At 48.9% G+C, this 505,018-nt stretch overlaps 4 protein-coding genes and 1 pseudogene across 10 annotated transcripts in view; 4 read left to right on the top strand and 1 right to left on the bottom strand.

Moving 5' to 3' along the window:
• The window catches only part of LOC140428034 (rho guanine nucleotide exchange factor TIAM1-like), a 473,602-nt gene extending 423,296 nt beyond the window's left edge, over positions 1-50,306 (bottom strand). For 4 of the 6 annotated variants that reach the window (XM_072514009.1, XM_072514007.1, XM_072514011.1 and 1 more), the window contains exon 1: positions 50,154-50,306. The gene's annotated coding sequence lies outside the window, so the exon portion shown is untranslated. The remainder of the gene's footprint in view (positions 1-50,153) is intronic. The other 2 variants (XM_072514010.1, XM_072514008.1) reach the window with 1 other exon arrangement.
• A 42,633-nt stretch (positions 50,307-92,939) lies between these two features.
• Positions 92,940-93,287, top strand: LOC140428766 (large ribosomal subunit protein eL33-like; annotated as a pseudogene).
• Positions 93,288-148,308: 55,021 nt separating this feature from the next.
• On the top strand, positions 148,309-171,307 carry LOC140428033 (superoxide dismutase [Cu-Zn]). The gene is made up of 5 exons (XM_072514006.1): positions 148,309-148,480; positions 156,982-157,075; positions 164,641-164,710; positions 170,369-170,486; positions 170,810-171,307. Exons 1-5 carry the CDS (start codon positions 148,415-148,417, stop codon positions 170,918-170,920), a joined length of 459 nt encoding a protein of 152 aa, XP_072370107.1. The 5' UTR covers positions 148,309-148,414; the 3' UTR covers positions 170,921-171,307.
• Positions 171,308-177,296: 5,989 nt separating this feature from the next.
• Positions 177,297-345,755, top strand: LOC140428032 (superoxide dismutase [Cu-Zn]-like). Of its 2 annotated transcripts, XM_072514004.1 has the most exons (8): positions 177,297-177,432; positions 205,746-205,839; positions 213,155-213,224; positions 214,058-214,175; positions 270,805-270,898; positions 302,663-302,732; positions 306,550-306,667; positions 345,472-345,755. In XM_072514004.1, the coding sequence occupies exons 1-8, from the start codon at positions 177,364-177,366 to the stop codon at positions 345,583-345,585; spliced, it is 747 nt and encodes a 248-aa protein (XP_072370105.1). In that variant the 5' UTR covers positions 177,297-177,363; the 3' UTR covers positions 345,586-345,755. The 2 variants fall into 2 exon arrangements, with proteins under 2 accessions (XP_072370105.1, XP_072370106.1); XM_072514005.1 differs by lacking the exon at positions 306,550-306,667.
• Positions 345,756-346,450: 695 nt separating this feature from the next.
• Positions 346,451-423,504, top strand: LOC140428031 (superoxide dismutase [Cu-Zn]-like). Its single transcript, XM_072514002.1, has 5 exons — positions 346,451-346,549; positions 375,061-375,154; positions 395,483-395,552; positions 420,746-420,863; positions 423,256-423,504. The coding sequence occupies exons 1-5, from the start codon at positions 346,457-346,459 to the stop codon at positions 423,403-423,405; spliced, it is 525 nt and encodes a 174-aa protein (XP_072370103.1). The 5' UTR covers positions 346,451-346,456; the 3' UTR covers positions 423,406-423,504.
• Positions 423,505-505,018: the final 81,514 nt, after the last annotated feature.

Here is a 505,018-nt window from a genome sequence, read left to right as displayed (position 1 = left end):
GAGGGGGGAGAGGGAGGGGGGGATGGGGGGAGAGGGAGGGTGGGAGGAGGAGGGGGGAGGGGGAGGAGGAGGGGGGAGGGGGAGGAGGAGGGGGAGGGGGGAGGGGGAGGGGGGGAAGGAGGGAGGGGGAAGGAGGGAGGGGGAAGGAGGGGGGGGGAAGGAGGGAGGGGGGAAGGAGGGGGCGGGGAAGGAGGGGGGGGGAAGGAGGGAGGGGGGAAGGAGGGAGGGGGGAAGGAGGGGAGGGGGGAAGGAGGGAGGGGGGAAGGAGGGAGGGGGGAAGGAGGGAGGGGGAGGAGGGAGGGGGGAGGGGAGGGGGAGGGGAGGGAGGGAGGGGAGGGGAGGGAGGGGAGGGGGAGGCGAAGGAGGGGAGGGAGGGGAGGGAGGGGAGGGGGAGGCGAAGGAGGGGAGGGAGGGGAGGGGGAGGCGAAGGAGGGGAGGGAGGGGAGGGGGGAGGCGAAGGAGGGAGGGGGAGGGGGAGAGGGGAGGGAAGGAGGGGAGGGGGAGGGAGGAGGGGAGGGGGAGGGGAGGGAGGGGAGGGGAGGGGAGGGGGAGGGGAGGAGGGAGGGGGAGGGGAGGGGAGAGGGAGGGGAGGGGAGGGGGAGGGGAAGGAGGGGAGGGAGGGGGAGGGAGGGGAGAGGGGAGGGGGGAGAAGGGGAGAGGGCGGAGAAGGGGAGGGCGGAGAAGGGGAGGGCGGAGAAGGGGAGGGCGGAGAAGGAGGGCGGAGAGAGGGGAGGGCGGAGAAGGGGAGGGGGAGAAGGGGAGGGGGAGAAGGGGAGGGGGGGAGAAGGGGAGGGGGGAGAAGGGGAGGGGGAGAAGGGGGAGGGGGGAGAAGGGGAGGGGGAGAAGGGGAGGGGGAGAAGGGGAGGGGGAGAAGGGGAGGGGGAGAAGGGGAGGGGGGAGAAGGGGAGGGGGAGAAGGGGAGGGGGGGAGAAGGGGAGGGGGGAGAAGGGGAGGGGGGAGAAGGGGAGGGGGGAGGAAGGGGAGGGGGGAGGGGAGAAGGAGAGGGGGGGAGAAGGGGAGGGGAGAAGGGGAGGGGGAGAAGGGGAGGGGGAGAAGGGGAGGGGGAGAAGGGGAGGGGGGAGAAGGGGAGGGGGGAGAAGGGGAGGGGGAGAAGGGGAGGGGGGAGAAGGGGAGGGGGGGGAGAAGGGGAGGGGGGAGAAGGGGAGGGGGGAGAAGGGGAGGGGGAGGAAGGGGAGGGGGAGAAGGGGAGGGGGGAGAAGGGGAGGGGGGAGAAGGGGGGTGGAGAAGGGGAGGGGGGAGAGGGGAGGGGGAGAAGGGGAGGGGGGAGAAGGGGAGGGGGGAGGGGGGAGGGGGAGGGGGGGAGGGTGGGAGGGGGAGGGGGGGCGGAGGGGGAGGGGAGGGGGAGGGGGAGTGGGAGGGGGAGGGGAGGGGGAGGGGGGGAGTGGGGGGGAGGGGGGAGTGGGGGGGGAGGGGGGAGTGGGGGGGAGGGGGGAGTGGGGGGGAGGGGGGAGTGGGGGGGAGGGGGAGGGAGGGGAGGGGGAGTGGGAGGAGGGAGGGGGAGGGAGGGGGAGGGAGGGGGAGGGAGGGGGAGGGAGGGGGAGGGAGGGGGAGGGAAGGAGGGGGGGACGGGGAGGGGGAGGAGGGGGAGGGGGAGGAGGGGGAGGGGTGGGGGGTGGGGGGAGGGGAAGGGGGAGTGGGGGGGCGGGGAGGGGGAGGAGGGGAATGGGGGCGGGGAGGGGGAGGGGGGAGGGGGAGGGGGGAGGGGAGGGAGGGGAGGGGGGAGAGGGAGGGGGGAGAGGGAGGGGGAGGGGAGGGGGAGGGGAGGGGGAGGGGGAGGGGAGGGGCGGAGAGGGAGGGGGGGAGAGGGAGGGGGGAGAGGGAGGGGGGAGAGGGAGGGGGAGGGGGGAGAGGGAGGGGAGGGGGGAGAGGGAGGGGGAGGGGAGGGGGAGGGGGAGAGGGGGAGGGGAGGGGAGGGGGGAGGGGGAGGGGAGGAGGGGGGAGGGGGAGGGAGGGGGGGGAGGGGAGGGGGAGGGGAGGGGGAGGGGAGGGGGGAGAGGGGAGGGGGGAGAGGGAGGGGGAGAGGGGGGGAGGGGGGAGGGGGGAGAGGGAGCGGGGGAGAGGGGAGCGGGGGAGAGGGAGAGGGGAGGGGGGAGAGGGGAGGGAGGGGGAGGGGGAGGAGGGGGAGGGGGAGGGGGAGGGGGAGGGGGAGGGGGGAGGGGGAGGGGGAGGGGGGAGGGAGGGGGAGGGGGGAGGGGGGAAGGGGGGAAGGAGGGAGGGAGGGAGGGGGAGGGGGGAGGGGAGGGGGAGGGGAGGGGGAGGGGGGAGGGGGAGGGGGGAGGGGAGGGGAGGGGGGAGGCGGAGGAGGGAGAGGGAGGGGAGGGGGGAGGGGAGGGAGGGGAGGGGGAGGCGAGGGAGGGGAGGGGGAGGCGAAGGAGGGGAGGGGAGGGGAGGGGAGGGGGAGGCGAAGGAGGGGAGGGAGGGGAGGGGGAGGCGAAGGCGGGGAGGGAGGGGAGGGGGAGGCGAAGGAGGGGAGGGAGGGAGGGGGAGGCGAAGGAGGGGAGGGAGGGGAGGGGGAGGCGAAGGAGGGGAGGGGGAGGCGAAGGAGGGGAGGGGGAGGGGGAGGCGAAGGAGGGGAGGGGGAGGGGAGGGAGGGGAGGGGAGAGGGGGGAGGGGGAGGGGAGGGGGAGGGGGGAGGGAGGGGAGGGGGGAGGGAGGGGAGGGAGGGAGGGGAGGGAGGGGAGGGAGGGGAGGGACGGAAGGGGGGAGGGAGGGGAGGGAGGGGGAGGGGGGGAGGGGGAGGGGGAGGAGGGGTGGGGGAGGGGGGGATGGGGGTGGGGGAGGGAGGGGATGGGGGTGGGGGGAGGGGGGGATGGGGGTGGGGGAGGGGGGATGGGGAGGGGGAGGGGGGGGGATGGGGGTGGGGGAGGGGGAGGGGGGATGGGGGTGGGGGAGGGGGGATGGGGGTGGGGGAGGGGGGATGGGGAGGGGGGTGGTGGAAGGGGGAGGGGGGGTGGGGGAGGGGGTGGGTGGGGGAGGGGGAGGGGGTGGGGGAGGGGGGAGAAGGGGGGGAGGAGGGGAGGGGGAGGGAGAGGGGGGGGAGGGGAGAGGGGGGGAGGGGGAGAAGGGGGGGAGGGGGAGAGGGGGGAGGGGGGAAGGGGGGAGGGGGAGAAGGGGGGAGGGGGGAGGGGGGAGAAGGGGGGGAGGGGGAGAGGGGGGAGGGGGAGAAGGGGAGGGGGAGAAGGGGAGGGGGAGAAGGGGAGGGGGAGAAGGGGAGGGGGGGAGAGGGGAGGGGGAGAAGGGGTGGGGGGAGAGGGGAGGGGGGAGGGGGGAGAAGGGGAGGGGGGAGAAGGGGGAGGGGGGAGAAGGGGAGGGGGGAGAAGGGGAGGGGGGTGGAGAAGGGGAGGGGGGAGTGGGAGGGGGGAGGGATGGGTGGGTGGGGGAGGTGGGAGGGGAGGTGGGAGAGGGAGGGAGGGGAGGAGGGTGATGGGAGGGTTGGGGGGAGGGGAGGGGGGAGAAGGGGAGGGGGAGGAAGGGGTGGGAGAGGAGGGGAGGGGGAGAGGGAGGGGGAGGGGGGAGAAGGGGTGGGGGGAGAGGAGGGGGAGAGGAGGGGGAGGGGGGAGAAGGGGTGGAGGGGGAGAAGGGGTGGGAGGGGGAGAATGGGGAGGGGGGGGAAGGGGAGAGGGGGGAGAAGGGGAGGGGGAGAAGGGGAGGGGGGAGAAGGGGAGGGGGGGAGAGGGGAGGGGGGAGAGGGGGAGGGGGGAGAAGGGGAGGGGGGAGAAGGGGAGGGGGAGAAGGGGGAGGGGGGGAGAAGGGGAGGGGGGAGAAGGGGAGGGGGAGAATGGGGGGGGGAGAAGGGGAGGGGGAGAGGGGAGGGGGAGAGGGGGGGGGAGAAGGGGAGGGGGAGAAGGGGAGGGGGAGGGAGGGGGAGAAGGGGAGGGGGGAGAGGGGAGGGGGGAGAAGGGGAGGGGGGAGAAGGGGAGGGGGGAGAAGGGGAGGGGGGAGAAGGGGAGGGGGGAGAAGGGGAGGGGGGGAGAAGGGGAGGGGGAGAAGGGGAGGGGGGAGAAGGGGAGGGGGGAGAAGGGGAGGGGGGAGAAGGGGAGGGGGGGAGAAGGGGAGGGGGGAGAAGGGGAGGGGGGGAGAGGGGAGGGGGGAGAAGGGGAGGGGGAGAGAAGGGGAGGGGGGAGAAGGGGAGGGGGGAGAAGGGGAGGGGGAGAAGGGGAGGGGGAGAAGGGGAGGGGGAGGGAGGAGAGGGGAGGGGGAGGGGGGAGAAGGGGAGGGGGAGGGGGGAGAAGGGGAGGGGGAGGGGGGAGAAGGGGAGGGGGAGGGGGGAGAAGGGGAGGGGAGGGGGGAGGGGAGGGGGGAGGGGGGAGAAGGGGAGGGGGAGGGCGGAGGGGGGAGAAGGGGAGGGGGGAGAGGGGAGGGGGTGGGGGAGAAGGGGCAGGGGGAGGGGGAGGGGGGAGAGGGGAGGGGGGAGGGGGAGAAGGGGAGGGGAGGGGCAGGGGAGGGGGGGAGAAGGGGAGGGGAGGGGCAGGGGAGGGGGGAGAAGGGGAGGGGAGGGGCAGGGGAGGGGGGAGAAGGGGAGGGGGAGGGGGGAGGGGGGAGGGGAGGGGCAGGGGGAGGGTGAGGGGGGAGGGGCGGGGGAGGGGAGGGGCAGGGGAGGGGGGAGGGGAGGGGAGGGGCTGGGGAGGGGGAGGGGAGGGGTGGGGGGGAGGGGAGGGGAGGGGAGGGGGGAGGGGAGGGGAGGGGGAGGGGGGAGGGGGAGGGGAGGGTGGGAGGGGGAGGGGGAGGGGGGAGGGGGAGGGGAGGGGGGAGGGGCAGGGGAGGGGGGAGGGGGGGGAGGGGAGGGGAGGGAGGGGGAGGGGGAGGTGAGGGGGAGGGGAGGGGAGGGGGGAGGTGAGGGGGGAGGTGAGGGGGGAGGGGAGGGGGGAGGGGAGGGGGGGGTGGGGAGGGGGGAGGGGGGGAGGGGGGAGGGGAGGGGGTAGGGGGGAGGGGAGGGGGGAGGGGAGGGGGGAGGGGGGAGGTGAGGGGGGAGGGGAGGGGAGGGGGGAGAGAAGGGGAGGGGAGGGGGGGAGAGAAGGGGAGGGGAGGGGGGAGAGAAGGGGAGGGGAGGGGGGAGAGAAGGGGAGGGGAGGGGGGAGAGAAGGGGAGGGGAGGGGGGAGAGAAGGGGAGGGGAGGGGGGAGAGAAGGGGGGAGGGGGGAGGGGGGAGGGGGGAGGGGGAGGGGGGAGGAGGGGAGGGGGGGAGAAGGGGAGGGGGGGAGAAGGGGAGGGGGGAGAAGGGGAGGGGGGAGAAGGGGAGGGGGGAGAAGGGGAGGGGGGAGAAGGGGAGGGGGGAGAGAGGGGGGGAGAGGGGGGAGGGGGGGGGAGAGGGGGGAGAGGGGGGGAGAGGGGGGGAGAGGGGGGTGAGAGGGGGGGAGAGGGGGGGTGAGAGGGGGGGAGAGGGGGGTGAGAGGGGGGTGAGAGGGGGGTGAGAGGGGGGGAGAGGGGGGTGAGAGGGGGGGAGAGGGGGGGAGAGGGGGGAGAGGGGGGAGAGAGGGGGCGGAGACGGGGGCGGAGAGGGGGGGAGAGGGGGGGAGAGGGGGGGGAGAGGGGGGGAGAGGGGGGGAGAGGGGGGAGAGGGGGGAGAGGGGGGAGAGGGGGGGAGAGGGGGGGAGAGGGGGGGAGAGGGAGAGGGGGGGAGAGGAGGGAGAGGGGGGGAGAGGAAGGGAGAGGGGGGGGAGAGGAGGGGGGGAGAGGAGGGGGGAGGGGGGGGAGGGGGGGAGAGGAGGGGGGAGGGGGGGGAGGGGGGGAGAGGAGGGGGGGGAGGAGGGGGAGGAGGGGGGGGGGAGGGGGGGGAGGGGGGGAGAGGAGGGGGGGGAGGGGGGGAGGGAGGGGGGGAGGGAGGGGGGGAGGGAGGGACCGGGTTGCTGCTGGTATGGTCAAGGGGAGCTGGAGCGAGTAGAGGGGGTTGGGGGGGGGTCTGCCGCCGTGGGAAACGGGCCCGGGCGTGGGGCCGCGGGCACCGTGGCTGGCGAGGAGGAGGTATGGTAGTCGGCGGGGGAGGGGGGCGGGTAGCCCCTGATCCGGCTGATAACCTGGAACGTAAGGGGACTGAATGGGCGATTAAGCGGGCCCGCGTGTTCGCGCACCTGATGAAAATGAAATGAATGAAAATCGCTTATTGTCACAAGTCGGCTTCAATGAAGTTGCTGTGAAAAGCCCCCTAGTCTCACACATTCCGGCGCCTGTTCGGGGAGGCTGGTACGGGAATTGAACCGTGCTGCCTGGCCCCTGCTTGGTCTGCTTTAAAAGCCAGCGATTTAGCCCAGTGTGCTAAACCGGCCCCCCAACCTCCCCAGAGGAGCTGAAGGCGGATGTGATCATGCTCCAGGAGTGGCAGACCAGGTAAGATTGAGGAAGGGGTGGGTAGGTCAGGTGTTTCATTCAGGATGCCAAAAATCAGGGGGTGGCGATCTTGGTGGGAAGAGGGTGTCGTTCGAGGCGTCGAGCATTGTGACAGACAATGGCGGCAGGTACGTATTGGTAAGTGGTAAGCTGCAAGTGGAGAGGGTGGTGCTGGTCAAGTGTACCCCGAAGTGGGACGATGCGGGTTTTATGCGGCGCATGTTGGGTCGGATCCCGGACTTGGAAGTGGGGGGGGCCTGATAATGGGGGGGGGGCTTTAACACGGTGCTGGATCCGGCATTAGATCGCTCCAGGTCCAGGACGGGTAGGAGGCCGGAGGTGGCTAAAGGCTAAGGGGGGTTTATGGACCAGATGGGAGGGGTGGACCCTTGGAGATTTGCAAGGCCGGGGTCTCGGGAATTTACATTCTTCTCACATGTTCATAAGGCCTATTCCCGGATCGACTTTTTTGTTATGAGCAGGGCGCTGATTGAGAGAGTAGAGGATACCAAGTACTCGGCGATAGCCATTTCGGATCACGCCCCGCATTGGGTAGACCTAGAGCGGGGGGGAGGAGAGGGACCAGCGCCCGTTGTGGCGCTTGGAGGTGGGGCTGTTGGCGGACAAGGTGAGCGAGCGGGTCCGAGGAAGCATAGAGAGATACCTGGAGGCCAACGATAACGGGGAGGTCCGAGTGGGGATGGTCTGGGAGGTGCTGAAGGCGGTGGTTAGGGGAGAGCTGATCTCCATTAGGGCCCACAAGGAGAGGAGAGAGCAGAGGGAGAGGGAGGCGGAAATAGTGGTGGCGATGGATGCTGAGAAGGCCTTCGATAGGGTAGAGTGGGGGTACTTGTGGGAGGTGCTGAAGAGGTTCAGGTTTGGGGAGGGGTTCGTCAGGTGGGTTCGGCTGTTGTATGAGGTCCCGATGGCGAGTGTGGCCACGAACAAGAGGAGGTCTGAGTACTTTCGGTTGCATCGAAGGACAAGGCAGAGGTTGTTAAGTAATGGGTTAAGAGACATTGCAATTAGTTGTCTCATTTATGTTAAGTATCCATTAATTGACACTGATATGTAAAGGAGCTTCAGGTGGCCTCTGTCAGGTGGTGTGTTGTTAAGAGTTTTGTGCAGAGGCCGTGGAAGTGAAATAAATGCTGTTTGGTGAAAAGGAACAAGAACTTTAGACTCTTCATATCACAGCAACTAAAACGGCTAACAGAGGTGTCCCCTGTTCCCCCAGCTCTTCGCACTGGCGATTGAACCCCTGGCTATGGCACTGAGGGAGTCGAGGAACTGGAGGCGCCTGGTGCGGGGTGGGGAGGAGCATAGGGTGTCGCACTATGCGGATGACTTGCTGCTATATGTGGTGGACCCGGTGGGGGGAATTCCGGAGATAATGATGATCCTTAGGGAGTTCGGGGATTTCTCAGGATACAAGCTCAACATGGGGAAGAGTGAGTTGTTCGTGGTTCACCCAGGGGACCAGGAGAGGGGGATTGGCGAGCACCCACTAAAAAGGACGGAGAGGAGCTTCAGGTATTTGGCGGTCCAGGTGGTCAGGAGCTGGGGGGCCCTGCATAGACTTAATTTCACGAGGCTGGTGGAGCAAATGGAGGAGGAGTTTAAGAGGTGGGCCGCTTTGCCGCTGTCCCTGGCGGGTAGGGTGCAGTCAGTCAAGGTGACGGTGCTCCCAAGGTTTTTGTTCCTGTTCCAGTGCCTCCCCATTCTTATCCCGAAGGCCTTCTTTAGGCGGGTCAACAGGAGCATAACGGGGTTTGTGTGGGCACGAGGGACTCAGAGGGTGAGAAGGGTGTTCCTGGAGCGGAGTAGAGATGGGGGGGGGTGGCTAGCGCTGCCCAACCTCTGTGGGTACTACTGGGCCGCCAATGCGGCTATGGTGCGCAAGTGGGTGATGGAGAGAGAGGGGGCGGCATGGAAGAGGCTAGAGACGGCGTCTTGTGAGGGTACGAGTCTGGAGGCGCTGCCGCTGCCGCACCCTCCAATGAGGTATACCACGAGCCCGGTGGTGGCGGCTACCCTCAAAGTTTGGGGGCAATGGAGGTGGCACAGGGGGGAAGTGGGGGCCTCGGTGTGGACCCCGATACGGGGGAAACCACCGGTTTGTCCCAGGGAGAATAGATGGAGGGTTCCCGGGGTGGCACAGGGCAGGGATAGGAAGGTTGGGGGACCTAATTGTGGATGGGAAGTTTGCGAGCCTGGGTGAGCTGGAGGAGAAGTACGGGCTCCCCCCTGGGAAACACCTTTAGGTATCTACAGGTAAGGGCGTTTGTCAGATGGCAAGTGGTGGAATTCCCATTGCTGCTGCACGCACGGTAGGGGACAGGGTGCTCTCGGAGGTGTGGGTTGGAGAGGGGAAGATCTCGGCAACGTACCAGGTGATGCAGGAGGAGGAGGAGGCCTCGGTGGAGGAGCTGAAAGGTAAGTGGGAGGAGGAGTTGGGGGAGGAGATCGAGGAGGGGACATGAGCAGAGGCCCTCGGGAGGGCGAACTCTTCCTCTTCGTGCGCAAGGCTCAGCCTCATACAGTTTAAGGTGCTGTACAGGGCACACATGACTGGGACAAGGATGAGCCGGTTTTGTGGGGGTGAGGACAGGTGTGTTAGGTGCTCAGGGAGCCCAGCAAACCACACCCATATGTTCTGGGCATGCCTAATGCTGGAGGAGTTTTGGAAGGGCGTAGCAAGGACGATGTCGAGGGTGGTAGGATCCAGGGTCAAATCGGGCTGGGGGCTCGCAATATTTGGGGTTGCAGAGGAGCCGGGAGAGCAGGAGGCGAAAGAGGCTGGAATTCTGGCCTTCGCGTCCCTGGTAGCCCGGCGAAGGATTCTTCTTCAGTGGAAGGATGCGAGGCCTCCAAGCGTGGAATCCTGGATCAACGATATGAAGGGGTTTATTAAATTGGAGAGGGTGAAATTTGCCTTAAGGGGATCGGTGCAAGGGTTTTTCAGGCGGTGGCAACTGTTCTTAGACTTCCTGGCAGAACAGTAGACAATGGTCAGCAGCAGCAACCCGGGGGGGGGCACTGGGTTGTTTTGTTTTCTTTTATATTTAATTCTATTGGGTTCCATTTACATTTTGTTGTTGATATTTTGTGAAAACTTTAATGAAATTTTTTTTTTTTTTTTAAGAGTACCTTTAAGAAATGGGTGTTTTTAAATGGGTGTGTATATAAATATCTGTAGTGAGAGTACCTTTAAGAAATGGGTGTTTACTACTGTAATGATGTCAGTGAGTAGGTGGAGCTGGGCTGTCTGTCAGCTTTTTACTTTTGGTTTTGAGCAGGCTGCAGGGTGTGATTTAGTTTTGTTTTCAGTGTTGGAGTTGAAGCCAGGCAGAGCAGGTGTACTGTTGATCTCTCTGCCATCAAAAGACTATCTCTTGATCATTTGGCGAATTCAAAATTATAAATGTTCTCAGTAGTGAATGTAAATCTAATGTGCGTCTGTTCAAAGGTGTTTCTTAAGTCTTCTGGATGTTGTTTGGGAAGTTATTCAGCATTACTTAATGTTGTATTCTTTGGGGGTTGTACTTGAACTAATGGTTGCTAAGATGTTCACTGTATGTTTTAAAAAGGTTAACTTGAGTTCATAAAATAAACATTGTTTTGCTTTAAAAAATACTTTTCCATTTCTGCTGTACCACACCAGTAGTGTGCTCCCCATACCACAATCTATTAAAAATTGTGGGTCAGGTGAACTCCATGGTACACTTTGGGGTTCTCTAAACCCTGGCCCATAACACTATTTTAACTTTGTTTCCTCCTTGACTTAAATATTTGCTTCACTATTTTCTTTAATTTTCTAAGGGAGTATAATCATGTCCTACAATTATTTCTACAATATTGATTTTGCACAAAAACTGCACAACTGATATAAGCCAGTAGTTCGCCGTATACTGCTTGCAACATTGCTGAACAATGAGCCGTTGCTGTTTTTCATAATGCATGCAATTCAACTTATGTTACCAATGTGAATCTGTAAAACACACAGCTATTTTAAAGTGAAAATGTTACAGTGGGCACTGTAGTATGTCAATTTGAATCAATAATCTATCATTTGTTTTATTTCCTCTGCCAGCCAGGGAAACAACACATAACACTTGCATTAGATTTACCATAAGAATTTTACCCATCAACTAAAAGGGGAGTATTATATTCAGTAGTGACTTCCTTAAACGAGGATCTTCCACTCATGTACAATTTGTTTTTTTAATTTAAAGTGCTCAATTCTTTTTTTCCAATTAAGGGGCAATTTAGCATGGCCAATTCACCTACCCTCCACATCTTTGCATTGTGGGGGTGAGAATGTGCAAACTCCACACGGTCCCGGAGGCGGGATCAAACCCGGGTCCTCAGCACCGCGAGGCAGCAGTGCTAACCACTGCACCACCGTGCCGCCCACGTACAATTTTGATCTGTGTTCGAACAAATTATCATAAACTTTGTTTTTCAAGTTAAAGGGCACTACCGCGACAAACAACTTTTATTCACAAGAGGAAAAAAGTAGCCAGTAGAGATGTGTGTCAATCATTTTGGCAGCACATTGCCAATATATTCAAGATTTATCACAATGCATTTCAACATTATTTATACATTTGCATAAACACAGAACAGATAAGTAAGAGCATCGATTAGAACTTTGCTTCAGGGAAATAGTGGTTCATCCATCATCAATCTCCACAAAGGAATGAAAATAATCAACATCTCTGGTAATTTGATCAAGACCAGGTGTTTCTGTTTATTAAAACGTGATAGGCAGGGTGGGGAACAAAAGGCAAAATCTTCATACCTTCATGTTTAGTCCTCACCACAAAGATCAGTATTCTTGGCGTGTCAGCCATGGGCTCAGACCCTAGCACCCAAGCCTCTGAATCAGAAGATTGTGGGCAGAAGTCATATGTGAGCATAAAAATTAAACCCCACAGTCCAGTGCAATACTGTGAGAGTGCTGCATTGTCAAAGGTGCCGTCTTCTGGATGAGACTTTAACACCAAGATCTTGTCTGCCATCGCATGTGGACTTAAAAGATCCCAAGCTACTATTTCAAAGAAGAGCTCTGGCCAGTATTTATCCATCAATCATCATTACTTTAATGGCTTTGTCTCTAATGCTCTACCTTGCTGGATTCTTGAAATAAGTCTTTTAGTAAATTAAGGTTTAGCTACTATCCATTTAATTTTTCATCAATAATAATCTGGTAGTTCTATTTCCTGGTATTACCTTGAAGTTGGTCATTACCACATTTGTTGTCAATGGGATGTTGCTATGTACAAATGGGTTGCCATATTTCCTACATTTAGGAGCAGGAGTAGACCACACAGCCCATCAGATCTGCTCCGCCATTCAATATCATAGCTGATCATCGGCTTCAACTCCATTTTCTCACCCGCTCCCCATATCCCTTAATTCCCTGAGACTACAACAGTCACTACACTTTAAAAGTACTTTATTGGCTATATAGGGCTTTAAGATGTATGGTAGTTGTGAAAGGCACAATACAAATGCAAGTCTATTTTTTTACGACCTTTCTCTCTAGCATACAGTTCTTTCTCTATCTCAAAGCCATTGAGTCAACTGAAGAATAAAAATGAAATACCAAAACCGGCTTTGAGAGCCTTGTTACATTTATCTGTCCTACACTGGACAGTTTCAGAGACATTTCAAGCCACATGGCTTTTATTTCCAAATAAATATACAAGCACATTCACAAGTAATTGAAGAGTGATTGGTGTTGGCAGTAAAACAAAGCAATTAGACCGGGTTTTCTTTGTATATGGTGGTTGCATTCTGCTGATGTTAAATCTGCTTGATCATACTAAATGACATGCACAATATGTTATACTACCACCATTATGGGAAAATTGACTTTGTAATCATATGCAAGTCCAAATTGTACATCACTAATTTTAATTCTGCAGCCCAAACATGACCACTCATGAAATAGTATTGATGGGACAGAAAGCACTGCTGAATCTGAAAATTAAATTATGTAGCCCTATAATTTGCATCATCAGGTCATTCACTAAAGAGGATGTAATGATCTTGCCAAGAGCGACAACATAATCCTTCTATTCACATCTCATTCTTTCTGCACATAGTACCCTAAGTTTGCTTCCACACAGTTATTCCTTTCTCTTGCTTCTTACCAATGGTTGTCTATAGGTCAGCAAAGAGGTCTTCACTGCACCTTCTTTGTATTTTCACTCAAAAGCTGCTACTGTCTGCACAGCTACATCTCTTTTTTTAATCACATGCTGTTTAGGGCTGTTTAGCACAGGGCTAAATCGCTGGCTTTGAAAGCAGACCCAGGCAGGCCAGCAGTACGGTTCAATTCCAGTAACAGCCTCCCCGAACAGGCGCCAGAATGTGGCGACTAGGGACTTTTCACAGTAACTTCATTTGAAGACTACTTGTGACAATAAGCGATTTTCATTTCATTTTTCAGTTCATCCGTTTCTCTATGAGCATTATGGTAAACTAGTAGATTAAATGGTGGCAAGGATTGAAAGCTTTTGCACTAGTCAGTTTTTACCCACTCTTGCATTTCTAGCTTGAGAAGTTTACAACATATCAGAAGATAACCAGCACAGAAGGATGTTACAAGCACTCACCAAATAAAAGAGACCATTGCTTACATACCGAGAAGGCACAATGCAGTCAACATCAGAAGTGCCAAAGCTAAAGCCCGTCATAAATGTGTTGTTGAAATCTTCCTTACCTCTTCTCTTGCTAACTATCTCCTTCAGTCACAAACTCACCAACTTCCTGATGTAACAATGATCTGGCAAGTGCTTGCCATTGAAACTACAACATAGCCCTTTCCCCCTCTCCACTTTTTTTTAAGGTACAGTAGCAAATTTGATGCCAGTGCCAGATAGACTGATGATGAAAGCCTTATTAATAACTGCAAAGCCATTTTCTCTCGCTATGCCAGGCACCAAAGAAATAGACATTGAATGTTAACTTAGATGTTGAGTTTGAGCAGAATGTAATGGGGGATTCACAAGTGAGCAGAATCAGGTGGGGGTTGCAAGGAAGAGCAAGGGTAGAAACAATTGCAAGGTTTATATCCTAGCTCTATTAAAGAGGGTGGAGGCAGCCTTCAGGGGCCAGAAATTATTTCAGTACACCAACAATTAATAAAGGTCCCGGAATGCCTCCCAGGGAATTTCCACAACACGCCAGATAGTATGGGGAAGTTCACTGATTTCACATGTGGGATTAACAAACTGCAGTTAATCATTGAGGTATTGTAACACCTATACTGTTCAGCATTCACTGTAGGATTCTGATACCAGTGCCCATGATACCAGGGCACAAGAGTGTTGCTCAGGGAAGCTCACAGTGCAATCCGTGCAAACTTCACAACAACTTGGGCAAGCTAGGAGATCACTTCAGTTATCTCCAACAGTCTGCTCTCCAAAAGATAAGTAAAAGCGCTGAACTGCAACCTAATAACTGAAGGGTCATGCAACAGGAATTGAAAATAATGTTAGTGCTCAAGATTGCATTTCTGAACCACTGAACTAACGCGCATCAGAAAGCAAGTTGTGACTGCCCCACAGATGCAGAGTTTTTTTTGCATTTCTGCAGTCTCGTGGTTGCCAACCATAAGTGTCTCATGCCCTTAAATGAGCCTCAGCAGTCTTCTGCTTTTCATGATGCGCCAATGTTCAACACCTCATGAATAGTTTAGGAACATTTCAAAAAGTCACTAGGGCTCTTATCAAATTGAGAAATTGTTTGAAAGACCTTTAAAACCACAATATTATTTACAATCTTTGTTCGCAGAAGAGTATTTCTGTAGCAACTCGTGAGGTTGTAATGTTACGTGATTTCTAGTTTTTGAGCAGATGCTTTTGGGTGCTGGATGGAAGAACCAGGACAGATGAGCATAGGATTCTCTTCAGTGCTCCAGTGTTAAACAGTTCTGACTCAGGCAGTTATTTTCCCACTACCCACGACATCATCGCTGTTCTTTCCGGACTGCACTGGAGTGCTGCTTTAGGCAACATTAGAGTGTTTAAGTTGGAGTTTGGTGACTGAGGACAGGAGATGTTCATTTCCTTTTCTACCTTTCCTCAGAAAGAAGACCTAAGTAGGACCTAGTGAGTCCTACAGTCCTTAACAAACCCTAAACTAGAAGAAGTAAAAGGTCTAATTTAAGGGTAAAGTAAAATATATAATTGAATAAAATAATTAGTTAATTAGAACATTAAGGATCCCAGGACAGTTTTAGCACTGATGCCTCATGGCGCAAGGACCAGGGGGTTCGATCCCGGCTCCGGGTCACTGTCCATGTGGAGTTTGCACATTCTCCCCGTGTCTGCATGGATCTCACCCCCACAACCCAAAGACGCGTAGGTAGGTGGATTGGCCACACTAAATTGCCCCTTAATTGGGAAAAAAATAGAATTGGGTACTCTAAATTTGTAAAAGAAAAATAGAAAAAGGGATTCTACGACAGTTGAGCTGCAGCAGATAGGAGCTCCTGGATGCCAGTTTGATCCAGGGCAAGCATGTCTGCAGTATGCATTTGAAATTCCAACAGCTTCGGCTCAGAGCCTATGAGCTGGAGGCTAAAGGATTGACACTGAACGTATCAGGGAGAGGGAGAGTTACCTGGATCTTTGTACCAGAAGGCAGTCACACCTCTTAGGACAGGGTCTACTGACTTGGTTAGTGGTTAGGGACAGGAGACTGCGATTTGACTGCGAGTTAGGCAAGTAAGGGGGCGGCACGGGAGCACACTGGTGAGCACTGTTGCTTCACAGCGCCAGGGACCCATGTTCGATTCCCAGTTTGAGTTACTGTCTGCGTGGAATCTGCATGTTCTCCCAGTGGGTTTCCTCTGGGTGCTCTGGTTTCCTCCCACGGTCCAAAGATGTGCAGATTAGGTGGATTGGTCACACTGAATTGCCCCGTAGTGTCCAAATGTTAGGTGGGGTTCCTGCGTTAGGGGACTTGGGTGGAGGTGTGGGTTTAGGTAGGGTGCTCTTTCAGGGGCCGGTGTGGACTCAATGGGCCGAATGGTCTCCTTCTGCACTGTAAATTCTATGATTCTATGACTTAGAGGGCAGGAGCAGAGGAGCCTCAGCCTTAACAATTGTCCAACAGGTTTGATGTTTTTTAAGCTGTTTGGATGAGAGTGGGGTCGGCCACATGGATAACCTAACTGACCAGGCACTGTGGTTCGGGAAACTACTCAAGAGAGGGGATCAAAAAGGAATGTATTGGTAGTAAGGGACCGCAGAATCAGAGGGATTGACACCATTCTCTGCAGCAAAGACTGCGAGTCCAGACAGCTATGTTGCTAGGGTTTGGGACAACTGCTCGGGGCTGGAGAGGAACGTGCAATGGGAGGGGAGAGGACCAAGTCGTCATGGACCATGGAGGCACCAACGATATAGTCAGGAAAAAGAAAGAGGTTCTGCATAATCAGTGTGAGACACTCAGCACCAAATTAAGCTCAAACACAATAACTTTTGCAAACTGACATAAAACAAATAAGATTAGAGAAATTAATACGTGGCTTAAAGACGGATGTGGGAGATGTGGATTTTGATTTGTGGGGCACTGTCACCAGTACTGGGGAAAGTGGGATCTGGATCGTTGGGTCAGTTTATACCCAAACCATTCAGGGACCAATGTTCATGTGAGCTGCATAACCATGGAAGTAGAGAGAATTTTAAATTAAATAATGGGAGCAAAGGATCAAATTTAAGAAGAAGTGGTCAATCGAACAGTAAAGACAAGGCAAAGGATATTATTTTGGGAACTAAAAAGAGTCACAAGAAGTGAGAGGGAGAATAAAAATCAACACCTGAGACTAGAGGTTATAAAAAGAATAAAAGGATAAAACTAAAAACTCTGTGTTTGAATACACGTGGCACTCAAAACAAAACAGATTACCTGGGAGCACAAATAGAAACAGATAAGTATGAACTTATAGCCATTATGGAGACATAGCTGCAGGAGGAGATGGATTGGGACATTTAGGAAGGACAGAAAGCAAGAAAAAGGTGGAGGGTGGCTCTGTTAGTTAATTATGGCATTAGCACAACAGAGAGAGATGACCAAAGATGATAAAGGGAAGGTGATGTGTTGGGTGCTCTGGATCCGTGGAACACATACAGGCCACCAACACTTAAAATAGTGCAACACTATTTTATGAAGTCAAAAACTGTTGAACATGCTTTCACTGTGGGTTAACACGATATTAGATTGAACTAAAGACCTATGCCGTGTCCTAACCAATCTATGCACTCAGCACATGGTGAAGATCTGTGCTGCAGGCTGTGAGCTCTGTCCTACTAGGAGGCTGCAGCTCGAATGAGCGGGAACTCTGATGCCCCCTGTCTTTATAGTGCGTGTGCTCTAACTGGTGATTGGCTGCGGTGTTGTGTGTATTGATTGGTCCCGCTGTGTGTCCATCAGTGTGTGGGTGTATCTGCACCATGATATACTGGTGTATATTATGACATCCCCCCTTTTATAAAAGAACGTATATGTGTGGCAATAAAAGTCTATGGTGAGAATGTTCCTAACGACGTGTGGGGTGCGAAGACATATTTACAGAACTATGTACATGAGAACTAAGCTATTTACATGGGAAGGTACCTGGTGCAGAGAAGCAGTATGCAACAAGAATAACGAGATGAACACTCTGTACAAACCAGGTAAACGATCAAACAAAGCAACAAAACAATTCAGAAAGTCTACAATTCCGCAAAGTTCATAAATTAAGTCTCTGAGGTGGGCGATGAATTCTGGTTGACCGTCTCAAAGGCGGGTCGAGAGCCGCCGGTTCAGGAGCAGGCTGGGCTTCGTCAGAGTCAGGGGGATGCAGAGTGACAGGGATTTCTGCATAGTCCGTGGGAGAGTCAGCAGGAGGGCGAGGCGACAGAGGAGGATCACGTAGCGAGCGTGGAACAAGACGAAGGGCGTGTCGATTGCGGCGCCGAATGGAGCCATCCGGTAGACGAACCAGGAACGAGCGGGGGGGCCACTTGCCTTAGGACAACAGCGGTCACAGACCTACAACCATCCGGAAGATGGATGAGGACGTTGTCATCAGGAGCCAGAGCCGGGAGATCAGCCGCACGGGAGTCATGAGCCGCCTTGTGCTGTGCACGAGACAGCTGCATCCGGCGAAGGACCAGAACATGGTCAAGGTCTGGGACATGAATGGACGGCACCGCCATCCTCAGGGTACGACCCATGAGCAACTGGGCTGGCGACAGGCCAGTGGACAATGGGGCGGAGCGATAGTCCAGCAATGCGAGGTAGAAATCGGACCCAGCATCGGCAGCCTTGCAGAGGAGCCATTTGACTATATGTACTCCCTTCTCCGCTTTGCCGTTGGATTGGGGGTACAGGGGACTGGATGTCACATGGGCAAAATTGTACCGCCTGGCAAAGTTGGACCATTCCTGGTTGGCGAAGCAGGGGCCATTGTCCGACATAACCGTGAGTGAGATGCCGTGTCGAGTAAAGGTGTCCTTACAGGCACGGATGACTGCCGACGATGTGATATCGTGCAACCGTATCACCTCCGGGTAATTCGAAAAGTAGTCCACGATCAGGACATAGCCTCTACCCAGCGCGTGGAACAGGTCGATGCCCACCTTGGTCCATGGTGACGTGACCAACTCATGGGGCTGCAGGGTCTCACGTGGTTGGGCCGACTGGAAGCGCAGACAAGTGGGGCAGTCGAGCACTGTGTTGGCTATGTCCTCATTGATGCCGGGCCAGTACACTGCCTCTCGGGCCCGTCGGCGGCACTTTTCCATGCCAAGGTGGCCCTCGTGTACGTGTAGTTGTTCCAGGACGAGCTGGCGCATGCTATGCGGGATGACAATGCAGTCCAGTTGTAGAAAAACCCCGTCTACTACCGCCAGATCATCTTTGATATTATAGAACTGAGGGCATTGGCCCTTGAGCCACCCGTCTGTTAGGTGTCGCATGGCACACTGTAGCAAAGGGTCAGCCGCCGTCTCGCGGCGGATTTGGACAAGGCATTCATCCGTGGCAGGTAGATTGGAGGCTGCGAATGTCACATGGGCATCAACCTGGCAGACAAATCCTGCTGGGTCACATGGAGTGTTGACTGCCCTGGAGAGAGCGTCAGCAATGATGAGGTCTTTGCCTGGGGTGTATACCAGCTGGAAGTCATATCGCCGGAGCTTGAGAAGAATACGCTGGAGGCGAGGCGCCATGTCGTTCAAGTCTTTCTGTATTATATTGACCAGCGGGCGATGGTCGGTCTCGACGGTGAATTGAGGAAGTCCGTAGACATAATCGTGAAACTTAACCACACCGGTCAGGAGGCCCAGGCACTCCTTTTCCATCTGCGTGTAGCGCTGCTCCCTGGGGGTCATGGCGCGTGACGCATATGCAACGGGGGCCCATGATGAGGCCTCATCACGTTGAAGGAGCACTGCCCCAATGCCGGATTGGCTGGCATCGGTCGAAATTTTGGCCTCTTTTGCTGGATCAAAGAAAGCTAAGACCGGGGCCGTGGTGAGTTCTGTTTTGAGTTCTCTCCATTCGTGCTTGTGGGCAGGGAGCCATTGGAAGTCTGACGTCTTCCGGACCAGGTGCCTGAGAGCCGTGGTATGAGAGGCGAGGTTAGGGATGAACTTCCCTAAAGAATTTACCATGCCCAGAAATCGGAGGACCGCCTTCTTGTCCTCTGGTGTTTTCATAGCTGTGGCAGCAGCTACCTTGTCCGCATCCGGCTGCACACCCAACTGGGAGATGTGGTCCGCAAGGAACTTGAGTTCCGTCTGACCAAAAGAGCATTTGCCCTGTTGAGGCAGAGGCCCTGCTCACGTATACGTTTGAATACGCGCTGGAGGTGACTGACATGCTCCTGCGGGGTGGTGGACCAAATTATTATGTTGTCGACATAGACGCGAACACCTTCAAAACCTTCCATCATTGGTTCCATAATCCTATGGAACACTTCTGAAGCAGATATGATCCCAAAAGGCATCCTGTTGTAACAATATCTGCCAAAGGGGGTATTAAATGTGCAAAGTTTCCTGCTGGATTTGTCAAGCTGGATTTGCCAGAATCCTTTTGAGGCGTCGAGTTTGGTGAAGAGCTTGGCGCGAGCCATCTCACATGTGAGTTCTTCGCGCTTGGGAATTGGATAATGCTCCCTCATGATATTGTGATTTAGATCCTTGGGATCAATGCATGTGAGTTCTCCCAGTGAGCCAGAGAAGACACAGTACCAAGAGTGAGTTTGGGAATTTGAATCTAGGTGGGAATTGAATCAAATCAGTAAGGCAGCTCCTTTTAAATTTCAGGAGTTTAAATTAATTTAAATTAAGCTAGAATTGTGCAGTGTAGGTTAACAAGGGCTGCTCCACCCACTCACATAACTGGTTGGCAGTTAAGTGTCAGTCACTTAAATCTACCTTGATCTAAAAGCAGGTGGGGGAGGGGAGTCAATTCAGGACAGTTTAAAAAGAGCAACTTGTAAACTCACTCCCAATGAGTTCTCCCAGTGAGCCAGAGAAGACACAGCCAGAGTGAGACACAACCAAGAGTGAGTTTGGGAATTTGAATCTAGGTGGGAATTCAAAGCTGGGTTGGGAGGAGGCGCTTGTTATCACTGGTAAGTAGTGTTTCTGTTTCTTTTAATTGGTATATTTATTTATTTATTTCTTCGTTTTTTATTTATTTATTTAATTTGGGGGGGGGGGGGGATTGTAATTGTCGAAGTTAACCGAAGGTTTAAGACATGGTAGGAGATCTCAGACGCGTGTCATGCTCCTCGTGTGCGATGTGGGAACTCAGGCACACGTCCACTGTCCCTGGCTCCTTCACGTGCAAGAAGTGTGTCCAGTTGCAGCTCCTGTTAGACCGCTTGACAGCTCTGGAGCTGCGGATGGACTCACTTTGGATCATCCGCAATACTGAGGACGTTGTGGATAGCACGTTTAGCAAGTTGGTCACACCGCAGGTGAAAGGTACTGAGGGAGATAGAAAATGGGTGACCAAAAGACAGAGCAAGAGTAGGAAGGCAGTGCAGGTGTCCTCTGCGGTCATCTCCCTGCAAAACAGATATACTGCTTTACATACTGTTGAGGGAGATGGCAGCCAGGCTCATGGCACCGTGGCTGGCTCTGCTGCGCAGCTGGGCAGGAAGAAGAATGGCAGGGCTACAGTGATAGGGGACTTAATTGTAAGAGGAATAGACAGGCGGTTCTGCGGACGCAATCGAGACTCCAGGATGGAATGTTGCCTCCCTGGTGCAAGGGTCAAGGATGTCTCGGAGCGGCTGCAGGACATCCGGGGGGGGGGGGGGGGGTGAACAGCCAGCTGTTGTGGTGCACATAGGCACCAACGATATAGGTAAAAAACGGGACGAGGTCCTACAAGCTGAATTTAGGGAGTTAGGAGTTCAACTAAAAAGTAGGACCTCAAAAGGTAGTAATCTCAGGATTGCTACCAGTGCCACGAACTAGTCAGAGTAGGAATGTCTGGATAGAGGGGATGAATGTGTGGCTCGAGAGATGGTGCAAGAGGGAGGGATTCAAATTCCTGGGACATTGGAACCGGTTCTGGGGAAGGTGGGACCAGTACAAACTGGACGGTCTGCACCTGGGCAGGACTGGAACCGATGTCCTAGGGGGGGTGTTTGCTAGAGCTGTTGGGGAGAGTTTAAACTAATGTGGCAGGGGGATGGGAACCGATGCAGGAGGTTGGAAGGTAGTAAAACAGGGACAGAAACAAAAGGCAGTAAGGGGGAAAGTGGAAGGCAGAGAAGCCATAGTCAAAAATCAAAAAGGGCGACAGTACAAGGTACAGTGACTAAGGGGAGCTCAGTGAATAGGACCAGGAATACTAAAAGGAATAAAACGGGAAGTGAAAACATTAATGGTAAGCGACGCGGCAGGTTGTTACATGAAGATATGGGTTCAACGACAAGGAAAATTAGGAGAAAAGTTAAGAGGAAATATAACTTAGGAGAGGTTACTGATCGAGGTGTTAAGATTCAGAACAGAGGTAAAAAAGACAACAGAAGTGTATTTTACCTGAATGCTCCTAGTATTCGGAATAAGGTAAATGAGTTGGATGGCGCAAATCATCGTGAATGACTATGATTTAGTGGCCATTACTGAAACATGGTTAAAGGATGGTCACGACTGGGAGTTAAATATCCGAGGGTATCAAACTAGTCGGAAGGACAGAGTGGATGGTAAGGGAGGCAAGGGAGGCGGTGTAGCTCTGTTATTTAAGGATGACATCCGGGCAACAGTAAGGGATGACATCGGTGCTATGGAGGATAAGGTTGAATCCATTTGGGTGGAAATCAGGAATAGTAAGGCGAAAAAGTCATTGATAGGAGTAGTCTACAGGCCACCAACTAGTAACATTATGGTGGGGCAGGCAATAAACAAAGAAATAACTGATGCATGTAGAAATGGTACAGCAGTTATCATGGGGGATTTTAATCTACATGTCGAATGGTTTAACCAGGTTGGTCAAGGCAGCCTTGAGGAGTTTATAGAATGTATCCGCGATAGTTTCCGAGAACAGTATGTAATGGAACCTACGAGGGAACAAGCGGTCCTAGATCTGGTCCTGTGTAATGAGACAGGATTGATTCAGGATCTCATAGTTAGGGATCCTCTCGGAAGGAGCGATCACAATATGGTGGAATTTAAAATACAGATGGAGGGTGAGAAGGTAAAATCAAGCACGAGTGATTTGTGCTTAAACAAAGGAGATTACAATGGGATGAGAGAAGAACTAGCTAAGGTAGACTGGGAGCAAAGACTTTATGGTGAAACAGTTGAGGAACAGTGGAGAACCTTCCAAGTGATTTTTCACAGTGCTCAGCAAAGGTTTATACCAACAAAAAGGAAGGACGGTAAAAAGAGGGAAAATCGACCATGGATATCTAAGGAAATAAGGGAGAGTATCAAATTGAAGGAAAAAACATACAAAGCAACAAAGATCAGTGGGAGACTAGAGGACTGGGAAATCTTTAGGGGGCAACAGAAAGCTACTAAAAAAGCTATAAAGAAGAGTAAGATAGATTATGAGAGTAAACTTGCTCAGAATATAAAAACAGATAGTAAAAGTTTCTACAAATATATAAAACAAAAAAGAGTGGCTAAGGTAAATATTGGTCCTTTAGAGGATGAGAAGGGAGATTTAATAATGGGAGATGAGGAAATGGCTGAGGAACTGAACAGGTTTTTTGGGTCGGTCTTCACAGTGGAAGACACAAATAACATGCCAGTGACTGATGGAAATGAGGCTTTGACAGGTGAGGACCTTGAGAGGATTGTTATCACCAAGGAGGTAGTGATGGGCAAGCTAATGGGGCTAAAGGTAGACCAGTCTCCTGGACCTGATGGAATGTATCCCAGAGTGCTAAAAGAGATGGCTAGGGAAATTGCAAATGCACTAGTGATAATTTACCAAAATTCACTAGACTCTGGGGTGGTCCCGGCGGATTGGAAATTAGCAAACGTGACACCACTGTTTAAAAAAGGAGGTAGGCAGAAAGCGGGTAATTATAGGCCAGTGAGCTTAACTTCGGTAGTAGGGAAAATGCTGGAATCTATCATCAAGGAAGAAATAGAGAGGCATCTGGATGGAAATTGTCCCATTGGGCAGATGCAGCATGGGTTCATAAAGGGCAGGTCATGCCTAATTAATTTAGTGGAATTTTTTGATGACATTAACAGTGCGGTAGATAACGGGGAGCCAATGGATGTGGTATATCTGGATTTCCAGAAAGTCTTTGACAAGGTGCCACACAAAAGGTTGCTGCATAAGATAAAGATGCATGGCATTAAGGGGAAAGTAGTAGCATGGATAGGGGATTGGTTAATTAATAGAAAGCAAAGAGTGGGGATTCATGGGTGTTTCTCTGGTTGGCAATCAGTAGCTAGTGGTGTCCCTCAGGGATCAGTGTTGGGCCCCACAGCTGTTCACAATTTACACAGATGATTTGGAGTTGGGGACCAAGGGCAATGTGTCCAAGTTTGCAGACGACACTAAGATAAGTGGTAAAGCAAAAAGTGCAGAGGATACTGGAAGTCTGCAGAGGGATTTGGATAGGCTAAGTGAATGGGCTAGGGTCTGGCAGATGGAATACAATGTTGACAAATGTGAGGTTATCCATTTTGGTAGGAATAACAGCAAAAGGGATTATTATTTAAATGATAAAATATTAAAACATGCTGCTGTGCAGAGAGACCTGGGTGTGCTAATGCATGAGTCGCAAAAGGTTGGTTTACAGGTGATTAAGAAGGCAAATGGAATTTTGTCCTTCATTGCTAGAGGGGTGGAGTTTAAGACTAGGGAGGTTATGCTGCAATTGTATACGGTGTTAGTGAGGCCACACCTGGAGTATTGTGCTCAGTTTTGGTCTCCTTACTTGAGAAAGGACGTACTGGCGCTGGAGGGTGTGCAGAGGAGATTCCCTAGGTTAATCCCAGAGCTGAAGGGGTTGGATTACGAGGAGAGGTTGAGTAGACTGGGACTGTGCTCGTTGGAATTTGAAGGATGAGGGGGGATCTTATAGAAACATATAAAATTATGAAGGGAATAGATAGGATAGATGCGGGAAGGTTGGTTCCACTGGCGGGTGAAAGCAGAACTAGGGGGCATAGCCTCAAAATAAGGGGAAGTAGATTTAGGACTGAGTTTAGGAGGAACTTCTTCACCCAAAGGGTTGTGAATCTATGGAATTCCTTGCCCAGTGAAGCAGGAGAGGCTCCTTCATTAAATGTTTTTAAGATAAAGATAGATAGTTTTTTGAAGAATAAAGGGATTAAGGGTTATGGTGTTCGGGCCAGAAAGTGGAGCGGAGTCCACAAAAGATCAGCCATGATCTCATTGAATGGTGGAGCAGGCTCGAGGAGCCAGATGGCCTACTCCTGCTCCTAGTTCTCATGTTCTTATGTAACGCAAATTCTCAATTCGCCGGAAGGCTTTTTTACACATACCATGGAACTGACCCAGTCGGTTGGTTCCGTAACTTTGGCAATCACGCCTTGGTTCTGGAGGTCCTGCAGCTGCTGCTTGAGGCGGTCCTTGAGGGGTGCTGGGACCCTGCGAGGTGCGTGCACCACAGGCATGGCATTCTGTTTTAATAAGATCTTGTAGGTGTATGGGAGCGTGCCCATGCCTTTGAAGAAGTCGTGGTGCTGGTTCACAATGGCGTTGAGTTGTGCCCTGAAGTCGGTGTCCTGAAAGGCAGACGTGTCATCAGGAGAGAGGGAGAGAGTGAACTCTCTGAACTAGGTTCAACAGCTTGCATGCCTGCGCGCCAAGCAGGGAGGCTTTTGAGGAGCCCAGGATTTCAAAGGGAAGGATGGCTTTGCGTGACCTGTGCGTCACTTCAAGTTGGCACAAGCCGCTGGCATCAATGGCATTGCCATTGTAATCTAACAGCTGGCAGGCTGATGGAAGGATGGTTGGTTTGACACGAAGGCTTTGGATAGCAGACCACGCCATGAGATTGGCGGAGGCACCAGTGTACAGGCAGAATCGTATTTGGGACCGGTTGACCGTCAGGGTGGCACACCACTCCTCGTCTGGATCGATGCTGTATACCGATAGAGACTGGATTCTTCGCTTCGGAGACACCCTGTTTTTTGTAACGATACCGACTCGAAAAGGCGCCTTCGGGTCCTTGGTGTCAATGTTGGGTACTCTGCATCGGACTCGGTGACAGTGGGTTGAATGGCCCGGACATTCCTGCGAGACTGGCTGAAGCGATGTGAGTTGGCAGGCTGAGCTGCTCTGCATAAGGCAGCATAGTGTCCAAGTTTGCCACATCTCAGGCAGTCGGGATTTGGCAGGGCATTGCCGCTTTAAATGGGCGGAGCCACAGTTGCCGCACGTCGGAGTGTCAGTACGTTCGCTGCGCCACCGCACACGCGCAGTGCGGTCGTACGTGGTGCATGCCTGCGCATTACGTTCGTCGATGTCGCCGACCCCTTGTTTGGTGTGCACAAGCGCGGGAGTCCGCGAAAAGCACCCAAAATGGCCGCCCTCATCCAGGCGGAGGCCCTGGAGTTGCTCGATTGCTTGAACACGTTCCGCCTCATGGGGACCTTGCCGTGCCGTTTCAGCCGCTTGGATGTGGGAATACCGACTCGTGGCGTTTTCGTGCAGCACGCAGGTCTCGATGGTGGTCGCTAGGGCGAGCTGCTTTACTTTGAGGAGCTGATGGCGTAGGGGGTCTGACTGAACACCAAAAACGATCTGGTCGCGTATCATGAAGTCGGAGGTGGGCCCGTAGCCACAGGACTACGCAAGGATGCGGAGGTGGGTGAGAAAGGGCTGGAAAGGTTCATCCTTACCCTGCAAACGCTGTTGGAATACATAGCGCTCGAAACCTTCATTCACCTCTATGCTGCAGTGAGTGTCAAACTTGAGGAGGACCGTCTTGAACTTGGTTTTATCTTCATCATCCGCAAAGGTGAGAGAATTGAAAATGTGGATGGCATGGTCCCCGGCCGTGGATAGGAAGAGAGCGATCTTCCTGGTGTCAGAGGCATTCTCCCAGTCTGTGGCTTCAAGGTAGAGCTGGAAGCGTTGTTTGAATATCTTCCAGTTGGCCCCTAGGTTACCGGTGATGCGGAGCGGCGGCGGCAGGCAGACGCTGTCCATTTTGCAGGATGACGGTATGCTGGTGGAAGGCAGATCACTTGCAGGTAGGTCTAAGAAGTACTAATATCTCTCAACTCCTGGTATCATGATGTGTTGGGTGCTCTGGATCCATGGAACACATACTGACCACCAACACTTAAAATAGTGCAACACTATTTTATTAAGTCAAAAACTGTTGAACATGCTTTCACTGTGGGTTAACACGATATTAGATTGAACTAAAGACCTATGCCTTGTCCTAACCAGTCTATACACTCAGCACATGGTGAAGATCTGTGCTGCAGGCTGTGAGCTCTGTCCTACTAGGAGGCTGCATCCCGAATGAGCGGGAACTCTGATGCCCCCTGTCTTTATAGTGTGTGTGCTCTAACTGGTGATTGGCTGCGGTGTTGTGTGTGTTGATTGGTCCCGCTGTGTGTCCATCAGTGTGTGTGTATCTGCACCATGATATACTGGTGTATATTATGACAGAAGGTAGTGACAGAGTGGTATTGTCACTGTACTAGTAATCCACAGTACAGTAAAAACTATCTGGTTTACTCGTGTCCTTTAGGGAAGGAAATCTGCCGCCTTACCTGATCTGGCCGACATGTGACTCCAGATCCACAGTAATGCGATTGACTCTTAAATGCCCTCAGGGATGGGCAATAAATGCTGGCACACCCAGCGACACTCACATCCCATGGAAGATTTTTTTTTAAAGTTCAGGAAACAAAGATATAGAGACGGTTTAGGTGGAGGTGAGAAATGGTAGAGGCGAGAAATGGTAGAGGCAAGAGGTCACTTGTGGAAGTCATGTACAGGCCGCCGAACAGTAGCCACTTGGTAGAGTGCAGCATAACAGAAGTTTGTTAGAAAGGCACGGCCAAGGGCAGCACGGTGGCGCAGTGGGTTAGCCTTGCAGCCTCACGGCGCCACGGTCCCAGGTTCGAACCCGGCTCTGGGTCACTGTCTGTGTGGAGTTTGCATATTCTCCTCGTGTTTGCGTGGGTTTCGCCCCCACAACCCAAAGATGTGCAGGCTAGGTGGATTGGCCATGCTAAATTGCCCCTTAATTGGAAAAAACGAATTGGGTACTCTAAATTTATAGAAAAAAAAGAAAGGCAAGGTGAGAATCATGGAAGATTTTAATTTACACACAGACTGGAAAAGTCAGATAGGCAAAGGTATCCTGGGTGAGAAATTCATAGACCTGGTACTGTGCAATGAGATGGGAGTAATTAATGATCTCATAATGAAGGTAGCAGCAACCATAGTATGATTGAAATTTACATTCAATTTGAAGGAAAAAGAAATGGGTCTGAGACAATGTTTTTAAACTTAAATAAGGGCAATTATGCTCTGAACGAGAGCCAAACTGGCTAAAGCAAATCAGCAAATTAGGTTCAGGGACAGATCAATAGGGATGTATTGACAAACATTTAAGGGGATATATCAGAATGCACAGAATAGATACATTCCAACGAGTAAGAAAAAAAGTCCATGGGATGGACCCACCATCCTTGGGTAACTAGAAAGATTAATGATCAAACTTAAAAGAAAAAGTATATAAAACTGTAGAAACAGATGAAAGGTCAGAAGATTGTACAAAATACAAGGAACAGTAAGGGATGATCAAAAGAATAATGAGGGCGGGCAGCACGGTAGCACAGTGGTTAGCACTGTTGCCTCACGGCGCCGAGCTCCCAAGTTCAATCCCGGCTCTGGGTCACTGTTCGTGTGGAGTTTGCACATTCTCCCTGTGTCTGCGTGTGTTTCGCCCCACAACCCAAAGATGTGAAGAGTAGGTGGATTAGCCACACTAAATTGCCCCTTAATTGGAAAAAAATTGGGTACTTTAAATTTTTTTAAAAGAATAATGAGGGAAAAATTAGAGTATGAGGAAAAAGCTAGCCAGAAATATAAAAATAGATAGCAAGAGTTTTTATAAATATTTTATGAAAGAATTAACAAAATGGGTGGCATGGTAGCACAGTGGTTAGCACAGTTGCTTCACAGCTCCAAGGTCCCAGATTCGATTCCCAGCTTGGGTCACTATCTGTGCAGAGACACGTTCTCCCCGCGTCTGTGGATTTCCTCCGGGTGCTCTGGTTTCCTTCCACAAGCCAAAGATGTGCAGGTTAGGTGGATTGGCTATGCCAATTACTCTTAAGTGTCCAAACAAAAAGGTTAGGTGTGATTACAGGGATAGGGTGGAGGTATGGGGATAGGGTGGAGGTGAGGGCTTAGGTAGGGTGCTCTTTCGAGGGGCAGGTGAAGACTCGATGTGCCGAATGGCCTCCTTCTGGACTGTAAATTCTATGATCTATGATTATTATTAAATGAGTGTCGGTCCTATAGATTATTTAAGGAAGAATGTAAATGCTTTGGAAGCAGTCCAAAAAAGTTCACTAGACTAATAGCAGGAATGGGTGACTTGACTTATGAGGAATGGTTGGACAGGTTAGGCTTGCTTCCACTTGAGTTTAGAAGAGTAAGAGGCAACTTGATTGAAACAAAGGATCCCAAGGAGTCATGACTGCTGGATGTGGACAGAGTGTTTCCTCTTGCAGGAGTATCTAAAACTCAGGGTCACTATTTAAAAATTAGAGGGCACCCATTTAAAATAGAGATGCGGTAAGCATATTTCTCTCAGAGGGTTGAGTCTCTTTGGAACTCTCTCCCTGAAAAGGTGGTATCGACACACTCTGAATAGCTTTTGAGACAGAGGTGGATCGGTTATTGGTAAGCAAGTGGGCGATAGGTTATCCGGGGTATGCGGAATGCAGATTTGAAGTCACTATCCATGGTCTTATTTGTTAAGTAATGGGTTAAGAGACACTGCAATTAGTTGTCTCATTTATGTTAAGTATCCATTAATTGACACTGATATGTAAAGGGGCTTCAGGTGGCCTCTGCCAGGTAATGTATACTTAGAGTTTTGTGCAAAGGCTGTTGGAATGAAATAAATGTGTGTTTGTGAAAAAGGAACAGAACTTTAGACTCTTCATATCACAGCAACTAAAACGTCTAACAATTGGTAGCGGAGGATGGTTGCTGTGTAAATGTGAAGGGTTGAAAGATACAACTTTTCCAGATCAAACCAAGGAGTGAGTGAGAAAAGAAAAAAAAAAAAGGGATATATGGCTGAACCGAGGATAAAGATGGCTGGATATGACTAACCTCCCTTATTTTCTGAAAGGGAATCGTACCACCAATGGAGAAGTGCAGCAGTTATGTGGACTAAGGTAACTGCTTTGGGAAAGAGAAAACAAGGTATGACATTGGCTCTTTCTCTACCATATGGCAGTAAAATCCGAAACAAAGTGCTTTCTGAGCTGGAATTGGAAGAGTTAGACACAGAAGACGGTCTGGAGACTTTATTACATTATATGGATAAGATTTATAAGAAAGATGACTTGTTAAGTGTGTATGAAGCATGGTCGGATTTTGATAAGTTCCGGAAAATGGAGGATATCTCCATGGAAGACTATATAATGGAATTTGGCAGACTATATAAAAGGCTGCAGAAACACAAGCTGGAATTTCCACAGTCTGTGTTGGCCTTTAAATTACTTGACTGTGCTAGAGTGAGCAACATGGATAGGCTCCAGTTTTGACAGGAGTTCAGTTTACTGATAAGGATACCTTATTCGAACAGATGACAAAAGCTTTACAAACGTTTCTGGGGAAACATTCGATTCCGATGGCTCTGATGACCCAAATAGGTCAGCCTGCAATAAGGCAGAATATGGAAGATACACTAGTAACAGGATGGCGAAATCGTATGGCTACGAACAGGGCTCAAGACTATAGACGGATGCCGAGTCAAGGAAATTATGAAGACAGAAACCCAGTTAGAACCTACAATAGGAGGATGAACCCCAGAAATTCACGGGGCATGATAAATCGATGTTTTCAATGTGTCTCTCAATACCATTATGCTTTCAACTGTCCAGCTCGTTATGATAGAGTGTTTGAAGCGACACATGACACGGAAGAGTCAGAAGAGGAAAAAGATAGTGACCAGAAAGAAGGCATTGTCCTATTGACGAGCTGTTTTACACCGGTAATGAGGGTGTTGGTTGCAGAATCCTTCAACTGTGCTGTATTGGACAGTGGCTGCACATCTACTGTGTGTGGAATTGACTGGTTAAAATATTACCTGGACTCTTTGAATGCTGAAAATCGTAACAAGGTTAAGGAATTTGAAAGTTCCACAAGTTTCAGGTTTGGGGATGATAATACTCTGAAGTCGTTGAAAAGAGTGGTGATCCCTTGCAATATTGCCGGAGTAAATCATTTCATTAACACGGATGTTGTATCAAGTGAGATACCTTTGCTTCTGAGCAGACCGTCGATGAAGAAAGCACACATGAAACTGGATAAGGCAACAGTTTTTGGAAAGACGGTGGACTTACAATTTACACAGTCGGGACACTATTGTATTCCATTACTGACAAATAATGTTTCAAGTAGAGTGGTTAAGGATGTGTTAATGGCAGTTGAAAATGGGACTTTAGGGCTTCCGGGTGCGGCTATGCAGAGCTAGGTCGCATATTCGGCAGCTCCTGCTTGGAACGGACTTTTGGGCTCTTTTACAGGGCCCCCACGGCATTTGTTTGACATTTCCCGGTGTGGGAAGAAGGCTGCAATATTCCCCCGACAGTGTCCCCCAGGAAGGGTATGTCTCTGGGTTGCCAGACACGGCAGAAAAAGTAAAAGATTTGGCTGCAACTGCAGGATAAACAGGGCCTCTTCCAGCATGCAGGCGGGGGAAGGGCAAGCTTAAAGCTGCAAGCTGACCTGAGGGCCTGTATCAAAGGTGAATTCTAGCAGCAGAGGGAACAACTGTGAAAAGACCTCATCAAGGCCACTGAAGGGACTTCCGGTTGCGGTGATGCCTAGCTAGCCGCACGCTTCGGCGGCTCCAGCTCCGACGGACCTTCGGGCTCTTTTAAGAGCCCCAACGGGGAATTTTTCGACGACGCAACCCGGTGTGGGGTGTGTGAGAAGGGAGTCCCCCCCAAACGAAGGAGGAAAAAAACGTCGGCGGCGGCTGCAGCGCGAGGAATCGTCGACCAAAGGGTCAGAAAGAGAGAAGTACAAGATGGCGGCGGAGAAAGCGCAGGCGACATGGGGGCTTGAGCAGGATGAAATTGTGAGACGGTGCGTGGAGCTGCTGAAGAGGGAGGTGCTGACCCCGTTGCTACAGGCAATTGAGGGGCTCAAGGAGACATTAAAGACCCAGGAGACAGAGCTCCGCGTGGTGGAGCAGAAGGTGACAGATATTGAGGACGAGATCCTGGGCATGGCGGTTAAGACACAGACGCACGAGGCACTTCATAAAAAGTGTACTGAAAGGATCGAAGCCCTAGAAAATGGAGCGCGAAGGAAGAACCTTCGGATACTGGGTCTCCCTGAGGGTGTGGAAGGAGTGGACTGTGGAGCGTACGCAAGTACGATGCTGAGCTCACTGATGGGTGCTGATGCCCCTACGGGCCCCTTGGAGGTGGAGTGGGCAAATCGGATTCCGGCGAGAAGACCAAAAGCGGGAGAACCACCCAGGGCGATAATCGTGCGATTTTACCGCCTTAAGGATAGAGAAGAGGTCCTGAGATGGGCTAAAAAGGTGCGGAGTAGCAGATGGGAGAATGCAGTGGTACGGGTATACCAGGATTGGAGTGCGGAGGTGGCGAGAAGGAGGGCGAGCTTCAACCGAGCCAAAGAGGTGTTGCATAAAAGGAAGGTGAAGTTCGGGATGCTGCAGCCGGCAAGACTATGGGTCACGTATCAGGAGAGACACCATTATTTCGAGACGGCGGAGGAAGCATGGACCTTCATCAAAGAAGAGAAATTGGATCGGAACTGAGGGACTGATGCTGCAGGAAATGTTATTGTTAATGTTATGATTGAAGTTAATTGAGAAGTAAATTGGGAAGGGGGAGACATTGGGGAAATGTGGGCGCCGGTGAGGGGGGAAAGACGGGACATAGTTAGAGAATGGGGGAGGGGGAGGGGAAAGGGAGCTGCGCCATAAGAGGCGGGTCAGGTAAAGGGATGTTCCCGCGCCAGAAAGAATAAGGCGGGAAGACAGGCGCAAGGCGGATGGGAGTTCCCCACACGGGGGGGTCGAGGAGTGAGCAGGAGTAGCCGGGGTCAGTTGAAGCCAGCTGACTTACGGAAGTAATATGGGGGGAGCAATCATGCTAGAAAGAGATATAGCGGGGAGGGGGGGGGGGGGGAGGGGGGGGGGGGGGGGGGGGGGGGGAGGGACAACTGGGTTGCTGCTGCGGAAATCCAAAAGGAAATGGCGAAAGAGTGGGTGGGCGGGGATGGTGTGCGACGCTGGGGGAGCGAGCGGGAGCGCGGAGACGGGATATGGGACTGGCCTAGAGAAGGTAATGGCTAGTCGACACGGGAGGGGGGCAGGTAGCCCCCTAGTGAGGCTGATCACGTGGAACGTGAGAGGCCTGAACGGACCGATAAAAAGGGCCCGAGTGCTCGCGCATTTGAAAGGACTAAGGGCAGACGTGGTTATGCTCCAAGAGACGCACCTAAAGGTGGCGGACCAAGTTAGGCGGAGGAAAGGATGGGTGGGACAGGTGTTCCACTCAGGACTGGACGCAAAGAATAGAGGGGTGGCCATTTTGGTGGGGAAACGGGTAGCATTTGAAGCAAAGAACATCGTAGCAGATAGCGGAGGTAGATATGTAATGGTGAGTGGCAGGCTGGAGGGAATGGAGGTCGTGTTGGTTAATGTGTATGCCCCAAACTGGGACGATGCGGGATTTATGAGACGGATGCTGGGGCGTATACCGGACCTGGAGGTAGGAAACTTGATTTTAGGAGGGGACTTTAATACGGTGCTGGACCCGGGGCTAGATAGATCCAGCTCAAGGACCGGAAGAAGGCCAGCAGCGGCCAAGGTACTTAAGGGGTTTATGGACCAAATGGGGGGAGTGGATCCATGGCGATTTCTTAGACCTAGGGCTAGGGAGTTTTCCTTCTTCTCCCATGTCCATAAAGTGTACTCAAGGATAGATTTTTTTGTTTTGGGAAGGTCGTTGATCTCTAGGGTGGAAGAAGCTGAGTACTCAGCCATAGCGGTTTCGGATCATGCCCCACATTGGGTGGACCTGGAAGTAGGAGAGGACAGGGAGCAGAGAACACTCTGGCGATTAGATGTGGGACTGATGGCGGATGAGGGAGTGTGTGCAAGAGTGCGGGGGTGTATTGAGAGATACCTGGAGGTCAATGACGACGGCGAGGTCCCTGTGGGAGTGGTATGGGAAGCACTAAAAGCGGTGGTCAGAGGAGAGCTGATCTCCATTGGGGCCCACAAAAGGAAAACAGAGGCCAAGGAAAGGGAAAGATTACTGGGGGAGATTTTAAGGGTGGATAGGGAATTTGCAGAGACCCCGGAGGAGGAATTGTACAGGGAGAGGAGACGACTCCAGACGGAATTTGACCTTCTGACCACCAGAAAGGCAGAGGTACTGTGGAGGAAGGCACAGGGGAGGAGGTATGAATATGGGGAAAAGGCTAGTCGCCTGTTGGCTCATCAATTGCGAAAGAGGGCAGCAGCGAGGGAGATAGGAGGAATTAGAGACGAAAGGGGAGACACGGTGCGAAGGGCAGGAAAGATAAATGAGGTGTTCAAGACCTTCTATGAGGAACTGTATAGGTCTCAACCCCCAGAGGGAGAGGAGGGGATGCGGCAGTTCCTGGACCAATTGAGGTTCCCGAAAGTGGAGGAGCGGGGGGTGGTAGGCCTGGGGGCACCGATTGGGATGGACGAGGTTATTAAGGGACTGGGAAGCATGCAAGCAGGGAAGGCCCCAGGACCAGACGGGTTCCCGGTGGAGTATTACAGAAAATATGTGGACTTGTTGGCCCCGTTGACGTTCAATGAGGCCAGGGAAGGGGGGACTCTACCCCCGACGATGTCGGAGGCGACGATATCGCTAATTTTGAAGAGGGACAAAGATCCGTTGCAGTGCGGGTCCTATAGACCTATTTCACTGTTGAACGTGGACACCAAATTGCTGGCAAAGGTACTGGCATCGAGGATAGAGGACTGTGTCCCGGGGGTGGTGCACGAAGACCAGACAGGGTTCGTAAAAGGGAGACAACTGAATGTTAACGTGCGACGACTATTAGGGGTGATAATGATGCCCCCAGTGGAGGGGGAGGCAGAGATAGTGGCGGCAATGGACGCAGAGAAGGCATTTGATAGGGTGGAGTGGGAGTATTTATGGGAAGTGTTAAGGCGGTTTGGGTTTGGGAACGGGTTTATTAGCTGGGTTAGACTTCTTTATGGGGCTCCAACGGCAAGCGTAGTTACAGGTCGACATAGATCGGAGTATTTCCGACTATATAGGGGAACAAGACAGGGATGCCCGCTGTCTCCATTGTTGTTCGCGTTGGCAATTGAACCTCTGGCCATGGCGTTGAGAGACTCCAGGAAATGGAGAGGGGTGATTAGAGGGGGAGAAGAACACCGAGTCTCGTTATACGCGGATGACCTATTGTTATACGTGTCGGACCCAGCGGGGGGGATGATAGAGGTTATGCGAATTTTGAGGGGGTTCGGGGATTTCTCGGGGTATAGGCTAAACATGGGGAAGAGTGAATTATTTGTGATACATCCAGGGGACCAGTGTAGAGAGATAGAAGGCTTGCCTCTAAGGAAAGTGGAAAGAAACTTCCGATACCTGGGGATTCAGATCGCTAGGAGCTGGGGAACCTTGCACAGACTTAATCTGACACGGTTGGTAGAACAAATGGAGGACTTCAAGAGGTGGGACATGCAGCCTCTATCGCTGGCGGGCAGGGAGCAAGCAATTAAGATGATGGTCCTCCCAAGGTTCTTATTTGTATTTCAATGTCTCCCTATACTAATCACCAAGACCTTTTTTTAATAAAATAGACAGGAGCATCACGAGCTTCGTGTGGGCAGGGAAAGTTCCGAGAGTAAGGAGGGGGTTCCTTCAGCGTAGTAGGGACAGAGGAGGATTGGCACTACCGAACTTGGGCGATTATTATTGGGCCGCCAATGTGGCAATGATACGTAAATGGATGATGGGAGGATGAGGGAGCGGCGTGGAAAAGGCTGGAGAGAAAGTCCTGTAAAGGGACGAGTTTAGAGGCGCTGGTGATGGCGCCGCTACCGATCTCACCTAAAATGTTTACCACGAACCCGGTGGTGGCGGCAACATTGAATATCTGGGGACAGTGGAGGCGACAGAGAGGGGCGCGGGGAGCCCTGGTGGGGTCCCCAATCAGGAACAACCATAGGTTCGCCCCAGGAAGAATGGATGGAGGATTTCAGAGCTGGTACCAGTTGGGAATTAGGAGGGTGGGAGATTTATTTATAGATGGGACTTTTGCGAGCTTGGGAGCATTGGAGGAAAAGTATAAGTTTCCTTCAGGGAAATTTCTTGAGATATATGCAGGTGAGGGCGTTTACTAGACAACAGGTGAGGGAATTTCCGTTGCTCCCGACACAGGGGATACAGGACAGGGTGCTTTCAGGGGTGTGGGTCGGAGAGGGCAAGGTGTCAGAGATTTACTGAGAGATGAGGGAAGAGGGGGAGGAGTCGGTGGGCGAACTAAAAGGAAAGTGGGAAGAAGAACTAGGGGAGGAGATAGAGGAGGGTATGTGGGCTGATGCCCTAAGCAGGGTAAATTCCTCTTCCTCATGCGCCAGGCTTAGCCTGCTTCAATTTAAGGTGCTACATAGAGCACACATAACGGGAGCAAGATTGAGCAGGTTCTTTGGAGTGGAGGACAAATGTGGGAGGTGTGGCGGGAGCCCGGCAAACCACGCACATACGTTTTGGGCGTGCCCGGCACTGGAAGGGTATTGGAAGGGAGTGACGGGAGTGATTTCGCGGGTGGTGAAGGCCCGGGTCAAACCAGGCTGGGGGTTAGCTCTATTTGGAGTTGCGGAAGAGCCGGGAGTGCAGGAGGCGAAAGAGGCCGACGTTGTGGCCTTTGCGTCCTTAGTAGCCCGGCGCAGGATCCTACTCATGTGGAAGGAGGCGAAACCCCCCGGACTGGAGGCCTGGGTAAATGATATGGCGGGGTTCATTAAACTGGAGCAGATAAAGTTTGCCCTGAGAGGATCGGCTCAAGGGTTCACCAGGCGGTGGCAGCCATTTCTCGACTACCTAGGGGAACGTTAGCGGGAAGACAGATGACCAGCAGCAGCAACCCAGGGGGAAGGGGGGGGAGGGGGGAGGGGATTTAGTTTAGTTGAGGTCAAAGATAAAGGGGTTTTGTTACTTGTGTATTGTTAAAAATTTCTGTATTGTTATTGTTGCGTTTGCTTTGTAAGAGGGGAAAAATTGTTGTTTGGGAAAAAAATTTCAATAAAACATATTTAAAAAAAAAAGAAAATTGGACTTTAGCTGATAAAAAGCTTGTGGTATTAAAACTGCATAGGCAATTTGCACATCCGTCTCCTCGGAGGCTGAAAAATGTATTAAAGGATGCAGGGGTAAGGGATGACGACTATACTAAACTGATAGAACAGGTTAGTGACCGCTGTGAAGTTTGTCGGAAGTACAGAAGGACACCAGCACGACCGATAGTAACCCTACCTTTGGCCAGGGATTTTAACGACATTGTGGCCATGGACCTTAAGATCTGGAATGAAGCAAATAATATATTTATTTTGCATTTTGTAGATTTAGCAACCAGATTTAGTCAATCAACGATTGTACGAAGTAAAGAAAAGAGAGTAATTCTGGATCAAATCGTGAAAAAATGGATAGGGACAGGAATGGGTCCACCGGCAAAATTCCTTACCGACAATGGGGGAGAATTTGCTAATGATGAGTTTCGGGATGAGTGTGAAAACATGAATATCAGAGTTATGAATACGGCTGCAGAAAGCCCATTTAGTAATGGTGTCTGTGAAAGAAATCATGCTGTCACCGATGACATGCTTCGGAAAATTTGGGCAGATCGACCAAATTGCAGGCTAAATTCAGCTTTAGCATGCAAAGAATTCATTGCAGATGGTTGGGGGCTATAGTCCTTATCAATTAGTGTTTGGTAGAAATCCTAAAATTCCGTCAATTTTGGATGACCAGCCTCCAGCTTGGGAGGGGACGACAATTAGCTCTGGTTTTGCTGAACATTTAAATGCATTACATAGCAGTAGAAAAGCTTTTTTGGAAGCAGAAGTCTCTGAAAGAATTCGCAGAGCTTTAAGACATAACATACGGCCATCAGATGCCGTTTTTCAGCAAGGAGGCATGGTATACTATAAGAGAGACAATTCTAATGAATGGAAAGGCCCAGGGAAGATCATAGGCATAGATGGCAAAACAATTATTTTGCAACATGGTAATCTAACTGTTAGGGTCCATTCATCAAGGATAATGGGTACAGATTACAAATGTTCAAATTTAGACAGAGCAGACAGACATGACGAGGAACCAGAGTCATCTGGTACGCATGTGTTACAGAACTATGAGGACCAGTTAACTGATATAGATAGGGTTTCTGTGGCGAAAGGGCAACTGCCAAAAGTTGGTACAAAAGTGACATACTTGTCTGAAGGGTCTAGTCAATGGAAGGATGCATCTGTTATTAGTAGAGCAGGGAAGGCCACTGGAAAGTAAAAACATTGGTTGAATGTACTGCATTCAGGGGAAGAAGTCAAGACAATGGATTGGGAAAACGAAGTTCAAAAATGGAGGGCACAAAAACGCAGTGCCAGTTCAGATAGTACATCAGATAGTGAACAGATCCGCGGGAAAAGGTCGAGAACTACTGAAAGGACATCCCACAGCAGAAGGGAAAGATCAAGCAGTAGCAGTACAGAACGAGATACCAGGCGGGAGAGGGGACGTAGTTTATCAAGATCTCGGAACATGAGTAAGACTACGAATACTAATAGGAGTAGATGCCCACATGCACGTGAGATTTTGGTGGCTTCAAATAAATTAGATGAAAAAGTTATCAAAGAAACTAAACAGCAAGAATTGCATAGTTGGAGTGAATTTGGGGTATACACGGAAGTACCGGATAGGGGACAAAGAGCTCTATCCCACAGATGGATTTGCACGGAAAAGGTTCTTCCGGATGGAAGATACAAGGCAAAGGCCAGGCTCGTGGCAAGGGGATTTGAAGAAAACTTAGAAGATCAGGATTTAAGGGTAGATTCACCTACAGCAGGAAAGGTCATTTTAAAGATCCTCTTGGCTCTATTAGCCACAAAGGCATGGGAATGCAAATCTATTGATATAAAAGCTGCCTTTTTGCAGGAGCATCAGCTCCAGAGAGACATTTTTCTCCGTCCTCCTAAAGAAGCAGCTAACACAGAAGGGGTACTCTGGAAGTTGAACAAATGTGTATATGGATTAAATGATGCAGCTAGAGTCTGGTATTTTTCGGTAAGGTCAGTTTTTTTAAAGTTAGGCTGTTGCCAGTTGAAAGCAGATCCTGCAATGTTTTACTGGCACTATAAAGGAAATCCTTCTGGCATTTTTATGATGCATGTTGATGATTATTTGTGGGGTGGGACTAGTGATTTTGAAGCTATTGGAATCTCTGGTTGGAGGAAAGAATTCAGGGTTGGAAGTCAGGCTTCCGGTGCATTTAAATATATTGGACTGGAAATTGGACAGACTAAGTTAGGGGCACCTTTACGTCAGCAATCTTATTTGGAAAGCATCAGCCCAATAGCAATTAGTCGTGGCCGAGTTTCACAAAAAGACGCAATGGTTTCAAAGATAGAAAAAGAGCAACTGCGAAGTTTAATTGGGCAATTGAACTGGTTAGGTAGACAGACTAGACCGGATGTGAGTTTTGATGTCTTAGAGTTGAGTACAAAAATGAATGATCCCAAAGTGGAAGACATAATAAGAGCAAATAAAGCGTTGGCCAAACTAAAAATGCAGGAGCGTGTTTTGAAGTTCCCAGTTTTAGGTGACCTTCGGCACTTGAAACTCATAGTTTATAGTCCAAATTTATGTGTTGGGGTTTCAAGCGCAGGGGGTTTTGTAATTTTCCTTTTGGGGAACAATGGTAAATGTTGCCCGCTTGTGTGGGAAACAAAGAAAATAAGGAGAGTGGTAAAAAGCACTTTGGCTGCTGAGACGTTAAGCCTTGTAGAGGCGGTGGATATGGCCTTTTATATAAGGATGATATTGACAGAAATTTTGGGATTAGGGGATTTGGGTAATATACCTATTGACTGTCACATTGACAATAAATCCCTGTGGTAAAATGTGCACTCTACAAAAAGTGTCAATGAAAAGAGGTTACGGATAGCTATCGCAAGCTTGAAGCAGATGTTGGACAGAGCGGAAATAACAAAAAATTAATGTGTCGACAGGAGCTATCAACTGCCAGACTGTTTTACGAAAAGAGGGGCGAGTTCACAAAAACTTTGGGATATTGTTAATGAAGGGCGCTTGTTTCTGTGACTTTTTTTTTCTTCCTCGTCCAAACAAAAAAAAGGGGGGGGGGGGAAATCATGTGTGTGCTTTTGAGTTTCTTGAAATTTTGTTTTCACCTAGTTATTTTTTTTTCTCCAAGGAAGGGGAGACTGTTAAGTAATGGGTTAAGAGACACTGCAATTAGTTGTCTCATTTATGTTAAGTATCCATTAATTGACACTGATATGTAAAGGGGCTTCAGGTGGCCTCTGCCAGGTGATGTATAGTTAGACTTTTGTGCAAAGGCTGTTGGAATGAAATAAATGTGTGTTTGTGAAAAAGGAACAGAACTTTAGACTCTTCATATCACAGCAACTAAAACGTCTAACATTATTAAATGGTGGAAAAGACTCAAGGGGCTCCGGCTCCTTGTTTGCATGTTCCTTCGTCATGCTCATAGAATCAAACAATCCCTACAGTGCAGAAGGATGCCATTTGGCCCATTGAGTCTGCACGGCCCTCTGAAAGAGCACCCTACCTAGACCCACTCCTTTGCCCTATCCCCGTAACTTCATAATCCACCTAATCTTTGGACACTGTGGGACAATTTAGAATGGCCAATCCACCTAAACGGCACATCTTTGTACTGTGGGAGTAAACCAGAGCATCCGGATGAAACCCACACAGATACGGGAAGAATTGGCAAACTCCACACAATCAGCCAAGGCTAGAATTGAACCTGGGTCCCTGGTGCTGTGATGCAGCAGGGCCAACCACTGTGCCGCCCAGTGCTGAGAGTCCTCCTCTAATATTAACACCATGCTAGGTTATGCAGCACTGAGCACAAAAGAACCAAAGAGGACAGTCATCCAAGCCCATATTATGGCAGGACATCACCCCTGTCCTTTCATCTCAATTGCTCTTTCATGATACCAATGGGCTGCTCAATGAAAGCTGCAGTTCAACCATTGTTACGATTGTGGTTTGAGTTCCCAAGAGTAATAAGCCAGGTGTGCAGGGTATTGCCCTCATCTCAAAGCAATCACCCTTTACTGTGCAAAGGAAAACAGAGGGGGAAATGGATAACAAAACAATATAGAAGCACCACAGCAGGAAAGGTGCCCACCTGCATGATGCTCTGCTGGTCAACACATACCAGCTAACATTAATATGCTTTGTAATTCATTAAAACACCAACAGGCAAAAATAGGTGCAGTCAATAATCCCTTTGGACAGGGGAGAATCCTGCATTCTGTGCAAAACTACAATCAATTACTAGGTAGTTCTAGATATCCATGGGGAAAGTGATGAACTGTTTGCACTTACAAATAAGACATTGAATGCCTATTTAATACAAACATGGGCTGCAAATTGGCATGACAATCTGGTATCAGCCAGAGGCAAGATACTGACTGACTGCAATAGGCAGCACCACATGAGTTGTAACAATTAGTTTCACGTTTTCTTGCAAAATGTTGAGATTTACAATGCCTTTAGTGAACCTTCTACAATTTTAGTATGTTACACATTCATAGGCTGGTTTTCTAGAATTTATTAGTGCAATATCTCAGTCCCTTAGATGTCTATTTCTTAATTTTCATAGTTCATTGTTAAGTGCTTTAGTGGTCAGGATTTCAGTGATTTTGAGGTCAATGGATTGACTACCTCAGCAAGCCAGCTGGGCCACAATGCATACACATCCTATTCTATGTGGTAACTCTACGACACTTCATGCATCCTGGATAGCCGTGTGTTGCCATACATAAGTCTGTACATTTGTTCACTTTGTTCATATGTGTGAATGAAGATCTAAAGCTCAAGCTCCAGAGTCACTCCAGTGCATCTGGGAATCTTAGCAGTTCCCTCCAGCATACATTCAAGGCTGTGATCACCTCATAGCTACAAGCGAAGGAGACAGTGAGTGACCACCAGTTGAGGAGGAAGACATTTTTTTAAAAATAAATTTGAGAGCACCCAATCTTTTTTTTCCAATTAAGGGGCAATTTAGTGTGGCCAATTCACCTAACCTGCACATCTTTGGGTTGTGGGGTGAAACCCACGCAGACATGGGGAGAATGTACAAACCCCACACAGTCAGTGACCCAGAGCCGGGATCGAACCCGTGTCCTCAGCATCGTCAGAGGAGGAAGACATAGTTGGTGCAAGAAGCTCCATATCGTTGACACTCGGTGTTTTCATGTTGAAGACTAGGAAGGGTGAGGAATACTGTAAAAATCAAGCCAATGTCTGGGTGGTATGGTGCCACAGTGGTTAGCACTGCTGGGTCACAGTGCTGAGGACCCAGGTTCGATCCCGGCCCCAGGTCACTGTCTGTGTGGAGTTTTCACATTCTCCCCGTGTCTGCGTGGGTCTCATCCCTACAACCCAAATATGTGCAGGCTAGGTGGATTGGCCACGCTAAACTGCCCCTTAATTGGGGAAAAAAAGAATTGGGTACTCTAAACTTATTTTTTTAAACCAAGCCACTGTCACTGTGTCAGAAGAAGTAGGAATGTGGCAATCAGTGGAGATTTTATCACAGTGTTCGTATCCTCCCTGGTTTAAACCCATAAATACAAAATATAAAAGTCTATAAAATTATGTAAAACAACAGAATCAGAAGTGGTCAAGAATTTAGATTTTCTGATCTGCTTGCCAACTTAATTCATCAACTCTCAGATTTACTCTGAATACACCTCACATGTTAGGTGTATTGGACAAGTTTTAGCAGGAGTGTATCGCAATCCCACTCAGGATTTTGTATTGAACGCCTGGAAGATTTTAACAGCCAGCCTTCACTCAAATGCAGTCAGCTGCTCATCCATTTCCATTGGAAAACTGCAGCTGGCAATGGGGAAGGATGAGGGTTGGATGATCTGGTAGCATCAGAAAAAATTAATTGCTCGCAAATTTCCAAGGAGAGGATGTCTGGAGTGAATGCAACGATTTTGGTTCAATGTTTTAAGTTTAATTTGTGATTAGCTTTTTGTTTCAGGCAGTATCCCTTTAAGGGCTGCCCCTTAAATTTGGCCCTCGGTTTATTTGATCTAGTTCGATTGGTTATTTGATTTATCCCAAATTGGATTGTGGTAATGAGTAGTGGGGAGGGTGGGAAAAAGAGTGCCAGGGAGCAGAGTCTTGGGTTTTGTTGTGGGGCTCAGAGCATTACTCATGTTCCCACTGAGAGAGGTTTTTGAACAACGTTGACTTGAATTTACCGTGCTCCTTCATAGTGTCCCATGGTGCTTCATAGGAGCATTACGAATCAGGATTTGACACTGAGCCACGCAAAATATGAGAACAGATAGAACTCTTAAAGGCGGCGAGACAGGCAGAAAGCAAGGAGGCTTACAATGGGAATTGCAGAGCCTAGAGCCCAGGCTGCTGAAAGCAAAGGCACTAATGAAGAGGTGAATAAATCAGAGATGAGTGAGAATAAGAATTAAAGACAAGTAAAAGATCTCAAAAATTGTAGGACTGGGGCAAGTCCCAGATATCGGGCCGAGAAAGGCCACTGAGGGACTTGAGAACGAGGAAGAAAATGTTTAAACTATGACATGGTCAAACCAGAAGCCAATATAGATCAGAGAGCACAGACATGATGGATTAACTTGCCAACCATTGCCGCTATGGCTTCCTGATCATGATGGCCATCCCAGATCATGATGGCCATTGCAGATATCCAGCTCAAGAGTGGGTTATAATGTCATTAGGGTCCTAAATATAGGGCAGGATGCTGATTTGCATTCATTAGTTCCTCCCCTGAAGAGGTCTTCTGGCGCAGTGGTGGTGTCCCTGCCTCTGAACCAGAAGCTCTGGGTTCAAGTCCCACTCCAGAACTTGATAGCCAAGGAAGGGGTGTTTACAACACAGCCAAACGGGTTGACTATTAACCTGTAAATCCTTTCAACAAACGCCAATGGCAGGCAGTAACAATGAGAAAGATACCTGGTCAGCCGTGTGATGGAAATAAATTAAAGCCTCTACCATCAATATCCACAGCTCCCAGTCACAATGTGTGTGTAAGAGCGTCTATTGCCACAGCAACTCTGATCTTGGGGTCTGGTTGGTTCAGTTGGCTGGACAGCTGGTGTGGAGTAGATTGGTGCCAACAGCACAGGGTTGGATCCCAGTTCTGGCTAGAGTGGATTCAGAACCTGCCTCCTCTGTGGGTCAAACCTGCCTTCGGCCGAGAACTCATTAAGAAGAATGCCTCCCTCAGACAAAACCAGACTTAAAACACAGATCAGTGGAAACAGTGGGAAATGGAGGTGCTCCATTTGAACTGCTCTCTTGCTGCTTTGTCATCAAACAGGTTTTCAATGTGGTGAGGAGAATGAAATTCCTCTCTTGATCATGGGAATGTTGCTCCAAAGTGGACAATTAAATTGTCTTGTTAAAGACTGCTCAGACTAATTTCTCCTTGAGATCACAAATACCAGAGTAGATCACAGGTGCGGGGTCTTGGGGCAGAAAATTAGAATTCCAGCATCAACAAGAATAAAACCAAGTTGCTCTGGAGTATAATGAATGTTCTGTGGCCATCTAAACTGGGCGCCCGCACGGGATGATGGAATTGTGGTCAGGTTGGTCACAGACAGGGCACAATGTATATATTGCAAACAACTCAGACGTATACAGAAACTCGCACCTGCTTATTTCAAGTGACTGTGACAAAAGAAATAGGGCGGGATTCTCCACTCTCGCGCCGGTTGGGAGAATCGCCTGGGTCGCCGAATTTTCCCGCGACACCTGTCTGACGCCCTCCCGCGATTCTCCCAAGCGCGAGAACGGCCCCGCCGGGTTCCCCGCGGCGCAGGCCGGATGAATCGCCCGAGACACCCAAAATGGCGATTCTCCGGCACCCCTGCTATTCTCAGGTCCGGATGGGCCGAGCGGCCAGGCCAAAACGGCGGGTTCCCCCTCCGCGCCGTCCACACCTGGTCACTGCCGGCGGGAACAGCGCGAGAATGCTGGTGGGGGGGGGGGATCCCGCACCGGGAGGGGGGCCTCAAATGGGGTCTGGCCCGCGATCGGTGCCCACCGATCGTCAGGCCGTCCTCTCTGAAGGAGGACCTCCTTTCTTCCGCAGCCCAGCAAGATCCGTCTGACATCTTCTTGCGGGACGGACACAGAGAGGACGGCAACCACGCATGCGCGGGTTGGCGCCAACCAACCCGCGCATGCGCGGGTGACGCCAGTTATGCGGCGCCGGCCGCGTCATGTATGCGGCGCCGCCTTTATGTGGCGACAAGGCCTGGCGCATGTAAATGACGCGGCCCCGCTCCTATCCCATTATCGGGCCCTGAATCGGTCGGGATAGAGGCCATTTTGCGCCGTCGTGAACCTCAACGGCGTTCACGACGTCGTGGGCACTTCGGTGTGGGAGTGGAGAATCCCGCCCACTATCCCTCCTCATCCTTTTTGGCCTGTCTGCAACCTTTGACATGGCTGACCGCACCATCCTCCTCTTCACTTTAGTCCAGCTGGGTGGACTACTCCTACCCAGTTCGAGACTTACCTATTTAATTGTAGATTATCTATCAATTGCAATGGTTTCTCTTCCTGCTCTCGCACCGTTACCTCAGCTATCCCCAAGAATCTAGCCACAGCCCCATCCCATTTCTCATCTATATACTGTCCTTGGCACATCATCCAAAAGTACAGAAAACATTTCACATTTATCCCGAACACCCATCTCTACCTCATGAGCACCTCTCTAGATTCCTCCATAGTCTTATAATTTAATGACAGTTTATCTACATCCAGTGCTGGGGGAGTATTGCTTTTGTCTATTATCGCAGTTTACTAAAGATATAGAGTGGTGCAGTCAGGGACCCCAGTTCAATTCCAGCCTTGGGTGACTGTGTGAAGTTTGTAGGTTCTCCCAGTGTCTGCATGGGTTTTCTCTGGTTGCTCCAGTTTCCTCCCACAGTCCAAAGATGTACAGATTAGGCGGATTGGTCATTCTAAACTGTCGCTTAGTGCCCAAAAGGTTAGGTGGGGTAACTGGGATGGAGTGCGGGTGTGGGCTAAGTTAGGATGCTCTTTCGGAGGGTCAGTGCAGACTCGATGGACTGAATGGCCTCCTTCTGTACTATAGGGATTCTACGATATGAAACATGACATCCTCCATCAGAAACGTTTCTCTGACCAAAGGAGGAACAACGTAGACCCCGCATAATCTATGCATGCTTGTATGAACAATACATGAAAAAGACTCACTTTAATACATACTACAGCTGCAAGAATTACCAGGGTAAAAGATACATGAATGTGAAAAAGTTAGATTGTATAGTCTGCAAAAAACACGTGAATTTATGTTCTTATTCTGTTAGGTACATTTTCAGTGTTCTGCAGTCCACCTTGCACCCATTTGCAAATGACCAACCCTGATCATTATTAAGACCTTCCTCAAGACCTCCAAGCTTGAAACATCAGCTCTCTCTTACTTATTTTGAAATACCTTACATTATTACAAACATCCCTGTAACCCCTACTATTGCATGTGCTCAAATTTTAACCTTCGCTCCAGTCGCATAACATCTAACACTATTCTACCATCTTTCAAGGAAATACATTCATAGCGGAAGATCTTTTTAAAAAAAATTTAGAATATCCAATTCATTTTTTCCAATTAAGGGATAATTTAGCGTGGCCAATCCACCTAGCCTTCACATCTTTGGGTTCTGGGTGCGAAACCCACGCAAACACAGGGAGAATGTGCAAACTCCACACAGACAGTGACCCAGAGCCAGGATCGAACCTAGGACCTCGGCGCCGTGAGGCAGCAGGGCTAACCCACTGCGCCACCGTGCTGCCACTATAGCGGAAGATCTATCGTTAAGAGTTTCTTCTTGGCCACCAGAGTTGGAGAATACTACATGATGAGGTCGCATCAAATGGATAACTGTGCACTTCATGGATTTCTCATTTGTGATGATGATGAATCTAAGTTGTACACCTAAGCACATTGTCATGACCTTGGAGTACCGCTCTGTTGTGTTTGCCATTTAATTGGAAGCATCTGTAACCACTTCAGAAGCATAGACTGTTCACTTCATGACTGTACCTGATCTTGCAACAATTCAAACCATAATTAACCTATTTGAATGAATCAACCCTCCTTAAAATTATTGTGGTAGCCAAAAGGAAGGTGCTACTTGTATTAAATATTTGTGGCAGCTCTATCATGGAAAGCAATTATAAGTAATTGAAGTGATTTAATTGAATATTGGTCTATGCAAGATTGTACATTCATTAATATTAAATGCCAAAACAAAAATCAAAAAGTAATGTATCATTATCACAGATAACAATACATTTTTCCCTGAACAAAAATGAAACAAATTACCTTAATTGCTTACTTCAGCATCACTAAATAAAAAGGCAAAGTAGTTTTACAATGGCATGATAAAACAACATACTGGAATCCCAACAACGAATCGGTGATTTCCCCACAGAGTGAATCCCAATGCTTATTCGGATGCTCAGCCTTCCGTTGCACTTTCCTCCAGACATTTACCCAGAGGAAGGAGAGGATAAAAATAAATTATGTAAAAGTACTCACAGCATGAAGCCAATTTTGCATACCTCCTCTTTGACTGATTAGCTTTGCAGCAACTGGGACATGGAAATTGTTTACCAACTGCCCAATTGAGTAGAAAAGAAATATAGGCATACGTTCAAAAAGGATAGTAAAAGACCAAACATCTCACCATCCCTTCACCTTCGGGGCCAATGTTCGACTCTAACCCAGATGGTTATCTAGGAAGTAAAGGTCCTGAATACTTTAGGCTGTCACAATTCAGCTTACAGTAATTCAGCATTAAATTATCACTCTCACTTTTAAAGTTGGCTGATGGAGGAATTGGAAAATAATGGGTGTTGCATCTTTTAAGGTTGAGAAATATTGTTAAGACATGGTAAATTTTCCCCTCATGGCGCTATTTATACATTATCGAAGAGCGTTTCACGCATAATGGGAAAATACCCGATGAACACATCACCCAGTGTAGAGGGAAATAGTTCTTAATGTTTCAGGTCAATAACTTTATCAAGTTGTGACCAAAAGTTCAAACATGGAACAGGTTTTAAACAAGGACAGAGGCAGGAAAAGGGAGGGAAGAAAGGAAAGAACAAAAGGAGAGATTCAATGACAAAGGGGATAACAGTAATGGGGCAAGTAAACAAACAAAAGATTGATCTGGAGGATATGTAAATGGAGAAAACAGAGATCACCAACAACCGCCATTCGAAAAGATTGGGGCACTGGTTGTGATCTGAAATCATTGAACTCACTGTTGAGTCTGGAATGCTGTAAAGTGCCTCATCGAAAGATGAGATGAGGAGGTGGATCTGAAATGTTAAGTGTTACAGTCTCCATAGATGCTGCCTGAACTACAGAGTACTTACTGCATTTTCTGTTTATATTTCCAATTTCCAGCATCTGCAATATTTTGCTTTTCTACTGACACTTCTCATCTTGATGGAAACAGAAATTAACACTTCATTCTGGGACCTATTCAAACTCAAAAACTAGACATGGAAAAACTAATTATTGGGCTCCGAACTCTGAATGGGTGAAACATACATCCTATTTTTGTCAGATATGCTGAGCTCCTAGTTTCCATATCAAAGATAGTATCTAAAACCCTAAGATATTCAACAATACTTCGACTATTTAAAATGGACAGAAGTTCTCACCAGCCACACCACGCAACTCATACATATTAACCTTAATTATTGCCAAAATTAATATTAAGATTTTTTTTCTTTTAAATAATCTAGGAGTCTCATTACTCCCCATTTAGCTAATTAAACAAGTTCTCAACTGGAGAACATAACGGTAGGTTATGCTAAAAACCCACAGCACCGATTCTCCAGATCAATACTGCCCAAATAATGATGTCTATTTTGACTAGCTACAGTCCTACATGCTGAGTTATCAACAATTTGAAAAGGTACAATCCAATGAAGAAACGATGCTTTTTTAAAAATCAAAATCAATTAATCTCACCATTTCCTGAAGCAAAAAAACCATCAGAAAATGCAGGAAAGTCTCAGCAGGTCTGACAGCTTCGATTGAGAGAGAAACAGAGCGAACGCAGACGACTCGGAACGTTAATTCTGCTTCTCTCTTCATTGATGCTGCCAGTCCTGCTGAGTTTTTCCAGCATTTTCTGTTTTTATTTCAGATTTCCAGCATCCGCTAAATTTTGCTTTGATTTCCCCATTTCCTGAGTTTGGCACTCCGTGCAAAATGCTGAAAGTATTTGAAGAATATCAAACCAAATCCATTTTCTGTTCCATTTTAGATTTGATGCCTACCGTAGATCGCAGTTCAATCTGCACTTGGGTAAAAAGTCAGATTTTTCAATCTGATATTATTTCGCAATATGTCTAATATTTAAAACCCGCGGAAAGATCTTCAAAATGTAATGTGATTACATGAAACCTCATCAGGTGCACCCAAGCGCTATTTCAGAAGCAAAACTGATTTTAAGCCAGATACCAGACGATGAATTTCATAATCGAGAAACAGTCGCCCCTAACCATTTCAATGACACGAAACTTTAAAAAAAAGTCAAACCAATTGAAAATCTGAAGTACTCAGGAAATTCACAAGAGCCTACTGTTTTTAAGTATTAACGCAGAATTTGGACGCAAAATCAATGGATTAAGCTGATAACCGCCATACAGTAAATGCAGCAAAATGGATCAATTTGCCCAACAACGCCTCGGCATACAAATGCAAAACCTTGAAAGTTGAATGTGACACAATTCTAAACAAAACCAAACAAAATCATTATCATTAAGAAATCAGCTGCAACCAACACCAATATTGTTAGGAAATCAGCTGCTTTTGAATATACTCATCAAGGGAAACAGAACATCGCCATTGTCCCCCTCCCCAAAATTGTTAACGAAAATCCATCATTTTTTCCCCACTTGCGCACACTTTTCAGAAAATGCGTGGATTATGGAAGACTAAATCTCGAGCCGCGACCTTACGATCATGTGGAACAAAACACGAGCTGCGAAAAAAGGAATGGAGGTTGTAGTGGATATTCAATAACCCCAATAGTAACAGTAATAAGAAATACTCCTGGATTGGCTTCCGAAGCCCAAGAGCCCCAGTCGGCCAACCCCTGTTCGTTCAACGAGCGACAAAAAGAAATCTGACCACAAAGAATAAGACCTGTGATAAACCCATTGACTCAATACACAGAAGCGCAGCTTGATTGCCTGAAGAATCTGCAAGAACACAAAGAAACGCTCATTTCTGAATTAAACAAATGAGCAAAGGAAAACGACCGAGCCTTGACAGATCCGTGAAAAATCATTCTCAGGATCTCCAAGCCAAGGAGAACAGTGGACTTCCAGATTCCTCATTTAGTAGACATTCCTAAATTCCGATTTCCCAAAAGGATTTAAACGACAGAAGCTCATGATTCCGAATTAAAATGCTGTAATAATGCAATTCAATAGAGAACAAAATGTTTCAGGTACTTGGGGGGGGGGGGGGGGGGGGGGTTTAAAATAAACAGACCACCCAGACGTACGGACCAGCCCCAGGTGTCTGCGGATGCAGAGTGGATGAGTGGAAGCAGTTTGAGTGAAATGTACCTAAATCTGTTCAGGCTGAGGAAGGGCGGCGGGCGTTAGAGCCTGGTGGAATCCCCTGGGTCTGATTCAGGACACAACACAGGAGTGAATGGGGAGGCGGGGTATTCATCCTCAACTGTGGCTGCTCATCACTTACCGGAGAAGTCGCTACTGGAGGGCTTTCAAATAATGCATTTTGGCAGCATTAAAATTGAATGCTTGCGAAGGGGTGCGAGCGACTCACTTCACAACAGGGGATTCTTTGAGAACCCACCGCCGCCGTCGCCATGTTGTTTCCGAGAGCGCTGCGAGGGGGCGGTGCCGGTCGGGGAGGGAGGGGACGGGCGCCGAAAGCGATTGGCGGCGCGATCCGTCAATCAGATCGGCTTGCAGCCAATGGCCGATCGCTGCTGCAGAGGGCGCCAGGTTCCCCATTCACTGGCCATTGATGCCTGCCCCACTCCACCAGTGGGAAGAGTGAGCGCGGCTCCTGGTGGAAGCACGTTGAATTTTGAAGTCGAGAGAATTAGCTGACTATTGTGTCTGCAAAAGGGTTAATGAGTGAGTCGTTTGCTCTGGTGCGGAAACACTTTTGACAAAGGTGCTCAGTTTCTTTCCACAGAATCCCGACAGTGCAGAGGTAGGCCATTCGACCCATCGAGTCTGCACCAACCCTCCGAAAAGAGAACTCTTCCTGGGCCCACACCCCACCCTGTACCCCAGTGCACATTGATTATGGCCAGTCCGCCGAACCCACACATCTCTGGACAGTTAGAACATAGAACATAGAAAAATACAGCACAGAACAGGCCCTTCGGCCCACGATGTTGTGCCGAAACTTTGTCCTAGATTAATCATAGATTATCATTGAATTTACAGTGCAGAAGGAGGCCATTCGGCCCATTGAGTCTGCACCGGCTCTTGGAAAGAGCACCCTACCCAAAGTCAACACCTCCACCCAACACTAAGGGCAATTTTGGACACTAAGGGCAATTTATCATGGCCAATCCACCTAACCTGCACATCTTTGGACTGTGGGAGGAAACCAGAGCACCCGGAGGAAACCCACGCAGACACGGGGAGGATGTGCAGACTCCGCACAAACAGTGACCCAAGCCAGAATTGAACCTGGGACCCTGGAGCTGTGAAGCAATTGTGCTATCCACAATGCTACCATGCTGCCCTTAAGAACAAATACATCTACACTATATCATTTTACCGTAATCCATGTACCTATCCAATAGCTGCTTGAAGGTCCCTAATGTTTCCGACTCAACTACTTCCACAGGCAGTGCATTCCATGCCCCCACTACTCTCTGGGTAAAGAACCTACCTCTGACATCCCCCCTATATCTTCCACCATTCACCTTAAATTTATGTCCCCTTGTAATGGTTTGTTCCACCCGGGGAAAAAGTCTCTGACTGTCTACTCTTATCTATTACCCTGATCATCTTATAAACCTCTATCAAGTCGCCCCCCTCATCCTTCTCCGTTCTAATGAGAAAAGGCCTAGCACCCTCAACCTTTCCTCGTAAGACCTCTCCATTCCAGGCAACATCCTGGTAAATCTACTTTGCACCTTTTCCAAAGCTTCCACATCCTTCCTAAAATGAGGCGACCAGAACTGTACACAGTACTCCAAATGTGGCCTTACCAAAGTTTTGTACAGCTGCATCATCACCTCACAGCTCTTAAATTGGAGCAAACCGGAGCAGTCGGAGGAAACCCACGCAGAAACAGGGAGAATGTGGAAATATCCGCGCAGTCGCCAGGCCAGAATCTAATCCGGGTCCCTGATGCTGTCAGGCAGCAGTGCTAACTGTCATTTTTTATCAAGTTTTACAGGATGTGGGCATCACTGGCTCGGCCATCATTTGATGCCTATCCCTAATTATCCTGGAGAAGATGGTGGTGAACTGCCTTCTTGAACCACTCCAGTCCACGTGGTGTCAGTACACCACCCACTGTGCTATTGGGGAGGTGGATTCCAGGATTTTTACCAGCAATAGTCAAGGAATGAGAGTATATTTCCAAGTCAGGATGGTCAGTGAATTGGAGGGGAACTACCAGGTTGTGGTGTTCCCAGGTATCTGTTGCCCTTGTCCTAGATGGTAGTAGTCATGGGTTTGGAAGGTACTGTCGAAGGAGCCTTGGTGAGATCCTGCAGTGCATCTTGTCGCTGGTACACACTGCTGCTACTGTGCATGGGTGGTGGAGGGAGCAAAGGTGTGCCAATGAAGCAGATTGCTTTGTCCTGGATAGTGTTGAGCTTCTTGAGGGTTGTTGGAGTTGCACTCATCCAAGCAAGTGGGGAGTATTCCATCACACTCCTGACTTGTGCCTTACAGGTGGTGGACAGGCTTTGGGGAATCAGAAGGTGAGTTACTTGCCACATGATTCATGATTCTTAGCATCTGACCTACTCTTGTCGCCACAGTATTTATATGGCTAGTCAGTTTCTGGTCAATGGTAACTCCTGGATGTTGATAGTGGGTCTTGCAGCATTTGCACGTTGACTGCTTTAGTGTCGGAGAAGTAACAAATCATCCCCACATCTGACCTTATGTCAGAAGGAAGGTCATTGGGGCGGCACGGTGGTGCAGTGGTTAGCACTGCTGCCTCATGGCGCCGAGGACCCAGGTTCGATCCTGGCCCCGGGTCACTGTCCGTGTGAAGTTTGCACATTCTCCCTGTTTCTGCGTGGGTACCACCCCCATAATCCAAAGGTGTGCAGGGTAGGTGGATTGGGCACTTGAAATTGCCCATTAATTGGAAAAAAATAATTGGGTAATCTAAATTTATACAAATAAAAAAAAGAAGGAAGTTCGTTGATGAAGCGGCTGAAGATGGTTGGACCTAGGTAGGACACTACCCTGAGGAACTTCTGTAGTGATGTATCACGACTGAGATGACTGACCTCCAACAAACACAACTATCTTCCTTTGTGCTCAGTATGACCCCAGCCAGTGGAGAGTTTTCCCACTGATTCTAATTGACTTCAGTTTTGCTAAGGCTCCTTGATGCCACACAAAATAAAATGCTGCCCTGAAGTCAAGGGCAGTCACACCTTTGGAGTTCAGCTCTTTTTCCCATGTTTGAACCAAGCCTGTAATGAGGTCAGGGGCTGAGTGACCCTCGTGGAACCCAAACTGAGCATCAGCGAGCAGGTTATTGCTAAGTAAGTGCCACTTGATAGCACTGTTGATGACCCCTTCCATCACTTTACTGATGATTGAGAATAGACTGATGGGGCGATAATTGGCTGGGTTTGATTTGTCCTGCTTTTTGTGTACAGGACACACCTTGGCAATTTTCCACATTGCCGGATAGATGCCAGTGTTGTAGCTGTACTGGAACAGTCTGGCTAGGGGAGCAGCAAGTTAGAGCACCAGTCTTCAGTACTATTGTCAGGACCCATAGCCTTGCATTATCCAGTGCCTTCAGCCATTTCTTGATATCACATTTAGTGAATCAAATTCGCTGAAAACTGACATTGTGATGCTGGGTACCTCTGCAGGAGACTAAGATGGATCATCTACTCGGCACTTCTGGCTGAAGATTATTGCGAATGCTTCAGCCTTGGCTTTTGTACTGATGTGTTGGGCCCATCCATCATAAAGGATGGGGATATTTGTGGAGCCTCCTCCTCCGGTGAGTTGTTTAATTATCCACCACCATTCATGCAGAGCTTAGATCTGATCTGTTGGTTTTGTAGCTTCACCAGGTTGATAGCTCATTTTTTTGCAATGCCTGGTGCTGCTTCAGGCATACCCTCTTGCACTCTTCACTGAGCCAGTGTTGATCCCCTAGCTTGGTGGTAATGACAGATTCTTGATGGTAAGAGTAGAGTCACAGATGCCAGACCATGAGATTACAGATTGTGGCTGGGTACAATTCTGCTTTGGCCCACAGTGCCTCATGGGTGCCCAGTTTTGATTTGCTAGATCTGTTCTGTATCCCACTGAATAGCTCCAACAGACAGTATCATATGTTTACAGGGGCATAGGTCTGTCCATCACATTGTTAGTGGCTTCCAAGACAGTTGCCCGGAATGGCCGAATGAGGGCACATGGTCAGAACACATGTAACAGACTGCATTGCTCCAGCAATTGTCCTAAGGGTGGAATTTGCGAAGCATCTGTGGTGTGGTAAATCTAATTGATTGTCTTAAACTGCAATTCTTGCATTCCGCTGCAGGTGCTTGCTGTGTAGGTTTCCCATAGCTGTCTCCACCCGTCCACTGCTATCTGTTCTTAGGTTATTCTAGGTTTTCTTCAGATGATGACTTTTGTGTTTTGAATTGAATACAAACATGAAAAGGCAGTAGATATATATTTGTTGATGGATGCAGGTATAGTTCTCAAGGGTGGACCCATGTCGAAACTTTCAGTTGGCCGGATTATGGAGAAAGTGCTTAATTTGTAAATAGTGATCGTATCATGTTTCCGGAGGAGAAATGCCTCTGTCAAATGTTGAAACAGAATCATTAAACCCCTGTCAAACCTACCCGAGTGAGTTCTAGTTTGTGTCTGCTCCAGAATCGACCCATGATGAATGTGTGTGTTAGCCAATTTCTACCCATAGTTACTGTTGTCGTGTAAGAATAATTTGGGGACAGCAGCTTTAAACACGAATCTTTAATACATTGACAGAAGATTGACACGCAATTAATATAACCTTGTTTTCCCGTAACTTCAAGGTGATTAAGTTCCACTTCCATTACCATCTCAGCTACTTTTAACTCTCTTGGATGTCTGGCGTTTTTGAGGGAACCAACTCTATTTGGCTGCGTCTTTGCGTCTTGGTCCCATTTCCGAGTTTTTAACCGCACAAAGCTGACGTCACTACACCTCAAGATGACTGGTTTCATACTCACCCTAACTTCTACTCCACCTCTGTCTGAGCTGCTTGGCATGTGGAGGCTTTCCATTTATCTATTAAGTGTCTAGTTCTTGCAGCTTGTTCCCAAACAGAATGTTATAAGAACAAACAAAGAGCAATAGAGCACAGGAACAGGCCCTTCAGTCGTCCAAGCCTGTACCGGTCATGATATCACCCTTGGGCAAAACCCTCAGCACTTCCCAGTGCTGTATTCCTCTATTCCCATCTTATCCATGTATTTATCGAGATGCCTTTTGAATGCCATTAATGTATCTGCTTCCACAACCTCTCCTGGCAGCGCTTTCCAGGCACTCACCACCCTCTATGCAAAATACCTGCCTCCCAGATCTCCTCTAAACTTTGCCCCACGGACCTGAAACCTATGCCCCCTAGTGACTGCCCCCTCCACCCTAGGAAAGAGTGCCTGTCCATCCACTCTATCCATGCCCCTCATAATCTTGTAGACCTCTATCAGGTCACCTCTCAACCTCCATCTTTCTAATGAAAACAGTCTGAGTCTATTCAGCCTCTCCACATAACTAACACCCTCCAGACCAGGCAACATCCTGTTAAACCTCCTCTGCACCTACAAAGCCTCCACATCCTTCTGGTAGTGTGGCGACCAGAATTGTGTGCAGTATTCCAAGTACGGCCTTGTCAAGGTTCTATACAACTGTAGCATGACCTGCCAGTTTTTACACTTGATGCCCCATCCAATGAAGGCAAGCATTCCATATGCTTTCTTGACTTCCTTGTCCACTTGTGTTGCCACTTTCAAAGAGCTGTGGACCTGTACGCCCAGATCACTCTGACTTTCTATATTCCGAAGAGCTTTGCCATTTACTGTATTTCACCTCTATGTTAGACCTACCAAAATGCATTAACTCACATTTGTCCGGATTAAACTCCATTGGCCACTTCTCTGCGCAAGTCTCCAACCTTTCTATGTCCTGCTGCATCCTCTGACACTCCTCAACACTATCTGCCAAGGACGGCACGGTGGCGCAGTGGGTATCACTGCTGCCTACGCCACTGAGGACCCGGGTTCAATCCCGGCCCCGGGTCACTGTCTGCATGGAGTATGCACATTCTCCCTGTGGCTGTGTGGGTTTAATCCCCACAACCCAAAGATGTGCCAGTTAGGTGGATTGGCCACACTATACCCCTTAATTGGAAAAAAATAATTGGGTACTCTAAATTTATAACCAAAGTTAGGGGCGAAATTGAGGTTTTTCAAAAAATGTTTTATTGAGTTTTTGGTATACAAAACAGATATAAATATGAACAAACATTAGGGGATAAAACCAAAAAAAGAGAGAAAGCAAAAGTAAAACTGAAACTATTTACACATAGATCAGCTTCAACTATTTACAGACATACATCACACTTTCTTTTCTTTTTCCTGCTTACAGTTTTTGCAGTGGCGATTGTGGTATGCTGTGTTTTGGTTCCCACTGGTTTTCTCTTAGTTTTTTTCTCTTCCCCCTTTGGGTCAGCTTATTGCATCTGTCCCCCCTTATGTCTCATGTGTCATGTGTTGGGCTTGGTTGAGTTCCATGTTTCCCTGCCCCACCCCTCCCCTATCTTCCTTACTGCGTCATGGCTAACCCTTCCTATTCTTTGGCTTCCTAGTTGTTGGCTACAAACAGGTCTTGGAACAACCGCATGAATGGCTCCCACGTTTTGTGGAAGCCTTCTTCCGAACCTCAGAAGTCAAATTTAATTTTCTCCATTTGGAAAAATTCTGATAAGTCGGACAGCCAGTCTGCAGCTCTGGGTGGTGCTGCTGACCGCCAGCTGAGCAGGATTCTTCAGCAGGTGATCAGGGAGGCAAAAGCAAGGGCATCAGCCCTCTTCCCCATGAAATTATCTGGCTGTCCCGGGGGTAATCCACGAGGACCAGATGGGATTTGTAAAGGGCAGGCAACTAAACACCAATGTGCGGCGGCTCTTAAACATGATAATGATGCCACCGGAGGAGGGAGAGGCGGAGATAGTGGCAGCTATGGACGCGGAGAAGGCCTTTGACTGAGTAGAGTGGGAGTACCTCTGGGAGGTGCTGCGTAGGTTTGGGTTCGGGGTAGGGTTTATCAATTGGGTTAAGCTCCTTTACAGAGCCCCGATGGCGAGTGTAGTGACGAACCGACGGAGGTCGGAGTACTTTCGACTGTACCGAGGGACGAGGCAGTCCCCTCTGTTGTTCGCATTGGCGATCGAACCATTGGCCATGTCATTGATAATAAATGGAGGGGAGTGGTCCGAGGGGGAGAAGAGCATTGGGTGTCGCTATATGCGGATGACCTGTTGCTGTACGTGGCGGATCCAATGGAGGGGATGGTGGAGGTCATGCAGACTCTAAGGGAGTTTGGGGAGTTTTCGGGCTATAAGCTCAATGTAGGGAAGAGTGAGCTCTTTGTATTACAGGCGGGGGACCAAGAAAGAGGGATAGGGGACCTACCGCTGAGGAGGGCGGAGGGGAGCTTTCGGTATCTGGGGATCCAGATAGCCAGGAGTTGGGGGACCCTACATAAACTGAATCTGACGGGGTTGGTGGAGCAAATGGAGGAGGATTTCAAAAGATGGGACATGTTACCGCTCTCGCTGGCAGGTAGAGTGCAGTCGGTCAAAATGGTTGTCCTTCCGAGGTTTCCGTTTGTGTTTCAGTGCCTTCCCATCGTGATCACCAAGGCCTTTCTCAAGAGAGTAGGCAGGAGTATTATGGGGTTTGTGTGGGCGAATAAAACCCCGAGAGTAAGGAGAGGGTTCCTGGAATGCAGTAGGGACCGAGGAGAGTTGGCGCTGCCAAACCTGGGGAGCTACTACTGGGCAGCAAATGTGGCGATGATCCGCAAGTGGGTTATGGAGGGAGAGGGGGCGGCATGGAAGAGGATGGAGATGGCGTCCTGTAAAGGAACGAGCCTGGGGGCGTTGGTGACGGCACCGCTGCCGCTCTCGCCGACAAAGTATACCACGAGCCCGGTGGTGGCGGCAACGCTAAGGATCTGGGGCCAGTGGAGACGGCACCGGGGTGCAATGGGAGCATCGGTGTGGTCCCCGATCAGGGGTAACCACCGGTTTGTCCCGGGGAAGATGGACGGGGGGTTCCAGAGCTGGCATCGGGCGGGGATTGGAAGAATGGGGACCTGTTCATCGACGGGACGTTTGCGAGTCTCGGGGCACTGGAGGAGAAGTTCGAGTTACCCCCGGGAAATGCCTTTAGATATATGCAGGTGAGGGCTTTTGTGAGGCGACCGGTGAGGGAATTCCCGTTGCTCCCAGCACAAGAAGTTCAAGATAGGGTGATCTCGGGTGTATGGGTCGGAAATACACCAGGAGTTGAAAGAAGAGGGGGAAGTGCTGGTAGAAGAGTTGAAGGGTAAATGGGAGGAGGAGCTGGGGGAGGAGATCGAGGAAGGTCTGTGGGCTGATGCCCTAGGTAGGGTTAATTCCTCCTCCTCGCGTGCCAGGCTCAGCCTGATACAATTTAAGGTGGTCCACAGAGCGCACTTGACGGGGGCGAGGTTGAGTAGGTTCTTTGGGGTAGAGGACAGATGTGAAAGGTGCTCAGGGAGTCCGGCGAACCATGTCCATATGTTTTGGTCAATATCTCAGGTGGTGAAAGTCCGGGTCAAGCCAAGCTGGGCGCTAGCAATATTTGGAGTAGTGGACGAACCGGGAGTGCAGGAGGCGAAAGAGGCCGGCATTCTGGCCTTTGCGTCCCTAGTAGCCCGGCGAAGGATCTTACTAATGTGGAAGGAGGCGAAGCCCCCCAGCCCGGAGGCCTGGATAAATGATATGGCTGGGTTCATAAAGTTGGAGAGGATTAAGTTCGCCTTGAGAGGGTCTGCGCAGGGGTTCTACAGGCGGTGGCAACCGTTCCTAGACTATCTCGCAGAGCATTAGAGGAAGGTCGGTCAGCAGCAGCAACCTTTGGGGGGTGGGGGTGGAGGGGACGTCCTAGATGGGGGGGGGGGAAAGGGGGCACTGCCTGGGAGGGTGGATGAGCAAGAGATAACATGAAGGGTTGGGGAAACTGGCATGTACGGGTGAGGGCCAGTGTACAAAGCTGTGTAAATATATCATTTTGCCATGTATATATCTTGCTCTGCGCGATTTCTCAGGTTTTTTTGTAACGGTGTGGGGGGAGGTTATTGTTTGTAAGGGAGAAAAATTGTGTTAAAAAACTTGAATAAATATATATTTTTTTAAAAAAGAAATTATCTGGCTGTTCTGATACCCCGAAGACGGCCACTTTTGGGCATGGCTCCACCCTCATCCCCACCACCTTCGACATTGTCTCGATGAAGGCCATCCAAAACCCAACAAGTCTGAGACAAGACCAGAACCTGTGGGCATGGTAGGCCGGGCCACCTTGGCACCATTTGCATCTATCTCCACCTCGGGGAAGAACCTGCTCATTCGGGTTCTGGTTAAGTGTGCTTTGTGTAACACTTTTAACTGCATTAGTCTTAGCCTTACGCATGTGGAGGTGGAGCTGACCCTGTGCAGTCCTTTGCTCCAAAGTCCCCACCCTATTTCAAACCCCAAGTCCTCTTCCCACTACTCCCTCATCTCATCCAGTTGTGTGTTGCCCCCCCTTAACAGTTGCCCATACATGTCACAGCAGATTCCTTTCCCTAAGATGTCCTCATCCAACAGGTCCTCTAGCAGTGATTGTTGTAGTCACGGGTACGTCCTTGCTTTCCTTCGTAGGAAATTTTTGATTTGGAGGTACCTGAATTCGCTGCCCCTAGATCTTTGAGCGTTGTTAGCCTATTTTTCAGGTTCAAGGGAGAAGAGTCACCTGATGTGCGACTTCTCAGCACATCCCCATCACCAGAAGTCCCTAATTGGCATCCACATTTAGCAGCAATATCGGGCACTAAGACCCATACTGCTCCAGTCCTTGTCCTTCTTCAAAATTAAGGATATCAAAGCTCCCCCTTCCCCCTCGCCTCATTATATGCCCTCGCCAGCAGGGGCAAACAGATCCCCAGCAAACATTTTATAAAATTCCACAGGAACTCTCCGTGTCCGGGGCATTCCCTGCCTGCATTGGCCCCATGCCCTCCATCATCTCCACCGGTCCAATGGGTGCCCCCAGCCTCTCGACTGTGATGATATGCCTGTAAGCAATATTGTAGATGGCTGGTGGTGTGACCTCCAACCGGCAGGTGGTGGTACAGACTCACCGTGTGGTCTCCAGACAGGGGTCATGTGACAAGGCTCTCACACATAAGTGAGGGCACATCCGCTAATCAACAGATGGTTATAAGACATACAAGTGGACAGTCGTGCCTAGGGGTAGTTCCAAGGGAGTACAAAGAAACTTTGTGATAGCTTGCTCTGTAACAGATTGTTATTTTACCATGCGTGATTCAATAAAGATCCTGATTTGGACAACTCACAAGTCGTTTGGTAGATTCCTTTGTAGACATCGAACATAACATGGTACCAAAGTGCTGAAGATTTGAAGATAACGACGGCAGTGACAAAGTTAGGAATTCGTCAGACAGACCGACCAGGTGAACTGCAGCCTGTGACGATTCAACACACTAGAAGATGCTGAAGCCGAGATGGAAGGACTGAAGACCCCCCACCAGCTTCAGATATCCGATAATGTAGATGAAAACTGGCTGCTCTTCAAGCAGCAGTTCAAACGCTATGTTTCAGCCATAGGCCTGCAGGCACAGCCTGATGAAAGGCGAGCAACGTTGCTGCTAAGGGTGGCAGGTCCACAAGCAATTGAACTGTACAATACGTTTGCATTCGACAATGAGGAGGATAGCAAGAGATACGATGAAGTCATTAGGTTCTTTGAACAGCATTGCTTCCCCAAAAGGATTGAGACATTTGAGAGATACATAGAACATACAGTGCAGAAGGACGCCATTCGGCCCATCGAGTCTGCACCGACCCACCCAAGCCATCACTTCCACCCTATCCCGTAACCCAATAACCCCTCCTAACCTTTTTGGTCACTGAGGGCAATTTATCATGGCCAATCCACCTAACCTGCACGTCTTTGGACTGTGGGAGGAAAGAGGAGTACCCGGAGGAAACCCACGCAGGCACGGGGAGAACGTGCAGACTTCGCACAGACAGTGACCCAGTGGGGAATCGGACCTGGGACCCTGGCGCTGTGAAGATACAGTGCTATCCACTTGTGCTACCGTGCTGCGTACCCAAAAACCTGGTGAATCGTTCAACAGTTTTGTCACTGACTTGAGGCTAAAGGCCCAGTCATGCAACTTCAGAAGCCTGAAATCTTCTCTCATACGTGAAAATTGTCTTTGGTGTAGGTAATGATAAGCTCTGTGAGAGGTTGCTGCGGGAGGAAGATTTGGTACTGGAACATAGACATAGAATTTACAGCGCAGAAAGAGGCCATTTGGCCCATCGAGTCCCCACCGGCCCTTGGAAAGAGCACCCCAGTTAAACCCACACCTCCGCCCCATACCTGTAACCCAACAACCCCACCCAACCCCTTTGGGCTCTTAGGGTAAATAAGCATGTCCAATCCACCTAACCTGCACTTCTTTGGATGCAATAAAGATTTGCCAGGCGAGCAAGGTAGCTGCTCTAAAAAGTTTGCGCCAACTCAGAGGAATGAAGAAACAAGAAACATGGTCACAGTGTGGGCGGCCATTTTTAGCGGCAGATAGGAGTCGCCATCTTGTGCCAGAAGTGTGGCACTCGACATGGCCTATGGCCATGTCCAGCCTTTGGAAAAATCTGTGCGGCCATGTCGGGCATTTTGCAAAACATTGTTTAGCGCGTCCTTCAATGGATAATATAAGATCAGTAAATGTGGATGATGAGATAAATACCAATGAACAGTTCTTCATTGATCTCATTGCAACCATGGACCAGAAGAGTCTGAACAAAAATGATGAAAGTACGATTTCAAAAAAGACCGAAGCTAGTAAGAACTCTCCGGAAACCATCAAAACCAGGTGGAAATCGATGATGTTCCTGAACAACTCATTATTACAATGTGACTTTGACACTAAAACGAGCGCCAACCTCCTCAGTCGGTCTGCTTTGCACAAGCAAAACGCACAGCTGAAAGTCTCTGATCACCCGGGGCTGCCGGTGTACTACGGGACAAAAGCAATGGAGACTTCGGTGCATGCAAACTTGAGCTCTCCGTGGACGACATGAGGTACATGTTACTGTTTCATTTTGTAGACATGGACATTGAGTCCATCATAGGAGCAGATTCATGTGAATCCCTGAACTTAGTTGAACAATTGTGTGTCCCAGAAGACAGCTGGCCAGCTGAATACTACAGATCCCATAAGACCATAAGACATAGGAGCGGAAGTAAGGCCATTCGACCCATCGAGTCCACTCCACCATTCAATCATGGCTGATTTCAACTCCATTTACCCGCTCTCTCCATAGCCCTTAATTCCTCGAGAAATCAAGATTTTATCAACTTCTGTCTTAAAGACACTCAACGTCCCGGCCTCCACCGCCCTCTGTGGCAATGAATTCTACAGACCCACCACTCTCTGGCTGAAGAAATTTCTCCTCATCTCTGTTCTAAAGTGACTCCCTTTTATTCTAAGGCTGTGCCCCCGTGTCCTAGTCTCCCCTGCTAATGGAAACAACTTCCCTACGTCCATCCTATCTAAGCCATTCACTATCTTGTAAGTTTCTATTAGATCTCCCCTCAACCTCCTAAACTCCAATGAATATAATCTCAGGATCCTCAGACATTCATCGTATGTTAGGCCTACCATTCCTGGGATCATCCGTGTGAATCTCCGCTGGACCCGCTCCAGTGCCAGTACGTCCTTCCTGAGGTGTGGGGCCCAAAATCGCTCACAGTATTCTAAATGGGGCCTAACTAATGCTTTATAAAGCTTCAGAAGTACATCCCTGCTTTTATATTCCAAGCCTCTTGAGATAAATGACAACATTGCATTTGCTTTCTTAATTACGGACTCAACCTACAAGTTTCCTTTAGAGAATCCTGGACTAGGACTCCCAAGTCCCTTTGCACTTCAGCATTATGAATTTTGTCACCGTTTAGAAAATAGTCCATGCCTCTATTCTTTTTTCCAAAGTGCAAGACCTCGCGCTTGCCCACGTTGTATTTCATCAGCCATTTCTTGGACCACTCTCCTAAACTGTCTAAATCTTTCTGCAGCCTCCCCACCTCCTCAATACTACCTGCCCCTCCACCTATCTTTGTATCATCGGCAAACTTAGCCAGAATGCCCCAAGTCCCGTCATCTAGATCGTTAATATAAAAAGAGAACAGCTGTGGCCCCAACACTGAACCCTGCGGGACACCACTCGTCACCGGTTGCCATTCCGAAAATATCCCACAAGATATCAGAGTGTGTACGGTTGATGAGGATTCAGAGGAAATCCAGGAGCAGGATGACAAATCAGACAAAGAGATGGAACAACCAGCGAGCATTCCACAATTCTGGTTAACAGTCTTCAAGAACGTGCATGTGCTCAGTAGGTTGATACAGGAACATGACAAGCCTGTATTAAAGCATCTACAAGATGTGAATATTAAATGAACAGAGCATGAGAAGCCATGGGGCTTCACTCTGGAGTTTAAATTTGAGCCCAATGAGTCTTTCACAAATGAGGTGATCACGAAAGTGTAGCAGATAGATTTGCGGCCACTCATTATTTGATGAACTAGAAATCATGGGGTGCAAGATTGACTGGAGGGAGGGCAAAAATGTAACGTTGAAAACAATTCAAACAAAGCACTCACAGAATAGTTACGAAAACTGTTCCAAATGAATCGTTCTTTAATTTCTTCAGTCCTCCTGAAGTTCCACAGCGTAGAACATAGAACATTACAGTGCAGTACAGGCCCTTCGGCCCTCGATGTTGCGCCGACCTGTGAAACCACTCTAAAGCCCATCTACACTATTCCCTTATCGTCCATATGTCTATCCAATGACCATTTGAATGCCCTTAATGTTGGCGAGTCCACTACTGTTGCAGGCAGGGCATTCCATGCCCTTACTACTCTCTGAGTAAAGAACCTACCTCTGACATCTGTCCTATAGCTATCTCCCCTCAATTTAAAGCTATGTCCCCTCGTGCTAGACATCACCATCCGAGGAAAAAGGCTCTCACTGTCCACCCTATCTAATCCTCTGATCATCTTGTATGCATCAATTACGTCACCTCTTAACCTTCTTCTCTCTAACGAAAACAGCCTCAAGTCCCTCAGCCTTTCCTCATAAGATCTTCCCTCCATACCAGGCAACATTCTGGTAAATATCCTCTGCACCCTTTCCAATGCTTCTACATCCTTCCCATAATGCGGCGACCAGAATTGCACGCAATACTCCAAATGCGGCCGCACCAGAGTTTTGTACAGCTGCAACATGACCTCATGGCTCCGAAACTCAATCCCTCTACCAATAAAAGCTAACACACTGTACGCCTTCTTAACAACCCTCTCAACCTGGGTGGGAAATTTCAGGGATCTATATACATGGACACCGAGATCTCTCTGCTCATCCACACGACCAAGAATCTTACCATTAGCCCAGTACTCTGTCTTCCTGTTATTCCTTCCAAAATGAATCACCTCACACATTTCTACATTAAACTCCATTTGCCACCTCTCAGCCCAGCTCTGCAGCTTATCTATGTCCCTCGGTAACCTGTAACATCCATCTGCACTGTCCACAACTCCACCGACTTTAGTATCATCTGCAAATTTACTCACCCATCCTTCTACGCCCTCCTCCAGGTCATTTATAAAAATGACAAACAGCGGTGGCCCCAAAACAGATCCTTGTGGTACACCACTAGTAACTGGACTCCAGTCTGAACATTTCCCATCAACCACCACCCTTTGTCTTCTTCCAGCTAACCAATTTCTGATCCAAACTGCTAAATCATCCTGAATCCCATGCCTCCGTATTTTCTGCAATAGCCTACCATGGGGAACCTTATCAAACGCTTTACTGTAATCCATATACACCACATCAACTGCTTTACCCTCATCCACCTGTTTGGTCACCTTCTCAAAGAACTCAATAAGGTTTGTGAGGCACGACCTACCCTTCACAAAACCGTGTTGACTATCTCTAATCAAATTATTCCTTTCCAGATGATTATACATCCTACCTCTTATAAACCTTTCCAAGATTTTGCCCACAACAGAAATAAGGCTCACTGGTCTATAGTTACCGGGGTTGTCTCTACTCCCCTTCTTGAACAAGGGGACAACATTTGCTATCCTCCAGTCTTCTGGCACTATTCCTGTAGACAAAGATGACTTAAAGATCAAAGCCAAAGGCTCAGCAATCTCCTCCCTAGCTTCCCAGAGAATCCTAGGATAAATCCCATCCAGCCCAGGGGACTTATCTATTTTCACACTTGCCAGAATTGCTAACACCACCTCCTTATGAACCTCATGCCCTTCTAGTCTAGTAGCCTGTATCTCAGTATTTTCCTCAACAACATTGTCCTTTTCCTGTGTGAATACTGACGATAAATATTCATTTAGCACCTCTCCTATCCCCTCAGACTCCACGCACTACTTCCCACTACTGTCCTTGACTGGCCCTACTCTTACCCTAGTCATTCTTTTATTCCTGACATATCTATAGAAAGCTTTAGGGTTATCCTTGATCCTACCTGCCATGTCCCCTCCTGGCTCTTCTTAGCTCTCTCTTTAGGTCCTTCCGAGCTAACGTGTAACTCTTGAGCGGCCTAACTGAACCTTCACGTCTCATCTTTACATAAGCCTCCTTTTTCCTCTTGACAAATGTTTCAACTGCTTTAGTAAACCACGGTTCCCTCGCTCGACCACTTCCTCCCTGCCTAATAGGTATATACTTATCAAGGACACGCAGTAGCTGTTCCTTGAACAAGCTCCACATTTCCATTGTGCCCATCCCCTGCAGTTTTCCTCTCCATCCGATGCATCCTAAGTCTTGCCTCATCACATCATAATTGCCTTACCCCCAGATATAACTCTTGCCCTGCGGTATATACCTATCCCTTTCCATCACTAAAGTAAACTTAATCGAATTGTGGTCACTATCACCAAAGTGCTCACCTACCTCCAAATCTAACACCTGTCCTGGGTCATACCCAGTACCAAATCCAATATGGCCTCGCCTCTCGTTGGCCTATCTACATACTGCGTCAGGAAACCCTTCTGCACACATTGGACAAAAACGGACCCATCTAAACTACTCGAACTATTGCGTTTCCAGTCAATATTTAGAAAGTTAAAGTCCCCCATAACAACTACCCTGTCACTTTCGCTCCTATCCAGAATCATCTTTGCAATCCTTTCCTCTACATCTCTGGAACTTTTCGGAGGCCTATAGAAAACCCCTAACAGGGTGACCTTGCCTTTCCTGTTTCTAACCTCAGCCCATACTACCTCAGTAGATGAGTCCTCATCAATTGTTCTTTCTGCCACCGTAATACTGTCCTTGACTAACAATGCCATCCCTCCCCCTCTTTTGCCACCTTCCCTGAGCTGACTGAAATATCTAAACCCCAGCACCTGCAACAACCATTCCTGTCCCTGCTCTATCCATGTCTCCGAGATGGCCACAACATCGAAGTCCCAGGTACCAACCCATGCCGCAAGTTCACCCACCTTATTCCGGATGCTCCTGGCATTGAAGTAGACACACTTTAAACCACCTTCCTGCCTGCCGCTACACTCCTGCGACCTTGAAACCTTACTCATGACCTCACTACTCTCAACCTCCTGTATACTGGGGCTACAATTCAGGTTCCCAATCTCCTGCTGATCTAGTTTAAACCCTCCCGAAGAGCATTAGCAAATATCCCCCCAGGATATTGGTACCCCTCTGGTCCAGGTATAGACCATCCCGTTTGTAGAGGTCCCACCTACCCCAGAATGAGCCCCAATTGTCCAGGAATCTGAAACCCTCCCTCCTGCACGATCCCTGTACCCACGTGTTCAACTGCTCTGTCTCCCTGTTCCTCATCTCACCAGCACGTGTCATGGGTAACAACCCAGAGATAATAACTCTGTTTGTCCTAGATCTAAGTTTCCACCCTAGCTCCCTGAATTCCTGCCTTACATCCCTATCCCTTTTCCTACCTATGTCGTTGGTACCTATGTGGACCACGACTTGGGGCTGCTCCCCTTCCCCCTTAAGGATCCCAAAAACACAATCCGAGACATCGCGGACCCTGGCACCTGGGAGGCAACACACCAATCGTGAGTCTCTCTCGTTCCCACAGAATAACAAAGAACAAAGAAATGTACAGCACAGGAACAGGCCCTTCGGCCCTCCAAGCCCGTGCCGACCATGCTGCCCGACTAAACTACAATCTTCTACACTTCTTGGGTCCGTATCCCTCTATTCCCATCCTATTCATGTATTTGTCAAGATGCCCCTTAAATGTCAGTATCGTCCCTGCTTCCACCACCTCCTCCGGTAGCGAGTTCCAGGCACCCACTACCCTCTGCGTAAAAAAACTTGCCTCGTACATCTACTCTAAACCTTGCCCCTCTCACCTTAAACCTATGCCCCCTAGCAATTGACCCCTCTACCCTGGGGAAAAGCCTCTGACTATCCACTCTGTCTATGCCCCTCATAATTTTGTATACCTCTATCAGGTCTCCCCTCAACCTCCTTCGTTCCAATGAGAACAAACCGAGTTTATTCAACCGCTCCTCATAGCTAATGCCCTCCATACCAGGCAACATTCTGGTAAATCTCTTCTGCACCCTCTCAAAAGCCTCCACATCCTTCTGGTAGTGTGGCGACCAGAATTGAACACTATACTCCAAGTGTGGCCTAACTAAGGTTCTATACAGCTGCAACATGACTTGCCAATTCTTATACTCAATGCCCCGGCCAATGAAGGCAAGCATGTCGTATGCCTTCTTGACTACCTTCTCCACCTGTGTTGCCCCTTTCAGTGACCTGTGGACCTGTACTCCTAGATCTCTTTGACTTTCAATACTCTTGAGGGTTCTACCATTCACCGTATATTCCCTACCTGCATTAGACCTTCCAAAATGCATTACCTCACATTTGTCCGGATTAAACTCCATCTGCCATCTCTCCGCCCAAGTCTCCAAACAATCTAAATCCTGCTGTATCCTCCGACAGTCCTCATCGCTATCCGCAATACCACCAACCTTTGTGTCGTCTGCAAACTTACTAATCAGACCAGCTACATTTTCCTCCAAATCATTTATATATACTACAAAGAGCAAAGGCCCCAGCACTGATCCCTGTAGAACACCACTGGTCACAGCCCTCCAATTAGAAAAGCATCCTTCCATTGCTACTCTCTGCCTTCTATGGCCTAGCCAGTTCTGTATCCACCTTGCCAGCTCACCCCTGATCCCGTGTGACTTCACCTTTAGTACTAGTCTACCATGAGGGACCTTGTCAAAGGCCTTACTGAAGTCCATATAGACAACATCCACTGCCCTACCTGCATCAATCATCTTAGTGACCTCCTCGAAAAACTCATATCAAGTTAGTGAGACACGACCTCCCCTTCACAAAACCATGATGCCTCTCACTAATACGTCCATTTGCTTCCAAATGGGAGTAGATCCTGTCTCGAAGAATTCTCTCCAGTAATTTCCTTACCACTGAAGTAAGGCTCACCGGCCTGTAGTTCCCGGGATTATCCTTGCTACCCTTCTTAAACAGAGGAACAACATTGGCTATTCTCCAGTCCTCCGGGACATCCCCCGAAGACAGCGAGGATCCAAAGATTTCCGTCAAGGCCTCAGCAATTTCCTCTCCAGCCTCCTTCAGTATTCTGGGGTAGATCCCATCAGGCCCTGGGGACTTATCTACCTTAGTATTTTTTAAGACACCCAACACCTCTTCTTTTTGGATCTCAATGTGACCCAGGCTATCTACACACCCTTCTCCAGACTCAACATCTACCAATTCCTTCTCTTTGGTGAATACTGATGCAAAGTATTCATTTAGTACCTCGCCCATTTCCTCTGGCTCCACACATAGATTCCCTTGCCTATCCTTCAGTGGGCCAACCCTTTCCCTGGCTACCCTTTTGCTTTTTATGTACGTGTAAAAAGCCTTGGGATTTTCCTTAACCCTATTTGCCAATGACTTTTCGTGACCCCTTCTAGCCCTCCTGACTCCTTGCTTAAGTTCCTTCCTACTTTCCTTATATTCCACGCAGGCTTCGTCTGTTCCCAGCCTTTTAGCCTTGATAAATGCCTCCTTTTTCTTTTTGACGAGGCCTACAATATCTCTCGTCATCCAAGGTTCCCGAAAATTGCCGTATTTATCCTTCTTCCTCACCGGAACATGCCGGTCCTGAATCCCTTTCAACTGCCACTTGAAAGCCTCCCACATGTCAGATGTTGATTTGCCCTCAAACATCCGCCCCCAATCTGTGTTCTTTAGTTCCCGCCTAATATTGTTATAATTAGCCTTCCCCCAATTTAGCACATTCATCCTAGGACCACTCTTATCCTTGTCCACCAGTACTTTAAAACTTACTGAATTGTGGTCACTGTTACCGAAATGCTCCCCTACTGAAACATTTACCACCTGGCCGGGCTCATTCCCCAATACCAGGTCCAGTACCGCCCCTTCCCTAGTTGGACTGTCTACATATTGTTTTAAGAAGCCCTCCTGGATGCTCCTTACAAACTCCGCCCCGTCTAAGCCCCTGGCACTAAGTGAGTCCCAGAATCTCCTATCTATCCCCCTAACTATGGAGTGTCCAATGACTAATGCTCTACTCCTCTCCCCCTTCCCTTCTGAGCAACAGGGACAGACTCTGTGCCAGAACCCTGTACCCCATGGCTTACCTCTGGTAAGTCCCCCCGCCCCCCCCCCAAACAGTATCCAAAGCGGTATACTTGTTACTAAGGGGAACGACCCCTGGGATCCCTGTACTAACTGCTTCCTCCCAGCTCCTCTCACCGTCACCCATCTATCTTTATTCTTCAGAGTTACTACATCCCTGAAGCTACTATCTATAACCACCTCTGCCTCCCAAATGATCCAAAGTTCATTCGGCTACAGCTCCAGTTCCCTAACACGGTTTCTGAGGAGCTGGAGATGGGTGCACTTCCCACAGATGAAATCAGCAGGGACACTGGCGGCATCCCACACCTCAAACATTCTGCAGGAGGAACATTGTACTGCCTTCCCTGCCATCCCCTCTAGATAAAACAAGAAAAAGAAAGGAAGAGCTTGCCTGATAATCACTCAACCCCTTAGGTTAGAGGAGGTGGAAGGGTGGGGGACACTACAAGTGTCACTGAAGTGTTAAGCAAAGTTTGGCAGCCAAACTCAAGGCTGACTTTGAAATTGGCAGCCTCCTGCGTGAACACATAATTCCATATGCAAGGCAGCACGGTGGCGCAGTGCGTTAGCCCAGCTGCCTCACGGCGCCGAGGTCCCAGGTTCAATCCCGGCTCTGGGTCACTGTCCATGTGGAGTTTGCACATTCTCCCCGTGTTTGCGTGGGTTTCGCCCCCACAACCCAAAGATGTGCAGGTTCGGTGGATTGGCCACGCTAAATTGCCAATTAATTGGAAAAATGAATTGGGTATTCTAAATTTACATTTAAAAAAAAAAAAAATTCCGTATGCAATATTGTATTTTACAGATGAAATCATTGCAGACAATGCTGAATCCGATGATGAGTACTATGAATACACATTTGAAGATTTCGAAGAATATGCAGAAAGTAATGGCATGGAAGGTGAAACAGATGAAAACCAGTATGAACTACTTCTCGATCTTTTTTGCAGGAGCAAGGACAGGCTCAATGAAAAGATTCAAGAAGCGGCACTCCGGTGGTTTGGACAAAATGACAAAGTGGTCACGTGAGACACCCAGACCACGCTAGACACTAAGAAGAGAGGGGGCACTGAGATGGCGCACTCCAAAATAAAAACTGAAATCGAAGTTGCTGATACCACGGAGATCCAACCACTGAATAAGTCTCAAGTCAGACAGCATCGTCCCAATCTTAGAGAAGCTTGCTCCAGACGTACGTGATGAATTGTTTCAGGCCTCTGAAATGATTCTGGTAGTCGACTCCATGACCATCGAGGATACTGAGGATGAATGGGAAGACATTGATGAAGCAGATGGTGAGAGCAACTCTAATGTTGAACAGTTTGATGACTCGGAGAGTAAAACAGTGGAGATCCTTGAGAATATTGAGGATGAGTGAAACAGCAGAGGACCTGATGACTATCTCGCTACGCAGCTCAATAGATCAATCATATATTAGCGAACAAGGCCATGTTGACCCAACACCTGGATCGTCACGACCAGGGAATGCAAGCGTAGTTATTTCGCGTGAAGAGGAACCATTGAGTGATGCTCCAGTGAGCCAAGAAGGAGTGGCACCTGTTGCTGTAGATTTAACCTCCACCCAGGTACCAGAAACCGGGGCGCTCCTACATCTCATTGAGACCGCAGAAGTGGGTGTGATCACATAACCCAGTGATGATGCGTCGGCACCTCAGGATCCACCTGAGACTCTACAAACCAGCACCAAACCAGAGGCTGCCACGCCTCAACATAAACACAAACGAATGAACAAACTAATTGCCAAAACAAGAAGGAGAAAGAGGAGAAGACTGGGAGACTAGCTCATCCCACTGACAAAAATAAAAAAGGTGAGGTCATGACTGATAAACCAGAGGCAAAAGAAATGCAAACACATAGAGAAGCAGCAAACAGCATTGTGGCAAGAAGCACAAAAGAAAGAGGTTGGTGACGCACACGTGGCAATCATGGACACAGGCCTTCCAAAGGCAGAAAGCAAAGAGGAAAAGAAGCAAGAGGCAAACCAGTCTATGAAAAGGCTGGCAGCAGCCCACATAATCACAGGAGTGGGATCCCGTGACGGAGGCACATGACATGTGCGAAAGAGTTGGACACTGACCAGGCATATCATGTTTATGGACACCCTAGTTAAACTTGCTCACATTGATTGAACATATCACAAATGTATAAAGTTAAAAAAGTTTTCTGATTGTAAACAAACATTAATGTTTTCTGATGAAGGGGGGTGTGGCAATATGCCTGTAAGCAATATTGTAGATGGCTGGGTGGTGTGAGCTCCAACCAGAAGGTGGCAGTACAGACTCATCATGCGGTCTCCAGACTGGGAGTGCAGGCACATCCGGTAATCGACAGATGATTATAAGACGTACAAGTGGACAGTCGTGCTGAGGTGTAGTTCCAGGAGAGTACAAAAAAACTCCATGATAGCTTGCTCTGTAACAGATCATTATCTTACCACATGTGATTGAATGAAGATCCTGGTTTGGACAAGTCACAAGTAGTTTGGTAGATTCCTTGCAAGACATCGAACACCAAACACAACATATACCAGGTTCTCCTTCACTTTGGGGAACTCCAACCCGTCCAAAAATCGCCGAATTCCCTCTCCCCCAGCCGGGGGCTCCAATTCATATAACTTCTTATAGAATTCTTCAGAACCCCATTCAGTCCCACCGGGTTCGAGACCACCCTTCCCCTACATCTTTCACCTTTCCGATCTCTCTCGCCACCTCCTGCTTCCTAGGTTGGTGGGCAAGCATCCTATTCCAGTCTCCCCATATTCATACACTGCACCCCTGGCCCTCCGCAACTGCCCTACTGCCTTCCCTGTAGGCACTGACTCAAACTCCATCTGGAGCTTCTGCTGCTCCTTTAACAACCCTGTTTCTGAGGTCTTCGAGTGCCTCCTATCCACCCGCTGGATCTCCTCCACCAACCTACCCGTTTCTGACCGCTCCGTCGTATCCCTATGCATCCAAATTGATATCAAATCCCCCCTGACTGCTGCCTTGAGCGCCTACCACAGCATGGTGGCCAAAGCCTCACCCGTGTCATTCAGCTCCACAGATCCCCGAATGGCAGCCCTCACCCGGTCACACACCTCGTCATCTACCAGCAGCCCCACGTCCAGTCCCCACTACAGGCGCTGCCCCCCCCCCCCCCCCCCCCACCCACCCCGGGTCCACTTGCAAGTCCACCCAGTGCGGCACATGGTCAGAGACCACAATTGCCGAGTACCCCGAGTCGACCACCCCGCCAGTAGAGCCTTATCCACCACAAAGTAATTGATCTGCGAGCACACCGTGTGCACATGGGAAAAGTACAAAAATTCCTTCCAATCCTCTCTGGGTCCACCCCCCATGAACCCCCTTAGCTCCTTCGCCATCGCCGACACCGTCCATGATCGTGAACTTGACCGATCCAATCTTGGCTCGATAGCCCCCACTCCACCCCATAATCAACTGGTGTGAGTCCAGGTCCGGGATTCTCTCCAGAACCTGCCTCATGAGCTCCACTTTATAGACGTTTACCAAGACCACTGGCATCTCGTCCAATTTCCCACTTACCATCACAAACCTTCCCCCCAGATTCTGCTACTGTATCCCCAACCTCAAACGCTACCCCTCACATCTTCATATCCAACCCGGAGTGAAAGACCTGTCCTACCCACCCCTTCCATAGCCCAGTTTGGTCCCTGATCTTCAAATGCATTTCCTGTAGAAATGCCACATCCGCCTTCAAGTTCCTCAGGTATGTGAACACAAGCGATCGCTTGACCGGCCCTTCAGCCCTCTCATGTTCCATGTGAATAGCCTGGTCGGGGAGGGGGGCCAGTCCCCGGCTGGCGTCTCGCAACCCGCCAGGCCCACCTTCGGATGCCCATCAATTCCCTCCTTATTGTACATCAACCACCCCACCCCTGGCAGCAGTTCCCCATTCCCCTAAATAAAACAACAACAGCGCCCCCCTCCTTTAAAACTCTAACCACCTGTTCACCCCCCACTGCGCTCCCGTGAAAACTAGCTCGCCCAGCTGGCCTGGCAGCCCCTACCCATGGCGCCAAGCATCCTGCCCCCACTGATTCCCCCCCCCGCTCTCACATTTCCATAGTACAAACAACAATAACAATGAATAAAAGGTACACTCACCCTCCATGGTCCTCCGACCTCCCACCAAAGAACCTCATAAAAAAAGCTAAACAGCCCCTGGGAGAAAAGATGTTCTCCCCTGGCCATCACCCCCAAAAATAAGAACACAAAGCAATACAACACAAAGAGGAGCAGGGGGAACCAACATCACCTCACACTTTCCGCAAAGTTCAATGTCCTCCCTCTCTTGCCAGTTCATTGTCTCTTAAAAACTCCATTGCCTCCTCCGGTCTTCCAAAATAATAAGCGCAGCCGTTGTGGGTCACCCAAAGGGGGGCCAGGTACAGCATCTCGAACTTCACCCCCTTCTTAAAGGGGATAGTCTTGAACCTGTTAAATCCAGCTGTCCTCTTTGCCAGTTCTGCGCCCAGTTCCTGATATACCCGGAGCTAATTACCTTCCCAGGAACATCTCCTCGTCTGCCTGGCCCACCGCAAGATCTTCTCTTTATCCAAAAACCGGTGTAGCCACACCACCATCGCTCTCGGCGGCTCATTCGCCTGTGCTTCCTCATCAGCGCCCTATGCGCCTGGTCGACCTCCAGGGGCCAGTCGAAGGCCCCCTCCCCCATTAGCTGCTCCAACATCTGGGCCATATGAGCCAGCGTCTGCTCACTCGATGCCTTCCGGCATCCCCACTATTCTCAAATTCTGCCTCCGGGAGCGCTTCTCCAGATCCTCCACTTTCTCCTTGAGTCACTTCCGGGGTTCTCTCAACATCCCAATTTCGGTCACCAACGAGTTAAGCTGTTCCTCATGCTCCACCACCATCTCCTCCACCTTCTTGACCGTCTGGCTCTAGGTCTCCAGACTGAGCTCCACACGGTCGATTCCTTTCAGCGGGGCTACCTCCTTCGCCAGGTCCTCCTGGGCCTCCCTCCTCTATTGGCTAAACTTTTCATTCTGTAAGTCCACCAACTGCTCCGTCGACCATTGGGCTGGTAGGACTGATCACTTACTCTCCGCCATTGATCCCTGAGTCACGTGGAGGGTTTCTTGCTCTTACAGCTCATTCCTTCTGGACCCACTTCCGGTCCCCGGATCCATCCACCGACCTCATCAGTGGAGCATAACTTTCCTCCACCACCTCTGCACCCTTTTCCTCTAAAACATCCACCTGGCAACCGGGGAAAAGGACCGAGAAAACCCCCTTGAGCAGGAGCTGCCAAACGTGCAACCACTCACTCCAAGGCCGCCACTGGAAGTCCAAAAGTTCCTCTATCAGCCGCTGCCATTCCTCGCTTACCTCCCTGCCCACCTGTGCCTAGATGACCTCACCCCTCACTACCACCTTCAACACTTCCCATACCACTGACGGCGAGACCTCCCCATTCCTATTGAACCCTATGCAATCCTCAATCACCTTCCCCATTTTGATACAAATATTTGGGTACGGCAATAGTCCCATATCAAACCTCCACGCCAGCCTCTGAGCCGACCCCTTCTCTATGACCACGTCCACCCACCATGGAGCATGGTCCGAAATAACGATTGCAGAATACTCTGCCCTCCTCACCCCAGCTAACAGCACCTTACCCATTGCAAAAAAAATCTCTCGAATACACATTGTGTACTGGAAAAAAAATACTCCTTATCCCGTAGATGCAAAAACCTTCATGGGTCCACCCCTCTCATCTCTTTCATAAATGTAGCCAACACCTTTGCGCCCAAACCCCCCGAGGGGGTCAGCGAATGCGGCTTGGACATGTCCACCTTCGGATCCAACACTGTATTCAAGCTCCCTCCCAGTAGTAACTTGCGCGTATCCAAATCTGGAATGGCAGCCAACATCTTTTTCCTAAATCCTACGGTGTCCCAATTTGGGGTATGTACGTTAACCAACACCATCAACCTCCCTTCAAATGAACGCATTACTATTGCGTAACTGCCCCCCCCCCCCCCACCGATCAGCCACCACTTTCTCCATCTGAAACCTCACCGTCTTACAAACCAGAATCGTGACCCCCCCCCTCAAAGCCCAAGTAGAATACCTGACTCACCCAGCCCTTCCTAAGTCTCACCTGGTCCCTTGCCCTCAAATGTGTCTGCTGCAAAAGCACCATGCGGCTTTCAAGCTCTTCAAATGCGAGAGAACACTCACTCGCTTCACCTGTCTCCTCCAGCCCTCACACGTTCCATGTCACCACCCTGACTGGGGTACTCTCACCCTCCCGATCCTCCTATCAGCCCTAACTGTCATTCTTGGCTCCCCCCAACATGCGGGACCCAGCCCTACCCCAAGTCACAGTCAACCCCTACTCCCTTCCGAGAAACCCCCAACCACTTTTTCTCCAGAACACCTTCCCTCGTATCATCCCCATCCCCCCACCATTCGCACCTCCCGGACCCATTGAAACCTGTCCATTCAGGTTCCAATGACCATGACCCCTCCCCCCCCCCACCTTACTACCGTTCACGAGCCAATTTACATCTGCTGGCGAGGTGGCCCCTGCTGGAGCCCCAGCCTCCACACAGAAAACCAAACCAACACCAAATCCTCCACACCCAAATCTTCCAAACTCCCCACCCAATAATCCCTCAGACCCCCAAAAAACATCAAATCCCAGCCAATCATTACCAATCCCCAAACCACTGATGCTCTTGGATAGTCAGATGCTCCAGCAGAGGGCAGTAGAGCGGAGCTGCTGATTGGCTGTTGCGGGGAAATTTGCATACATTCGTGTGCTCACCCTAACTAGAAGGTGTATCTCAGCAAGTGACCCTAGCTGTTCAAGTGAAGACAAGCATCCAGCAGAGGGCAGTAGAGCGGAGATGCTGATTGGCTGTTGCGGGGGAAATTTGCATACGTCCGTGTGCTCACCCTAACTTGAAGGTGTATCTCAGCAAGAGACCCTAGCTCTTCAAGTGAAGACAAGCATCCAGCAGAGGGCAGTAGAGTGGAGCGGAGTGGTTTGTGGAGGAGCTGTTGTCAAGTGACACTTAAACCTGAAATACTTCTTCACTGTTTCCCTCCCTACTCCCTCCTCTAACCAAAAAAAAAAAAAACCCTGTTAAGATCAAGAGGAAGGCTCAAGGGCAGATAGAAGTCGAAAGAAGTTGAACCGTGACATCACAGCCTGCAGGTAAGGGACTGGCTGGTGACTGGTAAGCAGTTTTTCTTTTCTTTTCCCTCAAGTGTTATCGTGCGGGGCGCAGAGGCTGCTGAGTGAGTGCTTGCTGAGAAGGGGAGTGAATAACAGGTAAGCTCTTTCTTTCTTTTTTATCTAGAGGGGATGGCAGGGAAGGTAGCACAATGTTCCTCCTGCAGAATGTTTGAGGTGAGGGACGCCGTCAGTGTCCCTGCTGATTTAATCTGTGGGAAGTGCACCCATCACCAGCTCCTCAGAAACCGCGTTAGGGAACTGGAGCTGGAGCTGGATGAACTTCGGATCATTCGGGAGGCAGAGGTGGTCATAGTTAGAAGCTTCAGTGATGTAGTTACTCCAAAGAATAAAGAAAAATGGGTGACGGTGAGAGGGGCTGGGAGGAAGCAGTCAGTACAGGGATCCCCTGTGGTCGTTCCCCTTAGTAACAAGTATACCACTTTGGATACTGTTGGGGGGGGGGGGGCTTACCAGGGGTAAGCCATGGGGTACAGGTCTCTGGCATTGAGTCTGTCCCTGTTGCTCAGAAGGGAAGGGGGAGAGGAGTAGAGCATTAGTCATTGGAGACTCCACAGTTAGGAGGATAGATAAGAGATTCTGTGGGAACGAGAGAGACTCGCGGTTGGTGTGTTGCCTCCCAGGTGCCAGGGTGCGTGATGTCTCGGATCGTGTTTTCGGGATCCTTTAGGGGGAGGGGGAGCAGCCCCAAGTCGTGGTCCACATAGGTACCAACGACATAGGTAGGAAAAGGGATTGGGATGTAAGGCAGGAATTCAGGGAGCTAGGGTGGAAACTTAGATCTAGGAGAAACAGAGTTATTATGTCTGGGTTGTTACCCGTGCCACGTGATAGCGAGATGAGGAATAGGGAGAGAGAGGAGTTGAACACGTGGCTACAGGAATGGTGCAGGAGGGAGGGTTTCAGATTTCTGGATAATTGGGGCTCATTCTGGGGTAGGTGGGACCTCTACAAACGGGATGGTCTACACCTGGACCAGAGGGGTACCAATATCCTGGGGGGGGAAATTTGCTAATGCTCTTCGGGAGGGTTTAAACTTGTTCAGCAGGGGCTTGGGAACCTGAATTGTAGCTCCAGTATACAGGAGGTTGAGAGTAGTGAGGTCATGAGTAAGGTATCAAAGTTGCAGGAGTGTACCGGCAGGTTTAAAGTGTGTCTTCTTCAATGCCAGGAGCATCCGGAATAAGGTGGGTGAACTCGCAGCATGGGTTGGTACCTGGGACTTCGATGTTGTGGCCATTTCGGAGACATGGATAGAGTAGGTACAGGAATGGTTGTTGCAGGTGCTGGGGTTTAGATATTTCAGTAAGCTCAGGGAAGGTGGTAAAACAGGGGGAGGCGTGGCATTGTTAGTCAAGGACATTATTACGGTGGCAGAAAGGACGTTTGATGAGGACTCATCTACTGAGGTAGTATGAGGTAGTATGGGCTGAGGTTAGAAACAGGAAAGGAGAGGTCACCCTGATAGGGGTTTTCTATAGGCCTCCGAAAAGTTCCAGAGATGGAGAGGAAAGGATTGCAAAGATGATTCTGGATAGGAGCGAAAGCAACAGGGTAGTTGTTATGGGGGGCTTTAACTTTCCATATATTGTCTGGAAACGCTATAGTTTGAGTACTTTAGAATGGTCTGTTTTTGTCCAGTATGTGCAGGAGGGTTTCCTGACACAGTATGTAGATAGGCCAACGAGAGGCGAGGCCATATTGGATTTGGTACTGGGTAATGACCCAGGACAGGTGTTAGATTTGGAGGTAGGTGAGCACTTTGGTGATAGTGACCACAATTCGATTAAGTTTACTTTAGTGATGGAAAGGGATAGGTATATACCGCAGGGCAAGAGTTATATCTGGGGGAAAGGCAATTATGATGCGATGAGGCAAGACCTAGGATGCATCGGATGGAGAGGAAAACTGCAGGGGATGGGCACAATGGAAATGTGGAGCTTGTTCAAGGAACAGCTACTGCGTGTCCTTGATAAGTATGTACCTGTCAGGCAGGATCGAGCAAGGGAACCATGGTTTACTAAAGCAGTCGAAACACTTGTCAAGAGGAAAAAGGAGGCTTATGTAAAGATGAGACATGAAGGTTCAGTTAGGGCGCTCGAGAGTTACAAGTTAGCTAGGAAGGACCTAAAGAGAGAGCTAAGAAGAGCCAGGAGGAGACATGAGAAGTCTTTGGCAGGTAGGATCAAGGATAACCCTAAAGCTTTCTATAGATATGTCAGGAATAAACAAATGACTAGGGAAAGAGTAGGGCCAGTCAAGGACAGTAGTGGGAAGTTGTGCTTGAAGTCCGAGGAGATAGGAGAGGTGCTAAATGAATGTTTTTCGTCAGTATTCACACAGGAAAAAGACAATGTTGTCGAGGAGAATACTGAGATTCAGGCTACTAGACTAGAAGGGCTTGAGGTTAATACAGAGGAGGTGTTAGCAATTCAGGAAAGTGTAAAAATAGATAAGTCCCCTGGGCCGGATGGGATTTATCCTAGGATTCTGACCAAACAGGTGGATGAGGGTAAAGCAGTTGATGTGGTGTATATGGATTTCAGTAAAGTGTTTGATAAGGTTCCCCACGGTAGGCTACTGCAGAAAATACGGAGGCATGGGATTCAGGTTGATTTAGCAGTTTGGATCAGAAATTGGCTAGCAGGAAGAAGACAAAGGTTGGTGGTTGATGGGAATTGTTCAGACTGGAGTCCAGTTACTAGTGGTGTACCACAAGGATCTGTTTTTGGGCCACTGCTGTTTGTCATTTTTATAAATGACCTGGAGGAGGGCGTGGAAGGATGGGTGAGTAAATTTGCAGATGACACTAAAGTCGGCGGAGTTGTGGACAGTGCGGAAGGATGTTACAAGTTACAGAGGGACATTGATAAGCTGCAGCGCTGGGCTGAGAAGTGGCAAATGGAGTTTAATGCAGAAAAGTGTGAGGTGATTTATTTTGGAAGGAATAACGGGAAGAGAGAGTACTGGGCTAATGGTAAGATTCTTGGCAGTGTGGATGAGCAGAGAGATCTCGGTGTCCATGTACATAGATCCTTGAAAGTTGCCACCCAGGTTGAGAGGGTTGTTAAGAAGGCGTACGGTGTGTTAGCTTTTATTGGTAGAGGGATTGAGTTTCGGAGCCATGAGGTCATGTTGCAGCTGTACAAAACTCTGCGGCCACATTTGGAGTATTGCATGCAATTCTGGTCACCACATTATGGGAAGGATGTGAAAGCATTGGAAAGGGTGCAGAGGATATTTACCAGAATGTTGCCTGGTATGGAGGGAAGATCTTATGAGGAAAGGCTGAGGGACTTGAGGCTGTTTTCGTTAGAGAGAAGAAGGTTAAGAGGTGACGTAATTGAGGCATACAAGATGATCAGAGGATTGGATAGGGTGGACAGTGAGAGCCTTTTTCCTTGGATGGTGATGTCTAGCACGAAGGGACATACCTTTAAATTAAGGGGAGATAGATATAGGACAGATGTCAGAGGTAGGTTCTTTACTCAGAGAGTAGTAAGGGCGTGGAATGCCCTGCCTGCAACAGTAGTGGACTCGCCACACTAAGGGCATTCAAATGGTCATTGGATAGACATATGGACGATAAGGGAATAGTGTAGATGGGCTTTAGAGTGGTTTCACAGGTCGGCGCAACATCGAGGGCCGAAGGGCCTGTACTGCGTTGTAATGTTCTATGTTCTTTCCTAGTGTAGGAGAGTCAAGTACTATGGGACATAGGTTTAAAGTTTAGAACAGATGTGTGAGACAAGTTTTGTACACAGAGGGTGGTAAATATATGGAATGTGTTGCTTGGGGAGGTGGTGGGAGCAGGTACGATATCAGCATTGAAGGGACATCTAGACAAATATATGAATAGGGTGAGAATGGAAGGATACGGATTCCATAAGTGCAGACTGTTTTAGTTTAGGCAGGTACTATGATCGGCGCAGGCCTGGAGGGCCGAAGGGTCCGTTCCTGTGCTGTATTCTGTGTTCTTCGTTTTTTGTTCATCCCTTCCCAACTACAACTTTAAGCATCAGTAAGAACAAAAATCAAGAAAAAAAGATAAAGGGAAGAGAGATGCACAACATAAAAGACCCAAAAGGATCAACGCCCCCAAAGTCCAAACTCATTTCAGTCCCAGTCACTCAACTTTCACAAACGCCTCCGCCGTCTCAAAGTAGAAGTCCTTAGCATGCTGGTCACCCTCAGCTTCACTGGGTTGACCACCTCAAACCTCACATTGCTTTTATACAACTCCGTCTTTGCCCGCCTCTTTGCCAGCTCTGCCGTGAGATCCTGGTATATCCAAATACCAACTCCTTCCCACCTCACCTCTTCATTCAGCTTTGACCATCTCAACATCTTCTCCTTCCCCTGATAACTGTGGAAGCAAGCTATTTCAGCCCTAGGTGACTCATTCATCTGTTTATCGACAGCGATCGGTGGCCCCTGTCCAACTCGTAGAGGGAGGGACCCTCCTCCTCCCCCATCAACTTAGCGAACATCTCCACAAAGTACTCTGTCGGCCTCCAGCCCTCCACCCCCTCAGGCAGTCCCATGATACTTAGATTCTGCCTTTGTGACCTGTTCTCCAGGTCCTCCACTTTGGCTCTCAGCCCATTATTGCTCTCTGCCACCCTCCGCAGCTCCTCACCCATCGAGGTAAACTATGCTGCGACAATGCCTCCTCCATCCCCTTCACCGCCTTTTCTTGCTCCCCTACCACCATCAACATCTTAGTCAAAGCCTCCTTTACTGAGGCAAGAGTCTCACCCACCCACTTCTTGAGCAAGATCATCATCGCTTTCCGATGCATATCAAAATGCTTCGAGAACAGCGGCTCAAATTTCCCCGCCATCACTTTGGCCAGCTTATCTACCATAATGGGTATGGTCCCACTCGGCAAACTTGCACCCGCCATCTTTCCTCCTGTTGGACTCACAACCAAACTTGCCGGCGGACGTTCGCTCGCCCCCTTCTTCCCCTGATATTTCTTCTGGAACTTCGACATCCTGTGACTTCTTCACACTTTCCAACATTTAATCATCCAAAATTCTTCCCAGAAAACTGGGTATAAAGGATCAAAAACCAGAAGCTAAAGCAGGAGCCACCCAACATGCGATTTCCACCTACATGTCGCTACCGGAAGTCAGCAGACCTGTTTCTAGGCCTCCGTCAAACTTCACTGATGGGGGTCTATGAATAGATGCCAATTATTGTGTAGTCTTTGATCTTCAGTGTTTTCAGTAGTTGAGTGAAGAGTCATTCTGTAATTGGTCTCAGGTATAGCTGTAGGTATCACTTCTCTTATGGTATGCATAAATCTCCCCAACTTCTTTATTAGTTCTTTGCCAACATGGTGTGATTTTTTTCAATGAGTGAAGTCCAGGTAGTTCGCAAATTTACTCAAGTCATTGCTGTTGAATGTGGGTCCATTGTCACTTTTCACCATTTGTGGGACTCCAAAGAAAGTGAAAATATCCCAAACTTTAGGGTAATTGCTTCTGTTAAAGTAGATGAAACAATTTTTATGGTTGGGAATCGGCTGTCATCACAAGTGACAACAAAAGGTGTTTGCAGTTTGCAAATCTGTGAAATCAACATTAACTTCAGACCACGGTCCTGGACGGAGTTCAGATATCTTGATCAGATCCCCAAAAATTGACATTGCGGTTGCTTGTCATGGCAAACACTGATTGATTTTGTGCTCCGCCATGTGGTCAATTTCTGGGAAAAATACCTTTTCCCTGAAGAGTTGTTTGATTTTTGACAATTCTCTGGTGAGCGTCATGTTCTATATCTCCAACACATTCCCTCAATGACTGTGGAACAATACAGTTGCTACATTTCTAACTGTGAGCTCATTTTGAACATTGTGAAGACCTTGTATTGTGTGAGCATTCATAGACGCTCTCTCGGTCAGGTCTTTCCTTTTTTGTGATTCCATGACCATCATACGTCGTTGCAATGCTTCCCATTGTTTTGTTGCTTTGATGTCAGTTAGTTTTAGCACCACATTTAGGCTTAAATAATTAAGCATAATTAAGATGTTGTTCGGCAACCATTTCTTCACAGCTATTAAGAATGATTGTTGGCAGCAGATCTCATGAAAATGAGTCCACTAGGGCGGCACAGTAGTTAGCACTGCTGCCTACGGTGCTGAGGACCCGGGTTCGATCTCGGCCCCGGGTCACAGTCTGTGTGGAGTTTGCACATTCTCCCTGTGTTTGCATAGGTATCACCCCCACAACCCAAAGATGTGCAAGGTAGATGGATTGGCCACGCTAAAATTGCCCCTTAATTGGAAAAAAAAAATTAGGTACTGTAAATTTTTTAAATAGAAAGTGAATCCACTGAGTTAAGTTAGCCTGGCTGACACTGTAAAATAGAATTCATACTCTTTTAATTTGAGAACGCAACACCATTCAAGTGGGTGATTTGCTACCAAGTGACTGTTTATCTTCCAATTCTTCTCCTCCCTAGTGAAGAAGGCATTATTCCTTTGCCCATCAAGATCTCAAAACCTGCCACTATGCCTTCAAACCTTCATGGCAACTTCTGCCAATGTTGGAATACAGATAATGGCTCCAAATGCACATCAAAACATGGTAGGTTGGACATAGGCAACGCAGTAATGTAGTCATACTGCGTGATTTAGGATACGTTATGACATTCCTTCTAAAGTAAAACCTCTCAGTAATGATCCAAGAATTTATTTTTGGTTGGTTACTTTGGCAATATCAGTGTGTATATGTTCACCACGCAAACCTTCCTCTTGCCAATACTGAGCTGGAGCGCCTCTTGTCAAACACAGCAACAGCCTCAATGTTTTCCCCAAATCTCCAACTTAAAATGTTGTGCTGTCTATAGAAAGTAGACAAAAACCTTCCAATGTTAAATACATGAAAGGAATGTTCCATATTTTGACCCTCTTCATCACCATTATGAAGTTTTGGGGAAGAAACAGTAAGAAGCCTTCAGAATCAGATCTCACATATTGTTAAAACATGGATTCCTTTATTCTCCTTCGAGACTCCTTCTGTTTGTACATGGGTATAGTAGCCTTAAGTGGACTAAATGCAAAAGGTAATTTTGAACACACGACAGTGGGACCTTGCAATTTCTCACTTGCTTACAGCAACTTCAAAAAGCATCTGTGAAGGTCTCAGGATTGCTGGGCTGGAATCCTGACTTGCAACATCTGGAACAGATCATGTAAAATATCAATCTGAACTTGTATATTGCCTTGAATGTAAACCAATGAAATAAGCTAAGATACTTCACAGATGGATGCCAAGTTGGAAAGAGAGAGAGTTGAGGTGGAGTCATTGCAACCTTACTTTCAGATCAGGTTTTATGGTCAAGAGGGTTACGGTGGAAGTTCCTTAAAGTAAGACCAATAATCAGGCATAGGGAGGGAATAGACAGCAGTTCCAAATTAAAGTAACACTGTGCCAGAGGGATTCACAAGGATCAATGGGTTTGTAGAGGCAGGATGGGATATGGCCACATTGTGCAATTATTGTCGCCTGGACAGATGAAACAAAGTAAGATTGGAAGGCTAACAATGTCTGCAAACCTCTGCGATCTTACTTGAGTCTGAGAATAGCCTCTACATTCATAATTAAGTACGAAGTCTTACAACACCAGGTTAAAGTCCAACAGGTTTGTTTCGGTGTCACTAGCTTTCGGAGCACTGCTCCTTCCTCAGGTGAATGAAGAGGTCTCATTCACATTCATAATTAAGGACACAGTTCTGTTTTTGGCCAATCATGTCTCCTCTGATGTGTCCTCTTTATTGCTAATATTTTTCCATGACTAATGGAAAAAAAAGGTTTTCTCCTCCCAATGAAAAGAGAAATGCTTAGTTTTCCACTTCCTAAATTAGGACTCCGGTTTTTGTCTTTTGTGTCAGGTATCTGGTCTACTATTGTTTGCTTGAGATCTCTCTAGGTTTATAATACTCTACACTTCTTGGTCAATGATACCCGTTGAGGATTGCTTTGGCAATTTCCCAGATTAGGGTTCAAGATGCAAAACCCACCAAAACTATTTTCTGTAAAAATGAAAAATCCTACAATCTATTTAAAATTTTGCTTCAAGGTCTTCAAAGTAGCTCCATTGCAAAAGTTCTTTGGTAACTCAGACATTAACCGTAAAGTCTATACAAGTCTGAGTGCCTCTCTTCTGATCCCAGCAGTAAGATGCTCCTCTGTTATTAGGACTTTCTCACTGGGGTCAGTGACAATAAAGGTTTTGACCTCCATCAACCTTGGTGGAATGTTGCACAATAATAGCATCATGTTTGCATCCTGGATAACAACCTCTTAGTCAAAAATCAAAAAGGGTGACAGTACAAGGTACAGTGACTGAGGGGAGCTCAGTGAACAGGCCCAGTAATACTAAACGGAATAAAACGGGAAGTAAAAACATTAATGGTAAGCAACGCGGCAGGTTGTTACATGAAGATATGGGTTCAACGACAAGGAAAATTAGGAGAAAGGTTAAGAGGAAATATAACTTAGGAGAGGTTACTGATCGAGGTGTTAAGATTCAGAACAGAGGTAAAAAAGCCAACATAAGGGTACTTTACCTGAATGCTCGTAGTATTCGGAATAAGGTAAATGAGTTGATGGCACAAATCATCGTGAATGACTATGATTTAGTGGCTATTACTGAAACATGGTTAAAGGATGGTCACGACTGTGAGTTAAATATCCAAGTGTATCAAACTATTCGGAAGGACAGAGTGGATGGTAAGGGAGGTGGTGTAGCTCTGTTTTATAAGGATGACATCCGGGCAATAGTAAGGGATGACATCGGTGCTATGGAGGATAAGGTTGAATCCATTTGGGTGGAAATCAGGAATAGTAAGGTGAAAAAGTCACTGATAGGAGTAGTCTATAGGCCACCAAATAGTAACATTATGGTGGGGCAGGCAATGAACAAAGAAATAATGGATACATGTGGAAATGGTGCAGCAGTTATCATGGGGGATTTCAATCTACATGTCGATTGGTTTAACCAGGTCGGTCAAGGTCGCCTTGAGGAGGAGTTTATAGAATGTATCCACGATAGTAGGCCAGTGAGCCTAACTTCGGTAGTAGGGAAGATGCTGGAATCAGGAAGAAATAGCGAGGCATCGGGATGGAAATTGTCCCATTGGGCAGATAGCATGTGTTCATAAAGGGCAGGTCGTGCCTAACTAATTTAGTGGAATTTTTTGAGGACATTACTAGTGCGGTAGATGACGGGGAGCCAATGGTTGTGGTATATCTGGATTTCCAGAAAGCCTTTGACAAGGTGCCACACAAAAGGTTGCTGCATAAGATAAAGATGCATGGCATTAAGGGTAAAGTAGTAGCATGGATAGAGGATTGGTTAATTAACAGAAAGCAAAGAGTGGGGATTAATGGGTGTTTCTCTGGTTGGGAATCAATAGCTAGTGGTGTCCCTCAGGGATCAGTGTTGGGCCTACAATTGTTCACAATTTACATAGATGATTTGGAGTTGGGGACCAAGGGCAATGTGTTGAAGTTTGCAGACGACACTAAGATGAGTGGTAAAGCAAAAAGTGCAGAGGATACTGGAAGTCTGCAGAGGGATTTGGATTGGGTAAGTGAATGGGGTAGGGTCTGGCAGATGGAATACAATGTTGACAAATGTGAGGTTATCCATTTTTGTAGGAATAACAGCAAAAGGGATTATTATTTAAATGATCAAATATTAAAACATGCTGCTATGCAGAGAGACCTGGGTATCCGAGTGCATGAGTCGCAAAAAGTTGGTTTACAGGTGCAACAGGTGATTAAGAAGGCAAATTAAATGTTGTCCTTCATTGCTAGAGGGATGGAGTTTAAGACTAGGGAGGTTATGCTGCAATTGTATAAGGTGTGTTATAACCTGCCTACTTACCATTGGCTGGGGACTAATGACTATCCCACAATCTTGTGGGAGTATGAGCTTCCCCAATGAGGGGGGCGGAGAAACCACTAGTAAACTCCTAGTATAAATAAGCTGGCCAGTTCAGGAACCAGGAGGAAGGAGTATGTAGCAAGGGAAGTTACTGCTACTGTTATGTATATATGTTACAGTAAATAAATGTTATTACTTTGTATCCTTAAAACTCGTGCTGGACTCTTCGTGGCCCTTACAAAACTGGCGACGAAGGTAAAAGTGAATAGCTGTCTACACTGCTGAAGCCACCTCCCTGGATTTTTGTTGGATACAGGCTGGAAGTTGTTTCTATTATACCATGCCTCTGTACGGACGTTTGGATGTTTTTGATGCTGCTGGAAAGCTGGAACCAGTACATACAACGGATGCATTACTATTTCCGGGCAAACAATATCACCGAAAACGAGCGCCAGGTGGTCATATTGCTCACCGCCTGCGGCCCACATATGTTTGGGGTGATTAGGAGCCTTACGTACCCAGCTGCGCCGGACACCAAAACGTTTGATGAACTTGTGAATATAGTGGGGCAACACTTTAACCCAACCCCGTCCACGATAGTCCAGCGTTACCGGTTTAATACCGCTGAGAGGACCCCTAGAGAATCCCTTGCCGATTTTCTATCCAGGCTACGCAGGATTGTGGAGTACTGTGACTGTGGTGAGACCTTGTCAGAAATGTTACGCGACCGTTTGGTTTGCGGTATTAACAATGCAGCCACCCAGAGAAAGTTGTTAGCGGAGACAACATTGACTTTTCAACAGGCTATTCAAATAGTCTTGTCCCGAGAGAGCGCAGAGCGAGGAGTACAGGAGCTACACGGAATGGAAGGGCATGCCTTGGGGCGCAACCCTTTCCGTCCAAAAACGTCCCCCCGCACTCCTGCGGTACCTTGGGCGAGGCAACGTCCGGACCGAAGCCAGTGGCCATCGGACATTCTTCCGCGAAGGGCGCCTTCTCCAGAGCCAATGGATGAGGAGCCATGTCCGTGTCAGACTTGTAGGCGCCGACCCCGTCGCGGACGGCGGTCCTGGGGACGCCAGAGGCGCCGTCGTTCCGACCGAAACTGGGACCAGCCCAGGGGCCGTAACAGGGACGAGCCCAGAGGCCGTACCTTCCATGTGGATGAACCTGCGGCGACTACTCCTGAGGACATGGAGACGGAGGACGACTGCCTGCAGCTGCATTGTGTGGCAGCTCCCCGTGTGGCCCCCATTAAGGTGACAGTACGGGTCAATGGCCACCCGCTTGAGATGGAGTTGGATACTGGCGCAGCGGTCTCCGTGATCGCCCAGAGGACATTCGACCGCATCAAGCAGGGTATACAGACCCTTACATTAACCGACTCACAGGCCAGATTGGCCACCTACACGGGAGAAACACTGGACATTGCAGGAACTACAATGACCCCTGTTGTCTATGGACGCCAGGAGGGGCGTTTCCCACTTATCGTGGTGCGCGGCCAAGGGCCAAGCCTGTTGGGTCGGGACTGGTTGAGCCATTTGCGGTTGCAATGGCAGCACATCCTCCAAACAGTTTCTGAAGGGTTGACTGAGGTGCTAGGATGATACCCAGATGTATTCCAGCCTGGTTTGGGGAAAATAAAAGGGGCCGTAGCCCGTATCCAAGTTGAACCAGGAGCCACGCCGTGCTATTTCCGGGCGCGCCCAGTGCCTTACGCCTTGCTCGAGAAGGTAGAAGGGGAGCTCACTCGTTTGGAGAGTTTGGGTATTATCAGGCCCGTCCGTTTTGCTGACTGGGCAGCACCAATTGTACCTGTAATGAAGCCAGATGCCACAGTTCGCTTGTGTGGCAATTATAAACTTACAGTGAATACAGTTTCCCGACTCGACCAATATCCAATGCCACGCATAGAGGATCTCTACGCGAAACTTGCAGGTGGACTCTCGTTCACAAAATTAGATATAAGTCACGCCTACCTGCAGTTGGAGCTGGACCCTGCCTCCCGACCATATGTAACGATTAATACACACCGGGGCCTGTATGAATATACACGGTTGCCCTTTGGAGTATCCTCTGCCTGCGCAATTTTGCAACGTGTTATGGTGGGCATTTTGAGAGGTTTACCACGTGTGGCTGTCTACTTAGATGACGTTTTGATTACAGGGACGTCGGAGCAAGAACATTTGGAAAATCTGGAGGCTGTCCTTTGACGCCTTTCAGAGGCTGGAGTCCGTTTACGTCGCACAAAGTGCGTATTTCAGGCAAAGGAAGTAGTCTACTTAGGTTATCGGGTGGACCGCGAAGGTCTGCACCCCGTCGCAGAGAAGGTGCGTGCAATTCAACATGCCCCCGCCCCGACTGACACTTCGCATCTTCGTTCTTTTCTCGGTCTCGTAAACTATTACGGGAAGTTCCTCCCCAATCTGGCAACTACGCTGGCCCCTTTGCACCTTCTGCTAAAGAAAAATCACACCTGGGTTTGGGGTCAGCCGCAAGGAACCGCTTTCCGGCGGGTAAAGCAACAATTGTCGTTGTCTGGGTTACTGACCCACTATGATCCTGGAAAGCCTTTGCTCGTCACATGTGATGCATCCCCGTATGGTATTGGGGCCGTCCTGTCCCACAAGATGGAGAACGGGGCCGAGCGACCGATAGCTTTCGCCTCCCGCACATTGACTGCAGCGGAGAAAAAGTGTGCGCAGTTCGAGAAGGAGGGCTTGGTAGTGGTTTTTGCGGTGAAACGCTTCCACCAGTACATGTACGGCCGCCATTTCACTATCGTGACTGATCATAAGCCCCTGCTGGGACTTTTCAGAAAGGATAAGCCAATACCGCCCATTGCTTCTGCACGGATCCAGCACTGGGCTTTGTTGCTTGCTGCATACGAGTATTCTCTGGAGCACAAACCAGGTACGCAGATAGCAAATGCCGACGCACTGAGCCGATTGCCTTTATCGACCGGCCCCATGTCGACCTCCACGACCGGTGAGGTGGTTGCAACCCTAAATTTTATGGACATCTTGCCTGTCACGGCATCACAGATCCGTGAGTGGACCCAGACGGAGCCAGTCCTGTCAAAGGTTCGGCACATAGTCCTGTATGGTGGGCAGCATAGACAGCTCCCAGGCGAGTTGCGGGCATTTTCCTCCAAGCTGTCAGAATTAAGCGTGGAAGACGGCATCCTCTTGTGGGGGACGCATGTGATTGTCCCGGAAAAAGGCCAGGAGCTGATACTATCAGACTTGCACAATGGGCATCCAGGTGTGACCAAAATGAAAATGTTGGCCCGGAGTTATGTCTGGTGGCCAGGCATCGACACCGACATTGAGAAGGTGGCCCAAAACTGCTCCATTTGCCAGGAGCATCAGAAGCTTCCGCCGGCCGCGCCCCTACATCACTGGGAATGGCCAGGGCGGCCTTGGGCACGCTTGCATGCAGATTTTGCAGGCCCTTTTCAAGGATCCATGTTCCTTCTACTAATTGACGCCCAGTCCAAATGGCTAGAGGTGCATAAGATGCAGGGGACAACGTCCTGCGCAACAATTGAAAAGGTGCGTTTATCATTTAGTACGCATGGCCTCCCCGAGGTGCTGGTCACGGATAATGGCACTCCATTCACGAGTGAGGAGTTTGCTATGTTCACAAAGATGAACGGCATCCGCCATATCCGCACTGCCCCTTACCACCCGGCTTCAAATGGGTTGGCAGAGCGTGCAGTGCAGACATTCAAAAGAGGCCTAAAGAAGCAGTCTTCCGGATCAATTTTCACGAGACTGGCTCGCTTTTTGTTTACGTACAGGACCACCCCCCATGCAGTGACTGGGGCAGCTCCCGCAGAACTCCTAATGGGCCGGAGACTTTGCACCCGCCTTAGTATGGTTTTCCCGGACATTGGCGCAAAAGTACACCGCATACAAGAACGGCAGGGACAGGGATTTTCACGGCATCGTCCGATTCGGCAGTTTGCGCCCGGTGACCCAGTATTCGTTCGGAATTTTGCTGGTGGTGCCCAATGGGTTCCTGGTGTAATCTTTCGCCAAACGGGCCCTCTATCTTACCAAGTGCAAGCCCAGGGTCGTCTCCAGCGAAAACATGTAGACCACGTTCGGTCCAGAAGATCATCCCCTCAAAAAATTCCCCGCCCCCGGAGCTCATTTCAACAGCCGCAGAGACCAGAGACAAGGGAAGGTAGTCCCACAATTTTCCACTGGTGCCTCACTCGAAGCCTGCGCAGGTTGTTACAGGACCGAATGGAGATAGAGACGCTGACATGATGGAGGCAGCAGACTCTGACTCCGAGATGGAGACACAGGATGCATCAGAGGGGGAATCCTCAGGTCCACGGGCTGTGGATGTACAACCGCGCCGTTCATCACGGAAGCGCCGGTCTCCGTCTCGTTACACGCCGCCTGATCCAGCGCCGCGTGCAAATGGCGTCCGGCCTGTGGCCAAACGAGTCCGACGCCCTCCTTCGCCAGGGGCTTCGGTGGATTCCTTGGACTTTGAGGGGGAGGGATGTTATAACCTGCCTACTTACCATTGGCTGCGGACTAATGACTATCCCACAATCCTGTGGGAGTATGAGCTTCCCCAATGAAGGGGGCGGAGAAACCACTAGTAAACTCCTAGTATAAATAAGCTGGCCAGTTCAGGAACCAGGAGGAAGGAGTATGTAGCAAGGGAAGTTACTGCTACTGTTATGTATATATGGTATAATAAATAAATGTTATTACTTTGTATCCTTAAAGCTCGTGCTGGATTCTTCGTGGCCCTTACAAAAAGGTGTTAGTGAGGCCACACCTGGAGTATTGTGTTCAGTTTTGGTCTCCTTTCTTGAGAAAGAATTTACTGGCACTGGAGGGTGTGCAGAGGAGATTCACTAGGTTAATCCCAGAGCTGAAGGGGTTGGATTACGAGGAGAGGTTGAGTAGACTGGGACTGTACTCGTTGGAATTTAGAAGGATGAGGGGGGATCTTATAGAAACATATAAAATTATGAAGGGAATAGATAGGATAGATGCAGGCAGGTTGTTTCCACTGGCGGGTGAAAGCAGAACTAGGGGGCATAGCCTCAAAATAAGGGGAAGTAGATTTAGGACTGAGTTTAGGAGGAACTTCTTCACCCAAAGGGTGGTGAATCTATGGAATTCCTTGCCCAGTGAAGCAGTGGAGGCACCTTCATTAAATGTTTTTAAGATAAAGATAGATAGTTTTTTGAAGAATAAAGGGATTAAGGGTTATGGTGTTCGGGCCGGAAAGTGGAGCTGAGTCCACAAAAGATCAGCCATGATCTCATTGAATGGCGGAGCAGGCTCGAGGGGCCAGATGGCCTACTCCTGCTCCTAGTTCTTATGTTCCTCTGATTGGATATCACTTGAATATTAACTGAGTAAATCCCTTTTTCTTCTTGAAGGCTATTGCATTTTTAGTTGTTTATACAATATATATTTGGTACAATTTTGCTGGGCATTCCTACAAGCAGACACAACATGCATTACAAATTAGCATCAGCCTTTACAGATTACCATTGCTTCAGAGTACTCCAATTTGCATGACTATATTAAATGCTGTTATGTAATTACCTCTATTTTTGAACACTTAAGAGTAAGCATGAGAATATACACTCATCAGGTTTCAGATATTTTCCTGACAAGAATTCTGACACCAGCACAGATCTTTGTGCCATCTCCAGATCGTCCTGTCATCTGTAAAAAGTAACACCATTCCCTGCAGAACACCATTTGTAATTTGTTTACATACAGAGCAGCCACCATTAATGGCAACCTTCTGCCGATGAAAAGGCAATCAATTCCCTCGTCAACCCAGGATCTGCTCTCTGATCCCACAGGACCAAAGTTATCCTGTTCAACCACAGGTTGATCTATAGCTGTACCCCACCAATAGATTTGGCATTGAAATAAATTTAAGTGCGTAATGTTGCAGTACTTATCCACTAGTTTTGTTTTTCATTCACATGATGTGGGAATCGCTGACGAAGGCGGAATTTACAGCCCATTCCTTATTGTCATTGACAAGGTAATGGTGAATCACGGCAGATGATCCAGCTGCCCCAAGCATTCTCGCAATGCCTGGAAGATTATGATGTAAAGCCGTGTTTACTGGCTATTAACGAGGCCTTTGAAACCAAAGAGAACACACAGCTCTCCTGAAGATTGAGGGTATTTATTGCCGTGATGAAACAGAATTTTACCTGGGCAAGAGATGTGCTTATGTCTACAAAGCAAAGAACAATACTGTCACTCCTGGAGGTAAACCAAACAAGACTCGTGTCATTTGGGGTAAAGTGACCTGTGCTCATGGAAACAGTCGCATGGTGCATGCCACGTTCAGCAGTAACCTGCCCGCTAAGACTATTGGGCACAGGATTCATGTGATGATGTACCCATCAAGGATTTAAAACCCAACTGTGCATAAATTGCCAATAAATAGTAAAATGATCTAAAAAAAAAAAGAAGGTAATGGTGTGTTGTCTTCTTTTTTAAAGTATGTTTATTAAGGTTTTATATTTTGACAAACAACACAACAAAATCACAAGAAGCAGCACAGCAAGCAAAAAAAGGGCTAAGCATACATAGATACAGGGGGGACAAGAGAACAGCAGGATAACTAGCTTAATACCTAGACACAACTTGATGACAGTGATGCACTATCAATTACCACAAAGACGAGAGTAGTGGAACAATCGAGGCTTTATTGAGCAAGATGCGGTGCCTCCTGTAGCTGGAACCAGAATGGCTGCAGCACCGGCGAGCACACACATTTATACGCTGCCTACTGGGCGGAGCCAGCAGGCAGGGATTTACCCATGTACCTCGATTATACGAGCCTTACCGTAATACATATAGTATTGCTAGTGGTGACTACCACAGACAGTCGATCCTGCACCTCACCAACCACACCCAAGGCAGTACACCACCCCATTTACTCTCAAAAAAAGATCACACCAGCCCCAGCTGGGAAGACCCCCTGACTGAAGAGAAGGAGAAAGACCACTGGACCGGACCAGGATTTATAACAGCACACTGCTCATCCAGATGAAGCGAAGAAGAAAAAAGGCAGGAATGCCCGAGCTGACCTAGGAATATAAGCCACTGACACGCACTGCATGCCATCACAAGAAGGATATTAATAATCTTTATTCGTGTCACAAGTAGGCTTACATTAACACTGCAATGAAATTACTGTGAAAATCCCCTAGTCACCACACTCCAGGTACACAAAGGGAGAATTCACCTAACAGTACGTCTTTCGAGACTTGTGGAAGGAAACAGGAGCACCCGGAGGAAACCCACGCAGACACGGGGAGAACGTGCAGACTCCGCACAGACAGTGACCCAAACCGGGAATCGAACCTGGGCCCCTGGCGCTGTGAAGCAACTGTGCTAACCACTATGCTACCGTGCAGCCCATGAAATCAGAGACTCAAACACTGCTTCCACATGGAAAGCCTAACCACAGCGAGGAGGATACTGAGGAGACCACCATATAAAACCTCTTGGAGGAGGGCACCTAACTCCCTCATCAAACCTACCCGCACACGAGGGAAGGGCTCTAACACGGCATGCATGGTAAACAGTCTCTCTCTCTCTCTTCAAATACTAGTCAAGTCTTGATCAAACCCACCCCCGCATGCACCGCCACCCAATTCCTACTATTCTAATAGCTCTAAAAAAACAATCAAACCTCAAGGAAAAGTCAGAAGAAACCCAGTTCTCCCCAGGATACATAATATGCCAGGCCATTGAAGGAGACAAGCACAAATTCTTAAATTCAAAATAACAAATAGCAAAATTAAAAGCTTAAAGGTTTTCTCAGTGAGGACTAAACTAACCATATCATCCAAATCCACACCAACCAACCATCCGTCACCCTGCTATGGTTTCACTCTTCCTCATTATAAATGCGATAAGGAGCATCGAAAAAGCACTCCTGTTAGCGGGAGAGGATCTCAAAGAAATCACTCAACGTCCAGGGCTACTTTCTGGTCCTCGGATCAAACGGTTTACTTCGTCGGTGGGGAGATGGCGTCTGTTAAAGTCCCAGACCGTCTCCCCGCTGAGCAAAGGAAAACATCCATTCTTACACATTTTTCAAAACAGCTACACAGCCCATTTCGGCTGGACCTTGTCCAATAATATTGATTATAGATTACGTACATTAGTTATATTTCCAATTAAATTTGACATTAGGTGAAGTGGGTTGGCCCCTTACTAGTCCCTGACTTCATGAAGAAGTCACTCATACTAACTGTTAAAGTTATGTCTCCTGTCTGCACCTGGAGACTTTGGGCTGGTGAGGATACATAATGCTCTTTGTCCTGTGGAGCTGTTATCACTCGCTGGTGAAGTACTCCCATGTCTCCCATATCTGTTTCAATCATTCTTGTCCCCCTGGCTAACTCTGCTGTCTGTAATTAAATGATGTTATTTATACCAGTTTGCAACTTAACCCAGTTAATGGTTGTTCAGGAATGTGGGTAGTTCAGCTAAAAGCCATTTTGTGTCTTTATATTGCCAGCTCAGCTAACAGCCATTTTGTGTAACTTCTTTTAATTGTATGTCTGTCCTTTCTGATATTAGTAATTCTTAGGTTATAAAATCACACGCATTGTTCATACACTATCTATTCCTACAAATTGCCTCTATATAGGCATCTAAGCCAGTGGGTACCTTTTGTCTAAAAACCTTCTTTCTAAATCTGACGTCCAACAACTCCCTTCCCATAATCACAAGGATTATGTGGTGTTGGGTGCTCTGAGATACAGATGAACCAACACGGTTGCGATTGGTACAACGCAGTTTTATTCTTACTTGTTATTTACAGATCTGTCTTGGTACTCAGCACGTGGTGACTGTGTCAGTGTCTTGTTAATCAGGTCCTGTCCTTGTCCTTGTCTCCAGGTGGACTGGCCACCAGGTGTCGTGTTTCTTGTCTTATACTGTGTCTGTCTTGTCTGTGATTGGCTGTCGTGTTATGTGTGCTAATTGGTCTGTTGGTCTATCTATCATGATGTCTGTGTTTGAATATCATGACATCCCTCCTTTTTTACAAGATTATGTGCCTACGTGGTTATAAATATGAATGTGTCCTGAGTGCAACTAAAGGTGTGTGTGCGTGATATTTACAGCATGTACATGTGGCGTAACTATATACAAGGGGCGATGTCAGGTGTGGCATGCTAACGAGGTTGTACCATAACAAAAGAAGAAAAACTTTGAAGTGTGGTCCGGTCAAACGAGATCTGGAACGATAAAACATGTTACAATACAATAGTTGCTAAACTTTGACGTGTGAACAGTCTCATAAGTCCAGTCTAGTAGGTGGGCGACGAATTCGGGTTGACCGCCTCAAGGGTGGGTCGAGAACCACCAGCTGAGGTGCGAGCCTGGCCACGGGTGGCGACAGAAGGGGCATGGTATATGGCAGCTCCACAAAGTCGCTATCAGGAACCAGTGGAGGACACGGCGTCTGTGTGTGGTTCCGTTGCGAGCGTGGAAGTAGGCGAAGGGCTCGCCGATTGTGCCTACGCACGGATCCATCCGGCATGCGTACCAGGAACGAGCGTGGAGCCACGAGTCGGAGAACTTCGGCAGGTGCTGACCAGCCACCGTCTGGTAGATGAATGCGGACGTTGTCTCCAGGGGTCAGGGGGGGAAGATCAGTTGCCCTTGTGTCGCACGATCTCTTCTGGCATTCACGCTGCAGTTGCATCCTATGCAGTACCGGAGCATGGTCTGTTGTTGGTGCCAGGATGGAAGGCACAGTGGTTCTGAGGGTGCGGCCCATCAGCAGCTGTGCTGGCGAGAGACCCGTGGCTAGCGGGGCCGAGCGATAGGCCAGCAGGGCGAGGTGAAAGTCCGCTCCGGCAGCAGCAGCCTTGCAGAGGAGCCGCTTGGCAATGTGAACGCCCTTCTCCGCCTTTCCATTGGACTGGGGATGCAGAGGGCTGGACGTCACATGTGTGAAGAACATACGAGGCGGCAAAGGACAACCATTCATAGCTGGCAAAACAAGGCCCATTGTCCGACATGACAGTCATCGGAATGCCGTGGCGAGCAAAGGTGTCTTTGCAGGTCCTGATGACAGCAGACGACGTCAGATCGTGTAGGCGTATGACTTCTGGGTAATTGGAGAAGTAGTCCATGCTGATAACATAGCCTATGCCAAGCGCGTGAAATAGGTCGACACCCACCTTCGCCCAGGAGGACGTCACCAGCTCATGGGGCAGAAGCATCTCAGGAGGTTGCGCCGGCTGAAACCTTTGGCAGGTTGTGCAGTTGATCACCATGTTGGCAATTTCGTCACTGATGCCCGGCCAGTATACCGCCTCTCGGGCCCTCCGTCTGCACTTCTTGACCCCCAAGTGGCCTTCGTGTATTTGATCGAGAACCAGCTGGCGCATACTGTGCGGAATGACAATCCTGTCCAGCTTCAGAAGGATCCCATCAATGATGGCTAGGTCGTCCCGTACATTATAGAACTGCGGGCACTGCCCTTTGAGCCATCCTCCCGTCATGTGGCGCATCACTCGCTGTAAAAGGGGGTCGGCCGCTGTCTCTCGGCGTATGCGGGCCAGACTGGAGTTGTCAGCCGGCAGATTTGCCGCTGTCAAGGCCACCTGTGCCTCGACCTGACATACGAACCCCTCCGCATCTGGTGGCGTACTCACTGCTCGGGATAGGGTGTCCGCCACGATGAGGTCCTTCCTTGGAGTGTAGACCCGTTGGAAGTCATACCTCCTGAGTTTAAGTAGGATGCGCTGGAGGCGAGGGGTCATGTCGTTCAGGTCATTGTTTATTATGCTGACCAGGGGGCTGTGGTCAGTTTCGACCGTGAATCGTGGAAGACCATAGACATAATCGTGGAACTTGTCCAAACCGGTTAGCAAGCCCAGGCATTCTTTTTCAATTTGCGCGTAGCGCTGCTCTGCGGGGGTCATAGCCCGTGATGCATAGGCAACCGGGGCCCATGACGACGTGTCATCCCTCTGCAGGAGCACTGCTCCAATGCCGGATTGGCTGGCATCAGTTGAGATTTTGGTGGGACAAGACGTGTCGAAGAACGCCAACACTGGTGCCGTGGCCAGTTTGTGTTTGAGCTTCTCCCATTCCAGCTGGTGTATATGTTGCCACTGGGACTCTGTAGATTTTTTTACGAGATGGCGCAGAGTCGTTGTGTGGGAGGCAAGGTTGGGAATGAATTTCCCTAAGAAGTTGACCATGCCAAGGAATCGTAGGACAGCCTTCTTGTCGGCCGGCCGCGGCATGGCTGTGATGGCGCTCACCTTGTCTGCATCCGGACGGACCCCTGACCGGGAGATGTGGTCCCCCAGGAACTTCAATTCAGTCTGGCCAAAGGCGCACTTGGCTTGGTTGAGGCGCAGGCCGTTTTCCCGTATGCGGGCAAAAACGCGTTGGAGACGATGTATGTGCTCCTGCGGTGTGGTGGACCAGATGATGACATCGTCCACATATACGCGCACCCCTTCGATGCCTTCCATAATCTGCTCCATGATTCTGTGGAAGACCTCGGATGCCGAGATGATGCCAAATGGCATCCGGTTGTAGTAGAATCTGCCAAAAGGGGCGTTAAAGGTGCGCAGCCTTCGGCTGGACGGGTCCAGTTGGATCTGCCAAACCCCTTTAGAAGCATCCAGTTGCGTGAATATCTTCGCTTGGGCCATTTCACTGGTGATCTCCTCCCGTTTTGGTATGGGATAATGTTCCCGCATAATGTTATTATTGAGGCCTTTGGGGTCTATACAGATGCGGAGCTCGCCGGAGGGCTTCTTGACACACACCATGGAGCTGACCCACGGCGTGGGCTCCATGACCCTGGATAGGACCCCTTGGTCCTGGAGATCCTGCAGCTGCAGCTTGAGGCGGTCTTTAAATGGCGCAGGAACCCTGCGAGATGCGTGAACGACCGGGATGGCGTCCGGTTTGAGGCGAATTCGGTATGTGTATGGCAGTGTTCCCGTGCCTTCGAATGCCTCCTGGTTGTGGGCGAGGAGCGATTGGAGCTGTGCGTTGAACTCAGCATCCGAGAAGTCAGATGTGTCGTCTGGAGAGAGAGACAGAATTCGTTGTACAAGGTGGAGAGCCTTACATGCCTGTGCGCCCAGCAAGGAGTCCTTCGATGAGCCAACTATTTCGAACGAGAGTGTGGCCGTGTGTGTTCTGTGTGTCACCTGGAGCTGGCAGGATCCCATGGCCGGGATAACGTTCCCATTGTAGTCGACCATCTTGCACCGGGATGGCTGGATTGTTGGTCTGACCTTCATGGCATAGAATGCTGACCATGCTATGAGGTTGGCGGATGCGCCAGTGTCCAGGCGGAAAGTGATCGGCGATCGGTTGACCGTCAGGGTGGCACTCCATTCATCGTCCGGATTGATGGTGTTGACCCGGTTCACATCAATGACCGCAACCCGGAAGGCGTCTTCGTCATCTGTGTCGTTGGGTTGGATGTCCTGATATGGAGGCTGGATGGTTCGCACGTGTCTGCGAGGTTGTCGGAGATGTGGAGGATCCATCGGTTGAACCGCTCGACAGTAGGCAGCGTAGTGGCCCATCCTGCCACAGTGTAGGCATTGTCGGGTTTTTGCAGGACATTGCCCTTTTAAATGTGCAGCTCCACAGTTGCCGCACGTCATGATGTCATGGCGTTCGTTACGCCACTGCGCATGCGCAGTTCGGTCTTGCGTCGGGCGCGCCTGCGCAGTGCGTCCCTCGATGTTGCCGTTGGTTTTGGCGCGCACAAACACGGGAGACCTCAAAAAGCGCGCGAAACGGCCGCCCTCGTCCGGGCCGCGGGCCGGGAGAAACTCGATTGCCTGGATGCGTTCGGCCTCATGGGCGGCCTGGCTTGCCGATTCGATCGCTTGGGACCCTCTCCGTGCCGATTCGGTCGCCTGAAATTGGGCAAAGCGGCTGGTCGCATTTTCATGCAGGACACAGGCTTCCACTGCAGATGCTAAGATCAGGCCTTTAATTTTAAGAAGCTGCTGGCGTAGGCCACTGGAGGCAACGCCAAAAACGATCTGGTCCCGGATCATGGACTCTGAGGTGGTGCCGTAACCGCAGGACTGCGCGAGTATGCGGAGGTACGTCAGAAAGGGTTGAAAGAGCTCATCCTTACCTTGCAGCCGTTGCTGAAAGATATACCTCTCAAAGCTTTCATTGACCTCAGCGTTGAAGTGCTGGTCGAGCTTGAGGAGGACCGTGTCATATTTAGATTTGTTCTCGTCTTCCGCGAACACCAAGGAGTTGTATACATCGATGGCGTGCTGACCTGCGGTAGTGAGGAGCATGGCAATCTTTGTTTCGTCCGAGGCACCCTGTTTTTCGTTGGCTCGCATGAACAGTTCAAATCGCTGCTTGAAGAGCTTACAATTGGTGCCCAGGTTCCCAGCGACTTGCAACGGCTGCGGTTTGTTTTGGGTATCCATGGCTCAGGATGGCAGATTTGCCTGCAGGTATCGATTCACTCACTGGTATCATGTGGTGTTGGGTTCTCTGAGGTACAGATGAACCAACACGGTTGCGATTGGTACAACGCAGTTTTATTCTTACTTGTTATTTACAGATCTGTCTTGGTACTCAGCACGTGGTGACCGTGTGAGTGTCTTGTTAATCAGGTCCTGTCCTTGTAATTGAGTAATACTGTGCACAGACCACATTTCACATAACGGACTCAATGTGGGTTTTGCTAGAACAGGGTAACAGGTGACTCTCACCCTAATTCTCACATCTCACATGCCCTTGCAGGAGAAAACACAACAACAAATAATCTACAACATAATCACAAGGGAGTACCGTCCAGGATTAATGAAGTACCGCAGGATCATTACACCAAATATGTTGCTTGAAAAGTTCACAGCCGACCTCCGGTGGCGGCCATGGAGTGAGAGGTTGCTTATTTGGTAGCTCCCGCTCGTGGTGGACTTTTGGGACGTTTTCTCCCGATTTATGGGGGATTTGACCGGTAAAATTGGAGACTGGTCAGTGTTGCTATATTTACTCGCTATAAATATGGCAGTCAATAAGGTTGCCCTTCTTTTGTCTAGATATTGATATTATATTGCTTTCAGAGTCGCCAGGTATTAAATGATACCACCACAAGGTTCAACCAAATATCGATCATAGACCCAACATCCAGCTAGTTAGTTCAAATTCAAAAATACTTTATTTACACACAAGATTAACTTATACATGCAACATAAACACTACGAGTTAAATTACACCTAACACTATGACAACCTGTACTTAACTTCAGGCACCCGGCTTAGGTCAGAGGAACAGTGGCCTTTGTTCGAATCTGGATCTGCTGGGTCTGGAGAAGTAACTGCGGTTCAGCTAGGCTCATCCGTCTGGTAGCGGGCATTGAACTTGGACTTGCTTCTGGGCGTGATGATACAGTTGGAGATATACGTTGCCGGAGCGCCTGGTCCAAAAAAGATCAAACACATGGCAGTGTCTCTCTTTATCCTTGGGTAGTTTTGCGCTCTTTTGGGGCGGTCCTTAGGTTTGGCCCCAATAATTTTGCAGACTTTGATCACTGCCTTCAATCTGAGCCAATAAAGGGGCAGGTGCCTTGATGGCTGGGTATGTCCTAAGCGGTCATTAACCTTGGCTGTTTATGCTTCCTGAGTAAAGGGAGTGGCGCCGATGTGTCTGGAATTGTATCGGGTACCTGAGTACCAGTCCTTTGTCTCAGGGAAATGGGTTATTAGAATGCAAATCGACTGGGGGGGTTTGATACTGTCTGGTTTTTTTTTTACATAGAATTTACAGTGCAGAAGGAGGCCATTCGGCCCATCGAGTCTGCACCGGTTCTTGGAAAGAGCACCCTACCCAAGTCCACACCTCCACCCTATCCCCATAACCCAGAAACCCCACCCAGCACTAAGGGCAATTTTGGACACTAAGGGCAATTTAGCATGGCCAATCCACCTAACCTGCACATCTTTGTACTGTGGGAGGAAACCGGAGCACCCGGAGGAAACCCACGCAGACACGGGGAGAACGTGCAAACTCCGCACAGACAGTGACCCAGCGGGGAATCGAACCTGGGACCCTGGAGCTGTGAAGCAATTGTGCTAACCACCATGCTACCGTGCTGCCCCTTACAAATTCTCTGCTTACAAATATACATTTAGGCTCTGAGCCTGCCTGAATCTTGTATTGGCCATATTTCCCTTGAGCCTTTGCAAATGTCCATGTTTCTTTGTTAGTGGCTACAGTCCGTCCTCTTTATCCTAAACGCGAAGCGTGGTGGATCACACTACGGAATCATCATCTGTTCTTTTGTGTGCCGGGTACACTTAATCAAGGACAGGTTCTATTCTACTCTGGCCTATGGATTGGAACATTTACCAAAGTTTTTAATACATCACACATCTATAAAAATTCTAAGGGAGCACTATAACATTCAATCATTCCTTGAACCTCTTTACACAAAGAGGAACTTCAAACTGTCCTTACAGAAACTATACTTATGCTGCTAGCTAATAACCCAAAAGAACTTATATTACAGTACAAAAATTTAAACAATAGCAGCATCACATTTCTACTTAAACTTTTTATCACATTTACAGAAAATGCAACGATTATTGAAAACCGTGGAATTTAGTAGTCAGAAAAAAGATTCAAAAAGTGTGTGGGGTCTGTTGAAGTCCGAGAAAGGGGCTCTGAGTGTATATATTGGGGAGCGGGAGGCTCTCCTTCGCCTAAATGTCTGAACGACACTGCATAGTATTGCAATAACTAATAGGGCTTCTACCGTGTATGAGAGGGAATACCATTATATGATGTTATCGCACCATGTGGTGGTATCAATGTTTATTTCCATGTGAGATGTGGTGTCCGGGCTCGGGGTATCGTGTGGTATGGTTGTGTTTGGGGCCAATGTGGTGTGGGTTACAGGGGCCGTCGACGCGCGCAACTGTAGTGATCCAACGATGATCGTGATGGAGGTCATCAGTTCTGTCTTCACCTTGCCTTTTGATTTTTGTATCCTCGTATATTCCTGGTTGTGCAAGCATAATATCTATTTGTTTAATATATCGTTTGTCTGTCCATTTTTCCTGAATATCAATTTCCGATTAGAATTGTCACCATGTGTGACTCCCTCATTTTTTTTTTTAAACCCAACCGTTTTAGAGACAAGACATCCGAGAAAAAAAATTCTGTCACTGTGCGAGCAATTTCGCAGCCTGTGTTCAATGCATTGAGTGGGCGGACAATTTCTCCGTCCAGTGTTGAGGTAGTTTTCCATAGCAGCAGATTTTGTTTCAACCAAGTGTGTTGAATATGTAAATAGCAGTTGGGGGTAGCGACCGAATGGTCGTTGGAAAGCAAAAAAAAACTGTTGCAAAGTGCATTCTTTAAACCACACCTAAAAGAACGCTAAAAGAGTTTTGAAAAGAACTTTCCAAATCGGTGGGACGCATGAGCCACAGCAGGGCAAGCATGGGTGGAATCCCCGGGTAGGGTGGTGATCAGGGCCGTTGCTCCACTACCCGAGCTTGGCTGACCAAATACATAGAGGGTCCTCAGCCAGGGCGGGGATTAGTGCCGTTACTCCACTGCCTGTGTGACCTTACAAGAACGGAAAGAATTTGAATATCTATGGACTTCCAACAAACTTGTTCCTTTAACTACCATTTTGGCGTCAAAAGAGTAGTCATGACTGCATCAAGAAATTTAGCATGAGACCGAAAGAAGAAACTGTGTCAAAAAATTTAGTGAGAGGTCGACACAAATAGTCATACAAAAGACAAACATTCAGCATTTAAAAATAGCAAATTAAAGAAAGAAAAGTGGGCAGGCTCCATCAGAAAATAGGACACCGTAAATCTCAATCGGTTCCTTTCTCTCATCATCTGGACACCTCAGGGTTTCATTCCGAAAAGGGTCGTAAAGGGGTTACCATGGTGGGAGTCGGACTCTGAGTCATAACAATCTCTCGGTTGCCAAACTCGTGTCTGGTGTTTCTGTGCCATGGCCGCGTGGGCCATTGTGGGATCCATTTCATCATTTCTTGTCAGCCGACAAGAGTTATCGCGGTGCCATTGTTTTGTGAGGGCCACGAAGAATCCAGCACGAGTTTCAAGGATACAAAGAAATAAAATTTATTTACAATAACATATATATATATACAACAACAGGAGCAACTTCACTTGCTGCTTACTCCTTCCTGCTGGTTCCAAACTGGCCAGCTTTATTTATGCAGGGAGTCTACTAATGATTTCTCCGCCCCCCTCATTGGGGAAGCTCATACTCACACAGGATTGTGGGATTGTCATTAGTCCCCAGCCAATGGTAAGCAGGCAGGTTATAAGACATTGTTTCTTGGCAAAGTGGGAAGTTGTATCGTTGGGCGGTGGGTCTGGTTCTTGTTGAGGCAAATAAATGGTATCTGAGGGGCCAAACATATCTTGGCCGGTGTTACTGGGGCTGTAGTGACTGGGGCTTGGTCTGTTTTGCCATTGGTCGGGGATCTCAAGTAAGTCCATTGTGCTGTCGCTATCGGCCGAATCAAGTCCGAGGTGGAAACTCGTCCCTGGGGGCGGAGTCAAAGTCGTGTCTGTGGACGTGCTTTCCTGGCTTGGGGAGGGTTGGATTAGGTTGCCAGTGGGCGGGTCGCCATTGGCTGCTATTTCCTGTGAAATGTGTTGTGAGTGGCTGCACTGAGTTCCATAAACCTTAAGTTGATTTATATGAAACCATCCTGATTTTCCGTTTGGATACCTAATTTTATATACTGAGGGGCTTACTTTATCAGAAATTGAGTAGGGTCCTGCAAATTTGGAATGAACTCGGATTGTATAGGGAGACCATCACCTGCTATCCGACTGTATATTCTACCGGGTGTACTGTTTTATCAAAGCAGGCCTTACTCTGCTTTTTCCTAGCGCCTAGTCGAACAGCTACAGCGAGCTGTGCTGCTTTATATTTTCCATTACTTGTTGGACTGATTTTTCGTGGGTAAGGGCGGTGCCTGTGGGGCTGGCCAAATCAAGTCCAAATAAATACTCAGTACCCTTCATGGGTCGTCCGGTCATGAGGCCTATTGAACTCGACACCGTGTTTCTAATAAACATCAGTGCAAATGGGAGAACTGTGTCCCATGTCATGTTGTGCTATTGCACCATTTTCCTAATCGTTGTTTTTAGGGTTCTGTTCATGTGTTCCACAATGCCGCTGGATTGTGGGTGATATGCAATATGAAACTTTAGTTTAATGCCGAAAATTGTGAAAACATTTTTCATCACTCCTCCTGTAAAATGTGAACCTTGGTCCAATTCAGTACTACGGGGGAGTCCCCATCTTGTAAATATTTGTTGAGTTAGAATTTTTGCTGTCGCTTTAGCCGTGTTTGTCCTGGAAGGAAATGCTTCCACCCATTTTGTGAAGGTATCGATCACTACCAACACATTTAAAACCATTTCTGCAGGGGGGAAGGGGACCAATGTAATCTAGTTGTAAGTTCGTCCATGGGCCATTAACATTTCTTTGCGTATCTGTCTGGGTTGTTCTGAGCGCAAATTAAACAGTTTTCAATGTAATGGGTGACATCTGTTTTTAAATCGGGCCACCAGCAGAGAGGTCTTAGGTGGGCAAGGGTGGTTTCTATCCCTTGATGTCCGTGTCTGTTATGAAATTGACAAATAATCTGGTTCCTGTCCTGGGTGGGGACCACATAAATATCATTCTTTAATATAATTCCATCCTGAATCATTTAAGTGTCTTTGAATTTGTCGTAGGGTGCTGGGTAATCGCCTTTTAAAATTTCCTTAAGGCTTTTTGCGCCTGTGCTAAATCTTGAATATTGGTCTGTGAGACCTGGACTGCGTGTACTGGGGCACTCTCGGGGGGTTGCCAAAAGTGACCATGTTGTGATACAGCTTTTGTTAGGGTGTCTGCTTTTACGTTACCAGGTGGGGAGGAACGATGATGGCTTCTAACCTTTATGATGCCATATTTGCGATCTTTAGCTTCTTCGAGAATGTGCTTTAGTAATGGCGCTGAGGGTAGGGGTTTACCATCGGCGGATGTAAATCCTCTAGATTCCCACAGGGGCAGGAAATCCGTCAAACTGTTGCAGACATATAGACTGTCCGAATATATATCTGCGGGGGTTGGGAATGAATTTGGATGCTGCACAATGTATGCGATGGCTGCTAACTCGGCTGCCTGCGAACCTAAACGTCCTGGTAACTTTAATGATATCTCTTCTAATGCACGTCCCTGCACGTCTTCCACATGTATGCCACATCCTGTAATTCTTTTCCCATTATCCATGGTGGAGGAGCCACCTACATAAATTTTTAGAGAATTATCTGTGGGCTGGGTTCTCTGTGGTCTGATGCCTGCTTTTGTCGGTAACGATTTAGGAATAAAGGGTCCTATGTTGTGCCTGGCTGCGATGATTTCGCACTCATGTGAGGTTCCTGCATACTGTAAATTATCTGCCAAAAATGTGTGTGTCTTTGTCCTTTTCACTGTGATGTCGCTTCCTTGTAGGAGTAGGGTCCAGCGCACTGCTCTAATTTGGCTAACTGTACCGTCCATCAGCCTACCGTCTAACAGTAACTGTGTTGGGGTGTGCTCGGTCAAAATGGTTACGGGGTTGAGTCCTGTTATGTACGCGAAGTACTGAACAGCCCAAAAAACCGCGAGCAAGTGCCTTTCACAGGCTGAAAATCCTTGCTCTACCTGATCTAAAACTCGTGAGGCATAGGCTACGGGTCCTAATCGATCGTGCCTTTCCTGGAGAAGTACGGCCGAAAGAGTTTGGTCGGTGGTCGCTATCTCTATTGCGTATGGGGAGTGTGGGTCTGGTGCCTGCAAAGTGGGAACTGTACCTAGGGCGCGTTTTAGTGCATTGATGGCATCCGTGTTCTGTGGAAGCCATTTCCATGGGGCCTGTTTCTTAAGGAGCTCGGAAAGTGGGGCTGCCTTTGTGGCGAAACTGTCTTTTGGTTCCTGCAATAACCAACCAGTCCTAAAAATGACTGGAGTGCTGTAACATTATGGGGCAACGTCAATTTTAACAATTGAATCAATACGTTTTTGCTCTATCTCACGTTTACCATGCGTTATAACTGTTCCTAAATAAATGACCTTTTCTTGGAGAATTTGGGCTGTTTTGGGATTGATTTTACATCCAATTTCTTTTCGGAGACCTAATAGTTTGGAAAGAAGTGAAATGTGCTCTTCCTTGGTGTCAGTCTGTAGGAACAAGTTGTCCACATACTGAATGAGGTTTTTGGGTCGGGAAAGTTTCGATAATCCATTCGGCAATTGTCTGTGAAAAATGGAGGGGTAGTTGTGGAAACCTTGTGGAAGGCATGTCCACGTGTATTGCCGTCCCTGGAAGGTGAATGCAAATTTATACTGGCAATTTTTATCCAATGGAATGGACCAAAAGCCATTGCTAATGTCCAGAACCGTAAAATATTTTGACTGAAGTCCCTGCTTTAACTTGGTCTCAGGATTCGTGGCAGCAGTGGGGGCTGCTAATGGAGTTACTTTATTGAGTTCTCTATAGTCGATGGTCAGTCTCCATGAACCATCTGGTTTTCCTACAAGCCAAATTGGGGCATTGTTTGTTGAGGCTACAGGCCGAATTACACCTTGATCCAATAAACTTTGAAGTACCATAGCTATTTCTCCCTCGGCTTGCTGTGGAAACCCGTATTGTTTCTGGGGCTTAGGATCGGGACCTGTAATGGTGACCATTCCTGGAATTTTACCGCAATCGTGCTTGTGCTGGGCAAAAGATGCCTTGTGTTTCTTTAAGACTTGCCTAATTGTTTTGTCTGTAGTAATGGTTTGTGGATCAAACCAGTAATCTCCCACTGAGCTAAACCTGTGTTCGTAGTCTCCTACTGTGAGCATGGCGGGGGCTCGTGCTGATCTAGCCATTTTCCACACACACCTATTCACGGGGTCAAAAGAAAGGTTGGGTGAACTCATAAAATCTATCCCCAAGATGTGCTCTGCTGTCTGGGGTAAATCTACTAAAACGACTGAGTGCTTGGTTCTAATGTTACCGATCTGAATATCCACAGGGGCTGTAATGTGTCCCTGCTGGAGGTGTCCTGTAACTCCACTAAGAGTGATAGTGTCTGTAGTGGGCCACATATCTCTCTGGTACATCGTGGAGGAGTTTAATGTGGTGTCCCAAAGGAACTTTATGGGGTGTCCCCGGACTGTGCCTGTGACTACCGACCGGTCTTCCGGACTTGTCCCAGAGTGTGTCGCAGACCCAAGTTGGGGAGTCTGAATACCGTCAATCGGTGCCATTTATGGCCAAATTATCTGAACGGGCGCTAACGCTGTGGATAGGCCTGGCATTGTTCCTATGTGGGGCATTGCGTGCTGATTCCGTTGCTGGTTTGGGGGAGCATTGCAATCTCAGGTGTAATGACCCTTCTGTCCACAATTATAGCATCCCTGTGCTTTATGGTGCTGTGTGTCATTTCTACCTTCATTTACCCATGCTGGGTCATGATGTGTCCTTACTGGATTCATATTTGCTTCTACCTTCTCCTGCTCTGCCTTTTTATGTAGGGATTGGTCCCAAGCTCTAGAGAGTCTCTTCAGAACCCACACTTCATTGTGTGTGGCGTCTGAGGGGTCATAATTTGCACATGCTTTTTGTCCTGCGTCTGTGGCGTGGGAGACTAAAATATGGGTCCATTTCGCCATATTGCCTGCAGTTAAATGGGCGCGGGCTAAATCTCCAAATACTGCTGTGAAGTGTATCCACAGGCGTCCAGCAAATGCTGTTGGATGCTCTCCTTTCTTCTGCCTACATCGGTTGAGTCCTTCTACGGGATCTCCTCTATTATAGCCAACTGCATCTAGGATATGTGGTGATGTGCATCAATGTAAATACATGTCGGCTAGCTAGACACTAGAGGGAGCACCAGAGACATCACACACTCACACTCAATCAATAGATTAGTTAGATAGGACACGACCAATGGACATTCACGATACACACAGAGGTGACACGACCACAGGAGGGCATTACACCAATACATATATAAAGGACACCACACACCTGATCTGCTCCTTTCCAGTGGAGACAGTCAGTGAGAACAGACACAGGGTTGATTCAATATCACTCCCACCACGTGGATTGCAGCAACTGGTTAGTCAGTCTGGGTAGCTATAGTAGGATTAGCAGTAGTGTCGAACCCGAGTAATAGAAGTGTAAATAGTTTAATAAACGTGTTGAAGTTATCTCCACGTCTGAACCTTCCTTTGTCAAGTGCACCAAGGAAGCCGCTTATGCTACACCTAGATCATAACAAATCATGGTACCAGCAGTGAACTATTTCAATCCATATAGCCATACCTCAGCGTAGAGTGACAACCAGCAACGATACCCAGGCAAGCTGTTCAAGATCCGAGTTCCGCAGCAGCTCCAGTGCCACGGCGATCTCCGCGAAAACTGGCGAGCATTCCGGCAAAAGTTTGAAATCTTCCTGGTAGCAGCTGACCTACAAGACGTGGCCGATCCTGAAAAGACAGAGCTTCTGCTCACCATCGCCGGTGCCAGAGCAGAAGAAACCTTAAAAAAATTCAAGTTCTCCAAAGGGCAAAACAGGAGCGACTTCCAGGCAGTCCTGGTCAAATTCGGCAAATGCTATGAGGAAAACGCACTCCAACCAGCAAGAAAAGGTAAGAGAAGTGGCAGTATTCACCACGAAGCCGAGATCCCGGAGCTGAGAACAATTTTCATCGGCGGCCATCTTTCTAAAGTGACTGCACTTGCGCAGTTGCACAAGAAGCGCACAGAACGGGAAGGTCCGTTTGCCCCATGCCGCGCATGCACAATCACGAAACCGGCCCCCGGTACAGGAACAGCGATTTGCACATGCGCAAACGCTTCCTACGTATGATGTTAAATGCGTCATGATGTCAGAGGCCCCGGACCACGCCCATTTAAAGGGGAAACGTCCCAAATCAAAGAAAAAATCTTTTAAAGCCGTAAAACAACCTCCTTTCACCTGGAATGACAGCACAATGCCTCAAATTGAACCAGGAAATTAAATTAACCTCCGAAGAACCCAGCAACAAGCAGTTAACTACGCCCAAACCGATAATTCCGACTTGAATACTTTGAAACCGACCTTTACATTTTCTCTGGACCTCGCGAGCCCAATGCCAGCTGCGACGCAAACAGTGATGATATGGTCCTAGAGGACTACTACTCGGACAAAGGTTTTTTCATTAGATGGCGACCCCCGTACTGAATCCGACGCAGACGCGGATTCGTTCTTCGGATTTGAGGATCTTCAGCCCAGCATCTACGACATCCCGACTCGTGAGTGCAGGATTATGCTGCGGCCTGAAACCAAGAGACAGAGAGCGGTACAAGCCCACAAAGAGCGGCCTGCTGCCATACAGAGCGTGGTCCACGCACCGCTCAGGGTTCCCGACTCTACGAAAGAAGACACGCAAGACTCCACACCGCAGTCCTTGCATGAACAAGAAGTGACTCCAGGGTCACAAGCCTCCACAGCGAGCTCGTGGACAGACTCCACGATAGAAGAAACGCAAGACTCCAGAGCGCAGTCCTTGCACACACAAGATGTGACTCCAGTGTCACAAGCCTCCGCAGCGAGCTCGTGGACAGCCTGCACGATAGAAGCAGCACAAGACTCCGATGTGAAGTCCTTGCAGGAACAAGACCATGAGGGTCTAGCAACCTCCTCTGACCAACTAGCGGCAGACGATGCAATTCTGCCATGCTCAAGTAAACAGCAAGAAGACTATGACAGTCTACCACGCTCCAGTGCACAGCAGGACGACCATGACGGTCTATCAGGCTACAGTCAAGAACAAAGCGACGATGACAGTCCAAGCCCAAATGAAGGACAACAGCAAGACAATGACAGTCCACCCACATTGTTTGCGCCACCAGATGAAGACTCTCACAATTTACCCAACCCAAGTGAACAACAAGCAGCTACTGAGGCTCTACCCATGGTATGTGAGATGACTGACGACAGCATCCCACTTCCCATGCAAGATGTGCAAAGTGACAGACCTCAGCTAGTGTACAGAGGCACTCGACGATCACTGTGAGACCACTGGTTACTCCGATGACACCACAACATTTCCACCCTCATTCGCTCAAACCTCTCCACAAGTCAATGCATTCCTGCATGTTCCAATTCCAGACGTGCAGCTTCAAGAAATCTCAGCTGACTCCAGTGAACATGCTAAGACTCCGGACGGGGAGCATCAATAAACCAACACTGACTCATTTAAAACAGATCAGACTCCAGATGAAGAGCAACCAAACGCCAACTCTGATTCACGTAAGCCGGACTTTACTCCAGACAGGGAGTGCCGCAACCTCAGTGATGGCATGCTCAGGGTGACAGCAGATGCCACAACTACAGGAGATGGATCACTTAACAATTACACTGGGTCAGTAATAACAAGCAGCGGCTACAGTCCAAGAGGAATACACCAATATTCACCACAGCTATATTCACACATTATTTCCACACCAGCAGTGCAGCCAATGACAGCTCATGCTGGATAAACCCAGTATTCAGGCATGCAGCAGCCACCAGTCTCTGCAGCATATTCTCAAACAGGCCAGCACTACGGATTGCCCACTAATGGAATCAAGACCGAAGGAGGACTACCGCCAGCACAATCTGCACTACAGACTGGATGCCTTAGTTACAGCCCAGGATTTTCTGCACCCCAGCCTGGCCAGACGGCATATTCTTATCAGATGCAAGGTTCTAGTTTCACACTATCACCAGGTATTTATGCGAGCAGCAATTCTGTTTCCAATTCGACAAGCTTCAACAGTTCGCAGCAGGATCACACTTCCTGCACAGCATGTGGCCAGAACCAGTACGTATAGTCTTATCCAACTTCAACATATGGCACATCCATGTCATATGGCACATCAAATGATACTGTTGATGGTACCTCTTCAATGACAACACCTTATCAGCTACAAGATGCCATCCGACAGCACCATCACAAACATCGAAAAAGAAAGGGACTCCAAATCAGACAGCGAAGTGATTTGACCACTTCTTGGTTCCTGTGGCACAGGGACGTTGATGGCGTTCATAACCAAGACAGACATTTGACCATGATGATTGATGGTTTTTGGACTCACACGAATGATTTGGACTCGAATGACAGTGTTTAATCACTGTTCCCATGACTTGTATATACCTTAACTTATCTCCCTGTTTTTTGTTAAATTTTCTTAAAGTGTACAGAAAATATGTAACATATAAAAATGGGGGGATGTGGTGATGTGCATCAATGTAAATACATGTATGCTAGCTAGACACTAGAGGGAGCACCAGAGACATCACACACACTCAACCAATAGATCAGTTAGATAGGACACGACCAATGGACATTCACGATACACACAGAGGTGACATGACCACAGGAGGGCATTACACCAACCCATATATAAAGGACACCACACATCTGCCTCTTTGCAGTGGAGACAGTGAGTGAGTACAGACACAGGGTTGATTCAATATTACACCCACCACGTGGATTGCAGCAACTGGTTAGTCAGTCTGGGTTGCTATAGTAGGATTAGCAGTAGTGTCGAACCCGAGCAATAGAAGTGTAAATAGTTTAATAAACTTGTTGAAGTTATCTCCACGTTTGAACCTTCCTTTGTCAAGTGCACCACAAGGAAGCCGCTTATGCTACACCTAGAGCATAACAAATCAGGATAGCTGTCTTCATATCCTGGAGGCTACCTCCTCCTACATTTTGTGGGTCGGGAAGGGCTGAACTGACGGATGGGTCAAGGCTCATTACTTTGAGTTTCACTTGCTCCTGTTCGTCCAGACCGTACATGACTGTCTGTTGTCCAACTCACTCAAAGAAATGGTGTGGGTCTGATGTGGGTTGAAAGGTTTCTATTTTATCACGGGCATCCCTTAACTGGGTGCTGATTAGTGGGGTGGTGTATACGAAATTGGGTTGGTCTTCTGTCGGTACTCAGCGCTGCGTGATGCCTGGATTCATAGGGTTGTGTGCTGCCTGTGCAGTCGGTGGTGCGGGTGCTTTCCATTTCGGGGCCTGGGAGGCTCTATTCTGAATCTCTGTTCCATTTACGTATTGATTAAGTTCATTGAGTTTCATTAAGTTCCTGCCAATCGGGGCCATCTTCCTGGTCTAAATTTGGTCCAAAGGTGTCTCTGAAACCATTTTGCACTGAGAGCAGTGACTGTAACCGTGAAATTTGCTGTCTGCATTTGGCGTGGTCTACCGAACTCTGCCTTTGTTCCGTTGTGGAACTGTGGAGTGCTCGTAGGGCTGCCTTTAAGTCCTCGCGTTGCTTCTTTAATTGCTCTACTTGGTGTCCCGTTTCTTCCTTGTCCAAAACTGCGTGTTGCGTGTCTTGGTAGGCCTTATCATATTGTGTCTGAAAGCTGCTTAGGTGAGCTAGACAAGGTTGGTGTGCCAGTTTGACATCAGCCATCTCCTTGTCCTTCGCTGCTAGTTGCTCTCGGAGTCGCTCATTAACTTTTTCGCATTCACTAACGTTTCTCTCACTCCTCTTCTCTTTCTCTACAAGCTGTCTGCGGAGCGTCCTCACAGCCTCCTCTGTGCCTCGCAATTGTGCCAAACAGGACACGATTGCCATCGGCTTACGAACTTTACCTAAACTCTTTTTATGGGTCTCGGTCAGGTTATCCCACCAAGTTTCTCCTGTACTACATTTGCACAAAACTCAGACCATAGGGGCCATCCTTTCCCCTTTAGGTACTTCCTAATTTCCTCTTCCCATATGGGACACTGCTCTGCTCTATTGGTCACTGCGACCACGGGTTCCTGTGGGTACATAAGGCGTTCCATTGCCTTCATTGCCATTTCTACTATTATGTCTTTTCCTACCGTAATCTCTGTATCTCTACCTTGAATTTGGGACAGGGGGGAATAAAGCGGTGATGCAAACAGCGGCTCTGGTTTAAGCTATTTTCCTGTTCACACAACTCGCTAATGTTTTTGTGCAACAAAATCTAACAAGTTTACCTTATATCCCTGTTAGTACGCATGCAAATTACTACACACTTCCGAATCTTGGAGGTTTGATCGATACTGGTCTTACACTTGTGGTTTCTTTCACTTTTCCAATTGGGTTTCTAATTCAAACATTTTGTGGGTTCTCTCGGAGTGGCAAAATCACTTCTGGGTCGAGTCCCGTCAGAGGTCGCCAATAATGTTGCTATATTTACTCGCTATAAATATGGCAGTCAATAAGGTTGCCCTTCTTTTGTCTAGATGTTGATATTATATTGCTTTCAGAGTCGCCAGTATCAAATGATACCACCACAAGGTTCAACCAAATATCGATCAAAGACCCAACAACCAGTTAGTTAGTTCAAGTTCAATAATACTTTATTTACACACAAGATTAACTTATACATGCAACATAAACACTACGAGCTAAAATACACCTAACACTATGACAACCTGTACTTAGCTTCAGGCACCCGGCTTAGGTCAGAGGAACAGTGGCCTTTGTTCGAATCTGGATCTGCTGGGTCTGGAGAAGTAACTGCGGTTCAGCTAGGCTCATCCGTCTGGTAGCGGGCATTGAACTTGGACTTGCTTCTGGGCGTGGTGATACAGTTGGAGATAGACGTTGCCGGAGCACCAGGTCCAAAAAAGATCGAACACATGGCAGCGTCTCTCTTTATCCTGGGGGGGTTTTGTGCTCTTTTGGGCGGTCCTTAGGTTTGGACCCAATAATTCGGCAGACTTCGATCACTGCCTTCGATCTGAGCTAATAAAGGGGCGGGTGCCTTGATGGCTGGGCGTGTCCTAAGCGGTCATTGACCTTGGCTGTCTATGCTTCCTGAGCAAAGGGAGTGGCGCCGATGTGTCTGGAATTGTATCGGGTACCTGAGTACCAGTCCTTTGTCTCAGGGAAATGGGTTATTAGAATGCAAATCGGCTGGGGGGGGTTTGATACTGTCTGGTTCTCTGCTTACAAATATACATTTAGGCTCTGAGCCTGCCTGAATCTTGTATTGGCCATATTGAATCTTGTATTGGCTATATTTCCCTTGAGTCTTTGCAAATGCCCATGTTTCTTTGTAAGTGGCCATCCCAGATGGGTACATGAGGCAGAGAAGAGGAATCCCTCATCAGTTTATGGAGTCGTGGACCAGAAGTGGTCTGTAAAGAGGTTGTTGGGCAAAGAAGAGAGTGGAGCCTGCAGCACAGGAAAACATGGCGGAGGTTCGGGAGCTGGGATTGCCGGCCCAGTGATCAAGGGAGCAGCTGGTGAAATTCCTACAGGCGAGCTTCACCAAGCAAAGACAGAAGTACCTGGACCTGATTAAGGCGGGGATTGATCGGGTGGAGCAAAGGTTGGAATCCAGGGACTGGCAATACAGAAGGTGGAAGCGAAGGTAACTGAGCACGAGGACCAGCTAACTGCGATGGCAATGGAGATGGATCTGATGAGCGACCATCAGAAAAGGCTGCAAGAGAAGGTGGAGGATTTGGAGATCAGGTGGCGCAGGCAGAATTGAGGATCGTTGGCCTCCCGGAGGGCATCGAGGGATTGGATGCAGGAGCATACAGGGCGCGTATGTTTGAGAAGCTGCTTGGCGAAGGTGCGTTTGCTCGACCCCTGGAAGTGGACAGGGCTCATAGAGAGCTTGGGAGGAAGCCGCTGGTGAATGAGCCACCGAGTGCGATGGTGGTGCGAATCCACCGGTTCCTGGATAAGGAACAGATCCTGAGGTGGGCCAGACAGACAAGGAGCTGCAAATGGGAAGACAACGAGATGCGCATTTACCAGGACTTGGGTGCGGAGCTGGCCAAAAGAAGAGCGAGCTTTAACAAGGTTAAATCAGCCCTCTTCAAGAAGGGAGTGAAGTTTGGAATGTTGTATCCAGTTCATTTGTGGGTCACTTACGAGGTCCAAGAACTTTATTTTGGATCGCCGGATGAGGCGATGAACTTTGTTAAGGACAGGAGACTGGCAGGTGATTGAGGACACTGAACGTGGAGGTAAATAATTCTGTGCCCGTGCTGCTAAATTTATTTCTTCTTTTTGAGCTGTGTATGTAGTGTCTTTGTACCAATATTTTGGGCAGTTGCTCAGTTTTGTGTGCGGATTAACTTTGTTCTTGTGGGGGGATGGTGGGTGGTATTTTCTTCTTTGTGCATGTTGGGGATTGTGATGTTTTGTATATGTATGTTCGAGCGGGGGGTGGGTGGAGGGAGAACAATAGGGGGTAGGATACTTGGTGCCATGGGCGGGGGCTACCAGGCTAGCTGGGCGGGCTAGCTCACGGAAGCGCAGTGGGGGGTGAGCAGGTGACTAGTTTGATATGGGGGGTTGGGATTGTTGTTTTTTTAGTGGGGGTGGGGATGGGGTGGAACCGGGGAATCATTCTGCTGACAAGGGAGGGACTGGTGTTGGGAGACAAATCATAGGTTGAGGACGGTGGGTGCCTGAGGGCGGACCTGAGGAGGCATGGGACGCGAGCTGGAGGCTGCCCTAAGAAGGGTGATAGTTGATCGGCAGGGGTGGGGGGGGGGGCTAGGTGACCCCCCGACCAGGCTGATCACATGGAACATGAGAGGGCTGAATGGGCCGGTTAAGAGTGCTCGCCTGTCCGCGCATTTGAGGAGGTTGAAGGCGGACGTGGCAATGCTACAAGAGACACACCTGAGGGTAGTGGATTTGCCTAGACTGAGGAAGGGGTGGGTCAGCCAGGTATTTCACTCGGGGCTAGATTCTAAAACTAGGGTGGTTGCGATCCTGATCAATAAGCGGGTGTCATTTGAGGTAGGGAATATCGTGGCGGACTCAGGGGGTAGGTATATCATGGTGAGCGGGAAGCTGGAGGGGATGCTGGTGGTATTCGTGAATATCTACGCACCAAATTGGAATGACGTGGAGTTTATGAGGCGGGTATTCGGAAAGATCCCGGACCTGGACTCGCATAAGCTGATCATGGGGCGGGGGACTTCAACACGGTTATTGATCCGAGGATGGATCAGTCGAGTTCAAGGACAGGGTGAGTGTCAGCCTCGGCGAAAGAACTAAAGTCGTTTATGGAACAGATGGGGGGGTGGGTAGACCTGCGGACCTTCGGACGGCCAAGAGCGAAGGAGTTTTCTTTTTTTCCCCACGTGCACAAAGTGTATCCCCAGATTGATTTTTTCATTTTAAACAGGGCTTTACTGGCAGAGGTGGTGGATACCGAGTATTCGGCGATTGTTGTATCGGATCATGCCCCACACTGAATGGATCTATGGGTGAGCAAGGAGAGGGGGTCAGCGCATGCAATGGAGATTGGATGTAGGACTGTTAGCGGATGAGAGGGTGTGCGGGTGGGTGAGGGAGGCCATCCAGAATTTGGAGATAAATGATACGGGGGAAGTTTCGGCAGCAACGGTGTGGAAGCGCTGAAGGCAGTGATTAGGGGGGAGCTAATTTTGATACAGGCACATAGGGAGAAGGTGGAGCAGCTAGAGATGGGTAGGCTGGTGAGGGTAATACTCCAGGTGGATAGAAGGTATTCTGAAGTCCCGGAGGCGGGGTTGTTGAAGGAGAGGCAGAAGCTGCAGATGGTGTTTGGTTTGGAAAGGCGGTGGGACAGTTGAGGAAGGCGAGGTGGGCAGAGGATGCTGAGAAGGCCAGTAGGATACAAGCACACCAGCTAAGGTGGCCAGGAAGATAGGAAGACTGAAGGACAGAGGGGGAACACGGTCTTGGACCCAGCCGGGGTGAATGGAGTGTTTAAGGAGTTTTACAGTCAGCTGTGTGAGTCAGAACCCCCAGCTGGCATGGAGGGGACGAGGCAGTTTTTGGAAGGGTTGGAGTTTCCGAAGGTGGAGGAAGGGTTAGTGGAGGGGTTGGAAGCCCCGATCGGGATTGTAGAAGTAGGAGAGGAATTGGAGGCCATGCAGTTGGGCAAGCCCACAGGATCGGACGGCTACCCTGTGGAATTCTACAATAAGTTCTCTGGGATGCTGGGCCCGCTGCTGGTGAGGGCATTTAATGAGGCTAGGGAATGAGGTGTCCTTCCCCCAACAATGTCGCAGGCTTCAATATCATTGATCCTGAAGTGGGAGAAGGACGCAGAGCAATGTGGGTCATACAGACCAATCTCTCCACTGAATGTCGATGCCAATTTGCTGGACAAAGTTTTGGACTCAAGGATAAAGGACTGTGTTCCTTTATGTTCCTTCTGTGTGATGCGTTGGGCTGAGTTCACCACAGTCTGCAGTTCCTTGCGATCTTAGACCGAGCAGTTGCCATACCAGTCTGTGATGCAGCCGGATGGGATGCTCTCTATCGCACATCCGTAAAAGTTTGTGAGAGTCGATGCAGACACGCCAAATTTCTTTAGGTTCCGTAGTAATCGTAGTAATTTGTCGTAGTAATCATCATCGCAATGGCATCGCCTGTAAAGTACGACACTGCACGTGGAATTATGTATTCATGCAAGAAGTGACCAATTTCAAAGAAATTGAAGAAAGAGTCATTTGGTACAGTTTTCGTAACTGTTTTACCAGTGCCCCGACCCTTATGCTTCTGCTTCGTTTTAATGATCTCTGGGTCTTAGAAGACTCAATTGGCTTGATTCTTGTTCTGCTATCAGACCACGCCACATGGCACAAACTGTATTAGCATTCATGTTGCGAGGGCTAGAATACAAGACCAGGGATGTTCTTCTGAGGTTATACAAGGCTCTGGTCAGACCCCATTTGGTGTATTGTGAGAAGTTTTGGGCCCCGTATCTAAGAAACCATGTGCTGGCCTTGGAAAGGGTCCAGAGGAGGTTCACAAGAATGATCCCTGGAATGAAGAGCTTGTCGTATGAGAAATGGTTGAGGACTCTGGGTCTGTACTCGTTGGAGCTTAGAAGGATGAGGGGGGATCTTTTTGAAACTTACAGGATACTGCGAGTCCTGGATAGAGTGGATGTTCAGAGGATGTTTCCACTTGTAGGAAAAACTAGAAGCAGAGGACACAATCTTAGACTAAAGGGACGATCCTTTAAGTCAGAGATGAGGAGGAATTTCTTCAGCCAGAGGGTGGCGAATCTGTGGAACTCTTTGCCGCAGAAGGCTGTGGAGGCCAAATCACTGAGTGTCTTTAAGACAGAGATAGATAGATTTTTGATCAATAGGAGGATCAGGGGTTATGGGGAGAAGGCAGTAGAATCAGGACGAGAATAATATCAGCCATGATTGAATGGTGGAGCAGACTCGATGGGCCGAGTGGCCTAATTCTGCTCCTATGTCTTATGACACGACAGGTGTGTCGGCCAAAGACTTCCGGGTGTGGCGATGACCAGCTAAGTCGCACGTTTCGGCAGCTCCCGGTGGAACGGACTTTTGGGCTCTTGATATGAGCCCCAACGGCAATTTTTACGGCTAAAAACACCGTGCGGTAAACCAGAAGGGAATTCCCCCTGGACACGGATGGAAAAAGGAGAGGAAAGCGGCCGGATTGCAGCGGATCCTTTGGAACAGCGGCAAGGAAGGCAAGCAAAAACCAAGATGGCGTCGGAAGGTGGCAGTTTCACATGGGGCCCTGAACAACAAGAGTTCTTGAAATGCTGCGTGGAAGAGATAAAAAAGGAAATGAAGAAAGAACTGTTGGCCCCGATACTACAGGCGATCGAAGGGCTAAAGGAGGAACAAAAGACCCAGGAGCGGGAGCTTCGGGTCGTGAAGGCGAAGGCAGCCGAGAATGAGGACGATATACAGGGCCTGGTGGTGAAGACGGAGATGCAGGAGGCACATCAGAAACGATGTGTGGAAAGGTTGGAGGCACTGGAAAACAACGCAAGGAGGAACAACCTGAGGATTCTTGGTCTTCCTGAAGGTGTGGAGGGTGCGGACGTCGGGGCATATGTGAGCACGATGCTGCACTCGTTAATGGGAGCGGAGGCCCCGGCGGGTCCGTTGGAGGTGGAGGGAGCATACCGGGTTATGGCGCGAGGACCGAGAGCAGGAGAAACTCCCAGAGCCATAGTGGTGAGATTCCTCCGTTTTAAGGATAGAGAAATGGTCCTTAGATGGGCGAAGAAAACTCGGAGTAGTAAATGGGAGAACGCGGTGATCCGCGTTTATCAAGACTGGAGTGCGGAGGTGGCGAGAAGGAGGGCGAGCTTTAATCGGGCCAAGGCGGTGCTTCATAAAAAGAAGATAAAATTCGGAATGCTGCAACCGGCAAGACTGTGGGTCACATATCAAGGGAGGCACCACTACTTTGAGACGGCGGATGAAGCGTGGACTTTTATTGTGGAAGAAAAACTGGAATGAGTGGATTATTAAAAAGAACGTTTGGACAAAGTGGTGGGGCAATGTGGGGGGCGAAGAGGGGTTTTATGTTCTAATCCTGCGGTGTGGTAACTTTTCTCTCTCCCACAGGTGGTGATGGGGGGAGGTGGGGAGGGAGAGGAGATGGGGCGTTGGCCATGGGGGGCGGGGCCAAGGGAGAAGCGCGGGCTTGGCTCCCGCGCTATGATAATTATGGCGGGAATAGAGAAGCAGGAAGGAGGGGGCGTCGCACGGTGCGAGCCGTGGTCACGGGGGGAAGCCGAGGTCAGCCAGAGTTTGCTGACTTCTGGGAGCAACATGGGGGGAGTAATTACGCTAGCGGGGGGTCTAGCGGGGGGGGGTGGGAGGGGGGAATTACTGGGTTGCTGCTGCTGGGGAAAGGGGGGAGCGGGTACGGGAGAGGATGGGCGGGGGGGCACCGCCTGGGGGAGATACAGCTGCGTGGGAACTGGGTGAGAAGCTGGAAAAAGATGATGGCTAATCGGCAAGGGGGGGGGGGTGGGAAGCCCCCCAACTCGGCTGATCACGTGGAACGTGAGAGGGCTGAACGGGCCGATAAAGAGGGCACGGGTACTCGCACACCTTAAGAAACTTAAAGCAGATGTGGTTATGTTACAGGAAACGCACCTGAAACTGATAGACCAGGTTAGGCTGCGCAAAGGATGGGTGGGGCAGGTGTTCCATTCGGGGCTAGATTCGAAAAACAGGGGGGTGGCTATATTAGTGGGGAAGCGGGTAATGTTCGAGGCAAAGACTATAGTGGCGGATAACGGGGGCAGATATGTGATGGTAAGTGGCAAACTACAGGGAGAGACGGTGGTTTTGGTAAACGTGTATGCCCCGAACTGGGATGATGCCAATTTTATGAGGCGGATGCTAGGACGCATTCCGGACCTAGAGACGGGAAAGCTGATAATGGGGGGAGACTTTAACACGGTGTTGGAACCAGGGCTGGATAGGTCGAAGTCCAGGACTGGAAGGAGGCCGGCAGCAGCCAAGGTGCTTAAAGATTTTATGGAGCAGATGGGAGGTGTAGACCCGTGGAGATTTAGTAGACCTAGGAGGAAGGAGTTCTCGTTTTTCTCCTATGTCCATAAAGTCTACTCGCGCATAGACTTTTTTGTGCTGGGTAGGGCATTGATCCCGAAGGTGAGGGGAACGGAGTATACGGCTATAGCCATTTCGGATCACGCCCCACACTGGGTGGACTTGAAGATAGGGGAGGAAACAGGAGGGCGCCCACCCTGGAGAATGGACATGGGACTAATGGCGGATGAGGGGGTGTGTCTAAGGGTGAGGGGGTGTATTGAAAAGTACTTGGAACTCAATGACAATGGGGAGATCCAGGTGGGAGTGGTCTGGGAGGCGTTGAAGGCGGTGGTTAGGGGGGAGCTGATATCAATAAGGGCACATAAAGGGAAGCAGGAGAGTAAGGAACGGGAGCGGTTGCTGCAAGAACTTTTGAGGGTGGACAGACAATATGCGGAAGCACCGGAGGAGGGATTGTACAGGGAAAGGCAAAGGCTGCATATGGAATTTGACTTGCTGACTACAGGCACTGCAGAGACACAATGGAGGAAGGCACAGGGTGTACAGTATGAATATGGGGAGAAGGCGAGCAGGTTGCTGGCACACCAATTGAGGAAAAGGGGAGCAGTGAGGGAAATAGGGGGAGTGAGGGACGAGGAAGGAGAGATGGAGCGGGGAGCGGAGAGAGTGAATGAAGTGTTCAAGACATTTTATAAAAAATTATATGAAGCTCAACCCCCGGATGGGAGGGAGAGAATGATGGACTTTTTAGATCGGCTGGAAATTCCCAAGGTGAAAGAGCAGGAAAGGGTGGGACTGGGAGCACAGATCGAGGTAGAAGAAGTGGTGAAAGGAATTAGGAGCATGCAGACGGGAAAGGCCCCGGGACCGGACGGATTTCCAGTCGAATACTAGAGAAAATATTTGGACGGAAACTTCCGGGTGCGGCGATGACCAGCTGAGTCGCACGTTTCGGCAGCTCCCTGTGAAACGGACTTTTGGGCTCTTGATAGGAGCCCCAACGGCAATTTTAACGGCTGAAAACACCGTGCGGTAAACCAGAAGGGTGTTCCCCCCGGACACGGATGGAAAAAGGAGAGGAAAGTGGCCGGATTGCAGCGGATCCTTTGGAGCAGCGGCAAGGAAGGCAAGCAGAAACCAAGATGGCGTCGGAAGGTGGCAGTTTCATATGGGGCCCTGAACAACAAGAGTTTTTGAAACGCTGCGTGGAGGAGATAAAAAAGGAAATGAAGAAAGAATTGTTGGCCCCGATATTACAGGCGATTGAAGGGCTGAAAGAGGAACAAAAGACCCAGGAGCAGGAGCTTCGGGTCGTGAAGGCGAAAGCAGCAGAGAATGAAAACGATATACAGGGCCTGGTGGTGAAGTCGGAGATACAGGAGGCACACCAGAAACGATCTGTGGAGAGGTTGGAGGCACTGGAAAACAACGCAAGGAGGAACAACTTGAGGATTCTTGGCCTTCCTGAAGGTGTGGAGGGGGCGGACGTCGGGGCATATGTGAGCACGATGCTGCACTCGTTAATGGGAGTGGAGGCCCCGACGGGTCCGTTGGAGGTGGAGGGAGCATACCGAGTTATGGTGCGAGGATCGAGAGCAGGAGAAGCTCCCAGAGCCATAGTGGTGAGATTTCTCCGTTTTAAGGATAGAGAAATGGTCCTTAGATGGGGGAAGAAAACTCGGTGTAGTAAATGGGAGAACGCGGTGATCCGCGTCTATCAAGATTGGAGTGCGGAGGTGGCGAGAAGGAGGGCGAGCTTTAATCGGGCCAAAGCGGTACTTCACAAAAAAAAGATAAAGTTTGGAATGCTGCAACCGGCAAGACTGTGGGTCACATATCAAGGGAGGCACCACTACTTTCAGACGGCGGATGAAGCGTGGACTTTTATTGTAGAAGAAAAATTGGAATGATTGGACTACGAAAATGAACGTTTGGACAAAGTGGTGGGACGAGTGGGGGGGGGGCGAAGAGGGATTGTATGATTAATCCTGCGGTATGGTAACTTTTCTTTCTCCCACAGGTGGTGATGGGGGGAGGTGGGGAGGGAGAGGAGATGGGGCGTTGGCCATGGGAGGCGGGGCCGAGGGAGAGGCGCAGGCTTGGTTCCCGCGCTATGATAATTATGGCGGGAATAGAGAAGCAGGAAGGAGGGGGCGCCGCACGGGGCGAGCCGTGATCACGGGGGGAAGCCGAGGTCAGCCAGAGTTTGCTGACCTCTGGGAGCAACATGGGGGGAGTAATTACGCTAGCGGGGGGTCTAGCGGGGGGGGGGGGGGAGGGGGGAATTACTGGGTTGCTGCTGCTGGGGAAAGGGGGGAGTGGGTACGGGAAAGGATGGGCGGGGGGGCACCGTCTGGGAGAGATACAGCTGCGTGGGAACTGGGTGAGAAGCTGGAAAAAGATGATGGCTAACCGGCAAGGGGGGGGGGTGGGAAGCCCCCCAACTCGGCTGATCACATGGAACGTGAGGGGGCTTAACGGGTCGATAAAGAGGGCACGAGTACTCGCACACCTTAAGAAACTTAAAGCAGATGTGGTTATGTTACAGGAAACGCACCTGAAACTGATAGACCAGGTTAGGTTGCGCAAAGGATGGGGAGGGCAGGTGTTCCATTCGGGGCTGGATGCGAAAAACAGGGGGGTGGCTAGATTAGTGGGGAAGCGGGTAATGTTCGAGGCAAAGACTATAGTGGCGGATAACGGGGGCAGATACGTGATGGTGAGTGGCAAATTACAGGGAGAGATGGTGGTTTTGGTAAACGTGTATGCCCCGAACTGGGACGATGCCAATTTTATGAGGCGAATGCTAGGACGCATCCCAGACCTAGAGACCGGAAAGCTGATAATGGGGGGAGACTTTAACACGGTGTTGGAACCAAGGCTGGATAGGTCGAAGTCCAGGACTGGTAGGAGGCCGGCAGCAGCCAAGGTGCTTAAGGATTTTATGGAGCAGATGGGAGGGGTGGACCCGTGGAGATTCAGTAGACCTAGGAGTAAGGAGTTCTCGTTTTTCTCCTATGTCCATAAAGTCTATTCACGCATAGACTTTTTTGTGTTGGGTAGGGCATTGATCCCGAGGGTGAGGGGAACGGAATATACGGCTATAGCCATTTCGGATCATGCCCCACACTGGGTAGACTTGGAGATAGGGGAGGAAACAAGAGGGCGTCCACCCTGGAGAATGGACATGGGACTAATGGCGGATGAGGGGGTGTGCCTACGGGTGAGGGGATGCATTGAAAAGTACTTGGAACTCAATGACAATGGGGAGGTTCAGGTGGGAGTGGTCTGGGAGGCGTTGAAGGCGGTGGTTAGGGGGGAGCTGATATCAATAAGGACACATAAAGGGAAGCAGGAGAGTAAGGAACGGGAGCGGTTGCTGCAAGAACATTTGAGGGTGGACAGACAATATGCGGAAGCACCGGAGGAGGGACTGTATAGGGAAAGGCAAAGGCTGCATGTGGAATTTGACTTGCTGACCACAGGCACTGCAGAGGCACAATGGAGGAAGGCGCAGGGTGTACAGTATGAATATGGAGAGAAGGCGAGCAGATTGCTGGCACACCAATTGAGGAAAAGGGGAGCAGCGAGGGAAATAGGGGGGGTGAGAGACGAAGATGGAGAGACGGAGCGGGGAGCGGAGAGAGTGAATGAAGTGTTCAAGACATTTTATAAAAAATTGTATGAAGCTCAACCCCCGGATGGGAGGGAGAGAATGATGGATTTTTTGGATCGGCTGGAAATTCCCAAGGTGGAAGAGCAGGAAAGGGTGGGACTGGGAGCACAGATCACGGTAGAAGAAGTGGTGAAAGGAATTAGGAACATGCAGACGGGAAAGGCCCCGGGACCGGACGGATTCCCAGTTGAATTTTATAGAAAATATTTGGACTTGCTCGCCCCGCTACTGACGAGGACCTTTAACGAGGCAAAGGAAAGGGGACAACTGCCCCCGACTATGTCAGAAGCAACGATATCGCTTCTTTTAAAGAAGGAAAAGGATCCGCTACAATGCGGGTCCTACAGACCAATTTCCCTCCTCAATGTGGATGCCAAGGTCCTGGCCAAGGTAATGGCAATGAGAATAGAGGAATGTGTCCCGGGGGTGGTTCATGAGGACCAAACTGGGTTTGTGAAGGGGAGACAGCTGAACACGAACATACGGAGGTTGTTAGGGGTAATGATGATGGCCCCACCAGAGGGTGAAACGGAGATAGTAGTGGCGATGGATGCCGAGAAAGCATTTGATAGAGTGGAATGGGATTATCTGTGGGAGGTGTTGAGGAGATTTGGGTTCGGAGAGGGGTATGTTAGATGGGTGCAGCTGTTGTATAGGGCCCCAGTGGCGAGTGTGGTCACGAATGGACGGAGATCGGCATATTTCCGGCTCCATAGAGGGACAAGGCAGGGATGTCCTCTGTCCCCATTACTGTTTGCACTGGCGATTGAGCCCCTGGCGATAGCGCTGAGAGGTTCCAAGGGATGGAGGGGAATACTTAGCGGAGGAGAAGAACACCGGGTATCTTTATATGCGGATGATCTGCTACTATATGTGGCGGATCCAGCGGAGGGGATGCCAGAAATAATGCGGATACTTGGGGAGTTTGGGGATTTTTCAGGGTATAAATTGAACATGGGGAAGAGTGAGCTGTTTGTGGTGCATCCAGGGGAGCAGAGTAGAGAAATAGAAGACCTACCGTTGAGGAAGGTAACAAGAGACTTTCGTTACCTGGGGATCCAGATAGCTAAGAATTGGGGCACATTGCACAGGCTAAATTTGACGCGGTTGGTGGAACAGATGGAGGAAGATTTCAAGAGATGGGATATGGTAGCATTGTCAATGGCAGGGAGGGTGCAGGCGGTTAAGATGGTGGTCCTCCCGAGATTCCTCTTTGTGTTTCAGTGTCTCCCGGTGGTGATCACGAAGGCTTTTTTCAAAAGGATAGAAAAGAGTATCATGGGTTTTGTTTGGGCCGGGAAGACTCCGAGAGTGAGGAAGGGATTCTTACAGCGTAGTAGGGATAGGGGGGGGCTGGCACTACCGAGCCTAAGTGAGTATTATTGGGCCGCTAATATTTCAATGGTGAGTAAGTGGATGGGAGAGGAGGAAGGAGCGGCGTGGAAGAGATTAGAGAGGGCGTCCTGTAGGGGGACCAGCCTGCAGGCTATGGTGACAGCCCCATTGCCGTTCTCACCAAGGAACTATACCACGAGTCCGGTGGTGGTAGCTACACTGAAGATTTGGGGACAGTGGAGACGACATAGGGGAAAGACCGGAGCACTGGGGGGGTCCCCGATAAGAAACAACCATAGGTTTGCCCCGGGGGGAATGGATGGGGGATATGGAATGTGGCAAAGAGCAGGTATAACGCAATTGGAAGATCTATTTGTGGATGGGAAGTTTGCGAGTCTGGGAGCGCTGACCGAGAAATATGGGTTGCCCCAAGGGAATGCATTCAGGTACATGCAATTGAGGGCTTTTGCGAGGCAACAGGTGAGGGAATTCCCGCAGCTCCCGACACAAGAGGTGCAGGACAGAGTCATCTCAAAGAAATGGGTGGGGGACGGTAAGGTGTCGGATATATATAGGGAAATGAGAGACGAAGGGGAGACTATGATGGACGAACTAAAAGGGAAATGGGAAGAAGAGCTAGGGGAGGAGATTGAGGAGGGGATGTGGGCAGATGCCCTAAACAGGGTAAACTCGTCGTCCTCGTGCGCCAGGCTATGCCTGATTCAGTTTAAGGTATTACACAGGGCACATATGACTGGAACACGGCTCAGTAAATTTTTTGGGGTGGAGGATAGGTGTGCGAGGTGCTCGAGAAGCCCAGCGAATCATACCCATATGTTTTGGTCATGCCCGGCACTACAGGGGTTTTGGATGGGGGTGACAAAGGTGCTTTCGAAAGTAGTAGGAGTCCGGGTCGAACCAAGCTGGGGGTTGGCTATATTTGGGGTTGCACAAGAGCCGGGAGTGCAGGAGGCGAAAGAGGCCGCTGTTTTGGCCTTTGCGTCCCTAGTAGCCCGGCGCAGAATATTGCTAATGTGGAAAGAAGCCAAGCCCCCGGGGATGGAGACCTGGATAAATGATATGGCGGGGTTCATAAAATTAGAGCGGATTAAGTTCGTCCTAAGGGGGTCGGCTCAAGGGTTTACTAGGCGGTGGCAACCGTTCGTCGAATATCTTGCGGAAAGATAGATAGGGGAGAACAAAGAAGGCAGCAGCAGCGGCCCAGGACTTGGGGGGGGGGGGGGGGGGGGGGGATGGTGGGGGGGGTGGCCTGAGACAAGGCAGTTGCCAATTAGGGCTAGTTTTTATTTTTTGTTATTTAATATTTATTTATTTGTTGTTGTTTTTGTTTAAATTTAAAAAGGTCATTATTATCTGTATTGTTACAATGTTGTGTAAAGGATGCACAATGTACTGTGTTGGTTGACCAAAAATTTTCAATAAAATATTATTTAAAAAAAAAAAGAAAATATTTGGACTTGCTCGCCCCGGTACTGACGAGGACCTTTAATGAGGCAAAGGAAAGGGGACAACTGCCCCCGACTATGTCTGAAGCAACTAATCGCTTCTTTTAAAGAAGGAAAAGGACCCGCTACAATGCAGGTCCTACAGACCAATTTCCCTCCTAAATGTGGATGCCAAGGTCCTGGCCAAGGTAATGGCATTGAGAATAGAGGAATGTGTCCCGGGGGTGGTCCACGAGGACCAAACTGGGTTTGTGAAGGGGAGACAGCTGAACACGAATATACGGAGGTTGTTAGGGGTAATGATGATGGCCCCACCAGAGGGAGAAACAGAGATAGTAGTGGCGATGGATGCCGAGAAAGCATTTGATAGAGTGGAATGGGATTATTTGTGGGAGGTGTTGAGGAGATTTGGTTTTGGAGAGGGGTATGTTTGATGGGTGCAGCTATTGTATAGGGCCCCAGTGGCGAGCGTGGTCACGAATGGACGGGGATCGGCATATTTTCGGCTCCATAGAGGGACAAGGCAGGGATGCCCTCTGTCCCCATTATTGTTTGCACTGGCGATTGAGCCCCTGGCGATAGCGTTGAGGGGTTCCAAGAAGTGGAGGGGAGTACTTAGGGGAGGAGAAGAACACCGGGTATCTTTGTATGCGGACGATTTGCTACTATATGTGGCGGATCCGGCGGAGGGGATGCCAGAAATAATGCGGATACTTGGGGAGTTTGGGGATTTTTCAGGGTATAAATTGAACATGGGGAAGAGTGAGTTGTTTGTGGTGCATCCAGGGGAGCAGAGTAGAGAAATAGAGGACCTACTGTTGAGGAAGGTAACAAGAGACTTTCGTTATCTGGGGATCCAGATAGCTAAGAATTGGGGCACATTGCACAGGTTAAATTTAACGCGGTTGGTGGAACAGATGGAGGAAGATTTCAAGAGATGGGATATGGTAGCCCTGTCAATGGCAGGGAGGGTGCAGGCGGTTAAGATGGTGGTCCTCCCGAGATTCCTCTTTGTGTTTCAGTGCCTCCCGGTGGTGATCACGAAGGCTTTTTTTAAAAGGATTGAAAAGAGCATCATGGGTTTTGTTTGGGCCGGGAAGACCCCGAGAGTGAGGAAGGGATTCTTACAGCGTAGCAGGGATAGGGGGGGGCTGGCACTACCGAGCCTAAGTGAGTATTATTGGGCCGCTAATATTTCAATGGTGAGTAAGTGGATGGGAGAGGAGGAGGGAGCGGCGTGGAAGAGATTAGAGAGGGCGTCCTGTAGGGTGACTAGCCTGCAGGCTATGGTGACAGCCCCATTGCCGTTCTCACCGAGGAACTACACCACAAGCCCAGTGGTGGTAGCTACACTGAAGATTTGGGGACAGTGGAGACGGCATAGGGGAAAGACTGGAGCCTTGGGGTGGTCCCCGATAAGAAACAACCATAGGTTTGCCCCGGGGGGAATGGATGGGGGATATGGAATGTGGCAAAGAGCAGGAATAACGCAACTGAAAGATCTATTTGTGGATGGGAAGTTCGCGAGTCTGGGAGCGCTGACCGAGAAATATGGGTTGCCCCAAGGGAATGCATTCAGGTATATGCAACTGAGGGCTTTTGCGAGGCAACAGGTGAGGGAATTTCCGCAGCTCCCGACACAAGAGGTGCAGGACAGAGTGATCTCAAAGACATGGGTGGGGGATGGCAAGGTGTCAGATATATATAGGGAAATGAGGGACGAAGGGGAGACTATGGTAGATGAACTAAAAGGGAAATGGGAAGAAGAGCTGGGGGAGGAGATCGAGGAGGGGCTGTGGGCAGATGCCCTAAGTAGGGTAAACTCGTCGTCCTCGTGTGCCAGGCTGAGCCTGATTCAGTTTAAGGTATTACACAGGGCGCATATGACTGGAGCGCGGCTCAGTAAATTTTTTGGGGTGGAGGATAGGTGTGTGAGGTGCTCGAGAAGCCCAGCGAATCATACCCATATGTTTTGGTCATGCCCGGCACTATGGGGGTTTTGGATGGGGGTGACAAAGGTGCTTTCAAAAGTAGTGGGGGTCCGGGTCGAACCAAGCTGGGGGTTGGCTATATTTGGGGTTGCACAAGAGCCGGGAGTGCAGGAGGCGAGAGAGGCCGATGTTTTGGCCTTTGCGTCCCTCGTAGCCCGGCGCAGGATATTGCTAATGTGGAAAGAAGCCAAGCCCCCGGGGGTGGAGACCTGGATAAATGACATGGCGGGGTTTATAAAGCTAGAGCGGATTAAGTTCGTCCTAAGGGGATCGGCTCAAGGGTTCACCAGGCGGTGGCAACCGTTCGTCGAATACCTTGCGGATAGATAGATGGAATGGGAAAAAGAAGGCAGCAGCAGCAGCCCAGGATTTGGGGGGTGGGGGGGGGGGGGGGGGGTGGGGAGGGGTGGGGGGGGGGGAGGGGTGGGGGGGGGTGGGCGGGGGGGGGTGTAACTTGTGACAAGGCAGTTGCCAATTAGGGCTAGTTTTCATTTTTGTTATTTAATATTTATTCAATTTTTTGTTTATATAAAATAGGTCACTGTTATTTGTGCTGTTATAATATTGTGTAAAGGATGCACAATGTACTGTGTTGGTTGACCAAAAATTTTCAATAAAATATTTATTAAAAAAAAAAAAGGTGTGTCGGCCAAATTGTTGAGGGGACGCCGCCTTCGCACGTGACTGAGTCTGGTCATCCTGGAGATTGTTGGAGTTCTCCGGCGCCAGGGTTTTAGCAGGGGCGGGAATCGCGCCACACCGGTCGGCGGCCGCTCGCAGTGGCCCCCCCGGCGATTCTCCGGCCCGCGATGGGCCGAGTGGCCGCCCGTTTTCAACCAGTCCCGCCAGCGTAAATTACACCAGGTATTTGCCGGTGCGACCTGGCTGTGCGGGCGGCCTCCGGGGTCCTCGGGGGTGCGTGGGGGGATCTGGCCCCGGGAGGTGTCCGCATGGTGGCCTGACCCGCGATCGGGGCCCACCGATCCGTGGGCGGGCCTGTGCCGTGGGGGCACTCTATTCCTCCGCGATCGGCTGCTGTGGTCCTCCGCGATGGATTTTGGGGGCTGGGGGCTTCGAATCCTTCCACGCTAGCAATATCCGCTTCCAGACTACCAAGGAGGCAAAGGCCAAAACGTCAGCCTCTCTCGACCCCTGGACTCCCGGATATTCCGACACTCCGAAATTCGCCACCTCTGGACCCGGCACCACCCTTGTTTTTAGTACCATGGACATGATATCCGCAAATCCCTGCCAATATCCCCTAAGCTTTGGGCACGCCCAAAACATATGGACATGGTTTGCTGGCCCTCCTGCACATCTCACACACTTGTCCTCTATCCCAAAAACCTTGCTCATCCGGGCCACCGTCATGTGTGCCTGGTGAACCACCTTGAATTGTATCAGACTGAGCCTGGCACATGATGAGGACGTGTTGACTCTGCTCAGAACATTCTCCCACAGACCCGCCTATAACTCCCCTCCCAGCTCATCTTCCCATTTACGCTTTAGCTCACCTATCTGAGTTTCCTCCCACTCCATGAGTTCTTTACAGATATCCGAAACCTTCCCCTCCCCCACCCCCATTTTAGAAATTACTTTGTCTTGTATCCCCTGTGGCGGTAGAAGCGGACAGGTTGCAACCTGCCTTTGCACAAAATCCCTGTTCTGCAGATATCGAAACGCATTCCCTCCCAGCAATTCAAACTCGTCCTCCAAATCCTCTAAAAAAGGAAAGCTCCCATCAATAAATAGATCCCCCAGCCTCTCAATCCCTGCGCTCTGCCACCCTGGAACCCCCCATCTAGCCTCCCCAGGACAAACCGGTGATTACCACAAATTGGAACCCACACTGACGCTCCCTACACTCCCAAATGCTTCCACCACTGCCCCCAGACTCTCAGGGCCGCCACTACCACCGGGCTTGTGGAGTACCGGGCCGGCGAGAACGGCAGAGGAGCCATTACCAATGCCTCCAAACTTGTGCTCTTACATGATAACGCCTCTACTCGCTCCCACACCGACCCCGACCCCCACGCCACTACCCACTTCCTGATAAAAGCAAATTATTACGGATGCTGGAATCTGAAACCAAAAAGAAAATGCTGGAAAATCTCAGCAGGTCTGGCAGCATCTGTAAGGAGAGCTAATGTTTCCAGACCAATGACTCTGACAAAGCTTTGACAAAGAGTCACTGGACTCGAAACTTTAGCTCTTTTCTCTCCCTACAGATGCTGCCAGACCAGCTGAGATTTCCAGCATTTTCCTTTTGGACCCACATCCTGATCCTGGCTGTATTAGCCACCCAGTAGTAATTGTAAATGTTCGGCAGCGTCAGCCCATCCCCACCTCGGCTTCGCTCAAACAGCACTTCCTTTACTCGTGAGGTTTTACCCGCCCACACAAAACCAGTGATCACCCTATTCACCTGCTTAAAAAGGCCTTTGGTATGAAAATAGGGAGGCATTGGAAAACAAATAGAAACCTCAGAAGGACCGTCATTTTTCCTGTTTGTACCCTCCCCGCCAGTGACAACAGCAACATGTCCCATCTCCGAAAGTCCTCCTTCATTTGTTCAACTAGCCGGGTCAAATTTAATTTATGCAATTGCTCCAATCCCCATACCATTTGAATTCCCAAATAACGGAAACTCCCTCCGGCCCTGGGGGGGGTGTTCCGATGTGGCCTGGCCCGCGGTTGGGGCCCACCGATCGGCGGGCTGGCCTCTGTGGCTGGAGGCCTCCTTTCCTACGCGCCGGCCCCTGTAGTCCTGCGCCATGTTGCGTCGGCGCCGCGCGTTGAAGGAGGCCACTGCGCACGCACATGTTGGCGCCGGCGCCACTGTGCATGTCCTCGTTGGCGCCAGCAGACCTGCGCATGCGCAGATCCTGCGACGCACAGGGATGGGTAGCTGGAGCGGCGCAAACCGCTCTAGCGCCATGCTGGCCCCCTGTAGGGGCCAGAATTAGTACCAGGAGCGGCCCGTTCATGCCGTCGTAAAATCCGACAGCATTTATGACAGCATGGACACTCTGCCGCGGGATTGGAGAATCCCGCCTCCTGTGTTCCACCCCCCTTCCCCCCACTCCCACCCCAGACCAGCCCCTTCCAGTCCTTTGAAGCTCTCATCGCCAACGGCTCTATAGCCAAGGCAAACAACAGGGTGGAGAGAGGACATCTTTGCCTTGTCCCTTGGTGCAATTTAAAGTAGTCCAAAGTCAGCCGATTCGGCTGCACACTCGCCACCGGTGCCTGGTATAGCAACCGCACCCAGTCAATAAAGCCCTGCCCAAACCCAAACCGTCCCAGGACCTCCCACAGATAATTCCATTCGACCTGGTTGAAGGTCTTTTCCACGTCCGTAGCGACCACTACTTCCGCCTCCCTCCCTTCAGACGGCATCATCGTCACATTTCAGGGCTTTCTAACGTTGGCCATTAGCTGTCTGCCTTTAATAAACCCCATCTTGAACGTAGCACACGCCGAGGAGACCCCGAAAGGCAACCGGGTATATTCATATAGCCCTTGGTGCATATTTATTGTCATGAGCCGGGGTCCAAAACCAACTGGAGGTATGCTTGGCTTATGTCCAGCTTTGTTAAAGTCCAACCACCACTGAATTTTGCATGTAAATCCTCGATCGCGGGACCGGATAACGGTCCGGACAAGAGACACAGTTCACTGTCATTTTATAATCACCACACAGGTCTACGGACCAATCAGGCTTCATCAAGGATATGGCCAGGGCTGCCTGGCCAGGGCAATTGGACAGCGCAGATATGCCCAAATGTTCTAAACGATCTAATTCGGTGTCCGTTAGGCCTTAAAGCGTACGGGACCAGTCGGGCGCGGACGTAGCGCGACTACGTCAGTGGGTCAACGTTAACCCAGGCCACTGCAGCCTGTATGGGCTTCCTGGGAAAAGGTGGGGTATTTCGCCAAGACCCCTTCCGGTCCATGTAGACCTGCTGCCATTCCAGGCGTTGGTGCCACAGCAAGTCCCGGCTTAGCAAACTTTGTCTGCTTTCATGCACCGCTATCAGTGGTAGACTTGTGGACTGCGGTCTGTACGTAACCAGGGTTACTGATGTGCCCACAATCGCTAGCGGCTCGCCGGTATATGTAGCAAGCCAGGCACTGGTATCCCGCAAGGCCAATATCTGGAAGCCTGACCGAATTTTCTCGAATGTGTGGTGGCTGACCACGGAGACTGCAGCTCCGGTACCGAGCTCCATTTGGACAGGGTGCCCAGTCACCTGCTGGGCAACGTGAATCGGAGCCACCCTCAGCGGTGCCGCACAGTGCAGCTGCTGATAGAATCTGTCTTCGTCATCAACATAGTCAGCCCAGTAACGTGGGGGGCGGTTGCACCAGGCCGAATGTTTAAGAGCGCCAGCCCCTGGAACTTCTCGACACCCTACGCTGTGTTTTCACAGGGGATATCTATCGCAACCGCCCGCTGCAAATCCAGGTGAGTTTCAGCTCAAAGTTTTTGTTGTACCGCATCACAGGTTCCACAGAACAAATGGTCTCTCAGGGTCTCATTTTGTATGGCACCAAACGTTTAGGTCTCAACCAGCTTGCACAGTCAGGCCAATAAGTCATTTGTCGATTCATCCTGAGCCTGGGTGGCAGTATGAAACCTGAATGAGCGAATGATTAGAGGAGGTTTGGGCTGAAGTGGTCCCACAAAAGTGCCACAAAGGCGGTAAAAGACCGTGGGCTGGATTCTTCCACGCCATCCACTGCAAGAACACCATGAGCGAGACGCCAACAATGGAGAAATCCATTGACATTGGGCGGCATTCTCCGGTCACTAGGCGGACCCGGCCGGAGAATCCCGCCCAGTGTATGCAGTCCATCTGGGCGGGTCAATCATTTTATGATGCTATAGGTTCGTCCACCACAAGCCATGAACAGTATTTTCATTTGCCATTCATCCCCAATAACTGCATTGGTCGAGAAAAAATGCTGCATCCGTTCTATGTATTTCCCCCAATCATCGGTACCTGCATCATATGGCTCCAGCTTTCCAATGGGGCATCTCTGTCGGCGGGTTAGAGGCCTTCTGAGGCCTAAACGAAGTGGTCCGGGAACGTAGCACTCGGCACTAACAGCTGCTCCATGTAACCATCGTCGCCAGTGCCGAATCCACACAATTCTGTATTTTTCTCTCGTTATTTTTTTTAAAAATAAATGTTTTATTCAAGTTTTTCCGATCAGCGTTTTTACATAACAAAAATAGAAATACAGATAGTAATAAAAAATAACAATAAGCATAGTCCAAAGATTACAATAAAACTACTTATAAAACAGAATTGTTTTTTTAAAACAGAACAAGGTGGGTTTTGTCTCCATGCCCAACTCACATTATATCAACAGTACCCCCCCCCACCTGAACCCCCCCCCCCCCCCCCCAGGATGCTGCTGCTGCTGACACTTACTGCTCCCCTAGAAAGTCAAGGAAAGGTTGCCACCGCCGGGAGAACCCCATCAAGGACCCTCTCAAGGCGAACTTTATTCACTCCAGGCTGAGGAACCCCGCCATATCGCTAACCCAGGTCTCCACACTCGGGGGTTTCGAGTCCCTCCACATTAACAAAATCCGTCTCCGGGCTACCAGGGAGGCAAAGGCCAGTACCTCGGCCTCTTTTGCTTCCTGCACTCCCGGATCCTCCGCCACCCCAAATATCACTACCGCTGGACTCGCCTTCACCCGAGCATCCAAAACCCTAGACATCACCCTTGCAAACCCCTGCCAGAATCCTTTAAGTGCCGGGCATGCCCAAAACATATGGGCATGATTCGCCGGACTCCCTGCACACCTCGGGCACCTGTCCTCCATCCCAAAAAACCTACTCATTCTTGCCGCCGTTATATGCGCCTGATGCACCACCTTAAACTGGATTAATCCGAGCCTGGCACATGATGAAGAGGAGTTCACCCTGCCCAGGGCATCGGCCCACAGGCCCACATCCAACTCCTCGCCCAGCTCCTCCTCCCACTTATCCTTCAACCCCCCCACTGAGGCTTTCTCTACCTCCTGCAGCTCCTGATATATGTCCGACACCTTCCCCTCCCCTACCCAGATGCCAGACACCACCCTATCCTGGATCCTACGTGGGGGCAGCCGCGGGAATGTCCCCACCTGTTTTCTAAGGAAGTCCCGAACCTGAAGGTACCTGAACGCATTCCCCGGGGGCAGGCCGAACCTCTCCTCCAGCGCCTGCATGCTGGGGAAATCCCCGTCTATAAACAGGTCCCCCATCCTCCTAATACCTGCCCTATACCAGCCTTGATACCCCCCATCCATCCTACCCGGAGCAAATCTGTGGTTATTACGTATTGGGGTCCACACCGAGGCCCCCTCCTCTCCCCTGTGTCTCCTCCACTGCCCCCAGATCCTCAGCCCCCCCCCCCCGGGCTACGCTCCAAGAATACCCCTTTGACTCACGGGGTTTCATTCGCCCACACAAATCCCGTAACAATCCGATTCACCCGCTTAAAGAAGGACTTGGGGATGAAAATGGGGAGGCACTGAAGTACGAAGAGGAACCTGGGGAGAACCGTCATCTTCACAGTCTGCACCCATCCCGCCAGGGAAAGTGAGAGCATATCCCACCTTTTAAACTCTCCCTCCATCTGTTCCACGAGCCGGGTTAAGTTGAGCCTGTGCAGGGCATCCCAGTTTCTGGCCAATTGTATCCTCAAGTATCGAAAGCTCCTCTCCACTATCCTGAGCAGGAGCTCCCTCAGTCTCTCCTCCTGGCCCCTAGCGTGGACCACGAACAGCTCACTCTTCCCCACGTTCAACTTATACCCAGAGAACCTCCCGAAGTCCCCCAGGATTCGCATGACCTCCCCCATCCCCTCTAACGGGTCTGAAATATACAACAGCAAGTCATCCTTGTAAAGGGAGACCCGGTGTTCCTCCCCTCCAATCCCTTGAAGTCTTGAGCGCAATGGCCAACGGCTCAATTGCCAGGGCAAACAGCAACGGGGACAGGAGACACCCCTGTCTCGTCCCCCGGTGCAGCCTGAAATATTCCGACCTTAGCCAGTTTGTGGACACACTCGCTGCAGGGGCCTGGTACCACCTCCCCCCCCCCCCCCACCCCCCCGAGGGCATTATGATAATATTCAGGAGCCTCCTCACGTTCGTGTTCAGCTGACTGCCCTAACAAAACCCATCTGGTCCTCCCCAATTACTCCCGGGACACAGTCCTCTATTCTGGTGGCCAGAAGTTTTGCCAACAGCTTGGCATCTACATTCAGGAGCGCTATTGGCCTGTACAAAGAACAAAGAAATGTACAGCACAGGAACAGGCCCTTCGGCCCTCCAAGCCCATGCCGACCATGCTGCCCGACTAAACTACAATCTTCTACACTTCCTGGGTCCGTATCCCTCTATTCCCATCCTATTCATGTATTTGTCAAGATGCCCCTTAAATGTCACTATCGTCCCTGCTTCCACCACCTCCTCCGGTAGCGAGTTCCAGGCACCCACTACCCTCTGCGTAAAAAACTTGCCTCGTACATCTACTTTAAACCTTGCCCCTCTCACCTTTAACCTATCTATGCCCCCTAGTAATTGACCCCTCTACCCCGGGGAAAAGCCTCTGACTATCCACTCTGTCTATGCCCCTCATAATTTTGTAGACCTCTATCAGGTCGCCCCTCAACCTCCTTCGTTCCAGTGAGAACAATCCGAGTTTATTCAACCGCTCCTCATAGCTAATGCCCTCCATACCAGGCAACATTCTGGTAAATCACTTCTGCATCCTCTCTAAAGCCTCCACATCCTTCTGGTAGTGTGGCGACCAGAATTGAACACTATACTCCAAGTGTGGCCTAACTAAGGTTCTATACAGCTGCAACATGACTTGCCAATTCTTATACTCAATGCCCCGGCCAATGAAGGCAAGCATGCCGTATGCCTTCTTGACTACCTTCTCCACCTGTGTTGCCCCTTTCAGTGACCTGTGGACCTGTACTCCTAGATCTCTTTGACTTTCAATACTCTTGAGGGTTCTACCATTCACTGTATATTCCCTACCTGCATTAGACCTTCCAAAATGCATTACCTCACATTTGTCCGGATTAAACTCCATCTCCCATCTCTCCGCCCAAGTCTCCAAACAATCTAAATCCTGCTGTATCCTCCGACAGTCCTCATCGCTATCCGCAATTCCACCAACCTTTGTGTCGTCTGCAAACTTACTAATCAGACCAGTTACATTTTTCTCCAAATCATTTATATATACTACAAAGAGCAAAGGTCCCAGCACTGATCCCTGTGGAACACCACTGGTCACAGCCCTCCAATTAGAAAAGCATCCTTCCATTGCTACTCTCTGCCTTCTATGACCTAGCCAGTTCTGTAACCACCTTGCCAGCTCACCCCTGATCCCGTGTGACTTCACCTTTTGTACTAGTCTACCATGAGGGACCTTGTCAAAGGCCTTACTGAAGTCCATACAGACAACATCCACTGCCCTACCTGCATCAATCATCTTAGTGACCTCCTTGAAAAACTCTATCAAGTTAGTGAGACACGACCTCCCCTTCACAAAACCATGCTGCGTCTCACTATTACATCCATTTGCTTCCAAATGGGAGTAGATCCTGTCTCAAAGAATTCTCTCCAGTAATTTCCCTACCACTGAAGTAAGGCTCACCGGCCTGTAGTTCCCTGGATTATCCTTGCTACCCTTCTTAAACAGAGGAACAACATTGGCTATTCTCCAGTCCTCTGGGACACCCCCTGAAGACAGTGAGGATCCAAAGATTTCTGTCAAGGCCTCAGCAATTTCCTCTCCAGCCTCCTTCAGTATTCTGGGGTAGATCCCATCAGGCCCTGGGGACTTATCTATCTTAATATTTTTTAAGACACCCAACACCTCGTCTTTTTGGATCTCAATGTGACCCAGGCTATCTACACACCCTTCTCCAGACTCAACATCTACCAATTCCTTCTCTTTGGTGAATACTGATGCAAAGTATTCATTTAGTACCTTGCCCATTTCCTCTGGCTCCACACATAGATTCCCTTGCCTATCCTTCAGTGGGCCAACCCTTTCCCTGGCTACCCTCTTGCTTTTTATGTACGTGTAAAAAGCCTTGGGATTTTCCTTAACCCTATTTGCCAATGCCTTTTTGTGACCCAGTCTAGCCTTCCTGACTCCTTGCTTAAGTTCCTTCCTACTTTCCTTATATTCCACGCAGGCTTCGTCTGTTCCCAGCCTTTTAGCCCTGACAAATGCCTCCTTTTTCTTTTTGACGAGGCCTACAATATCTCTCGTTATCCAAGATTCCCGAAAATTGCCGTATTTATCCTTCTTCCTCACAGGAACATGCCGGTCCTGAATTCCTTTCAACTGACACATGAAAGCCTCCCACATGTCAGATGTTGATTTGCCCTCAAACATCCGCCCCCAATCTATGTTCTTCAGTTCCCGCCTAATATTGTTATAGTTAGCCTTCCCCCAATTTAGCACATTCATCCTAGGACCACTCTTATCCTTGTCCACCAGTACTTTAAAACTTACTGAATTGTGCTCACTGTTACCGAAATGCTCCCCTACTGAAACATCTACCACCTGGGCGGGCTCATTCCCCAATACCAGGTCCAGTACCGCCCCTTCCCTAGTTGGACTGTCTACATATTGTTTTAAGAAGCCCTCCTGGATGCTCCTTACAAACTCCGCCCCATCTAAGCCCCTGGCACTAAGTGAGTCCCAGTCAATATTGGGGAAGTTAAAGTCTCCCATCACCACAACCCTGTTGTTTTTACTCTTTTCCAAAATCTGTCTACCTATCTGCTCCTCTATCTCCCGCTGGCTGCTGGGAGGCCTGTAGTGAACCCCCAACATTGTGACTGCACCCTTCTTATTCCTGATCTCTACCCATATATCCTCACTGCCCTCTGAGGTGTCCTCCCTCAGTACAGCTGTGATATTCTCCCTAACCAGTAGCGCAATTCCGCCTCCCCTTTTACATCCCCCTCTATCCCGCCTGAAACATCGAAATCCTGGACCGTTTAGCTGCCAATCCTGCCCTTCCCTCAACCAGGTCTCTGTAATGGCAACAACATCATAGTTCCAAGTACTAATCCAAGCTCTAAGTTCATCTGCCTTACTCGTAATACTTCTTGCATTAAAACATATGTACTTCAGGCCACCAGACACGCTGTGTTCAGCAACTTCTCTCTATCTGCTCTGCCTCAGAGCCCCACTGTCCCTATTCCCTAGTTCTCCCTCAATGCTCTCACCTTCTGACCTATTGCTCCCGTGCCCACTCCCCTGCCATACTAGTTTAAACCCTCCAATGTGACACTAGCAAACCTCGCGGCCAGGATATTTATGCCTCTCCGGTTTAGATGCAACCCGTCCTTCTTATATAGGTCACACCTGCCCCGGAAGAGCTCCAAGTGGTCCAGATAACGGAAACCCTCCCTCCTACACCAGCTGTTTAGCCACGTGTTTAGCTGCTCTATCTTCCTATTTCTAACCTCACTGGCACGTGGCACAGGGAGTAACCCCGAGATTACAACCCTAGAGGTCCTGTCTTTTAACTTTCTGCCTAGCTCCCTGAACTCCTGCTGCAGGACCTCATGCCCCTTCCTGCCTATGTCGTTAGTCCCAATATGTACAACGACCTCTGCCTGTTTGCCCTCCCCCTTCAGGATGCCCTCTACCCGTTCGGAGACATCCTGGACCCTGGCACCAGGGAGGCAACATACCATCCTGGAGTCTCTGTCATGTCCACAGAAGCGCCTATCTGTGCCCCTGACTATAGAGTGCCCTATTACTATTGCTCTTCTGCGCTTTGACCCTCCCTTCTGAACATCAGAGCCAGCCGTGGTGCCACTGCTCTGGCTGCTGCTGTTTTCCCCTGATAGGCTATCCCCCCCGACAGTATCCAAAGGGGTATACCTGTTCGAGAGGGGGACAACCACAGGGGATTCCTGCACTGACTGCCTGCCCTTTCTGGTGGTCACCCATTTCTTTGCCTGCACCGTGGGTGTGACCGCATTTATATAACTGCGATCTATGATGCTTTCCGCCACCTGCATGCTCCTAAGTGCATCCAATTGCTGCTCCAACCGAACCATGCGGTCTGTGAGGAGCTCCAGTTGGGTGCACTTTCTGCAGATGAAGCCATCCAGGACGCTGGAAGCCTCCCGGACCTGCCACATCTCACAGTCAGAGCACTGCACCCCTCTAACTGACATTGCGTCAATTAATTCAAATTAAAAGTTTTTTTAAAAACAAATTTATGTATATTTTTTTAAATTTCAAAGTTACTTTTAACTATCTGTTTCCTAGCACTAGATTTCTAATATAAATGCGAAAGCTAAATATAGTACTCTCCGATCTCTGGCTTAGATACCCCTCTAAATTATAATTAAGTAATTATGTTTAATTAGTTACCAATGCTTAATTTTTTTAATTTAGTGTAGATTCCCAACCAGCCACTCAGGTCACAGCTTTTCTGTGATGTCACTTCAGTTTCCCCCCGACACACACAATTTGAAAAAGGTATAAAAGTAAAAATGAGTAAAAATCACTTACTTAACTTCTTACCTTCTGAGTGTCTTAGATGTTCTCAGGTTCTCTCCCTGACAGAGACTGCTCTTCCTCCTCCGAACGGCTCCCGAAACTAGGCCGCGATCTTTTAAAATCTCCGCTCTGACTCGCAGCTCCTGCGCTTTTTAAATCTCCCGTGCTTTTTAAATCTCCCGGCTCTCTCTCCTCCCGCGCTGTTTTCAATGTCCCGGCTCACTCACCACTCGAGCTGTTTTCAATGTCCCGGCTCACTCACCTCTCGCGCTGTTTTCAATGTCCCGGCTCACTCACCTCCCGCGCTGTTTTCAATTTCCCGGCTCACTCATCTCTCGCGCTGTTTTCACTGTCCCGGCTCACTCAGCTCTCGTGCTGTTTTCACTGTCCCGGCTCCCTCTCCTCCCGCGCTGTTTTCAATGTCCTGGCTCACTCAGCTCCCGCGCTGTTTTCACTGTCCCGGCTCACTCAGCTCCCGCGTTGTTTTCAATGTCCCGGCTCACTCACCTCTCGCGCTGTTTTCAATGTCCCGGCTCACTCAGCTCCCGCGCTGTTTTCAATTTCCCGGCTCACTCACCACTCGCCCTGTTTTCAATGTCCCGGCTCACTCAGCTCCCGCGCTGTTTTCACTGTCCCGGCTCACTCAGCTCCCGCGTTGTTTTCAATGTCCCGGCTCACTCACCTCTCGCGCTGTTTTCAATTTCCCGGCTCACTCACCTCTCGCGCTGTTTTCAATGTCCCGGCTCACTCACCTCTCGCGCTGTTTTCAATGTCCCGGCTCACTCAGCTCCCGCGCTGTTTTCAGAGTCCCGGCTCACTCTCCTCCCGCGCTGTTTTCAATGTCCCGGCTCACTCAGCTCCCGCGCTGTTTTCAAAGTCCCGGCTCACTCAGTTCCCGCGCTGTTTTCAATGTCCCGGCTCACTCAGCTCCGCGCTGTTTACACTGTCCCGGCTCACTCACCTCTCGCGCTGTTTACACTGTCCCGGCTCACTCACCTCTCGCGCTGTTTTCAATGTCACGGCTCACTCAGCTCCCGCGCTGTTTTCACTGTCCCGGCTCACTCAGCTCCCGTGCTGTTTTCACTGTCCCGGCTCACTCAGCTCCCGCGCTGTTTTCAATGTCCCGGCTCACTCACCTCTCGCGCTGTTTTCAATGTCACGGCTCACTCAGCTCCCGCGCTGTTTTCACTGTTCCGGCTCACTCAGTTCCCGTGCTGTTTTCACTGTCCCGGCTCACTCAGCTCCCGCGCTGTTTTCAATGTCCCGGCTCACTCACCTCTCGCGCTGTTTTCAATGTCACGGCTCACTCAGCTCCCGCGCTGTTTTCAATGTCCCGGCTCACTCAGCTCCCGTGCTGTTTTCACTGTCCCGGCTCACTCAGCTCCCGCGCTGTTTTCAATGTCCCGGCTCACTCAGCTCCCGCGCTGTTTTCAATGTCCCGGCTCACTCAGCTCCCGCGCTGTTTTCACTGTTCCGGCTCACTCAGCTCCTGCGCTGTTTTCAATGTCCCGGCTCACTCAGCTCCCGTGCTGTTTTCACTGTCCCGGCTCACTCAGCTCCCGCGCTGTTTTCAATGTCCCGGCTCACTCAGCTCCCGCGCTGTTTTCAATGTCCCGGCTCACTCAGCTCCCGCGCTGTTTTCACTGTCCCGGCTCACTCAGCTCCCGCGCTGTTTTCAATGTCCCGGCTCACTCACCTCTCGCGCTGTTTACACTGTCCCGGCTCACTCACCTCTCGCGCTGTTTTCAATGTCCCGGCTCAATCAGCTCCCGCGCTGTTTTCACTGTCCCGGCTCACTCAGCTCCCGCGCTGTTTTCAATGTCCCGGCTCACTCAGCTCTCGCGCTGTTTTCACTGTCACACTGAAGCGGATCCTTCTCCTTCTTCAGGATGAGCGAGATCATTGCCTGCGACATTGTCGGAGGGAGGGTCCCTTTCTCGTTTGCCTCATTGAAGGTTCTCATCTGCAGTGCGCTCAGTAGCTCCGAGAACGTCTTATAAAATTCTGCGGGTAAGCCGTCCGGGCCCGGGGCCTTGCCCGTCTGCATGCCTGCCAGCCCCCTGACTATCTCCTCCAACTCAATCGGGGCCCCAAGTGCCTCCACCCGCTCTGCTTCCACCCTCGGGAACCTCAACCGGTCCATGAACTGCCTCGTCCCTTCCCCCTCCCCGGGGGGTTCCGACTCATATAACGTCCCTTAGAACTCCCTGAAGACTTCATTAACCCTCTCTGGGCTTAGCACCATGTTGCCTTCCCTATCCCGCACTCCCCCAATCTCTCTGGCCGCCTCCCTCCTGCGCAGCTGGTGCGCCAGCATCCTACTCGCCTTCTCCCCATACTCATAAACTGCCCCCTTCGCTTTCCTCAGCTGCGCCTCCGCCTTCCCCGTGGACAGCAAGTCAAACTCCGCCTGTAATTTCTGGCGCTCCGCGTACCTCCTATCTACCCTGAGTATCTCTCCCACCAGTCTCTCCCTCTCCGCCCTCTCGTTCTTCTCTCTATGGGACCTAATGGAGATTAACTCTCCCCTAACGACCACCTTCAGAGCCTCCCAAACCACTGCCACCGTCACCTCGCCTGTGTCGTTCATTCCCACATAATTCTTAATACTCCTCCTTATCCACCCGCACACCTATTCGTCCGCCAGCAGCCCCACATCCAGTCGCCAGAGAGGTCACTGACCACATTCCGCCCCAAGTCGCAGGTCCACCCAGTGCGGGGCATGGTCTGAGACCGCAATGGCCGAGTATTCGACCCCCTCCACCCGCGGGATTAACGCCCTACTCGGCACAAAGAAGTCTATTCGCGAATAGACTTCATGGACATGGGAGAAAAAGGAGAACTCCTTCGTCCTTGGCAGCACAAACCTCCAGGGGTCCACTCCCCCCATCTGGCCCATGAACTCCCACAAGGCCCTGGCCGCTGCCGGCCTCTTTCCCGACCAGGACTTGGAATGATCCAGGCTCGGATCCAGGACCGTATTAAAGTCCCCTCCCATTATCAGGTGACTTATCTCCAAGTCCGGGATCCTACCCAACACGCGCCTCATGAAGTCCGCATCGTCCCAGTTCGGGGCATATACATTCACTAACATCACCCGGGCCCTCTGCAGCTTGCCACTCAACATTATGTACCTGCCCCCCTTGTCCGCCATGATGCTCCCTGCCTTAAATGCCACTCGTTTACTGACCAAAATGGCCACCCCTCTGGTCTTGGAGTCTAACCCTGAGTGAAACACCTGTCCCACCCATCCTTTCCTTAGCCTCCTCTGGTCAGCGAGCTTTAAGTGCGTCTCTTGCAACATGGCCACGTCCGCCTTCAACCCCTTCAAATGCGAGAACACACGCGGCTGCTTGACTGGCCCATTCAGGCCCCTCACGTTCCACATGGTCAGCCTGGTCGGGGGGTTGGCCACCCCCCCCATCCCGCCGACTAGCCATCTCCCTTTTTCGGCCAGTCGCGTGCCCCCGCCTCCCTCCTCCAGCTCTCCCCCCGGCGGCCCCCCCGCCCGACTCTCCATCCATGCCCCTCACCTGGCTCCCCTTCAGTCAGCAAAGCAGCACCCCCCCCCCCCCCCCACCAAGCATCCGCTTAGCTCTGGTTTCCCCCCCATTGTGCTTCCGTGAGTCATCTCACCCATGCTGACCCCGGCCACTCCCGCCTCTATATACCATCCCTTAACTTGTTGCCTCCTTCGGGCTACCCTACCCCCCCTCCCCCACAGGGTAGAGGGGCATGCGCCATCTGGGACTTCCCCGTGCGCCGTTTCCCGCCCCCAGCACCGAACACCTGGAAAACAAAACACCTGGAAAACAAACAAAACAAACAACAAAACCACCAACCAAACTAGGGCAGACAAGCCCATAAACTTATGCTTTACCCGCCGTCCTCCCCTCGGTCCCTCCCCACCCACACATTTCACCCTCATACAACTGTCCCTTAGTTCAGGTCCAGCTTCTCCTGCCTGATGAACGACCACGCCTCGTCCAGCATATCAAAATAGTTGTGCCTATCCTGGTATGTTACCCACAGTCTCGCCGGGTGCAGGAGCCCAAACTTCACTCCTTTACTGTGGAGGACCGCCTTCGCCCAGTTAAAACCTGCACGCCTCCTCGCCAGCTCAGCTCCCAGATCCTGGTAAATTCGGATCTCACCGTTCTCCCACTTACTGCTCCACTCTTTGTTCGCCCACCGCAGGACTCGCTCCTGGTCTGCCAAGCGCTGAAACCGTATCACCATCGCCCTCGGTGGCTCGTTTACCCTCGGCTTTCTGGAGAGAACCCTGTGCACCCCATCCAGCTCCAAGGGCCGCGGGAAGGCCCCTGTGCCCATCAACGTCCCCAGCATTGTGGTCACATACGTGCTCGCGTCCGCCCCCTCCGCTACTTCGGGAAGGCCCAGGATCCGCAGAATATGGCTCCGAGACCTGAACTCAAGGTCATCCTGCCTCTCCTGCCATCTCTTATGGAGCGCCTCCTGCGCCTCCACCTTCACCGCCAGGCCCAGGATCGCGTCCTCGTTCTCCGCCAACTTCCTCCTCACCTCCTTGATCTCCTTCTCCTGCGCCTTCTGGGTCACCACAATTCTTTCCATGGAGGCCAGCATCTCCGCTTTCAGCTCTGTGAAGCAGTTTTTAAGGAGCTCCTGCTGTTCTCTGGCCCACTGGGCCCACACCTCCCGATCTTCTCCGGCCGCCATTTTGTCCTCCCGGAACTTCTCGACCTTCTTCCCCGGGTTTGCACGTCTGCCGGCTCCGCTCCTGGTTCTCTCCATGCACCGCCGGGGGGGAGCCTCTCCCACGTCCGTTCCTGCGCCGGTCCCTCCTGTCAATTACCGCCGCCGCTCCTTTTAGCGGCCCGAAAAACAGATCCCGGCAGGAGCTGCCGTTCGCGCGACCTAGCAGGTCATGGCCACTACCGGAAGTCCTTCTCTCTTTATTCTTGATGCAAAGTAAAAGCATAGACTACAAAACTGGGACTTTATTTTGTTTTTAGTCTCTTCATCTCTATTTAATACAGGAACTGTGTCAAAAAGCAGATCATTAGAGATGTTGGAAATCTGAACTAGAAACAAAAAATGCTTACACAGACCTGAAGCATTAACTCTGTTTCTGTCTCTACACAGATACTGTCTAACCTGCTGAGTTTCATCCAGCATTTTCTGTTCTTATTTGTGATACCTAAGTTGTAAATGCAATTATGTTGCAAATTTGCACTCACCTCCCACATTGTTGGTAGCTACCAATTTCTGGCTTAACTAGTTTTATTTGTTTGAACTCATAGTCGTTTCCTCTCTGCTGCCATTGCTCAATTCAAATGCTGTTCACTGAAATTAACACCGACGGTGCCAGACAACAACAGTTCCCCTGGTATTATGTAGGCTTTTGACTTGTGCTCAGGCAATGTCAATGAAGCACTGTGGTGAGTTGCAGGGGGATCTTGTTTTTTTCTCCTGATGTCAGGAATCAGAGGTAGTCGTAAGTAATTCATGTTTTTATTTACATTTGTTCATGGGATGTGGGTGGCGCTGGCTGGAGCATTTATTGCCCATCCCTGAGAGGGCATTTAAGAGTCAACCATATTGATGTGGATCTGGAGTCACCTGTAGGCCAAACCCAGTAAGAATGACATGTTAAAGATATTAGTGAACCAGATGGGTTTTCACGACAATCGTTTCATGGTCACCTTTCGACTTTTAATTCCAGATTTTTTAATTGAATTCAAATTTCACCATCTGCTATGACGGGATTCAAACCCAGATCCCCAGAGCATGACTCGGGGTCTCTGGATGAGTAATCCAGCATCACTAAGCCACTGCCTCCTCTATATGGTTGGATATTAGAAGTAAAATACAAATTTAAGTGGGTTTAAGTTAGTGTTTCTGAACAGCTCTCCGCTCTGCTGGAAAAACAGCCACACAATGAAGCATTTGGCAAGAAAGCAAGTCTCAAAGTGTAACATGTTTGGCTGCTTAGAAGGGCTGGGTGTGGTGATGGTGTGGGGCGTGGGAATATTGTATTATAGTCAATGTTTTCATGTTTAATAAATGTTTTCTTGTTTTGTTAAAAGTTAATTGGCAGTCCTGTGGCACTGTTCATCCATGCCTCTTAACTAAAAATAAAGGTTACGGTCTATTGAGCCAGGGTTCCATTCTGAATCTGACTTTCCAGTCATAACATCAGCTGGGATCCTAACACAACATAGATAAATGAGGTAGTACATTTTGCTAGGAATAATAGAAAACTAACTTATTTCATGAAGCTGCTATTTGTAGGTGGGGTAGAGGAACTAAGAGATTTTGGGGTATAAAAATGTCAATTACTAAAGATTGCGGCACAGGTTAGCAAAAAACAGCAAAAAAGGGAAATTATTTTAAACCTGTAATAACATGGGTAAGACCCCATTTACAAGTACTATGTGCAGTACTGGTTGCCATATCTTAACAAATATGGAAGCACTGGAGAGGATGCAAAGTAGATTTACAAGGGTGATACCAGAAAATGCATAGGTATCGATATCAGGAAAGGCTTCACACGCTGATTCTCTTGAAAAGCGAAGGCTGAGGGGTGACCTAATAGAGATCTTTTAACATTATGAAAGGTTATAATCAATACAGAAAATGTTTCCTCTTGTGGGGAAGAGAATAACTAGCTGCCGTCAATATATGATAGCCACCAAGAAATCCAATAAGGAATTCAGAAGAAAATTCCTCACCCAAGTGGTGCTGAGAATGTGGAACTGTTACCACAGGAAGTGGTTGAAGCTGAAAGTATCGATGCGTTTGAGGGTGAACCAGACAAGTCTATGGGGAAGGAGGGAATATGGCTGTGCTAAGATTTAGAAGAGGACGCTGAGGTGGAACATGGACTGAATGTCCTGCTTCTGTGCCATATATTCTATTTACAAATTTCTGCGAAGGGTTAACGCCTGAAAATCAATTTATGATGAGAACCCAGCAAAGTTTCACCATCTCAGCGCTCCCGAATGCGCAGGCGCACTGTTAAGCCTGGCGCTGGTCTGCGTGAGCGCGCTCTCTGGCGCGCTTCCCCTGCGTCAGTCTATATCTAGGGCGCCTGCGCGGGCTAGCGTGTGAGTTCAGAGTCTTGTGAGAATGAAGGCGATTTGCGTGTTGAAGGGAACCGGGGAAGTGACCGGCACCGTCCAATTTGACCAAGCTGTGAGTTACCATGCGCAGCGGCGGAGGGGACCGCCTGTTGGCTTCGTTCGCCGGGGTGGGCGTTTGGGTCAGAGTGCGGGGCAGGCGCGTATTTCTCAGGCTGGAGCGAGCCGGCTGGGTGCTGAGCACGGACCCGGGCCGGGGTGGTGCGGCGGCTTCGTCTCCCTCCCTCAATCGGTGTCCGCTCTGCACCTGCGGAGCTGGGCCCGGAGCCGCTGTGAGTGGCGGTCTAAACTGCGCTGGAGCTACAATATAGGAAGGCAAGCTCTCAACATCGTGGGCAGGTGTCGATTCTCTTTGTTCTAGACTTGTGCCTTTTTAATTTAGTTTTTAAATATAAATTTAGAGTACTTTTTTTTTCCAATTAAGGAACAATTCACTCCTAACCTGCGCATCTTTGGGTTGTGGGGCTGAAATTCATGCAGACACAGGTGAAAGTGCAGTGTCGTTCTATTTTATTTTTTTAAGAAACCAGTAATGAACCTTTCGACGCGATTTAGAAGTTATTCATATTTTTCCCCCTCCCCGCCCCCATTTTTTGCTTTGTCATGGTTGCACAGCTAACATGACGCAGTTAGGTAATTTGTGCAATGGGTGATCGTAGTTCTGGAAAGAGCGGTGGAGAAGAGGACGCAGAAGCGGCTCTTATTCCGGACCGTCATATTGCAGAATGTGAAGTCGGCCACTTGCAAAATCAATTACCTGACTGCTGCTCATAGGCATACATGCCAATTTGTAGAACCGTTAGTAATTAAAAATAACCGCTTTATCAATTAGCGCCTACCACCAGTCTCTCGAAAGACCTGCAATGCTTTATTTAGGACAGGAGCTTCGCGCGGTTCTTGAGTTGCACGTCATTTACCGACGATTTATTGCCCCGAACTTCGCATAGCGGTGGTTTGAAGGAGAGGGACGAAGGCCGTCGACCTGGCACTCAAGCGATTCAGCCGGTTGTATTCAAGTTTGTTCTCCAGGGTCTCCGACACATCAGACGGCGTGCTGTGCCCTGTGGTTTAAGTGTTATGCTGAGGCCCACTTGAGAAAGTCCTGTATCTTGGCCAACATTTGTATCCTAGCTACCGCCCCAGACGTTATCGTCTATTTGCCGTTTGTGGGACTTGTTCTGTACAAATTGGCTTTGCCACATAACCTGTAGTTACACAGTCTTGTATGCTCTTTCAAGTGCTCAAGATATGAAGTTTGTTTACAGGGTGGAGGAATTTTAAGGACATGCCTTGCTCTGTCTGGAAAAGAAAATTCTGATTTGGCTTGATGCATTTTGGCTTTTTGGAGACTATTTTGTATAACTTAATTTTAAAACATTGCACTTTCTCTCTCTCTCTCTCTGCAGCTCCACTCTAATCGGGTTTTATTACTTTGAAAAGTTGTCCATTCTGTAAATGCAAGCTATTTCAGAATGCACAAATATGTAGTTTGGGAAATAAATCAAAATGCAAATTATATAAGCAATTTGAAGCATGGGTAGGCATTGTAATGTTTTAGTCAGTCTGTGGCTGTGGAATCCTATTGCAGTGTCCTAGTTCTGCATGAAATGAGCAGCTACTCTGTAGATATGCTTTGCACCACAGCTACAGTGCTCCTGTGGCACACTTGGTCACTCAACATTTAAAATGGCTAAGTTTGTGCCAATGATAGCATGGCATACAAAATAGATGCTGGAGTGGAGTGCCTGAACCCTGTGCTGTCATTTCACAGGGTTCAGGTAGATCTACGCACTAGCACAGTGGTCAGCACTTGCTTCACTATCTACCTTGACATTTAATTGCATTACCATCACTAATGCCCCTACTGCCTTGACATTTAATTGCATTGCTATCACTGATGCCCCTACTGTCAGCATCATGGGGTTATACTCGCCAGGAATCAAACTGAACCAGCCGTATAAATATTGTGATTAAGTTTAAAGATTGAGAATTCTTGAGGCATGTCACTCATCGCCAGACTTCCCAAAACTGCAAGATACAGTCAGAGTGATGGAATGCTCTGCTTTCCTGGATAAGTGCAGCTTCAATAACTCCAGAAACTCAACACCTTGGATAAAGCAGTCCCTCTGCCACTGGTGCATAGTACACACTGCTGTAATGCAACTATGTGCAAGATGTACTGCAATAACTTACTAAAGCTTGTTCAACAGCACTTTCCAAATTGGTGATATCCTCCATCTCGGAGGACAGTGACAGTTGTTGCAAAGTTCCTTTCCAAGTCTCACCATCTGGAGTTGCAACTGGCCCTATATTGTTGTTCCTTCACTGGCCTTTGATCAAAATCGTGAAATCCATAACAACACTGAGTACCTGTACCAGATAGACTGGTGGTTCAAGAAGGCAGCTCACCACCATCTCCAAGGGCAATTGGGTGTGGATAATAAATATTGGCATTACAAAAATGGGATAGGGGCAAAGTCCCCTTCTGCTAAGGTACCATTTGCTGCCTTAATTACTTACTGGAGCAATGCGATAACTGAGATTCAGTATGCAGACATCCAGGTCCTTATGAATGAAAGTGCTTCCCAACCTTGGAATCTAAATTGTTTTTCTCCTACCAGCGTAATAACTTCACATTATGTTCCATCTGCAATGTTCTTGTCCAGTTGCCTAACCTGCTGCAACTCCTTTGTGTTCGTCTCAACGTTTACTTTCCCATCTAACCTCTTGTCAGCAGCAAAATTGGCTACTAATAATCTTTATTGTCACAAGTAGGCTTACATTAACACTGCAATGAGGTTACTGTGAAAAGCCCCTAGTCACCACATTCTGGCCCCTGTTTGGGTACACAGGGAGAATTCAGAATGTCCAATTCCCTTAACCGAATTCAGCCCCCTCCTCTCGGTCATTAATAAATTGTAAAAGCTGAGGCCCAAGTACCTATTATTTACAGCCTAACAATTTGCAAATATTCTGTTAATTTCCTCTTCTCTGGCCCTGAACTAATTTCCTCTTCTCTGGCCATGAACTAATCTTCAATCCATGCTAGCATATTGCCCCTGATCCAATGAGTCCTGACGGAAATAAAAATCCAAATTCACTACATCCACTGCTTCCACCTTTGTTCCTTACTCAAATGCTAGTTCCCTTTTGTAAATCTGTTTACTGTAATAATTTTTTAAGTACCCTAAATTATGGCCCTAACATATACTAGCATTTTGCCTCTCACTAGTGGGTTTAATGGCCTAAAGTTCCCAGCTTTCCTCAATCCTTTCCTGAAATAGTGCGAACTCAAAAGTCAGGTGTTCTCAATACAGCCAGTCAATTCATTCATAGTAGATGCTTCCTCTCTTTCTCATTAAATGCTTGCAGCCAGTTTTAAATATTTCTTGAGATGCAAATGGGCTTCTGAGGTTTAGAAGCTTTTGTTTTAATACATAGCTGCAACTTTCAGAGACTCATGATTTTAAAAAGTGACTTATTGATGCACCACCAGGTTGGAGGGATTCATTTTGGATTTAATGGCCTATGGAACCAATTGGTTTCCAATAGCTACCACATTCATCTTGCAAATTCACTCTTGCAATTGATTAATACTGATCCCAACCCAGGGCAGCATGGAGGTGTAGTGGTTGGCATTGCTGCTGAGGCCCCACGTTTGACCTTGGCTCTGGGTCACTGTCTGTGTGGAGTTTGTACATTCTCCTCTTGCTTGCGTGGGTTTTGCCCCCACAACCCAAAGATGTGCAGGCTAGGTGGATTGGCCATGCTAAAATTGCCCCATAATTGGAAAGAATTAATTAGGTACTCTAAATTAATTTTTTTTAAAATACTGATTCCAACCTGGAGAAAGAACATCTGGGTATCCTTTAAGTTGGCATGTATAAATATGAACCAGATTTTATTTCAGTTAAATGCAAAAATTCCATTTTACATTCTTGACTTTTCCTGAAGATTAACTTGGGAGCAACAGATTTCTTGGTTTCCAGAAGTACCTCTGTTCAAAGTATATTATTCTGATTTAATTTCCCCTCCCTTTTACTTGTTTGAAGTTAAGGTATAGTTGGCAATTCATGGCTCACTAACTTAACTATAAATATAACCTTTAAAATTGACAGGTCAGGAAGGAGCGGAACTGGAGTGTCTGTCCTTGTAAACGGCAGTTAGTGGTAAGGCCACATGCTGGCAGTGAAACTGTTTATATAGCTATAGGTTAGAAATGTGAAGTATTGGGCAGCGTGGTGACGCAGTGGGTTAGCCCTGCAGCCTCTGGCGCAGAGGTCCCAGGTTCGATCCTGGCTCTGGGTCACACTCTGTTTGGAGTTTGCACATTCTCCCTGTGTTTGCGTGGGTTTTGCCCCCACAACCCAAAGATGTGCAGGCTCGGTGGATTGGCCACGCTAAATTGCCCCTTAATTGGAAAAAATGAATTGGGTACTCTAAATTTATATTAAAAACAAAAGAAATGTGAAGTAAATCTACCAAAAGTTTGAGGGTGTTGGAGGTTATGCACAAAACATATTATCCATGGCACTACACCCGAGTAGAAAGGATTTTGAAGATTGGTGAATGATTGGAACTGGACAAGTGTAGTCTGGCCTCCATTTTAAAATTGAACCTATAATCCCAGTTGCTACTTGAAATTTAGCAAGCGGGCTTAAACCAGTTTGGAGCATATGTTTTGTTCGTATAAATCTTAAACTGGGTTACAATGCTACCACTGGGAAGGTACAAGTATTGAATGGTTAGTTTAAAATTAGTATAGGTTAGTGTTCTAATTTCAAGAAGGTTGTGCATATTAATAATGGATTTGCAAATAGTTGTTTAACCACTTTTCACTGGTTATATGTTGCAGACCCACCACAATCTGACCCCTGGATTTATGTGATATTTATCGGCTGTTTCCTACCAATTTGATCATTTTTGTTAGTTTTGACCATCTCCTTTCAGATAGGGTGATCTAGTTTTCTTTCAGATTGGGCAAAAGAAACAATTCTGGTTTTATCATGTGTCTAGTTTTTGACACTTCCCATTACAGCTGACTGTAATCTGGACATCAACTGGAGCGGAAAGGTCCTTTGTTTGGTCTGTTTTTCCCTCCTGTATTAATAGCCCCAGGTAGAATCTGGTGCTGATCTTCAGAAAAAAGTTGGCTTCTCTTGACCAGCACCAATCCTCAGAAACTCAGACAGTTGAGATGTTTAAACCTACCAGCACATGACAAAGGAAATGAAATGAAAATCGCTTATTGTCACAAGTAGGCTTCAAATGAAGGTACTGTGAAAGGCCCCTAGTCGCAACATTCCGGCGCCTGTTCGGGGAGGCTTGGATGGGAATTGAACCGTGCTGCTGGCCTGCCTTGGTCTGCTTTCAAAGCCAGCGATTTATATTTGGACCACTACATATGTTCAACATTAATGAAATGAGATTCATAATCTAGGCTAGATTTTAAAATTAGGAGCTGTTTTTATCTTTGAGACGAACCAAACTATTTGATCTGTCAAAATTGCAAGAGCAAGTACTGTTGAGTACAACAATCAAACCCATCTTGTCTGTCATTTGATCCTTCTATTTTATTGCACTTGACCAGGAAGCTCACTATAATGGACTAAAACTTTACAGCAGCACATTAACATCTTAATATTGCTATTGGTCTTATTTGTCGATAGATGTCTAAAATGAGCATGTTCTGTTTGAGTATACTATGTAATAAGTTGAGCTATGTAATGAGTTAAGCTATGATAGATCAGTACAACTTGATTTTGTAGTATGACTTAAAGCTTTCATTTTACTAAAGGTAAACATTTGGATTTTTGGACTAAGTTTGTCTATGTGTTTAAATTATTGCTGGCAGTACTTGAATATTAATTAATGTTCAGGAAAACTTAATATTTATATTCTCTGTAGAGCAGTTCTGCTTAATTCAAATACAAGAATGCTATGATTAGATTCAATGTGGAAGTAGTCTCCAATTGGTTCTTTAAGTGTCATTATTTTATTTTATTTATTTCTTTGCAGCTTCCCCTGGAACAAAAGCTGCTTTTTTGGGTGGAGAGGACATGAGATTAACAATGCACCATAAGAATTTCAGATTAAAAGTTAGTGATGACTGTCGGTGTTCCAGGAGACTTGCTTCCTTGTTAGTACATGCATGCTTTCAATTTAAACACCAACTGTTCTTCGTTGGTCTGAATTTGGTAGCTTTGAGAATGGAAATCTCAGTAATGATCCTGGTATTGGAAAAGTTTAATCCACATTGGAGAAATAGAAATCAATTAGTTGGCTGACCCTTTCTGTGGTCAAAGGAACATTTATAAAAAAAAAAAATCAATAACAGAAAGTACTGGACAATTGCAGGTCTTGACAGCATCTGTGGAGAGAGAGAAAGGAGCTAACGTTGAGTCTGGGTGACTTTGTCAAACTGTCAGACCTGCTGTCAGACAAGATGTCATCCTGTATTTTCTTTCCAGCATCTGCAATAATTTGCTTTTATCTTGAATGTTTTTTTAAATTGCTGCTTCTGATGCTTGGTTTGATCAGCCACTTGAACTTTGGATTGGCCGGGTGCGATATGGGCCTCCTCTAGCTTTGCACTGTTATAGATGGATTTTTTTATTCATAGATAGATCTACGTAGAACTAGATTTATAAATTGAGAATTCAGGCCAAAGTTCTTGCTGTTATCTGATGTGCATCAATTATGGTGGTCCAACACAGCTATCAAAAGCTCTTTGGATTACTGCAATTCCTCTTAATATGTGGTTTAACAAATTGAAGCATTGACATCAAATTAGAAAAATGGACATTACTGGTCAATTACAAGGGGCAAGAGTTAGAAGTTGGTATGCAGAACTATAAAAAAAATTGCAATTGGAGATACATAATTATCTTGACAGCCCTTGGCGTGTACCTCGAGACCACAATCTAGAAAAAGTACAGCGTCAGATTTTAAGCTACCCTGGATATGAACTGTCCAGCGCTAACAATTAATAGTTCCTCATGGTTAACTTCAGTCTTATCCATTGTACCATTCTTTATTTTCAATGTGTAGAGTACGAAAGCAAGAACGGTATGTTGTGCCTTTCTATAAAATACATATTGGCCTCCACTTCAGGAAAGATGTGAAGGCATTAGTGCAAATGCAGCAAAGCTTTGAGAATCATTTCACCACTGTGATAATTTGGTGAGGCTGGGATGGTTCTGGAGGTGGAAAGGTCAAGGACCAGAGATGACATGAGAATTAATTTTGCACACGCAGTGATGCCAGAGTGTAGTGATGGCAGATTCAGTTGTGACTGAGGAAATTGATTATTTGAGAATTTACAGGGCTTGTTGGGATGGAGTGGAGGTGGGGGAAGAGTGATGGAGTGGGCCAACTGTTGTTGGAGACACAACATAAACAAAATAGGCTTTTGGCCCCTTTATGTGGCTCTGAAGGCATAAAATAAGTGGAAAAGAGAACTAATGAACCGTGCTTATCTATCTAATGTTAGTTCAAATAGCCTCCATTGATTTTGATATTTGGAGGTGGTGCTCTAAATTTGATGGTGGGTGGGTTAATTTGATGGTTAAGTTCCTACATTATCTTTTGGGTTAGATCTAATTCCTTCCATCTTTGGGTTAGATCTAATTCCTTCCATCTTTGGGTTAGAGCTAATTCCTTCCAGAAATTGTTGGATGGGAATTTTGCCACTACCATTCCAGGTAGTAGTTGAAAACAAAATGATTTGCAATGTTTCTGTACCACACCAATGTGACTAGTTTCAATTTCCAATGTAGAATTTTCAGTTCCATCACAACTTGACAATTGAGTCAACATTTTAAACTGGAGAAACTGCAGATCAAGAATATTTGGATTGCGAAGTTTGTAGTTGTGTAAAAAAAAAAAAAAAAAAAAATCTGGTCAGGATGCATTTGTGGTGATGAGCATTGTACATAACCTTGCTCTGCCTTAATACCACACTATTGCTTTTACCAGTCAGTTGCTTGCAAATATACCTATATCTGTGAATGTGCTGTTGTATTATAACTCTGGCTTTGAAATGAGCTTCTTCTCTGAATTTGAACTGTCTCAGTATTAAAACAGAATCCAGCTGTTCTGAAGGATTTCCCCCCCCCCCCCTTTTCCTACATCTTACCTTTTCCTCTAATTTCCATATAAAAATTCTGGGTAAACATACATTGTAGTTTCAACCAAAAATACATCAGGCAGGCTGAATGCAGTCGTTGTAGAAATCTTGGATGTGATTAATCTTGTCAAGGTATTCAGTCCCGCAAAAACACAAGCTTTCGGCCACCAGTCCAGTAAGTAGCCTCTTCTACTTGACTACTAAAAAGAAGCCTGACTACTAAAAAGAAGCCTATCAAACGGGAATACTGAAGCAGCCATTACAAGTTTAAAATGTGTTTAACAAAAGATGAAGAAGAATTTTGCAACCATCGTAGTTATCCATTCTGCTTGGAGGCTGCTCTGATGGCTTGATGTCGAGTGCCTTTTTGGCAGGTTATTAAATTGTCAAATATGCTTACACATCTATATGGAATTTCTTTTCTCCAGGGAGGTGGACCTGTAACTGTAAAAGGAAGCATCACTGGATTGACTCCTGGAAAGCATGGATTCCATGTTCATGCGTTTGGAGATAATACAAATGGTATGAACTGAACTAGCTGTTTTGACAACCTTAATGTGAAGTATGACACTTGAATCTTTAACAGTTAACTAGAATGGAAGTACGTTGTCCGTGTAGATGCAAATGTGATTAAATTTGAAGTGAGGTTTTTTGCACTACAATAGGCCTAGAACTTTCAAAAAGATGGCATAACAAAAAATAAAATACTGGTGACAGAGTTGGGCAGAAACTATGGGGAGACCATAAAATTGATGTTTTGGGTTTGGCACCATCAGAATTAGAAGACATGTAAAAGATCAGAATCTGAGATGGACCAAGGTAAGGAAGGGTGGAAATGTTTAACAAGGGGAAGGAGCTAAGTGCAAGATGGGGCAGCATGGTGGCACTGGTTAGCACAGCTGCCTCAGCACCAAGGACCTGGATTTAATTCTGGCCTTGGGTGACTGCGGATTTCCTCTGGGTGCTCCGGTTTCCTCCCACAGTCCAAAGAAGTGCTGGTTAGGTGGATTGGCGGAGCTAAATTTTCCCTTGGTGTCCAAGGATGTGTTGGTTAGATGGGGTTAAGGGGATAGGATGGGGGAGTAGGCCTAGGTAGGGTGCTCTCTCAGATGTTTAGTGTAGAATCAATGGCCTCCTGCACTGTAGGAATTGTGGTTAAATAGCAGAAGTGATACTTGGATGGAGCAATAGGCAGGAGCAAAGATATGATTAGCCAAAGAGGTTGTGGGGAGGGGGTATTGGTCAGAGAACTGAAAATTAGGACTTGGAAAAACAGGGAAATTACAGGTCACCTTGCAAGCATGCTGAACTATTAGCAGATCCCCATTTCACAAATGGCTCAATGCAGATTTGGAAGGAAGTCAAATAAGTAGTTTGATTTATTTTTAAAAAATTAAACTGCAGTCATGGCTTAGTGACGAGCCATCAACTAAGGAAGTTTATCGTAATATTCATAAAGTAAAACAAAACCAAGCATTGTGATACCTGGTGGAGCAAAAGGCAGATGACTAATTGCAGTACCATGCTAGCCAGAAAGACATTAACTTGCAAGTTCCCTACATTAGAGCAGTGACTACACTCTCTTCGTTAGCAGTAAAATGCTTTGGGTTGTGAAAGATGCTACATGCTAAATTGTCCCTTAATTTGAATTACAAAAAAAAAAGAACTAATGCTGAAATGGTCATCTAATTCTTAAATAAGAAGGCATTTGGTTCTGTTCTTTTTGCCTTATTGACACACTGTTCAGACCATCTTGGGATGAGGGACCTCCGGGCAGACTGGAACAAGGCATCAGGGCAATAGTTGGGTCTGAAGCTGAAGAATATCAAATGCGTTGAGTTTGGAGCTTTAGAGCCAATCGGGATGGGAGCCATGTCAACAATACAGCGAGTGGAAATGGTTGAGGCACAATCATCAACGATGCGCAAAGTCTGGAGTAAAGTAAGTGAGCTAATGGGGACAGAATCTCTTCCCTTTGCCCTGAAAGCATTAAAATGGAACCAAGCATTGATACCTAGTGGTGTGAAAGGCAGATGACTATTTGCAGTACCATGTTAGCCAGAAAGACATTAACCTCCGGTTTCCTAGAGCAGTGACTACACTATTCATTAGCAGTAAAATGAGTCTGCTTTTACATGAGCTTCAGTGCATGAATAGAAAGATTCAGGAATGCTCTGACATGATTAATCATCTCCACTGAAGTGACATATTAGGAACTGCTATATAACTTGGAGGGAAGGGAAAATTTCAAGCATAATGTATTATTGTAGTATTGTTTAGTCATACATTGTAACTGGGCATCAGGGTCAGTTAAAACAGTGAGGACTGTAGTGATCCCCTACAGTGCAGACTTTGTTTGCACCGAGTGCTGAATTTGGTGCATTTGAGTGCGATAGTGAGAGTTTGGTGACCGAGGGAGTTAGGTGAGGAGGGAGTAAGGTGCTCCTTTCATTTTGTTTCCGACATTTCCGCAAAGAGTGAGAAGAGAGCCAGGAGTTTACAGAAAGTGTAGCTGACTGGGAGCAGAGTCTGAGGGCGGAGATCTAGTTAGTCCACATGGCAGCTATATTCTGTAAGGTAAGAGGGGATGGAGGCTAGGCCAGTTACATGCTCCTCCTGTAGGATGTGGGTGGTGAGGGATACCACCGGTGTCCCTGCTGACTATACCTGCGGGAAGTGCACCCAACTTCAGCTCCTCAAAGACCGTGTTAGGGAGCTGAAGCTGGATGAACTTCGGATCATCCGGGAGGCAGAGGGGGTGATTGAGAAGAGTTACAGGGAGGTAACCACACCCAAGGCACAGGACAAGAATAGCTGGGTTACAGTCAGGGGGGAAAAAAACAAACCGGCAGAAAGTGCAGGGATCCCTCGTGGCTGTTCCCCTTCAAAACAAGTATACCGTTTTGGATGCTGTTGGGGGGGGGGGGGGGGGGGGGGGGGAGATGACCTACCGGGGGAAGGCCCTAGCGGCCAGGTCTCTGGCACTGAGTCTGGCTCTTGGGCTCAGAAGGGAAGGGGGGAGAATAGAAAAGCAATAGTTGTAGGATATTCAATGGTTAGGGGAATAGATAGGAGATTCTGTGGTCGCGAGCGAGACTCCCGGAAGGTATGTTGCCTCCCAGGGCCAGGGATGTCTCGGATCGTGTCTTCAGGATCCTTAAGGGGGAGGGAGAGCAGCCAGAAGTCGTGGTGCACATTGGTACCAATGACATAGGTAGGAAAAGGGGTGGGGAGGTAATAAACAAGTTTAGGGAGTTGGGCTGGAAGTTAAAAGCCAGGACAGACAGAGTTGTCATCTCTGGTTTGTTGCCGGTGCCACGTGATAGCGAGGCTAGGAATAGGGAGAGTGCAGTTGAACAAAAGTGGCTGCAGGAATGGTGTAGGAGGGAGGGCTTCAGGTATTTGGATAATTGGAGCGCATTCTGGGGAAGGTGGGACCTGTACAAGCAGGACGGGTTGCATCTGAACCAGAGGGGCCCCAATATCCTGGGAGGGAGGTTTTCTAGTACTCTTCGGCATGGTTTAAACTAATTTGGCAGGGGAATGGGAACCGGATTTGTAGTCCAGCAACTAAGGTAGCCGATATTCAGGACGCCAAAACGTGTAATGAGGCAGTGGGGAAGGGAACACTGACAAAGGAGAGTACTTGCAGGCACGGAGATGGGTTGAAGTGTGTATATTTCAACGCAAGAAGCATCAGGAATAAGGTGGGTGAAGTTAAGGCATGGATCGGTACTTGGGACTACGATGTGGTGGCCATCACGGAAACTTGGATAGAAGAGGGGCAGAAATGGTTGTTGGAGGTCCCTGGTTATAGATGTTTCAATAAGATTAGGGAGGGTGGTAAAAGAGGTGGGGGGGGGGGTGGCATTATTAATTAGAGATAGTATAACAGCTGCAGAAAGGCAGTTCGAGGAGTATCGCCCTATTGAGGTAGTATGGGTTGAAGTCAGAAATAGGAAAGGAGCAGTCACCTTGTTAGGAGTTTTCTATAGGCCCCCCAATAGTAGCAGAGATGTGGAGGAACAGATTGGGAAACCGATTTTGGAAAGGTGCAGAAGTCATAGGGTAGTAGTCATGGGCAACTTTAACTTCCCAAATATTGAGTGGAAACTCTTTAGATCAAATAGTTTGGATGGGGTGGTGTTTGTGCAGTGTGTCCAGGAAGCTTTTCTAACACAGTATGTAGATTGTCCGACCAGAGGAGGGGCATTTTGGAGATAGTGACCACAATTCTGTGACTTTCACTTTAGTAATGGAGAGGGATAGGTGTGTGTAACAGGGCAAGGTTTACAATTGGGGGAAGGGTAAATACGATGTTGTCAGACAAGAATTGAAGTGCATAAGTTGGGAACATAGGCTGGCAGGGATGGACACAAGTGAAATGTGGCACTTGTTCAAGGAACAGGTGCTACGTGTCCTTGATATGTATGTCCCTGTCAGGCAGGGAAGAGATGGTCGAGTGAGGGAACCATGGTTGACGAGAGAGGTTGAATGTCTTGTTAAGAGGAAAAAGGTGACTTGTGTAAGGCTGAGGAAACCAGGTTCAGACAGGGCACTGGAGGGATACAAGATAGCCAGGAGGGAACTGAAGAAAGGGATTAGGAGAGCTAAGAGAGGGCATGAACAATCTTTGGCGGGTAGGATCAAGGAAAACCCCAAGGCCTTTTACACGTGAGAAATATGAGAATGACTAGAGCGAGGGTAGGTCCGATCAAGGACAGTAGCGGGAGATTGTGTATTGAGTCTGAAGAGATAGGAGAGGTCTTGAACGAGTACTTTTCTTCTGTATTTACAAATGAGGGGCGATATTGTTGGAGAGGAGAGTGTGAAACAGATTGGTAAGCTCGAGGAAATACTTGTTAGGAAGGAAGATGTGTTAGGCATTTTGAAAAACTTGAGGATAGACAAGTCCCCCGGGCCTGACGGGATATATCCAAGGATTCTATGGGAAGCAAGAGATGAAATTGCAGAGCCGTTGGCAATTATCTTTTCGTCCTCGCTGTCAACAGGGGTGGTACCAGGGGATTGGAGAGTGGCGAATGTCGTGCCCCTGTTCAAAAAAAGAACTAGGGATAACCCTGGGAATTATAGGCCAGTTAGTCTTACTTCGGTGGTAGGCAAAGTAATGGAAAGGGTACTGAGGGATAGGATTTCTGAGCATCTGGAAAGACACTGCTTGATTCGGGATAGTCAGCACGGATTTGTGAGGGGTAGGTCTTGCCTTACAAGTCTTATTGAATTCTTTGAGGAGGTGACCAAGCATGTGGATGAAGGTAAAGCAGTGGATGTAGTGTACATGGATTTTAGTAAGGCATTTGATAAAGTTCCCCATGGTAGGCTTATGCAGAAAGTAAGGAGGCATGGGATAGTGGGAAATTTGGCCAGTTGGATAACGAACTGGCTAACCGATCGAAGTCAGAGTGGTGGTGGATGGCAAATATTCAGCCTAGATCCCAGTTACCAGTGGTGTACCGCAGGGATCAGTTCTGGGTCCTCTGCTGTTTGTGATTTTCATTAATGACTTGGATGAGGGAGTTGAAGGGTGGGTCAGTAAATTTGCAGACGATACGAAGATTGGTGGAGTTGTGGATAGTAAGGAGGGTTGTTGTCGGCTGCAAAGAGACATAGATAGGATGCAGAGCTGGGCTAAGAAGTGGCAGATGGAGTTTAACCCTGAAAAGTGAGGTTGTCCATTTTGGAAGGACAAATATGAATGCGGAATACAGGGTTAACGGTAGAGTTCTTGGCAATGTGGAGGAGCAGAGAGATCTTGGGGTCTATGTTCATACATCTTTGAAAGTTGCCACTCAAGTGGATAGAGCTGTGAAGAAGGCCTATGGTGTGCTCGCGTTCATTAACAGAGGGATTGAATTTAAGAGCCGTGAGGTGATGCAGCTGTACAAAACTTTGGTAAGGCCACATTTAGAGTACTGTGTACAGTTCTGGTCGCCTCATTTTAGGAAGGATGTGGAAGCTTTGGAAAAGGTGCAAAGAAGATTTACCAGGATGTTGCCTGGAATGGAGAGTAGGTCTTACGAGGAACGGTTGAGGGTGCTCGGCCTTTTCTCATTAGAACGGAGAAGGATGAGGGGCGACTTGATAGAGGTTTATAAGATGATCAGGGGAATAGATAGAGTAGCCAGTCAGAGACTTTTTCCCCAGGTGGAACAAACCATTACAAGGGGACATAAATTTAAGGTGAAAGGTGGAAGATATAGGAGGGATATCAGAGGTAGGTTCTTTACCCAGAGAGTAGTGGGGGCATGGAATGCACTGCCTGTGGAAGTAGTTGAGTCGGAAACATTAGGGACCTTCAAGAAGCTATTGGATAGGTACCTGGATTACGGTAAAATGATAGTGTAGATTTATTTGTTCTTAAGGGCCGCACGGTAGCATTGTGGATAGCACAATTGCTTCACAGCTCCAGGGTCCCAGGTTCGATTCCGGCTTGGGTCACTGTCTGTGCGGAGTCTGCACGTCCTCCCCGTGTCTGCGTGGGTTTCCTCTGGGTGCTCCGGTTTCCTCCCACAGTCCAAAGATGTGCGGGTTAGGTGAATTGGCCAATGATAAATTGCCCTTAATGTCCAAATTGCCCTTGGTGTTGGGTGGAGGTGTTGAGTTTGGGTGGGTTGCTCTTTCCAAGAGCCGGCGCAGACTCGGGGCCGAATGGCCTCCTTCTGCACTAAATTCAAAGATAATCTATGATTAATCTAGGACAAAGGTTCGGCACAACATCGTGGGCCGAAGGGCCTGTTCTGTGCTCTATTTTTCTATGTTATGTTCTATGACTGATGTTTGTTTGTAAATTACTATGCCTCCATGTGCACTAGGTACAGAAACTAGCAACCAGAAATTGAGTATACCTGTGCTGCTTTTATATGCAGCACAAATAATTTTTAGTCTGACATGTCCAAAGGTTCCATGCATTTTGGTTCATGTCAAGTGCCACAATCCGACCCATGAATTAAGGTGCATTTGTCTGAGACAAGAATGTGAAATCATCATAGAATTTACAGTGCAGAAGGAGGCCATTCGGCCCATCGAGTCTTCACCGGCTCTTGGAAAGAGCACCCTACCCAAGGTCAACACCTCCACCCCATCCCCATAACCCAATAACCCCACCCAACACTGGGCAATTTTGGACACTAAGGGCAATTTATCACGGCCAATCCACCTAGCCTGCACATCTTTGGACTGTGGGAGGAAACCAGAGCACCCGGAGGAAACACACGGCAAGGATGTGCAGACTCCGCACAGTGACCCAAGCCGGAATTGAACCTGGGACCCTGGAGCTGTGAAGCAATTGTGCTATCCACAATGCTATAGTTTCAAATTTTCTGCGATAATGGGAATGATTCCCTCGGCATGTAAACATCTTTCAGTTAGTTAATCTGGCAGGTGAAATATGTTTTTCCTGCATTTCTACCTCTTAATGGCATTAATCTTAAATATGAAAAATGTGTCTCCGAGCTCTTGCTTCTGGTACCTTTTTTTTTTATAAACTGCATCAGTGATCTTTGTGTGCTGTGGGGAGGCAGAATATCTAACAATATGCATCTACAATATCATTTGGAAGCAAGTGTCACTTCCACCAATCAGTGCTCTCCTTGGGTCTGCATTGTAGCTTCCTGTTAATTAACATGTTTGAACAGGATGTTAATTTGGCTGGATACTGAGTGAGAGAGTGGCTTATTAAAGATTTGAGGTGTTGGTTAGAGTCAACCACATTGTTGTGGGTCTGGAGTCATGTAAACAAGACCAGGTTATGGATGGCATACTCCTTACCTAAAGGAACCAGATGGGTTATCATGACAATTGATCATTTTATGGTAAAATACTAGCTTTCAATTCCAGATGTAATTGATATCACATTCCATCAGTTGGAATGGTAAGCAGAGGCTTGAGGTTGTGTTACTTGCCACTAAATACTGTGCCTCTCCTAAAATGTGAACCCCCAGATGTAAACAAACATGCAATGTTTAGAATCATGTGGGTTATCATCCACACCCAAGTGTCTGAAACATTTTCTTGTCAACCAATTAATATTACTTGAAGCTTGTTTGTTTTGTCTGTGTGCAATACAGGCTGCATCAGTGCAGGGCCTCACTACAACCCGTTTTTGAAAACTCATGGTGGACCAGGTGATGAAGAAAGGTGAGCTTTTTTTTTCTCTTATGGACTGGGTTTGCATACTGTGGTTGTGCATGCTGTCCCTTTCGGGTATTTGAAAATGTTACTTTTAATGTCATAGGCTATTGTTATGACAAACACTGGGCAAGTGCATGCTTAATTCCAGGCTCTCTTGTCCCAGAGTCACAAAGTGAATTAACTGATGATTCGTCAAGATTTCCAGGTTTTGACCCTTGGCTGCAGAATAATTACAGTCACTGGGTTTAAGTTGAAACCTAATTACTGTTTATTTGTATCCAGATCGATCATGAAATAGAAGTAAATACAACTGGAAAACCCACTTAACTGTCCCATCCTCTACCTCTACCCATGCACAAGACAGACAGACAAACAGCCTTTTGGTTTAGAGGGGGGGGGGGGGGTTGGGAAGAGTGATGAACATCCTTCTGCGCTGTAAATTCTATGATTCAAAGATAAGAGCCTTTCCCTCCAATGATGGTTCTTTACATTAAAGTTTCTGGTTTACAACTGGTAGTGGTTGTCTTTGCAGAGTCATTCATTCAGTGTCCTTGTAGTTTGAAAACAGTACTTGCAGGTAGCAGGCTTTTTGGCAAAAGACTTCACTACTTATCAAACTGGACCTTCAGTTTGAGGTTCACCTTCAGGCCTATATCTGGGTGGAGTCTGCACGTTCTCTCTGTGGGTTTCCTCCGGGTGCTCTAGTTTCCTCCCGCATGTCCCAAAAGATGTGCTTGTTAGGTGAATTGGGCATTCTGAATTCTCCCTCTGTGTACCCGAAGTAGGCACGAGTGTGGTGACTAGGGGATTTTCACAGTAATTTCATTGCAGTGATAATGTAAGGCTACTTGTGACAATAATAAATATTATCTTTTTGGGGAGACACTATTTCACATCAAAACTTGATTTCAGCTTCAGGCCTATGCAGACTTGAGCACGTCACCCAGACTTGCTAGAGGGCAGGTCCACCATCAGTGGCCTTCTGAAGAGGAGTAGCTAGATTTTTTTTTCAGAGTTAATTAGAATCCTCCATCCAGGCTTCCAGAGTGAAACCAAACGAACCTCAACTCTGAAAACATTCCAGTGGAATCTAATCACCACTTGTTGCCGGGCAGAGCCTTTTGAGCCAATTCATTGCTTCTTTGTTTTTCTAAAGAACAACTTGGGTAAGTTTACAAGGGTAGAGCAGATATCGTGAGGTTTGGTGGGGGGAGGGGGGGGGGCTGGTGGTGCGTGCATAGGGTTGATGCAGTCCACGGAGGCCCTGGGCCCAGACTCATTCCCAGCTAACCTCTGTAAGTGGCTTGGGTTCCTCGTTGCTCGTGATGTATCACAAGGCACTTGAAAAGTGTCACCCCCCCCCCCCCCCCCCCCCCCAAACGTTGTCACAGACATCTAAAGAAGGACAAGACTGCGAGCAGTGTGGGTCACACTGCTCAATTTCACTATTGAATACTGATACAAAACATTTGGCGAATGTACTGGCTACACTGGTTATGTGCCAGGTGTGATTGGGGAGGACGAGATCGGATTTAAGGGCAGTCAGTTGGCAAATGTTCAGGTGATCTGATTAGTAAGCTTGCGGATGACAAATTTTGTCGAGTTGCTGATAGTGTCAAGGATTGTCAGAGGATACAACAGGATGTAGATAGATTGGCGACTTGGGCACAGAAAAGACAGAAGTTTAATCTGGACAAATGTGAGGTGATGTGTTTTGGAGGATCAAATCTAGGTATGAATTGTACTGTAAATGGCAGAACCTTTAACATTTAACATAGAGGGATCTGGGCATGCAGGTACACTGTTCTAAAAGTGGCAACACCGGTGGCCAAGGTGATTAAAAAGGTACATGGATGTTTGCCTTCATCAGCTGGTTACATTTCAGAACAGGAGTTGGGAAATCATGTTGCAGCTATATAAAACCTTGGTTAACCTGCATTTGGGAGTATTGTGTGCAGTTCTGGTCATCACATTATCAGAAGGACGTGGAAGCTTTGGAGAGAGTGCAAAGAAGGTTCACTGGGATGTTGCCTGGTCTTGGATGTTGGCTATGAGGAGAGGTTGAATAAACTAGGATTGTTTTCACTGGAAAGATGGAAGCTAAGGGGAAGGAGGCACAGACACGGTGGATGGTCAGGCTTTTTCCAAGAGTGTAATGTCAATTACAAGGGGCAACAGGTTCAAGGTGAAAGGGGAGAAAATTTCTCCGAAGTGGGTGCCTGGAACACGCTGCTAGAGGATATGAGGTACATTAGTAACAGAGGCATCAGGATGGGTACATGAATAGTGAGGAAATAGAGGGATGCAGACTGAGTAAGGGCAGAAGGTTTTTTAGTTGGGGTATCTTGATCGGCACAGACTTGGGAGTGCCGAACGGCCTGTTCCTGTGCTGTACCTTTTTGTTCTTTGTTCTTGGATGTGATCATCGATGCCTACAGAAGGGGGTGAGGGGGCCACAGAGGGTGTGGTGCATGCTGGCAGGCCAGCTTTGGAGGGAGGTGCTGGCCAGGGAAATTGTCCAGGCATAGGACGGGGAACTTAGTGGCGGTCCTGGACCAGATTAACAAGGTGTTTGAGGAATTTTATGAAATTGTATTGGTTGGAGCCAGTGGGGGAGGGGGAATCGGGGGATGTGGGAGTTCCTAGACGGATTGGAGTGTCTGAGGTTGGTGTGGGAACAGGAGCCAATTGAGGGAGGTGGCAGGGCATATGGATTCCCAATGGAGTACAAGACAAATTGGCAATGTTATGGTGGGGATGTCTGAGGAGGCAATGGGAGAGGGGTGCTATCACAAACATTGGGGTAAGCCTCAATCTCTTTGCTGTTAAAGAAAGATAAGGACCTGACGGAGTGTGGGTCGTACAAGCCTATATCGCTACTGAATGTTGAAGCAAAGCTATTGGCGGTTAGCTTGGAGGGGATGCTCCCATAGGTGATAATTGAACCAGATGGGGTTTGTGAAAGGAAGGAAGCTATTTTTTCAATATTGGGATATTCAATGTAATCATGCTGCTGGCTGAGGGAAAGGAGACTAAGGTGGTGTTTGCACTAGATGCAAAAAGGCATTGATCAAGTAGAATTGGGCATTTGATGGTGGGTCTTGAGAGGTTTTGGATTGGGCTGAGATTTACCGAGTGGGTATAGCTATTACGTAAAATTGCGGGTCTTTTTCAGAATATAAAGTGAACCTGGAAAAGAGTGAATAACTTCCCTCGTCACTGGCAGGTCGAGTACAGGCGATTTAAAATTAATGTGTTGCCGCAATTTCTGTTTCCATTTCGGTGCCTGTTGGTCTTTTTGCCGAAGGCCTTCATTTAAGGAAGTAGACCAGTTGGTCACTTCATTCATGTGGTGGTGGCCAGGAAGGCCCTGAAGAGGACAGTAGTTGGGGGGGGGGGGGGGGGGATGGATGGATGGGAGAAGGGGAAGAAAGGGAGAGAAGGTGAGAGAGTCCTGGTGGTTAGGATGAAGGGGCGGCAGGGTTGAGGGCCCTGGCAATGGTGCTGCTCCTGATGGCCCCGGGCAAGTATCTGGGAGCCTGGTGGTGGCAAAATGAGATTGAGGCAGTTGAGGCAGCACTTTAGCTGGGGGAAGGATCAAGGGAGATGCCGATCAGGGGGAATCACTGCTTTTAGCCAGGGAGGCAAGATGCGAGGTTTCTGAGCTGGAAGGAGAGGGGGATCAGGGTATTTAAAGACCTGTTCCTGGGGAAATGTTTTGCAAGGTTGGGGGAGATGGACTGGGGGAAGGGTTTAGGTACCTGCATCACCGAGACTGCTAGGAAGGAGGTTCCGAGCTTTCCGATAGAACCAACCCTCATTGATGGAAGGGGATGGTGTTGGCCATCTATGGGAGGATTTGGGGGCAGGAGGGGGTGTCCATGCAGGGGATTAAGCAACTGGGAAGAGTTGGGGAGGTTATGGAAGACTTGTGTGAGGTGCACTGGAGGTTGAATGCCCCAACCTCTTGTGCAAGGTTGGGGCTGATGCAGATGAAAGCTGTATATAGGGTGCACTTCATGAGGGTGAGGATGAGCTGACTCTTGAGGGAGTGGAGGATGTGTGAGTGTTGTAGGAGGGGTCCTGCAAACCCATGTCCATATGTTTTGGTTCTGTCTGCTGGAGAAGTATTGGAGGGAGGTTTTCAGTATCATCTTGGGGTACTACATGTGAACTTGGAACCAGGGCCCCATGAAGCCATTTTCCGTGTGTCTGATTGGCCCGAGCTGCAGGAGGGAGGTGGATATTTTGGCCTTCGCCTTGCTGATTGCCTGGAGGCAGGTCCTGTTGGGCTGGAGGTCAACTTTGCCCTGTGCCTCAGCTTGGCGGAGGGACATACTTGAATTTCTGACCCTTGAAGGTGAAATTTGAGCTGGAGGGGTTCTTCAATTCATGGGGACTATTTATTTTATTATGCACTTTGGCGAATTGGTTGCCATCAAACTTTGGGGGGGGGGGGGGGGGTGGGTTGGGGTTATTGTTTTGATTACACTGATTATTGATTGACTGCTAATTTTGTAACCTGGAACGCACGGGTGGATGTGTTGGTCTGTATATTGAGTGGGTGCTGGGCGACGGTTGGTGTTATATTTGTTTTTGGTTTACTTGATAAATGTTTAAAAATTAGGAGAATATCGTTTTTTTTTAAATAAAAATCTAGGGCAACCACTGGCCTAATCTTGAAGCCTGTATTAGAATGCTTTCAAAAATGCAATGTTTATGTACACATATTTTAGGTGGGCCGAATGAGTTCAGCAAAGATTTGGAGCAACAGCTATTGGCATACCTTTTTGTGTTGCGATGGGAGATCTGTCAAAATGACCAGTTTCCAATGATGCATCATACAGCAGCCAAAAACATGCAGATGAAATGCCCATGGGTATTGATGATGGCCAGTGGTTCAAAATAGTGCCCTGTGACAATTACAGGACATGAGAAAGCAATTCATGGTGGTACTGATTGCATGGCCAATGGAATGAAATTAAAGCCTATGCTAATTATCAAATGTAAAATGATGCCAAAAATAAATTTTGCTGCAGGAGTTCTTGTGCATAATAATTTTTTATTGTCACATGTAGGCTTGCATTAACACTGCAATGAAGTTACTGTAAAAATCCCCTAGTCGCCACACTCCAGTGCTCGTTCGGTACATTGAGGGAGAATTCAGAATGTCCAATTCCCCTAACAGCACGTCTTTCAGGACTTGTGGGAGGAAAGCTGAGCGCCCAGAGGAAACCAACGCCGACACGGAGCGGGGGAAACTCACGTGGACATGGGGAGAAAGTGCAGACTCTGCAGACAGTGACCCAAGTCGGGAATTGAACCTGTGACCCTGGAGCTGTGAAGCAACAGTGCTGCCCATGATGATAGTAGGGTGTAGATGAGGATGAACTGGAGCAATAAATCAGTGTTGAATAGGTGTCCTAGTGGCCCAAGCTCAAGTACAGTTTATTAGACTGTTGAACGAGGGAACAAATTTCTTGCAGCCTTTCTGTAGAGGTCGTTATAATTTTGCTACACTGAAGATGCCAAAAGCCTTCCAAGATTTCTGAAGTGCTATTTTGTCATTAAGAACCTGTTTTTCATTTCTGAATTTTTTTTTGTTTTCAACATTTGTATAGATTTAGATTAGTTGGTTTAATTATGACTTCTGATTCATTGTAGACATGTTGGTGATCTAGGCAATGTGGAGGCTAATGGAGATGGTGTGGCTACCTTTGAAATTCAGGATAATCAACTCCATCTTTCTGGGGAAAGGTCCATTATTGGACGTACACTTGTGGTAAGTGTTTTTTAAAATAAAAACTGGCCTTATAATAGGATGCAATTCAGCATTTAATTCCTTTTTCAAGGGGGCCAAGTCTTCAATGCAAATTAAGTCAAATATTAGCCTAATACTTTTGAATATATGTAAATTTCCTAACTTTGTTCAGGTATTTATTCTGAATGTGGCTTTAAAACCAAAACGGTAATTTGTGGGTTTTAGTTGGACCTGGAATGAAGATAATAGAACTCCCACTGTACCATCATTCCTCTTGTCGGGTCTCAGCTTTCAAATCGCCTTGCCATTAAATACCTAAATACTATTTTTTTGTTTTTGTGAAGGTTCATGAGAAGGAAGATGACCTGGGAAAAGGTGAAGATGAGGAGAGCACTCGAACAGGAAATGCTGGAAGTCGTTTAGCCTGTGGTGTAATTGGAATTGCTAAAGAGTGAAATAAACTTGCCTGTGGGGAGGAGAGAATTGACTTGTAACTTTTCTATTGGTTGGCATATTTACCTGTTAACTACTGGTCCAAAATAGTCTAATGCAAAGCAACTTTGTTCAGTACTTTGTTACATAATGTCTACAGCACAAACAGGAATGAGTCCAAATGATCGTTGTCTGAAAAGCTGTGCTTTAAATTCATAAAGATATATTGTTTAATCTCAAATCCAGATCTTTTAAGTAACATCCAGTCGGATTTTGATTTGTTGCCTGGAAAGCTTTTGGCTATTGGAATTTGTTGATGTAAAAGAACTTTAATTAACCCAATAGCTGGAAGCACTGAACAATGTGTTGTCAAACAAATCTAATAAAGGCATTGTCCTTTTCTTTCAATATCTAAGTGTCTTGATGAATTTCTGGACTTTGAGGTAATCCAGATCTGTTGTACATAGTTATTGTTCATATGAGCTATTGACGAACAAAGGGAGCATGTGGTGGGGGTGGGGGGGGGGGGGGGGGGGGGGGGGGGAAATACCTTTTTTTTTTTTTTTTTTTTTTTTTTTTTTTTTTTTTTTTGCTTCTAAATGGCTGTATTTTTTATCTTGAAAATATTGGATACTGAGCAGCTGTTCCAATATGGACCTCTACTATGTTGAGATAATGGGTTATTTGAGTTTGCAATATGAATGTCTATTTCGGCGGCGTGAGAGCAGCTGGTTAGTCAATTTCAGCGGGAGCATTGCGGAAGGAGGTTGCTGGGAGGTAAGTCAACCTTTAAAAGCACTTCTCTTTGCAGGGGCAGGCCAGTCGATTTCGGCGGCGTGAGAGCAGCTGGTTAGTCAATTTCAGCGGGAGCATTGCGGAAGGAGGTTGCTGGGAGGCAAGTCAACCTTTAAAAGCACTTCTCTTTGCAGGGGCAGGCCAGTCGATTTCGGCGGGAGTGGAGCTGGCTGGTTAGTCAATTTCAGCAGGAGCTGAGAATTTTTCTTTTTTTTTTTAAATTAGTTTTTTAGGCGGGATCAGGAAGTCGACCCGCGGACGTCTGGGAAGACCCTCACCAATAAATTCTGGTGGAGAGGAAACACGAGACACTACACGTGTAGTGTCTCCCACCCGCCCTCCTCCTCTAACCTAATAATAAAACCCATTGGTCTGAGGTAAGTACCATATTTTTATATTATTATTTTTTTTAATAAAAATTTAATTTAGTTGTTAGCCAGATATTGGTAGAAAGTTAGAGGAATGGCAGGGAAGGGAGTGCAATGTTCCTCCTGCAGGATGTTTGAGGTGAGGGATGCAGTTAGTGTCCCTGCTGATTTTACCTGCAGGAAGTGCTGCCATCTCCAGCTCCTCCAAGACCGAGTTAGGGAACTGGAGCTGGAGTTGGAAGAACTTCGGATCATTCGGGAGGCAGAAGGGGTCATAGATAGCAGCTTCAGGGAATTAGTTACACCAAAGATTGGAGATAGGTGGGTAACTGTAAGAGGGACTGGGAAAAAACAGTCAGTGCAGGGATCCCCTGCGGTCGTACCCCTGAGAAACAAGTATACCGCTTTGGATACTTGTGGGGGGGACGACTTACCAGGGGTAAGCCATGGGGTACGGGCCTCTGGCACGGAGTCTGTCCCTGTTGCTCAGAAGGGAAGGGGGGAGAGGAGCAGAGCATTAGTAATTGGGGACTCTATAGTCAGGGGCACAGATAGGAGATTTTGTGGGAGCGTGCGAGACTCACGTTTGGTATGTTGCCTCCCAGGTGCAAGGGTACGTGATGTCTCGGATCGTGTTTTCCGGGTCCTTAGGGGGAGGGGGAGCAGCCCCAAGTCGTGGTCCACATTGGCACCAACGACAGGTAGGAAAGGGGACAAGGATGTCAGGCAGGCTTTCAGGGAGCTAGGATGGAAGCTCAGAACTAGAACAAACAGAGTTGTTATCTCTGGGTTGTTGCCCGTGCCACGTGATAGTGAGATGAGGAATAGGGAGAGAGAGCATTTAAACACGTGGCTACAGGGATGGTGCAGGCGGGAGGGTTTCAGATTTTTGGATAACTGGGGCTCTTTCTGGGGAAGGTGGGACCTCTACAGACAGGATGGTCTACATCTGAACCTGAGGGGCACAAATATCCTGGGGGGGAGATTTGTTAGTGCTCTTTGGGGGGGTTTAAACTAATGCAGCAGGGGCATGGGAACCTGGATTGTAGTTTTAGGGTAAGGGAGAATGAGAGTATAGAGGTCAGGAGCACAGATTTGACGTCGCAGGAGGGGGCCAGCGTTCAGGTAGGTGGTTTGAAGTGTGTCTACTTCAATGCCAGGAGTATACGAAACAAGGTAGGGGAACTGGCAGCGTGGGTTGGTACCTGGGACTTCGATGTTGTGGCCATTTCGGAGACATAGATAGAGCAGGGACAGGAATGGATGTTGCAGGTTCCGGGGTTTAGGTGTTTTAGTAAGCTCGGAGAAGGAGGCAAAAGAGGGGGAGGTGTGGCGCTGCTAGTCAAGAGCAGTATTACGGTGGCGGAGAGGATGCTAGATGGGGACTCTTCTTCCGAGGTAGTATGGGCTGAAGTTAGAAACAGGAAAGGAGAGGTCACCCTGTTGGGAGTTTTTTATAGGCCTCCTAATAGTTCTAGGGATGTAGAGGAAAGGATGGCGAAGATGATTCTGGATATGAGCGAAAGTAACAGGGTAGTTATTATGGGAGACTTTAACTTTCCAAATATTGACTGGAAAATATATAGTTCGAGTACAATAGATGGGTCGTTTTTTGTACAGTGTGCGCAGGAGGGTTTCCTGAAACAATATGTTGACAGGCCAACAAGAGGCGAGGCCACGTTGGATTTGGTTTTGGGTAATGAACCACGCCAGGTGTTGGATTTGGAGGTAGGAGAGCACTTTGGGGACAGTGACCACAATTCGGTGACGTTTACGTTAATGATGGAAAGGGATAAGTATACACCGCAGGGCAAGAGTTATAGCTGGGGGAAGGGCAATTATGATGCCATTAGACGTGACTTGGGGGGGATAAGGTGGAGAAGTAGGCTGCAAGTGTTGGGCACACTGGATAAGTGGGGCTTGTTCAAGGATCAGCTACTGCGTGTTCTTGATAAGTATGTACCGGTCAGACAGGGAGGAAGGCGTCGAGCGAGGGAACCGTGGTTTACCAAGGAAGTGGAATCTCTTGTTAAGAGGAAGAAGAAGGCCTATGTGAAGATGAAGTGTGAAGTTTCGGTTGGGGCGATGGATAGTTACAAGGTAGCGAGGAAGGATCTAAAGAGAGCTAAGACGAGCAAGGAGGGGACATGAGAAGTATTTGGCAGGAAGGATCAAGGAAAACCCAAAAGCTTTCTATAGGTATGTCAGGAATAAGCGAATGACTAGGGAAAGAGTAGGACCAGTCAAGGACAGGGATGGGAAATTGTGTGTGGAGTCTGAAGAGATAGGCGAGATACTAAATGAATATTTTTCGTCAGTATTCACTCAGGAAAAAGATAGTGTTGTGGAGGAGAATGCTGAGCCCCAGGCTAATAGAATAGATGGCATTGAGGTACGTAGGGAAGAGGTGTTGGCAATTCTGGACAGGCTGAAAATAGATAAGTCCCCGGGACCTGATGGGATTTATCCTAGGATTCTATGGGAGGCCAGGGAAGAGATTGCTGGACCTTTGGCTTTGATTTTTATGTCATCATTGGCTACAGGAATAGTGCCAGAGGACTGGAGGACAGCAAATGTGGTCCCTTTGTTCAAAAAGGGGAGCAGAGACAACCCCGGCAACTATAGACCGGTGAGCCTCACCTCTGTAGTGGGTAAAGTCTTGGAGGGGATTATAAGGGACAAGATTTATAATCATCTAGATAGGAATAATATGATCAGGGATAGTCAGCATGGCTTTGTGAAGGGTAGGTCATGCCTCACAAACCTTATTGAGTTCTTTGAGAAGGTGACTGAACAGGTAGATGAGGGTAGAGCAGTTGATGTGGTGTATATGGATTTCAGCAAAGCGTTTGATAAGGTTCCCCACGGTAGGCTATTGCAAAAAATACGGAGGCTGGGGATTGAGGGTGATTTAGAGATGTGGATCAGAAATTGGCTAGCTGAAAGAAGACCGAGGGTGGTGGTTGATGGGAAATGTTCAGAATGGAGTACAGTCACAAGTGGAGTACCACAAGGATCTGTTCTGGGGCCGTTGCTGTTTGTCATTTTTATCAATGACCTAGAGGAAGGCGCAGAAGGGTGGGTGAGTAAATTTGCAGACGATACTAAAGTCGGTGGTGTTGTCGATAGTGTGGAAGGATGTAGCAGGTTACAGAGGGATATAGATAAGCTGCAGAGCTGGGCTGAGAGGTGGCAAATGGAGTTTAATGTAGAGAAGTGTGAGGTGATTCACTTTGGAAGGAATAACAGGAATGCGGAATATTTGGCTAATGGTAAAGTTCTTGGAAGTGTGGATGAGCAGAGGGATCTAGGTGTCCATGTACATAGATCCCTGAAAGTTGCCACCCAGGTTGATAGGGTTGTGAAGAAGGCCTATGGAGTGTTGGCCTTTATTGGTAGAGGGATTGAGTTCCGGAGTCGGGAGGTCATGTTGCAGCTGTACAGAACTCTGGTCCGGCCGCATTTGGAGTATTGCGTACAGTTCTGGTCACCGCATTATAGGAAGGACGTGGAGGCTTTGGAGCGGGTGCAGAGGAGATTTACCAGGATGTTGCCTGGTATGGAGGGAAAATCTTATGAGGAAAGGCTGACGGACTTGAGGTTGTTTTCGTTGGAGAGAAGAAGGTTAAGAGGAGACTTAATAGAGGCATACAAAATGATCAGGGGGTTGGATAGGGTGGACAGTGAGAGCCTTCTCCCGAGGATGGAAATGGCTGGCACGAGGGGACATAGCTTTAAACTGAGGGGTAATAGATATAGGACAGAGGTCAGAGGTAGGTTCTTTACGCAAAGAGTAGTGAGGCTGTGGAATGCCCTACCTGCTACAGTAGTGAACTCGCCAACATTGAGGGCATTTAAAAGTTTATTGGATAAACATATGGATGATAATGGCATAGTGTAGGTTAGATGGCTTTTGTTTCGGTGCAACATCGTGGGCCGAAGGGCCTGTACTGCGCTGTATTGTTCTAGGTTCTATAATTCATCCATTTTTGGAGGGTAATTCTGGCTTGCTGCTTCATCTATCATACAATGAGAACAAGGCAAATCTCACTGATCAAAAGGAGCTGCCACTGTTTTCTGTTGGTTTCCAATGGTTTGAAAGTTACTTGTGCTAGTGACCAAGTTCCACTCTACGTGTATATTAAGAAAAATTCCTACCGTTGGAGAAGATTGGTGAAGCTACACCTCAAAAGTACTGAGTTTTTGGCCTCCTTACCTAAACAGGATAGACTTGTGCCAGAACAAGCATAATGGAGGTTTGTTCGAGTGCAATTTATTCAATTCTCTTTTGAGGGGAGATTGAGGGAAAAGGTCCGTCTGTCTCGGGGCTCAGCAAAAACATTTAATTGAAACATTTTTAAAAAAATGTTTCCTTTGGCTGAGGAGCTAGAACATGGGATAGCAGTCTGAATGAGGGGCTTTGGACAGAGCTGAGACGTATCTTCACTTGAATGTTCATATCAACGGGATACAGAATTTTGGGTATTTACAGGATGTAAGTGCAGGAAGGTGGAGTTGAGGTAGATTATTCATGATCTTCAATAGCTGAGCAGGCTCAAACCAATTACAATTGGGAAACCCTGTTGGTGAATACTGACATAACCATTTCATATTACTCAACTTTCCATCTCTTATTAGAACCTTGAAATTCTTTGTGGATGCTGATGCCAAAACTCTGTGGTTATGATAAGATGGAAGCTAAGGGAAATAAGTACTGCTGTATTTATGCAATTATTGGGATGAGATTACAAAATGTAGTGTAGCAATATGGGTGGAGGGAGGGATCTTACCCAAGTGAGAATACCTACCATGCAGTGCTGGCCTGGATCCACTTGTCCTGTAGCAATTAGTTACAGGGGCAGCACGGTGGTTCAATGGTTAGCACTGCTATCTCACAGCGCCAGAGACATGGATTCAAATCTGGTTGGAGTTTATACATTCTCCGTGTTCTCTGGTTTCCTCCTACAGTCCATGCCTAGGTTGGGTGGATTGGCCGTACTAAATTGCCCCTTGGGCCAGGGATGCGCAGTTTATGGGCTAGGGTGGGGTGGACATGGGTAGAGATTGCAAATTTGAAGGGTCGGTGCAGATTCGACGGGCCGAGTGGCCACTTTCTGCACTATGGATTACATGATTCGAAATCCTGATGTTGAGCAAACGTGTTGCACTAGTTTTGCAAAGTGTTGCAATCGCGGTAACGGTTGAAACAGCCGGAGGAATTGCTCGTGGGGCGGAGGGGCGGAGGGAGTAACTGCTCTGCGCATGTGCCTTTGGGAGTTTTGACAGATGGGAGCCGAGAAAACATGGCCAATGCTATTTGTGTCATGATTGGACAGGTCAATGCATTCGGAGTTGTCTTCTTCAAGATGGAGGTGAGTCGCGGGCGAATTGTAAATGTAGACGGTGTCCCTGGGTGCCTGGCACGGGTGTGTCGGTTAATGTTTGAACCGCCGGCGGTGGGTGCGTGGCTTCCCGCCTGATTCCGACAGGGAGGCGAGTGAGTTGAGTCTCCAGATGAACCGACTCCTTCCTGACACTCGCAGTGGATTTATTTTCTGATTGTGGTGGTGGATTAGTTTCCCTAACCCATGGAGCTTTTTAGAAAGCACATTTTTATCCCTGTTTTATGGAAACCAAATTATTATCGGACGTTTTGGTCAAAAATCTCCTGTGATTTTCATTACTTTCTGCTTACGTTTTTTTAAAAATAATATTTTATTGAAAATTTTTGGTCAACCAACACAGTACAATGTGCATCCTTTACACAACATTGTAACAATACAGATAATAATGACCTTTTTTATTTAAACAAAAACAACAACAAATAAATAAATATTAAATAACAAAAATAAAAACTAGCCCTAATTGGCAACTGCCTTGTCTCAGGCCAACCCCCCCCCCCCTCCCCCCCCCCAAGTCCTGGGCTGCTGCTGCTGCCTTCTTTGTTTTCCCCCATCTATCTTTCCGCAAGATATTCGACGAACGGTTGCCACCGCCTAGTAAACCCTTGAGCCGACCCCCTTAGGACGAACTTAATCCGCTCTAACTTTATGAACCCCGCCATATCATTTATCCAGGTCTCCACCCCCGGGGGCTTGGCTTCTTTCCACATTAGCAATATTCTGCGCCGGGCTACTAGGGACGCAAAGGCCAAAACATCGGCCTCTTTCGCCTCCTGCACTCCCGGCTCTTGTGCAACCCCAAATATAGCCAACCCCCAGCTTGGTTCGACCCGGACTCCTACTACTTTCGAAAGCACCTTTGTCACCCCCATCCAAAACCCCTGTAGTGCCGGGCATGACCAAAACATATGGGTATGATTCGCTGGGCTTCTCGAGCACCTCGCACACCTATCCTCCACCCCAAAAAATTTACTGAGCCGTGTTCCAGTCATATGTGCCCTGTGTAATACCTTAAACTGAATCAGGCTTAGCCTGGCGCACGAGGACGACGAGTTTACCCTGTTTAGGGCATCTGCCCACATCCCCTCCTCGATCTCCTCCCCTAGCTCTTCTTCCCATTTCCCTTTTAGTTCGTCCATCATAGTCTCCCCTTCGTCTCTCATTTCCCTATATATATCCGACACCTTACCGTCCCCCACCCATTTTTTTGAGATGACTCTGTCCTGCACCTCTTGTGTCGGGAGCTGCGGGAATTCCCTCACCTGTTGCCTCGCAAAAGCCCTCAATTGCATGTACCTGAATGCATTCCCTTGGGGCAACCCATATTTCTCGGTCAGCGCTCCCAGACTCGCGAACTTCCCATCCACAAATAGATCTTTCAATTGCGTTATACCTGCTCTTTGCCACATTCCATATCCCCCATCCATTCCCCCCGGGGCAAACCTATGGTTGTTTCTTATCGGGGACCCCCCCAATGCTCCGGTCTTTCCCCTATGTCGTCTCCACTGTCCCCAAATCTTCAGTGTAGCTACCACCACCGGACTCGTGGTATAGTTCCTTGGTGAGAACGGCAATGGGGCTGTCACCATAGCCTGCAGGCTGGTCCCCCTACAGGACGCCCTCTCTAATCTCTTCCACGCCGCTCCTTCCTCCTCTCCCATCCACTTACTCACCATTGAAATATTAGCGGCCCAATAATACTCACTTAGGCTCGGTAGTGCCAGCCCCCCCCTATCCCTACTACGCTGTAAGAATCCCTTCCTCACTCTCGGAGTCTTCCCGGCCCAAACAAAACCCATGATACTCTTTTCTATCCTTTTGAAGAAAGCCTTCGTGATCACCACCGGGAGGCACTGAAACACAAAGAGGAATCTCGGGAGGACCACCATCTTAACCGCCTGCACCCTCCCTGCCATTGACAATGCTACCATATCCCATCTCTTGAAATCTTCCTCCATCTGTTCCACCAACCGCGTCAAATTTAGCCTGTGCAATGTGCCCCAATTCTTAGCTATCTGGATCCCCAGGTAACGAAAGTCTCTTGTTACCTTCCTCAACGGTAGGTCTTCTATTTCTCTACTCTGCTCCCCTGGATGCACCACAAACAGCTCACTCTTCCCCATGTTCAATTTATACCCTGAAAAATCCCCAAACTCCCCAAGTATCCGCATTATTTCTGGCATCCCCTCCGCTGGATCCGCCACATATAGTAGCAGATCATCCGCATATAAAGATACCCGGTGTTCTTCTCCTCCCCTAAGTATTCCCCTCCATCTCTTGGAACCTCTCAGCGCTATCGCCAGGGGCTCAATCGCCAGTGCAAACAGTAATGGGGACAGAGGACATCCCTGCCTTGTCCCTCTATGGAGCCGAAAATATGCCGATCCCCGTCCATTCGTGACCACACTCGCCACTGGGGCCCTATACAACAGCTGCACCCATCAAACATACCCCTCTCCGAACCCAAATCTCCTCAACACCTCCCACAGATAATCCCATTCCACTCTATCAAATGCTTTCTCGGCATCCATCGCCACTACTATCTCCGTTTCACCCTCTGGTGGGGCCATCATCATTACCCCTAACAACCTCCGTATGTTCGTGTTCAGCTGTCTCCCCTTCACAAACCCAGTTTGGTCCTCATGAACCACCCCCGGGACACATTCCTCTATTCTCATTGCCATTACCTTGGCCAGGACCTTGGCATCCACATTGAGGAGGGAAATTGGTCTGTAGGACCCGCATTGTAGCGGATCCTTTTCCTTCTTTAAAAGAAGCGATATCGTTGCTTCTGACATAGTCGGGGGCAGTTGTCCCCTTTCCTTTGCCTCATTAAAGGTCCTCGTCAGTAGCGGGGCGAGCAAGTCCAAATATTTTCTATAAAATTCAACTGGGAATCCGTCCGGTCCCGGGGCCTTTCCCGTCTGCATGTTCCTAATTCCTTTCACCACTTCTTCTACCGTGATCTGTGCTCCCAGTCCCACCCTTTCCTGCTCTTCCACCTTGGGAATTTCCAGCCGATCCAAAAAATCCATCATTCTCTCCCTCCCATCCGGGGGTTGAGCTTCATACAATTTTTTATAAATGTCTTGAACACTTCATTCACTCTCTCCGCTCCCCGCTCCGTCTCTCCATCTTCGTCTCTCACCCCCCCTATTTCTCTCGCTGCTCCCCTTTTCCTCAATTGGTGTGCCAGCAATCTGCTCGCCTTCTCTCCATATTCATACTGTACACCCTGCGCCTTCCTCCATTGTGCCTCTGCAGTGCCTGTGGTCAGCAAGTCAAATTCCACATGCAGCCTTTGCCTTTCCCTATACAGTCCCTCCTCCGGTGCTTCCGCATATTGTCTGTCCACCCTCAAAAGTTCTTGCAGCAACCGCTCCCGTTCCTTACTCTCCTGCTTCCCTTTATGTGTCCTTATTGATATCAGCTCCCCCCTAACCACCGCCTTCAACGCCTCCCAGACCACTCCCACCTGAACCTCCCCATTGTCATTGAGTTCCAAGTACTTTTCAATGCATCCCCTCACCCTTAGGCACACCCCCTCATCCGCCATTAGTCCCATGTCCATTCTCCAGGGTGGACGCCCTCTTGTTTCCTCCCCTATCTCCAAGTCTACCCAGTGTGGGGCATGATCCGAAATGGCTATAGCCGTATATTCCGTTCCCCTCACCCTCGGGATCAATGCCCTACCCAACACAAAAAAGTCTATGCGTGAATAGACTTTATGGACATAGGAGAAAAACGAGAACTCCTTACTCCTAGGTCTACTGAATCTCCACGGGTCCACCCCTCCCATCTGCTCCATAAAATCCTTAAGCACCTTGGCTGCTGCCGGCCTCCTACCAGTCCTGGACTTCGACCTATCCAGCCTTGGTTCCAACACCGTGTTAAAGTCTCCCCCCATTATCAGCTTTCCGGTCTCTAGGTCTGGGATGCGTCCTAGCATTCGCCTCATAAAATTGGCATCGTCCCAGTTCGGGGCATACACGTTTACCAAAACCACCATCTCTCCCTGTAATTTGCCACTCACCATCACGTATCTGCCCCCGTTATCCGCCACTATAGTCTTTGCCTCGAACATTACCCGCTTCCCCACTAATATAGCCACCCCCCTGTTTTTCGCATCCAGCCCCGAATGGAACACCTGCCCTCCCCATCCTTTGTGCAACCTAACCTGGTCTATCAGTTTCAGGTGCGTTTCCTGTAACATAACCACATCTGCTTTAAGTTTCTTAAGGTGTGCGAGTACTCGTGCCCTCTTTATCTGCCCGTTAAGCCCCCTCACGTTCCACGTGATCAGCCGAGTTGGGGGGCTTCCCACCCCCCCCCCCCCTTGCCGGTTAGCCATCATCTTTTTCCAGCTTCTCACCCAGTTCCCACGCAGCTGTATCTCTCCCAGACGGTGCCCCCCCGCCCATCCTTTCCTGTACCCACTCCCCCCTTTCCCCAGCAGCAGCAACCCAGTAATTCCCCCCTCCCCTCCCCCCCCCCCCCCCCCCCCCCCGCTAGACCCCCCGCTAGCGTAATTACTCCCCCCATGTTGCTCCCAGAAGTCAGCAAACTCTGGCTGACCTCGGCTTCCCCCAGTGATCACGGCTCGCACCGTGCAACGCCCCCTCCTTCCTGCTTCTCTATTCCCGCCATAATTATCATAGCGCGGGAACCAAGCCCGCGCCTCTCCCTCGGCCCCCGCCTCCCATGGCCAACGCCCCATCTCCTCTTCGTCCCCACCTCCCCCCATCACCACCTGTGGGAGAAAGAAAAGTTACCATACCGCAGGATTAAATCATAAAACCCCTCTTCGCCCCCCCCCCCCCACTCGTCCCACCACTTTGTCCAAACGTTCATTTTCGTAGTCCAATCATTCCAATTTTTCTTCTACAATAAAAGTCCACGCTTCATCCGCCCTCTCAAAGTAGTGGTGCCTCCCTTGATATGTGACCCACAGTCTTGCCGGTTGCAGCATTCCAAATTTTATCTTCTTTTTGTGAAGTACCGCTTTGGCCCGATTAAAGCTCGCCCTCCTTCTCGCCACCTCCGCACTCCAATCTTGATAGACGCGGATCACCGCGTTCTCCCATTTACTACACTGAGTTTTCTTCGCCCATCTAAGGACCAATTCTCTATCCTTAAAACGGAGAAATCTCACCACTATGGCTCTGGGAGTTTCTCCTGCTCTCGATCCTCGCACCATAACTCGGTATGCTCCCTCCACCTCCAACGGACCCGTCGGGGCCTCCACTCCCATTAACGAGTGCAGCATCGTGCTCACATAGGCCCCGACGTCCGCCCCCTCCACACCTTCAGGAAGGCCAAGAATCCTCAAGTTGTTCCTCCTTGCGTTGTTTTCCAGTGCCTCCAACCTCTCCACAGATCGTTTCTGGTGTGCCTCCTGTATCTCCGACTTCACCACCAGGCCCTGTATATCGTTCTCATTCTCTGCTGCTTTCGCCTTCACGACCCGAAGCTCCTGCTCCTGGGTCTTTTGTTCCTCTTTCAGCCCTTCAATCGCCTGTAATATCGGGGCCAACAACTCTTTCTTCATTTCCTTTTTTATCTCCTCCACGCAGCGTTTCAAAAACTCTTGTTGTTCAGGGCCCCATATGAAACTGCCACCTTCCGACGCCATCTTGGTTTCTGCTTGCCTTCCTTGCCGTTGTTCCAAAGGATCCGCTGCAATCCGGCCACTTTCCTCTCCTTTTTCCATCCGTGTCCAGGGGGAACACCCTTCTGGTTTACCGCACGGTGTTTTCAGCCGTTAAAATTGCCGTTGGGGCTCCTATCAAGAGCCCAAAAGTCCGTTCCACCGGGAGCTGCCGAAACGTGCGACTTAGCTGGTCATCGCCGCACCCGGAAGTCCTTCTGCTTACGTTTTGTGGCGAAGTGCTGAAGGCAGTGCTGAAGATAGTGTTTTCACTTCTGACATATGCGTTTTAAGCAGACTTCAAATGAGCAGAAGCAAAATATACCTGTGCTGTGGATTGTGGAAAGCTAAAGTAAAAACAAATGCTTGAGATATTCAACAGGTCAGGTAGTGCGATATGCCATCAATTAAGACGGAGAACACAGAGTGAATTAACTATGGCTTTAATTGACTTACAACAGAGCTGGCAGCGTGCCCCAGAATGAGGTAGTGTGAGAGGTCGGCAGCTTATATACCCAGGCCCTAGGGGGAGGAGCCACGGACAGAGCCAAAACTGTACAACATGAAATATAGTGGCAATACACTGGCAGCACAATACAACACAGTGGGTTCACAACATTCACCCCCTTTTTAAAAAAAAAAAAGTCTGGCGGGGGTGAAGTAAACAAGTTGCGTCAGAGATTGAATCTGACGGGGGGCTTTGATTGTCCGCCGTGACCGCCTCAGTTCCGGCTGTGGTGTGGGTATCGAAGTCGGCTGAAGCGTTGAGGCCTGCGTGTCCGGGAGCAATACAGCTTCTGTGTTCTCAGGCAGGTGGGCAGCAACGGGGGAAGGGGGTAAAGGGTCGGGTCGAGTAGTAGTGGAGAGGGGAGGAATAGAGTCGTGAGTGCCGGTGACAGTTGCTGGGGAACCTGCGGGTGCCAAATCCCGAAGGGAGACTGTGTCCTCATGCCCGTCATGGTGAGCCATGTAGTCGAACTGGGGATTTGCATGGAGGAGAAGGACCCGCTCTACCAGAGGATACGACTTATGAGTCCTCACATGTCATCGTCGTCGTCGAACGGGCCCTGGAACCGTCAGCCAGGTCGGGAGCGAGACCCTGAGGCGGACCTTCTGGGGAAGGCAAACATCCTCTCGTGGGGGGGGGTCACATTAGTAGCGGTGCAGAGAAGCGACCAGATGGATTGGAGCGCATTGGGAAGGACCTCCTGCCAGCGGGAGACTGGGAGATCTCGAGACCGTAGGGCAAGAAGGACGGCCTTCCAGACCGTCGCGTTCTCCCTCTCCACCTGCCCGTTCCTCCGGGGATTGTAGCTGGTAGTCCTGCTTAAGGCGATGCCCTTGCTAAGCAGGAACTGACGCAGCTCATCGCTCATGAAGGAGGAACCCCGATCACTATGGATGTAAGTGGGGAAATCGAACAAGGTGAAGACACTGCTCAGGGCCTTGATGACTGTGGCAGAGGTCATGTCTGGGCATGGGATGGCGAAAGGGAAACGTGAGTACTCGTCAAGGATGTTGAGGAAGTACACTTTACGGTCAGTGGAGGGGAGGGGCCCTTTAAAATCAATGCTGAGGCGTTCAAAGGGGCGTGAGGCCTTTACCAGGCGTGCTCTGTCTGGCCGATAGAAGTGTGGTTTGCACTCCGCGCAGACCTGGCAGTCCCTGGTCCTGGTCCTGACCTCCTCGATGGAGTAAGGCAGGTTGCGGGCCTTCATATAATGGAAAAGCTGGGTGACAGAGGTCATTGTGGAGGGCCCGCAGTCGGTCTACTTGTGCACTGGCACAAGTACCGCGGGAAAGGGCATCTGGGGGCTCATTAAGCTTCTCAGGACGATACTGGATATCATAGTTGTAGGTGGGGAGTTCGATCCTCCACCTCAATATCTTATCGTTCTTGATCTTGCCCCACTGTATGCCACTGAACACGAAGGCAACTGACCATTGGTCAGTGAGGAGAGTGAATCGCCTGCCGGCCAGGGAATGCCTCCAATATCGCACAGCTTATTGTCTGGGACAAACTTGTTCCATTAACAAGTTTCTGGGGACAAACTAGTTCTTCTAACAGCCATTGGGCATCAAAGGGGGTGGTGACGTGGGGCCGTGAAAATTTTCCGAGTTTACACACAACACTGAACGATAACACCAACGAACAAACATGGTGCAGGTTCCATCAGAAAGGACACCGTATCTCTCCATCGGTTCCTTTTTTCTCCATCATCTGGACACCCCACTGCTCAATAGCGAACAGGGTCGCAAAGGGATTGGTTTGGTGGGAGTCAGACTCTAAGTCATCATCTTCTCCCGGCTGCCAAACTCTTGTCTGTAGTAACCGTGCTAAAGCTGCTTGGGGCGAATTGGGGCCCATCTCATCATTGCGGATGAGCCTGAACGAATTGTCTCGGTGCCAGAATCGTGTGTCGAGGTTGGAGCTACTATGCTTCAATCCATAATCGTCGGGCGGTGGGTCTGGGTCAGGGGCTTTGATATAAGTGATCTCAAATGGGTCGGTAGAATCATGCTCAGATTCACTGGGAGTGGGGCCTGGTGCAGGGGTGTAGGAGTAACGTGTGCTGTGGCTATCGTCATCCTGATCGCTATCACTCTCGCTGCTGGTTGAGGGAAGGGAGAGGCGGAGTCGTGCCTGTGGGGGCGGAGTTGAAGTCATGCCTGAGGGCGGGCTGGAGTTGTTCAGGGAGGGTAGGAATACGTCATCTGTGGGCGGGGAATGATCGTCTGCTGCTGCGAGCAGGATGTGGTGTGTGTGGTTATTCTGTGAGCCATAAGCCTGGAGCTGGTTTATATGAAACCACGCAGACATTGGGATAGGTTATTTTGTATACTGAGGGGCTGACTTTGTCCAAAATGGAGTACGGTCCGGAAAATTTGGGGGAGAGGAATGAACTGGGGTTGTAAAGGGAAAGCATAACTTGTTGCCCTACTGTAAACTCAGTGGCATGTACTGTTTTGTCGAAACTAGCCTTGTTCTGTTTCTTCCTGGTTCCAAGTCTCACTGCTGCTGCGAGTTGGGCTGCCTTTATGTTCTGGACTAGTTGTGTAACTGCATTTCCATGCGTGAGGGCTGTAACTGCGGGGCTGGTCAAATCCAGTCCCAATAAATACTCAGTGCCTTTCATGGGGGGTGTATCCTGTGGATGTAGATACTGTGTTTCGTAAAAACATCAAAGCAAATGGGAGTACTTAATCCCAGGTGCTATTATTTTGCTGTACCATTTTCCTGAGGGTGGCTTTCAATGTCCTATTCATTCGTTCTACAATACCACTTGACTGGGGGTGGTATGCGATATGGAACTTTTGTGTAATTCCGAAAATTGTGAGGACGTTTTTCATTACACGTCTGGTGAAATGGGAGCCTTGATCGGACTCTATACTGTGTGGGAGGCCCCATCTTGTAAAGATGTGGTGTGTCAATATTTTAGCCGTTGCCTTGGCCGTATTAGTTCTTGACGGAAATTCTTCCACCCATTTTGTGAAGGTGTCTATGACCACCAACACATACTTGTAACCATTTCTGCACCAGGGTAGGGGTCCTATATAATCTATCTGGAGATTTGTCCAGGGTCCATTAACGGGGCGGGTATGGCTAAGTTGAGCCTTTTTTGCATATCTGTCCAGATTGTTCTGTGCACAGATTAAACTTCTCTACGTAGTGTATGACATCAATTTTTAAATCAGGCCACCAGCAAAGCGGTCTGAGGTGGGCTAGGGTGGGTTCAATTCCTTGGTGTCCATGATTGTCATGGAATTGACAAATGATTTGGTTCCTGTCCTGGCTTGGAACTGTATAAATGCCATCCTTTAAAATCACACCATCATGTGTGGTTATTGCGTTTTTAAACTTGTCGTATGTGGCTGGGAAGGTTCCCTTTAAAACTTCCCTGAGTTTCTCATCCTCTTTCTGGGCCTTCGCTAAATCCTGAATGTTGGTCTGTGAGATCTGAACTGCGTGTACTGGGGTGCTTTCGGGGGGGTTCCAAAAATAACCGTGCCTGGAGCCTGCCTTCGCTAGGGCGTCTGCTTTAACGTTACCAGGGGGGGAAGAATGGTGATGACTGCGAACCTTAATTCTGCCATATTTCCTATCGTTCGCTGTCTCAAAGATATGGCGGAGTAATGGGGCTGAGGGTAGGGGTTTACCGTCCGCGGAAACAATCCTCTTGTTTCCCAGAGTGGTAGGAACTCTGTCAAACTATTACAGACATACAAGCTGTCTGAGTAGATGTCTGCTAGGGTCGGGAACGAGTCTGGGTGGTCTACAATATATGCAATTGCTGCCAGCTCTGCTGCCTGCGAGCTTAAGTATCCTGGCAACTTTAAGGAAATCTCATCTAGGGCGCGACCCTGCGCGTCCTCTACATATATACCGCAACCGGTAATTCTCAATTTAACACTGTGGATGAGCCATCCACATATATCTTCAGGGGTGCGCACGTGTCTGTGGGGTGAGGTCTCTGGGGTGTACTACCTGTTTTCTTGGGGGGTGTTTTGGGAATAAATGGGCCTGTTTTCTGTTTAGTGGTGATGATCTCACATTCACGAGGGGTGCCTGCATACTGCAGATTATCGGCAAGTAATGTGTGGGTTTTGGTTCTCTTTACCGTGATGTCCCGTCCCTGTAAAAGAAGGGTCCAACGGGCTGCGCCATCTTTAAGTCGGCCGTCTCACAATAGCTGTGTCGGTGTGTGTTCTGTGAGGATGGTGATGGGGTTGAGTCCTGTAATGTATGCGAAGTATTGTACTGCCCAACAAACTGCGAGCAGGCGCCATTCACAGGCAGAAAATCCTTGCTCTATGGGGTCTAACATGCGTGAGGCGTATGCTACGGGGCATAACTGGTCGTGGCGTTCCTGGAGGAGCATGGCCGAAATGGTTCGGTTGGTGCTTGCTACCTCGATAGCGTACGGGGAATGTGGATCTGGGTCCTGTAGTTCGGGGGCTGTGCTGAGTGCTCTTTTTAAAGCATCCACGGCATCTGTATGCTATGGAAGCCATTCCCAACTTGCCTGCTTCTTGAGAAGTTCGGAAAGGGGCGCTGCTTTAGTGGCGAAACCGTCAATATGGTTTCGGTAGTAACCAACTAGTCCTAAAAATGACCGGAGGGCTGAGACATTGTGTGGGAAGGGGCAATTTGACGATCGAGTCAATTCTCTTGTGCTCGATCTCGCGTTTATTGACTTTCCAACCAATTTCTTTTAGGAGTGCGAGGAGTTCGTCGAGAAGCGAAATGTGCTCTCCCTTTGTGTCTGTCTGTAGTAACGAGTTGTCTACATACTGGACCAGACAAACGGGGCGGGAAAATTTTGCTAATCCATTTGCCAGCTGTCGGTGGAAAATGGAGGGGGAGTTGTGGAAGCCTTGTGGAAGGCACGTCCACGTATATTGTTGCCCTTGGAATCTAACGGCGAATTTGTACTGGCACGCTTTAGCCAATGGAATGGACCAGAAGCCATTACTAATGTCCAAAACCGAAAACATTTTTGACTGGATTCCCTGTTTGAGCATGGTCTCGGGACTCGTGTCTACGGTGGGGGCTGCTGCTGGGGTTACTTTGTTCAGTTCCCGGTAATCAATGGTCAGTCGCCATGATCCATCCGGTTTCCTGACGGGCCAAATCGGTGCGTTGTTTGTGGAGGCTACTGATCTGAGTACGCCTTGATCCAACAAACTCTCTATTACTTTGGAGTTTTCTCCCTCTGTTTCCTGGGGAAATCCGTACTGCTTCTGGGGTTTAGGGTTGGGACCTGCAACGTTCACAAAGCCAGTAAAACTGCCACAGTCGTGCTTGTGCTGTGCAAATGCTGCCCTAACCTGTTTGTCTGCACTAATGGCTCGAGGGTCGAACCAGAAGTCTCCTACTGAGCTAATCCTATTTACGTATTCTCCTACTGAGAGCGTGGCGGGGGCTCGTGCTGCCTTTGCCATTTTTCATACACACTTGTTCAAAAGAAAGGTTATGGTAGCTCATGAAGTCGATCCCAAGGATATGTTCTGCTGTCTGGGGCAGATCAACTAAAACTACGGGGTGCTTGGATGCGATGTTCCCTATCTGTATTGCTACAGGGGCTGTGATGTGTCCCTGTTGTAAATGGCCTGTCAAACCGCTGAGTGTGATGGTGTCTGTTGTGGGCCACGTGTCTCGCTGGAACATCGTGGAGGAATTGAGTGTGGTGTGGGACCCTCCTGTGTCCCAAAGAAATTCTACGGGTTGTCCCCGAACTTTGCCTGCTACTAACGGTCTAACCGGACTTGTCCCAAAGGGTGTCGCAGACCCAAGTTGGGGAGCCCGAACACCGTCAGTCGGTGGCGTTAATGTCTGTACTCTCTGAACGGGCGCTAACGCTATGGATCGTCTTTGCCCTATTCTTTTTCAGGGTGCCTGTCTGTTGGTATCTCTGCTGCTTCTGGGGCGCGTTGCATTCTCGTGCAAAGTGTCCTAGCTGCCACAATTATAACATTCCTGAGCTTTGGGCTGGGGTTGGCTGCTCCTGCCCTCATTTACCCATGCGGGGTTCTGGTGTGCCTTAACTGGGATCATTTCTACCTGCTCTTCGTCGGGTGTTATAAATGCGGTTTTGCCTGCAATTGATTGCTCCCAAGCGCGGGACAATCTCCTCAAAATCCTTTTTCATTGTGGGCCTCATCTGAGGGGTCATAATTTGCGCAAGCTTTTCGTCCTGCTTCTGTGGCGTGGGAGACTAGAATTTGGGTCCATTTGGCCATATTATCTGGGGACAAATGGGCGTGGGCTAACTCTCCAAAAACTGCGATAAAGTGAATCCACAAACATCCAGCAAACGCTGTGGGGTGCTCTGTCTCCTTTGCCTACACTTATTGAGGCCTTTTACGGGGTCTCCTCTGTTAAAGCCGATCGCATCAAGGATCGCTGTGTGCATCTCTTGGAGTGTGCCTCCTCCTACATCCTGTGGATCGGGAAGAGCTGCTACGACTGAAGGGTCGAGGCTTAAAACCGTGAGTTTCACTTGCTCCTTTTCGTCCAGGCCGTACATGGTTGCCTGTTGTCTGACTTTCACGTAAAATTGGTGGGGGTCTGAAGTGAGAAGGAACGGTGCAATTTTTCCACAATCGTCCAGTAATTGGGTCACGGTTAACGGGGTTGTGTAAAGGAAGTCTGCTTCTCCTGCGGCCCTGCGGTGTGTGGTCACAGGATTCATGGGGGTGTGTTCTGCCTGTTCGGTTGGGGGTTGGGCGCTTTCCTTTTCTGGGGTTTTTCCTGCGTACATGTCCCATGGACGAATTTATGGGTAGTCTCGTTCAATTCCTGCCAATCGGGCCGTTTTGTTGATCTAATTGGGGCCCGAATGTACTCTGAAAGCTATTTTGTACGGACAGCAGAGATTGCAGTTCTGCAATTTGCTTCTGACACTTTGCATGGTCTACGGAGCACTGCCTTTGTTCCGTTGTGGAAGTATGGAGTGCTCGTAGAGCTGCTTTTAAATCATTGCACTGCTTCTGCAATTTCTCAACTTGCTGTTCTGTTTCTTGTCTTACCAAGGCCGCACGTTGCGTGTCCTGGTAGGCCTTATCGTATTGTGTCTGAAAACTGTTCAAATGCGCGAGACAAGACTGATGTGCCCACTTGGCATCATCCACCTCTCTGTCCCTTGCTGCTAACTACTCTTTCAGATCTCAATTCTCTTTCTCTACCTCACTCACGTCTACCTCACTGGTTCTGTCTCTCTCCTCTATCTCTCTATGGAGCGTCCTAACGACCTCCTCTGTGCCTCGCCATTGTGCCAAACAGGACACGATTGCCATCGGCTTGTGAGCTTTTCCCAAGCTCTTCTTGTGGATCTCTGACAGGTTCTCCCACCAAGTATGTCCTATACTCCCGGGACCTGTTTCCTCATTATCACAGAATTCACTCCAAAGGGGCCATCCTTTCCCTTTGAGATATTTCCTGATCTCTTCTTCCCAAACGGGACAATGTCCCACTCTACTGGCCGCTGCGACCTCAAATTCCTGGGGGTTCATAAGACGTTCCATTGCCTTCATTGCCATTCTCTCTACTAGGATCTCTAATGAATTTGGAACAGGGGGTGATAAAGCGGTGATGTAAACACGGGTACGGCTTACGCTAATTTCCGGCCTACAAAACTCCCAACAGTTTTTCGCAACAAAATCTCTCAGGTTTACCTTATATCCCTGTTAGTACGCATACATTAACACACTTCCGAATCTCAGAGGCTTGATCAGTACTGTTTTGACGCTTGTGGTTTTTCTTTCTGTTCCCAATTGGATTCTCAATTCAGATTTTGGGTTATCTCGGAGTGGTTAGGCCACTTCTAAATCGAGTCCCGTCAGATGTCGGCAGTAAATGTTGCTAACTTTTGGTTGGCTCTTAATTTGACTCTATTCAATCACATTTACTCAAGAGTCGCCAGGTATCTTTCGACACTGCCACAAGGCTCAGAACTGAATACTGAAGGAGGCCATTCAGCCCATCGAGTGTGCACCGGCCCACTTAAGCCCTCACTTCCACCCTATCCCCGTAACCCAATAACCCCACCTAACCTTTTTTTGGTCACTAAGGGCAATTTATCATGGCCAATCCACGTAACCTGCACGTCTTTGGACTGTGGGAGGAAACCGGAGCACTCGGAGGAAACCCACGCAGACACAGGGAGAACATGCAGACTCTGCACAGACAGTGACCCAGCGGGGAATCGAACCTGGGACCCTGGCGCTGTGAAGCTACAGTGCTATCCACTTGTGCTACCGTGTTGCCCCTGACACCCAAGTTGGCCAGTTCACATGTTTAATGATGCTATTGTGACCTGTATATATGTTCATAATATACGAATATGTTAGACGGCTTCCTCTTTGCTTAAAATAAATAGGTTTGGAATGTTTTGGCTTTAGTTCAATGTTCTTTCTCTTGGTACTTCAGACACAAATCAAAACTGGTTCACACACTACTATAAGCATTGGACTAAACGGCTTATGCTTTGATTCATCCCTTGCTGGGGTTATGTGACCTAAGTGGACATTTATGATTTTATAATTTTCAACCAGGTATTCTTTTAGTTATATAAATTGCCATTTCCCAGGAGAAAATTAAACTCCACTTGGAGAGGCACGGTTTGATCAAGGATAGGCAGCATACCTAGTCAGAGGGAGGTCATGCCTCATAAATTTGATTGAATTTTTCAAGGTGGTTGGGTGTGTAAATGAGGGTAGTACAGTTGATGTAGTTTCTATGATTTTTCACCAAAGCCTTTGACAAAGGTCCTACATGAATGTTGTCAGAGCTATAAAAGTATAGCTATGGGGAGAGTTTGAATAGGTTGGGGTTATTTTCCTTGGATGGCTGAGGAGGGGTGACTTGATTGAGGTGTACAAAATTATGAGATAGAGTGGACAAGATAAATTTGTTTCCCCTGGTGGAGAATTCTAGAACTAGGGGACATGATTCAAGATATGTGGCAGAAGGTGCAGAGGGGACGTGAGGAAGATCTTTTTTACATAGAGGGTAGTGGGTGTCTGGAATTTGCTGCTCAACTTGCTGGTGGTGGAGGCAGACCCTAAACTTGTAAGTATCTGCTTCTGCACCTTTAAGTGCTGTGAGCTACAGGGCTATTGGCTGGGTGCAGAAAGGTGGGTTTTCAGAGGGGATTCACCTGGATGTTGCATTTGAGTTATGAAGATAGGCTCAGGTTGTTTCCTTTAGAGCAGAGAGGGCTGAGGGAGGACCTGATTGAGGTGTATAAGATTATGAGGGGTATGGATAGAAAGCAGCTGTGCATCTTGTTGAAGGGCCAATACGAGGGGGCATAATTTTAGGGTGAGGAGCAGGAGATGTAGAGGGGATTTGAGGAAAATGTTTTCACCCAGAGTGGTCAGAGTCTGGAATGCACTGCCTGGGAGGGTAGTAGGGCAGGAAACCTCACAATCTTTAAAAAAAAATAGATGGATGAGCACTTGAAATGTTATAACATTCAAGGCTATGGGCCAACTGTTGTAAAGTGGGATTAGTGTAGTTTTGTTTGTGCAGACTCCATGGGCTGGAGGGTCTCTTTACTGTATGACTATGAACCACATCCCATTTATGTGACTTGTGATGGCTACTCAAATCAAAAATGTAAATTTTTGCTAAAAACAGATCCTCTTTTATTTGTATCATGCTGACATTGTGATCGAACTGTTTGTGTTTGACTGAACAATCAAGTGCAGTAGAACCAGACTCAAATGTTTCCTTAAACTTCTCTTTTTCAAAATGTGAGTGTATACGCTATGTGAAGCATGGAGTTGTTCTATTCTTCTGAAGAAAATGAGCCAGCTGCTTTTACATCTGAAATCTGAACACCGATGCAGTTCCTTAAGTGCTTGTTTAACTATCTTGCCAGATTTTTCTGTTGCTCCATTTATTTCTGATAGTAAATAAGGGTAAAGGTATAATTGGATTGGATTGGATTGGATTTGTTTATTGTCACATGTACCGAGGTACAGTGAAAAGTATTTTTCTGCGAGCAGCTCAACAGATCATCAAGTACATGGGAAGAAAAGGGAAGAAAAGAAAATACATAATAGGGCAACACAACATATACAATGTAACTACAAAAGCACTGGCATCGGATGAAGCATACAGGGTGTAGTGTTAATGAAATCAGTCCATAAGAGGGTCATTTAGGAGTCTGGTGACAGTGGGGAAGAAGCTGTTTTTGAGTCTGTTCGTGCGCGTTTTCAGACTTCTGTATCTCCTGCCCGATGGAAGAATTTGGAAGAGTGAGTAAGCCGGGTGGGAGGGATCTTTGATTATACTGCCCACTTTCCCCAGGCAGCGGGAGGTGTAGATGGAGTCAATGGATGGGAGGCAGGTTCGTGTGATGGACTGGGCGGTGTTCACAACTCTCTGAAGTTTCTTGCGGTCCTGGGCCGAGCAGTTGCCATACCAGGCTGTGATGCAGCCTGATAGGATGCTTTCTATGGTGCATCTGTAAAAGTTGGTAAGAGTCAATGTGGACATGCCGAATTTCCTTAGTTTCCTGAGAAAGTATAGGCGCTGTTGTGCTTTCTTGGTGGTAGTGTCGACGTGGGTGGACCAGGACAGATTTTTGGAGATGTGCACCGATAGGAATTTTAAACTGCTAACCATCTCCACCTCGGCCCCGTTGATGCTGACAGGGGTGTGGACAGTACTTTGCTTCCTGAAGTCAATTACCAGCTCTTTAGTTTTGCTGGCATTGAGGGAGAGATTGTTGTCGCTACACCACTCCACTAGCTTCTGCACTGAGTGCTGAATTTGGTGCATTTGAGTGCGATAGTGAGAGTTTGGTGACCGAGGGAGTATAAGGCTTCATTTTTATCTAAAGTTTAGTCTTTCTTTTATTTAGTTAATTAACTTAAAAGTTGCTGTTTGGTTTAGAAGAAGGTGAATTTTCAATAAGCTTTAAACAGGCTTCTACTTGTAGGCACTTGCAGCTGGAGCTTGTTATTTAGTTAATTGGATTAGGCCAGTTTTCAGAGGCTAGATTTACAGTATAAAAGTGATCCCCTACAGTGCAGACTTTGTTTGCACCGAGTGCTGAATTTGGTGCATTTGAGTGCGATAGTGAGAGTTTGGTGACCGAGGGAGTATAAGGCTTCATTTTTATCTAAAGTTTAGTCTTTCTTTTATTTAGTTAATTAACTTAAAAGTTGCTGTTTGGTTTAGAAGAAGGTGAATTTTCAATAAGCTTTAAACAGGCTTCTACTTGTAGGCACTTGCAGCTGGAGCTTGTTATTTAGTTAATTGGATTAGGCCAGTTTTCAGAGGCTAGATTCACAGTATAAAAGTGATCCCCTACAGTGCAGACTTTGTTTGCACTGAGTGCTGAATTTGGTGCATTTGAGTGCGATAGTGAGAGTTTGGTGACCGAGGGAGTATAAGGCTTCATTTTTATCTAAAGTTTAGTCTTTCTTTTATTTAGTTAATTAACTTAAAAGTTGCTGTTTGGTTTAGAAGAAGGTGAATTTTCAATAAGCTTTAAACAGGCTTCTACTTGTAGGCACTTGCAGCTGGAGCTTGTTATTTAGTTAATTGGATTAGGCCAGTTTTCAGAGGCTAGATTTACAGTATAAAAGTGATCCCCTACAGTGCAGACTTTGTTTGCACCGAGTGCTGAATTTGGTGCATTTGAGTGCGATAGTGAGAGTTTGGTGACCGAGGGAGTTAGGTGAGGAGGGAGTAAGGTGCTCCTTTCATTTTGTTTCCGACATTTCCGCAAAGAGTGAGAAGAGAGCCAGGAGTTTACAAGAAAAGTGTAGCTGACTGGGAGCAGGGTCGGAGGGCGGAGATCTAGTTAGTCCACAGGGCAGCTATATTCTGTCAGGTAAGAGTGGATGGAGGCTAGGCCAGTTACATGCTCCTCCTGTAGGATGTGGGTGGTGAGGGATACCACCGGTGTCCCCACTGACTATACCTGCGGGAAGTGCACCCAACTTCAGCTCCTCAAAGACCGTGTTAGGGAACTGGAGCTGAAGCTGGATGAACTTCGGATCATCCGGGAGGCAGAGGGGGTGATTGAGAAGAGTTACAAGGAGGTAACCACACCCAAGGTACAGGACAAGAATAGCTGGGTTACAGTCAGGGGGAAAAAAAACAAACAGGCAGAAAGTGCAGGGATCCCTCGTGGCCGTTCCCCTTCAAAACAAGTATTGTTTTGGATGCTGTTGGGGGGGATGACCTACCGGGGGAAGGCCCTAGCGGCCAGGTCTCTGGCACTGAGTCTGGCTCTGGGGCTCAGAAGGGAAGGGGGGAGAATAGAAAAGCAATAGTTGTAGGAGATTCAATGGTTAGGGGAATAGATAGGAGATTCTGTGGTCGCGAGCGAGACTCCCGGAAGGTATGTTGCCTCCCGGGTGCCAGGGCCAGGGATGTCTCGGATCGTGTCTTCAGGATCCTTAAGGGGGAGGGGGAGCAGCCAGAAGTCGTGGTGCACATTGGTACCAACGACATAGGTAGGAAAAGGGGTGTGGAGGTAATAAACAAGTTTAGGGAGTTAGGCTGGAAGTTAAAAGCCAGGACAGACAGAGTTGTCATCTCTGGTTTGTTGCCGGTGCCACGTGATAGCGAGGCTAGGAATAGGGAGAGAGTGCAGTTGAACAAAAGTGGCTGCAGGAATGGTGTAGGAGGGAGGGCTTCAGGTATTTGGATAATTGGAGCGCATTCTGGGGAAGGTGGGACCTGTACAAGCAGGACGGGTTGCATCTGAACCAGAGGGGCACCAATATCCTGGGAGGGAGGTTTTCTAGTACACTTCGGGAGGGTTTAAACTAATTTGGCAGGGGAATGGGAACCGGATTTGTAGTCCAGCAACTAAGGTAGCCGATATTCAGGACGCCAAAGCTTGTAATGAGGCAGTGGGGAAGGGAACACTGACAAAGGAGAGTACTTGCAGGCACGGAGATGGGTTGAAGTGTGTATACTTCAACGCAAGAAGCATCAGGAATAAGGTGGGTGAACTTAAGGCATGGATCGGTACTTGGGACTACGATGTGGTGGCCATCACGGAAACTTGGATAGAAGAGGGGCAGAAATGGTTGTTGGAGGTCCCTGGTTATAGATGTTTCAATAAGATTAGGGAGGGTGGTAAAAGAGGTGGGGGGGGGGGGGTGGCATTATTAATTAGAGATAGTATAACAGCTGCAGAAAGGCAGTTCGAGGAGTATCACCCTATTGAGGTAGTATGGGTTGAAGTCAGAAATAGGAAAGGAGCAGTCACCTTGTTAGGAGTTTTCTATAGGCCCCCCAATAGTAGCAGAGATGTGGAGGAACAGATTGGGAAACAGATTTTGGAAAGGTGCAGAAGTCATAGGGTAGTAGTCATGGGCGACTTTAACTTCCCAAATATTGAGTGGAAACTCTTTAGATCAAATAGTTTGGATGGGGTGGTGTTTGTGCAGTGTGTTCAGGAAGCTTTCCTAACACAGTATGTAGATTGTCCGACCAGAGGAGGGGCAATATTGGATTTAGTACTAGGTAATGAGCCAGGGCAAGTGATAGATTTGTTAGTGGGGGAGCATTTTGGAGATAGTGACCACAATTCTGTGACTTCCACTTTAGTAATGGAGAGGGATAGGTACGTGCAACAGGGCAAGGTTTACAATTGGGGGAAGGGTAAATACGATGTTGTCAGACAAGAATTGAAGTGCATAAGTTGGGAACATAGGCTGGCAGGGAAGGACACAAGTGAAATGTGGAACTTGTTCAAGGAACAGGTGCTACGTGTCCTTGATATGTATGTCCCTGTCAGGCAGGGAAGAGATGGTCGAGTGAGGGAACCATGGTTGACAAGAGAGGTTGAATGTCTTGTTAAGAGGAAAAAGGTGACTTATGTAAGGCTGAGGAAACAAGGTTCAGACAGGGCATTTGAGGGATACAAGATAGCCAGGAGGGAACTGGAGAAAGGGATTAGGAGAGCTAAGAGAGGGCATGAACAATCTTTGGCGGGTAGGATCAAGGAAAACCCCAAGGCCTTTTACACATATGTGAGAAATATGAGAATGACTAGAGCGAGGGTAGGTCCGATCAAGGACAGTAGCGGGAGATTGTGTATTGAGTCTGAAGAGATAGGAGAGGTCTTGAACGAGTACTTTTCTTTTGTATTTACAAATGAGAGGGGCGATATTGTTGGAGAGGACAGTGTGAAACAGATTGGTAAGCTCGAGGAAATACTTGTTAGGAAGGAAGATGTGTTGGGCATTTTGAAAAACTTGAGGATAGACAAGTCCCCCGGGCCTGACGGGATATATCCAAGGATTCTATGGGAAGCAAGAGATGAAATTGCAGAGCCGTTGGCAATGATCTTTTCGTCCTCACTGTCAACAGGGGTGGTACCAGGGGATTGGAGAGTGGCGAATGTCGTGCCCCTGTTCAAAAAAGGGACTAGGGATAACCCTGGGAATTACAGGCCAGTTAGTCTTACTTCGGTGGTAGGCAAAGTAATGGAAAGGGTACTGAAGGATAGGATTTCTGAGCATCTGGAAAGACACTGCTTGATTAGGGATAGTCAGCACGGATTTGTGAGGGGTAGGTCTTGCCTTACAAATCTTATTGAATTCTTTGAGGAGGTGACCAAGCATGTGGATGAAGGTAAAGCAGTGGATGTAGTGTACATGGATTTTAGTAAGGCATTTGATAAAGTTCCCATGGTAGACTTATGCAGAAAGTAAGGAGGCATGGGATAGTGGGAAATTTGGCCAGTTGGATAACGAACTGGCTAACCGATAGAAGTCAGAGAGTGGTGGTGGATGGCAAATATTCAGCATGGATCCCAGTTACCAGTGGCGTACCGCAGGGATCAGTTCTGGGTCCTCTGCTGTTTGTGATTTTCATTAATGACTTGGATGAGGGAGTTGAAGGGTGGGTCAGTAAATTTGCAGACGATACGAAGATTGGTGGAGTTGTGGATAGTAAGGAGGGCTGTTGTCGGCTGCAAAGAGACATAGATAGGATGCAGAGCTGGGCTAAGAAGTGGCAGATGGAGTTTAACCCTGAAAAGTGTGAGGTTGTCCATTTTGGAAGGACAAATATGAATGCGGAATACAGGGTTAACGGTAGAGTTCTTGGCAATGTGGAGGAGCAGAGAGATCTTGGGGTCTATGTTCATACATCTTTGAAAGTTGCCACTCAAGTGGATAGAGCTGTGAAGAAGGCCTATGGTGTGCTCGCGTTCATTAACAGAGGGATTGAATTTAAGAGCCGTGAGGTTATGATGCAGCTGTACAAAACTTTGGTAAGGCCACATTTGGAGTACTGTGTACAGGTCTGGTCGCCTCATTTTAGGAAGGATGTGGAAGCTTTGGAAAAGGTGCAAAGAAAATTTACCAGGATGTTGCCTGGAATGGAGAGTCGGTCTTACGAGGAAAGGTTGAGGGTGCTAGGCCTTTTCTCATTAGAACGGAGAAGGATGAGGGGCGACTTGATAGAGGTTTATAAGATGATCAGGGGAATAGATAGAGTAGACAGTCAGAGACTTTTTCTCCGGGTGGAACAAACCATTACAAGGGGACATAAATTTAAGGTGAAAGGTGGAAGATATAGGAGGGATATCAGAGGTAGGTTCTTTACCCAGAGAGTAGTGGGGGCATGGAATGCACTGCCTGTGGAAGTAGTTGTGTCGGAAACATTAGGGACCTTCAAGCAGCTATTGGATAGGTACATGGATTACAGTAAAATGATAGTGTAGATTTATTTGTTCTCAAGGGCAGCACGGTAGCATTGTGGATAGCACAATTGCTTCACAGCTCCAGGGTCCCAGGTTCGATTCCGGCTTGGGTCACTGTCTGTGCGGAGTCTGCACGTCCTCCCCGTGTCTGCGTGGGTTTCCTCTGGGTGCTCCGGTTTCCTCCCACAGTCCAAAGATGTGCGGGTTAGGTGAATTGGCCAATGATAAATTGCCCTTAATGTCCAAATTGCCCTTGGTGTTGGGTGGAAGTGTTGAGTTTGGGTAGGGTGCTCTTTCCAAGAGCCGGTGCAGACTCAAAGGGCCGAATGGCCTCCTTCTGCACTGTAAATTCAATGATAATTTATGATTAATCTAGGACAAAGGTTCGGCACAACATCGTGGGCCGAAGGGCCTGTTCTGTGCTGTATTTTTCTATGTTCTATGTTCTCTATCTCCCTCCTGTATTCGGACTCATCGTTATTCGAGATCCGGCCCACTATGGTCGTATCGTCAGCAAACTTGGAGATGGAGTTGGAACCAAGTTTTGCCACGCAGTCGTGTGTGTACAGGGAGTAGAGTAGGGGGCTAAGTACGCAGCCTTGCGGGGCGCCGGTGTTGAGGACTATTGTGGAGGAGGTGTTGTTGTTCATTCTTACTGATTGTGGTCTGTTGGTCAGAAAATCGAGGATCCAGTTGCAGAGTGGGGAGCCAAGTCCTAGGTTTTGGAGCTTTGATAGGAGCTTGGCTGGGATTATGGTGTTGAAGGCGGAGCTGTAGTCAACAAATAGGAGTCTAATGTAGGAGTCCTTGTTTTCAAGATGCTCGAGGGATGAGTGTAGGGCCAGGGAAATGGTGTCTGATGTGGACCGGTTGCAGCGGTATGCGAATTGCAGTGGATCAAGGCGTTCTGGGAGTATGGAGGTGATGCGCTTCATGATCAACCTCTCGAAGCACTTCCTTACGACTGAAGTCAGGGCCACTGGTCGGTTCTCATTGAGGCACGTTGCCTGGTTCTTCTTTGGTGCCGGTATGATGGTGGTCTTCTTGAAGCAGGTGGGGGCCTCGGAGTGGAGTAGGGACAGGTTAAAGATGTCTGTGAATACCTCTGCCAACTGGTCCGCGCAGGCTCTGAGTGCACGACCAGGGATCCCGTCTGGGCCCGTCGCCTTCCGAGAGTTCACTTTCAGGAACGCCAATCTGACTTCGGAAGCTGTGATGGTGTGTATTGGTGAATTATGGGCTGCTGGGGCACTCGCCAGCGGATTGTTGGTTACCTGCTCGAACCGAGCATAGAATGCATTGAGTTCATCGGGGAGGGGTGCGCTGCTGCCAGAGATACTGTTCGGCTTCGCTTCGTAGCCCGTTATGTTGTTTAGTCCTTGCCACAACCGCCGAGAGTCTGTCTGTGACTCTAGCTTGGTTTGATATTCTCTCTTGGCATTCCGGATGGCTTTGCGGAGGTCGTACCTGGATTTCTTGTATAGGTCAGGGTCGTCTGCCTTGAACGCCTCAGATCTGTCCTTCAGTAGGGAGTCAATCTCGCGATTGAGCCATGGTTTCCGGTTGGGGAACGCACGTACTGCTTTCTTTGGCACGCAGTCGTCCACACATTTGCTGATGAAGTCTGTGACGGTGGTGGCATACTCATTTAAGTTGGTCGCTGAGTTCTTAAATATGGACCAGTCCACTGTCTCTAAGCAGTCACGTAAGAGCTCTTCTGTCTCCTCGGACCAGCACTGCACAACCTTCTTAGCTGGATCCTCCCGCTTGAGTTTCTGCTTGTATGCCAGGAGAAGGAGCACCGTCTTATGGTCTGATTTCCCAAAGTGCGGTCGGGGGATGGAATGGTAGGCGCCCTTGATTTTTGAGTAGCAGTGGTCAAGAGTGTTGTCGCTCCTGGTGGGACAGGAGATGTGCTGGTGGAATTTTGGCAGTACACTCTTGAGGTTGGCCTTGTTGAAGTCTCCGGCCACGATGAACAAGGCCTCCGGGTGTTCTGTTTCGTAGTTGTTTATTACTGTGTATAATTCGTCCAGCGCCTTCCTCACTACTGCCTGGGGTGGGATGTAGACCACTGTGATAATGGCTGAAGTGAACTCACGTGGAAGATAATATGGGCGGCACTTCACGGTCAGGTATTCCAGGTCTGGGGAGCAGTAGGTCGCCAGAGTCGCCACATCCAAGCACCAGGAGGAGTTGATGAGGAGGCACACCCCTCCACCCTTCGCTTTGCCTGATGATGCCGTGCGGTCCGCCCGGTGAATTGAGAAGCCTTCAGGTTGTATGGCACAGTCCGGTGAGGCGGGGGTGAGCCATGTCTCTGTGAAACAGAGCACACAGCAGTCTCTTACTTCCCTCTGAGAGGTAAGTCTGGCGTTAAGTTCATCCAGCTTGTTTTCGATCGCTTCGACGTTTGCCAGGAGTATGCTGGGGAGAGGGGTCTTGAAACCGTGTCGCTTCAGTCTAACCTGCAGACCGCCGCGTTTCCCTCGCTTCCTCGGTCGGCGACTGCTGCTGGATGATCCTGGGATCTGATGGCCGATGTCAGCTTGATACTGTTTTTGTCATGGAACTTGGGAATGGAGCAGAATTAAATTGAGGGCCTTTACCTGAGAAATCCCTTGGGTAATACATGACAAGTAAAATTAGGCCACAACTCAACTATTCATTCAACATTTGATTTTTGACCCATGTGCTTTACTTCAATGCACTTCGAATAATTATCGATGAGCACAAGAAATTATAATTTTCCTTTTTAACAAACGTCTCCTAGCTCATTGAAATGGATGACTCTACCAGGAGTTTTAGATGGCGTATTTCTGCAGTTTTACAAGATCATGGTTAAACCACACCATTTACAAGTCCTTTTCATAGACTCCCTACAGTGCAGGAGGCGGCCATTTGGCCCATCGAGTATGCCTGACTCTACAACAGAGAATATTATCCAGTCTCACTCTGCTACGCCAACCCTGAAACCCGGAACCCCACCTAACCTGCACATCTTTGGATACTAAGGGGCAATTCTATCATGGCCAACCCGCCTAACCTGCACATTTTTGGACAGTGGGAGGAAACCGGAGCACCCGGAGGAAACCCAAGCAGAACGTGCAAGCTCTACACCGACAGTCACAAAGTTTGGAATTGAATATGGGTCCCTGACAGTGTGCAACAGCAATGGTAACCACTGTACCCACGTGCTGCTCATTTTTGCTGTGGATTTCATGCTGACTATGTGTTCAATATGGAGTTCTGCCAGAATGCTATCTCTTGAAGCACCAGGTACCACCATTCTGCAACCTCCAGTAATGCAGTCCTGATCACACCATTTTATGTGACAATTGTGGAACAGTTTCAGTTCCTTGTCTGAACTCTGGTCAAATACTGCCCAACCATTTGTTCATATACTTTTTTCGACACAGAAATTAAGTAGTATTGAACCATGGGTTATGGAGCATTGACTGTCGCCGCTACCGTTTACTAGCTGTGGCCCCTTTTTCATTGATTTTTAGGCCAAGATAAACTATCTTGGATTGCACAAAAAACACACTTTCTGCTTTTCAACTTTGCATTGTAATCAATGAGCCTCTTTCGCACTTGGAAGATTTTCTTCATCTTTTGATCAACATGCCACCCTGATTGCACAGGCAATGCACATTCCTTGCACTCCATGGTAGCTTAGAAGATTTTTAGAGAAAACTTCACACCATGGGGCAATTGCATCTAGGAGTATAACCCAATGCATGTGACTATCATGCGATAGTTTATTTTCTCGACCCAGACTCAGCTGTGTAAAAGCTTGAGATAAATCCAATTGTGTGAATACCTTGGATCCTACTAACTCTACATATAAATCTTGGGAGGTCAGCAATGGATACAACTTATCATCCACTGGCTGGTTGATTTTGACTTTGTAGCTTCTGTACAGACACATGGTTTTGTGAATACAACTGCAATTGCTGTTCACCAATCATTGTACTCAGTTTTCACTAGCACAGTATTTCTCTATCTTCTTTAGTCCCTCTTAAATGTGGGCTTTGAGAGCATAACAAACTTTCCCAGCCTTGGTCGTTCATTGGGGTTGCTTCAGTTGTGCGCTTCCACATCGAATATGCCTTCGTAACTGTCCTTGAAAGTGTTGCGATAGTTATTCAATATCTAATCAAGCTTCTTGATTATCTCAACAGGAAAAATATTCTTGTGGTCAAGCTTCAATTGCACAGTCATTCCTTACCTGGTTAGTTGACATATCTCACAATAACAAATGGACAACTTGAAGGACTTTCCTCTAATTTGGACATTGCAATATGGCTCATCTTTTGACAATTAAGGCATTTAGAATTTCTGTGTTGACCTGCCTGTGCCACATGGATGACTTTACAGGGATAATAAATCAATAAACTGCTGTCTTTTGACTGGGTCTCCCTGCTTTAGGCTTGGTGGAAACTTTCTTGCTGTGGGCAGAAGCTTTTCTGGTCACTTGGAAATGATGAAAATTCCTCCCAAAAACCTTTTGATGCCTTCTTTTATTCTAAAAAGAATTCTTGCATGCTAGCTCAAATTTAAGATATGTATTTAATAACTTTGATTAGATTCTTTTCATTCACCAGTCCACACACACATCTATCTCAATACATGGTCTAAGGACTTGCCAAAGTTTCAATGTAACAAATTTTTCAGTGCCACTATATACTCGCCAATCACTTTGCCACCAGTCTAGTTCTAAATTTTTGGCTTTCCACTATCTCTCATGACTTAGGGTTGACATTTTTCTCCAACTTGTTGATTGTTTTTAATGGCACATCTATTGTCTTGTTGAGAGCAAGGACATTTGTTGGCACGTCATATAGTTCTGGGCCAATCCCCATTTGCAGAATTGCATTTCAGTCTTCTTGTAAGTCTGGACATCTCTTTCACCTTTTAAATTCCAAAATATCAGGGGCGGCACAGTAGTTAGCACTGTCGCCTCACTGCGCTGATGGCCCAAGTTCGATCCCAGCCCTGGGTCACTGCCTGTTTGGAATTTGCACATTCTCTCCGTGTCTGCATAGGTCTCACCCTCCCAACCCAAAAATGTGCAGAGTAAATGGATTGGCCATGCTAAATTGCCCCTTAATTGGAAAAAAATAATTGGGTACTCTAAATTAAAAAAAAATTCCCAAATATTATTTTGATCTGAAAACATGTCTATTCTTTCAATGTAGTTCTCGTGCTCTTTCATAAATATTACAATGCCGGACCAGACCTCAACAGTGGCTAGGATGTTGGACAGAAACCCCAACATTTTATTTTGATTGTGTAAGACTGAGGAAAGGATACCCTGCTCCAGGAGTGATTTCATGTAAAATAGGGATAATACTGAAATATCTTCAACCATCACACATGAAAATAGCTTACAATTACCCCTTAAACAATGCTAATTGATATTGTGACACAATAACCATTAACTGCTACCTTTATTTCCACTCAAATCACAATCCACTTTAAAATACATATAAGGAATACTTGCTGTAAAGAGATGTCCTGGACTTCACTTTGAGAAAGAGAGATCTTTTGAGACTGCTTGAAAGAAAGAGACCAAACACTCTTGTCAGAATAATGCAGAAACCTTCTCCGTTCCCCTTCCAGTCAAATACTAACTCTGAAAAACATCATCACCTGACGACCCCTGGTTCCTCCCATTAACTACAGCTGAACATAATGTCTCTAATTAACTACTCCGCAGGGAACCCTCTTAATATAAATAAAGTCTATTAGCCCAAACTGCGATGCTTTGATTGCAAAAAACCTAGCTGTCTTTTAAACCAGGATTTTTAAAAACATGACTGCAGCAGTCACATACTATTCCAGGCTTTTAACCCTTACTGTGCCAAATAAATGCAATACAATATATCTGAAATTCCTACATTCATCACATCCATTCATCTCCTTGTCTTCGTTTTTAAATCCTTCCATATAGAAAACATTTGTTGTCACTTACATCTTTGGTGTTTTTTTATCATTTGTGCCACTTTTTAACCCAGTTGACCCGTTGACTGAACTCTTGTGCATCTTGGCTATATTTTTTGGGATGCAATGGTAATTTATTCTGAAATGTTCAGCCCTGTTTTGCACTCTTTTGTGTATTTCTTAAGTCAGCTGCAAAATCCTAATGACTTCCTGAATGTATGTATACAACCGCATTTTGCAGTTTAAATTGGTGAACAAGATGTCATTAATGTGTACAAACCACAGTTCAATTGCATATGTACAGATGGACCCTTGTAATACAACTTTCAGGATATTTGATGAACTTGCAACATTTAAAAACAGTGTTTGCCACTCATCTGTATTAAGTCAGGCATTGTATTCCTATTTGCTAATTTCCAATCTATATTGCGCACAATAGCTGTTGTCAAATTGTCTTTCTAATACCAGCATCATTTGTTGAATGTGGAATTTGGATTTTGTAGGTAACTGAATGTGTGCTTGTAAAAGGGGAATTTACTGGACTGCCTCCTGGAAAGCATGGCCTTCACATTCACAGTTTTGGAGACCTAACCAATGGTATGAAACATATCTTTACTTTATAGCTACATTGACAAAAATATTTGTTACATTCATACAGCCATAATTGAGTAGTAATCTATACCAACAGGACAACTGAATAAAAATGAATAATCATACCTTAGCCTTCAGGAAGTAAGGCAAAAGACAGGTCTCCTTTCACAAGTTATTTGTTTATACAATTTCTTTTTTTTAAAATAAATATTTTATTGAAAATTTTTGGTCAACCAACACAGTACATTGTGCATCCTTTACACAATATTATAACAACACAAATAACAATGACCTATTTTATAAACAAAAAATGAATAAATAATAAATAACAAAAATGAATACTAACCCTAATTGGCAACTGCCTTATCACAAGTAACACTCTCCAAAAATATAATTTAACAGTCCAATATATAATTATCTGTCGCAACGACCTATACATATTATACAGTATATATTAACAACCCTGAGAGTCCTTCTGGTTCCTCCCCCCCCCCCCCCCCCCCCCCCCGCCCCGATCCTGGGCTGCTGCTGCTGCCTTCTTTTTTCCATTCCATCTATCTTTCTGCGAGGTATTCGACGAACGGTTGCCACCGCCTGGTGAACCCTTGAGCCGACCCCCTTAGAACGAACTTAATCCGCTCTAGCTTTATAAACCCTGCCATGTCATTTATCCAGGTCTCCACCCCCGGGGGCTTGGCTTCTTTCCACATTAACAATATCCTGCGCCGGGCTACTAGGGACGCAAAGGCCAAAACATCGGCCTCTCTCGCCTCCTGCACTCCCGGCTCTTGTGCAACCCCAAATATAGCAAACCCCCAGCTTGGTTCGACCCGGACCCCCACTACTTTTGAAAGCACCTTTGTCACCCCCATCCAAAACCCCTGTAGTGCCGGGCATGACCAAAACATATGGGTATGATTCGCTGGGCTTCTCGAGCACCTCGCACACCTATCCTCCACCCCAAAAAATTTACTGAGCCGTGCTCCAGTCATATGCGCCCTGTGTAATACCTTAAACTGAATCAGGCTTAGCCTGGCACACGAGGACGACGAGTTTACCCTGCTTAGGGCATCTGCCCACAGCCCCTCCTCGATCTCCTCCCCCAGCTCTTCTTCCCATTTCCCTTTTAGTTCATCTACCATGGTCTCCCCTTCGTCCCTCATTTCCCTATATATATCTGACACCTTACCATCCCCCACCCATGTCTTTGAGATCACTCTGTCCTGCACCTCTTGTGTCGGGAGCTGCGGGAATTCCCTCACCTGTTGCCTCGCAAAAGCCCTCAGTTGCAGATACCTGAATGCATTCTCTTGGGGCAACCCATATTTATCGGTCAGCGCTCCCAGACTCGCGAACTTCCCATCAACAAACAGATCTTTCAGTTGCGTTATTCCTGCTCTTTGCCACATTCCATATCCCCCATCCATTCCCCCCGGGGCAAACCTATGGTTGTTTCTTATCGGGGACCCCCCCAAGGCTCCAGTCTTTCCCCTATGCCGTCTCCACTGTCCCCAAATCTTCAGTGTAGCCACCACCACCGGGCTTGTGGTGTAGTTCCTCGGTGAGAACGGCAATGGGGCTGTCACCATAGCCTGTAGGCTAGTCCCCCTACAGGACGCCCTCTCTAATCTCTTCCACGCCGCTCCCTCCTCCTCTCCCATCCACTTACTCACCATTGAAATAATAGCGGCCCAATAATACTCACTTAGGCTCGGTAGTGCCAGCCCCTCCCCCCCATCCCTGCTACGCTGTAAGAATCCCTTCCTCACTCTCGGGGTCTTCCCGGCCCACACAAAACCCATGATACTCTTTTCAATCCTTTTTAAAAAAGCCTTCATGATCACCACCGGGAGGCACTGAAACACAAAGAGGAATCTCGGGAGGACCACCATCTTAACCGCCTGCACCCTCCCTGCCAGTGACAGGGATACCATATCCCATCTCTTAAAATCCTCCTCCATTTGTTCCACCAACCGCGTTAAATTTAACCTATGCAATGTGCCCCAATTCTTGGCTATCTGGATCCCCAGGTAACGAAAGTCCCCTGTTACCTTCCTCAACGGTAGGTCCTCTATTTCTCTACTCTGCTCCCCTGGATGCACCACAAACAACTCACTTTTCCCCATGTTCAATTTATACCCTGAAAAATCCCCAAACTCCCCAAGTATCCGCATTATTTCTGGCATCCCCTCCGCCGGGTCTGCCACGTATAGTAGCAAATCGTCCGCATACAATGATACCCGGTGTTCTTCTCCTCTAAGTACTCCCCTCCACTTCTTGGAACCCCTCAACGCTATCGCCAGGGGCTCAATCGCCAGTGCAAACAATAATGGGGACAGAGGGCATCCCTGCCTTGTCCCTCTATGGAGCCGAAAATATGCAGATCCCCGTCCATTCGTGACCACGCTCGCCATCGGTGCCCTATACAACAGCTGCACCCATCTAACATACCCCTCTCCAAAACCAAATCTCCTCAACACCTCCCACAAATGATCCCACTCCACTCTATCAAATGCTTTCTCGGCATCCATCGCCACTACTATCTCCGTTCCCCCCTCTGGTGGGGCCATCATCATTACCCCTAACAGCCTCCGTATATTCGTGTTCAGCTGTCTCCCCTTCACAAACCCAGTTTGGTCCTCGTGGACCACCCCCGGGACACATTCCTCTATTCTCATTGCCATTACCTTGGCCAGGATCTTGGCATCTACATTTTGGAGGGAAATAGGTCTATAGGACCCGCATTGTAGCGGGTCCTTTTCCTTCTTTAAGAGAAGCGATATCGTTGCTTCAGACATAGTCGGGGGCAGTTGTCCCCTTTCCTTTGCCTCATTAAAGGTCCTCGTCAATACTGGGGCGAGCAAGTCCACATATTTTCTATAGAATTCGACTGGGAATCCATCCGGTCCCGGGGCCTTTCCCGCCTGCATGCTCCTAATTCCTTTCACCACTTCTTCTACCTCGATCTGTGCTCCCAGTCCCACCCTTTCCTGCTCTTCCACCTTGGGAAATTCCAGCCGATCCAAGAAGCCCATCATTCTCTTCCTCCCATCCGGGGGTTGAGCTTCATATAATTTTTTATAAAATGTCTTGAACACTCCATTCACTCTCTCCGCTCCCTGCTCCATCTCTCCTTCCTCATCCCTCACTCCCCCTATTTCCCTCGCTGCTCCCCTTTTCCTCAATTGGTGTGCCAGCAACCTGCTCGCCTTCTCCCCATATTCGTACTGTACACCCTGTGCCTTCCTCCATTGTGCCTCTGCAGTGCCCGTAGTCAGCAAGTCAAATTCTACATGTTGCCTTTGCCTTTCCCTGTACAGTCCCTCCTCCGGTGCTTCCGCATATTGTCTGTCCACCCTCAAAAATTCTTGCAGCAACCGCTCCCGTTCCTTACTCTCCTGCTTCCCTTTATGTGCCCTTATTGATATCAGCTCCCCTCTAACCACCGCCTGCAACGCCTCCCAGACCACTCCCACCTGGACCTCCCCATTATCATTGAGTTCCAAGTACTTTTCAATGCACCCCCTCACCCTTAGACACACCCCCTCATCTGCCATTAGTCCCATGTCCATTCTCCAGGGTGGGCGCCCTCCTGTTTCCTCCCCTATCTCCAAGTCTACCCAGTGTGGATCCGAAATGGCTATAGCCGTATACTCCTAGCATCCGCCTCATAAAATTGGCATCATCCCAGTTCGGGGCATATACGTTTACCAAAACCACCGTCTCCCCCTGTAGTTTGTCACTCACCATCACGTATCTGCCCCCGTTATCCGCCACTCTAGTCTTTGCCTCGAACATTACCCGCTTCCCCACTAATATAGCCACCCCCCTGTTTTTCGCATCTAGCCCCGAATGGAACACCTGCCCCACCCATCCTTTGCGTAGCCTAACCTGGTCTATCAGTTTCAGGTGCGTTTCCTGTAACATAACCACATCTGCCTTAAGTTTCTTAAGGTGTGCGAGTACCCGTGCCCTCTTTATCGGCCCGTTCAGCCCTCTCACGTTCCACGTGATCAGCCGGGTTGGGGGGCTTTCTACCCCCCCCCCTTGTCGATTAGCCATCACCTTTTTCCAGCTCCTCACCCGGTTCCCACGCAGCTGTATCTCCCCCAGGCGGTGCCCCCCCCCCGCCCATCCCCTCCCATACCAGCTCCCCCCTCTCCCCAGCAGTAGCAACCCAGTAATTCCCCCCTCCCACCCCCCCCGCTAGATCCCCCGCTAGCGTAATTACTCCCCCCATGTTGCTCCCAGAAGTCAGCAAACTCTGGCCGACCTCGGCTTCCCCCCGTGACCTCGGCTCGCACCGTGCGACGCCCCCTCCTTCCTGCTTCTCTATTCCCGCCATGATTATCACAGCGCGGGAACCAAGCCCGCGCTTCTCCCTTGGCCCCGCCCCCAATGGCCAACGCCCCATCTCCTCCACCTCCCCTCCTCCCCCCATCACCACCTGTGGAAGAGAGAAAAGTTACCACATCGCAGGATTAGTACATAAAACTCCTCTTTCCCCCCTTTTTAACCCCCCTCTTTGCCCCCCACATTCGCCCCACCACTTTGTTCAAACGTTCTTTTTAATAACCCGCTCATTCCAGTTTTTCTTCCACAATAAAAGTCCACGCTTCATCCGCCGTCTCAAAGTAGTGGTGCCTCCCTAGATATGTGACCCACAGTCTTGCCATTTGCAGCATTCCAAATTTTATCTTCTTTTTATGAAGCACCGCCTTGGCCCGATTAAAGCTCGCCCTCCTTCTCGCCACCTCCGCACTCCAGTCTTGATAAACGCGGATCACCGCGTTCTCCCATTTACTGCTCCGAGTTTTCTTTGCCCAACTAAGGACCATTTCTCTATCCTTAAAACGGAGGAATCTCACCACTATGGCTCTGGGAATTTCTCCTGCTCTTGGCCCTCGCGCCATCACTCGGTATGCTCCCTCCACCTCCAACGGACCCGCCGGGGCCTCCGCTTCCATTAACGAGTGCAGCATCGTGCTCACATATGCCCCGACGTCCGCTCCCTCCACACCTTCAGGAAGACCAAGAATCCTCAGGTTGTTCCTCCTTGCGTTGTTCTCCAGTGCCTCCAACCTTTCCACACATCGTTTCTGATGTGCCTCATGCGTCTCCGTCTTCACCACCAGGCCCTGTATGTCGTCCTCATTCTCGGCTGCCTTTGCCTTCACGACCCGAAGCTCCCGCTCCTGGGTCTTTTGTTCCTCCTTTAGCCCTTCGATCGCCTGTAGTATCGGGGCCAACAGCTCTTTCTTCATTTCCTTTTTGAGCTCTTCCACACAGCATTTCAAGAACTCTTGTTGTTCAGGGCCCCATGTTAAACTGCCACCTTCCGACGCCATCTTGGTTTTTGCTTGCCTTCCTTGCCGCTGTTCTAAAGGATCCACTGCAATCCGGCCACTTTCTCCTCCTTTTTTCATCCGTATCCAGGGGGGATTCCCTTCTGGTTTACCGCACAGTGTTTTTAGCCGTCAAAATTGCCGTTGGGGCTCCTATCAAGAGCCCAAAAGTCCGTTTCACCGGGAGCTGCCGAAACGTGCGACTCAGCTGGTCATCGCCGCACCCGGAAGTCTGTTTATACAATTTCAAGAACGGTCTCCTCTTTCCCTTCTATTCATATGCCTGAAGTCTTATATTTGGCTCTCCTTTTCTTGGCATTGCCTGTTTTGATAGTAAGGAGGTTTGATGCTTATGGTCACTACAGGATTTAAGTGTCGCCAGTTTCTAAACTGAAGTCTGAGGAAGCTCTTGCTTCATTTTTGTTTGATTCTTATTTGTTTAGTTTTTTCACAGAATTCATATAAGGGCAGCACGGTAGCACAATGGTTAGCACTGTTGCTTCACAGCGCCAGGGTCCCAGGTTCGATTCTCGGCTTGGGTCACTGTCTGTGCGGAGTCTGCATGTTCTTCCCGTGTCTGCGTGGGTTTCCTCCGGTTTCTTCCCACAAGTCTCGAAAGACGTGCTTGTTAGGTGAATTAGACATTCTGAATTCTCTTTCCCTGTACCCGAACAGGCGCTGGAATGTGGTGACTAGGGGCTTTTCACAGTAACTTCATCGCAGTGTTAATTTAAGCCTACTTGTGACAATAAAGATTATTATTATTAAAGCTGAACTGAACTGCGTGAATTGCCGAGTCTATCAGCTCAATAAATACTGATTCATGCAATACAGATAGGTCCATATCACCTTGCTATAGTGCTTTCGCGCAAATATCTATGGGGGCAAGGTGCCACACTGGTCAGCACTGCTGCCTCACAGCGTCAGGGACCTGTGTTCAATTTCTGGGTGACTATCTGTGTGAAGTTTGTACATTCTCCCTGGCACTGCGTGGGTTTCCTCCCACCATCCAAAGATGTGCAAGTTAGGTTATGGGAACAGGGTAGGATGAGTGGACATCTGTAGAGTGCTCGTTCAGAGAGCCGGTGCAGTTTAGGTGGGCCGAATGGCCTCCTTCTACAATGTAGGGGTTCTCTGACTTCTTTAAGTGGAACGTTGGTGAATATGCTATCAATGTCAAATGAGCACATGTACACAGCAATGCTATGGAAATCCCTGTCCTGTATGGTCTTAGCAAATGTGAAGGAATCCTTCACCGTATATCTGGAAAACATGCTCAGAACTGCCATTTTCCCAATGCATGCTGAGCAGAATCAGTCATAGATAAGACGCAAAGGGACATTACTTTTGGGCAACCCATACATAAATATGCAGATGCAACGATTAATGAGGACAAACCCTGCCATATATATCGATTTTTGCTGTCTCCATGTGCTCAATTGACATTGCTAGCCATAGAACCATCCCATTGCCTCCTTCCTCTACACTGTAAAATGAAGGACGCTGGTAAAAATTATGTGTATTTGTAAGTTTCCTGCATCTATTATTAGCTCCATGAACAAATACTTATTCACATCATTGATCATTGTGGGGGTCCCTTTAAGCTTTGGTTCTGAAGGGAAAATGTGACCATTAAGAAGAAATCTCCACCTCAGCCTTTGAGCCCAAACCCTCTGGTTTCTCACATCTCCTGACCAGTAGGCCCTGGAACATTGTGCCAACATATAGGGAAACAGTAGGAAGGGGAAATAGGAGGGTATGTGTTTGTTTCAGTTTAGATTTGAGGTTCTTCATTTCAAGGCTGATCAAATGCAATCTATTAATAGCAGATGTGATTACTTAAGCTTGTATCATGTTCAAAAAATACAGTTGCAATTGTACAGCTCATCTAGCCATGCTAAATTCTCTTTGATGCTGCCTTTCTCTATTGTAAACAATATTTTGTAAAAGGATCAAGTGTAAATTATTTGTTTCAGGTTGGATCAGTGCTGGACCTTATTACAATCCAGACGACGAAACACATGGAGCAGAAGAAGAGAACAAGAAGTGAGTTCTGTTTCATCACTTATGTCAAAAATAAAACACAATTTTTGTAAAAGTACACTGGTTATGGATGGCATTTTATTTCTGAGATATGCAATTTCATGAAATTAATTTGTAAAGTTTTGGAATTAATTATTTTTTCTTCTTCAATGCACCAAATAAATATTCAATTCTACACAAACAGGGGAAAAGCGGATGATGATTTCCTTATTAAGGAATATTTTACATGGCCATATAATTTTATTGAAGGCTTCTTCCAAGAAGGGGGGGGGGGGCATCTGAAAACAGGAGCAAGCCAACAGTAGTCTTTTTAATGAAGCATATCTGAGTGCTTTTAGGTCTTCCTCTGTCAAGACACCTTTTTGAGGGCACCCAACAGAATTGGATCGGAGCCATTATGCATAATCCCTCTTCCATAGGTGGGCTGTAAAATGGCAGGCTACAAAGATCAGAGTGCCTGAGATAAAATTTATTTCAGGGACTTGGATCAATGGCAGTCTCTTATGCTTATAGTAGTGGTTATCTCAGTGGTTATCCATACCTTATTATAATTTTAAAATCAGTGCTAAATGAAACAAGAGATGTTAGGAGTTTTGTGTCTTTGCCAGAGAGCTATTAGGGCATGGAATATCCTAGAACAGTGATGGAGACACAACTTAATAAGGAAATGGGTATAATATACACAAAACGAAAGAGAGAGTTTGGGTGAAGTGTGGATTATACTACATCAATATCTTCTTCAGAGAAGCAACATTGATGTAATGGGCTGAATGGACTTCCTCTGTGATGTAAAATTCTATGATTCTTTAAAACAAAGCACTTTCCATCCACTGTAGACATGCAGGTGACCTGGGCACCCTGGAAGTTAATGAAGATGGCTTGGCCAAGCTTGATTTGACGGTCCAGCATTTCCATCTGACAGGAATTCATTCTATTATTGGACGCTCTCTGGTGGTGGGTACTAAGTAGCTTTCTAGGCTTAGTAGTTGCAATGCTAAAATGTTAGATTTCAGACAAAGCATGTGAAACTGTCTATAGGATGGAAGGGGCGGGGAGTGTTGCAGTGTGGTAATGCTATACAGATGGTACCCTTTTATGAGTAAGTACTCAGAAATTTGTTGGGGTCTATACCAATTGCAGTTTTGAAGAATGAGAGGTAATCGTATTGAAACATATAAACTATTAAGGGGGCTTGAAAGGATGGATACTTGGAGGATATTCTCTCCTGTGGGGAAACTAAAACTAGGGGACATAACTTAAAAATAAAAGGTCTACCGTTTAAGACCGCGATGAGGAGAACATTTCCCCTGAGCGTCGTTAGTCTGTGGAATTCTTCTCCACTGAAAATTATGGAGGCTGGGCCTTTAAATTTATTTAAGGTGGAGTTACATTGTGGTACTCAAGGGAGCTGAGCATTATTGGGACGGGGGCTGGGGGGGGGGGGGCAAAAGGAAAATGGAGCTGAGACACCAACCAGATTTGCCATGATCATATTGAATGGGGGAACAGGCTCAAAGGGCCAAATGGCTTACTCCTGCTCCTAAGTCCTATCATCCTAAATGGGACAATGTTTTGGAATGCTGATAGTTTAACAGGAAGGGCAACTTGAGGCTTAACATTGTGGTAAATATTGCAGTCGGTTAACGAAAAATGTTAATCCGTTAAGGACTGAGTTAACCTCTACAAGATGCACTACAGCAACTCACCAAACCTCTTTCGACAGTACCTTTCAAAACCGCGAGTTCTACCTTCTTGAAGGCAAAGGCAGCAGATGTATGGAAATATTACCATGTGCACATCATCCTGACTTGGAATTAAATCGCCTACCTTCACTGTGGCTGAGTCAAAATCCTGGAACTCCCTCCCTGACAGCACTGTGGGTGCACCTACACCACATAGAACTGTAATTATTCAAGAGGCAGCTGACCATCACCTTCACAATGGAAAATAGGGTGGGTAAATGCTGGCTTGGCCAGTGACACCCATATTCTGTGAAAAATCACTGCAACATGAGAGGCCACTTTTTATACCACCTTTTCCGACCTTAGTGAAATGAAAATGCTTCTAGGCACTTTAAATTGATGGAATTAATTGACTTAAAGTGGGTAGAAACATTAATTTCCCCTTATTTTCCGTCTATTACCATTAAGACTGTGGACCAATGCATTTGTACCAAATCAACCAAAGTGACCCCAGCATTTCAGCATTCAATGCAGTTCATACAGGCAATACAAGATGAAATAACTATAACACCAGAACATGACTGTGAAAACGTATTCATAAATCCGTGTTAGTTTTATCTGATTTACTTGTCTTTTAGCAGATCCTAGGCTTGGTTTTACCTTATAGCACATCCTAGGTATGAAGGATATATAAAGTTATCAAGTATATATTCAAATCTATCATACTCATTCAAGAACTACTTTCATCTATGCCTTTAATGCTAAGTGGTTAAAAATTGACACCAGTGCAAAGCATGAAGAATTAGTACGAGTGACTAAATGTTTGATTAGAGATAGGTTTCAAGGAGTGTCATAAAGAAACAGAGTTTGAGATTTGGAGACACAGAAAATGAGTAGACTCACCCCTTGAAGGTATTAACATTGAGCTCAGTTTCTACTGGTGGGAAAAACAAGTATTTATCACATCCCTTGTCAGATAGGTAAGAAATTTTAATTTGTTGTATTAAGATCCCCGACCAGACCCCAACAGTGGCTCGGATACTGGACCAAAACGCCTATATTTTAGTTTATTTGTAAGACTGTGCAGAAAGAATACTTCGCTCCAGGAGTGATTGCATGAAAAAATATGGCTGTGTTATTTCTAAAACAAAACTTTATTATGAATAAATTCTTAAACTTTTTAACTTCGCACCTGAAAAGAAAAGCTTACAATTACCCCTTAAGACTACTGCTCAATTTCCCATTAAACACAAGAAAATAAACATTCAGTTTTCAATCTGTCTTCAATTAGCATGGTATAGAGTAATATTTACTTTATAAACAGGTTTGGCTCTTGATAGGTCCCCTTCAGTCTCCAGTCTTCAAAAAGCTGGTTCACCTGGTCGGTTTCAGCTTCTTCTTGCCCCAGACAAGATTGTTCTGTTTAAGGATGATTACTCTTTTCTAACTATCCTACTGTGAAAGAATTGTGGACTAACTTTCAGGCAGATCAGAATTCACCTCTTCTCTCTCCCAAAGCTTCTCCAAAACAAACTGTCTCTCTGTATTCTGGGCACCACCCAGCAATGAGCTCATCTCCCCAAGCCGCACAAACAAAATATCTCTGCTGGCTGCAAAAGCATATTAACTCCCAGGGATTTCCCCAGTCAATGTCATCTGTTGTTTCCTAGAAACAAAACAAAATCACTTTTAAAAACATGACCACTGCAGTCAAACATACTATCGGGGAGGCAGTGGCGTAGTGGTATTGGTATTGAACTAATAATCCAGAGGCCCAGGGTAATGCTCTGGGGACCCGGGTTTGGATTCCACCAAGGCAGATGGTAGAATTTGAATTCAATAAAAATCTGGAATTTAAAAAGTCTAACGATGACCATTAAACGATTGTTGCAAAAACCCATCTGGTTCACTCATGTCCTTTAGGGAAGGAAATCTGTCGTCCTTATCTGGTCTGCCTTACATGTAACTCCAGGCCCGCAGCAATGTGGTTGCCTCTTAAATGCCCTCCGGGATGGGCAATAACTGCTGGCCCAGTCAGCGATGCCCACATCCCATGAATAAAGAAAGAAAAAAAAACAGTGGCAGACAAGGCGGTGTGCGAGAGGCTGAGGAAGTGCATGCAGAACTACCTGCAGGTTAATGAGACGGGGGAAGTCTCAGCAGCGGTGGTCTGGGAGGCGCTGAAGGCAGTGGTGAGAGGGGAGCTGATTTCGATCCGGGCTCATAGGGACAGGACAGATCGGGCAGAAACACACCGACTGGTTAAGGCGATCCTACAGATAGATAGGAGGTATGCGGTGACCCCGGGGGTGGAGCTCTTAAGGGAACGTCGGAGGCTGCAGGCAGAATTCGGGGTGCTGTCCACAGGTAAGGCAGTGGAGCAGCTTAGGAAAGCGAGGGGTGCGTTCTACGAACATGGGGAAAAGGCCTGAGGAATGCTGGCACAGCAGCTTAGGAAGAGGGAGGCGGCCAGGGAAATAGAGAGGGGATGGGGATGGGAATTGGGTAGGGGACTCGGCAGGGCTAAACAGAACATTCAGGGACATTTAAAGTAAGCTCTATTGCTCGGAACCCCCCACGGGGCCTGAGGGGATGAGACGCTTTTTGGACTGACTGGCCTTTCCAAGGGTGGGTAGGGAGTTGGTAAACGGGCTGGGGGCCCCGATTAGGGCCGAAGAAATAGTTGAAGGCAATGCGGTCGGGTAAGGCCCCGGGGCCGGACGGTTATCCGGTGGAATTCTGAAAGAAATTCTCCGGGATTTTAGTGCCGTTGCTGGTCAAGGTTTTCAATGAGGCAAGGGATAGAGGGGTGCTGCCCCCGACGATGTCACGGGTCACTATTGAATTGATATTGAAGCGGGACAAGAACCCGGAGCTATGCGGGTCATATAGGCCGATCTCACTGCTTAATGTGGACGCCAAGTTGCTGGCCAAAGTTTGGGCCTCCAGGATTGAAGATTGTGTGCCGGATGTGATTACGGAGGAACAAACCGGGTTTGTCAAGGGCAGGCAGTTGGTGGCCAATATAAGAAGGTTGCTCAATGTGATTATGATGCTCCCGGAGAGTAGGGAGGTTGAGGTAGTTGTGGCAATGGATGCGGAGAAGGCGTTCGACCGGGTGGAGTGGATCTATTTATGGGAGGTGCTGGGACGATTTGGGTTCGGTAGGGGCTTTATCGACTGGGTTAGGCCGTTGTACCAGGCCCCGGAGACTAGTATAAGGACGAATATAACGACCTCGGACTATTTTAGACTGTATCGGGGACAAGATAGGGATGCCCCCTCTCCCCACTGCTGTTTGCGTTAGCTATAGAACCGCTGGCAATTGCTCTGAGAGCTTCAAGGGGCTGGAAGGGGGTGGTGGAACATATGGTCTCGCTGTACGCAGACGACCTGCTCTTATACGTATCCGATCCAGGGGCAGGGATAGGTGAAATTATGGCGATTTTGGGAGACTTTGGCCGGTTTTCGGGGTATAAACTGAATATGACAAAGAGCGAGATGTTTGTAGTCCAGGCGAGGTGTCAGGAGGGTCGGCTGAGGGATTTGCTGTTTAGGTTAGATGGGGACAGTTTCAGGTACTTAGGGATACAAGTGGCGCGCGACTGGGGCCGGTTACACAAGTTGAACTTGTCCCAGTTGGTTGAACAGACGAGGGCCGGGTTTCGGAAATGGGATGCGCTACCGCTGTCGTTGGCTGGGAGAGTGCAGATGGTCAAAATGACGGTCCTACCAAGATTTTTATTTGTATTTCAAAGTCTCCCAATTTTCTTCCCGCGGTCCTTTTTTAAGAGGGTTCACAATATCATCCTGGGCTTTGTGTGGGCGGGTAAGTCCCCGCGAGTGAAGAAGGTGATGCTCGAGCTGAATCTGGGGGGGGGGGGGGGGGCTTGCCAGACCGAATTTCAGTAATTACTACTGGGTGGCTAACATAGCCATGATAAGGAAGTGCAAGAAAGTGGGTGGTGGGGGTGGGGTCGGTTTGGGAGCGGATGGAGGCAGCTTCATGTAGGGGCACCAGTGTTCCCGCTGGCGAGGTACTCCACCAGCCCCGTGGTAGTGGCGGCCTTGAGGATCTGGGGTCAGTGGAGGAGGTACGTTGGAGCTGTGGGAGCATCAGTCTGGTCCCCAATATGTGACAACCACCGATTTGCCCCGGGGAGCTTGGATGGGGGGTTTCGAGTATGGCGAAGGGCGGGAATTGAGAGGATGGGGGACCTGTTCTTAGAGGGGAGCTTCCCTAGCTTGAGGGCGCTGGAGGAGATGTTAGAGCTGGCATGGGGGAACAAATTTATATATTTACAGGTGCGGGACTTTCTGGGCAGGCAGGTATCATCATTCCCACTCCTGCCACTAAGGGGGATTCAGGATAGGGTAGTGTCTAGGGGATGGGTGGGAGAGGGGTGCGTCTCAGACATCTACAAAGAACTTATGGGGGCGGAGGAGACGCAGACCGAGGAGCTGAAGCGTAAGTGGGAAGAGGAGCTTGGTGGGGAGATGGAGGATGGCTTATGGGCGGCGTTTTGAAATCAATGAGCCCAGAGGTGGCGATTTTTGGGGTGTCGGAAGACCCGGGAATCCAGGATTTGATTTGATTTGATTTGATTTATTACTGTCACATATATTAGTATACAGTGAAAAGTATTGTTTCTTGCATGCTGTACAAACAATGCATACCATACATAGGGAAGGAAGGAGAGACTGCAGAATATAATGTTACAGTTATAGCAAGGTATAGAGAAAAGATCAATTTAATACGGGGTAGGTCAATTCAAAAGTCTGATGGCAGTAGGGAAGAAGCTGTTCTTGAGTCGGTTGGTACGTGACCTCAAACTTTGGTATCTTTTCTGGACGGAAGATGATGGAAGAGAGTATGTCCGGGTTGCATGGGATCCTTAATTATGCTTGCTGCCTTTCCGAGGCAGCGGGAATTATGGACAGAGTTGATGGATGGGAGGTTGGTTTGCGTGATGGATTGGGCTCATCATTGTTTGAAATCCGACCCACTACGGTGGGGTCATCAACAAATTTGAAAATCGAGTTGGAGGGGATTTGGCCACACAGTTATAGGTGGATAAGGAGTATAGTAGGGGGCTGAGGACACAGCCTTGTGGGGCACCGGTGTTGAGGATGATCGTGGAGGAGGTGTTGTTGCCTATCTTTACTGATTGTGGCCTGTGGGTTAGAAAGTTCAGGATCCAGTCGCAGAGGGAGCAGCCGAGGCCAAGGCCACGGAGTTTGGAGCTGAGTTTCGTAGGAATGATGGCGTTGAAGGCTGAGCTGTAGTCGATAAATAGGAGTCTGACAGAGGTGTCTTTGCTATCTAGGTGTTCCAGGGTAGAGTGCAGGGCCATGGAGATGGCGTCCGCTGTGGACCTGTTGCAGCGGTAGGCGAACTGTAGTGGATCAATCCAATCTGGGAGGCTGGAGTTGATTTGTGCTATGACTAACCTTTCGAAGCACTTGATGATGATGGATGTCAGAGCCACTGGACGATAGTCATTAAGGCACGCTGCTTGACTTTTTTTTGGTACAGGGATGATGGTCATCTTCTTGAAGCAGATAGGGAACTCAGATTGTTGTAAAGAGAGGTTAAAGATGTCTGCGAATACCCCCGCCAGCTGATCCGCGCAAGACCTGAGTGCTCGTCCGGAGGGGTGCGTTGGAGCCGACGATTTTACATACCTTCATCTTGTAGCCCTTTATGTCTTGCAGACCTTGCCATAGATGGCGAGGATCTGTGTGGCTAGCCTGGGACTCGAGCTTGGTCCGGCACTGTCTTTTGGCATCTTTGATGGATTTCTTTAGATCATATCTGGCTTTCTTGTAGAGGTCAGAGTTGCCTGACTTGAACGCCTCAGACCTAGACTTCAGCAAGCAGTGGATATCCCTGTTCATCCAGGGTTTCTGGTTGGGAAACACGCGGATTTGCTTCTTTGGCACACAGTCTTCTACACACTTACTAATGAAGTCAGTTACTGTAGTGGCGTACTCGTCAGGCTGGTCGCAGAGTTTCTAAATACTGACCAGTCCACTGACTCTAAGCAGTCCCGTAGGAGATCATCCGATTCCTCAGACCAACAATTCACGGCTTTCTTTGACGGATTCTCCCGCTTCAGTTTTTGCTATGAGCCGGGAGCAGGAGCACAGCCTTGTGGTCAGATTTGCCAAAGTGTGGGCGGGCGATAGAGCGGTAGGCGTGTTTGATATTTGTGTAGCAGTGGTCCAGTGTGGTAGTCACCACTGATGTATATATTAGGTGATTTGTGGTAAGGCCCTGTACTACAGGTATGGGGGTAGTTCCCTGCCTGCTGTCTCCGCCCAGTAGGCAGAGTATAAATATGTGTGCTCCCCATACAGCAGCCATTTCGCCAGCTGCTGTAGGAGGCCACACATCTTAGTGTAATAAAGCCTTAGTTGCATTCAACTCTCGTCTTTGTGCAATTGATCGTGCATCATCCAGGATGTTTGGGCCTCTGGTGGAAAAGGTGACGTGTTGGTGGTACTTTGGTAGTACGCTCTTGAGCTTGGCCTGATTGAAGTCCCCAGCTACAATGAACAAGGCCTCGGGATGTTTCGTTTCAAGGCTGGTTGTGGTGGTGAATATTTCTTCCAGTGTGATTTTCATGTTCGCATGGGGTGGGATGTAAACTGCCGTCAGGATAATGGAGCTGAACTCCAGCGGAAGGTAGTAGGGGTGGCATTTTAGCGTCAGGTATTCTAGGTCCGAGGAGCAAAAACTCGCCAGTGTTGCTACATCTAGGCACCAGGAGGTGTTGATTAGGAGGCAGAACCCTTCTCCCCTTGCCTTGCCTGTGGCCGCTGTACGGTCCATTCGGTGGATTGAGAAGCCCTCTGGTTGTAGGGCACAGGTGAAGCAGGAGTGAGCCATGTCTCCGTGAAGCAGAGCACACCGCAGTCCCTTAGTTCTCTTTGAAAAGTGAGTCTGGCTTTAAGGAGGAGAAAGACGCAGGTGTTCTGGCCTTTGCTTCCCAGGTAGCCCGGAGACGGATACTGCTAGCTTAGAGGAACTCAAAGCCTCCGAATTCGGAGACCTGGCTAACTGACATGGCGAGCTTTCTCGGCCTAGAGAAGATTAAGTTCGCCCTGAGAGGGTCACTGTTAGCGTTCGCCCGGAGGTGGAAACCATTCATCGATTTCTTCGCGGAGAATTAAGCGTCAGCAGGAGGAGGGGGTGGGGGTGGGTTTAGGGTAGCGTAGAATAGGGGGTAAGTAGGCGGGTCTTGGCGGGATGGGAGTCGATGACTGCACTATTTTTCTTGTTCTTTGTACATTGTTTTTTATACTGTTGTTTGTAATGCCAAAAACACCTCATTAAAATTGTTTATTAAATAAAAAACGGAAAACCCCCCAGGCTTTTAAACCTTAAACTGTCCCTTTATTTAGAAGCCAATATTCCTAAAATCCTCCATTTGTCACACTTGGCCAGAGATTTTATCTTGACAATGTAATCTTGGATTAAGCACATAATGGAGAGGGGAGGTAGGTGTAAATTGGAAAAATACTTCAACGGATAAGATTCCGTAATTAAAAAGTTGTAATTCCACTAAAAGGTGGAAATGTCTCATCCCTGTGTCAAGGGGAATGGTTTACATTCTCTTTTGCTGAAGGCAAACTTCAGGCACTTGCATGGTACAAATGTTATTACTTTAGCCCAAACCTGAATGTTGCCCAGGTCTTGCTGCATGTGGATATTGACTGCTTCAAATTGCTTGCGTGTTTTTATTTTCCATAGATTCACCAGAATGAAGATGACATTGGAAAAGGTGATAATGAAGAGAGCCTGACAACAGGAAATGTTGGAGAGGGGTTAGCTTGGGGAGTGATAGGGGTTTGTCAGAGTGACATTTTAGAGGAAACTTGAGAAGAAAAATCTAACCAATAAAGCTAATAGTTCATGTCTCAGAGAGCTGTATTTCCCTATGATCCATTGGTAAATGTTCCTTGCTTTGGATGTGCAAAAACATTTTCCATATAAAAAACTTTTTTTGTGCATTTTGTCTCCGTAAAAGTAAAGATAGTTTATTTTCAATTTGTATTGTAAAACAAATTATTTTCGGGCCTAACCTAACCAGACTCATGCAGCTCCACAGTAGAAATCTGCCATGCCATATGAATACCATCCATTGCCTGTCAACATTGTGAAATCCAGAAACTGGACAGAACTGCCTAGCTCTTTCATATCACTGCCTCGGAATCATCCAAAAATGGATGACAGGTGGCATGTAACATTTGCGCCACACAAATGCCAGCCAATGACTATCTCCAATAAGAGAGTCAAAGCATCGTCCCTTGGCATTTAGTGGTATTACCATCATCAAATCCCCACTATCAACATCCAGAAACTGAACTGGACTAGCCATATAAAGACTGTGGCTACAAGAGCAGGACAGAGGCTAGGAATCCTGCAACGAGTAACTCACCTCCTGACTCCCCAAAGCCTCTCTACCACCCATAAGGTACAAGCCAGGAGTGTAATGGAATACTCCCCACTTGCATAGATGAGTGCAGCTCCAACAACACTCAAGTAGCTTGACACCATCCAGAACAAAGCAGCCCTCTTGATTGCAACCTCTTCCACAAACATTCTCTCCCTCCACAACCAACACATAGTCGCAGCAGTGTATACCATCTACAAGATGCATTGCAGGAACTCACCAAGGTTCCTTAGACAGCACATTCCAAACCCATGACCACCATCCAGATGGAAAAGGGCAGCAGTACATGGGAACCCCACCACCTGGAACTTCCCCTCTGAGTCACTCACCACCCTGCCTTGGAAATATATCGCCATTCCTTTACTGTCACTGAGTCAAAATCCTGAAACTCTCTGTAATAGCACAGTAGGTGTACCTATTTGATTTGATTTGATTTATTGTCACACGTACCGAAGTACAGTGAAAAGTATTTTTCTGCAGCCGAGGGAATGTACACAGCACGTACATAGTAGACAAAAGAATAATCAACAGAGAACATTCACAAATGGTACATCGACAAACAGTGATTGGTTACAGTGGTAACAAGGAGCCAAACAAAGCAAATACATGTGCAAGAGCAGCGTAGGGTGTCGTGAATAGTGTTCTTACAGGGAACAGATCAGTCCGAGAGGGAGTCGTTGAGGAGTTTAGTAGCTGTGGGGAAGAAGCTGTTCCTGTGTCTGGATGTGCGAGTCTTCAGACTTCTGTACCTTCTGCCTGATGGAAGGGTCTGGAAGAAGGCAATGCCTGGGTGGGAGGATTCTCTGATAATGCTGTCTGCCTTCCTGAAGCAGCGGGAGGTTATACAGAATCAATGTGTGGGTGGCAAGCTTCTGTGATGCGTTGGGCTGAGTTCACCACACTCTGCAGTTTCTTGCGATTTTGGACCGAGCAGTTGTCATACCAGGCTGTGATGCAGCCGGATAGGATGTTCTCTATCGTTCATCTGTAGAAGTTTGTGAGAGTTGATGCAGACATGGCAAATTTCTTTAGCTTCCGTAGGAAGTAGAGATATTGTTGGACTTTCTTGACTGTTGCATCAACGTGAGTGGACCAGGACAGACTGTTGGTAATGGTGACACCGAGGAACTTAAAAGCTATCGACCATCTCCACTTCGGAGTCATTGATGCAGGCGGGAGTGTGTGTCGTGCTACACTTCCTGAAGTCGATGATCAGTTCCTTGGTCTTTCCAACATTTAGAGAGAGGTTGTTTTCGGTACACCATGCAACCAAGTGATTTATCACCCTCCTGTAGTCTGATTCGTCGTTGTGTAAGATACGGCCCACCACAGTTGTATCATCTGCAAACTTATAGATTGAGTTGGAGTTAAATCTTGCCACACAGTCATGTGTGTATAGGGAGTACAATAGAGGACTGAGCACACATCCTTGCGGGCTCCGATGTTGAGGACTATTGTGGAGGAGGTGCTGTTGCCTATACTGACAGATTGCGGTCTATTAGTGAGGAAGTCGAGGATCCAGCTGCACAGGGAAGGGTCAAGTCCAAGATTGCGGTGTTTGGTTATTAGTCTTGTTGGGATAATGGTGTTGAAGGCAGAGCTGTAGTTTATGAACAGCAGTCTTACATAGGCGTCCTTGTTGTCGAGGTGTTCGAGTGTTGATTGTAGAGCCAGGGAGATGGCATCTGCTGTGGACCGGTTGTGGTGATAGGCAAACTGCAGTGGGTCGAGACCATCTGGGAGGCTGGCAGTGATGTGTCTCATGACTAGCCGCTCGAAGCATTTCATGGTAACAGACGTGAGGGCCACCGGTCGGTAGTTGTTGAGGCAGGCTGTTCTTCTTTGGTACTGGTATTATGCTGGTCTTCTTGGAAGGAGGTAGGGACCTCAGAGTGGAGAAGTGAGGTGGTGAAGATATCTGTGAATACACTCGCCAGCTACTTGGGCTGCAGCAGTTCAAGAAGGCAGATCACCACCACCTTCTCAAGGGCAATCGGGGATGGGCAACAAATGTTGGCTTGGCCAATGAAACCAGTAAAAATTAATAAAAACAAAATATGAGTTTAATGGCTCATGCTTATTTCAGCAGAAGTAACCACTGGCAGCATGAAGCATAAACTTGAAAGATATGTTAACTGTGAGATCCAGATTTGTTCAAAATAATTTATTGGGATTGATGAATATCTCGCACAAAGTGGCAAGTGGCAAACCTCATCCAGGGCATCTTTAGTGAAGCAAAGTTGCTGGGGAGAGAAGTCCTCACTCAATCCTTTATAGGATTTGCATGGTAAGTGTTCATGGATCATGTATTCATTCATTTTTTGCTACCTGACTCTCATTTTCTCCCCTCTGTGCACACCCTCCAAAAGTTTGGAAATAGTGGAAGCCCCGCTGGGGAAATCATATTGCAAAAGCATTCCCTACTGTGGGTGACAATGAAAAATGTGCAACTAGCTAGGGAGTCCCTCATTCTGACAGTTTGAAATGCAGCTCAAGAGCTCCTAAAAAGGAAATCAAATGACCTGCTTTTTCCCATTGATCTTAAACTCGGAGAGGAGGGTTGATGACTAATGGTGTACACAATGGGAATCTTCATGCCATTCATATCTTTTGCACATGCATACTAGTGAAAAGGTGATATAGAAAATAGCCTCTCATACCTGGAGCAGAAATTTTGGACAGAAAAATAGTGAGAAATAGATCTCATCCAAAACTTCACTCCTTAAAATGATATTGTACTGGTATTACACTTTTAACTTTATACAGTGCATATCTTCAATATTGCAATTTCCCATTTCCTGGTGTGAAATCACAACTCAGTTAAAAAGATACTGGCTTCTGAACCTATGAAGTATCACTTAGTGCGTTTTCAGTTTGGAAGTCTTGCTTTAGAAGCTATTCACATTTCTCCCAGTCTCCCCTGACATTATAGCTTTATTTCTATAAGCTATTCCTTCAATAGTCTCTCTTTCAGTTGATTTTGGTCTGGGGAAAGAAATCCTTCTAGCAGTTACATTTACATTTTCTCACCTAATTTGTTAAGGTGATCAACCAAGATACAGAGGCCACAGGGATACACATTTAAAATTGCTACTTTTTGACAGAAACCAATGTTTCACTCTTCCAGGCAACCTCAATCTGACCATATGATGTTTCACTGTTTGTATCTTACATAATTTCAAAAACCAATATATTATACTATGGTCTATCACCACACATTATAAATTTGGTTACTCAAAAACAATCATAGAACATTTAATCTCATCATACAATTTCACATATTCAACAAGGGACCTTGGCCATCTGAACTCCTTTGGCATAGTTCCAGTGCTTAATAGCAGCTTTGTATAATTATGAAACCTTCCATTGTGAACTTTCTTCATTGAACCTTTGTAATATTTATTTTTAAGCTCACTTCCACACAATAGTGAACATTCTTTTACAAGACTGGGAGCAAAAATTTAAAATGATTGTTTGGTTACGTCAGTGTTTGGTAGTACAGGCAATTATGTTATAAATCTAACCATATCCTTCTGAGTCCAGTTTCTCATTAGTATATAAAGACAAACTTTCAGATATATAGCACCTTTCACATTCTCAAGACTTTCCAGAGCAATATGAAGTTAAAAGCTCACCACTATTCTTAGAATTCCCCCTATATCAAAAAAAGAGTCGATATTCTAAATGGTGAACAGGAATTCTCACTCCCCGACTCCGATGCAAGCTTCAGTGGGTGCTATTCAGGTCAAACTATATTTTCGAGTTATCCCCCGGTATAACCCATACCTTCACCGAAGAATTTTACCTACTTACCCCTCAGTAGCATTGATATCTTGGGTCCTGCGTTGCTAAGTAAGTAAAGTAGGCTAATAACCACTGTTTCAGGTTAAAGTTTTAAAGTTATTTTATTATATATTTTCTTTTAAAAGCTGCAATTACTGTCTTTACAGGAAGGTAAAAAGATCTTGCTTCTGGATCCTTCTGGTTGGTTGAAGGGACCTTCAGGCCCAACTTGACAATCAATCTTCTTTTTAAAATCTGGTCTTCTTTAGATGTATTCGCTGATGAGCTCGGTTGCTGTGTCCTATCTTTCCCATGTACCGAGCTATGAGAGCTGGCTCTGCCCGCTGTCCCCTTTCTTCGGGTTTTTATATATTTCTCAGTTATCTAGTTTTTATGACCTTATTGCTAAGTAACTCTTGATTCTCTTTGATTGTAAAAAGTATCTTTGATCTAAACATTCATTTTGATATAACCTCATCTCATAGATCTGATTACATTGTGTCCTTTGTGATGTTCAAAATGCTTTGACATCAAGAGGTGTTACTTTTAATTCCTGTCGTTTCTATAGTTTTATTTTCCAATTGTGTCCTCAGCTCAATTTTGCCTTTGATTTTGGCTTTGAATTATGTTTCTCGTAGACTGAGAGCCTCCAGTTTTCTTTAATTTACCTGGTATTAGCAAATTTTCACACTTCGAATTATCACAAAATTCAACTGAACTCATCCATTCTTTTCCAGATCCTTACTAAGTTAGTTACTTTCAATGAAGGTGTGAGCCATTGTTTTTGGCTTCATTCAAAATCCTGTTTGTCTTGTTTGCTCAGCCTGCTTGACCAAGGATATCTGCATTTTACAATCCTTCCCTGGCAGCTGCTGTTAACCCTTTGTGGGATCTTTCCCTACATTCTCTCATGTTTCTCTTGGACCAGATATTGCCAGACTTCCATGTTTCAAATGAAACATTTTTCCATATTATCAATTACACTCCATCTTGACATTTGAAACATAACTATATCATTTGGTCAATTATCCCCACATCTAATTGGATTGACTAACATTTATCCCCGATCTTTCTCATTTGTATGTACATGTTTTGTGATTTTAAATTGTGCACCGAAATCAATTCGTAAATGTATCCATATCACAGACCAGTGTCTTTTTTCGTTCTTTCCTCAAGTCCAATTACCGTGAACCATAGCCGCAGTTGCTCAGGAAGGTAAGACCATAAGACCATAAGACATAGGAGCGGAAGTAAGGCCATTCGGCCCATCGAGTCCACTCCACCATTCAATCATGGCTGATTTCAACTCCATTTACCCGCTCTCTCTCCATAGTCCTTAATTCCTCGAGAAATCAAGAATTCATCAACTTCTGTCTTAAAGACACTCAACGTCCCGGCCTCCACCGCCCTCCGTGGCAATGAATTCCACAGACCCACCACTCTCTGGCTGAAGACATTTCTCCTCATCTCTGTTCTAAAGTGACTCCCTTTTATTCTAAGGCTGTGCCCCCGGGTCCTAGTCTCCCCTGCTAATGGAAACAACTTCCCTACATCCACCCTATCTAAGCCATTCATTATCTTGTAAGTTTCTATTAGATCTCCCCTCAACCTCCTAAACTCCAATTAATATAATCCCAGGATCCTCAGACGTTCATCATATGTTAGGCCTACCATTCCTGGGATCATCCGTGTGATTCTCCACTGGACCCGCTCCAGTGCCAATATGTCCTTCCTGAGGTGTAGGGCCCAAAATTGCTCACAGTATTCTAAATGGGGCTTAACTAATGCTTTATAAAGCTTCAGAAGTACATCCCTGCTTTTGTATTCCAAGCCTCTTGAGATGAATGACAACATTGCATTTGCTTTCCTAATTACGGACTCAACCTGCAAGTTTACCTTTAGAGAATCCTGGACTAGGACTCCCAAGTCCCTTTGCACTTCAGCATTATGAATTTTGTCACCGTTTAGAAAATAGTCCACGCCTCTATTCTTTTTTCCAAAGTGCAAGACCTCGCACTTGCCCACGTTGAATTTCATCAGCCATTTCTTGGACCACTCTCCTAAACTGTCTAAATCTTTCTGCAGCCTCCCCACCTCCTCCATACTACCTGCCCCTCCACCTATCTTTGTATCATTGGCAAACTTAGCCAGAATGCCCTCAGTCCCGTCATCTCGATCGTTAATATATAAAGAGAACAGCTGTGGCCCCAATACTGAACCCTGCGGGACACCACTCGTCACCGGTTGCCATTCCGAAAAAGAACCTTTTATCCCAACTCTCTGCCTTCTGCCTGACAGCCAATCGTCATCCATGTTAGTACCTTGCCTCGAATACCATGGGCCCTTATTTTACTCAGCAGTCTCCCGCGAGGCACCTTATCAAAGGCCTTTTGGAAGTCAAGATAGATAACATCCATTGGCTCTCCTTGGTCTAACCTATTTGTTATCTCTTCAAAGAACTCTAACAGGTTTGTCAGGCACGACCTCCCCTTAATAAATCCATGCTGACTTGTCCTAATCCGACCCTGCATTTCCAAGAATTTAGAAATCTCATCCTTAACAATGGATTCTAGAATCTTGCCAACAACCGAGGTTAGGCTAATTGGCCTATAATTTTCCAACTTTTTCCTTGTTCCCTTCTTGAACGGGGGGTTACAACAGCGATTTCCCAATCCTCTGGGACTTTCCCTGACTCCAGTGACTTTTGAAAGATCATAACTAACGCCTCCACTATTTCTTCAGCTGTCTCCTTTAGAACTCTCGGATGTAGCCCATCTGGGCCCGGAGATTTATCACTTTTTAGACCTCTTAGTTTCTCTAGCACTTTCTCCTTTGTGATGGCTACCATATTCAACTCTGCCCCCTGACTCTCCGGAATTGTTGGGATATTACTCATGTCTTCTACTGTGAAGACTGACGCAAAGTACTTATTCAGTTCCTCAGCTATTTCCTTGTCTCCCATCACAAAATTACCAGCGTCATTTTGGAGCGGCCCAATGTCAACTTTTGCCTCCCGTTTTTTTTTAATGTATTTAAAGAAACTTTTACTATCATTCCTAATGTTACTGGCTAGCCTACCTTCAAATTTGATCCTCTCTTTCCTTATCTCTCTCTTTGTTATCCTCTGTTTGTTTTTGTAGCCTTCCCAATCTTCTGACTTCCCACTACTCTTTGCCACATTATAGGCTTTCTCTTTTGCTTTGATGCATTCCCTAACTTCCTTTGTCAGCCATGGCTGCCTAATCCCCCCTCTGATAACCTTTCTTTTCTTTGGGATTAACCTCTGTACTGTGACCTCAATTACTCCCAGAAACTCCTGCCATTGCTGTTCTACTGTCTTTCCCACTAGGCTCTGCTCTCAGTTGATTTTCGTCAGTTCCTCCCTCATGCCCCTGTAGTTACCTTTATTTAACTGTAACACCTTTACATCTGATTCTACCTTCTTTCCTTCAAATTGGAGATTGAATTCGACCATATTATGATCACTGCCTCCGAAGTGCTCCCTTTCTTTAAGATCTTTAATCAAGTCTGCCTCATTACATAACACTAAGTCCAGAATGGCCTGTTCCCTTGTGGGCTCCATCACAAGCTGTTCCAAAAAGCCCTCCTGTAAACATTCAATGAATTCCCTTTCCTTGGGTCCACTGGCAGTATTATTTACCCAGTCCACCTGCATATTAAAGTCCCCCATGATCACTGTGACCTTGCCTTTCTGACATGCACTTTCTATTTTGTGGTGCATTTTGTGCCCCTGGTCCTGACCACTGTTAGGAGGCCTGTACATAACTCCCATTGTGGTTTTTTTGCCTTTGTGGTTCCTCAACTCTACCCACACAGACTCCACATCATCTGACCCTATGTCGTTTAGTGCTATTTTCATTCCTACTTAACAAGGCAACCCCGCCCCCTCTGCCCACCTCTCTGTCTTTTCGATAGGTTGTGAATCCCTGGATGTTTAAATGCCAGTCCTGAACCCCCTGCAACCATGTCTCTGTTATGCCTACCACATCATACCTGCCAGTCACAATCTGGGCCACAAGCTCATCTACCTTGTTCCGTACACTGCGCACATTTAAATATAGCACCTTTAATTCTCTATTGACCGTCCCTTTTTGTTTTCTTAGTGTGGTGGACCTTGGTTTACTGAGCCTTTCCATACACTGTGTCATATTTTGTGGGATGGGGACAATCGTAACCACTCTTGAGTTTTGTCTGTTCGTGTTTTTTTGTATTCCTAAGCAGCTACGCTCCCCGCTGATTACTTCACCTCTTGGTTCCCTGACTTTCCCTTCCCCCCCCAATCTTTAGTTTAAAGTCCTATTGACCACCCTATTTACTCTTTTCGCCAGAACACTGGTCCCAGCTCGGTTCAGGTGGAGACCATCCCAACGGTATAGGTCCCCCCTGTCCCAAAACTGATGCCAGTGTCCCATGAAAAGGAACCCCTCATTCCCACACCACTCTTTCAGCCACGTGTTAACTTCCCTTATTCTTGCCTCCCTATGCCAATTTGCACGTGGCTCGGGCAGTAATCCGGAGATTATGACCCTTGAGGACCTGTTTTTTAATTTGAATCCTAGCTCTTTATAATCTCTAAACAGGTCCTCTTTCCTCGACTTGCCTATGTTGTTGGTACCGACATGGACCACAACAATTGGATCCTCCCCCTCCCTCTCCAGTATCCTTTCAAGCCGGTCAGAGATGTCCCGCACCCTAGCACCGGGCAGGCAACATACCATGCGGGACTCTTTATCCTGCTCACAAAGGATACTATCTATCCCTCTGATAATAGAATCCCCTACAACTACAACTTGCCTATTTGCTCCCTCCCCTTGAATGGCCTGCTGAACCATGGTGCCTTGGTCAGCTGACTCATCCTTCCTGCAACCCTGTTCGCCATCCACAAAGGGAGCAAGTGCCTCATACTTGTTGGACAGAGTCAAGGGCTGAGGCTCCTGAGTTCCTGACTGCTGGTTCCCTTTACCTGCCTGACTTGCAGTCACACCCTGCTGTCCCTGGCCACTGGCAGGATTTAAACTACTTACTCTGACAGGTGTGACTGCCTCCTGAAACACAGTGTCCAGGTAAGTCTCCCCCTCCCGGATGTGCCTCAGTGTTTGAAGCTCAGACTCCAGCTCATCAACTCTGAGCCGGAGCTCTTCGAGCAGCCAACACTTACTGCAGATGTGGTCTCTGCAGCTCGCAATGGGATCTGCCAGCTCCCACATCAAGCAGCTCAAGCACATCACCTGACCAGTCATCACTAATTAATTAATTAGTTTAATTTAAGTTTATGGTGGGGGCAGCTTCAGCCAATCAGACACTACCCTGCACTTTTAACTGAAAAATAACACAATAGCTATATCTGTGTTCCACTACCTCCAAAGCATTTTACTTCCTTGGGGTAGCAGCACCCTAGAAGCTTCCTCGTGTCCCTTAGAAATAGCACACAACTCAGTCCATCAGTAACCAAAAAGGTATTTTGTCCATCACTGGCTGTTAAGTGTCTCATTTTTCTGTCATCCAAATTGCTTTCCGTTTCTCATCGGAATGGCAGATTATGATATCATGTACCACCCCTTGATTCATTAATTTAAAGGTTCAATTGATCCTGCTTCTATCCCTGACTTCTCCCACATTAATGTCTAACATTGTCCTGAACCATGTAAGTATGCCAATCCCTGGTGTACATGAGAGAATATCTTTCTGACGAACTTCCTTCAAATCCCTTTTGTCTGTTATAATTTCCCTTACAGCATTTGCAATACAATATGCCGACAGTATTCGCAAAACCACATCAAACTGTCATTTTTTCCAAATAAATCTCCCTATTGTTAAATACACAGTTTAAAAAAAAATTAAGTCTTATCTTAACACGTTACTCATCTAACCACACAAATAGACCGTGTGTTACAACTTTACATATTTGCAACTGTTATCACAATTTTAATACTCAAAATAAAGTACAATATCGACACACCCCTTCTAGGCTTTGGGACCAATAGTCATTACATACTAAATATGGCGCGTTAACAACATCAATATTATTTGTAATGTGCTATGCAGTTAAATCAAGAAAACACACTAAACTACCATTATTCCCCCTCTCTATTAAAACATTCACACAGGTTAGATCCTTTAACGGCACACATATCCCCATTATCATACATAACAGTTCCTACCAATTTACATGACATTTCTTCTTTAATAATGTTTACAGCTCTTCAATGCAATATTGTTTGCTGCATTGTTAATAATTTTCCCACCATGGCATCAAGCTACAAAAATTCTTAAACTTTTGTCTTTTATCATATTGGGGTTCCTCGTCAGTCGCTGCTGTCTGCCGAGACCCTTAATAACTCCATCGTGTAGTACATACCACGTGGAGACCTCAGATCATCCATCAGCTGATGTCCAATTAGAGATGTCTGACCGGAGGTTTCACTGTTCAGTAATAATTTGATATTTTGATTTGTTTCTAACCCGTAAAGTTTTCCTCCAGGCTCTTGTCATTTAATTCCCTCAAATATGTAGCCAATTGTATCATTAGTTGTCCCCCCAATCCTGTCTAAAACATTCTTCTCTGGAGTGTAGTTCTCTTCCTTCTTATGAACTGGCTTGTCTGTTATTTACTTTTTCCATCTGAAAAATCAAATGAACAGGTCAAGTGTGGAGAGGGCCCTATTCTTTAATTTGTACTTTCTATCTTCGTTTGGATTCCAGAAGTGCCCTCTCCAGGACTTCTGGATTTCTTTTGCCACCATTTCTTTCCTTTTAAAAGTTTTTTTTTACTGGTTTATTTTCCTTATTGATATACATCATACAATTAAAGCCTGTTAAGCCTCCTCCTTCTGTCATTGCACCCCTGAGTGAGATTCGAAGAATCTCAAACTCCTCCCCTTTTGCTCACTCAGTGATGCAATCATTGAAACCTTACCCTGATACATTCCTGATATTGCTATTGCATTTAATTTAATTACTTGATTTTGATTACGACCGGATTTCTATGAAGGTAAGTTCCAAACATGACATTGTAACTTCACCATCTGTTCAATCAATGCTGCTAACGGGTTTTAATTCACTGTCTTCGCACCAATTGGGTCATGTGTTTTAATTGTGATACAATTTATTTTGCTCCAGACACCATGGGCGTCATTCTCTGACCCCCCGCCGGTCGTTGGCCGCCGTGAATCCCGCCCCCGCCGAAGTCTCCGGTACCGGAGATTGGGCGGGGGCGGGAATCGGGCCGCGCCGGTTGGCGGGACCCCCCGCTCAATTCTCCGGGCCGAATTCTCCGGCCCCATCTGGGCCGAAGTCCCGCCCAGAAATTGCCTGTCCTGCCGGCGTAAATCAAACCTGGTATTTACCGGTGGGACCAGGCGGCGTGGGCGGGCTCCGGGGTCCGGGGGGGGGGGCGCGGGGTGATCTGACCCTGGGGGGTGCCCCCACGGTGGCCTGGCCCGTGATCGGGGCCCACCGATCCGCGGGCGGGCCTGTGCCGTGGGGGCACTCTTTCCCTTCCGCCTCCGCCACGGCCTCCACCATGGCGGAGGCGAAAGAGACTCTCCCCACTGCGCATGCGCGGGAAACTTTCAGCAGCCGCTGACGCTCCCGCGCATGCGCCGGGAAACTGTCAGCGGCCGCTGACGCTCCCGCGCATGCGCCGCATTTCCGCGCCAGCTGGCGGGGCAACAAACTCCATTTCCGCCAGCTGGCGGGGCGGAAATCCCTCCGGCATCGGCCTAGCCCTTCAATGTTGGGGCTAGGCCGCCAAAGATGACCTTTGGGCCGGCGCGATGCCCGTCTGATTGGCGCCGTTTCTGGCACCAGTCGGCGGACATCGCGCCGTTGGGGGAGAATTTCGCCCCATGCTTCTCTAATTCAACTGTATGTTTACCCAGATTCTGAACAATCTTGTCTTTACATTTCACAGCTTCACTGATTATTTTCCCTGCAGTCTTAGTTGGTAGCTTCACCCACACTTCCTCTCCTACTTGATAATTTCCAGATTCATTTGGGTCCCCTTGTCCCTGGGAGACAGAGGTTCCGAGATTACTATTAAGATCAAATACTATTCTCTTAATGTCCTTATCCCAGCCTTTATCATTCTGATTCTTTATTATCCAATCCTTTACTTTTCTTACAGACCTCTCAGCCATTCCATTACTCTCCGGTGCATATTTCACAGCCCAATTGATTGCTATTCCTCTGTCAGCACAAAAGTTAATAACGGTATTATTTCTAAAGTGCGACGCATTGTCCATCCGGATCGATTCTGGCCTACCTCTTGAGGTCATCATTTCTGCCAATACCTTTTTGGTAGTGGCTCCATTTGCTTTGCTGGTTGCTCTGAGGTCAATTTCTCCCGTGCAGCTATCAGTTTTGACTAAAAAGTACAAATTACCTTTGCTGCTTCTAGGAAAAAGCGGTCCTGCATAATCTAATGACCATTCTTGCATTGTTTTTCAGTTTTTATGCTCCCATATGTTTTATTCCCTCTCTGTCCTCCACAGGCCATACATATTTCACATTTTCTCCTGACTGCCGTTAAGTGTTATCTCCAATAGGCTATTTTAATTCCTAACGTTTTCAGCCCCCTTGCGACTACAACATGACCTCCATGCCCTGTGGCTTCATGTAATTGCTTAATTACCATTTGAAGGTCGGCCGCTGTGTTCCCAAGAGTCCCCAAGATTATCGTTCTAAGTCTGGCTAATTCATCCACTTCCTGATTCCCCTTACACAGCTCCCCAGTTCCTTTTGTGTGTGCTTTTTGATGAATTGTCTGGATTTCCATATCAGCTAAAATTTTATCTATCTCTTCCCACTGTTCTTTCTGTTCCAGTAGTTTATTTCTACCGTTCATCCAACCGTTTACTTTCCAAAACTTCAATTCTTTCTCCAATTCTTGCTGCACAAAAAAGCTATCGGTGACAACGGTTACTTCCTGCAGCTTTCTCTGCTGACACTCCTTTAACCCTTGCAATACTCCCTCTACCTCGGCTGTCTGAGCTGACCCAATGATTATTCCCTGTTCCTCCACTACTTTCTTTCCTGAATTTTTAAAAATGAATGCCCATCTGGCTTGTTCTTCGTCCTCCTTGACTTTACTACCATCAGTATATAATACCCAAGCGTTTACCAACTCCGTTTTACTAGCTGGTTCATCACGTTTCTGTCCCTTTTTAATGTTATGAATAAACATTAAGTCAGGGTTTAGAAGAATGGTTTCCCATCTTTCCCATCGAGCTGTATTTGCACCTTGCTGGCAAATCTGTCTCTTAGTTAGCTCTTTTAATTCCAAAAACTCAGTTGTGACATAAATTTTCTTACCAACCGACAAGTTTTCTATCTCTGCTATTCTTTTTGCTATAGCTGCCAGACATTTCTCGATGTCTGAAAATTTCTGTTCAGCTCTCGACCAGTTACCTGTCAGATGTTTGATAGGTGTCTGATTGCTATGATTAGTGAGCACCATACCATATCCATTTTTATATATGTCTAATTTAATGCTTAAATCATCCTCTTCTTGCCTCCCAACTAATGGTCCCGATATTGCAACTGCTGTCTTTAATTGATCTAACCCCCTCTGGGCCTCGCTGGTCCAAATAAAATCCCCTTTCAACGTTTCATAAATGGGTTTAGCATAAAGACTGAAGTCCTTCTCTACTGGCCTTAAATATCCCAATATTCCCATTATTTTTTGAACCCCTTTTCTCGAGACGGGCGCAGTAATTCCAGCTACCTTCTTCCTCATTTCAATACTGGCCTCCCTACCTTCCTTTGATACTGAATAACCTAAATAGTTGACTTCGCTTCTCTCAATTTGACATTTCTTTAGTCCTATTTTAAATCCTGCTTCACTAAGTGGCTTAATAATCCTGGCCACTCTTTCCACATGTTTGTCCTGATCGGCATCTCCAATTAATACATCATCGATATATACTAAAGCCCAAATCGTCTTTAATCAGTTCCCTGACTATTGCCTGAAAATGATTTGAAGAATTAACATAACCCTGTGGCAGTCTACAATATACGTAATGCTTAGTGCCAAAGATGAATGCTGTTTTCTCCCTGCTGTCTGGGTCTAATGGAACACTCCAGAATCCATTCGCCAGATCTATACTAGTTAAGTAAGTTTTTCCTGCGACTTGCTCTAAGGTAGTTTGTGGATTTATCAAATATCTCTTATCCTTTTTCGTGACTTTATTTAGAGCTTTGTAATTTGTTACCATCCTAAATGTACCATCTGGTTTACTTACTACTTGAATTGGACTATTTGTCGAGGCATATGTGACCTTTTGAATAATCCCCTGCTGCTCTAATTCCTTGATTGTTATCTCCAGCTCGCTCTTAGCTCCTCGGGTCAAAGGATACTGTTTTTGTGATCTGTGTTGTCCTCCTTGTATTGTGTGTTGGAACCTCTTGCTAATTAAACCTGTGTCATTCTTTCCTATCGCTAGGTTTGCTCCCATTAATACTTCTTCCATCTTCTTCCAAGCCTCGTCATTTAAAATACTTTTTTCTTTCTGTTTCCTTATTTCCTCCATGTTATCAATTGGTTTTAATATCCTTATTTTTCCTGTATCTATTTTTATTAAATCTTTTCCTGCCATCAGATTCTCATTTCCTGATATTGCAAATAATTCTCCTAATCTAATTTCTGGTCTAATATCCTTATTCCCTAATGCTCCTTCTACGATGTATTCTTTTCCTGTATGATTTCCAGCTTCTACCCTTATCATTGATACCTCAGCCCCTGTGTCCACAATAAATCTCTTTCCCTTGTATTCTACTACAAATTCCCCTTTTTCTGTTTCTATTGTTTGATTTTGGATAGCCTGTTTAAGGGGAGAAGCCGAACCTGTTCAATTTATACCGGGGCCTCCTCTGCCTCTTTCTCGGAATCCCCCTCGCGAGGCTCCCGAGTTCCACTCTGGTGGTTGATACCTACCTTGCTCAATCCTCCCCATACCAGCTGCTCTTCTTCTCCTATCCTCAATGAATCTGTCTCTTTCCTCCCGACTGAGGGCTAGGAATTGTTCCCTTGGTAAGTAATTTAGATTTTGTGGTGGGGGTGGTCCTTGTGACCGCAGATTATACCCGTGTTTGGCATTGCTGGTTGGGCTAGATTTTGTCCCGTTTTATCGGGTATCTGTCGATTTGGTGGTCTGGTCTGAGCATTTTGTGTTGAAACATTATTTCGGGCAACTGCTCCTCTTCTTTGTTCCCCTTTTGTCTGTTTATCCTTAATTGCTTTGCCTGCCAAATCAAATTTGACCATTTCTCTTCCTATTTCTTTTCTGGGGGTTGTTAGCAGTATTGTTGAGAAGCTATTCCCTCCTGGAATCTTGGGTCCTAACTCCCTCAGGAATCTGACTACATCGGCCCTCTCTTCCTTATTAACCCCATATATTCGGTCAACATATGTTGTGAGGTGTTCCCCTGCATATGCTGCCTCTGTCATTTCTTTCATTAATTTAGCTCTCTCATTTCCCAAATCCAACTCATTTATTAAATCTGAGACTTCGCCTGTAACTATTTCTCCCACTGTATGTAAATCAATCAATTTGGTGGATTCTCCTGATGCCCCCATTTTCTTCGCTAACTGTTTTACCCTCTGTGAATACTCAATTCTACTCTCCCCATCTTTCTTTGGGCCTGCTGTCTTCGTCACTGCTGCTACTATTTTATACGGTACCATACCACCCTGTCCTTCCTCTGGACCTGGTGTAAATGACCAAACTACTTTCTCACTTCTGGGGCACGGCGTTCTGAAAGGGGCACTTCTATCTGGTTCCCTGTATTCTGAGAAATGTATTTGTCGTTGTACCGGTTCTTCTTCAAGATAGGGGGTACACTGTTGTACAAAATCTTCCACTGGTTCTATATATTCATCGAACATTGCAATTGGTACTTGGCTATCCCGTGGAGCAAAATTTACCCTACCTAAGGGAGTAGGTGCAGTTATTCGGGGTCTTGGGAGATTCTGTATCCTTTCTTGCGGTCTTAATGCTGCTATTATCTGGCCTTGTGTTTCTGTGCTGTTCCTTACTCTACTCATGGCTCTTCCGAAACGATCATACCCTTTGCCCATTTGCCAAATTTTAGCTTTGGGGGTAACGTTTGGTAATTCCAGTAATTTTGTAGAATCAATTTGTTGACTTCCTCCTAATATTTCTCCTATTTTAAGTCCCCTAGATATAACCTCTCTTTCCCATCCTTCCTGATCTCTGTGGTGTACCATTTTTGCCTTTGGATTATACATATAATGTGGTAAATCCTTATTTATTGGTCGATAAGTGGAAGGTTGTTGTTGTTTCAAGTAGTCGCTATAATCCCCTATTTCTAATGGTTTAGAATTTTTTCGATTCCCTTTTCTTCTCCTTGGTTTTAATTTTTCCTCATTCTCTGATGAGGATGAGGATTCTTCCTGTCCCAGCGCAGGAGGCGCAATAATCCCAACTAGGCTTTGTTCCTCTTCACTTTCTTGTGTTTCAAAAAAATAATCTATAAATGCTTCTTCTTTATGTGTAGCAGATTGCCTAGGCCAATTTTCTTCCCGAAACGGACTTAAATCTGGGTAATGAGAATGGTATCCCTTTGGGAAATTTTCAAAGGGGTCCGAATTCCCTTGGTTATCTGGGGCTCTGGGACGCGTTTTTTCTGTCTCTGACAGGGGTGCTGGCACTTGGTTGAATTCAAATTCAGATTGCTGGCTTGTTCCTGCTGTGTCTAAAAGGTACTGTGGCCATTGCTCTCGCCAAATCCTTATTATCTGACCTGCCCTAGCTGGAGGGGTTAATGCACATGTCTTTATTATCGCTCTCAGAGATTCCCTTGAGTTATCTTTGAATATTCCGTCTCCTAATAATGTCATATCAACATCTCTCCCTACACTATGTCGCAGGATTCCTTCCACGTTTGCTTGATTTACTTCTGTCTCATCCATCATACTATACTGCTGTCCGGAATTGTTTAGTGATACCACATGTATAATCTTTGTCCCATGGCTCAGAGTTGTGGCTCTAGCTATCCCTTCTTTAAATTCTCCTCTTAGAACTACCTCTTCATCCATTTTTAGCTGTAACTCCGGATTGTATCTATGAGCCAATACCCCTGAAATTCCTGCCCCTAATTTCCCCTTTCCATTGGAAGGATTAACTTGTACGTCCTTTTGGGCATTTGTAAAGTCTCCTTCCACTAAGTGGATCTGCTTTCCACCTATGTACAATTTTTTTATAAGTCTCATCTGCTCCCATTCATCTTCGATTTTACCTGGCGCATTTGTTTCAAACCCTACTGTTTTCACTGTGCGATCTGATTCTAGGACTGATTCCTCGTCATTTTCCATTTCTAAAGCTTCATTTTTCTGCAGCTGTTTACTATATTCGTTTGCCACTTCAGACTTACTTTTGTGTTCACTAGGGACCTGTATTATTTGTTTCATGTTTTCTCCGTCAATGATTTTAACCAGTTTAGAGCACTCTTTGCCCACTTGAGCAGCTGCATGCTTCTGTCTGTGTCCGAACAAAATTAGTGATTCAGCTTGCTTTTCAAATGCAAATTTACAAAGTGCTTTAAGAATCCCGACTGGATCTCTATATTGCAGGTCTTTAGGCACTCTAACTAAGAAGGAGATGTCTCCGTCTTGATACGTCTCTTTCTTCCAGGATTTTTTTAGCTCTTTTAATTTCTTCCATTCTTGTTTCATTGCTTCATCTCTCTTGACTGTATTCCAGGGCAAGAGAATTACCCTAATTGCCATTTTTCGAAATTTTAAGTTCTGTTCCTGGTTGTCCCTTTCAGGTGCACTCTGAAATTAAGGATAAGTACCCTTTCTGGGCCCTATCCAAGGCTAACTAAGGCACTATCTTCCTGTTCTAGTTAAGGGTCGATTGGTTATTGGTCTCTAAAGGTTTCTAGGCGCGCCCTATTTCTCTAGGATTCCTCACAATCTGCCTCACTCTAAGGATGATTTATTTTTTGGCCTCCTTTTACCAGTAATGGATGCAAGATTTTTAGTGCTGTCACCAAGATGTCTTGCAGACTTTTTCTCAGGGTCAGTATCTTCTATCTACTGATTTTACACACCCAACCTTAGTTTTATATCCCCTCGATCCACAGAATATCCTTACAAAAGTCAATCACACATGACTTTCCAAACTAAACTCGGCAGGTAAAGTTTGACTCACACATAGACTAGAAACTTCTAATATTCTAGCCTTTGTGCCAGTTATAATCTTCTAATATTCTAACTGTTGTGTGGGAACTAGAAACTTCTAATATTCTAGCCCCCACTTTGCTTAACTAGAAACTTCTAATATTCTAGCCTCGCTTTACCTAGAAACTTCTAATATTCTAGGCCCCACGTTGGGCGCCATGAAGTTAAAAACTCACCACTATTCTTAGAATTCCCCCTATACCAAAAAAAGGGTCGATATTCTAAATGGTGAACAGGAATTCTCACTCCCCGACTCCGATGCAAGCTTCAGTGGGTGCTATTCAGGTCAAACTATATTTTCAAGTTATCCCCCGGTATAACCCATACCTTCACCGAAGAATTTTACCTACTTACCCCTCAGTAGCATTGATATCTTGGGTCCTGCGTTGCTAAGTAAGTAAAGTGGGCTAATAACCACTGTTTCAGGTTAAAATTTTAAAGTTATTTTATTATTATATGTTTTCTTTTAAAAGCTGCAATTACTGTCTTTACAGGAAGGTAAAAAGATCTTGCTTCTGGATCCTTCTGGTTGGTTGAAGGGACCTTCAGGCCCAACTTGACAATCAATCTTCTTTTTAAAATCTGGTCTTCTTTAGATGTATTCGCTGATGAGCTCGGTTGCTGTGTCCTATCTTTCCCATGTACCGAGCTATGAGAGCTGGCTCTGCCCGCTGTCCCCCTTCTTCAGGTTTTTATATATTTCTCAGTTATCTAGTTTTTATGACCTTAGTGCAAAGTAACTCTTGATTCTCTTTGATTGTAAAAAGTATCTTTGGTCTAAACATTCATTTTGATATAACCTCATCTCATAGATCTGATTACATTGTGTCCTTTGTGATGTTCAAAATGCTTTGACTTCAAGAGGTGTTACTTTTAATTCCTGTCATTTCTATAGTTTTATTTTCCAATTGTGTCCTCAGCTCAATTTTGCCTTTGATTTTGGCTTTGAATTATGTTTCTCGTAGACTGAGAGCCTCCAGTTTTCTTTAATTTACCTGGTATTAGCAAATTTTCACACTTCGAATTATCACAAAATTCAACTGAACTCATTGATTCTTTTCCAGATCCTTACTAATTAGTTACTTTCAATGAAGGTGTGAGCCATTGATTTTGGCTTCATTCAAAATCCTGTTTGTCTTGTTTGCTCAGCCTGCTTGACCAAGGATATCTGCATTTTACAATCCTTCCCTGGCAGCTGCTGTTAACCCTTTGTGGGATCTTTCCCTACATTCTCTCATGTTTCTCTTGGACCAGATATTGCCAGACTTCCATGTTTCAAATGACACATTTTTCCATATTATCAATTACAAATACAGTCAACAAAGTATATTTTCTGAAATGTACTCACTATTGCAATGTAAGAATATTATCTTGCATCTCCAAACAGTCTATTTGTCTTCATTTCTTTCAAAACCAAAAAGCCAGATGTGCACAAACGTTGGTCCCATTGCTACATGTGTGGACTCCTTTCTTTAGCTGTTGTTGCTGGATGAATATATAAAGCAAAGGCTCCTTCAGAATGTAAATTAGGAGCTTAACACATGTATAAGGACCCCTTGGGAACTTAGGCTGTCTTTTGAACCATGAGGAAAGCTATAGAAAATAGCTTCACCTCTCCCTCTGTGGGTCGCTCGCACTGTCTCTCTCTGGCTCATGCTCTCTCTCTCTCTCCCTCCGTGGCTCGCTCGTGCTCTCCCCCTCTGTGGCTGGTGTTATGAGAATGTCGCTTTAAGAAATGTTCGCCTGCTCATATTACTGCAGTGATGTCAGAGTGTGGATGGAGCTGGGCTGTCTGTCAGCTTTGTACTTTTGTTTTAGGCTGTTTACTGCAGGGTGTGTTTTAGTTTCGTTTTTAGTGTTGGAGCTGAAGCCAGACAGAGCAGGTGCACTGTTGATCTCTCTGCCATCAAAAGACTATCTCTTGATCAATTGGTGAATTCAGAATTATAAATGTTTTCAGTAGTGACTTTAACCTGATGTGCTTCTGTTAAAGGTTTTGTTTTTAAGTCGTATGGATGTTAAAAGGAAAGCTGAAAGGATTACTTAGTGTTGTAATCTTTGGGGTTGTATTTGAATTGATGGTTGCTAAGATGTTCACTGTATGTTTTAAAAAAGGTTAACTTGAGTTCATAGAATAAACATTGTTTTGCTTTAAAAAATACTTTTCCATTTCTGCTGTACCACAGAGTGGGCCATGTACTCCCCATACCACAATCTATTAGAAGTTGTGGGTCAGGTGAACTCCATGATACACTTTGGGGTTCTCTAAACCCTGGCCCATAACACTGGTGCTCTCTTTCTCTCCATCTGGCCCATTCATGCTCTCTTTCCCTCTGTGGCTCACTCACACTCTCTACCTCCCTCTGACTTGCTCGCGCATTCTCTCTTTCTCTCACTTTCTCTGACTCGCTCGTGGTCTCGCTGGATCGAGCGCATGCACTCACTTTCTCTCCCTCCATCTCCAGCTGTGTGGGTAATCTGCTTGCTCCTTCGCCCACCGTGTCCTGGTTTTGTTTTGTATCTCCAGTTTATTTGTTTGCATGTTTCCTCGACTGGGTGCCCAGATTCTTTTCCGCTGTGATAGCCCTTCGCGCTCTCTCTCCTGTGTCAGGTGAAGGAAGGGACTGCATGACTCAGCCATTTTAACATAAACAGGAGACTCCGTGTCTCCCCTTGACCTGCTCTTTCTCTCCCCACCCCCATCCCATGTGCGTTCCAGGATTTTAAACGCCGAATGCGCCCCTGTCCCTCACCCAATTCACTCACTCAGCCGGAGCTCCTGCTGATATTTCTTTACAATTCGTTGCCTGTCCTGCTAATGCGTCTTTCATGAGGTGGGGATGTTGGGTGGGGTTTGGGTGCAGGAGGGCGTTGGGTACAGACTTCAAGCTGTCGCTCGATCGAGGCTGCCCTGCGTGAGTGGGGATTGGAGGGGGGGATGGGGGGGGGGAGGGGAGGTGGGGGAGGGGAGGTGGGGGAGGTGGGGGGGAGGTGGGGGAGGGGAGGTGGGGGTTGGGAGGTGAGGAGGGGAGGTGGGGAGGGAGGGGAGGGGGAGGGGAGGTGGGGGAGGGGAGGTGGAGGGAGGGGGAGGTGAGGGTGGGGGAGGGGAGGTAAGGAGGGGGAGGGGAGGTGGGAGGGGAGGGGGAAGGGGGAGAGGGGGGACCCCCGTCCCTCAACCCCCCTCCCTCCCTCAACCCCCCCTCTCTCAACCCCCCTCCCTCAAACCCCCTCCCTCAACCCCCGCTCCCTCAACCCCCTCCCTCAACCCCCAAACCCCCCTCCCTCAACCCCCAAACACCCCCTCCCTCAACCCCCAAGCCTCCCTCCCTCAACCCAATCCCCCCTCCCTCAACCTCCAAACCCCCCTCCCTCAACCCCCAAACACACCTCCCCCAAGCCCCACTCCTTCAAGCCCCAAGCCCACCTCCCTCAAGCCCCAAGCCCACCTCCCTCAAGCCCCTAGTCCCCTCCATCAACCCCCAAGCCCCCCCTCAACCCCCAAGCTCCCCTTCCTCAAGCCCCCCTCCCTCAACCCCCAAGCCACCCTCCCCAAGCCTCCTTCCCTCAACCCCCAAGCCTCCCTCCCTCAACCCCCAAGCCCCCCTGCCTCAACCCCCAAGCCTCCCTCCCTCAACCCCCCCTCCCTCAACCCCCAAACCCCCCTCCCTCAACCCCCAAGCCCCCCTCCCTCATCCCCCAAGCCCCCCATCTCAACCCCCAAGCCCTCCTCCTCAACCCCCAAGCCCCCCCTCCCTCAACCCCCAAGCCCCCCTCCCTCAACCCCCAAGCCCCCTCCCTCAATCCCCAAGCCCCCCTTTCTCAACCCCCAAGCCTCCCCCTCAACCCCCAAGCTTCCCCTCAACCCCCAAGCCTCCCCCTCAACCCCCAAGCCCCCCTCCCTCAACCCCCAAGCCCCCCTCCCTCAATCCCCAAGCCCCCCCTCCCTCAACCCCCAAGCCTCCCCTCAAGCCTCCCCCCCCCCCCCCCCCCCCCCCCACACACACACATTCAGGTGCCTGGCAGCCATCACAGTTGTAGAAAATGTGGACTATTATTATTTGTTGCTAATGGCCAGAAGGGGCAGGGAAAAGGGATGGTGAATGGAGGTGAGGTTACTCCCCGTTCTGAGCCCATCTCTCTCTCTCTCCCCTCTCCTGCTTCAGAAAACTAGCTGTTTTAATTATGTAATTATCAGAAAATGAGGATCTTTGATTTTGTGCTCTGTTGTACAGCAGTTTATCTTTTGGGGGGGTTATTGTGTTATCTTTAAATCCTTTCTACCCCCCCTCTCTCTTTCTCTCCCCCCTCACCTTTCCCACAACCTCATCCCCCCAACCCTTTTTTCCCTTGTATTATATGTATCTTTTGAATAAAATCTATGCAAAGATTATCTTGTATGGAAAAGTCAGAAAGTGTCCACATGTGTGACAGGGGAAATTTAAAAAATATTCGATGAAAATAGCTTCACGCTTGCACACTATTCTCTGCAATGTGAATGCTGAGATTTAGCTGCACAAGAATAGCAGTGACAACATGGCCAAGCCATGTGCTGTCCTCTGCAGATGGTAGCATGTCTGCTTCCCTCTCAACTAATAACTTTGTGTTAAAGACTGGTGCCAAACTGCACATCTGCTAAGAAACAGCAGTTTTCAATAGGCACTCTGCACCCAAAGATCCTCATGTTCCTGATTATAGCACTCCTCAGGTTCTGTGCTCTGGGGCGTCATTCTCCGACCACCCAGCGGGTCGGAGAATGGCCGTTGGCCGCCGTGAAACCCGCCCCCGCCCAAGTCTCCGATACCGGAGATTGGGCGGGGGCGGGAATTGGGCCGCACCAGTTGGCGGGACCCCCTGCTCAATTCTCCGGCCCGGATGGGCCAAAGTCCCGCCCAGAAATTGCCCGTCCCGCCGGCGTAAATTTAAGCTGGTATTTACCGGCGGGACCAGGTGGCGTGGGCGGGCTCCGGGGTCCTGGGGGGGGCGTGGGGCGATCTGGCCCCGGGGGGTGCCCCCACGGTGGCCTGGCCCGCGATCGGGGCCCACCGATCCGCGGGCGGGCCTGTGCCGTGGGGACACTCTTTCCCTTCCACCACCGCCACGGCCTCCACCATGGTGGAGGCGGAAGTGACTCTCCCCACTGCGCATGCGCGGGAAACTGTCAGCGGCCGCTGACGCTCCCGCGCATGCGCCGCATTTCCGCGCCAGCTGGCAGGGCAACAGACGCCATTTTCGCCAGCTGGCGGGGCGGAAATCCCTCCGGCGCCGGCCTAGCCCCGACATTGAGGGGCTAGGCCGCCAAAGATGCGGAGCATTCCGCACCTTTGGGGCGGCGCGATGCCCGTCTGATTGGCGCCGATTTGGGCGCCAGTCGGCGGACATCGCGCCGTTGGGGGAGAATTTCGCCCCTGGTTCCTTACACAAATAATGAGCCTTGTGTACCAAGATATCTCATATCCCCAAGCAACCAGCCTGATAACTGATGGTTTGGGTGGAAGAAAAGATTTTTTAAATATATAAATTTAGAGTGCCCAATTTTTTTTTTCCAATTCAGGGCAATTTAGTGTGGCCAATTCACCTACTCTGCACAGTGACCTGAGACCGGGGATCGAACCCGGGTCCTCGACACTGTGAGGCAACAATGCTAGCCACTGTGTCACCGTGCTGCCCAGGAAGAAAAGAGATATTGAGCACTGGCACGGGATGAAGCATCAGGGTTATTGCTAGGAAACAGTGGCAGTCTTGGGAGGGTCGGAATCCTTGTAAAACCCTTTCCCTATCTTTTCAATGTGTCTTCCTATGTAAATCAGTCTAGCATCCCTCTGGATTATGCAGAGGCAGACTTTGAGTTTTGCTCGCAAGGATATTGTTGAGTGATACTTCATTTCCATTTGTTCTGTCTGTCACTTCCAGTGTTCCCATAAGGGACTCTCGGGCTTCAAGACCTGAAATTGAAAGGGAGGGACAGTTAGTAGTAATGAAAATGAAAATCGCTTATTGTCACAAGTAGGCTTCAAATGAAGTTAGTGTGAAAAGCCCCTAGTCACCACATTCCGGCGCCTGTTCAGGGAGGCTGGTACAGGAATTGAACCGTGCTGCTGGCCTGCCTCTCTGCTTTCAAAGCCAGCGATTTAGCCCAGTGTGCTAAATCAGCCCCTGTATTGTTATTGGTATTAGTATTGGTAAGCTAAAGCAGGTTAATGGCTGATGAAAATAGATATACTTGTGTCATGTAAAGTGTGTAAGGAAATATTGCCATGGAAAAGGAACAAGAGTAAAATATGAACGTAAATCCTGCAGAATTCATTACTCCCAGGTTTTTGAAACTATTTGAGCCACAGAATCACTAGTGATCTCCCAGTATTCTCATAATGTTGATGCCCTTTTTTGCCACAAAATAGATGCAAACACAGAAATCCAAGTTGTTTCTAGCTATATCTATGTATCTTAATTAGTAATTAAGAGGCACATAGTCACAAATACATTTGGCAGCTACATGGCCCCTCACATTAAACCCTGGAAGTTGTAACCACTTTAGGAGTAGGTAATCTGGTAATAATTAAAAGGTTTTCTTATTTAAAAAATACTGAAGTCTTTGTCATTTTTAATGGAAGAATGATGCTGGAAAGCTGATTCTCATATCGGATACATTCATCTCTCTTTCTCACATTCTCACCCCCCCCCCCTCCCTTGCTCACACCCCACCCCTCCTGTTTGCACACACACACAGACCCCTCCACCCTTCTCGTTCATGCACACACACACACCCCTCGCCCACACATGCACATCCCCACCCCCTCGCTCACTTATGCACACAACCATCCCCACCCCTCTTGCGCACGCACATACATCCTCACCTCTCTCTCACGCATGTGCACACCCCTACCTCTCTCATGCATACACATCCCCACCCTCTCTCTCCATATGTACACACTCCCCCACCTTTCTATCGCAGGGACACGCACTCCCACCACTGTCTCTCTCACCCACATGCACCCCCCCATCTTTCTTTCACTCGCGCAACACACACACATATATCTCTCTCATGCACACCTACATTCTTGTACTGGGAGAAAAACATCTCTGAAAACGGATTGTAGTAAAAGATGCATTTGCTCGGGAGCTGCATGCAGTTCTGGAGCCTCAGGATGTTGACCCATGACCTAATAGTATGAATATTGGGTGAAAGATGGTAGAGAGGAAGTGAGGAATGTAATAGTGTGGAAAGTAGCAGGTATACAGTGTGATAGCTCTCGAAGTTGAGCATGACTTGCTTCCACATTTTAAAAAAAGTACTCCGGGGCAGCACAGTGGTGCAGTGGTTAGCGTTGCTGCCTCGTGGTGCTGAGGATCCGGATTCGATCCCGGCCCTGGGTCACTGTCTGTGTGGAATTTGCACTTTCTTCCCATGTCTGTGTGGGTCTCGCCCCCACAACCCAAAGATGTGCAGGGTAGGTAGATTTGCCACGCTAAATTGCCCTTTAATTGGGAAAAAAATTGGGTACTCTAAATTTATTTAAAAAAGAAAAAAAGTGTACTCAGGTGACTGAGGAGTCCAGTGCGCAACCTAGTCTCTCACAGGTTGGGCAGCTGGCGGTTGGAGGTGCAGGTTGGTGGTGTACCCGTGTTGTCATGCATTCCTTTGCTTGTGATTCTCAGCTTCAGTTTGCTCGTGGCAATGAAACTCAGCTCCTTCCCATATGCTTTTCCTCCTCTTTGGATGGCCTTGGACCAGGGATTCGCAGGTGTCGATGTGGATGTTACATTTTTCAAAGTGGCTTTGAGGATGCCCTTGAAGCATTTCCTTTGCCCTCCTGGCCGGGATGGGGGGGCTTGCTTGCCATGTCGAAGTTCTAACTAGAGCATTTGTTTAAAGAGTCTTGTGGAACATATGTAAACAATGTGGCCCACCCAGTAGAACTGATTGAGTGTGGTCAGTGCTTTGGTGCTGCAGTCAAGAACATGCGGATCTCTTTATCCTGCTCACAAAGGATACTATCTATCCCCCTGATAATAGAATCCCCAACAACTACAACTTGCCTATTTACTCCCTCCCCTTGAATGACCTGCTGAACCATGGTGCCTTGGTCAGCTGACTCATACTTCCTGCAGCCCTGTTCGCCATCCACACAGGGAGCAAGTGCCTCATACCTGTTGGACAGAGTCAAGGGCTGAGGCTCCTGAGTTCCTGACTGCTGGTTCCCTTTACCTGCCTGACTTGCAGTCACACCCTGCTGTCCCTGGCCACTGGCAGGATTTAAACTACTTACTCTGACAGGTGTGACTGCCTCCTGAAACACAGTGTCCAGGTAAGTCGCCCCCTCCCGGATGTGCCTCAGTGTTTGAAGCTCAGACTCCAGCTCATCAACTCTGAGCCGGAGCTCTTCGAGCAGCCAACACTTACTGCCGATGTGGTCGCTGCCGCTTGCAATGGGATCTGCCAGCTCCCACATCAAGCAGCTCAAGCACATCACCTGACCAGCCATCACTAATTAATTAATTTGTTTAATTTAAGTTTACGAGTTTAGCTGTGTTTTTTATAAATTTGGGGCAGATTTGCTATCAACCAATCAGATCACAGCTTCCCTCGGACATCACTTTTGGAAAAAAACCTGGAAAACAGGAAGTTACCGTTAGGTTTTTATACTCACAGAGACTGCTCCTCCTCCTCCGAACGGCTCCCGAAATTAGGCCCGAAGAAAGAGAGAGAACAAAACAGTAGGGAAAATGCACCTTCTCCCACTCTTCACCGAATTACCTCACTGCACCAAATTAGCAAATTCTCACTCTGTCTGTGTCTCACTCACTCAGGCTGTGTCTCCTTGACCTGCGCAAGATGGAGTCGAGGATGCTCGGATTGAAGACAGAGTCTCTGTTAAGGAGGTCTTCAAAGTGCTCCTATCAGTGCTGACTGACTCTGAGTGTGGCAGTAGGAATAAAAGATCAATAAAATAAACTGTGGGTGATTGGGGGAGGGAAGACTTGTAAGTTCCCGTAACAGCCTCCCCGAACAGGCGCCGGAATGTGGCGACGAGGGACTTTTCACAGTAACTTCATTTGAAGCCTACTTGTGACAATAAGCGATTTTCATTTCATTTCATTTCAAGTCCAGGAGCTACAGATGGTACACAGATCTAGAGACACTAATGAGAGATATGAGGTAGGAGCCTTACCTTTGCAACCCTGGTGATTATTAAACTTCTCATATAACAAAAAGATCCTAAATACTGGACTGCTATACCACTTGCCACCCCTGAATCATCTCTTGCCTTAAGATCATTGCCATCCCTCATAATCCAACTTACTATTGACTGTTGGTCTGTCCCAGTGCAGTATCAGGGAATGAGAGACCTCACTGACATTGCTTCTGATATTTTTAGAATCCCAATTGGACAGTGTACAAGAACCAAAATGCACCTCCACTTTGGATTGGGTTTGTTTATTGTCATGTGTACCGAGGTACAGTGAAAAGTATTTTTCTGCGTGCAGCTCAGACAGATGATTTAGTACATGAAAAGAAAATATGTAATAGGGCAACACAAGGTACACAATGTAAATACATAATGATGATAATCTTTATTGTCACAAGAAGGCTTACATTAACACTGCAATGAAGTTACCGTGAAAAGCCCCTAGTCACCACATTCCGGCGCTTGTTCGGGTACACAGAAGGAGAAGTCAGAATGTCCAAATTACCTAACAGCATGTCTTTTGGGACTTGTGGGAGGAAACCGGAGCACCCGGAGGAAACCCACGCAGACACGGGGCGAACATGCAGACTCCACACAGACCAGTGACCCAAGCCGGGAATCTAACCTGGGACCCTGGTGCTGTGAAGCAGTAGTGCTAGACACAGGTATCGGGTGAAGCATGCCTTGAAGAGGACATGGGTGCCTTTATTTGACTCTCAATATTCCTGCTTCCATGCCAATGAAAGCATGAATATTGCTGGCCACCACCTGTTATGCGTTAATTCTTGTTAACTGAACAGCACCCGTGATCACAGGAGCTGGTTAGGTAGCAATTTTAAACCAGCAAACAGACACAACCAATTTTGTAGAATTCCTACTGTCCAGGAGGCCTTTTGGCCCATCGAGTCAGCACGGACCCTCTGAAAGAGCATCCTGTCTAGATCCACTCCCCCGCCTGTTCCCATAAACCCACAAAACCTGCACATATTTTGGACACTAAGGGGCAGCACATCGTTGGACTGTGGGAGGAAATCAGAGCACTCGGAGGAAACCCACGCAGACACGGGGAGAACATGCAAACTCCACTCAGTTACCAAAATTTGGAATTGAACCCGGGTCCTTTACTCTGCGAGGCAGCAGTGCTAATCTCTGTGCCATCGTGCTGCTCTCTTCACAGACTTCATAGTTTCTACACCTCTTGTATAACACTTAGAACCCCCACAGTGCAGAAGGAGGCCATTTGGCCCATTGAGTCTTCACCGACCCTCCATTAGACAATAAGATATAGTAGCTGAGTTAGGCCATTTGGCCCATCGAGTCTTCTCCACCATTCGATTATGGCCAATATGTTCCTCATCCCCATTCTCCTGACTTCTCCCCATAATCCCTGATCTCCATATTAATCATGAAATCCCCTTATTAATCAAGAACACCAGAGCTATGCTTGAGATGCTGTTACCTACAGGTCTACAGACCAAGAGCTGGATGCTGAAATCAGACAGAATAGTTCTTTCTTAGAACATCAGAACTAGGAGCAACAGCAGGCAATTTAGTCTCTCTCGAGACTGCTCCACTGTTCAATACAATCATGGCTAATTTCATCATGGCCTTAACTCCACTGTCCGGCCCATTCTCTTTAACCCTTCAACCCATTACCAATGAAAAATCTGTCTAACTCATCCTTAAATTTACTCACTGTCCCAGAATCCACCACACTCTGGGGTAGCGAATTCCACAGATTCACAATCCTTTGGGAGAAGTAGTTTCTCATCTCTATTTTAAATTTGCTACCCCTTATCCTGAGACTATGACCTCGCATTCTAGAATGCCCCACAAAGGGAAGCACCCACTCCACATCTATTCTATCCATACTTTTATCATCGTACATACCTCAATTTTATCTCCCCTCATTCTTTTAATTCCGAGGCCTAAACTGCTCAATCTCTCTTCATATGACAAACCCCTCATCTCTAGAATCAATCTAGTGAAGCTCCTCTGAATTGCCCCAATGCTACTACATCTCATCTCAAATAAGGGGACCAAAATTGTACACTACTCCAAGTGCAGTCTCACCAATGCCTTGTACAATTGCAATAACACTTCCTTACCTTTCTTTATACGCTATAAATGCCATCATCCAATTTGCTTTATTACCTGCACGCTAGTTTTCTGCGACCCATGCATGAGAATACCCAGTTCCCTCTGCACCAGAGCACCCCAAAGTCTCTCCCCATTTAGATAAGTTGCCTCCCCAGTGTGGTAGTCTGTGTAGAGATATTACGGTACCTTGTAATCCTGGAACATCATTGGTAGATATTGTATGCTTCCTATTGGTCAAGCTGTATAGTAGCTCCGCCCTGCTAGGTGGGGTATAAGAGCCCGTGCCGCTCCAGCAGCCTTCATTCTGTACCTGAGCTGCTGGGGGAAACATCTAGCTTATTAAAGCCTTCAGTTTGACTACAACCTCGCTTTAGTGGTCATTGATCGTGCATCAATTTAATAAGTTAGATTTAAAACGATGGAGCTCAGAATCAAGCCGGAGTGTCTGCAACTCAGCCCCCACGCGGCGAACTCTGCGGCAATCTTCAAGCACTGGCTGACATATTTTAAAGGATATCTTGGAACGGCCGAAAACTCACCCACAGGAGAACAGAAAATGCAAGTCCTGCACTCGAGGGTGAGCCCGGAAATTTACACCATCATCGAGGACGCGGAAGACTTTGATGAGCCATTAGACCTGCTAAAAGGACACCGTATCCGCCCAGTAAACCAGGTCTACGCCCGACATCTGCTAGCAACGAGGCGACAAATCCCTGGGGAAATCGCTGGAAGAATTCTACCGTGCACTCCTGGTGTTGGGGAGAAACTGCAGCTGGCCGCAAGTTTCGGCGAGTGACCACACAGAACTCTTGATCCGGGACGCTTTTGTGGCAGGTATGCTGTCCTCCCAGATCCGACAACGATTGCTGGAAAAAGACACCCTCGGCCTCAAGGAGGCACGGGCCTTTGACGGCTCCCTGGACGCGGCCTCCAGAAACGCCCGCGCTTACGTTCCCGACCGCATGGCAGCTCCCTGGGCAGCGTGGAACCCCTCCGCAGCCGACCCCGAGACATCCCCCACCCCCTCACAAGCTTGTGCTGCAAGGCGGCCTGGCAACCCCGGGGGGCCCCGCTGCTACTTTTGTGGGCAAGCCAAGCACCCCCGCCTGCGCTGCCCGGCCTACGAATCCACCTGCAAGGGATGCGGTAAAAAAGGGCCATTTTGTGGTGGTACGCCAGGCCCGTGCAGTCGCCGCGGTCTCCGGCGGCGAATGCGGACCGCCACCACAAACCTCTCCACGGTCCCCTTGCGGCCACCAGTCCCACCCTCCCTTCCACCAGTGGACCTTACAGGAGGATCGGTCCTCCTGCCGGCCCCGTCTAGGCCCCCCACCCACCGACGCACGCCGCTGACACTCCCTTCCCAGGTCAACCGTTTTCCCCACCAGCGCCGTCTAGGGGTGTTGAAGCTGCCACATAGATCGAGGCCACGCTCCCGGAGTCACAGACGCCCGAGCCTCCACCGGAGTTACCATCGAAGCTTCGACGATCACAGAGGACGACCAGGTCCCCCGATCGACTGATTGCTTCATTTTAAAGTGTATAGCTAATTATGAATCACAAATTGTAAATAGTTAATAGAATTGTAACTAGTTACAAAATGCTGTACGGAGGTATTACGGTACTTCCATAACTATAATTCTACGTTACCATGGAGTATCAGGCCACCACCCCCGCAGGACTCATTTTTAACAGGGGGTGAATGTGGTAGTCTGTGTAGAGGTATTACGGACCTGGTAATGCTGGAACACCATTGGTAGATATTGTATGCTTCCTATTAGTGAAGCTGTATGGTAGCTCCGCCCTGCTAGGCAGGGTATAAGAGCCCGTGCCACCCCAGCAGCCTTCATTCTGTACCTGAGCTGCTGGGGGAAACATCTAGCTTATTAAAGCCTTCAGTTGGACTACAACCTCACTTTAGTGGTCATTCATCGTGCATCACCCAGTTTCCTGACTAAAATGCATGACCTCACACTTATCCATGTTAAACCCCATCTACAACATTTTGATCCACTCTCCTAACATATCTATATCTATTTGTAATTCGTTGCAACTTACTGTCCCACCTATTTTTGTGTTGTCTACAAATTCGGTTACAGAACGTTCTATTGTGTATCCAAGTCGCTAATATAGATTGTAAATAGTTGGGACCCCAAGGACTGAACCCTGTGGCACCCCACTAGTTACATCTTGCCATCCAGAAAAAGACCCACTTATCGAGACTCTGTCTTCTGACCGTCAACCAGATTTCTATCCAAGCTAATAAACTGCCCCTACCCCATGTGATCTAACCTTATATATTAATCTTCTTTTCGGCACCTTATCGAATGTTTTCCAGAAATCCAGGTATACTACATCTACATTATCCCCATTATCCACATTGCTTGTTACAACTTTGAAGAACTCTAGCAAATGAGTCAAACATAATTTGCCCTTCGTAAAACCATACTGACTCTGATGGATTGCGTTTTGACTTTCCGAATGTCCCGATATTATTGTGGAATCCCCACAGTGCAGAAAGAGACCTTTCAGCCCATCGAGTGCACCAACCCTCTGAAAAAGCATCCTACAGACCCCCCCCACCCACACTATGCCACAAAGGGGCAATTTAGCATAGCCAATCTACCTAACCTGCTCATCTTTGGACTGTGGGAGGAAACCGGAGCATCCGGAGGAAATCTACGCAGACAAGGGAAGAATGTGAACTCCACACAGACAGCCACCCGAGGTCGGAATTGAACCCAGATTACTTCCTTAATAATGGATTCTATTAATAATGAATAATTGATTTTATTAATGATTAATAATTACTTCCTTAATAATTTATTCTAACAATTTCCCAACAACAGATGGTAAACTAAATGTTCTGTGTTGTGTTTGGTATTCTGCACCTTGCAAAGGAATCCACCAAACACCTTGACTTGTCCAAACCAAGATCTTTATTGGGTCTCGTGTGCAATCTGTTACAGAGCACGTTATCACACACTTGGCACCGACCATTCACCTGTATGTCTTACTACCATCTCCTGCAACCATCTGCTGATGGCCGGATGTGTCTCCACTTATAAGGGGGTCCCTGGCCACCTGACCACGGTCTTGAGGCTGCATGGTGCGTCTGCATTGCCACCTGCTGGTTGGAGGTCACACACCATCCATCTGTGATATTGCTTACAGGCACATCATCACAGTCTGCAAACTTCCACATTCTGTCTCCCTCCCTTTTTGAATAAGCGCATTACATTAGCACGGCAGTACGGTAGCATTGTGGATAGCACAATTGCTTCACAGCTCCAGGGTCCCAGGTTCGATTCCGGCTTGGGTCACTGTCTGTGCGGAGTGTGCACATCCTCCCCGTGTGTGCGTGGGTTTCCTCCGGGTGCTCCGGTTTCCTCCCACAGTCCAAAGATGTGCAGGTTAGGTGGATTGGCCATGATAAATTGCCTTTAGCGTCCAAAATTGCCCTTAGTGTTGGGTGGGGTTACTGGGTTGTGGGGATAGGGTGGAGGTGTTGACCTTGGGTAGGGTGCTCTTTCCGAGGGCCGGTGCAGACTCGATGGGCCGAATGGCCTCCTTCTGCACTGTAAATTCTATTCTATGAAATTAGCATTTCCCCAAATCCTGGAACCTTTCCTGTGTCCAGGGAATTTTATTCAGTAGCAGCAAAATTAAACAAATTATATATTTCAATTGCTTGCTGTCGGGACATAAGCAAAATGAGTCGTCTTGCATCAGACGCAGCGTTTAAATCCCTTCCAGATAGAGTTGAAATGGTTGATTAAACAACTTCCAATTTAAATATTATAACCAATGGATCCACTATCTGTAGTGATCTCTGTATATCAATATACATGATCAATATATGTAATGCTAGTACAGGCAATTGAACACGAGAGGTCTCACTATCAGGATCTATATTAATAGTTTTCCTGCTCTTTCTAAGAGGAGTGTGCATCAGGAGTGCAGAGAGAACAGACATAGGAAAGCTAGAGAGAGGTTATTAGTTATCAAAGCATTTATTGTATAATTTAATTAGTTATCACTACAATTGTTCCTTTGTTTTAGTAGTTGAGTATTAAGTAAAAAGAACTCACAATTTTTTATATATATTACTCAATAAATCAGTTTATCTTTCCAAGAAGATTACTGCTCATTTCAACAACTCGGCTGGTTCAAGAGTAATATATACATGAAGCAAGGTGATTTAATACTTTCTACCCTCCGAAAGGTCTACCTCGGTATGAGAAACACCGCTCACTTGATAATAATTTACACATAGCCAAATTCTGAAGGTATATTTTATTCAGTCGATCTTGCAAGAACGGGTGCCGCCTGTCAACATTAGCAGGCACACCGAGCAGACACAGCATTAGTCCATATATACAATCTCTAAACACACCCCGCCCTCTGCCTTGCTGGCAGTTTCCTTATCAGTTATTCCTTATTTGGAACTTGTTATGTTTTAGAATGAGGAACCTATCCCCACCTGCATCTTGTTATTGCAAGTTCTGTTCATCCCGAAGGTCAGTCACGTACACAGTTACAAAACTTTGGCACTGCAGTTTACACAAAACTCCACTTGACATCCTATTTCCCATCAAGCACTATTATTTGTGAGCCAGAGTTATTCATGTGAAAACAACATAAAATGCTAATTTCTCATAATTCCCCCCCTTTTTTTTCTTTTTACTCTTGTTGCTCTTTCACACTCTGTCGCCCCTTCTAGCCTACCCCAAAATTGTCCAACATCCTCTCAACCTCTCTTTCTATGGGGTCGTCCTCCCCTTCAGCCTTCCCTCCTTCTAGTAGGCAAATTGTTTCCTGGCCTCCTTTACCCAGGGGTAATGGCATCTGCTTGGTCAAGGCTGTTTCGATTAGCCGCTGCACCAAGCCTCTTACGCACGGGATGATGCAACAGCCTATTGCCGCCAATGCTCCTATGACTACGATGTCAGGTGAGGATGGATACAATTAACCCTTTCCATTTCCCAAACATTGATTCAAGCCACCCAGTCAAGGATGTGTCTACCCCAGAGTTGTCTGCCATTTCCTCAGCCAGAGTGGTTAATCCTTGTAGCGCACAGGTAATCGATTCGTCGGGTGCCGTGTTGTTGGGGATAAACGTGCAACACTGTCCCTTGAGCATTACGCATATACCACCTTTCTCTGCCAAAATCATATCCAGAGCCAATCTATTCTCCCAGGCCATTCTACTGGTTGCGTCCAGTTGTTCCTCTATGCCCTTTACGGCGTCTCTGGTATAATTTATGAACCTTTGTTGATTATAGTATGTATAGTTTATCCAATCTACATTTTTATTGATCGTAACCCACCAGAAGAGGGACTCGAACCCAGCTGCGATCTGATTTCGGGCTTTGAACTCGTCTGATACTCCTCTGGGGATGCCAACGAAGTCCAGGTAAATTCTGTCATCAAATGAGGTGGGTATGTCTTTCATAGGCTATACTGAACGGTATGGCTAGCTGAACTAATGTGCATGTCCCTTTCCACTGGGGGGGTAGAGTGGGTCTTAGGATTTTCCCTCCGCAATACCACCGTATATCTGCACGTGGTATTTTTAGTGATGAGTAATTGCCCTGGGTGGTCACATTCTTAGTCTCAAGACACGTCTTGAGTTCTCCCATGTCTTTACTTAGTCCCGTATCAGAACGACTTATACACGATTTATGATGCGTCACGGTAACCAAGAAGGAGGGAGGGTTTGCTGATTGTTTCTGCTTAACAGGAGGAAACATCAGAGATAGGGCAGTGCAGGTCTTGTTGCCCCAGGCGTTCTCATCTTGGTACAAGGCCATCATGCATTCCATGCTCCCTCTATTTTCTTTCCTCCCCAATGGAAAGGGCTCCAGATGGGCCTGTGGTCTACCTGATGCGCAAGCATAACAATTGTCTTTCTTCAGCGTCTGGGCCGAATACCTCACCCACTCAATCCACGCATTCTGTCTCTCATAGCCGGTTTCTATCTCAAAGGCTTTCTCTAAATCTTTTACTTCAATTATTTTTACTCCCTGTCCTTCCCCCTTCTTGTCGTTCCTAGTTCCATTAGTGGGAGTTGCCCACTGGTCTATTGAGATACGGAAGCAGCATTTAGTCCCGCTATTTTTCATTTTTATCCCGAATAACTCATGTCTTAGTGAACAATGCTTATTGCCTGTCTCGGTCCAGGCCGTGTGTTTTACGGTATGTATACGGCGTTACAAGTTCCAGCCTTGCACGTTGAGGGAGAATTTGCACTAATCTGGTGAATGGATATGACCGGTGGTGCCCCTCTGCGATTGGGCGACTGGCACAACCTTTTCAGCCAACCCCCCCCCCTCGGTAATAATCAAGAGACTCCACCCTAAATTCCTTTCCATTCCCCGCTGACTCGCAGTCTATGAAGATGCATAGATCAGTCCGTATTACCTGAGGGTACCGACTTTCTGGGATTGTCAATGTAACCAGACGACCGTTTCCTTCCTTCCACATTATTATTATTATACATTGTATATTCAATTTTTGCTGTAGTTTCGTCATATTATTGAATAGTTCAGGATTCAGTGTATTTTCAACCTTATCTTTAATGGTTCCTCAGTGGCCTCCACATGCCATTGTTCCTGTTCAGGTGGTGATTTCACGGGTCCCTTCGTTCTGCTGTAATGAGTCCAACCTTTTTCTGTAGTTCATATGGCAGTCTCTGTGGTTAACAAGACCAGGAACGGTCTGTCCCAAGTGGGTTGAAGCTTGGTTTCCTTCCACGATTTCACCAGTACCCAATCTCCTGGTTTAAATTTGTGGACTGCGAATTCAAGGGGAGGTGTCTGCGCTAGCAGTCCTTGTCTCCTGAGGAATGATAATGAGGAAGACAGTGCCAGTATATATTTCTTTACATAGATATCTTTACATTCTGTAATGGGCAATTCTCCCATTGTTCCAAGGTATGGCAATCCGAACAACATTTCGTATGGGGACAACCCCAAATCTTTTCTTGGAGCCGTTCGGATTCTTAGAAGGGCTATCGGTAAGCATTTTGTCCAGGGGAGCCTAGTTTCTAGTATTATTTTTGACAAATGATTTTTCAGGGTTTGATTCATCCTTTCCACCCGTCCTGACGAGGGGGGGTGCCAAGGAGTGTGGAAGTCCCAATTTATCTCCAAACTGCTCATGGTTTCTTGTAAGACCTTAGAGGTAAAGTGACTTCCCCTGTCCGAGTCTATATTTTCTACCAACCCGTATCGGGGAATTATTTGCTCCAGAATGATTTTAGAGACTCCGCCTGCAGTGGCGGTGGTTGTAGGGTAAGCTTCTACCCAACCCGTAAGGTGGTGTACCAGGACTAACACGTATTTCAGCCTTCCCACGGGTGGTAGTTCAGTGAAATCTACTTGTATTCTTTGGAAGGGTCTCAGGCTTGGTTCCCTCCCACCCATAGTCTGTTTTCTAAGGGCTCCCTTATTGATTCTGATACAGGACATGCATCCCTCACATACTTGTTTGGCTATAGTGTACATGCCCTTGCACCCATATTTCCTTAGTATTATGTCACACATAGCCTGAATTCCCCAATGACTTCCTGAGTGTAAATTAGTCATTATTTCTCTCATTATTGGTTTGTTCAGCATTTCCCGGCCATCCGGCATCCGCCATTTTCCCTTTGAATCCTCCTCCACACCCCACTGTTTTAATTCTTCTTTCTCTTTTTCCGTGAAGTATGGTATCTCCTGGGGAGTATGTATGACTGGGGTCATAATACACATGGTTATGGGTTCAGGGTTCAGGGACGCTCCTTTTGCCATCTCATCTGCTAATTTATTACCCCTTATTTCCAACGAGTCTCCTCGTTGGTGTCCCTTCACATGTACCACTGCTATTTCCCTGAGGAACATTAAGTTTGTTAGGACTTGCTTTACCAATTCCTCATGGACTAGTTCTTTTCCTCTACTGTTTATCAACCCTCGTTCCTGCCATATCTTCCCAAATGTATGTACTACTCCAAATGCATATTTTGAATCCGTATAGACCCTCCCATCATTGCCCTCTAGTTCTTTCAAGGCCCGACTTAATGCATATAATTCTGACAGGTCTGAGCCGACCAAGAGTTAGGTAGTCTGTCGGCCTCTATTTCGCTATTTTCGCTGCCATCTACTACAGCGTAACCATTATGCTTTTTCCCTTGAATGACCCGGGACGACCCGTCTATAAATATACGTTTACCGGCGTGCAGCGGGATGTCTCTGAGATCAGGTCTAACCCTTGTTTGGTATTCTACGATGTCTGCGCATTCATGTTGCACCTCTGTTTGTTCATTGTTCTCGGTCCCTTTCCACAGGAAGGTGGCTGGGTTAAGGGAAGAATCCATTGTGAGGCACAAATCGTCTCTTTCCATTAATACAGCCTCATATTTGAGGATTCTAGAGTCCGTTAACCATCTTCCTGCCCTTTGATTAAGTATGGTGCGGACTTGTTGTGGGGTGCTAACCACCAAGGACCTCCCAAATGTCAGTTTTCTACTTTCTTCAACCAATATGGCCGTGGCCGCTATTGCTTGAACACATTCTGGCCACCCCGGGACACTGGGTCTAATATCTTGGACAAGAAGGCAATTGGCTGCCTTTTATCCCCTAACTTTTTTGTCAGGACTCTTAACGTCGTTCCTTTATCTGCGGTGGCAAATAGGTGGAACGGTTTCTCTAAGGAGGGTAAGGCCAAGACGGGAGCCGTCATGCGTGCCTTTTTCAGATCTTCCACCTGTTTAACCTCCTCGTCTGTCCATTTGAGGATGTTTGGCTCTTCCTCTAGTAACTTTAGATACAGTCCCTTTATTTTCTGAGCGTACATGTCTATCCAGAGTCTGCAGTAGCCGATCAGTCCCAGGAATTTTCGGAGTTCTCTTTTCGTTTTGGGGTTTTTTATTGCCAGAATGCCTGCTATTCGCTCGGGACTAATCCTTCTTTTTCCCTCACTTATTAGGTGCCCTAGATATTTTACTTCCTTTTCTACATATTGGAGCTTATTCCTTGATACCCCCAATCCCTGTTCTCCCAGAAAATTTAACAATTTGTTCGTGATTCGTTCTACCTCTCCTTGGTTTTCTCCAGAGACCAATAAGTCGTCTACATATTGGAGTAGGGAACTTCCTTTTGTCACCCGGAATTGTTCCAGAACCTTTTCTAGTGCTTGTCCGAATAAGTTGGGAGATTCAGTATACCCTTGCGGGAGGACCATCCATCTGTATTGTTTACGCCCTGTTTTCGGGTCTTCCCATTCAAAGGCGAATAGGTCCCTACTATTTGGAGCTAAGGGACATGCCCAAAATGCGTCTTTGAGATCAATTACGCTGAAGAACTTGTGTTCATTGGGTACTTTACTTAAAATGGTGTATGGGTTAGGAACGACCGGATGTCGCACCTGAACTATTCTATTTATGGCCCTCAAATCCTGCACTAATCGGTAAGTCCCATCTGACTTCTTTACAGGCAAGATCGGGGTGTTATATGGAGACATACAGGTTCGATTAGTCCGGTTGATATCAATCTTTCTATCACGGGTTCTAATCCTTTCCTACCTTCCGCTAAAATTGGATATTGTCTTACACACACCGTCTCCCCTTTCTGTCTCAAAGTTATTTCAACAGGAGTTATTTTAAGTCCACCTCTGTTTTCAGACGTTGCCCAGACTTCTGGATTTATCTATTTCTCTTGGTCTTCCGTTAAAGTGGCCATAGTGATAACTAATTGTTCTTGTTCTACCCTAATCTCCAATCCTAATTTGATAATCAAGTATCTTCCCAATAGGTTGTAGCTCAGACCGGGTATATACAAGTGTCGTTCCCTAATTTCCTCATTTTGTAATCGGAGGAATATGGGTTCAAATATGGGGACCTTGAAACTCTCTCCTTTTATTCCCGAAACATTTAACTTTTTGTCTGATACCTCCGCCCCCTTTGGTTTGAAATTCAAAGATGATCTTGCCGCTCCGGTGTCCACTAGGAACATGGTATCTTCTCTATGGGGTCCCACCTCTATGTTTAGCAAGGGTTCTCGGTGAATCCCTGAGAGGGGGAACCCCTGACTTCCCTATTCGGTATCGGTGTAATTCATGTAATTGGCAGCTGTCTTCCTGTTCCCTGTCCGGGCAGTCCCGTTTGAAGTGACCCATTCTCTCCCAGTTAAAACACCCCGCCTGTTGACTATTGTTGTATCCCCCTCGTCTCCCCTGACTCCCTCTGCCACGTCCTCTTCCTCTTCCTCTGAATCCTACATCCTGATACCCTCTTCTTGGTTCTCCTATATCCGCTTGTCCCTGTTTGCTCACTACCTCATTTACAGTTGCAACCATCATTTTCGTTTTCTGTTTTTCCTTCACATCCTCCCATCTTACAAATACCTTCTGTGCTTCTCTTAGTAATTCATCTAGAGATTTCTCATTCCAATCCTCTATTTTCTGTAACTTTTTATGTATGTCAGGCCAGGATTTGGTCACAAAGTGGACCTTCAGTAGTCCCTGTCCTACTGGGTCGTTAGGGTCTAGTCCAGAATACTTCCTTACTGATTCCCGAAGTCGCTCTAAGAATGCTGAGGGGGTTCCCGTCCCTTCCTGTCTAATTTCGAAGGCTTTATTTAGATTATGTATCTTGGGCACTGCTTCCCTTATGCCCTCAATGATAATATCTCTCAGATCTCTCATTCGATCTCTATGGCCCTGTGACTGATGGTCCCAGCCTGGATCCTGATTGGGGTACTTTTCTTCAGCTGTTGCTCCGTGTTCCCCTGGCGGGTGATTATTCTCCCACCGTCGCATGCCTGCTCTTCTAATCATACCTCTTTCTTCCCCCGTGAATAGGATACTCATAATGGACATTAATTTGGTCCATGTGTATATATTAGGACCTAAGAACTGATCGAATTGTTCTGCCAGTCCTAAGGGGTCTTCCATTAACGTCTTCATCTCTTTTTGAATGCTCTGACTTCTCCTGAATTTAAAGGAGAATTTACAAATCCTACATCCCTCTCCCCAATAGGGACTTCCCGAGGGGGGTTCATTTTTGTTATTTCTGTTTCCTCTCCCTGCCCTTTCGCGGATCTTAATTGCATTTTATTCTCTCCTTTTTCAGGGACTTTCTCTGATTTGCCTTTATTCATTTGTTGGTCATTTGACGAGTCATCATCGTTTGACTTGTTATAAGGGGGTGGCAAATTATCTAGGACGTTCCAATGTCTAAGAGGGGCGGTGGGAACGTCTTTGCCCTGTGGGATTAATGGATATATTCTGGTGGCGTTCCTGCTGGGAAGCCAACAACTCGCGTAACTTACTTCTTTATCAGAACAGGGTCTTTTATCATTGACATATATATTCAAAATTTGGCACACCCAATCTTTGTCTGAACCGTATTTCGGCCAAAAGACTGAGGGTTTACGGATTGCTTCTTTTATCCATATGAAACAACAAAATGTTATCATTGTTTTCCTGTCCTTATTTTTTGTACAACTCTCAAAATCCCAATTAACTAACATCCGACCCAATGGACTTTCTGGTGGGATATCCTTAGGGATTTTTTTATCGGGGCCGTCTCCTTGTTTCGAGTTTTTACTTCCCATTGTAATGTAATCAACTTTCACTTATTTCTAAGTAAAGTGTCTAGTTACGACTGGTCCGTCAAACAATCACAATTTTGAAAGTACTTATATCATCAATCCGCCCATAAACTTATACGGATTTCTAGATATTAACTCAAGAGTCCTTATATCATCAATCCGACCATAAACTTATACGGATGTCTAGATATGAACTCAAGTCAACAAGGTAATACTTAAAAGTCGTTTTTCTTACCTTGCTCCGTGCACAGAGTTGCCTGACTTTCACGGCGTGCCTGCCACTATATTTCGTTATTTACTTCTTCAGAATGACTACCCTAGGAACGTGTTCAGTTGACCGTGGATGATTACTCAAGACGAAGTACGAGACCGTTTAAATAACGGGACGCGTCTTCTCGGTTCCTCTTGAGCCGCCCCCTCGATCAATGAAGACTATCCCGGGCGAGCCCCCAATTGTGAGAAACACCGCTCACTTGATAATAATTTACACTTAGCCAAATTCTGAAGAAGTATGTTATTCAGTCGATCTTGCAAGAACGGGTGCCGCCTGTCAACATTAGCAGGCACACCGAGCAGATACAGCATTAGTCCATATATACAATCTCTAAACACACCCCGCCCTCTGCCTTGCTGGCAGTTTCCTTATCAGTTATTCCTTATTTGGAACTTGTTATGTTTTAGAATGAGGAACCTATCCCCACCTGCATCTTGTTATTGCAAGTTCTGTTCATCCCGAAGGTCAGTCACGTACACAGTTACAAAACTTTGGCACTGCAGTTTACACAAAACTCCACTTGACATCCTATTTCCCATCAAGCCCTATTATTTGTGAGCCAGAGTTATTCATGTGAAAACAACATAAAATGCTCATTTCTCATATGGTCTACTCCCCTGCTCTATCACCGTGCATTAATCATGGTCAGAGTGGTCACAGACCACTATGCCGCCCAATTGGGCGTTCAACTTAATTATAAAAATTAGTTCAGTGTAATATAATTTTGTTAAAAGACCCAAAATACACCAACAGTCCTGAGAAATGGCCTCTGTCAAGGTCAATTATTTTGATTCAAGGCTGTGACGGTGTTCTGAAAAGAAGCAGGCGCTGCCATTCTTGGTAATCAGAAATGTCACTTTGTGCAAGCCAGTCCTGCCACGTGAATGAACATTATGGTTCCCAGCGCTGAGGGCTGCACACAGGAACTGGACCGCGAGGCTGATGGACATGCGCCGTGGGCCCAACGGGTGGAAGCGGACTGCGCAGGCGCGACCCCCCCCCCCAATTATCATTTGAGGAAAAACGCAGATGGAAATAAAAGCCGTTTGCGTCCTGAAGGATCAGCATGATGTGTACCCTTATCCCCATGATCTACCAGACCTCGTCAGTGGTGTCAATGGAATCGTCGTTTTTGAATCACATGTAAATTTACTATTTTAATGGCGGGGCGAGGATGCTCCTCCGGCGCAAAGTCAAGGAAACTTCGAGAACAATTCCTGTGGGAATTTGCCGCCACTTTCAAAACAGACGGCAGTGTTTGGGGTCGCTCGGTGTCCGAGTGTTACCGACAAATCTTGGGTCCGGATTTCCACCTTTTTGTTTTGAAAGCCGGCGTGTTGCCTTGCTGAATGGGAAGGGGGCACCGCGCAGGTTGCGGGAAGTTTCACCTCGTTTGGACTGGTGTTGACATTGGCGCCAGGCTCCAGCCCTGGCAGAGGTTATTTGTTACTGCCGCAAGGATCGTTGAACCACAAAAAAACGCGCGAGTTCCCTAATGAAACAACGGTCGTACAAAAGGCAAAGTGCCGCAAGGACTCAAATTAAACTAATGGCGCCTGAATTAGCGGCACTGGCGCTTGTTCCGGGCAAATCCGAGATAATCTATTGGGGCGAATTTCTGAAATTAGAGAGACCTAAGAGACTGGCAGCAAGTGGTTTTATTTTGAAAATGACCATTGTAAAACCAACCTTCACTGGGGATGATGCCCCAGCTCCGCTGCTCTGCCAGCAGGATCTGATTACATTTTGTTTTCTCAATTCATTGACATCCAGGTGTCCTTTTCCCATTGAGGGAGGGATGACCTAACCTTGTGACCTGTTCCATTGGCAGCCTCCAGACGGTGAAGTGACGGCAGTAGGGTTGGTGTGCATATAGGGAACTATTATCTGCTCATTCGCCAATTCAGTTCTGTTTGGAGGCATTCCTGAAGGTTAAGCACATATGTAATGTCAGAACCCATTACTTCTGCAAACCTTATTGGATATGCCTGAAAATCTTAGGCAAAGCTGAAAATCGTTATTTGTGGGTTTTATGCCAATGGCTGATGTACAACTGGCATAAATCATAGAATTTACAATGCATAAGGAGGCCATTCGGCATATCGAGACTGTACTGGCCCTTGGAAAGGGCACCCTACTTAAGCCTATGCCTCCACCCTATCTCTGTAACTCAGTGACCCCACCGAACCTTTTGGAAACTAACGGGCAATTTAGCATAGCCAATCCACCTCACCTGCACATCTTTGGACTGTGGGAGGAAACACTGAGCACCTGGAGGAAACCCATTCAGACACTGGGAGAAAGTGCAAACTCTACTGTCACCTGAGGCCAGCCGGAATTGAACCCGGGTCCCTGGAGTGTGAGGCAACAGTGCTAACCACTGTGCCACCGTGTAAATACAGAATTTATTTTAACAGCAAGAGTATCTGCTCCCAGTCTGCATATGCATTGGTTCTGTTACTAAGTTTACGTGGCCTTAATACCTGCCCGGGCATCCTTTTTCAAAATATTCTGGTGATCAATGGGCCAAATGCCAAATCTTCCCAGTTCCAGGTTCTCCAACGACACCCTAGAAATCATGATTGCCCTCCTGCCTGTAACATGCTCCAATCCACTCCTGGGAATCACCTTAGTGTATAAATTAAGTTTTAGTTATGTGGGTTGAGTGTTAGCTAAGACACCAAGAGAACTCTTGAGATCTTTGAACTGTGCCATTGTTAGGATTAGATCTCTTGACAGATGAGTGTTATTCAATTTTGGTGATTGTACCTAATGCAGGTTTTGATACGTTGCCATGGTTTTAAATGTGAGTGAAAGTGGCAAGGAAGACTGAAGCAAGTGTAAATATTTGGAATACTTCGTAGGTAGCTACTGTTCCTGCCTAGCTGTGAAATGTTAATTTGTGGGGCACTTCACTGATGTCAAACCACCCTGTTCTTTGGCCTTTATGGTTGGCTTTATAGGTGACAAATATTGGATGGCTGTGTATGTTGCCTTGGAGAAAAGGTCATGGGCGGGATTTTCCGCTGGCCGATGTGGAAATTGGGAAACGCGATTGGGCGGAGAATCGCCAATTTGATGCCAAATCGCAATTCTCCATCATCTCTAAAGCAGCCTCAATGCGTTGCGGAACACGCGTACAGTCAACGCCGTTTGCATATCATTAGGGGCCCAACCCGATATTCTCTGGGGCCCCCACGATTCTCCGCCTCCGATGGTCGATTTGTTTCCAACAGCACAGTTCACTAGTGCTTTTAAAAATCGTGAAACTAGCATGGTGGCTGCTGAGGGAGAGGTGGTAGGACATGGAGACATGGCAATTGTGGGCTGCCGGGCCGAACACTGGCTGGGGTGGGTGGGGCTCTGTAGGACTGGGAGGGGGATGAGGGTAACGGGCCGAGTGGCTGGAGTGATCCCCCATGGGACTGAGGTGTCCAGGCAAGGACCGTCATTACTGCAGCCTGCAAGACAGCCAATTTGCTGTGCACCCCACTGACCACCTACCCTAGCCACTGGTTCTGCAGAGTGACACCGAGAGTATGGGCACCCCGCCACTGCCCCCCCCCCCCCACCTCCCAGAAGGCCACCACCCGCTGGTGGCCCACCCATGGCAACATCCACAGTAGCCTGGAAGGGGGCCACAGTGCCTACCCCTGGTGGGGGCAGTGCCGGCCAATGGTACCCCTGGCATCAGGGATGGGCGGCAGTGCCAGAGGCCCCCACGGTGCCGGCCACCAACAGGAACGGAGGGGGGGGCGGGTACAAGCGCGTGCGGAGCCACCATGTAGCTCGGTGGACCTGGTTGGGCACGGGGGTAGACACCATGCTAACATGTCAGCCTTTCACCCCCTGCAGACAATGGATATTGGAATTCAGCCAGCAATGGTGGCCTTCCTGCTAGTTGCCGCAGCCCTGAAGGATGCCCTGCAGCTGTACGAGCTGGAGCTGCTCGAGGAGGAGGAAGCTGCAGCGATGGAGACGGCAGCAACGGAGCCGGCAGCTTCGGGGCCGGTGGCAGCCGCCCAGGTTGGAGAGCCAGCTGCCCAATAGGCCGAGGAGGAGGTGCCGCATGAGGCCTCTTGTGTATAGGCACTGCATGTCATTCGAGGACATGCCAGACCAGGCATGCCGTCGAAGATGCCGGCTGAGCAGAGAGACAGTGCAACATATCTGCCAGATGATGGCACACCTGGCACTGTAGGGGGATGGGGGAGGACACTCGCTCACAGTGGCCGGCAAAGTGACGGTCACCCTGAACCTTTATGCGATGGAATCCTTCCAGGCGCCGAGTGGGGACCTGTCCGTGATCTCACAGACTTCGGTGCAAACGTGCATCCGCGTCATCACGGAGGCCGTATATGCTCAGGTGGCTCAATACATTCACTTCAATGCTGACCGGGCCCACCAGCATGCTCGGGCAGCGAGGTTCACTGCCATCAATGGGATGCCCTGGGTCCAGGGGGTGATCAACGGGATGCATGTCCCCCTACGGACACCTGTGGATAACAGGCCGCCCTGCACAAAGCAAAAGCGGTTCCACTTGATGGACGTGCAATTGATATGCGCAAGATACACGTCTATGCCCGGTACCCGGGCAATGTGCACACGCCTTCATCCTGGCACACTCAACGATTCCTGATATGTTCCGAGACATCCCCCAGCTGGGTGGTTGGCTCTTGGGTGACGGGTTGTCCACTGTGGTCGTGGTTGATGACGCCTATCCGGAGACCACAGACCAACGCGGAGACCCGCTACAATGAAGGCCATGCAGCAACCAGAAGCATGATCGAGCGGTGCTTCAGCCTCCTGAAATTGCAGTTCAGGTGCCTGGACCGCTCTGGAGGGGTCCTTCAGTATGATGCTGAGTGGGTCACCCGCATTGTGGCGGTCTGCTGCGTCCTCCACAGCAGAGGGGCAATGTGTTAGAGGAGGAAGAGGAACGTCAGGCCTCATCCGACGAGGAGGATGAGGGGGAGGGGAGGGTGGGTAGGTCATGGAGTCCAGGTTGGCACAGGAGGCCGTACGATGTATGCACCAGGGCCAACGTGCACGGGACACTCTGATCGCCCCCCAGGTTCACTGTCTAGGAGGGAGCTGGCCAGGGGCACCGCATCCCAACCCCACATTTACCCCCCCCCTTGCCTGCAACTCCTTCCATGATACATGCCTGGCACACTATAGGGTGAGGTCCTGGGCTGGCAGTAATACCTGGTCTGGTCCATGGGATGGAGGATGATGACAACCCGCTTTGCCATGAGCTCTGGTGCTCCACATTCTATGACGACGTCTGACTCCTGACCATGCGCATCATACATGCAGCACTTTCCACCGTCCACCTGGATGATCTCTGCATATGAGCTGGTCATCCCATGGAATCCCTGGTGGGGACAATCCGGGGGGGTGGAGCCCAGGAGACCCACTGGGTGTGCCCATTTACTCTTGCCAACGTCCTCCCATTCCCACACCCCCTCAGCCAGACCACCCATCAGACAGAGGACCAAGGCAGGTTGTAACCGTGGTAACAGGTGTTTAATGTGAACGAATATATACAGATTTGTGCCTTACCCCTATAACTAAACTGCCCTGCACCTGTGCCAACTTAAAAAATTTTTTTTAGAGTACCCAATTAATTTTCTTTTAATTAAGGGGCAATTTAGCGTTGCCAATCCACCTACACTGCACATCTTTTGGGTTGTAGAGGCGAAACCCATGCAAACACGGGGAGAATGCGCAAACTCCACACAGACAGTGACCTAGGGCCGGGATCGAACCTGGGACCTCCGCATGGTGAAGCTGCAGTGCTAACCACTGCGCCACTGTGCTGCCCTCCACCTATGCCAATTTAACGAGTGTCTAACTTCCTGGCCTTACGGGTCATAATGCTACATCTAGATGGATACCCAGATGGTACAGCAGGAGTGGAGGCGGCCTGCTATGATCCCCGCCCTGCGACCTGGGTCCCCATTGGCGGGCGTCTTCTGGGGCGACCGGGCCTGGATAGGCCCGGCTTTTGCTCAGGTGGCATGGTGCCACCCCGTTCTGCCCGCTGCCCACCAGATGCACCTGGGACAGGAGGGGAGGGGCGGGGTGGTTCGAGGTGCTGCGGTGTTCCGGCACCTCCCCTGCTGGAGTCACCGGCACCGGCCCAATCACCCCCTCCTCCTTTGGGTGCCTGATGGCCAGTTTTTCTGTTGTGAAAGTCCACGAATTCTACGTTGGCATCAACACTTGAAATGGAGAATCCCGCCCCATATGTAACCATTTTTCTCTCTTACCTTGTAGGCGAATGGACAAGTATTAATAAAAGGAACTTTTACTGGATTGACTCGTGGGAAACATGGGCTCCATGTGTGTACCTTTGGAAATCTTTTTAATGGTATGGGCAATATACCAAATGTTTTTTATAAATAGTTATATTTTATTAATATCTTTGTCTTACTTGTACAAAGTCGATTAAGTTTTGTTTTCAGAATGTTCATTGGCTCTGCGTCTGTAGCAATAACAGTTTTTTAAAACTCCTTGGGTATAATCTTTGAAACATGATGTAAAACAGGAATGTTGGATCAACCGAGAGAATGAAATCAGGAGAGATGCATCAGATGAAGCTGATCTGATATCACACAAAATCAAAATGCCATTCCTTGTGCCCCCTTATGTATCCTCTCGGGCCTGGCACAATTTGCACATAATGCCACTGTTGACAAATGTCTTGGAAATTTAAGCCATTATCTTTGCGTTTGATAAGGTTCCCCAGCCTTTGATAAGGTTCCCCATGGTAGGCTACTGCAGAAAATACGGAGGCATGGGATTCAGGGTGATTTAGCAGTTTGGATCAGAAATTGGCTAGCTGGAAGAAGACAAAGGGTGGTGGGAAATGTTCAGACTGGAGTCCAGTTACTAGTGGTGTACCACAAGGATCTGTTTTGGGGCCACTGCTGTATGTCATTTTTATAAATTACCTGGAGGAGGGCGTAGAAGGATGGGTGAATAAATTTGTAGATGACACTAAAGTCGGTGGAGTTGTGGACAGTGCGGAAGGATGTTACAAGTTACAGAGGGACATAGATAAGCTGCAACGCTGGGCTGAGAGGTGACTTAATTGAGGCATACAAGATGATCAGAGGATTGGATAGGGTGGACACTGAGAGCCTTTTTCCTCGGATGGTGACGTCTAGCACGAGGGGGGGACATACCTTTAAATTGAGGGGAGATAGATATAAGACAGATGTCAGAGGTAGGTTCTTTACTCAGAGAGTAGTAAGGGCGTGGACTGCCCTGCCTGCAACAGTAGTGGACTCGCCAACACTAAGGGCATTCAAATGGTCATTGGATAGACATATGGACAATAAGGGAATAGTGTAGATGGGCTTTAGAGTGGTTTCACAGGTCGGCGCAACATCGAATGCCGAAGGGCCTGTACTGCGCTGTAATGTTCTATGTTCTATGACTATGGGACATTGGTTGAAGAAAGGCTATCATTGAGCGATTAAACATTTTATAATTGCAGTTCATGATCATTATTAAAATGGATAATGGACTTACGGATTATACAGCACGTGGGCCAGTCACCTATTGTGCCAATGCCATTTCTTTGAATGGGATGGTCCCACTCTCCTGCTCTTGTAGCCTTACAAGTTTTTATTCTTAGGTATATATCTAATCCCCCTTTAGAATGTTACTGTTGAATCTGCTTCAACTACCCTTTCAGGCTGTGCATTCCATGACTGTCATTTCTTCTCATTCCCCAGGTGAGGGGAGTAGCTCTTAGAAGGCCATTCTCAGCACATTGTCTACAGGCCAAGGTTAATCCTTTTGGATCTGTCTATGGAGCCATACTTTTTAAGGCAGTTTATGTTCTGTGTTATGGCTGTGGTAATGATTTATACATCATAATAAGAATCATTATTATCACAAGTAGGCTTACATTAACACTGCAATGAAGTTACTGTGAAAAGCCCCTAGTCGCCTCATTCTGGCGCCTGTTCGGGTACACAGAGAGAGAATTTAGAATGTCCAAATTACCTAACAACACGTCTTTTGGGAATTGTGGGAGGAGACCGGAGCACCCGGAGGAAATCCACGCAGACAAAGGGAGAACGTGCAGACTCCGCATAGACAGTGACCCAAGCCGGGAATCGAACCTGGGACCCTGGTGCTGTGAGCACTGTGCTACCGTGCCGCCCATAACTAGTTTTTTTCACTAGTAAAATGATTTATTTACAAACACATGGAAAGATAACTAACAAACTAATACAGACGATGACTAGTGATTGAATTCTCCTGTGCTACTTGTGTGACTGTCCTCTAGTACGACTTACTACCAACTGCCGGGTGTCTCCAGTCACATGGTAGATCTCATTTCCCACCAGCTGGTTGGAGGACGCACCACTAACTGTATACCTTGACAGACAACTACATACAAAACTGTGCATAGGCATATCACCAAATCCCCCTTCCTCTGGAACTATTAACATTTACATACAAATGTAACCGTGTTTTACAAAACATGATCTGCCCGATAATTTTGAACGTGTTCCTTGTGCATAGCTTATTGCACATTCAAAACAACATCGTCCTGTTGGTCTTCTGAACGTTGATCGGCTACGCAATGTCGCTTCAACTTTCGTAAGACCGGTTTTCTGGCTGGTCTTTTTTGCGTCACCAACTTTTCTAACCTTTTGACACGATGCTTCCTGAAGACCAGTTTTCTTGCTGGTCTTTTTTGTGTCACCCATTTTTTTCAACTTTCTGACTCGATGATTCCTACTCCGTCTCCGTGTGTTCCCCATCTCATGTGAATGATCCTCTGATGGCGTCTCCTTTTCTTTTAGACTCTAGTGGCATCCTTCTTGCTGCTGGACTCTACTATGGGACTAGTTGCTTCTGCCAGAGTAACTATTTTTGGATCATCTGCTGGGCAACCTGACGCTGGCTCTTCTGCCACTATAGCTGATTCCGGAGCCTCAGCTGGATCAAGGAGTTTTGGTTGATCCATGGTGCTTGCGCTCGAATGCTGAACTGCATGCCCATCACCTGGTGAAGCATCCAGTGTTGGCATACTTTTGGATGGTTGCGCAGTTGCAGTCAAGTCTGCAACTTCAGGAACAATTTGCAAACCTTTGCATTCCGTTATCTTAACTGGATCAATGTCCTCAACGTTAGGTGTTGCTTCTTCACCTTCTGTTTTAGCCTCAATTGATGGCTCATCCTCACTTGATATGATGATATATGCTTTGTCTTTTGTTGGAGAGCACATTAGTGGCTTATCCTCATCTGATATGGTGATACATGCTCCTTTCATTGTAGAACTGCACGCAGATGTATCTATCTGCTCTTGCATGTAATGAGGAGTCCACTGCAGGAACATTCTATGGGCATGGGATGATTCATCGTAAGCCTCTGGTGCCAGTTTCTCCAAAATGGGGATTATTTCTTCAGTTACCAGTCTGTTTGCAGTTTAGTTGCTCTCATCTGATGTATCTGCCTCATTTTCAGCCTCCGCACATGCCATCTTAGAGCTTTTGCACTTATCGTTGTCCTGCATAGATTGGGTACTCCTTGCGATTGCCTCGTTACTACCACCAAATCAACTGAATAGCATTTCATAGTCGTCCTCATCTAGCTCAACATCTGAGTCTCCACTTTCCTCCTCGTAATCATGGCTGTCGTAATCATCATCGGAGACATCATTATTTGCAATGGCTTCTCCTGTAAAGTATGACATTGCTTATGAAATTATGTGTTCACGCAAGAAGTGACCAATTTCAAAGTCAGCAGCGAGTCTTGCTGCAGAACCTTCATCCAATCCTCCATGCTCTGGAACTTCAGGAGAACTGAAGATATTGAAGAATCAGTTTGCGTAACTTTTACCAGTGCCCCGACCGTTATGCTTCTGCTTAGTTTTAATGGTTTTCAATATGACGTTGTTTTCTTTCTTCCAGTCAATCTGGCACCCTGTGCACCCCGTGATTTCTAGTTCGTCAAAGTAAAAAGTCTAACTTGTCAGGCTGCGACTCTATCTGGTATGCTTTTGTGATTACCTCATTTGTGAAATACTCATTTGGCTCAAACATAAACTCCAGAGTGAAGCTCATTGGCAGTCCAGATGCTGAACGTTTTACGTTTACATCTTGTAGATGCTTTAAGATAGGATGATCATACTCCTGTATCATGTGACTGAGCAAATTCACATTTTTGAAGACAGTTAACCAGAATTCTGGAATTCCCTTTGGCTCCTGCATCTCTTCATCTGGTTTTTCTGCCTCCACTTTAACTTTTGCTTGTATCTCATTGGATAAATGCGCCATTCTATCTCGTGATCCTCTGTCGCAATGCTGTCTGGAATGTACAGCCGCTGTTGCTCTGTTTATCTGGTTATAAATATGGCGGTCAATATGGTCGCCTTTCTTAATCCTAATTATGTTTCTACTTTCAGAGTCGCCAGGTATCTCTCGATACCGCCACAAGGTTCAACCCGAATACCGATCAAAGAGCCAATACACCAGTTAGTTAGTTCAAAGTCAATACTATTTATTTACACACACAGTAAGATCTACTCATGCACAACAGTACTACAAACTAAACTATCTCTAACACTAACGCCTATACTTAACTTTGGGTGCCCACTTAGAGGAACAATGGCCGTTGTTCGGATCTGAGACTGTTGGGTTCGAAGAGATACAGGAGAACAGCTAAGGTCGTCCGTCTGGTAGCGAGCGTTGACCTTGAACTTACTTGCTTCTGGTGATGTTGGTGAATGGGTCTCTCTGCCTGAGAGCTAAGTCCAAGAGAGTGAATCTCTCGTGGGGGTTCCTTCTTATACTTGGAGGGGCTTCGCGCGCTTTTAGCCGGGCCTTAAACTTGGTCCCAATTAATTGGGCAACTTCTCGATCATCGTTATCGATCTTAACCAATAAAGGGGTGGGTGCCCTGATGGCTGGGCATGTCTTAGGGGACCGTCGGCCTTGCTTTGTTTGTGTCTTTCTGGCGCCGGGATGTCTGTAACAGTATCAACTACCTGAGTGTTAGTCCTTTGTTCCTCGGAGATGGGCCATCAATATGCTAATCGGCCGAGAGTTTCGATTCCGTCTGGTAACTGCTTCCCAAATATACATTCAGGCACTGTGCCTGCTTGTTGTCTAGCATTGTCCACATTTCCCTACATTCTTTGTGAGCGTCCATTTTGTATTCTGGAAGTGGCCATTTCAGATGGCTACACCGCTCAACTAGGTTCAGGGCCTCACACACATCCGTTCCTATGATGGACTCGTGTTCCATGTCCACAATGGAAAATGGTATGATGTGACGTCTGTTGTGTACCCATGCTTCGAGTTCACATGCTCCCAGCATCGCAATTTCATTCCCGTTGTGGCCGTTCAGCAGTCTCGTTTAATTGTCACCTTTCAGTTTAACTCCCAGTCCGTTCAAATCAGACAAACTGAGGAGGTTGGCCCCCGATCCCGTGTCAAGCTTGCATTTGTTCAATGCGGCATTCAGTATCAGTGGAATTGTCCATCTGTCTTTGATGGTATCAGTATCACCAGCACAATTGCCACAACTGGCCAGTAAGTCAGTAAGACTTCTTCACTTTTCATATTTGGACTCATTGTGTCCTTGGTGAAATCAGATCAACGAAAAACAGGTCTTTAATGGACATCTCATCAATTCCATTGACTGATCCTGTTTGGTCCACTGTTGGACACAAAATGCATTGCTTCGCAAAGTGATTTGTACAGCCAGACTTGGAACACACCTTCCCAAATGCTGGACATAGCCGTGGCCCATGTCGATTGCCACATCGCTGGCACAAAATGGCAGACCTGGTCAGCCATTTAAAATGGCCACCTGCACTGAGACCATGTTTTTTATTCAACTGCATCACAGTGCTGATGGTGCTGGTGTCTTCTTCCAGATGGCCACCAAAATGTTTCAGGTTGAGCGTACTAATCTGCTCTGCAGCTAGCTCACTTGCATGGCAAATCTTGATAGCGTTTTGTAATTTCAGCTCTTGTTCCGTCAATAACCTCTCACTCACCTTATCATTCGATATCCCAAACACTATCTGATCGCGGGATCATCGATGACTTTAAAGTACTAAAATTGCATGACTGTGCCTTCAACCGCAAGTCGGTTAAAAAGCTATCAAAAGATTTACCTGCTTTTTGGGTACGCGTACAAAATATATAAAGTTCAAACGTTTCATTTTTCTTCGGAAAGCAATGCAGATCAAAGTACTTAATGACTTAATTGAAGCTCTTGCTGTCCTCTTCGCTGTCGAACGTGAAGTTATTGTAAATTTCTATTCCTTGAGGACCTGCTACCATAAACAGCAATGCAATACGCCTCTCGTCAGGGTGTGCCTGCAGGCCAAGGGCTGCAACATTGAGTCTGAATTGCTGCTTGAAAACATGCCAATTTCTGTCTACATTACTGAAGACTTGAAGCTGGTGGGGTGCCTTCAAACCATCCATCTCTAATTTCACAGTCTTCCTGTGCATTGAGTTCCAGTTGCCGTAGTTTACCAGGTAGGCGGAAGAATTTTATTTTTCTTTCTTCAGCCTGTTTTGACCCATCTTCTCCGTTGTTGTTATTAATTGTTCAATACACCTGGTACCATGTTATGTTCTGTGTTATGGTTGTGGTAATGATGTACACAGAACATCTAGTTCTTTAACTAGTAAAATTATTTATTAACAAACACGTGGAAAGATAACTAACAAACTATAATACAGAGGATGACTAGTGGCTGAATTCAGTGAATTTTCCTGGAGCCACTTTTTATGCGACTGTCCTCTAGTATGACTTACTACCAACTGCCGGGTTTCTCAAGTTACATGGTAGGTCTCTATCACCATCAGCTGGTTGGAGGTTGCATCGCTAACTGTATACCTTGATAGAGAACTATATACAAAACTGTGCACAGGCATATCACCACAGGTAGCTTGTTGCAGACTTTTAAAAAAAATATATTTTTATTGGCATTTCTCATATTTGTAAACTTGTGTATTTATATACACATCACATTTTTCTCGCCTGCGCTAATTTCTTTTATTATACAGAGGTTTAGTTTGTCCTTCGTTTAACTAACCCTACGTGCCTTTCATTGCCCTCTGGATCGGTCTATGGTTCTTCCTCTCCCCCGGGCTTCGGCTGTGCTTTTCTTTTCTTTTCCGGACAGAATGGAATCATCTCTTGTGGTTTCCCTGCCTTCCTTCCGCCTCCCCCACCCCCGGGTTCCGCAGTCTTTTGGTAACTCATCTATCTTGGTGTTTTAATTTTTAAAAAAAATTCTTATTAGGTCACTCCTCATTGCTGGCCTTGAACAGGTTTTGGAACAGACCGACAAACTGCCCCCAAGTATCCAGGAAGCCTTCCTCTGACCCTCGGGTGGCGTACTTAACCTTCTCCAGGTGGAGAAATTCCACCGAAAGGTCAGCGAGCCACAGTGCAGCTGTGGGTGGTGCTGCCGATCGCCAGCCGAGCAGGATTCTCCGGCATGCGATTAGGGGAGCGAAAGCAAGGGCGTTGGCCCCCTTCCCCATGTGTAACTCTGGCTGCTCCGATGCCCCGAAGATTGCCACTATTGCGCATGGCTTCACCCTCACAACCTTGAACATTGCCTCGGAGAAGACTGTCCAGAACCCAGCAAGCTTGGGGCAAGCCCAAAACATGTGGTTGTGGTTGGCCAGGCCCCTCTGGCACCGCTCACATTTGTCCTCCACCTCCGGGAAGAACCTGCTCATTTGGGTTCTGGTCAGGTGCGCTCTGTGCACCACTTTGAGCTGCATTAGGCTTAACCTTGCGCAGGAGGAGGTGGAGTTCACTCTGCTCAGTGCTTCGGTCCAGAGTCCCCATCCTACCTCTGTCCCCAGTTCGTCCTCCCATTTTTGTCTGATCTCGTCCAGTGGAGTCCGGGCTCTGTCCAGTAGCTGTCTGTATATTTTCGAACATAGCCCCCCCTTCTCGTTGTTTGTGCCTATCAGGTCCTCTAGTAGTGTGCTTTCTGGGGACCCAGGGTACCCCACTGTCTCTTTGCGGAGGAAGTGTTTTATTTGGAGGTGTCTCATTTCCTGTCCTTTTGCTAGCCTCCACTTCCTCGTCAGTTCGTCTAGTGTAGCCAGTCTGTGCCCTACGTAGAAGTCCCCGACCGTCAATGTGCCCCCGTCCCGCCTCCATCTTTTGAAGGTGGTATCTAACATGGCTGGGGGGAATCTGTGATTGCCGCAGATGGGGGCCATGGGGGACATTTTAGTTATCCTGAAATGTTGTCTGAGCTGGGTCATGTTCTCAGCGTGGCTGCTCCCACTGGGCTTGTTGTGTATCTTGTTGAGTGCTGCTGTAGCCAGGGCCCGGAGGGTCGTTCCTTTACAGGATGCCTCCTCCATTTGTACCCAATCTGTGTCAGGTTCTTGTACCCATCCCCTCACTCTTTCTGCCGTTGCTGCCCAGTGGTAGTATTGTAGGTTTGGTAAGGCCAAGCCCCCTTTGATTTTCCTTCTTTGCAGTGTCTGTTTTGGGATTCTCGGGTTGAAATGAAAATGAAAATCGCTTATTGTCTCCCCCCCCCCCCCCCCCCCCCCCCACACAAACGCCATGATTAGACTGTCTACGTTTTAGAAAAAGGCCTTGGGGATGAAGATCGGAATGGATCTAAACTGGAAGAGGAACCTTGGCAGTACTTTCATCTTGATCGTCTGCACTCTCCCCGCCAGGGAGAGTGGGAGTGAGCCCCACCTTTGAAGGTCTCTTCTTACTTCCTCCACCAGGCTGGTCAGGTTCCACTTGTGGATCTGTGTCCAGTCTCTGGCTATCTGGATCCCCAGGTAGCGGAATCTGTTTGGGCTGTTTTGAACGGGAGCCCCTCCAGCTCGCTCCTTACCCCGTTTGGGTTCACTGGGAATGCCTCGCTTTTGCCCAGGTTAAGTTTGTAGCCGAGAATGTTCCAAACTCTTTCAGCATTTGCAGTATTGCCTTCAGTCCCTCCTGTGGCTTCGAGACATAGAGGAGCAGGTCATCTGCATTGAGTGAGACTCTGTGCTCTCTGTCTCCTCTCCGGATTCCCTTTCGCGTCCCACAGGGCTATCGCCAGGGGTTCGATGGCTAACGCGAACAAGAGTGGGGACAGGGGGCAGCCCTGTCTTGTTCCTCTCTGCAGCTGGAAGTATTTAGAGCTGGTGGTGTTAGTTCGGACGCTCGCTTTGGGAGCGTTGTACAAGAACCTCACCCAGGCGGTGAACCCCGCTCCTAGCCCAAACCGTTCCAGTACCTCGAGGTGGTATTTCCATTCAACTCTGTCGAAGGCCTTTTCTGCATCCAGGGAGACGATCACCTCTGGTGTTCTCTCCCCAGAGGGGGTCATTATTACGTTCAGCAGCCGCCTGATGTTCGCTATGAGCTGCCTACCCTTGACAAAGCCGGTTTGGCCCTCTGCGACCACCTCTGGTACACAGCCCTCCAGCCTTTTGGCCAGGACCTTTTGCGAGTATTTTAGCATCCACGTTCAGCAGTGAAATGGGTCTGTATGATCCGCATTCCGTCAGGTCTTTATCTTTATTGGATATCAGTGAAATTGTGGCCTGCGCTAGCGTTGGGGGCAGGGTGCCCCTTGCCAGTGAGTCTGCGAACATGTCCCATAGGTGTGGGGCCAGGACTGGTGCAAATGTTTTGTAGAAGTCCGCCGGGAACCCATCTGGTCCCGGTGCCTTCCCCGCCTGCATGGAGCTGATGCTCTCCATGATTTCTCCCAGGTCTATTGGTGCTTCCAGCTCCACCTGTCTGTCTTCCCCCACAACTGGTAGTTCCAGTCCGTCTAGGAACAGTGGTAGTTCCAGTCCGTCTAGGAACAGTTTCATCCCCGCATCCCCGTTGGGGTCTCGGATGTGTACAATCCCCGGTAGAAGGTCTCAAATGCCCGATTGACCTCCTTTGGTTCTGTTACCAGTCTGCCTCTGCTATCCTTTACCTGCGATATTTCCCTTGTGGCTGCCTGCTTTCTCAGCGGCCAGCCTTGTCTCCGTATTCGTAGAAGTTCCCCCGTGTCTGACGGAGTTGGTACACTGTTTTCCTAGTGGATAACAGGTTAAAATCCATTTGCAGCTTTTTCCTCTCCACCAGCACCCCTACGGTTGGGGCCTCGGAGTATTTTCTGTCGACTTCCAGGATGGAGTCCACCAGTTGTTGCCTGGCCACCCTCTCTTCCCTATCTCTGCTTGCCTTGTAGGCTATGATCTCTCCTCTAATCATGGCCTTCAGTGCCTCCCAGAACGTGGAGTGAGACCTCCCCGTTTTGGTTGTTACTCACGTAGTCACCTATGGCCCGCGATGTTTTCTGACAGAAGGCCTTGTCGGCCAGGAGGTCCGTGTCCAGCCTCCATGGGGGGCGCTGGGCACGGCCTGTCTCCAACCTCACATCCATATAGTGTGGAGCGTGGTCAGAGATAACGATCGCGGAGTATTTTGTTCCCGTGATCCCTGGAAGCACCGATTTCCCCACTGCAAAGAAGTCGATACGGATGTATACCTTGTGTACTTGTGAGAAGTATGAAAATTCCTTCTCTCCCGGGTGCAGGAACCTCCATGGGTCCACCGCCCCCATCTGCTCCATAAATGCTCCTAGTTCCCTAGCCATGCCAGTCTTTTTCCTTGCTCTGGGGTTTGATTGGTCGGTCATTGGGTCCTGTACACAGTTGAAGTCGCCCCCCCATGATCAGTCGGTGTGTGTCAAGGTCGGGGATTTCTGCCCTGGTCTTCTTTATGAATTCTGTGTCGTCCCAGTTGGGAACGTACACATTTACCAGTACGAGCGGTGCCCCTTCCAGGACACCGCTGACCATGACGTACCGTCCCCCTGGGTCCGTAACTGTCTTGGTTTCTGTAAACCTCGTCCTCTTACTAATTAATATTGCTACTCCCCTAGCCCTCGTCCCGTAGCATGAGTGGTATGTCTGTCCCACCCAGCCCTTCCTTACCAGCCGTCGGTCCTTCTCCCTCAGGTGCGTCTCTTGTAGGTAATGTCTGCTTTCAGGCTTCTTAGGTGGGTGAAGACTCTGGATCTTTTGACCGGGCCGTTTAGTCCCCTTACGTTCCAGGTAACAATCCTGGTTGGGTTTTTTTGACCCCCCCCCCCGGTCCTGCGGGGTTACCCATACTTACCTGGTGGATGTGCCCCTGCCCTCCGGGGTTTCCCTTCGTTAGGGGGCCGTACAAAATGGCTGCGGTCACCGCTCTCACCATGAGGTCGGGCCCAGGGCTCCGGGATTTCCTTTTGCCCAGGGGGCACCCACCATGGCCGCCAGCTGTGTATACACCACGTGGCTGCGCCCCTGCACTCCAGGGTCTCTCTTCGTCCTGAAGCCCTCCCGAGTGGCTGTTTGTGGCACCATCTTGGTTCCTCGTCCTGCTCCATGCCTGCCGAGGCCTGTGTTCGTGCTACTTACCTACCTCACCCTTCCCTTTGCTTCTCTTTTGTTCTGCGCTCTCCCCCCGACTCCTCTGTCCCCCCCTCCCCCCTGTGTTCTTCCCCCCCCTTCTGCCCTGCCCCCCCCTTCTCTTTGTGCCAGACGCTCCCTCTCCCCTGAGAAGCGCGCCGCGGCCCTCCTTTCTTCCTGCCCTCCCGTGTTGGCCCTCCCCGCTAGCACGGTGGCCCCCCTCCCAGCACTTGCCCTGCTCTGGTCCTGTTTTACTTTCCTTTTGCTAGCCCTTGTTTCGCCCTCCTGTCCGCCTTTTTCACCTCGCTCCCCCCCCCCCCCCCCCATTGCATTGAGAGGTGGAACGAGCCAGCACAGTGCACCAAACACGTGTGTATGGTTCGTGATCGTATTGTCTCTGTTTGCGGTCTGCCCGCTGCTCTTTGTTCCTATTCTTCCTTTCTTTTCCATCCCCGTCGCTTTCATGATTGCCGTTGTGGCTGTCCCTCCTCCAGTTTGTTCGCTCTAACGAACTCCTCCGCTGCCGCTGGGGTGTTAAAAAACAGCTCCTTCCCCTCAAATGTTATCCAGAGTTTGGCCGGGAATAACATCCCAAATTTCACATTACTTTTGTAGAGTGCTGATTTTGCCCTGTTGAATTCAGCCCTTCTTTTGGCCAGGTCCGCCCCAATGTTCTGGTACACCCTTATGGTCTTCCCTTCCCACGTGCTCGCTTTCGTCTGCCGGGCCCACTTTAGGATTTTTTCCCTGTCTTGGAACCTGTGCAGCTTCACGATAATCGCTCTGGGCTGCACCCCGGCTTTGGGCCTGGGTCGGAGCGACCTGTGCGCTCTGTCGATTTCTGGGGGGTTTGGAAACTTCTCCCTTCCCACTAGCTTGCCCAGCATTTGGGTGACGTAGCCTGTTGGATCTCTGCCCTCCATCCCCTCTGGCAGACCCACTATTTTAACATTCTGCCGTCTGGACCTATTTTCCTGGTCCTCCACTTTCCCTCTTAGGCTCCCCTGGGTTGTTACCAGCCTTTTCACCTCGGTTTCCTGAGTTACCATCCTGTCGCTCTGGTCCGAGGCAGCCCTCTCCAACTCCTGAATAATTTTCTCCTGCACCTCCACCTTCCTTTCCAGGCCGTTGATGGTTCGCTGCATTTTTTCTGTTGCCTCCACCAGCATCTCCTTCATCATTGTGTGGAGCTCCGTCCTGAGTGCCTCCCTCATGGTGTTTATCTCCGTTTTTATCTCCTCCTTTATGGCGTTTATTTCCGTTTTCAGCACTCTTCTCCATTCCTCCCCGTGCGGGGGGTGGGGGGATGGTCGCCGCATCCTGTTCCTGCTCCGCTGCTCGGCTCGCCAGCTTTTCCGCTTCCTGATTCGCCTGAACCTCCGCCTCGCCCCGTGGGGTCGTCTGCCTGCGCAGCCGTAGCTCCTGCTTTTTTCCTTCGCCGTCGCTGCTGTTCCTTCTTACATCTCGCCGTCCCCCCAATTTATTATTTGGAGGCATATTTCTGTCTGTGTCTTTCTCTTTTTTTCCTGGGTTTTGGTGCGAAAAAGAAATTCTTTTTTTTTATTTGTTCCCCCCAAAGAAAAAAAAACCCCAAGGGTTTTTTTTTTAAAAAATCCTTTGAAAAACGATTTTTTTTAATAAAAAGGGATTTTTTTTTTGAAAGTTTTTTTTTTTTCTTTTTTTAAAACAATTTGCAGGAGAGGAACAAGGAAGGTTGAATTAAAAAATTCTTATTTTGTTCTTGTGATCCTCTCTGTGCTCCGTTTCTGAGCGATCCCCACTCCTCCTCCACGTGCAGCTCACCAGGACCAGTCTCTCCTTTTTTTTTCTCTCCCTCTCCAGCTCCGTGGATCGGAGCTTTGGCGCCTGGGCAGGGCCGAATTCGCGGGGCTTGAAGAATTTTATTTTATTTTTTTTGAAAATTCCCCGGGAAAACCCCCCAAAAAAAGCCGTGACTTCGTGGCTGTGCGTGAGCGTCTTTGCAGCGGCCGCTCCGTCCGGGATCGCCACCGGAAGTCTTGTTGCAGACTTCTGTCCTAGTCCAGAGGTTACCACAGCTCCGGCTTGTTTTGTCACTTCTCATTTTATTTTGTAACAGGAGACATTTGCATCAAGAAGGTAACTGATGGCCTGTTCACCAGGGCAGTGTAACATGTTGCTCATTGACCTCTGCAGTCACTAGCAGAAAGACTGGGGATTTATTGCAGTGGCTCATTTTCTGAGCTTGCAGGACATAATTGACTTCACACAAATTGCCATCAGAGCACAGGAACGCTAGCCAGCAACATATATAAATGGAAAAGAATTCTACATCATCAATGTGCAGCTATGGCTGATTTCAGAATACTGTATCCGGGTTCGTGCAATGATCCCCTGGAGCTGCCCCAGTGCATTTATCCCGAGACAGCAAAACATTGGATTACTAAGGAAGATGGAAAAGACCAAGCAGCACAATCCTCATCTGATGAGGAAGACCAAAGGGAAGTCGATGAAATAGCAGAGAGGACGGCTGACTTAATGTCTTCCAGCAAGAACTGTGAGGATCAATATGTTAGTCACTGAGCTGCTCATACCTTTGACATGACAACATTCACAGAGCCAATCTGGTTAAATCTTTGACCCTTCCCTTCATCCTGTGTTTAGTAATATTCAAACCTTTTTCAATAACTTCTATATTATTTATACTGACTGCAGCTCAGAATCCACACTCCAGACCAAAATATGACTAATGGCAAATATAATAATCGTGTTCCATTATTTTCTCATATAAATGATCAGTTTACAGTGCTTTTCTTCTAAGAAGAATTATTGAGTACACAATTCCTATGAGATTCTCCCATCGTAGCCTCAAATGCTGATGCAAAGCTGTTGTTCACCTGGTGGGGATTTCCGGTGGCGACCATGGTGTGAGTGGTCACACACAGGACAGTTCTTGCTTGAAGGCATAGAAAAGAGCTCTTATCACTTGAAAACGGGAGTAACTTTGACGGAAAAGTGTAGCTGAAGGTCAGAAGAATGGCATGTCTGCTGGTTACCAAACCCGGCGGAAGAAGGTGGAAGACCTGGCCAAGGAGTTGGAAGAGACCTGCAGCACAGCAGCTATTGAAAAGATGGCTGAGTGGGAAGGGTCAGTGCAGGTTGGAATGCCCCAGGTGGAACAGTTGATGGCTTGCATCAGGGAAGAGTTCCGTGAACAAAGGAAAGAGGTGCAGAAGACCAGATCTAAGGTCATCAGAGGAGCTGTGGCACCCCTGAAGGGCTCGATGGAACGGGTTGGAAAGTGTTTGGAGGCACAAAGGTCGCAGATCTGAAAGATGGAGAGGGTGATGTCAGACCACAGGGATCAGGTTGTGGCATTGGGGCTCTTAAGAGACCGTTGCAAGATGTTGAGGGCAAAGATGGAAGAGGAAACAAACATGTTGAGAAGCCAGAATCTGCGTATCATTGGCTTACGTGAAGGAATGGAAGGCACAAGTGCCACAAGGTATGTCTCAAGGGTGCTGGTAGGGCTGGACAAGGCCCGAGAGGTGGAAAGGGAGCACGGGTTTCTGAGGCAGAAAACAAGAGCTGTGGAGCCACCAGCTGGCCGGTGATCATAAGACTCCACAAGTTTGTAGAAAAAGAGAAGATCCTGCAGTGGGCCAGGGAAAAATGGAAGTGCGAATGGGAGGGGAACACGGTCCGAATATATCAGGACATTGGAGCTAAATTGACAAAACGGCGTGCTGGATCCAATAGGGCAGAGGTGGTGCTGTATTAACAGCAGATCAGGTTTGGGGTGCTTTACCCGGCAAAACTATGGATGACTTATGAAGACTGGGAATATTACTTTGAGACCCCAGAAGTGGCCAATGACTTTATTAAGGAGCACAAATTGGGGGAAAACTGAACTTTATTGGGAGACAGAGGCGCCAGCACATAGGGGTTATGAAAGAATGGGGTTGGAGGGTGCGGAGGGAGGGTCTTTTCTTCCCAGGTGGAAGGTTCTTTTACCTTTCTTTTTGGGTCGACAATGTGTAGCAGGCTGAAAGGTTTGTAAGGGGACAGCCGTTCTCTTACCCCCCCCCCCCCCCCCCCCTACCATGCTGTTTGTGGTGATGTTTTTCATGTTTGCTGTGGCTTGAGATGTGTCTTTGTTTGGGTGGGGGAGGATGAGGTACATGGGGAGCCTTCTACACAGAACAAAGAGGTGAGGGTGGGGGTGAGGTGCGGGGGTCAGTAAGAGGAGCCTTTGGGAAATAGTTGCCATGCTGGTAGGTAATGCTGGTGAATGGAAGTGAGGTGGGCAAGATGGCCGCAAGGGATGGCCGAGGGGGGGCGCGAGAAGGGGGGTGCGAAAAGGAGGGGGGGCGCAGGGAGGGAGGTGCGATTGTAGCAGGGTTGGAGAAGAAGCATGGTCAGGAGTGGAGAAGGGGGCCATTGTGGATGCACCTGGTACAGAGCGAAATTAGAAGGGGCGGAGCCGGAAGGAGAGGATGACGGATGGTAGAGGGGAATGGAGGCGTAAGCCCCCGGTAAGGCTTATAATATGGAACGTGCGAGGGCTCAATGGACCGGTGAAAAGATCTCGGGTTTTCACGTAGCTCAGAATTTGAAGGCAGTGCTGGTCTTTCTGCAAGAGACGTACCTCCGCGTGAAAGATCAGGTCAGGTTGAGAAAGTGATGGATGGGTCAGGTATTTCACTCGGGGTTTGACTTGAAGTCGCGAGGAGTAGCCATTCTGATAAGCATGAAGATAGGGTTTGTAAGTGAGGGACCCGGGTGGGAGATATGTGATGGTGAGTGGGGTATTGGAGGGGACGCCGGTAGTGTTGGTGAATGTATATGCACCGAATTGGGCGATGTAGGTGTAGTGTCTGTATATCTGCTGGTAGGTAAAGGGTGAACAACTGTATCATAATGCTAGACACCCACTAAATGGCAGCATCAAATCCATGTATATAAACTGAACTCCGAGGATATTCCCGCCTCTTCATATCAGGAGTGACTAGATAGCAGAGTGTTAGAGAGATATAGATTAGTTGGCACGTGTAGTTAAACATTATTTATAATTCTTCTTATTTACTTAATCATCAGTTATAGTTGTAGAAGAGTGAACAAACTCATTGATATTTATATTTGTTTTGCATTAAATGTTATTTGCTTAATTTGAAGACTGATAGTTTCATTGAACTACAACCACCAGACCATTCTGGAAGTAAGCAAAAGAGTAATGACGTATTACAATCACGTAATATAACAGTAGGTTTTATGAGGGGGATGCTGGCAGCAATACCGGATTTGGCCACGCACCAGTTGATCATGAGAGGAAACTTTAATTGTGTTCTAGAGCCGAGGGTGGATGGTCGAGCCCTAGGTCAATGGGAAGGATGCGGATGGCAAAGGAACGAGAAGGGTTCATGGAAAAGATGGGTATGGTGGACCTGTGGCGCTTTAAGAACCCAGGGGGAAGGGAGTACTCCTTTTTCTCCCACATTCTTGGGGTGTACTCCAGAATCAATTTCTGTGTGGTGAGCCGTGAGGTGTTGGTAGGGGTGGAGGGGGCAGAGTACGCGGGGATAGTAATTTTGGACCATGCACCGCATTGACTCGAGATTTGGCTTAGATCGGTGTGGGAGCAGAGGCCGGGATGGAGGCATGATTCGAGGTTGTTGGCAGACAGAGGGCTCTTTGATAAGGTGTGATTGGTGATTCAAGACTATGAAGAGTTGAACCAGGACGGGGAGGTGCCGTTGGCCACATTTTGGGAGGCACTGAAGGCGGTGGTCGGAGGGATGATTACCTCTTTCAAGGCACCTAAGGATAGGAAAATGAGGGAGGAGTATGGGCATTTAATGAACAAGATAGTCAAAATAGACGGGGAGTATTCGAGGACTCCCACCACGGAGGGATTGGCGCAAAATAAAAAGTTGCAGGGGCAATTTGATAGGTTGACAATGGGGAGGGCGGTGGGGCAGTTACGTAGGTCAAGGGGGATGCAGTATGAGTACGGGGAAGAAGACAAGTCGAATGCTGGCACACCAACTACGGAGGCAGGCCATGCCCAGGGAAATGTTTTTTTAATATAAATTTAGAGTGCCCAATTCATTTTTTCCAATTATGGGGCAATTTAATGTGCCCAATCCACCTACCCTGCACATCTTTGGGTTGTGGGGGTGAAACCTACGCAAACACGGGGAGAATGTGCAGATTCCTCACGGAGAATGACCCAGAGCTGGGATCAAACCTGGGACCTCGGTGCTGTGAGGCAGCAGTGCTAACCACTGTGCCATAGTGCTGCCCCATCCAGGGAAATGTTGAGGATGCGGACAGAGACAGGGGAGGTGGTGACGGAGCCAGGGAGGATAAATGAGATGTTTAGGGAATATTATAAGGAACTATACAGGGCGGACCTGAGGGATGAAGAAGGGGACAAGGGCGTTTTTTGGATGAGCTGTAGTTTCCGCAGCTGGAGGAAGAGGAGAGGCAGGAGCTAGAGGAGCCTTTGGGGTTGAGGGAGGAATTGGATAGTATAAGCGGTATGAAGCCGGGATAGGCCCTGGTGCCAGATGGCTACCCGGCGGAATTTTATAAGGAGTTTGTGACGGAATTGGCACCGCATCTGTTGGGGGCGTTTAGTGAGGCGTTGGAGAACGGGGAGCTGCCGGAGACAGTGACGCAGGCAACAATCACATTGATACCACAGAAGGGGAAAGACCCATTAGAATGCGGGTCGTACAGGCCCATATCGCTGTTAAATACAGATGTAACAGTGGTGGCGGGCAGGATGGAAGGTTGTGTCCCTGAGGTGGTCATGAAGAGCAGGCAGCTCTCCAGTAATATAAGGAGGCTGTTAAATATGATTATGACTCCGTCGACAGTTACCGGAGGTAGTGGTGTCCATGGATGTGGAGAAGGCATTTGACCGGGTGAAGTGGTGGTACCTGTTTAAATCCTGGGAAGGTTCAGGTTTAAGCCAAACTTTGTGGCATGGGTGCGTCTGTTATATGTAGGAACCGGTGGTGAGCGTACGGACCAATGATATGGGCTCACAAAGCTTTGGGTTACACAGGGGAACAAGGCAAGTGTGCCTGCACTCGCCACTGCTGTTCGCGCTAACTATGGAGCCTCTGGGCGACTTCCGGGTGCGGCGATGACCAGCTGAGTCGCACGTTTCGGCAGCTCCCGGTGAAACGGACTTTTGGGCTCTTGATAGGAGCCCCAACGGCAATTTTGACGGCTAAAAACACTGTGCGGTAATCCAGAAGGGAATCCCCCCTGGATACGGATGGAAAAAGGAGGAGAAAGTGGCCGGATTGCAGTGGATCCTTTAGAACAGCGGCAAGGAAGGCAAGCAAAAACCAAGATGGCGTCGGAAGGTGGCAGTTTAACATGGGGCCCTGAACAACAAGAGTTCTTGAAATGCTGTGTGGAAGAACTCAAAAAGGAAATGAAGAAAGAGCTGTTGGCCCCGATACTACAGGCGATCGAAGGGCTAAAGGAGGAACAAAAGACCCAGGAGCGGGAGCTTCGGGTCGTGAAGGCAAAGGCAGCCGAGAATGAGGACGACATACAGGGCCTGGTGGTGAAGACGGAGACGCAGGAGGCACATCAGAAACGATGTGTGGAAAGGTTGGAGGCACTGGAAAACAACGCAAGGAGGAACAACCTGAGGATTCTTGGTCTTCCTGAAGGTATGGAGGGAGCGGACGTCGGGGCATATGTGAGCATAATGCTGCACTCGTTAATGGGAGCGGAGGCCCCGGCGGGTCCGTTGGAGGTGGAGGGAGCATACCGAGTGATGGCGCGAGGACCGAGAGCAGGAGAAATTCCCAGAGCCATAGTGGTGAGATTCCTCCGTTTTAAGGATAGAGAAATGGTCCTTAGATGGGCGAAGAAAACTCGGAGCAGTAAATGGGAGAACACAGTGATCCGCGTTTATCAAGACTGGAGTGCGGAGGTGGCGAGAAGGAGGGCGAGCTTAATCGGGCCAAGGCGGTGCTTCATAAAAAGATGATAAAATTTGGAATGCTGCAACCGGCAAGACTGTGGGTCACATATCGAGGGAGGCACCACTACTTTGAGACGGCGGATGAAGCGTGGACTTTTATTGTGGAAGAAAAACTGGAATGAGCTGGTTATTAAAAAGAACGTTTGAACAAAGTGGTGGGGCGAATGTGGGGGGCAAAGAGGGGGGTTAAAAAGGGGGGAAAGAGGAGTTTTATGTACTAATCCTGCGATGTGGTAACTTTTGTCTCTCCCACAGGTGGTGAGGAGGGGAGGCGGAGGAGGGGAGGCGGAGGAGATGGGGCGTTGGCCATTGGGGGCGGGGCCAAGGGAGAAGCGCGGGCTTGGTTCCCGCGCTATGATAATCATGGCGGGAATAGAGAAGCAGGAAGGAGGGGGCGTCGCACAGTGCGAGCCGAGGTCACGGGGGGAAGCCAAGGTCGGCCAGAGTTTGCTGACTTCTGGGAGCAACATGGGGGGAGTAATTACGCTAGCGGGGGATCTAGCTGGGGGGGGGGGGGTGGGAGGGGGGAATTACTGGGTTGCTGCTGCTGGGGGGGGGGGTGGGAGGGGGGAATTACTGGGTTGCTGCTGCTGGGGAGAGGGGGGAGCTGGTATGGGAGAGGATGGGCGGGGGGGGCACCGCCTGGGGGAGATACAGCTGCGTGGGAACCGGGTGAGGAGCTGGAAAAAGGTGATGGCTAATCGACAAGGGGGGGGGTAGGAAGCCCCCCAACTCGGCTGATCACGTGGAACGTGAGAGGGCTGAACGGGCCGATAAAGAGGGCATGGATACTCGCACACCTTAAGAAACTTAAGGCAGATGTGGTTATGTTACAGGAAACGCACTTGAAACTGATAGACCAGGTTAGGCTACGCAAAGGATGGGTGGGGCAGGTGTTCCATTCGGGGCTAGATGCGAAAAATAGGGGGGTGGCTATATTAGTGGGGAAGCGGGTAATGTTCGAGGCAAAGACTATAGTGGCGGATAACGGGGGCAGATACGTGATGGTGAGTGGCAAACTACAGGGGGAGACGGTGGTTTTGGTAAACGTATATGCCCCGAACTGGGATGATGCCAATTTTATGAGGCGGATGCTAGGACGCATTCCGGACCTAGAGATGGGAAAGCTGATAATGGGGGGAGATTTTAATACGGTGTTGGAACCAGGGCTGGATAGGTCGAAGTCCAGGACTGGAAGGAGGCCGGCAGCAGCCAAGGTACTTAAAGATTTTATGGAGCAGATGGGAGGTGTAGACCCGTGGAGATTTAGCAGACCTAGGAGTAAGGAGTTCTCGTTTTTCTCCTATGTCCATAAAGTCTACTCACGAATAGAATTTTTTGTGCTGGGTCGGGCATTGATCCCGAAGGTGAGGGGAACGGAGTATACGGCTATAGCCATTTCGGATCACGCTCCACACTGGGTGGACTTGGAGATAGGGGAGGAAACAGGAGGGCGCCCACCCTGGAGAATGGACATGGGACTAATGGCAGATGAGGGGGTGTGTCTAAGGGTGAGGGGGTGCATTGAAAGTACTTGGAACTCAATGATAATGGGGAGGTCCAGGTGGGAGTGGTCTGGGAGGCGTTGAAGGCGGTGGTTAGAGGGGAGCTGATATCAATAAGGGCACATAAAGGGAAGCAGGAGAGTAAGGAACGGGAGCGGTTGCTGCAAGAACTTTTGAGGGTGGACAGATAATATGCGGAAGCACCGGAGGAGGGACTGTACAGGGAAAGGCAAAGGCTACATGTAGAATTTGACTTGCTGACTACGGGCACTGCAGAGGCACAATGGAGGAAGGCACAGGGTGTACAGTACGAATATGGGGAGAAGGCGAGCAGGTTGCTGGCACACCAATTGAGGAAAAGGGGAGCAGCGAGGGAAATAGGGGGAGTGAGGGATGAGGAAGGAGAGGTGGAGCGGGGAGCGGAGAGAGTGAATGGAGTCTTCAAGACATTTTATAAAAAATTATATGAAGCTCAACCCCCGGATGGGAGGGAGAGAATGATGGGCTTCTTGGATCGGCTGGAATTTCCCAAGGTGGAATAGCAGGAAATGGTGGGACTGGGAGCACAGATCGAGGTAGAAGAAGTGGTGAAAGGAATTAGGAGCATGCAGGCGGGAAAGGCCCCGGGACCGGATGGATTCCCAGTCGAATTCTATAGAAAATATGTGGACTTGCTCGCCCCGGTACTGACGAGGACCTTTAATGAGGCAAAGGAAAGGGGACAACTGCCCCCGACTATGTCTGAAGCAACGATATCGCTTCTCTTAAAGAAGGAAAAGGACCCGCTACAATGCGGGTCCTATAGACCTATTTCCCTCCTAAATGTAGATGCCAAGATCCTGGCCAAGGTAATGGCAATGAGCATAGAGGAATGTGTCCCGGGGGTGGTCCACGAGGACCAAACTGGGTTTGTGAAGGGGAGACAGCTGAACACGAATATACGGAGGTTGTTAGGGGTAATGATGATGGCCCCACCAGAGGGAGAAACGGAGATAGTAGTGGCGATGGATGCCGAGAAAGCATTTGATAGAGTGGAGTGGGATCATTTGTGGGAGGTGTTGAGGAGATTTGGTTTTGGAGAGGGGTATGTTAGATGGGTGCAGCTGTTGTATAGGGCCCCAGTGGCGAGCGTGGTCACGAATGGACGGGGATCTGCATATTTTCGGCTCCATAGAGGGACAAGGCAGGGATGCCCTCTGTCCCCATTATTGTTTGCACTGGCGATTGAGCCCCTGGCGATAGCGTTGAGGGGTTCCAAGAAGTGGAGGGGAGTACTTAGGGGAGGAGAAGAACACCGGGTATCTTTGTATGCGGACGATTTGCTACTATACGTGGCGGACCCGGCGGAGGGGATGCCAGAAATAATGCGGATACTTGGGGAGTTTGGGGATTTTTCAGGGTATAAATTGAACATGGGGAAAAGTGAGTTGTTTGTGGTGCATCCAGGGGAGCAGAGTAGAGAAATAGAGGACCTACCGTTGAGGAAGGTAACAAGGGACTTTCGTTACCTGGGGATCCAGATAGCTAAGAATTGGGGCACATGCATAGGTTAAATTTAACGCGGTTGGTGGAACAGATGGAGGAGGATTTCAAGAGATGGGATATGGTATCCCTGTCACTGGCAGGGAGGGTGCAGGCGGTTAAGATGGTGGTCCTCCCGAGATTCCTCTTTGTGTTTCAGTGCCTCCCGGTGGTGATCACGAAGGCTTTTTTTAAAAGGATTGAAAAGAGCATCATGGGTTTTGTGTGGGCCGGGAAGACCCCGAGAGTGAGGAAGGGATTCTTACAGCGTAGCAGGGATAGGGGGGGGCTGGCACTACCGAGCCTAAGTGAGTATTATTGGGCCGCCAATATTTCAATGGTGAGTAAGTGGATGGGAGAGGAGGAGGGAGCGGCGTGGAAGAGATTAGAGAGGGCGTCCTGTAGGGGGACTAGCCTACAGGCTATGGTGACAGCCCCATTGCCGTTCTCACCGAGGAACTACACCACAAGCCCGGTGGTGGTGGCTACACTGAAGATTTGGGGACAGTGGAGACGGCATAGGGGAAAGACTGGAGCCTTGGGGGGGTCCCCGATAAGAAACAATCATAGGTTTGCCCCGGGGGGAATGGATGGGGGATATGGAATGTGGCAAAGAGCAGGAATAATGCAACTGAAAGATCTGTTTGTTGATGGGAAGTTCGCGAGTCTGGGAGCGCTGACCGAGAAATATGGGTTGCCCCAAGGGAATGCATTCAGGTATATGCAACTGAGGGCTTTTGCGAGGCAACAGGTGAGGGAATTCCCGCAGCTCCCGACACAAGAGGTGCAGGACAGAGTGATCTCAAAGACATGGGTGGGGGATGGTAAGGTGTCAGATATATATAGGGAAATGAGGGACGAAGGGGAGACTATGGTAGATGAACTAAAAGGGAAATGGGAAGAAGAGCTGGGGGAGGAGATCGAGGAGGGGCTGTGGGCAGATGCACTAAGCAGGATAAACTCGTCGTCCTCGTGTGCCAGGCTAGGCCTGATTCAGTTTAAGGTATTACACAGGGCACATATGACTGGAGCACGGCTCAGTAAATTTTTTGGGGTGGAGGATAGGTGTGCGAGGTGCTCGAGAAGCCCAGCGAATCATACCCATATGTTTTGGTCATGCCCGGCACTACAGGGGTTTTGGATGGGGGTGACAAAGGTGCTTTCAAAAGTAGTGGGGGTCCGGGTCGAACCAAGCTGGGGGTTGGCTATATTTGGGGTTGCACAAGAGCCGGGAGTGCAGGAGGCGAGACAGGCCGATGTTTTAGCCTTTGCGTCCCTAGTAGCCCGGCGCAGGATATTGCTAATGTGGAAAGAAGCCAAGCCCCCGGGGGTGGAGACCTGGATAAATGACATGGCAGGGTATATAAAGCTAGAGCGGATTAAGTTTGTCCTAAGGGGGTCGGCTCAAGTGTTCACCAGGCGGTGGCAACCGTTCGTCGAATACCTCGCAGAAAGATAGACGGAATGGAAAAAAGAAGGCAGCAGCAGCAGCCCAGGATCGGGGGGGGGGGGGGGGGCGGGGGGAGGAGGAACCAGAAGGACTCTCAGGGTTGTTAATATATACTGTATAGTATATAGGTCGTTGCTACAGATAATTATATATTGGACTGTTAAATTATATTTTTGGAGAGTGTTACTTGTGACAAGGCAGTTGCCAATTAGGGCTAGTTTTCATTTTTGTTATTTATTATTTATTCATTTTTTGTTTATAAAATAGGTCATTGTTATTTGTGTTGTTATAATGTGTAAAGGATGCACAATGTACTGTGTTGGTTGACCAAAAATTTTCAATAAAATATTTATTAAAAAAAAAACTATGGAGCCTCTGGCAATTGCCCTTACGGGGTCGGCAGAGTGGCAAGAGATTACAAGGATGAGTAGGGAGCATCAGGAGTCGCTAGATGCGGACGACCTGTTACTGTACGTGTTGGACCCGCAGGAGAGCAGAGGGAGGATTATGGGCCTATTAGGGAAGATTTGGACGTTCGCAGGATACAAGTTGAACGTAGATAAAAGTGAAGTGTTACCGGTGAACGAGTGGGGTTGGAGAGATACCGGGGAGTCAGTTAACGGGAGAGTGGGTGACATTGCATAAATGGAATTTAACAAAGCTGGTGGAGGAAGTTGGGGAGAATGTGCATCTGACTCTGACAGGGAGAGTCCAAGTGGTGAAGATGAACATCCTGCCAAGGTTTCTATTCATATTCCAGACGCTTCTGATTTTTGCACTAAAGGTCTTTCTCCGGAAGCGGGATATGATTCTCTCAGAGTTTGTGTGGGCAGCGAAGGTACCAAGGGTAAAGAGGACCCTGTTACAGAGGCAGAGGGGGCAGCACGGTTGCACAGTGGTTAGCATAGTTGCTTCACAGCTCCATGGTCCCAGATTCGATTCCTGGCTTGGGTCACTGTCTGTGCGGAGTCTGCACGTTCTCCCCGTGTGTGCGTGGGTTTCCTCTGTGTACTCCGGTTTCCTCCCACAGTCTAAAGATGTGCAGGTTAGGTGGATTGGCCTTGCTAAATTGCCCTTGGTGTCCAAAAAAGGTTAAGCTGGGTTACGGGGATATGATGGGAGGCGTGGGCTTAAGTCGGGTTTTCTTTCCAAGGGACGGTGCAGACCCAATGGGCCAAATGGCCTCCTTCTGCACTGTAAATTCTCTGATCCTAGGCAGAAGGGGGCATTGGCATTGCCGAACTTGCTGCATTATTATTGGGCGGTGAATGTGGAGAAGGTGAGGTGGTGGTGGGAAGGAGAGGGGGCAGAATGGGTTGAGAAGGAGGAAGAATCCTGGTGGTGGGTCCAGCCTGAGGACGATGGTGACGGCGACGTTGCCACTGGCACCGAGGAAATACACGGAGAGCCCAGTGGTGCAGTCCACAGTGATGGCCTGGAACCAAATTCCCCCGAGCCATGCTGGACACCACCTTCAGGAAATGGAGACGGGACAGGGGCACACTGACAGAGACTTGTATGTAGGGCGCAGACTAGCGACACTGGACAAACTGACGGAGGAGTGGGAACTGCCAACAGGACAGGAAATGAAACACCTGCAAATAAAAAATTTCCTCTGCAAAGAGACAGTAGGGTACACCGGGGTCCCGGAAACTATACTATTAGAGGATCAGATAAACACAGACAGTAATGAAGGGGGACTATGTGGGAAAATGTCTGGTCAGCTGCAGGACAGAGCCCAATCACCAGTGGACAAGACCAGGTAGAAATTGGAGGATGAACTGGGGACAGAAGTGGAGTGGTGACTGGAGCAAAGCACTTAGCAGGGCTAACTCCTCCTCTTCCTGCACAAGGCTCAGCCTCCTGCAGCTCAAAGTGGTGCACAGAGCACACCTGACCAGAACCTGAATGAGCAGGTTCTTCCCGGAGGTGGAGGACAAATGTGAACGGTGGCAGAGGGGCCCGGCCAACCACACCACATGCTCTGGGTTTGTCCCAAGCTTGCTGGGTTCTGGACAGCGTTCTCTGAGGCAATGTTCAAGGTTGTAAGGGTGAAGCTTCGGGGTATCGGAACAGCCAGAGCTACACATGGGGAAGAGGGCCGATGCCCTAGCTTTCGCTTTCCTTTTTAAAAAAATTAATATATTCGAGTTTTTTGGCCAAACATAACAATACGTAGTGTTTCTTTTACACAACAATAAAGCAATATAAATAGCCGTGGCCAGTTTTAAACAAATAAATAAATAATATATATAAACAAGAACAAAAGAAAAACAAAACTAAATGGCAACTGCCTTGTCCAAAATAAATACTCTCCAAAATTACAGTCCAACAGTCCAATATACAATTACATATACCAAATACTTATGCATGTACAATAACATCCCTGAGAGTCCGTCCGATTCCTCCCCCCCCCCCCCCCTCCCTGGGTTGCTGCTGTTATCTACTTCTTTTCCATTCCCTCTATCTTTCTGTGAGGTAGTCGACGAATGGTTGCCACCGCCTGGTGAACCCCTGAGCCGAACCCCTTAACAAGAACTTAATCCGTTCTAACTTTATGAACCCTGCCATATTGTTTATCCAGGTCTCCACCCCCGGGGGCTTAGCTTCCTTCCACATTAACAATATCCTGCGCCGGGCTACAAGGGACGCAAAGGCCAACACGTCAGCCTCTCTCGCCTCCTGCACTCCCGGCTCTTCTGCAACCCCAAATATAGCCAACCCCCAGCTTGGTTCGACCCGGAACCCCACCACCTTCGAAAGCACATTTTCCACCCCCACCCAGAACCCCTGTAGTGCCGGGCATGACCAGAACATGTGGGTGTGATTCGCTGGGCCTCTCGAGCATCTCGCACACCTATCCTCTACCCCCAAAAATTTACTAAGCTGTGCTCCAGTCATATGCGCCCTGTGTAGCACCTTAAATTGTATCAGGCTTAGCCTGGCACACGAGGACGATGAGTTTACCCTATGTAGGGCATCCGCCCACAGCCCCTCCTCAATCTCCTCCCCCAGTTCTTCCCATTTCCCTTTCAGCTCAACTACCATGATCACCCCTCGTCCCTCATCTCCCTGTATATGTCCGCTACCTTACCGTCCCCCACCCATGTCTCTGAGATCACTCTATCCTGCACTTCCTGCGTCGGGAGCTGCGGGAATTCCCACACCTGTTGCCTCACAAAAGCCCTCAATTACATATACCGAAATGCATTCCCTTGGGGCAACCCATATTTCTCCGTCAGCGCTCCCAAACTCGCAAACGTCCCATCTACAAATAGATCTCTTAATTGTACTACCCCAGCTCTTTGCCATGCTCCAAATCCCCAATCCATTCTCCACGGAACAAACCTATGATTGTTTCTTATCGGGCCCCGCACCGAAGCTCCCGTCCCCTATGCCGTCTCCACTGCCCCCAAATTCTCAATGTAGCCACCACCACCGGGCTTGTGGTGTATTTCTTTGGTGAGAACGGCAACGGCGCCGTCACCATTGCTTGCAGGCTAGTCCCCTTGCAGGACGCCCTCTCCATTCTCTTCCACGCCGCTCCCTCCCCTTCTCCCATCCACTTACACACCATTGAAACATTGGCGGCCCAGTAGTACTCACTTAGGCTCGGTAGTGCCAGCACCCCCCTGTCCCTACTACGCTGCAAGAATCCCCGCCTCACTCTCGGGGTCTTCCCAGCCCACACAAAACTCATAATGCTCTTCTCAATTCTTTTGAAAAAAGCCTTCGTGATCACCACCGGGAGGCACTGGAACACAAAAAGGAATCTCGGGAGGACCACCATTTTAACCGCCTGCACCCTACCTGCCAATGACAAGGACACCATGTCCCATCTCTTGAAATCCTCCTCCATCTGTTCCACCAACCGTGTTAAATTAAGCCTATGTAATGTACCCCAATTCTTGGCTATCTGGATCCCCAGGTACCGGAACCCCTTGTTACCTTCCTCAACGGTATATCCTCTATCTCTCAGCTCTGCTCCCCCGGGTGCACCACAAATAACTCACTTTTCCCCATGTTCGGTTTATACCCTGAAAAATCCCCAAACTCCCCAAGTATCCGCATTATTTCTGGCATCCCCTCCGCCGGGTCCGCCACAAAAAGCAACAAATCGTCCGCATATAGAGATACCCGGTGTTCTTCTCCCCCCCTAAGTACTCCCCTCCACTTCCTGGAACCCCTCAGTGCCATGGCCAGGGGTTCAATCGCCAGTGCAAACAATAATGGGGACAGAGGACATCCCTGCCTCGTCCCTCTATGGAGCCGAAAATAGTCAGACCCCCGTCCATTCGTGACCACGCTCGCCATCGGGGCCCTATACAGCAACTGTACCCACCTGATATACCTGTCCCCAAAGCCAAATCTCCTCAACACCTCCCACTCCACTCTATCAAATGCTTTCTCGGCATCCATCGCCACCACTATCTCCGCTTCCCCCTCTGGTGGGGGCATCATCATTACCCCTAGCAGCCTCCGTATATTTGTATTTAGCTGTCTCCCCTTCACAAACACAGTTTGGTCCTCATGGACCACCCCCGGGACACAGCTTTCGCTTTCCTAATCGCACGCTGGAGAATCCTGCTTAGCTGGCGATCGGCAGCAGCACCCACAACTGCAGACTGGCTTGCTGACCTTTTTGAATTTCTCCACCTGGAAAAGATTAAATATGCCATCCGAGGGTCGGAGGAAGTCTTCCTAAATGCATGGAGGCAGTTTGTCGGCCTGTTCCAAAACCTGTTTAAGGCCAGCAACTACGAGTAAGATGGGGAAATTGGAAAGATAGAAAGGAAAGGATAAGGGAAAATAAAGACGGGGGGAACGATAGGAACGTGCAACCTGGGGGGAGGGAGGGGGGGGGAGAGGAGAAAAGGCTGGAAAGACAAAAGGGAACAACGTGGGAGGGTGGGGCAAACTCCCCCACACCCCACACACACAATCACAGGGGACGCACAGCCGAAGTCGACGGGAAGAAAAGGGGGAAGGAGTAAGGGGAGAGAACAGGGTGGGGGGGGTGACACAGGAGGGGCGGGCTGAGGAGGAGGAGCAGGCTGGGGGGGGGGGGGGTGTAGGAGGGACCACAAGCCGAGCCAGAGGTTGACAGAATGTAAATAGGGTAAATTAAAGGAAGGACAAGACAAACCTTTATGTATAAAATTGTAAATAAACGTGGCTAACAATGTATATAACTTTATAAATTTTGAACATGCCAATAAAAAGACTTAAAAGAAAAAGAAGTGGGGCTGGTTATGCTGAGGGATTTGTACCTGCAAGAGAGATTTGCCATTGTAGAGGAACTGAAGGAGAGGGTCGAGCTCCCAAAAGGAAGTGAGTTTAGATACTTGCAGGACTTTGCGTGGAAGGTTTGGAAAGAGTTCCTCAAGCTACCAAAGTATTCCCTGCTGGAGCGACTGCTGCTTCCAGACATGGAAGGGGAGGGCAAGATCGGAGACATATATGGGTGGCTGGGCGTGCAGGGAGGTGGCAAAGATTAAGGAGAAGTGAACTGCAAGATAAACGGGAGTGTGTGGAATGAGGCACTACGCAGGGTAAATGCGACTGCCTCATGCACAAGGATGAGCCTGATACAATACAAAATGGTACATAGGGTGCATATGATTGGGGTAAGAATGAGTGGGTTCTTCCAGCGAGTGGCAGACAAGTGTGAAAAGTGTGGGCAGGGACCAGCAAACCACACACAAAAGCTTTGGGGCTGCAAGAAGCTAGAAAGATACTGGGCGGGAGTGTTTGCGGCACTAACGGGGATCGTGGGGGGGGGAGGTTGGGCCCAAACTTTGGTGGTGATATTCAGGATATTGGAGAAGCCGCAGCTGAAGGAGGGGGGAAATGCCGATGTCATGGCCTTCGCCTCTTATTGGAAGATAAGTATCTTATTGGAATGGCGGTCGGCAACGCCTCCGGGGTTGGTGGCCTGGCTGGGAGTCTTATCCGACTTTCTCCATCTGGAAAATATTCACTCCAAATTGAGGGGTTCAGCGGAGGATTTTGAGGCAAGGTGGAAGATGTTCTTGGCCATGTGGTGGTGGTGAAAATGGGGAAACATTTGAACAAACAGTACAATTGTGTGTTGGGGAGTATGTTCCCCACACTTGTTTATGGTTTGTATGCGTTTGTATCAGTTTGGAATAAAATATATATATTTTTTTAAATTACACCTGGTGTGCTGTGGCTGTTATCTTGTTATCCCTCGGGATGTCCTTATCCGAGAGTGTGGGGAGGGGCTGGGTTTTGTTTCCTTGTTTTTCTGGTGCACGGGGGCTGGGGGATGGGTCGAGTTCTGTGCCTTGGTGGATATCCTGTAGTTGTCCCTAGAGAGGTGGATTCCCTTTTTGTTGTTTGGCCTGTACTCGACCCTGGTGAGTGCTGTCCTCTAGTGGGATAGCCCAGGTAGTGATGTAATTCAGTTCTTTCTGTCCAGTCTGGTCTCAATCAAAAGGCTGAGTTCGGATTTGTAGATATTGTTTTATTTTATTTCAAATAGCTTGCAAGCCAGACTCACTGATAACAGCAGGACCAACACTGTTCCTGAGATCCCCAGAGCAAGTGAACAAAGGAAGCACAGCATCTGATTTCATACATAAGAACTAGAACATAAGAACTAGGAGCAGGAATAGGCCATCTGGCCCCTCGAGCCTGCTCCACCATTCAATGAGATCAAAGAACAAAGAACAAAGAAATGTACAGCACAGGAACAGGCCCTTCGGCCCTCCAAGCCCGTGCCGACCATACTGCCCGACTAAACTACAATCTTCTACACTTCAAAGAACAAAGAAAAAAGATCATGGCTGATCTTTTGTGGACTCAGCTCCACTTTCCGGCCCGAACACCATAACCCTTATTATCCCTTTATTCTTCAAAAAACTATCTATCTTTATCTTAAAAACATTTAATGAAGGAGCCTCTACTGCTTCACTGGGCAAGGAATTCCATAGATTCACAACCCTTTGGGTGAAGAAGTTTCTCCTAAACTCAGTCCTAAATCTACTTCCCCTTATTTTGACATATGGGTTCAGCCTCAAATTTCACATACCCACGACCAAATAAGGTAACGGTGACAAATACAAGATTCTTATAGGCCCTTTTCCCACATTCCTTGCCTTGGGCCTCTTTCTATCAGCATCCTTTGCAGTATCCTTTGTGCAAAGAACTGGTCAAATAGCTTCCCATCCCCCTCTCGCCATGCTTTGTCCAATCTCTTTGCTCACTCCCTGCAACCAAATTAATGTCCATAATGCACTATTCTAACTGGTCATCCCAGCCTAATGCTCTTTTCTTTAGTTCAATTCCTCAGTAGGTCTGTCTTTTTCTTGCTCTTCTTCCCTTCTTTTACCTTGGGAAGCCCTGTGGGCCTGACCATAGTCTGAACATAGCCAGTCCTCTCTTGCCCTCCTTTCATTATAGTTTTTGTGCTGCCTTGAGCCTGAGATTGGGGTTTTGTTGCATTATGTAGTTTGTTTATAACTCATGCATTTTATTTTGTTTTTGCAAGGGTGGATTTGATGAATCCGTTCCTTGCTCCTAACAGGTGCAGGTGGTTTGGAATCAGAAAGAGAAGGCTGTGTACCGTCATTGATGCCGTTGGCACTGCTGGAGTTGAGGGAAATGTATGTTAGTGCGCACCCAGTCATGGCATGAGGGGTTTACTTTGATCTTCCGTGATGGTTGTGGGGCTGTGTGACATGAGGGATTGTGCGTCATTTTGTTATGCTGTCATGTTCTCTTGATCTTCTCCTGTTTCTCCCTCGATCTCTGGGGGGGCAATGTGGGTATTTTGTTTTGTTTAATAATGGAATCAAGCCAATTGTAATGCCATTCTCATGTTCCATACTGTGCTCATGTGGGTTAAGCCATCACTGTTTCCTCCCCCTTCCTTGCTTTGAGTGCTGTCTTATTTTGTAACTTTGTTGCATTATTTTGTTATAAAATTTAAAATATCAATAAACATGCTTATCAAAAAATTCTGAATATAAATATAATTGAATTGTCAAAACAAGAGTTTGTGCTTTGCCAGTTCAAGGTGACACATGGAACCTTTTATTAATACTATCAGCAGTTTGTTTTGCATTGAAGGGGTGCCATTTGTTTTTCTTTTATCTTTTCCCAGCTACATTTGTATCAGTCATCTACCTATGCTGAGTGGAATATGCCTTTACTTTAAAAAAAATAACTCTCCCCTTTGATGTAATTTAGTCTCATAACATTTTAAATATATTCTTTATTTTAGGTTATCATAGTATAGGACCTCATTTCAATCCCCGTAAGAAGCTTCATGGTGGGCAACAGGATAATGAAAGGTGTGTATTATATGCAGATAATTCCGAAATAAGAAATGCATAGTAGATCATAAAGTTGAAAAGCTGAGATTTATATGTATTAAATGTTCAAAATAGTGCCATGAATGTAGAAATTTCAAATATATTGTGTTATAGGTATTTGGTGCAGGGTTAAAAGCCTAGGTTATTGTAAGACTGCTGCAGTAGTGGTTTGATTAGGATTGATTAAAGGATAATTGTAAGTTATTTTTTTTGTGTGATGTTAAAGATATTTTAATATTGTGTTAGTAATAAAGTTTGTTTTAATCTACCATATCCTTATTTTTCATGAAATCATTCCTGGAGTGAGGTATCCTTTCCTCACAGTCTTACATAATTACAATAAAATATTGGGGTTTCTGTCCAGTATTCTAGCCACTGGACCTGGTGTGGGATTGTAATAAAATATACCAGCGTGAAAAGAGAAATCAAAACATTTAAGGAGTATTCAGGGAGTAAGAAGTCCAGTGGACCTCTGCTTTAGCAGTATGAGAAGCCTGGAAAAAGATTTAATTGCTTTTAAAATATATTTTCACTGCCTAAGAATTTCTACCTGAGATGAATATGTTTCCATTTTATATGGTATATTCTCAAATTAGTCAGGGTAGAATCCCATGAAATATTTTGATCTTTTTTTTTGTTCAGTGACGACATCAGTCTGCGGAAAGAAAATAAAGCGTTCTGTAATTCTGTAATTTTCAGACTAAAGGTATTGAAACTAATTTCTACAAAAAATTCTGATGAACATTGCTCCATGCGGTAGGTTTGGATTGTTAGGATTATATGATGGCTAGGGTTGTGCAGAACATGGTGTTAAAATAGTTTTGATCCTATGTAAAATGAGAAGATTTTAGAAAACCCAATTACTCCATTCTTTTTGGGTGATGTGATCATCTACAGTGGCATTCCCAATGGCAGACCCCTATTCAGAATAATGAAAAGTAGAAGGAGAAGGAGGATGCCCTGAGAGTGAAGTACTATAACATAGATATAACATAGAATTTACAGTGCAGAAGGAGGCCATTCGGCCCATCGGTCTGCACCAGCTCTTGGAAAGAGCACCCTACTTAAGCCCACACCTCCACCCTATCCCCGTAACCCAGTAACCCCACCTAACCTTTTGGACACTAAGGGCAATTTATCATGGCCAATCCACCTAACCTGCACATCTTTGGACTGGGAGGAAATCAGAACACCCGGAGGAAACTCACGCAGACATGGGGAAAACGTGCAGACTCCGCACAGACAGTGACCCAAGCTGGGAATTGAACCTGGGACCCTGGAGCTGTGAAGCAACTGTGCTAACCACTGGGCTACCGTGCTGCCCACACCAGCAGAGGAAACCCACGCAGACATAGGGAGAACGTGCAGACTCCGCACAGACTTGACCCAAGCCGGGAATCGAACCTGGGACCCTGGAGCTGTGGAGCAACTGTGCTAACCAATGTGCTACTGTGCAGACATGAGCCTACTTGGTATCCTTCCCCTGCCAGAGAACATACAGATAGTACATTTGTACTAAGATATGTCAGAGGAGTTGTATGTCCTGAGACTGCTTCACTGAGGATGCTGTCAATCTTCTCAGATTTTCTGGAATGACCTCAAGCCATGGTCTACTTACACCATGGTGCTGCACTCATTGGAGACAAAAGTCACCAAGCCCTGATCCATAGTGGAAACGTTAATTAATCTTTAATCTTTTTTATTGTCACAAGTAGACTTACATTAACACTGCAATCAAGTTATTGTGAAAAGCCCCTAGTCAGTCATTGATGAAGGATCTAAGGCCCTACTTTCTTAACCTTGCCCCTTGCCTGAGGTGTAATGACCTTCAGGTTAAATCACCACCAGTCAGCCTTTAAAGAAGAGATCAGACTGTGGTCCTCTAGGACTGGTGACATTTACATTTTATGCAATAGTAGCCAGCATTAAGGGCTTGCGATCACAAGGTGACAAACATCCTCTTTGATAAGGCAATGGAATTTTTCACATATAGCATGACCCCAATGAAACAAAGACATAGCCACAGAATTCAGCAAGCTTACTGGCTTCCTCATGGTACAAGGCAATCGGTGGGACCCAAATGGCACTGAAGGCCTCAAACCAAAACCATGTCATTTGCATCAACACAAAAGACTTCTATTCGCTCAACATCCAAATTGGATGCCATGTACAACAATACATACTGCATGTAAATACCAAGTCCTCGCTGACTTTAAGTTTCCTTTAAATGGTTAAATACTTCTTTTGCACAACGAAGTTGTGCAATAAAGCTCCACAAGTATTATTCTGATTTAATAATAATAATCTTTATTTAAAAAAATGTATTTATTACAAACATGTATCAAAGCAGATAACAGCAAATAAACACCCTGGGAACCCCATCGCGACAAACAGCTCCTCAAACACGGTCACAAACATCCCCCACCTTTTCTCAAACCCTCCCTGCAGAGCCCCTTAACTCATACTTTTATCTTCTCCAACCGCAGGAAGTCGTACAGGTCACCCAACCAAGCCGCTAGCCCCGGTGGCGATGCCAACCGCCACTCCAGTAAAATTTGCCGCCGTGCAATCAGAGAGGCGAAGGCCACGGCATCAGCCTTCCTCTCCATTATCCGGCTTCTCTGAAACCCCAAATATCGCTACCAAAGGTTTGGGGTCCCGCTCCTCCTCCATCGCGAACACTCCTGCCCAGAATCTTCACAATTTTTCGCAACCCCAAAACATGTGCGTGTGATTCACTGGACCCCGCCCACACCTCTCACATTCATCTGCTACCCCCCTGAAAGAGCCCACTCATTCTGAGTCATATGCACCCTGTCCACCACCTTAAACTGTATCAGGCTCATCTTTGCACAAGAGGAGGTCCCGTTTACCCTTCGCAGTGCCTCACTCCATACTCCCCAATTGACCTCCCCTCCCAACTCCTCTTCCCATTTCTCCTTGATTTGCACCACCCTGCTCTTCCAGCTACTTGTATATATCCCCAATTCTTCCCTCCCCTTCCACATCTGGAAGCACCAGTCGGTCCAGCAGGGTGTATCCCGGCAACCTAGGGAACCCCCTCCAAACTTTTTGCCGAAGTCCCTAATCTGCAGATATCTGAACTCACTCCCCCTCGGCAGCTCTACCCTCTCCCTTAGCTCCTCCAGACTGGCGAACCCTTCCTCCAAATACAGATCCCTGACCTTGACTAACCCCCCCTTCCCTCCACCCCCTGTATACACTATCCATCCCCCAGCTCAAACCCATGATTCTCGCACAGCGGCGTTAACACCAACATCCCTTCCACCCTAAAATGCCTCAACTGATTCCATATCTTCACCGTGGACTGCAGCACTAGGCTTCCTGAATACCTACTCGGAGCTATTGGCAACGCTGCCATCACCTTAGCCCTCAAACTAGAGCCCTTTCAAGATTCCCCCTCCATCGTAACCCACTCTACCCCTTCTCCTTCCCACCACCACCGCACCTTGTCCACATTAACAATCTTTATTAGTGTCACAAGTAAGCTTACATTAACACTGCAGTGAAGTTATTGTGAAAATCCCCTAGTCGCCACACTCCGGCACCTGTTTGGGTACACAGGGAAAATTCAGAATGTCCAATTCACCTAACAAGCACGTCTTTCGGGATTGTGGGAGGAAACAGGAGCACCTGGAAGAAACCCATGCAGAGAACATGCAGATTCCACACAGACAGTGACCCAAGCGGGTATTGAACCCGGGTCACTGGTGCTGTGAAGGAACAGTGCTAACCACTGTTATTTTTCTAACTCCAATATTGCAATATATTCTAGGCACGTAGGAGATCTAGGCAACATTGAAGCTAATGAAGAAGGTGTGGCTGAATTTCAAATCGAAGATCAACTTATTTGTCTTTCAGGGGCTGAGTCTATTATTGGTCGCGCTATGGTGGTAGGTATTTGCCTCATTAAGCAGATAATTCTGTACAAAGGTTATTTCAACCACAAATATGCAGCCCTGTGATGCAACCGTTAAATATACATGGTTCACACAATAACAAGTTCACCATCTGATTTAGACAGTTTCCCAAAGAGAGGGTTGAAAACTGGAGGAAGTGCCAGTATGTTATTGCATGGAACTGGCACAAGCTAATAAACAGCTTAATTATTCATTCTCCCGGCTAGGGATGTGAACTCACTTAAAAAGGAAAAACTACTGAAAAAATATATTAATATTGGAATGATTAAGCTACAGGATATCCCTTACCCATTGAGAAACTTAAGTCGATTGGAAAAAGCCTCCCATGTAAAAAAAATGCACTTTGGTCTTTTTACACTGTTGAAGACAGCAGCCCTACTGTTGTGCATATCATCCAGTCAGATCAAGTTGGCTGATGATTTGTGATTAAAAGGTGAGTTTAGTAGTTTGCATGCTGAAATGAACAATCAGCTTCAGATAAAGGCACCCTGCATTTCAGTCAGCCTACTTCAGTGGATATCTTTTTTCCCCTGTAAACAGCAGTAGTAAAATCCTGACTATTTTTCCCAAAGCTTTGTGCACTTCCCAGCTGAACAGAATCTGCTAATCATGAGAATTATAAAATGGGCAGGATAATTGACCAGGTGGAATCTTTTTCCACAGGTATTAATTTGGAAGTAAAATTCCACAGTATTTCTATGGCTCGTCCAATTCAGTTTCTGGTCAATGGTAACCCCCAGGATGTTGATAGTTTGGGTTTCATTGAATGTCATGGGGCAATACGTGGCACCTGTATGGTGCAAATGTCACTTGCCACTTGTTAGCCCAAGCCTGGATATTGTTCAGGTCTTGTTGTATTTGGACACGGACTGGTTCAGTATCTGAGAAGTTGTGAATGGTGCTGGACATTGTGCAGTCATTAGTGAAATACCTCAGTTCTGACCTTATGATGGAAGGAGGGTCATTGATGAAATCGTTGAAGATGGGAAGGCCTAGGATGATTCCCTAATGAGCTCCTGCAGTGATTTCCTGGAGCTGAGATGACTGACCTCCAACAACTATACTACCTTCCTTCGTGCCAGGTATAACTCCAGCCTGCAGAGATTTCCCCGATTCCCATTGACTCCATCTAGTGTGATGCCACACTCGGTCAAATGCAGCCTTACTATCAAGGGCAGTCACTCTCAACTCACCTCTGGAGTTCAGCTCTTTTGTCCATGTTTGAACCAAGGCTGTATTGAGGTCAGGAGCTGAATTGCTCCGGTGGAACCAAAACTGAGCATCGTTGAGCAGGTTATTGCTCTTGCTTCACAATTTCTACTTGATGGGACTGTTGATGACCCATTCCATGAATTCACTGATAGTTGACAGTTGACTGATAGGGTGATAATTGGTCAGGTTGGATATGTCCTGCTTTTTGTGTACAGCTCATATCTGGTCCGTTTTCCACATTGTCGGGTATATGCCAGTGTTGCAGCTGCACTGAAACAGTTTGGCTAGGGGCATCGCAAATTCTGGAGAACAAGCTTTCAGTACTATTGCAAGATTATTGTCCATGCCCTTTTCAGTATCCAGTGCCTTCAGCCATGTATTCAGATCGTGTGGAATGAATCGAATTGGCTGAAGACTGGCATCTGTGATGCTCGTAACGTCCGAAGGATGCCGAAATGGATCATCCACTCAGCATTCTGGCTGAAGATTGTAGAAAATGTTTCAGCCTTATCTTTTTCATTGATATGCTGGACTCCCCGTCATTGAGGATGGGGATATTTGTGGAGCCACCTCCTCCAGTGAGTTGTTTAATTGTCCACCACCTTTCGGAGCTGGATATGGCAAGGATGCAGAGCTTAGATCTGATCCATTAGTTGCGAGATTGCTTAGCTCTGTCTCTCACCTGCTGCTCTTGCTGTTGGCACACAAGTAGTCCTGTGTTTTAGCTTTACCAAGTGACACCTTATTTTTAGATGTGCCTGGTGCTGCTCCTGGCATCTCCTCCTGCAATCTTCATTGAACCTGGGTTGTTTGCCTCGCTTAATGGTAATGGTAGAGTGGGGGATATGCTGGACCATGAGTTTACAGATTGTTGTTGAGTACAATGCTGCCATTGCTGATGGGACACAGCACCTCATGGATGCCCAGTCTTAAGTTGCTAGAGTTGTTTGAAATCTATCCCATTTAGCATGATGGTAGGCCATACAACACAATGGCGTATATCCTCAATGTGAAGATGGGACTTTGTCTCTACATGGACTGTGCGGTGGTCACTTCTACCGATGTCATGGACAGATACATCTGCGGCAGTCAGGTTGATGAGGATGAGGTCAAATATGTTTTTGCCACTTGTTGGGTCCCTCACCACCTGCCACAGACTCCATCTAGCAGCTATATCCTTTAGGACCTAACCAACTTGGTCAGTAGTGGAGCTTCCAATGGACATTAAAATCCCCCCATCTTGTTCCTTGCCACCCTCTGTGCATCTTCCAAGTTGTTTTCAACATGGAGGAGTACTGGGTCATCATCTTGGAGGGGAGGGAAGGGAGGAAACGGTGGGGGTGGTAACCAGCAGGAAATTTCCTTGCCCATGTTTGACCTGATGAGACCTCATGGGTCTAGGGTTGATGTTGAGGACTCCCAAGGCACACCCTGATGACCATATACAGCGATGCCGCCACCTCTGCTGGGTTTGCCCTGCCAGTGGGACAGGATGATGATGGTATTTGGGACATAGTCATACTGATGGAATCAAACCTTAGACAATGCCAGGCTACTGCTTGACTAGTCTGTGAGACAACTCACCTAATTTTGGCACAAGAGCCCAGATGTTAGTAAGGAGGACTTAGCAGGGTTGACAGGGCTGGAATTGCCACTGTTGTTTCTATTGCCTAAGTTATTGTCAGCTTCACGGTGGTTACTACAATTGAGTGGCATGCTAGGACATTTCAGAGGGCAGTTGTGAGTCAGTGACATTACTGCAGGCCTGGAGTCACACGGAGACCAGGGAAATGCAGCAGGCTTCCTCCCTTAAGGGCATCAGGGAACCAGATGGGTTTTTACGACAATCGGCAATTATTTCATGGTCATCATTCGCCTTTTAGTTCCAGATTTGTATTGAATTCAAACTACACCATCTTCCATGATTCCCAAGTCTCTAGATTATAAATCAGTGACAATCGGCTCAGGGGTTCTCCAGGCGGTGGCAACTGTTCCTTGACTATCTCACGGAACGATAATGAAAAGATAGAAAGGACAGCAGCAGCAACTCAGGGAGGAGGAGGGGGGGGGGGGGGGGAGCACTATTTTGTGTTTTTTGCTATTTGTTTTTTCTTTTCTAGTTTTGTTGTAAGCTCACTATATTATTTAAATAATGTTTAATGTCTAATCCCTTGTTGAGTTGTTAAAAATGGGAAAACATTTTGTTTGAAAAATTTCAATAAAATATATTTTTAAAAATAAATGTTTTTAAAATCCAGTGACAATACCATGCACCTTCGCCTCCCAAGATTGTTTGGAACAGTTTAAAGTATTGGTATTGTGTGAACCCATTGTTGTACTTAAGTGTAATTTTATTTAGTTTTTTCCCTATTTCTTATTAAACATTTACTATAAAATCATCACAAGTAGTTTGGAACATCATTTCTGGATTTCGAAACCTCTCTTCATACTATACAAATTGCAAAAATACAAACACGGTGGCAGTTGTTTTAATTTTCCACCTGCGATTTGAGCAATTTGGCATTTACCATCAGCCATGTTCTTAATCATATGCAAATTTGTTTTTTACAATAAATTTGGAGTACCCGATTATTTTTTTCCAATAGGGGCAATTTAGTGTGTCCAATCCACATACCCTGCACAGCAGAGAGTGAAACCCACACAGACACGGCGAGAATGTGCAAACTCCACACAGACAGGGGGCCGGGGTTGAAACCGGGTCCTCAGCACCGTGAGGCAGCAGTGCTAACCACTGCACCACCATGCCACCCCAAATCTGTTTTTTATTGAATGGGAAGAATCCTAAAGGTATAAGTGAACATGGTTTGTTACCTTGCATGTATTGAGGCAAAAGAAAACAAATTATGTGTACAACATAGAAATAAATGTTTTTTTTTGTCACAGCCACTCATGCACAGTCTAACATTAACAATTTACTGAGTTCTAGGCAGTATTTTGCTGTCAACAAATACAACTATGCCTCGACTGCCCAAGGATCATTAACTTTTTTTGAAGTGTTTTTAGTGGTATTTTCCAGTTTTTAGAGTAGCGGCTCAAGTGTGTGTGATATTTACAAATAAAGTTGTTGCTTATTTGCACAGCTTTATACATGTGGTTTTTCCCGTCTGCCTCCCCCCCTTCCCTTGTTGGTGGCTTAGTATCCTTCTTAGTGATGCCTTTTGCACCACATACTGCATTCCTTTTCTTCCTGTTGGGGTCTTTAGTTTTTTTTCATTGGTGGGGGCAGGGGGGGGGGTGCTGCGTGGCCCCTTCTCTCCTCTCCTTTTACCCCTGTGTTCCACTCTGTGGCCCCCTTGGGTTCCTTTCTCCATTTCCCCTCCTCCACCTCTTTCTCTTGTGTGTTTCTTCCCTTGTCTTCCTACCTCCCTTCCTACCCTCACTTTCCCTAGTCGCTGTTGGCATCGAATAGGTCTTGGAACAGGTTGATGAATGGCCCCACGCTTTGTGGAAGCCCTCGTCCGACCCTCGGATAGTGTACTTGATCTTCTCCAGGTGGAGGAATTCCGAGAGGTCTGCCAGCCAGTCTGCAGCCATGGGTGGTGCTGCTGATCGCCAGCCGAGCAGGATTCTCCGGCATGCAATTAGGGAAGCAAAAGCTAGGACATCCGCCCTCTTCCCCATATGTAGTTTTGGCTGGTCTGATACCTCAAAGACTGTTCTCGAGTATGCTTTGTGGACCGGTGAAAAGAACGAGAATTCCTTCTCACCGGGGTGTAAGAAACGGCAAGGTTCCACTGCCCTCATCTATTCCATGAATGTTCCCAGCTCCCTAGCCATGCGATCTGGGGTTCGATTGGTCTGTCAGCGAGTCCTGTGCACAGTTAAACTTGCCCTCCATGATCAGTTGGTGTGTATCAGCATCAGGGATTTCCACCATGGTCTTTTTTATGAAATCTGTGTCATCCCAGTTGAGAGCGTACACGTTTACCAGTGCTATCCGTGCCCCGTCCAGGACACCGCTAACCATGACGTATCGTCCCCCTTGGCCCGTAACCGTCCTTGTCGTGGTGAATCTTTTTTTTTGTTGCCTTTTTTATAAATTTAGAGTACCCAATTATTTTTTCTCCAATTAAGGGGCAATTTAGTGTGGCCAATCCATCTAGCCTGCACATCTTTGGGTTGTGGGACTGAAACCCACGCAGACATGGGGAGAATGTGCAAACTCCTCACGGACAGTGACCCAGGGCCGGGATTCAAACCTGGGTCCTCAGCGCCGAAGGCTGCAGTGCTAACCACTGTGCCACATGCCGCCCCGTTGCCGTGAATCTTGTCCTCTTTCTAATCCGTATGCCTACTCCCTTATACCTCGTCTCATAGCATGAATGGTACGTCTGTCCCACCCAACCCTTTCAACCAGTCGGTTCTTCTCCCTCCTGCATGAAGACTATGCCTTCAAACTTCTTAAATGGGCAAAGACTCCGGATCTTTTCACTGGGCCGTTAAGTCCCCTAATATGACTTCCAGTGGTGGCCATAGTGTGAGTGGTCACACACAGGGCAGCTCCTGGTTGAAGGCACAGAAAATAGCTCTTTTTACCCAATACTGGCTGCAATTTTGCTGAAGAGGCATAGGTGAATGTTGGAGGAATAGTTTTCACTGGGAGTGACATGTTTGCTGGTTATCAAACCCAGCAGAAAACAGTGAAAGACCAGGCTAAAGAGCTGGAGCAGGCCTGTACTGTAGTACTATAAGGGTGCAGGTGGGGAAGGCTGATGCAAGCTGGAAGGCCCCAGCTGGAGTTGATGGCTTTTATTAAGGTGGAATTCTCTTGCAGCAGAGGAAGGAAATGCATGAGGATCGCTCGAATGTCATCGAAGGAGCTGTGGCACCCCTGAAGAATTCTTTGGAATGGGTGGAGAAGTGTTTGGAGGTGCGGGGTCGCAGATTCGGGAGATCGCAGAAGTGATCTTGGATCTGGCACTTTGTAATGGTTAGGAGCATGTTTGAAGTGGGTGTAGGGATTGGGGGATTTTTGTCATTTTGCGGGGGGGGGTTTACTGTTGGGATTGTAAGGGGTTATAGCGGTGAAAAGTTTATGTGGGGATGGATGTTCCCGTCCTCCCTGCTTTATGGGACAGTTTGTGTTTAACATTTGTTTGTTTGCTTTTGGAGGAGGCTGTCTGGAGTTCAGGAGAAGTCTTTGTTTGTGTGGGGAGGGTAATGTCAGCAGAGAGCCTACCTCCTTGAGCTGAGGAGTGCGGGGGAGGTCATTAGGAGGTGCCTTTGGGCAGGGGCTGCCGCGCTAGCAGGTGATGCTGGTGAACGGAAGTGAGGTGGTGGGGAGGAGTGGCCAGGAAGGGAGGGGAAGAGATGACATGGTCAAGGGCTGAGAAGGGGGCCATCTGGGATGGGCTAGGTATAGGGTGGAATTAACGGGGTGGGAGTTAAGTGGGGAAGATGACGGACGGTAGAGGGGATTGGAGGCGCAATCTCCGTGTAGCGCAACAATTACTCAAGTCGAGAAGAGATGAAATCAATCGAGGCTTTATTAAGCAAGACTTGTTCCCCAGCAGCTCAGTTACAGAATGCGGCTGCTACGAGAACTCGAGCTCTTATACTCCGCCTTCAGGGCGGAGCCAGAAGGCGGCAGATCCAACCAGGACCCGGGACCTGTCAGCCAATAGCCTCTCGGCTTCATAGGTACCGTATTACCCCTAATCCATACCACCACATTCACCCCTTGTTAAAAAGGAACCCGGCGGGGTGGTGGTTCGCATGGTGGTAGGGGTTTACAAAGGCTGGTCCTGGAACAAATTTCGAACAGTGGCTATGCATTTAGCCCAACCGTTAACTATGTACAAGTTCTGTCAGAATTGTTATGTACAGGTTTTGTCAGAATCATTATGTACAGGTGTTGTCAGAGTTATTTACAAGTTTTTCTAGTGTCACGCGGATTCCACGAGTCGAGCGGGTGCCCTGGTCGTCCTTGTCGATCGCCTCAGCCACGGTGGTGGTGCAGGTGCTGGCTCGGGCACTGTCGTCTCTGGGAGCGTTGCGCTGTTCGTTCCTGTTTCTTTACTCCTGGGCGGGCACGGGAGGAGGACCGATCCACCTGGGAAGGGGGCGGTCGTGGGGTGCGCCAGGGGCAGGGAGGGGGTGATCGGTGTTGGGAGTGTGTGTGTGTTTCCGGCGGGCGCCAGGTCCCGCAGGGAGACCGTGTCCTGTCGGCCGTCGGGGTACGCCACGTAGGCGTACTGGGGGTTTGCGTGGAGAAGGTGAACCCTCTCGACCAACGGGTCCGATTTGTGCGTCCGCACTTGCTTTCGGAGCAAGGTGGGTCCTGGGGCTGCCAGCCAGGTCGGCAGCGACGTTCCGGAGGAGGAGTTCCTAGGGAAGACAAGGAGGCGCTCGTGAGGCGTTTGGTTAGTGGTGGTACACAACAGCGACTGTTCCACCGGGAAACTGGGAGATTTCTGGACCGTAGGGCCAGTAGGACGGTCTTCCAGACCGTACCATTCTCCCTCTCTACCTGACTATTCCCCCGGGGGTTATAGCTGGTCGTCCTGCTCGAGGCAATGCCCTTGCTGAGCAGGAACTGACGCAGCTCGTCGCTCATGAAGGAGGACCCACTGTCGCTATGGATGTACGCAGGGAAACCGAACAGTGTAAAGATGGTGCCGAGGGCTTTAATGACAGTGGCCGCTGTCATGTCCGGGGCAGGGGATGGCGAAGGGGAAACGGGAGTACTCGTCCACCACGTTCAGGGAGTATGCGTTGCGGTCGGTGGAGGGGAGGGGGCCTTTGAAATCCAAACTGAGGCGTTCAAAGGGACGGGAAGCCTTTATCGGGTGCGCTCTATCTGGCCTGAAAAAGTGCAGTTTGCACTCTGCGCAGATTTGGCAGTTCCTGATGACTGTACGGACCTCCGCCACAGAGTAGGGGAGTTAAAAAAAATATATATATGTTATTCAAGTTTTTTTAACACAATTTTTCTCCCTTACAAACAATAACCGCCCCCCCCCCCCCCCCGTAACAAAATAACAAGAAATCGCACAGAGCAAGATATATACATGGCAAAATGATATGTTTACATAGCTTTGTACACTGGCTCTCTCCCGCACGTGCCAGTTTCCCCAACCCTTCATGTTATCTCTTGCTCATCCACCCTCCCAGGCAATCCCCCATTCCCCCCCCCCCCCCCCCCCAGGTTGCTGCTGCTGACTGACCTTCCTCTAATGCTCCGTGAGATAGTCTAGGAACGGTTGCCACCACCTGTAGAACCCCTGCGCAGACCCTCTCAAGGCAAACTTAATCCTCTCCAGCTTTATGAACCCAGCCATGTCGTTTATCCAGGCCTCCACGCTGGGGGGCTTCGCCTCCTTCCACATTAGCAAGATCCTTCGCCGGGCTACTCGGGACGCAAAGGCCAGAATGCTGGCCTCTTTCGCCTCCTGCACTCCCGGCTCGTCCGCTGCTCCAAATATTGCGAGCCTCCAGCTTGGCTTGACCCGGACTTTCACCACCTGAGATATTGCTCCCGCCACTCCTCTCCAGAACCCCTCCAGTGCCGGGCATGACCAAAACATATGGACATGGTTTGCCGGACTTCCTGAGCACCTTCCACATCTGTCCTCTACCCCAAAAAACCTACTCAACCTCGCCCCCGTCAAGTGCGCTCTGTGAACCACCTTAACTTGTATCAGGCGAAGCCTGGCACACGAGGAAGAGGAATTAACCCTACCTAGGGCATCAGCCCACAGACCTTCCTCAATCTCCTCCCCCAGCTCCTCCTCCCATTTACCCTTCAGCTCTTCTACCAGCGCTTCCCCCTCTTCTTTCATCTCCTGGTGTATTGCCGACACCTTGCCCTCCCCGACCCATACACCCGAGATCACCCTGTCTTGAATTTCTTGTGCCGGGAGCAACGGGAATTCCCTCACCTGTCGCCTCACAAACGCCCTCACCTGCATATATCTAAAGGCATTTCTAGGGGGTATCTCGAACTTCTCCTCCAGTGCCCCTAGGCTCGCAAACGTCCCGTCAATGAACAGGTCCCCCATTCTTCTAATCCCCGCCCGATGCCAGCTCTGGAACCCCCGTCCATCTTCCCCGGGACAAACCGGTGGTTACCCCTGATCGGGGACCACACCGAGGCTCCCATTGCACCCCTGTGCCGTCTCCACTGGCCCCAGATCCTTAGCGTTGCCGCCACCACCGGGCTCGTGGTGTACCTTGTCGGCGAGAGCGGCAGCGGTGCCGTCACCAACGCCCCCAGGCTCATTCCTTTACAGGACGCCATCTCCATCCTCTTCCATGCCGCCCCCTCTCCCTCCATCACCCACTTGCGGATCATCGCCACATTTGCTGCCCAGTAGTAGCTCCCTAGGTTTGGCAGCGCCAACCCTCCTCGGTCCCTACTTCGTTCCAGGAACCCTCTCCTTACCCTCGGGGTCCTATTCGCCCACACAAACCCCATTATACTCCTACCTACTCTCTTGAAAAAGGCCTTGGTGATCACGATGGGAAGGCACTGAAACACAAACGGAAACCTCGGAAGGACCACCATTTTGACCGACTGCACTCTACCCGCCAGCGAGAGCGGTAACATGTCCTATCTTTTGAAGTCCTCCTCCATTTGCTCCACCAACCTCGTCAGATTGTTTATGTAGGGCCCCCCAACTCCTGGCTATCTGGATCCCCAGATACCGAAAGCTCCCCTCCGCCCTCCTCAGCGGTAGGTCCCCTATCCCTCTTTCTTGGTCCCCCGCCTGTAATACAAAGAGCTCACTCTTCCCTACATTGAGCTTATAGCCCGAAAACTCCCCAAACTCCCTTAGAGTCTGCATGACCTCCACCATCCCCTCCATTGGATCCGCCACGTACAGCAACAGGTCATCCGCATATAGCGACACCCGATGCTCTTCTCCCCCTCGGACCAACCCCTCCATTTATTAGACTCCCTCAATGACATGGCCAAGGGTTCGATCGCCAATGCAAACAGGGGGGACAGGGGGCACCCCTGCCTCGTTCCTCGGTACAGCCGAAAGTACTCTGACCTCCGCCGGTTCGTCACTACACTCGCCACCGGGGCTCTGTAAAGGAGCTTAACTCAACTGACAAACGCTCCCCCGAACCCAAACCTACGCAGTACCTCCCAGAGGTACTCCCACTCTACTCGGTCAAAGGCCTCCTCCGCGTCCATAGCTGCCACTATCTCTGCCTCTCCCTCCTCCGATGGCATCATTATCACGTTTAAGAGCTGCCGCACATTAGTGTTTAATTGCCTGCCCTTTACGAATCCCGTCTGGTCCTCGTGGATCACCCCCGGGACACAGTCCTCGCTCCTCGTGGCCAGCACTTTTGCCAGCAACTTAGCATCTACATTGAGGAGCGAGATCGGCCTGTACGATCCACATTGCAGTGGGTCCTTGTCCCGCTTTAGGATCAAAGAAATTGTCACTTCTGACATTGTTGGGGGCAGGGTCCCCTCCTCTCTTGCCTCATTAAAGGTCCTCACTAGTAGCGGGGCCAACAGGTCTACGTACTTCCTGTAGAACTCCACCGGGAACCGGTCCGGTCCTGGGGCCTTCCCAGCCTGCATACTCCCCAAACCCTTGCTCAGCTCCTCCAACCCAATTGGTGCCCCCAAACCAGCCACCTCTTGCTCCTCCACCCTCGGGAATCTCAGTTGGTCTAGGAATCGTCTCATCCCCTCTTCCCCCGCTGGGGGCTGGGATCTGTACAGCTCTTCATAAAAGGCCTTAAATACCTCGTTTATTTTCGTCGCACTCCGACCCGTGGCTCCCCTTCCATCTTTGACTCCCCCTATTTCCCTCGCTGCCATCCTCTTACGGAGCTGGTGTGCCAGCATCCGACTAGCCTTTTCCCCATACTGTAGGTCGCCCCCTGCGCCTTCCTCCACTGTGCCTCCGCCTTCCCTGTGGTCAACAGGTCAAACTCCGTCTGGAGCCGTCGTCTTTCCCCAAGTAATCGTTCCTCCGGGGCCTCTGCGTATCTCCTGTCCACTCTCAAAATCTCCCCCATTAACCTCTCCCTTTCCATGCCCTCTGTCTTCTCCCTATGAGCCTGATGGAGATTAGCTCTCCCCTGATCACCGCCTTCAATGCCTCCCATACCACCCCCACCCGCACCTCCCGGTTGTCGTTGGCCTCCAAGTACCCTTCGATACACCCCCTCACCTTCCCACACACCACCTCATCTGCCAGCAGTCCCACATCCAGCCGCCACAGCGGGCGTTGGTCCCTCTCCTCTCCCCGCTCCAGTTCCACCCAGTGCGGGGCGTGGTCCGAAACGGCTATGGCCGAATACTCCGTCCCCTCCACCCTCGGGATGAGCGCCCTGCCCAGAACAAAAAAATCTATCCGGGAGTAGGCTTCATGCACATGGGAGAAAAAAGAAAATTCCCTGGCCTGCGGCCTTGCAAACCGCCATGGGTCCACTCCCCCCATCTGATCCATAAACCCCCTAAGCACCTTGGCCGCCGCCGGCCTCTTTCCAGTCCTTGATCTGGAGCGGTCCAGTGCTGGATCCAACACTGTATTGAAGTCCCCTCCCATTATCAGGCCTCCTATCTCCAGGTCCGGAATGCGCCCCAACATGCGCTTCATGAATCCAGCATCATCCTAGTTTGGGGCGTATACATTTACCAACACCACCCACGTCCCTTGCAACCTACCGCTCACCATCACATATCACCCTCCATTATCCACTACGATAGTCTTGGCCTCAAATGACACCTGCTTTCCCACCAATATTGCTACCCCTCTATTCTTCGCGTCCAGTCCCAAGTGGAATACTTGTCCTATCCATCCCTTTCTTAATCTGAGCTCGTCCACCACCTTCAGGTGTGTCTCTTGGAGCATGACCATGTCTGCCTTCAGTCCCTTTAAGTGCGCGAACACTCGAGCCCTCTTCACCGGCCCATTCAGGCCCCTCACGTTCCATGTTATCAGCCGGATTGGAGGGGCTCTCACCGCCGCCCCCCCCCGCCCCCCCCCCCGCCGACTAGCCATCTCCTTTTCTGGGCCAGTCCCGTGTCCGCGCCTCCCTCACCCTCCAGTCCCCCAGCCGGGGGACCCCTGTCCCGACCACCTCTTCTGTGTCCCATTCCCTTTCAGCCAGTGCAGCAGCAACCCTTTCCCCTCCCCTTCCCTCCCCCCCGCTAGACCCCTGTCTAGCTTTTTTGCTCCCCCCATATCACTCCCGTAAGTCAGATGACACCTGCTGACCCCGGCTTCCCCCACCGTCCCATTGACCTCCCCGTGTGGGAGTCTCCCAATCAATATGCGTTCCTTCGTTCCCCTACCCGCCTTTCTTCTCGCGCACGGGAAAAACCCCGCGCTTTCCAAAGCCCACCCCGCCCCCTCTGGCGCAGCTCCTGTCGCGGCCTTGTCTCTCTCCCCCAGCCCATGTAACATTTCCTGCGCGTAACTGACCCCCTATATACAACAACCATCACACATCAAACCTCAAACATCCCCCCCACCCTCACAAACCCTCAGTTAGAGTCCAACTTTTCGGTTTGTATGAAGGTCCACGCCTCTTCAGGCGTTTCAAAATAATAGTGTTGGTCCTTGTATGTGACCCACAGTTGCGCTGGCTGCAGCATTCCGAATTTCACTCCTTTCAGATGCAGCACCTCTTTGGCCCGGTTGAAACCCGCTCTCCGCTTTGCAACCTCCGTGCTCCAGTCCGAGTATATTCGGATCTCTGCATTGTCCCAATGGGCAGCACGGTAGCCTTGTGGATAGCACAATTGCTTCACAGCTCCAGGGTCCCAGGTTCGATTCTGGCTTGGGTCACTGTCTGTGCGGAGTCTGCACATCCTCCCCGTGTGTGCGTGGGTTTCCTCCGGGTGCTCCGGTTTCCTCCCACAGTCCAAAGATGTGCGGGTTAGGTGGATTGGCCATGACAAATTGCCCTTAGTGTCCAAAATTGCCCTTAGTGTTGGGTGGGGTTACTGGGTTATGGGGATAGGGTGGCGGTGTTGACCTTGGGTAGGGTGCTCTTTCCAAGAGCCGGTGCAGACTCGATGGGCTGAATGGCCTCCTTCTGCTCTGTAAATTCTATGATTTCAGGACCCTCTCTCTGTCCGTGAACCGGTGAAATCTCACCACCATCGCCCTTGGCGGCTCATTTGCCTTGGGCTTCCTCGCCAGCACCCGGTGTGCCCCGTCCAGCTCCAGTGACCTCGAAGGGGCCTCCGCGCCCATCATCGCCCCGAGCATCGTGCTCGCGTATGCCCCGGCATCGGCCCCCTCCACTCCTTCAGGGAGACCCAGGATCCGCAGATTCTTTCTCCTCGACCTGTTCTCCAGGTCTTCGAGTCTTCCCGCCCACCTCTTGTGTAACGCCTCGTGCTGCTCCACTCTCACCGCCAGGCCCAAGAGCTCGTCCTCAGTCTCACTGACCCTTTTCCTTGTGGGCCTTCTGGGTCATCCCTAGTCCTTCAATTGCCGGCAGCGTAGGCGCCAGCATCTCCTTGCGCAGCTCCTCGAAGCAGCGCTTGATGAACTCCTGCAGCTCCGGCCCGCACTCCGCTTTGTCCCCGGCCGCCGCCATTTTGTTATTTTTCCCTCGCTGCTCCAATGCCGCTTTTTTGGCCGTTAAACTTCTGGTCCAGTCCATAAATGTTGGAGGGGGACCTCTCTCTTCCCTTCCCCACGGGTTGTCTTCGAAACCGTGCTGGTCAACCATTCGGTCCATCTCCCATTGGAAGACCGAGACTCCGTTCGTGACGCCAAATGGGACCCTTAGAAAATGGTAGAGCCGCCCGTCTGCCTCGAAGGCCGTGTACCTGCGGTCACTCGGGCGGATGGGGAGCTGGTGGTATGCGGACTTGAGGTCCACGGTGGTAAAGACCTTGTACTGTGCAATCCGATTGACCATGTCGGATATGCGGGGGAGAGGATACGCATCTAGCTGCGTGTACCTATTGATGGTCTGACTATAGTCTACGACCATCCTCTGCTTCTCCCCGGTCTTCACAACTACTACCTGGGCTCTCCAGGGACTATTGCTGGCCTGGATTATGCCTTCCTTCAGCAGCCGCTGGACTTCGGACCGGATAAACGTCCGGTCCTGGGCGCTGTATCGTCTGCTCCTGGTGGTGACGGGCTTGCAATCCGGGGTGAGGTTCGCAAACAAGGAAGGCGGTTCAACATTGAGGGTTGCGAGGCTGCAGATAGTGAGTGGGGGTATTGGGCCGCCGAATTGGAACGTTAGGCTCGGGAGGTTACACTGGAAGTCTAACCCCAATCGAGTGGGAGCGCAGAGTTGGGTGAGGACGTAAAGCCTATAGTTTTTAAATTCCCTCCCTTGCACCGTTAGGTTCGCGATGCAGGACCCTTGGATCTCTTCTGAATGGGTCCCCGCTGCCAGGAAAACCTTTTGGGTGCTCGGCCGAATGGAAAGAAAACAGCGTCTTCCCGTATCCGGGTGGATAAAACATTCCATGCTCCCAGAGTCGATCAAGCATGGCGTCTCGTACCCGTTGATCAGCACCGTTGTTGTATCCGTCTGGAGCGTCCGGGGCCGCAATTGGTCCAGTGTCACCGAAGCCAGTCGTGGTTGTTGCGTCGCGTTTTCTTCAGACCCTGTGGAGCCGTCTATGCTGGGGTCCTTGGCTATCAGCCAAGATGGCGGCATCCATGGATCGCACGCGGTCGGGGGTGGACAAAATTGCCGCCCCCATGAATCGCACATGGCCGGAGGGTCACAAGATGGCGGCGCCCATCCTCCCCTCGTGGTGTCCGGGACCCAAAATGGGGGCGCCCGCGGATCGTTGGGGAGGCTGAGTCTGCTGTCCCCATTCTCCCCCAGGGATTGCGGCGATCCCCCCGGGACTGGCACACCGCTGCGTAATGCCCCTTTTTGCCGCAGCTCTTACAAATCGCTGAGCGGGCCGGGCAGCGCTGCCGGGGGTGTTTCGCCTGCCTGCAAAAATAGCAGCGGGGCCCACCGGGATGGTCTGGTGCTCTAGCCGCGCAGACTTGCGGGAGGGGGGGGTGCCGGGAAGTCGGTCGCAACGGGGGTCCACGGAGCCCAAGGGGCTACCGCGCGGTCGGGGCCGTAGGCGCGGGCGTTTGTGAGGCCACGTCGAGGGAGGCCGCAAGGGCCCGTGCCTCTGTGAGTCCTAATGAGTCTTTCTCTAACAGTCTTTGGCGAATTTGAGAGGAGGTCATACCTGCCACAAACGCATTACTGATTAGTAGCTCCGTGTGCTCGACCGCGCTCACCGATGGGCAGTTGCAGTTCCTCCCCAAAATCAAGAGTGCGCTGCAGAATTCGTCGAGCGATTCTCCGGGGATTTTCTGTCTCGTCGCGAGTTGGTGGCGTGCGTAGACCTGGTTTATGGGCCGAATGTAGACTCCTTTCAGCATGGCGAGCGCCGTCGGGAAATCCTCCGTGTCTTCGATGAGCGAGTAGAACTCCGGGCTCACCCTGGAATGCAGGACCTGCATTTTCTGATCTTCCGTGGTCCGGCCGGGGGCCGTTCGAAGGTAACCTTCGAAGCATGCTAGCCAGTGTTTAAACACGGCTGCCGAGTTTGCTGCATGGGGGCCAATTCGCAGACAGTCCGGGGCGATCCGGAGCTCCATAGTCTTTTAAGCTTGCTTAATAAATTGTAGCGCAACAATTACTCACTCAAGTCGAGAAGAGATGAAATCAATTGAGGCTTTTTTAAGCAAGACTTGTTTCCCAGCAGCTCAGTTACAGAATGCGGCTGCTGGGAGAACTCGAGCTCTTATACTCCGCCTTCAGGGTGGAGCCAGAAGGCGGCAGATCCAACCAGAACCTGGAACCTGTCAGCCAATAGCCTCTTGGCTTCACAGGTACCGTATTACCCCTAATACATACCACCACACTCCGGTAAGGCTGGTACCGTGGAACGTCCGGGGACTGAATGTGCCGGTTAAAAGGGTCACGGGTGTTCGCACACCTCAAGAGCTTGAAAGCGGGGGTGGTCTTTCTGCAGGAGATGCACCTCCGTGTGAAGGACCAGGTTAGATTAAGGAACAGGTGGGTCGGGCAGGTTTTTCATTCAGGGTTTGATTCAAAATCAAGAGGTGTGGCGATTTTAATGAGCAAAAAAATGGGATTTGTGAGTGTGAAGGTGAGGGATCCGGTGGGAGATATGTGATTGTGAGTGGGTATTGGAAAGGGCACTGGTGATGTTGGTAAATGTGTATGCCCCAAATTGGGGTGATGTGGGTTTTATGAGGTGGTTGCTGGCAGCGATCCCGGATTTGGCCACACACCAGTTGATCACGGGAGGAGATTTTAATTGTGTCCTAGAGCCGAGGATGGATAGGTCGAGCCCCAGGTCGATGGATAGGATACGAATGGCAAGGGAGCTAGGGGGTGGTTTATGGAGACATGGGTATGGTGGATCCATGGCGCTTTCAGAACCCAGGGGAAGAGAGTATTCCTTCTTTTCACACGTTTATAAGGTGTATTCGAGGATTGAGTACTTTTTTAAAAAATATATATTTTATTGACATTTTTTTCCCCCTGAGCAACATTTTTCCCGCTTACAAAACAAACGAAACGATAACAATTACAAAACAGAAATGTTTTACAATAATAATAATAATAATAGTACACAAGTAAAAAAACCTCATACTCTATTGACCTATACTCAACTAAACCTCCTCCCCCCCTCCCCCCTGGGTTGCTGCTGCTGGTCATCTGTCTTCCCTCTAACGTTCCCCTAGGTAGTCGAGAAATGGCTGCCACCGCCTGGTGAACCCTTGAGCCGATCCTCTCAGGGCAAACTTTATCTGCTCCAGTTTAATAAACCCCGCCATATCGTTTACCCAGGCCTCCAGTCCGGGGGGTTTCGCCTCCTTCCACATGAGTAAGATCCTGCGCCGGGCTACGAGGGACGCAAAGGCCACGACATCGGCCTCTTTCGCCTCCTGCACTCCCGGCTCTTCCGCAACTCCAAATAGAGCTAACCCCCAGCCTGGTTTGACCCGGGCCTTCACCACCCGCGAAATCACTCCCGTCACTCCCTTCCAATACCCTTCCAGTGCCAGGCACGCCCAAAACATATGTGCGTGGTTTGCCGGGCTCCCGCCACACCTCCCACATTTGTCCTCCACTCCAAAGAACCTGCTCAATCTTGCCCCCGTTATGTGTGCTCTATGTAGCACCTTAAATTGAATCAGGCTAAGCCTGGCGCATGAGGAAGAGGAATTTACCCTGCTTAGGGCATCAGCCCACATACCCTCCTCTATCTCCTCCCCTAATTCTTCTTCCCACTTTCTTTTTAGTTCGCCCACCGACTCCTCCCTCTCTTCCCTCATCTCTCTATAAATCTCTGACACCTTGCCCTCTCCGACCCACACCCCTGAAAGCACCCTGTCCTGTATCCCCTGTGTCGGGAGCCGCGGAAATTCCCTCACCTGTTGTCTAGTAAACGCCCTCACCTGCATATATCTCAAGAAATTCCCCCGGGGTAACTTATACTTTTCCTCCAGTGCTCCCAAGCTCGCAAAAGTCCCATCTATGAATAAATCTCCCACCTTCCTAATTCCCAACTGGTACCAGCTCTGAAATCCTCCATCCATTCTTCCTGGGGCGAACCTATGGTTGTTCCTGATAGGGGACCCCACCAGGGCTCCCCGCACCCCTCTCTGTCGCCTCCACTGTCCCCGTATGTTCAGTGTTGCCGCCACCACCGGGTTTGTGGTGTACTTTTTCGGTGAGAGCGGTAGCGGTGCCGTCAACAGCGTCTCTAGACCCGTCCCTTTACAGGACCTTCTCTCCAGCCTTTTCCACGCCGCTCCCTCACCCTCCATCATCCATCTGCGTATCATTGCCACATTGGCGGCCCAATAATAATCTCCCAAGTTCGGTAGTGCCAGTCCTCCTCTGTCCCTACTGCGCTGAAGGAACCCCCTCCTTACTCTCGGAACTTTCCCTGCCCACACAAAGCTCGTAATGCTCCTATCTATTTTATTAAAAAAGGTCCTGGTGATTAAAATAGGGAGACATTGAAATACAAATAAGAACCTCGGGAGGACCATCATCTTAATTGCTTGCACCCTGCCCGCCAGCGATAAAGGCTGCATGTCCCACCTCTTAAAGTCCTCCTCCATTTGTTCTACCAGCCGTGTCAGATTAAGTCTGTGCAAGGTTCCCCAGCTCCTAGCGATCTGAATCCCCAAGTATCGGAAGTTTCTTTCCACTTTCCTTAGCGGTAAGCCTTCTATCTCTCTACTCTGGTCCCCTGGATGTATCACATATAATTCACTCTTCCCCATGTTTAACCTATACCTCGAAAATTCCCCGAACCTCCTCAAAATTCGCATAACCTCTATCATCCCCCCGCTGGGTCTGACACGTATAACAATAGGTCATCCGCGTATAACGAGACTCGGTGTTCTTCTCCCCCTCTAGCCACCCCTCTCCATTTCCTGGAGTCTCTCAACGCCATGGCCAGAGGTTCAATTGCCAATGCAAACAACAATGGAGACAGCGGGCATCCCTGTCTTGTTCCCCTATATAATCGGAAATACTCCGATCTATGTCGACCTGTAACTACGCTTGCCGTTGGTGCCCCATAAAGTAGTTTAACCCAGCGAATAAACCCCTTCCCAAACCTCCTTAACACTTCTCATAAATACTCCCACTCCACCCTATCAAATGCCTTCTCTGCGTCCATTGCCGCCACTATCTCTGCCTCCCCCTCCACTGAGGGCATCATTATCACCCCTAATAGTCGTCGCACGTTAACATTCAATTGTCTCCCTTTTACGAACCCTGTCTGGTCTTCGTGCACCACCCCCGGGACACAGTCCTCTATCCTCGATGCCAGCACCTTTGCTAGCAATTTGGCGTCCACGTTCAATAGTGAAATAGGTCTATAGGACCCACACTGCATCGGATCTTTGTCCCTCTTCAAAATTAGCGATATCGTCGCCTCCGACATCGTCGGGGGTAGAGTCCCCCCTTCCCTGGCCTCATTGAACGTCCTCGCCATCAATGGGGCCAACAAGTCCACATATTTTCTGTAGAATTCCACCGGGAACCCGTCCGGCCCCGGGGCCTTACCTGCTTGCATGCTTCCCAGTCCCTTAATAACCTCGTCCACCTCAATCGGCGCCCCCAGGCCTGCCACCGCCTGCTCCTCCACTTTCGGGAACCTCAATTGGTCCAGGAACTGCCGCATCCCCTCCTCTCCCTCTGGGGATGAGACCTATACAGTTCCTCATAAAAGGTCTTAAACACCTCATTTATCTTTCCTGCCCTTCGCACAGTGTCTCCCCTTTCATCCCTAATTCTTCCTATCTCCCTCGCTGCTGCCCTCTTTCGCAGTTGGTGCGCCAACAGGCGACTAGCCTTTTCCCCATATTTATACCTCCTCCCCTGTGCCTTCCTCCACAGTACCTCCGCCTTTCTGGTGATCAGAAGGTCAAACTCGGTCTGAAGTTGTCTCCTCTCCCTGTACAGCTCCTCCTCCGGGGTCTCTGCAAATTCCCTGTCCACCCTTAAAATCTCCCCCAGTAATCTATCCCTTTCCTTGGCCTCTGTTTTCCTTTTGTGGGCCCCAATAGAAATCAGCTCTCCTCTGACCACCACTTTTAGTGCTTCCCAGACCACTCCCACAGGGACCTCGCCGTCGTCATTGACCTCCAGGTATCTCTCAATACACCCCCTCACTCTTGCACACACTCCCTCATCCGCCATCAGTCCCACATCTAATCGCCAGAGTGTTCTCTGCTCCCTGTCCTCTCCTACTTCCAGGTCCACCCAATGTGGGGCATGGTCCGAAACCGCTATGGCTGAGTATTCAGCTTCTTCCACCCTAGAGATCAACGACCTTCCTAAAACAAAAAACTCTATCCGGGAGTACACTTTATGGACGTGGGAGAAGGAATACTCCCTAGCCCTGGGTCTAAGAAATCGCCATGGATCCACTCCCCCCATTTGGTCCATAAACCCCTTAAGTACCTTGGCCGCTGCCGGCCTTCTTCCAGTCCTTGAGCTGGATCTATCTAGCCCCGGGTCCAGCACCGTATTGAAGTCCCCTCCTAAAATCAAATTTCCTGCCTCCAGGTCCGGAATACGCCCCAGCATCCGTCTCATGAACCCCGCATCGTCCCAATTTGGGGCATACACATTAACCAACACGACCTCCATTCCCTCCAGCCTACCACTCACCATTACATATCTACCTCCACTATCTGCTACGTGTTCTTTACTTCAAATGCTACCCGTTTCCACACCAAAATGGCCACCCCTCTGTTCTTTGCGTCCAGTCCTGAGTGGAACACCTGTCCCACTCATCCTTTCCTTAGCCTAACTTGGTCCGCCACCTTTAGGTGCGTCTCTTGGAGCATAACCACGTCTGCCCGTAGTCCTTTCAAATGCGCGAGCGCTCGGGCCCTTTTTATCGGTCCATTCAGGCCTCTCACGTTCCACGTGATCAGCCTCACTGGGGGGGTTACCTGCCCCCCTCCCGTGTCGACTAGCCATTACCTTCTCTAGGCCAGTCCCATATCCCGCCTCCGCCCTCCCGCTCGCTCCCCCAGCGTCACATTCCGCCCCCGACCACCCACTCTTTAGCCATTTCCTTTTGGATTTCCGCAGCAGCAACCCAGTTGCCCCCCCCCGCTAGATCCCTATCTAGCTTGATTGCTCCCCCATATCACTTCCGTAAGTCAGCTGACTTCAACTGACCCCGGCTACTCCTGCTCGCTCCTCGACCCCCCCCGGTGTGAGGGAACTCCCATTCGTCTTGCGCCTGTTTTCCCACCTTATTCTTTCTGGCGCGGGAACATCCCTTTACCTGACCCGCCTCTTATGGCGCAGCTCCCTTTCCCCTCCCCCTCTCCTTCCCCATTCTCCGACTATGTCCCGCCTTTCCCCCCTCACCGGCGCCCACATTTCCCCAGTGTCCCCCCCCCCCTTCCCTGTTTACTTCTCGATTAACTTTCACCATCACATTAACAAAAACAATAATAACAACAATAACAGTTCCCTGCAGCATCAGTCCCTCAGTTCCGGTCCAGTTTCTCTTCATTGATGAAGGACCATGCTTCCTCCGCCGTCTCGAAATAATATTGTCTCTCCTGATGCGTGACCCATAGTCTTGCCGGCTGCAGCATCCCAAACTTCACCTTCCTTTTGTGCAAAACCTCTTTGGCTCGGTTGAAGCTCGCCCTCCTTCTCGCCACCTCCGCACCCCAATTCTGGTAGATCCTTACCACAGCATTCTCCCATCTGCTACTCCGCACCTTTTTAGCCCATCTCAGGACCTCTTCTCTGTCCGTAAGGCGGTAGAATCGCACGATTATCGCCCTCGGCGGTTCTCCCGCTTTTGGTCTTCTCGCCGGGATCCGATTTGCCCACTCCACCTCCCTGGGGCCCGCAGGGGCCTCAGCACCCATCAGTGACCTCAGCATCTTACTTGCGTATGCTCCACAGTCCACTCCTTCCACACCCTCCGGGAGACCTAGTATCCTAAGGTTCTTCCTTCGCGCTCCATTTTCAAGGGCCTCAATCCTGTCAGCACACTTTTTATGAAGTGCCTCGTGCGTCTGAGTCTTAACCGCCAGGCCCAGGACCTCGTCCTCAATACCTGACACCTTCTCCTCCACCACGCGAAGCTCAGTCTCCTGGGTCTTTAAAGTCTCCTTAAGCCCCTCAATTGCCTGTAACATCGGGGTCATTACCTCCTTCTTCAGCAGATCCACGCACCGTCTCACCACCTCGTCCTGCTCAGACCCCCATGTCACCTGCGATTTCTCTGCCGCCATTTTGTTCTCCACTCCCTCTGACCTTGTGGTTGAAGATTCTTCGGGCTGCAGCCGCCGCCGCCGGTTTTTCCCTCCGTCGTTCGGGGGGGGACTCCATTCCCACGCACCTCCCACCGGGTTTTTTGGCCGGCAAAGTTGGGGCTCTTAAAAGAGCCCGCAGTTCCGTCGGAGCTGGAGCCGCCGAAACGTGCGGCTAGCTCATCCCTGCCGCAACCGGAAGTCCGATTGAGTACTTTTTAAAAAATATATATTTTATTGAAGTTTTTCAAACAAAGATTTTCCGTTTTTACAACTTAATAAAGGGAATATACATTAAACGTTATTTAAATAATATATTAAACTAACAACAGATGGAAAAAGAAATAAACAAAAAGCAAATATCAACAACTAACTAAGAAAAAAAAACAAGAACACGGAATAATCCTCCCCCCCCCCCCCCCCCCCGGGTTGCTGCTGCTGTCTTTTCTGTTTTTCCATTATCGTTCCGCGAGGTAGTCAAGGAACGGTTGCCACCGCCTGGTGAACCCCTGAGCCGATCCTCTTAACGCATATTTTATTTGTTCCAGTCTTATGAACCCTGCCATGTCGTTTACCCAGGCCTCCACGCCCGGGGGCTTCGCTTCTTTCCACATAAGTAGAATCCTTCGCCGGGCTACTAGGGACGCAAAGGCCAAGACGTCGGCCTCTTTCGCCTCCTGCACTCCCGGCTCTTCTGCAACCGCAAATATAGCCAACCCCCAGCTTGGTTTGACCCGGACCCCCACCACCTTTGAGATCACTCTTGCCACACCCTCCCAGAACTCATGTAGTGCCGGACACGACCAGAACATGTGAGTGTGGTTCGCCGAGCTTCCCAAGCACCTCCCACACCTGTCCTCCACCCCAAAAAACCTGCTCAGTCTTGCTCCCGTCATATGCGCTCTGTGTAGAACCTTAAATTGAATCAGGCTAAGCCTGGCACACGAGGACGAGGAATTTACCCTACTTAGGGCATCTGCCCACAGCCCCTCCTCAATCTCTTCCCCCAGCTCCTCTTCCCATTTTCCCTTCAGCTCCTGTACCATCGCCTCCCCCTCGTCTCGCATCTCCCTGAATATTTCGGACACTTTACCTTCTCCAACCCCATGCCCCCGAAATCACTCTATCCTGGACCCCTTGCGTCGGGAGCCGCAGAAATTCCCTCACCTGTTGCCTCGTAAATGCCCTCACTTGCATGTATCGGAAAGCATTCCCTGGTGGCAACTTATATTTTTCTTCCAATGCTCCCAAATTCGCAAACGTCCCGTCCACAAACAGGTCCTTCAGCTTCTTAATTCCTGCTCGCTGCCAACACTGAAATCCCCCATCTATCCTCCCCGGGACGAACCTGTGGTTATTCCTTATCGGGGACCACACCGAGGCACTCGTCACTCCCCTATGTCATCTCCACTGCCCCCAGATCTTCAAGGTCGCCACCACCACTGGGTTTGTGGTGTACCTTTTCGGGGAGAACGGTAGTGGCGCCGTCGCCAGCGCTTTTAGGCTCGTTCCCTTACAGGACGCCGTCTCCAACCTTTTCCACGCCGCACCTTCTTCTTCCCTCATCCACTTACAGACCATTGACACATTGGCGGCCCAATAGTAGTCACTCAGACTCGGCAGTGCCAATCCCCCTCTGTCCCTACTGCGCTGCAGGAACCCCCTCTTTACCCTCGGGGTCTTTCCCGCCCACACAAAGCTCATAATGCTCCTGTCTATTTTTTTAAAGAAGGCCTTTGTAATCAGGATGGGGAGGCACTGAAACACGAAAAGAAACCTCGGGAGGACCACCATTTTAACCGCCTGTACTCTGCCCGCCAATGACAGGGGCACCATATCCCACCTCTTGAAGTCCTGCACCGTCTGCTCTACCAATCGCGTCAGGTTAAGTTTATGTAGGGTTCCCCAGTTCCTGGCCACCTGAATCCCCAGGTATCGAAAATTCCTTGCTACTCTCCTCAGCGGCAGAGCATCTAACACCCTGCACTGTTCCCCGGGGTGCATCACAAAAAGTTCCCTCTTTCCCATGTTTAATTTGTATCCCGAGAACTCTCCAAACTCCCTGAGTATCTGCATTACCTCTGGCATCCCCCCTACCGGGTCCGCCACATATAGCAGCAAATCGTCTGCATATAGTGACACTTGATGTTCCTCTCCCCCTCTAAGCACCCCCCTCCACTTCTTAGAGTCCCTCAGCGCTATGGCCAATGGTTCAATTGCCAACGCGAACAGTAACGGGGACAGGGGGCACCCTTGTCTTGTACCCCTATGTAATCGAAAGTATCCCGATCTTTGCCTGTTTGTAACGACGCTTGCCACCGGGGCCACGTACAAGAGTCTAACCCATCTGATGAACCCCTCCCCGAACCCAAATCTCTTCAGCACCTCCCACAAATAGTCCCACTCCACCCTATCGAATGCTTTCTCTGCATCCATCGCCACCACTATCTCTGCCTCCCCCTCCGGTGGGGGCATCATCATTACCCCCAGCAACCTTCGTACATTGGCATTCAATTGTCTCCCCTTAACAAACCCTGCCTGGTCATCATGTACCACCCCTGGGACACAATCCTCTATCCTTGTCGCCATCACTTTGGCCAGCAGTTTGGCGTCTAAGATTAGGAGGGAGATGGGCCTGTATGACCCACACTGCAGCGGGTCTTTGTCCCGTTTCAGGATTAGCGATATCGTCGCCTCCGACATTGTCGGGGTAATGTCCCCCTTTCCTTAGCCTCATTAAAGGTTCTCGCCAAAAGCGGGGCCAACAGGTCCATATATTTCCTATAAAATTCCACCGGGAACCCATCTGGTCCCGGGGCCTTCCCTGCTTGCATGCTCCCAATTTCTTTGACCACCTCATCCACCTCAATCTGCGCCCCCAGACCTGCCACCTCCACCCTCAGGAACTCTAGCTGGTCCAAAAAGTGTCTAATTCCCTCTTTCCCCTCCGGGGGTTGGGACTTGTACAGCCTCTCATAGAATGTCTTGAACACCTCGTTCACTTTCCCTGCTCTCTGCTCCATCTTTCGTCCCTAACTCCACCAATCTCTCTCGCCGCCCCCCTCTTCCGAAGTTGTTGGGGCAGCAGCCGGCTCGCTTTTCCCCCATATTCATATTGTATCCCCTGTGCCTTCCTCCACTGTGTCTCTGCCTTTCCCGTGGTCAGCAGGTCAAACTCCGTCTGTAATCTTCGTCTTTCCCTGTATAGTCCTTCGTCTGGGGTCTCCGCATACTTCCTATCCACCCTCAAAATTTCCCCTACTAATCTCTCTTTCTTTACCCTCGTTTCCCCTTGTGGGCTCTGATGGAAATCAGCTCTCCTCTAACCACCGCCTTCAACGCTTCCCATACTACTCCCACCTGGACCTCCCCATCGTCATTGACCTCCAGGTATCTTTCGATACATCCCCTCACCCTTCCGCATACCCCCTCGTCCGCCAGTAGTCCCATGTCTAATCGCCAGAGTGGGCGCTGGTCCCTTTCCTCTCCTAGTTCCAGCTCCACCCAATGTGGGGCGTGATCTGAAACGGCTATGGCCGAGTACTCCGTTCCTGCCACTTTCGGGATCAGTGCCCTTCCCAAAACAAAAAAGTCTATCCGGGAATATACCTTGTGGACGTGGGAGAAAAAGGAAAACTCTTTACCCATCGGTCTGGCGAATCTCCACGGATCTACTCCCCCCATTTGCTCCATGAACCCCTTAAGCAACTAGGCCGCTGCCGGCCTTCATCCAGCCCTGGGTCAAGCACTGTGTTAAAGTCCCCCCCCCATTAACAAGTTTCCCACCTCCAGGTCCGGGATACGTCCCAGCATTCGCTTCATGAATCCCGCGTCATCCCAGTTCGGGTCATATACGTTCACCAGCACAACCGCCTCACCCTGCAATCTGCCACTCACCATCACATACCTGCCCCCACTATCCACCACTATGGTCTTAGCCTCGAACGATACACGTTTCCCCACCAGTATTGCCACCCCTCTGTTTTTCGTGTCCAACCCTGAGTGGAATACCTGTCCCACCCATCCTTTCCTTAGTCTAACCTGATCCGCTAACTTCAGGTGCGTCTCCTGGAGCATAACTACGTCCGCCTTCAGTCTCTTTAAGTGCGCAAACACCCTTGCCCTCTTAATCGGCCCATTTAAACCTCTCACATTCCACGTGATCAGCCGGGTTGGGGGGCCATTTACCCCCCCCCCCCCCCCCCCCCCCCTCGTCGACTAGCCATCCCCTTTTTTAAACCGTCTCCTCACCCAGGTCTCACGCACCCGTCTGTCCCCCAGACGGCGCCCTCCCGTCCCGACCACCTCGTCTCGTATCAGCTCCCCCTTACTCTCAGCAGCAGCAACCCAGTTAATCCCCCCCCCTAGATCCCCCTCTAGCTTGATTACTCCCCCCATATTGCTTCCGGAAGTCAGCTAACTCTGGCTGACCTCGGCTTCCCCCTTTCATCCTTTGACCTCCCTGCATGTGAGGCTCCCTTCCTTCCTGCGCCCTTTTTCCCGCCATAGTTTCCATAGCGCGGGAAAATACCCGCGCCTTCCTCTCAGCCCCACCCCTAATGGCGCAGTTCCCTCATTCCCCTTCCCTGTCCCCTTTTTCCACCGGCGCCCACATTTCTTCATGTCCCCCACATCGGGGGGAGAAAAATTCCCCGTCAAACATTATTATACATTAGCCCTCCCCTCTCCCCACTTTACATTTCTGTGCCACCACCTCGCTACCCCTCTCCGGGCAATTTCTCAAGTCTAGTCCAATTTCTCTTCCTGAATAAATGTCCATGCCTCCTCTGCCGTCTCGAAGTAGTGGTGTTTGCCCTGATGCGTGACCCACAATCTCGCCGGCTGCAGCATCCCAAATTTGACTTTCTTCCTATGGAGCACTGCCTTGACCCGGTTGAAACTCGCCCTCCTTCTCGCCACCTCCGCACTCCAGTCTTGATACACGCGTATCACCGCGTTCTCCCACTTGCTACTCCATGTCTTCTTAGCCCAGCTCAGGACCATCTCCCTGTCGCGATGGAACTTCACCACTATTGCTCTTGGTGTTTCCCCTGCCTTTGGTCTTCTCACGAGGACCCGGTACGCTCCCTCCACTTCCAGGGGGCCCGTTGGGGCCTCAGCTCCCATTAGAGTATGGAGCATCGTACTCACATACGCCCCAGCATCAGCTCCCTCTGTTCCTTCGGGGAGACCTAAAATCCGTAGGTTCTTCCTCCTCCTCGAGCTGTTCTCCAGGGCTTCCAGCCTTTCTATGCACCTCTTGTGTAGTGCCTCGTGCGCCTCCGTTTTTACCACCAGGCCCTGTATCTCGTCTTCGTTCTCGGCTGCCTTCACTCCACAGAGCTCCATCGCCTGGACCTTCTGTGTTTCCTTTAGTCCCTCGATTGCCAGTAACATCGGCGCCAGCACCTTTCTTGAGCTCCTCCACACATCGTCGGAGGAACTCCTGCTGTTCCGGGCCCCATACCATCTGGGCTCCCTCGGCCGCCATCTTGCTTCTCCCTTCTCTTCTCTGCCGCTGCTCCAAAGGATCCTCCGCAATCTGGCCACTACTGTCGCTCCTTTCCATCCACACCCGGGGGGACTCCTTTCTTTGTCACCTCACACTGGGTTTGGCCGCAAAAAATTTCCGTTGGGGCTCCCGATAAGAGCCCAACCGTCCGTTGAAACGGGAGGTGCCGAAACGTGCGGCTTAGCTGGTCATTGCCGCAACCGGAAGTCGAGGATTGAGTACTTTGTAGTGAGTTGGGAGATTTTGGTTGGGGGGGGGAGGGGGCAGAGTATAAGAACATAAGAACTAGGAGCAGGAGTAGGCCATCTGGCCCCTCGAGCCTGCTCCGTCATTCAATGAGATCATGGCTGATCCTTTGTGGACTCAGCGCCACTTTCCGGCCCGAACACCATAACCCTTAATCCCTTTATTCTTCAAAAAACTATCTATCTTTATCTTAAAAGCATTTAATGAAGGAGCCTCAACTGCTTCACTGGGCAAGGAATTCCATAGATTCACAACCCTTTAGGTGAAGAAGTTCCTCCTAAACTCAGTCCTAAATCTACTTCCACTTATTTTGAGGCTATGCCCCCTAGTTCTGCTTTCATCCCCCAGTGGAAACAACCTGCCCGCATCTATCCTATCTATTCCCATCATAATTTTATATGTTTCTATAAGATCACCCCGCATCCTTCTAAATTCCAACGAGTACAGTCCCAGTCGACTCAACCTCTCCTCGTTATCCAACCCACTCAACTCTGGGATTAACCTAGTGAATCTCCTCTGCACATCCTCCAGTGCCAGTACGTCCTTTCTCAGGTAAGGAGACCAAAACTGAACACAATACTTTAGGTGTGGCCTCACTAACACCTTATACAGTTGCAGCATAACCTCCCTAGTCTTAAACTCCATCCCTCTAGCAATGAAGGAGAAAACTCCATTTGCCTTCTTAATCACCTGTTGCACCTGTAAACCAACTTTTTGCGACTCATGCATTAACACACCCAGGTCCCTCTGCACAGCAGCATGCTTTAATATTTTATCATTTAAATAATAATCCCTTTTGCTGTTATTATAATCCCTTTTTCTGTTATTACAATCCCTTTTGCTGTTAATGCGGGGATAGTTATCTCGGACCATATGCCCCACTGGCTGGAGATTCGGTTTAGATCGGGACGAGAGGAGAGGCCGGGGTGGAGGTTTAACTCGGGGGTTGTTGCTGGATGAAGGTTTTTGTGATAAGGTGCGGTAATCAGCAGATGGAGTTGAATCAGAATGGGGAGGTGTTGGTGATGTAGCCATCTGGAATACTTCCAGAATACAAAATGGACGCTCACAAAGAATGTAGGGAAATGTGGACAATGCTAGACAACAAGCAGGCACAGAGCCTGAATGTATATTTGGGAAGCAGTTACCAGGCGGAATCGAAACTCTGGGTCGATTAGCATATTGATGGCCCATCTCCGAGAAACAAAGGACTAACACTCAGGTAGTTGATACTGTTACCAACGGCCACTTAAGACACGCCCAGCCATCAGGGCACCCACCCCTTTATTGGTTAAGATCGATAACGATGATCGAGAAGTTGCCAAATTAATTGGGACCAAGTTTAAGGCCTGCCTAAAAGCGCGCGAAGCCCCTCCAAGTATGAGAAGGAACCCCCACGAGAGATTCACTCTCTTGGACTTGGCTCTCAGGCGGAGAGACCCATCCACCAGCATCACCAGGAGCAAGCAAGTTCAAGGTCAACGCTCGCTACCAGACGGACGACCTTAGCTGTTCTCCTGTATCTCTTCGAACCCAACAGCCTCAGATCCGAACAACGGCCATTGTTCCTCTGACTAAGTGGGCACCCAAAGTTACGTATAGGTGTTAGCGTTAGAGATAGTTTAGTTTGTAGTACTGTTGTGCATGAGTAGATCTTACTGTGTGTGTAAATAAATAGTATTGACTTTGAACTAACTAACTGGTGTATTGGCTCTTTGATCGGTATTCGGGTTGAACCTTGTGGCGGTATCGAGAGATACCTGGCGACTCTGAAAGTAGAAACATAATTAGGATTAAGAAAGGCGACCATATTGACCGCCATATTTATAACCAGATAAACAGAGCAACATTATTGGCGACATCTGACGAGACTCGACCTAGAAGTGGCCGAGAGAACCCAAATTTGAATTAGAAATCCAATTGGAAAAAGAAAAACCACAAGCGTAAGACCAATACAAATCAAACCTCCAAGATTGGGAAGTGTGTTATTTGCATGCGTACTAACAGGGATATAAGGTAAACCTGAGAGATTTTGTTGCGTAAAACTGTCGGGAGTTTTGTAGGCCGGAAAATAGCGTAAGCCGTCCCCGTGTTTACATCACCACTTTATTCCCCCCTTGTTCCAAATTCAGTAGAAACCCCAGAGATAGCGATAGAAATGGCAATGAAGGCTATGGAACGCGTAATGAACCCCCAGGAATTCGAGGTCGCAGCGACCAGTAGAGTAGTCATAGAGTCATAGAATTTACAGTGCAGAAGGAGGCCATTAGGCCCATCGAGTCTGCACCGGCTCTTGGAAAGAGCACCCTACCCAAGGTCAACACCTCCACCCTATCCCCATAACCCAGTAACCCCACCCAACACTAAGGGCAATTTTTGGACAATAAGGGCAATTTATCATGGCCAATCCACCTAACCCGCACATCTTTGGACTGTGGGAGGAAACCGGAGCACCCGGAGGAAACCCACGCACACACGGGGAGGATGTGCAGACTCCGCACAGACAATGACCCAAGCCAGAATCGAACCTGGGACCCTGGAGCTGTGAAGCAATTGCGCTATCCACAATGCTACCGTGCTGCCCCGGTAGGACAGTGTCCCGTATGGGAAGAGGAAATCAGAAAATATCTCAAAGGGAAAGGATGGCCCCTTTGGAGTGAATTTTGTGCGAACAATGAAACTGGTCCCGGAAGTATAGGGCATACTTGGTGGGAGAACCTGACAGAGATCCATAAGAAGAGCTTAGGGAAAGCTCGTAAGCCGATGGCAATCGTGTCCTGTTTGGCACAATTGCGAGGCACAGAGGAGGTCGTGAGGACGCTCTGCAGAGAGATTGAAGAGAGAGATAAGAATAGTGAGGGAGATGTGAGGGAGTACGAGAAAGTTAATAGGGAACTGAAAGAGCAGTTAGCGGCGAAGGACAAGGAGATGGCGGATGTCAAACGGGGACACCAATCTTGTCTTACCCATTTAAGCAGCTTTCAGTCGCAATATGATAAGGCCTACCAAGACACGCAACGCGCAGTGTTGTTAAGAGAAGAAACAGAACACCAAGTCGAGCAGTTACAGAAACAATGTAATGATTTAAAAGCAGCCCTACGAGCACTTCACAGTTCCACGACGGAACAAAGGCAGAGCTCGGTAGATCACGCCAAATGCCGAAAGCAAATTGCAGACCTGCAATCTCTGCTTTCTGTACAAAATAGATTCCAGAACACGTTTGGACCCCAGTTAGACCAAGAAAATGGCCCCGATTGGCAGGAGTTAAATGAGACTGCCCATAGAAATGTACATGGCACATGTACCCAGGACAAACCACAGAAAAGAAAAGCACTCCCACCCCCGACTGCACAGGCAGAACACAACCCTATGAACCCTGTCACCACACAGCGCAGGGCCACAACAGACGGAGACCCAGATTTTCTGTACACCACCCCATTAACCGTCACTCAATTAAGGGATGCGTGCGATAAAATAACACCGTTCCTACCCACATCGGACCCACACCATTATTTTGCAAGAGTAAAACAACAGGCGACCATGTACGGCCTGGATGAAAAAGAGCAAGTGAAGCTCACAGTTTTGAGCCTCGACCCCTCAGTCGTGACAGCCCTTCCCGACCCACAAAATGTAGGAGGAGGCACCCTCCAAGAAATGCATGCAGTGATCCTAGATGCGATCGGCTACAACAAAGAAGACCCCGTAGAATGCCTAAACAAATGTAGGCAGAAAAAGACAGAGCACCCCACAGCGTTTGCTGGACGCCTGTGGATTTATTTCACAGCGGTATTTGGAGAGTTAGCCCGCGCCCATTTGACCCCAGACAATATGGCCAAATGGACTCGAATCCTAGTCTCTCACACGACAGAAGCAGGACAGAGAGCTTGCACAAATTACGACCCCTCAGATGAGGCCCACAATGAGAAATGGCTACAAAAGAGATTGTCCCGAGCTTGGGAACAGTCCGTTCAGGGAAAATCAGATTACAGTAAAGCAGAGGAAGAGCAGGCAGATGCTAACATGCATCCAGTTAGGACGCATCAGAACCCCGCATGGGTAAACGAGGGAAGAAATAGCCCACAGCAGCCTAAATCCCACTAATGTTATAATTGCGGACAGAAAGGACATTATGCACGAGAATGTCAAGCGCCCCCAAAACGGCAACGGATTCAGCCCACCTTTGCCCCCCCAACCAGCAACGACACCAACAGCCCAACCCCCCACCCAGGGAACTATACCCAAGGGAACAATGCACCAGCGAGCCTGCACCACCTTACGTGCCCCAGGGGTCATGTTACAACTGTGGGTAGTCAGGTCACTTCGCCCGAGATTGCAGGAGACCCCCACCACCAGCTAGACTAGCCACCAGATATGAAAGAGAACACCACCCACAGCAGCTGCAAGGTCCCAGCTGCCTCATGCAAACTGTGAGCGCTTACCCACCACTTCTCATGACAGGGAAGTGGCAATGCCACTTCATTTTTGTTTCTCTCCTCCTTCCCCTCTTTTTCGGTCACACTACACTGACTCCATATGCTAGTTACACCCCAAGCCAAATGTGATTTACGGTATCCTTCTTTCTGATGGAGCCTGCCCGATTTTGTTATTTTAGTTTGTCACTTTTAAATGTTGAATGTTTGTTTGTGCACTTAAAGTTTATTCATGGCCCCACACCACCACTCTTTTAACGCCCACTGGCAGTTAAAGGAACTAGTTTGTCGGCAGACAACCGATCATAACTACTCTTCTGATTCGTAGGTAATCACAAGAGGCAACATCCACGGCGAACACAAATTATTTCCGTTCTGGTCCGGCGCTCAGGCAGTGGAGAAACGGCACTGGTCCCCGCCCTGCCTGAGGACCCCCATCTGGTCAGCTACGCTCGGGTAGTGCACATACGGCACTGGTCACCGTCCTACCCGGGATTCCACCCATTCTTACCCGCCACGGCCCATACGCACCCTATTCGGAACTTTTGGTTCAAAACTGTTTTGTTTGTTTTCCAGCAACCCTTAGGTTGCTCTCCATATGCTATTTACATCCTCAAACACTGGGATGGTACACTCACCGCACCGATCGCACAGGCTGCGAGACTGTTCGCGCTGTGACAGTATTTTTTTCTCGGATGTCTTGTCCCAAGACTTTTGGTTAAAAACAAAAAATGAGGGAGTCACAGATGGTGACCAATTATAATGGGTAATTGGTAATAAAAGGACAGATATACGAGATCTTAAGCAAGATATCAGATATTATGCTTGTGTCCACAGAAATCCAGAACCACAGAAGCCACAGGAAGACCACGGAAGGAAGAGAACATGAAGACAGACATCATGGTCTCCATTTGGATCTTCGCGGGATCCCTACAGTTGCGCGCGGTCGCGACCACCCTGACCCCTACCTCACAGGCCGTGAATGTTTCCCATCCCTGCCATACACTACACCCAGAGACAGCAACTGATACACCAACCTGGTGTGACAAGTTAATCACCTGGTATTCCCGGTCCTACATTGTAGAAGCACTGTTAGCCATGACAATACGCTGTAGTGTCATCCAGACACTGAGAATTAGGAAATGGCGAAGGAAAGCCTTCCGCACTCCGGTATATACATTCAGACCCCCTTTTTTCGGACTTCAGCAAACCCCCCACTCTCCTTAAGTGAATTAAAGTGCATCGACTTTTTTTCTCTGTTTGTTCTAATAAAAAGATGTAAAACTCAGTACTTGACTGCCAAGCTACAGAGACCTGTATTACTGCTACTGTATAGTTTACACTGTTGTAAATTCTTTTAAGTGACTGAGGATGGTTTACATAATAGTTAGAGATTCCCGTGTTTAAGTGTAATGCATGCCTGAATGTCATAGCGCCCCGTAGAATTTTATAATAATGTGTGTATATAAAACAATTTAGGTAAAGTTCCATAGGACAGAGTAGAGCCTGTCCTTGATTGCGGGTGCTCGACTTAGGCAGAGAACAAAGAAGATTCAGTAATATGATCCTTCACGCTTCGCGTTGAGGATCACAAGGAGGGCGTGTAGCCATCTGGGATGGCCACTTCCAGAATACAAAATGGACACTCACAAAGAATGTAGGGAAATGTGGACAATGCTGGACAACAAGCAGGCACAGGCCTGAATGTATATTTGGGAAGCAGTTACCAGACGGAATCGAAACTCTGGGTCGATTAGCATATTGATGGCCCATCTCCGATAAACAATGGACTAACACTCAGGTAGTTGATACTGTTACAGACATCCCGGCGGCAGAAAGACACAAACAAAGCAAGGCCGACGGCCACCTAAGACATGCCCAGCCATCAGGGCACCCACCCCTTTATTGGTTACGAACGATAACGATGATCGAGAAGTTGCCCAATTTAATTGGGACCAAGATTAAGGCCCGCCTAAAAGCACGCGAAGCCCCTCCAAGTATAAGAAGGAACCCCCACGAGAGATTCGCTCTCTTGGACTTAGCTCTCAGGCGGAGAGATCCATCCACCAACATCACCAGAAGCAAGTAAGTTCAAGGTCAACGTTCACTACCAGACGGACGACCTTATCTGTTCTCCTGTATCTCTTAGAACCCGACAGCCTCAGATCCGAACAATGGCCATTGTTCCTCTGACTAAGTTGGCACCCCAAGTTAAGTATAGGCGTTAGCGTTAGAAATAGTTTAGTTTGCTGTACTGTTGTGCATGAGATCTTACTGTGTGTGTAAATAAATAGTATTGACTTTGAACTAACTAACTGGTGTATTGGCTCTTTGATCGGTATTCGGGTTGAACCTTGTGGCGGTATCGAGAGATACCTGGCGACTCTGAAAGAAGAAACATAATTAGGATTAAGAAAGGCGACCATGTTGACCGCCATATTTATAACCAGATAAACAGAGCAACAGCGGTCATTTTTTGGGAAGTACTGAAGGCAGTGGCCCGGGGGGGGGGAAATTATTTTGTTGAAGGCTCGTGTGGATAGGGAAAGGAGGGAGGAATATGACCATCTAGTGAGCGAGATAGTGGAGATGGACAGGGAATATTCAAGGGTGCCCACCGTGGAGGGATTGGCGAGGAGGTAAAAATTGCAGGGGTAGTTTGACAGGCTGAAAACGGGGAGGGCGGTAGGGCAGCTCTGTAGGGGTGCAATATGAGTATAGGGAGAAGGTGAGCCGCATGCTGGTGCACCAGCTGAGGAGGCAGCCTGCATCCAGTGAAATATTGAAGATATGGACTGGGGCTGGGGATGTGGTTTCGGAGTCAGGGAAGATAAACGAGGCGTTTAGGGAGTACAACCAAGGACTTTACGAGGCGGACCCGGGAGAAGGGGAGGGGGACATGGTTTCTGGACGAGCTGGAATTTCTTCATGTGGAGGAAGAAAAGAGGCAGGTGGTGGAGGAGCCCCTGGGGCAGAGGGAGGTGCTGGATAGTATTAGGGGTATGAAGTCGGGGAAGGCCCCTGGGCCGGATGGGTACAAGGTGGAATTTTATAAGGAATTTGCGGCGGACCTGGCACCACATCTGTTAAGAGCGTTTAATGAAGCACTGGAGAAGGGGGAGTTGTCGGAGACGATGATATTAATCTTGAAAAAGGGGAAGGACCCGGTGGAATGTGTGTCATACAGGCCCATATCACTATTGAACAAAGATGTGAAAGTATTGGCCAAGTTGTTGGTGGGGAGGATGGAAGACTGTGTCCCAGGGGTGGTTGCAGAAGATCAAACAGGCTTTGTGAAGGGTCGGCAGCTCAAGAGTAATATAAGACGGCTGTTGAATGTGGTGATCAATCCGTCGGGGCTCTGGTACTGGAGGTGGGGTTGTCCATGGACGGGGAGAAGGCATTTGATCGGGTGGAGTGACGGTATTCGTTCGAGGTTTTGGGAAGGTTTTGGTTTGGGCCGAGATTTGTGGCCAGGGGTTGCTGTATGTGACACCAAAGACGAGGGTGAGGATGAATGATATGAGCTCACAAAGTTTTGACTTATACAGGGGACAAGGCAGGGGTGCCCGCTGATGCCATTGCTGTTTGCACTGGCCATAGAGCCATTGGCAGTGGTTGTTAGGGGGTCGGCGGAGTGGCGGGGGATAATGAGGGGATAGAGGGAGCATCGGGTGTCGCTCTATATGGATAACCTCTTGCTGTATGTTTTGAATCCGTTGGAGAGTATGGGAAGGATTATGGGCCCACTGAGGAGGTTTGGAGGGTTCTCGGGATGCAAACTGAATGTAGGTTTTCCCGGTGAATGAGCTGGGGCAGAGGAATAATTTAGGGGGGATGCCATTTACGGTTGCGAGGGATAGGAATTGGGGATTCAGGTAGCGAGGGATAGACGGGGCTCCATAAGTGGAACTTAACGAAGCTGGTGGATGAGGCCAGGGAGGATCTTAAGAGGTGGGATACACTGCACTTAACGATGGCGGGGAGGGTCCAAGTGGTGAAAATGAATATTCTGCCGAGGTTCTTGTTTGTCTTTCAGGCTCTCCCGATCTTTATACCAAAGGCCTTTTTTCGGAAAGTGTACACGATCATTTCGGACTTTGCAAGGATGGGGAACGTACCGAGGGTGGGGAGGACCCTGCTACAGAGGCAGAGGCACCGGCGGGGGGGAGGGGGGGGGGGGGGTGGGTTGGGGTTGCCGAACATGCTTCATTATTATTGGGCGGCGAATGTGGACAAGGTGCAGCGGTGGTGGGAAAGAAAAGGGGTAGAGTGATTTAGGATGGAGGAGGAATCTTGTAAGGGGTCTCGTTTGAGGGCTATGGTGACGACAGCATTGCCAATGGCTCCGAGTAGGTATTCAGGAACCCCAGTGGTGCAGTCCACTGAAGATATGGAGTCAGTTGAGGATGCATTTTAGGGTGGAAGGGATGTCAGTGTTAACACCGCTGTGCGTGAATCATGGGTTTGAGCCGGGGGGGGGGGGGGATGGATAGTGTATACAGAAAGTGGGGCTGATCAAGATGAGGGATTTGTATTTGGAGGAAGGGTTTGCCAGTCTGGAGAAGCTAAGGGAGGGGGTAGAGCTGCCGAGGGGGAGTGAATTCAGGTATCTGCAGGTTAGGGACTTTGCACGAAAGATCTGAAGGGGCTTCCCTAGGATGCCAGGATACACCCTGCTGGAGCAACTGCTGCTTCTGGATGTGAAAGGGGAGGGAAGAATTGGGGATATATACAAGTGGCTGGGGGAGCAGGGAGGCGGGCAAGTGGTGAAGATCAAGGAGAAATGGGAAGTGGAGTTTGGAGGGGAAATCAATTAGGGAATATGGAGTGAGGCACTGCGAAGGGTCAACGGGACCTCCTCTTGTGCAAGGACGAGCCTGATACAGTTCAAGGTGTTGCACAGGGCGCATATGAGTCGGGCGAGAATGAGTGAGTTCTTACAGGGTAGCAGATGAGTGTGACAGGTGTGGGCGGGGGCTAGTGAATCACGCGCACATGTTTTGGGGTTGCGGAAAAGTGGGAATATTCTGGGCGGGAATGATTGATTGATTGATATTTATTGTCACATGTACCGAAGTACAATGAAAAGTATTTTTCTGCGGCCAAGGGAACGTACACAGTACGTACATAGTAGACAAAAGAATAATCAACAGAGTATGTTGACATTGAATGTCCGCGGTCTAAGCCAGGATCGTGGAGGAGGTGGACCCAGACCCTTTTGTGGCGATATTTCGGGTTTCAGAGAAGCCGGAGCTCATGGAGAGGAGGAAGGTCGATGTCGTGGCCTTCGCCTCTCTGATTGCACGGCAGTGAATTATACTGGCGTGGCGGTCGGCATCGCCACTGGGAATAGCGGCTTGGTTGGGTGACCTGTACGACTTCCTGCGGTTGGAGAAGATAAAGTATGAGTTAAGGGACACAGCGGTGGGGGATATTTCTGACCGCATTTGAGGAGTTGTTCATCATGGGGAGGGTGATTGAAAATGGAAAAAAATTGTACGGACTGTATAGTTGATTGCTGGGAAGAATGCTTCCCTGGGTGTTTATTTGCTGTAACCTGTACTGATACATGTTTGTAATAAAATACATTTTAAAAAGTCCCCTAAAATTCCAGGTGATAATCCTGTTGGGGGCTTTCTGTCTCCCTTCTCCTGCAGGATCATCCATACTTACCTGGTGGATGTGCTCCTGCACTCTGGGAGGATCATTAAATTTGCTGTTTTTAGGTTTTACTTTTGGTATAATAACAGCAAATTAATCAGGAGGAAAATCAGAACCCTGAAAAACCTGGATAAATAGATTGAGAACTAGATTTTGTTTTGAACATTGTTGAAACTCTAGAAAATATGCAAATATCTTAAAAAATTGTAGTCAAGGTAAATGACCATTCACAATTATTTATATAATTCATAAGCACTTTTATGGAGGTGACATTTGATTCACCAGGTTGTTAACTCCTAAGTAGTTTTGATGAATGGTAAAATTGAAAACATGTTTATCGTGGCTCTGGTTATTGTAATGCTGAGATATTAAAAGTTGTTCAATATACACAAGCATGCAGTTTCAATGTGCTTTTGCTAACTTCAATCTTGATGGGGTGGGTCTCTTTTTATAATATAATATGGTGTTATAGTATATACCAACATAGTAACGATGAACATACTCTGCGCTCCTTATATGACTAAAAATTAGGGATTGACATTTTGTGAAAAACGTTTGCTATAGCAGTCCCTAAGAAGAAATCCGAGTTTCTGTTTTAAAAAAAATTTGCACTTCCTTTTTTGTCTGTTGAAAATTGGGCCTTTGATACTATTGTGGTACATTAAATGTGAATGTTGGTGTGGCAACTGTGATGGGCATATATCTCTGAACCGTTATATTTGGTAAGAAAATAAGGAGAAATTTGAGATTTTGCTCCTCAAATTTGAGTGATTTTTTTTACCCCTTGGAAAAAGAACAGAATTTATCAGTGGTATTCACTCGTAACTCATTTTAATGGTTGCATAGAATGCTTAATTACAGTCCATATGTGATTCTGCTTGTATGACAAAGGAATATTTGAGCTTTTTAGTGTAGATACTGACTGATATTTTTTACATTTTAAAGATTCAGGCAGAAGAAGATGATCTGGGAAAGGGTGCAAATGAAGAGAGCCTTATTACAGGGAACACTTCAACAGGTTTAGCCTGGGGAGTCATTGGAATAACTGAGGTTAATTAAAAAAAAGTGATACTGTAGTGCACAAGCAATGAATCAACAACATAAGTTGGCAGGCATTGTTTTAAAATTGAATTTAATATTACCAATGTAACACAATGTGTGTATAAAATTGCTTTTGTAAGCTAATTTTTTTGTCCAAACTTATTTTCCAGAGAGTGTTGTTTGTTATAGTGCATTTGGTATCCTTGTTCTCTTTACCAAATATCAATAAATGTTATTATTGAAATCTAGACCCTTATTGAGTGCACTGTTTATGTTGATGTATCAGTTTAACACTACTAATTAATTATATTAGTGGATCTCTTACCATATTTCTCACAATTTCATGAAGATCAGCTGCTCAGCTTTGGTGCGACTAGGAACTCAATTAGTCCAATATTCCTCGAAGGAACGGTTTAAGTTTGCCAATTTTCTGGAACATAGCAGATAGACCGAAGCCAACTATATTGACTTACATCATGGCTAACGTTGCAATGCAGATTTGTGACAGTTAACATCAGAATGTGCAACCTGCATTTGCTTTCACTGCTGTAAAGTTAGGGCCAGCCTTTTATTCAAGCTCTTAGCTTGAAAGCTGCATATTTGTAACATTCGATATTTGCAGTAGCGTTTGAAGTGATGTCATCATCGTCGATCGCCATATCATTTATTTTGCACAGACGGGGTAAAAGATACCCACATGCAGGGAGTAGACATCCTTTTGCAATTTATGGTCACGTCCGCAGGCTAACTTGCCAACTGACAATGTGACATGGCAAATACCTCATGGCAGGGAGGAGTTTGAAACGCATGTGCGCCGCGCGCGAGAGAGGGAGAATAGAGTAAGGCGCATGCTCATTGATATACTTCAGTTGGTGGCGATGAGGAAACAATGATTGCGACAGGTACCTGTTTTATGAAGGGTAATGAAGCTCAACAGGACAGTGGGAACTCGGTCCGTGGAACGGTCACTTTCAAATGGGATGTAAGCATTAGATTTAAATAGTAGATTTATGGTAGATTTGCCATTTGACTCCGTGAATTTAATGCATGTCGCTGAATTGTAACCCCCACCAACAGACCACCCCACGCGGTCCCGTGAATCCTGTCGAAACTACTTCAGTCTAGAAACTCTCCAAATACAAAAAAATAAACTGGGCATTATCTGATATTTATATCGAAAGGGAATAAGGATCTTTCCTCCGTCAGGTGTTATTCGACGCGCGCGCATATTAACACTTGATATTTGAACACATCGAGTCGAGGACACGCTCTCAATTTAACGGTTCCGAATCTACACGGAGCGCATGCGCGGACGGATAACGGCGGCTGGTCCTCGCGCGCGGGCGTTGGTGCCAGATCCTGGCAGCCGTTGGTTGAATGAATGGGGATCAGTGCCCGTGTACCAGGTATGGTCACTGGCTTCTCCCGGTCTCAACGGAAAATCTAGGAATCCATCTCCCGCAAATTCTGCTGTCCATCTCGTAGAAAATTGTATCTCGATGCAGCCTCAGGTGCCAGTTGGTGGGGCAAAAGGAGGAATAAGGCGCCCTCCTTCCACCCCCATGGGATTTACGCCCAGGTTGCTTGGATACTTAAATTGAGCCTGGAAACCTGTGCTCATTCGTTAACACTCCTGGGTTAGGTTAATAGAAAACCAAGAAATGTAGAGTTAAGTATTTGTAAAATGGTGCGAAATTTCAACAAGGTTCTTCATTATTTGAAGAACTGTATCCTCTCGAACTCTTTATATAATTTTCTGCAATTTTGCTGAAGTTATAAAAGATGAAACTTCAATTAAAAATGAAATAAAGACAAAAATTAAACGAATGGCAACAGATTTTACACTCATCCCAGAATCCACATTGCAATCTAATGGGCTTGAACTGACAGAGCACAGGGCATCATATTAGTTGATTTCCCACAGTATGCGAGTGCTCACATGTGAACGCGATGATGTGGCTACGAAAGAGGTCACATGGTGGGTGCACAGGAGCTATTTCAGGGAGCGTGGGCAGAGCACAAATGTTCTACATAACTTGAGCTCAAGAATAAAGAACCTTTGTTGGAAGTCCTTGATGTCGGTGATTTAGGGAACCCACAATCTTCTACATGGTGTCAGGAGTTGGCAATATGGCACAAGGACTTTGCTGCATTGATCCACTCGTCTTTGATGAAAATATTGCGGATAGTTTGGAAATGTTTCAGATGAAGTGGTGTAATAACTGGTGCTGCACACTCTGACAAGTCAAAAAATGTGCAGATTTGTACCCTATTAAACCACATGGGCCTCAAGGCCATTGAAAAATTGAAGTCTTTCGTTTTCAAGACAGGACGAAAAGGTAGATTCCAAGATAACCCTGAATCAGTTAGAGAACATTTGTCTCTCAGTAAAAAACAGTGTCCACTGGCACTGCCCCATGACACAGGCTGGCACTGCTGAGTTGGCACAGTGCTAACACGGCAGTGCCAATGTGTGCCAGGGAGCAGTGTAAGGGATGGGCCCTCTGCAGAACCATATTGAGGGGTGGGATTCCCATTATGTGTGGTGGTGGAGAGTTGGAGACCGGCGAGGCCATTGAGGGGAGACATTGTAGGCACGGTGGGAGCAGGCAGCGAGGGGTGAACTTTCAGAAACCGCGAGGGTGGGGGGAGGGGAGGGGGGAGTGGGAGGAGTATGGGCATTGAGGGGGGATCACCGGCGATACCTCAGCGGTTGGGGGGCGGGATGGAGGAGTTGATCTTCGGTTCTTATTGAGGCACCTTTTAAAGATGGCGTCCCAATCTCTGGAGCTGTCCTTGCTGGCTCTATCAGGCCCGCCCTGCTACACTGACGGTGTAAACCACGTCCACATTTTTTTACTTGAGGCTCAAGATCTGGAATGAAAATTGATTTGTGCAGCTGCAGAGCTACAAGACAGTTTTCAGTATGAGTGACACTTGTGAGTCTGAAATTTAAAATATTTTTATTGAATTTTAAATCTGTACACCATACTGCAGGTGATTGAGATGGTTATTATGTACAGTTTATATGCTCTTTCATCGTCTGTCCCCCTCTCTTTTTCTCCTGCCCTTTGTGTTTTTCAGGCACCACCTTAGGCCCTTTCTCCATCGTAGATATTTATAGTCTATATCTTTCGCCCTATACTGTTGCCCTGATGGTTTTGTTGGAGGGGGCCCTTTGGCCCCCTCTTTGCTCTTTTCCCATGGCCACTCCTGATATTTCCCTGGATTCCTCCATTGCTGCCCTCCCACCCTTGTTCTTGTAGGCTCTGTGTATCCTGTCTGCCCCCATTGCCCCAACCCCCCCTCCCTCCCTGAGTTTGTAGCCCGAGATGGCCCCGAACTTTTCCAGGAGCTTCATGATTTTCTTCAAGCCGTGCTGCGGGTCTGACGTGTAGAGGAGCAGGTCATCCATATAGAGTGAGACTCTGTGCTTTCTGCCTCCTCTTCGGATGCCCTTCCAGCCTCTCGCATCCCGCAGAGAGATTGCCATGGGTTCAATTTAGGGCAGCACGGTAGCACAAGTGGATAGCACTGTGGCTTCACAGCGCCAGGGTCCCAGGTTCGATTCCCTGCTGGGTCACTGTGCGGAGTCTGCACGTTCTCCCCGTGTCTGCGTGGGTTTTCTCCGAGTGCTCCGGTTTCCTCACACAGTCCAAAGACGTGCAGGTTAGGTGGATTGGCCATGATAAATTGCCCTTAGTGACCAAAAAGGTGAGGAGGGGTTACAGGGATAGGGTGGAAGCGAGGGCTTAAGTGGGTCGGTGCAGACTCAATGGGCTGAATGGCCTCCTTCTGCACTGTATGTTCTATGTAATTGCCAGGTCGAATAGGAGCGGGGACAGTGGGCATCCCTGCCTTGTGCCTCTGTACAACTGGAAGTATTCAGAGCTTGTGATATTGGTCCGAATGCTTGCCTTGGGGGTGTTGTACAAGAGTTTCACCCATGACTGGAACCCCGTCCCTAGGCCAAACCACTCCAATACCTCTATGAGGTACTTCCATCCGACTCTCTCGAATGCCTTTTCTGCGTCGAGGGAGAAGATCACCTCTGTTGTTCTCCCCGGATGGGGTCACTATCGCATTCAGCAGCCGTCTGATGTTCGCAGTTAGTGGTCTACTCTTGACAAAGCCTGTCTGATCCTCTGTGAGCACTTCTGGTACACGGTCCTCCAGTCTCTTGGCCAGGATTTTCACGTGTACTCGCATCAATGTTAAACAGCAAATTGTTCCATAAGATCAATTTTACTTGGGCTATCGCTCTCATGGCTGCGTGCTTTCTCAACTGGTGAGCCAACAGGCAGCTGGCTTTCTCTCCACATTCATAAACGGCCTCCCATGTATGGCGGAGTTGGTGCATTGCCTTCCTGGGGGATAGCAGGTTAAAGTCCATTTGTAGCTTTCTCCTCTCCGCCAGAAGATCTAAGGTTGGGGCTTCGGAGTACCTTCTGTCTACCTCCAGGGTGGAGTCAATCAGTTGCTGCCTCGCCGCCCTCTCTTCCTTGTCTCTATGAGCCTTGTGGGCTTTAATCTTTCTCTAATCCCTGCCTTCAGTGCCTCACAGAAGGTGGAAGATGAGACTTCCCCCTTCTGGTTGTTGGTAATGTACTCACCTTAGCCTATGGTGTTTTCTGACAGAAGACCGTATCGGCCAAGAGGTCTGTGTCCAATCTCCACGTGGGGCGTTGGACACGGCCCGTCTCCAACCTCACATTCATGTAATGTAGAGAGTGGTCGGAGATGACTTATCGTGGACTATTCGGCTTTTACAATTTCTGGAAGCATCAATTTCCCCACTGCAAAGAAGTTGGTACCGGTGAAAAGAACGAGCATTCCTTCTCCCAAGGGTACAGGAACTGCCATGGGTCCACAGCCTCCATATGCTCCATGAATGCTCCCAGTTACCTAGCCATGCCTACCTTTTTCCCCGTTTGATCAGTCTGTCAATGGGTCCTGCACACAGTTAAAGTCTCTCTCTTTCCCCCCCCCCCCCCCCCCCCCCATGATTAGTCGGTGTGTCTCAATGTCGGAATTTCCGCCATGGTCTTCTTTATAAAATCCGTATCGTCCCAGTTGGGTATGTACATGTTACCAGGATAATGTTTGCCCTGTCTAGGGCACCGTCCCCCTGGGTCCGTGACCGTCCTTGTCGAGGATTAGTGGGAAGCCAGAGGATTGGGAAGCCCTTAAAAGCGAGCAGAGGGGCAGCACGGTGGTGCAGTGGGTTAGCCCTGCTGCCTCACGGCGCCGATGTCCCAGGTTCGATCCCGGCTCTGGGTCACTGTCCGTGTGGAGTTTGCACATTCTCCTCGTGTTTGCGTGGGTTTTGCCCCCACAACCCAAAGATGTGCAAGCTAGGTAGATGGGCAATTTAGCATGGCCACTTAATTGGAAAAAATGAATTGGGTACGCTAAATTTATTTTTAAAAAGTGAGCAGAGGACAGCTAAAAAAGCAATGAGGGGGGAGAAGATGAAATATGAGTGCAAGCTAGCTTGTAATGTAAAAGAAGATAGGAAGAGTTTTTTTCAATAAATAAAAGGTAAGAGAGAGGCAAAAATAGACATTGGACCATTGGAAAATGTAGCTGGAGAAGTAATAGGAAACAAAGAAATGGCAGAGGAACTGAATAGTTACTTTGCATCAGTCTTCACGGTGGAAGTCACCATTGGGATGCCAGAGCTCCAGGAGAATTGGGGGCAGAGGTGAGTGCAGTTGCCATCACTAAGGAGAAGGTTCTGAGGAAACGGAAAGGTCTGAAGGTGGATAAATCACGTGGACCGGGTGGACTACACCCCAGGATTCTAAAAGAGATAGCTGAGGTGATTGTGGAGGCATTGGTGGTGATCTTTCAGGAATCATTGGAGTCAGGAAGGGTCCCAGTGGACTGGAAAGTGGCTAATGTAACACAGCTGTTTAAGAAGGCAGGGAGGGCTTCCGGGTGCGGCGATGACCAGCTAAGTCGCACGTTTCGGCACCTCCCGTTTCAACTGACTTTTGGGCTCTTATCGGGAGCCCCAACGGAAATTTTCAAAGGCTAAACCCAGTGTGAGGCGACATAGGAAGGAGTTCCCCCCGGATGTGGATGGAAAGAAGTGATAGTAGTGGCCAGATTGTGGAGGATCCTCTGGAGCAGTGGCAGAGAAGGGAAGGGAGAAGCAAGATGGTGGCTGAGGGAGCCCAGTTGGTATGGGGCCTGGAACAGCAGGAGTTCCTCCAGCGATGTGTGGAGGAGCTCAAGAAGGAGGTGCTGGCGCCGATGCTGCAGGCGATTGAGGGGCTGAAGGAGACGCAAAAGACCCAAGAGATGGAGCTCTGTGGAGTGAAGGCAAAGGCTGCCGAAAATGAAGACGAGATACAGAGCTTGGTGGCGAAGACAGAGACGCACGAGGCGCTACACAGGAGGTGTATGGAGAGATTGGAAGTCCTGGAAAATAGTTCGAGGAGGAAGAACTTAAGGATTTTGGGTCTTCCCGAAGGGGCAAAGGGAGCGGATGTTGGGGCGTACGTGAGCGTGATGCTCCATACCTTAATGGGAGCTGAGGCCCCGACGGGCCCCCTGGAAGTGGAGGGAGCGTACCGGGTCCTCGTGAGAAGACCAAAGGCAGGGGAAATACCGCGAGCAATAGTGGTGAGATTCCACCGCTACAAGGACAGGGAGATGGTCCTGAGATGGGCTAAGATGACACGGAGCAGCAGATGGAAGAACAAGGTGATCCGCGTCTACCAAGATTGGAGTGCGGAGGTGGCGAGAAGGAGGGCGAGTTTCAATCGGGCCAAGGCTGTGCTCCACAGGAAGAAAGTGAAATTCGGAATGTTGCAGCTGGCATGACTGTGGGTTACACACCAGGGCAAACAACACTACTTCGAGACGCCAGAGGAGGCGCGGACATTCATTCAAGAGGAGAAGCTGGACTAGATTTGGGAAAGGATGTTTGGAATGAAGTAGCGAGGTGGTGGCAAGAAAGTGTAAATCAGATGGGGGAAATTTTTCCCCTCAAAGGGGGGACACACGAAGAAATGTGGGCGCCGGTGGGGAAGGGGATGGGGAAGGAGAGAGGGAGCTGCGCCATTAGGGGGGGGGGGCCGAGAGGGAAGCGCGGGCTCTGTTCCCGCGCTATGGAAACTGGCGGGAAAAGGGGGCGTAGGAACGAGGGGGCCTCACACGCAGGGAGGCTATGGATAAACGGGGGAAGCCGAGGTCAGCCAGAGTTTGCTGACTCCGGGAAGCAATATGGGGGGTGCAATCAAGCTAGAGCGGGATCTAGCGGGGGCGGGGGGATTAACTGGGTTGCTGCTGCTGCTAAGGGGAAGGGGGAGCTGTTACGGGATGGGATGGTCGGGCCGGGAGGGTGCCGTCTGGGGGACAAACGGTTGCGTGGGAACCGGGTGAGGAGCTGGTTTAAAAAAGGGGATGGCTAGTCAACGAGGGGGGGGGGTAAAGAGCCCACCAACCCGGTTGATCACGTGGAACGTGAGAGGGTTGAATGGGCCGATTAAGACGGCAAAGGTATTTGCGCACCTAAAGAAGCTAAAGGCAGACGTGGTTATGCTTCAGGAGACGCACCTGAAACTGGCGGATCAGGTCAGATTAAGAAAAGAATGGGTGGGACAGGTATTCCACTCGGGCTTGGATGCGAAAAATAGAGGGGTGGCAATACTGGTGGGGAAACGGGTATCGTTTGAGGCGAAGACCATAGTGGCGGACAGTGGGGGTAGATACGTGATGGTGAGTGGCAGATTGCAAGGTGAAGCGGTGGTGCTGGTGAACGTATATGTCCCTAACTGGGATGATGCGAACTTTATGAAGCGTATGTTGGGGCGCATCCCGGACCTGGAGATGGGAAAGTTGGTAATGGGGGAGGACTTCAACACGGTGCTGGACCCAGGGCTGGACCGGTCCAGATCTAGGACCGGGAGGAGGCCGGCAGCGGCCAAGGTGCTTAAGGGCTTTATGGAGCAGATGGGAGGAGTGGATCCCTGGAGATTTACTAGACCGAGGAGTAAAGAGTTTTCCTTCTCCCACGTCCATAGAGTATACTCCCGGATAGATTTCTTTGTCCTGGGAAGGGTGCTGATCCCGAAGGTGGCAGGAGCGGAGGACTCGGCAATAGCCATTTCAGATCATGCCCCACATTGGGTAGATCTGGAACTAGGTGAGGAAAAGGAGCAACACCCACTTTGGAGATTGGACATGGGACTGTTGGCGGACGAGGGGGTATGTGGAAGGGTGAGGGGATGTATTGAAAGATACCTAGAGGTCAATGATGACGGAGAGGTCCAGGTGGGAGTAGTCTGGGAGGCGCTGAAAGCGGTGGTGAGAGGGGAGCTGATCTCCATAAGGGGAAACAAGAGGGTAAAGAAAGGGAGAGACTGATTGGGGAGATTTTGAGGGTGGATAGGCAATATGCGGAGGCTCCGGACGAAGGGCTATACAGGGAAAGACGGAGACTACACACGGACTTTGACTTGTTGACCACGGGTAAGGCGGAGACGCAGTGGAGGAAGGCACAGGGAGTACAGTATAGAAGGCGAGCCGACTGCTGGCCCAACAACTTAGGAAGAGGTGGGCAGCGAGAGAGATCGGAGGAGTTAGAGACGAGGAGGGAAGGATGGAACAGAGAGCGGAGAGGGTGAACGGGGTATTTAAGGTATTCTACGAGAGGCTGTATAAGGCCCAACCCCTGGAAGGGAAAGAGGGAATGATGCATTTCCTAGACCAGTTGGAGTTCCCGAAGGTTGAGGAGCAGGAGAGGACAGGACTGGGAGCGCAGATTGAGGGAGAGGAGGTGGTAAAAGGAATCGGGAGCATGCAGGCAGGGAAGGCCCCGGGACCAGATGGGTTCCCGGTGGAATTTTATGAGAAATATGTGGACCTGCTGTCCCCACTCCTGACGAGAACCTCCAATGAGGCTATGGAAAGGGGGACACTACCCCCGACGATGTCGGAGGCGACGATATCGCTGATCCTGAAAAGAGACAAAGACCCGCTGCAGTGCGGGTCATACAGGCCTATCTTCCCCCTGAACGTAGATGCCAAGTTATTGGCCAAAGTGATGGCGACAAGGATAGAGGACTGTGTCCCTGGGGTGGTGCATGGCGACCAAACAGGATTTGTTAAAGGAAGGCAATTGAATACCAATATACGGAGGTTGTTGGGGGTGATGATGATGCCCCCACCGGAGGGGGAGGCGGAGATAGTGGTGGCTATGGATGCAGAGTAGGCATTTGATAGAGAGGAGTGGGACTATCTGTGGGAGGTACTGAAAAGATTTGGATTTGGAGAGGGGTTCATTAGATGGGTTCGGCTCCTATACGGGGCCCCGGTGGCAAGTGTGATTACGAACAGGCAACGATCCGACTACATCCGACTATATAGGGGCACAAGACAGGGGTGCCCATTGTCCCCGTTACTGTTTGCGTTGGCAACTGAGCCATTGGGCATAGCGCTGAGGGGCTCCAGGAAGTGGAGAGGGGTACTTAGAGGAGGAGAAGAACATCGGGTGTCATTATACGCGGATGATCTGTTGTTATATGTCGCGGACCCAGTGGAGGGGATGCCTGCGATAATGCAGATACTCAGGGAGTTTGGAGAGTTTTCGGGATACAAACTGAATATGGGGAAGAGTGAACTGTTTGTGATGCACCCCGGGGAACAGGGCAGGGGAATAGACGAGCTGCCGCTGAGGAGGGTAACAAGAGATTTCCGGTATTTAGGGATCCAGGGACTGGGGAACCTTGCATAAGCTTAACTTGATGCGACTGGTAGTGCAGATGGAGGAGGACTTTAAGAGGTGGGATATGGTGCCCGTCATTGGCGGGCAGGGTGCAGGCGGTTAAAATGGTGGTCCTCCCGAGGTTTCTTTTTGTGTTTCAGTGCCTCCCCATACTGATTACAAAGACCTTTTTTAAGAAGGTGGACAGGAGCATCATGTAGCTTTGTGTGGGCCGGAAAGACCCCAAGGGTAAAGAGGGGGTCCCTGCAGCGCAGTAGAGATAGAGGGGGATTGGCACTGCCGAGTCTGAGTGATTATTATTGGGCCGCTAACGTGTCTATGATATGTAAGTGGATGAGGGAAGAAGAAGGAGCGGCGTGGAAAAGGCTGGAGATGGCGTCCTGTAGGGGAACTAACTTAAAAGCACTGGCAACGGCGCCGCTGCCGTTCTCCCCGAAAAGGTACACCAGTGGTGGTGGCGACTCTGAAGATTTGGGGGAAATGGAGACGACATAGGGGAGTGACGGGGGCCTCAGTGTGGTCCCCGATAAGGAACAACCACAGGTTCGTCCCGGGAAGGATAGATGGGGGATTTCAATCTTGGCAGCGAGCAGGAATTGCGAAACTGAAGGACTTGTTCTTGGACGGGACGTTCGCGAGTCTGGGAGCACTAACAGAAAAATACGGGTTGCCACCTGGGAATGCATTTCGTTATATGCAAGTGAGGGCATTTGTGACGCAACAGATAAGGGAGATTCCGCAGCTCCCGGCGCAAGGGATCCAGGACAGAGTGATTTCGGGGGCATGGGTGGGTGACGGTAAGGTGTCCGATATATACAGGGAAATGAGAGACGAGGGGGAGACGATGATAGAGGAACTGAAAGGAAAATGGGAGGAGGAGCTGGGGGAAGAGATTGAGGAGGGGCTGTGGGCAGATGCCCTAAGTAGGGTAAATTCCTCGTCCACGTGTGCCAGGCTCAGCCTGATCCAATTCAAGGTACTACACAGGGCGCATATGACGGGAGCAAGATTGAGCAGGCTTTTTGGGGTGGAGGATAGGTGTGGGAGGTGCGCGGGAAGCCCTGCGAACCACACCCACATGTTTTGGTCATGTCCGGTATTGCACGGGTTCTGGGTGGGTGTGGCAAAAATGATTTCAAAGGTGGTGGGAGTCCGGGTCGAACCAAGCTGGGGGTTGGCTATATTTGGGGTTGCAGATGAGCCGGGAGTGCAGGAGGCGAGAGAGGCCGATGTTTTGGCCTTTGCGTCCCTAGTAGCCCGGCGAAGGATTCTACTTATGTGGAAAGAAGCTAAACCCCCGGGCATGGAGGCCTGGATAAACGACATGGCAGGGTTTATAAAATTGGAGCTGATAAAGTACGCACTAAGAGGTTCGGCTCAGGGGTTCACCAGGCGGTGGCAACCGTGCCTCGACTATCTTGCAGAGCGATAAGGGAAAATAGGAAAGACAACAGCAGCAACCCGGTGGGGGGGGGGGGGGGGGGGGGTGGAGGGTGCATTCGGGTCTTTGGGGGTTCTTTGTGTGTTGTTACATAATTGTTGTTCATATTTATCTTTGTTACCATTTCTTTTTGTTTTTTATTTGTGTTGGCACTTGCCGTTAGTTAATATATTATTTTTAAAACGATCAATGTATACACTGTTACAAAGTTGTAAAAATGGAAAATTCTTGGTTGATCGAAAAACTTTAATAAAATATATTTTTTTTTAAAAAAGAAGGCAGGGAGGCACAAGATGAGAAATTATAAGTTGTTAGCCTGACTTTCGTCATTGGTAAGATTTTAGAGTCCATTATTAAAGATGAGATCGCAGAGTACTTGGAAATGCATGATAAAATAGGACTGAGCACGGTTTTGTCAAAGGGAGGTCATGTCTGACAAATCTGTTAGAGTTCTTTGAGGAGGTAACAAGGAAGTTAGGCAAAGGAGAACCAGTGGATGTGATTCATTTAGATTTCCAGAAAGCCTTTGACACGGTGCCGCATAGGAGACAGTTAAATAAGTTGGGAGCCCGTGGTGTTAAAGGTAAGAACCTGGCATGGATAGAGGATTGGCTGACTGGCAGAAGGAAGAGAGTGTGGATAAAGGGGTCTTTTTCAGGATGGCAACCGGTGACTAGTGGTGTGCCTCAGGGGACTCTGCTGGGACCACAACTTTTCACAATATACATTAATGATCTGGAAGAAGGAACTGAAGGCACTGTTGCTAAGTTTGCAAAGGATACAAAGATCTGTAGAGGGACAGGGGGGCACAGAAGGATTTGGACAGGCTGGGAGAGGGCAAAGAAGTGCCAAATGGAATACAATGTGGAAAAGTGTGAGGTTATTCACTTTGGAAGGAGGACTGGAGGCATAGACTATTTTCTAAATGGGGAAGTGCTTAGAAAATCAGAAGCTCAAAGGGACTTGGGAGTCCTTGTTCAAGATTCTCAAGGTAGACATGCAGGTTCAACCGGCAGTTAGGACGGCAAATGCAGTGTTAGCATTCATGTCGAGAGGGCTAGAATACACCAGGAATATACCTCTGAGGCTGTATAAGGCTCTGGTCAGACTCCATGTGGAGTATTGTGAGCAGTTTTGGGCCCCGTATCTAAGGACGGATATGCTGGCCTTGGAAAGGATCCAAAGGAGGTTCACAAGAATGATCCCTGGAATGAAGAGCTTGTAGTACGAGGAATGGTTGAGGACTCTGGGTCTGTACTCGTTGGAGTTTAGAAGGATGAGGGGGGATCTTATTGAAACTTACAGGATACTGCAAGGTCTGGATAGAGTGGATGTGGAGAGGATGTTTCCACTTGTAGGAAAAGCTAGAACTAGAGGACACAATCTCAGACTAAAGGGACAATCCTTCAAAACAGAAATGAGGAGGAATTTGTTCAGCCAGAGGGTGATGAATCTGTGGAACCCTTTGCTGCAAAAGCTGTGGGCGCCAAATCACTGTGTGTCTTTAAGACAGAGATAGGTTCTTGACTAATAAGGGGATCGGGTATGGGGAGAAGACAGGAGAGTGGGGATGAGAAAAATATCAACCATGGTTCAATGGCGGTACGGGCATCAAGGTGGCGCAGTGGCTAGCACTGCTGCCTCATGGCGCTGAGGACCCGTGTTCGAACCCGGCCTCGGGTCACTGTGTGGAGTTTGCACTTTCTCTCGTGTCTGCGTGGGTTTCACACCCAGAATCCACAGATGGTCACGCTGAATTGCCCCTTAATTGGAAAAACAATAATTAGGTACTCTAAATTTTAAAAAGAAATGATTGAGTGGTGGAGCAGACTCGATGGGCTGAGTGGCCTATTTCTGCTCCTCGGTCTTATGGTTTTAAATACCGTCCTCCTGCTAATCAGAATAGATACCCCTCCCTACCCCAGCCCTCCTCCCGAAACATGAGTGGTATTTCTGTCCCATCCGGCCCTTCTTTACCCGCAGGCGGACCTGTAGCCATCTGGGATGGCCACGCCCCGATTACAAAATGGACACTTGCAAAGAATGCAGGGAAAATTGGACAATACCGAAAAAGCAAGCAGGTGCAAGGTCTGTCTGTTGATTAGAGCCTTAGCTTTCAGACAGGACCGGTACTGCTAAGCCATCTACATACTAATGAACCATCCCCGGGAACAAAAGGCAACATTTAGGTAAACAATGCTAAGCCAGACATCCGCCAGAGGAGACTAAAACAAAGCAAACCAGCATTCACCTAGGACACGCCCAGCAACCAGGGAACCCACCCCTCTATTGGAGGAAAATCGATAAGAACGATTGGGAAATGGCCCAATTAATTGGGGCCAAGTTCAAGGCCCGCCCAAAAGCCCGCGAAGCCCTTTTGGGTATAAAAAGGATTCCCCAAGAGAGGATCGCTCTCTTGGCCTTGGCTCTCAGCGAGGAGAGACCTGCCTAGCAGCTACACCAGACCAAGTAAGTTCCAAGTCAATGCACGCTACGAGATAGACGCTCCTAGTTGTTATCCTGTAAACAGCTCAACCTAGGAGCCTCAGAACCGAGCAACGGCCATTGTTCCTCTGACTGAGTGGGCACCCGAAGCTAAGTATAGGCTTTTAATAATAGTGATAGTTTAGGTTGTAGAGTTTTATGCATGAGTAGATTTGACTGTGTGTAAATAAATGAGCATTGCCTTTGAACTTACTAACTGGTGTATCGAGACTTTGATCAGTTTTCGGTTTTGAACCTTGAGGCGGTGTCGAAAGATACCTGGCGACTCTTGAGCAAACATAATTAAACAGAGCCAAATTAAGAGACAACAGCAAGTGAGCAACAGTCCTTCTCCCTCAGGTGCATCTTTTGGAGGAAATCTATGTCGGCTTTCAAACTTCTCAAATGGGCGAAGACCCTGTATCTTTTCATTGGGCCGTTAAGTCCCCTGACATTCCAGGTAATAATCTTTTTGGGAGCGTTTGTTCCCCCCGCTCTTGTGGGATCAACCATTCTTACCTGGTGCATGCACCCCTGCATTCCGGGGTCCCCATTGTTAGGGGACGATCCAAAATGGCCACGATTGCCATTCTGACCATGAGGCCGGGCCCCTAGGCTCTCGGGTTTCCCCTTGTACTAGGGGCACCCAACATGTGTGTCGGTCACGTGGGTGCACCCCTGCATTCTTGGGGGTTTTCCCTTTGTCCATGGGCACTCCAAAATGGCTGCTTGCAGCACTATCTTTTCCTCTCAACCTGCACCTTACCTGCAGAAACCAATCTGAGAACCATCCCTTTCTTTTCCTTGTATTTCATTTATGTCCCCCCCCCCCCCCCCCCCCCCCCCCCCACCCGTGCCACCCCCTCCCCGTATCCCCCATACATTCTCCATGCCTGCCTCTCGTCTTCCACCCTCTGCCCCTGCCAGAGGCTCCATCCATGCTGGGAGATGTTTCATGCACTAGCTTTCCCTGCTAGTGTGGTGCCGCCCCCCCCCCCCCCTCTCCCAGGGCTATCATTCCTGTTTCCGCTAGATAGCTGTTCCCTCTGTCTCCTCTTCACCCTCTACTGCTTTCCTCTGCCATCACCCTTTCCTGTGGTCTGGCATTTCTGTTCAAAGCGAGGCAGTCCTGTCCCACACAAACATAGTGTGCACCCATCATAGTTAATTTTCCCTTTTTCCCCCTCCACTACTTTGTCCTCCATGCTGCCTTGTCTGCCCCTTGTCCAGGCCACTTGTTCGAACAACTTGTCAGCCTCTGCAGGGGTGTTGAAATAATGTTACTTGTTTTGGAACGTGACCCAGAGCCTGGCTGGGAACAGCATTCCAAATTTCACTCCGCTCTTGTGCAGGGCTTATTTTGCCTGGTTGAACTTGGCCCTGCGCTTTGCCAGGTCTGCCCCAGTGTCCTTCCCAGCTGCTTGACTTCATCTGCCTTGCCCACCCCAGGATCCTCTCTGGATCCTGATAACAATGTAATTTGGCAATTATTGCCCTTGTCTGTTGCCCCACCTTGGGCTTCGATTGGAGCGATCTGTGTGCCCTGGCAATCTCCGGTTGGGGAAACTGTCCCTCCCAAATAGGTTTCCCAGCAACTGTGCCACATGGTCCGTCGGTTCCCTGTCCTCAATCCCCTCTGGCAGGCCCACTATCCAGGACCGATTCTCCTGGTCCTCGACCTTCCTCTTCAGGATCTCCTAGGTCGCCACAAAACTTTTGATTTTGGCCTCCAGAGAAACAATCCTGACGCTCTGATCTGTTAATGTCTTTTCCAGCTTTAGGATTGTCTTCCCCTGAGTTTCCAGTTTCTCCATTCCATTGATCGCCGTCTGCATGACGACCAACGCCTTGACCGCCACCTGGATCTCCACTTTTCTCGCTTCCCTCATCATCGTCAGTTCCTTCGTCTGGAATGCCTTCCATCAATCTCCCTTGCCTCGTGGGGCCGCCGACTTGTCCACTTGCTGCTCGTGTCCTTTTCCTCCGCTCCTCTCTTCTCTGCGGCCTCTCGAGCTCCCATTTGCTGGCATGTTGTTCCTACTCTTTCCCTTTCTTAATTGTGGGTGAAATAAGCCCAAATGTACAGGATAAATTCGACTAATAGTGACTATTGGTTGCATTATGGAGGAGGATCACCTAATGTGCGACTGCTCAGAACACCACCGTCACCAGAGGTTTTTAGAGTCTGAAAAATCTGATAAGAATCTGGTAGCTAGATAACCGTATCTTCGTATGCCTTATGGGATCTTCACTGGCAGTGAGGTTTTCCAACAATGCATGGAGCAACTCTTTGCAGACAATCGTACGAGATCATTGTTGACATCTTTGTTGGGGTCGTACTATGCAAGAACATGATGCAGTTCTTCGCCTCATCCTTGACAGAATGAGGACCATCCAATTAAAGCCTATCCCTGCAAAATGCAGATTCAGGGTCAACCTTGCATAAGGCCATTTACTCCGTGTTATAGTGAGGTCACTGGACCTCTTCATCAACTTCTCCACCCAGGACATCGAATGGTGCTGGCAAGATCACCACACAGCTGTCTTCAACAGATCAAACAAGCACTTGCACCCCACCGATATCACAAAATATCAAAATGGAGTGTGAAGTATTTGATTCTAAGACTTGGGTCCTGAATCTTAACAAAGGAAACTACGATAAAATGAGGTGTGAGTTGGCTATGATCGATTGGGGAATGTTACTTAAAGGGATGACAGTGGATGGGCAATGGCAAACTTTCAAAGAGCTCATGGAGGAACTGCAACAATTGTTTATTCCTGTCTGACAAAAAAGTAAAATGGGAAAGGTGGTCAATCCATGGCTCACAAGCAAAATTAGGGATAGTATTCGATCCAAGCAAATAGCATATATATTGGCCAAGAAAAACAACACGTCTGAGGATTGGGAGATGTTTAGAATTCAGAAAAGAAGGATCAAGGGATTAATTAAGAATGGGATACTAGAGTACGAGAGTAAGCTTGCAGAGAACAGAAAAACTGATTGTAAAAGTTTCTATAGGTACGTGAAGAGAAAAAGATTGGTGAAGACAAATGTAGGTCCCTTACAGTCAGAAACGGGAATTTATTATCGGGGACAAAGAAATAGCTGAGCAACTAAATACATACTTTGGTTCTGTCTTCACAAATGAGGACACAAGTAAGGTACCAGAAATGTTGGGGAATGCAAGGTTTAGTGAGAAGGAGGAACTGAAGGTGATCAATATTAGTAGAGAAATGGTGTTCGTTAAATTGGTGAAATGGTGTTGGTTAACCTGTGGTGATCCCTCTCTCCAGTTGCTCCATCAGGACCTGTAAAGACTTAATTACCTGCAAAGACTCATTCAAAGTATCATCTTGCATCATTGACTTTGTCCATATATATGTTTCTGGAACCCACCTCTTCATTCACCTGAGGAAGGAGCTGTACTCCAAAAGCTAGTGATTTGAAACAAACCTGTTGGACTTTGACCTGGTGTTGTAAGACTTCTTACTGTGCTCACCCCAGTCCAATGCCGGCTTCTCCACATCATGGTTAAATTGATGGCATTGGAGGTTGATAAATCCTCACGTTGGTCTCCATCCCATGGTACTGAAGGAGGTGGCTCCAGAAATAGTGGATGAATTGGTGGTCATCTTCTGTGATTCTACAGACTGTGGAGCAGTTCCTGCAGATTGGAGGGTGGCAAATTGAACTCCACTATTTCAAAAGGGAGGTTGAGAGGAAGCAGGGAATTATAGACCAGGAAGCCTGACGTCAGTAGTAGGGAAAATTCTAGAATCCATTATCAAAGATTTTATAGACTTCCGGGTGCGGCAATGACCAGCTGAGTCGCACGTTTCGGCATCTCCCGTTGGAACGGACTTTTGGGCTCTTAATAGGAGCCCCAACGGCAATTTAAACGGCTAAAAACACTGTGCGGTAAACCAGAAGGGAATCCCCCCGGACACACATGGAAAAGGGAGAGGATAGCGGCCGGATTACGGAGGATCCTCTGGAGCAGCGGCAAGGAAGGGCAGCTCAAAGCAAGATGGCGTCAGAAGGTGACCGTTTGTTATGGGGCCCGGAGCAACAAGAGTTCCTGCGGCGCTGTGTGGAAGAGTTGAAGAAGGAGTTGAAGAAGGAGCTGTTGGCCCCGATATTACAGGCGATTGAAGGGCTAAAGGAGGAGCAGAGGACCCAGGAGCTGGAACTTCGGGTTGTGAAGGCAAAGACTGCTGAAAACGAGGATGAAATACAGGGCCTGGTGGTGAAGGCAGAAACGCACGAGGAGCAGCACAAAAGGTGTGTGGAGAGGTTGGAAGCACTGGAGAATAACTCGAGGAGGAAGAATTTAAGAATTCTGGGTCTTCCCGAAGGCGTAGAAGGGGCGGACGTCGGGATATATGTGAGCACGATGCTTCACTCGCTAATGGGATCGGAGGCCCCGACGGGCCCTTTGGAGGTGGAGGGAGCCTATTGAGTTCTGGCTTGAAGACCAAAGGCTGCAGAAATACCTCGAGCTATAGTGGTGAGGTTTCTCTGCTACAATGACAGAGAGACGGTCCTCAGATGGGCGAAGAAAACTCGGAGCTGTAGGTGGGAGAACGCGGTGATCCGCGTATACCAGGATTGGAGTGCGGAGGTGGCGAGAAGGAGGGCAAGTTTCAATCGGGCTAAGGCGGTGCTTCACAAAAAGAAGGTTCAATTCGGAATGTTGCAACCGGCGAGACTGTGGGTCACACACCAAGGGAAGCACCACTACTTTGAGACGGCAGAAGAGGCGTGGACATTCATTGTGGACGAGAAGCTGGAATAGTCTGGCGAGAGAAAGAGCTTCTGGGACAAAGTGGTGGGGTGATTATGTGGGGCGAGGAAGGGGAAAGGGGGGGGGGGGGGAGGATTTTTCAATTTGTTAATTCTGTGATCCTGTAACTTTTCTCTCTTCCCCATGTTGGGGGTGGGGGGGGGGGGGGGGGCGGGCTGGAGTATGAGGAACTGTGAGCACCGCGAAGGAGAAGGGAAATGCGCCATTAGGGGCAGGGCCGAGTGGGAAACTTTGTTCCCGCGCTATGGTAATTGTGGCGGGAACGGGGACACAGGAAGGAGGGGGCCTCGCACAGTGGGGGCCGAGGATAAGGGGGGAAGCCAAGGTCAGCCAGAGTTCGCTGACTTCTGGGAGCAACATGGGGGGTGCAACTACGCTAGAGGGGGATCTAGCGGAGAGAGGGGGGGGGGTTAACTGGGTTGCTGCTGCTAAGGAGAAGGGGGAGCTGTTATGGGATGGGGTGGTCGAGGCGGGAGGGCACTGTCGGTGGGATATACGGGTACGTGGGAACCGGGTGAGGAGCTGGGTTAAAAAAGGGGATGGCTAGTCGACAATGGTGGGGGGGGGGGGGTAAAGAACCCCCCAACCCGGCTGATCACGTGGAACGTGAGAGGGCTGAACGGGCCGATTAAAAGGGCATGGGTACTCGCACACCTAAAGAAATTAAGGGCAGATGTGGTTATGTTGCAGGAGACGCACCTTAAACTGATAGACCAGGTCAGACTACGTAAAGGATGGGTGGGGCAGGTGTTTCATTCTGGTTTAGATGCGAAGAATAGGGGGGTGGCTATCTTAGTGGGGAAACGGGTACTGTTTGAGGCAAAGACCATAGTGGCGGATAGTGGGGGTAGATATGTGATGGTGAGTGGCAGATTGCAAGGGGAGGTGGTGGTTCTGGTGAACGTATACGCCCCGAATTGGGATGATGCAAATTTTATGAGGCGTATGTTGGGACGTATCCCGGACCTGGAGGTGGGAAAGTTGGTAATGGGGGGAGACTTCAATACGGTGCTTGATCCAGGGCTGGACCGGTCGAGGTCCAGGACCGAGAGGAGGCCGGCAGCGGCCAGGGTGCTCAAGGACTTCATGGAGCAGATGGGAGGAGTAGATCCCTGGAGATTTAGTAGGCCTAGGAGTAAGGAGTTCTCATTTTTCTCCCATGTTCACAAAGTATACTCACGGATAGACTTTTTTGTCTTAAAAGGGCACTGATTCCGAAGGTGACAGGGACGGAGTATATGGCCATAGCCATTTTGGACCACGCCCCACATTGGGTAGACCTGGAGGTAGGAGAGGAAAAAGAACAGTACCCACTCTGGAGAATGGATATGGGCTTACTGGCGGATGAGGGGGTATGCCTAAGGGTGAGGGGATGTATTGAAAGGTACTTGGAGCTTAATGACAACGGAGAGGTTCAGGTGGGAGTGGTCTGGGAGGCGTTGAAGGCGGTGGTCAGAGGGGATCTGATATCCATAAGGGCACATAAAGGGAAGCAAGAGGGTAAAGAAAGGGAGCGATTGTTGAAAGAACTTCTGAGGGTGGACAGGCAATATGCAGAAGTACCGGAGGAGGGACTGTACAGGGAAAGACAAAGGCTACATGTGGAATTTGACCTGCTGACCACGGGTAAGGCACAGGCACAGTGGAGGAGGGCACAGGGAGTACAGTATAAGTATGGAGAGAAGGCGAATCGGCTATTGGCCCACCAACTGAGGAAGAGGGGAGCAGCGAGGGAGATAGGTGGGGTGAGAGATGAGGAGGGAGAGATGGAACGGGGTGTTCAAGGCATTCTATGAGAGGTTATATAAGGCTCAGCCCTCGGAAGGGAAGGAGGGAATGATGTGTTTCCTGGATCAGCTGGAATTCCCGAAGGTGGAGGAGCAGGAGAGAGCGGGACTGGGAGCACAGATTGAGATGGAGGAGGTGGAAAAGGGGATTGGGAGCATGCAGGCGGGGAAGGCCCCGGGACCGGACGGATTCCCGGTGGAAGTTTATAGGAAATATATGGACCTACTGGCCCCGCTTTTGACGAGAACCTTTAATGAGACCAGGGAAAGGGGGAAGTTGCCCCCGACTATGTCGGAGGCGACGATATCGCTCCTTTTGAAGAAGGAAAAAGACTCGCTGCAGTGTGGGTCCTACAGGCCCATTTCCCTTTTAAACGTAGATGCTAAGCTCCTGGCCAAGGTGATGGCGACGAGGATAGAGGACTGTGTCCCGGGGGTGGTCCACGAGGATCAAACTGGGTTCGTTAAGGGGAGACAGCTGAACACGAACATACGGAGGCTGCTAGGGGTGATGATGATGCCCCCACCAGAGGGGGAGGCGGAGATAGTGGTGGCGATGGATGCCGAGAAAGCATTCGACAGAGTGGAGTGGGACTATCTGGGAAGTGCTGAGGAGATTTGGTTTTGGAGAAGGGTTTATTGGATGGGTACAGCTGCTGTATAGGGCCCCAGTGGCGAGTGTGGTCACGAACAGGCAGAGGTCTGACTACTTCCGTCTTTATAGAGGGACGAGGCAGGGGTGCCCCGTCTCCGCTATTGTTTGCATTGGCGATTGAGCCCCTGGCCATAGCACTGAGGGGCTCCAGGAAGTGGAGGGGAGTACTCAGGGGAGGAGAACACCGGGTATCATTGTATGCAGATGATTTATTGCTGTATGTTGCGGACCCAGTGGAGGGGATGCCTGAGATAATGCAGACACTCAGGGAGTTTGGGGAATTCTCGGGGTACAAATTGAATATGGGAAAGAGTGAGTTGTTTGTGGTGCATCCGGGGGAGCAGAGCAGGGGAATAGATGATTTACCGCTGAGGAAGGTAACAAGAGATTTCCGGTACTTAGGGATTCAGATAGCCAGGAGTTGGGGAACCTTACATAGGCTTAATTTTACACGATTGGTGGAACAGATGGAGGAGGATTTTAAGAGATGGGACATGGTGCCCCTGTCACTGGTGGGTAGGGTGCAGGCGGTCAAAATGGTAGTCCTCCCGAGATTCCTTTTTCTGTTTCAGTGCCTTCCGGTGATGGTCACAAAGGCTTTTTTCAAGAAAATCGAGAAAAGTGTCATGAGTTTTGTGTGGGCTGGGAAGACCCCGAGAGTGAGGAGGGGGTTCTTGCAGCGTAGTAGGGATAGGGGGGGGACTGGCACTACCGAGCCTAAGTGAATACTACTGGGCCGCCAATATCTCAATGGTGTGTAAGTGGATGGGAGAAGGGGAGGGAGCGGCGTGGAAGAGATTGGAGATGGCGTCCTGCAAAGGAACCAGCCTACAAGCACTGGCGACGGCGCCGTTGCCGTTCTCCCCGAAGAAATACACCACAAGTCCAGTGGTGGTGGCAACACTGAAAATTTGGGGGCAGTGGAGACGGCATAGGGGAAGGACGGGAGCCTCGGTGCGGTCCCCGATAAGAAATAATCATAGGTTTGTCCCGGGGAGAATAGATGGGGGATTTGGAGCATGGCAGAGAGCTGGGATTGTGCAATTGAGAGACCTGTTCTTAGACGGGACGTTTGCGAGTCTGGGAGCGCTGACGGAAAATTATGGGTTGCCCCAAGGGAATGCATTTTGGTATATGCAACTGAGGGCTTTTGCGAGGCAACAGGTGAGGGAATTTCCGCAGCTCCCGACGCAGGAGATTCAGGATAGAGTGATCTCAGGGACATGGGTGGGGGATGGTAGGGTGTCGGATATATACAGGGAAATGAGGGACGAGGGGGAGATCATGGTGGATGAGCTGAAGGGAAAATGGGAAGAAGAGCTGGGGGAAGAGATTGAGGAGGGGCTGTGGGCTGATGCCCTACGTAGGGTAAACTCGTCGTCCTCGTGCGCCAGGCTAAGCCTGATACAATTCAAGGTTTTGCACAGGGCGCATTTGACCGGAGCAAGGCTCAGTAAATTCTTTGGGGTAGAGGATAGGTGTGGGAGATGCTCGAGAAGCCCACCAAACCACACCCACATGTTTTGGTCATGCCCGGAACTGCAGGGGTTCTGGGTGGAGGTGGCAAAGGTGCTTTCGAAGGTGGTGGGGGTCCGGGTAGAGCCAGGCTGGGGGTTGGCTATATTTGGGGTTGCAGAAGAGCCGGGAGTGCAGGAGGCGAAAGAGGCAGATGTTTTGGCCTTTGCGTCCCTAGTAGCCCGGCGAAGGATATTGCTTATGTGGAAGGAAGCCAAACCCCCAGACGTGGAGACCTGGATAAATGACATGGCAGGGTTTATAAAATTAGAACGGATAAAGTTCGCGCTAAGGGGTTCGGCTCAAGGGTTCACCAGGCGGTGGCAACCGTTCATTGACTACCTCGCAGAACGATAAAGGAAATGGGAAGGTGACAGCAGCAACCCAAGGTGGGGGGGGGAGAGAGGGCTTGGGTGGGTCCTCAGGGGCGGTTTTTGTATAGATGTTTGTACTTGGTTATGTATATTGGATTGTTTGATTTTATTATCTGGAGAGTTATTATTTTTGTTATGGCAGTTGCCATTTAGTTTATATGTTATTTATTTATTTGTTAAAACGGTCACTGTTATTTATATTGGTTTATTGTTGTGAAAAGGGAAAACCTTTGTATTGTTTTGTTTGGCCGAAAAATTTGAATAAAATATATATATTTTTTTAAATCAAAGATTTTATAGCAGAACACTTAGAAAACAGTGGCAGGATCGGGCAGAGTCAGCATGGATTTATGAAGGGGAAATCATGCTTGACAACTCTATTGGAATTCTTCGAGGATGTAAATACTAGAATTGATGAAGGGGAACCAGTGGGAGTGGTGTAATTGGACGTTCAGAAGGTTTTTGACAAAAGTCCCATATAAAAGATTAGCGTGTAAAATTAAAGTGAATGGGATTGGGGGAAGTGTATTGAGATGGATAGAAAACTGGTTGGCAGGCAGGAAACAAAGAATAGGAATTAACGGGTCTTTTTCAAATTGGCAACCAGTGACTAATGGGGTACCGCAGGGATCGGTGCTAGGGCCCCAGCTATTCACAATATATATTAATGATTTAGATGAGGAAACAAAATGTCATATCTCCAACTTTGCAGATGACACCAAGTTGGGTGGGAGGGTGAGATGTGAGGAGGATGCAGAGATCCTTCAGTGTGATTTGGAAAAGTTGAGTGAGTGGGAAAATGAATGGCAGACGCAGTATAATTTGGATAAATGCAGGTTATCCACTTTGGTAGCAAAAACAAGAAGGCAGACTGTTAGCTGAATGGCCATAAATTAGGAGAGGGGAACGTGCAATGAGACCTGGGTGTCCTCGTACACCATTCAGTGAAGGTAAGCATGCAGATGCAGCAGGCGATAAAGAAGACAAATGGTATGCTGGCCTTCATTGCGAGTGGATTCGAGTACAGGAGAAGGGGTGTCATGTTACAATTATACAGGGCCTTGATGAGGCCACACCTGGAATATTGTGGCAGTTTTGGTCGCCTTATCTGAGGAAGGATGTTTTGGCTATAGAGGGAGTGCAGAGAAGGTTTACCAGCTGATTCCTGGGGTGGCAGGTCTGACGTACCAGGAGAGATTGAATCGGTTAGGATTGTATACACTGGAGTTCAGAAGGATGAGGGGCGATCTCATCGAAATCTATAAAATTCTAACAGGACTGGACAGGGTAGATGCAGGAATGGTGTTCCCGATGGTGTGTGTGTCCAGAACCAGGGGGCACTGTCTGAGGATATTGGGTAAACCATTTAGGACAGATGAGGAGAAATACCTTCACCCAGAAAGTGGTAAGCCTCGAATTCATTACCACAGGAAGTAGTTGAGTCCAAAACATTATATGGTTTGAAAAAGCAGTTAGATATAGCACCTGGGGCAAAGGGGATCAAAGAATATGGGGGAAAGCGGGATTAGCTATTGAGTTGGATGAATATCCATGATCATAATGAATGGTGGAGCAGGCTTGAAGGGCCAAATGGCCTTTTGCTGTTCTTATTTGGTTGTTATTTTTTCTATATTTTTAATGCTTTGATGTTCAAGCACCTGTACGTTATCAACAGACGCCTCCCAGCGCAAACTTGGTGCATTCTGCATCCAGAATGGCAGACCAATAGCCTTTGCTTCAAGGGCCTTCATTGACACTGAGACTCATTAACCACACGTCAAAAAGAAGCTTCTCCAAATTGCGTCTGCACGGCTGCAACACATGATGCTAAGGTTGCAATGCTATAACCTCAGCATCATGTACAAAAGTGGCAAGAAGCTGTACTTGACTGATTCCCTCCATTTTCCTCACCCCAGATCAGGGAAATCATGAGGAAGACATAGACATAATGGCAATAGAGGTACTGTCTTCTCGTTAAATTTAGGAACTCAAAAAGGCTTACAGACGATCATCAAATGCAGGCAACTGCACAACGTCATCATAAGGGTCTGATCGCAATCCTCAAGGGAGTTTCCTCTTGAGCTCCGCACATTCTTTGCTGTCAGGGATGAACTGATCGTACAGGATGGACTAATACTGCGTGGCTAGCGATTTGTCATCTCCACGACACTCCAGAGGTATTACACAAACAGCTGCACCAAGGGCACCCCGGGTTGGAAGCGACATGATACAGGACCAAGGAATTACAGTGCTGTCCACCCATGTATGCAAACATAGAAAGAGGAATCTCCAGGTGCACACCGTGCAAAGTACGTAAAGCTGCATTTACATGAAATTCTGGACCTCCCATGGTCACAGCAGCTAACATCTTCGCGTGGAATGGTAATATTTTATATTTTCTTTGCGGTATGTGAGCGTCTTTGGCTAGGCCAACATTTATTGCCCAATCCTAGTTGTCCTTCAAAAGGTGGTGGTAAGCTGCCTTCTTGAACTACTGCAGTCCCTGAGGTGTAGGTACTTGGAGGGGGAACCTCCAGGGAGTGGTGTTCCCAGGTATCTGCTGCTCTTGTGTTTCTGGATGGTAATGATTGTGGGTTTAGAAGGTGCTATCTTAGGAACCTTGGTGCGTTCCTACAGTGCATTCTGCAGATGGTACAAATGGCTGCCACTGTTTGGTGGTGGATTGATGGAACGTTTGTGGAAGGGGTATCAATTAAACGGGCTACTTTGTCCTGGATGGTGTTGAGCTTCTTGAGTGTTGTTGGAGCTGCACTCAGCCAAGCAAATGGAGAGTATTCCATTACACTCCTGACTTGTGTCTTGTAGATGTAGACAAGTTTTGGGGAGTTCAGATGCAAGTTACTTGCTGCAGGACTCCTAGCCTTTGGCCTGCCCTAGTAGCCGCAGAATTTCTATGTATAGTCATGTTCAATTTCTGGTCAATGGTAACCCCCAGGATGTTGAAGTGGGTGATTCAGCGAAAGTAATGCCATTGAATGTCATGGGGCGATGGTTAGATCGTCTCGTTAGAGATGTCATTGCCTGGCACTAGTATAGCGTGAACGTTCCTTGCCGCTTGTCAGCTTAAGCCTGGATATTGTCCAGGTCTTGCTGGATTTGGACATTGGCTGGGCCAGCATCTGAGGAGTCATGAATGGTGTTGAATATTGTGCAGTCATCAGTGAACATCCCATTTTTGACTATATGATGAAAAGAAGGCATTGATGAAGCAGCTGAAGATGGTCGGGCCTTGGGCACTACCCTGAGGAACTCCTTGCAGTGATGTCCTTGAGCTGAGATGATTGACCTCCAACCACCACAGGTATGACTCCAACCAGCAGAGGGTTTCTCCCCTGATTCTTATTGACTCCAGTTTTGCTCGGGATCCTTGGTGCCATACTCGGTCAAATGCTGCCTTGATGTCGAGGGTAGTCACTCTCACTTCACCTCTGGCATTCAGCTCTTTTGTACCTGTTTGAACCAAGACTGAAATATGGTCAGGAGTTGAATGACCCTGGCGGAACTATTGCTGGAATATTGTGAGGGTCCATCATCTTTGCAGCATTCAGTGCCTTCAGCTGTTTCTTGATATTATGTGAAGTGAAACAAATTCAATAAACAGTGTTGAACCATCTACAGCATTGGAAGCCTGTTTTCAAGTGATACTGCATCGAGTTGCAGTCCGTGTTAATCCAACATATATAACACATCACTTCCCAGGTGCTTGCTTTGGTCTGCCGTGCCCACCACAGGACCCTCTCACGGTCCTGGTATCGATGGAGATTTGGGATAATCACCCTCGGCTGCTCCCTTTTCGGCCTGTGCGACTTGTGTGCTCTGTCGAGCTCTGGGGGTTTGGGGAAGCTGTCTCTCTTGACTATGTTGCCCAGCATTTGTAGTCTGTCGGGTCTTTGCCTCAGTGTCTTCCGGTAGGCCGACGATCTTGAAGTTTTGTCATCTGGATCTATTCTTCTGGTCCTTGACTTTTTCCCTCGGGTTGCCCTGGCCCGCCACCAACCTTTTTATCTCCGCCTCCAGGGCCACGATTCTGTCACTCTGATCCGTCGAGGCCTTTTCCAGGTCGAGGATCGTCCTATCTTGAGTTGCCACTTTTTTCCCCAGGCCGTTGATTGTCTTCTGCCTGGTGACCATCGCCTCTGTTACCGTCACCTTGACCAACACCTGGATCTCTATCTTGATCGCCTCCTTCATGGCGGTCAGCTCGTTCATCAGGAAGCTCCTCCATCAGTCTACAGGTGGTGGGGGGAGGCTGATGCTCAGGTCGTTGGCTGCCCTCCTGGGTCGCCGGGTCCCCATCGCTTCGAGGGTCCACCATTTTGTCAGCCTGCTGGCCGTGGCTCTGCCGCTTCTGCCGACTCTTCAGCCCCTTGAGCTCCTGTTCGCTGGCATCTTTTCTTGGTTACCCTTCTCTGGCTGTTGATGGATTTTTCCTTTGAAATTTGGACAAAATTCAACCAAAAGTGCCTTTTTTTGTCCTGGTTTGGAGGAGAGCCACCTGATGTGCGTCTGCTCACCCCATCACCGTCACCTGCAGTAACTAAGTTATGGTAAAATCCAGAGGTGTCAAAATAGTCTTGTGATTTGGACTAGATATTCATGTGCATATCAGTCCAATCTGTTTGGAGGCAGACTGAGAAAACACTTGATTAAAAAGGTACGGTACAAATTATTAAATTGCGTTTAACAGATTTTGAATGTCTGGTTTTGATTGTCTTATTTTAATTTAATCAGTAATCTGCCTTGGAATAATAAATTAAAAATAGCTATATGTGGGTTGCCCTAAATAAAAACAAAGTGCTGGCAAAACTTAGCAGACCTAGCAGTAGTTAACATTTCAATTTTAATATGACTTCTTCAGAAGAGTTATATTGGATTTGAAAGATTAACTTTGTTTTTCTCCCCACTGATGGTGCCTGACTTGCTGAGTTATTCCAGCACTTTATTTTTATTCCAGATTTTGAGCTTCTGCAATATTTTGCTTTTAACTTCTAACTATCTTCCTTCATTCTAATCGTCAACACCTGGTGAAAGCTTTATTATTGGCTTTCTTTTTCTTAAAGCCCCGATTATTAGAGTGTGTTTTAAAAATATCTCTTATGTTTACATTTGGAGGCAGGGCTAGGCACTCAAAACCAGAGTTTGTGCAACTCCCACGGTGTGATTCATGGGGGCGAAAGGCGGTCCGCAATTGGCCGTGGAGAGATCTTCTGGTCCCACTGCAGTCAATGGGATTTCCCATTAAAGAACGACAGACATTGAAATAAGAACAGGAATAGCAGCAAAACATTCATCTTTAATGCCTGCAGCCGGCCCGCCAATGGCAGACGGAGATTATCCCACCTCAGCAAATCAACCTTAACCCTTCCCAAAAGGCTAGTGAAGTTAAACTTCTGAAGCCCTGCCCAATCTGGGCTATCTGCACCCAAATACTTAAAATGAGACGCCGCCAGAAAAAAATGACAGCCCCGCCACTCCAGGAGCGGAGTCCACAAAATACTCACTTTTTTCCCTAAATTCAATTTGTACCCTGAAAATGTCCCAAACCTCTGAACCAACCCCATTATACTCCCCACCGAAGAGCTTGCCTCTGAAATATACAGCAACAAATCATCTGCATATAAGGACACCCTATGTTCCACCCCCCATATTATTCCCTTCCACATCCCTGAGCTCCTCAACGCAATAGCCAAGGGCTCTTATCGCCAGTGCAAACGGAAGGGGGGATTTGGGGCATCTCTGCTTCGTACCCCGGTGCAATGCAAAATACCCTGAGTTCATACTATTTCTGCGCATGCTAGCTATTGTCTCGTTATATGGCAGCTGCACGCATGCCAGAAAACCTCGGGTGAATCCCAGATTTCTCCAATGCCACCATCAAATAACTCCCACTCCATCCGATTAAACACCTTTGCATCCAATGCCGCCGCCACCACAGTCTCCCTCCCCTCTGCCGGAGAAAGCACCATGTTCAACAACCTCCTCAGATCCAAGGACAACTGTCTTCCTTTTATGAACCCTATCTGGTCCTCCCGAATCACCTTTGGGAGGCACCCTTCCAACCTTAAGGTCAACACCGGTGCTAGTATCTTGGCATCTACATTCAGCAGAGATATGGGCCTATGCGACCCACATTCCACCGGATCCTTGTCCTTCTTTAGCAACAGCGAGATGGAGGCCTGTCCCATTGCAACCTACACCAGTTGTAGGACTTCCCAGTAGCTACATGAAATGTGAGTTCACGTTCGAAAGAAACAAGTCTGACTTTGCAGGAAACATCTTAATGTTGCAATATCTTAATAAGTCATAAATATCCCTGTTGGTTCTAGGACACTCCCATGGAGGTTGTACTTCAAGGTATGAGGGCATGGAATGAGAATCGCTTGACTTGATAGAAACAAAGCTGCCAAGCATAACTTGCTGCAGAGCTGGTGAGAAAGGGCAGAGCTAGTAAACCTTTAGATTGTCAACTCCAGGAACTGGATTCCATACAGGAAAAGGTTAATTGCCCTGACAAGACTGAAAACGGGCCTTTGAATCTCCGTTTTTCTGTATTACAATATGGCAACAGCATTTCTCCCTCCCAGTCTAGCAATCGGTACATCCTTCACTTAAACTACTAGTTTTCATTATAAGAATCATGTTTTATTGTTTGAATATGCAATTTTTATTTTGTAGGATACTGAAGAAGTATTTGTAAAAGGAACCATTGAGGGATTGAAACCAGGAAAGCATGGACTTTATGTTTGTGCTTTAGGAAATATTACTAATGGTGCGTACTGTACAACCACTGCTGTTTCCAAATAGCTTATAGTTTTAAATATAAATTGATATACAATTCATGTAAGGAAAATAAATCTGAATAATTGTAAGTTTTTGTTGTTACAGTTGTGGTTAAAGGTTTTCTCCAATTCTTAAAAGATAATATTCAGCTGGAGAGCTTTCCATGTTGCAAATCATAACCTTTTGTTTGCTGTTTGCAATGTCAAGATGTTGTAATTGTCCTCTGCATACCTGAACTATAGGATTCTTGGAATGGGGAGGGTACAGATGTGGAATTGACCAAGGTTCCTTGATCATTAATTACCACAAGAAAGTATTGCTATATGCAAAGGAAAAAGACACATCTCATGGCCTGTGATGGTCTTATTGATCATATATTGTTTTGACACTCATTTTCTGGATTTACATCTGAAGAGGGACTTTTTGAACATTTTATTGCTGGGTTGTTAGTTTTTCACAGTAGGTGACACAAAAGCTTTCCAGAAATAGTGGGGAACTTTAAATAAATCAGTTTGTTTGTATTATTTCTTCACACGTACATTTTTTCCCCTTTGGACAAGAGTGGGAAAGTGTTGGAACGATTAGCAGACAGATTTTCAACCTGTTTGAACTGCATTAAAATTCTCCTGTGACAAACAAGAATGGAGTCAGACTTGAAACCAGAGCTTCTGGTTTAGAGTCAATATCTACTGACCAAGATGATCTCCAAAGGAGTCAGTACAAGTAAATGAATAGTACTGGAGAAATTATTGTGACTAAATGGTGACAAATTTCCTCGACCTGATAATCTTAATCCTAGGGTTTTAAAAGAGACAACTGCAGGGATAATAGAGGCATTGGTTTAAAATTTTCAGCATTCCATAGATTGTAGAGCAGTTCCTAAAGATTGGAAAGTAGCAAACGTAACCCTGCTATTTGAGAAAGAATGAAGAGATAAAACTGGGAAAAATAGGCTAGTTAATTTAATATGAGGAATAGGTGAAATTTGAGAATTTCTTTCTTTCTCTCTCTGCCCTATTGCATTCCCTATGGTAACGTCCAGAACAATCACCGTCAACTTATCTTTTTTTGAATCTAAAACCAAAGCTTGGGAGTATACCTGTTCTTTGTTACATTCTCCATGGCAATACGTCGACCAATCAGAGTCCACTGTCCAACCAGTATTTTTTCTTCATACAGTATAAATTGTTGTTCCCTTTGTCTTGATGAATGTGTTACAAATTGGCAGAGGAATGTTGGGATAATCTTTTTCCCTTTCTCACCTCTCGGTTGTCTGCAACAAGATGTATTTAACACGGAATGTTTTAAGCCTTCTGAGTGTATTGATTTTCAGTAATAAACATGAAGCAGGCTTTCGGGTAAGTATAAATTGAAAGAAAAGATAAAGTTTATTCACACAACACTCCCAAATGTAGATGCAAGGAAACACAATCACTTCCTCATGTACGCAGAAAGACACACAAGATGGATTCCATATTTAAATATAGGCTGTAGTGATCTCTATGTGTGCATATACACAAGGGGTTAATGTGTAATCAGTAGCACCACATGATCACTAGATGGCTGGACCAACAGGGGTATAAAAGGCAGCCACATTGGGTCTCTCTCTTTCTCTTGGGTGCACTGTGATTAAAGCAACAGCAGACTAGTTTAGATGGCCAGTGGAGTTACGTAAAGTTATCATAGTTAGATCTTGTTAACCTTATCACTGGAGTCAAAGTTAAAGTAGAGAACTCATGTAAATATTGTTGTAGTTACTCAATAAACCTTTTGTTATTACTGGAAGAGTTCAAATCTTCATCGGGATTCAGAATACCTCATCACTAACCAAGGATTGAGTAGCATATGTTATCTACCACACAGGAAACAAAGCATGGTACCAGTTGAATGGCTTAACAGAACTATTTAGATAAGGTTAGACAAAAAGAGAAGACTGGACATTCGACTGTGGAAGACTTTGCAGCAAATAGATCCTTGACAAACTAACTATGGGACTCATTGAACCTCTAGGGCAGCTGGAAACAACCGGTTATTTAAGTTATGACTGGAAAAGATTTGAACAGATATTCCAAATATTTATCGCAGCTAATGGTTTAAGCACGGTCTCTAACGCAACAAAAATAGCACTACTTCTCTCAGTCGGAGGGCATGAAGCTAGAGAAATCTATAATTGCTTTAATTACTTAGAAGGTGAAGACGACACCAAAATAGAAGTAATACTCAAAAAATTTGATGAACACTGTAAGAGTCACTCTGGTGAGATGCTATTAAGATTTAACAATTGTCATAAATGCCAGAGAAACGGAGGGCCCATCACTGATTTTATTACAAATCTCAAGTTAATACCACAAGACTGTGATTATGCTGATTTCAGAGACATTGTGATAATGAATCAATTAATTTCTGGACTATCTGATAAAAATTTGAGGGAAGAACTATCACAAAATAAGCATCTAACTCTAGAAACTGTTATACAAAAATGCCGTGCTTATGAACAAAAACAAAATCAATACTGTGAGTCTTTACAAACACAGAATCAGTGTCTAGAAAACAAAATCGGTAAAAACAGCGCCAAAACTTACCACAAGGCAGAGGCAGAATCTCACTCTATGCAATAGCTCTTTTTGATTGGCAGCCATCTTGATAAAGGAGCCGCACATTCGCACTTCCCTAAAAGACGCAAACCGGCAAAACAGTGTTCTGCGGAAAGAGAGCACGGTACAGGAACCTCGGAATGCGCATGGGCAATCGAGTCCTACGCATGATATCACGAGCGTCATGATGTCAGAGGACCAGGACCACGCCCACTTAAAAGGGAAATGAATGAAAATTAACAAAAATAAATTTAAAGCTGCAAAACCCAATTTTCTTACCTCAAAAGACAGAACAATGCCCGAATTTACACCAGCAGTTGAAAATATCTTTCACGCGATTTCAGGTTGCGGCTATACAGAGCTAAGTCGCACGTTCGGCAGCTCTCGCTGGAAACGGACTTTTGGGCTCGTTTTAGAGCCCGTAACGGCGCTTGCTCAACGTTTCCCGGTGTGGGAAGGATGTAGTAACATTCCCCCAATAGTGTATGGCTTGGACCAGGAGTGGGGCGACCAAAAACGTGGCAGTCAAGCAAAAGAAGATGCGAGGGAGGAAGACCAAGATGGCGGCGGGTGGAGACCAGGCAGCGTGGATGCAGTGGGCGCAGGAGCAGCAGGAGTTTCTTCAACGCTGCTTTAAGGAGCTGAAAGCGGATCTGCTGGAGCCAATGAAGGCGTCAATCGATAAGCTGCTGGAGACCCAGACGACCCAAGGGGCGGCGATCCGGGAGGTCCGGCAGAATCTCTGAGAACGAAGATGAGATCCTAGGCCTAGCGGTGAAGGTGGAGGCGCACGAGGTGCTCCATCAGAAATGGCAGGAGAGGTTCGAGGAGATGGAGAACTGGTCGAGGCGGAAGAATCTGCGGATCCTGGGCCTGCCGGAGGGATTGGAGGTGTCGGGTGTGGGGGCCTGTGTGGTCACCATGCTGAATTTGCTGATGGGAGTGGGGTCCTCCCAGGGGCCCCTGGAGCTGGAGGGGGCCCACCGAGTGGTGGCGAGGAGGCCCAAGCCCAACGAGCCGCTGCATGCGGTGCTGGTGCGGTTCCGTTTGCTGATCGGGAGTGCGTGCTAAGGTGGGCCAAGAAGGAGCGGAGCAGCAGGTGTGAGAACGCGGAGGTCCGGATCTACCAAGATTGGAGCGCGGAGATGGCGAAGAAGAGGGCCGGGTACAATCGGGCAAAGGCGGTGCTGCACAGGAGGGGGGTGAAGTTTGGCATGCTGCAGCCGGCGCATCTGTGGGTCACCTATAAGGACCAACATCATTATTTTGAGTCCCCGGAGGAGGCGTGGGCCTTTGTCCAGGCCGAACAATTGGGAGTGGCGGGTGTGGCCGGGGTCAGCAGGAGTCGGCTGACTTACAGTAGTGCAATGGGGGGAGCACTGCAGCTAGGGGGGACCTAGCTGGGAGTGGGGGAGGGGGGGGTACCGTGTTGCTGCTGGAATGGCCAAGGGGGAGCTGGAGTCGGTAGAGGAGGACGGGGCGGGTGTCTGCCGCTGTGGGGAACAGGCCGTGCGAGGGGCGCGGGCACATGGCTGGCCTAGGAGGGGATACGGCTATTCGGCGGGGGAGGGGGGTGGGTAGCCCCCTGATCCGGCTGGTAACCTGGAAGATAAGGGGACTAAACGGGCCGGTCAAACGGGCCCGGGTGTTCGTGCACCTGAATTAGCTGAAGGCAGATGTGGCCATGCTTCAGGAGACGCACCTGAGGGTGGCGGATCAGGTAAGGTTGAGAAAGGGGTGGGTAGGCCAGGTGTTCCATTCGGTGTTGGATGCAAAGAATCGGGGGGTGGCGATCTTGGTGGGGAAGAGAGTGTCGTTCGAGGCGTCGAGCATCGTCGCAGACAATGGTGGTAGGTATGTGATGGTAAGTGGCAAGCTGCAGGGGAAGCGGGTGGTGTTGGTCAATGTATATGCCCCGAATTGGGACGATGCAGGCTTCATGCGGCGTATTCCGGACCTGGAGACAAGGGGCCTGATAATGGGGGGGGGGATTTCAATACAGTGCTGGACCCGGCACTAGATCGCTCCAGGTCTAGCACGGGTAGGAGGCCGGCGGCGGTTCATGCTGAGGGGGTTCATGGACCAGATGGGAGGGGTGGACCCATGGAGGTTTGCGAGGCCAGGGGCCAGGGAATTCTCATTCTTCTCCCATGTCCATAAGGCCTATTCCCGGATTAACTTCTTTGTTATGAGTAGGGCGCTAATTCCGAGAGTGGAAGATACTGAGTACTCGGCGATAGCCATTTCCGATCACGCTCTGCATTGGGTAGACCTCGAGCTGGGGGAGGAGAGGGACCAGCGCCCGCTGTGACGCTTAGAGGTGGGGTTGCTGGCGGACGAGGAGGTAAGCGGGCGGGTCCGAGGGTGCATAGAGATGTACCTGGAGGCTAATGACAATGGGGAGGTCCAAGTGGGGGTGGTCTGGGAGGCGCTGAAGGCGGTGGTCAGGGGAGAGCTGATCTCCATTAGGGCCCATAAGGAGAGGAGGGAGAAGAGAGAGAGGGGGAGGCTGGTGGGGGAGATGGGGAGGGTGGACAGGAGGTATGCGGACGTCCTGGAGGATGGATTGCTTAGGGAGCGGCGCAGCCTCCAGGCCGAATTCGATCTGTTGACCACCAGGAAGGCGGAGGCGCACTGGAGGAAGGCTCAGGGGGCAGTATATGAATATGGAGAAAAGGCGAGCCGGATGCTGGCGCACCAGCTTCGGAAGCGCGAGGGAGCTAGGGAGATCGAGGGAGTTAAGAATGGGGGAGGGAGCATGGTGCGAAGTGGGATGGGTATCAATGGGGTCTTCAGGGACTTCTATGAGGAACTGTATCGGTCCGAGCCCCCACTGGAGGAGGGAGGGGTGGGTCGCTTTCTGGACCGTTTGAGATTCTCGAGGGTGGAGGAGGGGCAGGTGACGGGGCTGGGGGCGTTGGTTGGGTTGGAGGAGTTGGTCAAAGGGATAGGAAGCATGCTGGCGGGGGAGGAACGGGGCCTGATGGGTTCCCGGTCGAATTTTAGAAGAAGTATGCGGACCTGCTGGGGCCTCTGTTGGTAAGGACCTTTAACGAGGCAAGGGAAGGAGGGGCTTTGCCCCCGACGATGTCTTGGGCACTGATCTCCTTGATCCTGAAGCAGGACAAGGATCCTCTACAATGTGGGTCATACAGGCCGATCTCACTCCTAAATGTAGATGCAAAGTTGTTGGCGAAGATTTTAGCCACGAGGATAGAGGACTATGTGCCGAAGATCATTCAGGAGGATCAGACGGGGTTCGTGAAAGGGAGACAGCTGAATACGAATGTACGGAGGCTCTTGAATGTTATAATGATGCCGGCAGTGGAAGGGGAGGCGGAGATAGTGGCGGCGATGGATGCGGAGAAGGCCTTTGATAGGGTAGAGTGGGAGTACCTGTGGGAAGTGCTGAAAAGGTTCGGGTTTGGGGAGGGGTTTGTCAGGTGGGTTAAGTTGCTGTATGATGCCCCGGTGGCGAGTGTCGCCACGAACAGAAGGTCAGAGTATTTTCGGTTACACCGGGGGCGAGGCAAGGGTGTCCCCTGTCCCCCCTGCTCTTTGCTCTGGCGATTGAGCCCCTGGCCACGGCATTGAGGGAGTCGAGGAATTGGAGGGGGATGGTGCGGGCTGCGTAGGAACATCGGGTGTCGCTCTATGCGGACGATTTGTTGTTATATGTGACGGACTCGGTGGGAGAATGCCGGAGGTGATGAGGATTCTCAGGGAGTTTGGGGATTTCTCCGGGTATAAGCTCAATATGGGGAAGAGCGAGTTGTTCGTTGTTCACCCAGGGGATCAGGAGAGGGGGATTGGTGAGCTCCCATTAAAAAGGGCGGAGAGGACTTCCGGTGATGGCGGGCGGGAGGCAGCCGCGCGTTGGAGGGCTCCCGTTCGGGAACGGCATTGTCGGGGAGTAACGCCCGGCCCTAGGGCCAGCGACGGCAGTAAAAGTCGGGAGACAGCACACAGAGAAGAAGGATGTCAAAAAACAGCCAAAAAAAACGGCCGGGAAAAAAGCGGCTGAAGTCCGTTGGGGAGTGGAAAGGTCACCGCGGGGTCAGCAAAGAAAATGGAGGCTGGAGCACCAGGGGAGGCCGCAGTGCTTACGGCTGAAGAAATAACTAAGGTGATGGCTGCGGAATTCAAAAAGCAGTTGGCGCAGATTGCGAAATGCATGGAGACGGTGAGGAAGGAGATGAGGGAGGTGTTGAGTGCGCTGGTGGAGGAGGCGGTTTCCCCGGTGATGACGGCAGTGGCGGAGGTGCAAGAGCAAGGGGAGGCGCTGCAGGAAGTGGAGGAGACGTTATTGCAGCACGGTGATCAACTCGATGGAGAAGGAGAATCGGAAGGTGATGGACACTAACAAGGATCTGCGAGGAAAAATGGAAGACCTGGAAAACAGATCCAGGCGACAGAATCTGAGGATTGTGGGGCTGCCCGAAGGAGTTGAAGGACCAAAGCCGACTTGAGTATTTTGCCGTGTATGCTGGCAAAACTATTGGGGGAGGGGGAGGATCCCTCCCGATACGAACTGGATCGGGCTCATCGGTCGTGGAGGCCTGTACCGAAGGCGAGTGAGCCGCCAAGGGCAGTGACTCTGTGCTTCCGCAGGTACAGTGTGAAGGAGAAGGTCCTGAGCTGGGCCAAGCAGAAGTGGGTGGTGCAGTGGGCTGGAGCTGGTATACGTGTATACCAGGACTTTACGGTGGAGCTGGCAAGGAGGCGGGCTGCCTTCAACCGGGTGAAGAGGGCACTGTACATTAGCAAGGTGCAGTTCGGCATTGTATATCCAGCGAAGCTGAGGGTGACTTATAAGCTCAGGGACTTTTATTTTGGAACGGCGGAAGCAGCGGAGGAGTTTGCGAAGGCAGAAGGACTGTGGCAGAACTGACAAATTGAGGAATGGCCATGTGCCGATGTAACCTCATGACTGTATTTTCTTCTTTGTATCACTGCGTGCGGGTGTAGAGGCTAAAGGAGCTAATGTTGTATATATTTTATCAAGGGAAGGGACGGGTCTTTCACGTGAAATGAGGGCTCTTTGGGTGTAGGTGGATATGCGGGGTTTGTGTGCTAAAAGGGGATCTTTGGGCTTTCCTAGGGCCGGGCAAGGGGGAAAGGGACCCGGGCGGGGGCCTCCACGCTGGCCGGTTTAAGCCACCCAGTGAACGGGAGTGAGGTGGGGGAAGCGGCTGCGGCCATCGGAGCCTGGCAGAACAGGGTCCGAGTGGTCTAGCCGGGGTGGAAAGTTGGGGGGAAGGAACCGAGGTTGGGAGGAGGAGCTTTACAAGAGGCAGTGGACGGGAGGAGCTGGAGACTTGAGGGGGGGGTGGGGTACAACTCTGGGGTATCATGTACGGTACTCTCTCAGAGGCTGGATGGCGTTGGTTGGGGGGGTGGGGGGGGGGGAGCTGTGTAGATTAAGGGTGACTACGGGTAATCCCTGATTCCTTTTTGCCATTTGTTTATGTAAACATGCGGGTTGAGGTTTGGGGGTTGGTGGGCGGATGGGATCGTTGTTATTATGGGGATTGACATATCTTGCTGATTATTGTTTATTGTGGATGGGTGTAAATGTGGGAGAAAATGTGAAAAAGGAGAATAAAAAATTTAAAAAAAATTTTTTTAAAGGGCGGAGAGGAGTTTCAGGTACCTGGGGGTCCAGGTGGCTAGGAGTTGGGGGGCCCTGCATATGTTTAACTTCACGAGACTGGTGGAGCAAATGGAGGAGGAGTTTAAGAGGTGGGACATGCTGCCACTCTCCCTAGCGGATAGGGTGCAGTCAGTTAAAATGACGGTGCTCCCGAGATTTTTGCTCCTGTTCCAGTGCCTCCCCATCCTGATCCCTAAGGCCTTCTTCAGGCGGGTTAATAGGAGCATTATGGGGTTTGTGTGGGCGCAGAAGACCTCGAGGGTGAGAAGGGTGTTTCTGGAGCGGCGCAGGGATAGGGTGGGGTTAGCACTGCCTAACCGACTTCCGGTGCAGCTATGCGGAGCTAAGCTGCACATTTCGGATGCTCCCGCTACAACGGACTTTTGGGCTCTCCAGAGGAGCCCCAACGGCAATTTTCTGACAACTTCCCGTGTGGGAAGGTGAGAGCAAGGTCCCCCTTCCATAGTATATGGAGTGGACCAGAAGTGGAGTGGTCAATAAAGCGATTTGGAGCAGCGAAAGAAGCGAGGGAGAAAAAACAAGATGGCGGAGGGCGGAGATCGAGCGGCATGGGGGCCGGAGCAGCAGGAGTTTCTCAGGCGCTGCGTGGAGGAGCTTAAGAAAGAGGTGGTGGCGCCCTGCTGACGGCGATCGAGGGGCTAAAGGAGACCCAGAAGGCCCACGGGGTAGAGATCCGGGAGGTGCGGGAAAAGGCCGCAGAGAACGAGGACGAGATCTTGGGCCTGGCGGTGAAGATGGAGGCGCACGAGGCGCTGCACAAGAGGTGGGCGGAAAGATTTGAGGACCTGCAGAACAGGTCGAGGAGGAAGAATCTTCGGTTTCTGGGTCTCCCTGAAGGGGTGGAGGGGGCCGATGCCGGGGCATATGTGAGCACGATGCTCAATTCGCTGATGGGTGCGGAGGCCTCTCCGAGTCCCCTGGAGCTAGATGGGGCTCATCGGGTCCTGGCGAGGAGACCCAAAGCCAACGAGCCGCCAAGGGCGGTAGTGGTGAGGTTTCATCACTTCGTGGACAGAGAGTGTGTCTTGAGATGGGCCAAGAAAGAACGGAGCAGCAGCTGGGAGAATACGGAGATCCGAATCTTATCAGGACTGGAGTACGGAGGTGGTAAAGAAGAGAGCTGGTTTTAATCGGGCCAAGGCGGTGCTGCATAGGAAGGGGGTGAGATTCGGAATGCTGCAGCCAGCGCGATTGTGGGTCACATTTCAGGATCGACACCACTACTTTGAAACGGCTGAAGAGGCTTGGACCTTTATACAAACTGAAAAGTTGGACACAAACTGAGGGTCTGTGGTTGTGGGGGGATGTTGGTTGTATACAGGGTTTTAACTATGCGTAGGGAATGTTCCACGGGTTGGGTGATGGATGGGGATGGGGGAAGAGATCTGATGGGGAGACTGTGAGAGAATGTGGGCGCCGGTGCTGGAGGGAGGGGAGGCCCGGGGATAGGGGAATTGGAATAAGGCCGCAACAGGAGCTGCGCCAGAGGGGGCGGGGCTGGCTCAGGAAAGCGCGGGCTTTTTCCCGCGCTAGGGAAGGACTGAGGGGGGGGGAATGGAGGAGCGCGCACTGATTGCTGGGAGGAGGAGGAGGGGGGATTCCCACACGGGGGCGGGGGGGTGGTCAATGGGATGGTGGGGGAGGCCGGGGTCAGCAGGTGTCAGCTGACTTACGGGAGTGTTATGGGGGGAGCAAAAGAACTAGATATGGATCTAGCGGGGGGAGGGGATAGGGGGGGAAATAGGGTTGCTGCTGCATTGGCCGAGGGGGAATTGGTAACAGAAGAGGTGGTCGGGGCCGGGGTCCCCCGTCTGGGGGACTGGAGGGTGCGGGAGGCGCGGGCACGGGACTGGCCTAGAAAAGGAGATGGCTAGTCGGCAGGGGGGCTGGCGGTGGGAAGCCCCCCAATCCGGCTGTTAACGTGGAATGTGAGGGGCCTGAATGGGCCGGTTAAGAGGGCCCAAGTGTTCGCGCACTTAAAGGGGCTGAAGGCAGACGTGGTCATGCTTCAGGAGACACATTTGAAGGTGGCAGACCAGGTCAGGTTAAAGGGATGGGTAGGACAGGTATTCCATTCGGGGCTGGATACGAAGAATAGAGGGGTTGCAATACTGGTGGGGAAGCGGATGTCGTTTGAGGCCAAGAATATAGTAGTGGACAATGGAGGTCGATACGTGATGGTGAGCGGTAGGCTGCAGGGGGCGTGGGTGGTATTGGTAAACGTATACGCCCCGAACTGGGACAATGCTGGATTTATGAAGCGTATGTTGGGGCGCATTCCGGACCTGGAGGTAGGAAGCTTGATAATGGAGGGGGGGATTTCAACACGGTGTTGGACCCAGCAATAGATCGTTCCAGATCTAGGATGTGGAAGAGGCCGGATGCGGCCAAGGTGCTTATGGGGTTTATGGACCAGATGGAGGGAGTAGATCCGTGGAGATTTGCTAGGCCCCTGGCCAGGGAATTTTCTTTTTTTCCCCACGTACACAAAGCCTACTCCCGGATAGATTGTTTTGTTTTGAGTAGGGCGCTGATCCCGAAAGTGGAGGGAACGGAGTACTCAGCCATAGCCATCTCAGACCACGCCCCGCACTGGGTGGAGCTGGAGTTGGGAGAGGAGAGGGACCAACGCCCGCTGTGGCGTCTGGATGTGGGATTACAGGCAGATGAGGTGTGCGGGAGGGTACAGGGGTGCATTGAAAGGTATTTGGAGGCCAACGACAACGGGGAAGTGCAGGTGGGGGTAGTATGGGAGGCGCTGAAGGCGGTGGTCAGGGGAGAGTTAATCTCCATCAGGCCTCACAAGGAGAAGAGAGAGGGCAGGGAAAGGGAGAGGTTAGTGGGGGAGATCCTAAGGGTGGACAGGAGATATGCAGAGGCCCCTGAAGAGGGACTACTTAGGGAACGGTGAAGTCTCCAGATGGAATTCGACCTGTTGACCACAGGGAAGGCAGAGGCACAGTGGTGGAAAGCACAGGGAGCGACGTACGAGTATGGGGAGAAGGCGAGCCGGATGCTGGCACATCAGCTCCGTAAGAGGACGGCAGCGAGGGAGATAGGTGGAGTCAAGGATGGCAGGGGAACTAAGGTGCGGAGTGCGGTGAAAGTAAATGAGGCATTTAAGGCCTTTTATGAGGAGCTGTACAGATTTCAGCCCCCACTGTGGGAAGAGGGGATGCGACGATTTCTGAATCAACTGAGGTTCCCGAGGGTGGAGGAGCAGGAGGTGGCTGGTTTGGGGGCGTCAATTGGGTTGGAGGAGCTGATTAAAGGACTGGGTAGCATGCAGGCGGGGAAGGCCCCGGGGCCAGATGGGTTCCCGGTTGAGTTTTACAGGAAGTATGCGGACCTGTTAGCTCCGTTTGCTGGTGAGGACTTTCAATGAGGCAAGGGAGGGGGGGACCCTGCCCCCAACAATGTCCGGGGCGCTGATTTCTCTGATCCTGAAGCTGGAAAAGGACCCACTGCAATGTGGGCCGTATAGGCCGATTTCGCTCCTTAATGTGGATGCTAAGTTGCTGGCAAAAGTGCTGGCTACGAGGATTGAGGACTGTGTCCCCGGTGTGATTCACGAGGACCAGACGGGATTTGTAAAGGGCAGGCAGCTAAACACCAATGTGCGGAGGCGCCTAAACGTGATTATGATGCCATCGGTGAAGGGAGAGGTGGAGATAGTGGCAGCTATGGACGCGGAGAAGGCCTTTGACCGAGTGGAGTGGGAGTATCTCTGGGAAGTGTTGCGGAGGTTTGGGCTTGGGGAGGGGTTTCTCAGTTGGGCTAAGCTCCTATATAGAGCCCCGGTGGCGAGTGTGGTTACGAATCGGTGGAGGTCGGAGTATTTTCGGCTGTATCGAGGGACGAGGCAGGGGTGCCCCATGTCCCCCCTGTTGTTTGCATTAGCAATTGAGCCTTTGGCCATGGTATTAAGGGAGTCCAGGAAATGGAGGGGGGTGGTCCGAGGGGGATTGGAGCATCGGGTGTCGCTCTATGCGGACGACCTGTTGCTGTATGTGGCAGATCCAGTGGAGGGGATGGTGGAGGTCATGCAAAATCTAAGGGAGTTTGGGGACTTCTCGGGCTACAAGCTCAATGTAGGAAAAAGTGAGGTCTTCGTGGTGCATCCAGGGGACCAGGAAAGAGGGATACACAACCTACCGTTGAGGAGGGCGGAAAGGAGCTTTCGGTACTTGGGGATCCAGGTGGCTAGGTGTTGGGGGGCCCTGCACAAACTTAATTTGACGCGGCTGGTGGAGCAGATGGAGGAGGACTTCAAACGATGGGATGTGTTGCCACTCTCGCTAGCGGGCAGGGTACAGTTGATTAAAATGATGGTCCTCCCGAGGCTTCTTTTTGTGTTCCAGTGCCTTCCTATTATGAATACCAAAGCCTTTTTTAAGCGGGTAGGTAGGAGCATCATGGGTTTTGTGTGGGCAAACAAGACCCCGAGGGTAAGGAGGGGGTTTCTGGAGCGTAGTAGGGACAGAGGAGGGCTGGCGTTGCCGAATCTGGGTGGCTACTATTGGGCAGCCAACATGGCGATGATCCGTAAGTGGTAATAGAGGGAGAGGGGGCGGCATGGAAGAGGTTGGAGATGGCGTCCTGCAAAGGAACGAGCCTGAGGGCACTGGTGACGGCAACGCTGCCGCTCTCGCCGACAAGGTACACCACGAGTCCGGTGGTGCTGTCTGGGGTGTGGGTTGGAGAGGGGAGGATCTCTCCAGGAGGAGGAGGAGGCCTCGGTGGAGGAGCTAAAGGGTAAGTGGGAGGAGGAGTTGGCTGAGGAGATTGACGAGGTGACGTGAGCGGATGCCCTGGGGAGAGTGAACTGTTCTTCCTCTTGCGCGAGGCTCAGCCTCATACAATTTAAGGTGCTGCATCGGGCTCACATGACCGGGGCAAGGATAAGCCGGTTCTTTGGATGCGAGGACAGGTGTGGTAGGTGGTCAGGGAGCCCAGCAAACCACACCCACATGTGTTGGGCGTGCCCAGCGCGGGAGGACTTTTGGAAGGGTGTAGCGAGATGGTACCGAGGGTGGTAGGCTCCAGGGTCAAGCCGGGCTGGGGGCTAGCAATATTTGGGGTGGCAGAGGAGCTGGGAGTGCAGGAGGCGAAAGAGGCCGGTATTCTGGCCTTTCCGTCCCTGGTAGCCTGGTGAAGGATTCTTCTTCAGTGGAAGGATGCAAGGCCCCCAAGAGTGGAATCCTGGATCAACGATATGGCGGGGTTTATTAACTTGGAGAGGGTGAAATTTGCCTTAAGTGGATCGGTGCAGGGGTTCTTCAGGCGGTGGCAACCGTTCCTAGACTTCCTGGCAGAACGTTAGAAGATGGTCAGCAGTAGCAGCAACTCGGGGCGGGGGGGTTGGTTTGTTTTTCTTGAGTGGGCGTGTATATTTGCTTTTGTGTTGGTGAAGGCTGTTAATTTATTATGTATATGGGAGGGGGGGGGTTCTTCTTTCTGTATTTTGTTGTTGATATTTTGTGAAAATTTGAATAAAAGTTATTTTAAAAAAAAGAAAATGTCTTTCACAACACCCTGGAACAAGCTGTCTTCACCCTAAGTGAAGAGCACAATGCAAAATCCGAAACCAAAGAAGATGACTTGTTCATTGAACATGAAGAGAACGATAACAACTCTGAAACAAAAAGGGATGATTTGTCTTATCGAACAATACACACAATACTGCTCAGCCATGGCTGAGTTATTCAGATATGCTGATCACAGCATCAGCAACAAGGTTGAAAAGCTCAACACTACTCTTTTCATGGTAGATGAATCCAATACCATGGTGCCATGACAGATCATCGATACATTGGATGACAATACCCAAGACGAAGACGACGCTACACAGAGAGCACAGATCGACTCTACAGCGAGAACACTGCACGACTCCACAAAGAGAGCGATGACAGACTCCACAGAGAGAGCGATGAAGGACTCCACAGAGCGACCGATGAAAGACTCCACAAATAGCGACACAAGCCTCCACAAAGAGAGCGACGCAAGCCTCCACAAAGAGAGTGACGCAAGCCTCCACAGACAGCTCGGTGACAGACTGAAAAATTGAAGCAAACAAACACTCTATAGCGAACGCCATGCATGAAGAAGACTATGAAAGTCTAACCAGCCCATTTAACCCACAAGAAGACACTGAATGTCTACCCACTGTATGTGAGACAAGTGACGAAGAAATCACAATTCCCATACAGGATGTGCAGGATCACAGCGAGACTGACATATCTCAGCTCGTCTGCACAGTAGCACTCAATAATCAGAGGAAGGCTACTCGTGAGTCCAGAGAGACCACGTCAAATGAAATCGTGAAGATTTTGACTCCAAAAGAGGAGCACCAAGAGTTCAGAGAGAGCACGTCAATAGAAATCCTGAAGATTTTGACTCCAGAAGAGGAGCACCAAGCGTCCAGAGAGTCCATGTTGATAGAAATCTTGAAGATTTTGACTCCAAAAGAGGAGCACCAAGAAACCAAAGGTGATTCAAATGAACCAGAAATAACTCCAGAAGAGGAGCACAAAGAGATCACTGGTGATTCAAGTGAACCGTAAATGACTCTAGAAGTGGAGTACCAAGGAAGAAAAGCAGAGGAATCAAATCCACCACAAATGACTGATGTCACCAACATCAATGCAACATCAGATCATTCTCACAATTCTCAAGAAGAAACGCTCAATGTAACAGATACCACAAAGGACACTGACACCAATAACTGTGACAATGACTCACATCATCCAAACAGAACACTCATTGAGCGCAACAGCAACAACGAAAACAACATGCAGCGCAACAAGAGCAACAACACGAAGCGTTGCAGAAACAAGAACAAAAATTACAAGAACAACAACAAACATAACAAGAAGCATAACAAAAACAGAAACAACGAGCATGATGAGAAAAACAACAAGAACAACAGCGAAAACAACAAAAACAGAAACAACAAGCATGACGAAAACAACGACAACAACAAGAAAGACAACGAAAACGACCAAGACAGAAACGATAACAATGAAACAACGACCTGTACAACATGGTACAACTCTGCACATGAAGGACAATGCCACAGCACACTGCAAAACAATGGCAAGAGTACAAACATGCCATAGCATGGCAACAAATGTCACAAATTCACATTTGCTCCACAACAAACAAGCAAACCAGCTTTCAAGAAAGATAACATGCAGAATCAATTCCACAAACACAAGAAAAAGTCCAGGTCAGACAACAAAGATGACATACCAAATCAATACCACAAAGACAGAAAAAAGTCCAGGTCAGACAACAAAGATGCAACACAGAATCACTACCATAAGAATAGAAAAAAAAAGCAAGCATAAATCAGACAACAAAGTGATTCGACCATTCAAATACCTCATTGATGACTTCTTGGCTACTTAAACACAGGAACACTGACGGCGTTCACAATGAAATAACAACATCAACATCACTTCAACAACAGATGAAGAAAGCAACTCGACCGAACAAACTCAAAGTATGGACTCACAAAACATTTTTTTATTAAGACTGGACTCAAATATTAATTGGCTTTGTACAATTGTCAAGATCATCACACCTTGTACATAACATCATTTGTCTACCTATTTCATGCAAGCAAAACAAAACTTGAGACTAAATGTATTAACATTTGACGGACTAACTCATTGATTTTATATAATGCCTTTGCAAACTACATCCATTATGTTTGTTCAATTTTCTTTACAACATACAGAATATATGAAACATGAAAAAAAAGAGGATGTAGTGATCTCTATGTGTGCATGTACACAAGGGGTTAATGAGACATTGGGTCTGTCTCTCTCTCTTGGGTGCACTGTGTCAAAGCAACAGCAGACTAATTTAGATGGCAGGTGGATTTACATATAGTTACCATGGTTAGATCTTGTTAACCTTATCACTAGTATCAAAGTTAAAGTAGAGAACTCAAAAAGTAAATATTGTTGTTGTTACTCATTAAACCTTTTGTTACTACTGGAAGAGTTCACATTTTCTTCTTCGGAATTCAGAATACCTCATCACTAACCAAGGATTGAGTAGTACATGTTACCTACCACACAGGTAACAAAACACAGGTTATCAACAAAAATACAGGAAGTAAATCACATAGATAAACAGCTCTTTAGGAGGCACACGTCACAGATCTGGATAGTTTTGGGATCCTGAAAGACAACCCAACTCTTTTCAATTTGTTAAATGTGATGAAAGATTACTGCACCACAGGAGTGATAACACTGACCAATAGGCTTCTCTAATGTTGAAACAAACTTTAATTCAATCACAGAATTAACTACATTTGCAACAAAGAAATAGCTTTACAGTTAACAGTTACAGCAGTTCTTAAGTAAAAGAAAGAAAAAAACTCACTTCCTACTAAGCCTGCCACTATTAAGCAAACCAATATATCTCTGTTAAATACCACAGATAAATAAAATTAACAACCAGGGATTTACTGGCTTTTCGCTGCAGAATCTTTGGAGAGATAACATCAGGAAAAAACTGAAATACCTATGTTCAGTTCAGTGTTCTAGGTCCTACTGACTCTTCAGCCAGAACTGATTCCTCCCATTAACTACATCATTTACACAAAGCTTAAGGCATTATTTTGCCTCTTAGAAGATGTCTCTTGACTTGTTTAGCCAGGACCAAACACAATACCCCTCATAAATCATCTACACTTCAGGGGCCCTTCAAACCTAAACATTATTCCATTAGCTAGCTATCTGTTATCAGGTAAATGTTTACCTGATCTATTAGCAGAACAATTCACCTGCAAATAAATTACTTCGCTTTTATGACACCTTAATCGCCACTCTAGCAATTATAATGTCTGTATGCATATTTTAAAAAATATTTTAAATTCGGTTTTTAACATTTTATACAAAAAACAAAACAAAAGAATAACAGAAGAACCCCCCCCCCCCCACTCTACCAATCAACCCATCTATGACTCAAAGAATAATCCCCCCACCTCTTCCTTCGCAGCTGATGGTAACCAACTTTTTAAAGTGAAGAAAAGACAGATCCCATCCCATATGAATCCCTCAATTCCCACCCCCACGCTCAAGGTGAACATCACTTTCTCAAGACCCAGGAACTCCATCAGGTCCCCAGCCAGACTGAAGCTCAGGGCAGAGAAGCTGACCTTCACTGCAATCAAACGCCTTCTCCGTATCCAGCACCACTACCACCTTCTGTTCCCTCCCTTCTCATGGGGAGAGCACCATGTTTAACAAGCGCCACACATTTAAGGACAACTGTCTACCCTTTAAAAATCCCGTCTGATCATCCCCAACCACCTGCAGAAGGCACTCCTCCAACCAAAGTGGCGATGCTGTGGCAAGAATCTTGGCATTCACATTTAACAGGGATATTGGTTGATAGAACCCACAATCCACCGGGTGCTTATCCTTTTTTAACAACAGCGAAATAGATACCTGTCCCATTGTCTCCGGAAGCGCCCCTCTAGCTACCGCGTTCTCAAACATCTCCCCCAACAGCGGCACCAGCCTATCCAAAAAATGTCTTATAAAATTCCACCAGGAACATATCCGGCCCTGGTGCATTACCGTTTGCATTTCCTTACCGCCGTCAGAATCACTTCAATTCCCACTGCTCCTACAACCTTACCGTATCCTCTTCCAGCCCCTCCAAAAACTCCATCATATCCCACTCATCCTCTGGGGGTCCGAGCTATACAACCTCTTATAAAACTCCTCAAATGCCCAAATCACCTGCTCTAGTGCAACCACCAGACCCATCACCCAATCCGGATCTGAACAATCTCCCGGGAGGTTGCCTCCTGATGGAGCTGTCCCGCCAGCAAACGACTGGCCGTCTCCCCTGTACTCATACTCACACACCACACCCAGTGCGCTCCTCACCGGGCATACTGCTATCCCTATAGAGAAAGGTCAAACTGCGTCTGCAGTTCCTTTCTACTAGCCAAATGGTCCGGAGTGGGTTCCTCCCCATTCTCCCATCCACTTCCTAAATTTTGTCTACCGCTGAGCTCCTCTTGCCTCCCTAGCCACCTTAAATTAAATAATCTTGATTGTCACAAGTAGGCTTACATTAACACTGCAATGAAGTTACTGTGAAAAGCTTCTAGTCGCCACATTCCGGCACCTATTCAGGTACACAGGGAGAATTCAGAATTCTCAGCTAGTACGGGAATTGAACCCACGCTGCTGGCTTTGTTCTGCATCACAAACCAGCTGTCTCGCCTACTGAGCTTCCTGCGCTATAAACGAGATGATCTCGCCCCTTACCACCGACTTCAGCGCATCCCATATCACCAACGGCAAAACTTCCCCATTTTATTGAACCCCATATAATTTTCGCTCACCTTTGCCATCCTCACACAAAAACTCAGATCCGCAAGCAGCCTCACATCCAGCCTTCACGCGGGACTCTATGCTGGCCCCTTCTCCAAGTCCACATCCACCAACTAACGAACGATGAGTATTCCCCTTTCCCAACAGCAATGACCTCACCATAATAAAGAAATCAATCCTTGATTGAACAAAAGTTTTATTCTGCCTACAGTCCAGACAGTTTGTTCCATACATAGAAAAATATAGGACATAATATCATCTTTATTAGTGTCACAAGTAGGCTTACATTAACACTGCAATGAGGTTACTGTGAAATTCCCCATGCCTCCGGAGCCTGTTCGGGTACACTGATGGAGAATTCAGAATGCCCAATTCACCTAAAAGCATGTTGTTAGGGACTAGTGGGAGGAAACTGGAGCACCCAGAGGAGACCCACTCAGACACGGGAAAAACGTGCAGACTCCGCACAGAAGTGACCCAACCCAGGTCCCTGGCTAGATTGTTTAATTTCTAGGGTAGGATTTACCGTGTCACCCGCCGCATGTTTTTCGACGGCGGAGGTGACCCGCCAGCAGGATTTTCTGGTCCCACCGTTGTCAATGATATTTTCCCTTGACTGCACTCCTTGTCACCAGGAAACCTATGCGCCTCCAGCATCAACAGCCGGTAAATTACACCCACAGTGTTTAATGGCATCTAAGTGGGTTGTTGAGAAATCCATGGAATCTGTTTTGGTCGCATCTTCGATTTGGTGTGCAGTGTGGTCTGTTCTTCTACAGTTTGCCTGGTAATTCATATTTACCTCATATTAACCCTGAATGTTAGAGCATAAGAGAGACATTGGAAATACTTTTTATCTTTCTGACCTTGTATAGTAACGTTTATTTTGTTTGTTCAAAAAATGTGGATTCTTCTGGGTCTATTCTCTAAGGAAGAGGTTTGTTTATCAGACTGCGTCTACTTAAAGACAATTGGTCCCAAACTGAACCTTAACAAGAATTGGGGATCTGGTCCAGGATCATAACATTGAGCTGCTTGCTTGTTTGTTGTTGGAGCTGCATTAATCAATGCAAGTAGAGTGTATTTCATCACACTCCTTATAGATAGTGAATAGGCTTTGCAGAGTCAGGAGGTGAGTTACAGCCACAGAATACCCAGCCTCTGACCTGCTCTTGTACCGCAGTATTTAAATGGCTGGTACAGGTCCATTTCTGGTCAATGGTAACCTACAAGATGCTGATCGTGGAGGATTCAGCAATAGTAAATGCCATTGAATCTCGATTCCCTCTTGTTTGAGATTCTCACTTGTGTGGTGCAAATGATTTTTACCAGTTATCAGCCCCAAGCTTGAGTGTTGTCCAGCTCTTGCTACATTTGGACATGGACTGCTTCAGAGGAGTCGCGGATGGTGTTGAACATAGTACAATCAACAGCAAGCATCCTCACTTCTGACCTTATGATGAAAAAAAGGTAGTTGATGAAATAACTGAAGATGGTAGGGCCTGAACTCCATCCTATGCTCATGCTATCGGATTGCATAACTTTCTTAATTTGGTCATTCAGATATTGTGGACATGTTGGTATTGTATATTTTTAGTTCTCTGCATCTTTTGCTAGCAAAATATATGAATAAAGTGCCAGTAAAGAAGTAATCACTCAAGGACTAAATAAATTGGTTATTTCAGGATACATCAGTTCAGGAACTCATTATAACCCCTGTGACAAAAAGCATGGTGGACCAGAAGATACTGACAGGTGAGCTTTTGATCAATAAATGTAATATTTAGCTCTACAATTAAGAAACTTTATATAATTTCTAAGCAGTATTCTGAGTGGATCAGTTTGTGCTGCAGAGCTGTAAAATGTAAGCATAAAATGCAGCAGCCACCTGAATTTTTAAGTGTTTTTTGATTAATCTTTTTGTAACTTAGATGAATTAAGTTCATAACCTTCAAATTCTTTGTCTCCAAACATTGTGATGATTATGCAAGACTGAAAGTTTATCAATTGTTTAGTGGGCGGGATCCAACTTGCATTGTTAAATGAGCTTGACTGCTCACCTAACTAATCCTACCCCAGATCTAACTGGACCCCTGGGACCTACCGACCTCACCGAGGAGGCCCCAGCACAAAACATGGACCAGGCACAACGGCAATTGGCAGAGGGGAGGTGGAGGGGAAGAGGAGGAGGGTGAGGGGGAGGGAGGGGGGAGAGGAGGAGGGGGAGGGGGGAGAGAGGAGGAGGGGGAGAGGAAGGGGAGGAAGTGGAGGGGGAGGAGGGAGGGAGGGAGCGATTGGGGGGGGGTAAGGGTCTCCAAGGTAATCAAGGGCCCCTGGATCGTCGGCCTCTGGGCAGGGTGGCACCCTGGCACTGTTGATACCACTGCCAGGGTGCCCAGGTGGCACTGCCAAGCTGGCAGGGGCACTACCAGGGTGCCAGTCTGGCAGTGCCATGGTGCCCAGGTGGCATCGTTCCCGCACTGGGAATCGGGTCCGGGGGTGCCTTGGCTCTATGAGGTGGGGTGATGGGGGCTCAATGAATCCCCCCCCCAAACAGGTGATTAGGATTGCTGGAGGTGTCCGGGGGTCACATTGGCGCATTGAGAGATCAAGGCACCATTTAAAAATGCAGAGCTCCTCAGTGCAGGAAATGCCTCTGAGTGTGGCCTCGGCAGGGCGTATTTCCCTGTGGCCTGAAAAATAACAAGTGTCATTCGATAGTGGGGTCGTTCCCGGCATTACATGCGCTGGGAACCACCCCGCGAATCCCACCCAGAATGGGATTCGTTCGTTTTCTTGTTACATCACACCCTTTATCTTAGCTCATAGCGAGCCCCAGATGGGTGGCCACCACTCAAACTGGGAAGCTCGCACTCCCAAGAGTCCAATGGGGCTTTCTCCGCCACTTTGCTCATGGCTGTGCTTCCACCTGTGGCAGCTCTGGGTCAGGCAGAGTGTATCTGTTTCTTGCCCACCATTTCCTGAGAAGACCATCGAAGAGTCACTGGCGGGGCTTCGGTCCTGGACATGCCCACGCCGGCTGGTAACTACTCTACTGCATCCATCTCGGATCTGGAGTGATCCTCCTCCTGTTGAACTGGGCGCTGTGACTCGGGTGACTGGCTGCGGGGTGGTTCCTGGTGCTGAGGGGGTGTCATTACGTCTTGTCGAGTGTCCTGAAGTACAGGCTCACGCTTATGGAGGTGGTCCAAGTGTTTCCTGTGAACCTTCCCCTGAACCCAGACTTTATGTTAAACTGGACCCGTTTGTTCCAGTAGAATTCCTGGGAGCCACAATGCTCTGTCACCAAACTTTCGAACATAGACAGCATCCCTAGCGTGAAATGTCCACCCTGGCATTCTCAATTCGTGGTGCCTCTTCTGCGTCACCTTCTGCACTGCCATTTTCCAGCCGAGACTTGCAAATGCCAGACTCAGCCGGGTCCTGAGCCTGCGGCCCATCAACAGCTGCACTGGGTGTGGTGATACACCACTGTACTTCCCTAGCATTGTACATAGTTGTATAATAGTTGTGTGTAACGTGGCCCTGTAATCCTGTGCATTGTACGGTGTATTGTACTGTAGCTCTGTAGAGGTTCGGTCACCTGTATGTAACCTGACCTGGCCACGGAGAGCTCCGCCTTGGCCACTCCCCCGGGAGTTAGGTATAGGACCCAGCTTCTGAGACCGGACCCATTTTGTCTGGGGTCGTCTGTGTCGGGTAAGCTTCCTATGTAGTGTATTAAAGCCTTGGTTAAAGTCTCACATGTCTTTGTGGTTCTTGACGCTTAGTGCATCACTGGGCGATTCCGGTCATCACACGTGGCATTGTGCGATAACTAAAATGGAACCATGCCAGCTGCATGTCCATGCACCCAGTGGATTGCTTCTTTAACACTCTTTTGAAGGGTAAATCAAACAATGGTTTCCTCTTGGTCCTTGTAGGGGTGTGACACTAACCCTTTTAACCAAATCCTGATCAGCCTTTCACTCACCTGAAGAGGAGCAAGGGTGGAGCAGATACACAATTAATTGAAGAATACCGAGTGGTGTGGAGGAAGTTCGGGACCCTGGAGTGCATGTCTGCAGATTGCTGAAGGTAGCAGGACAGGTCAAATAAGGTGGTTAAGAAGGCATGTGGAATCCTTTCCTTTATCAGGCGAGATATAGAATATAAGAACAGGGAGGTTATGCTGGAGCTGTGTAAAACAATAGTTGGAACACCACTTGCACACTGGGTACAGTTCTGCTCACTTCATTACAGAAGGAATGTAATTGCAATAGAGAGAGTACAGAGGAGATATAATTACAGCTATGAAGGAAGGTTGGATAGGCTGGGGTTGTTCTTCTTGGAACACAGGAGACTGAGGGCAGAATTGAGTATGATGTACAACATTGGGATGGGCCTGAATAGAGGGGATGGGAAGGACCTGTTTCCCTTAGCAGAGGGTCAATGACTAGGAAGTGTAGACTTCAAAGTGATTGATAGAAGGATTAGAAGGCACATGAGAGAGCATTGTTTCACCCAGAGGGTGGTAGAGTCTGCAACTTACTGCTCGAAAAGGAAATAGAGGCAGAAAATCTCAATTTGGATTTCCAGGGATGGGGATGTGCTGAGCAGATGCACAAAAAATGGCTCCCCTAATGAAAATTTGAAATTAAACTCAAAGTAGTCCAGTAAAATCGAGAAATAACACTCCCTCACCTTCTTCCAACAACAAGAGGTATGCCAAGCAGAAGCTCCAAGGGACGGAAAATGCAGTAAAAGCTTGGAGAGGCAAACTGAAGAGATAACAAGCACGCGAGGCGATGAGGCCCGGCTGCGCCTGACCGAGAGGAACCCTCAGGCTGCGTATAGAGCTCCCTGACAAACGGATGGAGGGAGTTCCTTGGAAAGGAACTTCAGGAGCTCAAAGAGGCCATCATAGCAGAGATGAGGGTAATAGTCAAGCTGGCAGTGGCAGAATTGTTGATCACCCTGCAGGTGGCCCTGGAAAAGGCGAGGGACGGCTGGAGACCCAGGACGTAAACACAAGAGAGCTGGAGAAGGCCTCGGCTGACCAGAGCGACTGGATCGCCACTTTGTAAATAGAGATGGCAACGTTGGTGGCGACACAAGGGAAGCCAAGAGGAAAGGTCAAGGATAAGGAGAATTGACTGTGGCGGGAGAACCTACGTATAGTGGGAGTACTGGAATGAACCGAGGGCAGGGCCCTCGCGGAATACGTGGTCCAAATGCTGGGAAATTTGGTGGGGAGAGACCGCTTCCCCAAGCCACCAGAAATAGACAGAGCCCACCGATCACCCCAGCCAAAGCCCAAGATCGGGGAACAACCAAGAGCCATAATTGCAAAGCTGCACTGGTATTAGTACCAGGAAGGAATCCTGAGCTAGGTCAGACAGATAAGGTCCTGCACTTGATCAGGATATAACAAGACACTGGGGCAGACCTGGCCAAGCACTGGATGGAATTCAACAGAGCCAAGGCACCCCTGGAAAAGTGTGGTGTGGAATTTGGAATGCTGTACTCAGTCAAGCTCTGGGTCACCTTCTAGGGCAGGGAACATTACTTCACATCACTGGCAGAAGCGGACAAATTTGTCCAGAAACACAGGCCGGGAAGACAACAGCGGGACCAGTGATGACCCAGACACCCTAATGGACTGGGACATTGAGAGACTGTTTGTGCTGGACTACACCACCTCATTCTGAATGTTGGAGCTACGGCTCAGACAGGTAGGGACGGGAGCGGCAGGGTGCAAGATGGGGTGAGGAGGAAGAGGGGGGAAAAACAGACACGCAGTGGGCGAAGGTGTTAGACGTTTAATTGCTGTTGTATAAAGAGTCAAAGGTTCTGCTTCTTTTCCACAAACACCTTTAATTAACTTCAACAGACTCTGCACAAAACTCTAACATCACATCACCTGACACAAAGGCCACCTGAAGCCTATTTACATATCAGTGTCAATTATTGGATACTTAACATAAATGAGACAACTAATTGGAATGTCTTTTAACCCATTACTCAACAGTCTCCCCTTCCTTGGAGAAAAAAAATAATTAGGTGAAAACAAAATTACAAGAAACTCAAAAACACACGCAATTTCCCCCCTTCTTTTTCCCCCATTTTTTTTTGTGAAAAAAAGTCACAGAAACAGGCACCCTTCATTCACAATATCCAAAAGTTTCTGTGAGCTAGCCCCTCTTTTTGTAAAACAGTCTGACAATTGATAGCTACTGTTGACCCATTTAATTTTTGCTAGTTCCCCTCTGTCCAACATCTGCTTCAAACTTGCGATGTCTATCCTTAACCTTTTTTCATTGACACTTTTTGTAGAGTGCACATTTTCCGACAGGGATTTATTGTCAATGTGACATTCAATAGGTATATTACCCAAATCCCCAAATTTCCATCAATATCTGTGATATATAAAAGGCCATATCCATCGCCTCTACAAGGCTTATCGTCTCAGCAGCCAAAGTGCTTTTGACCACTCTCCTTATTGTCTTTGTTTCCCATACAAGAGGGCAACATTTACCATTGTTCCCCAAAAGGAAAATTATAAAACCTCCTGCGCTTGAAACCCCATCCATAAATTTGTATAGGACGCATCACTATAAACTATGAGTTTCAAGTGCCTAAGGTCACTTAAAACCGAGAACCTCAGAACACACTCCTGCATTTTTAGTTTGGCCAACACTTTATTTGCTCTTATTATGTCTTCCACTTTGGGATTATTTTTGGTTCTTAACTCTCAGACATCAAAACTCACGTCCGGTCTAGTCTGTCTACCTAACCAATTAAGTTGCCCAATTAAACTTTGCAGTTGCTCTTTTTCTATCTTTGAAACCATTGCGTCTTTTTGTGAAACCCGGCCACAACTAATTGGTATTGGGCTGATGCTTTTCAAATAAGATTGCTAAGTAAAGTTGCCCCTAACTTAGTCTGTCTGATTTCCAGTCGAATAAATTTACATGCACCGGAAGCCTGACTTCCAACCCTGAATTCTTTCCTCAAGCCAGAGATTACAATAGCTTCGAAATCACTATTCCCACCCCACAAAAAATCATCGACATGCATCATAAAGATGCCAGAAAGATTTCCTTTATAGTGCCAGTAAAACATTGCCGGATCTGCTTTCAACTGAACAGCCTAACTTTAACAAAACTGACCTAACCGAAAAATACCAGACTCTAGACGCCTCACTCAACCCATATACACATTTTGTTCAACTTCCAGAGTACCCCTTCTGTGTTAGCTGCCTCTTTAAGGAGGACAGAGAAAAATCTCTCTGGAGCTGATGCCCCTGCAAAAAGGCAGCTTTTATATATATAGATTTGCATTCCTGTGCCTTTGTGGCTAATAGAGCCAAGAAGATCTTTAAAATAACCTTTCCTGCCATATGTGAATCTACCCGTAAATCCTGATCTTCTAAGTTTTCTTCAAATGCCCTTGTCACAAGCCTGGCCTTTGCCTTATAGGTTCCATCTGGAAGGACCTTTTCCATGCAAATCCATCTGTGGGATAGAGCTCTTTGTCCCCTATCCGGTACTTCCGTGTATACCCCACATTTATTCCAACTATGCAGTTCTTGCTGTTTGGAATCTTTGATAACTTTTTCATCTAATTTATTGGAAGCCACCAAAATCTCACGTGCATGTGGGCTTCTACTCCTATTAGTATTTGTAATCTTACTCATGTTCCGAGATCTTGATAAACTACGTCCCCTTTCCCGCCTGGTATCTCGTTCTGTACTGCTGCTGCTGGATCTTTCCCTTCTGCTGTGCAATGTTCTTTCAATAGTTCTCAACCTTTTCCTGCGGACCTGTTCACTATCCGATGTACTATCTGAACTGGCTCTGCATTTCTGTGCCCTCCATTTTTGAACTTCGTGTTCCCAATCCATTGTCTTGACTCCCTCCCCTGAATGCTGTACATTCAACCAATGTTTATACTTTCCAGTGGCCTTCCCTGCTCTACTAATAACAGTTGCATCCTTCCATTGACTAGACCCTTCAGGCAAGGGTGTCACTTTTGTACCAACTTTTGGTAGTTGTCCTTTCGGAAAAATGGCCTGTTCTAATTCTTCAGAGGTGTTGTATTCGTCAGCATAAACCCTGTCTATATCAGTTAACTGGTCCTCATAGTTCTGTAACACGTGCGTAGCAGTTGACTCTAGTTCCTCGTCATGTCTGTCTGCTCTGTCTAAATTTGAAAATTTGTAATCTGTACCCATTATCCTTACAGTTTGCCATGTTGCAAAATAATTGTTTTGCCATCTATGCCTATGATCTTCCCTGGGCCTTTCCATTCATTAAAATTGTCTCTCTTATCGTATACTATGTCTCCTTGCTTAAAAAAAGGTATCTGATGGCCGTACATTCTGTCTTAAAGCTCTGTGAATTCTTTCAGAGACTTCTGCTTCCAAAAAAGCTTTTCTACTGCTATGTAATGCATTTAAATGCTCAGCAAAGGCAGAGCTAATTGTAGTCCCTTCCCAAGCTGGAGGCTGGTCATCTAAAATGGACGGAATTTTAGGATTTCTACCAAACACTAATTGATAGGGACTGTAGCCCCCAACCATCTGCAATGAATTCTTTACATGGATCGCCCATGCTAAAGCTGAATTTAATTTGCAGTTTGGTCTATCTGCCAAAATTTTGCAGAGCATGTCATCTATTACCGCATGGTTTCTTTCACCCACACCATTACTAAATGGGCTTTCCGCAGCCGTATTCATAACTGTGATATTCATGTTTTCACACATATCCCTAAACTCATCATTAGCAAATTCTCCCCCATTGTCCGTAAGGAATTTTGCCGGTGGGCCCATTCCTGTCCCTATCCATTTTTCCTCGATTTGATCCAGAATTACTCTCTTCTTTACTTCGTACAATCGTTGATTGATAAATCTGGTTGCTAAATCTACAAAATGCTAAATAAATACATTATTGGCTTTTTCCCCAGATTTTAAGGTCCATGGCCACAATGTTGTTAAAATCCCTGGCCAAAGGTAGGGTTACTATCGGGCATGCTGGTGTCCTTCTATACTTCATACAAACTTCACAGCGATCACTAACCTGTTCTATCAGTCTAGTATAGTCTTCATCCCTTACCCCTGCATCCTTTAATAAATTGTTCAGCCTCTGAGGAGACGGATGTGCAAATTGCCTATGCAGTTTTAATACAAGCTTTTTATCAGCTTCAGTCACATTTTCAACTGCCATTAATACATCCTTAACAACTGTACTTGAAATATTATTTGTCAGTAATGGAATACAATAGTGTCCCGACTGTGTAAATTGTAAGTCCACCGTTTTTCCAAAAACTGTTGCCTTATCCTGTTCTATATCCAGTTTCATGTGTGCTTTCTTCATCGTTGGTCTGCTCAGAACAAAGTTATCTCACTTGATACAACATCCGTGCTAATTAAATGATTCACTCCGGCAACATTGCAAAGGATCGCTACTCTTTTCAGCGACTTCAGAATATTATCATCCCCAAACCTGAAATTTGTGGAACTTCCAAATTCCTTAACATTGTTGCGATTTTCAGCATTCTGGGTCCAGGTAACATTTTAACCAATCAATTCCACACACAGTAGATATACAACCACTGTCCAATACAGCACAATTGAAGGATTCTGCAACCAACACCCTCATTACCGGAGTAAAACTGCTTGTTAATAGAACAATGCCTTCTTTCTGGTCACTATCTTTTTCCTCTTCTGACTCTTCCGTGTCATGTGTCGCTTCAAACACTCTATTATAACGTGTTGGGCAGTTGAAAGCATAATGGTATTAGAGTCACAGCGAAAACATCGATTTATCATACCCCTGGCATTTCTGGGGTTCATCTTCTTATTGTAGGTTCTAACTGGGTTTCTGTCTTTATACTTTCCGGGTCCCGATCTCCTTCTATAGTCTTGGGAACCTGTTTGTAGCCGTGCAATTTCGCCATCCTGACTGACCTATTTGGGTCATCAGAGCCATCGGAATCAAATGTTTCGCCAGAAACTTTTTTAAAGCTTCTGTCGTCTGATCGAATAAGGTATCCTTACCCGCAAACTGAACTCCTGTCAAAACCAGGAGCCTATCCATGTTGCTCACTCTAGCACAGTCAAGTAATCTAAGGCCAACACAGACTGTGGAAATTCCAGGTTATGGTTCTGCAGCCTTTTATATAGTCTGCCAAATTCCATTATATAGTCTTCCATGGAGAATTCCTCTATTTTCCAGAACTTATCAAAATCCAACCATGCTTCATACGCACTTAACAAGTCATCCTTTTTATAAATATTCTCCATATAACACATAGAGTTTCCAGACCTTCTTCTGAGTCTAACTCTTCCAATTCCAGCTCAGAAAACACTTTGCTTCGGATTTTACTGTCATAAGGTAAAGAAAGAGCCAATGCCATACCTTGTTTTCTCTTTCCCAAGGCAGTTACTTTAGTCCACATAACTACTGCACTTCTCCATTGATCGTACGATCCCCTTTCAGAAAATAAGGGCAGGTAGTCATAACCGGCCATCTTTATCCTAGGTTCAGCTATATCTCTGTTCTTTTTTTTTCTTCTCACTCCTTGGTTTGGTCTGGAAAAGTTGTATCTTTCAACCCTTCACATTTGCACAGCAATCGTCCTCTGCTACCATTTGTTAGACGTTTAGCTGCTATTATATGAAGAGTCAAAGGTTCTGCTTCTTTTCCACAAACACCTTTAGTTTACTTCAACAGACTCTGCACAAAACTCTAACATCACATCACCTGACACAAAGGCCACCTGAAGTCTCTTTACATATCAGTGTCAATTATTGGATACTTAACATAAATGAGACAACTAATTGGAATGTCTCTTAACCCATTACTTAACAAAGGGGAGATTTAGAAGGTTTCCACATTAGCAGGTAAGTAGCGCCAGAAAGTACGAGTGAGGAGGGAAGCACGGCACATCTGACGGGGAGAGGGTGTCTGGCGACAGGGGGGGGGGAATGCTGCCAACGGGGGAATATCAAAGGGGGGAACATAGCAGGGACAAGGAGGAAGGAAACAGACAAAGGGAAAGAACAAAGGGGCAAGTGGGAGAAGGCCTCCAGGCAGCAAGGAACACAAAGACACTGAAAACAGCCACTTTTACGTACACATTGTTAGCGGCCATTTTGGGAAGCTGCTGGGAAAAGGAGTGCAGGGGCCCGATCTCATGGTGAGTACGGTGGCCATGGCCATTTTGGATGGCCCCCTAACAAAGGGAAACTCCATAGTGCAGGGGGCACATCCACAAGGTAAGCATGGTTGATTCCACTGGAGGGGGGTAAGCAAACCCCCCATCAGAATAACCCCCTGGAATGTCAGGGGACTTAACAGCCCAGTGAAAAGATCCAGAGTCTTTGCCCACCTGAAATATATGAAAACAACATAGTTTTCCTCCAGGAGACCCATCTGTGGGCAAAAAAGGGCTGGGTGGGACAGATGTACCATTCGTGCTATGGGCCGAAAGCTAGAAGTGCTGAGCAGATGCACAAAAGGTGGCTCTTTTCCTGAAAAGGGTGGCTATACTGCTCAATAAGAGGACAGTATTTAGAGTGATAAGGACAGTTACGGACCAAGGGGGCCGGCACGTCATTGTAAGTGGTGTCCTCGAAGGGGCACCAGTGGTCCTTGTTAATGTGGCCACCTCCAACTGGGACAACGCGGAATTCCTGAATACGTCCATGGCGGAAATCCCCAACATAGACACACACCGATTCATCATGGGACACGGACACACTTTAACTGTGCACAGGACCCACAGACAGACGGATCACACCCAAATCCGGGAAAAAAATCTAACGTGAAGGAACTAGGTACGTTCATGGGACAGTGGATCCATGGAGGTTCACACACCCAGGGGAGAAGGAGTTATTTTTTCCCAGATACACAAGGTATACACTAGGGTAGACTTTTTGTGTGGAAAGTGGTGCTTCCAGGGGTAGTAGGAGCAGAGTACTCTTCAATTGTGATCTTCAAACCACGCTCTACACTATATGGATGTGAGGTTGGAGACGGGCCGGGTCAACCCCCCCATGGAGGCCGGACCTGGCCCTCTTTGCTGATGAGGCATTTTGCGAAATGATATCACAGGCTATAGACGGGTACATTACCAACAACCAGAAAGGAGAGGTCTCGCTTTCCATATTCTGGGAGTTGTTGAAGGCAGTGATTAGGGGAGAAATTATTGCGTATAAACCATGCAGAGATAGGAAGGTGAGGGTGGCTACACAACAACTGGTCAACTCCATACTGGAGGACATGCGGTACTCCGCAGCCTCGAACGTGGAGACTCTGGCAGAGAGGAAAAAGCTACAAATGGACTTTGATCTGCACTACACAAGGTAAAAAGTGCACCAAATCTGCCAGACAAAGGGCACCATGGTGGTGCAGTGGTTAGCACTGCTGCCTCACAGTGCCGAGATCCCAGGTTCAATCTGGCCCTGGGTCACTGTTCGTGTGGAGTTTGCACATTCTACCCGTGTTTGCGAGGGTTTCGCCCCCACAACCCAAAGATGTGCAGGGTAGGCGGATTGGCCATGCTAAATTGCCCCTTAATGGGAAAAATTAATTGGTAGACTAAATTTTTTTTTCAGATCTGCCAGACACGGAAGACCTTTTAGGAACATGGAGACAAAGCCTGACGCCTATTGGCTCACCAGCTGAGAAAGCAGGCAGCCACGAGGGAAATAGTCCAGGTTAGGGATAGCAGCGGCAGGCTAGTCGCGATGCCGGAAAGGGTCAATGAGGTCTTTTATTGGGGACTGTACACCTCCGCGCACCCTGAGGGGGACACGGGGATGAAACAGGTCCTCGGTGGAATGGATGTGCCAGTCGTGGAGTGATGCACGATCAATGACCACTAAACCGAGGTTGTAGTCCAACTGAAGGCTTTAATAAGCTAGATGTTTCCCCCAGCAGCTCAGGTACAGAATGAGGGCTGCTGGGGTGGCACGGGCTCTTATACCCCGCCTAGCAGGGCGGAGCTACCATACAGTTTGACCAATGGGAAACATACAATATCTGCCAATGTTGTTCCAGCATTACTAGGTACCGTAATACCTCTACAGAGACTACCACATCCACCCCCTGTAAAAAAAGAGTCCGGCGGGGTGGTGGCCTGACATTACAGCATGGTTACGTGGTAGAAATTATAGTTATGGAGGTACCGTAATACCTCGGTACAGCGTTTTGTAACTATTTACAATTCTATTTATTATTTACAATTTATGATTCATAATTAAGTATACACTTTAAAATGAAGCAATCAGTCGATCGGGGGCCCTGGTTGTCCTCTGTGATCGTTGAAGCTTCGGTGGTGACTCCAGTGGAGGCTCGGGCGTCTGTGACTCCGGGAGTGTGGCCTCGATCCCTATGGCAGCTTCGACACCACTAGACGGCGCTGGTGGGGAAAACGGTTGACCTGGGAAGGGAGCATCTGTGGGGTGCGTCGGTGGGTGGGGGGGCCTAGACGGGGCCAGCGGAAGGACCGAACCTCCTGCAAGGTGCACAGGTTGGAGGGAGGGTGGGCGTGGTGGCTGGGGTGTGCGTGGGGCTCCGGCGGGCGCCAAGTCTCGTAGGGAGACCGTATCTTGTCGGCCGTCGGGGTACGCCACGTAGGCGTACTGGGGGTTAGCGTGGAGAAGGTCGACCCTCTCGACCAATGGCTCCGACTTGTGCGCCCACACGTGTTTTCGGAGCAGGATGGGTCCGGAAGCTGCCAGCCAGGTCGGGAGCGAGGTCCCAGAGGAGGAGTTCCTGGGGAAGACAAGGAGACATTCGTGAGGTGTTTGGTTGGTTGTGGTACACAGCAGTGACCGGATGGAGTGGAGGGCATCCGGAAGGACTTCCTGCCAGTGGGAGACTGGGAGATTCCTGGACCGTAGGGCCAGTAGGACGGTCTTCCAGACTGTTCCGTTCTCCCTCTCTACCTGTCCGTTACCCCGGGGGTTGTAACTGGTTGTCCTGCTCGAGGCGATGCCCTTGCTGAGCAGGAATTGACGCAGTTCATAGCTCATAAAGGAGGACCCCCTATCACTATGTATGTAAACGAGGAACCTGAACAGTGTAAAGATGCTATGGAGGGCTTTGATGACGGTGGTTGCGGTCAAGTCGGGGCAGGGGATGGCGAATGGGAACCGGGAGTACTCGTCAATCACGTTCAGGAAGTACGTGTTGCGGTTGGTGGAGGGGAGGGGGCCTTTGAAGTCCATGCTGAGACGTTCAAAGAGACGGGAAGCCTTTATCAGGTGCGCTTTCTCTGGCCGGTAGAAGTGCGGTTTGCACTCCGTGCAGATTTGGCAGTCCCTGGTGGCTGTCCTGACCTCCTCGATGGAGTAGGGCAGGTTGCGGGTCTTGATAAAGTGGAAAAAGCGAGTGACCCCCGGGTGGCAGAGGTCCTCGTGGAGGGCTTGGAGGCAGTCTACTTGTGCGTGGCACATGTGCCGCGGGACAGGGCATCAGGAGGCTCGTTTAGCTTCCCGGGACGATACATGATCTCGTAGTTGTAGGTGGAGAGTTCGATCCTCCACTGCAAGATCTTATCGTATTTTATCTTGCCCCACTGTGCATTATCAAACATGAAAGCAATCGACCGTTGGTCAGTGAGAAGAGTGAATCTCCTGCCGGCTAGGTAATGCCTCCAATGTTGCACAGCTTCCACTATGGCCTGGGCCTCCTTTTCAACTGAGGAGTGGCGGATTTCGGAAGCATGGAGGGTACGTGAGAAGAAGGCCACGGGTCTGCCCGCTTGGTTGAGGGTGGCCGCCAGACCTACGTCAGACGCGTCGCTCTCGACCTGGAAAGGGAGGGACTCGTCGATGGCGTGCATCGTGGCCTTTGCAATGTCTGCTTTGATGCGGCTGAAGGCCTGGCGGGCCTCTATCGACAGGGGGAAAACTGTGGATTGGATCAGGGGACGGGCCTTGTCCGCATTGTTGGGGACCCACTAGGCATAGTAAGAGAAAAACCATAGGCAGCGCTTCAGGGCCTTGGAGCAGTGAGAGAGGGGGAACTCCATAAGGGGGCGCATGCGTTCACGGTCAGGGCCTATAACTCAATTTCGCACTACGTAGCCGAGGATGGCTAGGCTGTCGGTGCTAAACACGCATTTATCCTTGTTGTATGTAAGGTTAAGGATCTTTGCCGTCTGGAGGAATTTTCGGAGGTTGGTGTCGTGGTCCTGCTGGTCGTGGCCGCAGATGGTGACATTATCGAGATACGGGAATGTTGCCCGTAAACTGTACCGGTCAACCATTCGGTCCATCACGCGCTGGAAGACCGAGACCCCGTTGGTGACACCGAAGGGAACCCTTAAGAAGTGATAGAGCCGCCCGTCTGCCTTGAAGGCAGTGTATTTGCGGTCACTAGTGCGGATGGGGAGCTGGTGGTAGATGGACTTAAGATCCACCGTGGAGAAGACCTTGTAATGCGCGATCCTGTTTCCCAGGTCGGATATGCGGGGGAGAGGGTACGCGTCCAGCTGCATAAACCTGTTGATGGTCTGACTGTAGTCGATGACCATCCTATGCTTCTCCCCGGTCTTTGCCACCACTACTTGAGCTCTCCAGGGACTGTTGCTAGCTTCAATGACTCCTTTCCTCAGTAGCCTTTGGACCTCTGACCTAATAAAGATCCGATCCTGGGCACTGTACCGTCTGCTCCTGGTGGCGACGGGTTTGCAATCAGGGGTGAGGTTCTCAAACAGGGAAGGCGGATCGACCTTGAGGGTCGTGAGGCCGCAGACAGTGAGGGGGGTATAGGGCCGCCGAATTTGAAAGTTAGACTTTGGAGATTACACTGGAAGTCTAAACCTAGGAGTGTGGCCGCACAGAGATGGGGAAGGACGTAGAGCCGGTAATTTTTAAACTCCCTTCCCTGGACTGTGAGGTTTGCTACACAAAACCCCATTATCTCTACTGAGTGGGAACCAGAGGCCAGAGAGATTTTTTGATTAACGGGGTGGACGAGGAGAGATGAGCGCCTTACTGTGTCGGGGTGTATGAAGCTCTCCGTGCTCCCCGAGACGATTAAGCAGGACGTTTCGTGCCTGTGATTAGTACAGTTGTTGTAGCAGGTGAGAGCGACCGAGGCCGGGACTGATCCAGGGTCACCGAGGCTAATCTCAGCAGTTGAGTGTTCTCTTCGGGCGGTGTGTGGTCAGCCGAGCTCGGTCCTGGGAGTCCATCAAAGATGGCGGCTCCCATTGGTCGCACATGGCTGGGGGTGCACAAAATGGCGGCGCCCATCCACCGAACGTGGCGTCCGCGGGACAAGATGGCGGCGTCCGGGCGCCGCACGTGGCCCTGCAGGATGAAGATGGCGGCACCCGCTGACCGCACAGGGACCGTGGAGAGGATTGTGGTGGCAGTCCGCATTCGCCGCCGGAGACCGCGGCGACCAAACGGGCCTGGCATTCCACCATGAAGTGGCCCTTTTTACCGCATCCCTTGCAGGTGAATGCGCGGGCCGGGCAGCGCTGCCGGGGGTGCTTGGCCTGCCCGCAAAAGTAGCAGCGGGGCCCCCCTGGGGTTGTCAGGCCGCCTTGCAGCACAAGCTTGTTGGGGGATGTCTCGGGGTCGGCTGTGGAGGGGTTCCACGCTGCCCAGGGGGCTGCCGCGCAGTTGGGAACGTAAGCGCGGGCGTTTCAGGAGGCCATATCCAGAGAGCCTGCAAGGGCCCGTGCCTCCTTGAGGCCTAGAGTGTCCTTTTTCAGCAATTGCTGGCGGATTTGGGAGGACAGCCTACCTGCCACAAAAGCGTCCCGGATCAAGAGTTATGTGTGGTCGCTCGCCGAAACTTGCGGGCAGCTGCAGTTTCTCCCTAACACCAGGAGTGCACGGTAGAATTCTTCCAGCGATTCCCCAGGTATTTGTCGCCTTGTTGCTAGCAGATGTCAGCCATAGACCTGGTTTACCGGGCGAATATAATGTCCTTTTAGCAGCTCTTTTGCTGTATCGAAGTCTTCCACTTCCTCGATGAGGGTGTAAATTTCCGGGCTCACCCTCGAGTGCAGGACTTGCATTTTCTGTTCTCCCGTGGGTGTGTTTTTGGCTGTTCCGAGATATCCTTTAAAACTATCCAGCTGATTGCCGCTGAGTTCGCCGCGTGGGGGCTGAGTTGCAGACACACGGAGCTCCATCCCTTTAAATCTAGCTTATTAAATTGATACACGATCAATGACCACTAAAGCGAGGTTGTAGTCCAACTGAAGGCTTTGATAAGCGAGATGTTTCCCCCAGCAGCTCAGGTACAGAATGAAGGCGGCTGGGGCGGCACGGGCTCTTATACCCCACCTAGCAGGGCGGAGCTACCATACAGTTTGACCAATGGGAAACATACAATATCTACCAATGGTGTTCCAGCATTACCAGGTACCGTAATACCTCTACAGAGACTACCACATGGAAGAAGATAGGAGACGAGAACTGGAAGCACTATTTAGAACTGAGGGGAGTCATGGAGAGTATCACCTCCATGCAGACAGGGTAGGCGCCGGGGCCAGATGGATTCCCAGCAGACTTTTACAAAAAATTAGCCCCACACTTGCGTTACATGTTCGCAGACTCACTGGTAAGGGACGCCCTGCCACCAGCAGTGACACAAGCCTCAATATCACTGATACTCAAAAAGGACAAAGACCCGACTGAGTGCGGATCCTACAGACCAAATCCATTTCGCTGCTCAATACAGGTGCAAAAGTCCTGACAAGATCCCGGGCTAGACACTGGAGACTTGCATATCAGAGGTAATTGCGGAAGACCAAACTGGCTTTGTCAAGGGCAGGCAACTAACATCACACATCAGATGCTTGCTGAACTTGGTAATGACCCCATCTAGGGAGAGAACACCAGAAGTGATCATCTCCCTGGACGCAGAAAAGGCCTTTGATAGAATGGAAGTACCTCAAAGAGGTACTGGAGTAGTTTGGACCAGGGTTCACCGCCTGGGTGAAACTGCAGCTTTCTTATGGCGAGCATACGGACAAACACCACCAGCTCTAAATACTTCCGGCTGCACATAGGCAAGAGGCAGGGACGTCTGCTGTCCCTGTTGCTGTTCACCCTGGCAATTGGGCCACTGCCGATCGCCCCAGAATGTGATAGGCTGGAGAGGTACCCAGAGGGGGAAGCAGTGAACATAGGGTTTCACTCTGTGCGGGTGACCTGCTCCTCTACATCTCAAATCCCAAGCCAGCATGGAAGGGTATGTTGTTTGTGTGTGTGTGTTGATGTGCTTGGCCTTCCTATCTCTACCACTATGTGTTGTGTGTGCGCATGTGATGTGCTTGGACTTCCCACCTTTACCACTATGTCTAGGTGTCTCCCCAGAATCCACCGCAGAGTTAGAGGTAGCCAGCTGCTGACCTCATCCTGTAGCCTTGATGCCACTCGCGGGCATCCTCTGGGGGCTCTGAGGCCGGGTGGCACATGCACAGCTGTGCTGCCCTGTCCCGTGTGGTGACTGAGACGCGGCCTCATCAGTGGCCACTGTCACCACTCCATGAGACGGGTCCGGGTTGACACTCGGCACCCACTCCTGCTACCGGGTGCCCATAGGGCCCTTGGGTTCACCTTGGGACGGAGGGGCAGTTAGTTTGAGCCCAAGCTGCCCCTGCATCATCTGGCTCTGTCAGCCCTGGAGGTTCCCCATGTTCTGCACCATTGCGTTGACAACCTTGGCGATGTTGCTCAGTGACTGGGACAAGCTCTGCAACACCTTGGGCATTCCCATCTGAGAGTGGGACAAGTCCCACAAAACCTCATCAAGGCCAGCCTGGTACTGGGTGACATCCCCCAGACATTCTGCCAAGATCCTGAGCCGCGAGCGACGCCCTGGACACCTTTGCTAATGATGTTGACGTAGTGCACCAGGCTCCCCACGGCGGTCACCACCCTAACGGTGTTGGCCTCGGTGGCACGCATTGCCGGGAATCTCCGCTGGTAGCATCTGGGACTCCTCCAAGTGGCTACGGATCTGCTGGAGTGACGCTGACATCTCCCTCTGAATGTCCCAGCTGCTCCTTATCGTCTCCATCAGCTCCGGGTAACTCTGTTCCACAGGCTCATCATCAGATGGGACCCTGCCGGTCCTGGGATCTAGCAGACCTCCGACTGCTGTCTAGCCTGGGGCTTCCAGCAGCGTGGTGCTTACCAAATTGTGGCCCCAAAGCCTGCCTGTCCACTAACGTTTCCCACTGAGGTTCGTGTATCTGCGCTGGTGGAGGGTGGAGATGACAGCTGTTCCTCGACTGTTACAATGGCATCCTCGGAGCTCTCCTCCGAGATGTTCTCCTGGGAGGCTGGAGAATGGCTGGGCTGGGCCAGCAGCCATCGGCTGGAGGACCTGCAGGAGAATAGACAGTGGTCAATGGGAGGGATGTGTCAGTCAGTCAGTGAGGCAATAGCAACTATCGTTTTACAGGTCCTCCGGGTGGAGCCCGGTGGTTCCTCAACCCTCTCCGGCGTCCGGCAGCCTCCACATTGGTGACCACTCTGTCCTCAGCCACACTGGTCACCGCCAGGGTGGTGAGGGTTTTTGACTCTGGCACACCACCGTCAGTCTGGGTCCTCTCCCGGCGATTATGGCAGAGCTTTTCCTGAGGAGACACGAAGAGAGCATCGTTAGCCAGACACATGGTTCATGTGTGTGTTTGGGGGGGAGGGAGGGGGGCATCGGTGTCTACTCACTTGTGCTTCCCGGTGTAGGTCATTGACCATTTTTCGGCACTGGAGGCCAGTCCTTCTGGTCACATTCCCGGCGCTCACAGCTGCTGCCACATTGTGCCAGGCAGCTCTGGCTGCCCTATGGCTATCTCTCCGGGACTTTCGGGGGAACAGAGCATCCCTCCTGGCCTTCATGCTCTAAGAGCCTCTCTTGATCAGCATCCCGAATCTTGGGGCTGGTCTCCTCGGGACATTGTTGCGAGCTGGCTGGAGTTGGCTGAACAAGTACAGCTTAAATGCTGCTCAACCTTGTTGGTGGGGCCTTGCGAATGCGTTCCTGGCGAGCCTCCGTTTGTGTCGAGAAGCCCGTGGGGCCTTGTTAAGTGGACCAATTAACATTGAATAGTGTTGCTGGCCTCGCTGGGCCAAGCAGCAGGAAGCTCATCGCACTTAGAAATCTTTCCCAAGAATTGCGCCGTAGAATTTTCTTTAGCACTGCGGAGCTGAACTCCGAGATCGGACCGCCATTTTGATAGGGTGCCCCGACCTCTAAGTGAGCTTGTGGGTCCCCAACACCCCCACCCATGAAAAATGTCACTCCCCACACATGTGGACACTACCCCACACGCCCCCCCCCCCCAAGTGAAGACACATTGCTATGGGATCCGTGGGGGCACCCCTCCACTTCAGGTGCCCGCATGTCCACTTACAGGCCCCTCGTCTTCCAGGAACCCCACTGGTCTCCACTGTGGCACCCGGGCAGTGCTTCTGCCAGCTTGGGACAGGCACCTTGGCAGTATCAGAATGGCATTGCCTAGGTGCCAGCTGGGTGGCACCAAGATGTCCTTGTTCCAGTCAGAGGGCCTGGGAGATCGTCTGGGTGCCATTCCACCTGGACCAGTGCTGAATGGCATCCTGCTGCGGCTTCGCTGGGGAGGCCAGTGGAACCCGCGATGCCGGTGAGTCCGGGTGTATTCGCTGAAGTCAGTTTAAAACCGGCTTTGGCAAGTGCCATTTGGCCACGCCCCTTGTGGGCGGGTTTCTGACTCCGAAGCCTCGTGGGACTTAGGTCTATCCCGCGAGGCGTGATGACTGCCGGGAAGCCCGCGGGAGAGCTCTCCCGCATTCACTGACTGCACCGCATTCAAATGAGAGTGCAACACGGCCAGTAGATCGCGCCCATCTTCACAGACAGCAGCATTGCGACCTTAGAAGAACTCATGCATAGGTTCCAATTACCTAAAGGAAATTAAATGAGGTATGTACCGGTTAAGAACTTCCTTTGTAGGGAAACAACAACGTATCAAGACACTCCCTAGTTGAGGAACTGTAGGACAGGGGCGACCTAGAGAAAGGGAACTTAGGGGACCTATAGGACAATTGTTGGAAGAGGTGTACTCTTCCCTGGATGTGACAAGGGAAAATGGGAGTAAGAACTGGGCACAGAAGTAGGAGGGGACTCTGGATCGGAGCACTACACATGGCGAACTCCACCTTCACATGCACAGGGCTGAGCCTAATACAGCTAAAGGTAGTGCACAGAGCGCACCTAACCAGAACTCGAATGAGCAGGTTCTTCCCGGAGGTGGAGGACAAATGCGAATGGTGCCAGGGACGCCTGGCGAAACACACCCACATGTCCTGAGCCTGCCCCAGATTTGGCGGCTTCTGGACGACCTTCTTTGAGGCAAATGGAATTTTGTCTTTCATTGCCAGAGGAATGGAGTTTAAGACTAGGGAGGTTATACTGCAATTGAATAAGGTGTTAGTGAGGCCACACCTGGAGTATTGTGTTCAGTTTTGGTTTCCTTACCTGAGAAAGGACGTACTGGCGCTAGAGGATGTGCAGAGGAGATTCACTAGGTTAATCCCAGAGCTGAAGGGGTTGGATTACGAGGAGAGGTTGAGTAGACTGAGACTGTACTCCTCGGAATTTAGAAGGATGAGGGAAGATCTTATAGAAACATATAAAATTATGAAGGGAATAGATAGGATAGATGCGGGCAGGTTGTTTCCACTGGCGGGTGAAAGCAGAACTAGGGGCATAGCCTCAAAATAGGTGGAAGTAGATTTAGGACTGAGTTTAGGAGAAACTTCTTCACCCAAAGGGTTGTGAATCTATGGAATTCCTTGCCCAGTGAGGCAGTTGAGGCTCCTTCATTAAATGTTTTTAAGATAAAGATAGATCGTTTTTTGAAGAATAAAGGGATTAAGGGTTATGGCGTTCAGGCCGGAAAGTGGAGCTGAATCCACAAAAGATCAGCCATGATCTCATTGAATGGCGGAGCTGGCTCGAGGGGCCAGGTGGCCTACTCCTGCTCCTAGTTCTCATGTTCTTATGTTCTTAATGTCCAAGGTTGTGGGGTGGGAGGGTGGAGCCATGGCCAAAAGCGGTGGTCTTTGGGACCAGCTAGAACTCTTTCTGGGAAGGGAGGCCGACGCACTAGCCTTTGCCTCCCTAATCGCCCGCCGAAGAATCCTGTTCGGCTGGCATTCAGCAGCACCATGCAAAGCTGTCCGACCTGTTGGAGTTCCTCCAAATGGAGAAGATAAAATCCGCCATCTGTGGGTAAGAAGAGGGCTTCTGCAGGACGTGGGAGAAGATAAAATTCGCCATCTGTGGGTAAGAAGAGGGCTTCTGCAGGATGTGGAAGCCATCCACCAACTTGTTGCAAGATTTGTTTGTAGCCTTCAATGAGTAGAGCAGAGGAGAGAAGGGTGCAGACGAGCCACAGATCATAAAAGAAAGGGATGGGGAAGGGGAGGTGGGGTCAAGAGACTGCAGGGCACAAGGGACATAGCCGCAGGGGACAGGCCCACGGGCAAGTGGAAAGACGGGGAGAGGTGAAAGGTGAGGCAATACACCCTCGGACCAATGCTGGGCAGTGCAACTTAGGCAGATCAGCCAAATGGAGCCCACAGCCACGGTGGAGGAGAACATGTAGATGTAAATACTTATAGTGATCACTGTTTGCTTGTGTTTTGTTTTTCTCTTTCTTTGATTTCTCTCCTTTGTAATTTTAATTTATCTTTGGTTGCTTTCTATTGGCCCTATGCACGGTTATGACACTTGTAATTTTTTAAAAAAATTGGAGTGTCCAATTAATTTTTTCCAATTAAGGTGCAATTTAACGTGGCCAATCCACCTACCCTACACATCTTTGGGTTATGGGGGTGAGACCCACTCAGACACGGGGAGAATGTGCAAACTTCACATAGACAGTGACCTGGAACCTGGATCGAACCCAGGTCCTTGGTGCTGTGAGGTAGCAGTGCTAACCACTGTGCTACCGTGCCACCCTCAAGGTAACGATATTTGGAGTGTCGGGAGACCTAGGAGTCCACGAGGCTAGAGAGGCCAATGTTTTTTGATCCCCTGACGATCGCCCTGTGAAACGCAAAAAGCTGGAAGGGCATTCAAAGAGGAGGCAGCGAGCACAGAGTTTCAGTTGATGCGGATGACCTGCTCCTCTACAACTCGGACCCACAGAATGGCCTGAGAGCAATCATGCAACTCCTGGATGAGTTTGGAGCTTTCTCGGGCTACAAACTCAACCTGGGCAAGAAAATGAAAATGAAAATCGCTTATTGTCACAAGTAGGCTTCAAATGAAGTTACTGTGAAAAGCCCCTAGTCGCCACATTCCGGCGCCTGTTCGGGGAGGCTGGTACGGGAAGGGCGAGGGATTCTCAGTGAACTCGAACGGGGAAGGGACAGAGCTGGAAGGACTACATTCAAACTAGCCCAAAACAAATTCCGCTCGTTAGGGATTCAGATGGCTCATGACTGGACACGGATCCACAAGTGGAATCTGACCAGTCTGGCGGAGGAAGTTAAAAAGGACCTACAGAGATGGGATGCACTCCCACTTTCCCTGGCGGGGAGAGTGCAGACGATCAAAATGAATATACTGCCAAGGTTCCTCACCCTGTTTAGATCCATACCAATCTTCATCCCCAAGACCGTTTTCCATAATATAGACAAAATGATCATGGCGATTGTATGGGGATGTAAGAACCCAAAGATTCCTAAATCGACACTGCAAATGAGGAAAAATATGGGCAGTCTGGCCCTACCGAATCTACAATACTACCACTGGGCAGCTATGGCAGATAGGTTGAGGGGATGAATACATGAACACAACATGGAATGGGTGATGTTGGAGGAGCCCTCCTGCAAGGGAACCACCCTCCTGGTGCTCGCCACGGCAGCGCTCCCATTCCCACCGATGAAATGCACATCCTGCCCAATGATGGTAGCCACACTAAAGACATGGAACCAAATGAGGCAGCATTTCGGTCTAACTGAGATGTCCCCATGGACCCCACTTGCGGAAACTACAAATTCCCAATAGTCTTGCTCGACACTACCTTTAAAAAATGGAGACAGGACCGGGAGACGCTAGCAGTCAGGGACATTTATGTAGGTGACAGACGAGCGCTCTTGGGCGAACTGACGGAAGACCTGGAACTACTAACAGAGCAGGCACTCCTCACACCTCCAAATTAAACATTTTCTCCGCAAGGAGATGGTGTAGCTATGTAAAATGGCCACCTGTAAAGGACTATGGGAATTGTGATCAATTTGGGACACAGACGGGTACACAGCCTCTGTGCATTGCGCAAAGAAACCAGACTTGGCTGAAACTTGTAGCCATTAAGAGTCGATCACCATTTCCCCCAGGACAATAGAGTTTGAAACAAGGAGTTACAACAGTAGCAGACTAACCGGCCCCACCCACCCCCCTTATTTGGAAAGGCCTACGTGCCAGCGACATGATAGCTAGGACCTGCCCAGCTATCGAGGTATCCGCCCCCTAATTGGCTGAGATCGATGAGGGTGATCGAAAACCCTATCGATCCATTGAATCTGGAGTAAGGACCGCCCAAAAGGGCGCGAAAGAGACAAAGGATAAAAAGCCCTGCGCACTAGAGATCTGTCTCTTTTAGGACCGGTCTGTGCGCGACCAACTGCAGCAGAACAACCAAGTTCAAGGACCCGCGACCATTCCTGAAGGACGAGCCCAGCTGAGATGAACCCAACAACTTCCAAACTGACCACGTGGACCCGGATAAAGGCCTTATCTCGCACAGTGCCGGTCACTCAAAGTTAAGTAACGGTCATCTTAGTCGTTAGGTGTAGTTTAGTACGGAGCTGCATGTGTTATTGCATAGAGATACAAGTCTTGTGTTATTAATAAACTGTGTTTTTGAGCTAACATATTGGTTGTGTGGTCATTTGGTCGATATAAGAAACAGCTTGTGGTTCACCCCAAAGTAAAGAAGGCAACAATGGCAAGGTGCCCATGGTCCCCGAGAGACACACTGCTAGAGGAATTAATAAACAAGGACAGCAAGAAGGGGGAGGGGGGAACTGTGGGAATATCTATGGACGGTTACTGGATCGGGCAAGACTACCGCTGGACGATGCCAGACGAAAATGCGAGGATGAACTGGGAATGGAAGTGGGTTGGGACTCTGGAGTGAAGCATTGAGCAGGGCCAACTCCTCCTCCTCCTGTGCTAGGCTAAGCCTTATGCAGTTTAAAGTGGTGCACAGAGCCCACCTGACTAGAACCCGAATGAGCAGATTCTTCCCAGAGGTGGAGGACAAATGTGAATGGTGCCAGGGAGGCTTGGCCAACAAACGGCCACATGTCCTGGGCTTGCCCCAGACTTGTCAGGTTCTAGACAGCCTTCTTTGAGGCAATGTCCAAAGTTGTGGGAGTGAGGGTGGAACCGTGCCCGAGAGTGGCAGTCGTTGGGGTATCGGACCAGCCAGAACCACATATGGGGGAAAAGGGCCGATGCCCTTGCTTTTGCTTCCTTAATCGCACGCCGGATAATCCTGCTTGGCTGCAGACTGGCTGGCAGCCCGGTCGGAATTTCTCCACCTGGAGAAGATTAAGTACACCATCCGAGGATCTGACGAGGGCTTCCACAAAGTGTGGGGGATATTCGTCAGTCTGTTCCAAGATCTGTTCGAGGCAACCAGCGACTAGGGAAAGAGGGAGACGGGGAGAACAGACAACAATGCATGAAGAGGAGCGAAGGGGAAGGAGATGAGGGAAGCCAAGGGAGTCACAGAGAGAAACATGGGGAAAAAGAAAGGAGGGGAAGCTCAGGAAGTCAGCCCCTCACCCCTCCCAAACCCACAATGTCAACAACAAAAAACGCAGAGAAGAGGAGCGGAGCTCAGTAGTAATGCACCCAGGGCAGAAGAGAGGGTTACCAAGGGAGAGGAAGGGGGGGGGGGGAATGTATGTTAAAAAGTATGTAAATAAGAAACTATACAACATGTAAATATCAGATACACTATTCGTCAAATTGTTATTCTGCAAAAATTGCAACATGCCAATTAAAATATTTTTTTAAAAAAAGAAAAGGAATCATGGCCAAACCATGGCTTGCAAGGGAAATTAGAGAAAGTATTAGATTCAAAGAAGAGGCATGGAAATTAGCAAGGAAAAGCAATAGACCTAAGGATTGGAGACAGTTTAAAATTCAGCAACTGCAGACCAAGGGATTGATTAAGAAGGCGAAAATACAATATGAAAGTAAGCTAGCAGGGAAACGAAAAAATTGACTGTAAAAGTTACTATAGTATGTAAAGAAAAAAGGATTGATAAAATAAATAGGATCTTGAATAATAAGTGGATCATGGATTATGGGAGAAGGCAGGAGAATAGGGATGAGAAACATATCAGCCATGATTGAATGGCAGAGCAGATTCGATGGACGGAGCTCCAGGGCCTGATAATCTTCATCCTTAAGGAAGTAGCCCTAGAATTAGTAGAAATAGTAGATCCATTCGCAATCATTTTCCAAAATTCTTTGGACTCTGGAATGGTTCTTGTCACATTAAAGGTAAGTGAAAATGGTGGGGTGCGAAATTTGGGCCACATGGGTCACGAAGTTCAGCCAGTGTGGGTCGGGAAGGTTCGCCGGCATAGGGCGCGAAGGTCGGCCAGCGTGAGTCATGAAGGTCAGCCGGTGTGGGTCCCGAAGGAAGGCCGTTTGGTAAAAATGGATCCTGGGCAAAAGAAATTTGAAAAACACTGACCTAGGGCATCATACTTCATTTGGATAAGGGCTGTGATTCAAGTGTTCCTCCCCGAAATCTTGCTACTCTCTCTTGCTTTGTGTTCTGTTTATGTGTGTTTAGATGCTATATAAATGCATTCTCATTGTGTTGGTAGTTTCTTGTGCCTCCTTGTAAAAACTTTTGTATAATTTTAAAATATTTGCAATTCATTGTAGACATGTTGGTGATCTGGGTAACATTGAAGCTAATGATGATGGTGTCGCTACATTTGAAATGCATGATCGACTTCTTCGTTTGGCAGGAAATTATTCAATAATTGGACGTACTTTGGTGGTAAATATTATATTCTGCAGTCACAACTTTTGAGTGCTAGACTGAACAAGAGATTTGTTGTAATTAACATCAAAGCACAACATTTCACACTTTTGATTTCATTAATTTGCTTTCATGCCATCATGTCACCTTTCATTGGGCAGTTCTACGACAGTTATCGGGGGTGAGGTTAGCTCAGTTGCCTGGACAGTTGGTTCTTGATGCCAACAGAGTGGGTTCAATTCCTGTACAGGCAAAGGTTATCTACGAAGGCCCTGCCTTCTCAACCTTGCCCCACACCTGGGGTGAGTTGACCCTCAGGTTAAATCAGGAGCATTCAGCTCTCTTTCAAAAAGGAGACAGCAGCCTATGGTCCTTGGGGACTATGGTTACTTTCATTCCTCGGACAATTGTCCATCTGAATTGTTGTTATCCATTTTTAATGATTTACTTGATCCATTTCTGTCCAAAACAAAGCATTTCTTTGGTCCCAGTAGCACAGAAGTATATCCCTTTAATGGTGGATTGTGTTCTGAAGATTATCTAGCACCGTTTTGAAAGCCAAACAAAGCACGATCAATCACTTTTGCTGGGAGCCTTTTCACCCTGAGAATTTATTAGACTGTAGTGCCAAGTAAAGCTTGTTACTTGGTATTACATAATTAAATAGTTATTTAATGCACAGAAACAGACATTTCGGCCCAAAGACTCTTAGGTCCACATGAGATTCCTCCCATTCTTCTTCATTTAACTCTATTAACATAACCTATTGTTTTCTCCCTTGTGCCTATCCAGATTCCCTTTAAATGCATATAAGCCTCAACTACTCTTAATGATAGTCTGTTCCATGTTATAACCACACTGGGTGAAAAGTTCAACTCTCCTGAATTCCCTATTGGTTTTATAAATGAGGATCTTACATTTGTGATCCTTTTTCTGTTTTCTGCTTACAATTTTGTTCCTTTCAAATTCACCCTAGTGCTTTGTTTTCCTTTTATGACCTTATTAACCTGCATCACTACTTTTAATGATTGGTATATCTGTATCTCAGGGGCGAGATTCTCCGACCCCCGGCCAGGTCGGAGAATCGCCGGGGGCTGGCGTGAATCCCGCCCCCGGCGGTTGCCGAATTCTCCACCACCGGATATTCAGCGGGGGCAGGAATCGCGCCGCGCCGGTTGGCGGGCCCCCCCCCCCCGCGATTCTCCGGCCCGGATAGGCCGAAATCCCGCCGCTAAAATGCCTGTCCCGCCGGCGTAGATTAAACCACCTACCTTATCGGCGGGACAACGTGGCGCGGGCGGGCTCCGGGGTCCTGGGGGGGGGCGCGGGGCGATCTGGCCCCGGGGGGGGGGGGTGCCCCCACGGTGGCCTGGCCCGCGATCGGGGCCCACCGATCCGCGGGCGGGCCTGTGCCGTGGGGGCACTCTTTCCCTTCCGCCTTCGCCACGGTCTCCACCATGGCGGAGGTGGAAGAGACTCCCTCCACTGCGCATGCGCGGGAATACCGTCAGCGGCCACTAATGCTCCCGCGCATGCGCCGCCCGGAGATGTCATTTCCGCGCCAGCTGGCGGGGCACCAAAGGCCTTTCCCGCCAGCTGGCGGGGCGGAAATTCGTCCGGCGCAGGCTTAGCCCCTTAAGGTTGGGGCTCGGCTCCCAAAGATGCGGAGGATTCCGCACCTTTGGGGCGGCGCGATGCCCGACTGACTTGTGCCGTTTTGGGCGCCAGTCGGCGGACATCGTGCCGTTTCCGGAGAATTTCGCCCCAGATCTTTCTTTCTCTACCCCATTTGGACACTTGTTTCCAAGGAATGTATGACACCTTAACCTTCCAACCAAAATATATCACCTGATACACGCCTACATTGAAGTTCATTTGCTAATTACATGTCTATTCTGCAATTTTATTATTATTACAGTCCTCCTCTGAAACAAAAACTGTACCAAAGTACTTTACAAAATATTAAGTAGTTTGAAGTACAGTCACTGTTGTAATCTAGGAGGTTTGGCAGCTGGTTTACACAACAAGCTTTGACAAGCAAAATGATAGTGACCAGATAATCTGTTTTTGTGATGTTTATTGAAGGATAAATATTAGCCAGGGTATGATGGCTAACTACCTTGCTCTCATTAAAAATTGTGCCATGGAATATTTTACATCCACCTGAGGGGGAAAACAGGCCCTTGGTTTAACGCTCATCTGAAAGATGGTACGTGTGACAAAGCAGGACTCCCTCAGTACCTTGCTGGCGTTTCTTTTTTTTAAAAAACATTTCTATCAAGAGATTTCCCATTTTACAATAAATTTTATCCCCCTAAGAAACTGACATTGGTAATGAATGGCTGCCATCGCTGGTAGAATCTTTCAACTGTTCAACCGACCCTCTATCGGTGTACTTGACTTTCTCCAGGTAGAAGAATTCCGTCATGTCACCCAACCATACCGAGACGCTGGGCGGATAAGAAGACCTGCACCCCAGCAGAACTCACTCTGGGCAATCAGCGAGGCAAAAGCAAGGACATCTGCCTTCTCTCTCGTCTACAGCCTCGGCGTGTCTTGACACCCCAAAAATGGCCACCAAGAGGAGAAGGCTGCAGATCAATCTTCAGAATTGCCGACATGGTGTTGAAGAAGGGGACCAAAAAGTTGACAAGTTTGAGGCAAGACCAGAAAATGTGTGTGTGATTGGCCGGCCCCATGGAACTCCTCTCGCACCTGTCTTCTACCTCCAGAAATAAAACATTCATCCTACTTTTGGTCAGGTTCACCCTGTGCACCACCTTAAACTGTATTAGACCAAGCCGCGCACATGAAGACGTGGTGTTCACCCTACGAAGTGCTCACTCCACACCTCATCATCTATTATCTGCCTCAGCTCCCTCTCCCACTTCGCTTTCACCTATCCGCCAATTCCAAGTCCTCACTAAATTTTACCATGAATACCAGGCATTTTACCCTCTTCCGACCCCACCAGTGAAAGTACTCTTTCCAACAGAGAATTCCGTGGTGCCTCGGGAAATGTCGAGAAGGCCATCCATACAAAATTCCTTATCTGAACGAGTTGGCACCTTCCCAGCTCAATCTTCACCGACACTTCCTCTCACCTGGCAAACCATCCTTCTATAACGAGTTTCTGAATCTCTCCAGCCCTTTTCACTCCCACATCCCGAACGTGGTGTCAAGTCTTGACGGCTCAAGAGAAAATGGGAGTGATGCTGTCACCAACGCACCCAGACTAGACCCCCTACACGGCCCCAGCTCTATCTGTCCCCATACAGAATCTGGGTCACTGTACCACCCCATTACTTTCTCAGTGTTGGCTGCTCAATTATAATAAAGCAAATTTTGCAACGCTGCCTGCTGATAGGCATCCTCTGAGTTTTGCCTGCCCATATATAGGATGAGATCAACCTATTAACTGTCACAAAGCAAGATTTAGGGAGGAAGATAGGAAGACATTGAATCAAACCAAAAACCATGGAAGAATATTAATTTTAATAGTCTGGACTCTGCCCACCAGGGACAGACTAAGATTGTCCTACTTTTGCAGATCGGACTGGACCATTTCCATCATACATACATAGTTCACTTTATGCAGCCAGGCCCAACCAATGGCCGCTCAGACTCCCAGATACTTGAAGTTAGAGCTAGCCAAACAAAAATGCAACACCCCTAGATGGCTCCCCTCCACGGAGGGGTTAACTGGAAAATACTAACTCTTTTCCAGATCCAACTTGTAACCCGAAAATGAACCAAAGCTCCTCAATAGCTCCATTATATTATAGTGGGGATTGGGTTCATAACATAAATCATCAACATATAGCGATACCCTATGCTCCATCCCACCTTCTTTATCCCCTTCCACTTAACCAAAGCCCTCAAAGCTATGGCTAAGGGCTGAATCGGTAACACAAATAAGCAGGGAGACATCGGACACCCCTGTCTAGTCCCCCTTTTCAAATGGAAGTACCCCGAATACAAGGTACTGTACGAACACTAGCCAAGGGGGCTCTCTGCTACAGCCATACCCATGAAACCAATTTTGTAATAATAATCTTTATTAGTGTCACAAGTAGGCTTACATTAACACTGCAATGAAGTTACTGTGAAAATCCCATAGTCGCCACATTCCGATGCCTGTTGAGGTACACTGAGAGAATTCAGAATGTGCAATTCACCTGACAAGCTCGTCTTTCGGGACTTGTGGGAGGAAACCGGGGAGAACGTGCAGAATTCGCACAGACAGGAACCCAAGCCGGGAATCGAACCCGGGTCCCTAGCGCTGTGAAGCAACAGTGCTAACCACTATGTTTCCGTTTGGCCCTAGACCTAACCTCTCCAGAACTTCAAAAAGGTACCTCCACTCCTTTTTCAACAGTAATCACCACCACAGAGCTATAAAGATTCTTGTTAGCTTTACCTGGGGGCAGAAACCAAACTACCACTCGAATCTTTACTGCTCAGGAATCTGCACCTCCGCCAATATCCATTCTGGTGGCTGGCGGAGTGGAAGGCAGTGGTTGCCGGGGTGACCAGGATCGGGGACGTGCTGGATGGCGGAGGAGTGGGCTGGATCATGCCCTACGAGCTCGCCGAGCGCGGAGTGGTGTCCGTCCAGCTCGCGACCGAAGCTATTCGAAGTCTTGAGGCGGCGCAGGTGTGCAGTGGCATCCCGTCTGAGCCTCTGCTGGGATGGAATTCCACATTGGTCCCAAGCCCCGGAACTCCCCTTCCCCCCCGGGTGCCGGTACCCCACAACCCTAGCCGCCTCCCGGAAATACCCCCCTGCCTTTTCGCACGGCACGGAGGGGTTTCCTGTATAGCCTGCTGCTGCACACTTTCCACCTCTTTGTCCTCGCCCGCCGTCCGGACAGAACCTGCCGTGCCTCATTGCCGTCTGCCGGCGGAGGTCTTCACTAGAGGTCCCTCTACGAAGGTATCCTCCCCACACCACTCAGGGACCTGGGGTGGAGGGTGATGCACGTAGCAGTGCCGCGCAGTCAGCATCTGAACCACTTCACAAACTCCCCAGTGAGCTGCCAGTTTTGCGGCCTGGTGAAGTCCGTGAACCATGTTTATGTTCTGTGGCCTAGGTTGCACTCCCTTTTTGGTTTCTTGGTGGTTGTTGATGTTTTGTTTGCACTTCAGCCCCACGCTCCTGATCTATGGGGCATCCGGTGTGGAGGGGGCGGGGAAGGTGGAGGATCTCCTCGTGAACCTGCCATAAATAGGTCCAGGCAGCGGGTGATCGAGGGGGTCATCCAACCTGACGGTCTGCCCCTCATTCGCGGCTGGGTGTCCCTGGAAAGGGAGCATGTGGTGTCCACGGGCACACTCGAGCCTTCCGTGCTTTATCGGGTTGGCCGGCTTTATCGACCCTGACTTTCAAATCTCGGTTTGATGGTTTTTAAGTTTCCGTTCCCTCTTTATTCCTTTTGGGCTGTGCTCCATTTGTTCTTTGGGAGCGGCCCCATTTAATTTGTGTTCTTCAATTTAGTTGATTGGACTCTATAAAAGTACCCCTTTATAACTGGGTGGAGGTGTGGGTTTGGGTAAGGTTACTGGTCGGGGATAGGGTGGAGATGTGGGCTTGTGTAGGGTGCTCTTTCCAAGGGCCGGTGCAGACTCGATGGGCCAAATGGCCTCCTGCACTGTAATTTCTGTGATCTGTGAACTCACCACTCAAACTCCCAGTTTTCACAGATCCAAAGTATTTGTTCAACTGGCCTGTCATCTCTTTGTTGCCCATTATGAATTCTAACTATAAGGGACCTACGTTTGTGTCCAGTCATGGGCGATTTGGATCCCCATGTTGCGGAATTTGTGTTGGGCCTGTTTAAATGGTAGCCGCTCCAGCTCTGCCACTCCCCGTTGCGGGTTCACCAGAAAGATCTCATTTTTGCTCAGGTTGAGTTTGTCGGCCGAGAAGGCTCCAAACTCTTTCAGGAGCACCATGATTCCCTCCATTTTGCTTTGTGGGTCCGAGATATAGAGGAGCAGGTCATCCGCATAGAGCTTCTCCTCTCCAGATTCCCTTCCAATTCTTTGCCGCCCTGAGCACGATTGCTAGTGGTTCGATCGCTAGGCTGAACAGCAGTGGGGACAACAGGCATCGCTGCCTTGTGCCTCTGTGCAGCTGGAAGTACTTAGAGTTGGTGGTATTTGTCCATATGCACGCTATGGGAGTGCTATACTGGAGTTTTGCCCAGGCATGAACCCTGCTCCATTCCCAAACACTCCAGTACCCCGGTGAGGTATTTCCATTTAACTCTGTCGAAGGCCCTTTCTGTGTCCAGGGAAATGACCACCTCTGGTGTTCTCTCTCCGGATGGGGTCATTATCACGTTCAGCAGGCGCCTGATGTTTGATGCTTGCTGACCACCTTTGACAAAGCCCGTTTGGTCATCTGCTACCACCTCTGGTATGCAGTGCTTCAGTCTCCTGGCTAGGGTCTTGGTCAGTAATTACACGTCCACATTTAGCAGTGAAATGGGTCTGTAGGATCTGGATTCTGTTGGGTCTTTGTCTTTCTTGGGTATCAGCGAGATTGAGGCTCATGCTAGCATAAGCGACAGGGTGCCCCTTGCCAGCGAGTCTGTGAACATCTCCCACAGGTGCGTGGCTAGTGCCATCGCAAATATTTTGTAGAAGTTTACTGGGAATCCATCTGGTCCCGATGCCTTTCCTGCCTGCATGTAATTAATACACTCCATGACTCCCCCCAGTTTTCTTGGTACTTCCAGCCCCCGTTTTCTATCTTCCCCCATAACTAGCATGTTCAGTCCATCGAGGAACGGTTTCATTACCAGGTCCCCCCCAGTAGAAGATATTGAATGTCTCGTTGACCGTTTCCAGCTCCGCTACTGGTTTACCTTTGTTGTCACTAATCTGAGCTATTTCCCTCGTGGCTGCCTGCTTTCTCAGCTGGTGAGCCAAAAGGCGGCTGGCTTTTTCTCTGTGCTCATTCAGGGTGTCTGCTGGTTGATGCACTGCTTTCCTTGTGGAGAGCAGGTCATAGTCCATTTGTAGCTTTTTCCCAGAAGCTCTACAGTCAGGGCCTTGGTCTATTGCTGGTCTATCTCCAGTATGGAATCAACTAGCTGTTGCCTAGCCATCCGCTCTCCCCTATCTCTACATGCCTTGTAGGCAATGACTTCACCCCTCATCACAACCTCCAGCGCCTCCCAGGACGTGAAGGGTGAGACTTCACTATTCTGTTTGTTAGTAGTATACTCGTCTGTGGCCTGTGAAATTTTCTTGCAGAAAGCCTTATCAACCAGGAGGCCATGTCCAACCTCTATGGTGGGCATTGGGCACAGCCCGTCTCCATCCTCACATCCACGTAATGTGGAGCATGGTTGGAGATTGCAATTGTGGAATATTCCGCCCTTACTAGCCTTGGAAACACCGATTTCCCACTACAAAGAAGTCGTTCTGTGTATGTGTACCTGGGAGAATAAGGAGAACTCCTTTTCCCCTGAGTGGGTGAATGCCATGTGTCCACTACCCCCATCTGCTCCATGCATAAACTGAGTTCTTTCACCATGTTGGCGGTCATCCCCGTTTTGGGGTTCGACCTGTCTATCCATGGGTCCTGTACACAGTTAAGGTTGGCCCCCACGATAAGTCGGTGGGGATTTCTGCCACGGTCTTCTTTATAAATTCACGTTCACCAGGACTACCAGTGCCCCATCCAAGACAATGCTGACCATGACATACTGTCCCCCTGGGTCCATGACTGTCCTCGTCGCAATAAAAATCACCCTTTTATTTAGCAGTATGGCTATCTGCTGGCCCTCGTCCCGTAGCAGGAATGGTACATCTGTCCCACTCAGCCCTTCCTTACCCGCAGTCGTTCCTTCTCCCTCAGATGCATCTCTTGGAGAAAGACTGTCGGCTTTCATACTTTTCAGTTGGGCGAAGACTCTCAATCTTTTCACTGGGCCGTTAAGTGCCCTGATGTTCCAGGTGGACTATCCTGATGGGAGGTTTTGTTCCCCCCCCCCCACCAAACTCCTGCGAGATCAACCATACTTACCTGGTGGACGCACCCCTGCACTCTGGGGTTTCCCTTTGTTATGGGGCCATCCAAAATGGTCATAGTCACCGTTCTCCAACTTGTCCAGGGGCCACCCACATGACCGCCAACTGTGTGTACACCATGTGGGTGAGCCCCTGCACTACGGGGTTGCCCTTTGTTCAGAGACCTTTCAAAGTGGTTGCTTGCAATGTCTTTGCGTTCCAAGTCGCCACATGTTGCCTGGTGTAGCCAGCCAATGCCCTTACTATCTTTGCTTCTGTGTTTCACCTACGGTACTTTCTCCTCCTCTCACCCACCCCATGTTCCCTTCCAACTGTTTCTTCCCCTATTTGTTGCTCAATTACTGATGTGTATCCCCTCCCGACCAGGTGCTCTCCCCCTTGCAGGAGATGCGCTGCTGCCCCTCTCTCGCTTATGCTTCCTGGTGCTAGCTTTCCTGCAGTGTGGTGGCCCCCCTCACGGCGTTGGTTATGTATCCACCCGTAGCCTGCTACCTATTCTCCCTACCTGCCGCTCTACTCGCCCTATGCTGTACTCAGCTGCCCTCGTTCTTTCTTTCCTCTCTTGTAATTCCGTCCTCAGAACGTGGCAATGCAGTCCTGCACAAAGCGTCCTTTGAGATGGTTAATTAAATTCAAAAATAATGTCTCTTTGGGTGCCAAGTGTCCCCCTTGGTGTCAGGGTGACCTGGCTGAGACCACCATTGCTGCATTAATTCATTTAAACCCACCTCCTAGCTGCAACCTACAGGTTGCTGAGACTGCTGACTGCTCATAGGATTCTGTATAAGCTATGAGGGCTTCTGAATATGTGGGAATCCACCTAGCCTGCCCTCTGGAAACCTTCATATCCCAGCAGTATTATCAAGGGGACGGGCATGGCCATACTCAATCGTTGGCCCATCAGGTTTTGGCACTCAGTGCTCTCCTCAGAAGTGCACCCCACCGCAGAGGAAGGGGATTAGCAGAGCTCACCCCAAACAAAGGACACATGCATCGTGCCGTTGGAACACTCTCTGGCACACAACCCCTCTCAGAGTAGAAGCCTCACCAATGACACTATCAACTAGCCCATCCCTGAGGATCACGAGCTGTCACTAGGCTGATCTACTAGGCCCCTGCTCCCATCCATCCTGCCCCAGGCCAGGAAACCTGACCAGCTCCCTGTCACAATCTGTGTCTTAAACTCAGGCTTACATGACACTGCAACTAAAGTGCCAGCAAACGCCTACATCCCTCGTTCACTCTCATCTGTTGCACCTGCCCGCACACTAGGATCTTAGCATGGAGGTGACTGGCTGCACCATATGACCGTCTCCACCACAAAACCGGTTGCCACCCTGCTGGCGGGATAACACAAGGCCCACCCAGTGAGGCGATCCACTGTAGACCATTCTGGGAGAAACCGAACAAGGGCTGACGTGGGTTGCGGCAGCAACTGGTACCCCTATCGGCAGGGATGAGTGGTGTGGATAGAGGTTCCCTATCACAGACCAGTTGACAGTCACTGATAGAGACAATGGCTGGTTTAGCACAGGAGGGGCCGGTTTAGCACAGGGCTAAATAGCTGGCCTTTAATGCAGACCAAGGCAGGCCAGCAGCACAGTTCAATTTCCGTACCAGCCTCCTCGAACAGGCGCCGGAATGTGGCGACTAGGGGCTTTTCACAGTAACTTCATTTGAAGCTTACTTATGACAATAAGCGATTCTCATTTCATTTTCATTTTCATTTCATTTTTTCATTTCAGTGCGGACAACATCATTTTGAAGGGATCGGGGGAGGGGGGGTTGCAAGCTGAGGGAGGAGCAACAGTACAACTCAAAGTAACCATGTAACCTGGTGGCATTGGATGGTCAAGAGAATACTCATCTCCCTCAGGGGAAAAGGAGTTCTTCTTCTTCGCCCAGCTGACATTCTCAGTCCCCCAGAGATACATGGATTTTGGACTACAGCCAGCTATGCTCGCTATCTACCTGTGGATACATGGCAGCAAGAACACAAGGCCAGCCCATGGAAGACCCCACATAAGAGAAGCTTGCCTCAGAAGTGTAGGGGCTAGCTGGTGAGGTTTGTGCCGGCCATCCAACATGCAGAGGTGGTGGTGCGAAGGAGGCGCCGCATCAGGCCATGTATATACTTTCGGCGCCAGTCTTTCGAGGAGCTGCCAGACCACGTGTCGCAACGTTGACTCTGGCTCACTAGGGAGATCATGCCCCACCTGTGCCAGATGGTGGCACATCTGGCACCGTGGGGGTATGGAATAGGTCGCCTTGAACCTTTATGCCGCTGGCTCATTCCAGAGCTTGAGTGGAGACCTGTGTTGGATCTCGCAAACAGCTGCATACAGGTGCATCCATGCTGTGTAGGAGGCCCTATGCACCCCGGCATTGCTACATCCTCTTCAACCTGGACCAGGTTCAACAAGATGCCCGAGCAGCAGGACTCACCACCACAGCTAGCGTGCCCAGGTTCAGGGAATGTTTGATGGAATGCATGTCGTCCTCTGAGCACCAGTTCAACATTGAATGCCTTTCATCAATAGGAAGAGCTTCCACTCTCTGAATGTGCAGTTGGTGTGCGACTACCAGCTGCACACCATGCATGTCTGCACCCATATCTAGCAGCGTGCACGACGCAAACATCCTGGAGCACTTGTCGGTTCCCGACACCTTCGAGGCACTTGCTTGGGTGAGGGGCAGGCTATTGGTTGACAAGGCTTACCAGCTGAGGTCATGGCTCATTGTGTCTATGCGGAGGCCTCAGACCTAGATTGAGAACTGTTACAACGACGGTCACTTAGGAACCAGGAGCATCATCAGTGTTCTGAAGATGTGCTTTCGATGCCTGGACCACTCTGGTAGGGTGCTCCAATTATTGCGTTCCCGGTCCAGATCCCAACATTTGCTAGGCTATCGGAAAGGAACCTCAATACTTTTTTTTTAAATTTGTAAAACTGTGCGGAAAGAGTACTTCGCTACAGGAATGATTCTATGCACAAATAGGGACATGGGGCTGAATTTTTCCGCCCTGTCTGCCGCAAGTACGCCTTGGGCAAGACGCTGATAATAGAAAAATCCATTGACCTCGTGGGATTCTCTGTGGGTGAATGCGGCCGGAGAATCCCGCCCATGGTGTATTGAAACAAACTATTATTAACACGGTATTGAACCACCTTTTTAAAAAAAAAATTTTGTATTAAGGTTTTCATAAAATATCAATAACAAAATGAAAAAGGAACCCAACAGGGTTGAGTACAAACCACAGTCCAAAAAAGGCAACCCTCCATACCCCCCTCCCCCTGTACATAAATAATAAATTAACATTAACATCCCGACTTAACACAACAGGTATTTACACCCCCTCAGACCCCCCAGTGTAAATAACAGAAACAAAAATAAAGTAAACCTTCCCCCCCCCCCGCCCCCCGCTGAGTTGCTGCTGCCATTGTCCAAGGTCTACCGTTCTGACAGGAAGTCTAAGAACGGTTGCCACCGCCTAAAGAACCCTTGTACCAACCCTCTCAAGGCGAATTTCACCCTCTCCAACTTAATAAATCCCGCCATATCGTTGATCCAGGATTTCACGCTTGGGGGCCTCGCATCCTTCCACTGAAGAAGAATCCTCCGCTGCGCTACCAGGGACGCAAAGGCCAGAATACCAGCCTCTTTCGCCTCCTGCACTCCCGGCTCCCCTGCCTCCCCAAATATTGCGAGCCCCCAGCCCGGCTTGACCCTGGAACCTACCACCCTCGACACCGTCCTCGCTACACTCCTCCAAAATTCCTCCAGCGCTGGGCATGCCCAGAACATATGGGTGTGATTCGCTGGGCTCCCCAAGCACCTAACACACCTGTCCTAACCGACAAAGAACCGGCTCATCCTTGTCCCGGTCATGTGTGCCCTGTGCAGCACCTTAAACTGTATGAGGCTGAGCCTCGCGCACGATGAGGAAGAGTTCACCCTCCCCAGGGCATCTGCCCACGTCCCTTCCTCGATCTCCTCTCCCAACTCCTCCTCCCACTTAACCTTTCACCTCCACCACCGAGGCCTCCTCCTCCTGCATCACCTGGTAAGTTTCCGAGGTCTTCCCCACTCCCACCCACCCCCCGAGAGCACCCTGTCCTGCACTGTGCGTGGCAGTAGCCGCAGGAACTCCACCACCTGCCGTCTGGCAAACGCCTTTACCTGTAAGTACCTGAAGGTGTTCCCCGGGGGAGCCTGTACTTCTCCTCCAGCTCACCCAGGCTCACAAACTTCCCATCCACAAACAGGTCTCCCAACCTTCGTATCCCTGCCCTGTGCCACCCCGAAAACCCTCCATCTGTTCTCCCTGGGATGAACTGGTGGTTCCCCTGTTTTGGGGTCCACACCGAGGCCCCAACTTCCCCCCTGTGCCGCCACCACTGCCCCCAGATTTTGAGGGCAGCCGCCACCAACGGGCTCGTGGTATACCTCCTTGGAGGGAACGGCAACGGAGTCGTTGCCAGCGCCCCCAGACTCGTACCCACACAAGACGCCGTCTGCAGCCTCTTCCATGCAGCCCCCTCCATCACCCACTTGCGCACCATCGTCGCATTGGCGGCCCGGTAGTACCCACAGAGGTTGGGCAGCGCCAGCCCCCCCTTATCTCTACTCTGCTCCAGGAACATCCTTCTCACCCTCGGAGTCCCTCGCGCCCACACAAACCCCATTATACTCCTGTTGACCCGCCTAAAAAAGGCCTTCGGGATAAACACGGGGAGGCACTGGAACAGGAACAAAAACCTTGGGAGCACCGTCATTTTGACTGACTGCACCCTGCCCGCCAAGGACAGCGGCAACGCGTCCCACCTCTTGAACTCCTCCTCCGTTTGCTCCACCAACCTTGTGAAATTAAGCCTATGCAGGGCCCCCCAGATCCTGGCCACCTGGACCCCCAAATACCTGAAGCTCCTCTCCGCCCTTTTTAGTGGGAGCTCGCCAATCCCCGTCTCCTGGTCCCCTGGGTGAACCACGAACATCTCGCTCTTCCCCATGTTGAGCTTGTACCCCGAGAAATCCCTGAATTCCCTGAGGATCCTCATTACCTCCGGCATTCCCCCCACCGGGTCCGCCACATATAGCAGCAAGTCGCCGCATGAGCTACACCCTATGCTCCTCCCCACCCTGCACCAACCCCCTCCAGTTCCTCGACTCTGTCAGTGCCATAGCCAGGGGTTCAATCGCCAGTGCGAAGAGCAGTGGGACAGGGGACACCCCTGCCTCGTCCCTCGGTGCAACCGAAAGTACACAGACCTCCTCCTGTTTGTGGCCACACTTGCCATCGGGACCTCATACAACAGCCTAACCCACCTGACAAACCCCTCCCCAAACCTCTTCAGCACCTCCCACAGGTACACACACTCTACCCTATCGGAGGCTTTCTCAGCGTCCATCGCCACCACTATCTCTGCCTCCCCCTCCCTCGTCGGCATCATGATAATGTTCAGAAGCCTCCGCACATCCGCATTCAACTGCCTCCCCTTCACGAACCCTGTCTGGTCTTCGTGGATGACCTGCGGCACACAATCCTTAATCCTCGTGGCTAAGACCTTCACCAGCACCTTAGAATCTACGTTTAGCAACGAAATCCGCCTGTAAGACCCACACTGCAGGGGATTCTTGTCCCGTTCAGGATCAAGGAGATCAGTGCCCGGGACATCGTCGGGGGCAAAGGCCCCCCCCCCCGCCCGCCCGCCTCCCTTGCCTCATTGAAGGTCCTGACTAGCAACGGGCCCAACAGGTACATATATTTTTTATAAAATTTGACCGGGAAACCGCCCGGCCCCGGTGCCTTCCCCGCCTGCATGCTCCCTATCCCTTTGGTCAGCTGCTCCAGCCCAATCGGGGCCCCCAATCCCGCCAACAGTCCCTCCTCCACCTTCGGAAACCTCATTTGGTCCAGAATGCGGCCCATCCCTCCTCCAGTGGGGGCTCGGACCGATACAAGTCCTCATAAAAGTCCCTGAAGACCCCATTGATGCCAACCCCACTCCGCACCACACTCCCTCCCCTGTCCTTAACTCCCCCGATCTCCCTAGCTGCGCCCTGCTTCCGAAGCTGATGCGCCAGCATCCGGCTTGCCTTTTCCCCATACTCGTAAATCGTCACCTGGGCCTTTTTCCACTGCACCTCCGCCTTCCTGGTGGTCACCAGGTCGAATTCGGCCTGGAGGCTGCGCCTCTTCCTCAACAGTCCTTCCTCAGGCACCTCCGCATACCTCCTGTCTACCCTCACCATCTCCCCCACCAGCCTCTCCCTCTCCCTCTGCTCCCTCCTCTCCTTGTGGGCCCTAATGGAGATCAGCTCTCCCCTAACCACCACCTTCAGCACCTCCCATACCATCCCCACTCGGACCTCCCCGTTATCGTTGGCCTCCAGGTACCTCTCTATGCTTCCTCGGACTCGCTCACTCACCTTCTCGTCCGCCAACAGCCCCACCTCCAAGCGCCACAACGGCCACTGGTCCCCCTCCTCCCCCAGCTCTAGGTCCACCCAATGCGGGGCCTGACCCGAAATGGCTATCGCCGAGAACTCGGTATCCTCTACTCTCGCTATCAGCGCCCTGCTATAAATAAAAAAGTCGATCCGGGAATAAGCCTTCTGGACATGTGAGAAGAATGAAAATTCCCTAGTCCCCGGCCTTGCAAATCTCCAAGGGTCCACTCCTCCCATCTGGTCCATAAACCCCCTCAGCACCTTAGCCGCCGCCGGCTTCCTACCCGTCCTGGACCTGGAGCGATCCAGTGCCGGATCCAACACCGTGTTAAAATCTCCCCACATTATCAGGCCCCCCGCTTCCAAGTCTGGGATCCGACCCAACATGCGTCGCATAAAACCCGCATCGTCCCAGTTCGGGGCATACACATTGACCAGTACCAGTATCTCTCCCTGCAGCTTACCACTTACCATTACGTACCCACCGCCATTGTCTGCCACAATGCTCAACGCCTCGAATGACACCTTCTTTCTCACCAAGATCGCCACCCCTCGATTTTTAGCATCCAGCCCCGAATGAAACACCTGACCTCCCCACCCCATCCTCAATCTTACCTGGTCTGTCACCTTCAGGTGTGTCTCCTGGAGTATAACCACATCCGCCTTCAGCCCCTTCAGGTACGCGAACATGCGGGCCCGCTTGACCGGCCCGTTCAGTCCCCTTGCATTCCAGGTTATCAGCCGGATCAGGGGGCTACCCGCCCCCCTCCCCCGCCGACTAGCCATAACCCCTCCTCGGCCAGCCACACGCCCGCACCCCATGCCCGGTCCGTTCCCCACGGCGGCAGACCCCCGTCTCGACCCCCCCTCCCCCCGGCTAGGACCTATCCTAGCTGCTTTGATCCCCCCATTGCACTTCCGCAAGTCTGATGACCCCGGCCACTCTCGCCTCTCCTTCGACTCCTCCCATTGTGTAGCACACCGTCCTCTTCCATTTGTCCTCCACCTCCCCCTTCCATCCCAAGCGCGGGAAACAACCCTCGCTTCCCCGCCACCTCTGACGCAGCTCCTTTTACAGGCCCAGTCCCCTCACCCCCGACTCGGCCTCCCCCTCCCCCGCGGGACCACACCTCACTGCCAGCCATCCACCCCTGCTCCACCCGCCCAGCCCCCTCCAAGGGCCCCCCGACCAACCCACCCAACCAAAACAGTGCCCAACCACCCTCACCGAACCAGAAAGAAAAAAAAACAAGAGCAAAGGACCCCCCCTCAAAAAGTTACATATTAATGCAATCCCAAAACGCCCATCCCGACCCTCAATCTGTGTCCAACCTCTCGGCCTGAACAAAGGCCCACGCCTCCTCCGGAGACTCAAAATAATGGTGCCGGTCCTTGTAGGTGACCCACATGCCAAACTTCACCCCCTTCCTGTGCAGCACCGCCTTCACTCGATTGTACCCGGCCCTCCTCTTCGCCGCCTCCGCATTCCAGTCCTGGTATATTCGAACCTCCACGTTCTCCCACCTGCTGCTCCTCTGCTTCTTGGCCCACCTGAGCACACACTCCCGATCAGCAAACCGATGAAACCGCACCAGCACTGCCCGCGGAGGCTCGTTAGCCTTGGGCCTCCTTGCCAGCACTCTATGGGCCCCTTCCAGCTCCAGGGGCCCCTGGAAGGACCCCACTCCCATCAGCGAGTTCAACATGGTGACCACATAGGCCCCCACGTCCGGCCCCTCCAGGAGGCCCAGAATCCGTAAATTTGTCCGCCTCGACCGATTCTCCATCTCCTCGAACCACTCCTGCCATTTCTTGTGGAGCACCTTTACCGCCAGGCCTAAAATCTCGTCCTCGTTGTCGGTGATCTTTTTTCGGGCCTCGCGGATCGCCACCCCATGGGCCGTCTGTGTCTCCAGCAGCTTATCGATAGAAGCCTTCATCGGCTCAAGCAGGTCCGCTTTAATCTCCATAAAGCAGCGCTGGATAACCTCCTGTTGCTCCTGCGCCCACTGCATCCACGCTGCCTGGACCCCGTCCGCCGCCATTTTGTTCTTCTTCCCTCGCAACTTCTTTGGGTCCACCACCACTCTTTTAGTCGCCCCGCTCCTGGTAAAAGCCATATACTGTCGGGGAACTATTGTACTCTCCTTCCCACCGCGGGAAACGTCGAGAAATTGCCGTTGGGGGCCCTGTAAAGTGCCCAAAAGTCAGTTTTTTGCGGGAGCTGCCGAATGCGCGACTTAGCTCCGCATAGCCGCAACCGGATGTCCGGTATTAAACTACCTTAATAGCACAGAAATATAGCTGACAATTACCAGCTGAACAATGCTTAACAATTACAAAAACACTTCAACTTTTTTTTTAAAAAAGTGTTTTATCCCAAACTCAGGGAGGGGGAAAATTACCTGGACGCTTTGTTTCAGGAGGCAGTCACACCCGGTAGAATAAGTACTGTTAATTCGGACATTGGTCAGGGACAGAGTGGTGCGACTGCAAGGGAGGCAGGTAGGGGGATCCTGAGTTTAGGAGTTGAGGAGCCTCAGCATTTGTCCAACAGGTATGAGGTACTTGCTCCCTGTGTGGATGAGGAAGAGGGCTGTAGGGAGGATGCGTCGACTGACCACTGCACCGTGGTACAGGAAGCCATTCAAGAGGGGGGAGCAAAAAGACAAGTGGTAGTTGTAGGGGATTCTAGAATTAGGGGGATTGATGGCATCCTTTGTAAGCCAGATCGAGAGTCCCGCATGGTATGTTGCCCGCCCGGTGCCAGGGTGAGGGACATCTCTGATCGGCTTGAAAGGATTTTGGAGAGGGAGGGGGAGGATCCAGTTGTTGTGGTCCACGTTGGGACTAACAGCATAGGTAAGACTAGGAAAGAGGACCTGTTTGGGCATTATCAAACACTAGGGACTAAATTAAAGAACAGGTCCTCCAGGGGTATAATCTCTGGATTACTACCCGAGCCACGTGCCAATTGGCATAGGGTTGAGAAAATTAGGGAAGTTAACACGTGGCTAAAGGAGTGGTGTGGGAAAGAGGGATTCCATTTCATGGGGCATTGACATCAGTACTGGGGCAGGAGGGACCTGTACCGTTGGGATGGTCTTCACCTGAACCATTCTGGGACCAGTGTTCTAGCGAATAGGATAAATAGGTTGGTCACAAGGACTTTAAACTAGCATGTTGGGGGAAGGGAAGTGTAAAGCTATGGACAGTATAATGGTTCATGGAGATCAAGGCAGCAGGTTACGTGACAGGTTATTATGTAGAGATATGGGTTCAAAGACAAGGAAAATTAGGAGAAAGGGTAAGAGGAAAAATAAATTGCGAAAAGTTACTGATCAAGGTGTTAGGATTCATAACAAAGACATTAAAAACAGCATAAGTGTACTTTACCTGAATGCTCGTAGTATACGAAATAAGGTAAATGAGTTGATGGCGCAAATCATCGTGAATGACTATGATTTAGTGGCCATTACTGAAACATGGTTAAAAGATGGTCACGACTGGGAGTTAAATATCCAAGGGTATCAGACTATACGAAAGGATAGAATGGACGGTAAGGGCGGTGGTGTAGCTTTGTTCTTTAAGGATGGCATCCGGGCAATAGTAAGGGATGATATTGGTGCTATGGAGGACAAGGTTGAATCAATTTGGGTGGAAATCAGGAATAGTAAGGCGAAAAGGTCACTGATAGGAGTAGTCTATAGGCCACCAAATAGTAACAGGATGGTAGGGCAGGCAATAAGCAAAGAAATAACGGATGCATGTAGAAATGGTACAGCGGTTACCATGGGAGATTTTAATCTGCATATCGATTGGTTTAACCAGGTTGGTAAAGGCAGCCTTGAGGAGGAGTTTATAGAATGTGCCCGGGATAATTTCCTGGAACAGTATGTAATGGAACCTACAAGGGAACAAGCGGTCCTAGATCTGGTCCTGTGTAATGAGGCAGGATTGATTAATGATCTCATAGTTCGGGATCCTCTTGGAAGGAGTGACCACAATATGGTGGAATTTAAAATACAGTTGGAGGATGACAAGGTAAAATCAAACACTAGTGTTTTGTGCTTAAACAAAGGTGATTACAATGGGATGAGAGAAGAACTAGCTAAGGTAGACTGCGAGCAAAGACTTCATGGTGAAGCAGTTGAGGAACAGTGGAGAACCTTCCGAACGATCTTTCACAGTGTTCAGAAAAGGTTCATACCGACAAAAAAGAAAGACGGTAGAAAGGGGAAAAATCGACCGTGGATATCTAAGGAGGTGAGGGAGAGTATCAAATTGAAGGAAAAAACATACAAAGTGGCAAAAATTAGTGGGAGACTAGAGGACTGGGAAGTCTTTAGGGGACAACAGAAAGCTACTAAAAAAAGCCATAAAGAAGAGTAAGGTAGACTATGAAAGTAAACTGGCTCAGAACATAAAAGCAGATAGTAAAAGCTTCTATAAATATATAAGACAAAAAAGAGTGGCTAAGGTAAATATTGGTCCTTTGGAAGATGAGAAGGGAGATTTAATAATAGGAGACGGGGAAATGGCTGAGGAGCTGAACAGGATTTTTGGGTCAGTCTTCACAGTGGAGGACACAAATAACATGCCAGTGACTGATGGAAATAAAGATATGATAGGTGAGGACCTTGAGATGATTGTAATCACTAAGGAGGCAGTATTGGGCAAGCTAATGGGGCTAAAGGTAGACAAGTCTCCTGGCCCTGATGGGATGCATCCCAGAGTGTTAAAAGAGATGGCTAGGGAAATTGTAAATGCACTAGTGATAATTTATCAAAATTCACTAGACTCTGGGGTGGTCCCAGAGGATTGGAAAGTAGCAAACGTGACACCACTGTTTAAAAAAGGAGGTCGGCAGGAAGCGGGTAATTATAGGCCGGTAAGCTTAACTTCGGTTGTAGGGAAAATGCTGGAATCTATCATTAAGGAGGAAATAGCGGGGCACCTGGAGGGAAATTGTCCCATTGGGCAGACGCAGCATGGGTTCACAAAGGGTAGGTCGTGTCTGACTAATTTGGTAGAATTTTTTGAGGATGTTACCAGTGCAGTAGATAACGGGGAGCCAATGGATGTATATCTGGATTTCCAGAAAGCTTTTGACAAGGTGCCACACAAAAGGTTGCTGCATAAACTAAAGATGCATGGCATTGAGGGTAAAGTGGTAGCATGGGTAGAGGACGGGTTAACTAACAGAAAGCAGAGAGTGGGGATAAATGGGTGTTTCTCTGGTTGGCAACCTGTAACTAGTGGGGTCCCTCAAGGATCAGTGTTGGGCCCGCAGTTGTTCACAATTTACATAGACGATTTGGAGTTGGGGACCAAGTGCAATGTGTCAAAGTTTGCAGACGACACTAAGATGAGTGGTAAAGCAAAAAGTGCAGAGGATACTGGAAGTCTGCAGAAGGATATGGATAGGTTAGGTGAATGGGCTAGGGTCTGGCAGATGGAATTCAATGTTGCCAAGTGTGAGGCTATCCATTTTGGGAGGAATAACAGCAGAATGGATTATTATTTAAACGGTAAGATGTTAAAACATACTGCTGTGCAGAGGGACCTGGGTGTGCTGGTGCACGAGTCGCAAAAAGTTGGTGTGCAGGTGCAACAGGTGATTAAGAAGGCTAATCGAGTTTTGTCTTTCATTGCTAGAGGGATGGAGTTCAAGACTAGGGAGGTTATGCTGCAATTGTATAGGGTGTTGGTGAGGCCGCATCTGGAGTATTGTGTTCAGTTTTGGTCTCCTTACCTGAGAAAGGACATATGGGCACTGGAGGGAGTGCAGAGGAGATTCACTAGGTTGATCCCAGAGTTGAGGGGATTAGATTATGACGAGAGTTTGAGTAGACTGGGACTGTACTCATTGGAGTTTAGAAGGATGTGGGGGGATCTTATTGAAACATATAAAATTATGAAGGGAATAGATAGGATAGATGCGGGCAGGTTGTTTCCACTGGTCGGGGAAAGCAGAACTAGGGGGCATAGCCTCAAAATAAGGGGAAGTAGATTTAGGACGGAGTGTAGGAGGAACTTCTTCACCCAAAGGGTTGTGAATCTCTGGAATTCCTTGTCCAGTGAAGCAGTTGAGGCTCCTTCTTTAAACGTTTTTAAGAAAAAGATAGATACCTTTCTAAAGAATAAAGGGATTCGGGGATATGGTGTACGGGCCGGAGAGTGGAGCTGAGTCCACAAAGATCAGCCATGATCTCATTAAATGGCGGAGCAGGCTCGAGGGGCCAGAAGGCCTACTCCTGTTCCTAGTTCTTATGTTATTCAAACGGTTACAAAACATAAACAGTCTGGGGAACATACTTACCACCATACAATTATATAGTTTGTACAGATTCCCCCCCCCCCCCCCCCGACGAACAACTCCTCAAACATGGCCATGAACAAGCCTGAGAGCCCTCTGCTGAACCCCTCAATTTGTATGTAATCTTTTCTAGACGGAGGAAGCCGTATAAGTCTCCCAGCCAGGCCGCGAACACTGGTGTTGCCGACTGCCATTCCTATAAGATCCGGGCAACCAGAGAGGCGAAGGCCACACCATTGGCCTTCTTCTCCGATATCTCGAATATCACCTCCTCACCGACGATCTTTGTTAGTGCCGCGAACATTCCCGCCCAGTAGCTCTCTAGATTCTCGCAGCCCAAAACATATGTGTGTGGTTTTCTGGTCCCCGCCTGCACTTTTCGCACTCGTCTGCCACTCCCTGGAAGAACCCATTTATTCTTGCCAGAGTCATATGGCTCTGTGTACAAGTTTGGACTGTATCAGGCTCATCCTTGCGCAAATAGAAGTCGCGTTTACCCTGCGTAACGCCTCGATCCACACTTCCCAATTTATCTCCCCTCCTTGCTCCCCCTCCGACTTCTCCTTAATCTTCAACACCTGCTTGCCTCCCTGCTCTCTGAGCCACCCACATATGTCTACGATCCTTCCAAGAGCAGAAACAGCAGTCGCTCCAGCAGGGCATACTTCAGTACTTGGGAAACTTTCTAAACCTTCCGTGCAAAGTCCCTTACCTGCAAGTATCTAAACTCACTTCCTCTGGGAGTTCTATCCTCTCCTTTAGTTCCTCTATACTGTCAAACCTCTCTTCCAGGTACAGATTCTCACCTTAACCAGCCCCACTTCTCTCCAATTCCTATTCCAAGCCCCCCATTCCTAACCCATTCTGCCCCTCTCCTTCCCACCCCCGGCTCACCTTCTCCATGTTCGCCACCCAATAATAATGCAGCAAGTTTCAGCAATGCCAACCCCCTTCTGCCTCTGCCTCTGTAACAGGGTCCCCTTTACCTTTGGCACCTTCCCTGCCCACATAAACTCTGTGATAATCGTATCCAGCTTCCGGAAAAAGGCCTTTCGTACAAAAATCGGAAGCGTCTGGAATATGAATAGAAACCTTGGCAGGACGTTCATCTTCACCAAGAGTCAGATGCAGCATGGCCTACCTCATCCAATCCTCCCTAACCTCCTCCACCAGCTTAATGTGTCCCACTCTCCCGTTACCTGAATCCCCACGTATGTGAACATATCTCTGGCTACTTTGAATGGTAACCAAAGAACAACAAAGAAAAGTACAGCACAGGAACAGGCCCTTCGGCCCTCCAAGCCTGTGCCGACCATGCTGCCCGTCTAAACTAAAATCTTCTACACTTCCGGGGTTCGTATCCCTCTATTCCCATCCTATTCATGTATTTGTCAAGATGCCCCTTAAACATCACTATCGTCCCTGCATCCACCACCTCCTCCGGCAGAGAGTTCCAGGCACCCACTACCCTCTTTGTAAAAATCGTGCCTCGTATATCTCTAAAGCTTTTTCCCTCACACTGTAAACCTATACCCCCTAGTAATTGACCCCTCTACCCTGGGAAAATGTCTTTGACTATCCACCCTGTCTATGCCCCTCATAATTTTGTAGACCTCTATCAGATCGCCCCTCAACCTCCATCGTTCCAGTGAGAACAAACCGAGTTTATTCAACCTCTCGTCATAGCTAATGCCCTCCATACCAGGCAACATCCTGGTAAATCTCTTTTGCACCCTCTCTAAAGCCTCCACATCCTTCTGGTAGTGTGGCGACCAGAATTGAACCCTCCCTAGGTTGGCTCTCCGACCCAACCCGTTCACTGGGTACACTTCACTTTTCCCTACCGTCAACTTGTATCCTGAGAATGCCTCGAATTTCCCTAATAGGCCCACAATCCTCACCATGCTCACTAGCAGGTCCGACACGTATAGTAATAGGTAATCCACATATAGCGACACCCGATGCTCCCTACTACCCCGGTACTTACTTTCCACTCTGCTGACCCCCGAAGGGCCATTGCCAAAGGCCCTATAGCTAGCACAAACAGCAGCCGTGAGAGTGAACCCATTTCGTTGGCCCATACGCTTGGCACCGGTGCAACATATAACAGGCGACCCATGCCAGAAACTTGGGCCCAAACCCGAAACTTCTCAGGACCTCAAGCAGGTACTGCCATTTCACCCGGCCAAAGCCTTCTACGCATCCATGGACACCACTACCTCTGCTACATGTCCACTCGCCGAGGTCATAATCACATTTAACAACCTCCTTATATTATTGGAGAGCTGCCTGCCCTTTATGAAGCCCGTGTGGTCCTCTGCAACCATCCCCCGGGACACAACCTTCCAGCCATTTGTTTAGCCAGCACTTTTACAATTGTATTTAATAGCGTTATGGGCCTGTACGACCCACATTCTAACGGGTCCTTCCCCTTTGGTATCAATGTTATTGTTGCTGCGTCATCGTCTCCTGCAGTTCCCCCTTCTCCAGCAACTCGCTAAACGACCCCAACGGATGCGGTGCCAATTCCGTCGCGAACTTCCCTCAGACCACCGCCTTCAGTGTCTCCCAAAATGTGGCCGCTGCCACCTCCCCGTCCTGGTGCAACTCTCCATAGTTTTTAAGTACCGACCGCACCTTATCACAGAACTCTTTCTCTGCTAACAACCCCGAATCGAGCCTCCATCCCGGCCTCTGCTCCCATCCCGATCTAAGCCTAATCTCCAGCCAGTGGGGAGCATGGTCTGAAATTACTATCCCCGCCTACTCTGCCCCCTCCACCCCTACCAACACCTCATGGCTCACCTCAGAAAAGCCGATTCTGGAGTGCACTCTCTAAACATGTGAGGGAAAGGAGTACTCCCTTCCCCCTGGGTTCTTAAAGCGCCACCATACCCATCTTTTCCATGAACCCTCCCAGCTCCTTTACCATCTGTATCCTTCCCATTGACCTGGGGATCGACCTGTCCACCCTCAGCTCTAGAACACAATTAAAGTCCCCGCCCATGGTCAACTGGTGCCTGGCAAAATCCCAGATCCCTGCCAGCAACCCCCTGATAAACACTACATTGTCCCAATTCGGCAAATACATTCATCAACACCACAGACGTTCCCTCCAGTACCCTGCTAACCATCACATATCTCCCACCTGTATCCCTCACTTCCTTCACACTTATAAACCCTGTCTTCTTGCTCATCAAGGTGGCCAGCCCCGTGAATTCGAGTCAATCCTCTAGTGAAATACCTGACTCATCCATCCCTTTCTTAACCTGACCTGGCCCTTCATGTGGAGGTGTGTCTCGTGCAGAAAGAGCATCTCCGCCTTAAAACTCCTGAAGTGCGCGAAAACCCAAGATCTTTTCACCGGGCCATTGAGCCCTCACACATTCCATGTTATAAGCCTTACTGGGGGTTACGCCTTCATTCCCCTCTATCGTCCATCATCCTCTCCTTTTGGCTCTGCCCCTTCTAATTTCGTCCTGTACCGGGCCCATCCAAGATGGCCCCCTTCTCCACCTCTGACCACGCTTCTTCTCCAAACCTGCCATGTCGCATCTCCCTCCCTTCCCATCCCCCCTTCCCCTCGGCCATCCATCAAGGCCATCTCCCCCACTTCACTTCCGTTTACCAGCATTACCTGCCAGCGTGGCAACTCCTGGCTAAAGGCTCCTCCTACTGACCCCCCCACTCCACATCCACCCTAATCTCTTTGTTCTGTGTAGAAGGCTCACCACGGACGTCACCATCCAAACAAAGACATCTCGAGCCACAGGTTGCCTCCCCCAAAGACAAACAAAAGAGAAATGGAGGGGGGGGTTACTTCACCTCCAACCTTCATTTCAACTTTTCCATTGAAGTTACTCCCATTTTGGGGTAAAAAGAGCACTTTTCTATTCCTTTAAGTAGGACCTGCCCTGTGTGCGACCACTCACACCATGGCCGCCACCGGAAGTCTCAAAGCCATTCTCTGGATAAAGGGTTCTTTTAAAAGACTGCTAGAGAGAGAGAAATCCTTTCTGTAAACAACCTGCAGATCCCTGTCTGTCAGATTAATGCTGAATCGGACAGCCTGCTGCAAAAGTACTTCACAGCTGTTATCTTCCAGAAACCAACTAAAATCTGCCTGATGCAGACCCAGCTCCGCCCATTTCTTTTCTTTTTATGCATTTTTATTCTCATTTTCCACTTTTTCATCAAATATACACCCAATAAAAGAAAACCAACAATAACAGATACAATAGCAATCTCCCAACCAGCATCCCTTCATCAAACAAACCCAAACCTCCCCCTTACATCCCAGATAAGGGGGCTAACCTTATGCTGTGAGTCCTTCAAGACTTTGTTTTTCTCTTTCCGGTGTCTCCTCCTGATCAATCTCTCCACCAGAGTCCAAACATGTGCAGGTTAGGTCAATTGGTCACGCTAAATTACTTCTTAGTGTCCTAAAAGGCTTGGTGGGGTTGCTAGGTTGTGTGGATGGAGTGGAGCTGTGGGCTTAGTCCTCTTTCAGGGGCCAGTGTCGACTCGATGGGCCGAATGGACTTCTTCTGCATTATAATTCTAAGACAGACCAAAAGAGAATCCATGGCCATCTCATACATGGTAAACAATAAACAATACACTTAGCCCCCCCCTAATGTTTGATGGCATCCAATTCTTGAAAGTTGCTGATAAACAATGGCCATGAATTGAAGGAACCATCCATCCTCCCCCTTAACTCACACTTAGCTCCTCCCATTTCTTACATCATCTTTATTCCACTCAAATACCATGACGTATTTAAGTTTAAACATGGCCGGTGGGATCCTCGGTCGTCCGACGTCGGAATCGCAATCAAGTGGAGAATGCAGCGTCAGCCGAAAATCAAGGCCAGCCCAGGCACACAATGGAATGCCATGTGCTGGTACCTCGACAGTGGCGTGAATGCATTCAATGCCACACGTACAGTAAACGCAGTTGGCATATTGTTGGGATTCGTATTTTACCTTCTACTAAGAATCGGTCAGTCCGGTTGGTGGGAGGTGTCAAAAATACAACTTTATTATTGTTAATTACTCACTTGAATACACTTGAATGAGAACTGAATAAAAACTTAGAAATGAAATATCAAACAATACATTAAAAAGTCAAGCACATGGGGCGCGATTCTACACTCCCACACCGAAGTGGCCGCGCCGTCGTGAACGCCATCGAGGTTCATGACGGCGCGAAACGGCCCCGGTCCCGACCGATTCAGGCCCTGACAATGGGCCAGGATTGGGGCAGCGTCATCTACACGCGCCAGGCCTTGTCGCCCGCGTAAAAGCGGCGCTGCAAAAATGACGCGGCCGGCGCCGCATAACGGGCGTCATCCGCCCATGCGCGTGGTTGCCGTCCTCTCTAAGTCCGCCCCGCAAGAAGATGGCGGACGGATCTTGCGGGGCCGCGGAAGGAAGGAGGTCCTTCTTCAGAGAGGACGGCCCGACGATCGGTGGGCACCCCACATCTGAGGTACCCCCGGTGCAGGAACCCCCCGCAGGCCGCCCCCCCCAGCGTTCACGCACCACTCACGACTGCAGCGACCAGGTGTGGACGGGGGGGAACCCGCGTTTTGGACTGGCCACTCGGCCCACCCGGGCCTCAGAATAGCGGGGTTGCCGGAGAATCGCCATTTTTGGTGTCTCCGGCGATTCTGCGGCCCACAAAACTCGACCGGGCTGTTCCCGCGCCTGGGAGAATCGCGGGAGGGCGTCGGACCGGCGTCCCGGGAAATTTTGGCGGCCCTGGCGATTCTCCCAACCGTCGTGGGAGTGGAGAATCGTGCCCATGGTGTCATGGGAGTGTCCCTTTAAGAAATGTTTTTGTCTTATCACATGGTTTCAGTGATGTCATTGTGTGGGTGGAACTGGGCTGTGGTTCTGGGAGTTGGTTTTACTTTCACTTTGGTTTGGGGCTTGTTCTGGTGGCTTTTTTTTTGCTTTCGCTTTCACATTTGGGTGTGTACTCAGAAAGAGAAATCTTAGCTTGTCTCTCTGTCTTCAGTTTTTTTGTAAGGGCCGCGAAGAATCCACCACGAATTTAAGGATACAAAGTAATAACATTTATTTACAATCACATATATATATATATACAACAGCAGCAGCAACTTCCCTTGCTGCACACTACTTCCTGCTGGTTCCTAAACTGGCCATCTTTATTTATACTTGGAGTTTACGAATGGTTTCTCCGCCCCCCCTCATTGGGGAAGCTCATACTCCCACGGGAGTGTGGGATTGTCATTAGTCCCCAGCCAATGGTAAGCAGGCAGGTTATAACATCCCTTCCCCCCCCAAAGTCCAAGGAATCCACCGAAGACCCTGGCGAAGGAGGGCGCCTGACTCGTTTTGCCGCAGGCCGGACACCATTTCCACACGGCGCTGAATAAGGCGGCGTGTAACGAGATGGAGACCGGCGCTTCCATGACGAACGGCATGCCAGTTGTACATCCTCGGCCCATGGACCCGAGGATTCCCCCTCTGATGCGTCCTGTGTCTCCATCTCGGAGTCAGAGTCTGCTGCCTCCGTCATGTCAGCGTCTCTATCTCCATTCGGTTCTTTAACGACCTGCGCAGGCTTTGAGTGAGGCACCAGTGGAAGATTGTGAGGACTACCTTCCCTTGTCTCTGGTCTCTGTGGATGTAGAAATGAGCTCCGGGGGCGGGGAATCTTTTGAGGGGATAGCCTTCTGGACCGAACGTGGTCTACATGTTTGCGCTGGAGACGACCCTGGGCTTGCACCTGGTAAGATATAGGGCCCGTTTGGCGAAAGATTAGGCCAGGAACCCACTGGGCACCACCAGCAAAATTCCGAACGGACACTGGATCACCGGGCGCAAACTGCCGAATCGGCCGATGCCGAGAAAATCCCTGTCCCTGCCGTTCTTGTGTGCGGCGTACATTTGCGCCAATGTCCGTGAAAACCATACTAAGGCGGGTGCAAAGTCTCCGGCCCATTAGGAGTTCTGCGGGAGCTACCCCAGTCACCGCATGGGGGGTGGTCCTATACGTAAACAAAAAGCGAGCCAGTCTCGTGTCCATTGATCCGGAAGACTGCTTCTTTAGTCCTCTTTTGAATGTCTGCACTGCGCATTCTGCCAACCCATTTGAAGCCGGGTGGTAAGGGGCAGTGCGGATATGGCGTATGCCGTTCATCTTCATGTACCTCGCAAACTCCTCACTCGTGACTGGAGTGCCGTTATCCGTGACCAGCACCTCGGGGATGCCATGCGTGCTAAAGGACAAACGCATCTTTTCAATTGCGCAGGACGTTGTCCCCTGCATCTTATGCACCTCTAGTCATTTAGACTGGGCGTCGATTAATAGAAGGAACATGGGGAACTTCCGGTGACGGCGGGCGGGAGGCGGCCGCACAATGGTGGGCTCCCGTTCGGCAACGGCATTTTCGGGGCTTTAAGCCAGGTCCCAGGGTCCACGGAGGCGGCAGAAGCAGGGAGAAGGCACGGAGGAGGCACAGTGAAGACACAGGAGGAAAAAAAGAACAAAGAAAAATGTTGAGGGTGAGCAAGAAAACGGCCGGAAAAAAAACAGCTGAAGGTCCATCGGGGAGTGGAAAGGTCACCACGGGGTCACCAAGGAAAATGGAGGCTGGAGCACCAGGGAAGGCTGCACTGCTTACGGCTGAAGAAATAACCAAGGTGATGGCTGCGGAATTTGAAAAGCAGTTGGCGCAGATTGCGAAATGCATGGAGACGGTGAGGAAGGAGATGAGGGAGGTTTTGAGTGTGCTGGTGAAGGAGGCGGTTTCCCCGGTGAGGACGGAGGTGGCGAGCGCAGTGGCGGAGGTGCGAGAGCAAGGGGAGGCGCTGAAGGAAGTGGAGGAGACGTTATTGCAGCACGGTGATCAACTTGCCTCGATGGGGAAAGAGATGCGGAAGGTGATGGATACTAACAAGGATCTGCGAGGAAAAATGGAAGACCTGGAAAACAGATCCAGGCGACAGAATTTGAGGATTGTGGGGCTGCCCGAAGGAGTTGAAGGACCGAAGCCGACTGGGTATTTTGCCGCGATGTTGGCAAAACTATTGGGGGAGGGGGAGTATCCCTCCCGATATGAACTGGAACGGGCTCATCGGTCGTGGAGGCCTGTACCAAAGGCGAGTGAGCCGCCAAGGGCAGTGACTCTGTGCTTCTGTAGGTACAGTGTGAAGCAGAAGGTCCTGAGCTGGGCCAAGCAGAAGCGGGTGGTGCAGTGGGCTAGAGCTGGTATACGTGTATACCAGGACATTACGGTGGAGCTGGCAAGGAGGCGGGCTGCCTTCAACCGGGTGAAGAGGGCACTGTACATTAGCAAGGCGTGGTGCGGCATTGTATATCCAGCGAAGCTGAGGGTGACTTACAAGCTCAGGGACTTTTATTTTGGAACGGCGGAAGCAGCGGAGGAGTTTGCGAAAGCAGGACTGTGGCAGAACTGTGGCAGAACTGACAAATTGAGGAATGGCCATGTGCCGATGTAACCTCATGACTGTATTTTCTTCATTTTTGTATCACTGCGCGCGGGTGTAGAGACTAAAGGAGCCAATGTGGTCTATATTTGGACAAGGGAAGGGACGGGACTTCCACTCGAAATGAGGGTTCTTTGGGGTGCAGGTGGATATTCATAGAATTTACAGTGCAGAAGGAGGCCATTCGGCCCATCGAGTCTGCACCGGCTCTGGGAAAGAGCACCCTACCCAAGGCCAACACCTCCACCCTATCCCCATAACACAGTAACCCCACCCAACTCTAAGGGCAATTTTGGACACTAAGGGCAATTTATCAACCCCAATCCACCTAACCTGCACATCTTTGGACTGTGGGAGGAAACCGGAGCACCCGGAGGAAACCCACGCACACACGGGGAGGATGTGCAGACTCCGCACAGACAGTGACCCAAGCCGGAATCGAACCTGGGACCCTGGAGCTGTGAAGCAATTGTGCTATCCACAATGCTACCGTGCTGCCCAATATCATAGATTATCATAGAATTTTCATAGGGTTTACAGTGCAGAAGGAGGCCATTCGGCCCATCGAGTCTGCACCGGCTCTTGGAAAGAGCACCCCACCCAAAGTCCACACCTCCACCCTATCCCCATAACCCAGTAACCCCACCCAACACTAAGGGCAATTTTGGACACTAAGGACAATTTATCATGGCTAATCCACCTGACCTGCACATCTTTGGACTGTGGGAGGAAACCAGAGCACCCGGAGGAAACCCACGCACACACGGGGAGGATGTACAGACTCCGCACAGACAGTGACCCAAGCCGGGAATCGAACCTGGGACCCTGGAGCTGTGAAGCCACTGTGCTAACCACCATGCTACCGTGCTGCCCAAAGACAGCTCCCAGGCGAGTTGCGGGCATTTTCCAACAAGCTGTCAGAATTCAGCGTGGAAGACGGCATCCTCTTGAAGGGGGACAGGGTTTGTGTGCTAAAATATGTGGGGTTTGTGTGCTAAAAGGGGATCTTTGGGCTTTCCTAGGGCCCGGCAAGTGGGAAAGGGACCCGGGCGGGGGCCTCCACGCTGGCCAGTTTAAGCCGGCCAGTGAACGGGAGTGAGGTGGGGGGAGGGGCTGCGGCCATCGAAGCCTGGCAGAACAGGATCCGAGTGGTCTAGCCGGGGTGGCAAGTTGGAGGAAGGAACCGAGGTTGGGAGGAGGAGTTTTACAAGAGGCAGTGGACGGGAGGAGCTGGAGACCGGGGTGTGTGGGGGAGGGAGGGGAGGGGGGGAGCTGTGTAAGATTAAGAGTGACTACGGGTAATCCCTGATTCCTTTTTGTCATTTGTTTATGTAAACATGCGGGTTGAGGTTTGGGGGTTGGTGGGCAGATGGGATCGTTGCTATTATGGGGACTGACATATCTTGCTGATTATTGTTTATTATTGATGGATGTAAATGTGGGAGAAAATGTGAAAAAGGAGGAGAATAAAAAAAAAAAATTTTAATTAAAAAAATAGAAGGAACATGGATCCTTGAAAAGGGCCTGCGAAATCTGCATGCAAGCGTGCCCAAGGCCGCCCTGGCCATTCCCAGTGATGTAGGGGCGCGGCCGGCGGAAGCTTCTGATGCTCCTGGCAAATGGAGCAGTTTTGGGCCACCTTCTCAATGTCGGTGTCGATGCCTGGCCACCAGACATAACATCGGGCCAACATTTTCATTTTGATCACACCTAGATGCCCATTGCGCAAGTCTCTTCGTATCAGCTCCTGGCCTTTTTCCGAGATCACACGCGTCCCCCTTCAAGAGGATGCCGTCTTCCACGCTGAATTCTGACAGCTTGTTGGAAAATGCCCGCAACTCGCCTGGGAGCTGTCTATGCTGCCCACCATACAGGACTATATGCCGAACCTTTGACAGGACTGGCTCCGTCTGGGTCCACTCACGGATCTGTGATGCCGTCACAGGCAAGGTGTCCATAGAATTTAGGGTTGCAACCACCTCACCGGTCGTGGGGGTCGACATGGGGCCGGTCGATAAAGGCAATCGGCTCAGTGCGTCGGCATTTGCTATCTGCGTTCCTGGTTTGTGCTCCAGAGAATACTCGTATGCAGCAAACAACAAAGCCCAGCGCTGGATCCGTGCGGAAGCAATGTGCGGTATTGGCTTATCCTCTCTGAAAAGTCCCAGCAGAGGCTTATGATCAGTCACAAAAGTGAAATGGCGGCCATACACGTACTAGTGGAAGCGTTTCACCGCGAAAACCACTGCCAGGCCCTCCTTCTCTATCTGCGTGTACTTTTTCTCCGCTGCAGTCAATGTGCGGGAGGCGAAAGCTACCGGTCACTCGGCCCCGTTCTCCATCTTGTGGGACAGGACGGCCCCAATACCATATGGGGATGCATCACATGCGACGAGCAAAGGCTTTCCAGGATCATAGTGGGTCAGTAACCCAGACAACGACAATTGTTGCTTTACCCGCCGGAAAGCGGTTTCTTGCGGCTGACCCCAAACCCAGGTGTGATTTTTATTTAGCAGAAAGTGCAACGGGGCCAGCGTAGTTGCCAGATTGGGAAGGAACTTCCCGTAATAGTTTACGAGACCGAGAAAAGAACGAAGATGCGAAGTGTCAGTCGGGGCGGGGGCCTGTTGAATCGCATGCACCTTCTCTGCAACGGGGTGCAAACCTTCGCGGTCCACCCGATAACCCAGGTAGACTACTTCCTTTGCCTGAAATACGCACTTTGTGCGACGTAAACGGACTCCAGCCTCCGAAAAACGTCTAAGGACAGCCTCCAGATTTTCCAAATGTTCCTGCTCCGACGTCCCTGTAATCAAAACGTCATCAAAGTAGACAGCAACACGTGGTAAACCTCTCAAAATGCCCTCCATAACACGTTGAAAAATTGCACAGGCAGAGGATACTCCAAAGGGCAACCGTGTATATTCATACAGGCCCCGGTGTGTATTAATCGTTACATATGGTCGGGAGGCAGGGTCCAGCTCCAACTGCAGGTAGGCGTGACTCATATCTAATTTTGTGAATGAGAGTCCACCTGCAAGCTTCACGTAGAGATCCTCTATGCGAGGCATTGGACATCGGTCGAGTCGGGAAGCCGTATTCACTGTAAGTTTATAGTCGCCACACAAGCTAACTGTGGCATCTGGCTTCATTACAGGTACAATTGGTGCTGCCCAGTCAGCAAAACGGACGGGCCTGATACTACCCAAACTCTCCAAACGAGTGAGCTCCCCTTCTACCTTCTCGAGCAAGGCGTAAGGCACCGGGCGCGCCCGGAAATAGCGCGGCATGGCTCCTGGTTCGACTTGGATACGGGCTACGGCCCCTTTTATTTTCCCCAAACTAGGCTGAAATACAGCTGGGTATCGTCCTGGCACCTCAGTCAACCCTTCAGAAACTGTTTGGAGGATGTGCTGCCATTGCAACTGCAAATGGCGCAACCAGTCCCGACCCAACAGGCTGGGCCCATGGCCGCGCACCACGATAAGTGGGAAACGCCCCTCCTGGCATCCATAAACAACAGGGGTCATTGTAGTTCCTGCAATGTCCAGTGGTTCCCCTGTGTAGGTGGCCAACCTGGCCTGTGAGTCGGTTAATGTAAGGGTCTGTATACCCTGCTTGATGCGGTCGAATGTCCTCTGGGCGATCACGGAGTCCGCTGCGCCAGTGTCCAACTCCATCTCAAGCGGGTGACCATTGACCCGTACTGTCACCTTAATGGGGGCCACACGGGGAGCTGCCACACAATGCAGCTGCAGGCAGTCGTCCTCCGTCTCCACATCCTCAGGAGTAGTCGCCGTAGGTTCATCCACATGGAAGGTACGGCCCCTGGGCTGGTCCCAGTTTCGGTCGGAACGGCGGCGCCTCTGGCGCCCCCAGGACTGGCATCCGCGACGGGGTCGGCGCCTACAAGTTTGACACGGACATGACTCCTCATCCATTGGTTCTGGAGAAGGCTCCCTTCGGGGAGGAATGTCCAACGGCCACTGGCGTCGGTCCGGACGTCGCCTCGCCCAAGGTACCGCAGGAGCGCGGGGGGGACGTTTTCGGACGGAAGGGGTTGCGCCCCAAGACACGCCCTTCCATTCCCTGTAGCTCCTGCACTCCTCGTTCTGCGCTCTCTCGGGACAATACTATTTGAATTGCCTGTTGAAAAGTCAACGTTGGCTCAGCTAACAATTTTCTCTGGGTGGCCGCATTGTTAATACCGCAAACCAAATGGTCGCGTAACATTTCTGACAAGGTCTCACCATAGTCACAGTACTCCGCAATCCTGCGTAGCCTGGATAGAAAATCGGCAAGGGATTCTCTAGGGGTCCTCTCAGCGGTATTAAACCGGTAACGCTGGACTATCGTGGACGGGGATTGGGTTAAAATGTTGCCCCACTATATTCACAAGTTCATCAAACGTTTTGGTGTCCAGCGCAGCTGGGTACGTAAGGCTCCTAATCACCCCAAACGTATGCGGGCCGCAGGCGGTGAGCAATATGACCACCTGGCGCTCGTTTTCGGTGATATTGTTTGCCCGGAAATAGTAACACATCCGTTGTGCGTACTGGTTCCAGCTTTCCAGCGCAGCATCAAAAACATCCAAACGTCCGGACAGAGGCATGTTATAATAGAAAACAACTTCCAACCTGTATCCAACAAAAATCCAGGGAGGTGGCTTCAGCAGTGTAGACAGCTATTCACTTTAACCCTCATCGCCAGTTTTGTAAGGGCCACGAAGAATCCAGCACGAGTTTAAGGATACAAAGTAATAACATTTATTTACAATAACATATATATATATAACAGCAGCAGCAACTTCCCTTGCTGCACACTCCTTCCTGCTGGTTCCTAAACTGGCTAGCTTTATTTATACTTGGAGTTTACTAATGGTTTCTCTGCCCCCCTCATTGGGGAAGCTCATACTCCCACAGGATTGTGGGATGGTCATTAGTCCCCAGCCAATGGTAAGCAGGCAGGTTATAACAAGTTTAAAAACTGTTTCCAGATTACTTGATAACTTAAAAGAAATTATTGTTTTCTGGAAGTAATTCAAACCTGCTGTTTTGGAAAGGAAACAAGAGCATCCATACTAAGTCTTGAGTGCTGTGTGCTGGGCCACACCTTTGAAAAGGGGTTTCATGGATAATGGGATCTTGTTATTAAATTAGAACAGTTAAAGGGGGGACTTTATTAAGCGTAATACACAGATTACTGTGGCTATGTGGGGCATTTATGTTTGTAGTTGATAAAAATGCTTACTGTGTGTGTTTATAAAAATTAACTACATTCGTAGAATAAAGCTTGTTTTTGATTAAAAGGGCTTAAGGCCTCTGTTGAATAACACTTGATAGGCAGGCCCTTGTGCTCATCGTAACCAAAATTAATAAACAGTTGTAGGTCAGGTGAACGCCATGATATACTTTGGAGTTTTCTAAACCCTGGCCCATAACAATGGCAAAAAAGCATAAAGCACAATAGGAAATCACTAAATACAAACAGATAGATGATTCAAGAATTCAGGTGCAAAGACCTTGACCACGAGATCCTACTTTTAAGGGAATTCTTATCCTGTGCTAGTGGTAAGGACCAAAAGCCATTGGCCATGTCTATAACTTAAACCACTCAGGTTTTGGTGTTTGGGTATTAAAAATAGTGGAAGGGTCAAAAGAACTTTCTTATCAATACACAGGTTCGCCTTCCTGGAGTCTGCACCATGTGTCATTTACCTTTTGTACAGGCCAAACTGGACTATTCGATGAGCTGTGTGTTTTAATCGATATACCTCTTTCCTCCAGTTGCTTTACTACAGGTAGTATTCCCTCAATGAAGGACGGGTTGATGTGATATTGTCTGGTGCATGGTGGGGCAGTTCCTGTAACTAATCATAGAATCGTAGAATTTACAGTGCAGTAGGAGGCCATTCGGCCCATCGAGTCTGCACTGGCCCTTACAAAGAGCACCCTACTCAAGCCCACATATTTACCCTACCCTGTAACCCAGTACCCCCCACTTAACCTTTTTGGACACGAAGGGCAATTTAGCATGGCCAATCCACCTAACCAGCATATCTTTGGACTGTGGGAGGAAACCGGAGCACCTGGAGGTAACCCACGCAGACACAGGGAGAACGTGCAGACTCAGTACAGACACTGACCCAGCCGGGATTCAAACCTGGTACCCGGGAGCTGTGAAGCAATTGTGCTAACCACTATGCTACCGTGCTACCCATGATGCCGGTTCCATGTGTGCAGACCACAATCATTCTTATTTTTTGACCCAAATTGGATGTTCATCAAGCAGATCCTTCTTGAGGCTCTTATTGATCATGTTACCTTCCCATTCTCAAATTTTAGAGAAAAATCCAATTGGGCTAGAATGTACAGACCCAGAATGGCCTGATTCACTGGGCCTATCCAGACTGGAGAAGTCAATTCATGAGGGCCAAATTCTATCAGCATGGGATGAGTTCTTTTGATAATCAGTATATCATTTTCTACACCATGGGCTACAGTTATTTTGTGATCCAAAGGAAACAATTTTGCATATACAAGAGGAAGGCATGTTAATTCTGCCCCGTATCAGAAATAGTCTATTTTTTTACCGCCCACCCTCAGTGATCCATACAATCCATCCCTCTTGTCAATCAAGGCGTGCAGAGAGGCAGGGTAAGGGAGACTAAGGGTGGTCTTTCCTAGTTTTTTTGTCAGCTCTGCCAGTGCAGCCTGATGCCATGGTAACAATTTCCTGAAAGTCCACCAGACCAGGTTCCTCATCAGACCTGTATATGGATTCTCTTTGGTGATGATAGGCGGGGCGTATATATCTCTATATGGCTCTCTGTGATACATCTCTCTGGGTGGTTCTCTGTAATATATTTCTCAGGGTGGTGACTATGGGCGGGGCCTGTATGGCTCCCTGTATGGAGACACTGAGCGGGGCCTGTACGCTTCTCTAAGTGGCTCTCTGTTCGAAGAGTCATGTCCCTGACGCCCCTCTAGTTTTGCCCGGCACGACCTGGCCCACTGCCCTTCATTTTCACAATTGTAGCATTTTCCCATGGTGGTTTCGGCTCCCATGGAGCATTTGAATTAGATAGGGCATTACTTGTTGACTGAAATGGTAAAACAAAAGACTTTAATCCAATTTGGAAAGCACAAATCTTAGCTCCCATATCTTGGTCAATTTGGATACAATTTGATCCATTCATACCGCGTATGTCATTGAGTCTCGGAACTCAGGAAACACCAATGTTAATGCATTAGACAACTCCGTTTTCAAACCAGCAACAAAGGCAGCCTTCAACGATCCAAAAGTACTTGTGTCCCAAGTCTCCTGCACCTTCGGCATTTTCATTCCTGAATGCTCCTTCCGTATTGCTCTAAACCTTTCTTCATATTCTGATATTTCCTCTGTCCCCTTCTGAATACAAGCGGTGACCTTTGCCCAATCAGTTTTTGGAGAGTTGTATTTTAACAGCCACTGCTTATGTTCTATTATGGCCGATAAGGGAATAGTGTAGATGGGCTTCAGAGTGGTTTCACAGGTCGGTGCAACATCGAGGGCCGAAGGACCTGTACTGCGCTGTAATGTTCTATGCAGTCCACCCCTCTTCTAGCTGTTGCTCGTCAGCTCCTAGTGCGTCTTTAACATCTCTGGAAAGCTGTCCGCTGTCCCGTCTAGGAATCATTACTGACAAAACCTGGACTCCACCCAATGGGTGGAGATTGTAAATATTTCATAATCGCTAAAGCCTTTCCCATGTTCCCATTCCCCCTTTCTTGAGATTAGGAAATTCTTTCGACAATCTATCAGTCTTTTCCAGATTAGCTGGTTCATGGGTCAACCTTTGGTGTACGTGGCTCGGGTAATTCTTTGTTCCCCATCCACTGTTCTTACTACTTCCGTTTTATACTGTTTTGACTTTAAAGGGGCTAACCGTATGCTATGAGTCCTTCAGGACTTTGTTTTTCTCTTTCGGGGTGTCTCCTCCTCCTGATCAATCTCTCCGCCAGAGTCGCTAAAGGATTCCGTGGATTCCGAATCAGTTACAAAATCGGGTTCTGAGACCACGTCTGGTGGTTTCTCTTTTGAATGCTCTTGTTTAATTACTTTTACTTCAGGATGAATGAAACTGCTGTGGAAGTGCTTGTGGTCGCAGCCGGCTTCTTTTTCATTGGGATGGTGCATCTTACATCGGGAACAGCCTCTATAACCTCGCAGATTGGCGGAGGCGGCTCTTCTGGAGTTGGATCTACTGTTTCTAGGACAGGCCTCAGTTGTATGGTGTCGATGGCCGGTTGAACATACGTTCCCCCCAGACCAGGGATCTTTAAGTTTCCTGTACTGGGTCAGAAGAACTTTTATTGCCAATTGAAGTTCTGATACTTCCACTTTAAGCTTTGTATTTTTCAATGCTAACTCGCTATTTACTAATTTGAACTCATCTCTTTCCGAGTTAGAATCATTAAGGCTTGACTTCAGTTCAGAGACTTCACGTCTGAGTCTCTCAACGTCTTCTCCTCAACTTTCTAGCTTTTCAATTTTGGGTTTCTCTCTCCTTATTGGGAACTAGAGTGGGAAATCAGACAGCAAAGGTAACGATAATGGGTTCAAGCCTGGACACCCCGGGAGAGAATCTTTGTTTGTGAGGCTGGGCGGAGCTCAGAGAGAGAGAGAGAAAGAATCCTGTTTGAAAGGAAGAGGAGAAGACCATAAGACAGAGGAGCAGAATTAGACCATTCGGCCCATTGAATCTGCTCCAACATTCAATCGTGGCTGATGTGTTGCTCACCCCTGTTCTCCTGTCTTCTCCCCATAACCTCTGATCCCCTTTTTAATCAAGAACCTATCTATCCCTGTCTCAAAGACTTAAAGGATTTGAAAAGCCACAGAGAGAGGGTGGCACAATAGTTAGTATTGCTGCCTCATAGCGCCAGGAACCCGGGTTCGATTCCAACCTTGGGTGACTGTGTGGAGTTTGCACATTCTCCCCGTGTCTGCGTGGGTTTCCTCTGGGTGCGTGCAGGTTGGATGGATTGGCCATGCCAAATTGCCCCTAAGTGTCCAAATTTTGGATGGTGTTACAGGTATAGGACGAGGTAGTGGGCCTAGGTCTTTTGAAGTGTCGGTGCAGACTCGAGGGCCAAATGGCCTCTTTCTGCACTCTTAAGTTTGTATGTTGTATGTAGGCCATGGAAAGCTGTTCCAGAGACAGGCTTTTGAAAAGGGTTCTGAAATAATCTCATTAACATCAGAAAAATTGCTTAGTAAATGCAAGTATGATCTTTATCTGCCTGTATAAGTGGTATGAGAGCTGCACGTTTCCTTTGAAATGCTGTTTAAATGTGAACTCGTGTGTTAGGGTTAAGAAACTACATGTAATCTGTTATTGCTAAGATTGAAGTTTAAATATTGATTTTCCATTGTTTTAATAAAGTTTGTTTATAAAATAACCAAGCCTTATTTCTTATGCTTTCACTCCTGGATCGAATCCATCTTTCCGCACAGCACTAAACTTTAAAAAGTTATGGCTCTGGTCCAGTATCTTAGCCACTGCTGAGTGGGTTTGCTCGTGCTGTTGGGAGGCAGTTACATTTATTTGGCAGGGGGAGGGGACGCAGACTGTTAGCAGAATAAGGACACAGTATAACATAGAAAAGCAATCAGAGGGAATACAATGGTAGTAAGATTTCAGGAGAGTAAGACAAAGCTGGGCTGAATGGCCTCCACTTTAATGCCCGGTGTATTACAGGCAAAATGAGTGAAGGGCAAGTGCTGACACGTGGAATTATGATACAGTAGCCATCACGGAGACATAGTTGAGGGAGGGGCAGGATTGGCATCTTTACATCTCGGGATACAGAATCTTCAGGAGAGACAAGGGAGGGGGCAAAAGAGAGGGAGGCATTGCATTATTAGCTAAGGAGACAATTACTGCAATAAGGAGAGATGATATCTTGGGGGTGGCGTTAATTGAAGCTCTGGGTGGAGCTTCAGAGTAAAAAAGGGACAGCAACATTGCTAGGTGTTTATTATAGATCCTCAGATAGCGGGAAATTGAGGAGCAAATATTGTCAATTTGCAGAAGTGCTTAAAGATAATAATAGGGTAATTATAGTGGGTGATTTCAACATTCCCAACATTAACTGGGATAGTCATTGTGTTAAGAGCTTAGATGGAGCAGAGTTTATAAAATGTGTACAAGAGAACTTTTTAGTTCAACATGTGGCGGTGTGGAAATTAACAAGTAGGCATGGCGAGTACTCTTCAAATATAACTTTATTGGCTTGTGCACAAGGAGAACACAGTGAGATTCACTGTGATGTTCTGCCTGAATCCAGCAAAGCAGTAATACTGTAACATTTTCAACCAATAGGTTTCCGGTCGCAGTCGCACTTAGTTGCATGTCAACACACCAATAATATCACTGTTAGACTTACATTTTAAACCAATGAAAGGACAGCATTTCGAGCCAGTAGAAAACCGAGTATGTAACCCAATATAAAACTAGTATTTTCAATCCTTTGTTTGCATACCTTAAGCGGGATTCTCCGCAATCGGCACGATGGCCTGACGCCGGCATCAAAATGGCGGGAACCACTCCGCACTTCCGGGGATGCCGGAGGGGTTGGCGCCGCGCCAGCCGTCGCTGAAGGGAGTGCGTAAGTCCGTGCATGCGCCAAAGGGCCAGCGTGATCCCGCGCATGCGTGGAACCGCCGCCGGATTCTGTCGCATGCGCAGGGGGGGGGGGGGTTCTCCGCGTCGGCCATGGCGGAGCCCTACAGGGGCCGGCGCGGAAGGAAGAAGTGCCCCCACGGCACAGGCCCGACCACAGATCAGTGGGCCCCGATCGCGGGCCAGCCACTTGGGCCCCCCTCCCGGGGTCGGATCCCCCCATGCCCCCCTGAGGACCGCCCCAGCCGACTTAACTGCCAGGTCCCGCCATGTAGTACCATGTCTAATCCACGCCGGCGGGACTGGCCAGAAACCGATGGCCGCTCGGCCCATCGGGGCCCGGAGAATTACCGGGGGGAGGGGGGGGGGGGGCGCTGCTGATGGCCCCCAACCGGCATGGCGTGAACCCCACCCGAAAACTGGCGCCGGAGAATACGGCAGCTGGTGGCAGGGCGGGATTCGCGCCGCCTCCCGGAGATTCTTCGACCCGGCGGGTGGTCGGAGAATCATCGCCCCTTATCTCTGCACCTGTCCTCGGCTGGTTATTGCATTTTTGTTTCGGCTACATCCATCATTCTGTCTCTGCGGACCCATCCTTTGCTATGGAACAGTTTATTATGGATTCCACAGAGGGTCCAACAAGGGATGGTGCAGTGCTGGACCTAATTCTGGGGAATGAAGCTGAACAGGTGGTTAATGTGATGGTGATTTTAGTGATAGAGACCTCAACATGGTGCAATTTAAGTTTGTTATGGACAAGGAAATAAACAAATTGCAGAAAAAGGTCTTGGATTGGGGGAGAGCGGACTAGTAAAATAAGGCAGGATCTGGGCAACATTGATTAGAACAAATTACTGGTGAGGAGTTCTACAGAAGAGTAGTGGGGTTCTTCAAAGAGGAAATGGGGAGGTTACAGGCCCAACATATTTCCTCTAGGGTAATAGGAAGAGGTAACAAGCCCAGAGAACGATGAATGACCAGAGATATTCAGGAAACAATGAGAAGGAAGAGTGAGGCTTTTAATAAGTACAAGGCAAGCAAATCAACAGAGGCATTAGTGGAGTACAGAAAGTGCAGGATATAGCTTAAGAAAGCAATTTTAAAAGCAAAGAGGGGATATGAGAAATCTCTAGCTGGTAAAAGTAGGGGCAATCCCAAGGTATTCTGTAAGTATATCAATGGGAAGAGGATAACGAAGGAAAAAGTAGGACCCATTAGGGACCAAGGGGGTAATCTGTGGGTGGAGCCGGAGGACATTGGTAGGGTGTTAAATGAATATTTCCCATCTGTCTTCACCTAAGAGAATGAGGAGGCAGGTACGGAACTTGGGGAGAGATTCTGTGAAGTAATTGAGCAAGTTGTCATAGGGAGGGACAAGGTAGTGGAGACGTTGTGGGCTTAAAAGTGGACTAATCTCCAGGTCTGGATGAATTGTGTCCCAGGTTGCTGTGAGAGGCGGGGGAGGAAATTGCAGGGGTCTTGATTTTTAATTCTTCCCTGGCCACGAGAGACGTGCCAAAGGACTGGAGAGCTGCAAATGTGGTCCCACTATTTAAGAAAGGTTGTCAGGATAAGCCAGGGTACTACAGGCCGGTGATCTCATGTCAGTGGTGAGGAAACAAATGGAGACAATTCTGAAGGAGAGGCAAGGTTCGATCAGGAATAGTCAGCATGGCTTTGTCAGAGGGAGGTCATGCCTAAAAAATTAGATTGGATCTTTTGAGCACGTGGTAAGTGTGGAGATGGGGATAGTGCAGTTGATGTAATTTACATAGATTTCAGCAAAGCATTTGACAAGGTCCCACATGGAAGACTTATAAAGAAGACAAATGCACACGGCATACAGCTGAACTTTATTCAAAGCTGGCTGAATTGTAGGAAACAGACGGTGATGATAGACGGCTGCTTTAGTGACTGGAAGCCAGTGTCCAGTGGTGTACCACAGGGATCTGTGCTGGGTCTCCAATTATTCGTCATTCATAGAAATGACTGTTGGGGATAGGATCAGTAAGTTTGCGGATGATGCAAAAACCCGGGTGGTTAACATTGAGGCTGAGAGTCTTGGGTTACAGGGAGATATAGACAGGATGGTCAAATGGGCAGAAATGTGGCAGATGGAATTTAATTCTGGAAAGTGTGAGGTGTTATACTTTGGAAGGAACTATTTGACAAGGAAATATTCAATGAATGGCACCACAATGGGAAGTCCTGAGGAACAAAGAGACCTTGGCGTGTTTGTAAATAGATCTCTGAAGGCAGAAGGTCAGGTTAATAGGGTGGTGAAAAAGACATATGGTACACTTACCTTTATCAACCATGGCATTGATTACAAAAGCAAGGATGTCATGTTAGAGTTATATAGAACATTGGTAAAGCTACAGCTGGAGTATTGTGCAGTTCTGGTCGACACATTATAGGAAGGATGTGATTGCACTGGAGTGGGTGCAGAGGTGTTTCACCAGGATGTTGCCTGGGATGGAACATTTAAGTTACGAAGAGAGGTTGGATAGGCTTGGGTTGTTTTCGCTGGAGCACAGAAGACTGAGGGGTGACCTGATCGAGGTGTACAAGATTATGAGGGGCATGGAGAGGATGGATAGGGAACAGCTGTTCCCCTTAGTTGAAGGGTCGGTTACAAGGGGACACAAGTTCAAGTGAGGGCCAGGAGGTTTAGGGGGGATTTGAGGAAAAACCTTTTTACCCAGAGGGTGGTGATGGTCTGAACGCACTAACTGGGAGGGTGGTGTAAAAAGTAACTGGATGAGCACTTGGCACCTCTTAACATTCAAGGCTATGGGCCAGGTGCGGGCAAATGGGATTAGGATTTGCAGATCAAGTGCCTTTCATGCGGCAGTGCAGACTCAATGGGCCGAATGACCTTTTCTGCACTGTATTTTTCTGTGATTCTGAGAGCTGACCAGGTGTTTGTAATGTTAAGGAATGAGTCAAGAGACATTCCAATTAGATGTTTCATTGATGTTAAGTATCCAATAATTGACACTGATAAGCAATGGGATTTTAGGTGGCATTTGTTTGGTGGTGTGTAGTGATAGAGTTTTGTATAGAGTGTGTTCAAGGAAAATAAAGGTGTCTCGGGAAAGGAGCAGAACTCCTACTCAACAGTAGCCAGAAGCTAACAGTGGTAGCAAAGGATGGTTGCTGTGTAAATGTAAAGGGTTGAAAGATACAACTTTTCCAGAAGAAAAGAAAAATTGTGCATCAACAAAGGAGCGAGTGAGAGGAAAAAAAAAAAAATATATGACTGAATCTAGAATAAAGATGTCCCGATATGACTGTCCGCCATTGTTTTCTGAAGGAGGATCGTACGACCAATGGAGAATGGTAATAGGAAAATGAACCCCAGAAATGCCTGAGGTATGATAAATCGATGTTTTCGGTGTGACTCAATACCCTTGTGCTTTCAACTGTCCAACAAAGTTATAATAGCGTTTTAAGCTACATATGACATGGAAGAGTCGGAAGAGGAAAAAGATAGTGACCAGAAAGAAGGCATTGTCCTATTAACGAGCAGTTTTACTCCGGTAATGAGAGTGTTGGTTGCAGAATCCTCCAATGTGCTGTATTGGACAGTGGTTGTATATCTACTGTGTGTGGAATTGATTGGTTAAAATGTTACCTGGACTCTGAATGCTGAAAATCGCAACAATGTTAAGGAATTTAGAAGTTCCACAAGTTTCAGGTTTGGAGATGATAATACTCTGAAGTCGCTGAAAAGAGTGGTGATCCCTTGCAATATTGCCGGAAGAATCATTTCATTAGCACAGATGTTGTATCAAGTAAGATACTTCTGCTTCTGAGCAGACCATCAATGACCTTTTGAGCACACACAAATCTTGATGTGGAACAGAATAAGGCAACAGTTTTTGGAAAGACGGTGGACTTACAGTTTACACAGTCGGGACATTATTGTATTTCATTACTGACAAATAATATTTCAGTTGCAGTTGTTAAGGATGTGTTAATGGCAGCTGGGAAATGGGACTTTAGCTGATAAAAAGCTTCTTGTATTAAAACTGCATAGGCAATTTGCGCATCCATCTCCTCGGAGGCAGAAACGTTTATTAAAGGATGCAGGGGTAAGGGATGAAGACTACTAAGCTGATAGAACAGGCGAGTGATCGCTGTGAGGTTTGTAGGAAGTACAGAAGGACACCATCACAACCAATAGTAACCCTATCTTTGGCCAGGGATTTTAACAACATTGTGGCCATGTACCTTAAGATCTGGGATAAAGCTAACAATATATTTTTTTTGCACTTTGTAGATTTAGCGACCAGATTTAGTCAATCAATCATTGTACGGAGTAAAGAAAAGAGAGTAATCCTGGATCAGATCGTGGAAAAATGGATAGGGACAGGAATGGGCCCACCGGCAGAATTCTTTACAACCAACGGGACAATTTACTAATGCTGACTTTAGGGATGTGGGTTAAAACGTGAATATCACAGTTATGAATATGGCTGCAGAAAGCCCATTTAGTAATGGTGTGTGTGAAAGAAACCATGCTGTAATAATTTTTTAAATAATCTTTATTGTCACAAGTAGGCTTACATTAACACTGCAATGAAATTACGGTGAAAAGCCCCTCGTCACCACATTCCGGCACCTGTTCGGGTACACAGAAGGAGAATTCAGAATGTCCAAATTACCGAACAGCATGTCTTTCAGGACTTGTGGGAAGAAACTGGAGCACCCAAAGGAAACCCACGCAGACATGGGGAGAAGAATGTGCAGACTCCACACAGACAGTGACCCAAGCCAGGAATTGAACCTGGACCCTGAAGCTGTGAAGCAACAGTGCTAACCACTGTGCTACCGTGCCGCCCACGGTAGATGACGTCCTGGAAAATTTTGGCAGATAGACCAAATTGCAAGTTAAATTCAGCCTTAGCATGGGCGGTACATGCAAATAATTTGTTGCAGATGGTTGGGGGCTATAGTCCCTATCAATTAGTATTTGGTAGAAATCCTAAAATTCCATCCATTTTGGATGACCAGCCTGCAGCTTGGGAAGGGACTACAATTAACTCTGCCTTTGCTAAGCATTTAAATGCATTACATAGCAGTAGAAAAGCTTTTTTGGAAGCAGAAGTCTCTGAAAGAATTCGCAGAGCTTAAAGGTATAATGTATGGCCATCAAATACTGTTTTTCAGCAAGGAGACATAGTATACTATAAGAGAGACAATTTTAATGAATGGAAAGGCCTGGGGAAGGTTATAGGTTTAGATGGCAAAACAATTGTTGTGCAACATGGCAATCAGACTATTAGGGTACATTCATCAAGGATAGTGGGTACAGATTTTCAAATTTAGACAGAGCAGACGGACATGATGAACCAGGGTCATTTGGTACGTACGTATTACAGAATTATGAGGACCAGTTAACTGATAAAGACAGGGTTTCTGTAGAGGAACACAATATTTCTGATTAATTAAAACAGGCCATTTTTCCGAAACAACAACTGCCAAAAGTTGGTACAAAAGTGACACCCTTGCCAGAAGGCTTGAGTCAATGGAAGGATGCAACTGTTATTAGTAGGGCAGGGAAGGCCACTGGAAAGTATAAACACTGGCTGAATGTACAGCAAACAGGGGAGGGTGTTAAGACAATGGATTGGGAACACCAAGTTCAAAAATGGAGGGCACAGAAACGCAGTGCCAGTTCAGATAGTACATCGGATAATGAACTGGTTCACAGGAAAAGGTTGAGAACTATTGAAAGGACATTCCACAGCAGAAGGGAAAGATCAAGCAGTAGCAGTACAGAACGAGATACCAGGCGGGATAGGGGTCGTAGGTTGTCAAGGTCTCGGAACATGGGTAAGACCACGAATGCTACTATTAGTAGAAGTCCATATGCTCGTGAGATTTTGGTGGCCTCCAATAAATTAGATTGAAAAATTATCAAAGATGCCAAACAGCAAGAACTGCATAGTTGGAGTGAATTTGGGGTATACACGGAAGTACCTGATAGGGGACAAAGAGCTCTTCTGGATGGAACTTATAAGGCAAAGGCTAGGCTTGTGGCAAAGGGATTTGAAGAAAACTTAGAAGATCAGGATTTACGGGTAGATTCACATATGGCAGGAAAGGTTATTTTACAGATCTTTTTGGCTCTATTAGCCACAAAGGCACGGGAATGCAAATCTAGATATAAAAGCTGCCTTTTTGCAGGGGCATCAGCTTCAAAGAGTCATTTTTCTCTGTCCTAAAGAGGCAGCCAACACAGAAGAGGTACTCTGGAAGTTGAACAAATGTGTATATAGATTAAATTATGCATCTAGAGTCTGGTATTTTTTGGTAAGGTCAGTTTTATTAAAGCTAGGCTGTTGCCAGTTGAAAGCAGATGCGGCAATGTTTTACTGGCACTCTAAAGAATATCTTTCTGGCATCTTTATGATGATTTTTTGTGGGATGGGACTAGGGATTTTGAAGCCATTGTAATCTCTGGGTTGAGGTAAGAATTCAGGGTTGGAAGTTAGGCTTCTGGTGCACTGGATGCTGAATTTGGTGCATTTGAGTGCTATAGTGAGGGTTTGGTGACTGAGGGAGTTAGGTGAGGAGGGAGTAAGGTGCTCCTTTCATTTCGTTTCCTACATCGCAAAGAGCGAGAGGGAGCCAGGAGTTTACAGAGAGTGCAGCTGACTGGGAGCAGAGTCGGAGGGCGGAGGTCCAGTTGGTCCACAGGGCAGCTATATTCTGTAAGGTAAGAGGGGATGGAGGTTAGGCCAGTTGCATGCTCCTCCTGTTGGATGTGGGTGGTGTGGGCTACCACCGGTGTCCCCGCTGACTACCTGCGGGAAGTGCACCCAACTCCAGCTCCTCAAAGACCGTGTTAGGGAACTGGAGCTGAAGTTGGATGAACTTCGGATCATCCGGGAGGCAGAGGGGGTGATAGAGAAGAGTTACAGGGAGGTAACCACACCCAAGGTACAGGACAAGAGTAGCTGGGTTACAGTCAGGGGAAAGAAAACAAACAGGCAGACAGTGCAGGGATCCCTCTTGGCCGTTCTTCAAAACAAGTATACCGTTTTGGATGCTGTTTGGGGGGATGACCTACCGGGGCAATGCCCTAGCGGCCAGGTCTCTGGCACTGAGTCTGGCTCTGGGGCTCAGAAGGGAAGGGGGAGAATAGAAAAGCAATAATAGTAGGAAATTCAATGGTTAGGGGAATAGATAGGAGATTCTGTGGTCGCGAGCGAGACTCCCGGAAGGTATGTTGCCTCCCGGGTGCCAGGGCCAGGGATGTCTCAGATCGTGTCTTCAGGATCCTTAAGGGGGAGGGGGAGCAGCCAGAAGTGCACGTTGGTACCAACGACGTAGGTAGGAAAAGGGGTCTGGAGGTAATAAACGAGTTTAGGGAATTAGGCTGGAAGTTAAAAGCCAGGACAGACAGAGTTGTCATCTCTGGTTTGTTGCCGGTGCCACGTGATAGCAAGGCTAGGAATAGGGAGAGAGTGCAGCTGAACACGTGGCTGCCGGAATGGTGTAGGAGGGAGGGCTTCAGGTATTTGGATAATTGGAGCGCATTCTGGGGAAGGTGGGACCTGTACAAGCAGGACGGGTTGCATCTGAACCAGAGGGGCACCAATATCCTGGGAGGGAGGTTTTCTAGTACTCTTCGGGAGGGGAATGGGAACCGGATTTGTAGTCCAGCAACTAAGGTAGCCGATATTCAGGACGCCAAAGCGTGTAGTGAGGCAGTGGGGAAGGGAACACTGACAAAGGAGAGTACTTGCAGGCACGGAGATGGGTTGAAGTGTGTATACTTCAATGCAAGAAGCATCAGGAATAAGGTGGGTGAACTTAAGGCATGGATCGGTACTTGGGACTATGATGTGGTGGCCATCACGGAAACTTGGATAGAAGAGGGGCAGAAATGGTTTTTGGAGGTCCCTGGTTATAGATGTTTCAAAAAGATTAGGGAGGGTGGTAAAAGAGGTGGGGGGTGGCATTGTTAATTAGAGATAGTATAACAGCTGCAGAAAGGCAGTTCGAGGAGTATCTGCCTACTGAGGTAGTGTGGGTTGAAGTCAGAAATAGGAAAGGAGCAGTCACCTTGTTAGGAGTTTTCTATAGGCCCCCCAATAGTAGCAGAGATGTGGAGGAACAGATTGGGAAACAGATTTTGGAAAGGTGCAGAAGTCACAGGGTAGTAGTCATGGGTGACTTCAACTTCCCAAACATTGAGTGGAAACTCTTTAGATCAAATAGTTTGGATGGGGTGATGTTTGTGCAGTGTGTCCAGGAAGCTTTTCTAACACAGTATGTAGATTGTCCGACCAGAGGGGAGGCAATATTGGATTTGGTAATTGGTAATGAACCAGGGCAAGTGATAGATTTGTTAGTGGGGGAGCATTTTGGAGATAGTGACCACAATTCTCCCATTTCACTTTAGTAATGGAGAGGGATAGGTGCATGCAACAGGGCAGGTAGGGGGATCCTGAGTTTAGGAGTTGAGGAGCCTCAGCCCTTGTCCAACAGGTATGAGGTACTTGCTCCCTGTGTGGATGAGGAGGAGGGCTGTAGGGAGGATGCGTTGACTGACCACTGCACCGTGGTACAGGAAGCCATTCAAGAGGGGGGAGCAAAAAGACAAGTGGTAGTTGTAGGGGATTCTATAATTAGGGGGATTGATGGCATCCTTTGTAAGCCAGATCGAGAGTCCCGCATGGTATGTTGCCTGCCCGGTGCCAGGGTGAGGGACATCTCTGATCGGCTTGAAAGGATTTTGGAGAGGGAGGGGGAGGATCCAGTTGTTGTGGTCCACGTTGGGACTAACAACATAGGTAAGACTAGGAAAGAGGACCTGTTTGGGGATTATCAAACACTAGGGACTAAATTAAAGAACAGGTCCTCCAGGGTTATAATCTCTGGATTACTACCTGAGCCACGTGCCAATTGGCATAGGGTTGAGAAAATTGGAGAAGTTAACACGTGGCTAAAGGAGTGGTGCGGGAAAGAGGGATTCCATTTCATGGGGCATTGGCATCAGTACTGGGGCAGGAGGGACCTGTACCGTTGGGACGGTCTTCACCTGAACCATTCTGGGACCAGTGTTCTAGCGAATAGGATAAATAGGTTGGTCACAAGGACTTTAAACTAGCAAGTTGGGGGAAGGGAAGTGTAAAGCTATGGACAGTATAATGGTTAATGGAGATCAAGGCAGCAGGTTACGTGACAGGTTATTATGTAGAGATATGGGTTCAAAGACAAGGAAAATTAGGAGAAAGGGTAAGAGGAAAAATAAATTGCGAAAAGTTACTGATCAAGGTGTTAGGATTCATAACAAAGACATAAAAAACAGCATAAGTGTACTTTACCTGAATGCTCATAGTATACGAAATAGTGTTGGCTGTTGTCTGCTGCAAAGAGACATAGATTGGATGCAGAGCTGGGCTGAGAAGTGGCAGATGGAGTTTAACCCTGAAAGTGTGAGGTTGTCCATTTTGGAAGGACAAATATGAATGCGGAATACAGGGTTAACGGTCGAGTTCTTGGAAATGTGGAGGACCAGAGAGATCTTGCGGTCTATGTTCATACATCTTTGAAAGTTGCCACTCAAGTGGATAGAGCTGTGAAGAAGGCCTATGGTGTGCTCGCGTTCATTAACAGAGGGATTGAATTTAAGAGCCGTGAGGTGATGATGCAGCTGTACAAAACTTTGGTAAGGCCACATTTGGAGTACTGTGTACAGTTCTGGTCGCCTCAGTTTAGAAAGGATGTGGAAGCTTTGGAAAAGGTGCAAAGGAGATTTACCAGGATGTTGCCTGGAATGGAGAGTAGGTCTTACGTGGAAAGGTTGAGGGTGCTAGGCCTTTTCTCATTAGAACGGAGGAGCATGAGGGGCGACTTGATAGAGGTTCATAAGATGATCAGGGGAATAGATAGGGTAGACAGTCAGAGACTTTTTCCTCAGGTGGAACAAACCATTATAAGGTGACATAAATTTAAGGTGAATGGTGGAAGATATAGGGGGGATGTCAGAGGTAGGTTCTTTACCCAGAGAGTAGTGGGGGCATGGAATGCACTGCCTGTGGAAGTAGTTGAGTCGGAAACATTAGGGACCTTCAAGCAGCTATTGGATAGGTACATGGATTATGGTAGAATGATATAGTGTAGATTAATTTGTTCTTAAGGGCAGCACGGTAGCATTGTGGATAGCACAATTGCTTCACAGCTCCAGGGTCCCAGGTTCGATTCCGGCTTGGGTCACTGTCTGTGCGGAGTCTGCACATCCTCCCCGTGTGTGCGTGGGTTTCCTCCGGGTGCTCCGGTTTCCTCCCACAGTCCAAAGATGTGCAGGTTAGGTGGATTGGGGTTGATAAATTGCCCTTAGTGTCCAAAATTGCCCTTAGTGTTGGGTGGAGGTGTTGACCTTGCGTGGGGTGCTCTTTCCAAGAGCCGGTGCAGACCCGATGGGCCGAATGGCCTCCTTCTGCACTGTAAATTCTATGCTAATCTATGATTAATCTAGGACAAAGGTTTGGCACAACATCGTGGGCCAAAGGGCCTGTTCTGTGCTGTATTTTTCTATGTTCTATGGTGCATTTAAATATATTGGACTGGAAATCGGACAGACTGAGTTAGGGGCAACTTTACGTCAGCAATCTTATTTGGAGAGCATCAGCCCAATAGCAATTAGTCATGGTCCGGTTTCACAAAAAGACGCAGTGGTTTCAAAGATGGAAAAAGAGCAACTGCGAAGTTTAATTGGGCAACTGAATTGGTTAGGTAAACAGACTAGACCGTACGTTAGTTTTGATGTCTTAGAGTACAAAAATGAATGATCCTAAAGTGGAAGACATAATGAGAGCAATTAAAAATGCAGGAGTGTGTTTTGAGGTTCCAGGTTTTAGGTGATCTTAGGCACTTGAAACTCATAGTTTATTGTGATGCGTCATATGCAAATTTATAAGATGGGGTTTCACGCGCAGGAGGTTTTATAATTTTCCTTTTGGGGAACAATGGTAAATGTTGCCCTCTTGTGTGGGAAACAAAGAAAATAAGGAGAGTGGTCAAAAGCGCTTTGGCCACTGAGCCATTAATCTTTGTAGAGGCGGTGGATATGGCCGTTTATATATCTCAGATATTGACAGACATTTTGGGATTAGGGGATTTGGGTAACATACCCATTGAGTGTCACATTGGCAATAAATCCTGTGGGAAAATGTGCACTCTACAAAAAGTGAATGAGAAAAGATTGGAAGTTTGAAGCAGATGTTGGACAGAGGGGAGATAGCAAAAATTAAATGGGTCGACAGTCGCTATCAATTGTCCAATTGTTTAACGAAAAGAGGGCCCAGTTTACACAAAATTTTGGATATTATTAATGAAGGGCACCTTTATTCGTTCCAAAAATGTTTTTTAAAGCGGGGGAAATTGCGAGTGGTTTTGAGTTTCTTGTAATTTTGTTTTTTTCAGGGGAAACCAATGTTTATCAAATTATTTTTTGTTGACTTCCGGTTGCGGCGATGCAGAGCTAAGTCGCACGTTCGGCAGCTCCCGCTTGGAACGGACTTTGGGGCTCTTTTCAGGGCCCCCAACGGAATTTTTTCGACATTTCCCGGTGTGGGAAGATTGCAACATTTCCCCGACTGTGTATTGCTTGGACCAGGAGCGGGGCGACTAAAAAAGTGGTGGTGAACCCAAAAAAAAGTGCAAGGGAAGAAGAGCAAGATGGCTGCGGGCGGGGACCAGCCAGCGTCGATGCATTGCGCGCAGGAGCAGCAAGAGGTTATCTAGCGCTGCTTCTGAGAGCTCAAAGCGGACCTGCTGGAGCCGATGAAGGCTTCCATCGATAAGCTGCTGGAGACCCAGGCGGCCTAGGGGGTGGCAATCTGCGAGGTCCGACAAAAGATCTCCGATAACGAGGACGGGGTCTTAGGCCTAGCGGTAAAGGTGGAGGCGCACGAGGCGCTGCACAAGAAATGACAGGAACGGTTCGAGGAGATGGAGAATCGGTCGAGGCGGAAGAATCTGCGGATCCTGAGCCTCGCGGAGGGGCTGGAGGGGTCGGACGTGGGGGCCTATGTGGTCACCATGTTAAACTCGCTGATGGGAGCGGCGTCCTTCCAGGGGCCCCTGGAGCTGGAAGTGGCCCATAGAGTGCTGGCGAGGAGGCCGAAGGCTAACGAACCGCCGCGGGCGGTGCTGATGCGGTTTCATCAGTTCGCAGATCGGGAGTGTGTGCTCAGATGGGCCAAGAACGAGAGGAGCAGCAGGTGGGAGAACGCGGAGGTTCGAATATATCAGGACTGGAGCGCGGAGGTAGCGAAGAAGAGGGCCGGGTACAACCGGGCGAAGGCGGTGCTGCACAGGAAGGGGGTGAAATTTGTCATGCTGCAGCCGGCGCGACTGTGGGTCACCTACAAGGACCGGCACCATTATTTTGAGTCCCCGGAGGAGGCGTGGGCCTTTGTTCAGGCCGAAAAGCTGGACACAAACTGAGGGTCGGGATGGGTGGTCGGGGATTGCTGTTGGTGTGTTACATTTTGAGGGGGGTTCTTTGCTCTTGTTTCTTTTTGATTCGGTGTGGGTGGTTAGGGTGGGTTGGGCACTGTTTTGGTTGGGTCTGTCGGGTGGGCTCTTGGAGGGGGGCAAGTAAATGGAGTAGGGGTGGATGGCCGGTAGGGGGGATGGGGCCCTGTGGGGGAGGGGGAGGGGACTGAGCCTGTAAAAGGAGCTGCGTGGTGGCGGGGGCGGGCAGGTGGAAAGCGCGCGCTTTTTCCCGCGCTGAAGGCTGGAGGGGGCGAGGCCGGGGCGGGGAAGCTAGGGTTGTTTCCCGAGCTTGGGATGGAAGGGGGCGGCTGCTGGTATGGTCAAGGGGGAGCTGGGGTGAGTAGAGGGGGTTGGGACAGGGGTCTTCCGCCATGGGGCACGTGCCGGGCATGGGGCGCGGGCGCGTGGGTGGCCGAGGAGGGGTTATGGCTAGTCGGCGGGGGAGGGGGGGCGGGTAGCCCCCTGATCCGGCTGATAACCTGGAATGTAAGGGGACTGAACGGGCCGGTCAAGCGGGCCCGGGTGTTCGCGGGGCCCGGTGTTCAGCACCTGAAGGGGCTGAAGGCGGATGTTGGCATGCTCCAGGAGACACACCTGAAGACCAGGTAAGATTGTGGATGGGGTGGGTAGGTCAGGTGTTTCATTCGGGACTGGATGCCAAAAATCGGGGGGGTGGCGATCTTGGTGGGAAAGAGGGTGTCGTTCAAGGCGTCGAGCATTGTGACAGACAATGGCGGCAGGTATGTAATTGTAAGCGGTAAGCTGCAAGGGGAGAGGGTGGTGCTGGTCAACGTGTACGCCCCGAACTGGGACGATGCGGGTTTTATGCGGTGCATGTTGGGTCGGATCCCGGACTTGGAAGTGGGGGGTCTGATAATGGGGGGGGTACTTTAACACGGTGTTGGATCCGGTACTGGATCGCTCCAGGTCTAGGACGGGTAGGAAGCCGGCGGCGGCTAAAGTGCTGAGGGGGTTTATGGACCAGATGGGATGGGTGGACCCTTGGAGATTTGCACGGCCGAGGGCTGGGGAATTTTCATTCTTCTCGCATGTTCATAAGGCCTATTCCCGGATCGACTTTTTTATTGTGAGCAGGGCGCTGATAGCGAGAGTAGAGGATACCGAGTGCTCGGCGATAGCCATTTCGGATCACACCTCGCATTGGGTAGACCTAGAGCTGGGGGAGGAGAGGGACCAGCACCCGTTGTGGCGCTTGGAGGTGGGGCTGTTGGCGGACGAGGAGGTGAGTGAGCGGGTCCGAGGAAGCATAGAGAGATACCTGGAGGCCAACGATAACGGGGAGGTCCGAGTGGGGATGGTCTGGGAGGCGCTGAAGGCGGTGGTTAGGGGAGAGCTGATCTCCATTAGGGCCCACAAGGAGAGGAGAGGAAGAGACTGGTGGGGGAGATGGTGAGGGTAGACAGGAGGTATGCGGAGGTGCCTGAGGAGGGACTGTTGAGGGAGAGGCGTAGCCTCCAGGCCGAATTCGACCTGTTGACCACCAGGAAGGCGGAGGCGCAGTGGAGGAAGGCCCAGGGAGCGATTTATGAATATGGGGAAAAGGCAAGTCGGATGCTGGCACATCAGCTTCGGAAGCGGGACGCAGCTAGGGAGATTGGGGGAGTTAAGGATAGGGGAGGGAGTGTGGTGCGGAGTGGGGTTGGCATCAATGGGGTCTTCAGGGACTTTTATGAGGAATTGTATCGGTCCGAGCCCCCACTGGAGGAGGGAGGGATGGGCCGCTTTTTGGACCAATTGAGGGTCCCGAAGGTGGCGGATTAGGGACCCCGCTTGGGCTGGAGGAGCTGGCCAAAGGGATAGGGAGCATGCAGGCGGGGAAGGCACTGGGGCCTGATGGTTTCCCGGTCAAATACTACAAAAAATATGTGGACCTGTTGGGCCCATTGCTGGTTAGGACCTTCAATGAGGCAAGGGAGGGGCGGGCTTTGCCCCCGACGATGTCCCGGGCACTGATCTCCTTGATCCTGTAGCGGGACAAGGATCCCCTGCAGTGTGGGTCTTACAGGCCGATTTTGTTGTTGAACGTAGATGCCAAGGTGCTGCCGAAGGTCTTAGCCATGAGAATTGAGGATTGTGTGCCGCAGCTGATCCACAAAGACCAGACGGGGTTCGAGAAGGGGAGGCAGTTGAACGCGAATGTGTGGAGGCTCCTGAACGTTATTATGATGCCGACGAGGGAGGTGGCGATGGACGCTGAGAAGGCCTTCGATAGGGTAGAGTGGGGGTACTTGTGGGAGGTGCTGAAGAGGTTCGGGTTTGGGGAGGGGTTCGTCAGGTGGGTTAGGCTGTTGTACGAGGTCCCGATGGTGAGTGTGGCCACGAACACGAGGCTAGTGGAGCAAATGGAGGAGGAGTTTAAGAGGTGGGACACATTGCCGCTGTCCCTGGCGGGTAGGGTGCAGTCAGTTAAGATGACGGTGCTCCCAAAGTTTTTGTTCCTGTTCCAGTGCCTCCCCATTCTTATCCCGAAGGCCTTCTTTAGGCGGGTCAACAGGAGCATAACGGGGTTTGTGTGGGCGCGAGGGACTCCGAGGGTGAGAAGGGTGTTCCTGGAGCGGAGTAGGGATGGGGGGGGGGGGGGGGCTGGCACTGCCCAACCTCTGTGGGTACTACTGGGCCACCAATGTGGCGATGGTGCGCAAGTGGGTGATGGAGGGGGAGGGGGCTGCATGGAAGAGGCTGGAGACGGCCTTGTGAGGGTACGAGTCTGGAGTCGCAGGCAACAGCGCAGCTGCCGCTCCCTCCAATGCGGTATACCACGAGCCCGGTGGTGGCTGCTACCCTCAAAATCTGGGGGCAGTGGAGGCGGCACGGGGGGAAGTGGGGCCCTCAGTGTGGACCCCAATACGGGGGAACCACCAGTTTGTCCCAGGGAGAATAGATGGAGGGCTTTCGGGGTGGCACAGGGCAGGGATAAGAAAGTTGGGGGACCTGTTTGTGGATGGGAAGTTCGCGAGCCTGGGTGAGCTGGAGGAGAAGTATGGGCTCCCCCCTGGGGAACACCTTTAGGTATCTACAGGTAAGGGCGTTTGCCAGGCGGCAAGTGGTGGAATTCCCGCTGCTGCTGCCATGCACGGTACAGGATAGGGTGCTCTCGGGGGTGGGGGGGGGGGGGGGGGGGTTGGAGAGGGGAGGATCACGGCAACTTACCAGGTGATGCAGGAGGAGGAGGAGGCCTCGGTGGTGGAGTTGAAAGGTAAGTGGGAGGAGGAGTTGGGGGAGGAGATCGAGGAGAGGACATGGGCGGATGCCCTTGGGAGGGTGAACTTTTCCTCTTCATGCACGGGGCTCAGCCTCATACAGTTTAAGGTGCTGCACAGGGCACACATGACCGGAACAAGGATGAGCCGGTTTTTTGGTGGTGAGGACAGGTGTGTTAGGTGCTCAGGGAGTCCAGCAAACCACACCCATATGTTCTGGGCATGCCCAGCGCTGGAGGAGTTTTGGAAGGGTGTAGCAAGGACGGTGTTGAGGGTGGTAGAATCCAGGGTCAAACCTGGCTGGGAGGTCGCAATATTTGGGTTGCAGGGGAGCCGGGAGTGCAGGAGGTGAAAGAGGCCGGTATTCTGGCCTTTGCGTCCCTGGTAGCCCGGCGAAGGATTCTTCTTCAGTGGAAGGATGCGAGGCCCCCAAGCGTGGAATCCTGGATCAACAATATGGCGGGGTTTATTAAATTGGAGAGGGTGAAATTCGCCTTAAGGGGATCGGTGCAAGGGTTTTTCAGGCGGTGGCAACCGTTCTTGGACTTCCTGGCAGAACGGTATACAATGGTCAGCAGCAGCATCAACCCGGGGTGGGGTGGAGTTCTATTTTATTTTTGTTTATCTACACTGGAGGATCTGAGGGGGTGTAAATATTTACTATGTTTGCCATGTGTTAATTCGGGGTGTTAATTTATTATTTATGTCTAGGGGGGCACGGGGGTTGTTTTATTTTTTGCATTTAATTCTAGTGGGTTCCTTTTTCATTTTGTTGTTGATATTTTGTGAAAACTTCAATAAAAATTATTTTTTAAAAATATATATATATTTTTTGTTCTCCAAGGAAGGGGAGACTGTCAAGGAATGGGTTGAGAGACATTCCAATTAGATATCTCATTGATGTTAAGTATCCAATAATTTACATTGATATGTAAAGGGGTTGGTTGCAGGTGGCATTTGTTTGGTGGTGTGTGGTGATAGAATTTTGTATCGAGTGTGTTCAAGGAAAATAAAGGTGTCTTGGGAAAGGACAGTACGAAGTCTTACAACACCAGGTTAAAGTCCAACAGGTTTGTTTCGATGTCACTAGCTTTCATGTAACAGCCTCCATTTCAAATGTAACAATATTAATAGCATTCAATGAAGGCTAACATCTGAAGGATGTCTGTCAGGTAGCAACATGCAGCTGATTCAACAGGGGTGGCAAGTGCTGGAAGAGCAATGTGATATGGGATTTATTAAAGGTCCACATTTTACAAGGGTTTAAAAGGGCAGTTCTAAACACTAGTTAGTTTCAGGTGGTATAATTACAGGACCATTGAACCACAGTGTACTGTGGATGGTGACATAATTTCATTTCAGAAGTCAGGATCGTCAGTGAAAGGGGACACTTATGGGTCTGTTAGCCTCAGGTGAGAAAAGTTGCAGTATTAATTCCTCCATGTGATACCATTGGTGGCCTTCCTTGCACACCCAACAGGTGATTGCTTCTCTTGTGAATTTCACACAGAAACATTTATAAGTACATAGCAATAAAGTTCTGGGCTATTATTCTTGTTCTGCCTTTGCTTGCCTGAGCTCTCCCTTGGGATCCTCTAGTATCTAATGTTGATATCATGAAGGAATCCTTTGGTAAGAAATCATTTAACAATCCTATCAAAACTGGAGGAGACAACAGAGCAGTTGTGATTCCAGAAAGATGTTTCCACCTTAAATTGCACAGGCTGTTAAAACTAGCCATGATTCTGTTGAATAGACTGAACAGGTTTAATGTCCACTCCAATTCTTATGTTCTTACTTACTGCTCACAACTCTCCATTGTTATTTGCATGGGAGTAATTTTCCTGTTCTATCCTTCAATATTGGAACAACTTAACGGGACTCTGTCAATGTTGTACATCATTAATTTGGTAATCTTTTGGGCCTATTTGTATAATCTCTTAAATGAACTAATAATCTACTTTCCTCCTTTGAGTTAGGTACTGTGGGTTATGAAAAGACATAAATAAATAATTAGCCAGGGTACCAAATGTTTTGTGAATGTTTTAATCTTGCAGATGGGAGAATTAAGTTGTTACCAAACTCTGTTAATGAACAGAAGATATTTTTGGATGAGGTGGAGTGACTGGGTTACGGGGATAGGGTGTAGGTGTGGACTTAGGTAGGGTGCTCGTTTCAAGAGCCGGTGGGCCAAATGGTCTCCTTCTGGCACTGTAAATTCTATGAAGTGTTAATTTTCATTCTGCCAACTAACTGTATTTAAAAACTCTACTTTATTGGTGTTTGAAGGTTGAGTTATTAACTTTTTCTTTCTCAAAGGTTACTGAGAATGAAGATGACCTGGGTAAAGGCGAAAATGAGGACAGCGTTGCAACAGGAAATGCTGGAAATGGTTTAGCCTGGGGTGTAATTGGAATAGCGAACAAATAAATTTAGAAGTAGCACAAAATGCAAATGAGTAATACTGTGCTGAATAATAAAATTAAGTATGTTTTAGTATGTAAGTGTACAATTAGCTAAGAACTGCATAGTTTCACATAGTACTTGAAAATCATCTTTGTGAGGGTTCAGTTTATTTTCTAAAATTTGTTCTTCAGAGTAAAATGTTACGTCAAAATTGTAATCTATCATTTTATTCTTTTGATCACATAGTCAACTATATGTATTAATCTTCAGCCAATCTTGCAGGTTTTGCTTCAGTTATCTGAGTTTTAATTAGCTGTTAACTCTGGTAGGAAGTGAAAACAAATGCATAAGCTTTTCTAGAGCTTTGAATTTCCCTTCATGGGGTTTAACCAAATGTAAACAATTATCTATTCCCTTTTGATACGTTAAGTTTGTTATAAAAATGAACACACAAGAAATTGCTCGCAACTCACTGCTCATATGTAATAATTCATAAAGGCAATTTTGCCTGGTGAAGAATTATTGAAAAGAATAAAAAGACAACAAAGTTGAAAACTAAGAACAAAAAGTAAAACTTGTCATTCCATTACAGATTTTTTTTTAAACAAGTGGGTGGATTTTCACTTTGAGTGGGCTTAAAATGGTTTGCAAGCAGAATATGCCACCTGATAGACCCAACATCAGGTCTGGTCCATTGGGGTGGTGAACTGCAACCAACGTTTAAGTGTTAAGTCCAGCTGGTCTCCAAGTGACAAGGAAGTAGATGAAAAGTATCCTTTGATGTAGTGGAGAAGTGTACACTACAGGAGTCCAGGCTGGTTTTGTGAAACCTTAATGAATCCTGCTTCTCCTATCCCCACAGAAATTAAGAGGAACCTCAACAAAGAGCCATAGAATCCCGACAATGCAGGGGGCCATTTGGCCCATCGAGTCTGCACCGAACTTCTGAAGGAGCACCTGACCTAGGCCCACTCCCCTACCCTAACCCTGCAACCCCACCTAACCTGCACATCTTTAGTCTGTGGGAGGAAACTATATCACCTGGTGGAAACCCACGCAGTCACGAGGAGAAAGCGCAAACTCCACACTGACAATCACCCAAGGCCTGAATTGAACTCGGGTCCATGGCACTTTGAGGCAACAGTGCTAACCACTGCCACCACATTGTGCCATCCTATTAGCATTAGGATGGTGGACTGCCAGCTGATACTAGTTAGAATAGGGCATTTTCTGACGCCAGTTCAAGTTAGAATAGGACAGGGTATATTCTGAGACCAGTTCAAGTTACAAATGGCAAATGGGGTCCTGTGTATGCCAGGGCCCTGATTAGCATTGTAAATGGACATGCCCGTTGACTTGGAGCCACTTGGCTTATCAAGTTTACCATGGGGGACATGCTTGCTGCAGTCATCAGTTTTTTTCGTTTTTTACAAATTTAAAGTACCCAATTCTTTCTTTTCCAATTAAGGGGCAATTTAGCGTGGCCAATCCACCTACCTTGCACATTTTTGGGTTGTGGGGGGATGAGACCCACGCAGGCACAAGGAGAATGTGCAATCTCCACACAGACAGTGACCCGGGGCCGGGATTGAACCCAGATCCTCGGTGTCATGAGACAACAGTGCTAACCACTGCGCCACCGTGTCGCCCTGCTGCAGCCATTGTGATAAGGAGGTAGGACTTTATCTTCCATTTTTAAGATACTACTACTTCATATCCACAGGGAGGGTTGCCTGAAAATACAGTCCATGGTGCCGAAGTCATTTTTAAATAAACAGAAGAACTTTGATGTAGCCAAATCAATTGGCCCACTTGCTAGCCACGACAGAATTGTTAGGCCCCGCTGGGGGGTGAGTGCATAGGCAGTTAGGTGCTAAAATACTGGTTACAGCAGTATCCACTTTGCATAATCACTTTATCTAAACCAACAGTACTGACAAACACTAAAATAAATCCTGGTGTTGGCAGTGTCAATTACACCTTCACCACTTTGCTGATTGAGAGTAAGCTGATGGTCTGGTCATTGGCTGGATTCAATTTGTCCTGCCTATTGTGTGGAAGACATAGTTGAGCACTCCACCACTTTATAACTTAGATGTACAGGGACTTGAGAGCACATTTGGAGTACGGTTTTGGTCTCCTTATTCATTAGAAATGGTTCAGTGAAGGTTTGCTTGAGTGATTGCTGGGATGATCTTCTGAAGAAAGGTTGGACAGGTTGTACCTATGCCATTGGAGTTTAGAAGAATGAGAGGTGATTTATTCATTCATGGGATGTGGGCATTGCTGGCAGCATTTATTGCCCTTGTGAAGGTGGTGGTGAGCTTTCTTCTTGAACCATCTGCTGCAATCCATGTGGTGTAGGTACGCCCACAGTGCTGTGGGTATTCCCATTTATTCCACCCCAGGCCGCCGGTAACCCGTGGAGAGGGTGTGCTGTCAGCGGGACCAGAAGAACTCGCCATCTTGAGCAGCTGGAAGATCTCGCCCATTGAAACATAAGATCCTGAGGCAACTAGATGGGGCAGATATTTCCTCGTGAGGGAGACTAGAACTAGGGGACACAGTTTAAGAATAAGTGGCCTCTCTTTTGAAATGGAAATTATCCTCCCAGATGTTCGATAATCTGCGGAATTTCTTCATTCCCTGGAGGCTGGATCATTGAATTTGTTCAAGGCTGAGTGAGATAGATCTTTTATGTCATGATCTGCCAAATGGTGGAACAGGCTCAAAGAGCTGAATGGCCTACTCCTCCCAAGCCCCATGTTCCTATGCCATTAGCTGTTTTTGAACAGTTTGGATAGAGGCGTATCTAGTACTCGCATGGAGCAATACAGCTGGGATGTGGTCAGGGCCCTGAGTGTTTGCTCTAACCAGTGTACTCAGTCATTTGTTTATATCACGTGGAATGCATCAACTTAGCTGAAGACTGACACCTGTGACTGAAGGTGTTGTAAATGCTTCTTTTGCACTCCGATGTTGGGCTCCAACATTGTTTACCTGTGGAGTTTGCACATTTTTCCCGTGTCTGCGTGGGTCACACCCCCACAGCCCAAAGATGTGCAGGGTAGTGGATTGGCCACGCTAAATTGCCCTTTAATTGGGTAAAAAAAGAATTGGGTAAAATTATTCATTTAAAAAAATGACGAGGCTGCTCATAGAATTCCTACAGTGCAGAAGGGGGCCATTCAGCTCATCGAGTCCGCACCGACTCTCCGAAAGAGCACTCCACCTAGGCCTAATCCCACCCTCTCCCCATAACACCACCGAACCTGCACATCTTTCGGCACTAAGGAACAATTTAGCATGGCTAATCTGCTTATCGTGCACATCTTTGGGACTGTCTCATTGTCCATTACCATTTGTAACTGAATAGACTGCAAGACTGCAAAGTCCTGATCTCGTCCATTGGTTGTGGGATTGCTTAACTCTATCTCAAGCATCAAAGCATTGTGTGCTGCCAGGGGGTAGTGGACATGATAGTCTAAATCTTCCCAGGTATCACCATCAGATTGCCGCCTCGCTCCTTTTTGGCACCACAACAGAGCTCCACATCTTTGGCTGGGCCTTCCAATCCCAGCTTCTTCAGAAATAGAATCTTAGAAAAGAGGAACATGAGTAGGTCATTTGGCCCTTCGAGCTTGCTCTACCATTCATCATAATCATGGCTGATTATCCAACTCAATAGCTTGTTTCCACCTTCCCTCCCCATATCTTTTGATTCCTTTCACCCCAAGAATTATATCTAACATTGAAAACATATAATGTTTTGACATCAACTACTTTCTATGGTAGTGAATTCCACAGGCTTGCCACTCTCTGGGTGAAGAAATTTCTACTCATTCTACCCTGTATCCTCAGACTGACCCCCAGGTTCTGGATTCCTCCACCATCGGGAACATCCTTCCTGCATTTACCTGGCCTGGTTTTGTTAGAATTTTATAGGTTTCTATGAGATATCCCCATATTCTTCTGAACTCCAGCGAATATAATCCTAACAGACTCAATTTCTCCTCATATGTCTGTCCTGCCATCCCAGGAACCAGTCTGGTAAACCTGCCGCACTTCCTCTATAGCAATACACCCTTCCTCAGATAAGGAGACCAAAGCTGCACGTAATATTCCAGGTCTGGTCTCACCAAGGCAGTGTATAATTGCACAGGGCTAAAGGGCTGGCTTTTTCAGCAGACCAAGGCAGGCTAGCAGCACGGTTAAATTCCCGTACCAGCCTCCCCGAACAGGCGCTGGAATGTGGTGACTAGGGGCTTTTCACAATGACTTCATTTGAAGCCTACTTGTGACAATAAGCGATTTTCATTTTCATTTCATGTATTTGAATCCTCTCACTATGAAGGCCAACATGCCATTTGACTTTACCACCTGCTGCATGCTTATGTTCAGCAACTGGTGTACAAGAACACCCAGGTCTCATTGAACATTCCCCTCTCTCAATTTATAGTAATTCAGATAATAATCTGTCTTCTTATTTTTGCTACCAAAGTGGATAACTTCACATTCATCCAAATTATGCAGCATCTGCCATGCATTCGCCCACTCATTCAGCTTGTCCAAATCACATTGAAATATCTCTGCATCCTACTCACAGCTCACCCTCCCACCCAGCTTTGTGTCATCTATAAATTTGGAGATATGATAGTTTGTTCCCTCATCTAAATCAATAATATATATTGTGAATAGCTGGGATCCCAGCACCGATCCTTGCGGTACCTCACTAGTCACTGCATGCTATTCGAAAAAAGAATGTGGAGTGGTGTTCCATTGAACTGCTTAGTCGTCGTGCTGGATCGACAGGGGGAAGGCATGCCTCTTTCTGTGGCACTAACTGCTGTACTCTGTTAAGTGTATACTAAAATAATGAAAACCTTTGGGACATTTAAACAGCTTTTCACTTTTAGTGAATTGGTGAATATGTAGATATATAAGTGGGTAGGGTGGGTGCAGTAAGTGGGTAGGCTGACAGCTGGGTGCGGTGGTAGGATAGCAGCTGGATGAGGTGTACAGGATGGGTGAATGGGTAGGCGGGTTGGAGAGATGTCAAGTCTGGAAGGGTTGTCATGTCGGGGTTAGTCAGGTCTGGTCGAGGGGGGGACTTCCAGTTTCGGCTATGCCTAGGTAGGTCGCACGTTCGGCAGCTCCCGCCAGGAACAGACTTTTGGGCTCTTCAGAGGGGCCCCAACGGCAATTGTTCGACGGCTCCCAGTGTGGGAAGGTGACAGCAAGGTTCCCCCGACATTATATGGATTGGACCAGGAGTGGAGCGGTTAAAAAAGTGATCCTGGTGCAGCAGAAAGTGCGAGGGAGGAAAAGCAAGATGGCGACGGGTGGAGACCAAGCAGCATGGGAGCAGTGGTCGCAGGAGCAGCAGGAATTCCTTAAACGCTGCTTTGCGGAGCTGAAGACAGAAATGCTGGCGCCAATGAAGGCGGCGATTGAGAAGCTTGTGGAGACCCAGAAGGCCCAGAAGATCCAGGAGGGGCGGCAAAAAGCCTCAGAGAACGAGGACGAGATCTTGGGCCTGGCGGTAGACTGAAGGCAGACGTGGTTATGCTCCAGGAGACACATTCGAAGGTGGCAGATCAGATTAGGCTGAGAAAGGGATGGGTAGGGCAGGTCTTTCATTCAGGGCTGGATGCGAAGAACAGAGGGGTTGCAATACTGGTGGGGAAGCGGATGTCGTTCGAGGCACTGAATATTGTAGCGGACAATGGAGGTCAATATGTGATGGTGAGTGGTAGGTTGCAGGGGGTGCGGGTGGTACTGGTGAACGTATATGCCCCGAATTGGGATGATGCTGGATTTATGAAACGCATGTTGGGGCAGATTCCGGATCTGGAGGTAGGAAGCTTGATAATGGAGGGGGACTTTATCCCGGTGCTGGACCCAGCACTGGACCGTTCTAGGTCCAGGACGGGTAAGAGGCCAGCTGCGGCCAAGCTGCTCAGGGGGTTTATGGACCAGATGGGGGGAGTGGATCCATAGCGATTTGCCAGGCCGCAGGCCAGGGAATTTTCCTTCTTTTCCCACGTCCATAGAGCCTACTCCCGGATAGATTTTTTCATTTTGAGTCGGGCGCTAATCCCGAAAGTGGAGGGAACGGAATACTCGGCCATAGCCATCTCGGACCACACCCCGCATTGGGTGGAGCTGGAGTTGGGGGAGGAATGGGACCAGCGCCCACTGTGGCGCCTTGATGTGGGACTGTTGACGGATGAGGGGGTGTGCGGGCGGGTGCGGGGGTGTATTGAAAGATACTTGGAGGCCAATGACAACGGGGAGGTGCAGGTGGGGGTAGTCTGGGGAGAGCTAATCTCCATTAGGGCCCACAGGGAGAAGAGAGAGAGGAGGGAGAGATTAGTGGGGGAGATTTTAAGGGTGGACAGGGGATATGCAGAGGCCCCCGAGGAGGGGCTACTTAGGGAGCGACGGAACCTCCAGACGGAATTTGACCTGATGACTACGGGGAAAGCAGAGGCACAGTGGAGGAATGCGCAAGGGGCGGTTTATGAGTATGGGGAGAAGGCGAGTCGGATGCTGGCACATCAGCTTCGTAAGAGGGAGACAGCGAGGGAGATCGGTGGAGTCAGGGATAGAGGGGGGAATACGGTGCGGAGTGCGGTGAGAATAAACAAGGTATTTAGGGACTTCTATGGGGATCTGTACAGGTCTGAGCCCCCAGCGGGGGAGGAGGGGATGCAACGATTCCTAGATCGGCTGAGGTTCCCGAGGGTGAAGGAGGAGCAGGTGGCTGGTTTGGGGGCGCCGCTTGGGCTGGAGGAGCTGGTTAAAGGATTGGGGAACATGCAGGCGGGGAAGGCCCCGGGGCCGGATGGGTTGAATTTTATAGGAAATACGTGGACCTGCTGGGCCCGTTGCTAGTGAGGACTTTTAATAAGGCGAAGGAGGAGGGGACCTTGCCCCCGACAATGTCCAGGGCACTGATTTCTTTGATCTTGAAGCGGGACAAGGATCCATTGCAATGTGGGTCGTATAGACCGATATCGCTCCTCAATGTTGACGCTACATTGCTGGCGAAGGTGCTGGCTACGAGAATTGAGGACTGTGTCGTGGGGATGATTCATGAGGACCAGACGGGATTCGTGAAGGGTAGGCAGCTAAATACAAATGTGCGGAGGCTCCTCAATGTGATTATGATGCCCTCGGTGGAGGGGGAAGCGGAGGTAGTGGCAGCTATGGACGCGGAGAAGGCCTTTGATCGGGTGGAGTGTGAGTATCTTTGGGAAGTGTTGTGACGGTTTGGGTTCGGGGAGGGGTTCATCAGTTGGGTCAGACTGCTATAGAGAGCCCCGGTGGCGAGTGTGGCTACAAACCGGCGGAGGTCGGAGTACTTTCGGCTGTACCGGGGGACTGTTGACGGATGAGGGGGTGTGCGGGTGGGTGCGGGGGTGTATTGAAAGATACTTGGAGGCCAATGACAACGGGGAGGTGCAGGTGGGGGTAGTCTGAAAGACGTTGAAGGCGGTGGTCAGGGGACATGCCCCTTGTTGTTTGCACTGGCAATTGAGCTGCTGGCCATGGCACTGAGGGAGTCCAGGAAATGGAGGGGACTGGTCCGTGGGGGAGAGGAACACCGGGTGTGGTTGTATGCTGACGACCTGTTGCTGTATGTGACAGATCCAGTGGAGGGGATGGCAGAGGTCATGCGGATCCTTAGGGAGTTTGGGGACTTTTCGGGATATAAACTCAACGTAGGGAAGAGTGAGCTCTTTGTGGTGCACTCAGGGGACAAGGGAAGGGGGATAGACGAGTTCCCGCTGAAGAGGGCGGAAAGGAGCTTTCGGTACCTGGGGATCCAAGTAGCTAGGAGTTGGGGGGCCCTGCACAAGCTTAATTTGACGCGGTTGGTGGAGCAGATGGAGGATGATTTTAAAAGAAGGGATATGTTGCCACTCTCACTGGCGGGTAGGGTGCAGTCGGTAAAAATGACGGTCCTTCCGAGGTTTCTCTTTGTGTTCCAGTGCCTTCCCATTTTGATCCCCAAGGCCTTTTTCAAACGGGTAAGCAGGAGCATCATGGGATTTGTGTGGACGAATAAGACCCTGAGGGTGAAGAGGGTGTTTCTGGAGCGTAGCAGGGACAGGGGGGGCTGGCGCTGTCGAATCTGTGTGGCTATTATTGGGCAGCCAATGTGGCGATGATCCGTAAGTGGGTAATGGAGGGAGAGGTTAGAGATGGCGTCCTGTGGGCACGAGCCTGAGGGCGCTGGTGACGGCACCGCTGCCGCTTTCGCCGACAAGGGACACCACGAGTCCGGTGGTGGCGGCGACGCTGAAGATCATGGGGCAGTGGAGGCGACACGGGCGAGGTGGGGGCCTCGGTTTGGTCCCCGATTCGGGAGAACCATCGGTTCGTCCCGGGAAGGATGGATGGGGGGTTTCGGAGCTGGCATCGGGCAGGAATTAGAAGAATGGGGGACCTGTTCATCGATGGGATGTTTGCGAGCCTAGGGGTGTTGGAGGAGAAGTTTGGGCTACCCCCGGGAAACGCTTTCAGGTACATGCAAGTGAGGTCGTTTGTGAGGCGGCAGGTGAGGGAATTCCCGCTGCTTCCGGCACGTGGGATTCTGGACAGGGTGATTTCGGGTGTATGGGTTGGAGAAGGCAAGGTTTCGGCGATTTATCAGGAGCTGCAGGAAGAGGAGGAGGCCTCGGTGGAGGAGTAAAAGGGCAAGTGGGAGGAGGAGCTTGAGGAGGAGATAGATGAGGGTCTGTGGGCTGATGCCCTGAGTAGGGTTATGTAGCCACCTAAATTGGCCAACTCCCGATTTAAAATGGCAAACGGCAAAGGCTGATGGGAAAGTCAGCCAACACAGGCAGAAACCAGCAGGTGCAGGTTTGCTGTGTATGTAACTCTGCAAAAGCCCAGACAGCATCGATACCAGCGACCATCAGCATAACAATGTAGCATCCATCTACATACTGATGAGCAATCCCCGGGAACAACAGCAACATTTGGGACACACAAAACTAAGCCAGACTCCCCGGCGCCAACAGGAGCCAACACAAAAGAGGTTAACGAACACCTCAAGACCGCCCATCGATCAGGGAACCGCTCCAGTATTGGAGAAATCGAACCAAGCGATTGGAACAAAGTCCAATCACCTAGAACCAGGTACAGGGTCCGCCCCGAAAGGCGGGAAGCCCCTGGGGACTATAAGAGTTAAGCCCCAAGTTCAAATCGCTCTCTTTGTCCTGCCCGGGTCACCCAGCAACACAAACCAACCTTGACCGTGACCGGTGCAGTGACTACCGAAAGAAGTAAGTCTTAATTCAACGCTCGCTACGAGATAGGCGCTCCTAGCTACCAATCCGTACCAACTTCAAATCCCGCAGACTCAGAACCCGAACGAAAGGCCATTTGTTCCCCTGACCTGGTGGGCCAGTCCGAAGTTAAGTATAGGCCTGTTAGTTGTAGAAGTAGCTTATACGTAGAATTGGTGCATGAGTAGCGATTACTATATATAATAAATGTGCTTTGATTTGAATCTTACTAATCGGTGTATTGAGTTATTGATCATTACCTGGACTTGAACCTCGTGGCGGTATAAAGATACCTGGCGACTCGAGAGCAAAGGTAATAAAACAGAGCAATTGAACCAACCGGAATGTTAGCAACATTATTTGGCGACATCTGACGGGACCTGATCTAGAAGTGGCATAACCACTCCGGCAGAACCCAGAATTTGAATTAGAGATCCAATTGGGAACAGAAAACCACAAGCGTTCAAGCAGTTCTGATCAATACTCATAATTCGGAAGTGTGTGTATGCATGCGTAACTAACAGGGTGATAAGGTAAAACTGATAGATTTCTTGTTGCGACAAAACTGTCGGGTGTTTGTATTTCGGAAAGTAGCGAAAGCCGTACCCGTATTTACAGCACCGCCTTAATACCCCTGTCCCAAATTTGAAGAGCAGCATTCGGATAGGAAAGATGGCAATGCAGGCAATGCAACGCCTCATGAACCCTGAGGAATTTGCGGTCGCAGCGACCAGCAGCAGTAGAGTGGGACAATGTCCCATTTGGGAGGAAGAAATCAGGAAATATCTCAAAGGGAAAGGATGGCCCCTTTGGAGTGAATTCTGTGACAACGAGAAATCAGGCCCCGGGAGTATAGGACATACTTGGTGGGAGACCCTGAGCGAGATCCACAAAAAGAGCTTAGGAAAAGCTCGCAAGCCGATGGCAATCGTGTCCTGCTTGGCACAATTGCAAGGCACAGAGGAGGTCGTTAGGACGCTCCGGAAAGAGGTAGAAGGCATATATCGAATGAGTAAGGTCGATGTAAGCGAGGTAGAAAGAGAGAACTTAGAGTTAAAGAGGAAGTTGGCAGCAAAAGACGGAGAGGTGGAGGATGCCAAAAGGGCACACCAGTCTTGTCTGGCGCACTTAAGCAGCTTCCAGTCCCAGTATGAAAAGGCCTATCAGGACACGCAACGTGCAGTCCTGGTACGTGAAGAAACAGAGAAGCAGGTAGAGACCTGAAGGCAGCGTTAAGAGCACTCCATGCTGCCACCACGGAGCAAAGACAAAGCTCGCCAGACCACGCAAAGTGCCGGAAGCAGATTGCAGAATTGCAATCTCTGCTTTCAGTCCACTGCTTTCAGTCCAAAAAGGATTCCAGGAAACCTTTGGAGCAAAATTAGATAAGGAAGACGGCCCTGATTGGGACGAATTAAATGAAACAGCGCAGAGATATGTTCAGGGAACATGTGCGCAGGGAAAGCCACAGAAGAGGAAAGCGCCCCAACCCCCCACAGAGCAGATAGTTCAGGCTCCAATGAACCCTGTAACCACCCAGTGCACAGCCACCTCGGACGATACGGAATTTTTGTATACCACCCCCTTAACAGTGACCCAATTACGGGACCCGTGCGAGAAAATCACACCGTTCCTCCCCACCTCAGACCCCCACCATTTCTTTGCCAGAGTAAAGCATCAGGCGACCATGTACGGCCTGGATGAGCGAGAGCATGTGAAGCTCACAGTTTTAAGTTTAGACCCTTCAGTCGTAGCAGCCCTTCCCGACCCACAGAATGTAGGAGGAGGCACCCTTGCAGAAATGCATACCGCGATTCTGGATGCGATCGGGTATAACCGGGGTGACCCCGTAGATGGCCTCAACAAATGCAGGCAAAAGAAGACCGAGCACCCCACAGCGTTTGCTGGACACCTGTGGATCCACTTTGCAGCAGTCTTTGGAGACTTAGACCACGCCCATTTGTTCCCAGACAACATGGCCAAATGGACCCGCACCCTTATCCCCCATGCCACAGAAACAGGACAAAAAGCTTGCGCCAATTGTGATCCCTCAGAGGAGGCTCAAAACGAAAAATGGGTAGTAAAAAGATTGTCCCGCACCTGGGAGCAGTCTGCACAAAGCAAACCCGTAGTTAAAAATCCCGAGGAAAAGCAGGCCGACGCAGATATACAGGCAGTTACAACACACCAGAACCCCGCATGGGTGAATGAAGGAAAGAACAGCCCCCCACCCAAGTCACAGGAGTGTTACAACTGTGGCCATTTAGGACACTTTGCAAAAGAGTGCAATGCCCCTAGAAAGCCACCGAGAACCCAGCAGACGGGCACTCCGAGTAAGAAGAAGACAGAGCCGATTCATAGTGTTAGCGCCCGTTCAGATCAGACGGAACAGACTGACGGTGTACGGGCTCCCCCAGTTGGGTCTGCGACACCCTGTGAGATAGGTCCGGACGACCGGTAGTTGCAGCGAAATTTCGGGGACAGCCCATCGAATTTCTCTGGGACACAGGAGGGTCCCGCACCACAATAAATTCCTCCACCCTGTTTCAAAACGACACGTGGCCCACTACAGCCACCATCACCCTCGGTGGCTTTACAGGCCACTCACAGCAGGGACACATCACAGCCCCTGTACCCATTCAAATCGGTATGTGCCCCACACAGCAGAACACATTCTAGGAATAGACTTCATGAATTCACACAATCTATCATTTGACCCAGTCAACCAGTGTGTCTGGAAAATGGCAAAGTCTGCAAGAGCCCCGGCAACGCTCAACATAGGAGAATACGCGAACAAAATTAGCGCAGTCGGCGAATTTTGGTTCAACCTTACCATGCTTAGCACGGACAAGCAGGGTAGGGCAGTTCTGCAAAAGAACAGGACAGCATTCGCGACCCACAAACACGACTGTGGACGGATGATTGGTTCCATACAAATCATAGGACCTGACCCTAGACCCCGCAAAACAGTACGGATTTCCCCAAGAGGCAGAGGGAGAAATCGCAAAGGTTCTTGCGATTAGAGTTTATTAGAGCAGGGCGTACTTAGATCAGTAGCCTCTACTAATAATGCCCCGATCTGGCCAGTGAGAAAGCCCGATGGATCATGGCGACTGACCATCGATTACCGGGAACTCAACAAAATCACCCCCGCAGCAGCCCCCATGTGGTGATACCAGGTATTGCGGTACCTGAGAGGTGGATTACCATTGGCTGATGTACATAGCTCCGCCCTGAGATGTGGAATATAAGAACCGATGCCGTCCCAGCAGCCTTCACTTTCTGTATTGAAGCTGCTGGGGAATAGTTCTAGCAGATTAAAGCTTATTAGTTATGACTCACTTTGTCTTGAGAGTAATTAATTGCGCATCAATTTAATCTGCTACAACTTCAGTGAAGGGATGAATCTCCGCATCAAACCGGAGTGCCTTCAGCTCAGCCCCCATGCGAACAACTCTGCTGCTATCTTCAAACATTGGCTGGCGTGCTTTAAGGGCTACCTCGACACGGCCACCGACACCCCCACGGAAAGACAAAAAATGCACCTTCTATGCTCGTGGGTCAGCCCTGGGATCTACCCTCTGATCGAGGAGGCGGAGAATTATGCTGCAGTGATCGAGCTGCTAGAAGGACACTATATCCGCCCTGTGAACCAGGTCTACTCTCGTCACCTGCTGGCGACTAGGAGGCAAAGCCCCGAGGAAACGTTGGAAGACTTCTACTGGGCGCTGCTGGTGCTGGGCCGAAACTGTGGCTGCCCGCCAGTTTTGGGGAACGAGCACTCGGAACTTTTGATCAGGGATGCTTTCGTGGCAGGTATGACTTCCCCTGACATCCGCCGCAAGCTCCTAGAAATGGACACTCTTGGACTGACTGAGGCACGGGCCCTGGCGGGGTCCATGGACGTTGCGTATAAAAACGCACTGACTTTTGCTCCCGGACGCGCGGCGGCCCCCTGGGCTGCGTGGCACGCCTCTGTGGCAGCCCCTCAGACCTTCCCCCTGACCCCGCATGCCTGCGCTGCCCGGCCCGCACCGCCACCTGCAAAGGGTGCGGCAAGAAGGGCCACTATGTCCTGGTCTGCCAGGCCCGCGCCGTGGCCGCCGTCTCCAGCGACTATCGGCAGCCCCCCTTTCAGGCCCCGGCCCTCCAAAGCCCACCACCACCCCCCCTATCCTCAGGTCGCGTGCGATCTGCGGCCACGGCCATTTTGCCCGACGGCCACCACGCTGGACGGGTGGGCGCCGCCATTTTGTCCCTCGCCGCCGCCATAGATTATCATAGAATTTACAGTGTAGAAGGAGGCCATTCGGCCCATCAAGTCTGCACCGGCTCTTGGAAAGAGCACCCTTCCCAAGGTCAACACCTCCACCCTATCCCCATAACCCAGTAACCCCATCCAACACTAAGGGCAATTTTGGACACTTAGGGCAATTTATCATGGCCAATCCACCTAACCTGCACATCTTTGGACTGTGGGAGGAAACCGGAGCACCCGGAGGAAACCCACGCACACACGGGGAGGATATGTAGACTCCGCACAGACTGTGACCCAAGCCAGAATTGAACCTGGGACCCTGTTGCTGTGAAGCAATTGTGCTATCCACAATGCTACCGTGCTGCCCTTCTTTGTCCCCGGACTCCATGTGCGACCCATGGCTGACGCCATCTTGGATGGGGCCTCAGGCCCCCAACACAGCCGACTACACGCTGCCCGACCAGAACTCGAACTCTCCATTACTGCAACTGGACTCGGTGACTCTGGACCAGAGTCGGCTCCAGATGCTTGTGAAAGCTACAACGACAATCTCCATCAACGGCCACGTGACGTCGTGCTTGATCGACTCCGGGAGCACGGAGAGCTTTGTTCACCCTGACACGGTAAGGCGCTGTTCTCTTGTCACCCATCCCGTAAACCAGAGGATCTCCCTGGCCTCCGGGTCACACGCGGTGGAGATAAAGGGGTTCTGCCCAGTGAACCTCACTGTCCAAGGCCGGGAATTCCACAATTTCTGCCTGTACGTCCTGCCGCATCTCTGCGCAGCCACCCTCCTTGGGCTGGATTTCCAGTGCCATCTGCAAAGCCTGACCTTTAAATTTGGCGGCCCTCTACCCCCCCTTACTGTCTGCGGACCCGCGACCCTTAAGGTCGACCCGCTCTCCCTGTTTGCGAACCTCACCCCGGATTGTAAACCCGTCACCACCAGGAGCAGACGGTACAGTGCCCAGGACCGGACCTTCATCTGGTCAGAGGTCCAAAGGCTGCTGAGGGAAAGGGTCACCGAAGCGAGCAACAGCCACTGGAGGGCTCAAGTAGTGGTGGTAGAGACCGGGGAGAAACACAGGATGGTCATTGACTACAGCCAGACCGTCAACAGGTTTACGCAGTTGGATGCGTACCCTCTCCCCCGTATAGCCGACCTGGTGAACAGGATTGCGCAATACAAGGTTTTCTCCACGGTGGATCTCAAGTCTGCCTACCACCAGCTACCCCTCCGTCATGGTGACCGCCAGTACACTGCTTCGAAGCAGATGGGCGGCTCTATCACTTTTTAAGGGTTCCCTTCGGTGTCACGAACGGGGTCTCGGTCTTCCAACGAGAGATGGACCGAATGGTTGACCGGTACGGCTTACGCGCAACGTTCCCGTATCTTGATAACGTCACCATCTGCGGCCATGACCAGCAGTTCCATGACACCAATCTCCGAAAATTTCTCCAGACCGCGAATATCCTTAATCTGACTTACAATAAGGATAAATGCGTGTTTAGCGCCGACCGTCTAGCCATTCTGGGCTACGTAGTGCGAAGTGGAGTCATAGGCCCTGACCCTGAGCGCATGCACCCCCTCATGGAGTTCCCCCTCCGTCACTGCCCCAAGGCCCTAAAGCGCTGCCTCGGCTTCTTCAGCTATTATGCACAGTGGGTCCCCAATTACGCCGACAAGGCTCGACCCTGATCCAGTCCACAACCTTCCCCCTGTCGACGGAGGCCCGCCAGGCCTTCTGCCGCATTAAGGCAGACATTGCTAAAGCCACGATGTGCGCCATCGACGAGTCCCTCCCCTTCCAGGTCAAGAGCGATGCGTCCGACGTAGCTCTGGCGGCCACCCTCAACCAGGCGGGCAGGCCCGTGGCTTTCTTCTCCCGCACTCTCCATGCTTCCGAAATTCGCCACTCCGCGGTCGAAAAGGAGGCCCAGGCCATAGTAGAAGCTGTGCGACACTGGAGGCATTACCTGGCCGGCAGGAGATTCACTCTCCTCACGGACCAACGGTCGGTTGCTTTCATGTTCGATAATGCGCAGTGGGGCAAGATTAAGAACGACAAGATCTTGCGGTGGAGGATTGAACTCTCCACCTACAATTAGGAGATCTTGTACCGTCCCGGGAAGCTGAATGAGCCTCCTGATTCCCTGTCCCTCGGCACTTGTGCCACCGCACAAGTGGACCGCCTCCGATCCCTCCACGAGGACCTCTGCCACCCGGGGGTCACTCATCTGTCATTTTATCAAGACCCGCAACCTGCCCTACTCCATCGAGGAGGTCAGGTCCGTCACCAGGGACTGCCAAATCTGCGCGGAGTGCAAACCACACTTCTACCGACCAGAGAAAGCGCATCTGATAAAGGCTTCCCGTCCCTTTGAACGCCTCAGCATGGACTTCAAAGGCCCCCTCCCCTCCACCGACCGCAACACGTACTTCCTGAACGTGATTGACGGTACTCCCAGTTCCCATTCGCCATCCCCTGCCCAGACATGACCACAACCACCGTCATCAAGGCCCTGCAGGGTATCTTTACACTGTTCTGTTTCCCCGCGTACATTCACAGTGATAGGGGGTCCTCCTTTATGAGTGACGAACTGCGCCAATTCCTGCTCAGCAAAGGCATCGCCTCGACCATGACGACCAGTTACAACCCCCGGGGAAACGGGCAGGTAGAGAGGGAGAACGGAACGGTCTGGAAGACCGTCCTGCTGGCTCTGCGATCCAGGAATCTCACAGTCTCCCGCTGGCAGGAAGTCCCCCTCCATTCCATCCGGTCGCTGCTCTGTACAACCACAAATCAGACACCTCATGAACGTCTCCTTGTTTTCCCCAGGAAGTCCTCCTCCGGGACCTCATTCCCAACCTGGCTAGTGACACCCGGACCCATCCTGCTTCGGAAACATGTGAGGGCGCACAAGTGGGACCCGTTGGTCGAGAGGGTCCACCTGCTGCATGCCAACCCCCAGTACGCCTGTGTAGCGTTCACGGACGGCCGCCAAGACACGGTCTCACTTCGGGACCTGGCGCCCGCAGGAGCCCCCACGTGCCCCCGCACCAGTGCCCCCACCCCCACCCTCCCCGCAACACCTGACCGGAGGGTCAGTACTCCCACCGCCCCCTACAGGCGCCCCCCCCCCCCGTCCTGCCCACTCTCCGCCTCAACAGCGCCGCCTAGGGGTGACGAAGCTGCCTGGGAGGACGACACCACGTTCCCGGAATCACAACCGCCGGGACCCCCATCAGGATCACCACCGAAGCCCAGATGCTCCAGAAGGACGACCAGGCCACCCGATCGACTGATTCCTGCACCATGAACACATTGCTATTACCCTCGACATCACGGCACCTCAATACCTGGTCCTCCCATGCGAAAGGCGTCATTAACGCTGGCCATCACCCCGCCGGGCTCTTTTTTTAACAGGGGGTGAATGTGGTGATACCAGGTATTGCGGTACCTGAGAGGTGGATGACCATTGGCTAGACCCAGGAGTCTACAATTGGCTGATGTACATAGCTCTGCCCTGAGAGGCGGAGTATAAGAACCGATGCTGTCCCAGCAGCCTTCACTTTCTGTATTGAAGCTGCTGGGGAATAGTTCTAGCAGATTAAAGCCTATTAGTTATGACTCACCTTGTCTTGAGAGTAATTGTTTGTGCATCACCCCACTGTAGCCACAAGTCCCGAGACCATGCTCAAGCAGGGACTCAATTCCCGATTCTTTACGGTTTTGGATGTCAGTAATGGATTCTAGTCCATTCCATTGGCAAAGGCATGCCAGTACAAATTTGCCTTCACTTTTAAAAATCAGCAGTACACATGTACATGCCTGCCACAAGGATTCCACAACTCCCCCCTCCATTTTCCACCGACAGTTGGCAAATGGTTCAGCCAAATTCTCTCGCCCCAAATGTCTGGTCCAGTACGTAGATGACCTACTACTGCAGACAGACGCCAAGGAAGAGCATATCGAGCTTCTGTCCGAACTCCTGGAACTCTTACACTCAATTGGTTGTAAAGTTAACCCCAATAAGGTCCAGATTTTGGAAGACAAGGTGATATATTTGGGAACAATTATCACGCACGGTAAACGCGAGATCGAGCATAAAAGGATTGACTCGATTGCTAAATTGCCCCTTCCTCAGAATGTTTCAGCCCTCCGGTCGTTTTTAGGACTGGTTGGCTACTGCCGAAACCACATTGATGGTTGAATCCGACCAAGGTTCCCATTTTACGGGACGTGTCATGAAGAACATCCTCACGATATTTGGCATTACCCAAAAAGTCCACATAGCATACCACCCACAGTCGAGTGGTATCGTGGAGCGCATGAACCGGACCCTAAAATCCACCCTCAGCAAAATGGTCCAGCGAAACAACACCACTTGGGACTCAGTCCTCCCTTTTGCGCTGATGTTTTTGTGTAATACAGTTTCAACTTCTACAGGCTACACCCCACACACCCTCATGACCGGACGTCCCATGAAAGGCACAGAATTTTTATTAGGTTTAGACTTGAGCCGTCCCGAAGTGACGGCCCTCACACACGAGAACGCAGTCAAACAATTGGTAGAGAATGTTAAAACGGCTCAGCTAGCAGACGCAGTGAAATTGGGCACACAAAAGAAACAGAGCATGGCTTGTTTCGATAAGACAGTGCATGCAACTGAGTTCAGTGTAGGACAGCAAGTCATGCTCTCCGTATACAACCCCAGCACATTCCTGTCACCAAAGTACTCGGGTCCGTACTCCATTGCGGACAAAGTAAGCCCTTCCGTCTACAAGATAAAGTATCCCAACGGAAAGACTGCGTGGTTCCATATCAACCAGCTGATGGCATATGGAACACAGTCTAACCACGCACACCACGTCATGCTCGACGCAGCACACCATACCCCGCCCACAGTCAACGTAACCGTACCATCCCCCAACACGTCCAGCCCAGCCACGGACTCAACCTCGACTCCACCCCCTAAATATACACTCCGCCCCAGAACGCCCACAGACTGCAGCAGCAGAGACATCGACTGTGACTCGGACGATAGCCACAGCACGCCTCCCTACTATCCCCATGCAACAGGACCCACACCCAGCACATCTGACCACGATGCAAGTGATCCCTTCATGATCACTTTCCTAAACAAACCCCACCACCGACCCACAATGACGACCCCGATTCCGTCCCCACACAACTAGACACCACCTATTGGCACAGAGACAATTTGTACAGACTCGTCCGGAATGACGAGAGCGATCCAAAATCATACCAAGCAGCCCTATCAGCCCTGATACATTCAAGAGTTTGGCATCCTGGAGAAGATGACGACCTTGAGTCTGACTCCCAAAACGAGAACCCCTTTGCGACCCTGTTCGCAACCGATAACTGAGGTGTCCAGATGATGTTTTAAAAGGAACCGCTTGGGAGCGGCATGTTTTATGTTGTTTGTAGTCTTTTGTTAAATGTTGTATGTCAAACCGGAAAAAAAAGATTTTCCACGACCCCACGGGGGTCCCGGCGGTTGTGATTCCGGGAACGTGGTGTCGTCCTCCCAGGCAGCTTCGTCAAAACCTCTGAGGACTTGCCCACAGAGACTTGCTATTGGCCAGACGCTAGTTCAGAGGAACCAGTTTGTCTGCAGAGACTTGTTACGGTCACAGACGCCAGTTCAGCGGAACTCGTCTGTCGACGGAAACCCAGACCCCCGTTCGTAACTGCCCTTCTGGTTCGAAGGTAGAACCAATACGGCAACCCCCCCATGATGACTACATTTCTTGCCCGTTCTTGTCGGTTGCTCAGGCAGTGGAGAAACAGCTTGGGACCCGCCCTGCCTGGGAACCCCACTCTGGTCAGCTATGCTCAGGTAGGGGAAACACGGCATTGGTCGCCGTCCTACCCGGGGACTCCATCCAACTCTTACCCGTCACGGCCCATACACACCTCATTTCGGAAAGTTTTAGTTCAAAAAGTTTTGTTTTGTTTCAGGTAACCCTTAGGTTGCCAACCATATGCTATTTACATCCTCAAACATTTGGATGGTAAATCGCACAGTCTGCGAGACGGCTCCCACTGGTTCATTGTTTGTACGTGTGTCTTGTCCTGAAATTCGGTTTTTGAAAAAAAAAATGAGGGAGTCACACATAGTGACCAATTATAAAGGGAGTAATTGGCACTAAAGGACAGACAGGCTATCAGACGAGATGTTAAACCAAGATAGTAACAGACACTATGCTTGATCACACAGAACTCCAGAAGCTCCAGGACCCGAGAAGAGAAGAGAAGAGAAGAGAAGTGAAAGAAGAAGAACCATGAGGACATCCTCCGCGTGGTTCATCGTTATAGTGGACATTTGGTTGCGCGCGAATGCGAACCCCATGACCTCGAGCCTACCCAGCCGTTAATGATTCACTTCCCCACAGTACCCAGAGCCCAGTCACAAGCGACACTACACCATCTTGGTGTGCCAGGTTTATAACCTGGTACTCCCTGTCCTACTTGATAGAATTCCTATTGGTATTGGCGATACTCTGCTGCATCGTGCAGACTATGTGTCTGAGAAAATGGAGAAGGAGAGCCTACCGCGCTCGCACCCCGGTATATAGGATCAGATCCCCTATTTTTGAATACGACCAGAACCCCGACCCCCGCGATCTATAATAAAGAGCATTCGTTTGCGTTTTTGTTGTAAATAAAGAAATGTTCATGAGCAATTGTACGAACCTGAGCTTGACTGCCAAGCCAGGAAAAATGTGTATAAACTGCTATGATTTTGTTTGTATGGTTGAGGAAGTTAGAGTGATGAAATGTTTAAGTGAGTGTAGTGTATTGAGGATAGTTAGAGGTTTCCATTTTCTTGTTTTGTAATGCATGTCCCTGTTTGACATAGCGCCCCTTAGAATTGTCAGTTAAAATTTTTTTGCATAGTTACGGTCAGTGTAGAGGCCATGAAAGACGTGCTCACCGGGTCTGGGAATGAAAACAACACAGTTATGTGATCCTTCACGCTTTGCGTTAGGATCACAAGGAGGGTGTGTAGCCACCTAAATTGGCCAACTCCCGATTTAAAATGGCAAACGGCAAAGGCTGATGGGAAAGCCAGCCAACACAGGCCGAAACCAGCAGGTGCAGGTTTGCTGTGTATTTAACTCTGCAAAAGCCCAGACAGCATCGATACCAGCGACCATCAGCATAACAATGTAGCAGCGATCTACATACTGATGAGCAATCCCCGGGAACAATAGCAACATTTGGGACACACAAAACTAAGCCAGACTTCCCGGCGCCAGCAGTGGCCAACACAAAAGAGGTTAACAAACACCTCAAGACCGCCCATCGATCAGGGAACCGCTCCAGTATTGGAGAAATCGAACCAAGCGATTGGAACAAAGTCCAATCACCTAGAACCAGGTACAGGGTCTGCCCCGAAAGGCTGGAAGCCCCTGGGGACTATAAGAGTTAAGCCCCAAGTTGAAATCGCTCTCTTCGTCCTGCCCGGGTCACCCAGCAACACGAACCAACCTTGACCATCACTGGTGCAGTGAGCACCAAAAGAAGTAATGCTCGCTACGAGATAGGCGCTCCGAGCTACCAATCCGTACCAACTTCGAATCCCGCAGACTCAGAACACGAACGAAAGGCCATTTGTTCCCCCGATCTGGTTTGCCAGTCCGAAGTTAAGTACAGGCCTGTTAGTTGTAGAAGTAGCTTAGACGTAGAATTTGTGCATGAGTAGCGATTACTGTGTATAATAAATGTGCTTTGATTTGAATCTTACTAATCGGTGTATTGAGTTATTGATCATTACTTGGACTTGAACCTCGTGGCGGTATCATAAAGATACCTGGCGACTCGAGAGCAAAGGTAATAAAACAGAGCAATTGAACCAACCGGAAAGTTAGCAACAGTTAATTCTTCCTCCTCTTTCGCCAGACTCAGCCTAATACAGTTCAAGGTTACTGACAGAGCGCATATGACAGGGGCGAGGTTGAGTAGGTTCTTTGGAGTGGAGGACAGATGTGGGAGGTGCTCGGGGAGCCCGGCAAATCACATCCATATGTTCTGGTCGTGCCCGGCACTGGATGGGTTTTGGAGGGGTTTTGCGAGGACTATGTCCAAGGTGGTGAATGCCCGGGTCAAGCCGAGCTGGGGATTGGCATTATTTGGGGTATCAGACGAGCCGGGAGTGCAGGAGGCGAAAGAGGCTGGTATTCTGGCCTTTGCGTCCCTGGTAGCCCGGCGGAGGATTTTACTACTATGGAAGGATGCGAAGCCCACTAGTGTGGAAGCTTGGATCAATGACATGGCAGGGTTAATCAAGCTGGAGAGGATAAAGTTTGCCTTGCGAGGGTCTGTGCAGGGGTTCCTCAGGCGGTGGCAACCGTTCCTAGACTATCTCGCGGAGCGTTAGGAGGAGGTCAGCAGCAGCAGCTCGGGGGGGTGGGTTCTCTTGGGCTGGTGTTTGGGTTAAGGTGGTTTTTTTCCCCTATTTGTGCTTTTTACTGTTATATGGGGGGTTACTGTATATGGGGGATAGCCAATGTATAATTTCTACTTGTGTTCTTGTTGCTTTCTTGTTGGGGGGGGGGGGGGTTTGTTGAAAATTTGTTGAAAAACTTGAATAAATATATATATTTTTTTAAAAGGTCTGGTCAAGGGGGTCAGGGGAGTAGTCGGATAGTGGGGGCTAATCAGGTTAGATGAGGCTGGGTTGTCGGGAATCAGGGGTCAGGTCTGCTAGGGGCTAGTCAGGTCGGGTTGATGGGGCTTTCAAAGGTTAGTCAGGGGTGTCAGTTGCACAGTTACTCAGGAGTTAGACATGTCCTGGATAGCTATTAAAGTAAATACCACAAAACTGTCTAAAGTCACTGACTCTAACTCAGTCGGAGACTTTTTGGGAGGGCCCCAATGTGCAGGAAAGTTTCCATTGGAAATTCAAACTCCCCAGGCAATTTCTGCAGAGTCATTGTGTTGACACTTCCACAGGGTGCCAAAGTGCATCTTGTGCTACGTCCAGTCTCTGATAATCCGCAGACTGTAAGATCTGGGCCTATGTACTGAGCTTGGTTGCACACCAATTTCAGGTTGATGGAATGGTATTCCTTGCAGTTCCTATACTTGTCCCGTTAACAAGGGGGCCAGCAGATTCACATGTGTTCAATCGATGGCTCCCTGCAACATTGAGAATACCGATATCCTGAGAAAATCACATTCCCTTTTGACTTGCTTCCCCTTGTTTAGAGAGAACACAATGTAATTGCCTGTCTTCACATATAGGGACTTTGTCATCTTTCGAACACAGAGATGGAGGGTGTACTGGGAAATATTCGATATGTCACCTGCACCTGCCTGTACGTTGCACAGACTTTTTGTGGAAATATGATCTGTACAGCCACTGGCAGCATTGCCCTTGTGTTGGTGTGAGGCTGTAGGTTCACTTGAAACAGGTTACACAGTTCTATTGGTACTCAGTTCAAGTTAACTACACTACTAAACTCTGACAGAGACAAACTTTGGAATTATGTGCTTTTTTTACTCGGGTTCAGGTCATTTGTATATTTAAAAAAGAGCAGTGCTTCCAACACCATTCCCTGTAGGATACAATGCAAACCCCCCTCTGGTGTGGAAAACAACTGTCACCACTATTCTCAGCTCCTAAGCCAATTTTGAATGGAATCTTGTAAAGATGTTGGGTGTCTAGCCTGCAAGCAGGAGAGCCTACGAAAAGCCCATATTGTCTCATTTGGTGAAGACCCACCAAAACATAAGTCACTCAGGCACTTGAGAGGCCAGCAACACACCTTTCTCTGGCATCAGGACACCAGGGGTGGGGGTCCTGTCCACCGAGGGCAGCATGGTGTCACAATGGTTAGCACTGCTGCCTCTCAGCGCCAGGGACCTGCATTCAATTCCAGCCTTGGGTGACTGTCTATGTGGAATTGCACATTCTCCCTGTGTATATGTGGGTTTCCTCTGGGTGCTCTGGTTTCCTCCCACAGTCCAAAGATGTGCAGGTTGGATTGGGCATGCTAAATTGCCCTTTAGTGTCCAAAGATTAGACAGGGTTACAGGGATAGGGTGGTGATGTCAGCCTAGGTAGGGTGCTGTTTTGGATGGTCAGTGCAGACTCGATGGGCCGATTGGCGTCCTTCTGCAGTATAGGAATTCTATGTAACCCCACTGTACATCTTCCCCCGTCCATAAATAACCATTTACCGCTACTCTATTCTTCCTGTCACTCTGCCAATTTTGTATCCATGCCAGTACTATCCCTTTTATTTTGTGGGCTCTAACTTACCTAACTTACATTACACTGATTAACCCCCTCTGTTACTTAATCAAAAATATCAAGTGAGTTTGTTAAACCTGATTTAACAAATCTATGCTGGCTTTCATGAATTAGTCCACATTTATTCAAATGACTGTTAATTTTGTGTTGAACAAACAGTTCTGAATGCTTTCCCACAACCATGATAAAACTGATTATCTTGTAGTTGCTGAGATTCTTACACCCTTTCTTGAACAAGGGTATAATATTTGCAGATCTCCAGTCATCTGGCACCATGTTGGTATCTAAGGAGCATTGGAAGATTATGGTCAGTGTTTCCATGATTTCCCATTTTATTCCCTTTAGTATCATTGGATGCACATCATGGTGATCCTGGTGACTTATTAACCTTAAGTATCACCAGCCTTTCTAATAACTCTTTATCATTCTTGTTTCTCAACTAGCTCCTTTTTCACTATGACTTGGGTAGCATCTTCTTCCTTGATAAAGGCAGATAAAAGTACTCATTTAGTAATAAAAGCAAGTAGTCAAAATCTGTAAAGAGAAGTTATATATTAGGATAACATCTGCTGTTCTCTAGTTTCCCACCATCTCCTCTTGCACTTCTATAATACCTAGCTTATTTGGTCGACACTATTCCACTGAACATCCAACACCTAAGTTCCCCACCTTGCCCCATATCACATCACTTGCCACTCTATCTTTACACCAGCACCATCTTCGCCAGACCTGCATCAATCACACCTTACAATAAATACCAGCGAGTTGATTTCTTGGCATGTGTGGGGCAGGTGACATCATTAGACTAGAGTAGGCATTTGACAAAAAAAACAATAGATTTGTCAGCAAAATTAAAGCCTTTGGGATTAAAGGAATGTATGGATAGAAAAACTGGAATTTTATGTCCTCTCTAGCGTTACAGGGAGTCAGGATGGCATTTAATTGGATGGAAAGGTGGTGAAAAAGTACCCTGCCACCTCCACACCTATTAATTCCAGGGCAGGGAAGACCCATCATCAGCCTTCCCGCGCTGCTGCAAATGGACAATTAATGACCACTTAAGGACCTCATCCGGTCGTAATGCAGCATGCATGACAAGTAAACCTATGCAGGCTGCTTGTCTCTTGCAGGTGGGGGGGAAATCCCTCCTTCAAAGGACTTGGTTCCTGATCAAGGGACCGAGCATTGGGAAGGGCGAGGGCTCGCTGAGCCCCTGTACACCCATTTACCTCATGATCCCCACCCTGTGAAACCATTCCTGCGATTGCTTACCTTTGGCCTAGGTTGTGTTGCAATCCTGGCTGTTTCTGTCAGCAGCCACCACCTCCCTCGTGACACTGCTGAGTAAACTCAGTAGTACAAGGATTCCCCAGAGGTCAGTGTTAGGATCCCTGCTTTCTTGATACATATTAATGACCTGGACTTGAATGCACATGAAATAAATTTTAAAATTTATGGACTGGTAGCGATAAACTTCACAAGGACAGGTTTATATAGGCAGACAAGTGGCATCTAAAATTTAACAAAGAAGTGTGAAGTGTGAACTAGGGGCAGCACGGTAGCATTGTGGATAGCACAATTGCTTCACAGCTCCAGGGTCCCAGGTTCGATTCCGGCTTGGGTCACTGTCTGTGCGGAGTCTGCACATCCTCCCCGTGTGTGCGTGGGTTTCCTCCGGGTGCTCCGGTTTCCTCCCAGTCCAAAGATGTGCAGGTTAGGTGGATTGGCCATGATAAATTGCCCTTAGTGTCCAAAATTGCCCTTAGTGTTGGGTGGGGTTACTGGGTTGTGGGGATGGGGTGGAGGTGTTGGCCTTGGGTCGGGTGCTCTTTCCAAGAGCCGGTGCAGACTCGATGGGCCAAATGGCCTCCTTCTGCACTGTAAATTCTATGAAGTGATTCATTTTGGTAGAAAGAATGAGGTAACAATAATAGGTATAATTCTAAAAGGAGTTTACCAGCAAAGGGACCTGGGGGTATATGAACGCAAGTCGTTGATAGTAGTGGTGCAGGTTGGAAAAAAAGTTAATAAAGCACACGGAATCTTGGGCTGGTTTGGTCTCAACGAGACTATTGTTTCCAGTTCTGGGTGTCAGAAGTTAGGAAAGATGTGTAAGCATTAAAGGTGCAGGAAAGACACACGAGAATGGCTCCAGTGATGAGGAGCTTCAGCTGCACAGATGGATTGGAAGTGTTGGGACGGTCATCCTTGGAGAAGAT

This window comes from Scyliorhinus torazame, chromosome 8 (assembly GCF_047496885.1).
Source record: "Scyliorhinus torazame isolate Kashiwa2021f chromosome 8, sScyTor2.1, whole genome shotgun sequence".
NCBI lineage: Eukaryota > Metazoa > Chordata > Chondrichthyes > Carcharhiniformes > Scyliorhinidae > Scyliorhinus > Scyliorhinus torazame.
The sequence above is the reverse complement of the archived record's forward strand: the minus strand, read 5'-3'. Positions and strand labels throughout refer to the sequence as shown.

Coding starts and splice junctions, on each gene's coding strand:
- LOC140428033 (XM_072514006.1), top strand. CDS start 148,415: ATGAAGGCGATTTGCGTGTTGAAGGGAACCGGGGAAGTGACCGGCACC. Junction 148,481..156,981: donor CCGTCCAATTTGACCAAGCT/GTGAGTTACCAT, acceptor TCTTTTCTCCAG/GGAGGTGGACCTGTAACTGT. Junction 170,487..170,809: donor TTATTGGACGTACACTTGTG/GTAAGTGTTTTT, acceptor GTTTTTGTGAAG/GTTCATGAGAAGGAAGATGA.
- LOC140428032 (XM_072514004.1), top strand. CDS start 177,364: ATGGCCAATGCTATTTGTGTCATGATTGGACAGGTCAATGCATTCGGA. Junction 177,433..205,745: donor TTGTCTTCTTCAAGATGGAG/GTGAGTCGCGGG, acceptor TGGATTTTGTAG/GTAACTGAATGTGTGCTTGT. Junction 302,733..306,549: donor GGGCAACAGGATAATGAAAG/GTGTGTATTATA, acceptor AATATATTCTAG/GCACGTAGGAGATCTAGGCA.
- LOC140428031 (XM_072514002.1), top strand. CDS start 346,457: ATGATTGCGACAGGTACCTGTTTTATGAAGGGTAATGAAGCTCAACAG. Junction 395,553..420,745: donor GGACCAGAAGATACTGACAG/GTGAGCTTTTGA, acceptor AATTCATTGTAG/ACATGTTGGTGATCTGGGTA. Junction 420,864..423,255: donor TAATTGGACGTACTTTGGTG/GTAAATATTATA, acceptor GACTTTCTCCAG/GTAGAAGAATTCCGTCATGT.